Genomic DNA, 537,046 nt, shown 5'->3' with positions numbered 1-537,046 from the left:
GCTGCTCCGCCGGAAGCGGAAACTCCCCGCCCCCCACTTCGCTCCTTGCCCTGCCCCTCCTGGCTCCGAACCCCGCCCCCCTGGTCAGAGCCCCGCCCTGTCCAGACAACCGGCTCCGAGCCCCTCCCCCTCACCCTACCTTCCCCCAGGCCGGTCCCACCCCCCCTGTCCCAGCCCCGCCCCTTCACCCACCCCGCCCCCTCAACCAGCCCCGCCCCCTTACCCTGACCAGACCGCACACCCTCCGCTCAGGATCACCCAGCCCCACCCCCTTTCCCAGCCCCGCCCCCTCTCCCAGCCCCATCCCCTCACCCAGGGCAGAAACGGCCCCAGCCCTGCCCCCTCACCCAAACCATCCCCCTCCCCAGCCCCGCCCCCTCACCCAATCCACCCCCTCCCCAGCCCCGCCCCCTCACCCAAACCATCCCCCTCCCCAGCCCCGCCCCCTCACCCAAACCAACCCCCTCCCCAGCCCCGCCCCCTCACCCAAACCAACCCCCTCCCCAGCCCCGCCCCATCACCCTCCTCACCCCCACACCCGTGGCCACTCCATCACCCATCCCCGCCCCGTCACCCAGCCCCGCCCCCTCACCCAAACCATCCCCCTCCCCAGCCCCGCCCCCTCACCCAAACCAACCCCCTCACCCAGCCCCGCCCCCTCACCCAAACCATCCCCCTCCCCAGCCCCGCCCCCTCACCCAAACCATCCCCCTCCCCAGCCCCGCCCCCTCACCCAAACCAACCCCCTCACCCAGCCCCGCCCCTTCACCCAAACCTTCCCCCTCCCCAGCCCCGCCCCCTCACCCAAACCATCCCCCTCCCCAGCCCCGCCCCCTCACCCAAACCATCCCCCCCCCAGCCCCGCCCCCTCACCCAAACCATCCCCCTCCCCAGCCCCGCCCCCTCACCCAAACCATCCCCCTCCCCAGCCCCGCCCCCTCACCCAAACCAACCCCCTCACCCAGCCCCGCCCCTTCACCCAAACCTTCCCCCTCCCCAGCCCCGCCCCCTCACCCAAACCATCCCCCTCCCCAGCCCCGCCCCCTCACCCAAACCATCCCCCCCCCAGCCCCGCCCCCTCACCCAAACCAACCCCCTCACCCAGCCCCGCCCCTTCACCCAAACCTTCCCCCTCCCCAGCCCCGCCCCCTCACCCAAACCATCCCCCTCCCCAGCCCCGCCCCCTCACCCAAACCAACCCCCTCACCCAGCCCCGCCCCCTCACCCAAACCATCCCCCTCCCCAGCCCCGCCCCCTCACCCAAACCATCCCCCTCCCCAGCCCCGCCCCCTCACCCAAACCAACCCCCTCACCCAGCCCCGCCCCCTCACCCAAACCATCCCCCTCCCCAGCCCCGCCCCCTCACCCAAACCATCCCCCTCCCCAGCCCCGCCCCCTCACCCAAACCATCCCCCTCCCCAGCCCCGCCCCCTCACCCAAACCAACCCCCTCACCCAGCCCCGCCCCCTCACCCAAACCAACCCCCTCCCCAGCCCCGCCCCCTCACCCAAACCAACCCCCTCACCCAGCCCCGCCCCCTCACCCAAACCATCCCCCTCCCCAGCCCCGCCCCCTCACCCAAACCATCCCCCTCCCCAGCCCCGCCCCCTCACCCAAACCATCCCCCTCCCCAGCCCCGCCCCCTCACCCAAACCATCCCCCTCCCCAGCCCCGCCCCCTCACCCAAACCATCCCCCTCCCCAGCCCCGCCCCCTCACCCAAACCAACCCCCTCACCCAGCCCCGCCCCCTCACCCAGCGCCAAACCCACACCATGCCCCGCCCCCTCATGCAGCCCAACCCCTCACCCAGCCCCGCCTCCTCACCCAAACCCAACCCCTCATCCAACCCAGCGCCCTCACCCAGCCCCGCCACCTCACCAACCCAACCCCTCACCCAGCCCCGCCTCCTCACCCAAACCCAACCCCTCATCCAACCCAGCGCCCTCACCCAGCCCCGCCCCTTCACTCAGCCCAACCCCTCACCCAGCCCCGCCCCCTCACCCAGCCCCGCCCCCTCACCAACCCAACCCCTCACCCAGCCCCGCCCCTTCACTCAGCCCAACCCCTCACCCAGTTCCACCCCCTCACCCAGCCCCACCCCCTCACCAACCCAACCCCTCACCCAGTTCCACCCCCTCACCCAGCCCCACCCCCTCACCCAACCCAACCCCCCTCACCAGCCCCACCCCCTCACCAACCCAACCCCTCACCCAGCCCCACCCCCTCACCCAACCCAACCCCCCTCACCAGCCCCACCCCCTCACCAACCCAACCCCTCACCCAGACCCGCCCCCTCACCCAGCCCCGCCCCCTCACCAACCCAACCCCTCACCCAGCCCCGCCCCTTCACTCAGCCCAACCCCTCACCCAGCCCCACCCCCTCACCCAGCCCCACCCCCTCACCAGCCCCACCCCCTCACCCAGACCCACCTTCTCACCCAGCCCATCCAGCCCCGAACCCTCACCAGCCCCACCCTCTCACCCAGCGCCACCCCCTCACCCAGCCCCACCCCCTCACCAGCCCCACCCCCTCACCAGCCCAACCCCCTCACCCTCCCCACCCCCTCAAACAACCCTCACCCCACCCCCTCACCCCACCCCCTCACCAGCCCTGCCCCTGACCAGCCCGGACCTCGTACCAGCCCAACCCCATCACCCTGTCCTGCCCCCTCACCCAGCCCCGCCCCCTCACCCAGCCCCGCCCTCTCACCCAGCCCCGCCCCCTCACCCAGCCCCGCCCTCTCACCCAGCCCCGCCCCCTCTCCCAGCCCCGACCCCTCATGCAGCCCAACCCCTCACCCAGCCCCACCCCTCACCCAGACCAACCCCTCACCCAGCCCCGCCCCCTCACCCAGCCCACCCAGTCACCCAGCCCCACCCCCTCATCCAGCCCCACCCCCTCACCCAGCTCTGCCCCCTCACCCAACCCAACCCCTCACCCAGCCCAACCCCAACACCCAGCCCCGCCTTCTCACCCAGCCCCACCCCCTCACCCAGTCCCACCCCCTCACCCAGCCCCGCCCCCTCACCCAGCCCAACCCCTCACCCAGCCCAACCCCCTCACCCAGCTCCACCCCTTCACCCAGCCCAACCCCCCTCACCAGCCCTGCCCCCTCACCCAGCCCCACCCCCTCACCCAGCCCCACCTCCTCACCCTGCCCCACCCCCTCATCCAGCCCCACCCCCTTACCCTGCCCCACACCCTCACCCAGCCCCACCCCCTCACCCAGCCCCACCCCCTCATCCAGCCCCACCCCCTCATCCAGCCCCACCCCCTCACCCAGCCCCACCCCCTCACCCAGCCCCACCTCCTCACCCTGCCCCACCCCCTCATCCAGCCCCACCCCCTTACCCTGCCCCACCCCCTCACCCAGCCCCACCCCCTCACCCAGCCCCACCCCCTCACCCAGCCCCGCCCCCTCACCCAGCCCAACCCCTCACCCAGCCCAACCCCTCACCCAGACCAACCCCTCACCCAGCCCCGCCCCCTCACCCAGCCCACCCAGTCATAGAACATAGAACATTACAGCGCAGAACAGGCCCTTCGGCCCACGATGTTGCACCGACCAGTTAAAAAAAAACTGTGACCCTCCAACCTAAACCAATTTCTTTTCGTCCATGAACCTATCTACGGATCTCTTAAACGCCCCCAAACTAGGCGCATTTACAACTGATGCTGGCAGGGCATTCCAATCCCTCACCACCCTCTGGGTAAAGAACCTACCCCTGACATCGGTTCTATAACTACCCCCCCTCAATTTAAAGCCATGCCCCCTCGTGCTGGATTTCTCCATCAGAGGAAAAAGGCTATCACTATCCACCCTATCTAAACCTCTAATCATCTTATATGTTTCAATAAGATCCCCTCTTAGCCGCCGCCTTTCCAGCGAAAACAATCCCAAATCCCTCAGCCTCTCCTCATAGGATCTCCCCTCCATACCAGGCAACATCCTGGTAAACCTCCTCTGCACCCTCTCCAAAGCCTCCACATCCTTCCTGTAATGTGGGGACCAGAACTGCACACAGTACTCCAAGTGCGGCCGCACCAGAGTTGTGTACAGTTGCAACATAACGCTACGACTCCTAAATTCAATCCCCCTACCAATAAACGCCAAGACACCATATGCCTTCTTAACAACCTTATCTACTTGATTCCCAACTTTCAGGGATCTATGCACACATACACCTAGATCCCTCTGCTCCTCCACACTATTCAAAGTCCTCCCGTTAGCCCTATACTCAACACATCTGTTATTCCTACCAAAGTGAATTACCTCACACTTCTCCGCATTAAACTCCATCCGCCACCTCTCGGCCCAACTTTGCAACCTGTCTAAGTCTTCCTGCAAACTACGACACCCTTCCTCACTGTCTACCACACCACCGACTTTGGTGTCATCAGCAAATTTGCTAATCCACCCAACTATACCCTCATCCAGATCATTAATAAATATTACAAACAGCAGTGGCCCCAAAACAGATCCCTGAGGTACACCACTTGTAACCGCACTCCATGATGAATATTTACTATCAACCACCACCCTCTGTTTCCTATCCGCTAGCCAATTCCTGATCCAATTTCCTAGATCACCCCCAATCCCATACATCTGCATTTTCTGCAGAAGCCTACCATGGTGAACCTTATCAAACGCCTTACTAAAATCCATATATACCACGTCCACTGCCTTGCCCCCATCCACCTCCTTGGTCACTTTCTCAAAAAACTCAATAAGGTTAGTAAGGCACGACCTACCTGCCACAAAACCATGCTGACTATCACCTATCAATTCATTACTCTCCAAATAACTATAAATCCAGCCCCACCCCCTCATCCAGCCCCACCCCCTCACCCAGCTCTGCCCCCTCACCCAACCCAACCCCTCACCCAGCCCAACCCCAACACCCAGCCCCGCCTTCTCACCCAGCCCCACCCCCTCACCCAGCCCCGCCCCCTCACCCAGCCCAACCCCTCACCCAGCCCAACCCCCTCACCAGCCCTGCCCCCTCACCCAGCCCCACCCCCTCACCCAGCCCCACCTCCTCACCCTGCCCCACCCACTCATCCAGCCCCACCCCCTTACCCTGCCCCACCCCCTCACCCAGCCCCACCCCCTCACCCTGCCCCACCCCCTCACCCAGCCCCACCCCCTCACCCAGCCCCACCCCCTCACCCAGCCCCACCCCCTCACCCAGCCCCGCCCCCTCACCCAGCCCAACCCCTCACCCAGCCCCACCCCTTCACCCAGCCCAACCCCTCACCCAGCCCCGCCCCCTCACCCAACCCAACCCCCCTCACCAGCCCCACCCCCTCACCCAGACCCACCTTCTCACCCAGCCCATCCAGCCCCGACCCCTCACCAGCCCCACCCTCTCACCCAGCGCCACCCCCTCACCCAGCCCCACCCCCTCACCAGCCCCACCCCCTCACCAGCCCAACCCCCTCACCCTCCCCACCCCCTCAAACCACCCTCACCCCACCCCCTCACCCCACCCCCTCACCAGCCCCGCCCCTGACCAGCCCGGACCTCGTACCAGCCCAACCCCATCACCCTGTCCTGCCCCCTCACCCAGCCCCGCCCCTTCACCCAGCCCCGCCCTCTCACCCAGCCCCGCCCCCTCACCCAGCCCCGCCCTCTCACCCAGCCCCGCCCCCTCTCCCAGCCCCGACACCTCATGCAGCCCAACCCCTCACCCAGCCCAACCCCTCACCCAGACCAACCCCTCACCCAGCCCCGCCCCCTCACCCAGCCCACCCAGTCACCCAGCCCCACCCCCTCATCCAGCCCCACCCCCTCACCCAGCTCTGCCCCCTCACCCAACCCAACCCCTCACCCAGCCCAACCCCATCACCCAGCCCCGCCTTCTCACCCAGCCCCACCCCCTCACCCAGCCCCACCCCCTCACCCAGCCCCGCCCCCTCACCCAGCCCAACCCCTCACCCAGCCCAACCCCCTCACCCAGCCCCACCCCTTCACCCAGCCCAACCCCCCTCACCAGCCCTGCCCCCTCACCCAGCCCCACCCCCTCACCCAGCCCCACCTCCTCACCCTGCCCCACCCCCTCATCCAGCCCCACCCCCTTACCCTGCCCCACCCCCTCACCCAGCCCCACCTCCTCACCCAGCCCCACCCCCTCATCCAGCCCCACCCCCTTACCCTGCCCCACCCCCTCACCCAGCCCCACCCCCTCACCCTGCCCCACCCCCTCACCCAGCCCCACCCCCTCACCCAGCCCCACCCCCTCACCCAGCCCCGCCCCCTCACCCAGCCCAACCCCTCACCCAGACCAACCCATCACCCAGCCCCGCCCCCTCACCCAGCCCACCCAGTCACCCAGCCCCACCCCCTCATCCAGCCCCACCCCCTCACCCAGCTCTGCCCCCTCACCCAACCCAACCCCTCACCCAGCCCAACCCCATCACCCAGCCCCGCCTTCTCACCCAGCCCCACCCCCTCACCCAGCCCCACCCCCTCACCCAGCCCCGCCCCCTCACCCAGCCCAACCCCTCACCCAGCCCAACCCCCTCACCAGCCCTGCCCCCTCACCCAGCCCCACCCCCTCACCCAGCCCCACCTCCTCACCCTGCCCCACCCACTCATCCAGCCCCACCCCCTTACCCTGCCCCACCCCCTCACCCAGCCCCACCCCCTCACCCTGCCCCACCCCCTCACCCTGCCCCACCCCCTCACCCAGCCCCACCCCCTCACCCGGCCCCACCCCCTCACCCAGCCCCGCCCCCTCACCCAGCCCAACCCCTCACCCAGCCCAACCCCCTCACCCAGCCCCGTCCCCTCACCCAGACCCACCCCCTCCCTGAGCCCAGTCCCCACACCCAACGCCACATCAGCCCCGTCCCCTCACCCAGCCCCGTCCCCTCACCCAGACCCACCCCCTCCCTGAGCCCAGTCCCCACACCCAACCCCACCCCCACACCCAGCCCTGCCCCCTCACCCAGCCACACCCCTCACCCAGCCCCACCCCCTCACCAAGCTACGCCCCCTCACCCAGCCCCATCCCCTCCCTAAGCCCTGCCCCCATCCGCAGCCCCGCACACGCCCCCATCCCCACACGCAGCCCGCCCCCTCTCTCCACCAGCCCAGTCCCCTCTCTCACAGCCCCTCCCCAGCCCCTCTCGCTCAGTGTCTCTCGCTCAGTGTCTCTCGCTCAGTGTCTCTCGCTCAGTGTCCCTCGCTCAGTGTCTCTCGCTCAGTGTCTCGCTCTCGCTCAGTGTCTCTCGCTCAGTGTCCCTCGCGCTCACTCAGTGTCTCTCACTCAGTGTCTCTCGCTCTCGCTCAGTGTCTCTCGCTCAGTGTCCCTCGCTCTCACTCAGTGTCTCTCACTCAGTGTCTCTCGCTCTCGCTCAGTGTCTCTCACTCAGTGTCTCTCACTCAGTGTCTCTCGCTCTCGCTCAGTGTCTCTCACTCAGTGTCTCTCGCTCAGTGTCTCTCGCTCTCACTCAGTGTCTCTCGCTCTCGCTCAGTGTCTCTCGCTCAGTGTCCCTCGCTCTCACTCAGTGTCACTCACTCAGTGTCTCTCGCTCAGTGTCTCTCACTCAGTGTCTCTCACACAGTGTCTCTCGCTCAGTGTCTCTCGCTCAGTGTCTCTCGCTCAGTGTCTCTCACTCAGTGTCTCTTGCTCAGTGTCTCTCGCTCTCGCTCAGTGTCTCTCGCTCAGTGTCTCTCGCTCAGTGTCTCTCGCTCAGTGTCCCTCGCTCTCACTCAGTGTCTCTCGCTCAGTGTCTCTCGCTCAGTGTCTCTCGCTCTCACTCAGTGTCTCTCGCTCAGTGTCTCTCGCTCAGTGTCTCTCGCTCAGTGTCCCTCGCTCTCACTCAGTGTCTCTCGCTCTCGCTCAGTGTCACTCACTCAGTGTCTCTCGCTCTCGCTCAGTGTCTCTCGCTCAGTGTCCCTCGCTCTCACTCAGTGTCTCTCACTCAGTGTCCCTCGCTCTCACTCAGTGTCTCTCACTCAGTGTCTCTCGCTCTCGCTCAGTGTCTCTCGCTCTGTGTCTCTCACACAGTGTCACTCACTCAGTGTCTCTCGCTCAGTGTCTCTCACTCAGTGACTCTCACTCAGTGTCTCTCGCTCAGTGTCTCTCACTCAGTGTCTCTCGCTCTCGCTCAGTGTCTCTCGCTCTCACTCAGTGTCTCTCACTCAGTGTCTCTCACTCAGTGTCTCTCGCTCAGTGTCTCTCACTCAGTGTCTCTCGCTCTCGCTCAGTGTCTCTCGCTCAGTGTCTCTCACTCAGTGTCTATCACTCAGTGTCTCTCACTCAGTGTCTCTCGCTCTCGCTCAGTGTCTCTCGCTCAGTGTCTCTCACTCAGTGTCTCTCGCTCAGTGTCTCTCGCTCAGTGTCTCTCGCTCAGTGTCTCTCGCTCACTGTCTCTCGCTCTCGCTCAGTGTCTCTCGCTCAGTGTCTCTCGCTCAGTGCCTCTCGCTAAGTATCTCTCGCTAAGTATCTCTCACTCAGTGTCTCTCGCTCAGTGTCTCTCGCTCAGTGTCTCTCACTCAGTGTCTCTCACTCAGTGTCTCTCACTCAGTGTCTCTCGCTCAGTGTCTCTCACTCTCACTCAGTGTCTCTCACTCAGTGTCTCTCACTCAGTGTCTCTCGCTCAGTGTCTCTCGCTCAGTGTCTCTCACTCAGTGTCTCTCGCTCTCGCTCAGTGTCTCTCACTCAGTGTCTCTCACTCAGTGTCTCTCACTCAGTGTCTCTCACTCAGTGTCTCTCGCTCAGTGTCTCTCGCTCAGTGACTCTCGCTCAGTGTCGCTCGCTCAGTGTCTCTCGCTCAGTGTCTCTCACTCAGTGTCTCTCGCTCAGTGTCTCTCACTCAGTGTCTCTCGTTCAGTGTCTCTCGCTCAGTGACTCTCGCTCAGTGTCGCTCGCTCAGTGTCTCTCGCTCAGTGTCTCTCACTCACTGTCTCTCGTTCAGTGTCTCTCGCTCAGTGACTCTCGCTCAGTGTCTCTCACTCAGTGTCTCTCACTCTCGCTCAGTGTCTCTCACTCAGTGTCTCTCACTCAGTGTCTTTCGCTCAGTGTCTCTCGCTCAGTGTCTCTCGCTCAGTGTCTCTCGCTCAGTGTCTCTCACTCTGTCTCTCGCTCAGTGTCTCTCGCTCAGTGTCTCTCACTCAGTGTCTCTCGCTCTCGCTCAGTGTCTCTCGCTCAGTGTCTCTCGCTCAGTGTCTCTGACTCAGTGTCTCTCACTCACTGTCTCTCGTTCAGTGTCTCTCGCTCAGTGACTCTCGCTCAGTGTCTCTCACTCAGCGTCTCTCACTCTCGCTCAGTGTCTCTCACTCAGTGTCTCTCACTCAGTGTCTCTCGCTCAGTGTCTCTCGCTCAGTGTCTCTCACTCTCTGTCTCTCGTTCAGTGTCTCTCGCTCAGTGACTCTCGCTCAGTGTCTCTCACTCAGTGTCTCTCACCCTCGCTCAGTGTCTCTCACTCAGTGTCTCTCACTCAGTGTCTCTCACTCAGTGTCTCTCACTCAGTGTCTCTCGCTCTCGCTCAGTGTCTCTCGCTCAGTGTCTCTCGCTCAGTGTCTCTCGCTCAGTGTCTCTCGCTCAGTGTCTCACGCTCAGTGTCTCTCGCTCACTGTCTCTCACTCAGTGTCTCTCACTCAGTGTCTCTCGCTCACACTCAGTGTCTCTCACTCTCGCTCAGTGTCTCTCACTCAGTGTCTCTCACTCAGTGTCTCTCACTCTCGCTCAGTGTCTCTCGCTCAGTGTCTCTCGCTCAGTGTCTCTCGCTCAGTGTCTCTCGCTCAGTGTCTCTCGCTCAGTGTCTCACGCTCAGTGTCTCTCGCTCACTGTCTCTCGCTCACTGTCTCTCACTCAGTGTCTCTCACTCAGTGTCTCTCGCTCACACTCAGTGTCTCTCACTCTCGCTCAGTGTCTCTCACTCTCGCTCAGTGTCTCTCGCTCAGCGTCTCTCGCTCAGTGTCTCACGCTCAGTGTCTCTCGCTCACTGTCTCTCACTCAGTGTCTCTCACTCAGTGTCTCACGCTCAGTGTCTCTCGCTCTCACTCAGTGTCTTTCGCTCAGTGTCTCTCGCTCTCGCTCAGTGTCTCTCGCTCAGTGTCTCTCACTCAGTGTCTCTCGCTCAGTGTCTCTCACTCAGTGTCTCTCGCTCAGTGTCTCTCACTCAGTGTCTCTCACTCAGTGTCTCTCACTCGGTGTCTCTCGCTCAGTGTCTCTCGCTCTCGCTCAGTGTCTCGCTCAGTGTCTCTCGCTAAGTGTCTCTCACTCAGTGACTCTCGCTCAGTGTCTCTCACTCAGTGTCTCTCACTCAGTGTCTCTCGCTCTCACTCAGTGTCTCTCACTCAGTGTCTCTCACTCAGTGTCTCTCGCTCTCACTCAGTGTCTCTCGCTCAGTGTCTCTCGCTCAGTGTCTCTCACTCAGTGTCTCTCGCTCAGTGACTCTCACTCAGTGTCTCTCACTCAGTGTCTCGCTCTCGCTCAGTGTCTCTCGCGCAGTGTCTCTCGCTCAGTGTCTCTCGCTCAGTGTCTCTCGCTCAGTGTCTCTCGCTCAGTGTCTCTCACTCTGTCTCTCGCTCAGTGCCTCTCGCTCAGTGTCTCTCACTCAGTGTCTCTCACTCATTGTCTCTCGCTCTCACTCAGTGTCTCTCGCTCAGTGTCTCTCGCTCAGTGTCTCTCACTCAGTGTCTCTCGCTCAGTGACTCTCACTCAGTGACTCTCACTCAGTGTCTCTCACTCAGTGTCTCGCTCTGTGTCTCTCGCGCAGTGTCTCTCGCTCAGTGTCTCTCGCTCAGTGTCTCTCGCTCAGTGTCTCTCGCTCAGTGTCTCTCGCTCAGTGTCTCTCACTCTGTCTCTCGCTCAGTGTCTCTCGCTCAGTCTCTCTCACTCAGTGTCTCTCGCTCTCGCTCAGTGTCTCTCGCTCAGTGTCTCTCGCTCAGTGTCTCTCACTCAGTGTCTCTCACTCAGTGTCTCTCGCTCAGTGTCTCTCGCTCAGTGACTCTCGCTCAGTGTCGCTCGCTCAGTGTCTCTCACTCAGTGTCTCTCACTCTCGCTCAGTGTCTCTCACTCAGTGTCTCTCACTCAGTGTCTTTCGCTCAGTGTCTCTCGCTCTCGCTCAGTGTCTCTCGCTCAGTGTCTCTCGCTCAGTGTCTCTCGCTCAGTGTCTCTCGCTCAGTGTCTCTCGCTCAGTGTCTCTCGCTCAGTGTCGCTCGCTCAGTGTCTCTCACTCAGTGTCTCTCACTCTCGCTCAGTGTCTCTCACTCAGTGTCTCTCACTCTCGCTCAGTGTCGCTCGCTCAGTGTCTCTCACTCAGTGTCTCTCACTCAGTGTCTTTCGCTCAGTGTCTCTCGCTCTCGCTCAGTGTCTCTCGCTCAGTGTCTCTTGCTCAGTGTCTCTCTCTCAGTGTCTCTCGCTCAGTGTCGCTCGCTCAGTGTCTCTCGCTCAGTGTCTCTCACTCAGTGTCTCTCGCTCTCACTCACTGTCTCTCACTCTCGCTCAGTGTCTCTCGCTCAGTGTCTCTCGCTCTCACCCAGTGTCTCTCGCTCAGTGTATCTCGCTCAGTGTCTCTCGCTCAGTGTCTCTTGCTCTCGCTCAGTGTCTCTCGCTCAGTGTCTCTCACTCAGTGTCTCTCGCTCAGTGTCTCTCACTCAGTGTCTCTCGCTCAGTGTCTCTTGCTCTCGCTCAGTGTCTCTCGCTCGGTGTCTCTCGCTCAGTGTCCCTCGCTCAGTGTCTCTTGCTCTCGCTCAGTGTCTCTCGCTCGGTGCCTCTCGCTCAGTGTCTCTCGCTCAGTGCCTCTCGCTCAGTGTCTCTCGCTCAGTGCCTCTCGCTCAGTGTCTCTCGCTCAGTGTCTCTCATTCAGTGTCTCTCGCACTCACTCAGTGTCTCTCACTCAGTGTCTCGCTCTCACTCAGTGTCTCTCACTCAGTGTCTCTCGCTCAGTGTCTCTCGCTCTCGCTCAGTGTCTCTCGCTCAGTGTCTCTCGCTCAGTGTCTCTCACTCAGTGTCTCTCGCTCAGTGTCTCTCACTCAGTGTCTCTCACTCAGTGTCTCTCACTCAGTGTCTCTCGCTCAGTGTCTCTCACTCAGTGTCTCTCACTCTGTCTCTCGCTCAGTGACTCTCGCTCTCGTTCAGTGTCTCTCGCTCTCGCTCAGTGTCTCTCGCTCTCGCTCAGTGTCTCTCGTTCAGTGTCTCTCGCTCAGTGTCTCTCACTCAGTGTCTCTCGCTCAGTGTCTCTCGCTCAGTGTCTCTCACTCAGTGTCTCTCACTCAGTGTCTCTCACTCAGTGTCTCTCACTCAGTGTCCCTCGCTCAGTGTCTCTCGCTCTCGCTCAGTGTCTCTCACTCAGTGTCTCTCGCTCAGTGTCTCTCACTCAGTGTCTCTCCCTCATTGTCTCTCACTCGGTGTCTCTCACTCAGTGTCTCTCGCTCTCATTCAGTGTCTCTCGCTCTCGCTCAGTGTCTCTCGCTCAGTGTCTCTCACTCGGTGTCTCTCACTCAGTGTCTCTCGCTCTCACTCAGTGTCTCTCACTCAGTGTCTCTCACTCAGTGTCTCTCACTCAGTGACTCTCGCTCAGTGCCTCTCGCTCAGTGTCTCTCGCTCAGTGCCTCTCGCTCAGTGTCTCTCGCTCAGTGTCTCTCATTCAGTGTCTCTCGCACTCACTCAGTGTCTCTCACTCAGTGTCTCTCGCTCTCACTCAGTGTCTCTCACTCAGTGTCTCTCGCTCAGTGTCTCTCGCTCTCACTCAGTGTCTCTCGCTCAGTGTCTCTCACTCAGTGTCTCTCGCTCAGTGTCTCTCACTCAGTGTCTCTCGCTCAGTGTCTCTCACTCAGTGTCTCTCACTCAGTGTCTCTCGCTCAGTGACTCTCGCTCTCGTTCAGTGTCTCTCGCTCTCGCTCAGTGTCTCTCGCTCTCGCTCAGTGTCTCTCGTTCAGTGTCTCCCACTCAGTGTCTCTCACTCAGTGTCTCTCGCTCAGTGTCTCTCGCTCAGTGTCTCTCACTCAGTGTCTCTCACTCAGTGTCTCTCACTCAGTGTCCCTCGCTCAGTGTCTCTCGCTCTCGCTCAGTGTCTCTCGCTCAGTGTCTCTCGCTCAGTGTCTCTCGCTCTCGCTCAGTGTCTCTCACTCAGTGTCTCTCGCTCAGTGTCTCTCACTCAGTGTCTCTCCCTCAGTGTCTCTCACTCGGTGTCTCTCGCTCAGTGTCTCTCGCTCTCACTCAGTGTCTCTCGCTCAGTGTCTCTCACTCGGTGTCTCTCGCTCAGTGTCTCTCGCTCAGTGTCTCTCGCTCAGTGTCTCTCGCTCAGTGTCTCTCACTCTCGCTCAGTGTCTCTCGCTCAGTGTCTCTCACTCTCACTCAGTGTCTCTCGCTCAGTGTCTCTCGCTCTCACTCTGTGTCTCTCGCTCAGTGTCTCTCACTCAGTGTCTCTCGCACAGTGTCTCTCGCTCAGTGTCTCTCGCTCGGTGTCTCTCGCTCAGTGTCTCTCGCTCGGTGTCTCTCGCTCAGTGTCTCTCGCTCAGTGCCTCTCGCTCAGTGTCTCTCGCTCAGTGCCTCTCGCTCAGTGTCTCTCGCTCAGTGTCTCTCATTCAGTGTCTCTCGCGCTCACTCAGTGTCCCTCGCTCAGTGTCTCTCGCTCTCGCTCAGTGTCTCTTGCTCAGTGTCTCTCGCTCAGTGTCTCTCGCTCTCGCTCAGTGTCTCTCACTCAGTGTCTCTCGCTCAGTGTCTCTCACTCAGTGTCTCTCACTCAGTGTCTCTCACTCAGTGTCTCTCGCTCAGTGTCTCTCACTCAGTGTCTCTCGCTCAGTGACTCTCGCTCTCGTTCAGTGTCTCTCGCTCTCGCTCAGTGTCTCTCGCTCTCGCTCAGTGTCTCTGGTTCAGTGTCTCTCGCTCAGTGTCTCTCACTCAGTGTCTCTCGCTCAGTGTCTCTCGCTCTCACTCAGTGTCCCTCGCTCAGTGTCTCTCGCTCTCGCTCAGTGTCTCTCGCTCAGTGTCTCTCGCTCAGTGTCTCTCGCTCTCGCTCAGTGTCTCTCACTCAGTGTCTCTCGCTCAGTGTCTCTCGCTCTCGCTCAGTGTCTCTCGCTCAGTGTCTCTCACTCAGTGTCTCTCCCTCAGTGTCTCTCACTCGGTGTCGCTCGCTCAGTGTCTCTCGCTCAGTGTCTCTCGCTCAGTGTCTCTCGCTCAGTGTCTCTCGCTCGTGTCTCTCACTCTCGCTCAGTGTCTCTCGCTCAGTGTCTCTCACTCTCACTCAGTGTCTCTCGCTCAGTGTCTCTCGCTCTCACTCAGTGTCTCTCGCTCAGTGTCTCTCACTCAGTGTCTCTCGCTCAGTGTCTCTCGCTCAGTGTCTCTCGCTCAGTGTCTCTCACTCAGTGTCTCTCACTCAGTGTCTCTCGCTCAGTGTCTCTCGCTCAGTGTCTCTCGCTCAGTGTCTCTCGCTCAGTGTCTCTCGCTCAGTGTCTCTCACTCTCACTCAGTGTCTCTCGCTCAGTGTCTCTTGCTCTCGCTCAGTGTCTCTCGCTCAGTGTCTCTCGCTCAGTGTCTCTCGCTCAGTGTCTCTTGCTCTCGCTCAGTGTCTCTCGCTCAGTGTCTCTCACTCAGTGTCTCTCGCTCAGTGTCTCTCACTCAGTGTCTCTCGCTCAGTGTCTCTTGCTCTCGCTCAGTGTCTCTCGCTCGGTGTCTCTCGCTCAGTGTCTCTCGCTCAGTGTCTCTTGCTCTCGCTCAGTGTCTCTCGCTCGGTGCCTCTCGCTCAGTGTCTCTCGCTCAGTGCCTCTCGCTCAGTGTCTCTCGCTCAGTGCCTCTCGCTCAGTGTCTCTCGCTCAGTGTCTCTCGCTCAGTGTCTCTCATTCAGTGTCTCTCGCACTCACTCAGTGTCTCTCACTCAGTGTCTCGCTCTCACTCAGTGTCTCTCACTCAGTGTCTCTCGCTCAGTGTCTCTCGCTCTCGCTCAGTGTCTCTCGCTCAGTGTCTCTCGCTCAGTGTCTCTCGCTCAGTGTCTCTCACTCAGTGTCTCTCGCTCAGTGTCTCTCACTCAGTGTCTCTCGCTCAGTGTCTCTCACTCAGTGTCTCTCGCTCAGTGTCTCTCACTCAGTGTCTCTCACTCTGTCTCTCGATCAGTGACTCTCGCTCTCGTTCAGTGTCTCTCGCTCTCGCTCAGTGTCTCTCGCTCTCGCTCAGTGTCTCTCGTTCAGTGTCTCTCGCTCAGTGTCTCTCACTCAGTGTCTCTCGCTCAGTGTCTCTCACTCAGTGTCCCTCGCTCAGTGTCTCTCGCTCTCGCTCAGTGTCTCTCGCTCAGTGTCTCTCGCTCAGTGTCTCTCGCTCTCGCTCAGTGTCTCTCACTCAGTGTCTCTCGCTCAGTGTCTCTCACTCAGTGTCTCTCCCTCATTGTCTCTCACTCGGTGTCTCTCACTCAGTGTCTCTCGCTCTCACTCAGTGTCTCTCGCTCTCGCTCAGTGTCTCTCGCTCAGTGTCTCTCACTCGGTGTCTCTCACTCAGTGTCTCTCGCTCTCACTCAGTGTCTCTCACTCAGTGTCTCTCACTCAGTGTCTCTCACTCAGTGACTCTCGCTCAGTGCCTCTCGCTCAGTGTCTCTCGCTCAGTGCCTCTCGCTCAGTGTCTCTCGCTCAGTGTCTCTGATTCAGTGTCTCTCGCACTCACTCAGTGTCTCTCACTCAGTGTCTCTCGCTCTCACTCAGTGTCTCTCACTCAGTGTCTCTCGCTCAGTGTCTCTCGCTCTCGCTCAGTGTCTCTCGCTCAGTGTCTCTCGCTCAGTGTCTCTCACTCAGTGTCTCTCGCTCAGTGTCTCTCACTCAGTGTCTCTCGCTCAGTGTCTCTCACTCAGTGTCTCTCGCTCAGTGTCTCTCACTCAGTGTCTCTCACTCAGTGTCTCTCGCTCAGTGACTCTCGCTCTCGTTCAGTGTCTCTCGCTCTCGCTCAGTGTCTCTCGCTCTCGCTCAGTGTCTCTCGTTCAGTGTCTCTCGCTCAGTGTCTCTCACTCAGTGTCTCTCACTCAGTGTCTCTCACTCAGTGTCCCTCGCTCAGTGTCTCTCGCTCTCGCTCAGTGTCTCTCGCTCAGTGTCTCTCGCTCAGTGTCTCTCGCTCTCGCTCAGTGTCTCTCACTCAGTGTCTCTCGCTCAGTGTCTCTCACTCAGTGTCTCTCCCTCAGTGTCTCTCACTCGGTGTCTCTCGCTCAGTGTCTCTCGCTCTCACTCAGTGTCTCTCGCTCAGTGTCTCTCACTCGGTGTCTCTCGCTCAGTGTCTCTCGCTCAGTGTCTCTCGCTCAGTGTCTCTCGCTCAGTGTCTCTCACTCTCGCTCAGTGTCTCTCGCTCAGTGTCTCTCACTCTCACTCAGTGTCTTTCGCTCAGTGTCTCTCGCTCTCACTCTGTGTCTCTCGCTCAGTGTCTCTCACTCAGTGTCTCTCGCACAGTGTCTCTCGCTCAGTGTCTCTCGCTCGGTGTCTCTCGCTCAGTGTCTCTCGCTCGGTGTCTCTCGCTCAGTGTCTCTCGCTCAGTGTCTCTCGCTCAGTGTCTCTCGCTCAGTGTCTCTCGCTCAGTGTCTCTCGCTCAGTGTCTCTCACTCTCGCTCAGTGTCTCTCGCTCAATGTCTCTCACTCTCACTCAGTGTCTCTCGCTCAGTGTCTCTCGCTCTCACTCAGTGTCTCTCGCTCAGTGTCTCTCACTCAGTGTCTCTCGCTCAGTGTCTCTCGCTCAGTGTCTCTCGCTCGGTGTCTCTCGCTCGGTGTCTCTCGCTCAGTGTCTCTCGCTCAGTGTCTCTTGCTCTCGCTCAGTGTCTCTCGCTCGGTGTCTCTCGCTCAGTGTCTCTCGCTCAGTGCCTCTCGCTCAGTGTCTCTCGCTCAGTGCCTCTCGCTCAGTGCCTCTCGCTCAGTGTCTCTCGCTCAGTGTCTCTCATTCGGTGTCTCTCGCACTCACTCAGTGTCTCTCACTCAGTGTCTCTCGCTCAGTGTCTCTCGCTCTCGCTCAGTGTCTCTCGCTCTCGCTCAGTGTCTCTCGTTCAGTGTCTCTCGCTCAGTGTCTCTCGCTCAGTGTCTCTCGTTCAGTGTCTCTCGCTCAGTGTCTCTCACTCAGTGTCCCTCGCTCAGTGTCTCTCGCTCTCGCTCAGTGTCTCTTGCTCAGTGTCTCTCGCTCAGTGTCTCTCGCTCTCGCTCAGTGTCTCTCAATCAGTGTCTCTCGCTCAGTGTCTCTCACTCAGTGTCTCTCCCTCAGTGACTCTCACTCAGTGTCTCTCACTCAGTGTCTCTCGCTCAGTGTCTCTCACTCAGTGTCTCTCACTCAGTGTCTCTCACTCAGTGTCTCTCGCTCAGTGACTCTCGCTCTCGTTCAGTGTCTCTCGCTCTCGCTCAGTGTCTCTCGCTCTCGCTCAGTGTCTCTGGTTCAGTGTGTTTTTGTGTCAGTGTGTCTCTGTGTCAGTGTGTCTCTGTGTCAGTGTGTCTCTGTGTCAGTGTGTATCTGTGTCAGTGTGTCCTCTGTGTCAGTGTGTATCTGTGTCAGTGTGTCTGTGTCAGTGTGTCTCTGTGTCAGTGTGTTTCTGTGTCAGTGTGTCTCTGTATCAGCGTGTTTCTGTATCAGTGCGTCTCTGTGTCAGAGTGTACTCTCGCTCAGTGTCGCTCGCTCAGTGTCTCTCGCTCAGTGTCTCTCACTCACTGTCTCTCGTTCAGTGTCTCTCGCTCAGTGACTCTCGCTCAGTGTCTCTCACTCAGTGTCTCTCACTCTCGCTCAGTGTCTCTCACTCAGTGTCTCTCACTCAGTGTCTTTCGCTCAGTGTCTCTCGCTCAGTGTCTCTCGCTCAGTGTCTCTCGCTCAGTGTCTCTCACTCTGTCTCTCGCTCAGTGTCTCTCGCTCAGTGTCTCTCACTCAGTGTCTCTCGCTCTCGCTCAGTGTCTCTCGCTCAGTGTCTCTCGCTCAGTGTCTCTCACTCAGTGTCTCTCACTCACTGTCTCTCGTTCAGTGTCTCTCGCTCAGTGACTCTCGCTCAGTGTCTCTCACTCAGCGTCTCTCACTCTCGCTCAGTGTCTCTCACTCAGTGTCTCTCACTCAGTGTCTCTCGCTCAGTGTCTCTCGCTCAGTGTCTCTCACTCTCTGTCTCTCGTTCAGTGTCTCTCGCTCAGTGACTCTCGCTCAGTGTCTCTCACTCAGTGTCTCTCACCCTCGCTCAGTGTCTCTCACTCAGTGTCTCTCACTCAGTGTCTCTCACTCAGTGTCTCTCACTCAGTGTCTCTCGCTCTCGCTCAGTGTCTTTCGCTCAGTGTCTCTCGCTCAGTGTCTCTCGCTCAGTGTCTCTCGCTCAGTGTCTCACGCTCAGTGTCTCTCGCTCACTGTCTCACTCAGTGTCTCTCACTCAGTGTCTCTCGCTCACACTCAGTGTCTCTCACTCTCGCTCAGTGTCTCTCACTCAGTGTCTCTCACTCAGTGTCTCTCACTCTCGCTCAGTGTCTCTCGCTCAGTGTCTCTCGCTCAGTGTCTCTCGCTCAGTGTCTCTCGCTCAGTGTCTCTCGCTCAGTGTCTCTCGCTCAGTGTCTCTCGCTCAGTGTCTCTCGCTCACTGTCTCTCGCTCACTGTCTCTCACTCAGTGTCTCTCACTCAGTGTCTCTCGCTCACACTCAGTGTCTCTCACTCTCGCTCAGTGTCTCTCACTCTCGCTCAGTGTCTCTCGCTCAGTGTCTCTCGCTCAGTGTCTCACGCTCAGTGTCTCTCGCTCACTGTCTCTCACTCAGTGTCTCTCACTCAGTGTCTCACGCTCAGTGTCTCTCGCTCTCACTCAGTGTCTTTCGCTCAGTGTCTCTCGCTCTCGCTCAGTGTCTCTCGCTCAGTGTCTCTCACTCAGTGTCTCTCGCTCAGTGTCTCTCACTCAGTGTCTCTCGCTCAGTGTCTCTCACTCAGTGTCTCTCACTCAGTGTCTCTCACTCGGTGTCTCTCGCTCAGTGTCTCTCGCTCTCGCTCAGTGTCTCGCTCAGTGTCTCTCGCTAAGTGTCTCTCACTCAGTGTCTCTCGCTCAGTGTCTCTCACTCAGTGTCTCTCACTCAGTGTCTCTCGCTCTCACTCAGTGTCTCTCACTCAGTGTCTCTCACTCAGTGTCTCTCGCTCTCACTCAGTGTCTCTCGCTCAGTGTCTCTCGCTCAGTGTCTCTCACTCAGTGTCTCTCGCTCAGTGACTCTCACTCAGTGTCTCTCACTCAGTGTCTCGCTCTCGCTCAGTGTCTCTCGCGCAGTGTCTCTCGCTCAGTGTCTCTCGCTCAGTGTCTCTCGCTCAGTGTCTCTCGCTCAGTGTCTCTCACTCTGTCTCTCGCTCAGTGCCTCTCGCTCAGTGTCTCTCACTCAGTGTCTCTCACTCATTGTCTCTCGCTCTCACTCAGTGTCTCTCGCTCAGTGTCTCTCGCTCAGTGTCTCTCACTCAGTGTCTCTCGCTCAGTGACTCTCACTCAGTGACTCTCACTCAGTGTCTCTCACTCAGTGTCTCGCTCTCGCTCAGTGTCTCTCGCGCAGTGTCTCTCGCTCAGTGTCTCTCGCTCAGTGTCTCTCGCTCAGTGTCTCTCGCTCAGTGTCTCTCGCTCAGTGTCTCTCGCTCAGTGTCTCTCGCTCAGTGTCTCTCACTCTGTCTCTCGCTCAGTGTCTCTCGCTCAGTCTCTCTCACTCAGTGTCTCTCGCTCTCGCTCAGTGTCTCTCGCTCAGTGTCTCTCGCTCAGTTTCTCTCACTCAGTGTCTCTCACTCAGTGTCTCTCGCTCAGTGTCTCTCGCTCAGTGACTCTCGCTCAGTGTCGCTCGCTCAGTGTCTCTCACTCAGTGTCTCTCACTCTCGCTCAGTGTCTCTCACTCAGTGTCTTTCACTCAGTGTCTTTCGCTCAGTGTCTCTCGCTCTCGCTCAGTGTCTCTCGCTCAGTGTCTCTCGCTCAGTGTCTCTCGCTCAGTGTCTCTCGCTCAGTGTCTCTCGCTCAGTGTCTCTCGCTCAGTGTCTCTCGCTCAGTGTCGCTCGCTCAGTGTCTCTCACTCATTGTCTCTCACTCTCGCTCAGTGTCTCTCACTCAGTGTCTCTCACTCTCGCTCAGTGTCGCTCGCTCAGTGTCTCTCACTCAGTGTCTCTCACTCAGTGTCTTTCGCTCAGTGTCTCTCGCTCTCGCTCAGTGTCTCTCGCTCAGTGTCTCTTGCTCAGTGTCTCTCTCTCAGTGTCTCTCGCTCAGTGTCGCTCGCTCAGTGTCTCTCGCTCAGTGTCTCTCACTCAGTGTCTCTCGCTCTCACTCACTGTCTCTCACTCTCGCTCAGTGTCTCTCGCTCAGTGTCTCTCGCTCTCACCCAGTGTCTCTCGCTCAGTGTATCTCGCTCAGTGTCTCTCGCTCAGTGTCTCTTGCTCTCGCTCAGTGTCTCTCGCTCAGTGTCTCTCACTCAGTGTCTCTCGCTCAGTGTCTCTCACTCAGTGTCTCTCGCTCAGTGTCTCTTGCTCTCGCTCAGTGTCTCTCGCTCGGTGTCTCTCGCTCAGTGTCCCTCGCTCAGTGTCTCTTGCTCTCGCTCAGTGTCTCTCGCTCGGTGCCTCTCGCTCAGTGTCTCTCGCTCAGTGCCTCTCGCTCAGTGTCTCTCGCTCAGTGCCTCTCGCTCAGTGTCTCTCGCTCAGTGTCTCTCATTCAGTGTCTCTCGCACTCACTCAGTGTCTCTCACTCAGTGTCTCGCTCTCACTCAGTGTCTCTCACTCAGTGTCTCTCGCTCAGTGTCTCTCGCTCTCGCTCAGTGTCTCTCGCTCAGTGTCTCTCGCTCAGTGTCTCTCGCTCAGTGTCTCTCACTCAGTGTCTCTCGCTCAGTGTCTCTCACTCAGTGTCTCTCGCTCAGTGTCTCTCACTCAGTGTCTCTCACTCTGTCTCTCGCTCAGTGACTCTCGCTCTCGTTCAGTGTCTCTCGCTCTCGCTCAGTGTCTCTCGTTCTCGCTCAGTGTCTCTCGTTCAGTGTCTCTCGCTCAGTGTCTCTCACTCAGTGTCTCTCGCTCAGTGTCTCTCGCTCAGTGTCTCTCACTCAGTGTCTCTCACTCAGTGTCTCTCACTCAGTGTCTCTCACTCAGTGTCCCTCGCTCAGTGTCTCTCGCTCTCGCTCAGTGTCTCTTGCTCAGTGTCTCTCGCTCAGTGTCTCTCGCTCTCGCTCAGTGTCTCTCACTCAGTGTCTCTCGCTCAGTGTCTCTCACTCAGTGTCTCTCCCTCATTGTCTCTCACTCGGTGTCTCTCACTCAGTGTCTCTCGCTCTCACTCAGTGTCTCTCGCTCTCGCTCAGTGTCTCTCGCTCAGTGTCTCTCACTCGGTGTCTCTCACTCAGTGTCTCTCGCTCTCACTCAGTGTCTCTCACTCAGTGTCTCTCACTCAGTGTCTCTCACTCAGTGACTCTCGCTCAGTGACTCTCGCTCAGTGCCTCTCGCTCAGTGCCTCTCGCTCAGTGTCTCTCGCTCAGTGTCTCTCATTCAGTGTCTCTCATTCAGTGTCTCTCGCACTCACTCAGTGTCTCTCACTCAGTGTCTCTCGCTCTCACTCAGTGTCTCTCACTCAGTGTCTCTCGCTCAGTGTCTCTCGCTCTCGCTCAGTGTCTCTCGCTCAGTGTCTCTCGCTCAGTGTCTCTCACTCAGTGTCTCTCGCTCAGTGTCTCTCACTCAGTGTCTCTCGCTCAGTGTCTCTCACTCAGTGTCTCTCGCTCAGTGTCTCTCACTCAGTGTCTCTCACTCAGTGTCTCTCGCTCAGTGACTCTCGCTCTCGTTCAGTGTCTCTCGCTCTCGCTCAGTGTCTCTCGCTCTCGCTCAGTGTCTCTCATTCAGTGTCTCTCGCTCAGTGTCTCTCACTCAGTGTCTCTCGCTCAGTGTCTCTCGCTCAGTGTCTCTCACTCAGTGTCTCTCACTCAGTGTCTCTCACTCAGTGTCCCTCGCTCAGTGTCTCTCGCTCTCGCTCAGTGTCTCTCGCTCAGTGTCTCTCGCTCAGTGTCTCTCGCTCTCGCTCAGTGTCTCTCACTCAGTGTCTCTCGCTCAGTGTCTCTCACTCAGTGTCTCTCGCTCAGTGTCTCTCACTCGGTGTCTCTCGCTCAGTGTCTCTCGCTCAGTGTCTCTCGCTCAGTGTCTCTCGCTCAGTGTCTCTCACTCTCGCTCAGTGTCTCTCGCTCAGTGTCTCTCACTCTCACTCAGTGTCTCTCGCTCAGTGTCTCTCGCTCTCACTCTGTGTCTCTCGCTCAGTGTCTCTCACTCAGTGTCTCTCGCACAGTGTCTCTCGCTCAGTGTCTCTCGCTCGGTGTCTCTCGCTCAGTGTCTCTCGCTCGGTGTCTCTCGCTCAGTGTCTCTCGCTCAGTGCCTCTCGCTCAGTGTCTCTCGCTCAGTGCCTCTCGCTCAGTGTCTCTCGCTCAGTGTCTCTCATTCAGTGTCTCTCGCGCTCACTCAGTGTCCCTCGCTCAGTGTCTCTCGCTCTCGCTCAGTGTCTCTTGCTCAGTGTCTCTCGCTCAGTGTCTCTCGCTCTCGCTCAGTGTCTCTCACTCAGTGTCTCTCGCTCAGTGTCTCTCACTCAGTGTCTCTCCCTCAGTGTCTCTCACTCAGTGTCTCTCACTCAGTGTCTCTCGCTCAGTGTCTCTCACTCAGTGTCTCTCACTCAGTGTCTCTCACTCAGTGTCTCTCGCTCAGTGACTCTCGCTCTCGTTCAGTGTCTCTCGCTCTCGCTCAGTGTCTCTCGCTCTCGCTCAGTGTCTCTGGTTCAGTGTCTCTCGCTCAGTGTCTCTCACTCAGTGTCTCTCGCTCAGTGTCTCTCGCTCTCACTCAGTGTCCCTCGCTCAGTGTCTCTCGCTCTCGCTCAGTGTCTCTCGCTCAGTGTCTCTCGCTCAGTGTCTCTCGCTCTCGCTCAGTGTCTCTCACTCAGTGTCTCTCGCTCAGTGTCTCTCGCTCTCGCTCAGTGTCTCTCGCTCAGTGTCTCTCACTCAGTGTCTCTCCCTCAGTGTCTCTCACTCGGTGTCGCTCGCTCAGTGTCTCTCGCTCAGTGTCTCTCGCTCAGTGTCTCTCGCTCAGTGTCTCTCGCTCGTGTCTCTCACTCTCGCTCAGTGTCTCTCGCTCAGTGTCTCTCACTCTCACTCAGTGTCTCTCGCTCAGTGTCTCTCGCTCTCACTCAGTGTCTCTCGCTCAGTGTCTCTCACTCAGTGTCTCTCGCTCAGTGTCTCTCGCTCAGTGTCTCTCGCTCAGTGTCTCTCACTCAGTGTCTCTCACTCAGTGTCTCTCGCTCAGTGTCTCTCGCTCAGTGTCTCTCGCTCAGTGTCTCTCGCTCAGTGTCTCTCACTCAGTGTCTCTCGCTCAGTGTCTCTCACTCTCACTCAGTGTCTCTCGCTCAGTGTCTCTTGCTCTCGCTCAGTGTCTCTCGCTCAGTGTCTCTCGCTCAGTGTCTCTCGCTCAGTGTCTCTCGCTCAGTGTCTCTTGCTCTCGCTCAGTGTCTCTCGCTCAGTGTCTCTCACTCAGTGTCTCTCGCTCAGTGTCTCTCGCTCAGTGTCTCTCGCTCAGTGTCTCTTGCTCTCGCTCAGTGTCTCTCGCTCGGTGTCTCTCGCTCAGTGTCTCTCGCTCAGTGTCTCTTGCTCTCGCTCAGTGTCTCTCGCTCGGTGCCTCTCGCTCAGTGTCTCTCGCTCAGTGCCTCTCGCTCAGTGTCTCTCGCTCAGTGCCTCTCGCTCAGTGTCTCTCGCTCAGTGTCTCTCATTCAGTGTCTCTCGCACTCACTCAGTGTCTCTCACTCAGTGTCTCGCTCTCACTCAGTGTCTCTCACTCAGTGTCTCTCGCTCAGTGTCTCTCGCTCTCGCTCAGTGTCTCTCGCTCAGTGTCTCTCGCTCAGTGTCTCTCACTCAGTGTCTCTCACTCAGTGTCTCTCGCTCAGTGTCTCTCACTCAGTGTCTCTCGCTCAGTGTCTCTCACTCAGTGTCTCTCACTCTGTCTCTCGATCAGTGACTCTCGCTCTCGTTCAGTGTCTCTCGCTCTCGCTCAGTGTCTCTCGCTCTCGCTCAGTGTCTCTCGTTCAGTGTCTCTCGCTCAGTGTCTCTCACTCAGTGTCTCTCGCTCAGTGTCTCTCACTCAGTGTCCCTCGCTCAGTGTCTCTCGCTCTCGCTCAGTGTCTCTCGCTCAGTGTCTCTCGCTCAGTGTCTCTCGCTCTCGCTCAGTGTCTCTCACTCAGTGTCTCTCGCTCAGTGTCTCTCACTCAGTGTCTCTCCCTCATTGTCTCTCACTCGGTGTCTCTCACTCAGTGTCTCTCGCTCTCACTCAGTGTCTCCCGCTCTCGCTCAGTGTCTCTCGCTCAGTGTCTCTCACTCGGTGTCTCTCACTCAGTGTCTCTCGCTCTCACTCAGTGTCTCTCACTCAGTGTCTCTCACTCAGTGTCTCTCACTCAGTGACTCTCGCTCAGTGCCTCTCACTCAGTGTCTCTCGCTCAGTGCCTCTCGCTCAGTGTCTCTCGCTCAGTGTCTCTCATTCAGTGTCTCTCGCACTCACTCAGTGTCTCTCACTCATTGTCTCTCGCTCTCACTCAGTGTCTCTCACTCAGTGTCTCTCGCTCAGTGTCTCTCGCTCTCGCTCAGTGTCTCTCGCTCAGTGTCTCTCGCTCAGTGTCTCTCACTCAGTGTCTCTCACTCAGTGTCTCTCGCTCAGTGTCTCTCGCTCAGTGTCTCTCGCTCAGTGTCTCTCGCTCAGTGTCTCTCGCTCAGTGTCTCTCACTCAGTGTCTCTCGCTCAGTGTCTCTCACTCTCACTCAGTGTCTCTCGCTCAGTGTCTCTTGCTCTCGCTCAGTGTCTCTCGCTCAGTGTCTCTCACTCAGTGTCTCTCGCTCAGTGTCTCTCGCTCAGTGTCTCTCGCTCAGTGTCCCTCACTCAGTGTCTCTCGCTCTCGCTCAGTGTCTCTCACTCAGTGTCTCTCACTCAGTGTCTCTCACTCAGTGTCTCTCGCTCAGAGTCTCTCGCTCTGTGACTCTCACTCAGTGTCTCTCACTCAGTGTCTCTCGCTCTCACTCAGTGTCTCTCGCTCAGTGTCTCGCACTCAGTGTCTCTCACTCAGTGTCTCTCGCTCAGTGTCTCGCTCAGTGTCTCTCGCTCAGTGTCTCTCGCTCTCACTCAGTGTCTCTCGCTCAGTGTCTCGCACTCAGTGTCTCTCGCTCAGTGTCTCTCGCTCAGTGACTCTCACTCAGTGTCTCTCGCTCAGTGTGTCTCGCTCAGTGTCTCTCGCTCAGTGTCTCTCACTCAGTGTCTCTCACTCAGTGTCTCTCACTCAGTGTCTCTCGCTCTCACTCAGTGTCTCTCACACAGTGTCTCTCGCTCAGTGTCTCTCGCTCTCGCTCAGTGTCTCTCGCTCAGTGTCTCTCGCTCAGTGTCTCTCACTCAGTGTCTCTCGCTCAGTGTCTCTCACTCAGTGTCTCTCGCTCAGTGTCTCTCACTCAGTGTCTCTCGCTCAGTGTCTCTCACTCAGTGTCTCTCACTCAGTGTCTCTCGCTCTGTGACTCTCGCTCTCGTTCAGTGTCTCTCGCTCTCGCTCAGTGTCTCTCGCTCTCGCTCAGTGTCTCTCGTTCAGTGTCTCTCGCTCAGTGTCTCTCACTCAGTGTCTCTCGCTCAGTGTCTCTCGCTCAGTGTCTCTCACTCAGCGTCTCTCACTCAGTGTCTCTCACTCAGTGTCCCTCGCTCAGTGTCTCTCGCTCTCGCTCAGTGTCTCTCGCTCAGTGTCTCTCGCTCAGTGTCTCTCGCTCTCGCTCAGTGTCTCTCACTCAGTGTCTCTCGCTCAGTGTCTCTCACTCAGTGTCTCTCCCTCAGTGTCTCTCACTCGGTGTCTCTCGCTCAGTGTCTCTCGCTCTCACTCAGTGTCTCTCGCTCAGTGTCTCTCACTCGGTGTCTCTCGCTCAGTGTCTCTCGCTCAGTGTCTCTCGCTCAGTGTCTCTCGCTCAGTGTCTCTCACTCTCGCTCAGTGTCTCTCGCTCAGTGTCTCTCACTCTCACTCAGTGTCTCTCGCTCAGTGTCTCTCGCTCTCACTCTGTGTCTCTCGCTCAGTGTCTCTCACTCAGTGTCTCTCGCACAGTGTCTCTCGCTCAGTGTCTCTCGCTCGGTGTCTCTCGCTCAGTGTCTCTCGCTCGGTGTCTCTCGCTCAGTGTCTCTCGCTCAGTGCCTCTCGCTCAGTGTCTCTCGCTCAGTGCCTCTCGCTCAGTGTCTCTCGCTCAGTGTCTCTCATTCAGTGTCTCTCGCGCTCACTCAGTGTCCCTCGCTCAGTGTCTCTCGCTCTCGCTCAGTGTCTCTTGCTCAGTGTCTCTCGCTCAGTGTCTCTCGCTCTCGCTCAGTGTCTCTCACTCAGTGTCTCTCGCTCAGTGTCTCTCACTCAGTGTCTCTCCCTCAGTGTCTCTCACTCAGTGTCTCTCACTCAGTGTCTCTCGCTCAGTGTCTCTCACTCAGTGTCTCTCACTCAGTGTCTCTCACTCAGTGTCTCTCGCTCAGTGACTCTCGCTCTCGTTCAGTGTCTCTCGCTCTCGCTCAGTGTCTCTCGCTCTCGCTCAGTGTCTCTGGTTCAGTGTCTCTCGCTCAGTGTCTCTCACTCAGTGTCTCTCGCTCAGTGTCTCTCGCTCTCACTCAGTGTCCCTCGCTCAGTGTCTCTCGCTCTCGCTCAGTGTCTCTCGCTCAGTGTCTCTCGCTCAGTGTCTCTCGCTCTCGCTCAGTGTCTCTCACTCAGTGTCTCTCGCTCAGTGTCTCTCGCTCTCGCTCAGTGTCTCTCGCTCAGTGTCTCTCACTCAGTGTCTCTCCCTCAGTGTCTCTCACTCGGTGTCGCTCGCTCAGTGTCTCTCGCTCAGTGTCTCTCGCTCAGTGTCTCTCGCTCAGTGTCTCTCGCTAGTGTCTCTCACTCTCGCTCAGTGTCTCTCGCTCAGTGTCTCTCACTCTCACTCAGTGTCTCTCGCTCAGTGTCTCTCGCTCTCACTCAGTGTCTCTCGCTCAGTGTCTCTCACTCAGTGTCTCTCGCTCAGTGTCTCTCGCTCAGTGTCTCTCGCTCAGTGACTCTCGCTCTCGTTCAGTGTCTCTCGCTCTCGCTCAGTGTCTCTCGCTCTCGCTCAGTGTCTCTCGTTCAGTGTCTCTCGCTCAGTGTCTCTCACTCAGTGTCTCTCGCTCAGTGTCTCTCGCTCAGTGTCTCTCACTCAGTGTCTCTCACTCAGTGTCTCTCACTCAGTGTCCCTCGCTCAGTGTCTCTCGCTCTCGCTCAGTGTCTCTCGCTCAGTGTCTCTCGCTCAGTGTCTCTCGCTCTCGCTCAGTGTCTCTCACTCAGTGTCTCTCGCTCAGTGTCTCTCACTCAGTGTCTCTCCCTCAGTGTCTCTCACTCGGTGTCTCTCGCTCAGTGTCTCTCGCTCTCACTCAGTGTCTCTCGCTCAGTGTCTCTCACTCAGTGTCTCTCGCTCAGTGTCTCTCGCTCTCACTCTGTGTCTCTCGCTCAGTGTCTCTCACTCAGTGTCTCTCGCACAGTGTCTCTCGCTCAGTGTCTCTCGCTCGGTGTCTCTCGCTCAGTGTCTCTCGCTCGGTGTCTCTCGCTCAGTGTCTCTCGCTCAGTGCCTCTCGCTCAGTGTCTCTCGCTCAGTGCCTCTCGCTCAGTGTCTCTCGCTCAGTGTCTCTCATTCAGTGTCTCTCGCGCTCACTCAGTGTCCCTCGCTCAGTGTCTCTCGCTCTCGCTCAGTGTCTCTTGCTCAGTGTCTCTCGCTCAGTGTCTCTCGCTCTCGCTCAGTGTCTCTCACTCAGTGTCTCTCGCTCAGTGTCTCTCACTCAGTGTCTCTCCCTCAGTGTCTCTCACTCAGTGTCTCTCACTCAGTGTCTCTCGCTCAGTGTCTCTCACTCAGTGTCTCTCACTCAGTGTCTCTCACTCAGTGTCTCTCGCTCAGTGACTCTCGCTCTCGTTCAGTGTCTCTCGCTCTCGCTCAGTGTCTCTCGCTCTCGCTCAGTGTCTCTGGTTCAGTGTCTCTCGCTCAGTGTCTCTCACTCAGTGTCTCTCGCTCAGTGTCTCTCGCTCTCACTCAGTGTCCCTCGCTCAGTGTCTCTCGCTCTCGCTCAGTGTCTCTCGCTCAGTGTCTCTCGCTCAGTGTCTCTCGCTCTCGCTCAGTGTCTCTCACTCAGTGTCTCTCGCTCAGTGTCTCTCGCTCTCGCTCAGTGTCTCTCGCTCAGTGTCTCTCACTCAGTGTCTCTCCCTCAGTGTCTCTCACTCGGTGTCGCTCGCTCAGTGTCTCTCGTTCAGTGTCTCTCGCTCAGTGTCTCTCGCTCAGTGTCTCTCGCTAGTGTCTCTCACTCTCGCTCAGTGTCTCTCGCTCAGTGTCTCTCACTCTCACTCAGTGTCTCTCGCTCAGTGTCTCTCGCTCTCACTCAGTGTCTCTCGCTCAGTGTCTCTCACTCAGTGTCTCTCGCTCAGTGTCTCTCGCTCAGTGTCTCTCGCTCAGTGTCTCTCACTCAGTGTCTCTCACTCAGTGTCTCTCGCTCAGTGTCTCTCGCTCAGTGTCTCTCGCTCAGTGTCTCTCGCTCAGTGTCTCTCACTCAGTGTCTCTCGCTCAGTGTCTCTCACTCTCACTCAGTGTCTCTCGCTCAGTGTCTCTTGCTCTCGCTCAGTGTCTCTCGCTCAGTGTCTCTCACTCAGTGTCTCTCACTCAGTGTCTCTCGCTCAGTGTCTCTCGCTCAGTGTCTCTCGCTCAGTGTCCCTCACTCAGTGTCTCTCGCTCTCGCTCAGTGTCTCTCACTCAGTGTCTCTCGCTCAGTGTCTCTCACTCAGTGTCTCTCCCTCAGTGTCTCTCACTCGGTGTCTCTCGCTCAGTGTCTCTCGCTCTCACTCTGTGTCTCTCGCTCAGTGTCTCTCACTCAGTGTCTCTCGCACAGTGTCTCTCACTCAGTGTCTCTCGCTCAGTGTCTCTCACTCAGTGTCTCTCCCTCAGTGTCTCTCACTCAGTGTCTCTCACTCAGTGTCTCTCGCTCAGTGTCTCTCACTCAGTGTCTCTCACTCAGTGTCTCTCACTCAGTGTCTCTCGCTCAGTGACTCTCGCTCTCGTTCAGTGTCTCTCGCTCTCGCTCACTGTCTCTCGCTCTCGCTCAGTGTCTCTGGTTCAGTGTCTCTCGCTCAGTGTCTCTCACTCAGTGTCTCTCGCTCAGTGTCTCTCGCTCTCACTCAGTGTCCCTCGCTCAGTGTCTCTCGCTCTCGCTCAGTGTCTCTCGCTCAGTGTCTCTCGCTCAGTGTCTCTCGCTCTCGCTCAGTGTCTCTCACTCAGTGTCTCTCGCTCAGTGTCTCTCGCTCTCGCTCAGTGTCTCTCGCTCAGTGTCTCTCACTCAGTGTCTCTCCCTCAGTGTCTCTCACTCGGTATCGCTCGCTCAGTGTCTCTCGTTCAGTGTCTCTCGCTCAGTGTCTCACGCTCAGTGTCTCTCGCTAGTGTCTCTCACTCTCGCTCAGTGTCTCTCGCTCAGTGTCTCTCACTCTCACTCAGTGTCTCTCGCTCAGTGTCTCTCGCTCTCACTCAGTGTCTCTCGCTCAGTGTCTCTCACTCAGTGTCTCTCGCTCAGTGTCTCTCGCTCAGTGTCTCTCGCTCAGTGTCTCTCACTCAGTGTCTCTCACTCAGTGTCTCTCGCTCAGTGTCTCTCGCTCAGTGTCTCTCGCTCAGTGTCTCTCGCTCAGTGTCTCTCACTCAGTGTCTCTCGCTCAGTGTCTCTCACTCTCACTCAGTGTCTCTCGCTCAGTGTCTCTTGCTCTCGCTCAGTGTCTCTCGCTCAGTGTCTCTCACTCAGTGTCTCTCGCTCAGTGTCTCTCGCTCAGTGTCTCTCGCTCAGTGTCCCTCACTCAGTGTCTCTCGCTCTCGCTCAGTGTCTCTCACTCAGTGTCTCTCGCTCAGTGTCTCTCACTCAGTGTCTCTCCCTCAGTGTCTCTCGCTCAGTGTCTCTCGCTCAGTGTCTCTCGCTCTCACTCTGTGTCTCTCGCTCAGTGTCTCTCACTCAGTGTCTCTCGCACAGTGTCTCTCGCTCAGTGTCTCTCGCTCGGTGTCTCTCGCTCAGTGTCTCTCGCTCGGTGTCTCTCGCTCAGTGTCTCTCGCTCAGTGCCTCTCGCTCAGTGTCTCTCGCTCAGTGCCTCTCGCTCAGTGTCTCTCGCTCAGTGTCTCTCATTCAGTGTCTCTCGCGCTCACTCAGTGTCCCTCGCTCAGTGTCTCTCGCTCTCGCTCAGTGTCTCTTGCTCAGTGTCTCTCGCTCAGTGTCTCTCGCTCTCGCTCAGTGTCTCTCACTCAGTGTCTCTCGCTCAGTGTCTCTCACTCAGTGTCTCTCCCTCAGTGTCTCTCACTCAGTGTCTCTCACTCAGTGTCTCTCGCTCAGTGTCTCTCACTCAGTGTCTCTCACTCAGTGTCTCTCACTCAGTGTCTCTCGCTCAGTGACTCTCGCTCTCGTTCAGTGTCTCTCGCTCTCGCTCAGTGTCTCTCGCTCTCGCTCAGTGTCTCTGGTTCAGTGTCTCTCGCTCAGTGTCTCTCACTCAGTGTCTCTCGCTCAGTGTCTCTCGCTCTCACTCAGTGTCCCTCGCTCAGTGTCTCTCGCTCTCGCTCAGTGTCTCTCGCTCAGTGTCTCTCGCTCAGTGTCTCTCGCTCTCGCTCAGTGTCTCTCACTCAGTGTCTCTCGCTCAGTGTCTCTCGCTCTCGCTCAGTGTCTCTCGCTCAGTGTCTCTCACTCAGTGTCTCTCCCTCAGTGTCTCTCACTCGGTGTCGCTCGCTCAGTGTCTCTCGCTCAGTGTCTCTCGCTCAGTGTCTCTCGCTCATTTTCTCTCGCTAGTGTCTCTCACTCTCGCTCAGTGTCTCTCGCTCAGTGTCTCTCACTCTCACTCAGTGTCTCTCGCTCAGTGTCTCTCGCTCTCACTCAGTGTCTCTCGCTCAGTGTCTCTCACTCAGTGTCTCTCGCTCAGTGTCTCTCGCTCAGTGTCTCTCGCTCAGTGACTCTCGCTCTCGTTCAGTGTCTCTCGCTCTCGCTCAGTGTCTCTCGCTCTCGCTCAGTGTCTCTCGTTCAGTGTCTCTCGCTCAGTGTCTCTCACTCAGTGTCTCTCGCTCAGTGTCTCTCGCTCAGTGTCTCTCACTCAGTGTCTCTCACTCAGTGTCTCTCACTCAGTGTCCCTCGCTCAGTGTCTCTCGCTCTCGCTCAGTGTCTCTCGCTCAGTGTCTCTCGCTCAGTGTCTCTCGCTCTCGCTCAGTGTCTCTCACTCAGTGTCTCTCGCTCAGTGTCTCTCACTCAGTGTCTCTCCCTCAGTGTCTCTCACTCGGTGTCTCTCGCTCAGTGTCTCTCGCTCTCACTCAGTGTCTCTCGCTCAGTGTCTCTCACTCAGTGTCTCTCGCTCAGTGTCTCTCGCTCTCACTCTGTGTCTCTCGCTCAGTGTCTCTCACTCAGTGTCTCTCGCACAGTGTCTCTCGCTCAGTGTCTCTCGCTCGGTGTCTCTCGCTCAGTGTCTCTCGCTCGGTGTCTCTCGCTCAGTGTCTCTCGCTCAGTGCCTCTCGCTCAGTGTCTCTCGCTCAGTGCCTCTCGCTCAGTGTCTCTCGCTCAGTGTCTCTCATTCAGTGTCTCTCGCGCTCACTCAGTGTCCCTCGCTCAGTGTCTCTCGCTCTCGCTCAGTGTCTCTTGCTCAGTGTCTCTCGCTCAGTGTCTCTCGCTCTCGCTCAGTGTCTCTCACTCAGTGTCTCTCGCTCAGTGTCTCTCACTCAGTGTCTCTCCCTCAGTGTCTCTCACTCAGTATCTCTCACTCAGTGTCTCTCGCTCAGTGTCTCTCACTCAGTGTCTCTCACTCAGTGTCTCTCACTCAGTGTCTCTCACTCAGTGTCTCTCGCTCAGTGACTCTCGCTCTCGTTCAGTGTCTCTCGCTCTCGCTCAGTGTCTCTCGCTCTCGCTCAGTGTCTCTGGTTCAGTGTCTCTCGCTCAGTGTCTCTCACTCAGTGTCTCTCGCTCAGTGTCTCTCGCTCTCACTCAGTGTCCCTCGCTCAGTGTCTCTCGCTCTCGCTCAGTGTCTCTCGCTCAGTGTCTCTCGCTCAGTGTCTCTCGCTCTCGCTCAGTGTCTCTCACTCAGTGTCTCTCGCTCAGTGTCTCTCGCTCTCGCTCAGTGTCTCTCGCTCAGTGTCTCTCACTCAGTGTCTCTCCCTCAGTGTCTCTCACTCGGTGTCGCTCGCTCAGTGTCTCTCGCTCAGTGTCTCTCGCTCAGTGTCTCTCGCTCAGTGTCTCTCGCTAGTGTCTCTCACTCTCGCTCAGTGTCTCTCGCTCAGTGTCTCTCACTCTCACTCAGTGTCTCTCGCTCAGTGTCTCTCGCTCTCACTCAGTGTCTCTCGCTCAGTGTCTCTCACTCAGTGTCTCTCGCTCAGTGTCTCTCGCTCAGTGTCTCTCGCTCAGTGTCTCTCACTCAGTGTCTCTCACTCAGTGTCTCTCACTCAGTGTCTCTCGCTCAGTGTCTCTCGCTCAGTGTCTCTCGCTCCGTGTCTCTCGCTCAGTGTCTCTCACTCAGTGTCTCTCGCTCAGTGTCTCTCACTCTCACTCAGTGTCTCTCGCTCAGTGTCTCTTGCTCTCGCTCAGTGTCTCTCGCTCAGTGTCTCTCACTCAGTGTCTCTCGCTCAGTGTCTCTCGCTCAGTGTCTCTCGCTCAGTGTCCCTCACTCAGTGTCTCTCGCTCTCGCTCAGTGTCTCTCACTCAGTGTCTCTCACTCAGTGTCTCTCACTCAGTGTCTCTCGCTCAGTGTCTCTCGCTCAGTGACTCTCACTCAGTGTCTCTCACTCAGTGTCTCTCGCTCTCACTCAGTGTCTCTCGCTCAGTGTCTCGCACTCAGTGTCTCTCACTCAGTGTCTCTCGCTCCGTGTCTCGCTCAGTGTCTCTCGCTCAGTGTCTCTCGCTCTCACTCAGTGTCTCTCGCTCAGTGTCTCGCACTCAGTGTCTCTCGCTCAGTGTCTCTCGCTCAGTGACTCTCACTCAGTGTCTCTCGCTCAGTGTCTCTCGCTCAGTGTCTCTCGCTCAGTGTCTCTCACTCAGTGTCTCTCGCTCAGTGTCTCTCACTCTCACTCAGTGTCTCTCGCTCAGTGTCTCTTGCTCTCGCTCAGTGTCTCTCGCTCAGTGTCTCTCACTCAGTGTCTCTCGCTCAGTGTCTCTCGCTCAGTGTCTCTCGCTCAGTGTCCCTCACTCAGTGTCTCTCGCTCTCGCTCAGTGTCTCTCACTCAGTGTCTCTCACTCAGTGTCTCTCACTCAGTGTCTCTCGCTCAGTGTCTCTCGCTCAGTGACTCTCACTCAGTGTCTCTCACTCAGTGTCTCTCGCTCTCACTCAGTGTCTCTCGCTCAGTGTCTCGCACTCAGTGTCTCTCACTCAGTGTCTCTCGCTCAGTGTCTCGCTCAGTGTCTCTCGCTCAGTGTCTCTCGCTCTCACTCAGTGTCTCTCGCTCAGTGTCTCGCACTCAGTGTCTCTCGCTCAGTGTCTCTCGCTCAGTGACTCTCACTCAGTGTCTCTCGCTCAGTGTCTCTCGCTCTCGCTCAGTGTCTCTCACTCAGTGTCTCTCGCTCAGTGTCTCTCGCTCTCGCTCAGTGTCTCTCGCTCAGTGTCTCTCACTCAGTGTCTCTCCCTCAGTGTCTCTCACTCGGTGTCGCTCGCTCAGTGTCTCTCGTTCAGTGTCTCTCGCTCAGTGTCTCTCGCTCAGTGTCTCTCGCTAGTGTCTCTCACTCTCGCTCAGTGTCTCTCGCTCAGTGTCTCTCACTCTCACTCAGTGTCTCTCGCTCAGTGTCTCTCGCTCTCACTCAGTGTCTCTCGCTCAGTGTCTCTCACTCAGTGTCTCTCGCTCAGTGTCTCTCGCTCAGTGTCTCTCGCTCAGTGTCTCTCACTCAGTGTCTCTCACTCAGTGTCTCTCGCTCAGTGTCTCTCGCTCAGTGTCTCTCGCTCAGTGTCTCTCGCTCAGTGTCTCTCACTCAGTGTCTCTCGCTCAGTGTCTCTCACTCTCACTCAGTGTCTCTCGCTCAGTGTCTCTTGCTCTCGCTCAGTGTCTCTCGCTCAGTGTCTCTCACTCAGTGTCTCTCGCTCAGTGTCTCTCGCTCAGTGTCTCTCGCTCAGTGTCCCTCACTCAGTGTCTCTCGCTCTCGCTCAGTGTCTCTCACTCAGTGTCTCTCGCTCAGTGTCTCTCACTCAGTGTCTCTCCCTCAGTGTCTCTCACTCGGTGTCTCTCGCTCAGTGTCTCTCGCTCTCACTCAGTGTCTCTCGCTCAGTGTCTCTCACTCGGTGTCTCTCGCTCAGTGTCTCTCGCTCAGTGTCTCTCGCTCAGTGTCTCTCGCTCAGTGTCTCTCGCTAGTGTCTCTCACTCTCGCTCAGTGTCTCTCGCTCAGTGTCTCTCACTCTCACTCAGTGTCTCTCGCTCAGTGTCTCTCGCTCTCACTCAGTGTCTCTCGCTCAGTGTCTCTCACTCAGTGTCTCTCGCTCAGTGTCTCTCGCTCAGTGTCTCTCGCTCAGTGTCTCTCACTCAGTGTCTCTCACTCAGTGTCTCTCACTCAGTGTCTCTCGCTCAGTGTCTCTCGCTCAGTGTCTCTCGCTCAGTGTCTCTCGCTCAGTGTCTCTCACTCAGTGTCTCTCGCTCAGTGTCTCTCACTCTCACTCAGTGTCTCTCGCTCAGTGTCTCTTGCTCTCGCTCAGTGTCTCTCGCTCAGTGTCTCTCACTCAGTGTCTCTCGCTCAGTGTCTCTCGCTCAGTGTCTCTCGCTCAGTGTCCCTCACTCAGTGTCTCTCGCTCTCGCTCAGTGTCTCTCACTCAGTGTCTCTCACTCAGTGTCTCTCACTCAGTGTCTCTCGCTCAGTGTCTCTCGCTCAGTGACTCTCACTCAGTGTCTCTCACTCAGTGTCTCTCGCTCTCACTCAGTGTCTCTCGCTCAGTGTCTCGCACTCAGTGTCTCTCACTCAGTGTCTCTCGCTCAGTGTCTCGCTCAGTGTCTCTCGCTCAGTGTCTCTCGCTCTCACTCAGTGTCTCTCGCTCAGTGTCTCGCACTCAGTGTCTCTCGCTCAGTGTCTCTCGCTCAGTGACTCTCACTCAGTGTCTCTCGCTCAGTGTCTCTCGCTCAGTGTCTCTCGCTCAGTGTCTCTCACTCAGTGTCTCTCGCTCAGTGTCTCTCACTCTCACTCAGTGTCTCTCGCTCAGTGTCTCTTGCTCTCGCTCAGTGTCTCTCGCTCAGTGTCTCTCACTCAGTGTCTCTCGCTCAGTGTCTCTCGCTCAGTGTCTCTCGCTCAGTGTCCCTCACTCAGTGTCTCTCGCTCTCGCTCAGTGTCTCTCACTCAGTGTCTCTCACTCAGTGTCTCTCACTCAGTGTCTCTCGCTCAGTGTCTCTCGCTCAGTGACTCTCACTCAGTGTCTCTCACTCAGTGTCTCTCGCTCTCACTCAGTGTCTCTCGCTCAGTGTCTCGCACTCAGTGTCTCTCGCTCAGTGTCTCTCGCTCAGTGACTCTCACTCAGTGTCTCTCGCTCAGTGTCTCTCGCTCAGTGTCTCTCGCTCTCACTCAGTGTCTCTCGCTCAGTGTCTCGCACTCAGTGTCTCTCGCTCAGTGTCTCTCGCTCAGTGACTCTCACTCAGTGTCTCTCGCTCAGTGTCTCTCGCTCTCGCTCAGTGTCTCTCACTCAGTGTCTCTCGCTCAGTGTCTCTCGCTCTCGCTCAGTGTCTCTCGCTCAGTGTCTCTCACTCAGTGTCTCTCCCTCAGTGTCTCTCACTCGGTGTCGCTCGCTCAGTGTCTCTCGTTCAGTGTCTCTCGCTCAGTGTCTCTCGCTCAGTGTCTCTCGCTAGTGTCTCTCACTCTCGCTCAGTGTCTCTCGCTCAGTGTCTCTCACTCTCACTCAGTGTCTCTCGCTCAGTGTCTCTCGCTCTCACTCAGTGTCTCTCGCTCAGTGTCTCTCACTCAGTGTCTCTCGCTCAGTGTCTCTCGCTCAGTGCCTCTCGCTCAGTGTCTCTCACTCAGTGTCTCTCACTCAGTGTCTCTCGCTCAGTGTCTCTCGCTCAGTGTCTCTCGCTCAGTGTCTCTCGCTCAGTGTCTCTCACTCAGTGTCTCTCGCTCAGTGTCTCTCACTCTCACTCAGTGTCTCTCGCTCAGTGTCTCTTGCTCTCGCTCAGTGTCTCTCGCTCAGTGTCTCTCACTCAGTGTCTCTCGCTCAGTGTCTCTCGCTCAGTGTCTCTCGCTCAGTGTCCCTCACTCAGTGTCTCTCGCTCTCGCTCAGTGTCTCTCACTCAGTGTCTCTCGCTCAGTGTCTCTCACTCAGTGTCTCTCCCTCAGTGTCTCTCACTCGGTGTCTCTCGCTCAGTGTCTCTCGCTCTCACTCAGTGTCTCTCGCTCAGTGTCTCTCACTCGGTGTCTCTCGCTCAGTGTCTCTCGCTCAGTGTCTCTCGCTCAGTGTCTCTCGCTCAGTGTCTCTCACTCTCGCTCAGTGTCTCTCGCTCAGTGTCTCTCACTCTCACTCAGTGTCTCTCGCTCAGTGTCTCTCGCTCTCACTCTGTGTCTCTCGCTCAGTGTCTCTCACTCAGTGTCTCTCGCACAGTGTCTCTCGCTCAGTGTCTCTCGCTCAGTGCCTCTCGCTCAGTGTCTCTCGCTCAGTGCCTCTCGCTCAGTGTCTCTCGCTCAGTGTCTCTCATTCAGTGTCTCTCGCGCTCACTCAGTGTCCCTCGCTCAGTGTCTCTCGCTCTCGCTCAGTGTCTCTTGCTCAGTGTCTCTCGCTCAGTGTCTCTCGCTCTCGCTCAGTGTCTCTCACTCAGTGTCTCTCGCTCAGTGTCTCTCACTCAGTGTCTCTCCCTCAGTGTCTCTCACTCAGTGTCTCTCACTCAGTGTCTCTCGCTCAGTGTCTCTCACTCAGTGTCTCTCACTCAGTGTCTCTCACTCAGTGTCTCTCGCTCAGTGACTCTCGCTCTCGTTCAGTGTCTCTCGCTCTCGCTCAGTGTCTCTCGCTCTCGCTCAGTGTCTCTGGTTCAGTGTCTCTCGCTCAGTGTCTCTCACTCAGTGTCTCTCGCTCAGTGTCTCTCGCTCTCACTCAGTGTCCCTCGCTCAGTGTCTCTCGCTCTCGCTCAGTGTCTCTCGCTCAGTGTCTCTCGCTCAGTGTCTCTCGCTCTCGCTCAGTGTCTCTCACTCAGTGTCTCTCGCTCAGTGTCTCTCGCTCTCGCTCAGTGTCTCTCGCTCAGTGTCTCTCACTCAGTGTCTCTCCCTCAGTGTCTCTCACTCGGTGTCGCTCGCTCAGTGTCTCTCGCTCAGTGTCTCTCGCTCAGTGTCTCTCGCTCAGTGTCTCTCGCTAGTGTCTCTCACTCTCGCTCAGTGTCTCTCGCTCAGTGTCTCTCACTCTCACTCAGTGTCTCTCGCTCAGTGTCTCTCACTCAGTGTCTCTCGCTCAGTGTCTCTCGCTCAGTGTCTCTCGCTCAGTGACTCTCGCTCTCGTTCAGTGTCTCTCGCTCTCGCTCAGTGTCTCTCGCTCTCGCTCAGTGTCTCTCGTTCAGTGTCTCTCGCTCAGTGTCTCTCACTCAGTGTCTCTCGCTCAGTGTCTCTCGCTCAGTGTCTCTCACTCAGTGTCTCTCACTCAGTGTCTCTCACTCAGTGTCCCTCGCTCAGTGTGTCTCGCTCTCGCTCAGTGTCTCTCGCTCAGTGTCTCTCGCTCAGTGTCTCTCGCTCTCGCTCAGTGTCTCTCACTCAGTGTCTCTCGCTCAGTGTCTCTCACTCAGTGTCTCTCCCTCAGTGTCTCTCACTCGGTGTCTCTCGCTCAGTGTCTCTCGCTCTCACTCAGTGTCTCTCGCTCAGTGTCTCTCACTCAGTGTCTCTCGCTCAGTGTCTCTCGCTCTCACTCTGTGTCTCTCGCTCAGTGTCTCTCACTCAGTGTCTCTCGCACAGTGTCTCTCGCTCAGTGTCTCTCGCTCGGTGTCTCTCGCTCAGTGTCTCTCGCTCGGTGTCTCTCGCTCAGTGTCTCTCGCTCAGTGCCTCTCGCTCAGTGTCTCTCGCTCAGTGCCTCTCGCTCAGTGTCTCTCGCTCAGTGTCTCTCATTCAGTGTCTCTCGCGCTCACTCAGTGTCCCTCGCTCAGTGTCTCTCGCTCTCGCTCAGTGTCTCTTGCTCAGTGTCTCTTGCTCAGTGTCTCTCGCTCTCGCTCAGTGTCTCTCACTCAGTGTCTCTCGCTCAGTGTCTCTCACTCAGTGTCTCTCCCTCAGTGTCTCTCACTCAGTGTCTCTCACTCAGTGTCTCTCGCTCAGTGTCTCTCACTCAGTGTCTCTCACTCAGTGTCTCTCACTCAGTGTCTCTCGCTCAGTGACTCTCGCTCTCGTTCAGTGTCTCTCGCTCTCGCTCAGTGTCTCTCGCTCTCGCTCAGTGTCTCTGGTTCAGTGTCTCTCGCTCAGTGTCTCTCACTCAGTGTCTCTCGCTCAGTGTCTCTCGCTCTCACTCAGTGTCCCTCGCTCAGTGTCTCTCGCTCTCGCTCAGTGTCTCTCGCTCAGTGTCTCTCGCTCAGTGTCTCTCGCTCTCGCTCAGTGTCTCTCACTCAGTGTCTCTCGCTCAGTGTCTCTCGCTCTCGCTCAGTGTCTCTCGCTCAGTGTCTCTCACTCAGTGTCTCTCCCTCAGTGTCTCTCACTCGGTGTCGCTCGCTCAGTGTCTCTCGCTCAGTGTCTCTCGCTCAGTGTCTCTCGCTCAGTGTCTCTCGCTAGTGTCTCTCACTCTCGCTCAGTGTCTCTCGCTCAGTGTCTCTCACTCTCACTCAGTGTCTCTCGCTCAGTGTCTCTCGCTCTCACTCAGTGTCTCTCGCTCAGTGTCTCTCACTCAGTGTCTCTCGCTCAGTGTCTCTCGCTCAGTGTCTCTCGCTCAGTGTCTCTCACTCAGTGTCTCTCACTCAGTGTCTCTCACTCAGTGTCTCTCGCTCAGTGTCTCTCGCTCAGTGTCTCTCGCTCAGTGTCTCTCGCTCAGTGTCTCTCACTCAGTGTCTCTCGCTCAGTGTCTCTCACTCTCACTCAGTGTCTCTCGCTCAGTGTCTCTTGCTCTCGCTCAGTGTCTCTCGCTCAGTGTCTCTCACTCAGTGTCTCTCGCTCAGTGTCTCTCGCTCAGTGTCTCTCGCTCAGTGTCCCTCACTCAGTGTCTCTCGCTCTCGCTCAGTGTCTCTCACTCAGTGTCTCTCACTCAGTGTCTCTCACTCAGTGTCTCTCGCTCAGTGTCTCTCGCTCTGTGACTCTCACTCAGTGTCTCTCACTCAGTATCTCTCGCTCTCACTCAGTGTCTCTCGCTCAGTGTCTCGCACTCAGTGTCTCTCACTCAGTGTCTCTCGCTCAGTGTCTCGCTCAGTGTCTCTCGCTCAGTGTCTCTCGCTCTCACTCAGTGTCTCTCGCTCAGTGTCTCGCACTCAGTGTCTCTCGCTCAGTGTCTCTCGCTCAGTGACTCTCACTCAGTGTCTCTCGCTCAGTGTCTCTCGCTCTCGCTCAGTGTCTTTCGCTCAGTGTCTCTCGCTCTCACTCAGTGTCTCGCTCTCGCTCAGTGTCTCTCGCGCAGTGTCTCTCGCTCAGTGTCTCTCGCTCAGTGTCTCTCGCTCAGTGTCTCTCGCTCAGTGTCTCTCGCTCAGTGTCTCTCGCTCAGTGTCTCTCACTCAGTGTCTCTCACTCAGTGTCTCTCGCTCAGTGTCTCTCGCTCAGTGTCTCTCGCTCTCGCTCAGTGTCTCTCGCTCAGTGTCTCTCGCTCAGTGTCTCTCGCTCAGTGTCTCTCGCTCAGTGTCTCTCACTCAGTGTCTCTCACTCAGTGTCCCTCGCTCAGTGTCTCTCGCTCTCGCTCAGTGTCTCTCGCTCAGTGTCTCTCGCTCAGTGTCTCTCACTCAGTGTCTCTCGCTCAGTGTCTCTCGCTCAGTGTCTCTCGCTCTCGCTCAGTGTCTCTCGCTCAGTGTCTCTCGCTCTCACTCAGTGTCTCGCTCTCGCTCAGTGTCTCTCGCGCAGTGTCTCTCGCTCAGTGTCTCTCGCTCAGTGTCTCTCGCTCAGTGTCTCTCGCTCAGTGTCTCTCGCTCAGTGTCTCTCACTCAGTGTCTCTCGCTCAGTGTCTCTCGCTCAGTGTCTCTCGCTCTCACTCAGTGTCTCTCGCTCAGTGTCTCTCACTCAGTGTCTCTCGCTCAGTGTCTCTCGCTCAGTGTCTCTCGCTCAGTGTCTCTCGCTCAGTGTCTCTCGCTCAGTGTCTCTCGCTCAGTGCCTCTCGCTCAGTGCCTCTCGCTCAGTGTCTCTCGCTCAGTGTCTCTCGCTCAGTGTCTTTCGCTCAGTGCCTCTCGCTCAGTGTCTCTCGCTCAGTGCCTCTCGCTCAGTGCCTCTCGCTCAGTGTCTCTCGCTCAGTGTCTCTCGCTCTCGCTCAGTGTCTCTCGCTCAGTGTCTCTCGCTCTCGCTCAGTGTCTCTCGCTCAGTGTCTCTTGCTCAGTGTCTCTCGCTCTCACTCAGTGTCTCTCACTCAGTGTCTCTCGCTCAGTGTCTCTCGCTCAGTGTCTCTCGCTCTCACTCAGTGTCTTTCGCTCAGTGTCTCTCGCTCTCGCTCAGTGTCTCTCACTCAGTGTCTCTCACTCAGTGTCTTTCGCTCAGTGTCTCTCGCTCTCGCTCAGTGTCTCTCGCTCAGTGTCTTTCGCTCAGTGTCTCTCGCTCTCACTCAGTGTCTCTCACTCAGTGTCTCTCGCTCAGTGTCTCTCACTCAGTGTCTCTCACTCAGTGTCTCTCGCTCTCACTCACTGTCTCTCACTCTCGCTCAGTGTCTCTCGCTCAGTGTCTCTCGCTCTCACTCAGTGTCTCTCGCTCAGTGTCTCTCGCTCAGTGTCTCTCACTCAGTGTCTCTCACTCAGTGTCTCTCGCTCAGTGTCTCTCACTCAGTGTCTCTCGCTCAGTGTCTCTTGCTCTCGCTCAGTGTCTCTCGCTCGGTGTCTCTCGCTCAGTGTCTCTCGCTCAGTGTCTCTTGCTCTCGCTCAGTGTCTCTCCCTCGGTGTCTCTCGCTCAGTGTCTCTCGCTCAGTGCCTCTCGCTCAGTGTCTCTCGCTCAGTGCCTCTCGCTCAGTGCCTCTCGCTCAGTGTCTCTCGCTCAGTGTCTCTCATTCGGTGTCTCTCGCACTCACTCAGTGTCTCTCACTCAGTGTCTCTCGCTCTCACTCAGTGTCTCTCACTCAGTGTCTCTCGCTCAGTGTCTCTCGCTCTCGCTCAGTGTCTCTCGCTCAGTGTCTCTCGCTCAGTGTCTCTCACTCAGTGTCTCTCGCTCAGTGTCTCTCGCTCAGTGTCTCTCACTCAGTGTCTCTCACTCAGTGTCTCTCGCTCAGTGACTCTCGCTCTCGTTCAGTGTCTCTCGCTCTCGCTCAGTGTCTCTCGCTCTCGCTCAGTGTCTCTCGTTCAGTGTCTCTCGCTCAGTGTCTCTCGCTCAGTGTCTCTCGTTCAGTGTCTCTCGCTCAGTGTCTCTCACTCAGTGTCTCTCGCTCAGTGTCTCTCGCTCTCACTCAGTGTCCCTCGCTCAGTGTCTCTCGCTCTCGCTCAGTGTCTCTCGCTCAGTGTCTCTCGCTCAGTGTCTCTCGCTCTCGCTCAGTGTCTCTCACTCAGTGTCTCTCGCTCAGTGTCTCTCACTCAGTGTCTCTCCCTCAGTGTCTCTCACTCGGTGTCTCTCGCTCAGTGTCTCTCGCTCAGTGTCTCTCGCTCAGTGTCTCTCGCTCAGTGTCTCTCACTCTCGCTCAGTGTCTCTCGCTCAGTGTCTCTCACTCTCACTCAGTGTCTCTCGCTCAGTGTCTCTCGCTCTCACTCAGTGTCTCTCGCTCAGTGTCTCTCACTCAGTGTCTCTCGCTCAGTGTCTCTCGCTCAGTGTCTCTCGCTCGGTGTCTCTCGCTCGGTGTTTCTCGCTCAGTGTCTCTCGCTCAGTGTCTCTTGCTCTCGCTCAGTGTCTCTCGCTCGGTGTCTCTCGCTCAGTGTCTCTCGCTCAGTGCCTCTCGCTCAGTGTCTCTCGCTCAGTGCCTCTCGCTCAGTGTCTCTCGCTCAGTGTCTCTCGCTCAGTGTCTCTCATTCAGTGTCTCTCGCTCTCACTCAGTGTCTCTCACTCAGTGTCTCTCGCTCAGTGTCTCTCGCTCTCGCTCAGTGTCTCTCGCTCAGTGTCTCTCGCTCAGTGTCTCTCACTCAGTGTCTCTCGCTCAGTGTCTCTCACTCAGTGTCTCTCACTCAGTGTCTCTCGCTCAGTGACTCTCGCTCTCGTTCAGTGTCTCTCGCTCTCGCTCTGTGTCTCTCGCTCTCGCTCAGTGTCTCTCGTTCAGTGTCTCTCGCTCAGTGTCTCTCACTCAGTGTCCCTCGCTCAGTGTCTCTCGCTCTCGCTCAGTGTCTCTCGCTCAGTGTCTCTCGCTCAGTGTCTCTCGCTCTCGCTCAGTGTCTCTCACTCAGTGTCTCTCGCTCAGTGTCTCTCACTCAGTGTCTCTCCCTCAGTGTCTCTCACTCGGTGTCGCTCCCTCAGTGTCTCTCGCTCAGTGTCTCTCGCTCAGTGTCTCTCGCTCAGTGTCTCTCACTAGTGTCTCTCACTCTCGCTCAGTGTCTCTCGCTCAGTGTCTCTCACTCTCACTCAGTGTCTCTCGCTCAGTGTCTCTCGCTCTCACTCAGTGTCTCTCGCTCAGTGTCTCTCACTCAGTGTCTCTCGCTCAGTGTCTCTCGCTCAGTGTCTCTCGCTCAGTGTCTCTCACTCAGTGTCTCTCACTCAGTGTCTCTCGCTCAGTGTCTCTCGCTCAGTGTCTCTCGCTCAGTGTCTCTCGCTCAATGTCTCTCACTCAGTGTCTCTCGCTCAGTGTCTCTCACTCTCACTCAGTGTCTCTCGCTCAGTGTCTCTCACTCAGTGTCTCTCACTCAGTGTCTCTCGCTCTCACTCACTGTCTCTCACTCTCGCTCAGTGTCTCTCGTTCAGTGTCTCTCGCTCTCACTCAGTGTCTCTCGCTCAGTGTCTCTCGCTCAGTGTCTCTCACTCAGTGTCTCTCACTCAGTGTCTCTCGCTCAGTGTCTCTCACTCATTGTCTCTCGCTCAGTGTCTCTTGCTCTCGCTCAGTGTCTCTCGCTCGGTGTCTCTCGCTCAGTGTCTCTCGCTCAGTGTCTCTTGCTCTCGCTCAGTGTCTATCGCTCGGTGTCTCTCGCTCAGTGTCTCTCGCTCAGTGCCTCTCGCTCAGTGTCTCTCGCTTACTGCCTCTCGCTCAGTGCCTCTCGCTCAGTGTCTCTCGCTCAGTGTCTCTCATTCGGTGTCTCTCGCACTCACTCAGTGTCTCTCACTCAGTGTCTCTCGCTCAGTGTCTCTCGCTCTCGCTCAGTGTCTCTCGCTCAGTGTCTCTCGCTCAGTGTCTCTCGCTCTCGCTCAGTGTCTCTCACTCAGTGTCTCTCGCTCAGTGTCTCTCACTCAGTGTCTCTCCCTCAGTGTCTCTCACTCGGTGTCTCTCGCTCAGTGTCTCTCGCTCAGTGTCTCTCGCTCAGTGTCTCTCGCTCAGTGTCTCTCGCTCAGTGTCTCTCACTCTCGCTCAGTGTCTCTCGCTCAATGTCTCTCACTCTCACTCAGTGTCTCTCGCTCAGTGTCTCTCGCTCTCACTCAGTGTCTCTCGCTCAGTGTCTCTCACTCAGTGTCTCTCGCTCAGTGTCTCTCGCTCAGTGTCTCTCGCTCGGTGTCTCTCGCTCGGTGTCTCTCGCTCAGTGTCTCTCGCTCAGTGTCTCTTGCTCTCGCTCAGTGTCTCTCGCTCGGTGTCTCTCGCTCAGTGTCTCTCGCTCAGTGCCTCTCGCTCAGTGTCTCTCGCTCAGTGCCTCTCGCTCAGTGCCTCTCGCTCAGTGTCTCTCGCTCAGTGTCTCTCATTCGGTGTCTCTCGCACTCACTCAGTGTCTCTCACTCAGTGTCTCTCGCTCAGTGTCTCTCGCTCTCGCTCAGTGTCTCTCGCTCTCGCTCAGTGTCTCTCGTTCAGTGTCTCTCGCTCAGTGTCTCTCGCTCAGTGTCTCTCGTTCAGTGTCTCTCGCTCAGTGTCTCTCACTCAGTGTCCCTCGCTCAGTGTCTCTCGCTCTCGCTCAGTGTCTCTCGCTCAGTGTCTCTCGCTCAGTGTCTCTCGCTCTCGCTCAGTGTCGCTCACTCAGTATCTCTCGCTCAGTGTCTCTCACTCAGTGTCTCTCCCTCAGTGTCTCTCACTCGGTGTCTCTCGCTCAGTGTCTCTCGCTCAGTGTCTCTCGCTCAGTGTCTCTCGCTCAGTGTCTCTCACTCTCGCTCAGTGTCTCTCGCTCAGTGTCTCTCACTCTCACTCAGTGTCTCTCGCTCAGTGTCTCTCGCTCTCACTCAGTGTCTCTCGCTCAGTGTCTCTCACTCAGTGTCTCTCGCTCAGTATCTCTCGCTCAGTGTCTCTCGCTCAGTGTCTCTCGCTCGGTGTCTCTCGCTCGGTGTCTCTCGCTCAGTGTCTCTCGCTCAGTGTCTCTCGCTCAGTGTCTCTCGCTCAGTGTCTCTCGCTCAGTGCCACTCGCTCAGTGTCTGTCGCTCAGTGCCTCTCGCTCAGTGTCTCTCGCTCAGTGTCTCTCATTCAGTGTCTCTCGCTCTCACTCAGTGTCTCTCACTCAGTGTCTCTCGCTCAGTGTCTCTCGCTCTCGCTCAGTGTCTCTCGCTCAGTGTCTCTCACTCAGTGTCTCTCGCTCAGTGTCTCTCGCTCTCGCTCAGTGTCTCTCGCTCTCGCTCAGTGTCTCTCGCTCTCGCTCAGTGTCTCTCGTTCAGTGTCTCTCGCTCAGTGTCTCTCACTCAGTGTCTCTCGCTCAGTATCTCTCGCTCTCACTCAGTGTCCCTCGCTCAGTGTCTCTCGCTCTCGCTCAGTGTCTCTCGCTCAGTGTCTCTCGCTCAGTGTCTCTCGCTCTCGCTCAGTGTTTCTCACTCAGTGTCTCTCGCTCAGTGTCTCTCACTCAGTGTCTCTCCCTCAGTGTCTCTCGCTCGGTGTCGCTCGCTCAGTGTCTCTCGCTCAGTGTCTCTCGCTCAGTGTCTCTCGCTCAGTGTCTCTCGCTAGTGTCTCTCACTCTCACTCAGTGTCTCTCGCTCAGTGTCTCTCGCTCTCACTCAGTTTCTCTCGCTCAGTGTCTCTCACTCAGTGTCTCTCGCTCAGTGTCTCTCGCTCAGTGTCTCTCGCTCAGTGTCTCTCGCTCAGTGTCTCTCACTCAGTGTCTCTCACTCAGTGTCTCTCGCTCAGTGTCTCTCGCTCAGTGTCTCTCGCTCAGTGTCTCTCGCTCAGTGTCTCTCACTCAGTGTCTCTCGCTCAGTGTCTCTCACTCTCACTCAGTGTCTCTCGCTCAGTGTCTCTCGCTCAGTGTCTCTCGCTCAGTGTCTCTCGCTCAGTGTCTCTCACTCAGTGTCTCTCGCTCAGTGTCTCTCACTCTCACTCAGTGTCTCTCGCTCAGTGTCTCTCGCTCAGTGTCTCTCGCTCAGTGTCTCTCGCTCAGTGTCTCTCGCTCAGTGTCTCTCGCTCAGTGTCTCTCGCTCAGTGTCTCTCGCTCTCGCTCAGTGTCTCTCACTCAGTGTCTCTCACTCAGTGTCTCTCACTCAGTGTCTCTCGCTCAGTGTCTCTCGCTCAGTGTCTCTCGCTCAGTGTCTCTCGCTCAGTGTCTCTCGCTAAGTGTCTCTCACTCAGTGTCTCTCGCTCAGTGCCTCTCGCTCAGTGTCTCTTGCTCTCGCTCAGTGTCTCTCGCTCGGTGTCTCTCGCTCAGTGTCTCTCGCTCAGTGCCTCTCGCTCAGTGTCTCTCGCTCAGTGCCTCTCGCTCAGTGCCTCTCGCTCAGTGTCTCTCGCTCAGTGTCTCTCATTCGGTGTCTCTCGCACTCACTCAGTGTCTCTCACTCAGTGTCTCTCGCTCAGTGTCTCTCGCTCTCGCTCAGTGTCTCTCGCTCAGTGTCTCTCGCTCAGTGTCTCTCGCTCAGTGTCTCTCACTCAGTGTCTCTCGCTCAGTGTCTCTCACTCAGTGTCTCTCACTCAGTGTCTCTCGCTCAGTGACTCTCGCTCTCGTTCAGTGTCTCTCGCTCTCGCTCAGTGTCTCTCGCTCTCGCTCAGTGTCTCTCGTTCAGTGTCTCTCGCTCAGTGTCTCTCGCTCAGTGTCTCTCGTTCAGTGTCTCTCGCTCAGTGTCTCTCACTCAGTGTCTCTCGCTCAGTGTCTCTCGCTCTCACTCAGTGTCCCTCGCTCAGTGTCTCTCGCTCTCGCTCAGTGTCTCTCGCTCAGTGTCTCTCGCTCAGTGTCTCTCGCTCTCGCTCAGTGTCTCTCACTCAGTATCTCTCGCTCAATGTCTCTCACTCAGTGTCTCTCCCTCAGTGTCTCTCACTCGGTGTCTCTCGCTCAGTGTCTCTCGCTCAGTGTCTCTCGCTCAGTGTCTCTCGCTCAGTGTCTCTCGCTCAGTGTCTCTCGCTCAGTGTCTCTCACTCTCGCTCAGTGTCTCTCGCTCAGTGTCTCTCACTCTCACTCAGTGTCTCTCGCTCAGTGTCTCTCGCTCTCACTCAGTGTCTCTCGCTCAGTGTCTCTCACTCAGTGTCTCTCGCTCAGTATCTCTCGCTCAGTGTCTCTCGCTCAGTGTCTCTCGCTCGGTGTCTCTCGCTCGGTGTCTCTCGCTCAGTGTCTCTCGCTCAGTGTCTCTCGCTCAGTGTCTCTCGCTCAGTGCCACTCGCTCAGTGTCTGTCGCTCAGTGCCTCTCGCTCAGTGTCTCTCGCTCAGTGTCTCTCATTCAGTGTCTCTCGCTCTCACTCAGTGTCTCTCACTCAGTGTCTCTCGCTCAGTGTCTCTCGCTCTCGCTCAGTGTCTCTCGCTCAGTGTCTCTCGCTCAGTGTCTCTCACTCAGTGTCTCTCGCGCAGTGTCTCTCGCGCAGTGTCTCTCGCTCAGTGTCTCTCACTCAGTGTCTCTCGCTCAGTGACTCTCGCTCTCGTTCAGTGTCTCTCGCTCTCGCTCAGTGTCTCTCGCTCTCGCTCAGTGTCTCTCGCTCTCGCTCAGTGTCTCTCGTTCAGTGTCTCTCGCTTAGTGTCTCTCACTCAGTGTCTCTCGCTCAGTGTCTCTCGCTCTCACTCAGTGTCCCTCGCTCAGTGTCTCTCGCTCTCGCTCAGTGTCTCTCGCTCAGTGTCTCTCGCTCAGTGTCTCTCGCTCTCGCTCAGTGTTTCTCACTCAGTGTCTCTCGCTCAGTGTCTCTCACTCAGTGTCTCTCCCTCAGTGTCTCTCGCTCGGTGTCGCTCGCTCAGTGTCTCTCGCTCAGTGTCTCTCGCTCAGTGTCTCTCGCTCAGTGTCTCTCGCTAGTGTCTCTCACTCTCACTCAGTGTCTCTCGCTCAGTGTCTCTCGCTCTCACTCAGTGTCTCTCGCTCAGTGTCTCTCACTCAGTGTCTCTCGCTCAGTGTCTCTCGCTCAGTGTCTCTCGCTCAGTGTCTCTCGCTCAGTGTCTCTCACTCAGTGTCTCTCACTCAGTGTCTCTCGCTCAGTGTCTCTCGCTCAGTGTCTCTCGCTCAGTGTCTCTCGCTCAGTGTCTCTCACTCAGTGTCTCTCGCTCAGTGTCTCTCACTCTCACTCAGTGTCTCTCGCTCAGTGTCTCTCGCTCAGTGTCTCTCGCTCAGTGTCTCTCGCTCAGTGTCTCTCACTCAGTGTCTCTCGCTCAGTGTCTCTCACTCTCACTCAGTGTCTCTCGCTCAGTGTCTCTCGCTCAGTGTCTCTCGCTCAGTGTCTCTCGCTCAGTGTCTCTCGCTCAGTGTCTCTCGCTCAGTGTCTCTCGCTCAGTGTCTCTCGCTCAGTGTCTCTCGCTCAGTGTCTCTCGCTCTCGCTCAGTGTCTCTCACTCAGTGTCTCTCACTCAGTGTCTCTCACTCAGTGTCTCTCGCTCAGTGTCTCTCGCTCAGTGTCTCTCGCTCAGTGTCTCTCGCTCAGTGTCTCTCGCTCAGTGTCTCTCTCTAAGTGTCTCTCACTCAGTGTCTCTCGCTCAGTGTCTCGCTCTCGCTCAGTGTCTCTCGCTAAGTGTCTCTCACTCAGTGTCTCTCGCTCAGTGACTCTCACTCAGTGTCTCTCACTCAGTGTCTCTCACTCAGTGTCTCTCGCTCTCACTCAGTGTCTCTCGCTCAGTGTCTCTCGCTCAGTGTCTCTCACTCAGTATCTCTCGCTCAGTGACTCTCACTCAGTGTCTCTCACTCAGTGTCTCTCACTCAGTGTCTCTCACTCAGTGTCTCGCTCTCGCTCAGTGTCTCTCGCGCAGTGTCTCTCGCTCAGTGTCTCTCGCTCAGTGTCTCTCGCTCAGTGTCTCTCGCTCAGTGTCTCTCGCTCAGTGTCTCTCGCTCAGTGTCTCTCGCTCAGTGTCTCTCGCTCAGTGTCTCTCGCTCAGTGTCTCTCGCTCAGTGTCTCTCGCTCAGTGTCTCTCGCTCAGTGCCTCTCGCTCAGTGCCTCTCGCTCAGTGTCTCTCGCTCAGTGTCTCTCGCTCAGTGTCTCTCGCTCAGTGCCTCTCGCTCAGCGTCTCTCGCTCAGTGTCTCTCGCTCAGTGTCTCTCGCTCAGTCTCTCTCGCTCTCGTTCAGTGCCTCTCGCTCAGTGCCTCTCGCTCAGTGTCTCTCGTTCAGTGCCTCTCACTCAGTGTCTCTCGCTCAGTGTCTCTCACTCAGTATCTCTCGCTCAGTGTCTCTCACTCAGTGTCTCTCGCTCTCGTTCAGTGCCTCTCACTCAGTGTCTCTCGCTCAGTGTCTCTCACTCAGTGTCTCTCGCTCAGTGTCTCTCGCTCAGTGTCTCTCACTCAGTGTCTCTCGCTCAGTGTCTCTCGCTCAGTGTCTCTCACTCAGTGTCTCTCGCTCTCGTTCAGTGCCTCTCACTCAGTGTCTCTCACTCAGTGTCTCTCGCTCTCGCTCAGTGTCTCTCACTCAGTGTCTCTCGCTCAGTGTCTCTCACTCAGTGTCTCTCACTCAGTATCTCTCGCTCAGTGTCTCTCACTCAGTGTCTCTCGCTCTCGTTCAGTGCCTCTCACTCAGTGTCTCTCACTCAGTGTCTCTCACTCAGTGTCTCTCACTCAGTGTGTCTCGCTCAGTGTCTCTCACTCAGTATCTCTCGCTCAGTGTCTCTCACTCAGTGTCTCTCGCTCTCGTTCAGTGCCTCTCACTCAGTGTGTCTCGCTCAGTGTCTCTCGCTCAGTGTCTCTCGCTCTCACTCAGTGTCTCTCACTCAGTGTCTCTCGCTCTCGTTCAGTGTCTCTCACTCAGTGTGTCTCGCTCAGTGTCTCTTCCTCTGTGGGTTCAGGGGCTGGGGGGCTGGTTGATGTTGTGGCCTGATGCCCACAGCAGGGCTTCAATTCCCAGAGCGGCTGAGCTGATTGACGAAGGCGCAGCCTCTCTGCCTTGCACCTCGGGTCAAATCACCACCAGTGACCTCTCACCCTGAAAGAGGGGAGCAACCTGGCTTACCTGGCGACTTTACCTTTGACCTTTACTCTCTGCTGTGATAACATAGAATGTAGAAGCAGGAGGAGGCCACTTGGCCCTTTGAGTCTGCTCCGCCATTCATTTTGAACATGGCTGATCATCAAATTCAATGTCCTGATCTCCCCCTTCCCCCCATATCCCTTGATCCCTTTTGTCCCAAAAGCGATATCTAATTTCTTCTTGAAATCACAACGTTTTGGCCTCAACTACTTTCTGTTGGAGTGAATTCCACACATTCACCACCCTCTGGGTGAAGAAATTTCTCCTCACCTCAGTTCTAAAAGGTTTACCCCTTATCCTCAAACTATGACCCCTCGTTCTAGACTCCCCCACCATTGGCAGTGGTCAGGACCAGGGGCACAAAATGCACCACGAAATAGAAAGGGCATGTCAGAAAGGCAAGGTCACAGTGATCATGGGGGATTTCAATATGCAGGTGGACTGGGTAAATAATGTTGCCAGTGGACCCAAAGAAAGGGAATTCATTGAATGTTTACAGGATGGCTTTTTGGAACAGCTTGTGATGGAGCCCACGAGGGAACAGGCTATTCTGGACTTAGTGTTATGTAATGAGCCAGACGTGATAAAAGATCTTAAAGTAAGGGAACACTTAGGAAGCAGTGATCATAATATGGTAGAATTCAGTCTGCAATTTGAAAGAAGGAAGGCAGAATCAGATGTGAAGGTTCTACAGTTAAATAAAGGTAATTACAGGCGCATGAGGGAGGAACTGACAAAAATCGACTGGAAGCAGAGCCTAGTGGGAAAGACAGTAGAACAGCAATGGCAGGAGTTTCTGGGAGTAATTGAGGACACAGTGCAGAGGTTCATCCCAAACAAAAGAAAGGTTATCAGAGGGGGGATTAGGCAGCCATGGCTGACAAAGGAAGTCAGGGAATGCATCAAGGCAAAAGAGAGAGCCTATAATGTGGCAAAGAGTAGTGGGAAGTCAGAAGATTGGGAAGGCTATAAAAACAAACAGAGGATAACAAAGAGAGAAATAAGGAAGGAGAGGATCAAATATGAAGGTAGGCTAGCCAGTAACATTAGGATTGATAGTAAAAGTTTCTTTAAATACATTAAAAACAAACGGGAGGCAAAAGTAGACATTGGGCCGCTCCAAAATGACGCTGGTAATCTAGTGATGGGAGACAAGGAAATAGCTGAGGAACTTATGTTATGTTGCAACTGTACACAACTCTGGTGCGGCCGCACTTGGAGTACTGTGTGCAGTTCTGGTCCCCACATTACAGGAAGGATGTGGAGGCTTTGGAGAGGGTGCAGAGGAGGTTTACCAGGATGTTGCCTGGTATGGAGGGGAGATCCTATGAGGAGAGGCTGAGGGATTTGGGATTGTTTTCGCTGGAAAGGCGGCGGCTAAGAGGGGATCTTATTGAAACATATAAGATGATTAGAGGTTTAGATAGGGTGGATAGTGATAGCCTTTTTCCTCTGATGGAGAAATCCAGCACGAGGGGGCATGGCTTTAAATTGAGGGGGGGTAGTTATAGAACCGATGTCAGGGGTAGGTTCTTTACCCAGAGGGTGGTGAGGGATTGGAATGCCCTGCCAGCATCAGTAGTAAATGCGCCTAGTTTGGGGGCGTTTAAGAGATCCGTAGATAGGTTCATGGACGAAAAGAAATTGGTTTAGGTTGGAGGGTCACAGTTTTTTTTTTAACTGGTCGGTGCAACATCGTGGGCCGAAGGGCCTGTTCTGCGCTGTAATGTTCTATGTTCTATGTTCTAACTTAATAAGTACTTTGCGTCAGTCTTCACAGTAGAAGACATGAGTAATATCCCAACAATTCAGGAAAGTCAGGGGGCAGAGTTGAATATGGTTGCCATCACAAAGGAGAAAGTGCTAGAGAAACTAAAAGGTCTGAAAATTGATAAATCTCCGGGCCCAGATGGGCTACATCCTAGAGTTCTAAAGGAGATAGCTGAAGAAATAGTGGAGGCGTTAGTTATGATCTTTCAAAAGTCACTGGAGTCAGGGAAAGTCCCAGAGGATTGGAAAATCGCTGTTGTAACCCCACTGTTCAAGAAGGGAACAAGAAAAAAGATGGAAAATTATAGGCCAATTAGCCTAACCTCAGTTGTTGGCAAAATTCTAGAATCCATCGTTAAGGATGAGATTTCTAAATTCTTGGAAGTGCAGGGTCGGATTAAGACAAGTCAGCATGGATTTAGTAAGGGGAGGTCGTGCCTGACAAACCTGTTAGAGTTCTTTGAAGAGATAACAAATAGGTTAGACCAAGGAGAGCCAATGGATGTTATCTATCTTGACTTCCAAAAGGCCTTTGACAAGGTGCCTCACGGGAGACTGCTGAGTAAAATAAGGGCCCATGGTATTCGAGGCAAGGTACTAACATGGATTGACGATTGGCTGTCAGACAGAAGGCAGAGAGTTGGGATAAAAGGTTCTTTCTCAGAATGGCAACCGGTGACAAGTGGTGTCCCGCAGGGTTCAGTGTTGGGGCCACAGCTGTTCTCTTTATATATTAACGATCTAGATGACGGGACTGGGGGCATTCTGGCCAAGTTTGCCGATGATACAAAGATAGGTGGAGGGGCAGGTAGTATTGAGGAGGTGGGGAGGCTGCAGAAAGATTTAGACAGTTTAGGAGAGTGGTCCAAGAAGTGGCTGATGAAATTCAACGTGGGCAAGTGCGAGGTCGTACACTTTGGAAAAAAGAATAGGGGCATGGACTATTTTCTAAACGGTGACAAAATTCATAATGCTAAAGTGCAAAGGGACTTGGGAGTCCTAGTCCAGGATTCTCTAAAGGTAAACTTGCAGGTTGAGTCCGTAATTAAGAAAGCAAATGTAATGTTGTCATTTATCTCAAGAGGCTTGGAATACAAAAGCAGGGATGTACTTCTGAGGCTTTATAAAGCACTGGTTAGGCCCCATTTGGAGTACTGTGAGCACTTTTGGGCCCCACACCTCAGGAAGGACATACTGGCACTGGAGCGGGTCCAGCGGAGATTCACACGGATGATCCCAGGAATGGTAGGCCTGACATACGATGAACGTCTGAGGATCGTGGGATTATATTCATTGGAGTTTAGGAGGTTGAGGGGAGATCTGATAGAAACTTACAAGATAATGAACGGCTTAGATAGGATGGACGTAGGGAAGTTGTTTCCATTAACAGGGGAGACTAGGACGCGGGGGCACAGCCTTAGAATAAAAGGGAGTCACTTTAGAACAGAGATGAGGAGAAATTTCTTCAGCCAGAGAGTGGTGGGTCTGTGGAATTCATTGCCACAGAGGGCTGTGGAGGCCGAGACGTTGAGCGTCTTCAAGACAGAAATTGATAAATTCTTGATTTCTCGAGGAATTAAGGGCTATGGGGAGAGAGCGGGTAAATGGAGTTGAAATCAACCATGATTGAATGGTGGAGTGGACTCGATGGGCCGAATGGCCTTACTTCCGCTCCTATGTCTTATGGTCTTATGGTCTTATTGGGAAGATTCTTTCTGAATCTACCCTGTCTAACCCTGTTAGAAGTTTATATGTTATGAAATTCACTTACGCAATCAGCTGATGTTGTGATTAGATTCCTGCCTTTGGACGAAAATTGCAACATCGAAAACCAACGCACTCGCAACATATAATTAAACACTGAGCTGAGAAACTGTCCCAACTTGTTTTTAATCCTAATTCTTCACTCTTACTCCAGCATGACAGTCCGCGACAGAGCTCCATGTTTGAACCAAGGCTGTAATGAGGTCAGGAGCTGAGTGACCCTGGCAAAACCCAAACTGGGCGTCACTGATCAGGTTATTGCTGAGCAGGTGCTGCTTGATAGCGCTGTCGATGACCCCTTCCATCACTTTACTGATGATCGAGAGTAGACTGATTGGGCGGTAATTGGCCGGGTTGGGGTTGTCCTGCTTTGTGTGTACAGGACGTACCTGGGCAATGTTCCACATTGTTGTGTACATGCCAGTGAGTCAGTGTTCAGTCACTGCTCTTGCTGCTCCACACCTTACTGTTTGTGATGATCTCTAATCTGCCCTTGTCTTCCTTCCTGTTTCTCCTCTCCACCCATCCCGAAGCAACATCAGCCCAAGGTTACTTTTCACATGTATACTCCCACAGGCAACCCAAGCTCACCGCCATCTCTCTCGCCCCCTCCAGCATCTCTCAATTATCAAACCCTTTATATTCATTCGTGGGACATGGTGTCACTGGCAGGCGAGCATTTATTGCCCCTCCCTAACCACTGTGCCACCCTAATCGCCTCCTCTCTCTAACTCCCTCCCCCCCCGAACCCCCAACTCTCTCTTAAACTCCCCGTGATCCCTCCCCTGTCCCACAGCAGGTGGCATCTCCCTGACCCTCCACTCAAACCTGAAACACCTAGATAACAAGGACATATATTTCAGACTCCTATTTATTGGCTACAGCTCAGCCTTTAACACCATTATAATACCACAATCAGTAAGGATAGTAAGAATACCTCCTCCATGATCATCCTCAACACCAGAGGGCTGTGTTCTCAGCTCCTTACTATACTCCTTAGACACCTATGTATCGGGGCGGCATAATAGCACAGTGGTTAGCACTGCTGCTTCACAGCGCCAGGGACCCGGGTTCTATTCCCGGGGGCACGGTGACACAGTGGTTAGCACTGCTGCTTCACAGCGCCAGGGACCCGGGTTCTATTCCCGGGGGCACGGTGACACAGTGGTTAGCACTGCTGCTTCACAGCGCCAGGGACCCGGGTTCTATTCCCGGGGGCACAGTGACACAGTGGTTAGCACTGCTGCTTCACAGCGCCAGGGACCCGGGTTCTATTCCCGGGGGCACAGTGACACAGTGGTTAGCACTGCTGCTTCACAGCGCCAGGGACCTGGCTTTGATTCCCGGCTTTGATTCCTGGCTTGGGTCACTGTCTCTGTGGAGTTTGCACGTTCTCCCCGTGTCCGCGTGGGTTTCCTCCATGTGTTCCGGTTTCTTCCCACATTCTGGGAAAGGATGTGTAGATAGTTTGAGTCATGTTGAGATCAAAAAGGAGGAGGTATTGGGGTTCATGTGAAACATTAAGGTAGACAAGTCCCCAGGGCCTGATGGGATATACCCCAGAATACTGAGAGAGGCAAGGGAGGAAATTGCTGGGGCCTTGAGAGAAATCTTTGTATCCTCACTGGCTCCAGGGGAGGTCATGATGTGGAGGTGCCGGCGTTGGACTAGGGTGAACACAATAAGACTTTTAACAACACCAGGTTAAAGTCCAACGGGTTTATTTGGTAGCAAATACCATTAGCTTTCGGAGCACTGCTCCTTCGTCAGATGGAGTGGAAATGTGACATTTCCACTCCATCTGACGAAGGAGCAGCGCTCCGAAAGCGAATGGTATTTGCTACCAAATAAGCCTGTTGGACTTTAACCTGGTGTTGTTAAAACTCTTACAGGGGAGGTCCCAGAGGATTGGAGAATAGCCAATGTTGTTCCTTTGTTTGAGAAGGGTAACAAGAATAATCCAGGTAATTACAGGCCAGTGAGCTTGACGTCAGTGGGAGGGAAATTATTGGAGAGTGATTGCAGAGCCTCTGGCTCTGATCTTCAGGTCGTCGTTGGCCTCTGGTATAGTACCAGAAGATTGGAGGTTAGCGAATGTTGTCCCATTGTTTAAGAAGGGGAACAGAGACTTCCCCGGGAATTATAGACCGGTGAGTCTCACTTCTGTTGTCGGCAAGATGTTGGAAAAAATTATAAGGGATAGGATTTATAGTTATTTGGAGAGTAATGAATTGATAGGTGATAGTCAGCATGGTTTTGTGGCAGGTAGGTCGTGCCTTACTAACCTTATTGAGTTTTTTGAGAAAGTGACCAAGGAGGTGGATGGGGGCAAGGCAGTGGACGTGGTATATATGGATTTTAGTAAGGCGTTTGATAAGGTTCACCATGGTAGGCTTCTGCAGAAAATGCAGATGTATGGGATTGGGGGTGATCTAGGAAATTGGATCAGGAATTGGCTAGCGGATAGGAAACAGAGGGTGGTGGTTGATAGTAAATATTCATCATGGAGTGCGGTTACAAGTGGTGTACCTCAGGGATCTGTTTTGGGGCCACTGCTGTTTGTAATATTTATTAATGATCTGGATGAGGGTATAGTTGGGTGGATTAGCAAATTTGCTGATGACACCAAAGTCGGTGGTGTGGTAGACAGTGAGGAAGGGTGTCGTAGTTTGCAGGAAGACTTAGACAGGTTGCAAAGTTGGGCCGAGAGGTGGCGGATGGAGTTTAATGCGGAGAAGTGTGAGGTAATTCACTTTGGTAGGAATAACAGATGTGTTGAGTATAGGGCTAACGGGAGGACTTTGAATAGTGTGGAGGAGCAGAGGGATCTAGGTGTATGTGTGCATAGATCCCTGAAAGTTGGGAATCAAGTAGATAAGGTTGTTAAGAAGGCATATGGTGTCTTGGCGTTTATTGGTAGGGGGATTGAATTTAGAGTCGTAGCGTTATGTTGCAACTGTACACAACTCTGGTGCGGCCGCACTTGGAGTACTGTGTGCAGTTCTGGTTCCCACATTACAGGAAGGATGTGGAGGCTTTGGAGAGGGTGCAGAGGAGGTTTACCAGGATGTTGCCTGGTATGGAGGGGAGATCCTATGAGGAGAGGCTGAGGGATTTGGGATTGTTTTCGCTGGAAAGGCGGCGGCTAAGAGGGGATCTTATTGAAACATATAAGATGATTAGAGGTTTAGATAGGGTGGATAGTGATAGCCTTTTTCCTCTGATGGAGAAATCCAGCACGAGGGGGCATGGCTTTAAATTGAGGGGGGGTAGTTATAGAACCGATGTCAGGGGTAGGTTCTTTACCCAGAGGGTGGTGAGGGATTGGAATGCCCTGCCAGCATCAGTAGTAAATGCGCCTAGTTTGGGGGCGTTTAAGAGATCCGTAGATAGGTTCATGGACGAAAAGAAATTGGTTTAGGTTGGAGGGTCACAGTTTTTTTTTAACTGGTCGGTGCAACATCGTGGGCCGAAGGGCCTGTTCTGCGCTGTAATGTTCTATGTTCTATGATTCTTCAAGACAGGGTTTACTCCTACTTGGAAATAAGTGGACGTATTAGTGAGAGGCAACATGGTTTTGTGAAGGGGAGGTCGTGTCTCACTAACTTGATCAAGTTTTTCGAGGAAGTGACGAAGATGATTGATGAGAGTAGGGCAGTGGATGTTCTCTACATCGACTTCAGTAAAGCCTTTGACAAGGTCCCTCATGGCAGACTGGTGCAGAAGGTGAAGGCGCATGGGATCAGAGATGAGCTGGCAAGGTGGATACAGAACTAACTCGGTCAAAGAAGACAGAGGGTAGCATTGGAAGGGTACATTTCTGAATGGAGAGCTGTGACAAGTGGCGTTCCTCAGGGATCAGTGCTGGGACCTTTGTTGTTTATAATATATATAAATGATTTGGAGGATTGGTTTGATTAGTAAGTTTGTGGATGACACAAAGGTTGGTGGATTTGCGGATAGCAATGAGGACCATCAGGGGATACAGCAGGATATAGATCGGTTGGAGACTTGGGCGGAGAGATGGCAGATGGAGTTTAATTCGGACAAATGTGAGGTAATGCATTTTGGAAGGTCTAATACAGATAGGAAATATACAGTAAACGGCAGAACCCTTTAGAGTATTGATAGGCAGGAGGATCTGGGTGTACAGGTACACAGGTCACTGAAAGTGGCAATGTAGGTGGAGAAGGTAGTCAAGAAGGCATACGGCATGCTTGCCTTCATCGGCCGGGGTATTGAGTTTAAAAATTGGCAAGTCATGTTGCAGCTTTATAGAACCTTAGTGAGGCCGCACTTGGAATATAGTGTTCAATTCTGGTCGCCACACTACCAGAAGGATGTGGAGGCTTTGGAGAGGGTACAGAAAAGATTTACCAGGATGTTGCCTGGTATGGAGGGCATTAGCTATGAGGAGAGGTTGGAGAAACTTGGTTTGTTCTCACTGGAATGACGGAGGTTGAGGGGAGACCTGATAGAAGTCTACAAGATTATGAGAGGCATGGACAGAGTGGATAGTCAGAAGCTTTTTCCCAGGGTGGTAGAGTCAGTTACAAGGGGACACAGGTTTAAGGTGCAAGGGGGAAGGTTTAAAGGAGATGTACGAGGCAGATTTTGTACACAGAGGGTGGTGGGTGCCTGGAACCCGCTGCCGGGGGAGGGAGTGGAAGCGGATACGGTAGTGACTTTTAAGGGGCGTCTTGACAAATACATGAATAGGATGGGAATAGAGGGATATGGTCCCCGGAAGGGTAGGGGGTTTTAGTTCAGTCGGGCAGCATGGTTGGTGGAGGCTTGGAGGGCCGAAGGGCCTGTTCCTGTGCTGTAATTTTCTTTGTTCTTTGTTCTTTGACGCCACCGTAGTTGGTCGGATGTCAAACAATGACGAGACAGAGTACAGGAATGAGATAGAGAATCTGGTGAACTGGTGCGGCAACAATAATCTCTCCCTCAATGTCAACAAAATGAAGGAGATTGTCATCGACTTCAGGAAGCATAAAGGAGAACATGCCCCTGCCTACATCAAGGGGGACGAAGTAGAAATGGTCGAAAGCTTCAGGTTTTAAGGTGTCCAGATCACCAACAACCTGTCCTGGTCCCCCCCATGCCGACACTATGGTTAAGAAAGCCCACCAACGCCTCTCTCAGAAGGAAATTAGGAGAGCCAGAAGGGGTCACGAGAAGGCCTTGGCAGGTAGGATTAAGGAAAACCCTAAGGCGTTCTATAAATATGTGAAGAGTAAAAGGATGAGACGTGAAGGAATAGGGCCTATAAAAGGTGAAGGCGGGAAAATCTGTACGGAACCAGTAGAAATGGCAGAGGTGCTCAATGAGTATTTTGCCTCGGTTTTTACAGAGGAAAAGGACCTGGGTGGATGTACTGCGGGCTTGTGGTGGACTGAAAAGATTGAATATGTGGACTTTAACAAAGAGGTTGTGCTGGAATCTTTGAATGGCATTAAGATAGATAAGTCGCCAGTTCCGGATGGGATGTACCCCAGGTTACTGTGGGAGACGAGGGAAGAGATTGCAGAGCCTCTGGCGATGATCTCTGCGTCATCGATGGAGACGGGAGAGGTGCCGGAGGATTGGAGGATTGCGGATGTGGTTCCTATTTCCAAGAAGGGGAATAGAGATAGCCCAGGAAATTACCGACCGGTGAGTCTAACCTCAGTGTAAGCTGTTGGAGAAGATCCTGAGGGACAAGATTTATGAGCATTTAGAGAGGTTTAGTATGCTCAAGAATACTCAGCATGGCTTTGTCAAAGGCAGATCGTGCCTTACGAGCCTGGTGAAGTTCTTCGAAAATGTGGCTAAATACATTGACGAAGGGAAAGCGGTAGATGTGGTTTATATGGATTTTAGCAAGGCGTTCAATAAGGTCCCCCATGCAAGGCTTCTAGAAAAAGTGAGAGGGCATGGGATCCAAGGGGCTGCTGCCCGGTGGATCCAGAACTGGCTTGCCCAAAGGAGGCAGAGTGTGGGTAAAGATGGGTCTTTTTCTAAATGGATGTTGGTCACCAGTGGTGTGCCCCAGGGATCTGTTCTGGGACCCTTGCTGTTTGTCATTTTCATAAATGACCTGGATGAGGAAGTGGAGGGATGGGTTGGTAAGTTTGCCGATGACACGAAGGTTGGTGGGGTTGTGGATAGTCTGGAGGGATGTCAGAAGTTACAGAGGAACATAGATAGGATGCAAGACTGGGCGGAGAAGTGGCAGATGGACTTCAACCCAGACAAATTCGTAGTGGTGCATTTTGGCAGGTCAAATGGGATGAAGGAGTACGATATAAAGGGAAAGACTCTTAGTACTGTAGAGGATCAGAAGGACCTTGGGGTCTGGGTCCATAGGACTCTAAAATCGGCCCCGCAGGTGGAGGAGGTGGTTAAGAAGGCGTATGGTGTGCTGGCCTTTATCAATCGAGGGATTGAGTTTAGGAGTCCGGGGATAATGATGGAGCTATATAAGACCCTCGTCAGACCCCACTTGGAGTACTGTGCTCAGTTCTGGTCGCCTCATTACAGGAAGGATGTGGAAAAGATTGAAAGGGTGCAGAGGAGATTTACAAGGATGTTGCCTGGATTGAGTGGCATGCCTTATGAGGATAGGCTGCGGGAGCTCGGACTTTTCTCCTTGGAGAGATTTAGGATGAGAGGAGACCTAATAGAGGTATATAAGATGTTGAGAGGCATAGTTCAGGTGGACTCTCAGAGGCTTATTCCCAGGGTGGAAAACCTGCTACGAGAGGACACAGGTTTAAGGTATTGGGGGCTAGGTACAGTTAGGGGGAAGTTTTTCACACAGAGGATGGTGGGCGAGTGGAATCGGCAGCCGTCAGTGGTGGTGGAGGCAAACTCAATAGGGTCTTTTAAGAGACTCCTGGATGAGTACATGGGACTTAATAGGATGGAGGGTTATAGGTAGGCCTAAAAGGTAGGGATATGTTCGGCACAACTTGTGGGGCCGAAGGGTCTGTTTTTGTGCTGTAGTTTTTCTATGTTTCTATGTTTCTAAGACTAAGGAAATTTGGCATGTCAGCTACGACTCTCACCAACTACAACTCTCACCAACCTCTCCTACCTATAACCCTCCATCCTATTAAGTCCCATGTACTCATCCAGGAGTCTCTTAAAAGACCCTATTGAGTTTGCCTCCACCACCTCTGACTTTAGTCCCCATGATGTGGAGATGCCGGTGTTGGATTGGGGTGAGCACAGTAAGAAGTCTCTCAGCATCAGGTTGGAGTCCAACGGGCTTGTTTGGTAGCATAAGCTTTCAGAGTATCGCTCCTTTAAGCGATAACTCACCTGAAGAAGGAGCAACACTCCGGGCGGCACGGTAGCACAGTGGTTAGCACTGCTGCTTCACAGCTCCAGGGACCTGGGTTCGATTCCCGACTTGGGTCACTGTCTGTGTGGAGTTTGTACATTCTCCTCGGGTCTGCGTGGGTTTCCTCCGGGTGCTCGGTTTCCTCCCACAGTCCAAAGATGTGCGGGTTAGGTTGATTGGCCATGCTAAAAATTGCCCTTAGTGTCCTGAGATGTGTAGGTTAGAAGGATTAATGGGGCGGCACGGTAGCACAGCGGTTAACACTGCTGCTTCACAGCTCCAGGGTCCCGGGTTCGATTCCCGGCTCGGGTCACTGTCTGTGTGGAGTTTGCACATTCTCCTCGTGTCTGCGTGGGTTTCCTCCGGGTGCTCCGGTTTCCTCCCACAGTCCAAAGATGTGCGGGTTAGGTTGATTGGCCAGGTTAAAAATTGCCCCTTAGAGTCCTGAGATGCGTAGGTTAGAGGGATTAGCAAGTAAATATGTGGGGATAGGGCCTGGGTGGGATTGTGGTCGGTGCAGACTCGATGGGCCGAATGGCCTCCTTCCGCACTGTAGGGTTTCTATGATTTCTATGATTTCTATGATTAGTGGGTAAATATGTAGGGATATGGGGGTAGGGCCTGGGTGGGATTGTGGTCGGTGCAGACTCGATGGGCCGAATGGCCTCTTTCTGTACTGTAGGGTTTCTATTTCTATTTCTATTTCTACAGATGCATCATAGAAAGCATTCTTCCTGGTTGTATCACCGCTTGCTGTGGCTCCTGCTCTGCCCAAGACCGCAAGCAACTACAAAAGGTTGTGAATGTAGCCCAATCCATCATGCAAACCAGCCTCCCATCCATTGAACATAAGAACATAAGAAATAGGAGCAGGAGTAGGCCATCTAGCCCCTCGAGCCTGCCCCGCCATTCAATAAGATCATGGCTGATCTGACGTGGATCAGTACCACTTACCCGCCTGATCCCCATAACCCTTAATTCCCTTACCGATCAGGAATCCATCCATCCGCGCTTTAAACATATTCAGCGAGGTAGCCTCCACCACCTCAGTGGGCAGAGAATTCCAGAGATTCACCACCCTCTGGGAGAAGAAGTTCCTCCTCAACTCTGTCTTAAACCGACCCCCCTTTATTTTGAGGCTGTGTCCTCTAGTTTTAACTTCCTTACTAAGTGGAAAGAATCTCTCCGCCTCCACCCTATCCAGCCCCCGCATTATCTTATAAGTCTCCATAAGCTCCCCCCTCATCCTTCTAAACTCCAACGAGTACAAACCCAATCTCCTCAGCCTCTCCTCATAATCCAAACCCCTCATCTCCGGTATCAACCTGGTGAACCTTCTCTGCACTCCCTCCAATGCCAATATATCCTTCCTCATATAAGGGGACCAATACTGCACACAGTATTCCAGCTGCGGCCTCACCAATGCCCTGTACAGGTGCATCAAGACATCCCTGCTTTTATATTCTCTCCCCCTCGCGATATAGGCCAACATCCCATTTGCCTTCTTGATCACCTGTTGTTCCTGCAGACTGGGCTTTTGCGTCTCATGCACAAGGAACCCCAGGTCCCTTTGCACGGTAGCATGTTTTAATTTGTTTCCATTGAGATAGTAATCCCATTTGTTATTATTTCCTCCAAAGTGTATAACCTCGCATTTATCAACGTTATACTCCATTTGCCATATCCTCGCCCACTCGCTCAGCCTGTCCAAATCTCTCTGCAGATCTTCTCCGTCCTCCACACGATTCACTTTTCCACTTATCTTTGTATCGTCTGCAAACTTTGTTACCCTACACTCCGTCCCCTCCTCCAGATCATCTATACAAATGGTAAACAGTTGCGGCCCGAGTACCGATCCCTGCGGCACGCCACTAGTTACCTTCCTCCAACCGGAAAAACACCCATTTATTCCGACTCTTTGCTTCCTGTCGGATAGCCAGCCCCAATCCACTTTAACACACTACCCCCAACTCCGTGTGCCCTAATCTTCTTCAGCAGCCTTTTATGGGGCACCTTATCAAACGCCTTTTGGATATCCAAAAACACCACATTCACCGGTTCTCCTCCATCAACCGCCCTAGTCACATCTTCATAAAAATCCAACATGTTCGTCAAGCACGACTTTCCCCTCATGAATCCATGCTGCATCTGATTGATCGAACCATTTCTATCCAGATGCCCTGCTATCTCCTCTTTAATAATGGATTTCAGCATTTTCCCTACTACAGACGTTAAGCTGACCGGCCTATAGTTACCCGCCTTTTGTCTCCTTCCTTTTTTAAACAGTGGCGTAACATTAGCCGTTTTCCAATCAACCGGCACTACCCCAGAATGCAACAAGTTTTGATAAACAATCACTAACGCATCCACTATTACCTCTGACATTTCTTTCAATACCCTGGGATGCATTCCATCCAGGCCCGGGGACTTGTCCACCTTCAGTCCCATTAGTCTACCCAGCGCTGCCTCTCTGGTAACATTAATTGTATTAAGTATTCCTCCTGCTGCCAACCCTCTATCGTTAATATTTGGCAAACTATTTGTGTCCTCCACCGTGAAGACCGACACAAAAAACTTATTTAAAGACTCAGCCATATCCTCATTGCCCACTATTAACTCCCCCCTCTCGTCCTCCAAGGGTCCAACATTCACTCTAGCCACTCTATTCCTTTTTATATATTTATAAAAACTTTTACTATCATTTTTTATATTAATTGCTAGCCTAGCTTCATAGTCTGTCCTTCCTTTCTTTATCGCTTTCTTAGTCTCTCTTTGTTGTTTCTTAAATTTTTCCCAATCACTTGTTTCTCCACTATTTTTGGCCACTCTGTACGCAGCTGTTTTTATTTTAATACTCTCCTTTATTTCCTTCGTTATCCACGGCTGGTTCTCCCTTTTCTTACAATCCTTGTTTTTTGCTGGAATATATTTTTGCTGAGAACTGAAAAGGATCTCCTTAAAAATCCTCCACTGTTCCTCAGCTCTCCTACCTGCCAGCCTGCTCTCCCAGTCTACCTTAGCCAATTCATCCCTCATCCTATCATATTTCCCTCTGTTCAAACAGAGGACACTGGTTTGGGACCAAACTTTCTCCTCTTCCATCTGAATCAGAAATTCGACCATATTGTGGTCACTAGACCCAAGAGGGTCCTTCACAATAAGATCCTTAATTCTACCTACCTCGTTACACAATACCAGATCCAAAATAGCTCGTTCCCTCGTCGGTTCCGTAACATGCTGTTCAAGGAAACTATCCCGACAGCATTCTAAGAACTCTTCCTCCATTCCACCCTTACCGACTTGAGTCTGCCAGTCAATGTGCATGTTGAAGTCCCCCATGATTATTGCCGTTCCGTTTTTACACGCATCCCTTATCTGCTTGTTCATTGCCCTCTCTACCTCAACATTATTATTTGGGGGCTTATATACCACACCTACTAGTGTCTTTCTCCCTCTACTATTCCTCATCTCTACCCATAATGATTCCACGTTTTGTTCCTCAGAGCCTATGTCATCCCTCAGTACTACCCTGATATTATCTCTTATTAATAGCGCGACCCCACCACCTTTTCCTTCCTGTCTATTCTTCCTAAACGCCTGATACCCCTGGATATTCATCTCCCAGTCCTGGTCACCTTTCAGCCATGTTTCTGTAATGGCCACTAGATCGTACCCACTTGTGCTGATTTGACTCTGTCTACACTTCCTGCTGCCTCGACAAAGCAGCCAGCATAATTAAGGACCCCACGCACGCCGGACATTCTCTCCTCCACCTTCTTCCCTCAGGAAAAAGATACAAAACTCTGAGGTCACCTACCGACCGACACAAGAACAGCTTCTTCCCTGCTGCCATCAGACTTTTGAATGGAATTACCTTGCACTAAGCTGATCTTTCTCTCCACCCGAGCTGTGACTGTAACACTACACTCTCTCATTTCCTTCTCTATGAACGGTATGTTTTGTCTGTATAGCGCACAAGAAACAATACTTTTCACTGTATCCCAATACATGTGACCATGATAAATCAAATTACTGTCCCTCTTTCCCAAAACGTGAAGCTTACTTACGATTAACGTGTTCGCAGCTTATGCCTTATGCCTTTGGGTTGGTGATTGGGTTGGTCCCAATTCCAATGATACACCATGGATTGTGGAGACTCCGATTTCTTCTGGCTGTTTCTCTCTGCTCCTTCACTCACACACCTCAAACTTATTATTGTCTCCAACTGCACCTGTGCTCACCACAATGCTCATTTTAAATAGCAACGTGCCTCCCTAAACTGAAAACTGACTCAGAGCAAGGCTCACTCACTGACTCAGGGCAAGGCTCACTCACTGACTCAGGGCAAGGCTCACTCACTGACTCAGAGCAAGGCTCACTCACTGACTCAGAGCAAGGCTCACTCACTGACTCAGAGCAAGGCTCACTCACTGACTCAGAGCAAGGCTCACTCACTGACTCAGAGCAAGGCTCACTCACTGACTCAGAGCAAGGCTCACTCACTGACTCAGAGCAAGGCTCACTCACTGACTCAGGGCAAGGCTCACTCACTGACTCAGAGCAAGGCTCACTCACTGACTCAGGGCAAGGCTCACTCACTGACTCAGAGCAAGGCTCACTCACTGACTCAGAGCAAGGCTCACTCACTGACTCAGGGCAAGGCTCACTCACTGACTCAGAGCAAGGCTCACTCACTGACTCAGGGCAAGGCTCACTCACTGACTCAGAGCAAGGCTCACTCACTGACTCAGAGCAAGGCTCACTCACTGACTCAGAGCAAGGCTCACTCACTGACTCAGAGCAAGGCTCACTCACTGACTCAGGGCAAGGCTCACTCACTGACTCAGAGCAAGGCTCACTCACTGACTCAGGGCAAGGCTCACTCACTGACTCAGAGCAAGGCTCACTCACTGACTCAGGGCAAGGCTCACTCACTGACTCAGAGCAAGGCTCACTCACTGACTCAGGGCAAGGCTCACTCACTGACTCAGGGCAAGGCTCACTCACTGACTCAGAGCAAGGCTCACTCACTGACTCAGGGCAAGGCTCACTCACTGACTCAGGGCAAGGCTCACTCACTGACTCAGAGCAAGGCTCACTCACTGACTCAGAGCAAGGCTCACTCACTGACTCAGGGCAATGCTCACTCACTGACTCAGGGCAAGGCTCACTCACTGACTCAGGGCAAGGCTCACTCACTGACTCAGGGCAAGGCTCACTCACTGACTCAGAGCAAGGCTCACTCACTGACTCAGGGCAAGGCTCACTCACTGACTCAGGGCAAGGCTCACTCACTGACTCAGAGCAAGGCTCACTCACTGACTCAGTCACTGACTGGAGTTTTTGGCTGAGTTGCGAGTGACTGGGGTATGGATTAAAACAATGGGTTTGAAAGGCTACAGGTGTGAAAGGCTAAAAACATGTTTACTAGCTTTCTTCCCTCATTGTATTGCTGAGATCATCTCCACTCCCTGGAGATGTTGAGACTGGAGTTGGAAATCTAAACAAAGGAAACGAGGAATGTATGAGGCATATGTTGGTTGTGATAGATTGGGGAACTTCAGGAAAAGGCAGGAATTGTGGAGAAGCAATGGCTAATATTTAAGGAACAAGTGTCTGCACTGTGACAGATAAGAAACAGATCAAAAGTGGCCCACCCCAATGCCTCACAAACGAAATTCAGGATAAAGTTTGAACCAAAGAAAACTGTGTGGAGTTTGCACATTCTCCTCCTGTCTGTGTGGGTTTCCTCCGGGTGCTCCGGTTTCCTCCCACAGTCCAAAGATGTGCGGGTTAGGTTGATTGGCCATGCTAAAAATTGCCCTTAGTGTCCTGAGATGCATAGGTTAGAGGGATTAGTGGGAAATATGCAGGGATATGGGGGTAGGGCCTGGGTGGGATTGTGGTCGGTGCAGACTCGATGGGCCGAATGGCCTCTTTCTGTGCTGCAGGGATTCTATGATTTCTATGAAAGAGAAGTCATATAAAGATGGATTGGGAAAGTTCAGAATTCAGCAAAGGATGTCAAAGAGATTGATTAAGAAGGAAAACAGAATACATGAGAAACTTTCAAGTAACATGAAAGGAGATTGTAAAAGCTTCTCTAAGTACCTAAATAAAAAAAGATCAGTGAAGATTAATAACTCGATGTGGCTGCAAAAAGGAAAGGATTTCTTGAATGATGATAACTATTTAAAGTGCGGGGTCTGACAGGAACAGCTCTGCCCCCCTCTCCTCCCCTGCTCCAACTGTACTAACTCCTCCCTGTCCCAGGAAACTGGCTCACTTTCCCACACTTCCGTTCCATAGGGTCCAGCTCGATCACATGGTCCGATAAGGATCACTGCATAAAGGGGCCACGTTAACACAATCCGTCCCCGACCAACCATTGCATCATGGAGGTTTACAACACGGAAACAGGCTCTTCGGCCCAACTTGACCATGCGACCCAGTTTTTACCACTAAATTAGTTGCAATTGCCCACATTTGGCCAATATCCCTCGATAACCATCTTACCCATGTAACTGTCAATGCTTTTTAAAAGACAAAATTGTACCCGCCTCTACTACTGCCTCTGGCAGCTTGTTCCAGACACTCACCACCCTCTGTGAGAAAGAATTGCCCCTCTGGACACTTTTGTATCTCTCCCCTCTCACCTTAAACCTATGCCCTCTAGTTTTAGACTCCCCTACCTTTGGGAAAAAATATTGACTATCTAGCTGATCTGTGCCCCTCATTATTTTATAGCCCTCTATAAGGTCACCCCTCAGCTTCCTACGCTCCAGAGAAAAAAGTCCCAGTCTATCCAACCTCTCCTTACACCTCAAACTATCAAATCCTGGTAGCATCCCGACAGGGCATAGTTTACAATTGGGGGAGAGGTAATTATGATGGAATCAATCGGGAATTAGGAAGCATAGGATGGGAACAAAAATTGTCAGGCAAAGGCACTAATGATAAGTGGAACCTTTTCAAGGAACAAATACTGCGTGTCCTTGATAGGTATGTCCCTGCCAGGCAGAGAGGAAATGGCCGAGTGAGGGAACCATGGTTCACAAAAGAGGTGGAATGTCTTGTCAAGAGGAAGAAGGAAGCGTATGTTAGATTGAGAAAACAAGGTTCAGTTGGCTCGATGGAGGGTTATAAGTTAGCAAGAAATGAGCTGAAAAAGGGGCTTAGGAGAGCTAGGAGGGGGCATGAGAAGTCCTTGGCGGGTCGGATCAAGGAAAACCCCAAGGCTTTTTACTCTTATGTGAGGAATAAAAGAATGACCAGGGTGAGGCTGGGGCCGGTCAAGGACGGCAGTGGGAATTTGTGCATGGAGTCAGAAGAGATAGGAGAGGTGATGAATGAATACTTTTCTTCGGTGTTCACCAAGGAGAGGGGCCATGTTTTTGAGGAAGAGAGGGTGTCACAGGCTGATAGGCTGGAGGAAGTAGATGTTTGGAGGGAAGATGTACTAGCAATTTTGAATAAACTGAAAGTTGATAAGTCCCCTGGGCCTGATGAAATATATCCTAGGATTCTTTGGGAGGCAAGGGATGAGATAGCAGAGCCTTTGGCTTTGATCTTTGCGTCCTCACTGTCCATGGGGGTGGTGCCAGAGGACTGGAGAGTGGCGAATGTGGTTCCTCTGTTTAAGAAAGGGAATAGAAATGACCCTGGTAATTTTAGGCCGGTTAGTCTTACTTCGGTTGTTGGTAAGTTGATGGAAAACGTCCTTAGGGATAGGATTTATGACCATTTAGAAAGATGCAGCTTAATTTGGGATAGTCAGCATGGGTTTGTGAAGGGCAAGTCTTGCCTCACAAATTTGATAGAATTTTTTGAGGAGGTAACTAAGTGTGTTGATGAAGGTAGTGCAGTTGATGTCATATACATGGATTTTAGTAAGGCGTTTGATAACGGTCGGCTTATGAAGAAAGTAAGGATGTGTGGGATAGGGGGAAGTTTGGCCGATTGGATAGGTAACTGGCTATCTAACAGAAGACAGAGGGTGGTGGTGGATGGAAAATTTTCGGACTGGAAACCGGTTACCAGCGGAGTGCCACAGGGATCAGTGCTTGGTCCTCTGTTATTTGTAATTTTTATAAATGACTTGGAGGAGGGGGCTGAAGGGTGGATCAGTAAATTTGCTGATGACACCAAGATTGGGGGAGTAGTGGATGAGATGGAGGGCTGTTGTAGGCTGCAAAGAGATATAGATAGGATGCAGAGCTGGGCTGAAAAATGGCAAATGGAGTTTAACCCTGACAAATGCGAGGTGATTCATTTTGGTAGGACAAATTTAAATGTGGATTACAGGGTCAAAGGTAGGGTTCTGAGGAATGTGGAGGAACAGAGAGATCTTGGGGTTCATATCCATAGATCTCTGAAGGTTGCCACTCAAGTGGATAGAGCCATGAAGAAGGCCTATAGTGTGTTGGCGTTCATTAACAGGGGGTTTGAGTTTAAGAGCCTTGGGGTTATGCTGCAACGGTACAAGAACTTGGTGAGACCACATTTGGAATATTGTGTGCAGTTCTGGTCACCTCACTCCAAGAAGGATGTGGAGACACTGGAAAGAGTGCAGAGGAGATTTACCAGGATGCTGCCTGGTTTGGAGGGTAGGTCTTATGAGGAAAGGTTGAGGGAACTTGGGCTTTTCTCTTTGGAGCAGAGGAGGTTGAGAGGAGACTTGATAGAGGTTTATAAGATGATGAGGGGGATAGATAGAGTGAACGTTCAAAGACTATTTCCTCGGGTGAATGGAGCGGTAACTAGGGGGCATAACTATAGGGTTCATGGTGGGAGATATAGGAAGGATGTCCGAGGTGGGTTTTTTACTCAGAGAGTGCTTGGGGTGTGGAATGGACTGCCTGCAGGGATAGTGGAGTCAGAAACTTTAGGAACATTTAAGAAGCTATTGGATAGGCACATGGTGTTGGATTGGGGGAAGGCTAACTTTAGTGGGATTAGGCAGAAATTGGCAGCTCTTGATTGGGAGAGGCTGTTTGAGGGTAAATCCACCTCTGGCATGTGGGAGTCTTTTAAGGAACAGTTGTTAGGGCTACAGGACAGGCATGTGCCTGTAAAAAAGAAGGATAGGAAGGGTAGGATTCGAGAACCGTGGATAACCAGGGAAATTGAGGGACTGGTCAAAAAGAAAAGAGAGGCGTATGTTAGGTCCAGGCAGCTAAAAACGGAGGGAGCTCTGGAGGAGTACAAAGAAAGTAGGAAAGAACTCAAACGGGGAATTAGAAGAGCAAAAAGGGGTCACGAAATGTTCTTGGCAGACAGGATCAAGGAGAATCCCAAGGCATTTTATTCATACGTTAGGAACAAAAGGGTTGTCAGGGAAAAAATCGGACCTCTCAGGGACAAAAGTGGGGAATTATGCTTGGAGCCCAAAGAAGTAGGGGAGATCCTAAATGAATACTTTGCGTCGGTATTCACAAAGGAGAGGGATGCTTTGGCTGGGAGTGTCTCGGAGGGGAGTGTTGAACCGTTGGAGAAAATCTCCATTACAAAGGAGGAAGTGTTAGGTTTGTTAGAGAATATAAAGACTGACAAATCCCCAGGGCCTGATGGAATCTATCCAAGGCTGCTCAGGGAGACGGGAGATGAAATCGCTGGGCCTCTGACGCAAATCTTTGTCTCGTCACTGGACGCAGGTGAGGTCCCAGAGGATTGGAGGATAGCTAATGTGGTCCCGTTATTTAAGAAGGGTAGGAAGGATAACCCGGGTAATTATAGGTCGGTGAGCTTGACGTCCGTGGTGGGGAAGTTGTTGGAGAAGATTCTTAGAGATAGGATGTATGCGCATTTAGAAAGGAATAAACTCATTAACGATAGTCAGCATGGTTTTGTGAGAGGGAGGTCATGCCTCACTAACCTGGTGGAGTTTTTTGAAGAAGTGACCAAAATGGTTGACGAGGGAAGGGCCGTGGATGTCGTCTATATGGACTTTAGTAAAGCGTTTGACAAAATCCCTCATGGTAGGCTGGTGAAAAAGGTTGGATCTCATGGGATAAAGGGGGAGGTGGCTAGATGGGTGGAGAACTGGCTTGGTCACAGAAGACAGAGGGTGGTAGTGGAAGGGTCTTTTTCCGGCTGGAGGCCTGTGACTAGTGGTGTTCCGCAGGGCTCTGTATTGGGACCTCTGCTGTTTGTGATTTATATAAATGATCTGGAAGAAGGTGTAACTGGGGTGATCAGTAAGTTTGCGGACGACACAAAATTGGCAGGACTTGCAGATAGTGAGGAGCATTGTCAGAAGCTACAGAAGGATATAGATAGGCTGGAAATTTGGGCAAAGAAATGGCAGATGGAGTTCAATCCTGATAAATGCGAAGTGATGCATTTTGGTAGAAATAATGTAGGGAGGAGCTATACGATAAATGGCAGAACCATAAAGGGTGTAGATACACAGAGGGACCTGGGTGTGCAAGTCCACAGATCCTTGAAAGTGACGTCACAGGTGGAGAAGGTGGTGAAGAAGGCATATGGCATGCTTGCCTTTATAGGACGCGGCATAGAGTATAAAAGTTGGGGTCTGATGTTGCAGATGTATAGAACGTTGGTTCGGCCGCATTTGGAATACTGCGTCCAGTTCTGGTCGCCACACTACCAGAAGGACGTGGAGGCTTTGGAAAGAGTACAGAGGAGGTTTACCAGGATGTTGCCTGGAATGGAGGGGCTTAGTTATGAGGAGAGATTGGGTAAACTGGGGTTGTTCTCCCTGGAAAGACGGAGGATGAGGGGAGACTTAATAGAGGTGTATAAAATTATGAAAGGCATAGATAGGGTGAACGGTGGGAAGCTTTTCCCCAGGTCGGTGGTGACGTTCACGAGGGGTCATAGGTTCAAGGTGAAGGGGGGGAGGTTTAACACAGATATCAGAAGGACATATTTTACACAGAGGGTGGTGGGGGCCTGGAATGCGCTGCCAGGCAAGGTGGTGGAGGCGGACACACTGGGAACGTTTAAGACTTATCTAGAAAGCCATATGAACGGAGTGGGAATGGAGGGATACAAAAGAATGGTCTAGGTTTGGACCAGGGAGCGGCGCGGGCTTGGAGGGCTGAAGGGCCTGTTCCTGTGCTGTATTGTTCTTTGTTCTTTGTTCTTGTTCTTTGTATGGAGTACTTCGGGATGATAGGGAGGAAATAGCTTGATCTGGATTTCAGACAAAGCTCTGCACAACATCGTGGGCCGAGGGGCCTGTTCTGTGCTGTACTGTTCTATGTTCTATGTTCTATGTAGCATCCTCATAAATCTTTTTTGCACTCTTTCTAGTTTAATAATATCCTTTCTAAGAACATAAGAAATAGGAGCAGGAGTAGGCCATCTAGCCCCTCGAGCCTGCCCCGCCATTCAATAAGATCATGGCTGATCTGACGTGGATCAGTACCACTTACCCACCTGATCCCCATAACCCTTAATTCCCTTACCGATCAGGAATCCATCCATCCGCGCTTTAAACATATTCAGCGAGGTAGCCTCCACCACCTCAGTGGGCAGAGAATTCCAGAGATTCACCACCCTCTGGGAGAAGAAGTTCCTCCTCAACTCTGTCTTAAACCGACCCCCCTTTATTTTGAGGCTGTGTCCTCTAGTTTTAACTTCCTTACTAAGTGGAAAGAATCTCTCCGCCTCCACCCTATCCAGCCCCCGCATTATCTTATAAGTCTCCATAAGATCCCCCCTCATCCTTCTAAACTCCAACGAGTACAAACCCAATCTCCTCAGCCTCTCCTCATAATCCAAACCCCTCATCTCCAGTATCAACCTGGTGAACCTTCTCTGCACTCCCTCCAATGCCAATATATCCTTCCTCATATAAGGGGACCAATACTGCACACAGTATTCCAGCTGCGGCCTCACCAATGCCCTGTACAGGTGCATCAAGACAGCCCTGCTTTTATATTCTATCCCCCTCGCAATATAGGCCAACATCCCATTTGCCTTCTTGATCACCTGTTGTACCTGCAGACTGGGCTTTTGCGTCTCATGCACAAGGACCCCCAGGTCCCTTTGCACGGTAGCATGTTTTAATTTGTTTCCATTGAGATAGTAATCCCATTTGTTATTATTTCCTCCAAAGTGTATAACCTCGCATTTCTCAACGTTATACTCCATTTGCCATATCCTCGCCCACTCACTCAGCGTGCCCAAATCTCTCTGCAGATCTTCTCCGTCCTCCACACGATTCACTTTTCCACTTATCTTTGTGTCGTCTGCAAACTTCGTTACCCTACACTCCGTCCCCTCCTCCAGATCATCTATATAAATGGTAAATAGTTGCGGCCCGAGTACCGATCCCTGCGGCACGCCACTAGTTACCTTCCTCCAACCGGAAAAACACCCATTTATTCCGACTCTTTGCTTCCTGTCGGATAGCCAGTCCCCAATCCACTTTAACACACTACCCCCAACTCCATGTGCCCTAATCTTCTTCAGCAGCCTTTTATGGGGCACCTTATCAAACGCCTTTTGGAAATCCAAAAACGCCGCATCCACCGGTTCTCCTCCATCAACCGCCCTAGTCACATCTTCATAAAAATCCAGGAGTCTCTTAAAAGTCCCTATTGAGTTTGCCTCCACCACCACTGACGGCAGCCGATTCCACTCGCCCACCACCCTCTGTGTGAAAAACTTACCCCTAACATTTCCCCTGTACCTCCCCCCCAGCACCTTAAACCTGTGTCCTCTCGTAGCAGCCATTTCCACCCTGGGAAAAAGCCTCTGACAGTCCACCCGATCTATGCCTCTCAACATCTTATATACCTCTATTAGGTCTCCTCTCATCCTACGTCTCTCCAAGGAGAAAAGACCGAGCTTCCTCAGCCTATCCTCATAAGGCATGCCTCTCAATCCAGGCAACATCCTTGTAAATCTCCTCTGCACCCTTTCAATCTTTTCCTCATCTTTCCTGTAATGAGGTGACCAGAACTGAGCACAGTACTCCAAGTGGGGTCTGACGAGGGTCTTATACAGCTGCATCATTATCCCCGGACTCCGAAACTCAGTCCCTCGATTGATAAAGGCCAGCATACCATACGCCTTCTTAACCACCTCCTCCACCTGCGGGGTCGATTTTAAAGTCCTATGGACCCGGACCCAAAGTTCCTTCTGATCCTCTACAGTACTAAGAGTCTTTCCCTTTATATTGTACTCCTTCATCCCATTTGACCTGCCAAAATGGACCACTACGCATTTATCTGGGTTGAAGTCCATCTGCCACTTCTCCGTCCAGTCTTGCATCCTATCTATGTCCCTCTGTAACTTCTGACATCCCTCCAGACTATCCACAACCCCACCAACCTTCGTGTCGTCGGCAAACTTACCAACCCATCCCTCCACTTCCTCATCCAGGTCATTTATGAAAATGTCAAACAGCAAGGGTCCCAGAACAGATCCCTGGGGCACATAATGAATGAAATAATCATAATGAATGGCGGAGCAGGCTCGAAGGGCTGAATGGCCTCCTCCTGTTCCGAGGTTTCTATGTAACATCAGGAAATCTTCACTGCATTCATCGACTAGTCTGAAGCATTGAACTCAGTAAATCATGAAGTTCTGTGGCTTGAAACTGAAGGATGAACATGGAGCAGGCAGTCCAATCTACTCACGCTGGGATAACCTGGCCCATTCCTGAGCTTCTTTAGGCCTAAAAGGTAGGGATATGTTCGGCACAACTTGTGGGGCCGAAGGGCCTGTTTTGTGCTGTAGTTTTCTGTGTTTCTATGTTTCTTCCGCACAACCCGACACAATCAGACGCAGACCTGGTTACTTTGTGTGTTAATTTATTTTGAAATAATATAATTATATACACTGTTTAATTTTCACACACTTGCGAAACCGAAAGACATAACTTTACAAAAATGTTAAATTAATATTTTTTAAGAAGCAGGCAGAAATAAGGAACATTTTTTGTGAAGGTTACAAAGTGGAATCATCGGCAAAGCAGTTAAAGCAAAGTAAATTCTGCGGAAAATCGGGAATCTCTGGCAGCGAGGCAAACTGAGAAACACGTCTCCATCCAGACAGCCTGTCTCCCATCCCCGTTTCCCCTTTCCAGCATCTTCTGTTTTTATTTCACTAAAAGCTGTTTGGCACAAGATGGAGCCGCTCGGAGCCACTTGCACAACTGTCCCAATATTTGGTTCGATGTTGGGATGCGCATTTTACTCACATGTGGAGAGGAATCAATGTTAGACTGAACAAACAGGCCTGACCCACACACACCCGACACACACACCCGACTCACACACACCCGACTCACACACACCCGACACACACACACCCGACCCACACACACCCGACTCACACACACCCGACTCACACACACCCGACACACACACCCGACTCACACACACCCGACTCACACACACCCGACTCACACACACCCGACTCACACACACCCGACTCACACACACCCGACTCACACACACCCGACACACACACACCCGACTCACACACACCCGACTCACACACACCCGACTCACACACACCCGACTCACACACACCCGACTCACACACACCCGACTCACACACACCCGACTCACACACACCCGACTCACACACACCCGACTCACACACCCGACTCACACACACCCGACTCACACACACCCGACACACACACACCCGACTCACACACACCCGACACACACACACCCGACTCACACACACCCGACACACACACACCCGACACACACACACCCGACTCACACACACCCGACTCACACACACCCGACACACACACCCGACTCACACACACCCGACTCACACACACCCGACACACACACACCCGACCCACACACACCCGACTCACACACACCCGACTCACACACACCCGACACACACACCCGACTCACACACACCCGACTCACACACACCCGACTCACACACACCCGACTCACACACACCCGACTCACACACACCCGACTCACACACACCCGACACACACACACCCGACTCACACACACCCGACTCACACACACCCGACTCACACACACCCGACTCACACACACCCGACTCACACACACCCGACTCACACACACCCGACTCACACACACCCGACTCACACACCCGACTCACACACACCCGACTCACACACACCCGACACACACACGCCCGACTCACACACACCCGACACACACACACCCGACTCACACACACCCGACACACACACACCCGACACACACACACCCGACTCACACACACCCGACTCACACACACCCGACACACACACACCCGACTCACACACACCCGACTCACACACACCCGACACACACACACCCGACTCACACACACCCGACCCACACACACCCGACTCACACACACCCGACACACACACACCCGACTCACACACACCCGACTCACACACACCCGACTCACACACACCCGACTCACACACACCCGACCCACACACACCCGACCCACACACACCCGACTCACACACACCCGACTCACACACACCCGACTCACACACACACCCGACCCACACACACCCGACCCACACACACCCGACTCACACACACCCGACTCACACACACCCGACTCACACACACCCGACTCACACACACCCGACTCACACACACCCGACTCACACACACCCGACTCACACACACCCGACACACACACACCCGACTCACACACACCCGACTCACACACGCCCGACACACACACCCGACTCACACACACCCGACTCACACACACCCGACTCACACACACCCGACTCACACACACCCGACTCACACACACCCGACACACACACACCCGACTCACACACACCCGACACACACACCCGACTCACACACACCCGACTCACACACACCCGACCCACACACACCCGACTCACACACACCCGACACACACACACCCGACTCACACACACCCGACTCACACACACCCGACTCACACACACCCGACTCACACACACCCGACTCACACACACCCGACTCACACACACCCGACTCACACACACCCGACCCACACACACCCGACCCACACACACCCGACCCACACACACCCGACACACACACCCGACCCACACACACCCGACCCACACACACCCGACCCACACACACCCGACACACACACCCGACTCACACACACCCGACCCACACACACCCGACACACACACCCGACTCACACACACCCGACTCACACACACCCGACTCACACACACCCGACCCACACACACCCGACCCACACACACCCGACACACACACCCGACTCACACACACCCGACTCACACACACCCGACACACACACACCCGACTCACACACACCCGACTCACACACACCCGACTCACACACACCCGACACACACACCCGACTCACACACACCCGACGCACACACACCCGACTCACACACACCCGACTCACACACACCCGACTCACACACACCCGACTCACACACACCCGACTCACACACACCCGACTCACACACGCCCGACACACACACCCGACTCACACACACCCGACTCACACACACCCGACCCACACACACCCGACTCACACGCACCCGGCTCACACACGCCTGACCCACACACACCCGACTCACTCACGCCTGACCCACACACACCCGACTCACACACGCCCGACTCACACACGCCCGACACACACACCCGACTCACACACACCCGGCTCACACACGCCTGACCCACACACACCCGACTCACACACACCCGACACACACACACCCGACTCACACACACCCGACTCACACACACCCGACACACACACACCCGGCTCACACACGCCTGACCCACACACACCCGACTCACTCACGCCTGACCCACACACACCCGACTCACACACACCCGACTCACACACACCCGACACACACACCCGACTCACACACACCCGACTCACACACACCCGACTCACACACACCCGACACACACACCCGACTCACACACACCCGACTCACACACACCCGACTCACACACACCCGACACACACACGCCTGATCCACCCAATTCACACACACCCGACCCACACACACCCGACCCACACACACTCGACTCACACACGCCCGACTCACACATGCCCGACTCACACACGCCCGACTCACACACGCCCGACTCACACACACCCGGCTCACACACGCCTGACCCACTCACACCAGACTCACACACACCCGACTCACACACGCCCGACTCACACACGCCTGACCCACACACACCCGACCCACACACACCCGACTCACACACACCCGACTCACACACACCCGACTCACACACACCCGACTCACACACACCCGACTCACACACACCCGGCTCACACACACCCGGCTCACACACGCCTGACCTACACACACCCGACCCACACACACCAGACTCACACACGCCTGAACCACACACACCCGACTCACACACACCCGACTCACACACGCCCGACTCACACACGCCTGACCCACACACACCCGACTCACACACGCCTGACCCACACACACCCGACTCACACACAGCCGGCTCACACACGCCTGACTCACACACACCCAACTCACACACGCCTCACCCACACACACCCGACTCACACACGCCTGACCCACACACGCCCGACTCACGCACGCCTGACCTTCACACGCCCGACTCACACACACCCGGCTCACACACGCCTGACCCACACACACCTGACTCACACACGCCTGACCCACACACGCCTGACCCACACACACCCGACCCACACACGCCTGACCCACACACACCCGACCCACACACGCCTGACCCACACACACCCGACCCACACACGCCTGACCCACACACACCCGACCCACACACACCCGACCCACACATACCCGACCCACACACACCCGACTCACACACACCCGACCCACACACACCCGACTCACACATCCTGACCCACTCACACCCAACCCACATCCGACTCCCACACGCCTGACACACATACTCCCAATCCATGCATGAATGACACACACACACATATGTCCCTCACACGCCTGACCTACACACTAACACTTACGGACCCATGGGGCCCAGACACGCGACACACACAGCAGGGATACAGGCACACAGGAGCCAGACGCATGTGACCAGAATGTGAGACACAGATATGTGAGGCCCAGACACACACGGGGACACAGACACAGAGGACTGAAACACACGCGAACCAGAGATATTGGAACAGAACACTGAAAAATGAGATTGAGACAGAAATACCTTCCACACACACACACACACACACACGCACACACACACCCAAATACACACACACACACACAAATACACACACACACAAATACACACACAAATACAAATACACACACACACACACAAATACACACACACACACACACACACACACAAATACACACACACACAAACTCACAAATACACACACACACACCCTCACACTCACACAAGCACACACTCTCACACACACATTCACACACACAAACACACACACACACACTCACATACACGCACACACACAAACATTTACACACACACACACACACGCATGCACGCACACACATAAATGTACACAAACACACGCGCACACACACAGACTCACACACACACGGACACATACACGCAAACACACACGCACACATACACACTCACACACACACACATACAAACATCCACACACACGCACACACTCACATACAAAGACACTCACACACACACACACAGACACACAGCCCACACTAATCCTCCACATACGTCCTCTATCCCTCAGACACAAACCCCAACAAGACTGGAACACAGCACAATTTGCACATTCACGCATCAAGTTGAGTGTAGTGAGTGCTTATTTACTCCGATCATTCCAATTACACCTGTGTCTGCAGCCAGTTCCTTGGGTCCAGTTTAGAGCGGATATTTCTCCGGTTCGATCGCTCTGTAACGGGGTGACAGACTGCTTTTACGGGTGATTGAGTTGTGCTGTATTCACTCGAGTCTTCACTGGAGCTCATGCACACGTGAACATCATCCACTAGCTGTACCTGGCATCTCAAAGTCGATAGCTTGGAATCCAAGGAAAATGTTCGTGATCGGGGAAGGGGTTTCTCCCCATTAACCTCTGAGAAATCCTGGAGGTTCCAAGTCTTGGCCGTGCTATTATCCATTGGCTGGTTTTGTATCCAGTCAGAGGAGGAACCTACACTGTTTGAAATAATGCTGCCATCAGACAAGGCAACAATATTTCTCCAGACTGTTTTCTGATTGTTTTCAAAGAGTACATACCATGGAGGAAAGACAACTTCACCAAGTCCGCTGCCAATGGCCTGGGCTCGGCACCCAGAGTTCATATCATCAGGAGAGTCAATAGCTGTAAAGAGAACAGAAAATAAGGTTCAATTCAGCAGCAGAAAGGCATATCTTTTAAAAGTTTTTTAAAGTTTTAAAGTTTTAAAGTTTATTTATTAGTCAGGGGAGGGCCTGGGTGGGATTGTGGTCGGTGCAGACTCGATGGGCCGAATGGCCTCCTTCTGCACTGTAGGGTTTCTATGTTTCTATGTTTCTTACATTAACACTGCAATGGAGTTACTGTGAAATCCCCCTAGTCGCCACACTCCGGCACCTGTTCGGGCCAATGCACCCTGACCAGCACGTCTTTCAGACTGAGGGAGGAAACCGGAGCACCCGGAGGAAACCCACGCAGACACGGGGAGAATGTGCAGACTCCACACAGACAGTGACCCGAGCCGGGAATCAAACCCAGGTCTCTGGCACTGTGAGGCAGCAGTGCTAACCACTGTGCCACCGTGCCACCCCTCTTAATTTAAACATGATTAATTTAATGAGCTTGATCAACTTATTCCAATGGAGGAGTTCAGAAAATCAAGGCGCCTTGAAAGGTGCGGTCACATCAGGAATCAAACTGGGGTCTGGGAGGAGAGAGAATGTGAGCCAAATACCGTCAAGCTGGACTTTTTATTTTTTACTCACGTGGGGAGCGGGGGGAGGGGAGGGCTGGTATCTCATTGGGCCATTTCAGAGGGCAGTTAAGAGTCAACCACATTGTTGTGGGTCTGGAGTCACATGGAGGCCAGACTGGGTAAGGACAGCAGATTTCCTTCCCTAAAGGACATTAGTGACCCAGATGGGTTTTTACAGCAATCGACAATGGTTTCATGGTCATCAGTTATCTTTTAATTGCAGATATTTATGGGATTCAAATTTCACCATCTGCCGTGGTGGGATTTGAACCTTGATTATCGTGCATCAGTCGCTGAGAGTAAGCGTGCAGGTACAGCAGGCAGTAAAGAAGGCAAATGGTATGTTGGCCTTCATAGCGAGAGGATTTGAGTACAGGGATAGGGATGTTTTGCTGCAATTGTACAGGGCGTTGGTGAGGCCACACCTGGAGTATTGTGTGTAGTTTTGGTCTCCTTATCTGAGGAAGGATGTCCTTGCTATAGAGGGAGTTCATGGAAAACAGATACCTGGGAGCACCACCATCTGCACACATGAGGACGGCCTCAACCGGGATCTTGGGTTCATGTCACACTATCTGTAACCCCCACAACTTGCCTGGGCTTGCAAAATTTCACTAACTGTCCTGTCTGGAGACAATACACATCTCTTTAACCTGTGCTTAATGCTCCCTCCCCTCACATTGTCTGTTCCTTTAAGACTTGATTACCTGTAAAGACTCTCATTTCAACCATTATTTTGTAAATTGAGTTTGTGTCTTTATATGCCCTGTTTGTGAACAGATCTCCCACTCACCTGACGAAGGAGCAGTGCTTCGAAAGCTTGTGGCTTTTGCTCCCAAATAAACCTGTTGGACTTTAACCTGGTGTTGTTAGACTTCTTACTTAATGTAAGGGGCCAGGGACAGACTCGGATCGGCTTGTGAAGCAGAGTAGTGAGAGACTTCGAGGAATTAGACTGTACAAGAGGATGACAGATAGTTTGGACATGAGGAATTCAGAAAAACTAAGGGTGAAGGGACAAGAGCCGCACACGAAGGGTGGCGGCAGGGTAGGTCCCAGGGTAGAGGCCTCCAGTGAGAGAATAATGAGTGGAAACAGCAGTGACAGAGGATGGAAAATGATAGACAAGCAGTGAGGCAGACAGAGCACCAGCAGGCGGTATTACGAGTTTGAGAGATTGAGGTCTGGAACATCCAGTTTAGAAAGTGAGGTTGAGTCGAAGGTGCAGAGTTTAAAATAATGGGTTAAACCAGAATAACTTCTTGAAATTCCTTCACCTTGAAAATGATCAGTGGCCATCTTAAAAAAAACAGGAACTGGACAGATTTTGAGAAGCTGGGAGTGAAACTTTCGGAGCTGCATCAATCCCAGTGGCTAAAGGTTCCGACTGAAAGGGAACGATTTCAGTCGATTTGGAGTTGCATTGCTCCGGGACTTGTGTCTGTGATTGGTTCCAATGGCACTGCTGTGGGACGGATAATTGAAATATTGGGATGTGGATGAAAACCTCTTGTGAGGTTCGAAGACAATTGGCAATGAAAAGATCATTTTAGAATTCGATTCTGAGAAGAGATTCAGTGTGGGATTTTTAATCGCTTGCCAAGGAAAAGAGTGATGATGTAATGACATCCACCTGAGAACGAGACTCCACTCCCTTTTGAAAGGAGCAGAGAATTCACCCATTCTGCCCCAGGGAGGACGGATCTTTGTGTTTCAAGATTTGAGGAGCTTCGGGAATTTATTTATACTTTTCAATATAGTAAAAATCATCAACCTTAATCAAAATCTGATAGGGGGAGGAGTGAAGGGGGAGTGAGGGGGGGGGGGGGGAGTGAGGGGGGAGTGAGGGGGGAGTGAGGGGGGAGTGAGGGGGAGGAGTGAGGGGGGAGTGAGGGAGGGAGTGAAGGGGGAGTGAGGGGGGGAGTGAGGGGGGGAGTGAGGGGGGGAGTGAGGGGGGGAGTGAGGGGGGAGTGAGAGGGCAGTGATGGGGGTGGGGGGGTGAGGGAGGGGGGAGTGAGGGAGGGAGTGGGGGGGTGTGAGGGGGGAATGAGGGGGTGAGTGAGGGGTGAGTGAGGGGAGAGTCAGGGGGGAGTGAGGGGGGTGTGAGGGGGGAGTGAGGGGTGAGTGAGGAAGGGGGGAGTGAGGGGTGAGTGAGGGAGGGTGAGTGAGGGGTGAGTGAGGGAGGGGGGAGTGAGGGGCGGAGTGAGGGGGAAGTGAGGGGGGAGTTAGGGGGGAGTGAGGGGAGAGTCAGGGGGAGTGAGGGGGGAGTGAGGGAGGAGTGAGTGGGGAGTGAGGGGTGAGTGAAGGGTGAGTGAAGGGTGAGTGAGGGGGCAGTGATGGGGGTGGGGGGTGAGGGGGGAGTGAGTGGGGAGTGAGGGGGAGTGAGGGGAGAGTGAGGGGGAGAGAGGGAGGGGGTGGGGGGGGTGAGGGGGGAGTGAGGGGGGAGTGAGGGGGTGGGGGGGTGAGGGGGGAGTGAGTGGGGAGTGAGTGGGGACAAAGAACACAGAACAGTACAGCACAGTACAGGCCCTTCGGCCCTCAATGTTGTGCCGAGCTTTGTCCGAAACCAAGATCAAGCTATCCCACTCCCTATCATCCTGGTGTGCTCCATGTGCCTATCCAATAACCGCTTGAAAGTTCCTAAAGTGTCTGACTCCACTATCACCGGAGGCAGTCCATTCCACACCGAATCACTCTCTGAATAAAGAACCTACCTCGGACATCCCTCCTATATCTCCCACCATGAACCTTATAGTTATGCCCCCTAGTAACAGCTACATCCACCCGAGGAAATAGTCTCTGAACGTCCACTCTATCTATCCCCCTCATCATCTTATAAACCTCTATTAAGTCGCCTGTCAACCTCCTCTGCTCTAAAGAGAAAAGCACCAGCTCCCTCAACCTTTCCTCATCAGACCTACCCTCCAAACCAGGCAGCATCTTGGTAAATCTCCTTTCCACTCTTTCCAATGCTTCCACATCCTTCTTATAGTGAGGTGGCCAGAACTGCACACAATATTCCAAATGTGGTCTCACCAAGGTCCTGTACAGTTGCAGCATAACCCCACGGCTCTTAAACTCCAACCCCCTGTTAATAAAAGCTAACACACTATAGGCCTTCTTCACGGCTCTATCCACCTTAGTGACAACCTTTAGAGATCTGTGGATATGAACCCAAGATCTCTCTGTTCCTCCACAGTCTTCAGAACCCTACCTTTGACCCTGTAATCCGCATTCAAATTTGTCCTACCAAAATGAATCACCTCACATTTATCAGGGTTAAACTCCATCTGCCATTTTCTGGCCCAGCTCTGCATCCTATCTATGTCTCTTTGCAGCCTACAACAGCCCTCCACCTCATCCACTACTCCACCAATCTTGGGGTCATCAGCAAATTTACTGATCCACCCTTCAGCCCCCTCCTCTAAGTCATTAATAAAAATCACAAAGAGCAGAGGACCAAGCACCGATCCCTGCGGCACTCCGCTAGCAACCTGCCTCCAGTCCGAAAATTTTCCATCGACCACCACCCTCTGTCTTCTATGAGATACAGTACGAAGTCTCACAACACCAGGTTAAAGTCCAACAGGTTTATTTGGTAGCAAACACCAGAAGTTTTCGGAGCGCTGCTCCTTCGTCAGATGGAGTGGAAATGTGCTCTCAAACAGTGCACAGACCCCAGTCCAACGCCGGCATCTCCACTTCGATCAGACAGCCAGTTACTTATCCAATTGGCCAAATTTCCCTCTATCCCACACCTCCTTATTTTCTTCATGAGCTGACCATGGGGAACCTTATCAAACGCCTTACTAAAATCCATGTATACGACATCAACTGCTCTACCTTCATCTACACACTTAGTTACCTCCTCAAAGAATTCAATCAAATTTGTGAGGCAAGACTTACCCTTCACAAATCCATGTTGACTATCCCGGATTAAGCTACATCTTTCCAAATGGTCATAAATCCTATCCCTCAGGACCTTTTCCATTAACTTACCGACCACCGAAGTAAGACTAACTGGCCTATAATTACCAGGGTCATTTCTATTACCTTTCTTGAACAGAGGAACAACATTCGCCATTCTCCAGTCCTCTGGCACTATCCCCATGGACAGTGAGGACCCAAAGATCAAAGTTGCCAGTCAAGTGGATAGAGCTGTGAAGAAGGCCTATAGTGTGTTAGCTTTTATTAACAGGGGGTTGGAGTTTAGGAGCCGTGGGGTTATGCTGCAACTGTACAGGACCTTGGTGAGACCACATTTGGAATATTGCGTGCAGTTCTGGTCACCTCACTATAAGAAGGATGTGGAAGCGCTGGAAAGAGTGCAGAGGAGATTTACCAGGATGCTGCCTGGTTTGGAGGGTAGGTCATATGAGGAAAGGTTGAGGGAGCTAGGGCTGTTCTCTCTGGAGCGGAGGAGGCTGAGGGGAGACTTAATAGAGGTGTATAAAATGATGAAGGGGATAGATAGAGTGAACGTTCAAAGACTATTTCCTCGGGTGGATGGAGCTATTACAAGGGGGCATAACTATAGGGTTCGTGGTGGGAGATACAGGACGGATATCAGAGGTAGGTTCTTTACGCAGAGAGTGGTTGGGGTGTGGAATGGACTGCCTGCAGTGATAGTGGAGTCAGACACTTTAGAAACATTGAAGCGGTTATTGGATAGGCACATGGAGCACACCAGGATGATAGGGAGTGGGATAGCTTGATCTTGGTTTCAGATAAAGCTCGGCACAACATCGTGGGCCGAAGGGCCTGTTCTGTGCTGTACTGTTCTATGTTCTAAAGCCAAAGGCTCTGCAATCTCATCCCTTGCCTCCCAAAGAATCCTAGGATATATCTCATCAGGCCCAGGGGACTTATCGACCCTCAGGTTTTTCAAAATTGCTAATACGTCTTCCCTCAGAACATCTACCTCCTCCAGCCTATCAGCCTGTATCACACACTCATCCTCAAAAACATGGCCCCTCTCCTTGGTGAACACTGAAGAAAAGTATTCATTCATCACCTCTCCTATCTCTTCTGACTCCATACACAAGTTCCCACTACTGTCCTTGACCGGCCCTAACCTCACCCTGATCATTCTTTTATTTCTCACATAAGAGTAAAAAGCCTTGGGGTTTTCCTTGATCCGACCTGCCAAGGACTTCTCATGCCCCCTCCTAGCTCTCCGAAGCCCTTTTTTTAGTTCATTCCTTGCTAACTTGTAACCCTCAAGTGACCCAACTGAACCTTGTTTTCTCATCCTTACATACGCTTCCTTTTGCCTCTTGACAAGACATTCAACCTCTTTTGAGAACCATGGTTCCCTCACTTGGCCATTTCCTCCCTGCCTGACAGGGACATACCTATCAAGGACACACAGGATTTGTTCCTTGAACAAGCTTCACTTTTCATTTGTGCCTTTCCCTGACAGTTTCTGTTCCCATCTTATGCTCCCTAATTCTTGCCTAATCGCATCATAATTATCCCTCCCCCAATTATAAACCTTGCTCTGCCGTATGGCCCTTTCCCTCTCCATTGTCAGGAGTAAAAGAATGACGAGGGTAAGATTAGGGCCAGTCAAGGACAGGAGTGGGAAGTTGTGCGTGGAGTCTGAAGAGATAGGAGAGGCACTAAATGAATATTTTTCGTCGGTATTCCCACTGGAGAGGGACAGTGTTGTTGAGGGGAGTACTGAGATGCAGGCTGTTGGACTGGGTTGGGATTGATGTTCAAAAGGAGGAGGTGTTAGCAATTCTGTAAAGGGTAAAAATAGATAAGTCCCCTGGGCCGGATGGGATTTATCCTAGGATTCTCTGGGAGGCTAGAGAGGAGATTGCAGAGCCTTTGGCTTTGATCTTTGGGTCGTCATTGTCTACAGGAACAGTGCCAGAAGACTGGAGGATAACAAATGTTGTCCCCTTGTTCAAAAAGGGGAGTAGGGACAACCCTGGTAATTATAGACCGGTGAGCCTTACTTCTGTTGTGGGCAAAGAATTGGAAAGGATTATAAGAGATAGGATTTATAATCACCTGGAAAGAAATAATTTGATTAGGGATAGTCAGCACGGTTTTGTGAAGGGTAGGTCGTGCCTCACAAACCTTATTGAGTTCTTTGAGAAGGTGACCAAAGAGGTGGATGAGGGTAAAGCGGTTGATGTGGTGTATATGGATTTCAGCAAAGCATTTAATAAGGTTCCCCATGGTAAGCTTTTGCAGAAAATACGGACACATGGGATTGAGGGTGATTTAGTCGTTTGGATCAGGAATTGGCTGGCTGTAAGAAAACAAAGGGTGGTGGTTGATGGGAAATATTCATCCTGGAGTTCAGTTACTACTGGTGTACCGCAAGGATCTGTTTTAGGGCCACTGCTGTTTGTCATTTTTATTAATGACCTGGATGAGGGCGTGGAAGGATGGATTAGTAAATTTGCGGATGACACTAAAGCCGATGGAGTTGTAGACAGTGCAGAGGGAAGTGGCAGGGTACGGTGTTGTGAGGTTGGACTTTCCTTTAACCTGGTGTTGTGAGACTTCTTACTGTGCTTACCCCAGTCCAACGCCGGCATCTCCACATCAAGGTTACAGAGGGACATAGATAAGCTGCAGAGCTGGGCTGAGAGGTGGCAAATGGAGTTTAATGCGGAAAAGTGTGACGTGATTCACTTTGGAAGGAGTAACAGGAATACAGAGTACTGGGCTAATGGTAAGATACTTGGTAGTGTGGATGAACAGAGGGATCTGGGTGTCCATGTGCATCGATCCCTGAAAGTTGACATCCAGGTTGATAGGGTTGTTAAGATGGCGTATGTTGTGTTAGCTTTTATTGGTAGAGGGATTGAGTTTCGGAGCCAGGAGGTCATGCTGCAACTGTACAAAACTCTGGTGCAGCCGCATTTGGAATATTGCGTACAGTTCTGGTCGCCGCATTATAGGAAAGATGTGGAAGTGTTGGAAAGGGTGCAGAGGAGATTTACCAGAATGTTGCCTGGTATGGTGGGAAAATCGTATGAGGAAAGGCTGAGGGGCTTGAGGTTGTTTTCGTTAGAGAGAAGAAGGTTAAGAGGTGACTTAATAGAGGCATACAAGATGATCAGAGGATTAGATAGGGTGGATAGTGAGAGCCTTTTTCCTCGGATGGTGTTGGCTAGCACGAGGGGACATAGCTTTAAATTGAGGGGTGATAGATATAGGACAGATGTTAGAGGTAGGTTCTTTACTCAGAGAGTAGTAAGGGCGTGGAATGCCCTGCCTGCAGCAGAAGTGGACTCGTCAACATTAAGAGCATTCAAATGGTTATTGGATAAACATATGGATGATATTGGAATAGTGTAGATTAGAGGGGCTTTAGATTGGTACCACTGGTCGGTGCAACATCGAGGGCCGAAGGGCCTGTACTGCGCTGTAATGTTCTATGTTCTATTGCAATAATGAAAGACACCGAATTGTGGTCACTAGCTCCAAAGTGCACTCCCACAACCAAATCTAACACTTAGAACCATAGAACCATAGAAAATTACAGCTCAGAAACAGGCCTTTTGGCCCTTCTTGTCTGTGCCGAACCATTTTATGCCTAGTCCCACTGACCTGCACTTGGACCATATCCCTCCACACCCCTCTCATCCATGAACCCGTCCAAGTTTTTCTTAAATGTTAAAAGTGACCCCGCATTTACCACTTTATCCGGCAGCTCATTCCACACTCCCACCACTCTCTGCGTGAAGAAGCCCCCCCTAATATTCCCTTTAAACTTTTCTCCTTTCACCCTTAACCCATGCCCTCTGGTTTTTTTCTCCCCGAGCTTCAGTGGAAAAAGCCTGCTTGCACTCACTCTATCTATACCCATCAAAATCTGATACCCCTCTATCAAATCTCCCCTCATTCTTCTACGCTCCATGGAATAAAGTCCCAACCTATTCAATCTCTCTCTGTAACTCAGCTTCTCAAGTCCCGGCAACATCCTTGTGAACCTCCTCTGCACTCTTTCAACCTTATTTACATCCTTCCTGTAATTAGGTGACCAAAACTGTACACAATACTCTAAATTCGGCCTCACCAATGTCTTATATAACCTTACCAGTTTCTGCTCAGCGACTCTGTGCTGTCGTGTGTCGCGAAATGATGTAGGTAGGAAGAGCAGGGGGGTCATACGAGAGAAATTCAGGGAGTTGGGTGCTAGGCTAAAAAGTAAGACCTCCAGGGTAGCAATATTTGGACTGCTCCCGGTGCCTAGTGCAAGTGAGGCTCGGAACAGGGAGATTCTACAGTTGAACGCGTGGCTAAAGGACTGGTGCAAGAGGGAGGGTTTTAAATTCATAGATAACTGGGAAATCTTCAAGTCAGGATGGCAACTGTACAGAAAGGATGGGTTACACCTTAACTGGAAGAGAGCAAATATCCTGGCTGGGAGTTTTGCTAGAGTGTTTCGACAGGATTTAAACTAGTGTGGCAGGGGGGTGGGGAACAAAACAGGAGGTCAGTAAATACTGAGGCTGGGGTTGAGCTGGGGGCCAGGGCAAGGCTAGCTAAGAAGAGGAGCACTCTGGAGGAGGAGGACCTGAGTGAGCCTGGAGGTCTGGAGTGCATCTGCTTCAATGCGAGGAGTGTAACGGGTAAAACAGACGAACTTAGGGCCTTAATGCTTGGGCGGAATTTGGATGTGGTTGCGGTGACGGAAACTTGGTTAAAAGAAGGATAGGACTGGCAGCTGAATATTCCGGGGTATCAGTGTTTTAGGTGAGTCAGAGGAGGGGCTAAAAAAGGTGGGGGAGTAGCGGTATTAGTTAGGGAGCATATTACAGCGGTGCAGAGGGTGGACAATTTAGAGGGGTCATGTAATGAGTCGCTGTGGGTGGAGCTCAGAAACAGGAAAGGTGCAATCACTGTGCTGGGGGTGTACTACAGACCACCCAACAGCCCACGGGAAGTGGAGGAACGGATATGTCAGGAGATTCTGGATATGTGCAGAAAAAATAGGGTTGTTGTAGTGGGAGACTTTAATTTTCCTGGTATAGACTGGAAAGTGCTTAGGGCTGGGGGTCTGGACGGGGAGGAATTTGTAAAATGCGTACTGGAAGGTTCTTTGGAACAGTATGTAGATAGCCCAACTAGAAAGGGGGCTATACTGGATCTCGTTCTGGGAAATGAGCCCGGTCAGGTCGTCAAAGTTTCGGTAGGGGAACATGTGGCAAATAGTGACCACAACTCTGTTAACCTTAGGATAGTAATGGACAAGGATGAGTGCTGTCCTACGGGCAGGGTGCTAAATTGGGGGAAGGCTAACTATAGCCAGATTAGGCAGGAATTGGTGGCCGTTGATTGGGAGAGGATGTTCAGAGTTATGTCCACGACTGGCATGTGGGAGTCTTTTAAGGAACAGTTGATAAGGCTGCAGGATAGGCATGTGCCTGTAAAAAAGGATAGGAAATTTAGGATTCGAGAGCCGTGGATAACCAGGGAAATTGAGGATCTGGTCACAAAGAAAAGAGAGGTGTACGTTAGGTCCAGGCAACTGAAAACAGATGGAGCTCTGGAGGAATACAGAGAGAGTAGGAAAGAACTCAAACGGGGAGTTAGAAGGGCAAAAAGAGGGCACAAAATGTTCTTGGCAGACAGGATTAAGGAGAATTCGAAGGCATTTTATTCATATGTTAGGAACAAAAGAATTGTCAGGGAAAAAGTCGGAACTCTCAGGGACAAAGGAGGGGAATTATGCTTAGAACCCAAGGGAATAGGGGAGATCCTAAATGAATACTTTGCATCGGTATTCACAAAGGAGAGGGACTTGTTGACTGGGAGTGTCTCAGAGGGAGGTGTTGACCCGTTAGTGAGAATCTCCATTACAAGGAAGGAAGTGTTAGGTTTTTTAGGTAACATTAAAACTGACAAATCCCCAGGGCCTGATGGCATCTATCCTAGACTGCTTAGGGAGACAAGAGATGTAATTGCTGGGCCTCTGACGGAAATCTTTGTCTCTTCATTGGACACAGGTGAGGTCCCTGAGGATTGGAGGATAGTGAATGTGGTACCGTTATTTAAGAAGGAGACAGGCTCAGGGGTCCGGAAGGGAAAAAAGGGGTTTAGGAGAGCGATAGTTGTGGGGGACGCAATGGTTAGAGGCACAGACAGGCGGTTCTGTGGGAGCGAACGAGAATCCAGGATGGTAGTCTGCCTCCCTGGTGCCGGGGTACTGGATGTCTCCGAGAGGGTAGGAAGCATATTAAAAACGGAAGGTAGTCAAACGGACGTAATTATACACATTGGTGAAAATGACATAGTTAGGAAGAGCAGGGGGGTCATACGAGAGAAATTCAGGGAGATGGGTGCTAGGCTAAAAAGTAAGGCCTCCAGGGTAGCAATCTCTGGACTGCTCCCGGTGTCTAGTGCAAGTGAGGCTAGGAACAGGGAGATTCTACAGTTGAACGCATGGCTAAAGGACTGGTGCAAGAGGGAGGGTTTTAAATTCATAGATAACTGAGAAGTCTTCAAGTCAGGATGGCAACTGTACAGAAAGGATGGTTAACTGGAAGGGAGCAAATATCCTGGCTGGGAGTTTTGCGAGAGTGTTTCGGCAGGGTTTAAACTAGTGTGGCAGGGGGGTGGGGAACAAAACAGTAGGTCAGTAAGTACTGAGGCTGGGGTCGAGCTGGGGGCCAGGGCAAGGCTAGCTAAGAAGAGCATTCTGGAGCAGGATGACCTGAGTGGACCTGGAGGTCTGGAGTGCATCTGCTTCAATGCGAGGAGCGTAACGGGTAAAACAGACGAACTTAGGGCCTTAAGACTTACGCGGAATTTGGACGTGGTTGCAGTGACGGAGACTTGGTTAAAAGAAGGACAGGACTGGCAGCTGAATATTCCGGGGTATAAGCGTTTTAGGCGAGACAGAGGAGGGGCTAAAAAAGGTGGGGGGGTCGCGATATTAGTTAAGGAGCATATTACCGCGGTGCAGAGGGTGGACAATTTAGAGGGGTCATGTACTGAGTCACTGTGGGTGGAACTCAGAAACAGGAAGGGTGCAGTCACTATGCTGGGGATGTACTACAGACCACCCAACAGCCCACGGGAAGTGGAGGAAAGGATATGTCAGGAGATTCTGGATAGGTGCAGAAAAAATAGGGTTGTTGTAGTGGGAGACTTTAATTTCCCTGGTATAGACTGGAAAGTGCTTAGAGCTGGGGTTCCGGACGGGGAGGAATTTGTAAAATGCATACTGGAAGGTTCTTTGGAACAGTATGTAGATAGCCCGACTAGGGAGGGGGCTCTCCTGGACCTAGTTCTGGTAAATGAGCCCAGTAATGTTGTCAAAGTTTCGGTAGGGGAACATGTGGCAAATAGTGACCACAACTCTGTTAACTTTAGGATAGTAATGGACAAGGATGAGTGCTGTCCCATGGGCAGGGTGCTAAATTGGGGGAAGGCTAACTATAGCCGGATTAGGCAGGAATTGGTGGACGTTGATTGGGAGAGGATTTTGGGGGTAAGTCCGCGTCTGGCATGTGGGAGTCTTTTAAGGAACAGTTGATAAGGCTGCAGGATAGGCATGTGCCTGTAAAAAGGAAAGATAGGAAAGGTAGGATTTGAGAGCCGTGGATAACAGGGAAATTGAGGATCTGATTAAAATGAAAAGGGAGGCATACGTTAAGTCCAGGCAACAAAAAAATCATAGAATCATAGAACCCGACAGTACAGAAAGAGGCCATTTGGCCTATCGAGTCTGCACCGACCACAAACCCACCCAGGCCCTAAAAGAACAAAGAAAATTACAGCACAGAAACAGGCCCTTCGGCCCTCCACGCCTGCACTGATCATGCTGCCCGACTTAACTAAAATCCCCTACTCTTCCAGGGACCATATCTCTCTATTCCCATCCTATTCATGTAGTTGTCAAGACGCCCCTTAAAAGTCACTATCGTATCCACTTCCACTACCTCCCCCGGCAGTGAGTTCCAGGCACCCACCACCCTCTGTGTAAAAAATCTGCCTCGTACATCTCCTTTAAACCTTGCCCCTCGCACCTTAAACCTGAGCCCCCTAGTAATTGACTCTTCCATCCTGGGAAAAAGCTTCTGACAGTCCGCTCTGTCCATGCCTCTCATCATCTTGGAGACTTCTATCAGGTCACCCCTCAACCTCCGTCGCTCCAGTGAGAACAAACCAAGTTTCTCCAACCTCTCCTCATAGCTAATGCCCTCCATACCAGGCAACATCCTGGTAAATCTTTTCTGTACCCTCTCCAAAGAATCCACATCCTTCTGGTAGTGTGTTGTCCAAAATTGAACACTATATTCCAAGTGCGACCGACCTAAAGTTCCATAAAGCTGCAACATGACTTGCCAATTTTTAAACTCAGTGCCCCGGCCGATGAAGGCAAGCATGCCGTATGCCTTCTTGACTACCTTCTCCACCTGCATTGCCACTTTCAGTGACCTGTGTACCTGTACACCCAGATCCAAAGAACAAAGAACAAAGAACAATACAGCACAGGAACAGGCCCTTCGGCCCTCCAAGCCCGCGCCGCTCCCTGGTCCAAACTAGACCATTCTTTTGTATCCCTCCATTCCCACTCCGTTCATGTGGCTATCTAGATAAGTCTTAAACGTTCCCAGTGTGTCCGCCTCCACCACCTTGCCCGGCAGCGCATTCCAGGCCCCCACCACCCTCTGTGTAAAATACGTCCTTCTGATCTCCGTGTTAAACCTCCCCCGCCTCACCTTGAACCTATGACCCCTCGTGAACGTCACCACCGACCTGGGAAAAAGCTTCCCACCGTTCACCCTATCTATGCCTTTCATAATTTTATACACCTCTATTAGGTCACCCCTCATTCTCCGTCTTTCCATTGAGAACAACCCCAGTTTACCCAATCTCTCCTCATAACTAAGTCCTTCCATACCAGGCAACATCCTGGTAAACCTCCTCTGCACTCTCTCTAAAGCCTCCACGTCCTTCTGGTAAAGTGGCGACCAGAACTGGGCGCAGTATTCCAAATGCGGCCGAACCAACGTTCTATACAACTGAAACATCAGACCCCAACTTTTATACTCTATGCCCCGTCCTATAAAGGCAAGCATGCCATATGCCTTCTTCACTACCTTCTTAAAGATAGGATGTATGCGCATTTAGAAAGGAATAAACTCATTAACGATAGTCAACATGGTTTTGTGAGAGGGAGGTCATGCCTCACTAACCTGGTGGTGTTTTTTGAAGAAGTGACCAAAATGGTTGACGAAGGAAGGGCCGTGGATGTTGTCTATATGGACTTTAGTAAAGCGTTTGACAAAGTCCCTCATGGTAGGCTAGTGAAAAAGGTTGGATCCCATGGGATAAAGGGGGAGGTGGCTAGATGGGTGGAGAACTGGCTTGGTCATAGAAGACAGAGGGTGGTAGTGGAAGGGTCTTTTTCCGGCTGGAGGCCTGTGACGAGTGGTGTACCGCAGGGCTCTGTATTGGGACCTCTGCTGTTTGTGATTTATATAAATGATCTGGAAGAAGGAGTAACTGGGGTGATCAGTAAGTTTGCGGACGACACAAAACTGGCAGGACTTGCAGACAGTGAGGAACATTGTCAGAGGCTACAGAAGGATATAGATAGGCTGGAAATTTGGGCAAGGAAATGGCAGATGGAGTTCAATCCTGATAAATGCGAAGTGATGCATTTTGGTGGGAATAATGTAGGGAGGAGCTACACGATAAATGGAAGAACCATAAAGGGTGTAGAGACGCAGAGGGACCTGGGTGTGCAAGTCCACAGATCTTTGAAGGTGACGTCACAGGTGGAGAAGGTGGTGAAGAAGGCATATGGCATGCTTGCCTTTATAGGACGGGGCATAGAGTATAAAAGTTGGGGTCTGATGTTGCAGATGTATCGAACGTTGGTTCGGCCGCATTTGGAATACTGCGTCCAGTTCTGGTCGCCACACTACCAGAAGGACGTGGAGGCTTTGGAGAGAGTACAGAGGAGGTTTACCAGGATGTTGCCTGGTATGGAGGGGCTTGGTTATGAGGAGAGATTGGGGAAACTGGGGTTGTTCTCCTTGGAAAGACGGAGGATGAGGGGAGACTTAATAGAGGTGTATAAAATTATGAAAGGCATGGATAGGGTGAACGGTGGGAAGCTTTTCCCCGGGTCGGTGGTGACGTTCACGAGGGGTCATAGTTCAAGGTGAAGGGGGGGAGGTTAAACACAGATATCAGAAGGACATATTTCACACAGAGGGTCGTAGGGGCCTGGAATGTGTTGCCGGGCAAGGTGGTGGAGGCGGACACACTGGGAACGTTTAAGACTTATCTAGACAGCTATATGAACGGAGTGGGAATGGAGGGATACAAAAGAGTGGTCTAGTTTGGACAAGGGAGCGGCGCGGGCTAATTGTTCCTTGTTTCTCGTTTCAAGGCTTCATTCTATGATCATCTTGCTGGTGCCAGTTCAGAGCGAGACTGCGGATAGTTGGGAACCTGTCTCGGGGGCAGGGAATTCATATGGTGTTCGTGGAAGTGGAAATGACTAGGGTTGGGAAGCATTTTCCGATCAGGGCCATTGTGATCTCCTGGACTCGTTTCGATCGCCTCAGGGGGTCGGAGAGGAATTTCCCAGATTTTTTTTTCCCCATATTGGCCCTGGGGTTTTTCACTCTGGGTTTTCGCCTCTCCCTGGAGATCACATGGTCGGGAATGGGGGGGTGGGGGTGAGTTAATAGGTTGTAATGAACAAAGCATCGTAGCTGTGAGGGACAGCTCGGTGGATAGGATATTGGTAGGTAGATAGGCTGGAAAATTGGGCGGGGATCCTGGATTCAGGATTCATTCCTGGACCGGGGAGCGGCGCGGGCTTGGAGGGCCGAAGGGCCTGTTCCTGTGCTGTATTGTTCTTTGTTCTTTGTTCTCCACCTGAGATGTAACCATAGAAACCATAGAAAACTACAGCTCAGAAACAGGCCTTTTGGCCCTTCTTGTCTGTGCCGAACCATTTTATGCCTAGTCCCACTGACCTGCACTTGGACCATATCCCTCCACACCCCTCTCATCCATGAACCCGTCCAAGTTTTTCTTAAATGTTAAAAGCATTTACCACTTTATCCGGCAGCTCATTCCACACTCCCACCACTCTCTGCGTGAAGAAGGCCCCCTAATATTCCCTTTAAACTTTTCTCCTTTCACCCTTAACCCATGCCCTCTGGTTTTTTTCTCCCCTAGCCTCAGCGAAAAAAGCCTGCTTGCATTCACTCTATCTCTACCCATCAAAATCTTATACACCTCTATCAAATCTCCTCTCAATCTTCTACGCTCCAGGGAATAAAGTCCCAACCTATTCAATCTCTCTCTGTAACTCAGCTTCTCAAGTCCCGGCAACATCCTTGTGAACCTTCTCTGCACTCTTTCAATCTTATTTACATCCTTCCTGTAATTAGGTGACCAAAACTGTACACAATACTCCAAATTCGGCCTCACCAATACCTTATATAACCTTACCATAACACTCCAACTTTTATACTCGATACTCCAATTTATAAAGGCCAATGTACCAAAGGCACTCTTTACGACCCTATCCACCTGTGACGTCACTTTTAGGGAATTCTGTACCTGTATTCCCAGATCCCTCTGTTCAACTGCACTCTTCAGAGTCCTACCATTTACCCTGTACGTTCTACTTTGGTTTGTCCTTCCAATGTGCAATATCTCACACTCGTCTGCGTTAAATTCCATTTGCCATTTTTCAGCCCATTTTTCTAGTTGGTCCAAATCCCTCTGCAAGCTTTGAAAACCTTCCTCACTGTCCACTACACCTCCAATCTTTGTATCATCAGCAAACATGCTGATCCAATTTACCACATTATCATCCAGATCATTGATATAGATGACAAACAACAATGGACCCAACACCGATCCCTGCGGCACACCACTAGTCACAGGCCTCCACTCAGAGAAGCAATCCTCCACAGCCACTCTCTGGCTTCTTCCATTGAGCCAGTGTCTAATCCAATTTACTACCTCCCCATGTATACCTAGCAACTGAACCTTCCTAACTAACCTCCCATGAGGGACCTTGTCAAAGGCCTTGCTGAAATCCAGGCAGACAACATCCACCGCCTTCCCTTCATCCACTTTCCTGGTAACCTCCTCAAAAAACTCTAATAGATTGGTCAAACATGACCTACCACGCACAAAGCCATGTTGACTCTCCCTAATAAGTCCCTTCAAGGATCTGTGGACTTGCACACCCAGGTCCGTCTGCGTATCTACACCCTTTATGGTTCTGCCATTTATCGTAAAGCTCCCCCCTACGTTCGTTCTACCAAAATGCATCACTTTGCATTTATCTGGATTGAATTCCATCTGGCATTTCTTTGCCCAAATTTCCAGCCTATCTATATCCTTCTGTAGCCTCTGACAATGTTCCTCACTATCTGCAAGGCCAGCCATATCCCGACATATTTTGCCCACTAAAACACTTGGAGCTCTGGAGGAATGCAGAGAGAGTAGGAAATAACTCAAACGGGGAGTTAGAAGGGCAAAAAGAGCTCACGAGATGTTCTTGGCAGGCAGGATTAAGGAGAGTCCTAAGCCATTCTATTCATACGTTAGGAACAAAAGAGTTGTCAGGGAGAAAATCGGACCTCTCAGGGACAAAGGAGGGGAATTATGCTTAGAACCCAAGGGAATAGGGGAGATCCTAAATGAATACTTTGCATCGGTATTCACAAAGGAGAGGGACTTGTTGACTGGGGGTGTCTCAGAGGGAGGTGCTGACCCGTTAGAGAGAATCTCTATTACAAGGGAGGAAGTGTTAGGTTTTTTAGGGAACATTAAAACTGACAAATCCCCAGGGCCTGATGGCATCTATCCTAGACTGCTCAGGGAGACGAGAGATGAAATTGCTGGGCCTCTGACGGAAATCTTTGTCGCTTCTTTGGACATAGATGAGGTCCCTGAGGATAGCGAATGTGGTCTTGTTGTTTAAGAAGGGTAGCAGGGATAACCCGGGAAATTATAGAACATAGAACAGTACAGGCCCTTCGACCAGTGGAACCAATCTAAAGCCCCTCTAATCTACACGATTCCAATATCATCCATATGTTTATCCAATAACCATTTGAATGCTCTTAATGTTGACGAGTCCACGACTGTTGCAGGCAGGGCATTCCATGCCCTTACCACTCTCTGAGTAAAGAACCTACCTCTAACATCTGTCCTATATCTATCACCCCTCAATTTAAAGCTATGTCCCCTCGTGCTAGCCATCACCATCCGAGGAAACAGGCTCTCACTATCCACCCTATCTAATCCTCTGATCATCTTGTATGCCTCTATTAAGTCACCTCTTAACCTTCTTCTCTCTAACGGAAACAACCTCAAGCCCCTCAGCCTTTCCTCAAACGATTTTCCCACCACACCAGGCAACATCCTGGTAAATCTCCTCTGCACCCTTTCCAACACTTCCACATCCTTCCTATAATACGGCGACCAGAACTGTACGCAATACTCCAAATGCGGACGCACCAGAGTTTTGTACAGTTGCAGCATGACCTCCTGGCTCCGAAACTCAATCCCTCTACCAATAAAAGCTAACACACCGTACGCCTTCTTAACAACCCTATCAACCTGGGTGCCAACTTTCAGGGATCTATGCACATGGACACCCAGATCCCTCTGTTCATCCACACTACCAAGTATCTTAACAATAGCCCAGTACTCTGTATTCCTGTTACTCCTTCCAAAGTGAATCACCTCACACTTTTCCTCATTAAACTCCATATAAGAACATAAGAACATAAGAAATAGGAGCAGGAGTAGGCCATCTAGCCCCTCGAGCCTGCCCCACCATTCAATAAGATCATGGCTGATCTGACGTGGATCAGTACCACTTACCCGCCTGATCCCCATAACCCTTAATTCCCTTACCGATCAGGAATCCATCCATCCGCGCTTTAAACATATTCAGCGAGGTAGCCTCCACCACCTCAGTGGGCAGAGAATTCCAGAGATTCACCACCCTCTGGGAGAAGAAGTTCCTCCTCAACTCTGTCTTAAACCGACCCCCCTTTATTTTGAGGCTGTGTCCTCTAGTTTTAACTTCCTTACTAAGTGGAAAGAATCTCTCCACCTCCACCCTATCCAGCCCCCGCATTATCTTATAAGTCTCCATAAGATCCCCCCTCATCCTTCTAAACTCCAACGAGTACAAACCCAATCTCCTCAGCCTCTCCTCATAATCCAAACCCCTCATCTCCGGTATCAACCTGGTGAACCTTCTCTGCACTCCCTCCAATGCCAATATATCCTTCCTCATATAAGGGGACCAATACTGCACACAGTATTCCAGCTGCGGCCTCACCAATGCCCTGTACAGGTGCATCAAGACATCCCTGCTTTTATATTCTATCCCCTTCGCAATATAGGCCAACATCCCATTTGCCTTCTTGATCACCTGTTGTACCTGCAGACTGGGCTTTTGCGTCTCATGCACAAGGACCCCCAGGTCCCTTTGCACGGTAGCATGTTTTAATTTGTTTCCATTGAGATAGTAATCCCATTTGTTCTTATTTCCTCCAAAGTGTATAACCTCGCATTTATCAACGTTATACTCCATTTGCCATATCCTCGCCCACTCACTCAGCCTGTCCAAATCTCTCTGCAGATCTTCTCCGTCCTCCACACGATTCACTTTTCCACTTATCTTTGTGTCGTCTGCAAACTTCGTTGCTCTACACTCCGTCCCCTCCTCCAGATCATCTATATAAATGGTAAACAGTTGCGGCCCGAGTACCGATCCCTGCGGCACGCCACTAGTTACCTTCCTCCAACCGGAAAAACACCCATTTATTCCGACTCTTTGCTTCCTGTCGGATAGCCAGTCCCCAATCCACTTTAACACACTACCCCCAACTCCGTGTGCCCTAATCTTCTTCAGCAGCCTTTTATGGGGCACCTTATCAAATGCCTTTTGGAAATCCAAAAACACCGCATCCACCGGTTCTCCTCCATCAACCGCCCTAGTCACATCTTCATAAAAATCCAACATGACCTGGATGAGGGCGTGGAAGAATGGATTAGTCAATTTGCGGATGACACTAAAGTCGGTGGTGTTGGAGACAGTGCGGAGAGAAGTGCTCCTATTTCTTATGTTCTTATTATCGGCCGGTGAGCTTGACGTCCGTGGTAGGGAAGTTGTTGGAGAGGATTCTTAAAGACAGGATGTATGTGTATTTAGAACGAAACAGTCTCATTAGTGACAGACAGCATGGTTTTGTGAGAGGGAGGTCGTGCCTTACAAATTTGGTGGAGTTTTTTGAGGAAGTGACAAAAACGGTTGATGAAGGAAGGGCCGTGGATGTCGTCTATATGGATTTCAGTAAGGCATTTGACAAAGTTCCACATGGCAGGTTGGTTAAGAAGGTTAAGGCTCATGGGATACAAGGAGAAGTGGCTAGATGGGTGGAGAACTGGCTTGGCCATAGGAGACAGAGGGTAGCGGTCGAAGGGTCTTTTTCCGGCTGGAGGTCTGTGACCAGTGGTGTTCCGCAGGGCTCTGTCGTGGGACCTCTGCTATTTGTGATATATATAAATGATTTGGAAGAAGGTGTAACTGGTGTTATCAGCAAGTTTGCGGATGACACAAAGATGGCTGGACTTGCGGATAGTGATGAACATTGCCGGATAATACAGCAGGATATAGATAGGCTGGAAGATTGGGCGGAGAAATGGCAGATGGAATTTAATCCTGATAAATGCGAAGTGGTGCATTTTGGAAGAACTGATGTAGGGGGGAGTTATACAATAAATGGCAGAGCCATCAAGTGTATAGAAACACAGAAGGACCTGGGTGTGCAAGTCCACAAATCCTTGAAGGTGGCAACACAGGTGGAGAAGGTGGTGAAGAAGGCATATGGTATGCTTGCCTTTATAGGACGGGGTATAGAGTATAAAAGCTGGAGTCTGATGTTGCAGCTGTATAAAACGCTGGTTCGGCCACATTTGGAGTACTGCGTCCAGTTCTGGTCGCCGCACTACCAGAAGGACGTGGAGGCGTTAGAGAGAGTGCAGAGAAGGTTTACCAGGATGTTGCCTGGTATGGAGGGTCTTAGCTATGAGGAGAGATTGGGTAAACTGGGGTTGTTCTCCCTGGAAAGACGGAGAATGAGGGGAGATCTAATAGAGGTGTACAAGATTATGAAGGGGATAGATAGGGTGAACGGTGGGAAGCTTTTTCCCAGATCAGAAGTGACGTTCACGAGGGGTCACGGGCTCAAGGTGAGAGGGGCGAAGTATAACTCAGATATTAGAGGGATGTTTTTTACACAGAGGGTGGTGGGGGCCTGGAATGCGCTGCCAAGTAGGGTGGTGGAGGCAGGCACGCTGACATCGTTTAAGACTTACCTGGATAGTCACATGAGCAGCCTGGGAATGGAGGGATACAAACGATTGGTCTAGTTGGACCAAGGAGCGGCACAGGCTTGGAGGGCCGAAGGGCCTGTTTCCTGTGCTGTACTGTTCTTTGTTCTTTGTTCTTTGTTGAAATAAGCAAGGAGCAGTATTCCAATGTATGAGAGATTTGCTCGGCCGTCTGCATTCTCTCAAAAAGCGCTCAGCGAGAGGTCAGACTGGACTATGGCAGAGCAGAATACTCCTAATTTACCCACAGCAGGAGATAAGGTCATGGCGAAACTCATGACAAACAAAGGGCTCGGGTCCGGTGGGAGGGGCCCTATAATGTGATTGGCACTAATTGAGGATGGCAGCACGGAACTCAGCCGAAACTGTAGCCCAATGAGTAATCCTGTAATTTGTGAAATTGCCTCAGCGAATGATACATAGAACATAGAACATAGAAAGCCACAGCACAAACAGGCCCTTCAGCCCACAAGTTGCGCCGATCACATCCCCACCTCTAGGCCTATCTATAGCCCTCAATCCCATTAAATCCCATGTACTCATCCAGAAGTCTCTTAAAAGACCCCAACGAGTTTGCCTCCACCACCACCGACGTCAGCCGATTCCACTCACCCACCACCCTCTGAGTGAAAAACTTACCCCTGACATCTCCTCTGTACCTACCCCCCAGCACCTTAAACCTGTGTCCTCTCGTAGCAACCATTTCAGCCCTTGGAAATAGCCTCTGAGAGTCCACCCTATCCAGACCCCTCAACATCTTGTAAACCTCTATCAGGTCACCTCTCATCCTTCGTCTCTCCAGGGAGAAGAGACCAAGCTCCCTCAACCTATCCTCATAAGGCATGCCCCCCAATCCAGGCAACATCCTTGTAAATCTCCTCTGCACCCTTTCAATGGCTTCAACATCTTTCCTGTAATGAGGTGACCAGAACTGCGCGCAGTACTCCAAGTGGGGTCTAACCAGGGTCCTATAAAGCTGCAGCATTATCTCCCGACTCCTAAACTCAATCCCTCGATTAATGAAGGCTAGTACGCCATACGCCTTCTTGACCGCATCCTCCACCTGCGAGGCCGATTTAAGAGTCCTATGGACCCGGACCCCAAGGTCCTTCTGATCCTCTACACTGCTAAGAATGGTACCCTTCATTTTATACTGCTGCTCCATCCCATTGGATCTGCCAAAATGGATCACTACACACTTATCCGGGTTGAAGTCCATCTGCCACTTCTCCGCCCAGTCTTGCATTCTATCTATGTCTCGCTGCAACTTCTGACATCCCTCCAAACTATCCACAACACCACCTACCTTGGTGTCGTCAGCAAACTTACCAACCCATCCCTCCACTTCCTCATCCAGGTCATTTATGAAAATGACAAACAGCAAGGGTCCCAGAACAGATCCCTGGGGCACTCCACTGGTCACTGACCTCCATGCAGAGAAAGACCCCTCCACAGCCACTCTCTGCCTTCTGCAGGCAAGCCAGTTCTGGATCCACAAGGCAACAGCCCCTTGGATCCCATGCCCTCTCACTTTCTCAAGAAGTCTTGCATGGGGGACCTTATCGAACGCTTTGCTGAAGTCCATATAGACCACATCCACCGCTCTTCCTTCGTCAATGTGCTTGGTCACATTTTCAAAGAACTCAACCAGGCTCGTAAGGCACGACCTGCCCCTGACAAAGCCGTGCTGACTACTTTTGATCATACTAAACTTCTCTAGATGATCATAAATCCTGTCTCTCAGGATCCTCTCCATCAACTTACCAACCACTGAGGTTAGACTCACCGGTCGGTAATTTCCCGGGCTGTCCCTGTTCCCTTTCTTGAATATAGGGACCACATCCGCAATCCTCCAATCCTCCGGAACCTCTCCCGTCTCCATCGACGATGCAAAGATCATCGCCAAAGGCTCCGCAATCTCCTCCCTCGCCTCCCACAGTAACCTGGGGTACATCCCATCCGGTCCCGGCGACTTACCAACCTTGATGCCATTCAATAGTTCCAACACATCCTCTTTCTTTATGTCCACATGCTCGATCCTTTCTGTCCTCCGCAATCCAGCAGTACAACCACCCAGATCCCTTTCCACCGTGAATACCGAGGTAAAGTATTCATTAAGCACCTCCGCCATTTCTAACGGTTCCGCACAAACTTTTCCCCCTTCACCTTTTAAGGGTCCTATGCCTTCACATCTCATCCTTTTACTCTTGACATATTTGTAGAAAGCCTTGGGATTCTCCTTAATCTTACCCGCCAAGGTCTTCTCATGACCCCTTCTCGCTCTCCTAATTTCCTTCTTAAGCTCCTTCCTACATCGCGTATACTCCTCTAAATCCTTAACACCTCCTAGCTCTCTGAACCTTCTGTACGCCTCTCTTTTCTTATTTACCAGGTTCATCACAACCTTCGTGCACCACGGTTCCCGTACCCTACCAACACCCCCCTGTCTCATCGGAACGTTGTCATGCAGAGCTCCAGACAAACATTCCTTGAAAATCCTCCACTTTCCTTCGGTACTTTTCCCCAAGAATGCCTCCTTCCAATTTACCCGTCTAATTTCCTCCCTGATGACACTGTATTTCCCTTTACTCCAGAGAAACACTTTCCTAGCCTGCCTGACCCTATCTCTTTCCAATGCTATCGTGAAGGAGATAGAATTATGATCGCTATCCCCAAGATGCTCACCCACCGAGAGATCCTCCACCTGTCCAGGTTCATTAGCCAGCACCAGATCAAGAACAGCCTCTCCTCTAGTAGGCTTATCCACATACTGTGTCAGGAAACTCTCCTGGACACACCTAACAAACTCCTCTCCATCCAAACCCCTAGCCCTAGGGATATTCCAATCTATGTTTGGGAAATTAAAATCTCCCATCACGACAACTCTGTTATTCCTACATCTCTCCAGGATCTGTTTCCCCATCTGCTCCTCAACGATAGAACAAGGGGTTGTAGAACATCGAACATTACATCACAGTACAGGCCCTTCGGCCCTCGATGTTGCACCGACCAGTGAAACCAATCTAAAGCCCATCTAATCTACACTTTTCCAATATCATCCATATGTTTATCCAATAACCATTTGAATGCTCTTAATGTTGACGAGTCCACCACTGCTGCAGGCAGGGCATTCCACGCCCTTACTACTCTCCGAGTAAAGAACCTACCTCTAACATCTGTCCTATATCTATCACCCCTCAATTTAAAGCTATGTCCCCTCGTGCTAGCCATCACCATCCGAGGAAAAAGGCTCTCACCATCCACCCTATCTAATCCTCTGATCATCTTGTAAGCCTCTATTAAGTCACCTCTTAACCTTCTTCTCTCTAACAAAAACAACCTCAAGCCCCTCAGCCTTTCTTCATACGATTTTCCCACCATACCAGGCAACATCCTGGTAAATCTCTCTGCACCCTCTCCAACACTTCCACATCTTTCCTATAATGCGGCGACCAGAACTGTACGCAATACTCCAAGTGCGGCCGCACCAGAGTTTTGTACAGTTGCAGCATGACCTCCTGGCTCCGAAACTCAATCCCTCTACCAATAAAAACTAACACACCGTATGCCTCCTTGACAACCTGGGTGCCAACTTTCAGGGATCTATACACATGGACACCCAGATCCCTCTGTTCATCCACACTACCAAGTATCTTACCATTAGCCCAGTTACTCTGTGTGGTGAACCATCGTTGGTTACCACTGTGGGGTTATTCCAATGTTGCTGTTGGGTTAGGGTGTTGACACTGTGGGGTTGTTATAATGTTGTTGTTGGGTTAGGGTGTTTACACTGTGGGATTAATATACCTCTGGTGGATGCTGTTATGGCACATCCCGGTCGGGCCCCGCCTCCTGGGGAGAGGTATAAGACCCTCTGCTCAGGCGGGACCCCTCCAGTCTGGAATGGTGTACTCGTGTTTAAATAGTTCCATTGTTTGTCAATAAAAGCCTTCAATCGCTGAAGCCTTGTACCTCGTGCTTGATTGTCGCGCATCAATTTTATTGACAAACACGAAACTCTCGACAGTAAAGAGAGTATGGAGCAAATGCTGAAACCAGAGCGTCTGACGCTGGACCCACGTGCGGTCGGTGCCTCTAACACCTTCGACCACTGGCTGAAGTGTTTCGAGGACTACCTGGCAGCCTCTGCAGCAGTTACTACGGATAACGACAAACTCCAGGTCCTCCATGCGAGGGTAAGCGACACTGTCTACCTCGCGATTCGTGCGGCCACCACTTACCCGAGGGCCCTCGAGCTCTTGAAAAAGCGATACACGAGACCACCCAACGAGATCCACGCTCGTTACCTCCTCGCTACACGACGTCGGCAGTCGGGCGAAACCATGGAGGACTACGCCAATGAGCTCTTGCAGCTTGCCAGGGGCTGCGACTGCAAAGCTGTGTCGGCTGAGCAGTACATGTACGACCTCGCCCGAGATGCGTTTGTAGCAGGGGTAGGGTCTTCGTACATCCGGCTCAAGCTGTTGGAGAAAGGGAATCTCAACCTGACCCAAGCGATGGAGATGGCTGAGATGCTGGAGGCAGCGTCGAAAAGCTTGGCTCTGTACCCCGAAGACCACGTGGAGACAACGTGGCAGGAGCAGGCACAAATCCCTCCTCGCCCCACGGGCTCGCGCTCCCATATCGACCCGACGACGGCGGCAGCCCCAGGCGGCCCGCGGTGCTATTTTTGCGGAGGAGCCAAGCATCCACGGCAACAGTGTCCTGCTAAAACGGTGATCTGCAATCAATGTGGTAAAAAGGGGCACTACGCGAAAGTCTGCAGATCGAAGCCCAAGAACGGCAGTGCAGCCTGTGACCCTCCAGAACGGAGGCAATCTCCATCGGCGTCGCAGTATCCACGAGGTCCGACCACGTGCGAATCCAGGACGACGCCATTGTGGCTGGCGGAGGAGGAGGATGACCACCAGGAGTCGCTACGCTTGGCGCCCTCACCCACGTGCGATTCATGGGGGCGGCCATCTTGGTCGACGACGACCAGGAGCGACCAGCAGGGGTCCTCAGCATCAACCTCGGCTGCCTGCAGTGACGTCCAAGGGCCAACGGTGGCGTCGATCACCCTGGACCAGGCTAAGCACCACAGGCTTGACTGTTCAATGATGAACATTAAGGTAAATGGTCGTACTGTGTATTGTCTGTTTGACAGTGGGAGCACCGAGAGTTTTATTCACCCTGACACTGCAAAGAGGTGTGGACTCCGGGTTCTACCTGCCAAACAGACAATTTCTATGGCATCACGGTCCCGGTCTGTACCGATCCAAGGACGTTGTGTGGTAACTCTGGAGGTGCAGGGCACAATTTACGAGCGATACAGGCTCCTTGTGTTGCCGCATCTTTGCGCGCCAATTCTCCTGGGACTAAACTTTATGGTCCACATGAAGAGTGTGATCCTACAGTACGGTGGGCCACTCCCTTCGCTGGCAGTAGGGAATCAGCCGCAGCCTCCAAATCGTCCAAAGCGCCCCGCATGCAATCTTTCCACACTAAAGATCACCACACCCTCTTTATTTAAGAATCTGGTACCAGGCTGCAAGCCCATCGCTACTAAAAGTAGGCGTTACAGCGCTGAAGACCGGATCTTCATCAGATCTGAGGTTCAGCGGCTCCTCAAAGAAGGGATCATACAGTCCAGCGTTAGTCCGTGGAGAGCACAGGTCGTGGTGGTTAAAAGCGGGAACAAACCCCGGATGGTCATCGACTACAGTCAGACCATTAATCGTTATACGCAGCTGGATGCGTATCCTCTCCCGCGCATATCTGATATGGTCAATCAGATTGCGCAGTACCGGGTGTTCTCCACCATAGACCTTAAGTCCGCCTACCACCAACTCCCCATCCGCCCAGAGGACCGACAATACACGGCTTTTGAGGCGGATGGTCGTCTGTATCAGTTTCTTAGGGTTCCATTTGGTGTCACCAATGGGGTCTCGGTCTTCCAGCGTGCTATGGACCGAATGGTGGACCAGAACGGGCTGCGGGCTACCTTCCCGTACCTGGATAATGTCACCATCTGCGGCCATGACCAGCAGGACCACGATACCAACCTCCAGAACTTTTTACGCACTGCATCTCGCCTGAATTTGACCTACAACAGGGAGAAGTGTGTATTCCGTACGCGCAGGTTAGCTATCCTGGGATACGTGGTGGAAAACGGGGTCATTGGCCCTGATCCAGACCGTATGCGCCCCCTTACTGAACTTCCCTTGCCCGCTAGCGCAAAAGCACTGAGGAGATGCCTCGGCTTTTTCTCTTATTATGCGCAGTGGGTCCCCAACTACGCGGACAAAGCCCGTCCGCTCATCAAGTCAACAACTTTTCCGCTCACGCCAGAGGCCCAATTGGCCTTCAAGGCTTTGAAAAGCGACATTGCGAAAGCCACGATGCACGCGGTGGATGAATCCATCCCTTTCCAGGTGGAAAGTGATGCATCGGATTTCGCCCTGGCCGCCACACTGAACCAGGCAGGCAGGCCCGTCGCGTTTTTTTCCCGCACCCTTCAAGGTCCCGAAATTCGGCATTCAGCGGTGGAGAAGGAGGCCCAGGCCATTGTGGAGGCCGTCAGACACTGGCGCCATTACCTGGCGGGGAAGCGGTTCACCCTGATCAAGGATCAGCGATCCGTGGCGTTTATGTTCAATAATACGCAGAGGGGCAAGATCAAGAATGACAAGATCTTGCGGTGGAGAATTGAGCTCTCCACCTATAATTACGATATTATGTATCGTCCAGGGAAACTCAATGAGCCCTCGGATGCCCTCTCGCGCGGAACATGCGCTACCATGCAGGAGGACCGCTTGAACGCCCTCCATAATGATCTGTGCCATCCAGGGGTCACTCGGCTCTACCACTTCATCAAAGCCCGCAACCTGCCCTACTCGGTGGAGGATGTCAGGTCAGTAACAAGAAGCTGTCGGATTTGCGCGGAATGCAAACCGCACTTTTACCAACCTGACCGGGCACAATTGGTCAAGGCCACTCGCCCCTTCGAGAGGCTGAGTGTGGATTTTAAGGGCCCCCTTCCCTCAACAGACGGGAACGTGTACTTTCTTAACATCATAGATGAGTACTCCCGGTTCCCGTTTGTTGTCCCCTGTGCGGACACGTCGACTGCCACGGTGATCAAGGCATTCCGTGATCTTTTTACCCTGTTCGGGTACCCCTGCTATATACATAGCGACAGGGGCTCGTCGTTCATGAGTAACGACTTGAGGCAATTCCTGCTCTCATACGGGATTGCCTCTAGTAGAACCACGAGTTACAACCCTAGGGGTAACGGACAGGTGGAAAGAGAGAATGCTACAGTCTGGAAGGCTGTCCTACTGGCGCTGAAGTCCAAAGGCCTTCCAGTCTCCCATTGGCAGGAGGTCCTTCCAAATGCGCTTCACTCCATTCGCTCCCTCCTGTGTACGGCAACCAATGCTACTCCCCACGAGAGGATGTTCTCATTCCCTCGGAAGTCGTCCTCGGGGATATCTTTACCAGCCTGGTTGACGTACCCAGGACCCGTCCTTCTGCGGCGACATGTAAGGGCCCGCAGGTCCGACCCCTTGGTCGAACCGGTCCACCTCCTCCACGCCAACCCTCAGTATGCCTATGTGGCATATCCTGACGGGCGAGAGGACACAGTCTCGATCCGAGACCTGGCGCCCGCAGGGGACGTAGCAACTCCTGTCGCTCCCATACCCCCTGTCACGAATCCCCTATCGCTTATTTCTTCCCCGGACGTGGCGCGGTCAGCACCGGGACCAGTGCATAACAGTTATACTCCCATGTACAGCTTGCCTGAGACTCGGAGATCGGCGCCACCACAGAAGGTACCGGGATCCACTGCACCACCGCTTCACCAGGGTCAACCGGCCCATGAGTCCTCGAGGGGACAGCCGGACGTTGTTTTGGAGAGAATGCCACCGCAGGCACCTGCTCCGGTGTCACAACCGGTGTTGAGGAGGTCACAGCGACGGTGCGGTCCTCCAGACCGTCTGGACTTGTAGATTTTTGTATATATGTAGTCTGTTTTCGCACCCCGCCGGCCTTTGTTTTCAAAGGAGGGGTGAATGTGGTGAACCATCGTTGGTTACTACTGTGGGGTTATTCCAATGTTGCTGTTGGGTTAGGGTGTTGACACTGTGGGGTTGTTATAATGTTGTTGTTGGGCTAGGGTGTTTACACTGTGGGATTAATATACCTGTGGTGGATGCTGTTCTGGCACATCCCGGTCGGGCCCCGCCTCCTGGGAGAGGTATAAGACCCTCTGCTCAGGCGGGACCCCTCCAGTCTGGAATGGTGTACTCGTGTTTAAATAGTTCCATTGTTTGTCAATAAAAGCCTTCAATCGCTGAAGCCTTGTACCTCGTGCTTGATTGTCGCGCATCACTCTGTATTCCTGTTACTCCTTCCAAAGTGAATCACCTCACACTTTTCCGCATTGAACTCCATTTGCCGCCTCTCAGCCCAGCTCTGCAGCTTATCTATGTCCCACTGTAACCTGCCACTTCCCTCCGCACTGTCTACAACTCCACTGACTTTAGTGTCATCCGGAAATTATAGACCGTAATTATAGACCGGTTAGTCTTACTTCGGTGGTTGGTAAATTGATGGAAAAGGTCCTTAGAGATGGGATTTACGACCATTTAGAAAGATGCAGATTAATCCGGGATAGTCAGCACGGATTCGTGAAGGGCAAGTCGTGCCCCAAAAACTTGATAGAATTTTTTGAGGAGGTAACTAAGTGTGTTGATGAAGGTAGGGCAGTTGATGTCATATACATGGATTTTAATAAGGCGTTTGATAAGGTCCCCCATGGTCAGCTTATGATGAAAGTGAGGAGGTGTGGGATAGAGGGAAAGTTGGCCGATTGGATAGGTAACTGGCTGTCTGATCAAAGACAGAGGGTGGTGGTCGATGGAAAATTTTCGGATTGGAGGCAGGTTGCTAGCGGAGTGCCGCAGGGATCAGTGCTTGGTCCTCTGCTCTTTGTGATTTTTATTAATGACTTAGAGGAGGGGGCTGAAGGGTGGATCAGTAAATTTGCTGATGACACCAAGATTGGTGGAGTAGTGGATGAGGTGGAGGGCTGTTGTAGGCTGCAAAGAGACATAGATAGGATGCAAAGCTGGGCTGAAAAATGGCAAATGGAGTTTAACCCTGATTCATTTTGGTAGGACTAATTTAAATGTGGGTTACAGAGTCAAAGGTAGGGTTCTGAAGACTGTGGAGGAACAGAGAGATCTTGGGGTTCATATCCACAGATCTCTAAAGGTTGCCACTCAAGTGGATAGAGCTGTGAAGAAGGCCTATATTGTGTTAGCTTTTATTAACAGGGGGTTGGAGTTTAAGAGCCGTGGGGTTATGCTGCAACTGTACAGGACCTTGGTGAGACCACATTTGGAATATTGTGTGCAGTTCTGGTCACCTCACTATAAGAAGGATGTGGAAGCGCTGGAAAGAGTGCAGAGGAGATTTACCAGGATGCTGCCTGGTTTGGAGGGTAGGTCTTATGAGGAAAGGTTGAGGGAGCTAGGGCTGTTCTCTCTGGAGCGGAGGAGGCTGAGGGGAGACTTAATAGAGGTGTATAAAATGATGAAGGGGATAGATAGAGTGAACGTTCAAAGACTATTTCCTCGGGTGGATGGAGCTATTACAAGGGGGCATAACTATAGGGTTCGTGGTGGGAGATACAGGAAGGATATCAGAGGTAGGTTCTTTGGCAGTGAGTGGTTGGGGTGTGGAATGGACTGCCTGCAGTGATCGTGGAGTCAGACACTTTAGGAACATTTAAGCGGTTATTGGATAGGCACTTGGAGCGCACCAGGATGATAGGGAGTGGGATAGCTTGATCTTGGTTTCAGATAAAGCTCGGCACAACATCGTGGGCCGAAGGGCCTGTTCTGTGCTGTACTGTTCTATGTCCTATGTAATTTACTAATCCATCCTTTTACGCCCTCATCCAGGTCATTAATAAAAATGACAAACAGCAGTGGCCCCAAAACAGATCCTTGTGGTACACCACTCATAACTGAACTCCAGAATGAATATTTCCCATCAACCACCACCCTCTGTTTTCTTACAGCGAGCCAATTCCTGATCCAAACCACTAAATCACCCTCAATCCCATGTGTCCGTATTTTCTGCAATAGCTTACCATGGGGAACCTTATCAAATGCTTTGCTGAAATCCATATACACCACATCAACCGCTTTACCCTCATCCACCTCTTTGCTCACATTCTCAAAGAACTCAATAAGGTTTGTGAGGCACGACCTACCCTTCACAAAATCGTGCTGTCTATCCCTAACCAAATTATTCCTTTCTTGGTGATTATAAATTCCTTTCCAAAACTTTGCCCACAACAGAAGTAAGGCTCACCGGTCTATAATTACCAGGGTTGTCCCTACTCCCCTTTTTGAACAAGGGGACAACACTTGCTCTCCTCCAGTCTTCTGGCACTGTTCCTGTAGACAATGATGACACAAAGATCAAAGCCAAAGGCTCTGCAATCTCCTCTCTAGCCTCCCAGAGAATCCTAGGATAAATCCCATCCGGCCCAGGGGACTTATCTATTTTTACCCTTTCCAGAATTGCTAACACCTCCTCTTTATGAACCTCAATCCCATCCAGTCCAACAGCCTGCATCTCAGTACTCCCCTCGACAACACTGTCCCACTCCTGTGTGAATACCGATGAAAAATATTCATTTAGTGCCTCTCCTATCTCTTCAGACTCCACGCAGATATGATAGATGTCTTTCACGAGTCTTTGTATTAGCTGGGTTTAGCTCAATACATGGCAATACAGAGGAAAGCCCCCAGGAAAACCCCCTTACACCACCAAACCCCATTTACCAGCACTTGGCCCATAGCCCGGAATGTTACGTGCGAAGTTCTCGTTCAGGTTTTTTTTAAAGGATGTGAGGCATCCCGCCTCCACCACCCTCCCAGGCAGCGCATTCCAGACCATCACCACCCTCTGCGTAGAACATAGAATCCAACAGTGCAGAAGGAGACCACTCGGGCCATCGAATTTGCATCAACTCTCTGACAGAGCATCCCACCCAGGCACCACCCCATAACCCCATGAATCCACTCCACTCATTCCTCTAACCTACACATCTTGGGGCAATAAGGAGCAATGTACCAAACCACCTAAGCTACGCATCTGTGGACTGTGGGAGGAAACCAGAGCGCCTGGAGGAAACCCACGCAGACACAGCAGAATATGCAAACTCCACACAGACAGTCACCAAGGCCAGAATTGAACCTAGGTCCCTGGCGCTGTGCCGCATCAGTGCTGAGCATGGGTAAAAATGTTTTTCCTCACATTCCTCCCTCAACCCCCCCGAAAACCTCCTGCCCCTCACTTTTAACTTGTGTCCCCTCATAACTGACCATTCAACTAAGGGGAACAACTGCTCCCTATCCACCCTGTCCATGCCCCTCATAATCTTGAAAACCTCAATCAGGTCGCCCCTCAGTCTTCTCTGCTCCAGAGAAAACAACCCAAGCCTATCCAACCTCTCTTTATAACTGAAATGCTCCATCCCAGGCAGCATCCTGGTGAATCGCCTCCGCACCCTCTCCAGTGCGTTCACATCCTTCCGATAATGTGGCGACCAGAACTGCACACAGTGCTCCAGCTGTGGCCTCACCAAAGTTCTAAACAACTCCATCATGACCTCTCTGCTTTTGTAATCTATACCCTGATTGATAAAGGCGAGTGTGCCACATGCATTTTTCACCACCCTATTAACCTGCTTTTCCACCTTCAGGGATCTGTGGACAAACACACCAAGGTCCCTTTGTTCCACAGAACTTCCTTGTGTCATGTGGTTCATGGAACATTTTCTTGTCAAATTACTCTTCCAAAGTGCATCACCTCATACTTTTCAGGGTTAAATTCTATCTGCCCATTTGACCATTCCGTCTATACCTTCTTGGAGCCCAAGGCACCCAATCTCATTGTTAACCAGCCGGCCAATCTTAGTCTCTTCGCAAACTTGCTAAACCTACCCCCCCAACATAGTCATCTATGTCACTTATATAAATAGAGACTAGAAGCAGGAGGAGGCCATTCAGCCCTTCAAATCTGCTCTGCCATTCACTTTGATCATGGCTGATCATCAAATTCAAAATCCTGATCCCCCCTTCCCCCCATATCCCTCGATCCCTTTAACCCCAAGAGCGATATCTAATTTTTTCTTTAAATCACACAATGTTTTGGCCTCAGCTACTTTCTGTGGGAGTGAATTCCACACATTCACCACCCTCTGGGTGAAGAAATTTCTCCTCACCTCAGTTCTAAAAGGTTTATTCCTTATGGAACAGTACAGCACGATGTTGTGCCGAGCTTTGTCTGAAACCCAGATCAAGCTATTTCCTCCCTATCATCCCGAAGTACTCCATGTGCCTATCCAATAGCTTCTTAAATGTTCCTAAAGTTTCTGACTCCACTATCCCTGCAGGCAGTCTATTCCACACCCCAACCACTCTCTGAGTAAAAAACCTACCTCGGACATCCTTCCTATATCTCCCACCATGAACCCTATAGTTATGCCCCCTAGTTACCGCTCCATTCACCCTATCTATCCCGCTCATCATCTTATAAACCTCTATCAAGTCTCCTCTCAACCTCCTCCGCTCCAAAGAGAAAAGCCCAAGTTCCCTCAACCTTTCCTCATAAGACCTACCCTCCAAACCAGGCAGCATCCTGGTAAATCTCCTTTGCACTCTTTCCAGTGTCTCCACATCCTTCTTGTAGTGAGGTGACCAGAACTGCACACAATACTCCAACTGTGGTCTCACCAAGGTCCTGTACAGTTGCAGCATAACCCCACGGCTCTTAAACTCAAACCCCCTGTTAATGAACGCCAACACACTATAGGCCTTCTTCACGGCTCTATCCACTTGAGTGGCAACCTTCAGAGTTCTATGGATATGAACCCCAAGATCTCTCTGTTCCTCCACATTCTTCAGAACCCTACCTTTGACCCTGTAATCCACATTTAAATTTGTCCTACCAAAATGAATCACCTCGCATTTGTCAGGGTTAAACTCCATTTGCCATTTTTCAGCCCAGCTCTGCATCCTATCTATATCTCTTTGCAGCCTACAACAGCCCTCCATCTCATCCACTACTCCACCAATCTTGGTGTCATCAGCAAATTTACTGATCCACCCTTCAGCCCCCTCCTCCAAGTCATTTATAAAAATTACAATAGCAGAGGACCAAGCACTGATCCCTGTGGCACTCCGCTGGTAACCGGTTTCCAGTCCGATAATTTTCCATCCACCACCACCCTCTGTCTTCTGTTAGATATGATGTGGAGATGCCGGCGTTGGACTGGGGTAAACACAGTAAGAAGTTTAACAACACCAGGTTAAAGTCCAACAGGTTTATTTGGTAGCAAAGGCCACACAAGCTTTCGGAGCTCTAAGCCCCTTCTTCAGGTGAGTGGGAATTCTGTACACAAACAGAGCATATAAAGACACAAACTCAACCGGGATATTGGGTTCATGTCCCACTATTTGTAACCCCCACAGAGTTTCACTGGCTGTCTTGTCTGGAGACAATACACATCTTTTTAGCCTGTCTTGATGCTCTCTCCACTCATGTTGTTTTGTTTCTTAAAGACTTGATTAGTTGTAAGTATTCGCATTCCAACCATTATTCATGTAAATTGAGTTTGTGTCTTTATATGCTCTGTTTGTGAACAGAATTCCCACTCACCTGAAGAAGGGGCTTGGAGCTCCGAAAGCTTGTGTGGCTTTTGCTACCAAATAAACCTGTTGGACTTTAACCTGGTGTTGTTAAACTTATTCTGTTAGATAGCCAGTTACCTATCCAATCGGCCAAACTTCCCTCTATCCCACACATCCTTACTTTCTTCATAAGCCGACCGTGGGGGACTTTATCAAACGCCTTACTAAAATCCATGTGTATGACATCCTCAAACTATGACCACTAATTCTCGACTCCCCCACCATCCAGAACATTCTTTCTGAATCTACCCTGTCTAACCCTGTTAGAATTGTATAAGTTTCTATGAGATCCCCTCTCACTCTTCTAAACTCGTGAATATAATCCTTACCGACTTAACCTCTCCTCATATGACAGACCTGCCATCCCAGGAATCAGCCTCGCAAACCTTAGCACACAATACTCCAGGTGTGGCCTCAGCAACACCCTATACAAATGTTGGTCTGAGGAATGGGATGATCTCCTACGGGGCTGCTTGGGGTCAGTGGACTGGTCAGTATTTAAAAACTCAGCGACCAGCCTGAACGAGTACACCACTACAGTAACTGACTTCATTAGTAAGTGTGTAGAAGACTGTGTGCCAAAGAAGCAAATCCGTGTGTTTCCCAACCGGAAACCATGAATGAACAGGGATATCCACTGGGCTTGCTGAAGTCCAGGTCTGAGGTGTTCAAGTCAGGTGACACTGATCTATACAAGAAAGACAGATACGATCTAAGGAGATCCATCAAAGATGCCAAAAGCCGGTACCGGACCAAGCTGGAGTCCCAGGCTCGCCACACTGACCCCACCAACTATGGCAAGGTCTACAAGACATAACAGGCTACAAGATGAAGGCTTGTAAACTCACTGGCTCCAACGCACCTCTACCTGACGAGCTCAATGCATTCTACGCCTGTTTTGAGCAAGAGTCAGTGAGAGCTTGCCCTGGAAGGCCTGGATGAATCTATATCTGAGGTCATCATTGTAGATGTCAGAGCAGCTTTCTCAAAGGTCAACCCATGGAAAGCAACTGGCCCGGATGGGGTACCCAGACGAGCACTCAGATCCTGCGCGGATCAGCTGGCGGGGATATTCGCAGACATCTTCAATCTCTCTTTACAACAAGCTGAGGTCTCTATCTGCTTCAAGAAATCGACCATCATCCCAGTACCAAAGAAAAGCCAGACAGCATGCCTTAATGACTATCAGCCAGCGGCTCTGACATCCATCATTATGAAGTGCTCCGAAAGGATAGTCAAGGCACGAATCAATTCCAGCCTCCTGTACTACCTGGGATCCACTACACCACCGCAACAGGTCCACAGCAGACGTCATCTCCCTGGCCCTGCACTCAACCCTGGAACACCGAGATAGCAAGGACACCTGTGTCAGACGCCTATTTATTGACTACAGCTCAGCCTTCAACACCATCATTCCCACAAAACTCATCTCCAAACTCCATGGCCTGGGCCTCTGCTCCTCCCTCTGCGACTGGATCCTAAACTCACAGACCACAATCAGTAAGGATAGACAACAACACCTCCTCCACGATCATTCTCAACACCGGTGCCCCACAAGGCTGTGTTCTCAGCCCCTTACTAGACTCCTTATACACCTATGACTGTGCGGCCAAATTCCCCTCTAATTCGATTTTCAAGTTTGCTGATGACACCACCGTAGTGGGTCGGATCTGAAACAATGATGAGACAGAGTACAGGAATGAGATAGAGAATCTGGTGAACTGGTGCGGCAACAATAATCTCTCCCTCAATGTCAACAAAATGAAGGAGATAGTCATCGACTTCAGGAAGCGTAAAGGAGAACATGCTCCTGTCTACATCAATGGGCATGAAGTAGAAAGGGTCGAGAGCTTCAAGTTTTTAGGTGTCCAGATCGCCAACAACCTGTCCTAGTGCCGACACTATAGTTAAGAAAGCCCACCAACGCCTCTACTTTCTCAGAAGACTAAGGAAATTTGCCATGTCAGCTACGACTCTCACCAACTTTTACAGATGCACCATAGAAAGCATTCTTTCTGGTTGTATCACAGCTTGGTATGGCTCCTGCTCTGCCCGAGACCGCAAGGTACTACAAAGATCGTGAATGTAGCCCAATCCATCATGCAAACCAGCCTCCCATCCAGTGACTCTGTCGAGAACCATAGAAAAACATAGAAAATTACAGCTCAGAAACAGGCCTTTTGGCCCTTCTTGTCTGTGCCGAACCATTTTATGCCTAGTCCCACTGACCTGCACTTGGACCATATCCCTCCACACCCCTCTCATCCATGAACCCGTCCAAGTTTTTCTTAAATGTTAAAAGTGACCCCGCATTTACCACTTTATCTACACTTGCCTACACTTGCCGCTGCCTCGGCAAAGCAGCCAGCATAATTAAGGACCCCACGCACCCCGGATATTCTCTCTTCCACCTTCTTCCTTTGGGAAAAAGATACAAAAGTCTGAGGTCACGTACCAACCGACTCAAGAACAGCTTCTTCCCTGCTGCTGTCAGACTTTTGAATGGACCTACCTCGTATTAAGTTGATATTTCTCTACACCCTAGCTATGACTGTATAGCGCGCATGAAACAATACTTTTCACTGTATACATGTGACAAGAATAAATCAAATCAAAATTGCAGCAAAACATCCCTATCCCTGTACTCAAATCCTCTCGCTATGAAGGCCAACATACCATTTGCCTTCTTTACTGCCTGCTGTACCTGCACGCTTACTTTCAGCGACTGATGCACGAGGACTCCAAGGTCTCGCTGAGTATCCACCTCTCTCAATGTACACCCATTCAAGTAATATAGCATTCAAGTAATCTCATAGCAGGAAGGGCTCGCCTCTTAGTGAGCAATTAGTGGAGGGGTCACCTGTGGTTGTCCCCCTCAAAAACAAGTATATTGTTTTGGATAGTGTGGAGGAGGATGACTCTCCAGGGGTAAGCCACAGTGACCAGGTGATGTGCTACTCAAACACGAGGCCTGAAGCTCAGTAAATGAAAGGCTTTTATTTACTGTAATGAAGCTGCCAGAACTTATATACACTATCCCAGACTGAAGGGGTCCCGGCCAGAGCAGGGACTCTTATACCTCTCCCAGGAGGCGGAGCCGGACTGGGATGTGCCACAACACTACAGTACAAAGGTGTAACAACCCCACCCTAACCCCAACAGCAACAATAGCACAACCCAACAGTAACATATGTACATCCTTGTAGTACTGGCCAGCCCCTGGGAGCTGGCCCTTCGGCCCACGATGTTGTGCCGAGCTTTATCTGAAACCAAGATCAAGCTATCCCACTCCCTATCATCCTGGTGTGCTCCATGTGCCTATCCAATAACCACTTAAATGTTTCTAAAGTGTCTGACTCCACTATCACTGCAGGCAGTCCATTCCACACCCCAACCACTCTCTGCGTAAAGAACCTACCTCTGATATCCGTCCTGTATCTCCCACCACGAACCCTATAGTTATGCCCCCTTGTAATAGCTCCATCCACCCGAGGAAATAGTCTTTGAACATTCACTCTATCTATCCCCTTCATCATTTTATACACCTCTATTAAGTCTCCCCTCAGCCTCCTCCGCTCCAGAGAGAACAGCCCTAGCTCCCTCAACCTTTCCTCATATGACCTACCCTCCAAACCAGGCAGCATCCTGGTAAATCTCCTCTGCACTCTTTCCAGCGCTTCCACATCCTTCTTATAGTGAGGTGACCAGAACTGCACACAATATTCCAAATGTGGTCTCACCAATGAGAGGGATTAGGAGAGCAATAGTGGTGGGGGACGCGTCGGTTAGGGGCACGGACAGGTGATTCTGTGGGTGCGAACGGGACTCCAGGATGGCAGTCTACCTGGCACGGTAGCACAGTGGTTAGCACTGCTGCTTCACAGCAGGGACCCGGGTTCGATTCCCGGCTTGGGTCACTGTCTGTGTGGAGTTTGCACATTCTCCTCGTGTCTGCATGGGTTTCCTCCGGGTGCTCCGGTTTCCTCCCACAGTCCAAAGATGTGCGGGTTAGGTTGATTGGCCATGCTAAAATTGCCCCTTAGTGTCCTGGGATGCATAGATTAGAGGGATTAGCAGGTAAAATATGTAGGGATATGGGGGTAGGGCCTGGGTGGGATTGTGGTCGGTGCAGACTCGATGGGCCGAATGGCCTCTTTCTGTACTGTAGGGTTTCTATGTTTCTATGTTTCTACCTACCTGGTGCTGGGGTACTGGATGTCTCCGAGCGGATAGGAGGCATATTAAAAGGGGAGGATAAAGAAACGGATGTCATTGTACACATTGGTGCAAATGATGTAGATAGGAAGAGCAGGGGGATCCTACGATAGCAATTTAGGGAGTTGGGAAATAGGCTAAAAAGTAGGGCCTCCAGGGTGGCCATCTCTGGGTTGCTCCCAATGCCTCGTGCCAGTGAGGCGAAGAATAGGGAGTTAGTACAATTGAATGCATGGCTAAAGGACTGGTCCAGAAGGGAGGGCTTCATTTTCCTGGATCACTGGGAAGTTTTCAAGAGAGGAGGGCACCTGTACAAGAAGGACGGGTCACAACTAAATTGGAAGGGCACGAATATCCTGGCTGGGACTTCTGCTAGTGCAGTTTGGGTGGGTTTAAACTAATATGGCAGGGGGGTGGGGATCAAAAAATTAGGTCTACAAGTGTAGAGGCTGGGGACGAGCTTGGGGCCAGGACAAGGCTGGCAAAGAAGAAGAGCACTCTGGGGGAGGATGACCTCACTGGGCCTGGAGGTCTGGAGTGCATCTACTTCAATGCAAGGAGCATAGCAGGTAAGACAGACGAACTTAGAGCCTTAATGCTTACGAGGAATTTGGATGTGGTTGCGGTGACAGAGACTTGGTTGAAAGAGGGACAGGACTGGTAACTGAATATTCCGGGGTACAAGTGTTTTAGGCGAGACAGAGGAGGGACCAAAACAGGTAGGGGAGTAGCAGTATTAGTTCGAGAGCATATTACAGCGGTGCAGAGGGAGGACAATTCAGAGGGGTCATGTAACGAGTCACTGTGGGTGGAGCTCAGAAACAGGAAGGGTGCAGTCACTATGTTGGGGGTATACTACAGGCCCCCCAACAGCCCAAGGGAAGTGGAAGAATGGATATGTCAGGAGATACTGGATAGGTGCAGGAAAAATAGGGTTGTAGTAGTGGGAGACTTCAATTTCCCTGGTATAGACTGGAAATCGCTGAGAGCAGGGACTCTGGATGGGGAGGAATTTGTAAAATGTGTACAGGAAGGTTCTTTGGAACAATATGTAGACAGCCCGACTAGAGAGGGGGCTATACTGGACCTAGTACTGGGGAATGAGCCCGGTCAGGTCTTCAAAGTTTCAGTAGGGGAACATGTGGCAAATAGTGACCACAATTCTGTTAGCTTTAGGATAGTGATGGAAAAGGATGAGTGGTGTCCCAGGGGTAAGGTGTTGAATTGGGGGAAGGCTAACTTTAGTGGGATTAGGCAGAAATTGGCAGCTGTTGATTGGGAGAGGCTGTTTGAGGGTAAATCCACATCTGGCATGTGGGAGTCTTTTAAGGAACAGTTGTTCGGGCTGCAGGATAGGCATGTGCCTGTAAAAAGGATAGGAAGGGTAGGATTCGAGAACCGTGGATAACCAGGGAAATTGAGGGACTGGTCAAAAAGAAAAGAGAGGCATACGTTAGGTCCAGGCAGCTAAAAACGGAGGGAGCTCTGGAGGAATACAAAGAAAGTAGGAAAGAACTCAAACGAGGAATTCGAAGGGGAAATAGGGGTCACGAAATGTCCTTGGCAGACAGGATTAAGGAGAATCCCAAGGCATTTTATTCATACGTTAGGAACAAAAGGGTTGTCAGGGAAAAAATCGGACCGCTCAGGAACAAAAGTGGGGAATTATGCTTAGAGCCCAAAGAAGTAGGGAATATCCTAAATGAATACTTTGCGTCGGCATTCACAAAGGTGAAGGATGTGTTGACTGGGAGTGTCTCGGAGGGGAGTGTTGAACCGTTGGAGAAAATCTCCATCACAAGGGAGGAAGTGTTCGGTTTTTTAGGGAATATAAAGACTGACAAATCCCCAGGGCCTGATGGAATCTATCCAAGGCTGCTCAGGGAGACGAGAGATGAAATCGCTGGGCCTCTGACACAAATCTTTGTCTCGTCACTGGACACAGGTGAGGTCCCAGAGGATTGGAGGATAGCTAATGTGGTCCCGTTATTTAAGAAGGGTAGGAAGGATAAACCGGGAAACTATAGGCCGGTGAGCTTGACGTCCGTGGCAGGGAAGTTGTTGGAGAGGATTCTTAGAGATAGGATGTATGCGCATTTAGAAAGGAATAAACTCATTAACGATAGCCAGCATGGTTTTGTGAGAGGGAGATCATGCCTCACTAACCTGGTGGAGTTTTTTGAAGAAGTGACTAGAATGGTTGACGAGGGAAGGGCCGTGGATGTCATCTATATGGACTTTAGTAAAGTGTTTGACAAAGTACCTCATGGTAGGTTGGTGCAGAAGGTTGGATTTCATGGGATAAAGGGGGAGGTAGCTAGATGGGTGGAGAACTGGCTTGGTCACAGAAGACAGAGGGTGGTAGTGGAAGGGTTTTTTTCCGGCTGGAGGCCTGTGACTAGTGGTGTTCCGCAGGGCTCTGTATTGGGACCTCTGCCACTTCCCTCTGCACTGTCTACAACTCCACTGACTTTAGTGTCATCCGCAAATTTACTAACCCATCCTTCTACGCCCTCATCCAGGTCATTAATAAAAATGACAAACAGCAGTGGCCCTAAAACAGATCCTTGCGGTACACCACTAGCAACTGAACTCCAGGATGAATATTTTCCATCAACCACCACCCTCTGTTTTCTTACAGCCAGCCAATTCCTGATCCAAACCACTAAATCACCCTCAATCCCATGTGTCTGTTATGTGGGACCTTGTTGAAAGCCTTCTGAAAGTCTAATTAAACCACATCCACTGGTTCTCCTCCGTCAACTGTACTGGTTACATCCTCAATGGATTCTAATAGGTTCGTCAAGCATGATTTCCCTTTTGTAAATCCATGCTGACTTTGTCTGATTCTACCACTGCCTTCTAAATGCTGAGTTATGAAATCCTTGATAAAAGACTCTGGAACAAAGAACAGTACAGCACAGGAACTGGCCTTTCAGCCCTCCAAGCCTATGCTGATGATGCCTGCCTAAACTAAAACCATATGCACTTATGGAGTCTGTATCCTTCCATTTGCATCCTATTCATGTATTTGTCTAGATGCCCTTAAATGCCGCTATCGTACCCGCTCCCACCCCCTCCCCGGGCAGCGCGTTCCAGACATTCACCACCCCTTGTGTATATAAAAAAAAGAATTTGCCTCGAACATCTCTAAACTTTTCCCCACGCACCTTAAACCTGTGCCCCCTCGTAACTGACTCTTCCATCCTGGGAAAAAGCTTCTAACTATCCACTCTGTCCATGCCCCTCATAATCTTGTAGGCTTCTATCAGGTCTCCCCTCAACCTCCATCGTTCCAGTGAGAACAAACCAAGTTTCTCCAATCTCTCCTCATAACTAATGCCCTCCATACCAGGCAACATCCTGGTAAATCTTTTCTGTACCCTCTCCAAAGCCTCCACATCCTTCTGGTAGTGTGGCGACCAGAATTGAACACTATATTCCAAGTGCGGCCTCACTAAGGTTCTATAAAGCGTCAACATGACTTGCCAATTTTTAAACTCAATACCCCGGCCGATGAAGGCAAGCATGCCGTATGCCTTCTTGACTACCTTCTCCACCTGCATTGCCACTTTCAGTGATCGTTGGGCATGTACTCCCAGATCAGGGCATGGACAGAGTGGATAGACAAAAGCTTTTTCCCAGGGTGGAAGAGTCAATTACTCGGGGGCACAGGTTTAAGGTGTGAGGGGCAAGGTTTAAAAGAGATGTACGAGGCAGGTTTTTTACTCAGAGGGTGGTGGGTGCCTGGAACTCGTTGCCGGGGGAGGGAGTGGAAGCGGATACGGTAGTGACTTTTAAGGGGCGTCTTGACAAATACATGAATAGGATAGGAATAGAGCGATATGGTCCCCGGAAGGGGAGGGGGTTTTAGTTCAGTCAGGCAGCATGGTCGGTGCAGACTTGGAGGGCCGAAGGGCCTGTTCCTGTGCTGTAATTTTCTTTCTTCTTTGTTATCTCTCTGCCTGTCAGTACTCCGAAGTGTTCTACCATTTACTGTATAATTCCTACATGCATTGGACCTTCCAAAATGCATCATCTTACATTTGTCAGGATTAAATTCCATCTGCCATTTCTCTGCCCAAGTCTCCAACCGGTCTATATCTTGCTGTATCCTCCAACAATCCTCTTCACAACTTGACTAATTTTTGTGTCATCTACGAACTTACTAATCAGACCAGCTACATTTTCCTTCAAATCATTTATATATACTACGACCAACAAAAGTTCCAGAACTGATCCCTGTGGAACACCGCTAGACACAGCGTTCCAATCAGAAAATCACCCCTCTACTGCTACCCTCTGTCTTCTATGGCCAAGATGTGGAGATGCCGGCTTTGGACTGGGGTAAACACAGTAGAAGTCTCACAACACCAGGTTAAAGTCCAACAGGTTTATTTGATAGCAAAAGCCACAAGCTTTCAGAGTGCTGCTCCTTCATAGGTGAGTGGGAATTCTGTTCACAAACAGGGCATATAAAGACACAAACCCAATTTACAAAATAATGGTTGGAATGCAAGTCTTGCCTGGGCTTGGAAAATCTCATGAACTGTCCTGGCTGGACTCTATACACATCTCTTTAACCTGTGCTTAACCCTCTCTCCACTCACATTGTCTGTACCTTTAACATCATCTCACATGAGAACACCATCCACCAGGTACACGGTACATACACTTGCAACTCGGCCAACGTTGTCTACCTGATACGCTGCAGGAAGGGATGTCCCGAGGCATGGTACATTGGGGAGACCATGCAGATGCTACGACAGCGGATGAATGAACACCGCTCGACAATCACCAGGCAAGAGTGTTCTCTTCCTGTTGGGAAACACTTCAGCGGTCACGGGCATTCGACCTCTGATCTTCAGGTAAGCGTTCTCCAAGGCGGCCTTCACGACACACGACAGTCGCTGAGCAGAAACTGATAGCCAAGTTCCGCACACATGACAGCCTCAACCGGGATCTTGGGTTCATGTCACATTATCTGTAATCCCCACGACTTGCCTGGGTTTGCAAAATCTCACTAACTGTCCTGGCTAGACTCAATACACATCTCTTTAACCTGTGCTTAACCCTCTCTCCACTCACATTGTCTGTACCTTTAAGACTTGATTACCTGTAAAGACTCGCATTCCAACCATTATTTTGTAAATTGAGTTTGTGTCTTTTATATGCCCTGTTTGTGAAAAAAACAGTAGTGGGAACTTGTGTATGGAGTCAGTAGAGATAGGCGAGGTGATGAATGAATACTTTTCTTCAGTGTTCACCAAGGAGAGGGGCCATGTTTTTGAGGAAGAGAAGGTGTTACAGGCTAATAGGCTGGAGGAAGTAGATGTTCGGAGGGAGGATGTCTTGGCAGTTTTGAATAAACTGAAGGTCGATAAGTCCCCTGGGCCTGATGAAATGTATCCTAGGATTCTGTGGGAGGCAAGGGATGAGATTGCAGAGCCTTTGGCGTTGATCTTTGGGTCCTCGCTGTCCACGGGGATGGTGCCAGAGGACTGGAGAATGGCGAATGTTGTTCCTCTGTTTAAGAAAGGGAATAGAAATGACCCTGGTAATTATAGACCGGTTAGTCTTACTTCGGTGGTTGGTAAATTGATGGAAAGGGTCCTTAGGGATGGGATTTACGACCATTTAGAAAGATGCGGATTAATCCGAGATAGTCAGCACGGATTCGTGAAGGGCAAGTCGTGCCTCACAAATTTGATAGAATTTTTTGAGGAGGTAACTAAGTGTGTTGATGAAGGTAGGGCAGTTGATGTCATATACATGGATTTTAGTAAGGCGTTTGATAAGGTCCCCCATGGTCGGCTTATGATGAAAGTGAGGAGGTGTGGGATAGAGGGAAAGTTGGCCGATTGGATAGGTAACTGGCTGTCTGACCGAAGACAGAGGGTGGTGGTCGATGGAAAATTTTCGGATTGGAGGCAGGTTGCTAGCGGTGTGCCGCAGGGATCAGTGCTTGGTCCTCTGCTCTTTGTGATTTTTATTAATGACTTAGAGGAGGGGGCTGAAGGGTGGATCAGTAAATTTGCTGATGACACCAAGATTGGTGGAGTAGTGGATGAGGTGGAGGGCTGTTGTAGGCTGCAAAGAGACATAGATAGGATGCAAAGCTGGGCTGAAAAATGGCAAATGGAGTTTAACCCTGATAAATGTGAGGTGATTCATTTTGGTAGGACAAATTTAAATGTGGATTACAGGGTCAAAGGTAGGGTTCTGAAGACTGTGGAGGAACAGAGAGATCTTGGGGTCCATATCCACAGATCTCTAAAGGTTGCCACTCAAGTGGATAGAGCTGTGAAGAAGGCCTATAGTGTGTTAGCTTTTATTAACAGGGGGTTGGAGTTTAAGAGCCGTGGGGTTATGCTGCAACTGTACAGGACCTTGGTGAGACCACATTTGGAATATTGTGTGCAGTTCTGGTCACCTCACTATAAGAAGGATGTGGAAGCGCTGGAAAGAGTGCAGAGGAGATTTACCAGGATGCTGCCTGGTTTGGAGGGTAGGTCATATGAGGAAAGGTTGAGGGAGCTAGGGCTGTTCTCTCTGGAGCGGAGGAGGCTGAGGGGAGACTTAATAGAGGTGTATAAAATGATGAAGGGGATAGATAGAGTGAACGTTCAAATACTATTTCCTCGGGTGGATGGAGCTATTACAAGGGGGCATAACTATAGGGTTCGTGGTGGGAGATACAGGACGGATATCAGAGGTAGGTTCTTTACGCAGAGAGTGGTTGGGGTGTGGAATGGACTGCCTGCAGTGATAGTGGAGTCAGACACTTTAGAAACATTTAAGCGGTTATTGGATAGGCACATGGAGCACACCAGGATGATAGGGAGTGGGATAGCTTGATTTTGGTTTCAGATAAAGCTCGGCACAACATCGTGGGCCGAAGGGCCTGTTCTGTGCTGTACTGTTCTATGTTCTATGTTCTATGTAAAACCCCACTTACCTGATGAAGGATTTGCGCTCCAAAAGCTAGTGGCTTTTGCTACCAAATAAATCTGTTGGACTTTTAACCTGGTGTTGTGAGACCTCTTACTGTTATTCTATGGCCAAGCCAGTTCAGTATCATTCTTGCCAGCTCTCCTCTGATCCCTTGTGACTTCACCTTTCATACCAGTCTACCATGTCAAAGGCTTTACTAAGTCCATGTATACAACATCCACTGCCTTTCCCTCATCCATCATCTTTGTCATTTCCGTGAAGAAGGCCTATAGTGTGTTAGCGTTTATTGACAGGGGGTTTGAGTTTAAGAGCTGTGGGGTTATGCTGCAACTGTACAGGACCTTGGTGAGACCACATTTGGAATATTGTGTGCAGTTCTGGTCACCTCACTATAAGAAGGATGTGGAAGCGCTGGAAAGAGTGCAAAGGAGATTTACCAGGATACTCCCTGGTTTGGAGGGTAGGTCTTATGAGGAAAGGTTGAGGGAGCGAGGGCTTTTCTCTTTAGAGCGGAGGAGGTTGACGGGCGACTTAATAGAGATTTATAAGATGATAAGGGGGATAGCATTTAGACAGTTACATAGGTACGATGTGTATAGAGGGATATGGGCCAAATGAGGGCAATTGGGACTAGCTTAGGGGTTTTAAAAAAACAGCGGCATGGACAAGTTGGGCCGAAGGACCTGTTTCCATGCTGTAAACCTCTATGACTCTATGACTCTGACTCAGAGTTTCTATAGATATATGAAGAGAAAGAGGTTGGTGAAAATAAATGTAGGTCCCCTACAAACAGAAACAGGGGAATGTATAATAGGGGACAAAGAAATGACTGAGCAACTGAATACCATGGTAGGCTTCTGCAGAAAATGCAGATGTATGGGATTGGGGGTGATCTAGGAAATTGGATCAGGAATTGGCTAGCGGATAGGAAACAGAGGGTGGTGGTTGATAGTAAATATTCATCATGGAGTGCGGTTACAAGTGGTGTACCTCAGGGATCTGTTTTGGGGCCACTGCTGTTTGTAATATTTATTAATGATCTGGATGAGGGTATAGTTGGGTGGATTAGCAAATTTGCTGATGACACCAAAGTCGGTGGTGTGGTAGACAGTGAGGAAGGGTGTCGTAGTTTGCAGGAAGACTTAGACAGGTTGCAAAGTTGGGCCGAGAGGTGGCGGATGGAGTTTAATGCGGAGAAGTGTGAGGTAATTCACTTTGGTAGGAATAACAGATGTGTTGAGTATAGGGCTAACGGGAGGACTTTGAATAGTGTGGAGGAGCAGAGGGATCTAGGTGTATGTGTGCATAGATCCCTGAAAGTTGGGAATCAAGTAGATAAGGTTGTTAAGAAGGCATATGGTGTCTTGGCGTTTATTGGTAGGGGGATTGAATTTAGGAGTCGTAGCGTTATGTTGCAACTGTACACAACTCTGGTGCGGCCGCACTTGGAGTACTGTGTGCAGTTCTGGTCCCCACATTACAGGAAGGATGTGGAGGCTTTGGAGAGGGTGCAGAGGAGGTTTGCCAGGATGTTGCCTGGTATGGAGGGGAGATCCTATGAGGAGAGGCTGAGGGATTTGGGATTGTTTTCGCTGGAAAGGCGGCGGCTAAGAGGGGATCTTATTGAAACATATAAGATGATTAGAGGTTTAGATAGGGTGGATAGTGATAGCCTTTTTCCTCTGATGGAGAAATCCAGCACGAGGGGGCATGGCTTTAAATTGAGGGGGGGTAGTTATAGAACCGATGTCAGGGGTAGGTTTTTTACCCAGAGGGTGGTGAGGGATTGGAATGCCCTGCCAGCATCAGTTGTAAATGCGCCTAGTTTGGGGGCGTTTAAGAGATCCGTAGATAGGTTCATGGACGAAAAGAAATTGGTTTAGGTTGGAGGGTCACAGTTTTTTTTTTTAACTGGTCGGTGCAACATCGTGGGCCGAAGGGCCTGTTCTGCGCTGTAATGTTCTATGTTCTATGTTCTACTTTGGTTCTGTCTTCACAAAAGAGGACACAAATCAGATACCAGAAATGTTGGAGAATGCAAGATTTAGTGAGAGGGAAGAACTGATTTGATTTGATTTGATTTTTTGATTTGATTTATTATTGTCACATGTATTAACATACAGTGAAAAGTATTATTTCTTGCGCGCTGTACAGGCAAAACATACCGTTCATAGAGAAGGAAAGGAGAGAGTGCAGAATGTAGTGTTACAGTCTAGGCTGTAGAGAAAGATCAACTTAATACGAGGCAAGTCCAATCTGACAGCAGCAGGAAAGAAGCTATTCTTGAGTCGGTTGGTACGTGTCCTCACACTTTTCTATCTTTTACCCAAAGGAAGAAGGTTAGTTAAGAAAGAGAGAATGTCCGGGGTGTGTGGGGTCCTTAATTATGCTGGCTGCTTTGCCTCGGCAGCGGGAAGTGTAGATAGAGTCAATGGATGGGAGGCTGGTTTGAGTGATGGACTGGGCTTCGTTCACAACCTTTTGTAGGGAGACCAATATCAATAGAGAGAGAAATGGTGCTGGGAAAGTTGATGGGACTGAAGGTGGAATCCCCAGAGCCTGATAATCTACATCCCAGAGTACTTAAGGAAGCGGCTCTGGAAATAGTGGATGCATTGGTGGCCATCTTCCGATTCCCATAACTCCACATATTTACCCTGCTAATCCCTTGACTTTAGGGTCAATTTAGCATGGGCAATCAACCTAACCCACACACCTTTGGGAGGAAACCGGAGCACCCGGAGGAAACCCACGCAGATACGAGGAGAACATGCAAACTCCACACAGACAGTGACCCGAGGCAGGAATTGAACCCGGGTCTCTGGCGCTGTGAGGCAGCAGTGCTAACCACTGTGCCACCATGCTGCCCCGGGTCCCTGGCTCTGTGAGGCAGCAGTGCTAACCACTGTGTCACCGTGCCGCCCCGGGTCCCTGGCCCTGTGAGGCAGCAGTGCTAACCACTGTGTCACCGTGCCGCCCCGGGTCCCTGGCTCTGTGAGGCAGCAGTGCTAACCGCTATGTCCACTGTGCTGCCCCGGGTCCCTGGCTCTGTGAGACAGCAGTGCTAACCACTGTGTCACCGTGCTGCCCCGGGTCCTTGGCTCTGTGAGGCAGCAGTGCTAACCACTGTGTCACCGTGCTGCCCCGGGTCCCTGGCGCTGTGAGACAGCAGTGCTAACCACTGTGTCACCATGCTGCCCCGGGTCCTTGGCACTGTGAGACAGCAGTGCTAACCACTGTGTCACCGTGCTGCCCCGGGTCCCTGGCACTGTGAGGGAGCAGTGCTAACCACTGTGTCACCGTGCTGCCCCGGGTCCCTGGCACTGTGAGGGAGCAGTGCTAACCACTGTGTCACCGTGCTGCCCCGGGTCCCTGGCACTGTGAGGGAGCAGTGCTAACCACTGTGTCACCGTGCTGCCCCGGGTCCCTGGCACTGTGAGGGAGCAGTGCTAACCACTGTGTCACCGTGCTGCCCCGGGTCCCTGGCACTGTGAGGGAGCAGTGTTAACCACTGTGTCACCGTGCTGCCCCGGGTCCCTGGCACTGTGAGGCAGCAGTGCTAACCACTGTGTCACCGTGCTGCCCCGGGTCCTTGGCTCTGTGAGGCAGCAGTGCTAACCACTGTGTCACCGTGCTGCCCCGGGTCCCTGGCACTGTGAGGGAGCAGTGCTAACCACTGTGTCACCGTGCTGCCCCGGGTCCCTGGCACTGTGAGGGAGCAGTGCTAACCACTGTGTCACCGTGCTGCCCCGGGTCCCTGGCACTGTGAGGGAGCAGTGCTAACCACTGTGTCACCGTGCTGCCCCGGGTCCCTGGCACTGTGAGGGAGCAGTGTTAACCACTGTGTCACCGTGCTGCCCCGGGTCCCTGCCACTGTGAGACAGCAGTGCTAACCACTGTGTCACCGTGCTGCCCCGGGTCCCTGGCACTGTGAGGGAGCAGTGCTAACCACTGTGTCACCGTGCTGCCCCGGGTCCCTGGCACTGTGAGGCAGCAGTGCTAACCACTGTGCCGCCCCGGGTCCCTGGCACTGTGAGGGAGCAGTGCTAACCACTGTGTCACCGTGCTGCCCCGGGTCCCTGGCACTGTGAGGGAGCAGTGCTAACCACTGTGTCACCGTGCTGCCCCGGGTCCCTGGCACTGTGAGACAGCAGTGCTAACCACTGTGTCACCGTGCTGCCCCGGGTCCCTGGCACTGTGAGGGAGCAGTGCTAACCACTGTGTCACCGTGCTGCCCCGGGTCCCTGGCACTGTGAGGGAGCAGTGCTAACCACTGTGTCACCGTGCTGCCCCGGGTCCCTGGCTCTGTGAGACAGCAGTGCTAACCACTGTGTCACCGTGCTGCCCCGGGTCCCTGGCACTGTGAGACAGCAGTGCGAACCACTGTGTCACCGTGCTGCCCCGGGTCCCTGGCACTGTGAGGCAGCAGTGCTAACCACTGTGTCACCGTGCTGCCCCGGGTCCCTGGCACTGTGAGGCAGCAGTGCTAACCACTGTGTCACCGTGCTGCCCCGGGTCCCTGGCACTGTGAGGCAGCAGTGCTAACCACTGTGTCACCGTGCTGCCCTGGGTCCCTGGCACTGTGAGGGAGCGGTGCTAACCACTGTGTCACCGTGCTGCCCCGGGTCCCTGGCACTGTGAGGGAGCAGTGCTAACCACTGTGTCACCGTGCTGCCCCGGGTCCCTGGCACTGTGAGGGAGCAGTGCTAACCACTGTGCCACCGTGCTGCCCCGGGTCCCTGGCGCTGTGAGACAGCAGTGCTAACCACTGTGTCACCGTGCTGCCCCGGGTCCCTGGCACTGTGAGGCAGCAGTGCTAACCACTGTGTCACCGTGCTGCCCTGGGTCCCTGGCACTGTGAGGGAGCGGTGCTAACCACTGTGTCACCGTGCTGCCCCGGGTCCCTGGCACTGTGAGGCAGCAGTGCTAACCCACTGTGTCACTGTGCTGCCCCGGGTCCCTGGCACTGTGAGGGAGCAGTGCTAACCACTGTGTCACCGTGCTGCCCCGGGTCCCTGGCACTGTGAGGGAGCAGTGCTAACCACTGTGTCACCGTGCTGCCCCGGGTCCCTGGCGCTGTGCGGCAGCAGTGCTAACCACTGTGTCACCGTGCTGCCCCGGGTCCCTGGCGCTGTGAGACAGCAGTGCTAACCACTGTGCCACCGTGCTGCCCCGGGTCCCTGGCGCTGTGAGGCAGCAGTGCTAACCCACTGTGTCACCGTGCTGCCCCGGGTCCCTGGCGCTGTGCGGCAGCAGTGCTAACCACTGTGCCACCGTGCTGCCCCGGGTCCCTGGCACTGTGAGGCAGCAGTGCTAACCACTGTGTCACCGTGCTGCCCCGGGTCCCTGGCGCTGTGCGGCAGCAGTGCTAACCACTGTGCCACCGTGCTGCCCCGGGTCCCTGGCACTGTGAGGCAGCAGTGCTAACCACTGTGCCACCGTGCTTACTTTCACACCTGATTTTACCCTTTTTTTAAAAATCAATCCCTTGGTCCTCCTTTGCTGAATTTTAAACTGCTCCCAATCTTCAGGCCTATTGCGCTTTCTTGCCAATTCTTCCTTGAATCTGATACTATCTCTAATTTCCCTTGTAAGCCATGGTTTGGCCACAATTCCCTTACCACTCTTGCGCCAAACAGGAATAAACAACTTCTGGAGTTCACCTACTCGTTCTTTAAATGCCTGCCATTGTCTGTCCACTGTCTTTCCTTTCAGTAATCTTTCCCAGTCCATCATGGCCAATTCATGACTCATTCCAGGTGACAGGGTGGCACAGTGGTTAGCACTGCTGCTTCACAGCGCCAGGGACCCGGGTTCGATTCCCGGCTTGGGTCACTGTCTGTGTGGAGTTTGCACATTCTCCTCGTGTCTGCGTGGGTTTCCTCCGGGTGCTCCGGTTTCCTCCCACAGTCCAAAGATGTGCGGGTTAGTTGATTGGCCATGCTAAAAATTGCCCCTTAGTGTCCTGAGATGCATAGGTTAGAGGGATTAGCGAATGAATATATAGGGATATGGGGGTAGGGCCTGGGTGGGATTGTGGTCGGTGCAGACTCGATGGGCCGAATGGCCTCTTTCTGCACTGTAGGGTTTCTATGATTCTATGACTCTCTGACTCTCTGTGACAATAATAAATCAAATCGAAGCTATCAGTAAAATGATGACTGGGGGCCGACAATACACTCCCAGGCTTTGAGATGAACAGATTTTCTCGAATGATTCGAAGGATTCAGTTCCACGGACAAATTGGAGACGGTCTCTCCGAAGAGCTGAAAGGTTTTGAGGGAAATGTGATAAGGATGTTTTGCTTGAATAGAAAGAGACAGTGAGGAAGAATGGGCTGAATGATTTATCCAATGATATCATTGTCTAATTCTGAGTTAAACAGTCAGCAGTAAATGAAGACACACAGACATCTGGTCACGATGTCAAGTTTGAGATGTGGTTTGTCTGGCTGTACAAGAGCAGTATCGACACTGAATGCAGTTACTTCACCTGTCACTGTAATAGGAAGAGAGAAGAGCTCGTATCTCTGCTGCCACAGAATTATCTTGAAGTAAAAGACCCTCACATGAAGAAGCGAGAGGGGATTCTGCCCAGAAACCATCAAGCAGGAAAAGACAAGAGAAAAGAGGTCAATAAATACATCAGAAACAAAACCCAGAAATTCCACATTGACAAAAATCATCTCAATGCATTCAGCTCATCAGTGCATGAACCAGTGAACATGACACAGTCCCACCTCACACACACTGAATTCCTTCAGTTCCTCCCTCTCACTAAACCCCCTGTTCCACCTGAACCTTCAATGCAAGGAGCATCCGGAACAAGGTGGATGAGCTTGGGGCGTGGATTGGTACTTGGGACTACGATGTTGTGGCCATTACGGAGACGTGGGTAGAACAAGGACAGGAATGGTTGTTGGACGTTCCGGGGTATAGATGTTTCACTAAGTGTAGGGAAGCTGGTAAAAGAGGTGGAGGAGTGGCATTGTTAATCAAGGATAGTTTAACGGCTGCGGAAAGGCACTTCGAGGGGGATCTGCACACTGAGGTAATATGGGCTGAGGTTAGAAATAGGAAAGGAGCGGTCACGTTGTTAGGAGTTTACTATAGGCCCCCAAATAGTAATAGAGATGTGGAGGAAGAAATTGCTAAGCAGATTATGGATATGTGTGGGGGTCACAGGGTAGTTGTCATGGGGGAATTTAACTTTCCAAATATTGATTGGAACCCTTGTTGGTCGAATAGTTCGGATGGGGCAGTTTTTGTGCAGTGTGTGCAGGAGGGTTTCCTGACACAATATGTGGATAGGCCGACAAGAGGTGGGGCCACATTGGATTTGGATTTGGTACTGGGAAATGAACCGGGCCAAGAGGACGAGAGGGGGGAGTTAATAGTGGGAAATGAGGATATGGCTGAGTCTTTAAATAAGTTTTTTGTGTCGGTCTTCACGGTGGAGGACACAAATAGTTTGCCAAATATTAACGATAGAGGGTTGGCAGCAGGAGAAATGCTTAATACAATTAATGTTACCAGAGAGGCAGTGCTGGGTAGACTAATGGGACTGAAGGTGGACAAGTCCCCGGGTCCGGATGGAATGCATCCCAGGGTATTGAAAGAAATGTCAGAGGTAATAGTGGATGCGTTAGTGATTATTTATCAAAACTCGTTGCATTCTGGGGTAGTGCCGGTTGATTGGAAAACGGCTAATGTTACGCTGCTGTTTAAAAAAGGAAGGAGACAAAAGGCGGGTAACTATAGGCCGGTCAGCTTAACGTCTGTAGTAGGGAAAATGCTGGAATCCATTATTAAAGAGGAGATAGCAGGGCATCTGGATAGAAATGGTTCGATCAATCAGACGCAGCATGGATTCATGAGGGGAAAGTCGTGCTTGACGAACATGTTGGATTTTTATGAAGATGTGACGAGGGCGGTTGATGGAGGAGAACCGGTGGATGCGGTGTTTTTGGATTTCCAAAAGGCGTTTGATAAGGTGCCCCATAAAAGGGTGCTGAAGAAGATTAGGGCACACGGAGTTGGGGGTAGTGTGTTAAAGTGGATTGGGGACTGGCTATCCGACAGGAAGCAAAGAGGCGGAATAAATGGGTGTTTTTCCGGTTGGAGGAAGGTAACTAGTGGCGTGCCGCAGGGATCGGTACTCGGGCCGCAACTGTTTACCATTTATATAGATGATCTGGAGGAGGGGACGGAGTGTAGGGTAACGAAGTTTGCAGACGACACAAAGATAAGTGGAAAAGTGAATCGTGTGGAGGACGGAGAAGATCTGCAGAGAGATTTGGACAGGCTGAGTGAGTGGGCGAGGATATGGCAAATGGAGTATAACGTTGATAAATGCGAGGTTATACACTTTGGAGGAAATAATAACAAATGGGATTACTATCTCAATGGAAACAAATTAAAACATGCTACCGTGCAAAGGGACCTGGGGGTCCTTGTGCATGAGACGCAAAAGCCCAGTCTGCAGGTACAACAGGTGATCAAGAAGGCAAATGGGATGTTGGCCTATATAGAACATAGAACATAGAACATAGAAAGCCACAGCACAAACAGGCCCTTCGGCCCACAAGTTGCGCCGATCACATCCCCACCTCTAGGCCTATCTATAGCCCTCAATCCCATTAAATCCCATGTACTCATCCAGAAGTCTCTTAAAAGACCCCAACGAGTTTGCCTCCACCACCACCGACGTCAGCCGATTCCACTCACCCACCACCCTCTGAGTGAAAAACTTACCCCTGACATCTCCTCTGTACCTACCCCCCAGCACCTTAAACCTGTGTCCTCTCGTAGCAACCATTTCAGCCCTTGGAAATAGCCTCTGAGAGTCTACCCTATCCAGACCTCTCAACATCTTGTAAACCTCTATCAGGTCACCTCTCATCCTTCGTCTCTCCAGGGAGAAGAGACCAAGCTCCCTCAACCTATCCTCATAAGGCATGCCCCCCAATCCAGGCAACATCCTTGTAAATCTCCTCTGCACCCTTTCAATGGCTTCAACATCTTTCCTGTAATGAGGTGACCAGAACTGCACGCAGTACTCCAAGTGGGGTCTAACCAGGGTCCTATAAAGCTGCAGCATTATCTCCCGACTCCTAAACTCAATCCCTCGATTAATGAAGGCCAGTACGCCGTACGCCTTCTTGACCGCATCCTCCACCTGCGAGGCCGATTTAAGAGTCCTATGGACCCGGACCCCAAGGTCCTTCTGATCCTCTACACTGCTAAGAATGGTACCCTTCATATTATACTGCTGCTTCATCCCATTGGATCTGCCAAAATGGATCACTACACACTTATCCGGGTTGAAGTCCATCTGCCACTTCTCCGCCCAGTCTTGCATTCTATCTATGTCTCGCTGCAACTTCTGACATCCCTCCAAACTATCCACAACACCACCTACCTCGGTGTCGTCAGCAAACTTACCAACCCATCCCTCCACTTCCTCATCCAGGTCATTTATGAAAATGACAAACAGCAAGGGTCCCAGAACAGATCCCTGGGGCACTCCACTGGTCACTGACCTCCATGCAGAGAAAGACCCCTCCACAGCCACTCTCTGCCTTCTGCAGGCAAGCCAGTTCTGGATCCACAAGGCAACAGCCCCTTGGATCCCATGCCCTCTCACTTTCTCAAGAAGTCTTGCATGGGGGACCTTATCTATATTGCGAAGGGGATAGAATATAAAAGCAGGGATGTCTTGATGCACCTGTACAGGGCATTGGTGAGGCCGCAGCTGGAATACTGTGTGCAGTATTGGTCCCCTTATATGAGGAAGGATATATTGGCATTGGAGGGAGTGCAGAGAAGGTTCACCAGGTTGATACCGGAGATGAGTGGTTTGGATTATGAGGAGAGGCTGAGGAGATTGGGTTTGTACTCGTTGGAGTTTAGAAGGATAAGGGGGGATCTTATGGAGACTTATAAGATAATGCGGGGGCTGGATAGGGTGGAGGCGGAGAGATTCTTTCCACTTAGTAAGGAAGTTAAAACTAGAGGACACAGCCTCAAAATAAAGGGGGGTCGGTTTAAGACAGAGTTGAGGAGGAACTTCTTCTCCCAGAGGGTGGTGAATCTCTGGAATTCTCTGCCCACTGAGGTGGTGGAGGCTACCTCGCTGAATATGTTTAAAGCGCGGATGGATGGATTCCTGATCGGTAAGGGAATTAAGGGTTATGGGGATCAGGCGGGTAAGTGGTACTGATCCACGTCAGATCAGCCATGATCTTATTGAATGGCGGGGCAGGCTCGAGGGGCTAGATGGCCTACTCCTGCTCCTATTTCTTATGTTCTTATGTTCTTAAGTGTTAGATTTGGTTGTGGGAGAGCACTTTGGAGATAGCGACCACAATTCGGTGTCTTTTGTTATTGCAATGGAGAGGGATAGGGCCGTACGGCAGGGCAAGGTTTATAATTGGGGGAGAGGTAATTATGATGCGATTAGGCAAGAATTAGGGGCATAAGATGGGAACAGAAACTGTCATGGAAAGGCACTAATGAAAAGTGGAACTTTTTCAAGGAACAAATACTGTGTGCCCTTGATAGGTATGTCCCTGTCTGGCAGGGAGGAAATGGCCGAGTGAGGGAACCATGGTTCATAAAAGAGGTGGCATGTCTTTCAAAAAGGAAGAGGGAAGCTTATGTAGGGATGAGGAAACAAGGTTCAGATGGCTCGATTGAGGGTTACAAGTTAGCAAGGAATGAGCTGAAAAAGGGGCTTAGGAGAGCTAGGAGGGGGCATGAGAAGTCCTTGGCGGGTCGGATCAAGGAAAACCCCAAGGCTTTTTACTCTTATGTGAGGAATAAAAGAATGACCAGGGTGAGGTTAGGGCCGTTCAAGGACAGTAGTGGGAACTTGTGTATGCAGTCAGTAGAGATAGGAGAGGTGATGAATGAATACTTTTCTTCAGTGTTCACCAAGGAGAGGGGCCATATTTTTGAGGAAGAGAAGGTGTTACAGGCTAATAGGCTGGAGGAAGTAGATGTTCGGAGGGAGGATGTAGTCGCAGTTTTGAATAAACTGAAGGTCGATAAGTCCCCTGGGCCTGATGAAATGTATCCTAGGATTCTTTGGGAGGCAAAGGATGAGATTACAGAGCCTTTGGCTTTGATCTTTGGGTCCTCACTGTCCATGGGGATGGTGCCAGAGGACTGGAGAGTGGCGAATGTTGTTCCTCTGTTTAAGAAAGGGAATAGAAATGACCCTGGTAATTATAGGCCGGTTAGTCTTACTTCGGTGGTTGGTAAGTTGATAAAAGGTCCTTAGAGATGGGATTTACAACCAAGGAGAAAGATGCGGATTAATCCGGGAAAGTCAGCACGGATTCGTGAAGGGCAAGTCGTGCCTCACAAATTTGATAGAATTTTTTGAGGAGGTAACTAAGTGTGTTGATGAAGGTAGGGCAGTTGATGTCATATACATGGATTTTAGTAAGGCGTTTGATAAGGTCCCCCATGGTCAGCTTATGATGAAAGTGAGGAGGTGTGGGATAGAGGGAAAGTTGGCCGATTGGATAGGTAACTGGCTATCTGATCGAAAGATTTTCGTACTGGAGGCAGGTTGCTAGCGGAGTGCCACAGGGATCAGTGCTTGGTCCTCTGCTCTTTGTGATTTTTATTAATGACTTCGAGGAGGGGGCTGAAGGGTGGATCAGTAAATTTGCTGATGACACCAAGATTGGTGGAGTAGTGGATGAGGTGGAGGGCTGTTATAGACTGCAAAGAGACATAGATAGGATGCAAAGCTGGGCTGAAAAATGGCAGATGGAGTTCAACCCTGATAAATGTGAGGTGATTCATTTTGGTAGGACAAATTTAAATGTGGATTACAGGGTCAAAGGTAGGGTTCTGAAGACTGTGGAGGAACAGAGAGATCTTGGGGTCCATATCCACAGATCTCTGAAGGTTGCCACTCAAGTGGATAGAGCTGTGAAGAAGGCCTATAGTGTGTTAGTTTTTATTAACAGGGGGTTGGGGTTTAAGAGCCGTGGGGTTATGCTGCAACTGTACAGGAGCTTGGTGAGACCACATTTGGAATATTGTGTGCAGTTCTGGTCACCTCACTATAAGAAGGATGTGGAAGCGCTGGAAAGAGTGCAGAGGAGATTTACCAGGATGTTGCCTGGTTTGGAAGGTAGGTCATATGAGGAAAGGTTGAGGGAGCGCGGGCTGTTCTCTCTTGAGCGGAGGAGGTTGAGGGGAGACTTCATAGAGGTTTATAAAATGATGAAGGGGATAGATAGAGTGAACGTTCAAAGACTATTTCCTCGGGTGAATGGAGCTATTACAAGGGGGCATAACTATAGGGTTCATGGTGGGAGATATAGGAAGGATATCAGAGGTAGGTTCTTTACGTAGAGAGTGGTTGGGGTGTGGAATGGACTTCCTGCAGTGATACTGGAGTCAGACACTTTCGGAACATTTAAGCAGTTATTGGATAGGCACATGGAGCACACCAGGATGATAGGGAGTGGGATAGCTTGATCTTGGTTTCAGATAAAGCTCGGCACAACATCGTGGGCCGAAGGGCCTGTTCTGTGCTGTACTGTTCTATGTTCTATGTTCTAACCTATCAGGGACCAGTGTCCGAACAGAAAGGCTAAATATATAACTCTCTGTCCTGTTACTTGTTTTTGAGACTGTGTTGACTTCCCTGAGCTCTCCCCTCTAATTTACAGTTTTAACTCCTTCATTTCTTTCTATGAAAAAGGGTGGCCACAAGGAGTTAAAACTGTAAATTGAGGGGGAGAGCTCGGGAAGTTAACACAGTCTCAAAAACAAGTAACAGGACAGAGAGTAAAGGAACAGTCAGGAATCCTACTGCAGGTCTGGCAGTTACTGCCAAAACTACAAGTACATTGATGAAATTATTATATTATTATTAAATAATAGTCAGCATGGTTTTGTCAGAGGGAGGTAATGCCTAGCAAATTTGGTTGAATTTTTTGTGTGTGTACCAAGTGTGCGGATGAGGGTGGTGCAGTTGATGGAGTTTACATGGATTTCTGCAAAGCCTTTGACAAAGTCCCACATGGGAGATTTATTAAGAAGGCCAATGCACATGGGATACAGAGTGATCTGACAAGGGGGATTCATAATTGGCTTAGCGGGAGGAGGCAGAGGGTGGTGACAGATGGCTGCTTTAGTGACTGGAGGCCAGTGACCAGTGATGTACCACAGGGATCCATGCTGTGCCCCCTATTGTTCGTCATTTATATAAATGACATGGATGACTACGTGGGGGGTAGGATGAGTAAGTTTGCCGATGACACAACAGTGATGAAAGTTATCTTCGATTGCAACAGGATCTTGATCAATTGGGCCAATGGGCTGACGAATGGCAGATGGAGTTTAATTTCGATAAATGCGAGGTGATGCATTTTGGTAGATTGAACCAGGGCAGGACTTACTCAGTTAATGGTAGGGCATTGGGGAGAGTTACAGAACAAAGAGATCTGGGGTACATGTTCATAGCTCCTTGAAAGTGGAGTCAAAGGTGGACAGAGTGGTGAAGAAGGCATTCGGCATGCTTGGTTTCATTGATCAGAACATTGAATACAGGAGTTGGAACGTCTTGCTGAAGTTGTACAAGACATTGGTAAGACCACACTTGGAATACTGTGTGCAATTCTGGTCACCCTATTATAGACAGGATATTTTTCAATGAGAAAGAGTGCAGAAAAAATTTTCTGGGATGCTACCGGGACTTGATGGTTTGACTTATAAGGAGAGGCTGGATAGACTGGGACTTTTTTCTCTGGGTGTAGAAGGCTGAGGGGTGATCTTAGAGTCATAGAGGTTTACAGCATGGAAACAGGCCCATGGGCCCAACTTGTCCATGCCGCCCTTTTTTTTAAACGGCAAAGCAAATCCCATTTGCCTGCATTTGACTCATATCACTCTTCCCATCTTGTCCATGGAACTGTCTAAATGCTTTTTAGAACATAGAACATAGAACAGTACAGCACAGAACAGGCCCTTCAGCCCACGATGTTGTGCCGAGCTTTGTCTGAAACCCAGATCAAGCTATTTCCTCCCTATCATCCCGAAGTACTCCATGTGCCTATCCAATAGCTTCTTAAATGTTCCTAAAGTTTCTGACTCCACTATCCCTACAGGCAGTCCATTCCACACCCCAACCACTCTCTGAGTAAAAAACCTACCTCTGATATCCTTCCTATATCTCCCACCATGAACCCTATAGTTATGCCCCCTAGTTACCGCTCCATTCACCCGAGGAAATAGTCTTTGAACGTTCACTCTATCTATCCCCCTCATCATCTTATAAACCTCTATCAAGTCTCCTCTCAACCTCCTCCGCTCCAAAGAGAAAAGCCCAAGTTTCCTCAAACTTTCCTCATAAGACCGACCCTCCAAACCAGGCAGCATCCTGGTAAATCTCCTTTGCACTCTTTCCAGTGTCTCCACATCCTTCTTGTAGTGAGGTGACTAGAACTGCACACAATATTCCAAATGCGGTCTCACCAAGGTCCTGTACAGTTGCAGCATAACCCCACGGCTCTTAAACTCAAACCCCCTGTTAATGAACGCCAACACACTACAGGCCTTCTTCACAGCTCTATCCACTTGAGTGGCAACCTTCAGAGATCTATGGATATGAACCCCAAGATCTCTCTGTTCCTCCATATTCTTCAGAACCCTACCTTTGACCCTGTAATCCACATTTAAATTTGTCCTACCAAAATGAATCACCTCGCATTTGTCAGGGTTAAACTCCATTTGCCATTTTTCAGCCCAGCTCTGCATCCTATCTATATCTCTTTGCAGCCTACAACAGCCCTCCACCTCATCCACTACTCCACCAATCTTGGTGTCATCAGCAAATTTACTGATCCACCCTTCAGCCCCCTCCTCCAAGTCATTTATAAAAATTACAAATAGCAGAGGACCAAGCACTGATCCCTGTGGCACTCTGCTGGTAACCGGTTTCCAGTCCGAAAATTTTCCATCCACCACCACCCTCTGTCTTCTGTTAGATAGCCAGTTACCTATCCAATCGGCCAAACTTCCCTCTATCCCACATATCCTTACTTTCTTCATAAGCCGACCGCGTCTTTTAAAAGATAAAATTGTACCCGTCTCTCCTACTCCCTCTGGCAGCTTGTTCCAGACACTCACCACCCTCTGTGTGAATAAATTGCCCCTTTGGACACTTTTGTATCTCCCCCCTCTCACCTTAAACCTATGCCCTCTAGTTTGAGACTCCCCTACCTTTGAAAAAAGGTATTGACTATCTTGCTGATCTGTGCCCCTCATTATTTTATAGACCTCTGTAAGGTCATCCCTCAGCCTCCTACGCTCCAGAGAAAAAACTCCCAGTCTATTCAGCCTCTCCTTATAACTCAATCCATCAAGTCCTTGTAGCATCCTAGTAAATCTTTTCTGCACTCTTTCTGGTTTAATAATATCCTTTCTATAATAGAGTGACCAGAACTGTACACAGTATTCCAAGTGTGGCCTTACCAATGTCTTGTACAACTTCAACAAGACGTCCCAACTCCTGTCTTCAATGTTCTGACCGATGAAACCATGCATGCCGAATGCCTTCTTCACCACTCTGTCCACCTGTGACTCCACTTTCAAGGAGGTATGAACATGTACCCCTAGACCTCTTTGTTCTGTAACTCTCCCCAACGCCCTACCATTAACTGAGTAAGTCCTGCCTTGGTTCAATCTACCAAAATGCATCACTTCACATTTGTTTAAATTAAATTGGGCGGCACGATAGCACAGTGGTTAGCACTGCTGCTTCACAGCTCCAGGGACCTGGGTTCGATTCCCGGCTTGGGTCACTGTCTGTGTGGAGTTTGCACATTCTCCTCGTGTCTGCGTGGGTTTCCTCCGGGTGCTCCGGTTTCCTCCCACAGTCCAAAGATGTGCGGCTTAGGTTGATTGGCCATGGTAAAATTGCCCCTTAGTGTCCTGGGATGCGTGGATTAGTGGGTAAAATACGTAGGGATATGGGGGTAGGGCCTGGGTGGGGTTGTGGTCGGTGCAGACTCGATGGGCCGAATGGACTCTTTCTGTACTGTAGAGTTTCTATGATTTCTATGATAAACTCCATCTGCCATTTGTCAGCCCACTGGCCCAATTGATCAAGATCCCATTGCAATCAGAGATAACTTTCTTCACTGTCAACTATGCCACCAATCTTGGTGTCATCTGCAAACTTACTAACCATGCCTCCTATATTCTCATCCAAATCATTAATATAAATGACAAATAACAGTGGACCCAGCATTGATCTCTTATAGAGGTCGATAAAATAATGGGGGGCACAGATCAGCTAGATAGTCTTGTTGAAATCGTACAAGACATTGCCAAGGCCACACTTGGAATACTGTGTGCAGTTCTGGTCACCAACTAGAAAGAGTGCAGAAAAGATTTACGAGGATGCTACTGGGACATGATGGTTTGAGTTATAAGGAGAGGATGAATAGACTGGGACTTTTTTCTCTGGAGCGTAGGAGGCTGAGGGGTGATCTTATAGAGGTCTATAAAATAATGAGTGGCACAGATCAGCTAAATTGTCAATATCTTTTCCCAAAGGTAGGGGAGTCTCAAACTAGAGGGCATAGGTTTAAGGTGAGAGGGGAGAGATACAAAAGTGTCCAGAGGGGCATTTTTTTCACACAGAGGGTGGTGAGTGTCTGGAAGAAGCTGCCAAAGGTAGTAGTAGAGGCGGGTACAATTTTGTCTTTTAAGAAGCATTTAGACAGTTACATGGGTAAGATGGGTATAGAGGGATATGGGTCAAATGCAGGCAATTGGGATTAGCTTAGGGGTTTAAAAAAAAGGACAGCATGGACAAGTTGGGCCAAAGGGCCTGTTTCCATGCTGCAAATTTCTATGACTCTGTGACACAAAGATTGGCTGGGTGGTTAACAGTGAAGTTGAGTGTCTTTACAGGAAGATATAGTCGAGATGGTCAAATGGGCAGATGGAATTTAACCCTGAAGTGTGAGGTGATACACTTTGGAAGGAGTAATTTGATGAGGAAGTATACCATGAAAGGGTTGACACTGGGAAGTTCCGAAGAACAAAGGGATCTTGGCGTGTTTGTCTATAGATCTCTGAAGGTGGAAAAGCAGGTTAATAGGGTGGTGAAAAAGGCATGTGGCACACTCGCCTTTATCAATCAGGGTATAGATTACAAAAGCAGAGAGGTCATGATGGAGTTGTTTAGAACTTTGGTGAGGTCACAGCTGGAGCACTGTGTGCAGTTCTGGTCGCCACATTATAGGAAGGACGTGAACGCAGCGGAGAGGGTGCAGAGGAGATTCACCAGGATGCTGTCTGGCTGGAACATTTAAGTTATGAAGAGAGGGGAGGTGCCGGATGATTGGAGGGTGGCTCATGTTGTTCCGTTGTTTAAAAAAGGTTCCAAAAGAAATCCGGGAAATTATAGGCCAGTAAGTTTGACGTCGGTGGTGGGCAAGTTATTGGAAGGTGTGATAAGGGATAGGATCTACAAATATTTGGATAAACAGGGACTTATTAGGGAGAGTCAACATGGCTTTGTGCGTGGTAGGTCATGTTTGACCAATCTATTAGAGTTTTTCGAGGAGGTTACCAGGAAAGTGGATGAAGGGAAGGCGGTGGATGTTGTCTACCTGGATTTCAGCAAGGCCTTTGACAAGGTCCCTCATGGGAGGTTAGTTAGGAAGGTTCAGTCGCTAGGTATACATGGGGAGGTAGTAAATTGGATTAGACACTGGCTCAATGGAAGAAGCCAGAGAGTGGTTGTGGAGGATTGCTTCTCTGAGTGGGGGCCTGTGACTAGTGGTGTGCCGCAGGGATCGGTGTTGGGTCCATTGTTGTTTGTCATCTATATCAATGATCTGGATGATAATGTGGTCAATTGGATCAGCAAGTTTGCTGATGATACAAAGATTGGAGGTGTAGTGGACAGTGAGGAAGGTTTTCAAAGCGTGCAGAGAGATTTGGACCAAATAGAAAAATGGGCTGAAAAATGGCAAATGGAATTTAACGCAGACAAGTGTGAGATATTGCACATTGGAAGGACAAATCAAAGTAGAACGTACAGGGTAAATGGTAGGACTCTGAAGAGTGTTGTTGAACAGAGGGATCTGGGAATACATGTACAGAATTCCCTAAAAGTGACGTCACAGGTGGATAGGGTCGTAAAGAGTGCCTTTGGTACATTGGCCTTTATAAATCGGAGTATCGAGTATAAAAGTTGGAGTGTTATGGTAAGGTTATATAAGTAAGAAGTCTCACAACACCAGGTTAAAGTCCAACAGGTTTATTTGGTAGCAAATACCATAAGCTTTCGGAGCAGAGCTCCTTCGTCAGATGGAGTGGATATCTGTTCTCAAACAGGGCACAGACACAGAAATCAAATTACAGAATATTGATTAGAATGCAAATCTCTACAGCCAGCCAGGTCTTAAATGTACAGACAATGTGAGTGGAGGGAGCATTCAACACAGGTTAAAGAGATGTGTATTGTCTCCAGACAGAACAGAGTCGCTGAGCAGAAACTGATAGCCAAGTTCCGCACACATGTGGACGGCCTTAACCGGGATGTTGGATTTATGTCACATTATCAGTAACCCCCACAGCTTGCCTCCTGGACTTGCAGAATTCCACAAGCTGTTCTGTCTGGAGACAATACACATCTCTTTAACCTGTGTTGAATGCTCCCTCCACCCACATTGTCTGTACATTTAAGACCTGGCTGGCTGTAGAGATTTGCATTCTAATCAGTATTCTGTAATTTGATTTCTGTGTCTATGCCCTGTTTGAGAACAGATATCCACTCCATCTGACGAAGGAGCTCTGCTCCGAAAGCTTATGGTATTTGCTACCAAATAAACCTGTTGGACTTTAACCTGGTGTTGTGAGACTTCTTACTGTGCTTACCCCAGTCCAACGCCGGCATCTCCACATCAAGGTTATATAAGGCATTGGTGAGGCCGAATTTGGAGTATTGTGTACAGTTTTGGTCACCTAGTTACAGGAAGGATGTAAATAAGGTTGAAAGAGTGCAGAGAAGATTCACAAGGATGTTGCCGGGACTTGAGAAGCTGAGTTATAGAGAGAGATTGAATAGGTTGGGACTTTATTCCCTGGAGCGGAGAAGATTGAGGGGAGATTTGATAGAGGTGTATAAGATTTTGATGGGTATAGATAGAGTGAATGCAAGCAGGCTTTTTCCACTGAAGCTAGGGGAGAAAAAAACCAGAGGGCATGGGTTAAGGGTGAAAGGAGAAAAGTTTAAAGGGAATATTAGGGGGGGCTTCTTCACGCAGAGAGGCATAAAATGGTTCAGCACAGACAAGAAGGGCCAAAAGGCCTGTTTCTGAGCTGTAATTTTCTATGGTTCTATGGCTCTAGGCTTTGGTTGTTTTCTCTGGAACAGAGAAGACTGAGGGGTGACATGATTTAGGTGTTCAAGATTATGAGGGGCATGGACAGGGTGGATAGGGAGCAACTGTTCCCCTTAGTTGAAGAGTCAGTTACGAGGGGACACAAGTTAAAAGTGAGGGGTGGGAGGTTTAGGGGGGATTTGAGGAAAAACCTTTTTACCCAGAGGGTGGTGAGGGTCTGGAATGCGCTGCCTGGGAGGGTGGTGGAGACGGGATGCCTCACATCCTTTAAAAAGTACCTGGATGAGCACTTGGCACATCGTAACATTCAAGGCAATGGGCCAAGTGCTGGCAAGTGGGACTAGGTGGGAGGGTCAGGGCCTTTCATGCATCGGAGCAGACTCGATCGGCCGAAGGGCCTCTTCTGCACTGTGGTATTTTGCGATTCTGTGAAGTCAGAAGGGGGGGAATAGTAATCAGGTGAATATAGCTTCAATACTGAGAGACAGGTTAGAAAAAATGGGCCAAAGAAGAGTGGTATTTACAAATGCATTGAGTGTAAGGAATGAGCTGAGGGTTCAAATCCAAATTGGAGATGACCATCATAGAAATCATAGAAACCCTACAGTACAGAAAGAGGCCATTCGGCCCATCGGGTCTGCACTGACCACAATCTCACCCAGGCCCTACCCCCATATCCCTACATATTTTACCCACTAATCCCTCTAATCTACGCATCTCAGGACACTAAGGGCAATTTTAGCATGGCCAATCAACGTCACCCGCACATCTTTGGACTGTGGGAGGAAACCGGAGCACCCGGAGGAAACCCACGCAGACACGAGGAGAATGTGCAAACTCCACACAGACAGTGACCCGAGCCGGGAATCGAACCCAGGTCCCTGGAGCTGTGAAGCAGCAGTGCTAACCACTGTGCTACCGTGCCGCCCCATCTTGTCACCATTACTGAGATGTATCTGCCGGATGGTTGGGACTGGGAACTAAATATACCGAGTAATAATGTTCACAGGACAGGGAAAGCGGCAGAGGGGCTGGAGCAGCTCGCTGATTAGAAATCCAATCATTTCAATGGTGAGGGAGAATATAATGAGGGGAAAGTATCCAGTGAAGACCCTATAGGTGGCATTGAGGAACAGCAAAGGATCAAGAACTGTGATAGGTGTTATGCACGGACGCCCTGGTGGCAGCTCTGAATGTACTCGATTGTGCTCAGAATGAATGTGGGATTTTAACTTAGATTGAGAGAGGCAGGTGGGTGGTGAATTTTTGGAGTGTGTCCGGGACAGTTTCCAACAGCAATATATCCTGGATACAACAAAGGGACAAGCAATATTGGATTTAATAATGAGCTGGATTAAATTTGTACGTGAATCTTTATCAAATAGTGATCATAACATGATCGAGTTTGTTTGAAAGTGAAAAGCACCAATCAGCTACTCGAATTTTAGGTTTAGGTAAGACCAACTTTAATGAGATGAGACAATGACTGTCCAGGGTAAACGAGGAAACTCTGCTAATGGCTAAAAGAACTGAACAGTGGATGATGGTAAAAGAAACAATTGATGTAATACACACCAGCTGATTCCCCAGAAAGGAAAAGCTCTACTTCACAGAAAAAACAGCCCTGGACAACTGAAGAGATAACAGTCAGCATTAAACTCAATGAAAGAGCTTCCAAAAGTGCAAGAAACAGCGCAGATCCTGTTTTTAAAAAATTATTTTGTGGGACATGGGTGTCGCTGGCTGGCCAGCATTTATTATGTGGAGATGCCGGCGTTGGACTGGGGTAAACACAGTAAGAAGTTTATCAACACCAGGTTAAAGTCCAACAGGTTTATTTGGTAGCAAAAGCCACACAAGCTTTCGGAGCTCCAAGCCCCTTCTTCAGGTGAGTGAGAATTCTGTTCACAAACAGGGCATATAAAGACACAGACTCAATTTACATGAATAATGGTTGGAATGCGAATACTTACAACTAATCAAGTCTTTAAGAAACAAAACAACGTGAGTGGGGAGAGCATCAAGACAGGCTAAAAAGATGTGTATTGTCTCCAGACAAGACAGCCAGTGAAACTCTGTGGGGGTATCTAATCATCGTATCGGGCAATGGGACCCTGTGCGAGAACCTCTCCGGCTATGTCGAGGGCATCCTGAAACCCATTGTACAAAGAACCCCCACCTTTTGTCGCGACACGACGGACTTCCTACAGAAACTCGGCACACATGGATCAGTTGAACCAGGAGCGCTCCTCGTCACAATGGATGTCTCGGTACTCTACACCAGCATCCCCCATGACGATGGCATTGCTGCAACGGCCTCAGTGCTCAGCGCCAACAACTGCCAGTTTCCAGATGCAATTTTACATCTCATCCGCTTCATCCTGGACCACAATATCTTCACCTTCAACAACCAGTTCTTCATCCAGACACACGGAACAGCCATGGGGACTAAATTCGCACCTCAATATGCCAACATCTTCATGCACAGGTTCGAACAAGACTTCTTCACTGCACGGGACCTTCAACCGATGCTATACACTAGATACATCGATGACATTTTCTTCCTTTGGACTCATGGTGAACAATCACTGAAACAACTCTATGATGACATCAACAAGTTCCATCCCACCATCAGACTCACCATAGACTACTCTCCGGAATCGGTTGCATTCTTGGACACACGCATCTCCATTAAGGACGGTCACCTCAGCACCTCACTGTACCGCAAGCCCACGGATAACTTCACGATGCTCCACTTCTCCAGCTTCCACCCGAAACACGTTAAAGAAGCCATCCTCTACGGACAAGCCCTCCGTATCCACAGGATCTGCTCGGATGAGGAGGATCGCAACAGACACCTCCAGACGCTGAAAGATGCCCTCATAAGAACAGGATATGGCGCTCGACTCATTGATCAACAGTTCCAACGCGCCACAGCGAAAAACCGCACCGACCTCCTCAGAAGACAAACACGGGACACAGTGGACAGAGTACCCTTCGTCATCCAGTACTTCCCCGGAGCGGAGAAGCTACGGCATCTCCTCTGGAGCCTTCAACATGTCATTGATGAAGACGAACATCTCGCCAAGGCCATCCCCACACCCCCACTTCTTGCCTTCACACAACCGCACAACCTCAAACAGACCATTGTCCGCAGCAAACTACCCAGCCTTCAGGAGAACAGTGACCATGACACCACACAACCCTGCCACAGCAACCTCTGCAAGACGTGCCGGATCATCGACACAGATGCCATCATCTCACGTGAGAACACCATCCACCAGGTACACGGTACATACTCTTGGAACTCGGCCAACGTTGTCTACCTGATACGCTGCAAGAAAGGATGTCCCGAGGCATGGTACATTGGGGAAATGATGCAGACGCTGCGACAACGGATGAATGAACACCACTCGACAATCACCAGGCAAGACTGTTCTCTTCCTGTTGGGGAGCACTTCAGCGGTCACGGGCATTTGGCCTCTGATATTCGGGTAAGCGTTCTCCAAGGCGGCCTTCAAAGAACAAAGAACAAAGAACAGTACAGCACAGGAAACAGGCCCTTCGGCCCTCCAAGCCTGTGCCGCTCCTTGGTCCAACTAGACCAATCGTTTGTATCCCTCCATTCCCAGGCTGCTCATGTGACTATCCAGGTAAGTCTTAAACGATGTCAGCGTGCCTGCCTCCACCACCCTACTTGGCAGCGCATTCCAGGCCCCCACCACCCTCTGTGTAAAAAACGTCCCTCTGATGTCTGAGTTATACTTCGCCCCTCTCAGCTTGAGCCCGTGACCCCTCGTGATCGTCACCTCCGACCTGGGAAAAAGCTTCCCACTGTTCACCCTATCTATACCCTTCATAATCTTGTATACCTCTATTAGATCTCCCCTCATTCTCCGTCTTTCCAAGGAGAACAACCCCAGTCTACCCAATCTCTCCTCATAGCTAAGACCCTCCATACCAGGCAACATCCTGGTAAACCTTCTCTGCACTCTCTCCAATGCCTCCACGTCCTTCTGGTAGTGCGGCGACCAGAACTGGACACAGTACTCCAAATGTGGCCTAACCAGCGTTCTATACAGCTGCAACATCAGACTCCAGCTTTTATACTCTATACCCCGTCCTATAAAGGCAAGCATACCATATGCCTTCTTCACCACCTTCTCCACCTGTGTTGCCACCTTCAAGGATTTGTGGACTTGCACACCTAGGTCCCTCTGTGTTTCTATACTCCTGATGACTCTGCCATTTATTGTATAACTCCTCCCGACATTATTTCTTCCAAAATGCATCACTTCGCATTTATCCGGATTAAATTCCATCTGCCACCTCTCCGCCCAATTTTCCAGCCTATCTATATCCTGCTGTATTGCCCGACAATGCTCTTCGCTATCCGCAATTCCAGCCATCTTCGTGTCATCCGCAAACTTGCTGATTACACCAGTTACACCTTCTTCCAAATCATTTATATATATCACAAATAGCAGAGGTCCCAGTACAGAGCCCTGCGGAACACCACTGGTCACAGACCTCCAGCCGGAAAAAGACCCTTCGACCACTACCCTCTGTCTCCTATGGCCAAGCCAGTTCTCCACCCATCTAGCCACTTCTCCTTGTATCCCATGAGCCTTAACCTTCTTAACCAACCTGCCATGTGGGACTTTGTCAAATGCCTTACTGAAATCCATATAGACGACATCCACGGCCCTTCCTTCATCAACCGTTTTTGTCACTTCCTCAAAAAACTCCACCAAATTTGTAAGGCACAACCTCCCTCTTACAAAACCATGCTGTCTGTCACTAATGAGATTGTTCCTTTCTAAATGCACATACATCCTGTCTCTAAGAATCCTCTCCAACAACTTCCCTACCACGGACGTCAAGCTCACCGGCCTATAATTTCCTGGGTTATCCCTGCTACCCTTCTTAAACAACTGGACCACATTCGCTATCCTCCAATCCTCAGGGACCTCACCCGTGTCCAAAGAAGCGACAAAGATTTCCGTCAGAGGCCCAGCAATTTCACCTCTCGTCTCCCTGAGCAGTCGAGGATAGATGCCATCAGGCCCTGGGGCTTTGTCAGTTTTAATGTTCCCTAAAAAACCTAACACTTCCTCTCTTGTAATGGAGATTTTCTCTAACGGGTCAACACCTCCCTCCGAGACACTCCCGGTTAACACGCCCCTCTCCTTCGTGAATACCGATGCAAAGTATTCATTTAGGATCTCCTCTATTCCCTTGGGTTCTAAGCATAATTCCCCTCCTTTGTCCCTGAGAGGTCCGATTTTCTCCCTGACAACTCTTTTGTTCCTAACGTATGAATAGAATGCCTTAGGATTCTCCTTAATCCTGCCTGCCAACAACATCTCGTGACCTCTTTTTGCCCTTCTAACTCCCCGTTTGAGATCTTTCCTACTCTCTCTGGATTCCTCCAGAGCTCCATCTGTTTTCATTTGCCTGGACTTAACGTACGCCTCCCTTTTCATTTTAATCAGATCCTCAATTTCCCTGGTTATCCACGGCTCTCGAATCCTACCTTTCCTATCTTTCCTTTTCACAGGCACATGCCTATCCTGCAGCCTTATCAATAGTTCCTTAAAAGACTCCCACATGCCAGACGCGGACTTACCCTCGAACATCCTCTCCCAATCAACATCCACCAATTCCTGCCTAATCCGGCTCTAGTCAGCCTTCCCCCAATTTAGCACCCTGCCCGTAGGACAGCACTCATCATTGTCCATTACTATCCTAAAGTTAACAGAGTTGTGGTCACTATTTGCCACATGTTCCCCTACCGAAACTTTGACGACCTGACCGGGCTCATTTCCAGAACTAGGTCCAGTATAGCCCCCTCTCTAGTCGGGCTATCTACATACTGTTCCAAAGAACCTTCCAGTACGCATTTTACAAATTCCTCCCCGTCCGGTCCCCCAGCTCTAAGCACTTTCCAGTCTGTGCCAGGGAAATTAAAGTCCCCCACTACAACAACCCTATGTTTTCTGCACCTATCCAGAATCTCCTGACATATCCTTTCCTCCACTTCCCGTGGGCTGTTGGGTGGTCTGTAGTACACCCCCAGCATAGTGACTGCACCCTTCCTGTTTCTGAGTTCCACCCACAGCGACTCAGTACATGACCCCTCTAAGTTGTCTACCCTCTGCACCGCGGTAATATGCTCCTTAACTAATATCGCTACTCCCCCACCTTTTTTAGCCCCTCCTCTGTCTCGCCTAAAACACTTATACCCCGGAATATTCAGCTGCCAGTCCTGTCCTTCTTTTAACCAAGTTTCCGTCACCGCAACCACATCCAAATTCCGCACAAGCATTAAGGCCCTAAGTTCGTCTGTTTTACCTGTTACACTCCTCGCATTGAAGCAGATGCACTCCAGACCTCCAGGCCCAGTCAGGTCCTCCTCCTCCAGAGTGCTCCTCTTCTTCGCTAGCCTTGCCCTGGCCCCCAGCTCAACCCCAGCCTCAGTATTTACTGACCTCCTGTTTTGTTCCCCACCCCCCTGCCACACTAGTTTAAATCCTGTCGAAACACTCTAGCAAAACTCCCAGCCAGGATATTTGCTCCCTTCCTGTTAAGGTGTAACCCATCCTTTCTGTACAGTTGCCATCCTGACTTGAAGATTTCCCAGTTATCTATGAATTTAAAACCCTCCCTCTTGCACCAGTCCTTTAGCCACGCGTTCAACTGTAGAATCTCCCTGTTCCGAGCCTCACTTGCACTAGGCACCGGGAGCAGTCCAAATATTGCTACCCTGGAGGTCTTACTTTTTAGCCTAGCACCCAACTCCCTGAATTTCTCTCGTATGACCCCCCTGCTCTTCCTACCTACATCATTTCGCGACACACGACGGCGCAGAGTCGCTGAGCAGAAACTGATAGCCAAGTTCCGCACACACGAGGACGGCCTCAACCGGGATATTGGGTTCATGTCACACTATTTGTAACCCCCACAGAGTTTCACTGGCTGTCTTGTCTGGAGACAATACACATCTTTTTAGCCTGTCTTGATGCTCTCTCCACTCATTTCTCTGCATGGAGGTCAGTGACCAGTGGAGTGCCCCAGGGATCTGTTCTGGGACCCTTGCTGTTTGTCATTTTCATAAATGACCTGGATGAGGAAGTGGAGGGATGGGTTGGTAAGTTTGCTGACGACACCAAGGTAGGTGGTGTTGTGGATAGTTTGGAGGGATGTCAGAAGTTGCAGCGAGACATAGATAGAATGCAAGACTGGGCGGAGAAGTGGCAGATGGACTTCAACCCGGATAAGTGTGTGGTGATCCATTTTGGCAGATCCAATGGGATGAAGCAGCAGTATAATATGAAGGGTACCATTCTTAGCAGTGTAGAGGATCAGAAGGACCTTGGGGTCCGGGTCCATAGGACTCTTAAATCGGCCTCGCAGGTGGAGGATGCGGTCAAGAAGGCGTACGGCGTACTGGCCTTCATTAATCGAGGGATTGAGTTTAGGAGTCGGGAGATAATGCTGCAGCTTTATAGGACCCTGATTAGACCCCACTTGGAGTACTGCGCGCAGTTCTGGTCACCTCATTACAGGAAAGATGTTGAAGCCATTGAAAGGGTGCAGAGGAGATTTACAAGGATGTTGCCTGGATTGGGGGGCATGCCTTATGAGGATAGGTTGAGGGAGCTTGGTCTCTTCTCCCTGGAGAGACGAAGGATGAGAGGTGACCTGATAGAGGTTTACAAGATGTTGAGAGGTCTGGATAGGGTAGACTCTCAGAGGCTATTTCCAAGGGCTGAAATGGTTGCTACGAGAGGACACAGGTTTAAGGTGCTGGGGGGTAGGTACAGAGGAGATGTCAGGGGTAAGTTTTTCACTCAGAGGGTGGTGGGTGAGTGGAATCGGCTGACGTCGGTGGTGGTGGAGGCAAACTCGTTGGGGTCTTTTAAGAGACTTCTGGATGAGTACATGGGATTTAATGGGATTGAGGGCTATAGATAGGCCGAGAGGTGGGGATGTGATCGGCGCAACTTGTGGGCCGAAGGGCCTGTTTGTGCTGTGGCTTTCTATGTTCTATGTTCTATGTTCATGTTGTTTTGTTTCTTAAAGACTTGACTAGTTGTAAGTATTCGCATTCCAACCATTATTCATGTAAATTGAGTTTGTGTCTTTATATGCTCTGTTTGTGAACAGAATTCCCACTCACCTGAAGAAGGGGCTTGGAGCTCCGAAAGCTTGTGTGGCTTTTGCTACCAAATAAACCTGTTGGACTTTAACCTGGTGTTGTTAAACTTCTTACAGCATTTATTGCCCATCCCTAGTTGCCCTTGGAGGACAGTTGGGAGTCAACCACATTGCTGTGGCTCTGAAGTCCCATGTGGGAAAGACTGGGTAAGGAGGGCCAATTTCCTTCCTAAAGGACAATAGTGAACCAGATGGGTTTTTCCGACAATCGACAATGGTTTCATGGTCATCAGTAGATTCTTCATTCCAGATATTTTTTTATTGAATTCAAATTCCACCATCTGTCGTGGTGGGATTTGAACCCAGGTCCCCAGAACATTGACTGAGGTTCTGGATTAATAGTCTGGTGATAATACCACCATAGAACCATAGAACCATAGAAAATTACAGCTCAGAAACAGGCCTTTTGGCCCGTCTTTGTGCCGAACCATTTTTTGCCTAGTCCCACTGACCTGCACTTGGACCATATCCCTCCACACCCCTCTCATCCATGAACCTGTCCAAGTTTTTCTTAAATGTTAAAAGTGACCCCGCATTTACCACTTTATCCGGCAGCTCATTCCACACTCCCACCACTCTCTGCGTGAAGAAGCCCCCCCCTAATATTCCCTTTAAACTTTTCTCCTTTCACCCTTAACCCATGCCCTCTGGTTTTTTTCTCCCCTAGCTTCAGTGGAAAAAGCCTGCTTGCACTCACTCTATCTATACCCATCAAAATCTGATACACCTCTATCAAATCTCCCCTCATTCTTCTCCGCTCCATGGAACAAAGTCCCAACCTATTCAATCTCTCTCTGTAACTCAGCTTCTCAAGTCCCGGCAACATCCTTGTGAACCTCCTCTGCACTCTTTCAATCTTATTTACATCCTTCCTGTAATTAGGTGACCAAAACTGTACACAATACTCTAAATTCGGCCTCACCAATGCCTTATATAACCTTACCATAACACTCCAACTTTTATACTCGATACTCCGATTTATAAAGGCCAATGTACCAAAGGCACTCTTTACGACCCTATCCACCTGTGACGTCACTTTTAGGGAATTCTGTATCTATATTCCCAGATCCCTCTGTTCAACTGCACTCTTCAGAGTCCTACCATTTACCCTGTACGTTCTACTTTGATTTGTCCTTCCAAAGTGCAATATCTTACACTTGTCTGCGTTAAATTCCATTTGCCATTTTTCAGCCCATTTTTCTAGTTGGTCCAAATCCCTCTGCAAGCTTTGAAAACCTTCCTCACTGTCCACTACACCTCCAATCTTTGTATCATCAGCAAACTTGCTGATCCAATTTACCACATTAACACCCAGATCATTGATATAGATGACAAACAACAATGGACCCAACACCGATCCCTGCGGCACACCACTAGTCACAGGCCCCCACTCAGAGAAGCAATCCTCCACAACCACTCTCTGGCTTCTTCCATTGAGCCAGTGTCTAATCCAATTTACTACCTCCCCATGTATACCTAGCGACTGAACCTTCCTAACTAACCTCCCATGAGGGACCTTGTCAAAGGCCTTGCTGAAATCCAGGTAGACAACATCCATCGCCTTCCCTTCATCCACTTTCCAGGTAAGCTCCTCGAAAAACTCTAATAGATTGGTCAAACATGACCTACCACGCACAAAGCCATGTTGACTCTCCCTAATAAGTCCCTGTCTGTCCAAATATTTGTAGATCCTATCCCTTATCACACCTTCCAATAACTTGCCCACCACCGACGTCAAACTTACTGGCCTATAATTTCCCGGATTTCCTTTGGTCATCATTGAATGGGAAAGATACACCAGACCATCATTGTATGGGAAAGATACAAAGACCAGAAAAGGGCCACAAGGCTATAAGAGCTATTAAAAGGAATTATGAAGGGAGACTTGCCAAGGACATCAGGATCAATAAGAAGCAATGTTATAGTAACCTAAGGGGAAAGCAATGGCCATGAGGAATGCTGGTCCACTAAAAACCAAAAGTGGGGACATTATCAATGACTATGGGGAAATGGCAGACATGTTCAAGAATTACTTTCCCTCAGTGTTTACAGCAGAAAAGGAGGATAGATTGCTGCAAGTCCCCAGGAAAGTAAGAGTGGATCGGGGCAGGGTCTAAATAAAATTCACAGAAATAAAACATCGATAACGAGGAACCTAAAGGAACTAAGGAGTTACAGGACTTGATGGTTTCTATCAGAGGATGTTAAAGGAAGTAGGGGAGCACAGTGTAGATGCCCTAATTACAATCTTTAAAGTTCCCTAGATTTAGGAGTTGTGCCTCTGGATTGGCACAGTGGCAAAGTGGGGATGGCATAGCTCTGCTGCCTCTTAGCGCCAGGGACCCGAGTTCAACTCTGGCCTCGGTGACTGTGTGGAGTTTGTGTCTTCTCCCCGTGTCTGCGTGGGTTTCCGTCGGTTTCTTCCCACACTCCAAAGATGTGCAGGTTAGGTGGATTGGCCATGGTAAATTTGTGGGGTTACAGGAATCGGGAAGGGGAGAGAGCCTCGGTAAGGTGTCACAGAATTGGTGCAGACTTGATGGGCCAAATAGCCTTCTCCTATAGGGATTCTATTCTAGGAATTGGAAAATTGCCCCTGTCGCTCTGCATTTTAAGAAGGGTGATAGAGGATATCCAGGGAATTACAGGCCCAGTTAGCCTAACATCTGTGGTGGGGAAATTATTGGAGTCAATAATCAAGGATGGGGTAACTGAATCCAAAGATTCTACAAATACATAAAAGGCAAAAGAGGAACGAGAGAGAGAGAGTAGGGCCTTTTAAGGATCAACAAGGTCATCTATGTGCAGATCCACAAGAGATGGGTGAGATCCTAAATGAATATTTCTCATCAGTATTTACTGTTGAGAAAAGCATGGATGTTAGGGAAGTTGGGGAAATAAATAGTGATGTCTTGAGGAGTGTACATATTACAGAGAAGGAGGTGCTGAAAGTCTTAAAGCGCATCAAGGTAAATAAATCCCCGGGACCTGATGAAGTGTATCCCAGGACATTGTGGGAGCCGAGAGAGGAACTTGGGGGTCCCCTAGCAGAGATATTTGAATCATCGATCGTCACGGGTGAGGTGCCTGAAGATTGGAGAGTGGCAAATGTTGTGCCTTTATTTAAAAAGGGCTGCAGGGAAAAGCCTGGGAACTGCAGGCCAGTGAACCTCACATCAGCGGTGGGTATTTTGAGAGACAGGATCTACAGGCATTTAGAGAGGCAAGAACTGATTAGGGAAAGTCAACATGGCTTTGTGAGTGGAAAATCATGTCTCACAAATTTGATTGAGTTTTTTGAAGGGGTAACCAAGAAGGTAGATGAGGGCAGTGCAGTTGATGTTGTCTACATTGACTTTTGCAAGGCCTTTGACAAGGTACCGCATGGTAGGTTGCTGCATAAGGTTAAATCTCACGGGATCCAGGGTGAGGTATCTAAGTTGATACAAAATTGGCTTCTTGCCAGATGCCAGAGGGTGGTTGTAGAGGGTTATTTTTCAAACAGGAGGCCTGTGACCAGCGGTGTGCCTGAGGAATCAGTGCTGGGTCCACTGTTATTTGTGATTTATATTAATGATTTGGATGAGAATATAGGAGGCATGGTTAGTACGTTTGCAGATAACACCAAGATTGGTGGCATAGTGAACAGTGAAGACAGTTATCTCTGATTGCAACAGGATCTTGATCAATTGGGCCAGTGGGCTGACGAATGGCAGAGGGAGTTTAATTTAGATAAATGCGATTTTGGTAGATTGAACGAGGGCAGAACTTACTCAGTTAATGGTAGGGCATTGGGGAGAGTGACAGAACAAAGAGATCTATGGGTACATGTTCATAGCTCCTTGGAAGTGGAGTCACAAGTGAACAGAGTGGTGAAGAAGGCATTCAGCATGCTTGGTTTCATTGGTCAGAATTGAATACAGGAGTTGGGTCGTCTTGTTGAAGTTGTACAAGACATTGGTAAGGCCACACTTGGAATACTGTGTACAGTTCTGGTCACCCGATTATAGAAAGGATATTATTAAACTAGAAAGAGTGCAGAAAAGATTAACTAGGATGATACCGGGACTGGGACCGGGAGAGGCTGGATAGACTGGGACTTTTTTCTCTGGAGTGTAGGAGGCTGAGCGGTTATTTTGCAGCGAGGCAAGGAGGAGTGATTTGTTGCAGGAGTGCTGGGGTGAGAAATTGACCTTTAACTTACATTTTCGCGGGCTTTATTTATCTATTTATTAAAGTTTCAACCTGCAAACCGGAAGTAGGCCGCGGGGTGTTCTGGGAAGGGTTTTTTGGAGTGTATTTTTTAGCGCGCGGAAGGTTTAAAAGCAGGCCGCACTATTCAGCGGGCAGCGTTGTAGCGGGCAGCGGAGTGAGCAGGGAGCAGAGTGAGAGCTGAAGGGCTTTGGCTCAACGGGCAGAGGCAGGGTAGGTTCTGTTCTTCGTTCTTCCAGTAATTTCAAGAAACGGGTAATTATGAGTGGGAGGCCAGTTTGTTGCTGTCGTTGTCGGATGTGGGAGTTCATGGAGTCGCCTAGCCTCCCGGAAGTCTATATCTGCACCAGGTGCGTCGAACTGCAGCTCCTGAGAGACCACGTTAGTGAACTGGAGCTGCGGCTCGATGACCTTAGTCTAGTCAGGGAAAATGAGAAGTTAATAGAGGGAAGTTACAGGCAGGTCGTCACACCAGGGCCACGGGAGGAAGACATGTGCGTTACGGTTAGGAAGGGTAAAGGTCACGTACCAGAGAGTACCCCGGTGGTTGTCCCCCTTAACAGTAAGGGATGGGTGTCAGACGGGAGAGAGGAGGGGAGAGAGCAGTCAGTGATGGGATCCCCTGTGGTTGTCCACCTCCAAAATAAGTGTACCATTTTGGATACTGTGGGGGGGGATGACCCTCCAGGGGTAAGCCACGGTGACCAGGTCACTGGCACGGAATCGGGCTCTGTGGCTCAGAAGGGAAAGACGGGGACTATGAGAGCAATAGTAGTGGGGGATGAAATGGTTAGAGGCACAGACAGGCGGTTCTGTGGGCGCAATTCAGGGAGTTGGGTAGTAGGCAAAAAAGCAGGGCCTCTAGGGTAGCGATCTCTGGACTACTCCCAGTGCCACGTGCTAGTGAGGCTAGGAACAGGGAGACTGCACAGCTGAACGTGTGGCTAAAGGACTGGTGCAGGAGGGAGGGTTTCAAATTCGTGGATCACTGGGAAGTCTTCAAGAGAGGATGGCACCTGTACAAGAAGGACGGGTTACACCTAAACTGGAGAGGCACGAATATCCTAGCTGGGAGTTTTGCGAGTGTGGTTCGGGTGGGTTTAAACTAATGTGGCAGGGGGGTGGGGATCGGAACAATAGGTCAATAAGCACAGAGGCTGGGGACGAGGTTGGGGCCAAGACAAGGCTATCTAAGAGGAAGAGCATTCTGGAGGAGGATGACCTCAGTGGGCCTGGAGGTCTGGAGTGCATCTGCTTCAATGCAAGGAGCGTCACGGGCAAGACAGACGAGCTTAGAGCCTTAATGCTTGCGTGGAACTTGGATGTGGTTGCAGTGACGGAGACTTGGTGAAAAGGACCGGACTGACAGCTGAATATTCCGGGGTATAAGTGTTTTGAACAAAGAACAGAACAGTACAGCACAGGAAACAGGCCCTTCGGCCCTCCAAGCCTGTGCCACTCATTGGTCCAACTAGACCATTCGTTTAGAAACATAGAAACAAAAAACTACAGCACAAAACAGGCCCTTCGGCCCCACAAGTTGTGCCAAACATATCCCTACCTTTTAGGCCTACCTATTACCCTCCATCCTATTAAGTCCCACGTACTCATCCAGGAGTCTCTTAAAAGACCCTATTGAGTTTGCCTCCACCACCACTGACGGCAGCCGATTCCACTCGCCCACCACCATCTGTGTGAAAAACTTCCCCCTATATAAGACCCTCGTCAGACCCCACTTGGGAGTACTGTGCTCAGTTCTGGTCGCCTCACTATAGGAAGGATGTGGAAAAGATTGAAAGGGCGCAGAGGAGATTTACAAGGATGTTGCCTGGATTGAGTGGCATGCCTTATGAGGATAGGCTGAGGGAGCTCGGTCTTTTCTCCTTGGAGAGACGAAGGATGAGAGGAGACCTAATAGAGGGATATAAGATATTGCGAGTCATAGATCGGGTGGACTCTCAGAGGCTTTTTCCCAGGCTGGAAATGTCTGCTACGAGAGGACACAGGTCTAAGGTGCTGGGGGGTAGGTACAGGGGAAATGTTAGGGGTATGTTTTTCACACAGAGGGTGGTGGGCGAGTGGAAACGGCTGCCGTCAGTGGTGGTGGAGGCGAACTCAATAGGGTCTTTTAAGAGACTCCTGGATGAGTACATGGGACTTAATAGGATGGAGGGTTATAGGTAGGTCCAGAAGGTACGGATGTGTTCGGCATAACTTGTGGGCCGAAGGGCCTGTTTGTGCTGTAGTTTTTCTATGTTTCTAACTTCCACCCACAGAGACTCTGTAGACAATCCCTCCACAGCATACACCTTCTCTACAGCTGTGACACTATCCCTGATCAGCAGTGCCACTCCCCCCCTCTCTTGCCTCCCTCCCTGTCCTTCCTGACACATCTGAATCCCGGCACCTGTAGTATCCAGTCCTGTCCCTGAGACATCCAAGTCTCCGTAATGGCCACCACATCACACTTCCAGGCATCGATCCACGCTCTGAGCTCATCCCCTTTATTCACTATACTCCTGGCATTAAAGTAAACACATCTCAATCCTTTGGTCTGAGCTCTCCCCTTCTCTATCCCCCATCCATCCTCCCTCTTGCACCGTCTATAACGCTTCTCTGTTTGCGAGCTAACTTCCTCACTCCCAGTCACCTCGTCTCGATCCCCTCCCCCCAACCTATCTAGTTTAAAGTCTCCCCAGTAGCCTTAGCCAACCTTGCCGCCAGGATATTGGTCCCCCTAGGATTCAAGTGCCACCCGTTGTTTGTGTTCAGGTCACACCTGCCCCTAAAGAGGTCCCAATGGTCCAGGAACCTGAATCTCTGCCCCCTGCACCAGTCCCTCAGCCACACATTCATCCTCCACCTCACTCCATTCCTGTCCTCACCTTCCCGTGGCACAGGCAGCAATCCTGAGATTACTACCTTTGCTTTCCTCCTTCTCAGCTGTCTCCCTCATTCCCTAGACTCTCTTTTCATGACCCCTTCCTTCCCACATTAGCGGTACCAATATGTACCGCTACCTCTGGCTCCTCTCCCTCCCACCTCAGGATTTCTGGGAGTCGACCAGAGACATCCTGGATCCCGGCCCCAGGAAGGCAGACCACCATCCGAGACTCCCGCCTGCCTCCGCAAAAACGCCTGTCCGACCCCCTTACTGTCGAGTCCCCGATTAACACTGCCTTCCTCCTCTTTTCCTTAGCCCTCTGAGTTACAGGGCCGGACTCCACTCCGGAGACACGGCCACTGCTGCATCCCCCCAGGCGGGCTGTCCCCCCCAGCAGTACTCAGGCAGGAGTACTTGTTGTGTAGGGGCACATCCACCGGGGTGCTCTCAATCACCCGAGCTTTACCCTTCTTGGCCGTCACCCACTTGGCCTCCACCCGTGGCCCTGGTGTGACCACCTGATGATAGCTCTTGTCTATCACCTCCTCATTCTCCCTCATCAGCCTAAGATCCTCGAGCTGCAGTTCCAGCTCCCTAACACGGTCTCTCAGGAACCGCAGCTCGACACACCCCTCACAGATGTGGATGTCCGGGAGGCCAGATGCCTCCAGGACCTCCCACATCCTACACTGGGAACAACACACTGGCTTCACACTCATATTTGCCCCTTTATACCAAGGTACCCAGAGAAAAGTAAATATGAAAAAACTCACCCCTGCTCGCCCTATCCCCCAAAGCCCTGTGAGCCAAAGCCCTTATAGCTCACACTCTGCTCCCTGCTCACTCGACTGCCTGCTCCCGACGCTGCCCGCTGAATACTGCAGCCTCCCTTTTATACTTCGCGCGCTTAAAAAACCCTTCCCAGACTCCTTAGCAGCCCACTTCCGGTTTTCAGTTTAAAATGAAGAAAAATACTTCTACAAACAAAAAGGCAAAAAAACCACACTCACTGACTAAATAAATAAATAAATCTCTCACCAGCACTCCTGCTAAAAATCACTCCCTCTCTGCTTGCTCCAGTGGAACAAGCCCTCCATTCCCAGAATGCTCATGTGACTATCCAGGTAAGTCTTAAACGATGTCAGCGTGCCTGCCTCCACCACCCTACTTGGCAGCACATTCCAGGCCCCCACCACTCTCTGTGTAAAAAACATCCCTCTGATACCTGAGTTATACCTCTCTCACCTTGAGCCTGTGACCCCTCGTGATCGTCACCTCCGACCTGGGAAAAAGCTTCCCACTGTTCACCCGATCTATACCCTTCATAATTTTGTACACCTCTATGAGGTCTCCCCTCATTCTCCGTCTTTCCAGGGAGAACAACCCCAGTCTACCCAATCTCTCCTCATAGCTAAGACCCTCCATACCAGGCAACATCGTGGTAAACCTTCTCTGCACTCTCTCTAAAGCCTCCACGTCCTTCTGGTAGTGCGGCGACCAGAACTGGACGCAGTACTCCAAATGAGGCCTAACCAGCGTTCTACACAGCTGCAACATCAGACTCCAGCTTTTATACTCTATACCCCGTCTTATAAAGGCAAGCATACCATATGCCTTCTTCACCACCTTCTCCACCTGTGCTGCCACCTTCGCTTTAGGTGAGACAGAGGAGAGGCGAGGAGAGGTGGGGGAGTAGCAATGCTGGTTAGGGAGCATATTACAGCGGTGCAGAGGGTGGACAATTTGGAAGGGTCAGGTAACGAGTCACTGTGGGTGGAGCTCAGAAACAGGAAGGGTGCAGTCACTATGCTGGGGGTATACTACAGGCCTCCCAACAACCCACTGGAAGTTGAGGAACGGATATGTAAGGGGAGTCTGGACAGGTGCAGAAAAAATAGGGTTGTTGTAGTGGGAGACTTTAATTTCCCTCACATAGACTGGAAATCGCTTAGGGCTGGGGGCCTGGATGTGGCAAATAGTGACCACAATTCTGTAAACTTTAGGATAGTAATGGAAAAAGATGAGTGTTGTCCTATGGGTAAGGTGCTGAATTGGGGGAAGGCTAACTACAGCCGGATTACGCAGGATTTGGTGGCTGTTGATTGGGAGAGGCTGTTCGAGGGTAAATCCACATCTGGCATGTGTGAGTCTTTTAAGGAGCAGTTGATAGGACTGCAGGACAGGCATGTGCCTGTAAAGAGGAAGGATAGGAAAGATAGGATTCGGGAGCCGTGGATAACCAGTGAAATTGTGGGTCTAATCAAAAAGAAAAAAGAGGCATACATGAGGTCCAGGCAGCTAAAAACAGTTGGAGCACTGGAGGAATACAGAGAAAGTAGAAAAGAACTCAAACAGGGAGCTAGAAGGGCAAAAAGGGGTCAGGAAATGTCCTTGGCAAACAGGATTAAGGAGAATCCTAAGGCATTTTATACATACGTTCGGAACAAGAGAGTTGTTAGGGAAAGAATCGGACCTCTCAGGGACAATGGAGGGGAATTATGCTCAGAACCAAAGGAAGTAGGAGAGATCCTAAATAAATACTTTGCATCAGTATTCACAAAGGAAAGGGACATGTTGACTGGTATTGTCTCAGAGAGATGTGTTGACCCGTTAGAAAAAATCTCAATTTCAAGGGAGGAAGTGTTCGGTTTTTTAGGAAACATTAAGACAGACAAATCCCCAGGGCCAGATGGCATCTATCCGAGACTCCTCAAGGAGGTAAGAGATGAAATTGCTGGGCCTCTAACAGAAATCTTTGTCTCTTCACTGGACACAGGTGAGGTCCCAGAGGATTGGAGGAGAGCAAATGTGGTCTTGTTATTTAAGAAGGGTAGCAAGGATAACCCGGGTAATTATAGGCTGGTGAGCTTGACGTCCGTGGTAGGGAAATTGTTGGAGAAGATTCTTAGAGATAGGATATATGCGCATTTCGAACTGAATAATCTCATTGGCGATAGACAAAGAACAAAGAACAAAGAACAGTACAGCACAGGAAACAGGCCCTTCGGCCCTCCAAGCCTGTGCCGCTCCTTGGTCCAACTAGACCAATCGTTTGTATCCCTCCATTCCCAGGCTGCTCATGTGACTATCCAGGTAAGTCTTAAACGATGTCAGCGTGCCTGCCTCCACCACCCTACTTGGCAGCGCATTCCAGGCCCCCACCACCCTCTGTGTAAAAACATCCCTCTGATATCTGAGTTATACTTCGCCCCTCTCACCTTGAGCCCGTGACCCCTCGTGATCGTCACCTCCGACCTGGGAAAAAGCTTCCCACTGTTCATCCTATCTATCCCCTTCATAATCTTGTACACCTCTATTAGATCTCCCCTCATTCATAAGAACATAAGAAATAGGAGCAGGAGTAGGCCATCTAGCCCCTCGAGCCTGCCCCGCCATTCAATAAGATCATGGCTGATCTGACGTGGATCAGTACCACTTACCCGCCTGATCCCCATAACCCTTAATTCCTTTACCGATCAGGAATCCATCCATCCGCGCTTAAAACATATTCAGCGAGGTAGCCTCCACCACCTCAGTGGGCAGAGAATTCCAGAGATTCACCACCCTCTGGGAGAAGAAGTTCCTCCTCAACTCTGTCTTAAACCGACCCCCCTTTATTTTGAGGCTGTGTCCTCTAGTTTTAACTTCCTTACTAAGTGGAAAGAATCTCTCCGCCTCCACCCTATCCAGCCCCCGCATTATCTTATAAGTCTCCATAAGATCCCCCCTCATCCTTCTAAACTCCGAGTACAAACCCAATCTCCTCAGCCTCTCCTCATAATCCAAACCCCTCATCTCCGGTATCAACCTGAATCTCTCTGCAGATCTTCTCCGTCCTCCACACGATTCACTTTTCCACTTATCTTTGTGTCGTCTGCAAACTTCGTTACCCTACACTCCGTCCCCTCCTCCAGATCATCGATATAAATGGTAAACAGTTGCGGCCCGAGTACCGATCCCTGCGGCACGCCACTAGTTACCTTCCTCCAACCGGAAAAACACCCATTTATTCCGACTCTTTGCTTCCTGTCGGATAGCCAGTCCCCAATCCACTTTAACACACTACCCCCAACTCCGTGTGCCCTAATCTTTTTCAGCAGCCTTTTATGGGGCACCTTATCAAACGCCTTTTGGAAATCCAAAAACACCGCATCCACCGGTTCTCCTCCATCAACCGCCCTCGTCACATCTTCATAAAAATCCAACATGTTCGTCAAGCACGACTTTCCCCTCATGAATCCATGCTGCGTCTGATTGATCGAACCATTTCTATCCAGATGCCCTGCTATCTCCTCTTTAATAATGGATTCCAGCATTTTCCCTACTACAGACGTTAAGCTGACCGGCCTATAGTTACCCGCCTTTTGTCTCCTTCCTTTTTTAAACAGCGGCGTAACATTAGCCGTTTTCCAATCAACCGGCACTACCCCAGAATGCAACGAGTTTTGAGAAATAATCACTAACGCATCCACTATTACCTCTGACATTTCTTTCAATACCCTGGGATGCATTCCATCCGGACCCGGGGACTTGTCCACCTTCAGTCCCATTAGTCTACCCAGCACTGCCTCTCTGGTAACATTAATCGTATTAAGTATTTCTCCTGCTGCCAACCCTCTATCGTTAATATTTGGCAAACTATTTGTGTCCTCCACCGTGAAGACCGACACAAAAAACGTATTTAAAGACTCAGCCATATCCTCATTTCCCACTATTAACTCCCCCCTCTCGTCCTCCAAGGGTCCAACATTCACTCTAGCCACTCTATTCCTTTTTATATATTTATAAAAACTTTTACTATCATTTTTTATATTAATTGCTAGCCTAGCTTCATAGTCTATCCTTCCTTTCTTTATCGCTTTCCTAGTTTCTCTTTGTTGTTTCTTAAATTTTTCCCAATCACTTGTTTCTCCACTATTTTTGGCCACTCTGTACGCAGCTGTTTTTATTTTAATACTCTCCTTTATTTCCTTCGTTATCCACGGCTGGTTCTCCCTTTTCTTACAATCCTTGTTTTTTGCTGGAATATATTTTTGCTGAGAACTGAAAAGGATCTCCTTAAAAATCCTCCACTGTTCCTCAGCTATCCTACCTGCCAGCCTGCTCTCCCAGTCTACCTTAGCCAATTCATCCCTCATCCTATCATATTTCCCTCTGTTCAAACAGAGGACACTGGTTTGGGACCAAACTTTCTCCTCTTCCATCTGAATCAGAAATTCGACCATATTGTGGTCACTAGACCCAAGAGGGTCCTTCACAATAAGATCCTTAATTCTACCTACCTCGTTACACAATACCAGATCCAAAATAGCTCGTTCCCTCGTCGGTTCCGTAACATGCTGTTCAAGGAAACTATTCCGACAGCATTCTAAGAACTCTTCCTCCATTCCACCCTTACCGACTTGAGTCTGCCAGTCAATGTGCATGTTGAAGTCCCCCATGATTATTGCCGTTCCGTTTTTACACGCATCCCTTATCTGCTTGTTTACAGCCCTCCCTACCTCAACATTATTATTTGGGGGCCTATATACCACACCTACTAGTGTCTTTCTCCCTCTACTATTCCTCATCTCTACCCATAATGATTCCACGTTTTGTTCCTCAGAGCCTATGTCATCCCTCAGTACTACCCTGATATTATCTCTTATTAATAGCGCGACCCCACCACCTTTTCCTTCCTGTCTATTCTTCCTAAACGCCTGATACCCCTGGATATTCATCTCCCAGTCCTGGTCACCTTTCAGCCACGTTTCTGTAATGGCCACTAGATCGTACCCACTTGTGCTGATTTGCACCATCAACTCATTCACCTTGTTCCGAATGCTTCGTGCATTCAGGCAAAGTGTCCTTATTCCAGCTTTTATCTGAACCCGCTTTGATGAGTCGCGAACACCGTCTCCCTCTACTCCCTTATCTAAATTACCGCCTTCATTCACTTGCACCCTCTCCTCTACCATTAATTTTGTAATTCCCCTTACCCCTGCATCCTCCCCCCCATCAATTAGTTCCTTGATCCTAGTCAACTCTTCTAGCTCCCCTCCCCCCAACCTATCTAGTTTAAATTCTCCCCAGTAGCCTTAGCCAACCTACCGGCCAGGATATTGGTCCCCGTGTGATTCAAGTTCCACCCGTTTTTTGTATACAGATCACCCCTGCCCCTAAAGAGGTCCCAATGGTCCAGGAACCTGAATCCCTGCCCCCTGCACCAGTCCCTCAGCCACACATTCATCCTCCACCTCACTCCATTCCTGCCCTCACCTTCCCATGGCACAGGCAGTAATCCTGAGATTACTACCTTTGCTTTCCTCTTTCTCAGCTGTCTCCTTAATTCCCTGTACTCCCTTTTCACGACCCCTTCTCCCTTCCTACCCACATCAGCGGTACCAATATGTACCGCTACCTCAGGCTCCTCTCCCTCCCACCTCAGGATTTCCGGGACGCGACTAGCGACATCCTGGATCCCGGCCCCAGGGAGGCAGACCACCATGCGAGAATCCCGCCTACCTCCGCAGAAACGCCTGTCTGTCCCCTTCACCATCGAGTCCCCGATTAATACCGCCTTCCTCCTCTTTTCCTTAGCCCTCTGAGTTACAGGGCTGGACTCCACTGCGGAGACACGGCCACTGCTGCTTCCCCCAGGCGGGCTGTCCCCCCCAGCAGTACTCAAGCAGGAGTACTTGTTGTGCAGGGGCAAATCCACTGGGGTGCTCTCAACCACCCTAGCCTTACCCTTCCTGGCCGTCACCCACTTGGCCTCTTCCCGTGGCCCTGGTGTGACCACCTGATGATAGCTCTTGTCTATCACCTCCTCATTCTCCCTCATCAGCCTAAGATCCTCGAGTTGTAGTTCCAGCTCCCTAACACGGTCTCTCAGGAACCGCAGCTCGACACACCCCTCACAGATGTGGATGTCCGGGAGGCCAGATGCCTCCAGGACCTCCCACATCCTACACTGGGAACAACACATTGGTTTCACACTCATACTGGACACTTTATGTCAAGTAAGACAGTGAAAAGTTAATAAGAGTGTAAGGAAACAAAAACTCACCCCTGCTCGTCCAAGCCGTGTGAGCCAAAGCCCTGACAGCTCACTCAACTTCCCACTCACTCTGCTGTCCGCTACGATGCTGCCCGCTGTATACTTTGGTGCACTTTTAAACCCTCCAAAAACTTCCCCTGGCCACTCCTGGCCTGACTTCCGGTTTTGAAAAAAACCTCCGATTTTAAACCCAAAATTAACTGAAAAAATAAATAATTAATTACAGTCAGAAAACCCACTCTCTTACCCTCAGCCTGCTCCTGGGAACAATGAAGCTGAACCTCCAAGGTAAGCCCTTTTTAAACCCTCCAAAAACTTCCCCTGGCCACTCCTGGCCTGACTTCCGGTTTTGAAAAAAACCTCCGATTTTAAACCCAAAATTAACTGAAAAAATAAATAATTAATTACAGTCAGAAAACCCACTCTCTTACCCTCAGCCTGCTCCTGGGAACAATAGGTTCCGTACTGATTTTCCCGCCTTCACCTTTTATAGGCCCTATTCCTTCATGTCTCATCCTTTTACTCTTCACATATAGAACATAGAACATAGAAAGCCACAGCACAAACAGGCCCTTCGGCCCACAAATTGCGCCGATCACATCCCCACCTCTAGGCCTATCTATAGCCCTCAATCCCATTAAATCCCATGTACTCATCCAGAAGTCTCTTAAAAGACCCCAACGAGTTTGCCTCCACCACCACCGACGTCAGCCGATTCCACTCACCCACTCATATTTATAGAACGCCTTAGGGTTTTCCTTAATTCTACTTGCCAAGGCCTTCTCGTGACCCCTTCTGGCTCTCCTAATTTCCTTCTTTAGTCCCTTCCTACAAGCCGTATACTCATCTAGATCCCTATCTTCACCAAGCTCTCTGAACCTTTTGTACGCTTTCCTTTTCTTCTCGACTAGGTTCCGCACAGCTTTCGTGCACCACGGTTCCTTTAACCGACCAACTCCTCCCTGTCTGCTCGGAACATTGTCCTGTAGAACCCTAGACAGACATTCCTTGAAATACTGCCACCTCTTTTCAGTAGATTTCCCCGAGAATTTGATCCACTGGAGCAAGCTGAGAGGGGTGATTGAAAGCAGCAGTGCAGGTGAGAGATTAATTGGATTAATTGAATTGTTTATTTATTTAATTAGTCAGCTAGTGTGTGTATTTTTTTGGCCTTTACTTTAACAGCAGTTTTTCAAGTTTAAAGTGAAAACTAGAAGTGGGCAGCAAAGGAGTCTGGGAAGGGTTTTTATTTTAACTTTAAAAGTCAGTTACCTGGGAGGTTCCCCCTCATTGATCCACTGGAGCAAGCTGAGAGGGGTGATTGAAGGCAGCAGTGCTGGTGAGAGATTAATTGAATTGTTTATTTATTTAATTAGTCAGCTAGTGTGTGTATTTTTTTGGCCTTTACTTTAACAGCAGTTTTTCAAGTTTAAAGTGAAAACTAGAAGTGGGCAGCAAAGGAGTCTGGGAAGGGTTTTTTAAGCGCGTGAAGTATAAAAGGTAGGCTGCAGTATACAGCGGGCAGCGTCAGGAGCGGGCAGTGGAGTGTGTGGGAAGCAGAGTGTGAGCTATAAGACTTTGGCTCACAGGGCTTGAGTGTGTGGGAAGCAGAGTGTGAGCTATAAGACTTTGGCTCACAGGGCTTGAGTGTGTGGGAAGCAGAGTGTGAGCTATAAGACTTTGGCTCACAGGGCTTAGGCTGAAAGGGCGAGCAGGGGTGAGTTGAATTCATTTTTGCACTTTCTACCTGGTACTGGCAAGGTATCTAGAGGGGATGGGTGTGCAGGCAGTGCAATGTTCCTCTTGCACTATGTTTGAGGTGAGGGACGACGACAGTGTCCCTACTGATTACACCTGTGGGAAGTGCACCCATCTGCAGCTCCTCCAAAACCGTGTTCGGGAACTGGAGCTGGAGTTGGATGAACTTAGGATCATCAGGGACGCAGAGATGGCCATAGACACAAGCTTTAGGAATACAGTTACTCCAAGGATTGAAAACAGATGGGTGACGGTGAGAGGGGCTGGGAGGAAGCAGTCCGTGCAGGGATCCCCGGTGGTCGTTCCCCTTAGCAACAAGTATTCCGCTTTGGATACGGTTGAGGGGGATGACATACCAGTGGGGAGCCGCAGTGAGAGGATCTCCAGCACTGTGTCCGTCTCTGTGGCTCGGGAGGGAAAGGGGGAGAGCGGGAGGGCGATAGTTATTGGGGACTCGTTAGTTAGAGGGATAGATAGGAGGTTCTGTGGCAGCAAAAGAGACTCACGGATGGTACGTTGCCTACCGGATGCCAAGGTCCGTGATGTCTCAGACCGTGTTTTCCAGATTCTGAAGCGGGAGGGGAAACAGTCACAAGTCGTGGTGCACATTGGTACCAATGACATAGGTAAGAGAAGGGACGGGGATTTAAAGCAGGAATTTCTGGAGCTGGGCTGGAAGCTGAGAGCCAAGACAAAACATGTGGTCATCTCTGGTACGTTGCCGGTACCACGTGGCCGGTACCACGTGATAGCGAGTTGAGGAACAGGGAGAGAGTGCAGTTAAATAGGTGGTTGCAGGGATGGTGTAGGAGGGAGGGTTTCAGATACGTGGATAATTGGAACACGTTCTGGGGAAGGTGGGACCTGTACAAACAGGACGGGGTGCACCTGAAGCAGAGGGGCACCAATATCCTCGGAGGGAAATTTGTTACGGCTCTTCAGGGGGGTTTAAACTAATTTGTCAGGGGAGTGGGAAAGGGAGTTGTAGTCCAGAAGTCAGTGAGGGTGGTGAGGTATTGGGGAAGGTATCAGGGTCAAGGGTGGGTACTGGTAGACAGGAAGGTGGGTTGAAGTGTGTCTACTTCAATGCAAGGAGCATCCGGAACAAGGTAGATGAACTTGGGGCGTGGATTGGTACTTGGGACTACGATGTTGTGGCCATTACGGAGACGTGGGTAGAACAAGGACAGGAATGGTTGTTGGACGTTCCGGGGTATAGATGTTTCACTAAGTGTGGGGAAGCTGGTAAAAGAGGTGGAGGAGTGGCATTGTTAATCAAGGATAGTTTAACGGCTGCGGAAAGGCACTTCGTGGGGGATCTGCACACTGAGGTAATATGGGCTGAAGTTAGAAATAGGAAAGGAACGGTCACGTTGCTAGGAGTTTACTATAGGCCCCCAAATAGTAATAGAGATGTGGAGGAAGAAATTGCTAAGCAGATTATGGATATGTGTGGGGGTCACAGGGTAGTTGTCATGGGGGACTTTAACTTTCCAAATATTGATTGGAACCTTTGTAGGTCAAATAGTTTGGATGGGGCAGTTTTTGTGCAGTGTGTGCGGGAGGGTTTCCTGACACAATATGTGGATGGGCCGACTAGAGGTGAGGCCACATTGGATTTGGTACTGGGAAATGAACGGGGCCAAGTGTTAGATTTGGTTGTGGGAGAGCAATTTGGAGATAGTGACCACAATTCAGTGTCTTTTGTTATTGCAATGGAGAGGGATAGGGCCGTACGGCAGGGCAAGGTTTACAATTGGGGGAGGGGTAATTATGATGCAATTAGGCAAGAATTAGGGGGCATAAGTTGGGAACAGAAACTGTCAGAGAAAGGCACAAATGAAAAGTGGAACTTTTTCAAGGAACAAATACTGGATGTCCTTGATAGGTATGTTCCTGTCAGGCAGGGAGGAAATGGCCGAGTGAGGGAACCATGGTTCACGAAAGAGGTGGAATGTCTTGTGAAAAGGAAGAGGGAAGCTTATGTAGGGATGAGGAAACAAGGTTCAGATGGCTCGATTGAGGGTTACAAGTTAGCAAGGAATGAGCTGAAAAAGGGGCTTAGGAGAGCTAGGAGGGGACATGAGAAGTCCTTGGCGGGTCGGATCAAGGAAAACCCCAAGGCTTTTTACTCTTATGTGAGGAATAAAAGAATGACCAGGGTGAGGTTAGGGCCGCTCAAGGACAGTAGTGGGAACTTGTGTATGGAGTCAGTAGAGATAGGCGAGGTGATGAATGAATACTTTTCTTCAGTGTTCACCAAGGAGAGGGGCCATGTTTTTGAGGAAGAGAAGGTGTTACAGGCTAATAGGCTGGAGGAAATAGATGTTCGGAGGGAGGATGTCTTGGCAGTTTTGAATAAACTGAAGGTCGATAAGTCCCCTGGGCCTGATGAAATGTATCCTAGGATTCTGTGGGAGGCAAGGGATGAGATTGCAGAGCCTTTGGCGTTGATCTTTGGGTCCTCACTGTCCACGGGGATGGTGCCAGAGGACTGGAGAATGGCGAATGTTGTTCCTCTGTTTAAGAAAGGGAATAGAAATGACCCTGGTAATTATAGACCGGTTAGTCTTACTTCGGTGGTTGGTAAATTGATGGAAAGGGTCCTTAGGGATGGGATTTACGACCATTTAGAAAGATGCGGATTAATCCGAGATAGTCAGCACGGATTCGTGAAGGGCAAGTCGTGCCTCACAAATTTGATAGAATTTTTTGAGGAGGTAACTAAGTGTGTTGATGAAGGTAGGGCAGTTGATGTCATATACATGGATTTTAGTAAGGCGTTTGATAAGGTCCCCCATGGTCGGCTTATGATGAAAGTGAGGAGGTGTGGGATAGAGGGAAAGTTGGCCGATTGGATAGGTAACTGGCTGTCTGACCGAAGACAGAGGGTGGTGGTCGATGGAAAATTTTCGGATTGGAGGCAGGTTGCTAGCGGTGTGCCGCAGGGATCAGTGCTTGGTCCTCTGCTCTTTGTGATTTTTATTAATGACTTAGAGGAGGGGGCTGAAGGGTGGATCAGTAAATTTGCTGATGACACCAAGATTGGTGGAGTAGTGGATGAGGTGGAGGGCTGTTGTAGGCTGCAAAGAGACATAGATAGGATGCAAAGCTGGGCTGAAAAATGGCAAATGGAGTTTAACCCTGATAAATGTGAGGTGATTCATTTTGGTAGGACTAATTTAAATGTGGATTACAGGGTCAAAGGTAGGGTTCTGAAGACTGTGGAGGAACAGAGAGATCTTGGGGTCCATATCCACAGATCTCTAAAGGTTGCCAGTCAAGTGGATAGAGCTGTGAAGAAGGCCTATAGTGTGTTAGCTTTTATTAACAGGGGGTTGGAGTTTAAGAGCCGTGGGGTTATGCTGCAACTGTACAGGACCTTGGTGAGACCACATTTGGAATATTGTGTGCAGTTCTGGTCACCTCACTATAAGAAGGATGTGGAAGCGCTGGAAAGAGTGCAGAGGAGATTTACCAGGATGCTGCCTGGTTTGGAGGGTAGGTCATATGAGGAAAGGTTGAGGGAGCTAGGGCTGTTCTCTCTGGAGCGGAGGAGGCTGAGGGGAGACTTAATAGAGGTGTATAAAATGATGAAGGGGATAGATAGAGTGAACGTTCAAAGACTATTTCCTCGGGTGGATGGAGCTATTACAAGGGGGCATAACTATAGGGTTCGTGGTGGGAGATACAGGACGGATATCAGAGGTAGGTTCTTTACGCAGAGAGTGGTTGGGGTGTGGAATGGACTGCCTGCAGTGATAGTGGAGTCAGACACTTTAGAAACATTTAAGCGGTTATTGGATAGGCACATGGAGCACACCAGGATGATAGGGAGTGGGATAGCTTGATCTTGGTTTCAGATAAAGCTCGGCACAACATCGTGGGCCGAAGGGCCTGTTCTGTGCTGTACTGTTCTATGTTTAATACCTCCTTCCAATTTACTCCTCTGATTTGCTGCCTTATGTCTTCATATTTCCCCTTACTCCATATAAACGCTTTCCGGATTTATCTGGATTAAATTCCATCTGCCATTTCTCCGCCCAATGTTCCAGCCTATCTATATCCTGCTGTATTCTCTGACAATGTTCATCACTATCCGCAACTCCAGAAATCTTTGTGTCGTCCACAAACTCACTGATCACACCAGCTACATCTTCCTCCAAATCGTTTATATATATCACAAACAGCAGAGGTCCAAGTACCGAGCCCTGCGGAACTCCACTAGTCACAGACCTCCAACCGGAAAAAGAACCCTCCACTGTTACCCTCTGTCTTCTATGGCTAAGCCAGTTCTCCACCCATCTAGCTAGCTCACCTTTTATCCCATGAGATTTAATCCTTTGCACCAGTCTGCCATGAGGGACCTTGTCAAACACTTTACTAAAATCCATATAGACGACATCCAAGGCCCTTCCCTCGTCAATCGTTTTTGTCACCTCCTCAACAAGCTCAACCAAATTTGTGAGGCATGACCTCCCTCGTACAAAACCATGTTGTCTATCGCTAATGAGATTATTCAGTTCTAAATGTGCAGATGTCCTATCTTTAAGAATCTTCTCCAACAATTTCCCTACCACAGACGTCAAGCTCACCGACCTATAATTACCCGGGTTATCCTTGCTACCCTTCTTAAATAACGGGACCACATTTGCTATCCTCCAATCTTCTGGGACCTCACCTGTGTCCAGCGAAGAGACAAAGATTTATGTTAGAGGCCCAGCAATTTCATCTCTTGCCTCCCTGAGGAGTCTACGATAGATGCCATCTGGCCCTGGGGATTTGTCTGTCTTAATGTTTCCTAAAAAACCTAACACTTCCTCCCCTGAAATTGAGATTTTTTCTAACGGGTCAACACATCTCTCTGAGACAATACCAGTCAACATGTCCCTCTCCTTTGTGAATACTGATGCAATGTATTCATTTAGGATCTCTCCTACTTCCTTTGGTTCTGAGAATAATTCGCCTCCATTGTCCCTGAGAGGTCCGATTCTTTCCCTAACAACTCTCTTGTTCCGAACGTATGTATAAAATGCCTTAGGATTCTCCTTAATCCTGTTTGCCAAGGACATTTCCTGACCCCTTTTTGCCCTTCTAGCTCCCTGTTTGAGTTCTTTTCTACTTTCTCTGTATTCCTCCAGTGCTCCATCTGTTTTTAGCTGCCTGGACCTCATGTATGCCTCTTTTTTCTTTTTGATTAGACCTACAATTTCACTGGTTATCCACGGCTCCCGAATCCTACCTTTCCTATCCTTCCTCTTTACAGGCACATGCCTGTCCTGCAGTCCTATCAACTGCTTCTTAAAAGACTCCCACATGCCAGATGTGGATTTACCCTCGAACAGCCTCTCCCAATCAACAGCCACCAAATCCTGCGTAATCCGGCTGTAGTTAGCCTTCCCCCAATTCAGCACCTTACCCATAGGACAACACTCATCTTTTTCCATCACTATCCTAAAGTTTACAGAATTGTGGTCACTGTTTGCCACATGTTCCCCTACTGAAACTTTGATGACCTGACCGGACTCATTCCCCAGTACTAGGTCCAGTATAGCCCCCTCTCGAGTTGGACTGTCAACATATTGTTACAAAGAACCTTCCTGTACGCATTTTATAAATTCTTCCCCGTCCAGGCCCCCAGCCCTAAGCGATTTCCAGTCTATGTGAGGGAAATTAAAGTCTCCACTACAACAACCCTATTTTTTCTGCACCTGTCCAGAATCTCCTTACATATCCATTCCTCAACTTCCAGTGGGTTGTTGGGAGGCCTGTAGTATACCCCCAGCACAGTGTCTGCGCCCTTCCTGTTTCTGAGCTCCACCCACAGTGACTCGTTACCTGACCCTTCCATATTGTCCACCCTCTGTACCGCTGTAATATGCTCCCTAACCAGCATTGCTACTCCCCCACCTCTCCTCGCCCCTCCTCTGTCTCACCTAAAACACTTGTACCCCGGAATATTCAGCTGCCAGTCCTGTCCTTCTTTTAACCAAGTCTCCGTCACTGCAACCACATCCAAGTTCCGCGCAAGCATTTAGGCTCTAAGCTCGTCTGTCTTGCCCGTGACGCTCCTTGCATTGAAGCAGATGCACTCCAGACCTCCAGGCCCACTGAGGTCATCCTCCTCCAGAATGCTCTTCCTCTTAGATAGCCTTGTCTTGGCCCCAACCTCGTCCCCAGCCTCTGTGCTTATTGACCTGTTGTTCTGATCTCCACCCCCCTCCCACATTAGTTTAAACCCACCCGAACCACACTCGCAAAACTCCCAGCTAGGATATTTGTGCCCATGAAAAAGCATTGGCCATCAGGATTAAGGAAAATCCCAAGGCTTTTTACACATATATAAAGAGCAAGAGGGTAGCCAGGGAGAGGGTTGGCCCACTCAAGGACAAGGGAGGGAATCTATGTGTGGAGCCAGAGGAAATGGGTGAGGTATTAAATGAGTACTTTGCATCAGTATTCACCAAAGAGAAGGACTTGGTGGATGATGAGTCTGGGAAAGGATGTGTTGATAGTTTGAGTCATGTTGAGATCAAAAGTAGGAGATGTTGGAGTTATTAAGAAACATTAAGGTAGACAAGTCCCCTGGGCCTGATGGGATATACCCCAGAATACTGAGAGAGGCAAGGGAGGAAATTGCTGGGGCCTTGACAGAAATCTTTGTATCCTCACTGGCTACAGAGGAGGTCATGATGTGGAGATGCCAGCGTTGGACTGGGGTAAACACAGTAAGAAGTCTCATAATACCAGGTTCAAGTCCAACAGGTTTATTTGGTAGCAAAAGCCACTAGCTTTCGGAGTGCTGCTCCTTCGTCAGCTGAGTGGGAGTTCTGTTCACAAACAGAGCATACAAAGACACAAACTCAATTTACAGACTAATGATTGGAATGCGAGTCTTTACAGCTAATCAAGTCTTAAAGGTACAGACAATGTGAGTGGAGAGAGCGTTAAGCACAGGTTAAAGAGATCTGTATTGTCTCCAGACAGGATAGGACAGGACAGTCAACTTGTCCGACTACACACTTCAACCAGATGAAATCGAAGTTCTCAGCCGTGGGCTCAATTTTTGCCCCACCACCAAAATAGACCCCATCAGTCTCGCAGCAGACACAGAGGAATTCATCAGGCGAATGAGGCTGCGGGAGTTCTTCCACAAACGTCAAGAGGCCAACAGCGAACACAATGAGACAGCCAATGAACCGGAACAACCGAAAGAAAGATCCGCAGTGCAGCAACCGAAGGGGAAATAGTCGAATTGGACTCCTCCGGAAGGCCGCTGCCCTCGACTTGACATTTATGCCCAAGCCATCAGGACCATCAAGCTGTCAACACCAAATTCATCAGCCGCACTCACAAGACAGCCCCGAACATCACCCAAGCACAACGCAACGCCATCCACGCTCTCAAGACCAACCGCAACATTGTCATCAAACCAGCAGACAAAGGAGGGGCCATCGTCATACTGAATAGAACGGATTACTGCAAAGAAGTGTACCGACAACTGAACAACGAGGAACACTACAGACAGTTACCCACAGATCCGACCAAAGACACACCCGTCAACTCAACACTCTGATCAAGACCTTTGATCCGGACCTGCAGAGCACCCTCCGTGCTCTCATCCCATGTACTCCCCGCGTTGGAGATCTCTACTGCCTCCTGAAGATACACAAGGCAAACACACCCGGCCGTCCCACCGTATCGGGCAATGGGACCCTGTGCGAGAACCTCTCCGGCAATGTCAAGGGCATCCTGAAACCCATTGTACAAAGAACCCCAGCATTTGTCACGACACGACGGACTTCCTACAGAAACTCAACACATAAAGAAGAACAAAGAACAATACAGCACAGGAACAGGCCCTTCGGCCCTCCAAGCCCGCGCCGCTCCCTGGTCCAAACTAGACCATTCTTTTGTATCCCTCCATTCCAACTCCATTCATGTGGCTATCTAGATAAGTCTTAAATGTTTCGAGTGTGTCTACCTCCACCACCTTGCCCGGCAGCGCATTCCAGGCCCCCACCACCCTCAGTGTAAAATACGTCCTTCTGATATTCCTGTTAAACCTCCCCCCACCTCACCTTGAACCTATGACCCCTCGTGAACGTCACCACCGATCTGGGAAAAAGCTTCCCACCGTTCACCCTATCTATGCCTTTCATAATTTTAGACACCTCTATTAGGTCACCCCTCATTCTCCGTCTTTCCAGTGAGAACAACCCCAGTTTACCCAATCTCTCCTCATAACTAAGCCCTTCCATACCAGGCAACATCCTGGTAAACCTCCTCTGCACTCTCTAAAGCCTCCACGTCCTTCTGGTAGTGTGGCGACCAGAACTGGGTGCAGTATTCCAAATGCGGCCGAACCAACGTTCTATACATCTGCAACATCAGACCCCAACTTTTATACTCTATGCCCTGTCCTATAAAGGCAAGCATGCCATATGCCTTATTCACTACCTTCTCCACCTGTGATGTCACCTTCAAGGATCTGTGGACTTGCACACCCAGGTCCCTCTGCGCATCTACACCCTTTATGGTTCGTATAGCTCCCCCCTACGTTAGTTCTACCAAAATGCATCACTTCGCATTTATCTGGATTGAACTCCATCTGCCATTTCTTTGCCCAAATTTCCAGCCTATCTATATCCTTGTGTAGCCTCTGACAATGTTCCTCACTATCTGCAAGTCCAGCCATTTTCGTGTCGTCCGCAAACTTACTGATCACCCCAGTTACATCTTCTTCCAGATCGTTTATATAAATCACAAACAGCAGAGGTCCCAATACAGAGCCCTGCGGAACACCACTAGTCACAGGCCTCCAGCCGGAAAAAGACCCATCCACTACCACCCTCTGTCTTCTGTGATCAAGATGTGGAGATGCCGGCGTTGGACTGGGGTAAGCACAGTAAGAAGTCTCACAACACCAGGTTAAAGTCCAACAGGTATATTTGGTAGCAAATACCATAAGCTTTCGGAGCGCTGCCCCTTCGTCAGATGGAGTGAAAATCTGTGCTCCAACAGTGCACAGAGACACAACATCAAGTTACAGAATACTAATTAGAATGCAAATCTCTACAGCCAGCCAGGTCTTAAAGGTACAGATAATGTGGGTGGAGGGAACATTAAACACAGGTTAAAGAGATGTGTATTGTCTGTGACCAAGCCAGTTCTCCACCCATCTAGCCACCTAGCACGGTAGCACAGTGGTTAGCACTGCTGCTTCACAGCTCCAGGGTCCCGAGTTCGATTCCCGGCTTGGGTCACTGTCTGTGTGGAGTTTGCACATTCTCCTCGTGTTTGCGTGGGTTTCCTCCGGGTGCTCCGGTTTCCTCCCACAGTCCAAAGATGTGCGGGTTAGGTTGATTGGCCAGGTTAAAATTGCCCCTGAGATGCGTAGGTTAGAGGGATTAGTGGGTAAATAGGGTAGGGCCTGGGTGGGATTGCGGTCGGTGCAGACTCGATGGGCCGAATGGCCTCCTTCTGCATTGTAGGGTTTCTATGATTTCCCCTTTTATCCCATGAGATCCAACCTTTTGCACCAACGTACCATGAGGGACTTTGTCAAACGCTTTACTAAAGTCCATATAGACGACATCCACGGCCCTTCCCTCGTCAACCATTCTAGTCACTTCTTCAAAAAACTCCACCAGGTTAGTCAGGCATGACCTCCCTCTCACAAAACCACGCTGGCTATTGACAATGAGTTTATTCCTTTCTAAATGCGCATACATCCTATCTCTAAGAATCCTCTCCAACAACTTCCCTACCACGGACGTCAAGCTCACCGGCCTATAATTACCCGGGTTATCCTTCCTACCCTTCTTTAATAATGGGACCACATTAGCTATCCTCCAATCCTCTGGGACCTCACCTGTGTCCAGTGACGAGACAAAGATTTGCGTCAGAGGCCCAGCGATTTCATCTCTCGTCTCCCTGAGCAGCCTGGGATAGATTCCATCAGGCCCTGGGGATTTGTCAGTCTTTATATTCCCTAAAAAATCTAACACTTCCTCCCTTGTAATGGAGATTTTCTCTAACGGGTCAACACTCCCCTCCGAGACACTCCCAGTCAACACATCCCTCTCCTTTCTGAATACCGACGCAAAGTATTCATTTAGGATCTCCCCTACTTCTTTGGGCTCGAAACATAATTCCCCACTTTTGTTCCTGAGAGGTCCGATTTTTTCCCTGACAACCCTTTTGTTCCTAACATATGAATAAAATGCCTTGGGAATCTCCTTAATCCTGTCTGCCAAGGACATTTCGTGACCCCTTTTTGCCGTTCTAATTCCTCGTTTGAGTTCTTTCCGACTTTCTTTGTATTCCTCCAGAGCTCCCTCCGTTTTTAGCTGCCTCGACCTAACGTACGCCTCTCTTTTCTTTTTGACCAATCCCTCAATTTTCCTGGTTATCCACGGTTCTCGAGTCCTACCCTTCCTATCCTTCTTTTTTACAGGCACATGCCTGTCCTGTAGCCCTAACAACTGTTCCTTAAAAGACTCCCACATGCCAGATGTGGATTTACCCTCAAACAGCCTCTCCCAAACAACAGCTGCCAATTTCTGCCTAATCCCACTAAAGTTCGCCTTCCCCCAATCCAACACCTTACCCTTGGGACACCACTCATCCTTTTCCATCACTATCCTAAAGCTAACAGAATTGTGGTCACGGCGGCACGGTAGCACAGTGGTTAGCACTGCTGCTTCACAGCTCCAGGGTCCCGGGTTCGATTCCCGGCTTGGGTCACTGTCTGTGTGGTGTTTGCACATTCTCCTCGTGTCTGCATGGGTTTCCTCCGGGTGCTCCGGTTTCCTCCCACAGTCCAAAGATGTGCGGGTTAGGTTGATTGGCCATGTTAAAATTGCCCCTTAGTGTCCTGGGATGCGAAGATTAGAGGGATTAGCGGGTAAAATATGTAGGGGAATGGGGGTCGGGCCTGGGTGGGATTGTTGTCGGTGCAGACTCGATGGGCCGAATGGCCTCCTTCTGCACTGTAGGGGTTTCTATGATTTCTATGATGATTTATTTGCTCCACACATGGAGCAGTTGAACCAGGAGCACTCCTCGTCACAATGGATGTCTCGGCACTCTGCACCAGCATCCCCCAGGATGATGGCATTGCTGCAACTGCCTCAGTACTCAACGCCGACAACTGCCAGTTTCCAGATGCAATTTTACAACTCATCCGCTTCATCCTGGACCACAATGTCTTCACCTTCAACAACCAGTTCTTCATCCAGACACACGGAACAGCCATGGGGACCAAATTCGCACCTCAATATGCCAACATCTTCATGCACAGGTTCGAACAAGACTTCTTCACCGCACGGGACCTTCAACCGATGCTATACACTAGATACATCGATGACATTTTCTTCCTTTGGACTCATGGTGAACAATCACTGAAACAACTCTATGATGACATCAACAAGTTCCATCCCACCATCAGACTCACCATGGACTACTCTCCGGAATTGGTTGCATTCTTGGACGCACGCATCTCCATCAAGGACGGTCACCTCAGCACCTCACTGTACCGCAAACCCACAGATAACCTCACGATGCTCCACTTCTCCAGCTTCCACCCTAAACACGTAAAAGAAGCCATCCCCTACGGACAAGCCCTCCGAATACACAGGATCTGCTCGGATGAGGAGGATCGCAACAGACACCTCCAGACGCTGAAAGATGCCCTCATAAGAACAGGATATGGCGCTCGACTCATCAATCGACAGTTCCGACGCGCCACAGCGAAAAACCGCACCGACCTCCTCAGAAGACAAACACGGGACACGGTGGACAGAGTACCCTTCGTCGTCCAGTATTTCCCCGGAGCGGAGAAGCTACGACATCTCCTCCGGAGCCTTCAACATGTCTTTGATGAAGCCGAACATCTCGCCAAGGCCATCCCCACACCCCCACTTCTTGCCTTCAAACAACCGCACAACCTCAAACGGACCATTGTCCGCAGCAAACTACCCAGCCTTCAGGAGAACAGTGACCACGACACCACACAACACTGCCACAGCAACCTCTGCAAGACATGCCGGATCATCGACACAGATGCCATCATCTCACGTGGGAACACCATCCACCAGGTACACGGGACATACTCTTGCAACTCGGCCAACGTTGTCTACCTGATACGCTGCAGGAAAGGATGTCCCGAGGCATGGTACATTGGGGAAACCATGCAGACACTACGACAACGGATGAATGAACACCGCTCGACAATCACCAGGCAAGACTGTTCTCTTCCTGTTGGGGAACACTTCAGCGGTCACGGGCATTCGGCCTCTGATCTTCGGGTAAGTGTTCTCCAAGGCAGCCTTCACGACACACGACAGTGCAGAGTCGCTGAGCAGAAACTGATAGCCAAGTTCCGCACACATGAGGACGGCCTCAACCGGGATCTTGGGTTCATGTCACACTATCTGTATTCCCCACAACTTGCCTGGGCTTGCAAAATCTCACTAACTGTCCTGTCTGGAGACAATACACATCTCTTTAACCTGTGCTTAACCCTCTCTCCACTCACATTGTCTGTACCTTTAAGACTTGATTACCTGTAAAGACTCACATTCCAATCATTATTCATGTAAATTGAGTTTGTGTCTTTATATGCCCTGTTTGTGAACAGATCTCCCACTCACCTGACGAAGGAGCAGCGCTCCGAAAGCTAGTGGTGTTTGCTACCAAATAAACATGTTAGACTTTTACCTGGTGTTGTGAGGCCTAATCCACATAATTACAGGCCGGTGAGCCTTACATCAGTGGTAGGGAAATTATTGGAGAGGATTCTTCAAGACAGGATTTATTCCCACTTGGAAATAAGTGGACGTATTAGCGAGAGGCAACAAGGTTTTGTGAAGGGGAGGTCGCGTCTCACGAACTTGATTGAGTTTTTCGAGGAAGTGACGAAGATGATTGATGAGGGTAGGGCAGTGGATGTTGTCTTCATGGACTTCAGTAAGGCATTTGACAAGGTCCCTCATGGAAGACTGGTGCAGAAGGTGAAGTTGCATGGGATCAGAGGTGAGCTGGCAAGGTGGATACAAAACTGGCTCGGTCAAAGAATGGTATTTGCTCCCAAATAAACCTGTTGGACTTTAACCTGGCATTGCTAAAACTCTTACTCGGTCAAAGAAGACAGAGGGTAGCAGTGGAAGGGTGCGTTTCTGAATGGAGGGCTGTGACAAGTAGTGTTCCTCAGGGATCAGTGCTGGGACTTTTGCTGTTTGTAATATATATCAATGATTTGGAGGAAAATGTAACTGGATTGATTAGTAAGTTTGCGGACGACACAAAGGTTGGTGGATTTGCGGATAGCGATGAGGACCATCAGAGGATACAGCAGGATATAGATCAGTTGGAGACTTGGGCAGAAAGATGGCAGATGGAGTTTAATCCAGACAAATGTGAGGTAATGCATTTTGGAAGGTTTAATACAGATAGGAAATATACAGTCAATGGCAGAACCCTTAGGAGTATTGATAGGCAAAGGGATCTGGGTGTACAGGTACACAGGTCACTGAAAGTGGCAATGCAGGTGAGAAGGTAGTTAAGAAAGCATACGGCATGCTTGCCTTCATCGGCCGGGGTATTGAGTTTAAAAATTGGCAAGTCATGTTGACGCTTTACAGAACCTTAGTGAGGCCGCACTTGGAATATAGTGTTCAATTCTGGTCGCCACACTACCAGAAGGATGAGGAGGCTTTGGAGAGGGTACAGAAAAGATTTACCAGGATGTTGCCTGGTATGGAGGGCATTATCTATGAGGAGAGGTAGCAGAAACTTGGTTTGTTCTCAATGGAGCGACAGAGGTTGAGTGGAGACCTGACAGAAGTCTACAAGATTATGAGGGGCATGGACAGAGTGGATAGTCAGAAGCTTTTTCCCAGGGTGGAAGAGTCAATTATTCGGGGGCACAGGTTTAAGGTGCGAGGGGCAAGTTTTAAAAGAGATGTACGAGGCAGATTTTTTACACAGAGAATGGTGGGTGCCGGGGGAGGTAGTGGAAGCGGATATGGTAGTGACATTTAAGGGGCGTCTTGACAAGTACATGAGTGAGATGGGAATAGAGGGATACGGTCCCCGGAAGCATAGGGGGTTTCAGTTAAGTCAGGCAGCATGGTCGGCGCAGGCTTGGAGGGCCGAAGGGCCTGTTCCTGTGCTGTAATTTTCTTTGTTCTTTGTTCTTTGAGTGTTGTTGGAGCTGCACCCATCCAGGCAAGTGGGGAGTATTCCATCACATTCCTGACTTGTGCCTGGTAGATGGTGGACAGGCTTTGGGGAGTCAGGAAGTGAGTTACTCATCACAGGATTCCCAACCTGTGATCTGCTCTGGTGGCCAAACATTCTTCCCTTTGGTCCACTCATGGATAGTGCAGGGAATCGATGTTTGGAACCAGAGGAAATGGGCGAGATACTAAATGAATATTTTGCCTCAGTATTCACCAAAGAGAGGGACTTGATGGATGAGGAGCCTAGGGTAAGGTGTGTAGATATTCTGGGTCATGTCGATATCAAAAAGGAGGTGGTATTGGGCATCTTAAGAAGCACCAAAGTAGATAGGTCCCCAGAGCCGGATGGGATCTACCCCAGAGCACTGGGGGTGGCAGGGGCAGAAATTGCTCGGGCCTTGACAGAAATCTTTGTATCCTAATTGGCTGCAGGTGAAGTTCTGGAGGACTGGAGAATAGCCAATGTTGTTCCTTTGTTTAAGAAGGGCAGCAGGGATAATCCAGGTAATTACAGGCCGGTGAGACTTACATCAGTGGTAGGGAAATTATTGGAAAAGATCCTTAGGGACAGGATTTACTCACGCTTGGAAACAAATGGACTTATTAGTGATAAACAGCATGGTTTTGTGAAGGGGAGGTCGTGTCTCACTAACTCGATCGGGTTTTTCGGGGGAGTGACGAAGATGATAGATGTGGGAAAGGCAGTGAATGTTGTAGACATGGACTTCAGTAAAGCCTTTGACAAGGTACCTCATGGCAGACTGGTATGAAAGATGAAGTCACACAGGATCAGAGGAGAGCTGGCAAGATGGATACAGAACTGGCTCGGCCATAGAAGTCCCGGTGTTGTGAGACTTCTTATTGTGTTGGCCATAGAAGACAGAGAGTTGCAGTAGAGGGTTGCTTTTCTGAATGGAAGGCTGTGACTAGCGGTGTTCCACAGGGATCAGTTCTGGGATCATTGTTGTTTGTAGTATATATAAACGATCTAGTGGAAAATGTAGCTGGTCTGATTCTGAAGTTCGCAGAGACACAAAAATTGGTGTAGTTGCGGTTAATGAAGACAATTGTCAGAGGATGCAGCAAGATATAGACTGATCGGAGACTTGGGCGGAGAAATGGCAGATGGAGTTTAATCCGGAGGGGGTGAGATGATGCATTTTGGAAGGTCCAATGCATGTAGGAATTATACAGTAAATGGTAGAACCCTTAGGTGTATTGACAGGCAGAGAGATCCGGGCGTACATGTCCACCGATCACTGAAAGTGACAACACAGGTGGATAAAGTAGTCAAGAAGGCATACAGCATGCTGCCTTCATCGGACGGGACATTGAGTATAAAAATTGGCAAGTCATGTTGCAGTTTTATAGAACCTTAGTCAGGCCTCATTTAGAATATAGTGTACAATTCTGGTCGCCACACTACCAGAAGGATTTGAATGCATTGGAGAGGGTACAGAAAAGATTTACCAGGATGTTGCCTGGTATCGAGGGCATTAGCTATGAGGAGAGGTTGGAGAAATTTGGTTTGTTCTCACTGGAGCGACGGAGGTTGAGGGGTGACCTGATCGAGGTTTACAAGATTTTGAGAGGCATGGACAGAGTGGATAGTCAGTTGCTCTTTCCTAGGGTGGAAAAGTCAAGTACCAGGGGACATAGGTTCAAGGTGCGTGGGGAAAAGTTTAGAGGAGATGTGATGAGGAAGTGACGAAGATTGATGGAAAGGGTCCTTAGGGATGGGATTTACGACCATTTAGAAAGATGCGGATTAATCCGAGATAGTCAGCACGGATTCGTGAAGGGCAAGTCGTGCCTCACAAATTTGATAGAATTTTTTGAGGAGGTAACTAAGTGTGTTGATGAAGGTAGGGCAGTTGATGTCATATACATGGATTTTAGTAAGGCGTTTGATAAGGTCCCCCATGGTCGGCTTATGATGAAAGTGAGGAGGTGTGGGACAGAGGGAAAGTTGGCCGATTGGATAGGTAACTGGCTGTCTGACCGAAGACAGAGGGTGGTGATCGATGGAAAATTTTCGGATTGGAGGCAGGTTGCTAGCGGTGTGCCGCAGGGATCAGTGCTTGGTCCTCTGCTCTTTGTGATTTTTATTAATGACTTAGAGGAGGGGGCTGAAGGGTGGATCAGTAAATTTGCTGATGACACCAAGATTGGTGGAGTAGTGGATGAGGTGGAGGGCTGTTGTAGGCTGCAAAGAGACATAGATAGGATGCAAAGCTGGGCTGAAAAATGGCAAATGGAGTTTAACCCTGATAAATGTGAGGTGATTCATTTTGGTAGGACAAATTTAAATGTGGATTACAGGGTCAAAGGTAGGGTTCTGAAGACTGTGGAGGAACAGAGAGATCTTGGGGTCCATATCCACAGATCTCTAAAGGTTGCCAGTCAAGTGGATAGAGCTGTGAAGAAGGCCTATAGTGTGTTAGCTTTTATTAACAGGGGGTTGGAGTTTAAGAGCCGTGGGGTTATGCTGCAACTGTACAGGACCTTGGTGAGACCACATTTGGAATATTGTGTGCAGTTCTGGTCACCTCACTATAAGAAGGATGTGGAAGCGCTGGAAAGAGTGCAGAGGAGATTTACCAGGATGCTGCCTGGTTTGGAGGGTAGGTCATATGAGGAAAGGTTGAGGGAGCTAGGGCTGTTCTCTCTGGAGCGGAGGAGGCTGAGGGGAGACTTAATAGAGGTGTATAAAATGATGAAGGGGATAGATAGAGTGAACGTTCAAAGACTATTTCCTCGGGTGGATGGAGCTATTACAAGGGGGCATAACTATAGGGTTCGTGGTGGGAGATACAGGACGGATATCAGAGGTAGGTTCTTTACGCAGAGAGTGGTTGGGGTGTGGAATGGACTGCCTGCAGTGATAGTGGAGTCAGACACTTTAGAAACATTTAAGCGGTTATTGGATAGGCACATGGAGCACACCAGGATGATAGGGAGTGGGATAGCTTGATCTTGGTTTCAGATAAAGCTCGGCACAACATCGTGGGCCGAAGGGCCTGTTCTGTGCTGTACTGTTCTATGTTCTATGTTCTATAAGATGATTGATGAGGGTAGGGCAGTGGATGTTGTCTACATGGACTTCAGTCAGGCCTTTGACAAGCTCCCTCATGGCAGACTGGTGCAGAAGGCGAAGTCGCATGGGATCAGAGGTGAGCTGGCAAGGTGGATACAAAACTGGCTCGGTCAAAGAAGATAGAGGGTAGCAGTGGAAGGGTGCGTTTCTGAATGGAGGGCTGTGACAAGTGGCGTTCCTCAGGGATCAGTGCTGGGACCTTTGCTGTTTGTAATATATATAAATGAATTGGAGGAAAATGTAACTGGTTTGATCAGTAAGTTTGCGGACGACACAAAGGTTGGTGGATTTGCGGATAGCGATGAGGACCATCAGAGGATACAGCAAGATATAGATCGGTTGGAGACTTGGGTGGAGAGATGGCACATGGAGTTTAATCCAGACAAATGTGAGGTAATGGATTTTGGAAGGTCTAATACAGATAGGAAATATACAGTAAATGGCAGAACCCTTAGGAGTATTGATAGGCAAAGGGATCTGGGTGTACAGGTACACAGGTCACTGAAAGTGGCAATGCAGGTGGAGAAGGTAGTCAAGAAGGCATACGGCATGCTTGCCTTCATCGGCCGGGGCACTGAGTTTAAAAATTGACAAGTCATGTTGCAGCTTTATAGAACCTGAGTTAGGCCGCACTTGGAATATCCTGTTCAATTCTGGTTGCCACACTACCAGAGGATGTGGAGGCTTTGGAGAGGGGACAAAAAAGATTTACCAGGATGTTGCCTGGTATGGAGGGCATTAGCTATGAGGAGAAGTTGGAGAAATTTGGTTTGTTCTCACTGGAACGACGGAAGTTGAGGGGCGACCTGATAGAAGTCAACAAGATTATGAGAGGCATGGGCAGAGTGGATAGTCAGAAGCTTTTTCCCAGGGTGGAAGAGTCAATTACTAGGGGGCATAGGTTTAAGGTGCAAGGGGCAAGGTTTAAAGGAGATCGGTATTCACAAAGGAGAGGGACTTGTTGACTGGGAGTGTCTCAGAGGGAGGTGTTGACCTGTTAAGAGAGAATCTCCATTACAAGGGAGGAAGTGTTAGGTTTTTAGGTAACATTAAAACTGACAAATCCCCAGGGCCTGATGGCATCTATCCTAGACTGCTCAGGGAGACAAGAGATGTAATTGCTGGGCCTCTGACGGAAATCTTTGTCTCTTCATTGGACACGGGTGAGGTCCCTGAGGATTGGAGGATAGCGAATGTGGTACCGTTATTTAAGAAGGGTAGCAGGGATAATCCGGGCAATTATAGGCCCGTAAGCTTGACATCCGTGGTAGGGAAGTTGTTGGAGAGGATTCTTAGAGACAGGATGTATGTGCATTTAGAACGGAACAATCTCATTAGTGACAGACAGCATGGTTTTGTATGAGGGATCGTGCCTTACAAATTTGGTGGAGTTTTTGAGGAAGTGACAAAAACGGTTGACGAAGGAATAGACGATGTCGTCTATATGGATTTCAGTAAGGCATTTGACAAAGTCCCTCATGGCAGGTTGGTTAAGAAGGTTAAGGCTCATGGGATACAAGGAGAGGTGGCTAGATGGGTAGAGAACTGGCTTGGCCACAGGAGACAGAGGGTAGCAGTCGAAGGGTCTTTATCCGGCTGGAGGTCTGTGGCTAGTGGTGTTCACAGTAAGAAGTCTCACAACACCAGGCTAAAGTCCAACAGGTTTATTTGGTAGCAAATACCATAAGCTTATTTGCTACCAAATAAACCTGTTGGACTTTAACCTGGTGTTGTGAGACTTCTTACTGTGTTTACCCCAGTCTAACGCCGGCATCTCCACATCATGGCTAGTGGTGTTCTGCAGGGCTCTGTACTGGGACCTCTGCTATTTGTGATATATATATATAAATGATTTGGAAGAAGGTGTAACTGGTGTTATCAGCAAGTTTGCGGATGACACAAAGTTGGCTGGACTTGCGGATAGCGATGAACATTGTCGGACAATACAGCAGGATATAGATAGGCTGGAAAATTGGGCGGGGAAATGGCAGATGGAATTTAATCCAGATAAATACAAAGTGATGCATTTTGGAAGAACTAATGTAGGGGGGAGTTATACAATAAATGGCAGAGCCATCAAGAGTATAGAAACACAGAGGGACCTAGGTGTGCAAGTCCACAAATCCTTGAAGGTGGCAGCACAGGTGGAGAAGGTGGTGAAGAAGGCATATGGTATGCTTGCCTTTACAGGACGGGGCATAGAGTATAATAGCTGGAGTTTGATGATGCAGCTGTATAGAACGCTGGTTAGGCCACATTTGGAGTACTGCGTCCAGTTCTGGTCGCCGCACTACCAGAAGGACGTGGAGGCTTTAGAGAGGGTGCAGAGAAGGTTTACCAGGAAGTTGCCTGGTATGGAGGGTCTTAGCTATAACTCAGATATCAGAGGGACATTTTTTACACAGAGAGTGGTGGGGGCCTGGAATGCGCTGCCAAGTAGGGTGGTGGAGGCAGACACGCTGTCATCGTTTAAGACTTACCTGGATGGTCACATGAGCAGTCTGGGAATGGAGGGATACAAACGAATGGTCTCGTTGGACCAATGAGCGGCACAGGCTTGGAGGGCCGAAGGGCCTGTTTCCTGTGCTGTACTGTTCTTTGTTCTTTGAGATGTATGAGGCAGCTTTTTTACACAGAGAGTAGTGGGTGCCTGGAACTCGTTGCCGGGGGAGTAGTGGAAGCAGATATGATAGTGACTTTTAAGGGGCCTCTTGAATAGGATGGGAATAGAGGAATATGGTCCCCGGAAGGATAGGGGCTTTAGTTAGGTCAGGCAGCATGGTCTATGCAGGGTTGGAGGGCCGAACGGCCTGTTCCTGTGCTGTAATTTATTTTGTCCTTTGTTCTTTGTTATGTGCGAGGCACGTTTTTTACACAGAGATTGGTGAATGTCTCGAATGTGCTGTCTGGGTAGATGGTGGGAACAGGTATGATAGCGGGAGGGGGATTGGTTGGGTGAATGAATGGATTTATGGGAATAGGGTCTATGTGGGATTGTGGTCACTGCAGACTTGTTGGGCCGAATGGCTTCCTTCTGTACTGTAGAGATTCTATGATCAGAATGATTCTCCATTCATCTACCCTATCCAGTCCTGTTAGCGATCTATGACAATCCCTCTCATTTTTCTGAACAATAGCGAATATAACCCTAACCTAGTCAATCTCTCCAGAATCAGCCTGGTAAACCTTCGCTGCGCTCCCTCGAGAGCAAGAACATCCTTCCTCAGAAAAGAGACCAAAACTGCACACAATACTCTAGGTGTGGCCTCACCAAGGCCCCGCATAATTGCAACAACACATCCCTGCTCCTGTACTCAAAACCTCTCAGAATGAAGGCCAACATGCCATTTGCCTTCTTTACCGCCTGCTGCACCTGCATGCTTACCTTCAGTGACTGGTGCACAAGGACACCCAGGTCCCGCTGCACACTCCCCTCTCCCAATTTACACCCATTCAGGTAGTAATCTGCCGCCTTGTTTTTCCTTCCAAAGTGAATAACCTGACGTTTATCCAAATTATCCTGCATCTGCCATTGATTAGCCCACTCACCCAACCTATCCAGATCATTCTGAAGGATTTCTGCATCCTCGTCACAGTTCACCCTCCCACTCAACTTGCTATCATCTTTGTTTTGACTTTGAGGCGGCACGGTGGCACAGTGGTTAGCACTGCTGTCTCACAGTGCCAGGGACCCGGGGCAGCACGGGGACACAGTGGTTAGCACTGCTGTCTCACAGCGCCAGGGACCCGGGGCAGCACGGTGACACAGTGGCTAGGGCAGCACGGTGGCACAATGGTTAGCACTGTTGTCTCACAGCGTCAGGGCCCCGGGGCAGCACGGTGACACAGTGGTTAGCACTGCTGCCCCACAGTGCCAGGGACCCGGGGCAGCACGGTGGCACAGTGGTTAGCACTGCTGTCTCACAGCGCCAGGGACCCGGGGCAGCACGGTGACACAGTGGTTAGCACTGCTGCCCCACAGTGCCAGGGACCCGGGGCAGCACGGTGACACAGTGATTAGCACTGCTGTCTCACAGCGCCAGGGACCCGGGTTCGATTCCTGGCTTGGGTCACTGTCTGTGCAGAGTCTGCACATACTCCCTGTGTCTCTGTGGGTTTCCTCCGGGTGCTCCGGTTTCCTCCCACAGTCCAAAGATGCGCGGGTTATAGAACATAGAACATAGAAAGTCACAGCACAAACAGGCCCTTCGGCCCACAAGTTGCGCCGATCACATCCCCACCTCTAGGCCTATCTATAGCCCTCAATCCCATTAAATCCCATGTACTCATCCAGAAGTCTCTTAAAAGACCCCAACGAGTTTGCCTCCACCACCACCGACGTCAGCCGATTCCACTCACCCACCACCCTCTGAGTGAAAAACTTACCCCTGACATCCCCCCTGTACCTACCCCCCAGCACCTTAAACCTGTGTCCTCTCGTAGCAACCATTTCAGCCCTTGGAAATAGCCTCTGAGAGTCCACCCTATCCAGACCCCTCAACATCTTGTAAACCTCTATCAGGTCACCTCTCATCCTTCGTCTCTCCAGGGAGAAGAGACCAAGCTCCCTCAACCTATCCTCATAAGGCATGCCCCCCAATCCAGGCAACATCCTTGTAAATCTCCTCTGCACCCTTTCAATGGCTTCAACATCTTTCCTGTAATGAGGTGACCAGAACTGCGCGCAGTACTCCAAGTGGGGTCTAACCAGGGTCCTATAAAGCTGCAGCATTATCTCCCGACTCCTAAACTCAATCCCTCGATTAATGAAGGCTAGTACGCCATACGCCTTCTTGACCGCATCCTCCACCTGCGAGGCCGATTTAAGAGTCCTATGGACCCGGACCCCAAGGTCCTTCTGATCCTCTACACTGCTAAGAATGGTACCCTTCATTTTATACTGCTGCTCCATCCCATTGGATCTGCCAAAATGGATCACTACACACTTATCCGGGTTGAAGTCCATCTGCCACTTCTCCGCCCAGTCTTGCATTCTATCTATGTCTCGCTGCAACTTCTGACATCCCTCCAAACTATCCACAACACCACCTACCTTGGTGTCGTCAGCAAACTTACCAACCCATCCCTCCACTTCCTCATCCAGGTCATTTATGAAAATGACAAACAGCAAGGGTCCCAGAACAGATCCCTGGGGCACTCCACTGGTCACTGACCTCCATGCAGAGAAAGACCCCTCCACAGCCACTCTCTGCCTTCTGCAGGCAAGCCAGTTCTGGATCCACAAGGCAACAGCCCCTTGGATCCCATGCCCTCTCACTTTCTCAAGAAGTCTTGCATGGGGGACCTTATCGAACGCTTTGCTGAAGTCCATATAGACCACATCCACCGCTCTTCCTTCGTCAATGTGCTTGGTCACATTTTCAAAGAACTCAACCAGGCTCGTAAGGCACGACCTGCCCCTGACAAAGCCGTGCTGACTACTTTTGATCATACTAAACTTCTCTAGATGATCATAAATCCTGTCTCTCAGGATCCTCTCCATCAACTTACCAACCACTGAGGTTAGACTCACCGGTCGGTAATTTCCCGGGCTGTCCCTGTTCCCTTTCTTGAATATAGGGACCACATCCGCAATCCTCCAATCCTCCGGAACCTCTCCCGTCTCCATCGACGATGCAAAGATCATCGCCAAAGGCTCCGCAATCTCCTCCCTCGCCTCCCACAGTAACCTGGGGTACATCCCATCCGGTCCCGGCGACTTACCAACCTTGATGCCATTCAATAGTTCCAACACATCCTCTTTCTTTATGTCCACATGCTCGATCCTTTCTGTCCTCCACAATCCAGCAGTACAACCACCCAGATCCCTTTCCACCGTGAATACCGAGGTAAAGTATTCATTAAGCACCTCCGCCATTTCTAACGGTTCCGCACAAACTTTTCCCCCTTCACCTTTTAAGGGTCCTATGCCTTCACATCTCATCCTTTTACTCTTGACATATTTGTAGAAAGCCTTGGGATTCTCCTTAATCTTACCCGCCAAGGTCTTCTCATGACCCCTTCTCGCTCTCCTAATTTCCTTCTTAAGCTCCTTCCTACATCGCGTATACTCCTCTAAATCCTTAACACCTCCTAGCTCTCTGAACCTTCTGTACGCCTCTCTTTTCTTATTTACCAGGTTCATCACAACCTTCGTGCACCACGGTTCCCGTACCCTACCAACACCCCCCTGTCTCATCGGAACGTTGTCATGCAGAGCTCCAGACAAACATTCCTTGAAAATCCTCCACTTTCCTTCGGTACTTTTCCCCAAGAATGCCTCCTTCCAATTTACCCGTCTAATTTCCTCCCTGATGACACTGTATTTCCCTTTACTCCAGAGAAACACTTTCCTAGCCTGCCTGACCCTATCTCTTTCCAATGCTATCGTGAAGGAGATAGAATTATGATCGCTATCCCCAAGATGTTCACCCACCGAGAGATCCTCCACCTGTCCAGGTTCATTAGCCAGCACCAGATCAAGAACAGCCTCTCCTCTAGTAGGCTTATCCACATACTGTGTCAGGAAACTCTCCTGGACACACCTAACAAACTCCTCTCCATCCAAACCCCTAGCCCTAGGGATATTCCAATATTAGGTGGATTGGCCGTGCTAAATTGCCCCTTAGTGTCAGGGGTATTAGCAGCGTAAATATGTGGGGTTATGGGAATAAGTCCTGGGTGGGATTGTGGTTGGTACAGACTTGATGGGCTGAATTGCCCCCTTCTGCACTGTAGGGACTCTATGAATCTATTCTGTGAATCTGCATATTGAGAAATTAGGTGAATGGACGGGAAAACAGTAGGTTTTCTCACCAGTTCTTTGAACAAGGTGCTGGGGGGTAGGTACAGAGGAGATGTCAGGGGTAAGTTTTTCACTCAGAGGGTGGTGGGTGAGTGGAATCGGCTGACGTCGGTGGTGGTGGAGGCAAACTCGTTGGGGTCTTTTAAGAGACTTCTGGATGAGTACATGGGATTTAATGGGATTGAGGGCTATAGATAGGCCTAGAGGTAGGGATATGATCAGCGCAACTTGTGGGCCGAAGGGCCTGTTTGTGCTGTGGCTTTCTATGTTCTAACAAGGTAAGTAATGTGAATTCACGGCACTCTGTGCATAACAGGAGCCATCGTGTGATTCCCACCAGTAGGAGGGGGAATGGAGCCTCAGCTCACCTGTGAAGCTGGCTGCTGAGCTTCAGGGGTGCCATTGCGTAGGTGCTCTGGTCTCCAAGTGTACTGTATACCGCACAAACTCCTGCTACCCCCCCATCCCAGCTCCCCACGAACATCGCACTCCCTGCCTTGATTGTTGCTCTGGCCGATCGCCCCCCCCCATCACCACAGTCACTGATCAAATATCCCCCTGCAGAATTCCCCTTGACAGAGCTCCCCCCTTCCTCCCCCTGTCAGGTTCCACCTGATCACAGGTTACACCACTTCAGTCTCCCCTTCCTCTCACTCAGGCAACTCCCCCTTGGCATGCCAGGGTGCCAGGCTGGCAGTGCCAAACTGGTACTGCTCCTGACCACCCAGGGGGCTTCAATGGCCTCCTGTCCCACCGGACATGCAAATCATGTCATTAATACCAAAACAGTGCCGGTAAGATTGCCAAAGAGAAACTGGGCGCGAACCACTCCTTTCTCATTACAATACCCAGTCCAAGATGGCCTGCTCCCTTGTTGGTTCATCAACGTACTCCAGAGCACTCCAGAAGTTCCTCTTCTATTGTATTGTGATTAATTTGACTCTCCCAATCTATATGCAAATTAAAGTCGCCCATAATCACAGATGTTCCTTTATCACATGCATCTCTAATTTCCTGTCTAATGCCATTCCCTACCTCACCACTATAGTTTGGGGGTCGATACACAATCCCAGCATTTTTGCCCCTTGGTGTTTCTTGGTTCTACCCATATAGATTCGATATTAGAACATAGAACATAGAAAAGCTACAGCAGAAACAGGCCCTTTGGCCCACAAGTTGCACCGAACATGTCCCTACCTACTAGGCTTACCTATAACCCTCTATCTTACTAACTTCCATGAACTTATCCAAAAGTCTCTTAAAAGACCCTATCGAATCCGCCTCCACCACCACTACTGGCAGCCGATTCCACGCACCCACCACCCTCTGAGTTAAGAGGAAGAGAGAGTTGTATGAAATGTACAGGCAGCAAGGAACACATCAGATGCTCGAGGAGTATAAAAAGTGCAAGAAGCTACTTAAGAGGGAAATCAGGAGGGCTAAAAGAAGACATGAGGTTGCTTTGGCAGACAGAGTGAAGGAAAATCCAAAGAGCTTCTATAGGTATGTTAGGAGCAAAAGGATAGTGAGGGATAAAATTGGTTCTCTTGAAGACCAGAGTGGTAGACTGTGTATGGAACCAAAAGAGATGGGGGGGATACTAAATGGTTTTTTTGCATCCGTATTTACTGAGGAAACGGGCATGGAGTCTACGGAAATAGGGCAAACTGGTAGGGAGGCCATGGAACCTTTACAGATTAAAGGGGAGGAGGTGCTCGCTGTCTTGAGGCAAATCAGAGTGGATAAATCCCCAGGACCAGACAGGGTATTCCCACGGACCTTGAGGGAAGCTAGTGTTGAACTTGCAGGGACCCTGGCAGACATATTTAAAATGTCAGTATTCACGGGGGAGGTGCCGGATGATTGGAGGGTGGCTCATGTTGTTCCGTTGTTTAAAAAAGGTTCCAAAAGAAATCCGGGAAATTATCGGCCAGTAAGTTTGACGTCGGTGGTGGGCAAGTTATTGGAAGGTATGATACGGGATAGGATCTACAAATATTTGGATAGACAGGAATTATTAGGGAGAGTCAACATGGCTTTGTGCGTGGTAGGTCATGTTTGACCAATCTATTAGAGTTTTTCGAGGAGGTTACCAGGAAAGTGGATGAAGGGAAGGCGGTGGATGTTGTCTACCTGGATTTCAGCAAGGCCTTTGACAAGGTCCCTCATGGGAGGTTAGTTAGGAAGGTTCAGCCGCTAGGTATACATGGGGAGGTAGTAAATTGGATAAGACACTGGCTCAATGGAAGAAGCCAGAGAGTGGTTGTGGAGGATTGCTTCTCTGAGTGGAGGCCTGTGACTAGTGGTGTGCCGCAGGGATCGGTGTTGGGTCCATTGTTGTTTGTCATCTATATCAATGATCTGGATGATAATGTGGTCAATTGGATCAGCAAGTTTGCTGATGATACAAAGATTGGAGGTGTAGTGGACAGTGAGGAAGGTTTTCAAAGCTTGCAGAGGGATTTGGACCAACTAGAAAAATGGGCTGAAAAATGGCAAATGGAATTTAACGCAGACAAGTGTGAGATATTGCACTTTGGAAGGACAAATCAAAGTAGAACGTACAGGGTAAATGGTAGGACTCTGAAGAACAAAGAACAACAAAGAACAATACAGCACAGGAACAGGCCCATCGGCCCTCCAAGCCCGCGCCGCTCCCCGGTCCAGGATTGAATCCTGAATCCAGGATCCCCGCCCAATTTGCCAGCCTATCTACATCCTAATATCCTATCCACCGAGCTGTCCCTCACAGCTACGATGCTTTGTTCATCACAACCTAAGAGTGCAGTTGAACAGAGGGATCTGGGAATACAGGTACAGAATTCCCTAAAAGTGACGTCACAGGTGGATAGGGTCGTAAAGAGTGCCTTTGGTACGTTGGCCTTTATAAATCGGAGGATCGAGTATAAAAGTTGGAGTGTTATGGTAAGGTTAAATAAGGCATTGGTGAGGCCGAATTTGGAGTATTGTGTACAGTTTTGGTCACCTAGTTACAGGAAGGATGTAAATAAGATTGAAAGAGTGCAGAGAAGGTTCACAAGGATGTTGCCGGGACTTGAGAAGCTGAGTTACAGAGAGAGATTGAATAGGTTGGGACTTTATTCCCTGGAGCGTAGAAGATTGAGGGGAGATTTGATAGAGGTGTATAAGATTTTGATGGGTATAGATAGAGTGAATGCAAGCAGGCTTTTTCCGCTGAGGCGAGGGGAGAAATAAACCAGAGGGCATGGGTTAAGGGTGAAAGGAGAAAAGTTTAAAGAGAATATTAGGGGGGGCTTCTTCACGCAGAGAGTGGTGGGAGTGTGGAATGAGCTGCCAGATAAAGTGGTAAGCTGGAGTCTGATGATGCAGCTGTATAGAACGCTGGTTAGGCCACATTTGGAGTACTGCGTCCAGTTCTGGTCGCCGCACTACCAGAAGGACGTGGAGGCATTGGAGAGAGTGCAGAGAAGGTTTACCAGGATATTGCCTGGTATGGAGGGTCTTAGCAATGAGGGGAGATTGGGTAGACTGGGGTAGATCTCCTTGGAAAGACGGAGAATGAGGGGAGATCTAATAGAGGTATACAAGATTATGAAGGGTATAGATAAGAACATAACATAAGAACATAAGAAATAGGAGCAGGAGTAGGCCATCTAGCCCCTCGAGCCTGCCCCGCCATTCAATAAGATCATGGCTGATCTGACGTGGATCAGTACCACTTACCCACCTGATCCCCATAACCCTTAATTCCTTTACCGATCAGGAATCCATCCATCCGCGCTTAAAACATATTCAGCGAGGTAGCCTCCACCACCTCAGTGGGCAGAGAATTCCAGAGATTCACCGCCCTCTGGGAGAAGAAGTTCCTCCTCAACTCTGTCTTAAACCGACCCCCCTTTATTTTGAGGCTGTGTCCTCTAGTTTTAACTTCCTTACTAAGTGGAAAGAATCTCTCCGCCTCCACCCTATCCGGCCCCCGCATTATCTTATAAGTCTCCATAAGATCCCCCCTCATCCTTCTAAACTCCAACGAGTACAAACCCAATCTCCTCAGCCTCTCCTCATAATCCAAACCCCTCATCTCCGGTATCAACCTGGTGAACCTTCTCTGCACTCCCTCCAATGCCAATATATCCTTCCTCATATAAGGGGACCAATACTGCACACAGTATTCCAGCTGCGGCCTCACCAATGCCCTGTACAGGTGCATCAAGACATCCCTGCTTTTATATTCTATCCCCCTCGCGATATAGGCCAACATCCCATTTGCCTTCTTGATCACCAGTTGTATCTGCAGACTGGGCTTTTGCGTCTCATGCACAAGGACCCCCAGGTCCCTTTGCACGGTAGCATGTTTTAATTTGTTTCCATTGAGATAGTAATCCCATTTGTTATTATTTCCTCCAAAGTGTGAACAGTGGGAAGCTTTTTCCCAGGTCGGAGGTGACGATCACGACAAGTCACAAGCTCAAGCTGAGAGGGGCGAGGTATAACTCCGACATCAGAGGGACGTTTTTTACCCAGAGGGTGGTGGGGGCCTGGAATGCGCTGCCAAGTAGGGTGGTGGAGGCAGGCACGCTGACATCGTTTAAGACTTACCTGGATAGTCACATGAGCAGCCTGGGAATGGAGGGATACAAATGATTGGTCTAGTTGGACCAAGGAGCGGCACAGGCTTGGAGGGCCGAAGGGCCTGTTTCCTGTGCTGTACTGTTCTTTGTTCTTTGTTTGTTCTTTGTAAATGCGGGGTCACTTTTAACATTTAAGAAAAACTTGGACGGGTTCATGGATGAGAGGGGTGTGGAGGGATATGGTCCAAGTGCAGGTCAGTGGGACTAGGCATAAAATGCTTCGGCACAGACAAGAAGGGCCAAAGGGCCTGTTTCTGAGCTGTAATTTTCTATGGTTCTATGGTTCTATGAGTGAAAAACTTACCCCTATCATCTCCTCTGTACCTACTCCCCAGCACCCTAACCCTGTGACCTCTTGTGGCAACCATTTCAGCCCTGGGTAAAAGTCTCTGAGAATCCACTCCATCAATACCCCTCAACATCTTATACACCTCTATCAGGTCACCTCTCAGCCTTCGCCTCTCCAAGGAGAAAAGGCCTAGCTCTCTCAACCTATCCTCATAAGGCTTGCCACCTATTGGATCTGGTGCTGGGAAATGAGCCAGACCAGGTGCTAGACTTGGAAGTTGGTGTGCATTTTGGTGATAGTGACCACAATTCGGTTACGTTCACCTTAGTGATGGAAAGGGATAGGCATGAACCTCGGGCCAGTGGTTTTAGCTGGGGGAAGGGTAATTATGAGGCTATTAGGAGAGAATTAGGAAACATAGGTTGGACTAGGAGATTACAGGGACTGGGAACGTCCGACATGTGGAGTTTTTTCAAGGAGCAGCTACTGCGAGTCTGTGATAGGTATGTCCCTGTCAGGCAAGGAGGAATTGGTAGGGCTAGGGAACCGTGGTGCACCAAAAAAGTTTCCTTGTTGGTTGAAAAGAAAAAGGAGGCTTATGTTCGGATGAGACGTGAGCACTCGGGTAGTGCACTAGAAAGCTTTAGATTGGCTAAGAGGGAGTTGAAGAGCGAGCTTAGAAGGGCTAAAAGGGGACATGAGAAGACTTTGGCGGATAGGGTTAAAGAGAATCCTAAGGCGTTCTATAGGTATGTCAAGAACAGAAGGTTGGTTAGGGCAAGTTTAGGGCCAGTTATAGATGGCAGAGGGAAGTTATGTGTGGAACCGGAGGAGATTGGTGAAGCATTGAACCAATATTTCTCTTCGGTGTTCACGCAAGGGGACATGAATATAGCTGAGGAGGACACTGGGTTGCAAGGGAGTAGAATAGACAGTATTACAGTTGATAAGGAGGATGTGCAGGATATTCTGGAGGGTCTGAAAATAGATAAATCCCCTGGTCCGGATGGGATTTATCCAAGGATTCTCTGGGAGGCAAGAGAAGTGATTGCAGAGCCTCTGGCTCTGATCTTCAAGTCGTCGTTGGCCTCTGGTATAGTACCAGAAGATTGGAGGTTAGTGAATGTTGTCCCATTGTTTAAGAAGGGGAACAGAGACTTCCCCGGGAATTATAGACCGGTGAGTCTCACTTCTGTTGTCGGCAAGATGTTGGAAAAAATTATAAGGGATAGGATTTATAGTTATTTGGAGAGTAATGAATTGATAGGTGATAGTCAGCATGGTTTTGTGGCAGGTAGGTCGTGCCTTACTAACCTTATTGAGTTTTTTGAGAAAGTGACCAAGGAGGTGGATGGGGGCAAGGCAGTGGACGTGGTATATATGGATTTTAGTAAGGCGTTTGATAAGGTTCACCATGGTAGGCTTCTGCAGAAAATGCAGATGTATGGGATTGGGGGTGATCTAGGAAATTGGATCAGGAATTGGCTAGCGGATAGGAAACAGAGGGTGGTGGTTGATAGTAAATATTCATCATGGAGTGCGGTTACAAGTGGTGTACCTCAGGGATCTGTTTTGGGGCCACTGCTGTTTGTAATATTTATTAATGATCTGGATGAGGGTATAGTTGGGTGGATTAGCAAATTTGCTGATGACACCAAAGTCGGTGGTGTGGTAGACAGTGAGGAAGGGTGTCGTAGTTTGCAGGAAGACTTAGACAGGTTGCAAAGTTGGGCCGAGAGGTGGCGGATGGAGTTTAATGCGGAGAAGTGTGAGGTAATTCACTTTGGTAGGAATAACAGATGTGTTGAGTATAGGGCTAACGGGAGGACTTTGAATAGTGTGGAGGAGCAGAGGGATCTAGGTGTATGTGTGCATAGATCCCTGAAAGTTGGGAATCAAGTAGATAAGGTTGTTAAGAAGGCATATGGTGTCTTGGCGTTTATTGGTAGGGGGATTGAATTTAGGAGTCGTAGCGTTATGTTGCAACTGTACACAACTCTGGTGCGGCCGCACTTGGAGTACTGTGTGCAGTTCTGGTCCCCACATTACAGGAAGGATGTGGAGGCTTTGGAGAGGGTGCAGAGGAGGTTTACCAGGATGTTGCCTGGTATGGAGGGGAGATCCTATGAGGAGAGGCTGAGGGATTTGGGATTGTTTTCGCTGGAAAGGCGGCGGCTAAGAGGGGATCTTATTGAAACATATAAGATGATTAGAGGTTTAGATAGGGTGGATAGTGATAGCCTTTTTCCTCTGATGGAGAAATCCAGCACGAGGGGGCATGGCTTTAAATTGAGGGGGGGTAGTTATAGAACCGATGTCAGGGGTAGGTTCTTTACCCAGAGGGTGGTGAGGGATTGGAATGCCCTGCCAGCATCAGTAGTAAATGCGCCTAGTTTGGGGGCGTTTAAGAGATCCGTAGATCTGTTCTGGGACCCTTGCTGTTTGTCATTTTCATAAATGACCTGGATGAGGAAGTGGAGGGATGGGTTGGTAAGTTTGCTGACGACACCAAGGTAGGTGGTGTTGTGGATAGTTTGGAGGGATGTCAGAAGTTGCAGCGAGACATAGATAGAATGCAAGACTGGGCGGAGAAGTGGCAGATGGACTTCAACCCGGATAAGTGTGTAGTGATCCATTTTGGCAGATCCAATGGGATGGAGCAGCAGTATAAAATGAAGGGTACCATTCTTAGCAGTGTAGAGGATCAGAAGGACCTTGGGGTCCGGGTCCATAGGACTCTTAAATCGGCCTCGCAGGTGGAGGATGCGGTCAAGAAGGCGTATGGCGTACTAGCCTTCATTAATCGAGGGATTGAGTTTAGGAGTCGGGAGATAATGCTGCAGCTTTATAGGACCCTGGTTAGACCCCACTTGGAGTACTGCGCGCAGTTCTGGTCACCTCATTACAGGAAAGATGTTGAAGCCATTGAAAGGGTGCAGAGGAGATTTACAAGGATGTTGCCTGGATTGGGGGGCATGCCTTATGAGGATAGGTTGAGGGAGCTTGGTCTCTTCTCCCTGGAGAGACGAAGGATGAGAGGTGACCTGATAGAGGTTTACAAGATGTTGAGGGGTCTGGATAGGGTGGACTCTCAGAGGCTATTTCCAAGGGCTGAAATGGTTGCTACGAGAGGACACAGGTTTAAGGTGCTGGGGGGTAGGTACAGGGGGGATGTCAGGGGTAAGTTTTTCACTCAGAGGGTGGTGGGTGAGTGGAATCGGCTGACGTCGGTGGTGGTGGAGGCAAACTCGTTGGGGTCTTTTAAGAGACTTCTGGATGAGTACATGGGATTTAATGGGATTGAGGGCTATAGATAGGCCTAGAGGTGGGGATGTGATCGGCGCAACTTGTGGGCCGAAGGGCCTGTTTGTGCTGTGACTTTCTATGTTCTATGTTCTATGTTCATGGACGAAAAGAAATTGGTTTAGGTTGGAGGGTCACAGTTTTTTTTTTTAACTGGTCGGTGCAACATCGTGGGCCGAAGGGCCTGTTCTGCGCTGTAATGTTCTATGTTCTATGTTCTATGTAATAAGACCATAAGACCATAAGACATAGGAGCGGAAGTAAGGCCATTCGGCCCATCGAGTCCACTCCACCATTCAATCATGGTTGATTTCAACTCCATTTACCCGCTCTCTCCCCATAGCCCTTAATTCCTCGAGAAATCAAGAATTTATCAATTTCTGTCTTGAAGACGCTCAACGTCTCGGCCTCCACAGCCCTCTGTGGCAATGAATTCCACAGACCCACCACTCTCTGGCTGAAGAAATTTCTCCTCATCTCTGTTCTAAAGTGACTCCCTTTTATTCTAAGGCTGTGCCCCCGCGTCCTAGTCTCCCCTGTTAATGGAAACAACTTCCCTACGTCCATCCTATCTAAGCCGTTCATTATCTTGTAAGTTTCTATCAGATCTCCCCTCAACCTCCTAAACTCCAATGAATATAATCCCACGATCCTCAGACGTTCATCGTATGTCAGGCCTACCATTCCTGGGATCATCCGTGTGAATCTCCGCTGGACCCGCTCCAGTGCCAGTATGTCCTTCCTGAGGTGTAGGGCCCAAAATTGCTCACAGTACTCCAAATGGGGCCTAACCAGTGCTTTATAAAGCCTCAGAAGTACATCCCTGCTTTTGTATTCCAAGCCTCTTGAGATAAATGACAACATTACATTTGCTTTCTTAATTACGGACTCAACCTGCAAGTTTACCTTTAGAGAATCCTGGACTAGGACTCCCAAGTCCCTTTGCACTTTAGCATTATGAATTTTGTCACCGTTTAGAAAATAGTCAGGCAACATCCAGGCAACATCCTTGCAAATCTCCTCTGTACCCTTTCTATGGCTTCCACATCCTTTCTGTAATGAGGCGACCAGAACTGGGCACAGTACTCCCAGCTGGGATATCCCAGTTGGATATTGTCGGAATCGATATCCTTCCTCACTATTGCACTAATTTCCACTTTCACCAGCAATGCCACTCCACCGCTTTTTCCTTTCTGTCTGTCCTCTTTAAATACTGAATAACCCTGGATGTTCAATTCCCACCCCTGGTCACCCTGTAGCTGTGTCTCCGTAACATAGAACATAGAACATAGAACAGTACAGCACAGAACAGGCCCTTCGGCCCACGATGTTGTGCCGAGCTTTATCTGAAACCAAGATCAAGCTATCCCACTCCCTATCATCCTGGTGTGCTCCATGTGCCGATCCAATAACCACTTAAATGTTCCTAAAGTGTCTGACTCCACTATCACTGCAGGCAGTCCATTCCACACCCCAACCACTCTCTGCGTAAAGAACCTACCTCTGATATCCTTCCTGTATCTCCCACCACGAACCCTATAGTTATGCCCCCTTGTAATAGCTCCATCCACCCGAGGAAATAGTCTTTGAACGTTCACTCTATCTATCCCCTTCATCATTTTATACACCTCTATTAAGTCTCCCCTCAGCCTCCTCCGCTCCAAAGTGAACAGCCCTAGCTCCCTCAACCTTTCCTCATAAGTCCTACCCTCCAAACCAGGCAGCACCCTGGTAAATCTCCTCTGCACTCTTTCCAGCGTTTCCACATCCTTCTTATAGTGAGGTGACCAGAACTGCACACAATATTCCAAATGTGGTCTCACCAAGGTCCTGTACAGTTGCAGCATAACCCCACGGCTCTTAAACTCCAACCCCCTGTTAATAAAAGCTAACACACTATAGGCCTTCTTCACAGCTCTATCCACTTGAGTGGCAACCTTTAGAGATCTGTGGATATCGACCCCAAGATCTCTCTGTTCCTCCACAGTCTTCAGAACCCTACCTTTGACGCTGCAATCCACATTTAAATTAGTCCTACCAAAATGAATCACCTCACATTTATCAGCGTTAAACTCCATTTGCCATTTTTCAACCCAGCTTTGCATCCTATCTATGTCTCTTTGCAGCCTACAACAGCCCTCCACCTCATCCACTACTCCACCAATCTTGGTGTCATCAGCAAATTTACTGATCCACCCTTCAGCCCCCTCCTCTAAGTCATTAATAAAAATCACAAAGAGCAGAGGACCAAGCACTGATCCCTGCGGCACTCTGCTAGCAACCCTGCCTCCAATCCGAAAATTTTCCATCCACCACCACCCTCTGTCTTCGATCAGACAGCCAGTTACCTATCCAATCGGCCAACTTTCCCTCTATCCCACACCTCCTCACTTTCATCATAAGCCGACCATGGGGGACCTTATCAAACGCCTTACTAAAATCCATGTATATGACATCAACTGCCCTACCTTCATCAACACACTTAGTTACCTCCTCAAAAAATTCTATCAAATTTGTGAGGCACGACTTGCCCTTCACGAATCCGTGCTGACTATCCCAGATTAATCCGCATCTTTCTAAATGGTCGTAAATCCCATCTCTAAGGACCTTTTCCATCAATTTACCAAACACCGAAGTAAGACTAACTGGTCTATAATTACCAGGGTCATTTCTATTCCCTTTATTAAACAGAGGAACAACATTCGCCATTCTCCAGTCCTCTGGCACCATCCCCGTGGACAGCGAGGACCCAAAGATCAAAGCCAAAGGCTCTGCAATCTCATCCCTTGCCTCCCAAAGAATCCTAGGATACATTTCATCAGGCCCAGGGGACTTATTGACCTTCAGTTTCTTCAAAACTGCCAGGACATCCTCCCTCCGAACATCTATTTTCTCCAGCCTATTAGCCTGTAACACCTTCTCTTCCTCAAAAACATGGCCCCTCTCCTTGGTGAACACTGAAGAAAAGTATTCATTCATCACCTCGCCTATCTCTACTGACTCCATACACAAGTTCCCACTACTGTCCTTGAACGGCCCTAACCTCACCCTGGTCATTCTTTTATTCCTCACATAAGAGTAGAAAGCCTTGGGGTTTTCCTTCATCCGACCTGCCAAGGACTTCTCATGTCCCCTCCTAGCTCTCCTAAGCCCCTTTTTCAGCTCATTCCTTGCTAACTTGTAACCCTCAATCGAGCCATCTGAACCTTGTTTCCTCATCCCTACATAAGCTTCCCTCTTCCTTTTCACAAGACATGCCACCTCTTTCGTGAACCATGGTTCCCTCACTCGGCCATTTCCTCCCTGCCTGACAGGGACATACCTATCAAGGACACCCAGTATTTGTAACCCCGACTATATCATACCCGTTTATATCTATTTGTGTGATCAATTCATCCACTTTATTGCGAATGCTTCGCGTTTTAAGGCACAAAGCCTTAAGGCTTGTCATTTTAACCTTGCTGGTTCCGTTTCCATTGTTTCTCACCATGGCCCTGTCTGACTGTGACTCTTCATTTCTCCACCTCTCACTTTTCTTATTCCCATTGCTATCTTTTCTTTTTGTCCTTGGTCCCCTCCTTTGACTCTGTGTATAGGTTCCCATCCCCCTGCCCTTTTAGTCTAAACCCTCCCCACTCCAGCAAGTAGCCCCTCCCCCCCACTCCCCCCTCCCCACCCCGCAGGACACCAGTCCCAGTCCCGCCCAGAGGGGCGAAGTATAACTCAGATATCAGAGGGACGTTTTTTACACAGAGGGTGGTGGGGGCCTGGAATGCGCTGCCAAGTAGGGTGGTGGAGGCAGGCACGCTGACATCGTTTAAGACTTACCTGGATAGTCACATGAGCAGCCTGGGAATGGAGGGATACAAACGAATGGTCTAGTTGGACCAATGAGCGGCACAGGCTTGGAGGGCCGAAGGGCCTGTTTCCTGTGCTGTACTGTTCTTTGTTCTTTGACCTCATCCTTTTTTAACCTATGTCATTTGTACCAGCGTGTACTACGACCACTGGCTGTTCGCCCTCCCCCTTCAGAATGTCCTGCAGCCGCTCCGAGACATCCTTGACCCTCGCACCAGGGAGGCAACATACCATCCTAGAGTTCTTGTTTGCGGCCACAGAAATGCCTGTCTGTTCCCCTTACAACTGAATCCCCTATAACTGTTGCACTGGCACATTTTCTACCCCTCCCCTCTGCAGCAGATCCAACCATGGTGCAACGAGTTTGGCTGCTGCTGCTTTCCCCAGAGAGGTCATTCCCCTCAACAGTATCCAGAGCGGTATATCTGTTTTGCAGGGGAATGGTCACAGGAGATTCCTGCACTGCCTGCCTATCTCTCTTGCTCTGTCTGGTGGTCACCCATTCCCTTCCTGCCAGCGGACTCTGAGCCTGCGGTGTGACCACCTCTCTATCCGTGCTGTCCACGATACTCTCTGACTCGCGGATACTCCACAGTGTCTCCAGCCGCTGCTCCAGCTCTGAAACTCGAGCTTCCAGGAGCTGTAGCTGGAGACACTTCCTGCACACATGCTGACCCAGGAGACTGGAACTGTCTCCAGCCTCCCACATGGAGCAAGAGGAGCAAACCACGGCTTGGAGCTCTCCTGTCATGTCTTATCCTTTAAATTCCATATCAGATGAGAGTCATTAACCAGAGGTCAGAAATGTTTTCTCACACTCTGAGGTTTTGTGATCTAGAAAGCACTGTCCAAAGGCAGATTGAATAACAACTTCCCAAAGTTTTTTTTATTTGTTCATTGGATGTGAGCGTCACTGACTGGACCAGCATTTATTGCCCATTCCTAGTTTCCTGAGGGCAGTTGAGATCCACTTTGCTGTGGATCTGGAGTCACATATGGGCCAGACCAGGTGTTTTTTACAACAATCATCAACCATTTTGTGGTCATCATTAGACTTTTAATTCCAGAATTAATTCAAATTTCACCCTCTGCTGTGGTGGGATTCAAACCTGGGTCCCCAAAACATTCACCTGGGTCTCTGGATTACCAGTCCAGCAACAATGCCACTTCACCACTGCCCTCTCCAATGGAACTGGATCAATAGCCAAAAGGGGAAATTATCTTCAGGGCCATGAGAAAAGATTGGAGAAATCTGATTAACTTGGAGAGCTCTACAATCCACAGGGAGAAGGGATGGTAATGCCTACACTGTACATAAGATTCCAGAAAACAAGGTATGTTGTAGCTATTGAACACAAAGCCACAATGTGAGTTATATACAACAGTTTAAAATGTAAAACATTTAACCCAAAAAGACAGAAATGATTGTCTGAAGTTTCCTACCCATCTCGTGGTATAGTGAGGCTCCTTGCTTGGAGATGGAGACTGGCAGTTTCCGTGGAGACGATATCTCGATTTTCATTAATTCTTCGCAACATTGCTTCCATGCACCTGATGTATAAAGCATCAAGAATCTGTGACTGAGGTCCCTGTCCTTCTTGGCATTCTATCACAATGAAGTGTTGTAAGTGAGAGCAGCTTCCTAATTGGAGAAATGAACAAAGGGACCTCGGCGTCTTTGTCTCCAGAATATAATGTTCAATTCTGAACAAAGAACAAAGAAAATTACAGCACAGGAACAGGCCCTTCGGCCCTCCAAGCCTGCACCGACCATGCTGCCCGACTTAACTAAAAACCCCTACCCTTCCGGGGACCATATCCCTCTATTCCCATCCTATTCATGTACTTGTCAAGACGCCCTTAAAAGTCACTACCGTATCCGCTTCCACTCCCCCGGCAACGAGTTCCAGGCACCCACTTCTTTCTGTGTAAACAAAACTTGCCTCGCACATCTCCTTTAACCCTTGCCCCTCGCACCTTGAACCTCAAGGACTGATTAGGGACAGTCAGCATGGCTTTGTGAGTGGAAAATCATGTCTCACAAATTTGATTGAGTTTTTTGAAGGGGTAACCGAGAAGGTAGATGAGGGCAGTGCAGTTGATGTTGTCTACATGGACTTTAGCAAGGCCTTTGACAAGGTACCGCATGGTAGGTTAGAAACCCTACAGTGCAGAAGGAGGCCATTCGGCCCATCGAGTCTGCACCGACCACAATCCCACCCAGGCCCTACCCCCACATATTTACCCGCTAATCCCTCTAACCTCCACATCCCAGTACTCAAAGGGGCAATTTTTAACCTGGCCAATCAACCTAACCCGCACATCTTTGGACTGTGGGAGGAAACCGGAGCACCCGGAGGAAACCCACGCAGACACGAGGAGAATGTGCAAACTCCACACAGACAGTGACCCGAGCCGGGAATCGAACCCGGGACCCTGGAGCTGTGAAGCAGCAGTGCTAACCACTGTGCTACCGTGCCGCTGTTGCATAAGGTTGCATAAGGTTAAATCTCACAGGATCCAGGATGAGGTAGCCAAATGGATACAAAATTGGCTTGATGACAGAAGCCAGAGGGTGGTTTTAGAGGGTTGTTTTTCAAACTGGAGACCTGTGACCAGCCGTGTGCCTCAGGGATCAGTGCTGGGTCCACTGTTAATTGTCATTTATATTAATGATTTGGATGAGAATATAGGGGGCATGGTTAGTAAGTTTGCAGATGATACACCAAGATTGGTGGCATTGTGGACAGTGAAGAAAGTTATCTCCGATTGCAACGGGATCTTAATCAAAACTGTACACAGTGCTCCAGGTGTGGCCTCACCAGCACCTTATACAGCTGCAACATAATCTCGCTGTTTTTAAACTCCATCCCTCTCGCAATGAAGGAGAAAATTCTATTTACCTTCTTAATTACCTGCTGCACCTGCAAACCAACTCCTTGAGATTCCTGCACAAGGACACCCAGGTCCCTCTGCACAGCAGCATGCTGCAATTTTTTACCATTTAAATACTAGTCCACTTTGCTACCGAAATGGATGACCTCACATTTACCAACATTGTACTCCATCTGCCAGATCCTCACCCACTCACTTAGATTATCTATATCCCTTTGCAGACTTTCTGCATCCTCTGCACACTTTGCTCTGCCATTCATCTTCGTGTCATCTGCGAATTTTGACACACTACACTTGGTCCTCAACTCCAAATCATCTATGTAAATCGTAACCAATTGTGGTCCCAACACTGATCCCTGAGGCACACCACTAGTCACTGATCGCCAACCAGAAAAACACCCATTTATCCCCACTCTTTGCTTTCTGTTCGTTAACCAATCCTCTATCCATGCTAATACATTACCCATAACACGTAATGTGCGGCACCTTGTCAAATGCCTTCAGGAAATCCAGATACACCACATCCACAGGTTCCCCATTGTCCACTGCACATGTAATGTTATCAAAGAATTTCACCAAATTAATCAAACATGACCTGCCCTTCATGAACTCATGCTGCATCTTACCAATGGGACAATTTGTATCCCATTGCTATTTCTTCCTTGATAATGGATTCAAGCATTTTCCCTACTCCAGGAGTTAAGCTAACCGGCCTATTATATTTTTTAAACCTCCTTTTTTAAACAGTGGCGTCACATTTGCGGTTTTCCAATCTGCGGGAACCACCCCAGAGTCCAGCAAATTTTGGTAAATTACCACTAGTGCATTTGCTATTTCTCCCGCCATCTCTTTTAGTAACCTGGGATGCATTCCATTGGGGCCTGGAGACTTGTCTACCTTTAGCCCCATTAACTTGCCCAACACTATGTCTTTCGTGATAATGATAGTTTCTAGGTCCTCACCTGCCATAGCCTTCCTGTCATCAATTTTTGGCATGTTATTTGTGTCTTCCACTGTGAAGACCGACACAAAATACCTGTTCAATGCCTCAGCCATTTTCTCATTTCCAGTTGTTACATCCTTTCCACTTAGTAAGTGGAAAGGATTCTTTCCACTTAGTAAGGAAGATAAAACTAGAGGACACAGCCTCAAAATAAAGGGGGGTCGGTTTAGGACAGAGTTGAGGAGGAACTTCTTCTCCCAGAGGGTGGTGAATCTCTGGAATTCTCTGCCCACTGAGGTGGTGGAGGCTACCTCGCTGAATATGTTTAAAGCGCGGATGGATGGATTCCTGATCGGTAAGGGAATTAAGGGTTATGGGGATCAGGCGGGTAAGTGGTACTGATCCACGTCAGATCAGCCATGATCTTATTGAATGGCGGGGCAGGCTCGAGGGGCTAGATGGCCTACTCCTGCTCCTATTTCTTATGTTCTTATGTATCCTCCTTCCCGTCCTCTAAAGGACCAATGTTTACTTTAACCACTCTTTTTTATTTTATATATTTGTAGAAACTTTTGCTATCTGTTTTTATATTCTGAGCTAGTTTATTCTCACAATCCATCTTACTTTTCTTTATAGCTTTATTCGTGGCTTTCTGTTGACTTATAAAGGTTTCCCAATCCTCCAGGTTGTTGTATAAGGTTAAATCTCACAGGATCCAGGGTGAGGTATCTAAATGGACACAAAATTGGCTTGATGACAGAAGACAGAGGATGGTTGTAGAGGGTTGTTTTTCAAACTGAAGACCTGTGACCAGTGGTGTGCGTCAGGGATCGGTGCTGGGCCCACTGTTATTTGTCATTTATATCAATGATTTGGATGAGGATTAGGAGGCATGGTTAGTAAGTTTGCAGATGACACCAAGATTGGTGGCATAGTGGACAGTGAAGAAAGTTATCTCCGATTGCAAAGGAATCTTGATCAATTGGGCCAGTGGGCTGACGAATGGCAGATGGAGTTTAATTTAGATAAAGGGGAAAACTTTAAACTAGAAAGGTTGGGGTGAGGGAATCGTGATGAGGTGACTGAGAGCGAGGAGGTTAGCCCGCAAATAGAGAAGGATTGTACACAGTGTAAGAGGGAGAATAGACGGGTGATGGAGAAGGGGAAAGCTCAGACCAAAGGTTTGAGATGTGTCTATTTTAACACCAGGAGTGTAGTGAATAAAGTGGATGAGCTTAGAGTGTGGATCGATGCTTGGAAGTGTGATGTGGTGGCCATTACGGAGACTTGGGGACAGGGACAGGACTGGATACTTCAGGTGCCGGGTTTCAGATGTTTCAGAAAGGACAGAGAGGGAGGCAAAAGAGGGGGGGGGAGTGGCACTGCTGATCAGGGATAGTGTCACAGCTGTAGAGAAGGTGGAAGCCATGGAGGGATTGTCTACGGAGCTCTGTGGGTGGAAGTTCGGAGCGGGAAGGGGTCGATAACTTTGCTGGGTGTTTTCTACAGGCTGCCGAATAGTAACAGGGATGTTGAGGAGCAGATAGGGAAACAGATCCTGGAGAGATGTATGAATAACAGGATTGTCGTGATGGGAGACTTTAATTTCCCAAACATCGATTGGAATATCCCTCGGGTAAGGGGTTTGGATGGGGAGGAGTTTGTTAGGTGTGTTCAGGAGGGTTTCCTGACACAGCATGTGGATAAGCCTACAAGAGGAGAGGCTGTACTCGATCTGGTACTGGCTAATGAGCCTGGACAGGTGTCAGATCTCTCAGTGGGGGAGCATCTTGGGGATAGTGATCATAACTCTAGCTCCTTTACGCTAGCATTGGAAAGAGATAGGATCAGGCAAGCTAGGAAAGTGTTTATCTGGAGTAAGGGGGAAATGTGAAGCCATCAGGCGGGAGATTAGAGGCGTTGATTGGAAGGAGGCATTCTTGAGGAAAAGTACTGAAGTAAGGAGGCAGATTTTCACGGAATGTTTGTCTGGAGTTCTGCATGACAATGTTCCGATGAGACAGGGATGTGTTGGTAGGTTACGGGAACCGTGGTGCACGAAAGCTGCGCTGAACCTAGTGAGAAAGAAAAGGAAAGCGTACAAAAGGTTCAGAGAGCTAGGCGATGATAGGGATCCAGATGAGTATACAGCTTGTGGGAAGGGACTTAAGAAAGAAATTAGGAGAGCCAGAAGGGATCACGAGAAGGCCTTGGCAGGTAAGGAGAACCCTAAGGCGTTCGAAATATGTGAAGACTAAAAGGATGAGATGTGAAGGAATAGGACCTATAAAATGTGAAGGTGAGAAAGTCTGTACAGAACCGGAAGAAATAGCAGAGGTGCTTAATGAATATTTTACCTCGGTATTCAGGGTGGAAAAAGACCTGGGTGGTTGTACTACAGGATTGAGGCGGACTGAAAAGATTGAGTATGTGGACATTAAGAAAGAGGATGTGTTGGAAATTTTGAATACTATCAGAATAGATAAGTTGCCGGGACCGGATGGGATGTACCCCAGGTTACTGTGGGAGGCGAGGGAAGAGACTGCAGAGCCTCTGGCGATGATCTTTGCGTCGTCGATGGAGACGGGAGAGGTTCCGGAGGTTTGGATGATTGCGGATGTGGTTTCTACATTCAAGAAAGGGAATAGGGATAGCCCAGGAAATTACCGACCGGTGAGTCTAACCTCAGTGGTTGGTGAGTTGATGGAGAAGATCCTGAGGGACAAGATTTATGAACATTCAGAGAAGTTTAAAATGCTCAAAAGTAGTCAGCATGGCTTTGTCAAAGGCAAATCGTACCTTACGAGCCTGGTGGAGTTCTTTGAAAATGTGACTAAACACATTGACGAAGGAAGATGTGGTTTACATGGATTTCAGCAAGGCGTTCAATAAGGTCCTGCATGCAAGACTTCTCGAGAAAGTGAGAGGGCATGGGATCCAAGGGGCTGTTGCCTTGTGGATCCAGAACTGGCTTGCCTGCAGAAGGCAGAGAGTGGTTGTAGACAGGTCTTTTTCTGAATGGAGGTCGGTCACCAGTGGAATGCCCCAGGGATCTGTTCTGGGATCCTTGCTGTTTGTCATTTTCATAAATGACCTGGATGAGGAAGTGGAGGGCTGGGTTGGTAAGTTTGCCGATGACACGAAGGTTGGTGGTGTTGTGAATAGGTTGGAGGGATGTCAGAAGCTGCAGCGTGACATAGATAGAACATAGAACATTACAGCGCAGTACAGGCCCTTCGGCCCTCGATGTTGCGCCGACCAGAGAAACCAATCTAAAGCCCATCTAACCTACACTATTCCAATATCATCCATATGTTTATCCAATAACCATTTGAATGCTCTTAATGTTGACGAGTCCACCACTGCTGCAGGCAGGGCATTCCACGCCCTTACTACTCTCTGAGTAAAGAACCTACCTCTAACATCTGTCCTATATCTCTCACCACTCAATTTAAAGCTATGTCCCCTCGTGTTAGCCATCACCATCCGAGGAAAAAGGCTCTCACTATCCACCCTATCTAATCCTCTGATCATCTTGTATGCCTCTATTAAGTCACCGCGCAACCTTCTCTCTAACGAAAACAACCTCAAGCCCCTCAGCCTTTCCTCATATGATTTTCCCACCATACCAGGCAACATCCTGGTAAATCTCCTCTGCACTCTTTCCAACACTTCCACATCTTTCCTATAATGCGGCGACCAGAACTGTACGCAATACTCCAAATGCGGCCGCACCAGAGTTTTGTACAGTTGCAGCATGACCTGCTGGCTCCGAAACTCAATCCCTCTACCAATAAAAGCTAACACCGCTGGTACCGCTGGTACCGCTGATGTGGGTAGGAAGGGAGAAGGGGTCATGAAAAGGGAGTACAGGGAATTAGGGAGACAGCTGAGAAAGAGGAAAGCAAAGGTAGTAATCTCAGGATTACTGCCTGTGCCACGGGAAGGTGAGGGCAGGAATGGAGTGAGGTGGAGGATGAATGTGTGGCTGAGGGACTGGTGCAGGGGGCAGGGATTCAGGTTCCTGGACCATTGGGACCTCTTTAGGGGCAGGGGTGATCTGTATACAAAAAACGGGTGGAACTTGAATCACACGGGGACCAATATCCTGGCCGGTAGGTTGGCTAAGGCTGCTGGGGAGAATTTAAACTAGATAGGTTGGGGGGAGGGGAGCTAGAAGAGTTGACTAGGATCAAGGAACTAATTGATGGGGGGGAGGATGCAGGGGTAAGGGGAATTACAAAATTAATGGTAGAGGAGAGGGTGCAAGTGAATGAAGGCGGTAATTTAGATAAGGGAGTAGAGGGAGAGGGTGTTCGCGACTCATCAAAGCGGGTCCAGATAAAAGCTGGAATAAGGACACTTTGCCTGAATGCACGAAGCATTCGGAACAAGGTAAATGAGTTGATGGTGCAAATCAGCACAAGTGGGTACGATCTAGTGGTCATTACAGAAACGTGGCTGAAAGGTGACCAGGACTGGGAGATGAATATCCAGGGGTATCAGGCGTTTAGGAAGAATAGACAGGAAGGAAAAGGTGGTGGGGTCGCGCTATTAATAAGAGATAATATCAGGGTAGTACTGAGGGATGACATAGGCTCTGAGGAACAAAACGTGGAATCATTATGGGTAGAGATGAGGAATAGTAGAGGGAGAAAGACACTAGTAGGTGTGGTATATAGGCCCCCAAATAATGTTGAGGTAGGGAGGGCTGTAAACAAGCAGATAAGGGATGCGTGTAAAAACGGAACGGCAATAATCATGGGGGACTTCAACATGCACATTGACTGGCAGACTCAAGTCGGTAAGGGTGGAATGGAGGAAGAGTTCTTAGAATGCTGTCGGGATAGTTTCCTTGAACAGCATGTTACGGAACCGACGAGGGAACGAGCTATTTTGGATCTGGTATTGTGTAACGAGGTGGGTAGAATTAAGGATCTTATTGTGAAGGACCCTCTTGGGTCTAGTGACCACAATATGGTCGAATTTCTGATTCAGATGGAAGAGGAGAAAGTTTGGTCCCAAACCAGTGTCCTCTGTTTGAACAGAGGGAAATATGATAGGATGAGGGATGAATTGGCTAAGGTAGACTGGGAGAGCAGGCTGGCAGGTAGGATAGCTGAGGAACAGTGGAGGATTTTTAAGGAGATCCTTTTCAGTTCTCAGCAAAAATATATTCCAGCAAAAAACAAGGATTGTAAGAAAAGGGAGAACCAGCCGTGGATTACGAAGGAAATAAAGGAGAGTATTAAAATAAAAACAGCTGCGTACAGAGTGGCCAAAAATAGTGGAGAAACAAGTGATTGGGAAAAATTTAGGAAACAACAAAGAGAAACTAGGAAAGCGATAAAGAAAGGAAGGATAGACTATGAAGCTAGGCGAGCAATTAATATAAAAAATGAGAGTAAAAGTTTTTATAAATATATAAAAAGGAATAGAGTGGCTAGAGTGAATGTTGGACCCTTGGAGGACGAGAGGGGGGCGTTAATAGTGGGAATAAACTGAAGGCCGATAAGTCCCCTGGGCCTGATGAAATGTATCCTAGGATTCTTTGGGAGGCGAGGGATGAGATTGCAGAGCCTTTGGCTTTGATCTTTGGGTCCTCGCTGTCCACGGGGATGGTGCCGGAGGACTGGAGAGTGGCAAATGTTGTTCCTCTGTTTAAGAAAGGGAATAGAAATGACCCTGGTAATTATAGACCGGTTAGTCTGACTTCGGTGGTTGGTAAATTGATGGAAAAGGTCCTTAGGGATGGGATTTACGACCATTTAGAAAGATGCGGATTATTCCGGGATAGTCAGCACGGATTTGTGAAGGGCAAATCGTGCCTCACAAATTTGATAGAATTTTTTGAGGAGGTAACTAGGTGTGTTGATGAAGGTAGGGCGGTTGATGTCATCTACATGGATTTTAGTAAGGCGTTTGATAAGGTCCCCCATGGTCGGCTTATGATGAAAGTAAGGAGGTGTGGGATAGAGGGAAAGTTGGCCGATTGGATAGGTAACTGGCTATCTGATCGAAGACAGAGGGTGGTGGTGGATGGAAAATTTTCGGACTGGAGGCAGGTTGCTAGCGGAGTGCCGCAGGGATCGGTCCTTGGTCCTCTGCTCTTTGTGATTTTTATTAATGACTTAGAGGAGGGGGCTGAAGGGTGGATCAGTAAATTTGCTGATGACACCAAGATTGGTGGAGTAGTGGATGAGGTGGAGGGGTGTTGTAGGCTGCAAAGAGACATAGATAGGATGCAAAGCTGGGCTGAAAAATGGCAAATGGAGTTTAACCCTGATAAATGTGAGGTGATTCATTTTGGTAGGACAAATTTAAATGTGGATTACAGGGTCAAAGGTAGGGTTCTGAAGACTGTGGAGGAACAGAGAGATCTTGGGGTCCATATCCACAGATCTCTAAAGGTTGCCACTCAAGTGGATAGAGTTGTGAAGAAGGCATATAGTGTGTTAGCTTTTATTAACAGGGGGTTGGAGTTTAAGAGCCGTGGGGTTATGCTGCAACTGTACAGGACCTTGGTGAGACCGCATTTGGAATATTGCGTGCAGTTCTGGTCACCTCACTATAAGAAGGATGTGGAAGCGCTGGAGAGAGTGCAGAGGAGATTTACCAGGATGCTGCCTGGTTTGGAGTGTCGGTCTTATGAGGAAAGGTTGAGGGAGCTGGGGCTGTTCTCTCTGGAGCGGAGGAGATTGAGGGGAGACTTAATAGAGGTTTATAAAATGATGAAGGGGATAGATCGAGTGAACGTTCAAAGACTATTTCCTCGGGTGGATGGAGCTATTACAAGGGGGCATAACTATAGGGTTCATGGTGGGAGATATAGGAAGGATATCAGAGGTAGGTTCTTCACGCAGAGAGTGGTTGGGGTGTGGAATGGACTGCCTGCAGTGATAGTGGAGTCAGACACTTTAGGAACATTTAAGCGGTTATTGGATAGGCACATGGAGCACACCAGGATGGTAGGGAGTGGGATAGCTTGATCTTGGTTTCAGATGAAGGTCGGCACAACATCGTGGGCCGAAGGGCCTGTTCCGTGCTGTACTGTTCTATGTTCTATGTTCTATGAAATGAGGATATGGCTGAGTCTTTAAATAAGTTTTTTGTGTCGGTCTTCACGGTGGAGGACACTAATAGTTTGCCAAATATTAACGATAGAGGGTTGGCAGCAGGAGAAATACTTAATACAATTAATGTTACCAGAGAGGCAGTGCTGGGTAGACTATTGGGACTGAAGGTGGACAAGTCCCCGGGTCCGGATGGAATGCATCCCAGGGTATTGAAAGAAATGTCAGAGGTAATAGTGGATGCGTTAGTGATTATTTCTCAAAACTCGTTGCATTCTGGGGTAGTGCCGGTTGATTGGAAAACGGCTAATGTTACGCCGCTGTTTAAAAAAGGAAGGAGACAAAAGGCGGGTAACTATAGGCCAGTCAGCTTAACGTCTGTAGTAGGGAAAATGCTGGAATCCATTATTAAAGAGGAGATAGCAGGGCATCTGGATAGAAATGGTTCGATCAATCAGACGCAGCATGGATTCATGAGGGAAAGTCGTGCTTGACGAACATGTTGGATTTTTATGAAGATGTGACGAGGGCGGTTGATGGAGGAGAACCGGTAGATGCGGTGTTTTTGGATTTCCAAAAGGCGTTTGATAAGGTGCCCCATAAAAGGCTGCTGAAGAATATTAGGGCACACGGAGTTGGGGGTAGTGTGTTAAAGTGGATTGGGGACTGGCTATCCGACAGGAAGCAAAGAGTCGGAATAAATGGGTGTTTTTCCGTTTGGAGGAAGGTAACTAGTGGCGTGCCGCAGGGATCGGTACTCGGGCCGCAACTGTTTACCATTTATATAGATGATCTGGAGGAGGGGACGGAGTGTCGGGTAACGAAGTTTGCAGACGACACAAAGATAAGTGGAAAAGTGAATCGTGTGGAGGACGGAGAAGATCTGCAGAGAGATTTGGACAGGCTGAGTGAGTGGGCGAGGATATGGCAAATGGTGTATAATGTTGAGAAATGCGAGGTTATACACTTTGGAGGAAATAATAACAAATGGGATTACTATATCAATGGAAACAAATTAAAACATGCTACCGTGCAAAGGGACCTGGGGGTCCTTGTGCATGAGACGCAAAAGCCCAGTCTGCAGGTACAACAGGTGATCAAGAAGGTAAATGGGATGTTGGCCTATATTGCGAGGGGGATAGAATATAAAAGCAGGGATGTCTTGATGCACCTGTACAGGGCATTGGTGAGGCCGCAGCTGGAATACTGTGTGCAGTATTGGTCCCCTTATATGAGGAAGGATATATTGGCATTGGAGGGAGTGCAGAGAAGGTTCACCAGGTTGATACCGGAGATGAGGGGTTTGGATTATGAGGAGAGGCTGAGGAGATTGGGTTTGTACTCGTTGGAGTTTAGAAGGATGAGGGGGGATCTTATGGAGACTTATAAGATAATGCGGGGGCCGGATAGGGTGGAGGCGGAGAGATTCTTTCCACTTAGTAAGGAAGTTAAAACTAGAGGACACAGCCTCAAAATAAAGGGGGGTCGGTTTAAGACAGAGTTGAGGAGGAACTTCTTCTCCCAGAGGGTGGTGAATCTCTGGAATTCTCTGCCCACTGAGGTGGTGGCGGCTACCTCGCTGAATATGTTTAAAGCGCGGATGGATGGATTCCTGATCGGTAAGGGAATTAAGGGTTATGGGGATCAGGCGGGTAAGTGGTACTGATCCACGTCAGATCAGCCATGATCTTATTGAATGGCGGGGCAGGCTCGAGGGGCTAGATGGCCTACTCCTGCTCCTATTTCTTATGTTCTTATGTTCTTAACACACCGTATGCCTTCTTAACAACCCTATCAACCTGGGTGCCAACTTTCAGGGATCTATCCACATGGACACCCAGATCCCTCTGTTCATCCACACTACCAAGTATCTTACCATTAGCCCAGTGCTCTGTATTCCTGTTACTCCTTCCAAAGTGAATCACCTCACACTTTTCCGCATTAAACTCCATTTGCCACCTCTCAGCCCAGCTCTGCAGCTTATCTATGTCCCTCTGTAACCTGCCACTTCCCTCCGCACTGTGTACAACTCCACCGGCTTTAGTGTCATCCGCAAATTTACTAATCCATCCTTCTATGCCTTCATCCAGGTCATTAATAAAAATGACAAACAGCAGTGGCCCTAAAACAGATCCTTGCGGTACACCACTAGTAACTGAACTCCAGGATGAATATTTCCCATCAACCACCACCCTCTGTTTTCTTACAGCTATGATGTGGAGATGCCGGCGTTGGACTGGGGTAAACACAGTAAGAAGTTTAACAACACCAGGTTAAAGTCCAATAGGTTTATTTGGTAGCAAAAGCCACACAAGCTTTCGGAGCTGCAAGCCCCTTCTTCAGGTGAGTGGGAATTCTGTTCACAAACAGAGCATATAAAGACACAAACTCAATTTACATGAATAATGGTTGGAATGCGAATACTTACAACTAATCAAGTCTTTAAGAAACAAAACAACATGAGTGGAGAGAGCATCAAGACAGGCTAAAAAGATGTGTATTGTCTGGAGACAATACACATCTTTTTAGCCTGTCTTGATGCTCTCTCCACTCATGTTGTTTTGTTTCTTAAAGACTTGATTAGTTGTAAGTATTCGCATTCCAACCATTATTCATGTAAATTGAGTCTGTGTCTTTATATGCTCTGTTTGTGAACAGAATTCCCACTCACCTGAAGAAGGGGCTTGCAGCTCCGAAAGCTTGTGTGGCTTTTGCTACCAAATAAACCTGTTGGACTTTAACCTGGTGTTGTTAAACCTCTTACTGTTCTTACAGCTAGCCAATTCCTGATCCAAACCACTAACTCACCCTCAATCCCATGTGTCCGTATTTTCTGCAAAAGCTTACCATGGGGAACCTTATTAAATGCTTTGCTGAAATCCATATACACCACATCAACCGCTTTACCCTCATCCACCTCTTTGGTCACCTTCTCAAAGAACTCAATAAGGTTTGTGAGCCACGACCTACCCTTCACAAAACTGTGCTGACTATCCCTAATCAAATTATTCCTTTCCAGGTGATTATAAATCCTATCTCTTATAATCCTTTCCAATTCTTTGCCCACAACAGAAGTAAGGTTCACCGGTCTATAATTACCAGGGTTGTCCCTACTCCCCTTTTTGAACAAGGGGACAACATTTGCTATCCTCCAGTCTTCTGGCACTGTTCCTGTAGACAATGACGACCCAAAGATCAAAGCCAAAGGCTCTGCAATCTCCTCTCTAGCCTCCCAGAGAATCCTAGGATAAATCCCATCCGGCCCAGGGGGCTTATCTATTTTTACCCTTTCCAGAATTGCTAACACCTCCTCCCTATGAACCTCAATCCCATCCAATCCAACAGCCTGCATCTCAGTACTCCCCTTGACACTGTCCCTCTCCAGTGTGAATACTGATAGGATGCAAGACTGGGCGGAGAAGTGGCAGATGGACTTCAACTCGGATAAATGTGTAGTGGTCCATTTTGGCAGGTCAAATGGGATGAAGGAGTATAATATCAAGGGTAAGACTCTTAGCAGTGTCGAGGATCAGAAGGACCTTGGGGTCCGGATCCATAGGACTCTTAAATCGGCCTAGCAGGTAGAGGAGGTGGTTAAGAAGGCGTATGGTGTGCTGGCCTTTATCAATCGAGGGATTGAGTTTAGGAGTCAGGAGATAATGATGCAGCTTTATAAGACCCTCGTCAGACCCCACTTGGAGTACTGTGCCCAGGTCTGGTCGCCTCATTATAGGAGGGATGTGGAAATGATTGAAAGGGTGCAGAGAAGATTTACAAGAATGTTGCCTGGATTGGTTGGCATGCCTTATGAGGATAGGCTGAGGGAGCTCAGTCTTTTCTCCTTGGAGAGACGAAGGATGAGGTGACCTGATAGAGATGTACAAGATGTTGAGAGGTATAGATTGGGTGGATTCTCGGAGACTTTTTCCCAGGGCTGAAATGGCTGCTACGAGAGGACACAGTTTTAAGGTGCTGGCGAGTAGGTACAGAGATGTCAGGGGTGAGTTTTTCACACAGAGGGTGGTGGATGAGTGGAATCGGCTGCCATCAGTGGTGGTGGAGGCAAGCTCGATAGGGTCTTTTAAGAGACTTCTGGATGAGTACATGGGACTTAATATGATTGAGGGCTCTAGGTAAGTCTATTTATAATCCTCGGTAGGTAGGGACATGACCGGCGCAACTTGTGGGCCGAAGGGCCTGTTTGTGCTGTATTTTTTCTATGTTCTATGTTCTAAATGCGAGGTGATGCATTTTGGTAGATTGAACCAGGGCAGGACTTACTCAGTTAATGATAGGGCGTTGGGGAGAGTTACAGAACAAAGAGATCTCGGGTACAGGTTCATAGCTCCTTGAAAGTGGAGTCAGAGGTGGACAGAGTGGTGAAGAAGGCATTCGGCATGCTTGGTTTCATTGATCAGAACATTGAATACAGGAGTTGGGATGTCTTGTTGAAGTTGTACAAGACATTGGTAAGGCCATACTTGGAATACTGTGTCCAGTTCTGGTCACCCTATTATAGAAAGGATATTATTAAACTAGAAAGAGTGCAGAAAAGATTTACTAGGATGCTACCAGGACTTGATGGTTTGGGTTATAAGGAGAGGCTGGATGGACTGGGACTTTTTTCTCTGGAGTGTAGAAGGCTGAGGGGTGATCTTATAGAGGCCTATAAAATAATAAGGGGCACAGATCAGGTAGATCATCAATATCTTTTCCCAAAGGTAGGGGAATCTAAAACTAGAGGGCATAGGTTTAAGGTGAGAGGGGAAATCATCATAGAAATCATAGAAACCCTACAGTGCAGAAGGAGGCCATTCGGCCCATCAAGTCTGCACCGACCACAATCCCACCCAGGCCCTACCCCCACATATTTACCCGCTAATCTACGCATCTCAGAACTCTAAGGGGCAATTTTTAACCTGGCCAATCAACCTAACCCGCACATCTTTGGACTGTGGGAGGAAACCGGAGCACCCGGAGGAAACCCACGCAGACACGAGGAGAATGTGCAAACTCCACACAGACAGTGACCCGAGCCGGGAATCGAACCCGGGACCCTGGAGCTGTGAAGCAGCAGTGCTAACCACTGTGCTACCGTGCCGCCGAGAGATACAAAAATGTCCAGAGGGGCAATTTTTTCACACAGAGGGTGGTGAGTGTTTGGAACAAGCTGCCGGAGGCAGTAGTATAGCGGGTACAATTTTGTCTTTTAAAAAGCATTTAGACAGTTACATGGGTATAGAGGGATATGGGCCAAACGTGGGCAATTGGGACTAGCTTAGTGGTTAATAAAAAGGGCGGCATAGACAAGTTGGGACGAGGGGCCTGTTTCCATGTTGTAAATCTCTATGACTCGATAACAATTTATAGGGTTGGGCTGGATTTAACGTTCCAATACAAGTCCTGCCCACTGACACGTTCCTTTGTGGGGCAGGTCTAACTGAGGCCACGATTGGGCCCTCCTCCAGATACAAAATCCGAGTGATGGAAATCCCATCCTGAGAGCTGCCAGATAATGAGAGGCTGAGTGCTCTCCAGAAGAGGCAGTGCAAAGCGGTGGCTGGAGCCGGAACTACAGTGAGGCCTTCACCGGAGGCACTTGTCCTATCACCAGGACAGGTGAGTGGATGTTTTGGAAGGCAGTGGGTCATCAGCAGGATAAGGGTCAGATGCAAGGTTAGGGGGTGTGTTTTTGTGGGTTTCAGTGAGCATCCTCTATTGATGGGGAGAGATGTGCAACTTCAGGAGAATTCCTGATCCAACAGTAAATCCCACTGAACTCAGGAATAGTTCACCAGCTGGTGGGTTTCTGCATCAGCCTATTGATGCTGCCACGGTCTGCTTCCCTGCAGCTTCCAATCGATTCTGCAGTCCCCGTTCCAGAAAGTTCACTCCACCTAAACCACTGGAGTCAGATATAGGCCCCAGCAGCTAAGGACAACATTTCCTTTCCCTGAAGGACATTCATCAACCAGAGGGGTTTATGTAACAATTTGGTAGCTTTGTGGTCAATTCTACTGAAACTAGTTTTCAATTCCCGATTTAATTCACTAAATTTAAATCGTGCTCCTGGTGCGTTTAGTCCAGAGTAACTGTCCACAAACATTACCACGATGCTGACTCCACCCTGGGGATTTACACAAAATGATGTGAGCCTTTGGAATATTCACACCAAACATTTGATTTTAAAACTCACTCATGTCACAGAAGTGTTGCCAGAAAGCTTCCATCCACCGATACATCTCCTCTGGAGATTCTGGCACTAGCGTGTGAGTCACTTCCTCACCTGCATAGTGGTTCGTTATCGAGATGCTGTTACTTTTACTCTTTGGATCTTTCTCTGTTGATCTGATTTGTGTTTCCTGGAAAACAGGAAAATGAAATGCTGGAAACTCTGAACTAAAACCAGAAATTGCTGAAAATACTCAGAAGGTCTGGCAGCATCCAAAACAAAAAGAGCAAAGAAATGCCAGGCAATGACCGTCACCAATAAGAGACACTCTAACCACCACCCCTTGACATTCAATGGTGTTACCATCACTGAATCCCCCACTGTGAACATCCTTGGGGTTACCATTGACCAGAAACTCAACTGGACTCACCACATAAACACAGTGGCTACAAGAGCAGGTCAGAGACTGGGAATACTGCGGCGAGTAACTCACCTCCTGACTCCCCAAAGCCTGTCCACCATCTACAAGGCACAAGTCAGGAGTGTGATGGAATACTCCCCACTTGCCTGGATGGGTGCAGCTCCAACAACACCTCGATGTGGTGCCAATCGAGCCATCAAGAAGCTCGATTGGCACCACATCTACAAACATTCAACACCTCCACCACCGACGCTCAGTAGCAGCAGTGTGTACTATCTACAAGATGCACTGCAGCAATTCACCAAAGATCCTTAGACAGCACCTTCCAAACCCACGACCACTTCCATCCAGAGGGACAAGGGCAGCAGATACATGGGAACACCACCACCTGCAAGTTCCCCTCCAAGCCACTCACCATCCTGACTTGGAAATATATCAAAGAACAAAGAAAATTACAGCACAGGAACAGGCCCTTCGGCCCTCCAAGCCTGCGCCGACCATGCTGCCCGACTGAACTAAAACCCCCTACCTTTCCAGGAACCATATCCCTCTATTCCCATCCTATTCAAGTATTTGTCCAGACGCCCCTTAAAACTCACTATAGTATCCGCTTCCACTACCTTCCCCAGCAGCGAGTTCCAGGCATCCACCACCCTCTGTGTAAAAAACGTGCCTTGTACATCTCCTTTAAACCTTGCCCCTCGCACCTTAAACCTGTGTCCCCTAGTAATTGACTCTCCCACCCTGGGAAAAAACTTCTGACAACCAACGCTTTCATCCTGGGAAAAAGCTTCTGAGTATCGGCCGTTCCTTCGCAGTCGCTGGGTCAAAATCCTGGAATTCCCTCCCTGTCTTGGCGTTTATTGGTAGGGGGATTGAATTTAGGAGTCGTGGCGTTATGTTGCAACTGTACACAACTCTGGTGCGGCCGCACTTGGAGTACTGTGTGCAGTTCTGGTCCCCACATTACAGGAAGGATGTGGAGGCTTTGGAGAGGGTGCAGAGGAGGTTTACCAGGATGTTGCCTGGTATGGAGGGGAGATCCTATGAGGAGAGGCTGAGGGATTTGGGATTGTTTTCGCTGGAAAGGCGGCGGCTAAGAGGGGATCTTATTGAAACATATAAGATGATTAGAGGTTTAGATAGGGTGGATAGTGATAGCCTTTTTCCTCTGATGGAGAAATCCAGCACGAGGGGGCATGGCTTTAAATTGAGGGGGGGTAGTTATAGAACCGATGTCAGGGGTAGGTTCTTTACCCAGAGGGTGGTGAGGGATTGGAATGCCCTGCCAGCATCAGTAGTAAATGCGCCTAGTTTGGGGGCGTTTAAGAGATCCGTAGATAGGTTCATGGACGAAAAGAAATTGGTTTAGGTTGGAGGGTCACAGTTTTTTTTTAACTGGTCGGTGCAACATCGTGGGCCGAAGGGCCTGTTCTGCGCTGTAATGTTCTATGTTCTAACGGCATTGTGGGTCAACCCACAGCACGTGGACTGCAGCGATTCAAGAAGGCGGCTCATCACCACCTTCTCAAGGGGCAACTAGGGATGGGCAATAAATGCTGGCCCAGCCAGCGACACCCATGTCCCAAGAATGAATAAATAAAAATCTCCCAATGCCACCCCCCCCCCCCCAATCCCCCTACTGCCCCAAAAATAAAAACTGGTGAAGCTTCTTTACACTCTCTCCAAAGTTTCCACATCCTTCTCGTAACGTGGTGACGAGAACCGCACAAAATACTCGAAACTGGGGTTTGGGGCATTGAGTGGTGGGGGTTGGTGGGTGGGGTTGGGAGGGTGGGAGGGTGAGGGGGGATGGGGATGGGGGGTGGGGGCGGAGGATTGGGGTGGGGGGGTGGTTGGTGGGGGTGGAGGTAGGGGTGGAGGAGTAGGGGGGTTGGGGGTGTGGGGAGGTCGGGGGGGGGGGGGCAGTTGCCTGGAATGCGCTGCCAGAGCAGGTGGTGGAAGCAACATTTTAGAGGCATCTGGATGGGTCCATGAATCGGAATAGAGGGATACGAAAACAGAAAATGCTGGAAAATCTCAGCGGGTCTGACAGCCTCTGTGGGGAGAGAACAGAGCCAACGTTTGGAGTCTGGATGACCCTTTGTCAGAACTGAATAGAGGGATACGGTTCAAGTAAGGGCGGGAGGTTTAATTGATATAAATTGGATATAAATTGTCCCATCGGTAAGAAGCGGCATGGGTTCATGAAGGGCAGATCATGTTTGACTAATTTGGTGAAATTCTTTGAAAACATTACATGTGCAGTGGACAATGAGGAACCTGTGGATGTGGTGTATCTGGATTTCCAGGAGGCATTTGACAAGGTGCCGCACCAAAGACTGCTGCATAAGATAAAGGTGCACGGTGTTACGGGTAATGTATTAGCGTGGATAGAGGATTGGTTAACTAACAGAAAGCAAAGAGTGCGGTAAACGAGTGTTTTTCTGGTTGGCGATCAGTGACTAGTGGTGTGCCTCAGGGATCAGTGTTGGGACCGCAATTGTTTACGATTTTCATAGATGATTTGGAGTTGGGAACCAAGTATGGTGTGTCAAAATTTGCAGATGACACGAAGATGGGTGGCAGAGCAAAGTGTGCAGAGGACGCTGAAAGTCTGCACACGGATATAGATAATCTAAGTGAGTGGGCGAGGGTCTGGCAGCTGGAGTACAATGTTGGTAAATGTGAGGTCATCCATTTTGGTAGGAATAACAGCAAAATGGACTATTATTTAAATGGTAAAAAATTGCACCATGCTGTCTATCGCCAATGAGATTATTCAGTTCTAAATGCGCATATATCCTATCTCTAAGAATCTTCTCCAACAATTTCCCTACCACGGACGTCAAGCTCACCGGCCTATAATTACCCGGAATATCCCTGCTACCCTTCTTAAATAACGGGACCACATTTGCTATCCTCCAATCCTCTGGGACCTCACCTGTGTCCAGTGAAGAGACAAAGATTTCTGTTGGAGGCCCAGCAATTTCATCTCTTGCCTCCCTGAGGAATCTCGGATAGATGCCATCCGGCCCTGGGGATTTGTCTGTCTCAATGTTTCCTAAAAAACCTAACGCTTCCTCCCTTGTAATTGAGATTTCTTCTAACGGGTCAACACATCTCTCTGAGACAATACCAGTCAACATGTCCCTCTCCTTTGTGAATACTGATGCAAAGTATTTATTTAGGATCTCACCTACTTCCTTTGGTTCTAAGCATAATTCCCCTCCTTTGTCTCTGAGAGGTCCGATTCTTTCCCTAACAACCCTCTTGTTCCTAACGTATGTATAAAATGCCTTCGGATTCTCCTTAACCCTGTCTGCCAAGGACATTTCCTGACCCCTTTTTGCCCTTCTAACTCCCTGTTTGAGTTCTTTTCTACTTTCTCTGTATTCCTCCAGTGCTCCATCAGTTTTTAGCTGCCTGGACCTCATGTATGCCTCTTTTTTCTTTTTGATTAGACCCACAATTTCACTGGTTATCCATGGCTCCCGAATCCTATCTTTCCTATCCTTCCTCTTTACAGGCACATGCCTGTCCTGCAGTCCTATCAACTGCTCCTTAAAAGACTCCCACATGCCAGATGTGGATTTACCCTCGAACAGCCTCTCCCAATCAACAGCCACCAAATCCTGCCTAATCGGCTGTAGTTAGCCTTCCCACAATTCAGCACCTTACCCATCGGACAACACTCATCTTTTTCCATTACTCTCCTAACGTTTACAGAATTGTGGTTACTATTTGCCACATGTTCCCCTACTGAAACTTTGATGACCTGACTGGGCTCATTCCCCAGTACTCGGTCCAGTATAGCCCCCTCTCCAGTTGGACTGTCAACATATTGTTCCAAAGAATCTTCCTGTACGCATTTTATAAATTCTTCCCCGTCCAGGCTCCCAGCCCGAAGCAATTTCCAGTCTATGTGAGGGAAATTAAAGTCTCCCACTACAACAACCCTATTTTTTCTGCACCTGTCCAGAATCTCCTTACATATCCGTTCCTCAACTTCCCGTGGGCTGTTGGGAGGCCTGTAGTATACCCCCAGCACAGTGTCTGCGCCCTTCCTGTTTCTGAGCTCCACCCACAGTGACTCGTTACCTGACCCTTCCATATTGTCCACCCTCTGTACCGCTGGAATATGCTCCCTAACCAGCATTGCTACTCCCCCAACTCTCCTCGCCCCTCCTCTGTCTCGCCTAAAACACTTATACCCCGGAATATTCAGCTGCCAGTCCTGTCCTTCTTTTAACCAAGTCTCCGTCACTGCAACCACATCCAAGTTCCGTGCAAGCATTAAGGCTCTAAGCTCGTCTGTCTTGCCCGTAACGCTCCTTGCATTGAAGCAGATGCACTCCAGACCTCCAGGCCCACTGAGGTCATCCTCCCCCAGAATGCTCTTCCTCTTAGATAGCCTTGTCTTGGCCCCAACCTCGTCCCCAGCCTCTATGCTTATTGACCTGTTGTTCTGATCCCCACCCCCCTCCCACATTAGTTTAAATCCACCGGAACTGCACGAGCAAAACTCCCAGCTAGGATATTTGTGCCCCTCCAGTTTAGGTGTAACCCGTCCTTCTTGTACAGGTGCCATCCTCTCTTGAAGACTTCCCAGTGATCCACGAATTTGAAACCCTCCCTCCTGCACCAGTCCTTTAGCCACGCGTTCAGCTGTGCAGTCTCCCTGTTCCTAGCCTCACTAGCACGTGGCACTGGGAGTAGTCCAGAGATCGCTACCCTAGAGGCCCTGCTTTTCAGCCGACTACCGATCTGGAATTTATATAAATGATCTGGAAGAAGGAGTAACTGGGGTGATCAGTAAGTTTGCGGACGACACAAAACTGGCAGGACTTGCAGATAGTGAGGAACATTGTCAGAGGCTACAGAAGGATATAGATAGGCTGGAAATTTGGGCAAGGAAATGGCAGATGGAGTTCAATCCTGATAAATGCGAAGTGATGCATTTTGGTGGGAATAATGTAGGGAGGAGCTACACGATAAATGGAAGAACCATAAAGGGTGTAGAGACGCAGAGGGACCTGGGTGTGCAAGTCCACAGATCTTTGAAGGTGACGTCACAGGTGGAGAAGGTGGTGAAGAAGGCATATGGCATGCTTGCCTTTATAGGACGGGGCATAGAGTATAAAAGTTGGGGTCTGATGTTGCAGATGTATAGAACGTTGGTTCGGCCGCATTTGGAATACTGCGTCCAGTTCTGGTCGCCACACTACCAGAAGGACGTGGAGGCTTTGGAGAGAGTACAGAGGAGGTTTACCAGGATGTTGCCTGGTATGGAGGGGCTTGGTTATGAGGAGAGATTGGGGAAACTGGGGTTGTTCTCCTTGGAAAGACGGAGGATGAGGGGAGACTTAATAGAGGTGTATAAAATTATGAAAGGCATAGATAGGGTGAACGATGGGAAGCTTTTCCCCGGGTCGGTGGTGACATTCACGAGGGGTCATAGGTTCAAGGTGAAGGGGGGGAGGTTTAACACAGATATCAGAAGGACATATTTCACACAGAGGGTCGTGGGGGCCTGGAATGTGTTGCCGGGCAAGGTGGTGGAGGCGGACACACTGGGAACGTTTAAGACTTATCTAGACAGCTATATGAACGGAGTGGGAATGGAGGGATACAAAAGAGTGGTCTAGTTTGGACCAGGGAGCGGCGCGGGCTAATTGTTCCTGGTTTCTCGTTTCAAGGCTTCATTCTACGATCATCTTGCTGGTGCCAGTACAGAGTGAGACTGCGGATAGTTGGGAACCTGTCTCGGGGGCAGGGAATTCATATGGTGTTCGTGGAAGTGGAAATGACTAGGGTTGGGAAGCATTTTCCGATCGGGGCCATTGTGATCTCCTGGACTCGTTTCGATCGCCTCAGGGGGTCGGAGAGGAATTTCCCAGATTTTTTTTTTTTTTTCCCCATATTGGCCCTGGGGTTTTTCACTCTGGGTTTTCGCCTCTCCCTGGAGATCACATGGTCTGGAATGGGGGGGTGGGGGTAAGTTAATAGGTTGTAATGAACAAAGCATCATAGCTGTGAGGGACAGCTCGGTGGATAGGATATTGGTATGTAGATAGGCTGGAAAATTGGGCGGGGATCCTGGATTCAGGATTCAATCCTGGACCGGGGAGCGGCGCGGGCTTGGAGGGCCGAAGGGCCTGTTCCTGTGCTGTATTGTTCTTTGTTCATTGCTTCTTTGTACCCAACTCCCTGAATTGCTCTCTCAGGACCTCCCTGCTCTTTCTGCCTACGTCATTTGCACCAATGTGGACAATGACGTCTGTCTGGTTACCCGTCCCTTTTAGGATGCTTCCTACCCGCTCAGAGACATCCAGGACCCCGGCACCAGGGAGGCAGACTACCATCCTGGAGTCTCGTTCACGCCCACAGAACCGCCTGTCTGTGCCTCTAACTATTGCATCCCCCACTACTATTGCTCTCATAGTCCCCGTCTTTCCCTTCTGAGCCACAGAGCCCGACTCCGTGCCAGTGACCTGGTCACTGTGACTTACCCCTGGAGGGTCATCCCCTCCCCGACAGTATCCAAAACAGTATACTTATTTTGGAGGGGGACAACCACAGGGGATCCCATCACTGACTGCTCTCTCCCCTCCTCTCTCCTGTCTGACACCCATCCCTTACTGTTAAGAATTAAGAAGGCAAATGGAATTTTGTCCTTCATTGCAAGAGGGATGGAGTTTAAAAACAGCGAGGTTATGTTGCAGCTGTATAAGGTGCTGGTGAGGCCACACAAAGAACAATACAGCACAGGAACAGGTCCTTCGGCCCTCCAAGCCCAGGCCGCTCCCTAGTCCAAACTAGACCATTCTTTTGTATCCCACCATTCCCACTCCATTCATGTGGCTATCGAGATAAGTCTTAAACGTTCCCAGTGAGCCCGCCTCCACCACCTTGCCCGGCAGCGTATTCCAGGCCCCCACCACCCTCTGCATAAAATACGTCCTTCTGATATCCGTGTTAAACCTCCCCGCCCTCACCTTGAACCTATGACCCCTCGTGAACGTCACCACCAACCTGGGAAAAAGCTTCCCACCATTCACCCTATCTATGCCTTTCATAATTTTATACACCTCTATTAGGTCACCTCTCATCCTCCGTCTTTCCAGTGAGAACAACCCCAGTTTACCCAATCTCTCCTCATAACTAAGCCCTTCCATACCAGGCAACATCCTGGTAAACCTCCTCTGTACTCTCTCTAAAGCCTCCACGTCCTTCTGGTAGTGTGGCGACCAGAACTGGGCGCAGTATTCCAAATGCAGCCGAACCAACGTTCTATACAACCGCAACATCAGACCCCAACTTTTATACTCTATGCCCCGTCCTATAAAGGCAAGCATGCCATGTGCCTTCTTCACTACCTTCTCCACCTGTGACGTCACCTTCAAGGATCTGTGAACTTGCACACCCAGGTCCCTCTGCGTATCTACACCCTTTATGGTTCTGCCATTTATCGTATAGCTCCCCCCTACGTTAGTTCTACCAAAATACATCACTTCGCATTCATCTGGATTGAACTCCATCTGCCATTTCTTTGCCCAAATTTCCAGCCTATCTATATCCTTCTGTAGCCTCTGACAATGTTCCTCACTATCTGCAAGTCCAGCCATTTTCGTGTCGTCCGCAAACTTACTGATCACCCCAGTTACACCTTCTTCCAGATCGTTTATATAAATCACAAACAGCAGAGGTCCCAATACAGAGCCCTGCGGAACACCACTAGTCACAGGCCTCCAGCCGGAAAAAGACCCTTCCACTACCACCCTCTGTCTTCTGTGACCAAGCCAGTTCTCCACCCATCTAGCCACCTCCCCCTTTATCCCATGAGATCCAACACCTGGAGTACTGTGTACAGTTTTGTTCTCCTTACTTGACAAAGGATATACTGGCACTGCAGGGGGTACAGAGGAAATTCACTCGGTTGAGTCTGGAGTCGAGAGGGTTGGCTGATGAGGAGAGACTTTGTAGACCGGGGCTATACTCATTGGAATTCAGAAGAATGGGGGGAGATCTTATAGAAACATATCAGATTATGAAGGGAAATGATAAGATAGAAGCAGGGAAGTTGTTTCCACTGGTGGGTGAAACTAGAACTAGGGGGCATAGTCTCAAAATAAGGGGAAGCAGATTTAGGACTGAGTTGAGGAGCAACTTCTTCACACAAAGGGTTGTGAATCTGTGGAATTCCCTGCCCAGTGAAGCAGTTGAGGCTACCTCATTGAATGTTTTTAAGGCAACGACAGATAAATTTTTGAACAGTAAAGGAATGCAAGCAGGCTTTTTCCGCTGAGGCTCGGGGAGAAAAAAACCAGAGGGCATGGGTTAAGGGTGAAAGGAGAAAAGTTTAAAGGGAATATTAGGGGGGGCTTCTTCACGCAGAGAGTGGTGGGAGTGTGGAATGAGCTGCCGGATAAAGTGGTAAATGCGGGGTCACTTTTAACATTTAAGAAAAGCTTGGACGGGTTCATGGATGAGAGGGGTGTGGAGGGATATGGTTCAAGTGCAGGTCAGTGGGACTAGGCATGAAATGGTTCAGCACAGACAAGAAGGGTCAAAAGGCCTGTTTCTGAGCTGTAATTCTCTATGCTTCTATGGAATTAAGGATTACGGTGAGTGGGCGGGTAAGTGAAGCTGAGTCCACGAAAAGATCAGCCATGATCTTATTGAATGGCGGAGCAGGCTCGAGGGGCCAGATGGCCTACTCCTGCTCCTAATTCTTATGTTCTTATGTTCTTCTGTTTGTTTTAGTTTAATTAGAGCATCATGATTGGCATGGGCTGGAGGGGCTGAAGGGCCTGTTCCTGTGCTGCACAGTTATTTTTTCTTTGTAGTCACGCCCCCCCCCCCCCCCCACTGACTTCCCTACCACCCCCGCTGCCCCCCAGCTCAATGCCCCCCACTCAATGCCCCCCAGCTCAATGCCTCCCTGTTCAATGCCCCCCTGCTCAATGCCCCTCCTGCTCAATGCCCCCCACTCAATGCCCCCCTGCTCAATGCCCCCCCCGCTCAATGCCCCTCCCCTGCTCAATGCCCCTCTCCTGCTCAATGCCCCCCTGCTCAATGTCCCCCCCCGCTCAATGCCCCCCTGCTCAATGCCCCTCTCCTGCTCAATGCCCCCCTGCTCAATGCCCCTCTCCTGCTCAATGCCCTTCCCCTTCTCAATGCCCCTACTGTTCAATGCCCCTCCCCTGCTCAATGAACCCACTGTCCAATACCCCCCCGCACAATGCCACCCCCACTCAGTGCCCCCCACACAATGCCCCCCCCACTGCTCAATTCCCCCACTGCTCAATGCCCCCCCGCTCAATGCCCCCCCCATGTCCCTTTTGTTTGTGCTGTCTGCTATTCCCAGAATTGCTGCCCTGATCAATTCTCCCTCTCCAGCAGAATGAAAGGGTAGTCATGCCCCGCCCCCCCCCCCCCTCCGCCCCGCCGGCCCCACTGACTCCCTCTCCAGCAGAAATACAGCAGGATATAGATAGGCTGGAAAATTGGGTGGAGAGGTGGCAGATGGAATTTAATCCGGATAAATGCGAAGTGATGCATTTTGGAAGAAATAATGTAGGGAGGAGTTATACAATAAATGGCAGAGTCATCAGGAGTATAGAAACACAGAGGGACCTAGGTGTGCAAGTCTACAAATCCTTGAAGGTGGCAGCACAGGTGGAGAAGGTGGTGAAGAAGGCATATGGTATGCTTGCCTTTATAGGACGGGGTATAGAGTATAAAAGCTGGAGTCTGATGATGCAGCTGTATAGAACGCTGGTTAGGCCACATTTGGAGTACTGCGTCCAGTTCTGGTCGCCGCACTACCAGAAGGACGTGGAGGCATTGGAGAGAGTGCAGAGAAGGTTTACCAGGATGTTGCCTGGTATGGAGAGTCTTAGCTATGAGGAGAGATTGGGTAAACTGGGGTTGTTCTCCTTGGAAAGATGGAGAATGAGGGGAGATCTAATAGAGGTGTACAAGATTATGAAGGGGATAGATAGGGTGAACGGTGGGAAGCTTTTTCCCAGGTCGGAGGTGACGATCACGAGGGGTCACGGGCTCAAGGTGAGAGGGGCGAAGTATAACTCAGATATTAGAGGGATGTTTTTTACACAGAGGGTGGTGGGGGCCTGGAATGCGCTGCCAAGTAGGGTGGTGGAGGCAGGCACGCTGACATCGTTTAAGACTTACCTGGATAGTCACATGAGCAGCCTGGGAATGGAGGGATACAAACGATTGGTCTCGTTGGACCAAGGAGCGGCACAGGCTTGGAGGGCCGAAGGGCCTGTTTCCTGTGCTGTACTGTTCTTTGTTCTTTGAAATAACACAGAATTGCTGAGAATCGGGAGCGTTGCAGAGAGAATTATTCACAGCAGCACGAATATTAGAGGAATATTAGAGGAGAGCGAGGAGGGGACATGAGAAGTCCTTGGCGGGTCGGATCAAGGAAAACCCCAAGGCCTTTTACTTTTATGTGAGGAATAAAAGAATGACCAGGGTGAGGTTAGGGCCGGTCAAGGACAGTAGTGGGAACTTGTGTATGGAGTCAGTAGAGATAGGCGAGGTGATGAATGAATACTTTTCTTCAGTGTTCACCAAGGAGAGGGGCCATGTTTTTGAGGAAGAGAAGGTGTTACAGGCTAATAGGCTGGAGGAAATAGATGTTCGGAGGGAGGATGTACTGGCAGTTTTGAATAAATTGAAGGGCGGCACAGTAGCACAGTGGTTAGCACTGCTGCTTCACAGCTCCAGGGACCTGGGTTCGATTCCCGGCTTGGGTCACTGTCTGTGTGGAGTTTGCACATTCTCCTCGTGTCTGCGTGGGTTTCCTCCGGGTGCTCCGGTTTCCTCCCACAGTCCAAAGATGTGCGGGTTAGGTTGATTGGCCACGCTAAAATTGCCCATTAGGGTCTTGAGATGGGTAGGTTAGAGGGATTAGCGGATAAATAGGTAGGGATATGGGGGTGGGGCCTGGGTGGGATTGTGGTCGGTGTAGACTCGATGGGCGGAATGGCCTCCTTCTGCATTGTAGGGTTTCTATGAATATTCTTCTATGAAGGTCGATAAGTCCCCTGGGCAAGATGAAATGTATCCTAGGATTCTTTGGGAGGCAAGGGATGAGATTGCAGAGCCTTTGGCTTTGATCTTTGGGTCCTCACTGTCCACGGGGATGGTGCCAGAGGACTGGAGAATGGCGTATGTTGTTCCTCTGTTTAAGAAAGGGAATAGAAATGACCCTGGTAATTATAGACCGGTTAGTCTTACTTCAGTGGTTGGTAAATTGATGGAAAAGGTCCTTAGGGATGGGATTTACGACCATTTAGAAAGATGCGGATTAATCCGGGATAGTCAGCACGGATTCGTGAAGGGCGAGTCGTGCCTCACAAATTTGATTGAATTTTTTGAGGAGGTAACTAAGTGTGTTGATGAAGGTAGGGCAGTTGATGTCATATACATGGATTTTAGTCAGGCGTTTGATAAGGTCCCCCATGGTCGGCTTATGATGAAAGTAAGGAGGTGTGGGATAGAGGGAAAGTTGGCTGATTGGATAGGTAACTGGCTATCTGATCGAAGACAGAGGGTGGTGGTGGATGGAAAATTTTCGGACTGGAGGCAGGTTGCTAGCGGAGTGCCACAGGGATCAGTGCTTGGTCCTCTGCTCTTTGTGATTTTTATTAATGACTTAGAGGAGGGGGCTGAAGGGTGGATCAGTAAATTTGCTGATGACACCAAGATTGGTGGAGTAGTGGATGAGGTGGAGGGCTGTTGTAGGCTGCAAAGAGACATAGATAGGATGCAAAGCTGGGCTGAAAAATGGCAAATGGAGTTTAACCCTGATAAATGTGAGGTGATACATTTTGGTAGGACAAATTTAAATGTGGATTACAGGGTCAAAGGTAGGGTTCTGAAGACTGTGGAGGAACAGAGAGATCTTGGGGTCCATATCCACAGATCTCTAAAGGTTGCCACTCAAGTGGATAGAGCTGTGAAGAAGGCCTATAGTGTGTTAGCTTTTATTAACAGGAGGATGGAGTTTAAGAGCCGTTGGGTTATGCTGCAACTGTACAGGACCTTGGTGAGACCACATTTGGAATAAAGTGTGCAGTTCTGGTCACCTCACTATAAGAAGGATATGGAAGCGCTGGAAAGAGTGCAGAGGAGATTTACCAGGATGCTGCCTGGTTTGGAGGGTAGGTCTTTTGAGGAAAGGTTGAGGGAGCTAGGGCTGTTCTCTCTGGAGCGGAGGAGTCTGAGGGGAGACTTAATATAGGTTTATCACAGGGGGACCAATATCCTGGCCGGTAGGTTGGCTAAGGCTACTGGGGAGAATTTAAACTAGATAGGTTGGGGGGAGGGGAGCTAGAAAAGTTGACTAGGATCAAGGAACTAATTGATGGGGGGGAGGATGCAGGGGTAAGGGGAATTACAAAATTAATGGTAGAGGAGAGGGTGCAAGTGAATGAAGGTGGTAATTTAGATAAGGGAGTAGAGGGAGAGGGTGTTCGCGACTCATCAAAGCGGGTCCAGATAAAAGCTGGAATAAGGACACTTTGCCTGAATGCACGAAGCATTCGGAACAAGGTAAATGAGTTGATGGTGCAAATCAGCACAAGTGGCCATTACAGAAACGTGGCTGAAAGGTGACCAGGACTGGGAGATGAATATCCAGGGGTATCAGGCGTTTAGGAAGAATAGACAGGAAGGAAAAGGTGGTGGGGTCGCGCTATTAATAAGAGATAATATCAGGGTAGTACTGAGGGATGACATAGGCTCTGAGGAACAAAACGTGGAATCATTATGGGTAGAGATGAGGAATAGTAGAGGGAGAAAGACACTAGTAGGTGTGGTATATAGGCCCCCAAATAATAATGTTGAGGTAGGGAGGGCTATAAACAAGCAGATAAGGGATGCGTGTAAAAACGGAACGGCAATAATCATGGGGGACTTCAACATGCACATTGACTGGCAGACTCAAGTCGGTAAGGGTGGAATGAAGGAAGAGTTCTTAGAATGCTGTCGGGATAGTTTCCTTGAACAGCATGTTACGGAACCGACGAGGGAACGAGCTATTTTGGATCTGGTATTGTGTAACGAGGTAGGTAGAATTAAGGATCTTATTGTGAAGGACCCTCTTGGGTCTAGTGACCACAATATGGTCGAATTTCTGATTCAGATGGAAGAGGAGAAAGTTTGGTCTCAAACCAGTGTCCTCTGTTTGAACAGAGGGAAATATGATAGGATGAGGGATGAATTGGCTAAGGTAGACTGGGAGAGCAGGCTGGCAGGTAGGATAGCTGAGGAACAGTGGAGGATTTTTAAGGAGATCCTTTTCAGTTCTCAGCAAAAATATATTCCAGCAAAAAACAAGGATTGTAAGAAAAGGGAGAACCAGCCGTGGATAACGAAGGAAATAAAGGAGAGTATTAAAATAAAAACAGGTGCGTACAGAGTGGCCAAAAATAGTGGAGAAACAAGTGACTGGGAAAAATTTAAGAAACAACAAAGAGAGACTAAGAAAGCGATAAAGAAAGGAAGGATAGACTAGAACATAAGAACATAAGAACATAAGAAATAGGAGCAGGAGTAGGCCATCTAGCCCCTCGAGCCTGCCCCGCCATTCAATAAGATCATGGCTGATCTGACGTGGATCAGTACCACTTACCCGCCTGATCCCCATAACCCTTAATTCCCTTACCGCTCAGGAATCCATCCATCCGTGCTTTAAACATATTCAGCGAGGTAGCCTCCACCACCTCAGTGGGCAGAGAATTCCAGAGATTCACCACCCTCTGGGAGAAGAAGTTCCTCCTCAACTCTGTCTTAAACCGACCCCCCTTTATTTTGAGGCTGTGTCCTCTAGTTTTAACTTCCTTACTAAGTGGAAAGAATCTCTCCGCCTCCACCCTATCCAGCCCCCGCATTATCTTATAAGTCTCCATAAGATCCCCCCTCATCCTTCTAAACTCCAACGAGTACAACCCCAATCTCCTCAGCCTCTCATAATCCAAACCCCTCATCTCCGGTATCAACCTGGTGAACCTTCTCTGCACTCCCTCCAATGCCAATATATCCTTCCTCATATGAAGCTAGGCTAGCAATTAATATAAAAAATGATAGTAAAAGTTTTTATAAATATATAAAAAGGAATAGAGTGGCTAGAGTGAATGTTGGACCCTTGGAGGATGAGAGGGGGGAGTTAATAGTGGGAAATGAGGATATGGCTGAGTCTTTAAATAAGTTTTTTGTGTCGGTCTTCACGGTGGAGGACACAAATAGTTTGCCAAATATTAACGATCGAGGGTTGGCAGCAGGAGAAATACTTAATACGATTAATGTTACCAGAGAGGCAGTGCTGGGTAGACTAATGGGACTGAAGGTGGACAAGTCCCCGGGTCCGGATGGAATGCATCCCAGGGTATTGAAAGAAATGTCAGAGGTAATAGTGGATGCGTTAGTGATTATTTCTCAAAACTCGTTGCATTCTGGGGTAGTGCCGGTTGATTGGAAAACGGCTAATGTTACGCCGCTGTTTAAAAAAGGAAGGAGACAAAAGGCGGGTAACTATAGGCCGGTCAGCTTAACGTCTGTAGTAGGGAAAATGCTGGAATCCATTATTAAAGAGGAGATAGCAGGGCATCTGGATAGAAATGGTTCGATCAATCAGACGCAGCATGGATTCATGAGGGGAAAGTCGTGCTTGACGAACATGTTGGATTTTTATGAAGATGTGACTAGGGCGGTTGATGGAGGAGAACCTGTGGATGCGGTGTTTTTGGATTTCCAAAAGGCGTTTGATAAGGTGCCCCATAAAAGGCTGCTGAAGAAGATTAGGGCACACGGAGTTGGGGGTAGTGTGTTAAAGTGGATTGGGGACTGGCTATCCGACAGGAAGCAAAGAGTCGGAATAAATGGGTGTTTTTCCGGTTGGAGGAAGGTAACTAGTGGCGTGCCGCAGGGATCGGTACTCGGGCCGCAACTATTTACCATTTATATCGATGATCTGGAGGAGGGGACGGAGTGTAGGGTAACGAAGTTTGCAGACGACACAAAGATAAGTGGAAAAGTGAATCGTGTGGAGGACGGAGAAGATCTGCAGAGAGATTTGGACAGGCTGAGTGAGTGGGCGAGGATATGGCAAATGGAGTATAACGTTGAGAAATGCGAGGTTATACACTTTGGAGGAAATAATAACAAATGGGATTACTATCTCAATGGAAACAAATTAAAACATGCTACCGTGCAAAGGGACCTGGGGGTCCTTGTGCATGAGACGCAAAAGCCCAGTCTGCAGATACAACAGGTGATCAAGAAGGCAAATGGGATGTTGGCCTATATCGCGAGGGGGATAGAATATAAAAGCAGGGATGTCTTGATGCACCTGTACAGGGCATTGGTGAGGCCGCAGCTGGAATACTGTGTGCAGTATTGGTCCCCTTATATGAGGAAGGATATATTGGCATTGGAGGGAGTGCAGAGAAGGTTCACCAGGTTGATACCGGAGATGAGGGGTTTGGATTATGAGGAGAGGCTGAGGAGATTGGGTTTGTACTCGTTGGAGTTTAGAAGGATGAGGGGGGATCTTATGGAGACTTATAAGATAATGCGGGGGCTGGATAGGGTGGAGGCGGAGAGATTCTTTCCACTTAGTAAGGAAGTTAAAACTAGAGGACACAGCCTCAAAATAAAGGGGGGTCGGTTTAAGACAGAGTTGAGGAGGAACTTCTTCTCCCAGAGGGTGGTGAATCTCTGGAATTCTCTGCCCACTGAGGTGGTGGAGGCTACCTCGCTGAATATGTTTAAAGCGCGGATGGATGGAATCCTGATCGGTAAGGCAATTAAGGGTTATGGGGATCAGGCGGGTTAGTGGTACTGATCCACGTCAGATCAGCCATGATCTTATTGAATGGCGGGGCAGGCTCGAGGGGCTAGATGGCCTACCAAGAACAAAGAACAAAGAACAGTACAGCACAGGAAACAGGCCCTTCGGCCCTCCAAGCCTGTGCCGCTCCTTGGTCCAACTAGACCAATCGTTTGTATCCCTCCATTCCCAGGCTGCTCATGTGACTATCCAGGTAAGTCTTAAACGATGTCAGCGTGCCTGCCTCCACCACCCTACTTGGCAGCGCATTCCAGGCCCCCACCACCCTCTGTGTAAAAAACGTCCCTCTGATGTCTGAGTTATACTTCGCCCCTCTCAGCTTGAGCCCGTGACCCCTCGTGATCGTCACCTCCGACCTGGGAAAAAGCTTCCCACTGTTCACCCTATCTATACCCTTCATAATCTTGTATACCTCTATTAGATCTCCCCTCATTCTCCGTCTTTCCAGGGAGAACAACCCCAGTCTACCCAATCTCTCCTCATAGCTAAGACCCTCCATACCAGGCAACATCCTGGTAAACCTTCTCTGCACTCTCTCCAATGCCTCCACGTCCTTCTGGTAGTGCGGCGAACAGAACTGGACGCAGTACTCCAAATGTGGCCTAACCAGCGTTCTATACAGCTGCATCATCAGACTCCAGCTTTTATACTCTATACCCCGTCCTATAAAGGCAAGCATACCATATGCCTTCTTCACCACCTTCTCCACCTGTGTTGCCACCTTCAAGGATTTGTGGACTTGCACACCTAGGTCCCTCTGTGTTTCTATACTCCTGATGACTCTGCCATTTATTGTATAACTCCTCCCTACATTATTTCTTCCAAAATGCATCACTTCGCATTTATCCGGATTAAATTCCATCTGCCACCTCTCCGCCCAATTTTCCAGCCTATCTATATCCTGCTGTATTGCCCGACAATGCTCTTCGCTATCCGCAATTCCAGCCATCTTCGTGTCATCCGCAAACTTGCTGATTACACCAGTTACACCTTCTTCCAAATCATTTATATATATCACAAATAGCAGAGGTCCCAGTACAGAGCCCTGCGGAACACCACTGGTCACAGACCTCCAGCCGGAAAAAGACCCTTCGACCACTACCCTCTGTCTCCTATGGCCAAGCCACTTCTCCACCCATCGAGCCACTTCTCCTTGTATCCCATGAGCCTTAACCTTCTTAACCAACCTGCCATGTGGGACTTTGTCAAATGCCTTACTGAAATCCATATAGACGACATCCACGGCCCTTCCTTCATCAACCGTTTTTGTCACTTCCTCAAAAAACTCCACCAAATTTGTAAGGCACGACCTCCCTCTTACAAAACCATGCTGTCTGTCACTAATGAGATTGTTCCGTTCTAAATGCACATACAAATGCCTACTCCTGCTCCTATTTCTTACGTTCTTATGTTCTTATAAAACGATGAAGGGGATAGATAGAGTGAACGTTCAAAGACTATTTCCTCGGGTGGATGGAGCTATTACAAGGGGGCATAACTATAGGGTTCGTGGTGGGAGATACAGGAAGGATATCAGAGGTAGGTTCTTTACGCAGAGAGTGGTTGGAGTGTGGAATGGACTGCCTGCAGTGATAGTGGAGTCAGACACTTTAGGAACATTTAAGCGGTTATTGGATAGGCACATGGAGCACACCAGGATGATAGGGAGTGGGATAGCTTGATCTTGGTTTCAGATAAAGCTCGGCACAACATCGTGGGCCGAAGGGCCTGTTCTGTGCTGTACTGTTCTATGTTCTATGAATATTGCTAAGGGTTGTGTTGAAATTCTATTCCAAAAGACCTTATTGATGGTGATAGTGAAAGCTGCATCTAATTTGGCATCGACTTCCTCGGGTGAGTAGTAACAGAAGAGGTTGTTTCCCTGCAGCACGCAGTACATCCTGGTCCAGTTGTGGCGATCACCCACCATCTGCTATAACAGCAAAAAACATAATTAAACAGCAGAGCAGTCAGTTTAACCAGGTGTCCAGAAACAATAACCTGGGACAAAGAGTTACAGTTTCTCAGACAAATGTGGATTACTGAAGGAAAACCAGCATGAATCTGGATAATTAATTTGAATATATTTTGAAAATAGACTTCTGTATGTTAATATTTTGGAGGTAAAGTTTAGTTCTGGGAAGATCTTTTCTGTAAAGGTAAAGTAACTAAAATGTTGGGCTTTGGAGATTGCCAGAACACTTGTACAAACAGGAATAATCTTCTGTGGTATCTGAATGAATGATCAGATTATTAAGGTAAGTAACTCTGTACGGAGAGGGATATGAATATTACCGTACTCCATGACTCCAGACTTCTAACTGGCATGGACAATCCGGAGCTCAGGCTCCAGGATTTGAACACTCCGCCTCGGCTGGATAAACATGATCCTTGGACAGCTTCCTCTTCAAAGCCACATCCCTCCCCAATTAGCACATTTAAATAACAATTGAATTATTGACAACATTATCAAAGAAATGCATGTCAAACACAGTCTGTTATAAGGTGAACCAGTCCTGGGACTTCCAGATCCTTTGGCAGTGGCATTGTGAGTCAATCCACAGAACATGGACTGCAGTATTTCAAGAAGGCAGCTCACCACCACCAACTGGAGGAGAACCAGTGGATGTGGTTTATTTAGACTTTCAGAAGGCTTTCGACAAAGTCTCACATAACAGTGCCGGATGTGGGAGGTCGTGGAGTCTCTGAGCCTCCCAGAAGTGCATACCTGCACTGGGTGCGTCGAGCTGCGGCTCCTAAGGGACCGAGTTAGGGAACTGGAGCTGCAGCTCGAGGATGTCCGTCTGGTCAGGGAAAACGAGGAGGTGATAGATCGGAGTTATAGGCAGGTGGTCACACCGGGGCCACAAGAGGCAGGCAAGTGGGTCACAGTCAGGAAAGGGAAAAGTCAGGTGGTAGAGAGTACCCCAGTGGTTGTGCTCCTTAAAAATAACTACTCTTGTTTGAGTACTGTTGGGGTGGACAGCCCACCTGGTGGAAGCAGCAGTGGTCGTACCTCCGGCGCGGAGTCCGGCCTTGTAGCACAGAAGGGTAAGGAAAGGAGTAGGAAGGCAGTGGTGATTGGGGACTCTACAGTGAGGGGGTCAGACAGGCGTTTCTGTGGAGGAAGTCGAGAAACGCGGATGGTGGTTTGCCTCCCTGGTGCCGGGATCAGGGATGTTTCTGACCGTATCGGGAAGACAATCCCCTGGGGCGGTTCCCCTCCATAATAGGTTTTCGGTGCTGGAGGCTACAGTTGAGGAGGAATCAACTGAGCATAGAGAGCAGATCTCTGGGGGTGAGCCGAGTGAGAAAGCTCAGGTGGTTAGGGGCTGTAAAAGACTGGGCCTTGTGATTGGGGACTCCACAATTAAGGGGACAGATAGGAGGGTCGGAACTAAAGGTAGGGACTCAGGGTTGGTGTGTTGCCTACCAGGGGCTGGGGTCCGGGATGTGTCTGACAGGGTATTCAGGACTCTTAGGGGGGAGGGAGATAAACCACAAGTTATTGTACATGTGGGGACACACGACATAGGGAGGAGAGGGGAAGGGGATATTAGGCAGGGATTTATGGAGTTGGGGTGGAAACTAAAGGCCAAGACTGACAGAGTGGTTATCTCTGGACTCTTGCCTGTACCACGGGATAGTTTAGAGAGGAATAGGGAGAGGGAAGGTTTGAATTCATGGCTGAGGGGATGGTGCAGGAGGGAGGGGTTCAGGTACTTAAGCAATTGGGGCTCGTACTGGGGAAGGTGTGACCTCTATGAGAAGGATGGTCTACACCTTAATCAGAAGGGGACCAATATCCTGGGGGGTAAATTTGCTAAGGCCATGCAGGGAGGTTTAAACTGATTCGGGGGGGGGGAGGGATCCTGAGTAGTGGGGCTGAAAGTGAGGGATGCATGGATGGGGACTGCAATGCACGGCATTGCAGAGGTGGGGTGGAGCAGGGTTTGAAATGTGTATACTTCAATGCCAGGAGTATTCGCAATAAAGTGGGTGAACTTGCAGCGTGGATCAGTACCTGGGACTTCGATGTTGTGGCTATTTCAGAGACATGGATAGAGCAGGGGCAGGAATGGATGCTGCAGGTCCCGGGGTTCAAATGTTTTAGTCGAAGTAGGGAAGGAGGTAGAAGAGGGGGAGGGGTAGCATTATTGGTCAGAGATTGTATCACAGTGTCAGAGAGGAGGTTTGATGAGGACTTATCTGTTGAGGTAGTATGGGCGGAGATTAGAAATAGGAGAGGAGAGGTCACCCTGTTGGGAGTCTTTTATAGACCTCCTAAAAGTTCTAGAGAGGTTGAGGAAAGGATTGCGGAGTCAATCCTGCTTAGGAGTGAAAGTAATAGGGCAATTGTTATGGGGGATTTTAACTTGACTAATATTGACTGGAATTGTTATAGCTCTAGCTCGTTAGAGGGGTCAGTTTTTGTTCAAAGCGTGCAGGAAGGTTTTTTGACTCAGTATGTAGACAGGCCAACTAGAGGTGAGGCTATATTGGATCTGGTGCTGGGAAATGAGCCAGACCAGGTGCTAGACTTGGAAGTTGGTGTGCATTTTGGTGATAGTGACCACAATTCGGTTACGTTCACCTTAGTGATGGAAAGGGATAGGCATGAACCTCGGGCCAGTGGTTTTAGCTGGGGGAAGGGTAATTATGAGGCTATTAGGAGAGAATTAGGAAACATAGGTTGGACTAGGAGATTACAGGGACTGGGAACGTCCGACATGTGGAGTTTTTTCAAGGAGCAGCTACTGCGAGTCTGTGATAGGTATGTCCCTGTCAGGCAAGGAGGAATTGGTAGGGCTAGGGAACCGTGGTGCACCAAAAAAGTTTCTTTGTTGGTTAAAAAGAAAAAGGAGGCTTATGTTCGGATGAGACGTGAGCACTCGGGTAGTGCACTAGAAAGCTTTAGATTGGCTAAGAGGGAGTTGAAGAGCGAGCTTAGAAGGGCTAAAAGGGGACATGAGAAGACTTTGGCGGATAGGGTTAAAGAGAATCCTAAGGCGTTCTATAGGTATGTCAAGAACAGAAGGTTGGTTAGGGCAAGTTTAGGGCCAGTTATAGATGGCAGAGGGAAGTTATGTGTGGAACCGGAGGAGATTGGTGAAGCATTGAACCAATATTTCTCTTCGGTGTTCACGCAAGGGGACATGAATATAGCTGAGGAGGACACTGGGTTGCAAGGGAGTAGAATAGACAGTATTACAGTTGATAAGGAGGATGTGCAGGATATTCTGGAGGGTCTGAAAATAGATAAATCCCCTGGTCCGGATGGGATTTATCCAAGGATTCTCTGGGAGGCAAGAGAAGTGATTGCAGAGCCTCTGGCTCTGATCTTCAGGTCGTCGTTGGCCTCTGGTATAGTACCAGAAGATTGGAGGTTAGCGAATGTTGTCCCATTGTTTAAGAAGGGGAACAGAGACTTCCCCGGGAATTATAGACCGGTGAGTCTCACTTCTGTTGTCGGCAAGATGTTGGAAAAAATTATAAGGGATAGGATTTATAGTTATTTGGAGAGTAATGAATTGATAGGTGATAGTCAGCATGGTTTTGTGGCAGGTAGGTCGTGCCTTACTAACCTTATTGAGTTTTTTGAGAAAGTGACCATGGAGGTGGATGGGGGCAAGGCAGTGGACGTGGTATATATGGATTTTAGTAAGGCGTTTGATAAGGTTCACCATGGTAGGCTTCTGCAGAAAATGCAGATGTATGGGATTGGGGGTGATCTAGGAAATTGGATCAGGAATTGGCTAGCGGATAGGAAACAGAGGGTGGTGGTTGATAGTAAATATTCATCATGGAGTGCGGTTACAAGTGGTGTACCTCAAGGATCTGTTTTGGGGCCACTGCTGTTTGTAATATTTATTAATGATCTGGATGAGGGTATAGTTGGGTGGATTAGCAAATTTGCTGATGACACCAAAGTCGGTGGTGTGGTAGACAGTGAGGAAGGGTGTCGTAGTTTGCAGGAAGACTTAGACAGGTTGCAAAGTTGGGCCGAGAGGTGGCGGATGGAGTTTAATGCGGAGAAGTGTGAGGTAATTCACTTTGGTAGGAATAACAGATGTGTTGAGTATAGGGCTAACGGGAGGACTTTGAATAGTGTGGAGGAGCAGAGGGATCTAGGTGTATGTGTGCATAGATCCCTGAAAGTTGGGAATCAAGTAGATAAGGTTGTTAAGAAGGCATATGGTGTCTTGGCGTTTATTGGTAGGGGGATTGAATTTAGGAGTCGTAGCGTTATGTTGCAACTGTACACAACTCTGGTGCGGCCGCACTTGGAGTACTGTGTGCAGTTCTGGTCCCCACATTACAGGAAGGATGTGGAGGCTTTGGAGAGGGTGCAGAGGAGGTTTACCAGGATGTTGCCTGGTATGGAGGGGAGATCCTATGAGGAGAGGCTGAGGGATTTGGGATTGTTTTCGCTGGAAAGGCGGCGGCTAAGAGGGGATCTTATTGAAACATATAAGATGATTAGAGGTTTAGATAGGGTGGATAGTGATAGCCTTTTTCCTCTGATGGAGAAATCCAGCACGAGGGGGCATGGCTTTAAATTGAGGGGGGGTAGTTATAGAACCGATGTCAGGGGTAGGTTCTTTACCCAGAGGGTGGTGAGGGATTGGAATGCCCTGCCAGCATCAGTAGTAAATGCGCCTAGTTTGGGGGCGTTTAAGAGATCCGTAGATAGGTTCATGGACGAAAAGAAATTGGTTTAGGTTGGAGGGTCACAGTTTTTTTTTTAACTGGTCGGTGCAACATAGAACATAGAACATAGAACATAGAAAGCCACAGCACAAACAGGCCCTTCGGCCCACAGGTTGCGCCGATCACATCCCCACCTCTAGGCCTATCTATAGCCCTCAATCCCATTAAATCCCATGTACTCATCCAGAAGTCTCTTAAAAGACCCCAACGAGTTTGCCTCCACCACCACCGACGTCAGCCGATTCCACTCACCCACCACCCTCTGAGTGAAAAACTTACCCCTGACATCTCCTCTGTAGCTACCCCCCAGCACCTTAAACCTGTGTCCTCTCGTAGCAACCATTTCAGCCCTTGGAAATAGCCTCTGAGAGTCTACCCTATCCAGACCTCTCAACATCTTGTAAACCTCTATCAGGTCACCTCTCATCCTTCGTCTCTCCAGGGAGAAGAGACCAAGCTCCCTCAACCTATCCTCATAAGGCATGCCCCCCAATCCAGGCAACATCCTTGTAAATCTCCTCTGCACCCTTTCAATGGCTTCAACATCTTTCCTGTAATGAGGTGACCAGAACTGCGCGCAGTACTCCAAGTGGGGTCTAACCAGGGTCCTATAAAGCTGCAGCATTATCTCCCGACTCCTAAACTCAATCCCTCGATTAATGAAGGCCAGTACGCCGTACGCCTTCTTGACCGCATCCTCCACCTGCGAGGCCGATTTAAGAGTCCTATGGACCCGGACCCCAAGGTCCTTCTGATCCTCTACACTGCTAAGAATGGTACCCTTCATATTATATTGCTGCTTCATCCCATTGGATCTGCCAAAATGGATCACCACACACTTATCCGGGTTGAAGTCCATCTGCCACTTCTCCGCCCAGTCTTGCATTCTATCTATGTCTCGCTGCAACTTCTGACATCCCTCCAAACTATCCACAACACCACCTACCTTGGTGTCATCAGCAAACTTACCAACCCATCCCTCCACTTCCTCATCCAGGTCATTTATGAAAATGACAAACAGCAAGGGTCCCAGAACAGATCCCTGGGGCACTCCACTGGTCACTGACCGCCATGCAGAGAAAGACCCCTCCACAGCCACTCTCTGCCTTCTGCATCGTGGGCCGAAGGGCCTGTTCTGCGCTGTAATGTTCTATGTTCTATGTTCTATGTATCCAAGAAATCCTGAAGTGGGAGGGAGAGGAGCCAGAGGTCGTGGTGCATACTGGTACCACTGACCTAGGCAGGAAAGGGGAAGGGGTTATGAAAAGAGAATATAGGAAGTTAGGTAGGGAGTTAAGAAGGAGGAACGCAAAGGTAGTAATCTCGGGATTGCTGCCTGTGCCACGAGACAGTGAGGGAAGGAACGGAATAAGGTGGAGGATAAATGCGTGGCTGAGGGATTGGAGCAGGGGTCAGGGATTCAGGTTCCTGGATCATTGGGACCTCTTTAGGGGCAGGTGCGACCTGCACAAAAAGGACGGGTTTCAGTTAAATCCCAGGGGGACCAATATCCTGGCAGGAAGGTTTGCTAAGGCTACTGGGGAGTGTTTAAACTAGAATGGTTGGAGGGTGGGAATCAAAATTAGGTGACTGGGAGAGAGGAGGTTAGCTTAAAAATAAAAGGGGCTGGTAGACAGTGTGAGAGGGAGGATAGGCAGGTGACGGAGAAGGGGAGCGCTCAGACCGAAGGGTTGAGATGTGTGTATTTTAACGCAAGGGGTGTAGTGAACAAAATGGATGAGCTTAGAGCGTGGATCACTACTTGGAAGTGTGATGTGGTGGCCATTACAGAGACTTGGTTATCTCAGGGACAGGACTGGATACTTCAAGTGCCGGGTTTCAGATGTTTCAGGAGGAACAGGGAAGGAGGCAAAAGAGGTGGGGGAGTGGCACTGCTGATCAGGGGTCGTGCCACAGCGGTAGAAAAGATGGACGCCACAGAGGGATTGTCTACGGAATCTCTGTGGGTGGAGGTTAGTAACAGGAAGGGGTCAATAACTTTACTGGGTGTTTTCTATAGGCCGCCCAATAATAGCAGGGATGTGGAGGAGCAGATTGGGAAGCAGATCCTGGAGAGATGTGATAATAACAGAGAGGGCGTGATGGGAGATTTTAATTTCCCAAATATCGAATGGAATATCCCTAGGGTAAGGGGTTTAGATGGGGAGGAGTTTGTTAGGTGTGTTCAGGAGGGCTTCCTGGCACAGGATGTGGATAAGCCTACAAGAGGAGAGGCTGTACTTGATTTGGTATTAGGGAATGGACCTGGGCAGGTGTCAGATCTCTCAGTGGGAGAGCATTTTGGGGATAGTGATCACAACTCTATCTCCTTTACATTAGCATTGGAGAGAGATAGGATCAGTCAAGCGAGGAAAGTGTTTATTTGGAGTAAGGGCAATTATGAGGCTATTGTGCAGGAAATTAGAGGCATAAATTGGAAGGAAGTTTTCTCAGGGAAATGTACAGAAGAAATGTGGCAAATTTTCCTTGAAAATTTGTCTGGAGCTCTGCACAGCAACATTCCAATGAGACAGGGGAGTTATGGTAGGTCACAGGAACCATGGTGCACGAAAGCTGTAACAAATTTAGTCAAGAAGAAAAGAAAAGCCTACAAAAGATTCAGGGAGCTCGGTAGTGTTAGAAATCTAGAACAGAATACGACTAGTAGGAAGGAACTTAAGAAGGAAATTAGAAGAGCAAGAAGGGGTCATGAGAAGGCCTTGGAAGACAGGATAAAGGAAAACCCCAAGGCATTCTACAAGTATGTTAAGAGCAAGAGGATAAGATGTGAAGGAGTTGGACCCATCAAATGTGACGGTGGGGAAGTCTGTATAGAACCGGTAGAAATAGCAGAGGTACTCAATGAACACTTTGCTTCAGTATTCACAGTGGAAAGGGATCTTGGTAGTTGCAGTGCAGACTTGCAGTGGACTGAGAAGATCGAGCATGTGGACATTAGGAAAGAGGATGTGTTGCAGCTTTTGAAAAGCATCAAGTTAGATAAATCGCCGGGACCGGATGGGATGTACCCCAGGTTACTGTGGGAGGTGAGGGAAGAGATTGCTGAGGCTCTGGCGATGATCTTTGCTTCATCAATGGAGACGGAAGAGGTTCTGGAGGATTGGAGGATGGCGGATGTGGTTCCGTGATACAAGAAAGGGAGAAGAGATAGCCCGGGAAATTATAGACCGGTGAGTCTAACCTCAGTGGTTGGTAAGTTGATGGAGAAGATCCTGAGAGGCAGGATTTAAGAACATCTGGAGAGGAATAGAGACATAGAAACATAGAAAAATTAAAGCACAAACAGGCCCTTCAGCCCCACAAGTTGTGCCGAACATATCCCTACCTTTTAGGCCTACCTATAACCCTCCATCCTATTAAGTCCCATGTACTCATCCAGGAGTCTCTTAAAAGACCCTATTGAGTTTGCCTCCACCACCACTGACGGCAGCCGATTCCACTCGCCCACCACCCTCTGTGTTAAAAACGTCCCCCTAACATTTCCCCTGTACCTACCCCCCAGCACCTTAAACCTGTGTCCTCTCGTAGCAGACATTTCCGCCCTGGGAAAAAGCCTCTGAGAGTCCACTCGATCTATGCCTCTCAACATCTTATATACCTCTATTAGGTCTGCTCTCATCCTACGTCTCTCCAAGGAGAAATGACCGAGCTCCCTCAGCCTATCCTCATAAGGCATGCCACTCATAGAACATAGAACATAGAACATTACAGCGCAGTACAGGCCCTTCGGCCCTCGATGTTGTGCCGACGAGTGGTACCAATCTAAAGCCCCTCTAATCTACACTATTCCAATATCATCCATATGTTTATCCAATAACCACTTGAACGCTCAAAACGTTGACGAGTCCACCACTGCTGCAGGCAGGGCATTCCACGCCCTTACTACTCTCTGAGTAAAGAACCTACCTCTAACATCTGTCCTATATCTCTCACCCCTCAATTTAAAGCTATGTCCCCTCGTGCTAGCCAACACCATCCGAGGAAAAAGGCTCTCACTATCCACCCTATCTAATCCTCTGATCATCTTGTATGCCTCTGTTAAGTCACCTCTTGACCTTCTTCTCTCTAACGAAAACAACCTCAAGCCCCTCAGCCCTTCCTCATACGATTTTCCCACCATACCAGGCAACATCCTGGTAAATCTCCTCTGCACCCTTTCCAACACTTCCACATCTTTCCTATAATACGGCGACCAGAACTGTACGCAATACTCCAAATGCGGCCGCACCAGAGTTTTGTACAGTTGCAGCATGACCTCCTGGCTCCGAAACTCAATCCCTCTACCAATAAAAGATAACACACCGTACGCCTTCTTAACAACCCTATCAACCTGGGTGTCAACTTTCAGGGATCTATGCACATGGACACCCAGATCCCTCTGTTCATCCACACTACAAGTATCTTACCATTAGCCCAGTACTCTGTATTCCTGTTCCTCCTTCCAAAGTGAATCACCTCACACTTTTCCGCATTAAACTCCATTTGTCACCTCTCAGCCCAGCTCTGCAGCTTATCTCTGTCCCTCTGTAACCTGCCACTTCCCTCCGCACTGTCTACAACTCCACCAACTTTAGTGTCATCCGCAAATTTACTAATCCAGATTTCCACGCCCTCATCCAATTCATTAATAAAAATGACAAACAGCAGTGGCCCCAATACAGATCCTTGCGGTACACCACTAGTAACTGAACCCCAGGATGAATATTTCCCATCAACCACCACCCTTTGTTTTCTTACAGCTAGCCAATTCCTGATCCAAACCACTAAATCACCCTCAATCCCATGTGTCCGTGTTTTCTGCAAAAGCTTACCATGGGGAACCTCATCAAACGCTTTGCTGAAATCCATATATACCACATCAACCGATTTACCCTCATCCACCTCTTTGGTCACCTTCCCAAAGAACTCAATAAGGTTTGTGAGGCACGACCTACTCAATCCAGGCAACTCAATCCAGGCAACTCATTCCAGGCAACATCCTCGTAAATCTCCTCTGCACCCTTTCAATCTTTTCCACATCCTTCTTGTAATGAGGCAACCAGAACTGAGCACAGTACTCCGAGTGGGGTCAGACAAGGGTCTTATATAGCTGCATCATTATCTCCCGACTCCTAAATTCAATCCCTCGATTGATAAAGGCTAGCACACCATACGCCTTCCTAACCACCTCCTCCACCTGCGGGGCCGATTTTAGAGTCCTTTGAAACTAAACTAGCTCAAAATATAAAAAAAGTTTTTACAAGTATATAAAAAGGAATAGAGTGGCTAGAGTGAATGTTGGACCCTTGGAAGATGAGGGGGGGATTTAATAGTGGAAAACGAGGAAATGGCTAAGACTTTAAATAAGTTCTTTGTGTCGGTCTTCACGGTGGAAGACACAAATAGTTTGCCGAATATTAGAGATCGAGAGTTGGTGGGAGGGGAGGTCCTTAATACAATTACTGTTACTAAGGAGGTGGTGCTTGGTAGACTAATAGGACTGAAGGTAGACAAGTCCCCGGGCCCGGGTGGAATGCATCCCAGGGTACTGAAAGAAATGGCTGAGGTAATAGCAGATGCGTTAGTAGTAATTTATCAAAACCCGCTGGACTCTGGGGTAGTGCCGGCTGACTGGAAAACAGCTACTGTTACGCCGCTGTTTAAAAAAGGAAGTAGACAAAAGGCGGGTAACTACAGGCCGGTTAGCTTAACGTCCGTAGTTGGGAAGATGCTAGAGTCCATTATTAAAGAGGAAATAACAGAGCACCTGAATAAGAATGGTTCGATCAAGCAGACGCAGCATGGATTCATGAAGGGAAAGTCGTGTTTGACGAATCTACTGGACTTTTATGAAGATGTCACTAGTGAGGTTGACAGAGGGGAACCGGTGGATGTGGTGTTTTTAGATTTCCAGAAGGCGTTCGATAAGGTGCCTCACAAAAGGTTGCTGCAGAAGATTGGGGTACACGGAGTTAGGGGTAAGGTGTTGGCGTGGATTGGGGATTGGCTATCTAACAGGAAGCAGAGTTGGGATAAATGGGTGCTTTTCTGGTTGGCAGTTGGTGACCAGTGGCGTGCCACAGGGATCGGTGCTGGGGCCTCAATTGTTTACCATTTACATAGATGATCTGGAGGAGGGGACTGAATCTAGGGTATTCAAGTTTGCTGATGACATGAAGGTGAGTGGGAAAGCGAATTGCGTGGAGGACGCGGAAAGTCTGCAGAGAGATTTGGATAGGCTGAGCGAGTGGGCGAGGATCTGGCAGATGGAATATAACGTTAGCAAATGTGAGGTTATCCACTTTGGAAGAAATAATAGTAAATTGGAATATTATTTAAATGGAGAAAAATTACATCGTGCGACTGTGCAGAGGGACCTGGGGGTCCTTGTGCACGAATCGCAAAAACTCAGTCTGCAGGTGCAGCAGGTGATCAAGAAGGCGAATGGAATGTTGGCCTTTATCGCGAGGGGGATAGAATATAAAAGCAGGGAGGTCTTGCTGCAACTGTACAAGGCACTGGTGAGGCCGCAACTGGAATACTGTGTGCAGTTTTGGTCCCCTTATTTGCGAAAGGATATATTGGCCTTGGAGGGAGTGCAGAGAAGGTTCACCAGGTTGACACCGGAGATGAGGGGTGTAGCTTATGAGGAGAGATTAAACAGATTGGGTCTGTACTCGTTGGAGTTTAGAAGGATGAGGGGTGATCTTATAGAGACATTTAAGATAATGAAGGGGCTGGATAGGGTAGAGGTGGAGAGATTCTTTCCACTTAGAAGGGAAACCAGAACTAGAGGGCACAGCCTCAAAATAAGGGGGGGCCGGTTCAGAACAGAGTTGAACATAGAACATAGAACATAGAACAGTACAGCACAGAACAGGCCCTTCGGCCCACGATGTTGTGCCGAGCTTTATCTGAAACCAAGATCAAGCTATCCCACTCCCTATCATCCTGGTGTGCTCCATGTGCCTATCCAATAACCGCTTAAATGTTTCTAAAGTGTCTGACTCCACTATCACTGCAGGCAGTCCATTCCACACCCCAACCACTCTCTGCGTAAAGAACCTACCTCTGATATCCGTCCTGTATCTCCCACCACGAACCCTATAGTTATGCCCCCTTGTAATAGCTCCATCCACCCGAGGAAATAGTCTTTGAACGTTCACTCTATCTATCCCCTTCATCATTTTATACACCTCTATTAAGTCTCCCCTCAGCCTCCTCCGCTCCAGAGAGAACAGCCCTAGCTCCCTCAACCTTTCCTCATATGACCTACCCTCCAAACCAGGCAGCATCCTGGTAAATCTCCTCTGCACTCTTTCCAGCGCTTCCACATCCTTCTTATAGTGAGGTGACCAGAACTGCACACAATATTCCAAATGTGGTCTCACCAAGGTCCTGTACAGTTGCAGCATACCCCCACGGCTCTTAAACTCCAACCCCCTGTTAATAAAAGCTAACACACTATAGGCCTCCTTCACAGCTCTATCCACTTGACTGGCAACCTTTAGAGATCTGTGGATATGGACCCCAAGATCTCTCTGTTCCTCCACAGTCTTCAGAACCCTACCTTTGACCCTGTAATCCACATTTAAATTAGTCCTACCAAAATGAATCACCTCACATTTATCAGGGTTAAACTCCATTTGCCATTTTTCAGCCCAGCTTTGCATCCTATCTATGTCTCTTTGCAGCCTACAACAGCCCTCCACCTCATCCACTACTCCACCAATCTTGGTGTCATCAGCAAATTTACTGATCCACCCTTCAGCCCCCTCCTCTAAGTCATTAATAAAAATCACAAAGAGCAGAGGACCAAGCACTGATCCCTGCGGCACACCGCTAGCAACCTGCCTCCAATCCGAAAATTTTCCATCGACCACCACCCTCTGTCTTCGGTCAGACAGCCAGTTACCTATCCAATCGGCCAACTTTCCCTCTATCCCACACCTCCTCACTTTCATCATAAGCCGACCATGGGGGACCTTATCAAACGCCTTACTAAAATCCATGTATATGACATCAACTGCCCTACCTTCATCAACACACTTAGTTACCTCCTCAAAAAATTCTATCAAATTTGTGAGGCACGACTTGCCCTTCACGAATCCGTGCTGACTATCTCGGATTAATCCGCATCTTTCTAAATGGTCGTAAATCCCATCCCTAAGGACCCTTTCCATCAATTTACCAACCACCGAAGTAAGACTAACCGGTCTATAATTACCAGGGTCATTTCTATTCCCTTTCTTAAACAGAGGAACAACATTCGCCATTCTCCAGTCCTCTGGCACCATCCCCGTGGACAGCGAGGACCCAAAGATCAAAGCCAAAGGCTCTGCAATCTCATCCCTTGCCTCCCACAGAATCCTAGGATACATTTCATCAGGCCCAGGGGACTTATCGACCTTCAGTTTATTCAAAACTGCCAAGACATCCTCCCTCCGAACATCTATTTCCTCCAGCCTATTAGCCTGTAACACCTTCTCTTCCTCAAAAACATGGCCCCTCTCCTTGGTGAACACTGAAGAAAAGTATTCATTCATCACCTCGCCTATCTCTACTGACTCCATACACAAGTTCCCACTACTGTCCTTGACCGGCCCTAACCTCACCCTGGTCATTCTTTTATTCCTCACATAAGAGTAAAAAGCCTTGGGGTTTTCCTTGATCCGACCCGCCAAGGACTTCTCATGTCCCCTCCAAGCTCTCCTAAGCCCCTTTTTCAGCTCATTCCTTGCTAACTTGTAACCCTCAATCGAGCCATCTGAACCTTGTTTCCTCATCCCTACATAAGCTTCCCTCTTCCTTTTCACAAGACATTTAACAGAAGCTTTGGTCCAGAAAAGGTATGGAAAGGAAAGGGATCCTTGTTATATTAAACCCTGATGCTACGCGCAGAGGGTGGATAGAAAAAAGACATGGAGCCAGTCAGCCCACACCCAGGTCTGTGTTAATTCAGCGGGGGGGAGGGGGGGGGAGGATCCCAGCTGGATGGTGACAAATCGAGGGGGTCTCGCCCAGATCAACAACCTGTGGTGAACTTCACCTGGGGCTGGTCGTAACAAAACACAGAGGGAGAGACAGAGATTGAGGGGGAGAGGGACAGACTGACAGCAAGAGAGAGGGTGGGTGAGGCAGACAGCAGGAGAAACAGAGAAAAATAGAGAGAGGGAGAATGAAACAGAGAGGGGAAGAGACAGACAGAGAGAGAGAAAGTGAGATGGCAAGTGAGACAGAGAGTGGGAAAGAGATAAACAGAGAAAATGGGCCAAAGAGACATAGCCAGAAAGAGAGTGAGGAGAAGGAGAGGGCATAGAGGGAGTAGAGAGAGAAGACATACATAGACATCTGGAAACAGAAAGAGTGACAAACACAGACAGAGAGAGGTAGAGACAGAGAAGCAGAAGATGAAAGACCCCATTGAAACAGCTCCCCAGTACTTGTAACACAACGACTGCAGGGGATGTCAGACAAGAAGGCAGCACCGCACTGTTCAGAGGGGGCCCTCACCAGGATGGTGGGTGGAGTGGAGCAGAGGTTGGACACACTCTACCCCCACTCCAGCTAACGACCTTCCAGCACGGTCACCATCACCGCCTGGGATGCAGGAGGAACATTGAGGGGGAACTTCTTCTCTCAGAGGGTAGTGAATATCTGGAATTCTCTGCCCATTGAAGTGGTGGAGGCTTCCTCGTTGAATATGTTTAAATCAAAGGTAGATAGTTTTCTGATCGATAAGGGAATTAGGGGATATGGGGAGCAGGCGGGTCAGTGGAACTGATTCGCTTCAGATCAGCCATGATCTTGTTGAATGGCGGGGCAGGCTCGAAGGGCCAGATGGCCTACTCCTGCTCCTTTTTCTTATGTTCTTATGTTCTTATGTTTGGACCCGGACCCCAAGGTCCTTCTGATCCTCTACAGTACTAAGAGTCTTTCCCTTTATATTGTACTCCTTCATCCCATTTGACCTGCCAAAATGGACCACTACGCATTTATCTGGGTTGAAGTCCATCTGCCACTTGTCCGCCCAGTCTTGCATCCTATCTATGTCCCTCTGTAACTTCTGACATCCCTCCAGACTATCCACAACCCCACCAACCTTCGTGTCGTCGGCAAACTTACCAACCAACTCTTTGTTCGACTGGAGCAGGACTGAGAGGGAGAGATTCTTAGCAGGAGTGCTGAGGATAAGCAAAGTACTGATTTATTTATTTATTTATTTGTTGTATTCCTTGTTTGTTTTGCGGGCTTTTTTCAGGTTTTAAATTAAGGGAAGTGACGTCAGCTGAAGGGGATTCTGGGAGGTTGAGTTCTTAGTATAAAAGTCAGTTACCTGGGGGGTTCGACCTCATTGTTCGACTGGAACATAATAAGCAGGCCGCACTATACAGCGGGCAGTGTCGGGAGCGGGCAGTGGACTGAGTGGGAAGCAGAGTGAGAGCTGTAAGGGCTTTGGCTCGCAGGGCTTAGGCGGAAACGGGCGACACAGGACAGGTTTAAATTCATTCTGTTACCCTTCAATTTTGAATCCTTGTTCTTTCCCAGTGCACTCTGAGGAAGGGGAAAAAGGGTTCAGTGTTCCATTGGAGCAATTCTTTTTCTTTGTAGCAGTAAGTTATATGGAGGGGATGGAAGTGAAGGCAGTGCAATGTTCCTCCTGCAGAATGTTTGAGGTGAGGGACACCGTCAGTGTCCCTGCTGATTACACCTGTGGGAGGTGCACCCATCTGCAGCTCCTCCAAGACCGCGTTAGGGAGCTGGAGCTGGAGTTGGATGAGCTTAGGGTCATCAGGGAGGCAGAGAGGGCCATAGACACAAGCTTCAGGGATATAGTTGCTCCAGGGAATGAAAATAGATGGGTGACAGTGAGAGGGGCTGGGAGGAAGCAGTCGGTGCGGGGATCCCCTGTGGTTGTTCCCCTTAGCAACAAGTATTCCACTTTGGATACAGGTGAGGGGGGCGACCTACCAGTGGTGAGCCGCAGTGACCAGATCGCCAGCGCGGAGTCCGTCCCTGTGGCTCAGAAGGGAAAGGGGGAGAGCGGTAGAGCTATAGTTATTGGGGACTCGTTTGTTAGAGGGATAGATAGGAGGTTCTGTGGCAACAAGAGAGACTCACGGATGGTATGTTGCCTCCCGGATGCCAGGGTCCGTGACATCTCCGACCGTGTCTTCAGGATTCTAAAGGGGGAGGGGGAACAGTCACAAGTCGTGGTGCACGTCCGCACCAAAGACATAGGTAAGAGAGGGGACGGGGATTTAAAACAGGAATTCAGGGAGCTTGGGTGGAAGCTGAGAGCCAGGACAAAACATGTGGTCATCTCTGGTACGTTGCCGGTACCATGTGATAGCGAGTTGAGGAACAGGGAGAGAGTGCAGTTAAACATGTGGTTGCAGGGATGGTGTAGGAGGGAGGGTTTCAGATACGTGGATAATTGGAACACATTCTGGGGAAGGTGGGACCTGTACCAACAGGACGGGGTGCACCTGAACCAGAAGGGCACCAATATCCTGGGAGGGAAATTTGCTACGGCTCTTCGGGGGGATATAAACTAATTTGTCAGGGGGATGGGAAAAGGAGTTGTAGTCCAGAGGGCAGTGAGTGTAGTGAGGTACTGGGAAGGGTATCATGGTCAAAGGTGGGTACCAGCAGACAAGAAGGTGGGTTGAAGTGTGTCTACTTCAATGCAAGGAGCATCCGAAATAAGGTAGGTGAACTTGGGGCGTGGATTGGTACTTGGGACTACGATGTTGTGGCCATTACGGAGACATGGGTAGAACAAGGACAGGAATGGTTGTTGGAAGTTCCGGGGTATAGATGTTTCAGTAAGTGTAGGGTAGCTGGTAAAAGAGGTGGAGGAATGGCACTGTTAATCAAGGAGAGTGTAACGGCTGCAGAAAGGCATTTCGAAGGGGATCTGCCTACAGAGGTAATATGGGCTGAGGTTAGGAATAGGAAAGGAGCAGTCACGTTGTTAGGAGTTTACTATAGGCCCCCAAATAGTAATAGAGATGTGGAGGAAGAAATTGCTAAGCAGTTTATGGATAGGTGTGGAGGTCACAGGGTAGTTGTCAAGGGGGACTTTAACTTTCCAAATATTGATTGGAACCTTTATAGGTCGAATAGTTCGGATGGGGCAGTTTTTGTGCAGTGTGTGCAGGAGGGGTTCCTGACACAATATGTGGATAAGCCGACAAGAGGTGGGGCCACATTGGATTTGGTAATGGGAAATGAGCTGGGCCAAGTGTTGGATTTGGTTGTGGGAGAGCATTTTGGAGATAGTGACCACAATTCGGTGTCTTTTGTTATTGCAATGTTCCACAGGAGCAGGCTGAGGGTAAGGGAGCTGTTTGTGCATTTTATTTATTTATTTATTTTTCAGTTAAATTTGTGAAAAAAATCGGAGGTTTTTTTTCAAAACAGGAAGTAGGCCCAGCAGCAGCCTGGGAAGGTTTTGGAGGGTTTAAAAGTAGGCCGCACCTTTGAGCGGGCAGCGCGTTAGCGGGCAGCAGAGTGAGCAGGGGGCAGAGTGAGAGCTGAAGGGCTTTGGCTCAAAACGGGCTGAGGCGAGAGTAGGTTTTTTTCTTTCCCAGAAAGTTTATTCTTGTTTTTTCCCCAGAGTAAAAAAATGCCAGGCAGGATGTTGGAATGCTCCTCTTGCAGGATGTGGGAGATCAGGGAGACCTCCGGTATCCCTGACGACAGCACCTGCAAAAGATGCATTCAGCTGCAGCTGCTAGCAAAGCGTGTTAGGGAACTGGAGAAGGAGCTTGATGACCTCCATCAAATTCGGGAGAATGAGAAGTTTAAAGACAGTAGCTTTAAGAACAAAGAACAAAGAACAAAGAACAAAGAACAGTACAGCACAGGAAACAGGCCCTTCGGCCCTCCAAGCCTGTGCCGCTCCTTGGTCCAACTAGACCAATCGTTTGTATCCTTCCATTCCCAGGCTGCTCATGTGACTATCCAGGTAAGTCTTAAACGATGTCAGCGTGCCTGCCTCCACCACCCTACTTGGCAGCGCATTCCAGGCCCCCACCACCCTCTGTGTAAAAAACGTCCCTCTGATGTCTGAGTTATACTTCGCCCCTCTCAGCTTGAGCCCGTGACCCCTCGTGATCGTCACCTCCGACCTGGGAAAAAGCTTCCCACTGTTCACCCTATCTATACCCTTCATAATCTTGTATACCTCTATTAGATCTCCCCTCATTCTCCGTCTTTCCAAGGAGAACAACCCCAGTCTACCCAATCTCTCCTCATAGCTAAGACCCTCCATACCAGGCAACATCCTGGTAAACCTTCTCTGCACTCTCTCTAACGCCTCCACGTCCTTCTGGTCGTGCGGCGACCAGAACTGGACGCAGTACTCCAAATGCGGCCTAACCAGCGTTCTATACAGCTGCATCATCAGACTCCAGCTTTTATACTCTATACCCCGTCCTATAAAGGCAAGCATACCATATGCCTTCTTCACCACCTTCTCCACCTGTGTTGCCACCTTCAAGGATTTGTGGACTTGCACACCTAGGTCCCTCTGTGTTTCTATACTCCTGATGACTCTGCCATTTATTGCATAACTCCTCCCTACATTATTTCTTCCAAAATGCATCACTTCGCATTTATCCGGATTAAATTCCATCTGCCACCTCTCCGCCCAATTTTCCAGCCTATCTATATCCTGCTGTATTGCCCGACAATGCTCTTCGCTATCCGCAATTCCAGCCATCTTTGTGTCATCCGCAAACTTGCTGATTACACCAGTTACACCTTCTTCCAAATCATTTATATATATCACAAATAGCAGAGGTCCCAGTACAGAGCCCTGCGGAACACCACTGGTCACAGACCTCCAGCCGGAAAAAGACCCTTCGACCACTACCCTCTGTCTCCTATGGCCAAGCCAGTTCTCCACCCATCGAGCCACTTCTCCTTGTATCCCATGAGCCTTAACCTTCTTAACCAACCTGCCATGTGGGACTTTGTCAAATGCCTTACTGAAATCCATATAGACGACATCCACGGCCCTTCCTTCATCAACCGTTTTTGTCACTTCCTCAAAAAACTCCACCAAATTTGTAAGGCACGACCTCCCTCTTACAAAACCATGCTGTCTGTCACTAATGAGATTGTTCCGTTCTAAATGCACATACATCCTGTCTCTAAGAATCCTCTCCAACAACTTCCCTACCACGGACGTCAAGCTCACCGGCCTATAATTTCCTGGGTTATCCCTGCTACCCTTCTTAAACAACGGGACCACATTCGCTATCCTCCAATCCTCAGGGACCTCACCCGTGTCCAAAGAAGCGACAAAGATTTCCGTCAGAGGCCCAGCAATTTCCTCTCTCGTCTCCCTGAGCAGTCGAGGATAGATGCCATCAGGCCCTGGGGCTTTGTCAGTTTTAATGTTCCCTAAAAAACCTAACACTTCCTCTCTCGTAATGGAGATTTTCTCTAACGGGTCAACACCTCCCTCCGAGACACTCCCGGTTAACACGCCCCTCTCCTTCGTGAATACCGATGCAAAGTATTCATTTAGGATCTCCCCTATTCCCTTGGGTTCTAAGCATAATTCCCCTCCTTTGTCCCTGAGAGGTCCGATTTTCTCCCTGACAACTCTTTTGTTCCTAACGTATGAATAGAATGCCTTAGGATTCTCCTTAATCCTGCCTGCCAAGAACATCTCGTGCCCTCTTTTTGCCCTTCTAACTCCCCGTTTGAGATCTTTCCTACTCTCTCTGTATTCCTCCAGAGCTCCATCTGTTTTCAGTTGCCTGGACTTAACGTACGCCTCCCTTTTCATTTTAATCAGATCCTCAATTTCCCTGGTTATCCACGGCTCTCGAATCCTACCTTTCCTATCTTTCCTTTTTACAGGCACATGCCTATCCTGCAGCCTTATCAATAGTTCCTTAAAAGACTCCCACATGCCAGACGCGGACTTACCCTCGAACATCCTCTCCCAATCAACATCCACCAATTCCTGCCTAATCCGGCTATAGTCAGCCTTCCCCCAATTTAGTACCCTGCCCGTAGGACAGCACTCATCCTTGTCCATTACTATCCTAAAGTTAACAGAGTTGTGGTCACTATTTGCCACATGTTCCCCTACCGAAACATTGACGACCTGACTGGGCTCATTTCCCAGAACTAGGTCCAGTATAGCCCCCTCTCTAGTCGGGCTATCTACATACTGTTCCAAAGAACCTTCCAGTACGCATTTTACAAATTCCTCCCCGTCCGGTCCCCCAGCTCTAAGCACTTTCCAGTCTGTGCCAGGGAAATTAAAGTCCCCCACTACAACAACCCTATTTTTTCTGCACCTATTCAGAATCTCCTGACATATCCTTTCCTCCACTTCCCGTGGGCTGTTGGGTGGTCTGTAGTACACCCCCAGCATAGTGACTGCACCCTTCCTGTTTCTGAGTTCCACCCACAGCGACTCAGTACATGACCCCTCTAAGTTGTCTACCCTCTGCACCGCGGTAATATGCTCCTTAACTAATATCGCTACTCCCCCACCTTTTTTAGCCCCTCCTCTGTCTCGCCTAAAACACTGATACCCCGGAATATTCAGCTGCCAGTCCTGTCCTTCTTTTAACCAAGTTTCCGTCACCGCAACCACATCCAAATTCCGCACAAGCATTAAGGCCCTAAGTTCGTCTGTTTTACCCGTTACACTCCTCGCATTGAAGCAGATGCACTCCAGACCTCCAGGCCCAGTCAGGTCCTCCTCCTCCAGAGTGCTCCTCTTCTTAGCTAGCCTTGCCCTGGCCCCCAGCTCGACCCCAGCCTCAGTATTTACTGACCTCCTGTTTTGTTCCCCACCCCCCTGCCACACTAGTTTAAATCCTGCCGAAACACTCTAGCAAAACTCCCAGCCAGGATATTTGCTCCCTTCCAGTTAAGGTGTAACCCATCCTTTCTGTACAGTTGCCATCCTGACTTGAAGATTTCCCAGTTATCTATGAATTTAAAACCCTCCCTCTTGCACCAGTCCTTTAGCCACGCGTTCAACTGTAGAATCTCCCTGTTCCGAGCCTCACTTGCACTAGGCACCGGGAGCAGTCCAGAGATTGCTACACTGGAGGTCTTACTTTTTAGCCTAGCACCCAACTCCCTGAATTTCTCTCGTATGACCCCCCTGCTCTTCCTACCTACATCATTTCCCCCAATGTGTACAATCACATCCGTTTGACTACCTTCCTTTTTAAATATGCTTCCTACCCTCTCGGTGACATCCAGTACCCCGGCACCAGGGAGGCAGACTACCATCCTGGATTCTCGTTCAGTCCCACAGAAGCGCCTGTCCGTGCCTCTAACTATTGCGTCCCCCACAACTGTCGCTCTCCTAAACCCCTTCTTTCCCTTCCGGACCCCTGAGCCTGTCTCCGTGGAGGCGATCTGGTCCTCGTGGCTTACCCCTGGAGGATCATCCCCCTCCACAGAATCCAAAACAATATACCTATTGTGGAGGGGGACAACCACAGGGGATCCCTCCACAGACTGCTCACTCCCTTCCCTTCTCCCATCTGTTGCCCATCCCTTTCTTTTATGGGAGACTGCCACTGGGGTGCTTTCTGGCACATCACCCTTCTGACTATTACCCCTCCTAACTGTGACCCACGTGTCTTCCTTCCGAGACCCTGGTGTCACTACCTGACTATAACTTTTATCTATGACTCTCTCATTTTCCCTAACTAAACTGAGTTCATCGAGCCTCAGCTCCAGCTCCCTTACACGATCCTTCAGGAGATGCAGTTCCACACATCTGGCACAGATATGGACTTCCGGGAGGCAAGTTGTCTCCAGGAACTCCCACATCCCACACCGAATGCAGTATACTGGCCTCCCACTCATACCAGCCATGTCCTTTTTAGTTTTGGGGATAAAACAAAAAGGGGGTGTAACCAAAGAAAAACAAACAAACAACCTTCCTCGCCAAAGCCCTGTGAGCCAAAGCCCTTTTAGCTCTCACTCTGTCCCCTGCTCACTACGCTGCCCGCTAACGACGCTGCCCGCTCAAAGGTGCGGCCTACTTTTAAACCCTCCAAAATCTTCCCAGGCTGCTGCTGGGCCTATTTCCTGTTTAGAAAAAAAAACCTCCGATTTTTTTCACTAATTTAACTGAAAAATAATTAAATAGATTAGTGCACAAACAAGCTCCCTTACCCTCAGCCTGCTCCTGTGGAACTTTAGGGAGATAGTTACACCTAAGCAGCAGAGCACAGGTAATTGGGTTACTGTAAGGAGAGGAAATGGCAGTGTGAAAGGACAGGCAGAGCAGGGTTCCCCTGTGGCCATACCCCTCCACAACAGGTATACTGAATTGGATACTGTTGTGGGAGATGCTTTACCTGGGACAAACTGAGACAGCCGGAACTCTGATACTGAGTCTGGTTCGACAGCGGAAAAGGGTGGGATGAACATAAGAACATAAGAACATAAGAAATAGGAGCAGGAGTAGGCCATCTAGCCCCTCGAGCCTGCCCCGCCATTCAATAAGATCATGGCTGATCTGACGTGGATCAGTACCACTTACCCGCCTGATCCCCATAACCCTTAATTCCCTTACCGATCAGGATTCCATCCATCCGCGCTTTAAACATATTCAGCGAGGTAGCCTCCACCACCTCAGTGGGCAGAGAATTCCAGAGATTCACCACCCTCTGGGAGAAGAAGTTCCTCCTCAACTCTGTCTTAAACCGACCCCCCTTTATTTTGAGGCTGTGTCCTCTAGTTTTAACTTCCTTACTAAGTGGAAAGAATCTCTCCGCCTCCACCCTATCCAGCCCCCGCATTATCTTATAAGTCTCCATAAGATCCCCCCTCATCCTTCTAAACTCCAACGAGTACAAACCCAATCTCCTCAGCCTCTCCTCATAATCCAAACCCCTCATCTCCGGTATCAACCTGGTGAACCTTCTCTGCACTCCCTCCAATGCCAATATATCCTTCCTCATATAAGGGGACCAATACTGCACACAGTATTCCAGCTGCGGCCTCACCAATGCCCTGTACAGGTGCATCAAGACATCCCTGCTTTTATATTCTATCCCCCTCGCGATATAGGCCAACATCCCATTTGCCTTCTTGATCACCTGTTGTACCTGCAGACTGGGCTTTTGCGTCTCATGCACAAGGACCCCCAGGTCCCTTTGCACGGTAGCATGTTTTAATTTGTTTCCATTGAGATAGTAATCCCATTTGTTCTTATTTCCTCCAAAGTGTATAACCTCGCATTTATCAACGTTATACTCCATTTGCCATATCCTCGCCCACTCACTCAGCCTGTCCAAATCTCTCTGCAGATCTTCTCCATCCTCCACACGATTCACTTTTCCACTTATCTTTGTGTCGTCTGCAAACTTCGTTTCCCTACACTCCGTCCCCTCCTCCAGATCATCTATATAAATGGTAAATAGTTGCGGCCCGAGTACCGATCCCTGCGGCACGCCACTAGTTACCTTCCTCCAACCGGAAAAACACCCATTTATTCCGACTCTTTGCTTCCTGACGGATAGCCAGTCCCCAATCCACTTTAACACACTACCCCTAACTCCGTGTGCCCTAATCTTCTTCAGCAGCCTTTTATGGGGCACCTTATCAAACGCCTTTTGGAAATCCAAAAACACCGCATCCACAGGTTCTCCTCCATCAACCGCCCCAGTCACATCTTCATAAAAATCCAACATGTTCGTCAAGCACGACTTTCCCCTCATGAATCCATGCTGCGTCTGATTGATCGAACCATTTCTATCCAGATGCCCTGCTATCTCCTCTTTAATAATGGATTCCAGCATTTTCCCTACTACAGACGTTAAGCTGACCGGCCTATAGTTACCCGCCTTTTGTCTCCTTCCTTTTTTAAACAGCGGCGTAACATTAGCCGTTTTCCAATCAACCGGCACTACCCCAGAATGCAACGAGTTTTGAGAAATAATCACTAACGCATCCACTATTACCTCTGACATTTCTTTCAATACCCTGGGATGCATTCCATCCGGACCCGGGGACTTGTCCACCTTCAGTCCCATTAGTCTACCCAGCACTGCCTCTCTGGTAACATTAATTGTATTAAGTATTTCTCCTGCTGCCAACCCTCTATCGTTGATATTTGGCAAACTATTTGTGTCCTCCACCGTGAAGACCGACACAAAAAACTTATTTAAAGACTCAGCCATATCCTCATTTCCCACTATTAACTCCCCCCTCTCGTCCTCCAAGGGTCCAACATTCACTCTCGCCACTCTATTCCTTTTTATATATTTATAAAAACTTTTACTATCATTTTTTATATTAATTGCTAGCCTAGCTTCATAGTCTGTCCTTCCTTTCTTTATCGCTTTCTTAGTCTCTCTTTGTTGTTTCTTAAATTTTTCCCAATCACTTGTTTCTCCACTATTTTTGGCCACTCTGTACGCACCTGTTTTTATTTTAATACTCTCCTTTATTTCCTTCGTTATCCACGGCTGGTTCTCCCTTTTCTTACAATCCTTGTTTTTTGCTGGAATATATTTTTGCTGAGAACTGAAAAGGATCTCCTTAAAAATCCTCCACTGTTCCTCAGCTATCCTACCTGCCAGCCTGCTCTCCCAGTCTACCTTAGCCAATTCATCCCTCATCCTATCATATTTCCCTCTGTTCAAACAGAGGACACTGGTTTGGGACCAAACTTTCTCCTCTTCCATCTGAATCAGAAATTCGACCATATTGTGGTCACTAGACCCAAGAGGGTCCTTCACAATAAGATCCTTAATTCTACCTACCTCGTTACACAATACCAGATCCAAAATAGCTCGTTCCCTCGTCGGTTCCGTAACATGCTGTTCAAGGAAACGATCCCGACAGCATTCTAAGAACTCTTCCTCCATTCCACCCTTACCGACTTGAGTCTGCCAGTCAATGTGCATGTTGAAGTCCCCCATGATTATTGCCGTTCCGTTTTTACACGCATCCCTTATCTGCTTGTTTATAGCCCTCCCTACCTCAACATTATTATTTGGGGGCCTATATACCACTTTAAGAAGAAGAGGAGAGCAGTAGTGATAGGGGACTCAATGGTCAGAGGTACAGACCGGAGGTTCTGTGGTCGGGACAGAGACTCCCGCATGGTTTGTTGCCTCCCAGGTGCCAAGGTCAGCGATGTCTCTGATCGCGTGCACAGTGTTCTAAAGTGGGAGGGTGATCAGCCAGATGTCGTGGTACACATCGGTACAAATGACGTGGGAAGGAAGAGTGAGGAGGTCCTAAAGAGTGAGTACAAAGAGCTTGGAAGGAAGTTAAAAAGCAGGACCCCGAGGGGAGTAATCTCAGGATTGCTACCTGAGCCACATGCCAGTGAGGGCAGGAGTAGGATGCTTGGGCGGATAAACACATGGCTGACGAACTGGTGCAGGGGGCAGGGTTTCCAATTCTTGGATCATTGGGACCTCTTTTGGGGCAGGTGGGACCTGTACAAGAGAGACGGGTTACACCTAAACTACAAGGGGACCAATATACTTGCAGGGAGATTTGCTAGTGTTATTGGGGAGCGTTTAAACTAGATTTGCAGGGGGGTGGGAACCAGAGTGCCAGAGCAGATAGTGGAGCAGGGGTAAAAAGACAGGTTAGTTCAAGCAAAATCACAAATGGAAGGGTAGGGTGTGGTGGAAATAATTTTTTGAGGTGTGTCTATTTCAATGCCAGGAGTATTGTGGGGAAGGCAGATGAGCTGAAGGCGTGGATAGACACGTGGAAATATGACATTATAGCCATTAGTGAAACTTGGCTACAGGAGGGGCAGGACTGGCAGCTCAATGTTCCAGGGTTCCAATGTTTCAGGCGGGATAGAGGCAGAGGGATAAAAGGTGGGGGGGGGGTGGCATTGTTGGTCAGGGAAAATGTTACAGCGGTACTCAGGCAGGATAGGTTAGGGAGCTTGTCTACAGAGGCCCTATGGGTGGAGCTGAGAAACAGGAAAGGTATGACCACATTAATGGGGTGGTATTATAGACCACCCAATAGTCAGCGAGAATTGGAGGAGCAAATCAGCGGAGAGATAGCTGACAACTGCAAGAAACACAAAGTTGTGATAGTAGGGGATTTTAATTTTCCACATATAGATTGGGACTCGCATGCTGTTAAAGGTTTAGATGGGGTAGAGTTTGTAAAATGTGTTCAGGAGAATTTTCTACATCAGTATATAGAGGTGCCAACTAGAGAGGATGCGATATTGGATCTCCTATTGGGAAATGAGTTCGGGCAGGTGATGGATGTGAGTGTGAGGGAACACTTTGGATCCAGTGATCATAATGCCATTAGTTTCAACCTGATCGTGGATAAGGATAGATCTGGTCCTCGGGTTGAAGTTCTGAACTGGAAAAAGGCCAAATTTGATGAAATGAGAAGGGATCTGGGAAGTGTGGATTGGCACAGGCTGTTCTCTGGTAAGGATGGAAATGGAAAGTGGGAGGCCTTAAAAGGAGAACTTTTGAGAGTGCAGAGTTTGTATGTTCCTGTCAGGATTAAAGGCAAAGTAAATAGGAATAAGGAACCTTGGTTCTCAAGGGAGATTGTAACACTGATTAAGAGGAAGAGAGAGTTGTATGAAATGTACAGGCAGCAAGGAACACATCAGGTGCTTGAGGAGTATAAAAAGTGCAAGAAGCTACTTAAGAGGGAAATCAGGAGGGCTAAAAGAAGACATGAGGTTGCTTTGGCAGACAGAGTGAAGGAAAATCCAAAGAGCTTCCATAGGTATGTTAGGAGCAAAAGGATAGTGAGGGATAAAATTGGTCCTCTTGAAGACCAGAGTGGTAGACTGTGTATGGAACCAAAAGAGATGGGGGAGATACTAAATGGTTTTTTTGCATCCGTATTTACTGAGGAAACGGGCATGGAGTCTACGGAAATAGGGCAAACAGGAAGGGAGGTCATGGAACCTTTACAGATTAAAGGGGAGGAGGTGCTCGCTGTCTTGAGGCAAATCAGAGTGGATAAATCCCCAGGACCGGACAGGGTATTCCCACGGACCTTGAGGGGAGCTCGTGTTGAACTTGCAGGGGCCCTGGCAGACATATTTAAAATGTCAGTATTCACGGGGGAGGTGCCGGATGATTGGAGGGTGGCTCATGTTGTTCCGTTGTTTAAAAAAGGTTCCAAAAGAAATCCGGGAAATTATCGGCCAGTAAGTTTGACGTCGGTGGTGGGCAAGTTATTGGAAGGTGTGTTACGGGATAGGATCTACAAATATTTGGATAGACAGGGACTTATTAGGGAGAGTCAACATGGCTTTGTGCGTGGTAGGTCATGTTTGACCAATCTATTAGAGTTTTTCGAAGAGGTTACCAGGAAAGTGGATGAAGGGAAGGCGGTGGATGTTGTCTACCTGGATTTCAGCAAGGCCTTTGACAAGGTCCCTCATGGGAGGTTAGTTAGGAAGGTTCAGTCACTGGGTATACATGGGGAGGTAGTAAATTGGATAAGACACTGGCTCAATGGAAGAAGCCAGAGAGTGGTTGTGGAGGATTGCTTCTCTGAGTGGAGGCCTGTGACTAGTGGTGTGCCGCAGGGATCGGTGTTGGGTCCATTGTTGTTTGTCATCTATATCAATGATCTGGATGATAATGTGGTCAATTGGATCAGCAAGTTTGCTGATGATACAAAGATTGGAGGTGTAGTGGACAGTGAGGAAGGTTTTCAAAGCTTGCAGAGGGATTTGGACCAACTAGAAAAATGGGCTGAAAAATGGCAAATGGAATTTAACGCAGACAAGTGTGAGATATTGCAGTTTGGAAGGACAAATCAAAGTAGAACGTACAGGGTAAATGGTAGGACTCTGAAGAGTGCAGTTGAACAGAGGGATCTGGGAATACAGGTACAGAATTCCCTAAAAGTGACGTCACAGGGGGACAGGGTCGTAAAGAGTGCCTTTGGTACATTGGCCTTTATAAATCGGAGTATCGAGTATAAAAGCTGGAGTGTTATGGTCAGGTTATATAAGGCATTGGTGAGGCCGAATTTGGAGTATTGTGTACAGTTTTGGTCACCTAGTTACAGGAAGGATGTAAATAAGATCGGGTGGATGGAGCTATTACAAGGGGGCATAACTATAGGGTTCGTGGTGGGAGATACAGGACGGATATCAGAGGTAGGTTCTTTACGCAGAGAGTGGTTGGGGTGTGGAATGGACTGCCTGCAGTGATAGTGGAGTCAGACACTTTAGAAACATTTAAGCGGTTATTGGATAGGCACATGGAGCACACCAGGATGATAGGGAGTGGGATAGCTTGATCTTGGTTTCAGATAAAGCTCGGCACAACATCGTGGGCCGAAGGGCCTGTTCTGTGCTGTACTGTTCTATGTTCTATGTTCTATGAAAGAGTGCAGAGAAGGTTCACAAGGATGTTGCCGGGACTTGAGAAGCTGAGTTACAGAGAGAGATTGAATAGGTTGGGACTTTATTCCCTGGAGCGTAGAAGATTGAGGGGAGATTTGATAGAGGTGTATAAGATTTTGATGGGTATAGATAGAGTGAATGCAAGCAGGCAATTTCCGCTGAGGCTGGGGGAGAAAAAAAACAGAGGGCATGGGTTAAGGGTGAAAGGAGAAAAGTTTAAAGGGAATATTAGCGGGAGCTTCTTCACGCAGAGAGTGGTGGGAGTGTGGAATGAGCTGCCAGATAAAGTGGTAAATGCGGGGTCACTTTTAACATTTAAGAAAAACTTGGACGGGTTCATGGATGAGAGGGGTGTGGAGGGATATGGTCCAAGTGCAGGTCAGTGGGACTAGGCATAAAATGGTTCGGCACAGACAAGAAGGGCCAAAAGGCCTGTTTCTGAGCTGTAATTTTCTTTGGTTCTATGGTTCTAATGGAGAGGGATAGGGCCGTACGGCAGGGCATAGTTTACAATTGGGGGAGAGGTAATTATGATGCAATCAGGCGGGAATTCGGAAGCATAGGATGGGAACAAAAATTGTCAGGCAAAGGCACTAATGATAAGACGAACTTTTTCAAGGAACAAATACTGTGTGTCCTTGATAGGTATGTCCCTGCCAGGCAGAGAGGAAATGGCTGAGGGAACCATGGTTCACAAAAGAGGTGGAATGTCTTGTCAAGAGGAAGAAGGAAGCGTATGATAGGTTGAGAAAACAAGGTTCAGTTGGCTCGATGGAGGGTTACAAGTTAGCAAGAAATGAGCTGGAAAAGGGGCTTAGGAGAGCTAGGAAGGGGCATGAGAAGTCCTTGGCGGGTCGGATCAAGGAAAACCCCAAGGCTTTTTACTCTTATGTGAGGAATAAAAGAATGACCAGGGTGAGGCTGGGGCCGGTCAAGGACGGCAGTGGGAATTTGTGCATGGAGTCAGAAGAGATAGGAGAGGTGATGAATGAATACTTTTCTTCGGTGTTCACCAAGGAGAGGGGCCATGTTTTTGAGGAAGAGATGGTGTCACAGGCTGATAGGCTGGAGGAAATAGATGTTCGGAGGGAAGATGCACTCGCAATTTTGAATAAACTGAAAGTTGATAAGTCCCCTGGGCCTAATGAAATATATCCTAGGATTCTTTGGGAGGCAAGGGATGAGATAGCAGAGCCTTTGGCATTGATCTTTGCGTCCTCACTGTCTACGGTGGTGGTGCCAGAGGACTGGAGAATGGCGAATGTGGTTCCTCTGTTTAAGAAAGGGAACAGAAATGACCCTGGTAATTATAGGCCGGTTAGTCTTACTTCGGTGGTCGGTAAGTTGATGGAAAAGGTCCTTAGGGATAGGATTTACGACCATTTAGACAGATGCAGCTTAATCCGGGTTAGTCAGCACGGATTTGTGAAGGGCAAGTCTTGCCTCACAAATTTGATGGAATTTTTTGAGGAGGTAACTAAGTGTGTAGATGAAGGTAGTGCAGTTGATGTCATATACATGGATTTTAGTAAGGCATTTGATAAAGTCCCCCACGGTCGGCTTATGAAGAAAGAAAGGATGTGTGGGATAGAGGGAAGTTTGGCTGATTGGATAGGTAACTGGCTATCTAACAGAAGACAGAGGGTGGTGGTGGATGGAAAATTTTCGGACTGGAAACCGGTTACCAGCAGAGTGCCACAGGGATCAGTGCTTGGTCCTCTGCTCTTTGTAATTTTTATAAATGACTTGGAGGAGGGGGCTGAAGGGTGGATCAGTAAATTTGCTGATGACACCAAGATTGGTGGAGTAGTGGATGAGGTGGAGGGCTGTTGTAGGCTGCAAAGAGATACAGATAGGATGCAGAGCTGGGCTGAAAAATGGCAAATGGAGTTTAACCCTGACAAATGTGAGGTGATTCATTTTGGTAGGACAAATTTAAATGTGGATTACAGGGTCAAAGGTCGGGTTCTGAAGAATGTGGAGGAACAGAGAGATCTTGGGGTTCATATCCATAGATCTCTGAAGGTTGCCACTCAAGTGGATAGAGCCGTGAAGAAGGCCTATAGTGTGTTGGCGTTCATTAACAGGGGGTTTGAATTTAAGAGCCGTGGGGTTATGCTGCAACTGTACAGGACCTTGGTGAGACCACATTTGGAATATTGTGTGCAGTTCTGGTCACCTCACTATAAGAAGGATGTGGAAGCGCTGGAAAGAGTGCAAAGCGATTTACCAGGATGCTGCCTGGTTTGGAGGGTAGGTTTTATGAGGAAAGGTTGAGGGAGCTGGGGCTGTTCTCTCTGGAGCGGAGGAGATTGAGAGGAGACTTGATAGAGGTTTATAAGATGATGAGGGGGATAGATAGAGTGAACGTTCAAAGACTATTTCCTCGGGTGAAGGGAGCGGTAACTAGGGGGCATAACTATATGGTTCATGGTGGGAGATATAGGAAGGATGTCCGAGGTAGGTTTTTTACTCAGAGAGTGGTTGGGGTGTGGAATGGACTGCCTGCAGTGATAGTGGAGGCAGAAACTTTAGGAACATTTAAGAAGCTATTAGACAGGCACATGGAGTACGTCGGGATGATAGGGAGGAAATAGCTTGATCTGGGTTTCAGACAAAGCTCGGCACAACATCGTGGGCCGAAGGGCATGTTCTGTGCTGTACTGTTCTATGTTCTATGTATAACCCATCCCTCCACTTCCTCATCCAGATCATTTATGAAAATGACAAACAGCAAGGGTCCCAGAACAGATCCCTGGGGCACACCACTGGTGACCCCGACCTACATTTAGAAAAAGAACCATCGATACCCACTCTCTGCCTCCTTTGGGCAAGCCAGTTCAGGATCCACAAGGCAGCAGCCCCTTGGATCCCATGCCCTCTCACTTTTTCTCGAAGCCTTGCATGGGGGACCTTATCGAACGCCTTGCTAAAATCCATATAAACCACATCTACCGCTTTCCCTTCGTCAATGTGTTTAGTCACATTTTCGAAGAACTCCACCAGGCTTGTAAGGCACGATCTACCTTTGACAAAGCCGTGCTGAGTATTCTTGAGCATACTAAACCTCTCTAAATGCCCATAAATCCTTCCCCTCAGGACTTTCTCCATCAGCTTACCAACCACTGAGGTTAGACTCACCGGTCGGTAATTACCTGGGCTATTCCTATTCCCTTCTTGAAAATAGGAACCACATCCGCAATCCTCCAATCCTCCGGCACCTCTCCCGTCTCCATCAACGACGCAAAGATCATTGCCAGAGGTTCTGCAATCTCTTCCCTCGCCTCCCACAGTAACCTGGGGTACATCCCATCCGGACCCGGCGACTTATCTATCTTGATGCCATTCAAAGATTCCAGCACAACCTCTTTGTTAAATTCCACATACTCAATCTTTTCAGTCCACCACAAGCCCGCAGTACATCCACCCAGGTCCTTCTCCTCTGTGAAAACCGAGGCAAAATACTCATTAAGCACCTCTGCCATTTCTACTGGTTCCGTACAGACTTTCCCGCCTTCACCTTTTATAGGCCCTATTCCTTCACTTCTCATCCTTTTACTTTTCACATATTTATAGAACGCCTTAGGGTTCTCCTTGATCCTACGTGCCAAGGCCTTCTCGTGACCCCTTCTGGCTCTCCTAATTTCCTTCTTTAGTCCCTTCCTACAAGCCGTATACTCTTCTAGATCCCTATCTTCACCAAGCTCTCTGAACCTTTTGTACGCTTTCCTTTTCTTCTCGACTAGGTCCCGCACAGCTTTCGTGCACCACGGTTCCTTTAACCTACCAACACCTCCCTGATAGTATCATCAGAAATAGCCTGCACGGCTTTGTCCAAGGCAGATCATGCCTTACGAGCCTAATTGAATGTTTTGAAGATGTAACTAGGCACATAGACGAGGGAAGAGCGGTAGATGTAGTTTATATGGATTTCTGCAAGGCCTTTGATAAGAACAAGATCAAAGAACAAAGAACAATACAGCACAGGAACAAGCCCTTCGGCCCTCCAAGCCTGCGCCATGCAAGGTGCCCCATGCAAGGCTCATTGAGAAAGTGAAGGGGCATGGGATACACGGGGACATTGCCTTGTGGATTCAGAACTGGCTTGCCCACAGAATAACAACACCAGGTTAAAGTCCAACAGGTTTATTTGGTAGCAAAAGCCACACAAGCTTTCGGAGCTGCAAGCCCCTTCTTCAGGTGAGTGGGAATTCCCACTCACCTGAAGAAGGGGCTTAGAGCTCCGAAAGCTTGTGTGGCTTTTGCTACCAAATAAACCTGTTGGACTTTAACCTGGTGTTGTTAAACTTCTTACTGTGTTTACCCCAGTCCAACGCCGGCATCTCCACATCTTGCCCACAGAAAGCAAAGAGTGGTTGTAGATGGGTCTTTTTCAGCATGGAGGTCGGTCACCAGTGGAGTGCCCAGGGATCTGTTCTGGGACCCTTGCTCTTTGTGATTTTTATAAATGACCTGGATGAGGAAGTGGAAGGATGGGTTGGCAAGTTTGCTGATGACACAAAGGTTGGTGGGGTTGTGGATAGTGTAGAGCGGTGTCAGCAGTTCCAACGAGACATAGATAAGATCCAAGACTGGGCGGAGAAGTGGCAGATGGATTTCAACCCAGATAAGTGTGTGGTGGTTCATTTTGGCAGGTCGAATAGGATGAAAGAATATAATATTAAGGGTAAGACGCTTGGCAGTGTGGAAGATCAGAAGGAGCTTGGGGTCGGTTCATCGGACGCTCAAAGCAGCGTCGCAGGTGAAGGCTGTGGTTAAGAAGGCGTATGGAATACTGGCCTTCATCAATAGAGGAATTGAGTTTAGAAATCGGGAGATTATGCTGCAGCTGTATAGGACCCTGGTCAGACCCCACCTGGAGTACTGTGCCCAGTTCTGGTCGCCTCATTACAGAAAGGATGTGGAAGCCATAGAAAGGGTGCAGAGGAAATTTACAAGGATGTTGCCTGGATTAGGTGGCATGCCTTATGAGGATAGGTTGAGAGAGCTAGGTCTTTTCTCCTTGGAGAGGCGAAGGATGAGAGGTGACCTGATAGAGGTGTATAAGATGTTGAGGAGTATTGATAGAGTGGATTTTCAGAGGCTTTTACCCAGGGCTGAAATGGTTGCCACAAGAGGTCACAGGTTTAGGGTGCTGGGGAGCAGGTATAGAGGAGATGTTCGGGGCAAGTTTTTCACTCAGAGGGTGGTGGGTGCGTGGAATCGGCTGCCGGTAGTGGTGGTGGAGGCGGATTCGATAGGGTCTTTTAAGAGACTTTTGGATAATTCATGGAAGTTAGTAAGATAGAGGGTTATAGGTAAGCCTAGTAGGTAGGGACATGTTCGGCACAACTTGTGGGCCGAAGGGCCTGTTTGTGCTGTAGCTTTTCTATGTTCCATAAGAGACTACTATGTAAAGTTAAAACACATGGGAATGCAGGTAATGTCTTGAGATGGATAGAAAGCTGGTTAGCAGATGGGAAGCAAAGTGTTGGCATAAATGGGTCTTTTTCTGATTGGCAGTCAGTGACTAGTGGGGTTCCACAGGGATCTTTGCTCAGACCCTAACTGTTCACATTATATATGAATGAATACTTTGCGTCGGTATTCACAAAGGTGAAGGATGTGTTGACTGTGAGTATCTCAGAGGGGAGTGTTGAACCGTTAGAGAAAATCTCCATTACAAGGGAGGAAGTGTTAGGTTTTTTAGGGAATATAAAGACTGACAAATCCCCAGGGCCTGATGGAATCTATCCAAGGCTGCTCAGGGAGACGAGAGATGCAATCGCTGGGCCTCTGACACAAATCTTTGTCTCGTCACTGGACACAGGTGAGGTCCCAGAGGATTGGAGGATAGCTAATGTGGTCCCGTTATTTAAGAAGGGTAGGAAGGATAACCCGGGAAATTATAGGTCGGTGAGCTTGACGTCCGTGGCAGGGAAGTTGTTGGAGAGGATTCTTAGAGATAGGATGTATGCGCATTTAGAAAGGAATAAACTCATTAACGATAGTCAGCATGGTTTTGTGAGAGGGAGGTCATGCCTCACTAACCTGGCGGAGTTTTTTTGAAGAAGTGACTGGAATGGTTGACGAGGGAAGGGCCGTGGATGTCGTCGATATGGACTTTAGTAAAGCATTTGACAAAGTCCCTCATGGTAAGTTGGTGTAAGAGGTTGGATCTCATGGGATAAAGGGGGAGGTGGCTAGATGGGTGGAGAACTGGCTTGGTCACAGAAGACAGAGGGTGGTAATGGAAGGGTCTTTTTCCGGCTGGATGCCTGTGACTAGTGGTGTTCCGCAGGGCTCTGTATTGGGACCTCTGCTGTTTGTGATTTATATAAACGATCTGGAAGGTGTAACTGGGGTGATCAGTAAGTTTGCAGACAACACGAAATTGGCTGGACTTGCAGATAGTGAGGAACATTGTCAGAGGCTACAGATGGATATAGATAGGCTGGAAATTTGGGCAAAGAAATGGCAGATGGAGTTCAATCCAGATAAATGCGAAGTGATGCATTTTGGTAGAGTTAATGTAGTGGGGAGCTATACGATAAATGGCAGAACCATAAAGGGTGTAGATCCGCAGAGGGACCTGGGTGTGCAAGTCCACAGATCCTTGAAAGTGACGTCACAGGTGGAGAAGGTGGTGAAGAAGGCATATGGCATGCTTGCCTTTATAGGACGGGGCATAGAGTATAAAAGTTGGGGTCTGATGTTGCAGATGTATAGAACATTGGTTCGGCCGCATTTGGAATACTGCGTCCAGTTCTGGTCGCCACACTACCAGAAGGACATGGAGGCTTTAGCGAGTGCAGAGGAGGTTTACCAGGATGTTGCCTGGTATGGAGGGGCTTAGTTATGAGGAGAGATTGGGGAAACTGGGGTTGTTCTCACTGGAAAGACGGAGGATGAGGGGAGACCTAATAGAGGTGTATAAAATTATGAAAGGCATAGATAGGGTGAACGATGGGAAGCTTTTTCCCAGGTCGGTGGTGACGTTCACGAGAGGTCATAGGTTCAAGGTGAAGGGGGGGAGGTTTAACACAGATATCAGAAGGACATATTTTACACAGAGGGTGGTGGGGGCCTGGAATGCGCTGCCAGGCAAGGTGGTGGAGGCGGACACACTGGGAACATTTAAGACTTATCTGGATAGCCACATGAACAGAGTGGGAATGGAGGGATACAAAAGAATGGTCTAGTTTGGACCAGGGAGCGGCGCGGGCTTGGAGGGCCAAAGGGCCTGTTCCTGTATTGTATTGTTCTTATTGTTGTGCTGTATTGTTCTTTGTTCTTTGTTCTTCATGATTTGGAAGAGGGAACTGAATGTATTATCTCCAAATTTGCAGATGATACAAAGTTGGGTGGGAGGGTGAGCTGTGAGGAGGATGCAGAGATGCTTCAGCATGATTAGGACAGGCTGAGTGTGTGGGTATCTGCATGGCAGATGCAGTATAATGTGGATAAATGTGAGGTTATCCACTTTGGTAGCAATAATAGGAAGACAGATTATTACTTGAATGGGTGTAAATTGAGAGAGGTGGATACTCAGCGAGACCTTGGAGTCCTCATGCATCAGTCGCTGAAAGTAAGCGCGCAGGTACAGCAGGCAGCAAAGAAGGCAAAGAGAGGATTTGAGTACAGGGATAGGGATGTTTTGCTGCAATTGTATAGGGCGTTGGTGAGGCCACATCTGGAGTATTGTGTACAGTTTTGGTGTCCTTATCTGAGGAAGGATGTCCTTGCTATAGAGGGAGTGCAGCGAAGGTTTACCAGGCTGATTCCTGGGGTGGCAGGTCTGTCATGTGAGGTGAGTCAGTTAGAATTATATTCGCTGGAGTTCAGAAGAGTGAGAGCGGATCTCATAGAAACTTATAAAATTCTAACAGGGTTAGACAGGGTAGATTCAGAAAGAATGTTCCCAATGGTGGGGGAGTCCAGAACTAAAGGTCATAGTTTGATCTTTTAGAACTGAGGAGAGGAGAAATTTCTTCACCCAGAGGGTGGTGAATGTGTGGAATTCACTCCCACAGAAAGTAGTTGAAGCCAAAACGTTGTCTGATTTCAAGAAGAAATTCAATATAGCTCTTGGGGCTAAAGGGATCAAGGGATGTGGGGGGAAAGGGGAGATCAGGATATTGAATTTGATGATCAAAATGAATGGCGGAGCAGGCTCGAAGGGCCGAATGGCCTCCTCATGCTTCTAGTTTCTATGTTTCTCAAGGGAAACGAGGGATTGGCAATAAATGCTGGAAAAAAGCCAGCAATATCCACATCCTGTGAATGAATTTTTCATCGAATCATAGAATCCCAACAGTGCAGAAGGAGGCCATTCGGCCCATCGAGTCTGCACCGACCACAATCCCACCCAGGCCCTACCCCCACATCTTTTACCCGTTAATCCCTCTAACCTACGCATCTCAGGACTCTAAGGGGCAATTTTTAACCTGGCCAATCAACCTAACTCGCACATGAGAAGGCCTTGGCGGGTAAGATTAAGGAGAATCCCAAGGCTTTCTACAAATATGTCAAGAGTAAAAGGATGAGATGTGAAGGCATAGGACCCTTAAAAGGTGAAGGGGGAAAAGTTTGTGCGGAACCGTTAGAAATGGCGGAGGTGCTTAATGAATACTTTACCTCGGTATTCACGGTGGAAAGGGATCTGGGTGGTTGTACTGCTGGTTTGCGGTGGACAGAAAGGATCGAGCATGTGGACATAAAGAAAGAGGATGTGTTGGAACTATTGAATGGCATCAAGGTTGGTAAGTCGCCGGGACCGGATGGGATGTACCCCAGGTTACTGTGGGAGGCGAGGGAGGAGATTGCGGAGCCTTTGGCGATGATCTTTGCATCGTCGATGGAGACGGGAGAGGTTCCGGAGGATTGGAGGATTGCAGATGTGGTCCCTATATTCAAGAAAGGGAACAGGGACAGCCCGGGAAATTACCGACCGGTGAGTCTAACCTCAGTGGTTGGTAAGTTGATGGAGAGGATCCTGAGAGACAGGATTTATGATCATCTAGAGAAGTTTAGTATGATCAAAAGTAGTCAGCACGGCTTTGTCAAGGGCAGGTCGTGCCTTACGAGCCTGGTTGAGTTCTTTGAAAATGTGACCAAACACATTGACGAAGGAAGAGCGGTGGATGTGGTCTATATGGACTTCAGCAAGGCGTTCGATAAGGTCCCCCATGCAAGACTTCTTGAGAAAGTGAGAGGGCATGGGATCCAAGGGGCTGTTGCCTTGTGGATCCAGAACTGGCTTGCCTGCAGAAGGCAGAGAGTGGCTGTGGAGGGGTCTTTCTCTGCATGGAGGTCAGTGACCAGTGGAGTGCCCCAGGGATCTGTTCTGGGACCCTTGCTGTTTGTCATTTTCATAAATGACCTGGATGAGGAAGTGGAGGGATGGGTTGGTAAGTTTGCTGACGACACCAAGGTAGGTGGTGTTGTGGATAGTTTGGAGGGATGTCAGAAGTTGCAGCGAGACATAGATAGAATGCAAGACTGGGCGGAGAAGTGGCAGATGGACTTCAACCCGGATAAGTGTGTAGTGATCCATTTTGGCAGATCCAATGGGATGAAGCAGCAGTATAATATGAAGGGTACCATTCTTAGCAGTGTAGAGGATCAGAAGGACCTTGGGGTCCGGGTCCATAGGACTCTTAAATCGGCCTCGCAGGTGGAGGATGCGGTCAAGAAGGCGTACGGCGTACTGGCCTTCATTAATCGAGGGATTGAGTTTAGGAGTCGGGAGATAATGCTGCAGCTTTATAGGACCCTGGTTAGACCCCACTTGGAGTACTGCGCGCAGTTCTGGTCACCTCATTACAGGAAAGATGTTGAAGCCATTGAAAGGGTGCAGAGGAGATTTACAAGGATGTTGCCTGGATTGGGGGGCATGCCTTATGAGGATAGGTTGAGGGAGCTTGGTCTCTTCTCCCTGGAGAGACGAAGGATGAGAGGTGACCTGATAGAGGTTTACAAGATGTTGAGAGGTCTGGATAGGGTAGACTCTCAGAGGCTATTTCCAAGGGCTGAAATGGTTGCTACGAGAGGACACAGGTTTAAGGTGCTGGGGGGTAGGTACAGAGGAGATGTCAGGGGTAAGTTTTTCACTCAGAGGGTGGTGGGTGAGTGGAATCGGCTGACGTCGGTGGTGGTGGAGGCAAACTCGTTGGGGTCTTTTAAGAGACTTCTGGATGAGTACATGGGATTTAATGGGATTGAGGGCTATAGATAGGCCTAGAGGTGGGGATGTGATCGGCGCAACTTGTGGGCCGAAGGGCCTGTTTGTGCTGTGGCTTTCTATGTTCTATGTTCTATGTTCTATCTTTGGACTGTGGGAGGAAACTGGAGCACCCTGAGGAAACCCACGCAGACACGAGGAGAATGTGCAAACTCCACACAGACAGTGACCCGAGCCGGAAATCGAACCTGGGACCCTGGAGCTGTGAAGCAGCAGTGCTAACCACTGTGCTACCGTGCCGCCCACCAGCTCTGGCAGTAGTGATAACTGGTTTGAATCTCAATGGATGAACTCTCCACTTGTGAAGGTGCGTCAGTGCAGAAACGTCTCCAGTTCCCATTGGAATCACACTTGACTCTTCCTCGGATAGTTTGCTGCTACATTTCTTTTATCTGGAGCAATATCACTGACAGGCATATTAGGGGCAGACTGTCCCACTGGACCGGTCTGCCATTCTCTCCTTCTCAAATAGTTCAGTTTTCCTTTACCCTCTTTCCTTGGGCCACTGTTCCATATGAAGCTGGGCCTGTTCTGGCCACAGCCAGGGATCCAATTCAGACCAACACCAAAACACTTCATGTATTCCAAATCATCCCCTCAAATGTTTAACCAATCTATTAGAGTTTTTCGAGGAGGTTACCAGGAAAGTGGATGAAGGGAAGGCAGTGGATGTTGTCTACATGGACTTCAGTAAGGCCTTTGACAAGGTCCCGCACGGCAGGTTAGTCAGGAAGGTTCAGTCGCGAGGTATACATGGAGAGGTAGTAAATTGGATTAGACACTGGCTCAATGGAAGAAGCCAGAGAGTGGTTGTGGAGGATTGCTTCTCTGAGTGGAGGCCTGTGACTCGTGGTGTGCCGCAGGGATCGGTGTTGGGTCCATTGTTGTTTGTCATCTATATCAATGATCCGGATGATAATGTGGTAAATTGGATCAGCAAGTTTGCTGATGATACAAAGATTAGAGGTGTAGTGGACAGTGAGGAAGGTTTTCAAAGCTTGCAGAGGGATTGTGCATGAGATGCAAAAACCCAGTCTGCAGGTGCAACAGGTGATCAAGAAGGCAAATGGGATGTTGGCCTATATCGCAAGGGGGATAGAATATAAAAGCAGAGATGTCTTGCTGCATCTGTACAGGGCATTGGTGAGGCCGCAGCTGGAATACTGTGTGCAGTATTGGTCCCCTTATTTGCGGAAGGATATATTGGCCTTGGAGGGAGTGCAGAGAAGGTTCACCAGGTTGATACCAGAGATGAGGGGTGTTGATTATGAGGAGAGACTGAGCAGATTGGGTTTGTACTCGTTGGAATTTAGAAGGCTGAGGGGGGATCTAATAGAGACCTATAAGATAATGAAGGGGCTGGATAGGGGAGAGGTGGAGAGATTCTTTCCACTTAGAAAGGAAACTAGAACTAGAGGGCACAGCCTCAAAATAAAGGGGGGTCAGTTTAGGACAGAGTTGAGGAGGAACTTCTTCTCTCAGAGGGTGGTGAATCTCTGGAATTCTCTGCCCACTGAAGTGGTGGAGGTTACCTCGTGTTTAAATATGTTTAAATCACGGATAGATGAATTCCTGATTGGTAAGGGGATTAGGGGTTATGGGGATCAGGCAGGTAAGTGGAACTGATCCACTTCAGATCAGCCATGATCTTATTGAATGGCGGGGCAGGCTCGAGGGGCTAGATGGCCTACTCCTGCTCCTACTTCTTATGTTCTTATGTTCTTATGATTTGGACCAGCTAGAAAAATGGGCTGAAAAATGGCAGATGGAATTTAATGCAGACAAGTGTGAGGTATTGCACTTTGGAAGGACAAATCAAGGTAGAACATACAAGGTAAATGGTAGGACACTGAAGAGTGAACAAAGAACAAAGAACAAAGAACAGTACAGCACAGGAAACAGGCCCTTCGGCCCTCCAAGCCTGTGCCGCTCCTTGGTCCAACTAGACCAATCGTTGGTCCCCACATTACAGGAAGGATGTGGAGGCTTTGGAGAGGGTGCAGAGGAGGTTTACCAGGATGTTGCCTGGTATGGAGGGGAGATCCTATGAGGAGAGGCTGAGGGATTTGGGATTGTTTTCGCTGGAAAGGCGGCGGCTAAGAGGGGATCTTATTGAAACATATAAGATGATTAGAGGTTTAGATAGGGTGGATAGTGATAGCCTTTTTCCTCTGATGGAGAAATCCAGCACGAGGGGGCATGGCTTTAAATTGAGGGGGGGTAGTTATAGAACCGATGTCAGGGGTAGGTTCTTTACCCAGAGGGTGGTGAGGGATTGGAATGCCCTGCCAGCATCAGTAGTAAATGCGCCTAGTTTGGGGGCGTTTAAGAGATCCGTAGATAGGTTCATGGACGAAAAGAAATTGGTTTAGGTTGGAGGGTCACAGTTTTTTTTTTAACTGGTCGGTGCAACATCGTGGGCCGAAGGGCCTGTTCTGCGCTGTAATGTTCTATGTTCTATGTTCTATGTTTGTATCCCTCCATTCCCAGGCTGCCCATGTGACTATCCAGGTAAGTCTTAAACGATGTCAGCGTGTCTGCCTCCACCACCCTACTTGGCAGCGCATTCCAGGCCCCCACCACCCTCTGTGTAAAAAACGTCCCTCTGATATCTGAGTTATACTTCGCCCCTCTCACCTTGAGCCCGTGACCTCTCGTGATCGTCACCTCCGACCTGGGAAAAAGCTTCCCACTGTTCACCCTATCTATACCCTTCATAATCTTGTACACCTCTATTAGATCTCCCCTCATTCTCCGTCTTCCCAAGGAGAACAACCCCAGTCTACCCAAGTGCAGTAGAACAGAGGGATCTGGGAATACAGATACATAATTCCCTAAAAGGGAATATGGGGGGAGGGCCTGGGTGGGATTGTAGTCGGTGCAGACTCGATGGGCCGAATGGCCTCTTCCTGCACTGTAGGGTTCCTATGATTTTCTATGATTTTCAATGATAAAAGTGGCGTCACAGGTGGATAGGGTTGTAAAGAGTGCTTTTGGTACATTGGCCTTTATAAACCAAAGTATTGAGTATAGGAGTTGGAATGTTATGGTGAGGTTGTACAAGGCATTGGTGAGGCCGAATTTAGAGTATTGTGTGCAGTTTTGGTCACCTAATTACAGGAAGGATATTAATAAGATTGAAAGAGTGCAGAGAAGGTTCACAAGGATGTTGCTGGGACTTGAGAAACTGAGTTACAGAGAAAGGTTGAATAGGTTGGGACTTTATACCTTGGAGCGTAGAAGAATGAGGGGAGATTTGATAGAGGTGTATAAGATTTTGATGGGTATAGATAGAGCGAATGCAAGCAGGCTTTTTCCACTGAGGCTAGGGGAGAAAAAAACCAGAGGACATGGGTTAAGGGTGAGGGGGGAAAAGTTTAAAGGGAATATTAGGGGGGGCTTCTTCACACAGAGAGTGGTGGGAGTTTGGAATGAGCTGCCAGATGAGGTGGTAAATGCGGGCTCACTTTTAACATTTAAGAAAAACTTGGACGGGTTCATGGATGAGAGGGGCGTGGAGGAATATGGTCCAGGTGCAGGTTAGTGGGACGAGGCACAAAAATGGTTTGGCACAGGCAAGAAGGGCCAAAAGGCCTGTTTCTGAGCTGTAATTTTCTATGGTTCTATGTCCTCTCTGTTTTTGTTGATGCTTTTTCTTTGTGTTCAGTCTAGCCTTCAACCTCCCTGCCAAATTCCTAAATACCCAGGATAATGAGCTTGAAGATATGGAATTCAGGGAGAGAGACTTTGAGGTTCTTGAGGAAAGTGACATAGGGAAGGTATTGGAGATCGTCATTTTCCAAAATTCTTTGAACTCTGGAATAGTTCCTACAGATTGGAGGGTAGCTAATGTAAGCCCGCTATTCAAAAAGGGAAGTAGAGAGAAAACAGGGAACTGTAGACCAGTGAGTCTAACGTCGGGACTGGGGAAGTTGCTCGATTCCATTATCAAGGATTTTATAACTCGACATTAGGAAGGCAGTGTTATAATCAGACAAAGTCAGCATGGATTTACAAAAGGGAAATCATGCTTGATGAATCTATTGGAATTTTTTGAGGATGTAACGAGTAAAGTTGACCGAGGAGAGCCAGTGGCTGTGGTCTATTTGTGTTTTCAGAAGATTTTCGACAAGGTTTCATAACAGACTATCAGATACTGGGATTGCCGTTAAGGGCCACGATTCTCCCATCTCACTGCGCATTATCTGCAATGATCTGTGTGCATTCTCTCCAAGGTCTCTGCACCTCTCAGTAAACGTCCATTAATTGTGTAATCCTCCACCTTGTAAATTTAACATTACAAATATAAATAACAGAATTCAATATGAAGTGTTGTTGGGTAAAGTGTGGAGTAGTTCTGAGTAACAACACTGCAATGTCAGGGCCTTTTTGTGTCAAAGGTCCACTCACCTGTAGGTTCAAAAAGCTGGAAATCATATGTTGAGTCATACAGTGAGGCTGGGCAGCGAGCTGGCAACACAGACTCCCATAGAGAGGTATCCAAAAAGAACAACTGTCTACAAAGGATAGAGAGAAAATCAATGACAGGAATATGGGGATGTAGGAGAATGAGGCAGCGAGAGAGAGAAAAATGGTGAGAGCAAGAACACAGAGGGAGACACAGCCAGAGACAGGGGAATGGTAAGGTGGAGATGGACAACGAGGAGAGAGCAAGGAGAATACATACCATTACCAATAGTAGTGAGACTCTGTGTCCAGGAACTACTGTGGATGGCTGAGAGAGAGAGGCTTGTCTGAGCCAAGAGATGATATTTTGGACCTCTGTAATTGAACAGAAACAAATCATAGAACATAGAACAGTACAGCACAGAACAGGCCCTTCGGCCCACAATGTTGTGCCGAGCTTTATCTGAAACCAAGATCAAGCTATCCCACTCCCTATCATCCTGATGTGCTCCATGTGCCTATCCAATAACCGCTTAAATGTTCCTAAAGTGTCTGACTCCACTATCACTGCAGGCAGTCCATTCCACACCCCAACCACTCTCTGCGTAAAGAACCTACCTCTGATATCCTTCCTATATCTCCCACCATGAACACTATAGTTATGCCCCCTTGCAATAGCTCCATCCACCCGAGGAAATAGTCTTTGAACGTTCACTCTATCTATCCCCTTCATCATTTTATAAACCTCTATTAAGTCTCCCCTCAGCCTCCTCCGCTCCAGAGAGAACAGCCCTAGCTCCCTCAACCTTTCCTCATAAGACCTACCCACCAAACCAGGCAGCATCCTGGTAAATCTCCTCTGCACTCTTTCCAGCGCTTCCACATCCTTCTTATAGTGAGGTGACCAGAACTGCACACAATATTCCAAATGTGGTCTCACCAAGGTCCTGTACAGTTGCAGCATAACCCCACGGCTCTTAAACTCCAACTCCCTGTTAATAAAAGCTAACACACTATAGGCCTTCTTCACAGCTCCATCCACTTGAGTGGCAACCTTTCGAGATCCGTGGATATGGACTCCAAGATCTCTCAGTTCCTCCACAGTCTTCAGAACCCTACCTTTGACCCTGTAATCCACATTTAAATTTGTCCTACCAAAATGAATCACCTCACATTTATCAGGGTTAAACTCCATTTGCCATTTTTCAGCCCAGCTTTGCATCCTATCTCTGTCTCTTTGCAGCCTACAACAGCCCTCCACCTCATCCACTACTCCACCAATCTTGGTGTCATCAGCAAATTTACTGATCCACCCTTCAGCCCCCTCCTCTAAGTCATTACTAAAAATCACAAAGAGCAGAGGACCAAGCACTGATCCCTGTGGCACTCCGCTAGCAACCTGCCTCCAGTCCGAAAATTTTCCATCTACCACCACCCTCTGTCTTCGATCAGATAGCCAGTTACCTATCCAATCGGCCAACTTTCCCTCTATCCCACACCTCCCTTACTTTCATCATAAGCCGACCATGGGGGACCTTATCAAACGCCTTACTAAAATCCATGTACATGACATCAACTGCCCTACCTTCATCAACACACTTAGTTACCTCCTCAAAAAATTCTATCAAATTTGTGAGGCACGACTTGCCCTTCACGAATCCGTGCTGACTATCCCGGATTAATCCGCATCTTTCTAAATGGTCATAAATCCCATCCCGAAGGACCTTTTCCATCAATTTACCAACCACCGAAGTAAGACTAACCGGTCTATAATTATCAGGGTCATTTCTATTCCCTTTCTTAAACAGAGGAACAACATTCGCCATTCTCCATTCCTCTGGCACCATCCCCGTGGACAGCTAGGACCCAAAGATCAAAGCCAAAGGCTCTGCAACCTCATCCCTTGCCTCCCAAAGAATCCTAGGATACATTTCATCAGGCCCAGGGGACTTATCGACCTTCAGTTTATTCATAACTGCCAGGACATCCTCCCTCCGAACATCTATTTCCTCCAGCCTATTAGCCTGTAACACATTCTCTTCCTCAAAAATCCAGGCCAGTCTGAAACTAGAGGGCACAGGTTTAAGGGGAGAGGGGAACAAAGAAAAAAGAACAAAGAACAGTACAGCACAGGAAACAGGCCCTTCGGCCCTCCAAGCCTATGTCGCTCCTTGGTCCAACTAGACCAATTGTTTGTATCCCTCCATTCCCAGGCTGCTCATGTGACTATCCAGGTAAGTCTTAAACGATGTCAGCGTGTCTGCCTCCACCACCCTACTTGGCAGCGCATTCCAGGCCCCCACCACCCTCTGTGTAAACAACATCCCTCTAATATCTGAGTTATACTTCGCCCCTCTCACCTTGAGCCCGTGACCCCTCGTGATCGTCACTTCTGATCTGGGAAAAAGCTTCCCACCGTTCACCCTATCTATCCCCTTCATAATCTTGTACACCTCTATTAGGTCTCCCCTTATTCTCCGTCTTTCCAGGGAGAACAACCCCAGTTTACCCAATCTCTCCTCATAGCTAAGACCCTTCATACCAGGCAACAACCTGATAAGCCTTCTCTGCACTCTCTCCAATGCCTCCACGTCCTTCTGGCAGTGCGGCGACCAGCACTGGACGCAGTACTCCAAATGTGGCCTAACCAGCGTTCTATACAGCTGCATCATCAGACTCCAGCTTTTATACTCTATACCCCGTCCTATAAAGGCAAGCATACCATATGCCTTCTTCACCACCTTCTCCACCTGTGTTGCCACCTTCAAGGATTTGTGGACTTGCACACCTAGGTCCCTCTGTGTTTCTATACTCTTGATGGCTCTGCCATTTATTGTATAACTCCCCCCTACATTATTTCTTCCAAAATGTATCACTTCGCATTCATCTGGATTAAATTCCAACTGCCAACTCTCCGCCCAATTTTCCAGCCTATCTATATCCTGCTGTATTGCCCGACAATGCTCATCGCTATCCGCAACTCCGGCCATCTTCGTGTCATCCGCAAACGTGCTGATAACACCAGTTCCACCTTCTTCCAAATCATTTATATATATCACAAATAGCAGAGGTCCCAGTACAGAGCCCTGCGGAACACCACTGGTCACAGAGCTCCAGCCGGAAAAAGACCCCTCGCCGCTACCCTCAGTCTCCTATGGCCAAGCCAGTTCTCCATCCATCCAGCCACTTCCCCTTGTATCCCATGAGCCTTAGCCTTCTTAACCAACCTGCCATGTGGGACTTTGTCAAATGCCTTACTGAAATCCATATGGACAACATCCACTGCCCTTCCTTCGTCAACCGTTTTTGTCACTTCCTCAAAAAACATCACCAAATTTAGAACATAGAACATAGAACATAGAACATTACAGCGCAGAACAGGCCCTTCGGCCCACGATGTTGCACCGACCAGTTAAAAAAAAAACTATGACCCTCCAACCTAAACCAATTTCTTTTCGTCCATGAACCTATCTACGGATCTCTTAAACGCCCCCAAACTAGGCGCATTTACTACTGATGCTGGCAGGGCATTCCAATCCCTCACCACCCTCTGGGTAAAGAACCTACCCCTGACATCGGTTCTATAACTACCCCCCCTCAATTTAAAGCCATGCCCCCTCGTGCTGGATTTCTCCATCAGAGGAAAAAGGCTATCACTATCCACCCTATCTAAACCTCTAATCATCTTATATGTTTCAATAAGATCCCCTCTTAGCCGCCGCCTTTCCAGCGAAAACAATCCCAAATCCCTCAGCCTCTCCTCATAGGATCTCCCCTCCAGACCAGGCAACATCCTGGTAAACCTCCTCTGCACCCTCTCCAAAGCCTCCACATCCTTCCTGTAATGTGGGGACCAGAACTGCACACAGTACTCCAAGTGCGGCCGCACCAGAGTTGTGTACAGTTGCAACATAACGCTACGACTCCTAAATTCAATCCCCCTACCAATAAACGCCAAGACACCATATGCCTTCTTAACAACCTTATCTACTTGATTCCCAACTTTCAGGGATCTATGCACACATACACCTAGATCCCTCTGCTCCTCCACACTATTCAAAGTCCTCCCGTTAGCCCTATACTCAACACATCTGTTATTCCTACCAAAGTGAATTACCTCACACTTCTCCGCATTAAACTCCATCCGCCACCTCTCGGCCCAACTTTGCAACCTGTCTAAGTCTTCCTGCAAACTACGACACCCTTCCTCACTGTCTACCACACCCCCGACTTTGGTGTCATCAGCAAATTTGCTAATCCACCCAACTATACCCTCATCCAGATCATTAATAAATATTACAAACAGCAGTGGCCCCAAAACAGATCCCTGAGGTACACCACTTGTAACCGCACTCCATGATGAATATTTACTATCAACCACCACCCTCTGTTTCCTATCCGCTAGCCAATTCCTGATCCAATTTCCTAGATCACCCCCAATCCCATATATCTGCATTTTCTGCAGAAGCCTACCATGGTGAACCTTATCAAACGCCTTACTAAAATCCATATATACCACGTCCACTTCCTTGCCCCCATCCACCTCCTTGGTCACTTTCTCAAAAAACTCAATAAGGTTAGTAAGGCACGACCTACCTGCCACAAAACCATGCTGTCTGTCACTAATGAGATTGTTCCGTTCTAAATGCACATACACCCTGTCTCTAAGAATCCTCTCCAACAACTTCCCTACCACGGACGTCAAGCTCACCGGCCTATAATTTCCCGGGTTATCCCTGCTACCCTTCTTAAACAATGGGACCACATTCGCTATCCTCCAATCCTCAGGGACCTCACCTGTGTCAAAAGAAGCGACAAAGATTTCCGTCAGAGGCCCAGGAATTTCATCTCTCGTCTCCCTGAGCAGTCGAGGATAGATGCCATCAGGACCTGGGGCTTTGTCAGTTTTAATGTTCCCTAAAAAACCTCACACTTCCTCCCTTGTAATGGAGATTTTCTCTCACGGGTCAACACCTCCCTCCGAGACACTCCCAGTTAACACGTCCCTCTCCTTCGTGAATACCGATGCAAAGTATTCATTTAGGATCTCCCCTATTCCCTTGGGTTCTAAGCATAATTCCCCTCCTTTGTCCCTGAGAGGTCCGATTTTCTCCCTGACAACTCTTTTGTTCCTAACGTATGAATAGAATGCCTTAGGATTCTCCTTAATCCTGTCTGCCAAGAACATTTCGTGACCTCTTTTTGCCCTTCTAACTCCCCGTTTGAGTTCTTTCCTACTCTCTCTGTATTCCTCCAGAGCTCCATCTGTTTTCAGTTGCCTGGACTTAACGTACGTCCCTTTTCATTTCAGAGCCGTGGATAACCAGGGAAATTGAGGATCTGATTAAAATGAAAAGGGAGGCGTACGTTAAGTCCAGGCAACTAAAAACAGATGGAGCTCTGGAGGAATACAGAGAGAGTAGGAAAGATCTCAAACGGGGAGTTAGAAGGGCAAAAAGAGGTCACGAGATGTTCTTGGCAGGCAGGATTAAGGAGAATCCTAAGGCATTCTATTCATACGTTAGGAACAAAAGAGTTGTCAGGGAGAAAATCGGACCTCTCAGGGACAAAGGAGGGGAATTATGCTTAGAACCCAAGGGAATAGGGGAGATCCTAAATGAATACTTTGCATCGGTATTCACGAAGGAGAGGGGCGTGTTAACCGGGAGTGTCTCGGAGGGAGGTGTTGACCCGTTAGAGAAAATCTCCATTACAAGAGAGGAAGTGTTAGGTTTTTTAGGGAACATTAAAACTGACAAAGCCCCAGGGCCTGATGGCATCTATCCTCGACTGCTCAGGGAGACGAGAGGTGAAATTGCTGGGCCTCTGACGGAAATCTTTGTCGCTTCTTTTGACACAGGTGAGGTCCCTGAGGATTGGAGGATAGCGAATGTGGTCCCGTTGTTTAAGAAGGGTAGCAGGGATAACCCAGGAAATTATAGGCCGGTGAGCTTGACGTCCGTGGTAGGGAAGTTGTTGGAGAGGATTCTTAGAGACAGGATGTATGTGCATTTAGAACGGAACAATCTCATTAGTGACAGACAGCATGGTTTTGTAAGAGGGAGGTCGTGCCTTACAAATTTGGTGGAGTTTTTTGAGGAAGTGACAAAAACGGTTGATGAAGGAAGGGCCGTGGATGTCGTCTATATGGATTTCAGTAAGGCATTTGACAAAGTCCCACATGGCAGGTTGGTTAAGAAGGTTAAGGCTCATGGGATACAAGGAGAAGTGGCTCGATGGGTGGAGAACTGGCTTGGCCATAGGAGACAGAGGGTAGTGGTCGAAGGGTCTTTTTCCGGCTGGAGATCTGTGACCAGTGGTGTTCCGCAGGGCTCTGTACTGGGACCTCTGCTATTTGTGATATACATAAATGATTTGGAACAAGGTGTAACTGGTGTAATCAGCAAGTTTGCGGATGACACGAAGATGGCTGGAATTGCGGATAGCGAAGAGCATTGTCGGGCAATACAGCAGGATATAGATAGGCTGGAAAATTGGGCGGAGAGGTGGCAGATGGAATTTAATCCGGATAAATGCGAAGTGATGCATTTTGGAAGAAATAATGTAGGGAGGAGTTATACAATAAATGGCAGAGTCATCAGGAGTATAGAAACACAGAGGGACCTAGGTGTGCAAGTCCACAAATCCTTGAAGGTAGCAACACAGGTGGAGAAGGTGGTGAAGAAGGCATATGGTATGCTTGCCTTTATAGGACGGGGTATAGAGTATAAAAGCTGGAGTCTGATGATGCAGCTGTATAGAACGCTGGTTAGGCCACATTTGGAATACTGCGTCCAGTTCTGGTCGCCGCACTACCAGAAGGACGTGGAGGCATTGGAGAGAGTGCAGAGAAGGTTTACCAGGATGTTGCCTGGTATGGAGGGTCTTAGCTATGGGAGAGATTGGGTAGACTGGGGTTGTTCTCCTTGGAAAGACAGAGAATGAGGGGAGATCTAATAGAGGTGTACAAGATTATGAAGGGTATAGATAGGGTGAACAGTGGGAAGCTTTTTCCCAGGTCGGAGGTGACGATCACGAGGGGTCACGGGCTCAAGGTGAGAGGGGCGAGGTATAACTCAGATATCAGAGGGATGTTTTTTACACAGAGGGTGGTGGGGGCCTGGAATGCGCTGCCAAGTAGGGTGGTGCAGGCAGGCACGCTGACATCGTTTAAGACTTACCTGGATAGTCACATGAGCAGCCTGGGAATGGAGGGATACAAACGATTGGTCTAGTTGGACCAAGGAGCGGCACAGGCTTGGAGGGCCGAAGGGCCTGTTTCCTGTGCTGTACTGTTCTTTGTTCTTTGTTCTATCAGATCCTCAATTTCCCTGGTTATCCACGGCTCTCGAATCCTACCTTTCCTATATTTCCTTTTTACAGGCACATGCCTCTTGTTGCTGTGGAGAAAGGCAGAGCTGTGACTGGTGACAGGATTTTTGGGGTAAGAATTAGTTTTAAGTACTTTTCCGCGGGTGTTATTTATTTATTTAATTTAGTTTTAAATTTTGGCGCGCAACCGGCAGTGGCCGCGGGGTTTACTGGGAAGGGTCTCTTGAGTTTTTTTTTTAGTGCACAGGAGGTTTAAAAGGCAGGTCCCACTATCTAGCGGGCAGCGTTGGGAGCGGGCAGCGGAGTGAGACGGAGCTGAGTGAGAACTGAGGGGCTTTGGCTCATCGGGCTTAGGCAGAAAGGGCGAGCAGGGGTGAGTTTCTTATTTTTAAAAAATTTTATTTATAAGTTACTTTTCTCCGGGTACCTTGGTAGAAATAATTTGGAACAGAGAGGAATAATCTTCATTCACTTTTTTCCCTGTGTTTAAAAGGGCAATTATGACTGTCAGGCCAGTATGTTGTTCCCAATGTAGGATGTGGGAGGTCCTGGAGGCTCCTAGCCTCCCGGACGACCATATCTGTGCTGGGTGTGTTGAGCTGCGGTTCCTAAGGGACCATGTTAGGGAACTGGAATTGCAGCTCGAGGACCTTCGCCGGGTTAGGGATAGTGAGGAGGTCATTGACAGGAGCTATCGGCAGGTGGTCACACCGGGACCACGGGAGGAGGGTAACTGGGTAACAGTGAGGAAGGAGAAAGCTCGGGTGATGGTGAGCACCCCGGTGGATGTGCCCCTTAATAATAAGTACTCCTGTCTGAGTACTACTGGGGTGGACAGCCCACCTGGGGGAAGCAGCGGTGGCAGTGTCTCTGGAGCTGAGCCTGGCCCAGTAGTGCAAAGGGGTAAGGAAAGGAGGGTAGTGCTAATTGGGGACTCTACGGTGAGAGGGTCAGATAGGCGTTTTTGCGGACACAGACGGGACTCTCGGATGGTGGTTTGCCTCCCTGGTGCAGGGGTCCGGGATGTCTCTGGTCGAGTCCCAGAAATCCTGAAGGGGGAGGGAGAGGAGCCCAAGGTCGTGATGCATATAGGTACTGCTGACATCGGTAGGAAGAGGGAAGGGGTCATGAAAAGAGAATATAGGGAGTTGGGTAGACAGCTGAGAAAGAGGAATGCAAAGGTAGTAATCTCGGGATTGCTGCCTGTGCCGCGGGAGAGTGAGAACAGGAATCGGTGGAGAATTAATGCGTGGCTGAGGGACTGGAGCAAGGGACAAGGATTTGGGTACTTGGATCATTGGGACCTCTTTAGGGGCAGGTGTGACCTGTTTAAAAAAGACGGGTGGCACTTGAATCCCAGGGGGACCAATATCCTGGCGGGAAGGTTGGCTAAGGCTACTGGAGAGACTTTAAACTAGAAAGGTTGGGGGGAGGGAATCGAAATGAGGGGACTGAGAGCGAGGAGGTTAGCTCGCAAATAGATAAGGAATGTAGACAGGGTAAGAGGGAGGTTAGACGAGTGAGGGAGAAGGGAAGTGCTCAGGCTGAAGGTCTGAGATGTGTCTATTTTAATGCCAGGAGTGTAGTGAATAAAGTGGATGAGCTTGGAGCGTGGATTGCTGCTTCGAATTGTGATGTGGTGGCCATTACGGAGACTTGGATGTCTCAGGGACAGGACTGGGTGCTTCAGGTGCCAGGTTTTAGATGTTTCAGGAAGGACAGGGAGGGAGGCAAGAGAGGGGGGGGAGTGGCACTGTTGATCAGGGATAGTGTCACGGCTGTAGAGAAGGTGGACGCCGTGGAGGGACTGACTACGGAATCTCTGTGGGTGGAGGTTAGGAATAGGAAGGGGTCGGTAACTTTGCTGGGTGTTTTCTATAGGCCGCCCAATAGTAACAGAGATGTTGAGGAGCAGATGGGGAAACAGATCCTGGAGAGATGTAGGAATAACAGAGTTGTCGTGATGGGAGATTTTAATTTCCCAAACATAGATTGGAATATCCCTAGGGCTAGGGGTTTGGATGGAGAGGAGTTTGTTAGGTGTGTCCAGGAGAGTTTCCTGACACAGTATGTGGATAAGCCTACTAGAGGAGAGGCTGTTCTTGATCTGGTGCTGGCTAATGAACCTGGACAGGTGGAGGATCTCTCGGTGGGTGAACATCTTGGGGATAGCGATCATAATTCTATCTCCTTCACGATAGCATTGGAAAGAGATAGGGTCAGGCAGGCTAGGAAAGTGTTTCTCTGGAGTAAAGGGAAATACAGTGTCATCAGGGAGGAAATTAGACGGGTAAATTGGAAGGAGGCATTCTTGGGGAAAAGTACCGAAGGAAAGTGGAGGATTTTCAAGGAATGTTTGTCTGGAGCTCTGCATGACAACGTTCCGATGAGACAGGGGGGTGTTGGTAGGGTACGGGAACCGTGGTGCACGAAGGTTGTGATGAACCTGGTAAATAAGAAAAGAGAGGCGTACAGAAGGTTCAGAGAGCTAGGAGGTGTTAAGGATTTAGAGGAGTATACGCGATGTAGGAAGGAGCTTAAGAAGGAAATTAGGAGAGCGAGAAGGGGTCATGAGAAGACCTTGGCGGGTAAGATTAAGGAGAATCCCAAGGCTTTCTACAAATATGTCAAGAGTAAAAGGATGAGATGTGAAGGCATAGGACCCTTAAAAGGTGAAGGGGGAAAAGTTTGTGCGGAACCGTTAGAAATGGCGGAGGTGCTTAATGAATACTTTACCTCGGTATTCACGGTGGAAAGGGATCTGGGTGGTTGTACTGCTGGATTGCGGAGGACAGAAAGGATCGAGCATGTGGACATAAAGAAAGAGGATGTGTTGGAACTATTGAATGGCATCAAGGTTGGTAAGTCGCCGGGACCGGATGGGATGTACCCCAGGTTACTGTGGGAGGCGAGGGAGGAGATTGCGGAGCCTTTGGCGATGATCTTTGCATCGTCGATGGAGACGGGAGAGGTTCCGGAGGATTGGAGGATTGCGGATGTGGTCCCTATATTCAAGAAAGGGAACAGGGACAGCCCGGGAAATTACCGACCGGTGAGTCTAACCTCAGTGGTTGGTAAGTTGATGGAGAGGATCCTGAGAGACAGGATTTATGATCATCTAGAGAAGTTTAGTATGATCAAAAGTAGTCAGCACGGCTTTGTCAGGGGCAGGTCGTGCCTTACGAGCCTGGTTGAGTTCTTTGAAAATGTGACCAAGCACATTGACGAAGGAAGAGCGGTGGATGTGGTCTATAGAAGTGTGAGGTAATTCACTTTGGTAGGAATAACAGATGTGTTGAGTATAGGGCTAACGGGAGGACTTTGAATAGTGTGGAGGAGCAGAGGGATCTAGGTGTATGTGTGCATAGATCCCTGAAAGTTGGGAATCAAGTAGATAAGGTTGTTAAGAAGGCATATGGTGTCTTGGCGTTTATTGGTAGGGGGATTGAATTTAGGAGTCGTAGCGTTATGTTGCAACTGTACACAACTCTGGTGCGGCCGCACTTGGAGTACTGTGTGCAGTTCTGGTCCCCACATTACAGGAAGGATGTGGAGGCTTTGGAGAGGGTGCAGAGGAGGTTTACCAGGATGTTGCCTGGTATGGAGGGGAGATCCTATGAGGAGAGGCTGAGGGATTTGGGATTGTTTTCGCTGGAAAGGCGGCGGCTAAGAGGGGATCTTATTGAAACATATAAGATGATTAGAGGTTTAGATAGGGTGGATAGTGATAGCCTTTTTCCTCTGATGGAGAAATCCAGCACGAGGGGGCATGGCTTTAAATTGAGGGGGGGTAGTTATAGAACCGATGTCAGGGGTAGGTTCTTTACCCAGAGGGTGGTGAGGGATTGGAATGCCCTGCCAGCATCAGTAGTAAATGCGCCTAGTTTGGGGGCGTTTAAGAGATCCGTAGATAGGTTCATGGACGAAAAGAAATTGGTTTAGGTTGGAGGGTCACAGTTTTTTTTTAACTGGTCGGTGCAACATCGTGGGCCGAAGGGCCTGTTCTGCGCTGTAATGTTCTATGTTCTATGTTCTATATGGACTTCAGCAAAGCGTTCGATAAGGTCCCCCATGCAAGGCTTCTTGAGAAAGTGAGAGGGCATGGGATCCAAGGGGCTGTTGCCTTGTGGATCCAGAACTGGCTTGCCTGCAGAAGGCAGAGAGTGGCTGTGGAGGGGTCTTTCTCTGCATGGAGGTCAGTGACCAGTGGAGTGCCCCAGGGATCTGTTCTGGGACCCTTGCTGTTTGTCATTTTCATAAATGACCTGGATGAGGAAGTGGAGGGATGGGTTGGTAAGTTTGCTGACGACACCAAGGTAGGTGGTGTTGTGGATAGTTTGGAGGGATGTCAGAAGTTGCAGCGAGACATAGATAGAATGCAAGACTGGGCGGAGAAGTGGCAGATGGACTTCAACCCGGATAAGTGTGTAGTGATCCATTTTGGCAGATCCAATGGGATGGAGCAGCAGTATAAAATGAAGGGTACCATTCTTAGCAGTGTAGAGGATCAGAAGGACCTTGGGGTCCGGGTCCATAGGACTCTTAAATCGGCCTCGCAGGTGGAGGATGCGGTCAAGAAGGCGTATGGCGTACTAGCCTTCATTAATCGAGGGATTGAGTTTAGGAGTCGGGAGATAATGCTGCAGCTTTATAGGACCCTGGTTAGACCCCACTTGGAGTACTGCGCGCAGTTCTGGTCACCTCATTACAGGAAAGATGTTGAAGCCATTGAAAGGGTGCAGAGGAGATTTACAAGGATGTTGCCTGGATTGGGGGGCATGCCTTATGAGGATAGGTTGAGGGAGCTTGGTCTCTTCTCCCTGGAGAGACGAAGGATGAGAGGTGACCTGATAGAGGTTTACAAGATGTTGAGGGGTCTGGATAGGGTGGACTCTCAGAGGCTATTTCCAAGGGCTGAAATGGTTGCTACGAGAGGACACAGGTTTAAGGTGCTGGGGGGTAGGTACAGGGGGGATGTCAGGGGTAAGTTTTTCACTCAGAGGGTGGTGGGTGAGTGGAATCGGCTGACGTCGGTGGTGGTGGAGGCAAACTCGTTGGGGTCTTTTAAGAGACTTCTGGATGAGTACATGGGATTTAATGGGATTGAGGGCTATAGATAGGCCTAGAGGTGGGGATGTGATCGGCGCAACTTGTGGGCCGAAGGGCCTGTTTGTGCTGTGACTTTCTATGTTCTATGCCTATCCTGCAGTATTATCAACTGTTCCTTCAAAGACTCCCACATGCCAGACGTGGACTTACCCTCGAACATCCTCTCCCAATCAACGTCCACCAATTCCTGCCTAATCCGGCTATAGTTTGATACAAATGTGTCCAGAGGGGCAATTTTTTCACACAGAGGGTGGTGAGTGTCTGGAACAAACTGTCAGAGGGAATAGTAGAGGCAGGTACAATTTTGTCTTTTAAAAAGCATTTAGACAGTTACATGGGTCATAGAGTCATAGAGGTTTACAGCATGGAAACAGGCCCTTCGGTCCAACTTGTCCATGCCGCCCCTTTTTTAAAAAAATCCCTAAACTAATCCCAATTGCCCACATTTGGCCCATGTCCCTCTGTACCCATGTAACTACCTAAATGCTTTTTAAAAGATAAAATTGTACCCGCCTCGACAACTACCTCTGGCAGCTTGTTCCAGACACTCACCATCCTCTGTGTGAAAAAATTGCCCCTCTGCACCCTTTTGTACCCCTCCCCTTAAACCTTAAACCTATGCCCTCTAGTTTTAGCCTCCCCTACCTTTGGGAGGAGATTGGACAATTTACTTTCCCAAAGGAGGGGATTGGACAGAGATGATGAGGATCTGGCCAGAGTTGAGAGGGAGAAACCACTTCCATTGGTAGAATGATCAAAAACCAGATTTAAATAAAATGTGGGGCAGAGCAGAACTTTCGTGAGAGAATTGGATAATTATTTGATAGAGAATGGGAAGTGCTGGGACAAGGGAACATTTTTCCTTTCCTGCAAAGTGAACATTTCTGCAAAGCCAGCATTTGCTGTCCATTTCGAATTAGAAACATAGAAAAGCTATAAAAGACCCTCGTCAGACCCCACTTGGAGTACTGTGCTCAGTTCTGGTCGCCTCATTACAGGACGGATGTGGAAAAGATTGAAAGGGTGCAGAGGAGATTTACAAGGATGTTGCCTGGATTGAGAGGCATGCCTTATGAGGATAGTCTGAGGAAGCTCGGTCTTTTCTCCTTGGAGAGACGTAGGATGAGAGGAGACCTAATAGAGGTATATAAGATGTTGAGAGGCATAGATCGGGTGGACTCTCAGAGGCTTTTTCCCAGGGTGGAAATGGCTGCTACAAGAGGACACAGGTTTAAGGTGCTGGGGGGTAGGTACAGGGGAAATGTTAGGGGTATGTTTTTCACACAGAGGGTGGTGGGCGAGTGGAATCGGCTGTCGTCAGTGGTGGTGGAGGCAAACTCAATAGGGTCTTTTAAGAGACTCCTGGATGAGTACGTGGGACTTAATAGGAAGGAGGGTTATAGGTAGGCCTAAAAGGAAGGGATATGTTCGGCACAACTTGTGGGGCCGAAGGGCCTGTTTTGTGCTGTAGTTTTCTATGTTTCTATGTTTCTAACTACAGCACAAACAGGCCCTTCGGCCCCACAAATTGTGCCGAACATATCCCTACCTTTTAGATCAGCCATGATCTTGTTGAATGGCGGGGCAGGCTCGAAGGGCCAGATGGCCTACTCCTGCTCCTATTTCTTATGTTCTTATGTTTTAGGCCTACCTATAACCCTCCATCCTATTAAGCTCCGTGTACTCATCCAGGAGTCTCTTAAAAGACCTTATTGAGTTCACCTCCACCACCACTGACGGCAGCCGATTCCACTCGCCCACCACCCTCTGTGTGAAAAACATCCCCCTAACATTTAATATAAAAGGAAGTTAAGTGGGGGCAGCGTCCTCTTTGTTCCACCGGAGCAGGGGAGAGAGGAGCGTTTTGCGAGTACAGCTAAAGAGGGGAAGACAGTGATTTTTTAAACTTACTTTTTCACGGGTTTTCGAGTGTTCGGGTTTTTAGAAGTTTAGGCTCGTTTTAGAAAAGCGGAAGTAGGCCGCCCGTGGGGCAATCTGAGAAGGCGTGTAGTTTTTTTAAAAGTGCGCAGGAGGTTTAAAAAGCAGGCCGCAGTGTACAGCGGGCAGCGTCGGGAGCGGGCAGCGAAGTGTGTGGGAAGCAGAGTGTGAGTTAGAACATAGAACATAGAGCATAGAACAGTACAGCACAGACCAGGCCCTTCGGCCCACGATGTTGTGCCGAGCTTTGTCTGAAACCCAGATCAAGCTATTTCCTCCCTATCATCCCGAAGTACTCCATGTGCCTATCCAATAGCTTCTTAAAGGGCTTTGGCTCACAGGGCTTCGTGGGACAGGGCGAGCAGGGGTGAGTTTTTAATTCTCATTTACTTATCTCTGTGTACCTTGGAATAAAGGGTCAAATATGAGTGTGAAGCCAGTGTGTTGTTCCCAGTGTAGGATCTGGGAGGTCCTGGAGGCACCTGGCCTCCCGGACATCCACATCTGTGAGGGGTGTGTCGAGCTGCGGTTCCTGAGGGACCGTGTTAAGGAGCTGGAACTGCAGCTCGAGGATCTTAGGCTGTTAAGGGAGAATGAGGAGGTGATAGACAAGAGCTATCATCAGGTGGTCACACGGGCCACGGGTGGAGGCCAAGTGGTTGACAGCCAGGAGGGGTAAAGCTCGGGTGCTTGAGAGCACCCCGGTGGATGTGCCCCTGCACAACAAGTACTCCTGCTTGAGTACTGCTGGGGGGGACAGCCCGCCTGGGGGAAGCAGCAGTGGCCGTGTCTCCGCAGTGGAGTCCAGCCCTGTAACTCAGAGGGCTAAGGAAAAGAGGAGGAAGGCGGTATTAATCGGGGACTCGATGGTGAAGGGGACAGACAGGCGTTTCTGCGGAGGTAGGCGGGAGTCTCGCATGGTGGTCTGCCTCCCTGGGGCCGGGATCCAGGATGTCACTAGTCGCGTCCCGGAAATCCTGAGGTGGGAGGGAGAGGAGCCTGAGGTAGCGGTACATATTGGTACCGCTGATGTGGGGAGGAAGGGAGAAGGGGTCATGAAAAGGGAGTACAGGGAATTAGGGAGACAGCTGAGAAAGAGGAAAGCAAAGGTAGTAATCTCAGGGTTACTGCCTGTGCCATGGGAAGGTGAGGGCAGGAATGGAGTGAGGTGGAAGATGAATGTGTGGCTGAGGGACTGGTGCAGGGGGCAGGGATTCAGGTTCCTGGACCATTGGGACCTCTTTAGGGGCAGGGGTGATCTGTATACAAAAAACGGGTGGAACTTGAATCACAGGGGGACCAATATCCTGGCCGGTAGGTTGGCTAAGGCTACTGGGGAGAATTTAAACTAGATAGGTTGGGGGGAGGGGAGCTAGAAGAGTTGACTAGGATCAAGGAACTAATTGATGGGGGGGAGGATGCAGGGGTAAGGGGAATTACAAAATTAATGGTAGAGGAGAGGGTGCAAGTGAATGAAGGCGGTAATTTAGATAAGGGAGTAGAGGGAGAGGGTGTTCGCGACTCATCAAAGCGGGTCCAGATAAAAGCTGGAATAAGGACACTTTGCCTGAATGCACGAAGCATTCGGAACAAGGTAAATGAGTTGATGGTGCAAATCAGCACAAGTGGGTACGATCTAGTGGCCATTACAGAAACGTGGCTGAAAGGTGACCAGGACTGGGAGATGAATATCCAGGGGTATCAGGCGTTTAGGAAGAATAGACAGGAAGGAAAAGGTGGTGGGGTCGCGCTATTAATAAGAGATAATATCAGGGTAGTACTGAGGGATGACATAGGCTCTGAGGAACATAACGTGGAATCATTATGGGTAGAGATGAGGAATAGTAGAGGGAGAAAGACACTAGTAGGTGTGGTATATAGGCCCCAAAATAATAATGTTGAGGTAGGGAGGGCTATAAACAAGCAGAGCAGGGATGCGTGTAAAAACGGAACGGCAATAATCATGGGGGACTTCAACATGCACATTGACTGGCAGACTCACGTCGGTAAGGGTGGAATGGAGGAAGAGTTCTTAGAATGCTGTCGGGATAGTTTCCTTGAACAGCATGTTACGGAACCGACGAGGGAACGAGCTATTTTGGATCTGGTATTGTGTAACGAGGTGGGTAGAATTAAGGATCTTATTGTGAAGGACCCTCTTGGGTCTAGTGACCACAATATGGTCGAATTTCTGATTCAGATGGAAGAGGAGAAAGTTTGGTCCCAAACCAGTGTCCTCTGTTTGAACAGAGGGAAATATGATAGGATGAGGGATGAATTGGCTAAGGTAGACTGGGAGAGCAGGCTGGCAGGTAGGATAGCTGAGGAACAGTGGAGGATTTTTAAGGAGATCCTTTTCAGTTCTCAGCAAAAATATATTCCAGCAAAAAACAAGGATTGTAAGAAAAGGGAGAACCAGCCGTGGATAACGAAGGAAATAAAGGAGAGTATTAAAATAAAATCAGATGCGTACAGAGTGGCCAAAAATAGTGGAGAAACAAGTGATTGGGAAAAATTTAAGAAACAACAAAGAGAGACTAAGAAAGCGATAAAGAAAGGAAGGATAGACTATGAAGCTAGGCTAGCAATTAATATAAAAAATGATAGTAAAAGTTTTTATAAATATATAAAAAGGAATAGAGTGGCTAGAGTGAATGTTGGACCCTTGGAGGACGAGAGGGGGGAGTTAATAGTGGGAAATGAGGATATGGCTGAGTCTTTAAATAAGTTTTTTGTGTCGGTCTTCACGGTGGAGGACACAAATAGTTTGCCAAATATTAACGATAGAGAGTGGGCAGCAGGAGAAATACTTAATACAATTAATGTTACCAGAGAGGCAGTGCTGGGTAGACTAATGGGACTGAAGGTGGACAAGTCCCCGGGTCCGGATGGAATGCATCCCAGGGTATTGAAAGAAATGTCAGAGGTAATAGTGGATGCGTTAGTGATTATTTCTCAAAACTCGTTGCATTCTGGGGTAGTGCCGGTTGATTGGAAAACGGCTAATGTTACGCCGCTGTTTAAAAAAGGAAGGAGACAAAAGGCGGGTAACTATAGGCCGGTCAGCTTAACGTCTGTAGTAGGGAAAATGCTGGAATCCATTATTAAAGAGGAGATAGCAGGGCATCTGGATAGAAATGGTTCGATCAATCAGACGCAGCATGGATTCATGAGGGGAAAGTCGTGCTTGACGAACATGTTGGATTTTTATGAAGATGTGACGAGGGCGGTTGATGGAGGAGAACCGGTGGATGCGGTGTTTTTGGATTTCCAAAAGGCGTTTGATAAGGTGCCCCATAAAAGGCTGCTGAAGAAGATTAGGGCACACGGAGTTGGGGGTAGTGTGTTAAAGTGGATTGGGGACTGGCTATCCGACAGGAAGCAAAGAGTCGGAATAAATGGGTGTTTTTCCGGTTGGAGGAAGGTAACTAGTGGCGTGCCGCAGGGATCGGTACTCGGGCCGCAACTATTCACCATTTATATAGATGATCTGGAGGAGGGGACGGAGTGTAGGGTAACGAAGTTTGCAGACGACACAAAGATAAGTGGAAAAGTGAATCGTGTGGAGGACGGAGAAGATCTGCAGAGAGATTTGGACAAGCTGAGTGAGTGGGTGAGGATATGGCAAATGGAGTATAACGTTGATAAATGCGAGGTTATACACTTTGGAGAAAATAATAACAAATGGGATTACTATCTCAATGGAAACAAATTAAAACATGCTACCGTGCAAAGGGACCTGGGGGTCCTTGTGCATGAGACGCAAAAGCCCAGTCTGCAGGTACAACAGGTGATCAAGAAGGCAAATGGGATGTTGGCCTATATTGCGAGGGGGATAGAATATAAAAGCAGGGATGTCTTGATGCACCTGTACAGGGCATTGGTGAGGCCGCAGCTGGAATACTGTGTGCAGTATTGGTCCCCTTATATGAGGAAGGATATATTGGCATTGGAGGGAGTGCAGAGAAGGTTCACCAGGTTGATACCGGAGATGAGGGGTTTGGATTATGAGGAGAGGCTGAGGAGATTGGGTTTGTACTCGTTGGAGTTTAGAAGGATGAGGGGGGATCTTATGGAGACTTATAAGATAATGCGGGGGCTGGATAGGGTGGAGGCGGAGAGATTCTTTCCACTTAGTAAGGAAGTTAAAACTAGAGGACACAGCCTCAAAATAAAGGGGGGTCGGTTTAAGACAGAGTTGAGGAGGTACTTCTTCTCCCAGAGGGTGGTGAATCTCTGGAATTCTCTGCCCACTGAGGTGGTGGAGGCTACCTCGCTGAATATGTTTAAAGCGCGGATGGATGGATTCCTGATCGGTAAGGGAATTAAGGGTTATGGGGATCAGGCGGGTAAGTGGTACTGATCCACGTCAGATCAGCCATGATCTTATTGAATGGCGGGGCAGGCTCGAGGGGCTAGATGGCCTACTTCTGCTCCTATTTCTTATGTTCTTATGTTCTTATGTACTGCTGGGGGGGACAGCCCGCCTGGGGGGAAGCAGCAGTGGCCGTGTCTCCGGAGTGGAGTCCGGCCCTGTAACTCAGAGGGCTAAGGAAATGGGGAGGAAGGCAGTGTTAATCGGGGATTCGACAGTAAGGGGGTCGGACAGGCGTTTTTGTGGAGGCAGGCAGGAGTCTCGGATGGTGGTCTGCCTCCCTGGGGCCGGGATCCAGGATGTCTCTGGTCGACTCCCAGAAATCCTGAGGGGGGAGGGAGAGGAGCCAGAGGTAGCGGTACATATTGGTACCGCTGATGTGGGAAGGAAGGGGTCATGAAAAGAGAGTCTAGGGAATGAGGGAGACAGCTGAGAAGGAGGAAAGCAAAGGTAGTAATCTCAGGATTGCTGCCTGTGCCACGGGAAGGTCAGGGCAGGAATGGAGTGAGGTGGAGGATGAATGTGTGGCTGAGGGACTGGTGCTGAGGGCAGGGATTCAGGTTCCTGGACCATTGGGACCTCTTTAGGGGCAGGTGTGACCTGTACACAAAAAACGGGTGGCACTTGAATCCCAGGGGGACCAATATCCTGGCGGGAAGGTTGGCTAAGGCTACTGGGGAGACTTTAAACTGGATAGGTTGGGGGGAGGGGATCGAGATGAGGTGACTGGGAGCGAGGAAGTTAGCTCGCAAACAGAGAAGGGTTATAGACGGTGCAAGAGGGAGGATGGACTGGGGATAGAGAAGGGAAGAGCTCAGACCAAAGGATTGAGATGTGTTTACTTTAATGCCAGGAGTATAGTGAATAAAGGGGATGAGCGCAGAGCTTGGATCGATGCCTGGAAGTGTGATGTGGTGGCCATTACGGAGACCTGGATGTCTCAGGGTCAGGACTGGATACTCCAGGTGCCGAGATTCAGATAGAACATAGAACATAGAACATAGAACATTACAGCACAGTACAGGCCCTTCGGCCCTCGATGTTGCGCCGACCAGTGGTACCAATCTAAAGCCCCTCTAATCTACACTATTCCAATATCATCCATGTGTTTATCCAAAAACCACTTGAACGCTCTCAACGTTGACGAGTCCACCACTGCTGCAGGCAGGGCATTCCACGCCCTTACTACTTTCTGAGTAAAGAACCTACCTCGAACATCTGTCAGTGGGAGAGCATCTTGGGGATAGCAATCATAACTCGAACTATGCCTCTCAACATCTTATACACCTCTATTAGGTCTCCTCTCATCCTAAATCGCTCCAAGGAGAAAAGTCCGAGCTCCCTCAGCCTATCCTCATAAGGCATGCCACTCAATCCAGGCAACATCCTTGTAAATCTCCTCTGCACCCTTTCAATCTTTCCCACATCCTTCCTGTAATGAGGCGACCAGAACTGAGCACAGTACTCCAAGTGGTGTCTGACGAGGGTCTTATATAGCTGCATCATTATCCCCGGACTCCTCAACTCAATCCCTCGATTGATAAAGGCCAGCACACCATACGCCTTCTTAACCACCTCCTCCACCTGCGGGGCCGATTTTAGAGTCCTATGAACCCGGACCCCAAGGTCCTTCTGATCCTCTGCACGACGAAGTGTCTTTCCCTTTATATTGTACTCCTTCATCCCATTTCACCTGCCAAAATGGACCACGACGCATTTATCTGGGTTGAAGTCCATCTGCCACTTCTCCGCCCAGTCTTGCATCCTATCTATGTCCCTCTGTAACTTTTGATATCCCTCCAGACTATCCACAACCCCACCAACCTTCGTACCTTTGGCACACTTACCAACCCATCCCTCCACTTCCTCATCCAGATCATTTATGAAAATGACAAACAGCAAGGGTCCCAGAACAGATCCCTGGGGCACACCACTGGTGACCGACCTCCATTTAGAAAAAGACCCATCTATACCCACTCTCTGCCTCCTTTGGGCAAGCCAGTTCTGGATCCACAGGGCAGCAGCCCCTTGGATCCCATGCCCTCTCACTTTTTCTAGAAGCCTTGCATGGGGGACCTTATCGAATGCCTTGCTAAAATCCATATAAACCACATCTACCGCTTTACCTTCGTCAATATGTTCAATCACATTTTTGAAGAACTCCACCAGGCTCGTAAGGCACGATCTGCCTTTGACAAAGCCATGCTGAGTATTCATGAGCATACTAAACCTCTCTAAATGCTCATAAATCTTGTCCCTCAGGATCTTCTCCATCAGCTTACCAACCACTGAGGTTAGACTCACCGGTCGGTAATTTCCTGGGCTATCCCTATTCCCCTTCTTGAAAATAGGAACCACATCCGCAATCCTCCAATCCTCCGGCACCTCTCCCATCTCCATCGACGACGCAAAGATCATCGCCAGAGGCTCTGCAATCTCTTCCCTCGCCTCCCACAGTAACCTGGGGTACATCCCATCCGGACCCGGCGACTTATCTATCTTGATGCCATTCAAAGATTCCAGCACAACCTCTTTGTTAAAGTCCACATATTCAATCTTTTCAGATCACCGCAAGCCCACAGTACATCCACCCAGGTCCTTCTCCTCTGTGAAAACCGAGGCAAAATACTCATTAAGCTCCTCTGCCATTTCTACTGGTTCCGTACAGATTTTCCCGCCTTCACCTTTTATAGGCCCTATTCCTTCACGTTTCATCCTTTTGCTCTTCACATATTTATAGAACGCCTTCGGGTTTTTCTTAATCCTACCTGCCAAGGCCTTCTCGTGACACCTTCTGGCTCTCCTAATTTCCTTCTTTAGTCCCTTCCTACAAGCCGTATACTCATCTAGATCCCTATCTTCGCCAAGCTCTCTGAACCTTTTGTACGCTTTCCTTTTCTTCTCGACTAGGTCCCGCACAGCTTTCATGCACCACGGTTCCATTAACCTACCAACTCCTCCCTGTCTGCTCGGAACGTTCTCCTGTAGAACTCTAGATAGACATTCCTTGAAAAACTGCCACCTCTCTTCAGTACATTTCCCCGAGAATACCTCCTTCCAATTTACTCCTCTAATTTGCTGCCTTATGTCTTCATATTTCCCCTTACTCCATATAAACGCTTTCCTAACTTGCCTGATCCTCTCTTTTTCCAATGCAAGCATAAAGGAGATAAAGTTATGATCGCTATCCCCAAGATGCTCTCCCACTGAGAGATCTGACACCTGTCCAGGCTCATTGGTCAGTATCAGATCAAGTACAGCCTCTCCTCTTGTCGGCGTGTCCACATGCTGTGTCAGGAAACCTTCCTGAACACACCTAACAAACTCCTCCCCACCCAATCCCCTTACCCTAGGGATATTCCAATCTATGTTTGGGAAATTAAAGTCTCCCATCACAACAACTCTGCTATTATTGCAACTCTCCAGGATCTGTTTCCTCCAGGTGCTCCGGTTTCCTCCCACAGTCCAAAGATGTGCGGGTTAGGTTGATTGGCCAGGTTAAAAATTGCCCCTTAGAGTCCTGAGATGCGTAGGTTGGAGGGATTAGCGGGTAAATATGTGGGGGTACGGCCTGCGTGGGATTGTGGTCGGTGCAGACTCGATGGGCCGAATGGCCTCCTTCTGCACTGTAGGGTTTCTATGATTCTATGATCTGCTCCTCCACCTCCCTGTCACTTTTGGGCGGCCTATAGAAAACTCCCAGCAAAGTGATCGACCCCTTCCCACTCCGAACTTCCACCCACAGAGACTCTGTAGACAATCCCTCCACAGCATACACCTTTTCTACAGCTGTGACACTATCCCTGATCAGCAGTGCCACTCCACCCCCTCTCTTGCCTCCCTCCCTGTCCTTCCTGAAACATCTGAATCCCGGCACCTGTAGTATCCAGTCCTGTCCCTGAGACATCCAAGTCTCCGTAATGGCCACCACATCACACTTCCAGGCATCGATCCACGCTCTGAGCTCATCCCCTTTATTCACTATACTCCTGGCATTAAAGTAAACACATCTCAATCCTTTGGTCTGAGCTCTCCCCTTCTCTATCCCCCGTCCATCCTCCCTCTTGCACCGTCTATAACCCTTCTCTGTTTGTGAGCTAACTTCCTTGCTCCCAGTCACCTCGTCTCGATCCCCTCCCCCCAACCTATCTAGTTTAAACTCTCCCCAGTTGCCTTAGCCAACCTTGCCGCCAGGATATTGGTCCCCCTGGGATTCAGGTGCCACCCAATTTTTGTGTTCAGGTCACACCTGCCCCTAAAGAGGTCCCAATGGTCCAGGAACCTGAATCCCTGACCCCTGCACCAGTCCCTCAGCCACACATTCATCCTCCACCTCACTCCATTCCTGCCCTCACCTTCCCGTGGCACAGGCAGCAATCCTGAGATTACTACCTTTGCTTTCCTCCTTCTCAGCTGTCTCCCTAATTCCCTGTACTCTCTTTTCATGACTCCTTCCCCCTTCCTTCCCACATCAGCGGTACCAATATGTACCGCTACCTCTGGCTCCTCTCCCTCCCCCCTCAGGATTTCCGGGACGCGACTAGCGACATCCTGGATCCCGGCCCCAGGGAGGCAGACCACCATCCGAGACTCCCGCCTGCGTCCGCAAAAACGCCTGTCCGACCCCCTTACTGTCGAATCCCCGATTAACGCTGCCTTCCTCCTCTTTTCCTTAGCCCTCTGAGTTACAGGGCCGGACTCCACTCCGGAGACACGGCCACTGCTGCTTCCCCCAGTCGGGCTGTCCCCCCCAGCAGTACTCAAGCAGGAGTACTTGTTGTGTCGGGGCCTTTCATAATTTTCCACACCCCTATTAGATCACCCCTCATCCTCTGTCTTTCCAATGAGAACAACCCCAGTTTACCCAATCTCTCCTCATAACTAAGCCCTTCCATCCCAGGCAACATCCTGGTAAACCTCCTCTGTACTCTCTCTGAAGCCTCCACGTCCTTCTGGTAGTGTGGCGACCAGAACTGGGTGCAGTATTCCAAATGCGGCCGAACCAACGTTCTATACATCTGCATCATCAGACCCCAACTTTTATACTCTATGCCCCGTCCTATAAAGGCAAGCATGCCATATGCCTTCTTCACCACCTTCTCCACCTGTGACGTCACCTTCAAGGATCTGTGGACTTGCACACCCAGGTCCCTCTGCGTATCTACACCCTTTATGGTTCTGCCATTTATCGTATAGCTCCCCGCTACGTTAGTTCTACCAAAATGCATCACTTCGCATTTATCTGGATTGAACGCCATCTGCCATTTCTTTGCCCAAATTTCCAGCCTATCTATATCCTTGTGTGGCCTCTGACAATGTTCCTCACTATCTGCAAGTCCAGCCATTTTCGTGTCGTCCGCAAACTTCCTATTTGCGGACGACAATCCTCCAATCCTCCGGCGCCTCTCCCGTCTCCATCGACGACACAAAAAAATTACCCCTGAAAACGAGCTGAGTCACTGTTACAGAGAGCTGGCACAGACTAAAGTTTCTTTATTAGTGCCACAAGCAGGCTTACATTAACAATGCAATGAAATTACTGTGAAAATCCCCAAGTCGCCACACTCCGACACCTGTTCGGGTACACTGAGGGAGAATTTAGCACGGTCAATGCACCCTAACCAGCACATCTTTCGGACTGTGGAAGGAAACCCACGCAGACACGGGGAGAACGTGCAAACTCCACACAGACAGTGACCCAAGCTGAGAATTGAACCCGGGTCCCTGGTGCTGTGAGGCAGCAATGCTAACCCCCGTGTCACCGTGCCGCCCATGGTGACTAGATGGACCGAATAGCCTTGTTTTGTGTTGTAAGTATTCTATGGTTATATGACGAACATACGGCACTGCTGCAGCGGGCAGCAGGAGAGGACTGGCACCACCATTGGCTGTTGCACTCTCTCCAGTGTTCTCAAGGCTGGTGCGAATCTTCTTCCCTGCTGAGCGTCCGAGCGAGCTGCTGAGTTTGCAGGCGAGCTTTTTGGGAGCACTGGTAATTGAGAAATCCTCTTCTACGCAACAACTGTATATCTCCATCTTCATGTCAAAATCAGGCCCAACACTGGAACTACAACAGAAAATAATACCATCACAAAACAGCACCACCCACAAATCACCAAGCACATCATGTCCATTGACAAAGGAAGGGTGACAGAAAAAAATCAAACAGGGAGAAAATCAGAAAGGAGGAGAGAATAAGGCAGAGAGAGAGATGCAGACAGGGACAGAGGAGGAACACCAACTGAGATAGACAGTGATGCGGTGGAATTGTCACTAAACAAGTGATCCAGAAGCCCAGGCTAAATTCCTCGGGACTTGAGGTCAAACGCAAGCATGCCAGCAGGTAGCATCAATTAACAAAGCTGGAATTGTAAAGCTACTCTGTGTCCCAGTGACCATAAAACTATCAGCAAAAAAGAGTTGTAAAAACCCACCTGGTTCACTAATGTCCTGTAGGGAAGGAAATCTGCCATCCTTGCCCTGGTCTGGCCTGCATGTGACTCAAAAGCCACAGCATATAAATGCGAAGTGATGCATTTTGGTAGAACTATTGTAGGGAGGAGCTATACGATAAATGGCAGAAACATAAAGGGTGTAGATACGCAGAGGGACCTGGGTGTGCAAGTCCACAGATCCTTGAAGGTGACGTCACAGGTGGAGAAGGTGGTGAAGAAGGCATATGGCATGCTTGCCTTTATAGGACGGGGCATAGAGTATAAAAGTTGGGGTCTGATGTTGCAGTTGTATAGAACGTTGGTTCGGCCGCATTTGGAATACTGCGCCCAGTTCTGGTCACCACACTACCGGAAGGACATGGAGGCTTTAGAGAGAGTGCAGAGGAGGTTTACCAGGATGTTGCCTGGTATGGAAGGGCTTAGTTATGAGGAGAGATTGGGTAAACTGGGGTTGTTCTCACTGGAAAGACGGAGGATGAGGGGTGACCTAATAGAGGTGTATAAAATTATGAAAGGCACAGATAGGGTGAACGGTGGGAAGCTTTTCCCCAGGTCGGTGGTGACGTTCACGAGGGGTCATAGGTTCAAGGCGAGTGCGGGGGGGAGGGAGGTTTAACACGGATATCAGAAGGACATATTTTACACAGAGGGTGGTGGGGGCCTGGAATGCGCTGCCGGGCAAGGTGGTGGAGGCAGACACACTGGGAATATTTAAGACTTATCTAGATAGCCATATGAACGGGGTGGGAATGGAGGGGTACAAAAGAATGGTCTAGCTTGGACCAGGGAGCGGCGCGGGCTTGGAGGGCCGAAGGGCCTGTTCCTGTGCTGTATTGTTCTTTGTTCAGTGTTCAGTGTGGCTGACCGTAACCAACCCTCTGACATGGCCGAGCGAGACATTGAAAAAACATGAAATGGCAGAAGAGTTGAACACAAACTTTGGTTCTGTCTTCTCAAAAGAGGCACCATAACCTCCCAGAAATGTTAGAGAACCAAGGGTCTAGTCAGAGTTAGGAATTGAAGAAAATCAGTGTTAGTAAGAAAATGGTAATAGGGAAATTAATGAGGTTAAAGGCTGACAAATCACCAGGGCCTGATAATCTACCTCCCAGAGTATGAAAGGAAGTGGCCTTGGAAATAGTTGGTGCTTTGGTAGTCACTCTCTGACAATCCCCGGCACGATCAGCAACTCCACCAATCTTCGTGTCATCTGCAAACTTACTAATCAGACCACCCACATTTTCCTCCAGATCATTTATATATACCACAAGCAACAGAGGTCCCAGCACTGACCCCTGCGTAACACCACTAGCAAGAAGTTTAACAACACCAGGTTAAAGTCCAACAGGTTTATTTGGTAGCAAAAGCCACACAAGCTTTCGGAGCTCTAAGCCCCTTCTTCAGGTGAGTGGGAATTCTGTTCACAAACAGAGCTTATAAAGACACAGACTCAATTTACATGAATAATGGTTGGAATGCGAATACTTACAACTAATCAAGTCTTTAAGAAACAAAACAATGTGAGTGGAGAGAGCATCAAGACAGGCTAAAAAGATGTGTATTGTCTCCAGACAAGACAGCCAGTGAAACTCTGTGGGGGTTACAAATAGTGTGACATGAACCCAATATCCCGGTTGAGGCCGTCCTCGTGTGTGCGGAACTTGGCTGTCAGTTTCTGCTCAGCGACTCTGCGCTATCGTGTGTCGCGAAGGCCACCTTGGAGAACGCTTACCCGAATATCAGAGGCCGAATGCCCGTGACCGCTGAAGTGCTCCCCAACAGGAAGAGAACAGTCTTGCCTGGTGATTGTCGAGCGGTGTTCATTCATCCGTTGTCGCAGCGTCTGCATAGTTTCCCAAAGGTACCATGCCTCGGGACATCCTTTCTTGCAGCGTATCAGGTAGACAACATTGGCCGAATTGCAAGAGTATGTACCGTGTACCTGGCTACACCACTAGCTACAGATCTCCATTCTGAAAAATACCCTTCCACCGCTACTCTCTGTCTTCTATAACCAAGATGTGGAGATGCCGGCATTGGACTGGGGTAAACACAGTAAGAAGTCTCACAGCACCAGGTTGAAGTCCAATAGGTTAATTTGGTAGCAAAAGCCACTAGCTTTCAGAGCGCTGCTCCTTCGTCAGGGAAGTGGGAATTCTGTTCACAAACAGGGCATATAAAAGACACAAACTCAATTTATAAAATAATGGTTGGAATGCGAGTCTTTACAGGTAATCAAGTCTTAAAGGTACAGACAATGTGAGTGGAGAGAGGGTTAAGCACAGGTTAAAGAGATGTGTATTGTCTCCAGACAGGACAGTTAGTGAGATTTTGCAAGCCCAGACAAGTTGTGGGGGTTACAGAGAGTGTGACATGAACCCAATATCCCGGTTGAGGCCGTCCTCATGTGTGCGGAACTTGGCTATCAGTTTCTGCTCAGCGACTCTGCGTTGTCGTGTGTCGTGAAGGCCATCTTGGAGAACGCTTACCCGAAGATCAGAGGCCGAATGCCCGTGACCGCAGAAGTGTTCCCCAACAGGAAGAGAACACTCTTGCCTGGTGATTGTCGAGCGGTGTTCATTCATCCGTTGTCGCAGCGTCTGCATGGTCTCCCCAATGCACCATGCCTCGGGACATCCTTTCCTGCAGTGTATCAGGTAGACAACGTTGGCCGAGTTGCAAGAGCATGTACCGTGTACCTGGTAGATGGTGTTCTCATGTGAGATGATGGCATCCATGTTGATGATCCGGCACGTCTTGCAGAGGTTGCTGTGGCAGGGTTGTGTGGTGTCATGGTGTCTGTACTCCTGAAGGCTGGGTAGTTTGCTGCGGACAATGGTCTGTTTGAGGTTGTGCCTGGTCTCACTCTGGTCATTCTTTTACTCCTCACATAAGAGTAAAAAGCCTTGGGGTTAGTCTTACTTCGGTGGTTGGTAAATTGATGGAAAAGGTCCTGAGGGATGGGATTTACGACCATTTAGAAAGATGCGGATTAATCCGGGATAGTCAGCACGGATTCGTGAAGGGCAAGTCGTGCCTCACAAATTTGATAGAATTTTTTGAGGAGGTAACTAAGTGTGTTGATGAAGGTAGGGCAGTTGATGTCATATACATGGATTTTAGAAAGGCGTTTGATAAGGTCCCCCATGGTCGGCTTATGATGAAAGCGAGGAGGTGTGGGATAGAGGGAAAGTTGGCCGATTGGATAGGTAACTGGCTGTCTGATCGAAGACAGAGCGTGGTGGTGGATGGAAAATGTTCGGATTGGAGGCAGGTTGCTAGCGGAGTGCCACAGGGATCAGTGCTTGGTCCTCTGCTCTTTGTGATTTTTATTATTGACTTAGAGGAGGGGGCTGAAGGGTGGATCAGTAAATTTGCTGATGACACCAAGATTGGTGGAGTAGTGGATGAGGTGGAGGGCTGTTGTAGGCTGCAAAGAGACATAGATAGGATGCAAAGCTGGGCTGAAAAATGGCAAATGGAGTTTAACCCTGATAGATGTGAGGTGATTCATTTTGGTAGGACGAATTTAAATATGGATTACAGGGTCAAAGGTAGGGTTCTGAAGACTGTGGAGGAACAGAGAGGTCTTGGGGTCCATATCCACAGATCTCTAAAGGTTGCCACTCAAGTGGATGGAGCTGTGAAGAAGGCATATAGTGTGTTAGCTTTTATTAACAGGGTGTTGGAGTTTAAGAGCCGTGGGGTTATGCTGCAACTGTACAGGACCTTGGTGAGACCACATTTGGAATATTGTGTGCAGTTCTGGTCACCTCACTATAAGAAGGATGTGGAAGCGCTGAAAAGAGTGCAGAGGAGATTTACCAGGATGCTGCCTGGTTTGGAGGGTAGGTCTTATGAGGAAAGGTTGAGGCAGCTAGGGCTGTTCTCTCTGGAGCGGAGGAGGCTGAGGGGAGACTTAATAGAGGTTTATAAAATGATGAAGGGGATAGATAGAGTGAACGTTCAAAGACTATTTCCTCGGGTGGATGGAGCTATTACAAGGGGGCATAACTATAGGGTTCGTGGTGGGAGATACAGGAAGGATATCAGAGGTAGGTTCTTTATGCAGAGAGTGGTTGGGGTGTGGAATGGACTGCCTGCAGTGATAGTGGAGTCAGACACTTTAGAAACATTTAAGCGGTTATTGGATGGGCACATGGAGCACACCAGGTTGATAGGGAGTGGGATAGCTTGATCTTGGTTTCAGATAAAGCTCGGCACAACATCGTGGGCCGAAGGGCCTGTTCTGTGCTGTACTGTTCTATGTTCTATGTTCTTATTGTGGTGTTTTTACATGTTAAACATATTTTTGAGAGGTTACAACAAGACTGGACCCTTCCCTCGCTGTCCTCACGTTATATAAGATTGAAAATCTGTGGGTAACTGTCTGTAGTGTTCCTCGTTGTTCAGTTGTCGGTACACTTCTTTGCAGCAATCCGTTCTGTTCAGTATGACGATGGCCCCTCCTTTGTCTGCTGGTTTGGTGACAATGTTGCGGTTGGTCTTGAGAGCGTGGATGGCGTTACGTTGTGCTTGGGTGATGTTCGCGGCTGTCTTGTGAGTGCGGCTGATGAATCTGGTGTTGACGCACCTCCTGACGGCTTGGGCATACATGTCAAGTCGAGGGCAGTGGCCTTCCAGCGGAGTCCAATTCAACTCTTTCCTCTTCGGATGCACTGCGGATCTCTCTGTCGCCTGTTCCGGTTCATTGGCTGTCTCATTGAGCTCGCTGTTGGCCTCTTGGGGTTTGTGGAAGAACTCCCGCAGCCTCATTCACCTGATGAATTCCTCTGTGTCTGCTGCAAGACCGATGGGGTCCATTTTGGTGGTGGGGCAGAAATTAAGCCCTCGGCTGAGAACTTCGATTTCATCTGGTTGAAGTGTGTAGTCGGACAAGTTGACAATGGACTTCCCTGCAGTGGTACTGTTTCCTACTGTGGTACCGTGGGAGGCTTGGTTGCTGCTGGTGGTGATGCCGAGTTTCTCAAGTTTCCTGTTCTTGGTGTGCATGTAGATGGTGCAGTTCCTTTGTCTCGTCTGCTTGGCAGAGTTTCGCAGCTGGTCCGCGTCCTGAGCGCAAGTTGAGAATATGGATTCTATCTCGGTTTCCAGGCAGCAGGGTTTGCTGTAGAGTTGGTGTATGAGGTGGTTGAGGAGGGTGAGAGAGGTGCGACGACAAAGTCTCTCAGTGTAGTCTGTGTTATGGGTTGACCTGAGTGGGTTCGTGATCTGTAGTCCTTTCGGTATCTTGTCTGCTTTCTTGCATCTTTGGAGAAACTTGATGTCTGTGTCGATATGCGCGATCTTCTTGGAGATCCTCTCCACTTGGAGCCGGCAGTTTGCAGTGCCAATGGTAGTGATGATGTGGAGAAGCCGGCGTTGGACTGGGGTAAACACAGTAAGAAGTCTCACAACACCAGGTTCAAGTCCAACAGGTTTATTTGGTAGCAAAATCCACTAGCTTTCGGAGCACTGCTCCTTCGTCAGGGAAGTGGGAGTTCTGTTCACAAACAGGGCATATAAAAGACACAAACTCAATTTATAAAATAATGGTTGGAATGCGAGTCTTTACAGGTAATCAAGTCTTAAAGGTACAGACAATGTGAGTGGAGAGAGCATTAAGCACAGGTTAAAGAGATGTGCATTGTCTCCAGCCAGGACAGTTAGTGAGATTTTGCAAGCCCAGGCAAGTCGTGGGGGTTACAGATAGTGTGACATGAATCCAATATCCCGGTTTAGGCCGTCCTCATGTGTGCGGAACTTGGCTATCAGTCTCTGCTCAGCGACTCTGCGTTGTCGTGTGTCGTGAAGGCCGCCTTGGAGAACGCTTACCAGAAGATCAGAGGCCAAATGCCCGTGTTCCCCAACAGGAAGAGAACACTCTTGCCTGGTGATTGTCGAGTGGTGTTCATTCATCCGTTGTCGTAGCGTCTGCATGGTCTCCCCAATGTACCATGCCTCGGGACATCCTTTCCTGCAGCGTATCAGGTAGACAAAGTTGGCCGAGTTGCAAGAGTATGTACCGTGTACCTGGTGGATGGTGTTCTCATGTGAGATGACTACCCAGCCTTCAGGAGAACAGTGACCACGACACCACAAAAACCTGCCACAGCAACCTCTGCAAGACGTGCCGGATCATCGACACGGATGCCATCATCTCACACGAGAACACCATCCATTCTATCAGGCCGCCCCTCAACCTCCGTCGTTCCAGTCAGAACAAACCAAGCTTCTTCAACCTCTGGGACCCTTGCTGTTTGTCATTTTCATAAATGACCTGGATGAGGAAGTGGAGGGATGGGTTGGTAAGTTTGCTGACGACACCAAGGTAGGTGGTGTTGTGGATAGTTTGGAGGGATGTCAGAAGTTGCAGCGAGACATAGATAGAATGCAAGACTGGGCGGAGAAGTGGCAGATGGACTTCAACCCGGATAAGTGTGTGGTGATCCATTTTGGCAGATCCAATGGGATGAAGCAGCAGTATAATATGAAGGGTACCATTCTTAGCAGTGTAGAGGATCAGAAGGACCTTGGGGTCCGGGTCCATAGGACTCTTAAATCGGCCTCGCAAGTGGAGGATGCGGTCAAGAAGGCGTACGGCGTACTGGCCTTCATTAATCGAAGGATTGAGTTTAGGAGTCGGGAGATAATGCTGCAGCTTTATAGGACCCTGGTTAGACCCCACTTGGAGTACTGCGCGCAGTTCTGGTCACCTCATTACAGGAAAGATGTTGAAGCCATTGAAAGGGTGCAGAGGAGATTTACAAGGATGTTGCCTGGATTGGGGGGCATGCCTTATGAGGATAGGTTGAGGGAGCTTGGTCTCTTCTCCCTGGAGAGACGAAGGATGAGAGGTGACCTGATAGAGGTTTACAAGATGTTGAGAGGTCTGGATAGGGTAGACTCCCAGAGGCTATTTCCAAGGGCTGAAATGGTTGCTACGAGAGGACACAGGTTTAAGGTGCTGGGGGGTAGGTACAGAGGAGATGTCAGGGGTAAGTTTTTCACTCAGAGGGTGGTGGGTGAGTGGAATCGGCTGACGTCGGTGGTGGTGGAGGCAAACTCGTTGGGGTCTTTTAAGAGACTTCTGGATGAGTACATGGGATTTAATGGGATTGAGGGCTATAGATAGGCCTAGAGGTGGGGATGTGATCGGCGCAACTTGTGGGCCGAAGGGCCTGTTTGTGCTGTGGCTTTCTATGTTCTATGTTCTATGTTCTCTCCTCATAACTAATGCCCTCTATACCAGGCAACATCCTGGTAAATCTTATCTGTACCCTCTCCAAAACCTCCACATCCTTCTGAGTCCTGGTGAATCGTATAACTAGGGCTGGAGATCGGGCTTTAAACTAAATAGTGGGGGGGGAGGGTTCAGTTGTGTGGAGAATTATAAAATCAAAGTTCAAGGAGAGGGTAGGAGTGCAGGTTAATGGAGCTGAGGGCTCAGGGGAGGTTAGTAAAGTTTCCATTGTTCCACAGGAGCAGGCTGAGGGTAAGAAAGATTGTGTCTGCATTTTATTTATTTATGTTATAGTTAGATTTAGCTTAAAAATCGGAGGTTTTTTTCAAAACAGGGAGTAGGCCCAGGAGCAGCCTGGGGAAGGTTTAAAAAGGGCTAATTTAAAAAGGAGGTTTTTTTTTTAAAACAGGAAGTAGGCCCAGGAGCAGCCTGGGGAAGGTTTAAAAAGGGCTTACCTTGGAGGTTTCAGCCTCATTGTTCCACAGGAGCAGGCTGAGGGTAAGAGAGATTGTGTCTGCATTTTATTTATTTATTTTTCAGTTAAATTTGGCTTAAAAATCGGAGGTTTTTTTCAAAACAGGGAGTAGGCCCAGGAGCAGCCTGGGGAGGTTTTTTGGAGGGTTTAAAAGCAGGCCGCACTTTTGAGCGGGCAGCGTCTGGAGTGGGCAGTGGAGTGAGCAGGGAGCAGAGTGCAAGCTGTAAGGGCTTTGGCTCACAGGGCTTCGGCGAAGGCGAGGAAGGTTGTTTGTTTTTCTGTTACACCCCCTTTTTTGTTTTATCTCCCAAAAACTAAAAAGGACATGGCTGGTATGAGTGGGAGGCCAGTATACTGCATTCGGTGTGGGATGTGGGAGTTCCTGGAGACAACTTGCCTCCCGGAAGTCCATATCTGTGCCAGATGCGTGGAACTGCAACTCCTGAAGGATCGTGTAAGGGAGCTCGAGCTGAGGCTCGATGAACTCAGTTTAGTTAGGGAAAATGAGAGATTAATAGATAAAAGTTATAGTCAGGTAGTGACACCAGGGTCTCGGAAGGAAGACACGTGGGTCACAGTTAGGAGGGGTAATAGTCAGAAGGGTGATGTGCCAGAAAGTACCCCAGTGGCAGTCTCCCATAAAAGAAAGGGATGGGCAACAGATGGGAGAAGGGAAGGGAGTGAGCAGTCTGTGGAGGGATCCCCTGTGGTTGTCCCCCTCCAAAATAGGTATATTGTTTTGGATTCTGTGGAGGGGGATGACCCTCCAGGGGTAAGCCACGAGGACCAGATCGCCTCCACGGAGACAGGCTCAGGGGTCCGGAAGGGAAAGAAGGGGTTTAGGAGAGCGCGAGTTGTGGGGGACGCAATGGTTAGAGGCACGGACAGGCGCTTCTGTGGGAGTGAACGAGAATCCAGGATGGTAGTCTGCCTCCCTGGTGCCGGGGTACTGGATGTCTCCGAGAGGGTAGGAAGCATATTTAAAAAGGAAGGTAGTCAAACGGATGTGATTATACACATTGGTGAAACTGACGTAGGTAGGAAGAGCAGGGGGGTCATACGAGAGAAATTCAGGGAGTTGGGTGCTAGGCTAAAAGGTAAGGCCTCCAGGGTGGCAATCTCTGGACTGCTCCCGGTGTCTAGTGCAAGTGAGGCTCGGAACAGGGAGATTCTACAGTTGAACGCGTGGCTAAAGGACTGGTGCAAGAGGGAGGGTTTTAAATTCATAGATAACTGGGAAATCTTCAAGTCAGGATGGCAACTGTACAGAAAGGATGGGTTACACCTTAACTGGAAGGGAGCAAATATCCTGGCTGGGAGTTTTGCTAGAGTGTTTCGGCAGGATTTAAACTACTGTGGCAGGGGGGTGGGGAACAAAACAGGAGGTCAGTAAATACTGAGGCTGGGGTTGAGCTGGGGGCCAGGGCAAGGCTAGCTAAGAAGAGGAGCACTCTGGAGGAGGATGACCTGAGTGGGCCTGGAGGTCTGGAGTGCATCTGCTTCAATGCGAGGAGTGTAACGGGTAAAACAGACGAACTTAGGGCCTTAATGCTTATGCGGAATTTGGATGTGGTTGCGGTGACGGAAACTTGGTTAAAAGGACAGGACTGGCAGCTGAATATTCCGGGGTATAAGTGTTTTAGGCGAGACAGAGGAGGGGCTAAAAAAGGTGGGGGAGTAGCGATATTAGTTAAGGGGCATATTACAGAGCAGAGTGCAGAGGGTAGACAACTTAGAGGGGTCATGTACTGAGTCGCTGTGGGTGGAACTCAGAAACAGGAAGGGTGCAGTCACTATGCTGGGGGTGTACTACAGACCACCCAACAGCCCACGGGAAATGGAGGAAAGGATATGTCAGGAGATTCTGGATAGGTGCAGAAAAAATAGGGTTGTTGTAGTGGGGGACTTTAATTTCCCTGGCACAGACTGGAAAGTGCTTAGAGCTGGGGGTCCGGACGGGGAGGAATTTGTAAAATGCGTACTGGAAGGTTCTTTGGAACAGTATGTAGATAGCCCGACTAGAGAGGGGGCTATACTGGACCTAGTTCTGGGAAATGAGACCGGTCAGGTCGTCAACGTCTCGGTAGGGGAACATGTGGCAAATAGTGACCACAACTCTGTTAACTTTAGGATAGTAATGGACAATGATGAGTGCTGTCCTACGGGCAGGGTGCTAAATTGGGGGAAGGCTGACTATAGCCGGATTAGGCAGGAATTGGTGGATGTTGATTGGGAGAGGATGTTCGAGGGTAAGTCCGCGTCTGGCATGTGGGAGTCTTTTAAGGAACTATTGATAAGGCTGCAGGATAGGCATGTGCCTGTAAAAAGGAAAGATAGGAAAGGTAGGATTCGAGAGCCGTGGATAACCAGGGAAATTGAGGATCTGATTAAAATGAAAAGGGAGGCGTATGTTAAGTCCAGGCAACTGAAAACAGATGGAGCTCTGGAGGAATACAGAGAGAGTAGGAAAGAACTCAAACGGGGAGTTAGAAGGGCAAAAAGAGGTCACGAAATGTTCTTGGCAGGCAGGATGAAGGAGAATCCTAAGAACATAAGAACATAAGAACATAAGAAATAGGAGCAGGAGTAGGCCATCTAACCCCTCGAGCCTGCCCCGCCATTCAATAAGATCATGGCTGATCTGACGTGGATCAGTACCACTTACCCGCCTGATCCCCATAACCCTTAATTCCCTTACCGCTCAGGAATCCATCCATCCGCGCTTTAAACATATTCAGCGAGGTAGCCTCCACCACCTCAGTGGGCAGAGAATTCCAGAGATTCACCACCCTCTGGGAGAAGAAGTTCCTCCTCAACTCTGTCTTAAACCGACCCCCCTTTATTTTGAGGCTGTGTCCTCTAGTTTTAACTTCCTTACTAAGTGGAAAGAATCTCTCCGCCTCCACCCTATCCAGCCCCCGCATTATCTTATAAGTCTCCATAAGATCCCCCCTCATCCTTCTAAACTCCAACGAGTACAAACCCAATCTCCTCAGCCTCTCCTCATAATCCAAACCCCTCATCTCCGGTATCAACCTGGTGAACCTTCTCTGCACTCCCTCCAATGCCAATATATCCTTCCTCATATAAGGGGACCAATACTGCACACAGTATTCCAGCTGCGGCCTCACCAATGCCCTGTACAGGTGCATCAAGACATCCCTGCTTTTATATTCTATCCCCCTCGCAATATAGGCCAACATCCCATTTGCCTTCTTGATCACCTGTTGTACCTGCAGACTGGGCTTTTGCGTCTCATGCACAAGGACCCCCAGGTCCCTTTGCACGGTAGCATGTTTTAATTTGTTTCCATTGAGATAGTAATCCCATTTGTTATTATTTCCTCCAAAGTGTATAACCTCGCATTTATCAACGTTATACTCCATTTGCCATATCCTCGCCCACTCACTCAGCCTGTCCAAATCTCTCTGCAGATCTTCTCCGTCCTCCACACGATTCACTTTTCCACTTATCTTTGTGTCGTCTGCAAACTTCGTTACCCTACACTCCGTCCCCTCCTCCAGATCATCTATATAAATGGTAAACAGTTGCGGCCCGAGTACCGATCCCTGCGGCACGCCACTAGTTACCTTCCTCCAACCAGAAAAACACCCATTTATTCCGACTCTTTGCTTCCTGTCGGATAGCCAGTCCCCAATCCACTTTAACACACTACCCCCAACTCCGTGTGCCCTAATCTTCTTCAGCAGCCTTTTATGGGGCACCTTATCAAACGCCTTTTGGAAATCCAAAAACACCGCATCCACCGGTTCTCCTCCATCAACCGCCCTCGTCACATCTTCATAAAAATCCAACATGTTCGTCAAGCACGACTTTCCCCTCATGAATCCATGCTGCGTCTGATTGATCGAACCATTTCTATCCAGATGCCCTGCTATCTCCTCTTTAATAATGGATTCCAGCATTTTCCCTACTACAGACGTTAAGCTGACCGGCCTATAGTTACCCGCCTTTTGTCTCCTTCCTTTTTTAAACAGCGGCGTAACATTAGCCGTTTTCCAATCAACCGGCACTACCCCAGAATGCAACGAGTTTTGATAAATAATCACTAACGCATCCACTATTACCTCTGACATTTCTTTCAATACCCTGGGATGCATTCCATCCGGACCCGGGGACTTGTCCACCTTCAGTCCCATTAGTCTACCCAGCACTGCCTCTCTGGTAACATGAATTGTATTAAGTATTTCTCCTGCTGCCAACCCTCTATCGTTAATATTTGGCAAACTATTTGTGTCCTCCACCGTGAAGACTGACACAAAAAACTTATTTAAAGACTCAGCCATATCCTCATTTCCCACTATTATCTCCCCCCTCTCGTCCTCCAAGGGTCCAACATTCAGTCTAGCCACTCTATTCCTTTTTATATATTTATAAAAACTTTTACTATCATTTTTTATATTAATTGCTAGCCTAGCTTCATAGTCTATCCTTCCTTTCTTTATCGCTTTCTTAGTCATAGAACATAGAACATAGAACATTACAGCGCAGAACAGGCCCTTCGGCCCACGATGTTGCACCGACCAGTTAAAAAAAAAAACTGTGACCCTCCAACCTAAACCAATTTCTTTTCGTCCATGAACCTATCTACGGATCTCTTAAACGCCCCCAAACTAGGCGCATTTACTACTGATGCTGGCAGGGCATTCCAATCCCTCACCACCCTCTGGGTAAAGAACCTACCCCTGACATCGGTTCTATAACTACCCCCCTCAATTTAAAGCCATGCCCCCTCGTGCTGGATTTCTCCATCAGAGGAAAAAGGCTATCACTATCCACCCTATCTAAACCTCTAATCATCTTATATGTTTCAATAAGATCCCCTCTTAGCCGCCGCCTTTCCAGCGAAAACAATCCCAAATCCCTCAGCCTCTCCTCATAGGATCTCCCCTCCATACCAGGCAACATCCTGGTAAACCTCCTCTGCACCCTCTCCAAAGCCTCCACATCCTTCCTGTAATGTGGGGACCAGAACTGCACACAGTACTCCAAGTGCGGCCGCACCAGAGTTGTGTACAGTTGCAACATAACGCTACGACTCCTAAATTCAATCCCCCTACCAATAAACGCCAAGACACCATATGCCTTCTTAACAACCTTATCTACTTGATTCCCAACTTTCAGGGATCTATGCACACATACACCTAGATCCCTCTGCTCCTCCACACTATTCAAAGTCCTCCCGTTAGCCCTATACTCAACACAACTGTTATTCCTACCAAAGTGAATTACCTCACACTTCTCCGCATTAAACTCCATCCGCCACCTCTCGGCCCAACTTTGCAACCTGTCTAAGTCTTCCTGCAGACTACGACACCCTTCCTCACTGTCTACCACACCACCGACTTTGGTGTCATCAGCAAATTTGCTAATCCACCCAACTATACCCTCATCCAGATCATTAATAAATATTACAAACAGCAGTGGCCCCAAAACAGATCCCTGAGGTACACCACTTGTAACCGCACTCCATGATGAATATTTACTATCAACCACCACCCTCTGTTTCCTATCCGCTAGCCAATTCCTGATCCAATTTCCTAGATCACCCCCAATCCCATACATCTGCATTTTCTGCAGAAGCCTACCATGGTGAACCTTATCAAACGCCTTACTAAAATCCATATATACCACGTCCACTGCCTTGCCCCCATCCACCTCCTTGGTCACTTTCTCAAAAAACTCAATAAGGTTAGTAAGGCACGACCTACCTGCCACAAAACCATGCTGACTATCACCTATCAATTCATTACTCTCCAAATAACTATAAATCCTATCCCTTATAATTTTTTCCAACATCTTGCCGACAACAGAAGTGAGACTCACCGGTCTATAATTCCCGGGGAAGTCTCTGTTCCCCTTCTTAAACAATGGGACAACATTCGCTAACCTCCAATCTTCTGGTACTATACCAGAGGCCAACGACGACCTGAAGATCAGAGCCAGAGGCGCTGCAATCACTTCTCTTGCCTCCCAGAGAATCCTTGGATAAATCCCATCCGGACCAGGGGATTTATCTATTTTCAGACCCTCCAGAATATCCTGCACATCCTCCTTATCAACTGTAATACTGTCTATTCTACTCCCTTGCAACCCAGTGTCCTCCTCAGCTATATTCATGTCCCCTTGCGTGAACACCGAAGAGAAATATTGGTTCAATGCTTCACCAATCTCCTCCGGTTCCACACATAACTTCCCTCTGCCATCTATAACTGGCCCTAAACTTGCCCTAACCAACCTTCTGTTCTTGACATACCTATAGAACGCCTTAGGATTCTCTTTAACCCTATCCGCCAAAGTCTTCTCATGTCCCCTTTTAGCCCTTCTAAGCTCGCTCTTCAACTCCCTCTTAGCCAATCTAAAGCTTTCTAGTGCACTACCCGAGTGCTCACGTCTCATCCGAACATAAGCCTCCTTTTTCTTTTTAACCAACAAAGAAACTTTTTTGGTGCACCACGGTTCCCTAGCCCTACCAATTCCTCCTTGCCTGACAGGGACATACCTATCACAGACTCGCAGTAGCTGCTCCTTGAAAAAACTCCACATGTCGGACGTTCCCAGTCCCTGTAATCTCCTAGTCCAACCTATGTTTCCTAATTCTCTCCTAATAGCCTCATAATTACCCTTCCCCCAGCTAAAACCACTGGCCCGAGGTTCATGCCTATCCCTTTCCATCACTAAGGTGAACGTAACCGAATTGTGGTCACTATCACCAAAATGCACACCAACTTCCAAGTCTAGCACCTGGTCTGGCTCATTTCCCAGCACCAGATCCAATATAGCCTCACCTCTAGTTGGCCTGTCTACATACTGAGTCAAAAAACCTTCCTGCACGCTTTGAACAAAAACTGACCCCTCTAACGAGCTAGAGCTATAACAATTCCAGTCAATATTAGTCAAGTTAAAATCCCCCATAACAATTGCCCTATTACTTTCACTCCTAAGCAGGATTGACTCCGCAATCCTTTCCTCAACCTCTCTAGAACTTTTAGGAGGTCTATAAAAGACTCCCAACAGGGTGACCTCTCCTCTCCTATTTCTAATCTCCGCCCATACTACCTCAACAGATAAGTCCTCATCAAACCTCCTCTCTGACACTGTGATACAATCTCTGACCAATAATGCTACCCCTCCCCCTCTTCTACCTCCTTCCCTACTTCGACTAAAACATTTGAACCCCGGGACCTGCAGCATCCATTCCTGCCCCTGCTCTATCCATGTCTCTGAAATAGCCACAACATCGAAGTCCCAGGTACTGATCCACGCTGCAAGTTCACCCACTTTATTGCGAATACTCCTGGCATTGAAGTATACACATTTCAAACCCTGCTCCACCCCACCTCTGCAATGCCGTGCATTGCAGTCCCCATCCATGCATCCCTCACTTTCAGCCCCACTACTCAGGATCCCTCCCCCCCCCCGAATCAGTTTAAACCTCCCTGCATGGCCTTAGCAAATTTACCCCCCAGGATATTGGTCCCCTTCTGATTAAGGTGTAGACCATCCTTCTCATAGAGGTCACACCTTCCCCAGTACGAGCCCCAATTGCTTAAGTACCTGAACCCCTCCCTCCTGCACCATCCCCTCAGCCATGAATTCAAACCTTCCCTCTCCCTATTCCTCTCTAAACTATCCCGTGGTACAGGCAAGAGTCCAGAGATAACCACTCTGTCAGTCTTGGCCTTTAGTTTCCACCCCAACTCCATAAATCCCTGCCTAATATCCCCTTCCCCTATCCTCCCTATGTCGTGTGTCCCCACATGTACAATAACTTGTGGTTTATCTCCCTCCCCCCTAAGAGTCCTGAATACCCTGTCAGACACATCCCGGACCCCAGCCCCTGGTAGGCAACACACCAACCCTGAGTCCCTACCTTTAGTTCCGACCCTCCTATCTGTCCCCTTAATTGTGGAGTCCCCAATCACAAGGCCCAGTCTTTTACAGCCCCTAACCACCTGAGCTTTCTCACTCGGCTCACCCCCAGAGATCTGCTCTCTATGCTCAGTTGATTCCTCCTCAACTGTAGCCTCCAGCACCGAAAACCTATTATGGAGGGGAACCGCCCCAGGGGATTGTCTTCCCGATTGCTTCTTACCCCTCCTCCTGGCATTGACCCAAGCCTCATTTCTAGGAGTTACTATTTCTCTATAACTCCTATCAACTTCCACCTCCGCCTCCCGAATTATGCGGAGTTCCTCTACCTCCCCCTCCAGCTCCTTTACACGCTCCTCCAGAAGCTGCAATCTAATGCACTTCTTACAACTAAAATCTCCTGAAACACTACTGGATTTCCTCACCACATACATCCCACAGGAGATGCAGCATACTGCCTGAACTGCCATCTTAGTCTCTCTTTGTTGTTTCTTAAATTTTTCCCAATCACTTGTTTCTCCACTATTTTTGGCCACTCTGCACGCAGCTGTTTTTATTTTAATACTCTCCTTTATTTCCTTCGTTATCCACGGCTGGTTCTCCCTTTTCTTACAATCCTTGTTTTTTGCTGGAATATATTTTTGCTGAGAACTGAAAAGGATCTCCTTAAAAATCCTCCACTATCCTCCACAAGAATCCTAAGGCATTCTATTCATACGTTAGGAACAAAAGAGTTGTCAGGGAGAAAATCGGACCTCTCAGGGACAAAGGAGGGGAATTATGCTTAGAACCCAAGGGAATAGAGGAGATCCTAAATGAATACTTTGCATCGGTATTCACGAAGGAGAGGGGCATGTTAACCGGGAGCGTCTCGGAGGGAGGTGTTGACCCGTTAGAGAAAATCTCCATTACAAGAGAGGAAGTGTTAGGTTTTTTAGGGAACATTAAAACTGACAAAGCCCCAGGGCCTGATGGCATCTATCCTCGACTGCTCAGGGAGATGAGAGATGAAATTGCTGGGCCACTGACGGAAATCTTTGTCGCTTCTTTGGACACGGGTGAGGTCCCTGAGGATTGGAGGATAGCGAATGTGGTCCCGTTGTTTAAGAAGGGTAGCAGGGATAACCCAGGAAATTATAGGTCGGTGAGCTTGACGTCTGTGGTAGGGAAGTTGTTGGAGAGGATTCTTAGAGACAGGATGTATGTGCATTTAGAACGGAACAATCTCATTAGTGACAGACAGCATGGTTTTGTAAGAGGGAGGTCGTGCCTTACAAATTTGGTGGAGTTTTTTGAGGAAGTGACAAAAACGGTTGATGAAGGAAGGGCCGTGAATGTCGTCTATATGGATTTCAGTAAGACATTTGACAAAGTCCCACATGGCAGGTTGGTTAAGAATGTTAAGGCTCATGGGCTACAAGGAGAAGTGGCTAGATGGGTGGAGAACTGGCTTGGCCATAGGAGACAGAGGGTAGTGGTCGAAGGGTCTTTTTCCGGCTGGAGGTCTGTGACCAGTGGTGTTCCGCAGGGCTCTGTACTGGGGCCGCTGCTATTTGTGATATATATAAATGATTTGGAAGAAGGTGTAACTGATGTAATCAGCAAGTTTGCGGATGACACGAAGATGGCTGGACTAGCAGATAGCGAAGAGCATTGGTGGGCAATACAGCAGGATGTAGATAGGCTGGAAAATTGGGCGGAGAGGTGGCAGATGGAGTTTAATCCGGATAAATGCGAAGTGATGCATTTTGGAAGAAATAATGTAGGGAGGAGTTATACAATAAATGGCAGAGTCATCAGGAGTATAGAAACACAGAGGGACCAAGGTGTGCAAGTCCACAAATCCTTGAAGGTGGCAACACAGGTGGAGAAGGTGGTGAAGAAGGCATATGGTATGCTTGCCTTTATAGGACGGGGTATAGAGTATAAAAGCTGGAGTCTGATGATGCAGCTGTATAGAACGCTGGTTAGGCCACATTTGGAGTACTGCAAACAGTTCTGGTCGCCGCACTACCAGAAGGACGTGGAGGCGTTAGAGAGAGTGCAGAGAAGGTTTACCAGGATGTTGCCTGGTATGGAGGGTCTTAGCTATGAGGAGAGATTGGGTAAACTGGGGTTGTTCTCCCTGGAAAGACAGAGAATGAGGGGAGATCTAATAGAGGTGTACAAGATTATGAAGGGTATAGATAGGGTGAACAGTGGGAAGCTTTTTCCCAGGTCGGAGGTGACGATCACGAGGGGTCACGGGCTCAAGGTGAGAGGGGCGAGGTATAACTCAGATATCAGAGGGATGTTTTTTACACAGACGGTGGTGGGGGCCTGGAATGCGCTGCCAAGTAGGGTGGTGGAGGCAGGCACGCTGACATCGTTTAAGACTTACCTGGATAGTCACATGAGCAGCCTGGGAATGGAGGGATACAAACGATTGGTCTAGTTGGACCAAGGAGCGGCACAGGCTTGGAGGGCCGAAGGGCCTGTTTCCTGTGCTCTACTGTTCTTTGTTCTTTGTTCTTTGTTCCAGACCACGGAATAGAACAGAGAGTATAGAAGGTGGCAGGAATCTAACCTCAGGCAGAGCAAAAAAGGCGACAAGTATGAGAAGTCAATGTCGAACTGAGGGTGTTGTACCTAAACGTGCGCAATGTATGGATCAAGGTCAATTAGCTTGTTGCGTACATTGAAATTGGCCGGTACGATGTTGTGGGCATCACAGAGATGTGGCTGCAAGGGGATCAGGGCTGGGGGTCTAAATATCCAAGGATACGTGGGTTTCCTCCGGGTGCTCCGGTTTCCTCCCACAGTCCAAAGATGTGCGGGTTAGGTTGATTGGCCATGCTAAATTGCGCCTTAGTGTCCCGGGATGCGTAGGTTAGAGGGATTAGCAGGTAAATATATGGGGATATGGGGATAGGGCCTGGGTGGGATTGTGGTTGGTGCAGACTCGATGGGCTGAATGGCCTCCTTCTGCACTGTAGGGTTTCTATGATTTCTATGACTTCTATGTGTCCTATCGGAAGGACAGGCAGATGGGAAAAGAGGGCGGGGTTGCATTAAACATAGAACATAGAACAGTACAGCACAGAACAGGCCCTTCGGCCCACGATGTTGTGCCGAGCTTTATCTGAAACCCAGATCAAGCTATCCCACTCCCTATTGTTCGTAAGGAATGAAGTTAAATCGACAGCAAGAAGTGATGTAGGATCAGAAGGCATAGAATCTCTGTGGGTAGAGTTGAGGAATCACAAAGGTAAAAAGACCCTGATGGGAGTTATGTACAGGCCCCCGAGCAGTAGTCAGGAAGTTGGGCAGAAAATAAATCAGGAGATAGAAAAGGCAACATTACAATAATCATGGGGGCTTCAATATGCAGGTGGACTGGGAAACTCAGGTAGGTATTGGGCCCCAAGAAAAGGAATTTGTGGAATGTGTAAGAGGTGGTTTTTTGGAGCAGCTTAAAACAGAGCCGACGAGGGAACAGGCAATTCTGGATTTGGTGATGTGTAATGAGACAGACTTGATGAGGGAACTTAAGGTGAAGGAACCCTGAGGAAGCAGTGACCACAATCTGATAGAACTTACCCTGCAGTTTGAGAGGGAGAAGCTGGAATCAGATGTAACGGTATTACAATTAAATAAAGGTACCTACAAAGACGTGAGGGAGGAGCTGGCCAGAGTTGATTGGAAAGGGAACCTCACAGGGGAACGGCAATGGCAGGAGTTTTGGGGCGTTATTCGGGAGGCAGAACAGAAATTCATCCCTCGGAGGAGGAAACATGCTGAGGGGAGGACGAGACATCCATGGCTGACAAGGGAAGTCAAGGACAGCATAAACGCAAAATAAAAAGCATACAAAGTGGCGAGGATTAGTGGGAAGCCAGAGGATTGGGAAGCCTTTAAAAGTGAGCAGAGGACAACTAAAAAGGCAATAAGAGGGAAGATGATATATGAGTGTAAGCTAGCTAGTAATATAAAAGAACATAAGAACATAAGAAATAGGAGCAGGAGTAGGCCATCTAGCCCCTCGAGCCTGCCCCGCCATTCAATAAGATCATGGCTGATCTGACGTGGATCAGTACCACTTACCCGCCTGATCCCCATAACCCTTAATTCCCTTACCGCTCAGGAATCCATCCATCCGCGCTTTAAACATATTCAGCGAGGTAGCCTCCACCACCTCAGTGGGCAGAGAATTCCAGAGATTCACCACCCTCTGGGAGAAGAAGTTCCTCCTCAACTCTGTCTTAAACCGACCCCCCTTTATTTTGAGGCTGTGTCCTCTAGTTTTAACTTCCTTACTAAGTGGAAAGAATCTCTCCGCCTCCACCCTATCCAGCCGCCGCATTATCTTATAAGTCTCCATAAGATTCCCCCTCATCCTTCTAAACTCCAACGAGTACAAACCCAATCTCCTCAGCCTCTCCTCATAATCCAAACCCCTCATAAGAACATAAGAACATAAGAAATAGGAGTAGGAGTAGGCCATCTAGCCCCTCGAGCCTGCCCCGCCATTCAATAAGATCATGGCTGATCTGACGTGGATCAGTACCACTTACCCGCCTGATCCCCATAACCCTTAATTCCCTTACCGATCAGGAATCCATCCATCCGCGCTTTAAACATATTCAGCGAGGTAGCCTCCACCACCTCAGTGGGCAGAGAATTCCAGAGATTCACCACCCTCTGGGAGAAGAAGTTCCTCCTCAACTCTGTCTTAAACCGACCCCCCTTTATTTTGAGGCTGTGTCCTCTAGTTTTAACTTCCTTACTAAGTGGAAAGAATCTCTCCGCCTCCACCCTATCCAGCCCCCGCATTATCTTATAAGTCTCCATAAGATCCCCCCTCATCCTTCTAAACTCCAACGAGTACAAACCCAATCTCCTCAGCCTCTCCTCATAATCCAAACCCCTCATCTCCGGTATCAACCTGGTGAACCTTCTCTGCACTCCCTCCAATGCCAATATATCCTTCCTCATATAAGGGGACCAATACTGCACACAGTATTCCAGCTGCGGCCTCACCAATGCCCTGTACAGGTGCATCAAGACATCCCTGCTTTTATATTCTATCCCCCTCGCAATATAGGCCAACATCCCATTTGCCTTCTTGATCACCTGTTGTACCTGCAGACTGGGCTTTTGCGTCTCATGCACAAGGACCCCCAGGTCCCTTTGCACGGTAGCATGTTTTAATTTGTTTCCATTGAGATAGTAATCCCATTTGTTATTATTTCCTCCAAAGTGTATAACCTCGCATTTATCAACGTTATACTCCATTTGCCATATCCTCGCCCACTCACTCAGCCTGTCCAAATCTCTCTGCAGATCTTCTCCGTCCTCCACACGATTCACTTTTCCACTTATCTTTGTGTCGTCTGCAAACTTCGTTACCCTACACTCCGTCCCCTCCTCCAGATCATCTATATAAATGGTAAACAGTTGCGGCCCGAGTACCGATCCCTGCGGCACGCCACTAGTTACCTTCCTCCAACCGGAAAAACACCCATTTATTCCGACTCTTTGCTTCCTGTCGGATAGCCAGTCCCCAATCCACTTTAACACACTACCCCCAACTCCGTGTGCCCTAATCTTCTTCAGCAGCCTTTTATGGGGCACCTTATCAAACGCCTTTTGGAAATCCAAAAACACCGCATCCACCGGTTCTCCTCCATCAACCGCCCTCGTCACATCTTCATAAAAATCCAACATGTTCGTCAAGCACGACTTTCCCCTCATGAATCCATGCTGCATCTGATTGATCGAACCATTTCTATCCAGATGCCCTGCTATCTCCTCTTTAATAATGGATTCCAGCATTTTCCCTACTACAGACGTTAAGCTGACCGGCCTATAGTTACCCGCCTTTTGTCTCCTTCCTTTTTTAAACAGCGGCGTAACATTAGCCGTTTTCCAATCAACCGGCACTACCCCAGAATGCAACGAGTTTTGATAAATAATCACTAACGCATCCACTATTACCTCTGACATTTCTTTCAGTACCCTGGCAACATCCTCGTAAATCTCCTCTGCACCCGTTCTATGGCTTCCACATCCTTTCTGTAATGAGGCGACCAGAACTGGGCACAGTACTCCAGGTGGGGTCTGACCAGGGTCCTATACCCTGTTTCAGAAAGGGTCCTATATGTTTCAGAAAGGACAGAGAGGGAGGCAAAAGAGGGGGGGGAGTGGCACTGCTGATCAGGGATAGTGTCACAGCTGTAGAGAAAGTGGACGCCGTGGAGGGATTGTCTCCGGAGTCTCTGTGGGTGGAAGTTCGGAGCGGGAAGGGGTCGATAACTTTGCTAGATGTTTTCTATCGGCCGCCCAACAGTAACAGGGATGTTGAGGAGCAGATAGGGAAACAGATCCTGGAGAGATGTAGTAATCACAGTAAGAGGTTTAACAACACCAGGTTAAAGTCCAACAGGTTTATTTGGTAGCAAAAGCCACACTTTTGGATAGGTGTGGCTTTTGCTACCAAATAAACCTGTTGGACTTTAACCTGGTGTTGTTAAACGTCTTACTGTGTTTACCCCAGTCCAACGCCGGCATCTCCACACCACAAAATGTAGTAATAACAGGGTTGTCGTGATGGGAGACTTTAATTTCCCAAACATCGATTGGAATATCCCTAGGGTAAGGGGGTTGGATGGGGAGGAGTTTGTTAGGTGTGTTCAGGAGGGTTTCATGACACAGCATGTGGATAAGCCTACAAGAGGAGAGGCTGTACTCGATCTGGTACTGGCAAATGAACCTGGACAGGTATCAGATCTCTCAGTGGGGGAGCATCTTGGGGATAGTGATCATAACTCTATCCCCTTTATGCTAGCATTGGAAAGAGATAGGATCAGGCAAGCTAGGAAAGTGTTTATCTGGAGTAACGGGAAATATGAAGCCATCAGGCGGGAGATTAGAGGCGTTGATTGGAAGGAGGTATTCGCGAGGAAAAATACCAAAGTAAGGTAGCAGATTTTCAAGGAATGTTTGTCTGGACTTCTGCATGACAACGTTCCGATGAGATAGGGATGTTTTGGTAGGTTACGGGAACCATGGTGCACGAAAGCTGTGTTGAACCTAGTCAAAAAGAAAAGGAAAGCGTACAAAAGGTTCAGAGAGCGAGGTGATGATAGGGATCTAGATGAGTATACGGCTTGTAGGAAGGGACTTAAGAAGGAAATTAGGAGAGCCAGAAGGGGTCACGAGAAGGACTTGGCAGGTAAGATTAAGGAGAACCCTAAGGCGCTCCATAAATATGTGAAGAGTAAAAGGATGAGATGTGAAGGAATAGGACCTATAAAACGTGAAGGTGAGAAAGTCTGTACAGAACCGGAAGAAATAGCAGAGGTGCTTAACGAATACTTTACCTCGGTATTCACGGGGGAAAAAGACCTGGGTGGTTGTACTACAGGATTGCGGCGAACTGAAAAGATAGAGTTTGTGGACATTAAGAAAGAGGATGTGTTGGAAATTTTGAATAGCATCAAGATAGATAAGTCGCCGGGACCGGATGGGATGTACCCCAGGTTTCTGTGGGAGGTGAGGGAAGAGATTGCAGAGCCTCTAGCGATGATCTTTGCGTCGTCGATGGAGATGGGAGAGGGTCCGGAGGATTGGAGGATTGCGGATGTGGTTCCTATATTCCTTTATTAACAGGGGGTTGGAGTTTAAGAGCCGTGGGGTTATGCTGCAACTGTACAGGACCTTGGTGAGACCACATTTGGAATATTGTGTGCAGTTCTGGTCACCTCACTATAAGAAGGATGTGGAAGCGCTGGAAAGAGTGCAGAGGAGATTTACCAGGATGCTGCCTGGTTTGGAGGGTAGGTCATATGAGGAAAGGTTGAGGGAGCTAGGGCTGTTCTCTCTGGAGCGGAGGAGGCTGAGGGGAGACTTAATAGAGGTGTATAAAATGATGAAGGGGATAGATAGAGTGAACGTTCAAAGACTATTTCCTCGGGTGGATGGAGCTATTACAAGGGGGCATAACTATAGGGTTCGTGGTGGGAGATACATGACGGATATCAGAGGTAGGTTCTTTACGCAGAGAGTGGTTGGGGTGTGGAATGGACTGCCTGCAGTGATAGTGGAGTCAGACACTTTAGAAACATTTAAGCACATAGGCACAGGGAGCACACCAGGATGATAGGGAGTGGGATAGCTTGATCTTGGTTTCAGATAAAGCTCGGCACAACATCGTGGGCCGAAGGGCCTGTTCTGTGCTGTACTGTTCTATGTTCTATGTTCTAAAGGGAATAGGGATAGCCCAGGAAATTACCGACCGGTGAGTCTAACCTCAGTGGTTGGTAAGTTGATGGAGAAGATCCTGAGGGACATGATTTAGAACATTTAGAGAGGTTTAATATGCTCAAACGTAGTCCGCATGGCTTTGTCAAAGGCAAATCGTGCCTTACGAGCCTGGTGGAGTTCTTTGAAAATGTGACCAAACACATTGACGAAGGAAAAGCGGTAGATGTGGTTTACATGGACTTCAGCAAGGTGTTCGATAAGGTCCCCCATGCAAGACCTCTCGAGAAAGTGAGAGGGCATGGGATCCAAGGGGCTGTTGCCTTGTGGATCCAGAACTGGCTTGCCTGCAGAAGGCAGAGAGTGGCTGTAGATGGGTCCTTTTCTGAATGGAGGTTGGTCACCAGTGGAGTGCCCCAGGGATCTGTTCTGGGACCCTTGCTGTTTGTCATTTTCATAAATGACCTGGATGAGGAAGTGGAGGGATGGGTTGGCAGGTTTGCTGATGACACGAAGGTTGGTGGTGTTGTGGAAAGTTTGGAGGGATGTCAGGAGCTGCAGAGTGATATAGATAGGATGCAAGACTGGGTGGAGAAGTGGCAGATGGACTTCAACCTGGATAAATGTGTAGTGGTCCATTTTGGCAGGTCAAATGGGATGAAGGAGTATAATAGAACATAGAACATAGAAAGCCACAGCACAAACAGGCCCTTCGGCCCACAAGTTGCGCCGATCACATCCCCACCTCTAGGCCTATCTATAGCCCTCAATCCCATTAAATCCCATGTACTCATCCAGAAGTCTCTTAAAAGACCCCAACGAGTTTGCCTCCACCACCACCGACGTCAGCCGATTCCACTCACCCACCACCCTCTGAGTGAAAAACTTACCCCTGACATCTCCTCTGTACCTACCCCCCAGCACCTTAAACCGGTGTCCTCTCGTAGCAACCATTTCAGCCCTTGGAAATAGCCTCTGAGAGTCTACCCTATCCAGACCTTTCAACATCTTGTAAACCTCTATCAGGTCACCTCTCATCCTTCGTCTCTCCAGGGAGAAGAGACCAAGCTCCCTCAACCTATCCTCATAAGGCATGCCCCCCAATCCAGGCAACATCCTTGTAAATCTCCTCTGCACCCTTTCAATGGCTTCAACATCTTTCCTGTAATGAGGTGACCAGAACTGCGCGCAGTACTCCAAGTGGGGTCTAACCAGGGTCCTATAAAGCTGCAGCATTATCTCCCGACTCCTAAACTCAATCCCTCGATTAATGAAGGCCAGTACGCCGTACGCCTTCTTGACCGCATCCTCCACCTGCGAGGCCGATTTAAGAGTCCTATGGACCCGGACCCCAAGGTCCTTCTGATCCTCTACACTGCTACGAATGGTACCCTTCATATTATACTGCTGCTTCATCCCATTGGATCTGCCAAAATGGATCACCACACACTTATCCGGGTTGAAGTCCATCTGCCACTTCTCCGCCCAGTCTTGCATTCTATCTATGTCTCGCTGCAACTTCTGACATCCCTCCAAACTATCCACAACACCACCTACCTTGGTGTCGTCAGCAAACTTACCAACCCATCCCTCCACTTCCTCATCCAGGTCATTTATGAAAATGACAAACAGCAAGGGTCCCAGAACAGATCCCTGGGGCACTCCACTGGTCACTGACCTCCATGCAGAGAAAGACCCCTCCACAGCCACTCTCTGCCTTCTGCAGGCAAGCCAGTTCTGGATCCACAAGGCAACAGCCCCTTGGATCCCATGCCCTCTCACTTTCTCAAGAAGTCTTGCATGGGGGACCTTATCGAACGCCTTGCTGAAGTCCATATAGACCACATCCACCGCTCTTCCTTCGTCAATGTGTTTGGTCACATTTTCAAAGAACTCAACAGGCTCGTAAGGCACGACCTGCCCTTGACAAAGCCGTGCTGACTACTTTTGATCATACTAAACTTCTCTAGATGATCATAAATCCTGTCTCTCAGGATCCTCTCCATCAACTTACCAACCACTGAGGTTAGACTCACCGGTCGGTAATTTCCCGGGCTGTCCCTGTTCCCTTTCTTGAATATAGGGACCACATCTGCAATCCTCCAATCCTCCGGAACCTCTCCCGTCTCCATCGACTATGCAAAGATCATCGCCAAAGGCTCCGCAATCTCCTCCCTCGCCTCCCACAGTAACCTGGGGTACATCCCATCCGGTCCCGGCGACTTACCAACCTTGATGCCATTCAATAGTTCCAACACATCCTCTTTCTTTATGTCCACATGCTCGATCCTTTCTGTCCACCGCAAACCAGCAGTACAACCACCCAGATCCCTTTCCACCGTGAATACCGAGGTAAAGTATTCATTAAGCACCTCCGCCATTTCTAACGGTTCCGCACAAACTTTTCCCCCTTCACCTTTTAAGGGTCCTATGCCTTCACATCTCATCCTTTTACTCTTGACATATTTGTAGAAAGCCTTGGGATTCTCCTTAATCTTACCCGCCAAGGCCTTCTCATGACCCCTTCTCGCTCTCCTAATTTCCTTCTTAAGCTCCTTCCTACATCCCGTATACTCCTCTAAATCCTTAACACCTCCTAGCTCCCTGAACCTTCTGTACGCCTCTCTTTTCTTATTCACCAGGTTCATCACAACCTTCGTGCACCACGGTTCCCGTACCCTACCAACACCCCCCTGTCTCATCGGAACGTTGTCATGCAGAGCTCCAGACAAACATTCCTTGAAAATCCTCCACTTTCCTTCGGTACTTTTCCCCAAGAATGCCTCCTTCCAATTTACCCGTCTAATTTCCTGCCTGATGACACTGTATTTCCCTTTACTCCAGAGAAACACTTTCCTAGCCTGCCTGATCCTATCTCTTTCCAATGCTATCGTGAAGGAGATAGAATTATGATCGCTATCCCCAAGATGCTCACCCACCGAGAGATCCTCCACCTGTCCAGGTTCATTAGCCAGCACCAGATCAAGTACAGCCTCTCCTCTAGTAGGCTTATCCACATACTGTGTCAGGAAACTCTCCTGGACACACCTAACAAACTCCTCTCCATCCAAACCCCTAGCCCTAGGGATATTCCAATCTATGTTTGGGAAATTAAAATCTCCCATCACGACAACTCTGTTATTCCTACATCTCTCCAGGATCTGTTTCCCCATCTGCTCCTCAACATCTCTGTTACTATTGGGCGGCCTATAGAAAACACCCAGCAAAGTTACCGACCCCTTCCTGTTCCTAACCTCCACCAATATATTGGATTATATTATTTTATATATTTATTTTGTATTCTATATTATATATATATTATATTCTATATTCTATTTATATTTAATACTATATTATATTATATATTATATGTTATGAATTTATATTGTATTTAGAACCATAGAACCATAGAAAATTACAGCTCAGAAACAGGCCTTTTGGCCCTTCTTGTCTGTGCCGAACCATTTTATGCCTCGTCCCACTGACCTGCATTTGGACCATATCCCTCCACACCCCTCTCATCCATGAACCCGTCCAAGTTTTTCTTAAATGTTAAAAGTGACCCCGCATTTACCACTTTATCCGGCAGCTCATTCCACACTCCCACCACTCTCTGCGTGAAGAAGCCCCCCCTAATATTCCCTTTAAACTTTTCTCCTTTCACCCTTAACCCATGCCCTCTGGTTTTTTTCTCCCCTAGCCTCAGCGGAAAAAGCCTGCTTGCATTCACTCTATCTATACCCATCAAAATCTTATACACCTCTATCAAATCTCCCCTCAATCTTCTACGCTCCAGGGAATAAAGTCCCAACCTATTCAATCTCTCTCTATAACTCAGCTTCTCAAGTCCCGGCAACATCCTTGTGAACCTTCTCTGCACTCTTTCAATCTTATTTACATCCTTCCTGTAACTAGGTGACCAAAACTGTACACAATACTCCAAATTCGGCCTCACCATTGCCTTATATAACCTTACCATAACACTCCAACTTTTATACTCGATACTCCGATTTATAAAGGACAATGTATGGAGGGGCTTAGTTATGAGGAGAGATTGGGTAAACTGGGGTTGTTCTCCCTGGAAAGACGGAAGATGAGGGGAGACTTAATAGAGGTGTATAAAATTATGAAAGGCAGAGATAGGGTGAACGGTGGGAAGCTTTTCCCCAGGTCGGTGGTGACGTTCACGAGGGGTCATAGGTTCAAGGTGAAGGGGGGGAGGTTTAACACAGATATCAGACGGACATATTTTACACAGAGGGTGGTGGGGGCCTGGAATGCACTGCCAGGCAAGGTGGTGGAGGCGGACACACTGGGAACGTTTAAGACTTATCTAGACAGCCATATGAACGGAGTGGGAATGGAGGGATACAAAAGAATGGTCTAGTTTGGACCAGGGAGCGGCGCGGGCTTGGAAGGCCGAAGGGCCTGTACCTGTGCTGTATTGTTCTTTGTTCTTATGTACCAAAGGCACTCTTTATGACCCTATCCACCTGTGACGTCACTTTTAGGGAATTCTGTACCTGTATTCCCAGATCCCTCTGTTCAACTGCACTCTTCAGAGTCCTACCATTTACCCTGTACGTTCTTCTTTGGTTTGTCCTTCCAAACTGCAATATCTCACACTTGTCTGCGTTAAATTCCATTTGCCATTTTTCAGCCCATTTTTCTAGTTGGTCCAAATCCCTCAGCAAGCTTTGAAAACCTTCCTCACGGTCCACTACACCTCCAATCTTTGTATCATCAGCAAACTTGCTGATCCAATTTACCACATTATCATCCAGATCATTGATATAGATGACAAACAACAATGGACCCAACACCGATCCCTGCGGCACACCACTAGTCACAGGCCTCCACTCAGAGAAGCAATCCTCCACAACCACTCTCTGGCTTCTTCCATTGAGCCAGTGTCTTATCCAATTTACTACCTCCCCATGTATACCTAGCGACTGAACCTTCCTAACTAACCTCCCATGAGGGACCTTGTCAAAGGCCTTGCTGAAATTCAGGTAGACAACATCCACCGCCTTCCCTTCATGCACTTTCCTGGTAACCTCCTCGAAAAACTCTAATAGATTGGTCAAACATGACCTACCACGCACAAAGCCATGTTGACTCTCCCTAATAAGTCCCTGTCTATCCAAATATTTGTAGATCCTATCCCTTATCACACCTTCCAATAACTTAATTGTTCATCAAGGATAGTTTAACGGCTGCGGAAAGGCACTTCTTTGAGGGTTACAAGTTTTGAATAAACTGAAGGTCGATAAGTCCCCTGGGCCTGATGAAATGTATCCTAGGATTCTTTGGGAGGCGAGGGATGAGATTGCAGAGCCTTTGGCTTTGATCTTTGGGTCCTCGCTGTCCACGGGGATGGTGCCAGAGGACTGGAGAGTGGCAAATGTTGTTCCTCTGTTTAAGAAAGGGAATAGAAATGACCCTGGTAATTATAGACCGGTTAGTCTGACTTCGGTGGTTGGTAAATTGATGGAAAAGGTCCTTAGGGATGGGATTTACGACCATTTAGAAAGATGCGGATTAATCCGGGATAGTCAGCACGGATTTGTGAAGGGCAAATCGTGCCTCACAAATTTGATAGAATTTTTTGAGGAGGTAACTAGGTGTGTTGATGAAGGTAGGGCAGTTGATGTCATATACATGGATTTTAGTAAGGCGTTTGATAAGGTCCCCCATGGTCGGCTTATGATGAAAGTGAGGAGGTGTGGGATAGAGGGAAAGTTGGCCGATTGGATAGGTAACTGGCTGTCTGATCGAAGACAGAGGGTGGTGGTCAATGGAAAATTTTCGAATTGGAGGCAGGTTGCTAGCGGAGTGCCGCAGGGATCAGTGCTTGGTCCTCTGCTCTTTGTGATTTTTATTAATGACTTAGAGGAGGGGGCTGAAGGGTGGATCAGTAAATTTGCTGATGACACCAAGATTGGTGGAGTAGTGGATGAGGTGGAGGGCTGTTGTAGGCTGCAAAGAGACATAGATAGGATGCAAAGCTGCGCTGAAAAATGGCAAATGGAGTTTAACCCTGATAAATGTGAGGTGATTCATTTTGGTAGGACTAATTTAAATGTGGATTACAGGGTCAAAGGTAAGGTTCTGAAGACGGTGGAGGAACAGAGATTTCCACAGATCTCTAAAGGTTGCCACTCAAGTGGATAGAGCTGTGAAGAAGGCCTATAGTGTGTTAGCTTTTATTAACAGTGGGTTGGAGTTTAAGAGCTGTGGGGTTATGCTGCAACTGTACAGGACCTTGGTGAGACCACATTTGGAATATTGTGTGCAGTTCTGGTCACCTCACTATAAGAAGGATGTGGAAGCGCTGGAAAGAGTGCAGAGGAGATTCAACTGCACTCTTCAGGATGCTGCCTGGTTTGGAGGGTAGGTCTTATGAGGAAAGGTTGCGGGAGCTGGGGCTGTTCTCTCTGGAGCGGAGGAGGCTGAGGGGAGACTTAATAGAGGTTTATAAAATGATGAAGGGGATAGATAGAGTGAACATTCAAAGACTATTTCCTCAGGTGGATGGAGCTATTACAAGGGGGCATAAGAACATAAGAACATAAGAACATAAGAAATAGGAGCAGGAGTAGGCCATCTAGCCCCTCGAGCCTGCCCCACCATTCAATAAGATCATGGCTGATCTGACGTGGATCAGTACCACTTACCCGCCTGATCCCCATAACCCTTAATTCCCTTACCGATCAGGAATCCATCCATCCGCGCTTTAAACATATTCAGCGAGGTAGCCTCCACCACCTCAGTGGGCAGATAATTCCAGAGATTCACCACCCTCTGGGAGAAGAAGTTCCTCCTCAACTCTGTCTTAAACCGACCCCCCTTTATTTTGAGGCGGTGTCCTCTAGTTTTAACTTCCTTACGAAGTGGAAAGAATCTCTCCGCCTCCACCCTATCCAGCCCCCGCATTATCTTATAAGTCTCCATAAGATCCCCCCTCATCCTTCTAAACTCCAACGAGTACAAACCCAATCTCCTCAGCCTCTCCTCATAATCCAAACCCCTCATCTCCGGTATCAACCTGGTGAACCTTCTCTGCACTCCCTCCAATGCCAATATATCCTTCCTCATATAAGGGGACCAATACTGCACACAGTATTCCAGCTGCGGCCTCACCAATGCCCTGTACAGGTGCATCAAGACATCCCTGCTTTTATATTCTATCCCCCTCGCGATATAGGCCAACATCCCATTTGCCTTCTTGATCACCTGTTGTACCTGCAGACTGGGCTTTTGCGTCTCATGCACAAGGACCCCCAGGTCCCTTTGCACGGTAGCATGTTTTAATTTGTTTCCATTGAGATAGTAATCCCATTTGTTATTATTTCCTCCAAAGTGTATAACCTCGCATTTATCAACGTTATACTTCATTTGCCATATCCTCGCCCACTCACTCAGCCTGTCCAAATCTCTCTGCAGATCTTCTCCGTCCTCCACACGATTCACTTTTCCACTTATCTTTGTGTCGTCTGCAAACTTCGTTACCCTACACTCCGTCCCCTCCTCCAGATCATCTATATAAATGGTAAATAGTTGCGGCCCGAGTACCGATCCCTGCGGCACGCATAACTATAGGGTTCGTGGTGGGAGATACATAGAACATAGAACATAGAAAGTCACAGCACAAACAGGCCCTTCGGCCCACAAGTTGCGCCGATCACATCCCCACCTCTAGGCCTATCTATAGCCCTCAATCCCATTAAATCCCATGTACTCATCCAGAAGTCTCTTAAAAGACCCCAACGAGTTTGCCTCCACCACCACCGACGTCAGCCGATTCCACTCACCCACCACCCTCTGAGTGAAAAACTTACCCCTGACATCCCCCCTGTACCTACCCCCCAGCACCTTAAACCTGTGTCCTCTCGTAGCAACCATTTCAGCCCTTGGAAATAGCCTCTGAGAGTCCACCCTATCCAGACCCCTCAACATCTTGTAAACCTCTATCAGGTCACCTCTCATCCTTCGTCTCTCCAGGGAGAAGAGACCAAGCTCCCTCAACCTATCCTCATAAGGCATGCCCCCCAATCCAGGCAACATCCTTGTAAATCTCCTCTGCACCCTTTCAATGGCTTCAACATCTTTCCTGTAATGAGGTGACCAGAACTGCGCGCAGTACTCCAAGTGGGGTCTAACCAGGGTCCTATAAAGCTGCAGCATTATCTCCCGACTCCTAAACTCAATCCCTCGATTAATGAAGGCTAGTACGCCATACGCCTTCTTGACCGCATCCTCCACCTGCGAGGCCGATTTAAGAGTCCTATGGACCCGGACCCCAAGGTCCTTCTGATCCTCTACACTGCTAAGAATGGTACCCTTCATTTTATACTGCTGCTCCATCCCATTGGATCTGCCAAAATGGATCACCACACACTTATCCGGGTTGAAGTCCATCTGCCACTTCTCCGCCCAGTCTTGCATTCTACAGGAAGGATATCAGAGGTAGGTTCTTTACGCAGAGAGTGGTTGGGGTGTGGAATGGACTGCCTTGCAGTGATAGTGGAGTCAGACACTTTAGGAACATTTAAGCGGTTATTGGATAGGCACATGGAGCACACCATGATGATAGGGAGTGGGATAGCTTGATCTTGGTTTCAGATAAAGCTCGGCACAACATCGTGGGCCGAAGGGCCTGTTCTGTGCTGTACTGTTCTATGTTCTATGTTCTATGTTCTAAATTGCCCACCACCGACGTCAAACATACTGGCCGATAATTTCCCGGATTTCTTTTGGAACCTTTTTTAAACAACGGAACAACATGAGCCACCCTCCAATCATCCGGCACCTCCCCCGTGAATACTGACATTTTAAATATGTCTGCCAGGGCCCCTGCAAGTTCAACACTAGCTTCCCTCAAGTTCCGTGGGAATACCCTGTCCGGTCCTGGGGATTTATCCACTCTGATTTGCCTCAAGACAGCGAGCACCTCCTCCCCTTTAATCTGTAAAGGTTCCATGGCCTCCCTACCAGTTTTCCCCATTTCCGTAGACTCCATGCCCGTTTCCTCAGTAAATACGGATGCAAAAAAACCATTTAGTATCTCCCCCATCTCTTTTGGTTCCATACACAGTCTACCACTCTGGTCTTCAAGAGGACCAATTTTATCCCTCACTATCCTCTTGCTCCTAACATACCTATAGAAGCTCTTTGGATTTTCCTTCACTCTGTCTGCCAAAGCAACCTCATGTCTTCTTTTAGCCCTCCTGATTTCCCTCTTAAGTAGCTTCTTGCACTTTTTATACTCCTCGAGCATCTGATCTGTTCCTTGCTGCCTGTACATTTCATACAACTCTCTCTTCCTCTTAATCAGTGTTACAATCTCCCTCAAGAACCAAGGTTCCTTATTCCGATTTACTTTGCCTTTAATCCTGACAGGAACATACAAACTCTGCACTCTCAAAATGTCTCCTTTGAAGGCCTCCCACTTTCCATTTACATCCTTACCAGAGAACAGCCTGTGCCAATCCACACTTCCCAGATCCCTTCTCATTTCATCAAATTTGGCCTTTTTCCAGTTCAAAACTTCAACCCGAGGACCAGGTCTATCCTTATCCACGATCAGGTTTAAACTAATGGCATTATGATCACTGGATCCAAAGTGTTCCCTCAATAATATTTATATTATATTCCATACTATATTTATATTATATTTATACTATATTTGTATTATATTCTGTATTGTATTTACATTATATTCTCCTCACAGGAAACAATATTCCATTTGTCTTCTGACTTGCTTTTTGTGCTCCATGTATCAGGTCACTCAGACTCGATAATGATAAGAATAAACAAACCTGAATGATTCTATGATTCTGAAGTACAGACATATCTACAGGAAAATGACAGCACAGGAACAGGTCCTTTGACCCTCCGAGCCTGCACCCACCATGCTGCCCAACTGAACATTAGGACATTATATTGTTTGACCAGGAAGCACGGTTTTCTACTTACAACAGGAAGGCATTTTCGAAACAAATATCTGTCATGGTACGATCCACCAACACCATGTCAGTGTCATAGATGTCACAGCCAATCTTTACCAATGCAAACACAGCATATCGGTGCATATCTGTGGGGAACACGGTGAGAATCAGTCCTGCAATTAATCACTCCCAATGCACACAAAGACCCATATTCCTGCATCCCTGTTCTTTTGCATGTTCTTCTACTATAAGCTTGGTTTCGGACAAAGCTCGGCACAACATCGAGGGCCGAAGGGCCTGTACTGTGCTGTACTGTTCTATGTTCTATGTATAAGCTTGTGTTCCTTCCCATACTCCCACTCCATTCCTGTCCATCCCGCACTTTTTCCAACCCCTGCTCCCCCCGCCCCCAAAGTCCTCCAACAAATAGATATTTCAACTAAAGTCCACTCAGAAAAAAAAATCATTTCTCACCTCCTTTATTTTTGAAGTAGTCAGTATCTTTCCACATGAGAGGAATTCGAAGGTCTATTGACAAGAACACAAGAACATCAACTTTCTGAAATAGAGCTGGCCTCAACTACTGACAAGCTATATCAGATCAGATGAGCAGACGGGAAGTAATTTAAGTTAAGTTTATTTATTAGTGTCACAAGTAGGCTTAAACTAACACTGCAGTGAAGTTACGTGAAAATCCCCAAGTCGCCACACTCCAGCACCTGTTCAGGTTACACTGAGGGAGAATTTAGCATGGCCAATGCCCCCTAATCAGCACATCGTTCAGACTCAGGGGGGAAACCGGAGCACCCGGAGGAAACCCATGCAGACTCCACACAGACAGTGATCCAAGCTGGGAATCGAACCCGGCTACCTGGTGCTGTGAGATAGCAGTGCTAACCACTGTGCCACCGTGCTGCCGGGAATCGAACCTGGGTCCCTGGCACTGTGAGGCTGCGGTGCTAACCACTGTGCCACCGTGCTGCCGGGAATCGAACCCAGCTACCTGGCACTGTGAGGCAGCGGTGCTAACCACTGTGCCACCGTGCTGCCGGGAATCGAACCCAGCTACCTGGCACTGTGAGGCAGCGGTGCTAGCAATGGAAAAGGATAGGTATATACCAAAGGGCAAGAGTTATAGCTGGGGGAAAGGAAATTATGATGCGATTAGGCGAGGTTTAGCCGGCATAGGTTGGGGAAGGAAACTGCAGGGGATGGGCACAATTGAAATGTGGAACTTGTTCAAGGAACAGCTACCACGCGTCCTTGATAAATATGTACCTGTCAGGCAGGGAGGAAGCAGACGTGTGAGGGAATCGTGGTTTACTAAGGAGGTTGAATCTCTTGTGAAGAGGAAGAAGGAGACTTATGTTAAGATGAGACGTGAAGGCTCAGTTAGGGCACTTGAGAGTTACAAGTTAGCCAGGAAGGACCTAAAGAAAGAGTTAAGAAGAGCCAGGAGGGGACATGAGAAGTCTTTGGCAGGTAGGATCAAGGAAAACCCTAAAGCTTTCTACAGGTATGCCAGGAGTAAAAGAATGACTAGGGTAAGATTAGGGCCAGTCAAGGACAGTAGTGGGAAGTTGTGCGTGGAGTCTGAAGAGATAGGAGAGGCACTAAATGAATATTTTTCGTCAGTATTCACACTGGAGAGGGACAGTGTTGTTGAGGGGAGTACTGAGATGCAGGCTGTTGGACTGGATGGGATTGAGGCTCATAAGGAGGAGGTGTTAGCAATTCTGGAAAGGGTAAAAATAGATAAGTCCCCTGGGCCGGATGGGATTTATCCTAGGATTTTCTGGGAGGCTAGAGAGGAGATTGCAGAGGCTTTGGCTTTGATCTTTGTGTCGTCATTGTCTACAGGAACAGTGCCAGAAGACTGGAGGATAGCAAATGTTGTCCCCTTGTTCGAGAAGGGGAGTAGGGACAACCCTGGTAATTATAGACCGGTGAGCCTTACTTCTGTTGTGGGCAAAGTATTGGAAAGGATTATGAGAGATAGGATTTATAATCACCTAGAAAGGAATAATTTGATTAGGGATAGTCAGCATGGTTTTGTGAAGGGTAGGTCATGCCTCACAAACCTTATAAAGAGCAAAGAACAAAGAACAGTACAGCACAGGAAACAGGCCCTTCGGCCCTCCAAGCCTGTGCCGCTCCTTGGTCCAACTCGACCAATCGTTTGTATCCCTCCATTCCCAGGCTGCTCATGTGACTATCCAGGTAAGTCTTAAACGATGTCAGCGTGCCTGCCTCCACCACCCTACTTGGCAGCGCATTCCAGGCCCCCACCACCCTCTGTGTAAAAAACGTCCCTCTGATGTCTGAGTTATACCTCGCCCCGCTCAACTTGAGCCCGTGACCCCTCGTGATCGTCACCTCCGACCTGGGAAAAAGCTTCCCACTGTTCACCCTATCTATACCCTTCATAATCTTGTACACCTCTATTAGATCTCCCCTCATTCTCCGTCTTTCCAAGGAGAACAACCCCAGTCTACCCAATCTCTCCTCATAGCTAAGACCCTCCATACCAGGCAACATCCTGGTAAACCTTCTCTGCACTCTCTCCAATGCCTCCACGTCCTTCTGGTAGTGCGGCGACCAGAACTGGACGCAGTACTCCAAATGTGGCCTAACCAGCGTTCTATACAGCTGCATCATCAGACTCCAGCTTTTATACTCTATACCCCGTCCTATAAAGGCAAGCATACCATATGCCTTCTTCTCCACCTGTGTTGCCACCTTCAAGGATTTGTGGACTTGCACACCTAGGTCCCTCTGTGTTTCTATACTCCTGATGACTCTGCCATTTATTGCATAACTCCTCCCTACATTATTTCTTCCAAAATGCATCACTTCGCATTTATCCGGATTAAACTCCATCTGCCACCTCTCCGCCCAATTTTCCAGCCTATCTATATCCTGCTGTATTGCCCGGCAATGCTCTTCGCTATCCGCAATTCCAGCCATCTTCGTGTCATCCGCAAACGTGCTGATTACACCAGTTACACCTTCTTCCAAGTTCTTTGAGTTCTTTGAGAAGGTGACCAAAGAGGTGGATGAGGGTAAAGCGGTTGATGTGGTGTATATGGATTTCAGCAAAGCGTTTGTTAAGGTTCCCCTTGGCAAGCTTTTGCAGAAAATACGGCCACATGGGATTGAGGGTGATTTAGTGGTTTGGATCAGGAATTGGCTGGCTGTAAGAAAACAGAGGGTAGTGGTTGATGGGAAATATTCATCCTGGAGTTCAGTTACTAGTGGTGTACCGCAAGGATCTGTTTTGGGGCCACTGCTGTTTGTCATTTTTATTAATGACCTGGATGAGGGCGTGGAAGGATGGATTAGTAAATTTGCGGATGACACTAAAGTCGGTGGAGTTGTAGACAGTGCGGAGGGAAGTGGCAGGTTACAGAGGGACATAGATAAGCTGCAGAGCTGGGCTGGGAGGTGGCAAATGAGTTTAATGCGGAAAAGTGTGAGGTGATTCACTTTGGAAGGAGTAACAGGATTACAGAGTACTGGACGAATGGTAAGATACTTGGTAGTGTGGATGAACAGAGGGATCTGGGTGTCCATGTGCATAGATCCCTGAAAGTTGGCACCCAGGTTGATAGGGTTGTTAAGAAGGCGTACGGTGTGTTAGCTTTTATTGGTAGAGGGATTGAGTTACGGAGCCAGGAGGTCATGCTGCAACTGTACAAAACTCTGGTGCGACCGCATTTGGAGTATTGCGTACAGTTCTGGTCACCGCATTATAGGAAAGATGTGGAAGTGTTGGAAAGGGTGCAGAGGAGATTTACCAGGATGTTGCCTGGTATGGTGGGAAAATCGTATGAGGAAAGGCTGAGGGGCTTGAGGTTGTTTTTGTTAGAGAGAAGAAGGTTAAGAGGTGACTTAATAGAGGCATACAAGATGATCAGAGGATTAGATAGGGTGGGATAGTGAGAGCCTTTTTCCTCGGATGGTGTTGGCTAGTACGAGGGGACATAGCTTTAAATTGAGGGGTGAGAGATATAGGACAGATGTTAGAGGTAGGTTCTTTACTCAGAGAGTAGTAAGGGCGTGGAATGCCCTGCCTGCAGCAGTGGTGGTCTCGTCAACATTAAGAGCATTCAAATGGTTATTGGATAAACATATGGATGATATTGGAATAGTGTAGATTCGAGGGGCTTTAGATTGGTTCCACTGGTCGGCGCAACATCGAGGGCCGAAGGGCCTGTACTGCGCTGTAATGTTCTATGTTCTAACCACTGTTCCCCCGTGCCCCCGGGAATCGAACCTGGGTCCCTGGCACTGTGAGGCTGCGGTGCTAACCACTGTGCCACCATGCTGCCGGGAATCGAACCCGGCTACCTGGCGCTGTGAGGCAGCGGTGCTAATCACTGTGCCACCGTTCTGCCGGGAATCGAACCCGGCTCCCCAGCGCTGTGAGGAAGCGGTGCTAATCACTGTGCCACCGTGCCCCCGGGAATCGAACCCGGCTACCTGGCGCTGTGAGGCAGCGGTGCTAACCACTGTGCCACCGTTCTGCCAGCATTCAAACCCGGCTCCCCAGCGCTGTGAGGAAGCGGTGCTAACCACTGTGCCACCGTTCTGCCGGGAATCGAACCCGGCTCCCCAGCGCTGTGAGGAAGCGGTGCTAACCACTGTGCCACCGTGCCCCCGGGAATCGAACCCGGCTACCTGGCGCTGTGAGGCAACGGTGCTAATCACTGTGCCACCGCATTAATTTATCAAAGCTAGGGTAAATGTAAGTTGCGAGAAGGGCACAAAGAGAAATGAGAGGTGATTGGGCAACAAAGAACAAATGATGTATAATGTGGGGAAATGTGAGGGATTTAGTTTGGAACTAAGAATAGAAAAAACAGAACATTCTTTAATGAGTGCGGGTTTGGTAATTGAGCACACTAACTTTCCCCTTAGTGTCCAAAGAGGTGTAGATTAGGGGGAATTAGTGGGGATAGGGCCTGGGTAAGATGCTCTGTCAGAGGGTCAGCGCAGATTTGATGGGCCGAATGGGTTCCTTCTGCACTTTAGGTATTCTATGAACCAGGGAGCAACTATCAAATGTTAATGTTCAAAGGGATTCGATTGTACCAGAAACACAAACATGATTATTTATGGTCAGAAGAATTCAAAGAAGATCAGAGGGCCAGTTAAATCTGCTCCATAATTCAATATGACCATTGGATTGCAGCTGCACTGTGCTCCTGCTACACATCATTCCCCGAGGAACCAAAACCCCGTCTGTCAGAGCTTCAAATGGATCCAATGATGGAGCCTCGAGGATAGAGAATTCCAAAGGTTCACAACTCTGAGTGAAGAAAGTTCTCCACATTTTATCCCAAATGTTTGCCCCCCTTACCCTGAGACTGTGCTCCCGTGATTTAGATTTCTGATCAGCTGAAACAATCTCTCAGTGTCTCTCCTACCAATCCCCTTCAAAATCAATTTTAGAAATAGAATTATAGAATCATACAGTTCAGAAGAGGCCCTTCAGCCCATTGAGTTGGCACCGACACATGCGAAACACCTGAACTCCCACCTAATCCCAGTTACCAGAGGGACCTGGGGGTCCTTGTGCATGAGACGCAAAAGCCCAGTCTGCAGGTGCAACAGGTGATCAAGAAGGCAAATGGGATGTTGGCCTATATCGCATGGGGAATAGAATATAAAAGCAGAGATGACTTGCTGCATCTGTAGGCATTGGTGAGGCCGCAGCTGTAATACTGTGTGCAGTATTGGTCCCCTTATTTGCGGAAGGATATATTGGCCTTGGAGGGAGTGCAGAGAAGGTTCACCAGTTTGATACCGGAGATGAGGGGTGTTGATTATGAGGAGAGACTGAGAAGATTGGGTTTGTACTCATTGGAATTTAGAAGGCTGAGGGGGGATCTTATAGAGACCTATAAGATAATGAAGGGGCTGGATAGGGTAGAGGTGGAGAGATTCTTTCCACTTAGAAAGGAAGCTAGAACTCGAGGGCACAGCCTCAAAATAAAGGGGGGTCAGTTTAGGACAGAGTTGAGGAAGAGCTTCTTCTCTCAGAGGGTGGTGAATCTCTGGAATTCTCTGCCCACTGAAGTTGAATATGTTTAAATCACAGATAGATGGATTCCTGATCGGTAAGGGAATTAGGGGTTATAGGGATCAGGCGGGTAAGTGGAACTGATCCACTTCAGATCAGCCATGATCTTATTGAATGGCGGGGCAGGCTCGAGGGGCTAGATGGCCTACTCCTGCTCCTATTTCTTATGTTCTTATGTACCAGCACTGGGCCCATAGCTCTGAAGGTTATGACTTGCCAGGTGCTATGATATAGTTGCATTGGAGGGGACGTAGAAAAGATTGATTTCTGGAACACAGATGTTGTCCGATTGAGAAGGGATTTAGAAGAATGACCAGTGATTTCACTGAAACTTGCAAGATTCTGAGAGGGAGGGATGGGGAGATTTCTTTTTCATTCATTGGATGAGTGTTTTTTACTTCTTTCACTGGATGTGGATGTCGCTGGTTCGATTGACCAAAATGCATCACCTCGCATTTGTCTAAATTAAACTCCATCTGCCATGTGTGGGGGTAGGGCCTGGGTGGGATTGTGGTCGGTGCAGACTCGATGGGCTGAATGGCCTCCTTCTGCACTGTAGGGTTTCTATGATTCTATGATTCATCAGCCACTAGCCCAATTGATCAAGATCCCGCCGCAATCCTACAAAACCTTCTTCATTGTCCACTATGCCACCAATCTAGGTGTCATCTTGCTGTGAGTTAGTCCTTAGGATAGAGAATTGAAACTCTGAGTTCCCAGCTCTGCAGCTTCCAGTACCTTGAGGTAGAGACAGAGCCACTGCTGCCTCTAGCTAACAAACCACCATCAGCAGAATTCAGAAAAATAAGACTGCCTCCAAATTAGCCAGCAGAATTTCTAATACCAGGGAGACACACAGAAACAATGCTGAGAGTCTCGATTCCTTCGAAACAGCCAGCAACCAAAACTGAAAGTAAGAACTCTTGTGAGAGGAAAGAAACCGGTCCACCTGACCGGTCAATCAATCTTCCCACAACAATTCAAAAAAAGTCGTAAACTCCCAGGAAGTGCATTTGGCCCAGAGTAAAACTAAACAAAACCCCACTTTAAATCATTTAAGCAGCAATAAAAGGGTCTCTAATCAGGCAGCCTGTGTCAACAAAATCAAAAATAAACAGGCTTGTTTACAAACTGCAGAGAGCCTGATTAAAAATACACTTCTTAAAGGCACAGTAGCATCACAGTTACCATTGACTAGAAACTGAACTTGACCACCCATATAAATACTGTGGCTAACATGCCTCTTAAATTCTGATCCAAATCATTAATATAATTGACAAATAGCAGTGGACCCAGCACCAATCCCTGAGGCACACCGCTGGTCACAGGCCTTCAACCACCCTCTGGCTTCTGACAAGAAGCCAATTTTGTATCCATTTAGCTACCTCACCCGTGACTATCGATGATTCAAATATCTTTGGTAGAGGACGCACAATTTCCTCCCTAGCCTCCCACAATGTCCTGGGATAAACTTCATCAGGTCCTGGGGATTTACCTACCTTGATGCGCTTTAAGACTTCCAGCACCTCCTTCTCTGTAATATGTACACTCCTCAAGACATCACTATTTATTTCTCCAAGTTCCCTAACATCCATGCTTTTCTCCAGTCCTTTCTTATCACTTCTGCCAGTCTTGCCCTTCACTCTAAGAAGAACGTGCTTGCTCTGAACCCTGGTTAACACACTTTTGAAAGCCTCCCACTTACCAGACGTCCCTTTGCCTTCCCACAGACTCCCCCAACTAACTTTTGAAAGTTCCTGCCTGATATCATCAAAATTGGCCTTGCCCCAGTTTAGAATTTTAACTTTTGGGCCAGACCTATCATTCTCCATAGCTATCTTAAAACAAATAGAATTATGGTCACTGGTCCCAATGTGATCCCTCACTAACACTTCTGTCACCTGCCCTTCCTTATTTCCCAAGTGGAGGTCAAGTTTTGCCCCCTCTCGAGTCGGGCCATCCACATACTGAATGAGAAATTCCTCCGTAATGCACTCAACAAATTCCACTCCATCCAAGCCCCTAATACCATAAAACATGGGGCGGCACGGTGGCACCATAGTGAGCACAGCTGCTTTGCAGCACCAGAGACCCAGGTTCGATTTCCGGCTTGGGTCACTGTCTGTGTGGAGTTTGCACATTCTCCCTGTGTCTGTGTGGGTTTCCTCCGGGTGCTCCAGTTTCCTCCCACAGTCCAAAGATGTGGACCAGATGTCCAAAGGCATGGACAGAGTGGATAGTCAGAAGCTTTTTCCCAGGGTGGAAGAGTCAATTACTAGGGGGCATAGCTTTAAGGCACACCTTTGACCCTGTAATAGCTCCATCCACCCGAGGAAATAGTCTTTGAACGTTCACTCTATCTATCCCCTTCATCATTTTATAAACCTCTATTAAGTCTCCCCTCAGCCTCCTCCGCTCCAGAGAGAACAGCCCTAGCTCCCTCAACCTTTCCTCATAAGACCTACCCTCCAAACCAGGCAGCATCCTGGTAAATCTCCTCTGCACTCTTTTCAGCGCTTCCACATCCTTCTTATAGTGAGGTGACCAGAACTGCACACAATATTCCAACTGTGGTCTCACCAAGGTCATGTACAGTTGCAGCATAACCCCACGGCTCTTAAACTCCAACCCCCTGTTAATAAAAGCTAACACACTATAGGCCTTCTTCACAGCTCTATCCACTTGAGTGGCAACCTTTAGAGATCTGTGGATATGAACCCCAAGATCTCTCTGTTCCTCCACAGTCTTCAGAACCCTACCTTTGACCCTGTAATCCACATTTAAATTAGTCCTACCAAAATGAATCACCTCACATTTATCAGGGTTAAACTCCATTTGCCATTTTTCAGCCCAGCTTTGCATCCTATCTATGTTTGCAGCCTACAACAGCCCTCCACCTCATCCACTACTCCACCAATCTTGGTGTCATCAGCAAATTTACTGATCCACCCTTCAGCCCCCTCCTCTAAGTCATTAATAAAAATCACAAAGAGCAGCGGACCAAACACTGATCCCTGCGGCACTCCGCTAGCAACCTGCCTCCAGTCCGAAAATTTTCCATCCACCACCACCCTCTGTCTTCGATCAGACAGCCAGTTACCTATCCAATCGGCCAACTTTCCCTCTATCCCACACCTCCTCACTTTCATCATAAGCCGACCATGGGGGACCTTATCAAACGCCTTACTAAAATCCATGTATATGACATCAACTGCCCTACCTTCATCAACACACTTAGTTACCTCCTCAAAAAATTCAGTCAAATTTGTGAGGCACGACTTGCCCTTCACGAATCCGTGCTGACTATCCCGGATTAATCCGCATCTTTCTAAATGGTCGTAAATCCCATCTCTAAGGACCTTTTCCATCAATTTACCAACCACCGAAGTAAGACTAACTGGTCTATAATTACCAGGGTCATTTCTATTTCCTTTCTTAAACAGAGGAACAACATTCGCCATTCTCCAGTCCTCTGGCACCATCCCCGTGGACAGCGAGGACCCAAAGATCAAAGCAAAAGGCTCTGCAATCTCATCCCTTGCTTCCCAAAGAATCCTAGGATATATTTCATCAGGCCCAGGGGACTTATCGACCTTCAGTTTATTCAAAACTGCCAGGACATCCTCCCTCCGAACATCTATTTCCTCCAGCCTATTAGTCTGTAACACCATATAGGAAGGATATCAGAGGTAGGTTCTTTACGCAGAGAGTGGTTGGGGTGTGGAATGGACTGCCTGCAGTGATAGTGGAGTCAGACACTTTAGGAACATTTAAGCGATTATTGGATAGGCACATGGAGCACACCAGGATGATAGGGAGTGGGATAGCTTGATCTTGGTTTCAGATAAAGCTCGGCACAACATCGTGGGCCGAAGGGCCTGTTCCGTGCTGTACTGTTCTATGTTTTATGTTCTATGTTAAAGCCCGTCCGCTCGCTCATCAAATCCACATCTTTTCCCCTAGCGGTGGAGGCCCGGCTGTCCTTTGACCGCATCAAAGCGGATATTGCGAAGGCCACAATGCACGCTGTAGACGAATCCACCCCATTCCAGGTGGAGAGCGATGCGTCTGATTTTGCCCTGGCCGCCACTCTTAACCAGGCGGGCAGACCCGTGGCCTTCTTCTCGCGCACCCTCCAGGCCCCTGAAATTCGACACTCCTCTGTTGAAAAAGAGGCACAAGCCATCATGGAGGCGGTGCGGCACTGGCGCCACTACTTAGCTGGCAAACGGTTCACCCTGCTCACGGACCAACGGTCCGTTGCCTTTATGTTCAGTAACGCGCAGCGGGGCAAAATCAAGAACGATAAGATTTTGAGGTGGAGGATCGAGCTCTCCACCTACAACTATGACATTTTATACCGGCCTGGGAACTCAATGAGCCCCCAGACGCCTTGTCCCGGGGGACCTGTGCCAGCGCGAACCTAGAACGGTTACAGACCCTCCACGATGACCTCTGCCACCCGGGGGTTACCAGGTTCTTCCATTTCATCAAGGTCCGGAACCTGCCCTATTCCATTGAGGAAGTCAGGTCTGTAACCAGGCACTGCCAAGTCTGCGCGGAGTGCAAGCTGCACTTCTACCGACCAGACAGAGCGCAGCTCATCAAAGCCACCCGCCCTTTCGAACACCTGAGCGTTGACTTCAAAGGTCCCCTCCCCTCTTCTGACCGCAACACATACTTCCTCAACATCGTTGATGAGTATTCGCGGTTCCCCTTTGCTATTCCCTGCCTGGATATGACCTCGGCCATGGTCGTCAGGGCCCTGCACAGCCTCTTCACCCTGTTTGGTTTCCCCAGCTATATTCATAGCGACCGGGGTTCCTCTTTTATGAGTGACGAGCTGCGCCAGTACCTACTCTCTAAAGGCATAGCCTCGAGTAGGACCACCAGCTACAACCCCAGGGGGAACGGACAGGTGGAGAGGGAGAATGCGACAGTCTGGAAGGCCGTTTTATTAGCTCTCCGGTCTAAGGGTCTTCCAGTCTCCAGCTGGCAAGAGTTCCTCCCTGATGCGCGACACTCAATTAGGTCACGACTGTGCACGGCTACGAATGCTACCCCTCATGAACGGATGTTTGTTTTCCCCAGGAGGTCCTCCTCGGGGACCTCACTACTGTCGTGGCTGACATCCCCAGGCCCTGTCCTGCTCCAGAAGCACATGTGGACCCATAAGTCGGACCCCCTGGTCGAAACAGTCCGGCTCCTCCACGCCAACCCCCAATACGCCTATGTGGCGTATCACGACGGGCGGGAGGACACGGTCTCCATCTGGCACCCGCAGGTACTACATCCCACGGCCCCTCACCCCCAGCTCCCAACGTTGCCCGTGATGCACCAGAGTCGCAGCGCGCTCATCCAGCCCCCGTGTACGGCACGCCTGAGCCCCAGGAGCAGCCTCCACACACCCGGCAGTCTGAAGGCGCTACAGACGGCTTCACCGATTATGGACTGGCGTCTGACCCATCACCGCGGCCTCCTTCACCGGCACCACGGCTGACATTGCGGCGGTCGCAGCGGCGGATCAAGCCCCCGGAGAGACTGAACTTGTAACTTGAATCAATAACTTGTGACTGTCGTTCGACCACCTCGCCCTCGCCGAACTCTTTTTTAAACAGGGGGTGAATGTGGTGAACCACTGTAATACTGTCTGTGTGTGGGATGTGCCTGGGCACGCCCCTGCTGCCTCAATCCGGGGCTCCGCCCTCCTCGGGGTATAAAGGTGGCTGCTCTCCGCCCCTTTTGCCTCAGTCTGGGTTAGCTATCGGTTTGGGAGTGCTTCTGTTCTTGTTAATAAAAACCTGTTGTTTCCCAACCTCTGGTCTTTGCGTGAATCAATGGTGCATCAGAGCCGAGTTGACGAAAAGATCAACCATGATCTTATTGAATGGCGGAGCAGGCCCGAGGGGCCAGATGGCCTACTGCTGCTCCTCGTTCTTATGTTCTTATGTCCTTGTGCAAGAATCACAAGGAGTAGGTTTGCAGGTGCAGCAGGTAATTAAGAAGGCAAATGGAATTTTATCCTTCATTGCTGTAACGATGGAGTTTAAAAACAGCTGTGTAAGGTGCTGGGGAGGCCACATCTAGAGTACTGTTTCCAGTTTTGGTCTCCTTACTTGAGAAAGGATATACTGGCACTGGAGGAGGTGCAGAGGAGATTCATTAGATTGATTCCAGAGTTGACAAGTCCCCAGGGCCTAATGGGATAAACCCCAGAATACTGAGAGAGGCAAGGGAGGAAATTGCTGGGGCCTTGAGATAAATCTTTGTATCCTCACTGGCGACAGGGGAGGTCCCAAAGGATTGGACAATAGCCAATGTTGTTCCTTTGTTTAAGAAGGGTAGCAAGAATAATCCAGGTATTTACAGGCCGGTGAGCCTTACATCAATGGTAGGGAAATTATTGGAGAGAATTCTTCAAGACAGGATTTATTCCCACTTGGAAATAAGTGGACGTATTAGTGAGAGGCAACATGGTTTTGTGAAGGGGAGGTCATGTCTCACCAACTTGATCGAGTTTTTCGAGGAAGTGACAAAAATGATTGATGAGGGTAGGGCAGTGGATGTTGTCTACATGGGCTTCAGTAAGGCCTTTGACAAGGTCCCTCATGCAGACTGGTGCAGAAGGTGAAGTCGCATGAGCTCAGAGGTGAGCTGGCAAGGTGGATACAAAGAACAAAGAACAAAGAACAATACAGCACAGGAAACAGGCCCTTCGGCACCTCCAAGCCCGCGCCGCTCCCTGGTCCAAACTAGACCATTCTTTTGTATCCCCCCATTCCCACTCCGTTCATGTGGCTATCTGGATAAGTCTTAAACGTTCCCAGTGTGTCCGCCTCCACCACCTTGCCCGGCAGCGCATTCCAGGCCCCCACCACCCTCTGTGAAAAATACATCCTTCTGATATCCGTGTTAAACCCTCCCCCCACCTCACCTTGAACCTATGACCCCTCATGAACATCACCACCGACCTGGGAAAAAGCTTCCCACCGTTCACCCTATCTATGCCTTTCATAATTTTATACACAAAGAACAAAGAACAGTACAGCACAGGAAACAGGCCCTTCGGCCCTCCAAGCCTGTGCCGCTCCTTGGTCCAACTAGACCAATCGTTTGTATCCCTCCATTCCCAGGCTGCCCATGTGACTATCCAGGTAAGTCTTAAACGATGTCAGCGTGCCTGCCTCCACCACCCTACTTGGCAGCGCATTCCAGGCCCCCACCACCCTCTGTGTAAAAAACGTCCCTCTGATGTCTGAGTTATACTTCGCCCCTCTCAGCTTGAGCCCGTGACCCCTCGTGATCGTCACCTCCGACCTGGGAAAAAGCTTCCCACTGTTCACCCTATCTATACCCTTCATAATCTTGTATACCTCTATTAGATCTCCCCTCATTCTCCGTCTTTCCAAGGAGAACAACCCCAGTCTACCCAATCTCTCCTCATAGCTAAGACCCTCCATACCAGGCAACATCCTGGTAAACCTTCTCTGCACTCTCTCCAATGCCTCCACGTCCTTCTGGTAGTGCGGCGACCAGAACTGGACGCAGTACTCCAAATGTGGCCTAACCAGCGTTCTATACAGCTGCATCATCAGACTCCAGCTTTTATACTCTATACCCCGTCCTATAAAGGCAAGCATACCATATGCCTTCTTCACCACCTTCTCCACCTGTGTTGCCACCTTCAAAGATTTGTGGACTTGCACACCTTGGTCCCTCTGTGTTTCTATACTCCTGATGACTCTGCCATTTATTGTATAACTCCTCCCGACATTATTTCTTCCAAAATGCATCACTTCGCATTTATCCGGATTAAATTCCATCTGCCACCTCTCCGCCCAATTTTCCAGCCTATCTATATCCTGCTGTATTGCCCGACAATGCTCTTCGCTATCCGCAATTCCAGCCATCTTCGTGTCATCCGCAAACTTGCTGATTACACCAGTTACACCTTCTTCCAAATCATTTATATATATCACAAATAGCAGAGGTCCCAGTACAGAGCCCTGCGGAACACCACTGGTCACAGACCTCCAGCCGGAAAAAGACCCTTCGACCACTACCCTCTGTCTCCTATGGCCAAGCCAGTTCTCCACCCATCTAGCCACTTCTCCTTGTATCCCATGAGCCTTAACCTTCTTAACCAACCTGCCATGTGGGACTTTGTCAAATGCCTTACTGAAATCCATATAGACGACATCCACGGCCCTTCCTTCATCAACCGTTTTTGTCACTTCCTCAAAAAACTCCACCAAATTTGTAAGGCACAACCTCCCTCTTACAAAACCATGCTGTCTGTCACTAATGAGATTGTTCCGTTCTAAATGCACATACATCCTGTCTCTAAGAATCCTCTCCAACAACTTCCCTACCACGGACGTCAAGCTCACCGGCCTATAATTTCCTGGGTTATCCCTGCTACCCTTCTTAAACAACTGGACCACATTCGCTATCCTCCAATCCTCAGGGACCTCACCCGTGTCCAAAGAAGCGACAAAGATTTCCGTCAGAGGCCCAGCAATTTCACCTCTCGTCTCCCTGAGCAGTCGAGGATAGATGCCATCAGGCCCTGGGGCTTTGTCAGTTTTAATGTTCCCTAAAAAACCTAACACTTCCTCTCTTGTAATGGAGATTTTCTCTAACGGGTCAACACCTCCCTCCGAGACACTCCCGGTTAACACGCCCCTCTCCTTCGTGAATACCGATGCAAAGTATTCATTTAGGATCTCCCCTATTCCCTTGGGTTCTAAGCATAATTCCCCTCCTTTGTCCCTGAGAGGTCCGATTTTCTCCCTGACAACTCTTTTGTTCCTAACGTATGAATAGAATGCCTTAGGATTCTCCTTAATCCTGCCTGCCAAGAACATCTCGTGACCTTTTTTTGCCCTTCTAACTCCCCGTTTGCGTTCTTTCCTACTCTCTCTGTATTCCTCCAGAGCTCCATCTGTTTTCAGTTGCCTGGACTTAACGTACGCCTCCCTTTTCATTTTAATCAGATCCTCAATTTCCCTGGTTATCCACGGCTCTCGAATCCTACCTTTCCTATCTTTCCTTTTTACAGGCACATGCCTATCCTGCAGCCTTATCAATAGTTCCTTAAAAGACTCCCACATGCCAGACGCGGACTTACCCTCGAACATCCTCTCCCAATCAACATCCACCAATTCTTGCCTAATCCGGCTATAGTCAGCCTTCCCCCAATTTAGCACCCTGCCCGTAGGACAGCACTCAACCTTGTCCATTACTATCCTAAAGTTAACAGAGTTGTGGTCACTATTTGCCACATGTTCCCCTACCGAAACTTTGACGACCTGACCGGGCTCATTTCCCAGAACTAGGTCCAGTGTAGCCCCCCCTCTAGTCGGGCTATCTACATACTGTTCCAAAGAACCTTCCAGTACGCATTTTACAAATTCCTCCCCGTCCGGTCCCCCAGCTCTAAGCACTTTCCAGTCTGTGCCAGGGAAATTAAAGTCCCCCACTACAACAACCCTATTTTTTCTGCACCTATCCAGAATCTCCTGACATATCCTTTCCTCCACTTCCCGTGGGCTGTTGGGTGGTCTGTAGTACACCCCCAGCATAGTGACTGCACCCTTCCTGTTTCTGAGTTCCACCCACAGCGACTCAGTACATGACCCCTCTAAGTTGTCTACCCTCTGCACCGCGGTAATATGCTCCTTAACTAATATCGCTACTCCCCCACCTTTTTTAGCCCCTCCTCTGTCTCGCCTAAAACACTGATACCCCGGAATATTCAGTTGCCAGTCCTGTCCTTCTTTTAACCAAGTTTCCGTCACCGCAACCACATCCAAATTCCGCACAAGCATTAAGGCCCTAAGTTCGTCTGTTTTACCCGTTACACTCCTCGCATTGAAGCAGATGCACTCCAGACCTCCAGGCCCCGTCAGGTCCTCCTCCTCCAGAGTGCTCCTCTTCTTACCTCCTCTTCTTAGCTAGCCTTGCCCTGGCCCCCAGCTTGACCCCAGCCTCAGTATTTACTGACCTCCTGTTTTGTTCCCCACCCCCCTGCCACACTAGTTTAAATCCTGCCGAAACACTCTAGCAAAACTCCCAGCCAGGATATTTGCTCCCTTCCAGTTAAGGTGTAACCCATCCTTTCTGTACAGTTGCCATCCTGACTTGAAGATTTCCCAGTTATCTATGAATTTAAAACCCTCCCTCTTGCACCAGTCCTTTAGCCACGCGTTCAACTGGAGAATCTCCCTGTTCCGAGCAGTCCAGAGATTGCTACCCTGGAGGTCTTACTTTTTAGCCTAGCACCCAACTCCCTGAATTTCTCTCGTATGACCCCCCTGCTCTTCCTACCTACATCATTTCCCCCAATGTGTACAATCACATCCGTTTGACTACCTTCCTTTTTAAATATGCTTCCTACCCTCTCGGAGACATCCAGTACCCTGGCACCAGGGAGGCAGACTACCATCCTGGATTCTCGTTCAGTCCCACAGAAGCGCCTGTCCGTGCCTCTAACCATTGCGTCCCCCACAACTATCGCTCTCCTAAACCCCTTCTTTCCCTTCCGGACCCCTGAGCCTGTCTCCGTGAAGGCGATCTGGTCCTCGTGGCTTACCCCTGGAGGGTCATCCCCCTCCACAGAATCCAAAACAAGATACCTATTGTGGAGGGGGACAACCACAGGGGATCCCTCCACAGACTGCTCACTCCCTTCCCTTCTCCCATCTGTTGCCCATCCCTTTCTTTTATGGGAGACTGCCACTGGGGTACTTTCTGGCACATCACCCTTCTGACTATTACCCCTCCTAACTGTGACCCACGTGTCTTCCTTCCGAGACCCTGGTGTCACTACCTGACTATAACTTTTATCTATTACTCTCTCATTTTCCCTAACTAAACTGAGTTCATCGAGCCTCAGCTCCAGCTCCCTTACACGATCCTTCAGGAGATGCAGTTCCACACATCTGGCACAGATATGGACTTCCGGGAGGCAAGTTGTCTCCAGGAACTCCCACATCCCACACCGAATGCAGTATACTGGCCTCCCACTCATACCAGCCATGTCCTTTTTAGTTTTGGGGATAAAACAAAAAGGGGGTGTAACCGAAGAAAAACAAACAAACAACCTTCCTCGCCTTCGCCGAAGCCCTGTGAGCCAAAGCCCTTTTCGCTCTCACTCTGTCCCCTGCTCACTCCGCTGCCCGCTCAAAGGTACGGCCTACTTTTAAACCCTCCAAAACCTTCCCAGGCTGCTGCTGGGCCTATTTCCTGTTTAGAAAAAAAACCTCCGATTTTTTTCACTAATTTAACTGAAAAAATAATTAAATAAATTAGTGCACACACAAGCTCCCTTACCCTCAGCCTGCTCCTGTGGAACAATGAGGCTGACCCTCTATTAGGTCACCCCTCATCCTCCGTCTTTCCAGTGAGAACAACCCCAGTTTACCCAATCTCTCCTCATAACTAAGCCCCTCCATACCAGGGAACATCCTGGTAAACCTCCTCTGCACTCTCTAAAGCCTCCACGTCCGTCTGGTAGTGTGGCGACCAGAACTGGACGCAGTATTCCAAATGCGGCCGAACCAACGTTCTATACATCTGCAACATCAGACCCCAACTTTTATACTCTATGCCCCATCCTATAAAGGCAAGCATGCCATATGCCTTATTCACTACCTTCTCCACCTGTGATACTGAACTGACTCGGTCAAAGAAGACAGAGGGTAGCAGTGGAAGGGTGCGTTTCTGAATGGAGGGCTGTGACAAGTGGCGTTCCTCAGGGATCAGTGCTGGGACCTTTGCTGTTTGTAATATATATAAATTATTTGGAGGAAAATGTAACTGGTTTGATTAGAAAGTTTGTGAACGACACAAAGGTTGGTGGATTTTCGGATAGCGATGAGGACCGTCAAATGATACAGTAGGATATCGATCAGTTGGAGACTTGGGCAGAGAGATGGCAGATGGAGTTTAATCCAGACAAATGTGAGGTAATGCATTTTGGAAGGTCGAATGCAGTTAGGAAATATACAGTAAATGGCAGAACCCTTTAGAGTATTGATAGGCAAAGGGATCTGGGTGTACAGGTACACAGGTCACTGAAAGTGGCAATGCAGGTGGAGTAGGTAGTCAAGAAGGCATACGGCATGCTTGCCTTCATCGGCCGTGGCATTGAGTTTAAAAATTGGCAAGTCATGTTGCAGCTATATAGAACCTTAGTTAGGCTGCACTTGGAATATAGTGTTCAATTCTGGTCGCCACACTACCAGAAGGATGTGGAGGCTTTGGAGAGGGTACAGAAAAGATTTACCAGAATGTTGCCTGGTATGGAGGGCATTAGTTATGAGGAGAGGTTGGAGAAACTTAGATAATTTAAATAAATGCTAGGTGATGCATTTTGGTAGATTGAACCAGGGCAGGACTTACTCAGTTAATGATAGGGCATTGGGGAGAGTTACAGAACAAAGAGATCTCGGGGTACAGGTTCATAGCTCCCTCAAAGTGAAGTCACAGGTGGACAGAGTGATGAAGTAGGCATTCGGCATGCTTGGTTTAATCGGTCAGAACATTGAATACAGGAGTTGGGACGTCTTGTTAAAGTTGTACAAGACATTGGTAAGGCCACACTTGGAATACTGTGTGCAATTCTGGTCACCCTATTTCTGTTCACCACTTCTGGTCACCACTCACCTGAAGAAGGGGCTTAGAGCTTCGAAAGCTTGTGTGGCTTTTGCTACCAAATAAACCTGTTGGACTTTAACCTGGTGTTGTTAAACTTCTTACTGTGTTTACCCCAGTCCAACGCCGGCATCTCCACATCACCCTATTATAGACAGGATATTATTAAACAAGAAAGGGTGCAGAAAAGATTTACTAGGATGCTACCGGGACTTGATGGATTGAGTTATAAGGAGAGGCTGGGTAGACTGGGACTTTTTCCTCTGGAACGTAGGAAGCTGAGGGATGATCTTATAAAGGTCAATAAAATAATGAGGGGCGTAGATCAGCTCGAGAGCCAATATCTTTTTCCAAAGGCAGGGGAGTCTAAAACTAGAGGGCATAGGTTTAAGGTGAGAGGGGAGAGATACAAAGGTGTCCAGAGGGACAATTTTTTCACACAGAGGGTGGTGAGTGTCTGGAACAAGCTGCCAGAGGTAGTAGTAGAGGCGGGTACAATTTTGTCTTTCAAAAAGCGTTTAGACTGTTACATGGGTAAGATGGGTACAGAGGGATATGGGCCAAATGGGCGCAATTGGGACTTGTTTCGGGGTTTAAAAAAAAGGGCAGAATGGATAAGTTGGGCCGAAGGGCCTGTTTCCGTGCTGTAAACCTCTATGACTCTATGACAATGATTGTTCAGGCCTCATTTTTTTCTGATAGAGGCCTTCTGTTTTGCTGTCCCTTGGCATTGACCTAATTGTGATGTAGCAAAGGAAATGATCCCAGTTCTTACCAGAAATGGCAACTCTACCGTGGCACGGTATTCGACCTTGAAGCATGCCTGCATCCGAAGATCTGTGGAGAAACCATCAAATCAGTTCAGAAATTGGCAAAAACAACTATGAATACACTTCCTTAATTGTCAAGTGTTGCAGTATTGTGCCTTCTTGTTCCAATCTCAAGAATGAAGGACCCTTGAACCATTGGGTTAGGCAGGGAATTTCAACATTTCTGCAGTTTTAGAAGGAATGGCAACATAGAACAGTACAGCACAGAACAGGCCCTTCGGCCCACGATGTTGTACTGAGCTTTATCTGAAACCAAGATCAAGCTATCCCACTCCCTATCATCCTGGTGTGCTCCATGTGCCTATCCAAGTGTGGAGGAGCAGAGGGATCTAGGTGTATGTGTGCATAGATCCCTGAAAGTTGGGAATCAAGTAGATAAGGTTGTTAAGAAGGCATATGGTGTCTTGGCGTTTATTGGTAGGGGGATTGAATTTAGGAGTCGTAGCGTTATGTTGCAACTGTACACAACTCTGGTGCGGCCGCACTTGGAGTACTGTGTGCAGTTCTGGTCCCCACATTACAGGAAGGATGTGGAGGCTTTGGAGAGGGTGCAGAGGAGGTTTACCAGGATGTTGCCTGGTATGGAGGGGAGATCCTATGAGGAGAGGCTGAGGGATTTGGGATTGTTTTCGCTGGAAAGGCGGCGGCTAAGAGGGGATCTTATTGAAACATATAAGATGATTAGAGGTTTAGATAGGGTGGATAGTGATAGCCTTTTTCCTCTGATGGAGAAATCCAGCACGAGGGGGCATGGCTTTAAATTGAGGGGGGGTAGTTATAGAACCGATGTCAGGGGTAGGTTCTTTACCCAGAGGGTGGTGAGGGATTGGAATGCCCTGCCAGCATCAGTAGTAAATGCGCCTAGTTTGGGGGCGTTTAAGAGATCCGTAGATAGGTTCATGGACGAAAAGAAATTGGTTTAGGTTGGAGGGTCACAGTTTTTTTTTTTAACTGGTCGGTGCAACATCGTGGGCCGAAGGGCCTGTTCTGCGCTGTAATGTTCTATGTTCTATGTTCTATGTTCTATAACCGCTTAAATGTTCCTAAAGTGTCTGACTCCACTATCACTGCAGGCAGTCCATTCCACACCCCAACCACTCTCTGCGTAAAGAACCTACCTCTGATATCCTTCCTATATCTCCCACCACGAACCCTATAGTTATGCCCCCTTGTAATAGCTCCATCCACCCGAGGAAATAGTCTTTGAACGTTCACTCTATCTATCCCCTTCATCATTTTATAAACCTCTATTAAGTCTCCCCTCAGCCTCCTCTGCTCCAGACAGAACAGCCATAGCTCCCTCAACCTTTCCTCATAAGACCCACCCTCCAAACCAGGCAGCATCCTGGTAAATCTCCTCTGCACTCTTTCCAGCGCTTCCACATCCTTCTTATAGTGAGGTGACCAGAACTGCACACAGTATTCCAAATGTAGATAAATGCGTCGTCCATTTTGGCAGGTCAAATGGGATGAAGGTGTACAATACAAAGGGAAAGACTCTTAGTACTGTAGAGGATCAGAAGGACCTTGGGGTCCGGGTCCATAGGACTCTAAAATCGGCCCAAATCATATATATATAAATGATTTGGAAGAAGGTGTAACTGGTGTAATCAGCAAGTTTGCGGATGACACGAAGATGGCTGGAATTGCGGATAGCGAAGAGCATTGTCGGGCAATACAGCAGGATATAGATAGGCTGGAAAATTGGGCGGAGAGGTGGCAGATGGAATTTAATCCGGATAAATGCGAAGTGATGCATTTTGGAAGAAATAATGTCGGGAGGAGTTATACAATAAATGGCAGAGTCATCAGGAGTATAGAAACACAGAGGGACCTAGGTGTGCAAGTCCACAAATCCTTGAAGGTGGCAACACAGGTGGAGAAGGTGGTGAAGAAGACATATGGTATGCTTGCCTTTATAGGACGGGGTATAGAGTATAAAAGCTGGAGTCTGGTGATGCAGCTGTATAGAACGCTGGTTAGGCCACATTTGGAGTACTGCAAACAGTTCTGGTCGCCGCACTACCAGAAGGACGTGGAGGCTTTGGAGAGAGTGCAGAGAAGGTTTACCAGGATGTTGCCTGGTACGGAGGGTCTTAGCTATGAGGAGAGATTGGGTAGACTGGGGTTGTTCTCCTTGGAAAGACGGAGAATGAGGGGAGATCTAATAGAGGTATACAAGATTATGAAGGGTATAGATAGGGTGAACAGTGGGAAGCTTTTTCCCAGGTCGGAGGTGACGATCACGAGGGGTCACGGGCTCAAGCTGAGAGGGGCGAAGTATAACTCAGACATCAGAGGGACGTTTTTTACACAGAGGGTGGTGGGGGCCTGGAATGCGCTGCCAAGTAGGGTGGTGGAGGCAGGCACGCTGACATCGTTTAAGACTTACCTGGATAGTCACATGAGCAGCCTGGGAATGGAGGGATACAAACGATTGGTCTAGTTGGACCAAGGAGCGGCACAGGCTTGGAGGGCCGGAGGGCCTGTTTCCTGTGCTGTACTGTTCTTTGTTCTTTGTTCTTTAAGAAGGCATATGGTGTGCTGGCCTTTATCAATCGAGGGATTGAGTTTAGGAGTCGGGAGATAATGATGCAGCTATATAAGACCCTCGTCAGACCCCACTTGGAGTACTGTGCTCAGTTCTGGTCGCCTCATTATAGGAAGGATGTGGAAAAGATTGAAAGGGTGCAGAGGAGATTTACAAGGATGTTGCCTGGATTGAGTGACATGCCTTCTGAGGATAAGCTGAGGGAGCTCGGTCTTTTCTCCTTGGAGAGACGAAGGGTGAGAGGAGACCTAATAGAGGTATATAAGATGTTGAGAGGCATAGATCGGGTGGACTCTCAGAGGCTTTTTCCCAGGGTGGAAATGTCTGCTACGAGAGGACACAGGTTTAAGGTGCTGGGGGGCAGGTACAGGGGAGATGTTAGGGGTGAGATTTTCACACAGAGGGTGGTGGGCGAGTGGAATCGGCTGCCGTCAGTGGTGGTGGAGGCGAACTCAATAGGGTCTTTTAAGAGACTCCTGGCTGAGTACATGGAGCTTAATAGGATGGAGAGTTATAGGTAGGTCTGGAAGGTAGGGATCTGTTCGGCGCAACTTGTGGGCTGAAGGGCCTGTTTGTGCTGTAGTTTTTTTTCTATGTTTAAATTGGAAGGAGGTTTTCTCAGGGAAATGTACGGGAGAAATGTGGCAAATTTTCAAGGATAATTTGTCTGGAGCTCTGCACAGCAATGTTCCAGTGCGACAGAGGAGTTATGGTAGGTTACAGGTGCACGAAAGCTGTAACGGATTTAGTCAGGAAGAAAAGAAAAGCCTACAAATCGTTCAGGGAGCTCGGTAACGTTAGAAATCTAGAAGAGTATACGACTAGTAGGAAGGAACTAAAGAGAGAAATTAGAAGAGCCAGGAGGGGACATGAGAAGGACTTGGCAGGCAGGATAAAGGAAAACCCCAAGGCATTCAACAAGTATGTGAAGAGCAAGAGGATAAGATGTGAAGGAGTAGGACCTACCAAATGTATTCAATCAGTATTCACGGGGGAGGTGCCGGATGATTGGAGGGTGGCGCATGTTGTTCCGTTGTTTAAAAAAGGTTCCAAAAGAAATACGGGAAATTATAGGCCAGTAAGTTTGACGTCGGTGGTGGGCAAGTTATTGGAAGGTGTGATAAGGGATAGGATCTACAAATATTTGGATAGACAGGGACTTATTAGGGAGAGTCAACATGGCTTTGTGCGTGGTAGGTCATGTTTGACCAATCTATTAGAGTTTTTCGAGGAGGTTACCAGGAAAGTGCATGAAGGGAAGGCGGTGGATGTTGTCTACCTGAATTTCAGCAAGGCCTTTGACAAGGTCCCTCATGGGAGGTTAGTTAGGAAGGTTCAGTCGCTAGGTATACATGGGGAGGTAGTAAATTGGATTAGACACTGGCTCAATGGAAGAAGCCAGAGAGTGGTTGTGGAGGATTGCTTCTCTGAGTGGAGGCCTGTGACTAGTGGTGTGCCGCAGGGATCGGTGTTGGGTCCATTGTTGTTTATCATCTATATCAATGATCTGGATGATAATGTGGTAAATTGGTTCAGCAAGTTTGCTGATGATACAAAGATTGGAGGTGTCGTGGACAGTGAGGAAGGTTTTCAAAGCTTGCAGAGGGATTTGGACCAACTAGAAAAATGGGTTGAAAAATGGCAAATGGAATTTAACGCAGTCAAGTGTGAGATATTGCACATTGGAAGGACAAACCAAAATAGAACGTACAGGGTAAATGGTAGGACTCTGAAGAGTGCAGTTGAACAGAGGGATCTGGGAATACAGGTACAGAATTCCCTAAAAGTGACGTCACAGGTGGATAGGTTCGTAAAGCGTGCCTTTGGTACATTGGTCTTTATAAATCGGAGTATCGAGTATAAAAGTTGGAGTGTTATGGTAAGGTTATATAAGGCATTGGTGAGGCCGAATTTGGAGTATTGTGTACAGTTTTGGTCACCTAGTTACAGGAAGGATGTAAATAAGTTTGAAAGAGTGCAGAAAAGGTTCACAAGGATGTTGCCGGGACTTGAGAAGCTGAGTTACAGAGAGAGATTGAATAGGTTGGGACTTTATTCCCTGGAGCGTAGAAGATTGAGGGGAGATTTGATGGAGGTGTATATGATTTTGATGGGTATAGATAGAGTGAATGCAAGCAGGCTTTTTCCGCTGAGGCGAGGGGAGAAAAAAACCAGAGGGCATGGGTTAAGGGTGAAAGGAGAAAAGTTTAAAGGGAATATTAGGGGGGGCTTCTTCACGCAGAGAGTGGTGGGAGTGTGGAATGAGCTGCCGGATAAAGTGGTAAATGCGGGGTCACTTTTAACATTTAAGAAAAACTTGGGACGGGTTCATGGATGAGAGGGGTGTGGAGGGATATGGTCCAAGTGCAGGTCAGTGGGACTAGGCAAAAAATGGTTCGGCACAGACAAGAAGGGCCAAAAGGCCTGTTTCTGAGCTGTAATTTTCTATGGTTCTATGGTTCTAAATGTGACGGTGGGGAAGTCTGTACAGAACCGGTAGAAATGGCAGAGGTACTCAATGAACACTTTACTTCAGTATTCACAGTGGAAAGGGATCTTGGTAGTTGCAGTGCAGACTTGCAGTGGACTGAGAAGATTGAGCATGTAGGCATTAGGAAAGAGGATGTGTTGGAGCTGTTGAAAAGCATCAAGTTAGATAAATCGCCGGGACCGGATGGGATGTACCCCAGGTTACTGTGGGAGGCGAGGGAAGTGATTGCTGATCATCTGGCGATGATCGTTGCGTCGTCAATGGAGACGGGAGAGGTTCCGGAGGATTGGAGGATGGCGGATGTGGTTCCGTTATTCAAGAAAGGGAGAAGAGATAGCCCAGGAAATTACAGACCGGTGAGTCTAACCTCAGTGGTAGGTAAGTTGATGGAGAAGATCCTGAGAGGCAGGAATTATGAACATTTGGAAAGGAATAGTATGATCAGAAGTAGCCAGCACTGCTTTGTCCGAGGCAGATCATGCCTTACAAGTCTGATTGAGTTTTTTGAAGATGAGACTAGACACTTAGACAGGGGAAGAGCGGCAGATGTGGTCTATATGGATTTCAGTAAGGCGTTTGATAAGGTGCCCCATGCAAGGCTTATTGAGAAAGTGAAGGGGCATGGGATACAAGGGGACGTTGCTTTGTGGATTCAGAATTGGCTTGCCCACAGAAGGCAAAGAGTGGTTGTAGATGGGTCTTTTTCAGAGTGGAGGTCGGTCACCAGTGGGGTGCCCCAGGGATCTGTTCTGGGACCCTTGCTCTTCGTGATTTTTATAAATGACCTGGATGAGGAAGTGGAAGGATGGGTTGGCAAGTTTGCTGATGACACAAAGGTTGGAGGTGTTGTGGATAGTGTAGAGGGATGTCAGCAGTTGCAACGAGACATAGATAAGATGCAAGACTGGGCGGAGAAGTGGCAGATGGACTTCAACCCAGATAAGTGTGTGGTGGTTCATTTTGGCAGGTCGAACAGGATGGAAGAATATAATATTAAGGGTAAGACGCTTGGCAGTGTGGAAGCACAGAGAACAAAGAACAAAGAACAGTACAGCACAGGAAACAGGCCCTTCGGCCCTCCAAGCCTGTGCCGCTCCTTGGTCCAACTAGACCAATCGTTTGTATCCCTCCATTCCCAGGCTGCTCATGTGACTATCCAGGTAAGTCTTAAACGATGTCAGCGTGCCTGCCTCCACCACCCTACTTGGCAGCGCATTCCAGGCCCCCACCACCCTCTGTGTAAAAAACGTCCCTCTGATGTCTGAGTTATACTTCGCCCCTCTCAGCTTGAGCCCGTGACCCCTCGTGATCGTCACCTCCGACCTGGGAAAAAGCTTCCCACTGTTCACCCTATCTATACCCTTCATAATCTTGTATACCTCTATTAGATCTCCCCTCATTCTCCGTCTTTCCAAGGAGAACAACCCCAGTCTACCCAATCTCTCCTCATAGCTAAGACCCTCCATACCAGGCAACATCCTGGTAAACCTTCTCTGCACTCTCTCCAATGCCTCCACGTCCTTCTGGTAGTGCGGCGACCAGAACTGGACGCAGTACTCCAAATGTGGCCTAACCAGCGTTCTATACAGCTGCATCATCAGACTCCAGCTTTTATACTCTATACCCCGTCCTATAAAGGCAAGCATACCATATGCCTTCTTCGCCACCTTCTCCACCTGTGTTGCCACCTTCAAGGATTTGTGGACTTGCACACCTAGGTCCCTCTGTGTTTCTATACTCCTGATGACTCTGCCATTTATTGTATAACTCCTCCCTACATTATTTCTTCCAAAATGCATCACTTCGCATTTATCCGGATTAAATTCCATCTGCCACCTCTCCGCCCAATTTTCCAGCCTATCTATATCCTGCTGTATCGCCCGACAATGCTCTTCGCTAGCCGCAATTCCAGCCATCTTCGTGTCATCCGCAAACTTGCTGATTACACCAGTTACACCTTCTTCCAAATCATTTATATATATCACAAATAGCAGAGGTCCCAGTACAGAGCCCTGCGGAACACCACTGGTCACAGACCTCCAGCCGGAAAAAGACCCTTCGACCACTACCCTCTGTCTCCTATGGCCAAGCCAGTTCTCCACCCATCGAGCCACTTCTCCTTGTATCCCATGAGCCTTAACCTTCTTAACCAACCTGCCATGTGGGACTTTGTCAAATGCCTTACTGAAATCCATATAGACGACATCCACGGCCCTTCCTTCATCAACCGTTTTTGTCACTTCCTCAAAAAACTCCACCAAATTTGTAAGGCACAACCTCCCTCTTACAAAACCATGCTGTCTGTCACTAATGAGATTGTTCCGTTCTAAATGCACATACATCCTGTCTCTAAGAATCCTCTCCAACAACTTCCCTACCACGGACGTCAAGCTCACCGGCCTATAATTTCCTGGGTTATCCCTGCTACCCTTATAGAACATAGAACATAGAAAGTCACAGCACAAACAGGCCCTTCGGCCCACAAGTTGCGCCGATCACATCCCCACCTCTAGGCCTATCTATAGCCCTCAATCCCATTAAATCCCATGTACTCATCCAGAAGTCTCTTAAAAGACCCCAACGAGTTTGCCTCCACCACCACCGACGTCAGCCGATTCCACTCACCCACCACCCTCTGAGTGAAAAACTTACCCCTGACATCCCCCCTGTACCTACCCCCCAGCACCTTAAACCTGTGTCCTCTCGTAGCAACCATTTCAGCCCTTGGAAATAGCCTCTGAGAGTCCACCCTATCCAGACCCCTCAACATCTTGTAAACCTCTATCAGGTCACCTCTCATCCTTCGTCTCTCCAGGGAGAAGAGACCAAGCTCCCTCAACCTATCCTCATAAGGCATGCCCCCCAATCCAGGCAACATCCTTGTAAATCTCCTCTGCACCCTTTCAATGGCTTCAACATCTTTCCTGTAATGAGGTGACCAGAACTGCGCGCAGTACTCCAAGTGGGGTCTAACCAGGGTCCTATAAAGCTGCAGCATTATCTCCCGACTCCTAAACTCAATCCCTCGATTAATGAAGGCTAGTACGCCATACGCCTTCTTGACCGCATCCTCCACCTGCGAGGCCGATTTAAGAGTCCTATGGACCCGGACCCCAAGGTCCTTCTGATCCTCTACACTGCTAAGAATGGTACCCTTCATTTTATACTGCTGCTCCATCCCATTGGATCTGCCAAAATGGATCACTACACACTTATCCGGGTTGAAGTCCATCTGCCACTTCTCCGCCCAGTCTTGCATTCTATCTATGTCTCGCTGCAACTTCTGACATCCCTCCAAACTATCCACAACACCACCTACCTTGGTGTCATCAGCAAACTTACCAACCCATCCCTCCACTTCCTCATCCAGGTCATTTATGAAAATGACAAACAGCAAGGGTCCCAGAACAGATCCCTGGGGCACTCCACTGGTCACTGACCTCCATGCAGAGAAAGACCCCTCCACAGCCACTCTCTGCCTTCTGCAGGCAAGCCAGTTCTGGATCCACAAGGCAACAGCCCCTTGGATCCCATGCCCTCTCACTTTCTCAAGAAGTCTTGCATGGGGGACCTTATCGAACGCTTTGCTGAAGTCCATATAGACCACATCCACCGCTCTTCCTTCGTCAATGTGCTTGGTCACATTTTCAAAGAACTCAACCAGGCTCGTAAGGCACGACCTGCCCCTGACAAAGCCGTGCTGACTACTTTTGATCATACTAAACTTCTCTAGATGATCATAAATCCTGTCTCTCAGGATCCTCTCCATCAACTTACCAACCACTGAGGTTAGACTCACCGGTCGGTAATTTCCCGGGCTGTCCCTGTTCCCTTTCTTGAATATAGGGACCACATCCGCAATCCTCCAATCCTCCGGAACCTCTCCCGTCTCCATCGACGATGCAAAGATCATCGCCAAAGGCTCCGCAATCTCCTCCCTCGCCTCCCACAGTAACCTGGGGTACATCCCATCCGGTCCCGGCGACTTACCAACCTTGATGCCATTCAATAGTTCCAACACATCCTCTTTCTTTATGTCCACATGCTCGATCCTTTCTGTCCTCCGCAATCCAGCAGTACAACCACCCAGATCCCTTTCCACCGTGAATACCGAGGTAAAGTATTCATTAAGCACCTCCGCCATTTCTAACGGTTCCGCACAAACTTTTCCCCCTTCACCTTTTAAGGGTCCTATGCCTTCACATCTCATCCTTTTACTCTTGACATATTTGTAGAAAGCCTTGGGATTCTCCTTAATCTTACCCGCCAAGGTCTTCTCATGACCCCTTCTCGCTCTCCTAATTTCCTTCTTAAGCTCCTTCCTACATCGCGTATACTCCTCTAAATCCTTAACACCTCCTAGCTCTCTGAACCTTCTGTACGCCTCTCTTTTCTTATTTACCAGGTTCATCACAACCTTCGTGCACCACGGTTCCCGTACCCTACCAACACCCCCCTGTCTCATCGGAACGTTGTCATGCAGAGCTCCAGACAAACATTCCTTGAAAATCCTCCACTTTCCTTCGGTACTTTTCCCCAAGAATGCCTCCTTCCAATTTACCCGTCTAATTTCCTCCCTGATGACACTGTATTTCCCTTTACTCCAGAGAAACACTTTCCTAGCCTGCCTGACCCTATCTCTTTCCAATGCTATCGTGAAGGAGATAGAATTATGATCGCTATCCCCAAGATGTTCACCCACCGAGAGATCTTCTTGAACAACGGGACCACATTCGCTATCCTCCAATCCTCAGGGACCTCACCCGTGTCCAAAGAAGCGACAAAGATTTCCGTCAGAGGCCCAGCAATTTCACCTCTCATCTCCCTGAGCAGTCGAGGATAGATGCCATCAGGCCCTGGGGCTTTGTCAGTTTTAATGTTCCCTAAAAAACCTAACACTTCCTCTCTCGTAATGGAGATTTTCTCTAACCGGTCAACACCTCCCTCCGAGACACTCCCGGTTAACACGCCCCTCTCCTTCGTGAATACCGATGCAAAGTATTCATTTAGGATCTCCCCTATTCCCTTGGGTTCTAAGCATAATTCCCCTCCTTTGTCCCTGAGAGGTCCGATTTTCTCCCTGACAACTCTTTTGTTCCTAACGTATGAATAGAATGCCTTAGGATTCTCCTTAATCCTGCCTGCCAAGAACATCTCGTGCCCTCTTTTTGCCCTTCTAACTCCCCGTTTGAGATCTTTCCTACTCTCTCTGTATTCCTCCAGAGCTCCATCTGTTTTCAGTTGCCTGGACTTAACGTACGCCTCCCTTTTCATTTTAATCAGATCCTCAATTTCCCTGGTTATCCACGGCTCTCGAATCCTACCTTTCCTATCTTTCCTTTTTACAGGCACATGCCTATCCTGCAGCCTTATCAATAGTTCCTTAAAAGACTCCCACATGCCAGACGCGGACTTACCCTCGAACATCCTCTCCCAATCAACATCCACCAATTCCTGCCTAATCCGGCTATAGTCAGCCTTCCCCCAATTTAGCACCCTGCCCTTAGGACAGCACTCATCCTTGTCCATTACTATCCTAAAGTTAACAGAGTTGTGGTCACTATTTGCCACATGTTCCCCTACCGAAACGTTGACGACCTGACCGGGCTCATTTCCCAGAACTAGGTCCAGTATAGCCCCCTCTCTAGTCGAGCTATCTACATACTGTTCCAAAGAACCTTCCAGTACGCATTTTACAAATTCCTCCCCGTCCGGTCCCCCAGCTCTAAGCACTTTCCAGTCTGTGCCAGGGAAATTAAAGTCCCCCACTACAACAACCCTATTTTTTCTGCACCTATCCAGAATCTCCTGACATATCCTTTCCTCCACTTCCCGTGGGCTGTTGGGTGGTCTGTAGTACACCCCCAGCATAGTGACTGCACCCTTCCTGTTTCTGAGTTCCACCCACAGCGACTCAGTACATGACCCCTCTAAGTTGTCTACCCTCTGCACCGCGGTAATATGCTCCTTAACTAATATCGCTATTCCCCCACCTTTTTTAGCCCCTCCTCTGTCTCGCCTAAAACACTGATACCCCGGAATATTCAGCTGCCAGTCCTGTCCTTCTTTTAACCAAGTTTCCGTCACCGCAACCACATCCAAATTCCGCACAAGCATTAAGGCCCTAAGTTCGTCTGTTTTACCCGTTACACTCCTCGCATTGAAGCAGATGCACTCCAGACCTCCAGGCCCAGTCAGGTCCTCCTCCTCCAGAGTGCTCCTCTTCTTAGCTAGCCTTGCCCTGGCCCCCAGCTCGACCCCAGCCTCAGTATTTACTGACCTCGGGTGGATGGAGCTATTACAAGGGGGCATAACTATAGGGTTCGTGGTGGGAGATACAGGACGGATATCAGAGGTAGGTTCTTTACGCAGAGAGTGGTTGGGGTGTGGAATGGACTGCCTGCAGTGATAGTGGAGTCAGACACTTTAGAAACATTTAAGCGGTTATTGGATAGGCACATGGAGCACACCAGGATGATAGGGAGTGGGATAGCTTGATCTTGGTTTCAGATAAAGCTCGGCACAACATCGTGGGCCGAAGGGCCTGTTCTGTGCTGTACTGTTCTATGTTCTATGTTCTAGTTTAAATCCTGCCGAAACACTCGAGCAAAACTCCCAGCCAGGACATTTGCTCCCTTCCAGTTAAGGTGTAACCCATCCTTTCGGTACAGTTGCCATCCTGACTTGAAGATTTCCCAGTTATCTATGAATTTAAAACCCTCCCTCTTGCACCAGTCCTTTAGCCACGCGTTCAACTGGAGAATCTCCCTGTTCCGAGCCTCACTTGCACTCGGCACCGGGAGCAGTCCAGAGATTGCTACACTGGAGGTCTTACTTTTTAGCCTAGCACCCAACTCCCTGAATTTCTCTCGTATGACCCCCCTGCTCTTCCTACCTACATAATTTCCCCCAATGTGTACAATCACATCCGTTTGACTACCTTCCTTTTTAAATCTGCTTCCTACCCTCTCGGAGACATCCAGTACCCCGGCACCAGGGAGGCAGACTACCATCCTGGATTCTCGTTCAGTCCCACAGAAGCGCCTGTCCGTGCCTCTAACTATTGCGTCCCCCACAACTACCGCTCTCCTAAACCCCTTCTTTCCCTTCCGGACCCCTGAGCCTGTCTCCGTGGTGGCGATCTGGTCCTCGTGGCTTACCCCTGGAGGGTCATCCCCCTCCACAGAATCCAAAACAAGATACCTATTGTGGAGGGGGACAACCACAGGGGATCCCTCCACAGACTGCTCACTCCCTTCCCTTCTCCCATCTGTTGCCCATCCCTTTCTCTTATGGGAGACTGCCACTGGGGTGCTTTCTGGCACATCACCCTTCTGACTATTACCCCTCCTAACCGTGACCCACGTGTCTTCCTTCCGAGACCCTGGTGTCACTACCTGACTATAACCTTTATCTATTACTCTCTCATTTTCCCTAACTAAACTGAGTTCATCGAGCCTCAGCTCCAGCTCCCTTACACGATCCTTCAGGAGATGCAGTTCCACACATCTGGCACAGATATGGACTTCCGGGAGGCAAGTTGTCTCCAGGAACTCCCACATCCCACACCGAATGCAGTATACTGGCCTCCCACTCATACCAGCCATGTCCTTTTTAGTTTTGGGGATAAAACAAAAAGGGGGTGTAACCGAAGAAAAACAAACAAACAACCTTCCTCGCCTTCGCCGAAGCCCTGTGAGCCAAAGCCCTTTTAGCTCTCACTCTGTCCCCTGCTCACTCCACTGCCCGCTAACGACGCTGCCCGCTCAAAGGAGCGGCCTACTTTTAAACCCTCCAAAATCTTCCCAGGCTGCTGCTGGGCCTATTTCCTGTTTAGAAAAAAAACCTCCGATTTTTTTCACTAATTTAACTGAAAAATAATTAAATAAATTAGTGCACAAACAAGCTCCCTTACCCTCAGCCTGCTCCTGTGGAACAATGAGGCTGAAACCTCCAAGTTAAGCACTTTTAAACCCTCCAAAATCTTCCCAGGCTGCTGCTGGGCCTATTTCCCTCTCAGAGGGTGGTGAATCTCTGGAATTCTTTGCCCACTGAAGTGGTGGAGGCTACCTCGTTGAATATGTTTAAATCACGGATAGATGGATTCCTGATCGGTAAAGGAATTAGGGGTTATAGGGATCAGGCGGGTAAGTGGAATTGATCCACTTCTGATCAGCCATGATCTTATTGAATGGCGGGGCAGGCTCGAGGGGCTAGATGGCCTACTCCTGCTCCTTTTTCTTATGTTCTTATGTTCTTATGGATCTTGGGGTCCGGGTTCATAGGACGCTCAAAGCGGCGTCGCAGGTAGAGGCTGTGGTTAAGAAGGCGTATGGAATACTGGCCTTCGTCAATAGAGGAATTGAGTTTAGAAATCGGGAGATAATGCTGCAGCTGTATAGGACCCTGGTCAGACCCCACCTGGAGTACTGTGCCCAGTTCTGGTCGCCTCATTACAGAAAGGATGTGGAAGCCATAGAACGGGTGCAGAGGAGATTTACGAGGATGTTGCCGGGATTAAGTGGATGCCTTATGAGGATAGGTTGAGAGAGCTAGGTCTATTCTCCTTGGAGAGGCGAAGGATGAGAGGTGACCTGATAGAGGTGTATAAGATGTTGAGAGGTATTGATAGGGTGGATTCTCAGAGGCTTTTACCCAGGGCTGAAATGGTTGTCACGAGAGGACACAGGTTTAAGGTGCTGGGGAGTAGGTACAGAGGAGATGTTAGGGACAAGTTTTTCACTCAGAGGGTGGTGGGTGCGTGGAATCGGCTGCCGGTAGTGGTGGTGGAAGCAGATTCGATTGAGTCTTTTAAGAGACTTTTGGATAAGTTCATGGAGGTTAGTAAGATAGAGGGTTATAGATGAGCCGAGAAGATAAGGAAATTGTTCGGCGCAACTTGTGGGCCGAAGGGCCTGTTTGTGCTGTAGCTTTTCTATGTTCTATGTTCTATGGTCATCAAGTGTTGATGGGCATCTCACCGGACGTATTCAATGCAATAGTATCTTCCTCCTACTCTAAACCAGGGTGCGGAGCCAAGGATGTCTCCTTAACTCATTGTTAAAATTGGAAAGGGAAATAGTCCATCTGTGACAATCATCCTGGAATATCACTTCTTTCAACAGCACGGGTTATTCTTAGTCAGATTTCCACTCACCTCATTGACTCTGTGTAACCAGGCTGATAGTTTGGCATCTGTACCTGCCGGACAGTGGCCATGCGTATTACAGCATGTCACATTCAAGAAAGGTCCCACAAACACAGTAAGAATTCTAAATGGTGATCAGTTTTAGAATTCAGTAAACAGGGAAAGCCTCTGGAAGATTTGACACAAACATTCTGCCATCAGGGTCATTCACTCATTGCCTGATGATATTTTCGTCCTTTCCCTTGCCTCTGACCTTATCATATGCCTTATTCACTACCTTCTCCACCTGTGACGTCACCTTCAATGATCTGTGGACTTGCACATCCATGTCCCGCTGCGTATCAACACACTTTATGGTTCTGCCATTTATCATATAGCTCCCCCCTCCGTTAATTCGACCAAAATGCATCACTTTGCATTTATCTGGATTGAACTCCATCTGCCATTCCTTTGCCCAAATTTCCAGCCTATCTATATCCTTCTGTAGCCTCTGACAATGTTAACAAAGAACAAAGAACAACGAACAGTACAGCACAGGAACAGGCCCTTCGGCCCTCCAAGCCCGTGCCGCTCCCTGGTCCAAACTAGACCATTCTTTTGTATCCCTCCATTCCCACTCCGTTCATATGGCTGTCTAGATAAGTCTTAAACGTTCCCAGTGTGTCCGCCTCCACCACCTTGCCTGGCAGCGCATTCCAGGCCCCCACCACCCTCTGTGTAAAATATGTCCGTCTGATATCTGTGTTAAACCTCCCCCCCTTCACCTTGAACCTATGACCCCTCGTGAACGTCACCACCGACCTGGGGAAAAGCTTCCCACCGTTCACCCTATCTATGCCTTTCATAATTTTATACACCTCTATTAAGTCTCCCCTCATCCTCCGTCTTTCCAGGGAGAACAACCCCAGTTTACCCAATCTCTCCTCATAACTAAGCCCCTCCATACCAGGTAACATCCTGGTAAACCTCCTCTGTACTCTCTCCAAAGCCTCCACGTCCTTCTGGTAGTGTGGCGACCAGAACTGGACGCAGTATTCCAGATGCGGCCGAACCAACGTTCTATACATCTGCAACATCAGACCCCAACTTTTATACTCTATGCCCCGTCCTGGCATTTTATTCATACGTTAGGAAGAAAAGGGTTGTCAGGGAAAAAATAGGACCTCTCAGGGACAAAAGTGGGGAATTATGCTTGGAGCCCAAAGAAGTAGGGGAGATCCTAAATGAATACTTGGCGTCGGTATTCGCAAAGGAGAGGGATGTGTTGACTGGGAGTGTCTCGGAGGGGAGTGTTGAACCGTTGGAGAAAATCTCCATTACAAGGGAGGAAGTGTTAGGTTTGTTAGAGAATATAAAGACTGACAAATCCCCAGGGCCTGATGGAATCTATCCAAGGCTGCTCAGGGAGACGAAAGATGAAATCGCTGGGCCTCTGACGCAAATCTTTGTCTCGTCACTGGACGCAGGTGAGGTCCCAGAGGGTTGGAGGATAGCTAATGTGGTCCCGTTATTTAAGAAGGGTAGGAAGGATAACCCAGGTAATTATAGGCCGGTGAGCTTGACGTCCGTGGTGGGGAAGTTGTTGGAGAAGATTTTTAGAGATAGGATGTATGCGCATTTAGGAAGGAGCAGGCTGAGGGTAAGGGAGCTGTTTGTGCACTAATTTATTTATTTATTTTTCAGTTAAATTTGTGAAAAAAATCGGAGTTTTTTTTTCAAAACAGGAAGTTTGAAAACCAGCAGCAGCCTGGGAAGGTTTTTGTAGGGTTTAAAAGTAGGCCGCACCTTTGAGCGGGCAGCGTCGTTAGCGGGCAACAGAGTGAGCAGGGGGCAGAGTGAGAGCTGAAGGGCTTTGGCTCAAAACGGAATTCGGCGAGAACAGGCAGAGGTGAGAGTAGGTTTTTTTTTTCAGAAAGTTTATTCCTGTATTTCCCCAGCGTAAAAAAAAAATATGCCAGGCAAGATGTTGGAATGCTCCTCTTGCAGGATGTGGGAGATCAGGGAGACCTCCGGTATCCCTGACGACAGCACCTGCAAAAGATGCATTCAACTGCAGCTGCTAGCAAAGCGTGTTAGGGAACTGGAGAAGGAGCTTGATGACCTCCATCTAATTCGGGAGAATGAGAAGTATATAGACAGTAGCTTTAGGGAGATAGTTACACCTAAGCAGCAGAGCACAGGAAATTGGGTTACTGTAAGGAGAGGAAATGGCAGTGTGAAAGGTCAGGCAGAGCAGGGTTCCCCTGTGGCCATACCCCTCCACAACAGGTATACTGAATTGGATACTGTTGTGGGAGGTGCTTTTCCTGGGACAAGCTGCAACAGCCGGAACTCTGATACTGAGTCTGGTTCTACAGCGCAAAAGGGTGGGATGAAGAAGAGGAGAGCAGTAGTGATAGGGGACTCAATGGTCAGAGGTACAGACCGGAGGTTCTGTGGTCGGGACAGAGACTCCCGCATGGTTTGTTGCCTCCCAGGTGCCAAGGTCAGCGATGTCTCTGATCGCGTGCACAGCGTTCTAAAGTGGGAAGGTGATCAGCCAGATGTCGTGGTACACGTCGGTACCAATGACGTGGGAAGGAAGAGTGAGGAGGTCCTAAAGAGTGAGTACAAAGAGCTTGGAAGGAAGTTAAAAAGCAGGACCCCGAGGGTAGTAATCTCAGGATTGCTACCTGAGCCACATGCCAGTGAGGGCAGGAGTAGGATGCTTGGGCGGATAAACACATGGCTGAGGAACTGGTGCAGGGGGCAGGGTATCCAATTCTTGGATCATTGGGACCTCTTCTGGGGCAGGTGGGACCTAAACTACAAGGGGACCAATATACTTGCAGGGAGATTTGCTAGTGTTATTGGGGAGCGTTTAAACTAGATTTGCAGGGGGGTGGGAACCAGAGTGCCAGAGCAGATAGTGGAGCAGGGGTAAAAAGACAGGTTAGTTCAAGCAAAATCACAAATGGAAGGGTAGAGTGTGGTGGAAATAATTTTTTGAGGTGTGTCTATTTCAATGCCAGGAGTATTGTGGGGAAGGCAGATGAGCTGAAGGTGTGGATAGACACATGGAAATATGATATTATAGCCATTAGTGAAACTTGGCTACAGGAGGGGCAGGACTGGCAGCTCAATGTTCCAGGGTTCCAATGTTTCAGGCGGGATAGAGGCAGAGGGATAAAAGGTGGGGGGGTGGCATTGTTGGTCAGGGAAAATGTTACAGCGGTACTCAGGCAGGATAGATTAGGGAGCTTGTCTACAGAGGCCCTTTGGGTGGAGCTGAGAAACAGAAAAGGTATGACCACATTAATGGGCTTGTATTATAGACCACCCAATAGTCAGCGAGAATTGGAGGAGCAAATCAGCGGAGAGACAGCTGACAACCGCAAGAAACACAAAGTTGTGATAGTAGGATGCTCGAGGAGTATAAAAAGTGCAAGAAGCTACTTAAGAGGGAAATCAGGAGGGCTAAAAGAAAACATGAGGTTGCTTTGGCAGACAGAGTGAAGGAAAATCCAAAGAGCTTCCATAGGTATGTTAGGAGCAAAAGGATAGTGAGGGATAAAATTGGTCCTCTTGAAGACCAGAGTGGTAGACTGTGTATGGAACCAAAAGAGATGGGGGAGATACTAAATGGTTTTTTTGCATCCGTATTTACTGAGGAAACGGGCATGGAGTCTATGGAAATAGGGCAAACTGGTAGGGAGGCCATGGAACCTTTACAGATTAAAGGGGAGGAGGTGCTCGCTGTCTTGAGGCAAATCAGAGTGGATAAATCCCCAGGACCGGACAGGGTATTCCCACGGACCTTGAGGGAAGCTAGTGTTGAACTTGCAGGGGCCCTGGCAGACATATTTAAAATGTCAGTATTCACGGGGGAGGTGCCGGATGTTTGGAGGGTGGCTCATGTTGTTCCGTTGTTTAAAAAAGGTTCCAAAAGAAATCCGGGAAATTATCGGCCAGTAAGTTTGACGTCGGTGGTGGGCAAGTTATTGGAAGGTGTGATAAGGGATCGGATCTACAAATATTTGGATAGACAGGGACTTATTAGGGAGAGTCAACATGGCTTTGTGCGTGGTAGGTCATGTTTGACCAATCTATTAGAGTTTTTCGAGGAGGTTACCAGGAAAGTGCATGAAGGGAAGGCGGTGGATGTTGTCTACCTGGATTTCAGCAAGGCCTTTGACAAGGTCCCTCATGGGAGGTTAGTTAGGAAGGTTCATTCTCTAGGTATACATGGGGAGGTAGTAAATTGGATAAGACACTGGCTCAATGGAAGAAGCCAGAGAGTGGTTGTGGAGGATTGCTTCTCTGAGTGGAGGCCTGTGACTAGTGGTGTGCCGCAGGGATCAGTGTTGGGTCCATTGTTGTTTGTCATCTATATCAATGATCTGGATGATAATGTGGTAAATTGGATCAGCAAGTTTGCTGATGATACAAAGATTGGAGGTGTAGTGGACAGTGAGGAAGGTTTTCAAGGCTTGCAGGGGGATTTGGACCAACTAGAAAAATGGGCTGAAAAATGGCAAATGGAATTTAACGCAGACAAGTGTGAGATATTGCACTTTGGAAGGACAAACCAAAGTAGAACATACAGGGTAAATGGTAGGACTCTGAAGAGTGCAGTTGAACAGAGGGATCTGGGAATACAGGTACAGAATTCCCTAAAAGTGACGTCACAGGTGGATAGGATCATAAAGAATGCCTTTGGTACATTGCCCTTTATAAATCGGAGTATCGAGTATAAAAGTTGGAGTGTTATGGTAAGGTTATATAAGGCATTGGTGAGGCCGAATTTGGAGTATTGTGTACAGTTTTGGTCACCTAGTTACAGGAAGGATGTAAATAAGGTTGAAAGAGTGCAGAGAAGGTTCACAAGGATGTTGCCAGGACTTGAGAAGCTGAGTTACAGAGAGAGATTGAATAGGTTGGGACTTCATTCCCTGGAGCGTAGAAGATTGAGGGGAGATTTGATAGAGGTGTATAAGATTTTGTTGGATATAGATAGAGTGAATGCAAGCAGGCTTTTCCCGCTGAGGCTAGGGGAGGAAAAAACCAGAGGGCATGGGTTAAGGGTGAAAGGAGAAAAGTTTAAAGGGAATATTAGGGGGGGCTTCTTCACGCAGAGAGTGGTGGGAGTGTGGAATGAGCTGCCGGATAAAGTGGTAAATGCGGGGTCACTTTTAACATTTAAGAAAAACTTGGACGGGTTCATGGATGAGAGGGGTGTGGAGGGATATGGTCCAAGTGCAGGTCAGTGGGACTAGGCATAAAATGGTTCGGCACAGACAAGAAGGGCCAAAAGGCCTGTTTCTGAGCTGTAATTTTCTATGCTTCTATGGAATAAACTCATTAACGATAGTCAGCATGGTTTTGTGAGAGGGAGGTCATGCCTCACTAACCTGGTGGAGTTTTTTGAAGAAGTGACCAGAATGGTTGACGAGGGAAGGGCCGTGGATGTCGTCTATATGGACTTTAATAAAGCGTTTGACAAAGTCCCTCATGGTAGGCTGGTGAAAAAGGTTGGATCTCATGGGATAAAGGGGGAGGTGGCTAGATGGGTGGAGAACTGGCTTGGTCACAGAAGACAGAGGGTGGTAGTGGATGGGTCTTTTTCCCGCTGGAGGCCTGTGACTAGTGGTGTTCCGCAGGGCTCTGTATTGGGACCTCTGCTGTTTGTGATTTATATAAATGATCTGGAAGAAGGTGTAACTGGGGTGATCAGTAAGTTTGCGGACGACACAAAATTGGCAGGACTTGCAGATAGTGAGGAGCATTGTCAGAAGCTACAGAAGGATATAGATAGGCTGGAAATTTGGGCAGAGAAATGGCAGATGGAGTTCAATCCTGATGAATGCGAAGTGATGCATTTTGGTAGAAATAATGTAGGGAGGAGCTATACGATAAATGGGAGAACCATAAAGGGTGTAGATACGCAGAGGGACCTGGGTGTGCAAGTCCACAGATCCTTGAAGGTGACGTCACAGGTGGAGAAGGTGGTGAAGAAGGCATATGGCATGCTTGCCTTTATAGGACGGGGCATAGAGTATAAAAGTTGGGGTCTGATGTTGCAGATATATAGAACGTTGGTTCGGCCGCATTTGGAATACTGCGTCCAGTTCTGGACGCCACACGACCAGAAGGATGTGGAGGCTTTGGAGAGAGTACAGAGGAGGTTTACCAGGATGTTACCTGGTATGGAGGGGCTTAGTTATGAGGAGAGATTGGGTAAACTAGAACATAAGAACATAAGAAATAGGAGCAGGAGTAGGCCATCTAGCCCCTCGAGCCTGCCCCACCATTCAATAAGATCATGGCTGATCTGACGTGGATCAGTACCACCTACCCGCCTGATCCCCATAACCCTTAATTCCCTTACCGATCAGGAATCCATCCATCCGCGCTTTAAACATATTCAGCGAGGTAGCCTCCACCACCTCAGTGGGCAGAGAATTCCAGAGATTCACCACCCTCTGGGAGAAGAAGTTCCTCCTAAACCAACCCCCCTTTATTTTGAGGCTGTGTCCTCTAGTTTTAACTTCCTTACTAAGTGGAAAGAATCTCTCCGCCTCCACCCTATCCAGCTCCCGCATTATCTTATAAGTCTCCATAAGATCCCCCCTCATCCTTCTAAACTCCAACGAGTACAAACCCAATCTCCTCAGCCTCTCCTCATAATCCAAACCCATCATCTCCAGTATCAACCTGGTGAACCTTCTCTGCACTCCCTCCAATGCCAATATATCCTTCCTCATACAAGGGGACCAATACTGCACACAGTATTCCAGCTGCGGCCTCACCAATGCCCTGTACAGGTGCATCAAGACATCCCTGCTTTTATATTCTATCCCCCTCGCGATATAGGCCAACATCCCATTTGCCTTCTTGATCACCTGTTGTACCTGCAGACTGGGCTTTTGCGTCTCATGCACAAGGGCCCCCAGGTCCCTTTGCACGGTAGCATGTTTTAATTTGTTTCCATTGAGATAGTAATCCCATTTGTTATTATTTCCTCCAAAGTGTATAACCTCGCATTTATCAACGTTATACTCCATTTGCCATATCCTCGCCCACTCACTCAGCCTGTCCAAATCTCTCTGCAGATCTTCTCCGTCCTCCACACGATTCACTTTTCCACTTATCTTTGTGTCGTCTGCAAACTTCGTTACCCTACACTCCGTCCCCTCCTCCAGATCATCTATATAAATGGTAAATAGTTGCGGCCCGAGTACCGATCCCTGCGGCACGCCACTAGTTACCTTCCTCCAACCGGAAAAACACCCATTTATTCCGACTCTTTGCTTCCTGTCGGATAGCCAGTCCCCAATCCACTTTAACACACTACCCCCAACTCCGTGTGCCCTAATCTTCTTCAGCAGCCTTTTATGGGGCACCTTATCAAACGCCTTTTGGAAATCCAAAAACACCGCATCCACCGGTTCTCCTCCATCAACCGCCCTCGTCACATCTTCATAAAAATCCAACATGTTCGTCAAGCACGACTTTCCCCTCATGAATCCATGCTGCGTCTGATTGATCGAACCATTTCTATCCAGATGCCCTGCTATCTCCTCTTTAATAATGGATTCCAGCATTTTCCCTACTGCAGACGTTAAGCTGACCGGCCTATAGTTACCCGCCTTTTGTCTCCTTCCTTTTTTAAACAGCGGCGTAACATTAGCCGTTTTCCAATCAACCGGCACTACCCCAGAATGCAACGAGTTTTGATAAATAATCACTAACGCATCTACTATTACCTCTGACATTTCTTTCAATACCCTGGGATGCATTCCATCCGGACCCGGGGACTTGTCCACCTTCAGTCCCATTAGTCTACCCAGCGCTGCCTCTCTGGTAACATTAATTGTATTAAGTATTTCTCCTGCTGCCAACCCTCTATCGTTAATATTTGGCAAACTATTTGTGTCCTCCACCGTGAAGACCGACACAAAAAACTTATTTAAAGACTCAGCCATATCCTCATTTCCCACTATTAACTCCCCCCTCTCGTCCTCCAAGGGTCCAACATTCACTCCAGCCACTCTATTCCTTTTTATATATTTATAAAAACTTTTACTATCATTTTTTATATTAATTGCTAGCCTAGCTTCATAGTCTATCCTTCCTTTCTTTATCGCTTTCTTAGTCTCTCTTTGTTGTTTCTTAAATTTTTCCCAATCACTTGTTTCTCCACTATTTTTGGCCACTCTGTACGCAGGTGTTTTTATTTTAATACTCTCCTTTATTTCCTTCGTTATCCACGGCTGGTTCTCCCTTTTCTTACAATCCTTGCTTTTTGCTGGAATATATTTTTGCTGAGAACTGAAAAGGATCTCCTTAAAAATCCTCCACTGTTCCTCAGCTATCCTACCTGCCAGCCTGCTCTCCCAGTCTACCTTAGCCAATTCATCCCTCATCCTATCATATTTCCCTCTGTTCAAACAGAGGACACTGGTTTGGGACCAAACTTTCTCCTCTTCCATCTGAATCAGAAATTCGACCATATTGTGGTCACTAGACCCAAGAGGGTCCTTCACAATAAGATCCTTAATTCTACCTACCTCGTTACACAATACCAGATCCAAAATAGCTCGTTCCCTCGTCGGTTCCGTAACATGCTGTTCAAGGAAACTATCCCGACAGCATTCTAAGAACTCTTCCTCCATTCCACCCTTACCGACTTGAGTCTGCCAGTCAATGTGCATGTTGAAGTCCCCCATGATTATTGCCGTTCCGTTTTTACACGCATCCCTTATCTGCTTGTTTATAGCCCTCCCTACCTCAACATTATTATTTGGGGGCCTATATACCACACCTACTAGTGTCTTTCTCCCTCTACTATTCCTCATCTCTACCCATAATGATTCCACGTTTTGTTCCTCAGAGCCTATGTCATCCCTCAGTACTACCCTGATATTATCTCTTATTAATAGCGCGACCCCACCACCTTTTCCTTCCTGTCTATTCTTCCTAAACGCCTGATACCCCTGGATATTCATCTCCCAGTCCTGGTCACCTTTCAGCCACGTTTCTGTAATGGCCACTAGATCGTACCCACTTGTGCTGATTTGCACCATCAACTCATTTACCTTGTTCCGAATGCTTCGTGCATTCAGGCAAAGTGTCCTTATTCCAGCTTTTATCTGGACCCGCTTTGATGAGTCGCGAACACCCTCTCCCTCTATTCCCTTATCTAAATTACCACCTTCATTCACTTGCACCCTCTCCTCTACCATTAATTTTGTAATTCCCCTTACCCCTGCATCCTCCCCCCCATCAATTAGTTCCTTGATCCTAGTCAACTCTTCTAGCTCCCCTCCCCCCAACCTATCTAGTTTAAATTCTCCCCAGTAGCCTTAGCCAACCTACCGGCCAGGATATTGGTCCCCCTGTGATTCAAGTTCCACCCGTTTTTTGTATACAGATCACCCCTGCCCCTAAAGAGGTCCCAATGGTCCAGGAACCTGAATCCCTGCCCCCTGCACCAGTCCCTCAGCCACACATTCATCTTCCACCTCACTCCATTCCTGCCCTCACCTTCCCGTGGCACAGGCAGTAATCCTGAGATTACTACCTTTGCTTTCCTCTTTCTCAGCTGTCTCCCTAATTCCCTGTACTCCCTTTTCATGACCCCTTCTCCCTTCCTACCCACATCAGCGGTACCAATATGTACCGCTACCTCAGGCTCCTCTCCCTCCCACCTCAGGATTTCCGGGACGCGACTAGCGACATCCTGGATCCCGGCCCCAGGGAGGCAGACCACCATGCGAGAATCCCGCTTACCTCCGCAGAAACGCCTGTCTGTCCCCTTCACCATCGAGTCCCCGATTAATACCGCCTTCCTCCTCTTTTCCTTAGCCCTCTGAGTTACAGGGCTGGACTCCACTGCGGAGACACGGCCACTGCTGCTTCCCCCAGGCGGGCTGTCCCCCCCAGCAGTACTCAAGCAGGAGTACTTGTTGTGCAGGGGCAAATCCACTGGGGTGCTCTCAACCACCCTAGCCTTACCCTTCCTGGCCGTCACCCACTTGGCCTCCTCCCGTGGCCCTGGTGTGACCACCTGATGATAGCTCTTGTCTATCACCTCCTCATTCTCCCTCATCAGCCTAAGATCCTCGAGCTGCAGTTCCAGCTCCCTAACACGGTCCCTCAGGAACCGCAGCTCGACACACCCCTCACAGCTGTGGCTGTCCGGGAGGCCAGATGCCTCCAGGACCTCCCACATCCTACACTGGGAACAACACACTGGTTTCACACTCATACTGGACACTTTATGTCAAGTAAGACAGTGAAAAGTTAATAAGAGTGTAAGGAAACAAAAACTCACCCCTGCTCGTCCAAGCCCTGTGAGCCAAAGCCCTGACAGCTCACTCAACTTCCCACTCACTCTGCTGCCCGCTACGATGCTGCCCGCTGTATACTTTGGTGCACTTTTAAACCCTCCAAAAACTTCCCCAGGCCTCTCCTGGGCCTCCTTCCGGTTTTGAAAAAAACCTCCGATTTTAAACCCAAAATTAACTGAAAAAATAAATAATTAATTAAAGTCAGAAAACCCACTCTCTTACCCTCAGCCTGCTCCTGGGAACAAACTGGGGTTGTTCTCCCTGGAAAGACAGAGGATGAGGGGAGACTTAATAGAGGTGTGTGAAATTATGAAAGGCATAGATAGGGTGAACGGTGGGAAGCTTTTCCCCAGGTCGGTGGTTACGTTCACGAGGGGTCATAGGTTCAAGGTGAAGGGGGGGAGGTTGAACAGAGATATCAGAAGGACATATTTTACACAGAGGGTGGTGGGGACCTGGAATGCGCTGCCAGGCAAGGTGGTGGAGGCGGACACACTGGGAACGTTTAAGACTTATCTAGACAGCCATATGAACGGAGTGGGAATGGAGGGATACAAAAGAATGGTCTAGTTTGGAGCAGGGAGCGGCACGGGCTTGGAGGGCCGAAGGGACTGTTCCTGTGCTGTATTGTTCTTTGTTCTTTGTTCTTGTTCTAAAGCTAACAGAATTGTGGTCACTATCTAAATGGATATCTAAATGGATACACAATTGGCTTCAAGACAGGAGCCAGAGGGTGGTTTTAGAGAGTTGTTTTTCAAACTGGAGGCCTGTGACCAGCGGTGTGCCTCAGGGATCAGTCCTGGGTCCACTGTATTTTTGTCATTTATATTAATGATTTGGATGAGAATATTGGGGGCATGGTTACTAAGTTTCCAGATGACACCAAGATTGGTGGCATAGTGGACAGTGAAGAAAATTATCTCCGATTGCAAAGGGATCTTGATCAATTGGGCCAGTGGGCTGACGAATGGCCGATGGAGTTTAATTAAGATAAATGTGAGGTGATGCATGTTGGTAGATTGAACCAGGGCAGGACTTACTCAGTTAATGGTAGGGCATTGGGGACAGTTACAGAACAAAGAGATCGAAACATAGAAACATAGAAAAACGACAGCACAAAACAGGCCCTTCGGCCCCACAAGTTGTGCCGAACATAGATAGAACAGTACAGCACAGAACAGGCCCTTCGGCCCACGATGTTGTGCCGAGCTTTCTCTGAAACGAAGATCAAGCTATCCCACTCCCTATCATCCTGGTGTGCTCCATGTGCCTATCCAATAACCGCTTAAATGTTTCTAAAGTGTCTGACTCCACTATCACTGCAGGCAGTCCATTCCACACCCCAACCACTCTCTGCGTAAAGAACCTACCTCTGATATCCGTCCTGTATCTCCCACCACGAACCCTATAGTTATGCCCCCTTGTAATAGCTCCATCCACCCGAGGAAATAGTCTTTGAACGTTCACTCTATCTATCCCCTTCATCATTTTATACACCTCTATTAAGTCTCCCCTCAGCCTCCTCCGCTCCAGAGAGAACAGCCCTAGCTCCCTCAACCTTTCCTCATATGACCTACCCTCCAAACCAGGCAGCATCCTGGTAAATCTCCTCTGCACTCTTTCCAGCGCTTCCACATCCTTCTTATAGTGAGGTGACCAGAACTGCACACAATATTCCAAATGTGGTCTCACCAAGGTCCTGTACAGTTGCAGCATAACCCCACGGCTCTTAAACTCCAACCCCCTGTTAATAAAAGCTAACACACTATAGGCCTTCTTCACAGCTCTATCCACTTGACTGGCAACCTTTAGGGATCTGTGGATATGGACCCCAAGATCTCTCTGTTCCTCCACAGTCTTCAGAACCCTACCTTTGACCCTGTAATCCACATTTAAATTTGTCCTACCAAAATGAATCACCTCACATTTAAGAACATAAGAACATAAGAAATAGGAGCAGGAGTAGGCCATCTAGCCCCTCGAGCCTGCCCCGCCATTCAATAAGATCATGGCTGATCTGACGTGGATCAGTACCACTCACCCGCCTGATCCCCATAACCCTTAATACCCTTACCGATCAGGAATCCATCCATCCGCGATTTAAACATATTCAGCGAGGTAGCCTCCACCACCTCAGTGGGCAGAGAATTCCAGAGATTCACCACCCTCTGGGAGAAGAAGTTCCTCCTCAACTCTGTCTTAAACCGACCCCCCTTTATTTTGAGGCTGTGCCCTCTAGTTTTAACTTCCTTACTAAGTTAATTTATCAGGGTTAAACTCCATTTGCCATTTTTCAGCCCAGCTTTGCATCCTATCTATGTCTCTTTGCAGCCTACAACATATCCCTACCTTTTAGGCCTACCTATAACCCTCCATCCTATTAAGTCCCATGTACTCATCCAGGAGTCTCTTAAAAGACCCTATTGAGTTTGCCTCCACCACCACTGACGGCAGCCGATTCCACTCGCCCACCACCCTCTGTGTGAAAAACTCCCCCCTAACATTTCCCCTGTACCTACCCCCCAGCACCTTAAACCTGTGTCCTCTCATAGCAGCCATTTCCATCCTGGGAAAAAGCCTCTGAGAGTCCACCCGATCTATGCCTCTCAACATCTTATATACCTCTATTAGGTCTCCTCTGATCCTACGTCTCTCCAAGGAGAAAAGACCGAGCTCCCTCAGCCTATCCTCATAAGGCATGCCACTTAATCCAGGCAACATCCTTGTAAATCTCCTCTGTACACTTTCAATCTTTTCCACATCCTTCTTGTAATGAGGTGACCAGAACTGAGCACAGTGCTCCAAGTGGAGTCTGGTTTCAGGGTACATGTTCATAGCTCCTTGAAAGTGGAGTCACAGGTGGACAGAGTGGTGAAGAAGGCATTCGGCATGCTTGGTTTCATCGGTCAGAACATTGAATACAGGAGTTGGGACGTCTTGTTGAAGTTGTACAAGACATTGGTAAGGCCACACTTGGAATACTGTGTGCAGTTCTGGTCACCCTATTATCGAAAGGATATTATTAAACTAGAAAGAGTGCAGAAAAGATTTACTAGGATGCTGCCTGGTTTGGAGGGTAGGTCTTATGAGGAAAGGTTGAGGGAGCGAGGGCTGTTCTCACTGGAGCAGAGTAGGTTGAGGGGAGACTTAATAGTGGTTTATAAAATGATGAAGGGGATAGATAGAGTGAACATTCAAAGACTATTTCCTCGGGAGCATGGAGCTATTACAAAGGGGCATAACTATAGGGTTCATGGTGGGAGATATAGGAAAGATGTCCGAGGTAGGTCTTTACTCAGAGAGTTGTTGGGGTGTGGAATGGACTGCCTGCAGTGATAGTGGAGTCAGACACTTTAGGAACATTTAAGCGGTTATTGGATCGGCACATAAGAACATAAGATCATAAGAAATAGGAGCAGGAGTAGGCCATCTAGCCCCTCGAGCCTGCCCCGCCATTCAATAACATCATGGCTGATCTGAAGTGGATCAGTTTCACTTACCCGCCTGATCCCGATAACCCCTAATTCCCTTACCGATCAGGAATCCATCTATCCGTGATTTAAACATACTCAACGAGGTAGCCTCCAGTGGGCAGAGAATTCCAGAGATTAACCACCATCTGAGAGAAGAAGTTCCTCCTCAACTCTGTCCTAAACTGACCCCCCTTTATTTTGAGGCTGTGCCCTCTAGTTCTAGTTTCCTTTCTAAGTGGAAGGAATCTCTCCATCTCTACCCTATCCAGCCCCTTCATTATCTTATAGGTCTCTTTAAGATCCCCCCTCAGCCTTCTAAATTCCAACGAATACAAACCCAATCTGCTCAGTCTCCCCTCATAATCAACACCCCTCATCTCTGATATCAACCTGGCTCATTGTTCCACTAGAGCAAGCTGAGAGGGAGTGATTGGAGGCAGCAGTGCTGGTGAGAGATTCATTGAATTGTTTATTGATTTAATTTGTGTGTGTTTTTTTTGGCCTTTACTTTTGCAGTAGAATTTTAAGTTTAAAGTGAAAACTGGAAGTGGGCTGCTAAGGAGTCTGGGAAGGGTTTTTTAAGAACATAAGAACATAAGAAATAGGAGCAGGAGTAGGCCATCTGGCCCTTCGAGCCTGCCCCGCCATTCAACAAGATCATGGCTGATCTGAAGCAAATCAGTTCCACTTACCCGCCTGCTCCCCATATCCCCTAATTCCCTTATCGATCAGAAAACTATCTACCCGTGATTTAAACATATTCAACGAGGAAGCCTCCACCACTTCAATGGGCAGAGAATTCCAGAGATTCACTACCTTCTGAGAGAAGAAGTTCCCCCTCAACTCTGTTCTGAACCGGCCCCCCCTTATTTTGAGGCTGTGCCCTCTAGTTCTGGTTTCCCTTTTAAGTGGAAAAAGTTTAGAAGGATGAGGGGGGATCTTATGGAGACTTATAAGATAATGCGGGGGCTGGATAGGGTGGAGGCGGAGAGATTCTTTCCACTTAGTAAGGAAGTTAAAACTAGAGGACACAGCCTCAAAATAAAGGGGGGTCGGTTTAAGACAGAGGTGAGGAGGAACTTCTTCTCCCAGAGGGTGGTGAATCTCTGGAATTCTCTGCCCACTGAGGTGGTGGAGGCTACCTCGCTGAATATGTTTAAAGCGCAGATGGATGGATTCCTGATCGGTAAGGGAATTAAGGGTTATGGGGATCAGGCGGGTAAGTGGTACTGATCCACGTCAGATCAGCCATGATCTTATTGAATGGCGGGGCAGGCTCGAGGGGCTAGATGGCCTACTCCTGCTCCTATTTCTTATGTTCTTATGTTCTTATGTAATCTCTCCACCTCTACCCTATCCAGCCCCTTCATTATCTTATGTGTCTCTATAAGATCACCCCTCATCCTTCTAAACTCCAACGAGTACAGACCCAATCTGTTTAATCTCTCCTCATAAGCTACACCCCTCATCTCCGGTATCAACCTGGTGAACCTTCTCTGCACTCCCTCCAAGGCCAATATATCCTTTCGCAAATAAGGGGACCAAAGCTGCACACAGTACTCCAGTTGCGGCCTCACCAGTGCCCTGTACAGTTGCAGCAAGACCTCCCTGCTTTTATATTCTATCCCCCTCGCGATAAAGGCCAACATTCCATTCGCCTTCTTGATCACCTGCTGCACCTGCAGACTGAGTTTTTGCGATTCGTGCACAAGGACCCCCAGGTCCCTCTGCACAGTCGCACGATGTAATTTTTCTCCATTTAAATAATATTCCAATTTACTATTATTTCTTCCAAAGTGGATAATCTCACATTTGCTAACGTTATATTCCATCTGCCAGATCCTCGCCCACTCGCTCAGCCTATCCAAATCTCTCTGCAGACTTTCCGCGTCCTCCACGCAATTCGCTTTCCCACTCACCTTCGTGTCATCAGCAAACTTGAATACCCTAGATTCAGTCCCCTCCTCCAGATCATCTATGTAAATGGTAAACAATTGAGGCCCCAGCACCGATCCCTGCGGCACGCCACTGGTCACCAACTGCCAACCAGAAAAGCACCCATTTATCCCAACTCTCTGCTTCTTGTTAGATAGCCAATCCCCAATCCACGCCAACACCTTACCCCTAACTCCGTGTACCCCGATCTTCTGCAGCAACCTTTTGTGAGGCACCTTATCGAACGCCTTCTGGAAATCTAAAAACACCACATCCACTGGTTCCCCTCTGTCAACCGCACTAGTGACATCTTCATAAAAGTCCAGTAGATTCGTCAAACACGACGAAGTGCGTGAAGTATAAAAGGTAGGCTGCAGTATACAGCGGGCAGCGTCGGGAGCGGGCAGGGGAGTGAGTGGGAAGCAGAGTGTGAGCTATAAGGCTTTGGCTCACAGGGCATAGGCAGTAAGGGCAAGCAGAGTGTGAGTTTAAATTCATTTCTGCACTTTCTACCTGGTACTGGCAAGGTATCTAGAGGGGATGGGTGTGCAGGCAGTGCAATGTTCCTCTTGCACTATGTTTGAGGTGAGGGACGATGACAGTGTCCCTGCTGATTACACCTGTGGGAAGTGCACCCATCTGCAGCTCCTCCAAAACCGTGTAAGGGAACTGGAGCTGGAGTTGGATGAACTTAGGATCATTAGGGACGCAGAGGTGGCCATAGACAGAAGCTTTAGGAATACAGTTACTCCGAGGAATGAAAACAGATGGGTGACGGTGAGAGGGGCTGGGAGGAAGCAGTCTGTGCAGGGATCCCCGGTGGTCGTTCCCCTTAGCAATAAGTATTCCGCTTTGGATACGGTTGAGGGGGATGACATACCAGTGGTGAGCCGCAGTGAGAGGATCTCCAGCACTGTGTCCGTCTCTGTGGCTCGGGAGGGTAAGGGGCAGAGCGGGAGGGCAATAGTTATTGGGGACTCGTTAGTTAGAGGGATAGATAGGAGGTTCTGTGGCAGCAAAAGAGACTCACGGATGCTATGTTGCCTACCGGATGCCAAGGTCCGTGACGTCTCAGACCGTGTTTTCCGGATTCTGAAGGGGGAGAGGAAACAGTCACAAGTCGTGGTACACATTGGTACCAATGACATAGGTAAGCGAAGGGACGGGGATTTAAAGCAGGAATTTCTGGAGCTGGGCTGGAAGCTGAGAGCCAAGACAAAACATGTGGTCATCTCTGGTACGTTGCCGGTGCCACGTGATAGCGAGTTGAGGAACAGGGAGAGAGTGCAGTTAAACATGTGGTTGCAGGGATGGTGTAGGAGGGAGGGTTTCAGATACATGGATAATTGGAACACGTTCTGGGGAAGATGGGACCTGTACAAACAGGACGGGGTGCACCTGAACCAGAGGGGCACCAATATCCTAGGAGGGAAATTTGATACGGCTCTTCAGGGGGGTTTAAACTAATTTGTCAGGGGAGTGGGAAAAGGAGTTGTAGTCCAGAAGTCAGTGAGGGTGGTGAGGTATTGGGGAAGGTATCAGGGTCAAGGGTGGGCACCGGTAGACAGGAAGGTGGGTTGAAGTGTGTCTACTTCAATGCAAGGAGCATCCGGAACAAGGTAGATGAACTTGGGGCGTGGATTGGTACTTGGGACTACGATGTTGTGGCCATTACGGAGATGTGGGTAGAACAAGGACAGGAATGGTTGTTGGACGTTCCGGTGTATAGATGTTTCACTAAGTGTAGGGAAGCTGGTAAAAGAGGTGGAGGAATGGCATTGTTAATCAAGGATAGTTTAACGGCTGCGGAAAGGCACTTCGAGGGGGATCTGCACACTGAGGTAATATGGGCGGAGGTTAGAAATAGGAAAGGAGCGGTCACGTTGTTAGGAGGTTACTATAGGCCCCCCCTATAGGTTCAAGGTGAAGGGTGGGAGGTTTAACACAGCTATCAGGCGGACATATTTTACACAGAGGGTGGTGGGGGCCTGGAATGCGCTGCCAGGCAAGGTGGTGGAGGTGGACACACTGGGAACGTTTAAGACTTATCTAGACAGCCATATGAACGGAGTGGGAATGGAGGGATACAAAAGAATGGTCTAGTTTGGACCAGGGGGCGGCGCGGACATGGAGGGCCGAAGGGCCTGTTCCTGTGCTGTATTGTTCATTGTTCTTTGTTCAACTCAGTAATAGAGATGTGGAGGAAGAAATTGCTAAGCAGATTATGGATATGTGTGGGGGTCACAGGGTAGTTGTCATGGGGGACTTTAACTTTCCAAATATTGATTGGAACCTTTGGAGGTCAAATAGTTCGGATGGGGCAGTTTTTGTGCAGTGTGTGCAGGAGGGTTTCCTGACACAATATGTGGATAGGCCGACAACAGGTGAGGCCACATGGGATTTGGTACTGGGAAATGAACCGGGCCAAGTGTTAGATTTGGTTGTGGGAGAGCACTTTGGAGATAGTGACCACAATTCGGTGTCTTTTGTTATTGCAATGGAGAGGGATAGGGCCGTACGGCAGGGCAAGGTTTACAATTGGGGGAGAGGTAATTATGATGCGATTAGGCAAGAACTGGGGGGCATAGGTTGGGAACAGAAACTGTCAGGGAAAGGAACTAATGAAAAGTGGAACTTTTTCAAGGAACAAATACCGGGTGTCCTTGATATGTATGTCCCTGTCAGGCAGGGAGGAAATGGCCGAGTGAGGGAACCATGGTTCACGAAAGAGGTGGAATGTCTTGTGAAAAGGAAGAGGGAAGCTTACGTAGGGATGAGGAAACAAGGTTCAGATGGCTCAATTGAGGGTTACAAGTTAGCAAGGAATGAGCTGAAAAAGGGGCTTAGGAGATCTAGGAGGGGACATGAGAAGTCCTTGGCGGGTCGGATCAAGGAAAACCCCAAGGCTTTTTACTCTTATGTGAGGAATAAAAGAATGACCAGGGTGAGGTTAGGGCCGGTCAAGGACAGTAGTGGGAACTTGTGTATGGAGTCGTAGAGATAGGCGAGGTGATGAATGAATACTTTTCTTCAGTGTTCACCAAGGAGAGGGGCCATGTTTCTGAGGAAGAGAAGGTGTTACAGGCTAATTGGCTGGAGGAAATAGATGTTCGGAGGGAGGATGTCCTGGCAGTTTTGAATAAACTGAAGGTCGATAAGTCCCCTGGGCCTGATGAAATGTATCCTAGGATTCTTTGGGAGGCAAGGGATGAGATTGCAGAGCCTTTGGCTTTGACTTTTCGGTCCTCGCTGTCCACGGGGATAGTGCCAGAGGACTGGAGAATGGCGAATGTTGTTCCTCTGTTTAAGAAAGGGAATAGAAATGACCCTGGTAATTATAGACCGGTTAGTCTTACTTCGGTGGTTGGTAAATTGATGGAAAAGGTCCTTAGGGATGGGATTTACGACCATTTAGAAAGATGCGGATTAATCCGGGAGAGTCAGCACGGATTCGTGAAGGGCAAGTCGTGCCTCACAAATTTGATAGAATTTTTTGAGGAGGTAACTAAGTGTGTTGATGAAGGTCGGGCAGTTGATGTCATATACATGGATTTTAGTAAGGCGTAACAAGGGGGTCCTTGTGCATGAGACGCAAAAGCCCAGTCTGCAGGTACAACAGGTGGTCAAGAAGGCAAACGGGATGTTGGCCTATATTGCGAAGGGGATAGAATATAAAAGCAGGGATGTCTTGATGCACCTGTACAGGGCATTGGTGAGGCCGCAGCTGGAATACTGTGTGCAGTATTGGTCCCCTTATATGAGGAAGGATATATTGGCATTGGAGGGAGTGCAGAGAAGGTTCACCAGGTTGATACCGGAGATGAGGGGTTTGGATTATGAGGAGAGGCTGAGGAGATTGGGTTTGTACTCGTTGGAGTTTAGAAGGATGAGGGGGGATCTTATGGAGACTTATAAGATAATGCGGGGGCTGGATAGGGTGGAGGCGGAGAGATTCTTTCCACTTAGTAAGGAAGATAAAACTAGAGGACACAGCCTCAAAATAAAGGGGGGTCGGTTTAAGACAGAGTTGAGGAGGAACTTCTTCTCCCAGTGGGTGGTGAATCTCTGGAATTCTCTGCCCACTGAGGTGGTGGAGGCTACCTCGCTGAATATGTTTAAAGCGCGGATGGATGGATTCCTGATCGGTAAGGGAATTAAGGGTTATGGGGATCAGGCGGGTAAGTGGTACTGATCCACGTCAGATCAGCCATGATCTTATTGAATGGCGGGGCAGGCTCGAGGGGCTAGATGGCCTACTCCTGCTCCTATTTCTTATGTTCCTATGTTCTTATGTTCTTATGTTTGATAAGGTCCCCCATGGTCGGCTTATGATGAAAGTAAGGAGGTGTGGGATAGAGGGAAAGTTGGCCGATTGGATAGGTAACTGGCTGTCTGATCGAAGACAGAGGGTGGTGGTGGATGGAAAATTTTCGGATTGGAGGCAGGTTGCTAGCGGAGTGCCGCAGGAATCAGTGCTTGGTCCTCTGCTCTTTGTGATTTTTTTTAATGACTTAGAGGAGGGGGCTGAAGGGTGGATCAGTAAATTTGCTGATGACACCAAGATTGGTGGAGCAGTGGATGAGGTGGAGGGCTGTTGTAGGCTGCAAAGAGACATAGATAGGATGCAAATCTGGGCTGAAAAATGGCAAATGGAGTTTAACCCTGATAGATGTGAGGTGATTCATTTTGGTAGGACAAATTTAAATGTGGATTACAGGGTCAAAGGTAGGGTTCTGAAGACTGTGGAGGAACAGAGAGATCTTGGGGTTCATATCCACAGATCTCTAAAGGTTGCCAGTCAAGTGGATAGAGCTGTGAAGAAGGCCTATAGCGTGTTAGCTTTTATTAACAGGGGATTGGAGTTTAAGAGCCGTGGGGTTATGCTGCAACTGTACAGGACCTTGGTGAGACCGCATTTGGAATATTGTGTGCAGTTCTGGTCACCTCACTATAAGAAGGATGTGGAAGCGCTGGAAAGAGTGCAGAGGAGATTTACCAGGATGCTGCCTGGTTTGGAGGGTAGGTCTTATGAGGAAAGGTTGAGGGAGCTAGGGCTGTTCTCTCTGGAGTGGAGGAGGCTGAGGGGAGACTTAATAGAGGTTTATAAAATGATGAAGGGGATAGATAGAGTGAACGTTCAAAGACTATTTCCTCGGGTGGATGGAGCTATTACAAGGGGGCATAACTATAGGGTTCGTGGTGGGAGATACAGGACGGATATCAGAGGTAGGTTCTTTACGCAGAGAGTGGTTGGGGTGTGGAATGGACTGCCTGCAGTGATAGTGGAGTCAGACACTTTAGAAACATTAAAGCGGTTATTGGATAGGCACATGGAGCACACCAGGATGATAGGGAGTGGGATAGCTTGATCTTGGTTTCAGATAAAGCTCGGCACAACATCGTGGGCCGAAGGGCCTGTTCTGTGCTGTACTGTTCTATGTTCTTATTAAGCGGTTATTGGAAAGGCACATGGAGCACACCAGGATGATAGGGAGTGGGATAGCTTGATCTTGGTTTCAGATAAAGCTCGGCACAACATCGTGGGCCGAAGGGCCTGTTCTGTGCTGTACTGTTCGATGTTCACTTTCTATGTCTCCAAACAGGTCTGTCGGTGACTAATGTTGACTATCTCCAAACAGGTCTGTCACTGGCTAATCTTCTCCCTGGAGAGACGAAGGATGAGAGGTGACCTGATAGAGGTTTACAAGATGTTGAGAGGTCTGGATAGGGGAGACTCTCAGAGGCTATTTCCAAGGGCTGAAATGGTTGCTACGAGAGGACACAGGTTTAAGGTGCTGGGGGGTAGGTACAGAGGAGATGTCAGGGGTAAGTTTTTCACTCAGAGGGTGGTGGGTGAGTGGAATCGGCTGACGTTGGTGGTGGTGGAGGCAAACTCGTTGGGGTCTTTTAAGAGACTTCTGGATGAGTACATGGGATTTAATGGGATTGAGGGCTATAGATAGGCCTAGAGGTAGGGATATGATCGGCGCAACTTGTGGGCCGAAGGGCCTGTTTGTGCTGTGGCTTTCTATGTTCTATGTTCTATCTCCAAACAGGTCTGTCGCTGACTAATTCTGAGTCTCTCCAAACAGGTCTGTCAGTGACTAATGCTGACTACCTCCAAACAGGTCTGCCAGTGACGAATGTTGAGTATCTCCAAACAGGTCTGTCACTGACTAATGTTGACTATCTCAAACAGGTCTGTCAGTGACTAATGCTGACTATCTGCAAACAGGTCTGTCACTGACTAATGTTGACTATCTGCAAACAGGTCTGTCAGTGACTAATGCTGCGATCTCCCAACAGGTCTGTCAGTGACTAATGCTGACTATCTCAAACAGGTCTGTCAGTGACTAATGCTGACTCTCTCCAAACAGGTCTGTCACTGACTAATGCTGACTATCTCCAAACAGGTCTGTCACTGACTAATGCTGCGATCTCCAAACAGGTCTGTCAGTGACTAATGCTGACTATCTCCAAATAGGTCTGTCACTGACTAATGCTGCGATCTCCAAACAGGTCTGTCACTGACTAATGCTGACTATCTCCAAATAGGTCTGTCAGTGACAAATGCTGACTGTCTGCAAACAGGTCTGTCAGTGACTAATGCTGACTATCTGCAAACAGGTCTGTCACTGACTAATACTGACTATCTCCAAACTGGTCTGCCAGTGACTAATGCTGACTATCTCCAAACAGGTCTGTCACTGACTTATGCTGACTACCTTCAAACAGGTCTGCCAGTGACTAATGCTGACTATCTTCTAAAAAGGTCTGTCACTGACTTATGCTGACTACCTTCAAACAGGTCTGCCAGTGACTAATGTTGACTATCTTCAAACAGGTCTGTCACTGACTAATGCTGACTATCTGCAAACAGGTCTGTCACTGACTAATGCTGACTATCTGCAAACAGGTCTGTCACTGACTAATGCTGACTATCTGCAAACAGGTCTGTCACTGACTAATGCTGACTATAAGTCCATAAGACCATAAGACATAGGAGCGGAAGTAAGGCCATTCGGCCCATCGAGTCCACTCCACCATTCAATCATGGTTGATTTCAACTCCATTTACCCGCTCTCTCCCCATAGCCCTTAATTCCTCGAGAAATCAAGAATTTATCAATTTCTGTCTTGAAGACGCTCAACGTCTCGGCCTCCACAGCCCTCTGTGGCAATGAATTCCACAGACCTACCACTCTCTGGCTGAAGAAATTTCTCCTCATCTCTGTTCTAAAGTGACTCCCTTTTATTCTAAGGCTGTGCCCCCACGTCCTAGTCTCCCCTGCTAATGGAAACAACTTCCCTACGTCCATCCTGTCTAAGCCGTTCATTATCTTGTAAGTCTCTATCAGATCTCCTCTCAACCTCCTAAACTCCAATGAATATAATCCCACGATCCTCAGACGTTCATCGTATGTCAGGCCTACCATTCCTGGGATCATCCGTGTGAATCTCCGCTGGACCCGCTCCAGTGCCAGTATGTCCTTCCTGAGGTGTGGGGCCCAAAATTGCTCACAGTACTCCAAACGGGGCCTAACCAGTGCCTTATAAAGCCTCAGAAGTACATCCCTGCTTTTGTATTCCAAGCCTCTTGAGAAAAATGACAACATAAGAACATAAGAGCATAAGAAATAGGAGCAGGAGTAGGCCATCTAGCCCCTCGAGCCTGCCCCGCCATTCAATAAGATCATGGCTGATCTGACGTGGATCAGTACCACTTACCCGCCTGATCCCCATAACCCTTAATTCCCTTACCGATCAGGAATCCATCCATCCGCGCTTTAAACATATTCAGCGAGGTAGCCTCCACCACCTCAGTGGGCAGAGAATTCCAGAGATTCACCACCCTCTGGGAGAAGAAGTTCCTCCTCAATGTATGCGGCCGCACTTGGAGTACTGTGTGCAGTTCTGGTCCCCACATTACAGGAAGGATGTGGAGGCTTTGGAGAGGGTGCAGAGGAGGTTTACCAGGATGTTGCCTGGTATGGAGGGGAGATCCTATGAGGAGAGGCTGAGGGATTTGGGATTGTTTTCGCTGGAAAGGCGGCGGCTAAGAGGGGATCTTATTGAAACATATAAGATGATTAGAGGTTTAGATAGGGTGGATAGTGATAGCCTTTTTCCTCTGATGGAGAAATCCAGCACGAGGGGGCATGGCTTTAAATTGAGGGGGGGTAGTTATAGAACCGATGTCAGGGGTAGGTTCTTTACCCAGAGGGTGGTGAGGGATTGGAATGCCCTGCCAGCATCAGTAGTAAATGCGCCTAGTTTGGGGGCGTTTAAGAGATCCGTAGATAGGTTCATGGACGAAAAGAAATTGGTTTAGGTTGGAGGGTCACAGTTTTTTTTTTTAACTGGTCGGTGCAACATCGTGGGCCGAAGGGCCTGTTCTGCGCTGTAATGTTCTATGTTCTATGTTCAACTCTGTCTTAAACCAACCCCCCTTTATTTTGAGGCTGTGTCCTCTAGTTTTAACTTCCTTACTAAGTGGAAAGAATCTCTCCGCCTCCACCCTATCCAGCCCCCGCATTATCTTATAAGTCTCCATAAGATCCCCCCTCATCCTTCTAAACTCCAACGAGTACAAATCCAATCTCCTCAGCCTCTCCTCATAATCCAAACCCCTCATCTCCGGTATCAACCTGGTGAACCTTCTCTGCACTCCCTCCAATGCCAATATATCCTTCCTCATATAAGGGGACCAATACTGCACACAGTATTCCAGCTGCGGCCTCACCAATGCCCTGTACAGGTGCATCAAGACATCCCTGCTCTTATATTCTATCCCCCTCGCAATATAGGCCAACATCCCATTTGCCTTCTTGATCACCTGTTGTACCTGCAGACTGGGCTTTTGCGTCTCATGCACAAGGACCCCCAGGTCCCTTTGCACGGTAGCATGTTTTAATTTGTTTCCATTGAGATAGTAATCCCATTTGTTATTATTTCCTCCAAAGTGTATAACCTCGCATTTATCAACGTTATACTCCATTTGCCATATCCTCGCCCACTCACTCAGCCTGTCCAAATCTCTCTGCAGATCTTCTCCGTCCTCCACACGATTCACTTTTCCACTTATCTTTGTGTCGTCTGCAAACTTCGTTACCCTACACTCCGTCCCCTCCTCCAGATCATCTATATAAATGGTAAATAGTTGCGGCCCGAGTACCGACCCCTGCGGCACGCCACTAGTTACCTTCCTCCAACCGGAAAAACACCCATTTATTCCAACATTACATTTGCTTTCTTAATTATGGACTCAACCTGCAAGTTTACCTTTAGAGAATCCTGGACTAGGACTCCCAAGTCCCTTTGCACTTTAGCATTCTGAATTTTGTCACCGTTTAGAAAATAGTCCATGCCTCTATTCTTTTTTCCAAAGTGCACGACCTCGCACTTGCCCACATTGAATTTCATCAGCCACTTCTTGGACCACTCTCCTAAACTGTCTAAATCTTTCTGCAGCCTCCCCACCTCCTCAATACTACCTGCCCCTCCACCTATCTTTGTATCATCGGCAAACTTGGCCAGAATGCCCCCAGTCCCGTCATCTAGATCGTTAATATATGAAGAGAACAGCTGTGGCTCCAACACTGAACCCTGCGGGACACCACTTGTCACCGGTTGCCATTCTGAGAAAGAACCTTTTATCCCAACTCTCTGCCTTCTGTCTGACAGCCAATCGTCAATCCATGTTAGTACCTTGCCTCGAATACCATGGGCCCTTATTTTACTCAGCAGTCTCCCGTGAGGCACCTTGTCAAAGGCCTTTTGGAAGTCAAGATAGATAACATCCATTGGCTCTCCTTGGTCTAACCTATTTGTTATCTCTTCAAAGAACTCTAACAGGTTTGTCAGGCACGACCTCCCCTTACTAAATCCATGCTGACTTGTCCTAATCCGACCCTGCACTTCCAAGAATTTAGAAATCTCATCCTTAACGATGGATTCTAGAATTTTGCCAACAACTGAGGTTAGGCTAATTGGCCTATAATTTTCCATCTTTTTTCTTGTTCCCTTCTTGAACAGTGGGGTTACAACAGCGATTTTCCAATCCTCTGGGACTTTCCCTGACTCCAGTGACTTTTGAAAGATCATAACTAACGCCTCCACTATTTCTTCAGCTATCTCCTTTAGAACTCTAGGATGTAGCCCATCTGGGCCCGGAGATTTATCAATTTTCAGACCTTTTAGTTTCTCTAGCACTTTCTCCTTTGTGATGGCAACCATATTCAACTCTGCCCCCTGACTTTCCTGAATTGTTGGGATATTACTCATGTCTTCTGCTGTGAAGACTGACGCAAAGTACTTATTAAGTTCCTCAGCTATTTCCTTGTCTCCCATCACTAGATTACCAGCGTCATTTTGGAGCGGCCCAATGTCTCCTTTGCCTCCCGTTTGTTTTTAATGTATTTAAAGAAACTTTTACTATCATTCCTAATGTTACTGGCTAGCCTACCTTCATATTTGATCCTCTCCTTCCTTATTTCTCTCTTTGTTATCCTCTGTTTGTTTTTATAGCCTTCCCAATCTTCTGACTTCCCACTACTCTTTGCCACATTATAGGCTCTCTCTTTTGCCTTGATGCATTCCCTGACTTCCTTTGTCAGCCATGGCTGCCTAATCCCCCCTCTGATAACCTTTCTTTTGTTTGGGATGAACCTCTGCACTGTGTCCTCAATTACTCCCAGAAACTCCTGCCATTGCTGTTCTACTGTCTTTCCCATTAGGCTCTGCTTCCAGTCGATTTTTGTCAGTTCCTCCCTCATGCGCCTGTAATTACCTTTATTTAACTGTAGAACCTTCACATCTGATTCTGCCTTCCTTCTTTCAAATTGCAGACTGAATTCTACCATATTATGATCACTGCTTCCTAAGTGTTCCCTTACTTTAAGATCTTTTATCACGTCTGGCTCATTACATAACACTAAGTCCAGAATAGCCTGTTCCCTCATGGGCTCCATCACTATCTCAAACAGGTCTGTCACTGACTAATGCTGACTATCTGCAAACAGGTCTGCCAGTGACTAATGCTGACTATCTCCAAACAGGTCTGGTCCAGGAGGGAGGGCTTCATTTTCCTAGATCAATGGGAAGTTTTCAGGAGAGGATGGCACCTGTACAAGAAGGACGGGTCACAACTAAGTTGGAAGGGCACGAATATCCTGGCTGGGAGTTTTGCTAGTGCAGTTCGGGGGGGTTTAAACTAGTATGGCAGGGAGGAGGGGATCAAAATATTAGGTCTACAAGTGTAGAGGCTGGGGACGAGCTTGGGGCTGGGACTAGGCTGGCAAAGAAGAAGAGCACTCTGGGGGAGGATGTCCTCACTGGGCCTGGAGGTCTGGAGTGCTTATACTTCAATGCAAGGAGCGTAGCAGGTAAGACAGATGAACTGAGGGCCTTAATGCTCACGAGGAATTTGGATGTGGTTGCGGTGACAGAGACTTGGTTGAAAGAGGGACAGGACTGGCAGCTTTATATTCCGGGGTACAAGTGTTTTAGGCGAGACAGAGGAGGGGCCAAAAGAGGTGGGGGAGTAGCAGTATTAGTTGGAGAGCATATTACAGCGGTGCAGAGGGAGGACAATTCAGAGGGGTCGTGTAACGAGTCACTCTGGGTGGAGCTTAGAAACAGGAAGGGCGCAGTCACTATGTTGGGGGTGTACTACAGGCCCCCCAACAGCCCAAGGGAAGTGGAAGAACGGATATGTCAGGAGATACTGGATAGGTGCAGGAAAAATAGGGTTGTTGTAGTGGGAGACTTCAATTTCCCTGGTATAGACTGGAAATCGCAGAGAGCAGAGACTCTGAATGGGGAGGAATTTGTAAAATGCGTACAGGAGGGTTCTTTGGAACAACATGTAGATAGCCCGACTAGAGAGGGGGCTATACTGGACCTCGTACTGGGGAATGAGCCCGGTCAGGTCTTCAAAGTTTCGATAGGGGAACATGTGGCAAATAGTGACCACAATTCTGTTAGCTTTAGGATAGTGATGGAAAAGGATGAGTGGTGTCCCAAGGGTAATGTGTTGGATTGGGGGAAGGCTAACTTTAGTGGGATTAGGCAGAAATTGGCAGCTCTTGATTGGGAGAGGCTGTTTGAGGGTAAATCCACATCTGGCATGTGGGAGTGTTTTAAGGAACAGTTGTTAGGGCTACAGGACAAGCATGTGCCTGTTAAAAAGAAGGATAGGAAGGGTAGGATTCGAGAACCGTGGATAACCAGGGAAATTGAGGGACTGGTCAAAAAGAAAAGAGAGGCGTATGTTAGGTCCAGGCAGCAAAAAACGGAGGGAGCTCTGGAGGAGTACAAAGAAAGCAGGAAAGAACTTAAACGGGGAATTAGAAGAGCAAAAAGGGGTCACGAAATGTTCTTGGCAGACAGGATTAAGGAGAATCCCAAGGCATTTTATTCATACGTTAGGAACAAAAGGGTTGTCAGGGAAAAAATCGGACCTCTCAGGGACAAAAGTGGGGAATTATGCTTGGAGCCCAAAGAAGTAGGGGAGATCCTAAATGAATACTTTGCGTCGGTATTCACAAAGGAGAGGGATGTGTTGACTGGGAGTGTCTCGGAGGGGAGTGTTGAACCGTTGGAGAAAATCTCCATTACAAAGGAGGAAGTGTTAGGTTTGTTAGAGAATTTAAAGACTGACAAATCCCCAGGGCCTGATGGAATCTATCCAAGGCTGCTCAGGGAGACGAGAGATGAAATCGCTGGGCCTCTGACGCAAATCTTTGTCTCGTCACTGGACGCAGGTGAGGTCCCAGAGGATTGGAGGATAGCTAATGTGGTCCCGTTATTTAAGAAGGGTAGGAAGGATAACCCGGGTAATTATAGGCCGGTGAGCTTGACGTCCGTGGTGGGGAAGTTGTTGGAGAAGATTCTTAGAGATAGGATGTATGCGCATTTAGAAAGGAATAAACTCATTAACGATAGTCAGCATGGTTTTGTGAGAGGGAGGTCATGCCTCACTAACCTGGTGGAGTTTTTTGAAGAAGTGACCAAAATGGTTGACGAGGGAAGGGCCGTGGATGTCGTCTATATGGACTTTAGTAAAGCGTTTGACAAAGTCCCTCATGGTAGGCTGGTGAAAAAGGTTGGATCTCATGGGATAAAGGGGGAGGTGGCTAGATGGGTGGAGAACTGGCTTGGTCACAGAAGACAGAGGGTGGTAGTGGAAGGGTCTTTTTCCCGCTGGAGGCCTGTGACTAGTGGTGTTCCGCAGGGCTCTGTATTGGGACCTCTGCTGTTTGTGATTTATATAAATGATCTGGAAGAAGGGGTAACTGGGGTGATCAGTAAGTTTGCGGACGACACAAAATTGGCAGGACTTGCAGAAAGTGAGGAGCATTGTCAGAAGCTACAGAAGGATATAGATAGGCTGGAAATTTGGGCAAAGAAATGGCAGATGGAGTTCAATCCTGATGAATGCGAAGAATTGCATTTTGGTAGAAATAATGTAGGGAGGAGCTATATGATAAATGGCAGAACCATAAAGGGTGTAGATACGCAGAGGGACCTGGGTGTGCAAGTCCACAGATCCTTGAAAGTGACGTCACAGGTGGAGCAGGTGGTGAAGAAGGCATATGGCATGCTTGCCTTTATAGTACGCGGCATAGAGTATAAAAGTTGGGGTCTGATGTTGCAGATGTATAGAACGTTGGTTCGGCCGCATCTGGAATACTGCGTCCAGTTCTGGTCACCACACTACCAGAAGAATGTGGAAGCTTTGGAGAGAGTACAGAGGAGGTTTACCAGGATGTTACCTGGTATGGAGGGGCTTAGTTATGAGGAGAGATTAGGTAAACTGGGGTTGTTCTCCCTGAAAAGACGGAGGATGAGGGGAGACTTAATAGAGGTGTATAAAATTATGAAAGGCATAGATAGGGTGAACGGTGGGAAGCTTTTCCCCAGGTCGGTGGTGACGTTCACGAGGGGTCATAGGTTCAAGGTGAAGGGGGGGAGGTTTAACACAGATTTCAGACGGACATATTTTACACAGAGGGTGGTGGGGGCCTGGAATGCGCTGCCAGGCAAGGTGGTGGAGGCGGACACACTGGGAACGTTTAAGACTTATCTAGACAGCCATATGAACGGAGTGGGAATGGAGGGACACAAAAGAATGGTCTAGTTTGGACCAGGGAGCGGTGCGGGCTTGGAGGGCCGAAGGGCCTGTTCCTGTGCTGTATTGTTCTTTGTTCTTTGTTCTTTTGTCTGTCAGTTGCGAATGCCGACTATCTCCAAACAGGTCTGTCACTGACTAATGCTGACTATCTCCAAACAGGTCTGTCACTGACTAACGCTGACTCTCTCCAAACAGGTCTGTCAGTGACTAATTCTGAGTCTCTCCAAACAGGTCTGTCAGTGACTAATGCTGACTCTCTCCAAACAGGTCTGTCAGTGACTAATGCTGACTATCTCCAAACAGGTCTGTCACTGACTAATGTTGACTATCTCCAAACAGGTCTGTCAGTGACTAATGCTGACTATCTCCAAACAGGTCTTCTGGCCAGGTTTGCCGATGATACAAAGATAGGTGGAGGGGCAGGCAGTATTGAGGAGGTGGGGAGGCTGCAGAAAGATTTAGACAGTTTAGGAGAGTGGTCCAAGAAGTGGCTGATGAAATTCAACATGGGCAAGTGCGAGGTCGTGCACTTTGGAAAAAAGAATAGAGGCATGGACTATTTTCTAAACGGTGACAAAATTCATAATGCTAAAGTGCAAAGGGACTTGGGAGTCCTAGTCCAGGATTCTCTAAAGGTAAACTTGCAGGTTGAGTCCGTAATTAAGAAAGCAAATGTAATAAGAACATAAGAAATAGGAGCAGGAGTAGGCCATCTAGCCCCTCGAGCCTGCCCCGCCATTCAATAAGATCATGGCTGATCTGACGTGGATCAGTACCACTTACCCGCCTGATCCCCATAACCCTTAATTCCCTTACCGATCAGGAATCCATCCATCCGCGCTTTAAACATATTCAGCGAGGTAGCCTCCACCACCTCAGTGGGCAGAGAATTCCAGAGATTCACCACCCTCTGGGAGAAGAAGTTCCTCCTCAACTCTGTCTTAAACCGACCCCCCTTTATTTTGAGGCGGTGTCCTCTAGTTTTAACTTCCTTACTAAGTGGAAAGAATCTCTCCGCCTCCACCCTATCCAGCCCCCGCATTATCTTATAAGTCTCCATAAGATCCCCCCTCATCCTTCTAAACTCCAACGAGTACAAACCCAATCTCCTCAGCCTCTCCTCATAATCCAAACCCCTCATCTCCGGTATCAACCTGGTGAACCTTCTCTGCACTCCCTCCAATGCCAATATATCCTTCCTCATATAAGGGGACCAATACTGCACACAGTATTCCAGCTGCGGCCTCACCAATGCCCTGTACAGGTGCATCAAGACATCCCTGCTTTTATATTCTATCCCCCTCGCGATATAGGCCAACATCCCATTTGCCTTCTTGATCACCTGTTGTACCTGCAGACTGGGCTTTTGCGTCTCATGCACAAGGACCCCCAGGTCCCTTTGCACGGTAGCCTGTTTAATTTGTTTCCATTGAGATAGTAATCCCATTTGTTATTATTTCCTCCAAAGTGTATAACCTCGCATTTATCAACGTTATACTCCATTTGCCATATCCTCGCCCACTCACTCAGCCTGTCCAAATCTCTCTGCAGATCTTCTCCGTCCTCCACACGATTCACTTTTCCACTTATCTTTGTGTCGTCTGCAAACTTCGTTACCCTACACTCCGTCCCCTCCTCCAGATCATCTATATAAATGGTAAACAGTTGCGGCCCGAGTACCGATCCCTGCGGCACGCCACTAGTTACCTTCCTCCAACCAGAAAAACACCCATTTATTCCGACTCTTTGCTTCCTGTCGGATAGCCAGTCCCCAATCCACTTTAACACACTACCCCCAACTCCGTGTGCCCTAATCTTCTTCATGTTGTCATTTATCTCAAGAGGCTTGGAATACAAAAGCAGGGATGTACTTCTGAGGCTTTATAAAGCACTGGTTAGGCCCCATTTGGAGTACTGTGAGCAATTTTGGGCCCCACACCTCAGGAAGGACATACTGGCACTGGAGCGGGTCCAGCGGAGATTCACACGGATGATCCCAGGAATGGTAGGCCTGACATACGATGAACGTCTGAGGATCGTGGGATTATATTCATTGGAGTTTAGGAGGTTGAGGGGAGATCTGATAGAAACTTACAAGATAATGAACGGCTGAGATAGGATGGACGTAAGGAAGTTGTTTCCATTAACAGGGGAGACTAGGACGCGGGGGCACAGCCTTAGAATAAAAGGGAGTCACTTTAGAACAGAGATGAGGAGAAATTTCTTCAGCCAGAGAGTGGTGGGTCTGTGGAATTCATTGCCACAGAGGGCTGTGGAGGCCGAGACGTTGAGCGTCTTCAAGACAGAAATTGATAAATTCTTGATTTCTCGAGGAATTAAGGGCTATGGGGAGAGAGCGGGTAAATGGAGTTCAAATCAACCATGATTGAATGGTGGAGTGGACTCGATGGGCCGAATGGCCTTACTTCCGCTCCTATGTCTTATGGTCTTATGGTCTTAGGTCTGTCAGTGACTAATGCTGACTATCTCCAAACAGGTCTGTCAGTGACTAATGCTGACTCTCTCAAAACAGGTCTGTCAGTGATTAATGCTGACTATCTCCAAACAGGTCTGTCACTGACTAATGCTGACGATCTCCAAACAGGTCTGTCAGTGACTAATGCTGACTATCTGCAAACAGGTCTGTCAGTGACTACTGTTGACTATCTCCAAACAGGTCTGTCAGTAGCTAATGCCGACTATCTCCAAACAGGTCTGTCACTGACTAATGCTGACTATCTCCAAACAGGTCTGTCACTGACTGATGCTGACTATCTCCAAACAGGTCTGTCACTGACTAATGCTGACTATCTCCAAACAGGTCTGTCAGTAGCTAATGCTGCAATCTCCAAACAGGTCTGTCACTGACTAGTGCTGACTATCTCCAAACAGGTCTGTCACTGACTAATGCTGCGATCTCCAAACAGGTCTGTCAGTGACTAATGCTGACTATCTCCAAACAGGTCTGTCACTGACTAATTCTGAGTCTCTCCAAACAGGTCTGTCAGTGACTAATGTTGACTATCTCCAAACAGGTCTGTCACTGACTAGAACAAAGAACAAAGAACAGTACAGCACAGGAAACAGGCCCTTCAGCCCTCCAAGCCTGTGCCGCTCCTTGGTCCAACTAGACCAATCGTTTGTATCCCTCCATTCCCAGGCTGCTCATGTGACTATCCAGGTAAGTCTTAAACGAAGTCAGCGTGTCTGCCTCCACCACCCTACTTGGCAGCGCATTCCAGGCCCCCACCACCCTCTGAGTAAAAAACGTCCCTCTGATATCTGAGTTATACTTCGCCCCTCTCACCTTGAGCCCGTGACCCCTCGTGATCGTCACCTCCGACCTGGGAAAAAGCTTCCCACTGTTCACCCTATCTATACCCTTCATAATCTTGTATACCTCTATTAGATCTCCCCTCATTCTCCGTCTTTCCAAGGAGAACAACCCCAGTCTACCCAATCTCTCCTCATAGCTAAGACCCTCCATACCAGGCAACATCCTGGTAAACCTTCTCTGCACTCTCTCCAATGCCTCCACGTCCTCCTGGTAGTGCGGCGACCAGAACTGGACGCAGTACTCCAAATGTGGCCTAACCAGCGTTCTATACAGCTGCATCATCAGACTCCAGCTTTTATACTCTATACCCCGTCCTATAAAGGCAAGCATACCATATGCCTTCTTCACCACCTTCTCCACCTGTGTTGCCACCTTCAAGGATTTGTGGACTTGCACACCTAGGTCATAGAACATAGAACATAGAACATAGAACAGTACAGCACAGAACAGGCCCTTCGGCCCACGATGTTGTGCCGACCTTCATCTGAAACCAAGATCAAGCTATCCCACTCCCAACCATCCTGGTGTGCTCCATGTGCCTATCCAATAACCGCTTAAATGTTCCTAAACGACCAGGCTGAGGAGAAGGCAGTTGGTTTGTTCACTACATTTATTTATTTATTTTAAGTTAAATTTGTGTAAAAAATCGGAGGTTTTTTTTTAAAACAGGAAGTGGGCCCAGCAGGAGTCTGGGAAGGTTTTTGGAGGGTTTAAAAGTAGGCCGCACTTTTGAGCGGGCAGCGTCGTTAGCGGGCAGCAGAGTGAGCAGGAGGCAGAGTGAAAGCTGTAGGGCTTTGGCTCACAGGGCTTAGGCAGAAAGGGTGAGCAGGGGTGAGTTAATTCATTTTTTGCTGTTTCTACCTGGTACTGGCAGGGTATCTAGAGGGGATGGGTGTGAAGGCAGTGCAATGTTCCTCTTGCACTATGTTCGAGGTGAGGGACGACGACAGTGTCCCTGCTGATTATACCTGTGAGAAGTGCATCCATCTGCAGCTCCTCCAAAACCGTGTAAGGGAACTGGAGCTGGAGTTGGAGGAACTTAGGATCATTAGGGATGCAGAGGTGGCCATAGACAGAAGCTTCAGGGATACAGTTACTCCGAGGAATGAAAATAGATGGGTGACGGTGAGAGGGGCTGGGAAGAAGCAGTCGGTGCAGGGATCCCCTGTGGTCGTTCCCCTTAGCAATAAGTATTCCGCTTTGGATACGGTTGAGGGGGACGACATACCAGTGGTGAGCCGCAGTGAGAGGATCTCCGGCACTGAGTCCGTCCCTGTGGCTCAGGAGGGTAAGGAGGAGAGCGGGAGGGCAATAGTTATTGGGGACTCGTTAGTTAGAGGGATAGATAGGAGGTTCTGTGGCAGCAAAAGAGACTCGAGGATGGTTTGTTGCCTAGCGGATGCCAGGGTCCGTGACGTCTCGGACCGTGTTTTCCGGATTCTTAAGGGGGAGGGGAAACAGTCACAAGTCGTGGTACACATTGGTACCAACGACATAGGTAAGAGAAGGGACGGGGATTTAAAACAGGAATTTCGGGAGCTGGGCTGGAAGCTGAGAGCAAAGACAAAACATGTGGTCATCTCTGGTACGCTACCGGTGCCACGTGATAGCGAGTTGAGGAACAGGGAGAGAGTGCACTTAAACATGTGGTTGCAGGGATGGTGCAGGAGGGAGGGTTTCAGATACGTGGATAATTGGAACACGTTCTGGGGAAGGTGGGACCTCTACAAACAGGACGGGGTGCACCTGAACCAGAGGGGCACCAATATCCTGGGAGGGAAATTTGCTACGGCTCTTCAGGGGGATTTAAACTAATTTGTCAGGGGAGTGGGAAAAGGAGTTGTAGTCCGGAAGTCAGTGTTGAGGGTGGTGAGATATTGGGGAAGGTATCAAGGTCAAGGGTGGGTACCGGTAGACAGGAAGATGGGTTGAAGTGTGTCTACTTCAATGCAAGGAGCATCCGGAACAAGGTGGATGAACTTGGGGCGTGGATTGCTACTTGGGACTACGATGTTGTGGCCATTACGGAGACGTGGGTAGAACAAGGACAGGAATGGTTGTTGGACGTTCCGGGGTATAGATGTTTCAGTAAGTGTAGGGAAGCTGGTAAAAGAGGTGGAGGAGTAGCATTGTTAATCAAGGATAGTTTAACGGCTGCGGAAAAGCACTTTGAGGGGGATATGCACACTGAGGTAATATGGGCTGCAGTTAGAAACAGGAAAGGAGCGGTCACGTTGCTAGGAGTTTACTATAGGCCCCCAAATAGTAATAGAGATGTGGAGGAAGAAATTGCTAAGCAGATTATGGATACGTGTGGGGGTCACAGGGTAGTTGTCATGGGGGACTTTAACTTTCCAAATATTGATTGGAACCTTTGTAGGTCGAATAGTTTGGATGGGGCACTTTTTGTGCAGTGTGTGCAGGAGGGTTTCCTGACACAATATGTGGATAGGCCGACAAGGGGTGAGGCCACATTGGATTTGGTACTGGGAAATGAACCGGGCCAAGTGTTAGATTTGGTTGTGGGAGAGAACTTTGGAGATAGTGACCACAATTCGGTGTCTTTTGTTATTGCAATGGAGAGGGATAGGGCCGGACGGCAGGGCAAGGCTTACAATTGGGGGAGAGGTAATTATGATGCGATTAGGCAAGAATTAGGGGGCATAAGATGGGAACAGAAACTGTCAGGGAAAGGCACTGATGAAAAGTGGAACTTTTTCAAGGAACAAATACTGGGTGTCCTTGATAGGTATGTCCCTGTCAGGCAGGGAGGAAATGGCCGAGTGAGGGAACCGTGGTTCACAAAAGAGGTGGAATGTCTTGTGAAAAGGAAGAGGGAAGCTTATGTAGGGATGAGGAAACAAGGTTCAGATGGCTCGATTGAGGGTTACAAGTTAGCAAGGAATGAGCTGAAAAAGGGGCTGAGGAGAGCTAGGAGGGGACATGAGAAGTCCTTGGCGGGTCGGATCAAGGAAAACCCCAAGGCTTTTTACTCTTATGTGAGGAATAAAAGAATGACCAGGGTGAGGTTAGGGCCGCTCAAGGACAGTGGTGGGAACTTGTGTATGGAATCAGTAGAGATAGGCGAGGTGATGAATGAATACTTTTCTTCAGTGTTCACCAAGGAGAGGAGCCATGTTTTTCAGGAAGAGAAGGTGTTACAGGCTAATAGGCTGGAGGAAATAGATGTTCGGAGGGAGGATGTATTGGCAGTTTTGAATAAACTGAAGGTCGATAAGTCCCCTGGGCCTGATGAAATGTATCCTAGGATTCTTTGGGAGGCGAGGGATGAGATTGCAGAGCCTTTGGCTTTGATCTTTGGGTCCTCGCTGTCCACGGGGATGGTGCCAGAGGACTGGAGAGTGGCAAATGTTGTTCCTCTGTTTAAGAAAGGGAATAGAAATGACCCTGGTAATTATAGACCGGTTAGTCTGACTTCGGTGGTTGGTAAATTGATGGAAAAGGTCCTTAGGGATGGGATTTACGACCATTTAGAAAGATGCGGATTAATCCGGGATAGTCAGCACGGATTTGTGAAGGGCAAATCGTGCCTCACAAATTTGATAGAATTTTTTGAGGAGGTAACTAGGTGTGTTGATGAAGGTAGGGCGGTTGATGTCATATACATGGATTTTAGTAAGGCGTTTGATAAGGTCCCCCATGGTCGGCTTATGATGAAAGTAAGGAGGTGTGGGATAGAGGGAAAGTTGGCCGATTGGATAGTTAACTGGCTATCTGATCGAAGACAGAGGGTGGTGGTGGATGGAAAATTTTCGGACTGGAGGCAGGTTGCTAGCGGAGTGCCGCAGGGATCGGTGCTTGGTCCTCTGCTCTTTGTGATTTTTATTAATGACTTAGAGGAGGGGGCTGAAGGGTGGATCAGTAAATTTGCTGATGACACCAAGATTGGGGGAGTAGTGGATGAGGTGGAGGGGTGTTGTAGGCTGCAAAGAGACATAGATAGGATGCAAAGCTGGGCTGAAAAATGGCAAATGGAGTTTAACCCTGATAAATGTGAGGTGATTCATTTTGGTAGGACTAATTTAAATGTGGATTACAGGGTCAAAGGTAGGGTTCTGAAGACTGTGGAGGAACAGAGAGATCTTGGGGTCCATATCCACAGATCTCTAAAGGTTGCCACTCAAGTGGATAGAGCTGTGAAGAAGGCATATAGTGTGTTAGCTTTTATTAACAGGGGGTTGGAGTTTAAGAGCCGTGGGGTTATGCTGCAACTGTACAGGACCTTGGTGAGACCGCATTTGGAATATTGCGTGCAGTTCTGGTCACCTCACTATAAGAAGGATGTGGAAGCGCTGGAAAGAGTGCAGAGGAGATTTACCAGGATGCTGCCTGGTTTGGAGTGTCGGTCTTATGAGGAAAGGTTGAGGGAGCTGGGGCTGTTCTCTCTGGAGCGGAGGAGATTGAGGGGAGACTTAATAGAGGTTTATAAAATGATGAAGGGGATAGATCGAGTGAACGTTCAAAGACTATTTCCTCGGGTGGATGGAGCTATTACAAGGGGGCATAACTATAGGGTTCATGGTGGGAGATATAGGAAGGATATCAGAGGTAGGTTCTTCACGCAGAGAGTGGTTGGGGTGTGGAATGGACTGCCTGCAGTGATAGTGGAGTCAGACACTTTAGGAACATTTAAGCGGTTATTGGATAGGCACATGGAGCACACCAGGATGGTAGGGAGTGGGATAGCTTGATCTTGGTTTCAGATGAAGGTCGGCACAACATCGTGGGCCGAAGGGCCTGTTCTGTGCTGTAATGTTCTATGTTCTATGTTCTAAAGTGTCTGACTCCACTATCACTGCAGGCAGTCCATTCCACACCCCAACCACTCTCTGCGTGAAGAACCTACCTCTGATATCCTTCCTATATCTCCCACCATGAACCCTATAGTTATGCCCCCTTGTAATAGCTCCATCCACCCGAGGTCCCTCTGTGTTTCTATACTCCTGATGACTCTGCCATTTATTGTATAACTCCTCCCTACATTATTTCTTCCAAAATGCATTATTTCGCATTTATCCGGATTAAACTCCATCTGCCACCTCTCCGCCCAATTTTCCAGCCTATCTATATCCTGCTGTATTGCCCGACAATGCTCTTCGCTATCCGCAATTCCAGCCATCTTCGTGTCATCCGCAAACTTGCTGATTACACCAGTTACACCTTCTTCCAAATCATTTATATATATCACAAATAGCAGAGGTCCCAGTACAGAGCCCTGCGGAACACCACTGGTCACAGACCTCCAGCCGGAAAAAGACCCTTCGACCACTACCCTCTGTCTCCTATGGCCAAGCCAGTTCTCCACCCATCCAGCCCCTTCTCCTAGTATCCCATGAGCCTTAACCTTCTTAACCAACCTGCCATGTGGGACTTTGTCAAATATGGAACTTTGTCAACTAATGCTGACTATCTCCAAATAGGTCTGTCAGTGACAAATGCTGACTGTCTGCAAACAGGTCTGTCAGTGACTAATGCTGACTATCTCCAAACAGGTCTGTCACTGACTAATTCTGAGTCTCTCCAAACTGGTCTGTCAGTGACTAATGCTGACTATCTTCAAACAGGTCTGTCACTGACTTATGCTGACTACCTTCAAACAGGTCTGTCAGTGACTAATGTTGACTATCTGCAAACAGGTCTGTCAGTGACTAATGCTGACTATCTTCAAACAGGTCTGTCACTGACTAATGCTGACTATCTCCAAACAGGTCTGTCACTGACTAATGCTGACTATCTCCAAACAGGTCTGTCACTGACTAATGCTGACTATCTCCAAACAGGTCTGTCACTGACTAATGCTGACTATCTGCAAACAGGTATGTCAGTGACTAATGCTGACTATCTTCAAACAGGTCTGTCACTGACTAATGCTGACTAACTCCAAACAGGTCTGCCAGTGACTAATGCTGACTATCTCCAAACAGGTCTGTCACTGACTAATTCTGAGTCTCTCCAAACAGGTCTGTCACTGACTAATGCTGACTATCTCCAAACAGGTCTGTCACTGACTAATGCTGACTATCTCCAAACAGGTCTGTCACTGACTAATGCTGACTATCTCCAAACAGGTCTGTCACTGACTAATGCTGACTGTCTCCAAACAGGTCTGTCACTGACTAATGCTGACTGTCTCCAAACAGGTCTGTCACTGACTAACGCTGACGACCTCCAAACAGGTCTGTCAGTGACTAATGTTGACTATCTCCAAACAGGTCTGTCACTGACTAATGTTGACTATCTCCAAACAGGTCTTCTGGCCAAGTTTGCCGATGATACAAAGATAGGTGGAGGGGCAGGCAGTATTGAGGAGGTGGGGAGGCTGCAGAAAGATTTAGACAGTTTAGGAGAGTGGTCCAAGAAGTGGCTGATGAAATTCAACGTGGGCAAGTGCGAGGTCGTGCACTTTGGAAAAAAGAATAGAGGCATGGACTATTTTCTAAACGGTGACAAAATTCATAATGCTAAAGTGCAAAGGGACTTGGGAGTCCTAGTCCAGGATTCTCTAAAGGTAAACTTGCAGGTTGAGTGCGTAATTAAGAAAGCAAATGTAATGTTGTCATTTATCTCAAGAGGCTTGGAATACAAAAGCAGGGATGTACTTCTGAGGCTTTATAAAGCACTGGTTAGGCCCCATTTGGAGTACTGTGAGCAATTTTGGGCCCCACACCTCAGGAAGGACATACTGGCACTGGAGCGGGTCCAGCGGAGATTCACACGGATGATCCCAGGAATGGTAGGCCTGACATACGATGAACGTCTGAGGATCGTGGGATTATATTCATTGGAGTTTAGGAGGTTGAGGGGAGATCTGATAGAAACTTACAAGATAATGAACGGCTGAGATAGGATGGACGTAGGGAAGTTGTTTCCATTAACAGGGGAGACTAGGACGCGGGGGCACAGCCTTAGAATAAAAGGGAGTCACTTTAGAACAGAGATGAGGAGAAATTTCTTCAGCCAGAGAGTGGTGGGTCTGTGGAATTCATTGCCACAGAGGGCTGTGGAGGCCGAGACGTTGAGCGTCTTCAAGACAGAAATTGATAAATTCTTGATTTCTCGAGGAATTAAGGGCAATGGGGAGAGAGCGGGTAAATGGAGTTGAAATCAACCACGATTGAATGGTGGAGTGGACTCGATGGGCCGAATGGCCTTACTTCCGCTCCGATGTCTTATGGTCTTATGGTCTTAGGTCTGTCAGTGACTAATGCTGACTATCTCCAAACAGGTCTGTCACTGACTAATGCTGACTCTCTCAAAACAGGTCTGTCAGTGACGAATGCTGACTATCTCCAAACAGGTCTGTCACTGACTAATGCTGACTATCTCCAAACAGGTCTGTCACTGACTAATGCTGACTATCTCCAAACAGGTCTGTCACTGACTAATGCTGACTATCTCCAAACAGGTCTGTCACTGACTAATGCTGACTATCTGCAAACAGGTCTGTCAGTGACTAATGCTGACTATCTCCAAACAGGTCTGTCACTGACTAATGCTGACTATCTCCAAACAGGTCTGTCACTGACTAATGCTGACTCTCTCCAAACTGGTCTGTCACTGACTAATGCTGACTATCTCCAAACAGGTCTGTCAGTGACTAATGCTGACTATCTCCAAACAGGTCTGTCAGTAGCTAATGCTGCGATCTCCAAACAGGTCTGTCACTGACTAGTGCTGACTATCTCCAAACAGGTCTGTCACTGACTAATGCTGCGATCTCCAAACAGGTCTGTCAGTGACTAATGCTGACTATCTCCAAACAGGTCTGTCACTGACTAATTCTGAGTCTCTCCAAACAGGTCTGTCACTGACTAATGTTGACTATCTCCAAACAGGTCTGTCACTGACTAGAACAAAGAACAAAGAACAGTACATCACAGGAAACAGGCCCTTCAGCCCTCCAAGCCTGTGCCGCTCCTTGGTCCAACTAGACCAATCGTTTGTATCCCTCCATTCCCAGGCTGCTCATGTGACTATCCAGGTAAGTCTTAAACGATGTCAGCGTGTCTGCCTCCACCACCCTACTTGGCAGCGCATTCCAGGCCCCCACCACCCTCTGTGTAAAAAACATCCCTCTGATATCTGAGTTATACTTCGCCCCTCTCACCTTGAGCCCGTGACCCCTCGTGATCGTCACCTCCGACCTGGGAAAAAGCTTCCCACTGTTCACCCTATCTGTACCCTTCATAATCTTGTATACCTCTATTAGATCTCCCCTCATTCTCCGTCTTTCCAAGGAGAACAACCCCAGTCTACCCAAACTCTCCTCAGAGCTAAGACCCTCCATACCAGGCAACATCCTGGTAAACCTTCTCTGCACTCTCTCCAATGCCTCCACGTCCTTCTGGTAGTGCGGCGACCAGAACTGGACGCAGTACTCCAAATGTGGCCTAACCAGCGTTCTATACAGCTGCATCATCAGACTCCAGCTTTTATATTCTATATCCCGTCCTATAAAGGCAAGCATACCATATGCCTTCTTCACCACCTTCTCCACCTGTGTTGCCACCTTCAAGGATTTGTGGACTTGCACACCTAGGTCCCTCTGTGTTTCTATACTCCTGATGACTCTGCCATTTATTGTATAACTCCTCCCTACATTATTTCTTCCAAAATGCATCACTTCGCATTTATCCGGATTAAACTCCATCTGCCACCTCTCCGCCCAATTTTCCAGCCTATCTATATCCTGCTGTATTGCCCGACAATGCTCTTCGCTATCCGCAATTCCAGCCATCTTCGTGTCATCCGCAAACTTGCTGATTACACCAGTTACACCTTCTTCCAAATCATTTATATATATCACAAATAGCAGAGGTCCCAGTACAGAGCCCTGCGGAACACCACTGGTCACAGACCTCCAGCCGGAAAAAGACCCTTCGACCACTACCCTCTGTCTCCTATGGCCAAGCCAGTTCTCCACCCATCCAGCCACTTCTCCTAGTATCCCATGAGTCTTAACCTTCTTAACCAACCTGCCATGTGGGACTTTGTCAAATATGGAACTTTGTCAACTAATGCTGACTATCTCCAAATAGGTCTGTCAGTGACAAATGCTGACTGTCTGCAAACAGGTCTGTCACTGACTAATGCTGACTATCTCCAAACAGGTCTGTCACTGACTAATTCTGAGTCTCTCCAAACTGGTCTGTCAGTGACTAATGTTGACTATCTCCAAACAGGTCTGTCACTGACTAATGCTGACGACCTTCAAACAGGTCTGTCACTGACTAATGCTGACTATCTGCAAACAGGTCTGTCACTGACTAATGTTGACTATCTCCAAACAGGTCTGCCAGTGACTAATGCTGACTATCTCCAAACAGGTCTGGTCCAGGAGGGAGGGCTTCATTTTCCTAGATCAATGGGAAGTTTTCAGGAGAGGATGGCACCTGTACAAGAAGGACGGGTCACAACTAAGTTGGAAGGGCACGAATATCCTGGCTGGGAGTTTTGCTAGTGCAGTTCGGGGGGGTTTAAACTAGTATGGCAGGGAGGAGGGGATCAAAATATTAGGTCTACAAGTGTAGAGGCTGGGGACGAGCTTGGGGCTGGGACTAGGCTGGCAAAGAAGAAGAGCACTCTGGGGGAGGATGTCCTCACTGGGCCTGGAGGTCTGGAGTGCTTATACTTCAATGCAAGGAGCGTAGCAGGTAAGACAGATGAACTGAGGGCCTTAATGCTCACGAGGAATTTGGATGTGGTTGCGGTGACAGAGACTTGGTTGAAAGAGGGACAGGACTGGCAGCTTTATATTCCGGGGTACAAGTGTTTTGGGTGAGACAGAGGAGGGGCCAAAAGAGGTGGGGGAGTAGCAGTATTAGTTGGAGAGCATATTACAGCGGTGCAGAGGGAGGACAATTCAGAGGGGTCGTGTAACGAGTCACTCTGGGTGGAGCTTAGAAACAGGAAGGGCGCAGTCACTATGTTGGGGGTGTACTACAGGCCCCCCAACAGCCCAAGGGAAGTGGAAGAACGGATATGTCAGGAGATACTGGATAGGTGCAGGAAAAATAGGGTTGTTGTAGTGGGAGACTTCAATTTCCCTGGTATAGACTGGAAATCGCAGAGAGCAGGGACTCTGAATGGGGAGGAATTTGTAAAATGCGTACAGGAGGGTTCTTTGGAACAATATGTAGATAGCCCGACTAGAGAGGGGGCTATGCTGGACCTAGTACTGGGGAATGAGCCCGGTCAGGTCTTCAAAGTTTCGGTAGGGGAACATGTGGCAAATAGTGACCACAATTCTGTTAGCTTTAGGATAGTGATGGAAAAGGATGAGTGGTGTCCCAAGGGTAATGTGTTGGATTGGGGGAAGGCTATCTTTAGTGGGATTAGGCAGAAATTGGCAACTCTTGATTGGGAGAGGCTGTTTGAGGGTAAATCCACATCTGGCATGTGGGAGTCTTTTAAGGAACAGTTGTTAGGGCTACAGGACAAGCATGTGCCTGTTAAAAAGAACATAGAACATAGAACATAGAAAGCCACAGCACAAACAGGCCCTTCGGCCCACAAGTTGCGCTGATCATATCCCTACCTCTAGGCCTATCTATAGCCCTCAATCCCATTAAATCCCATGTACTCATCCAGAAGTCTCTTAAAAGACCCCAACGAGTTTGCCTCCACCAGCACCGACGTCAGCCGATTCCACTCACCCACCACCCTCTGAGTGAAAAACTTACCCCTGACATCTCCTCTGTACCTACCCCCCAGCACCTTAAACCTGTGTCCTCTCGTAGCAACCATTTCAGCCCTTGGAAATAGCCTCTGAGAGTCTACCCTATCCAGACCTCTCAACATCTTGTAAACCTCTATCAGGTCACCTCTCATCCTTCGTCTCTCCAGGGAGAAGAGACCAAGCTCCCTCAACCTATCCTCATAAGGCATGCCCCCCAATCCAGGCAACATCCTTGTAAATCTCCTCTGCACCCTTTCAATGGCTTCAACATCTTTCCTGTAATGAGGTGACCAGAACTGCGCGCAGTACTCCAAGTGGGGTCTAACCAGGGTCCTATAAAGCTGCAGCATTATCTCCCGACTCCTAAACTCAATCCCTCGATTAATGAAGGCCAGTAGGCCGTACGCCTTCTTGACCGCATCCTCCACCTGCGAGGCCGATTTAAGAGTCCTATGGACCCGGACCCCAAGGTCCTTCTGATCCTCTACACTGCTAAGAATGGTACCCTTCATATTATACTGCTGCTTCATCACATTGGATCTGCCAAAATGGATCACTACACACTTATCCGGGTTGAAGTCCATCTGCCACTTCTCCGCCCAGTCTTGCATTCTATCTATGTCTCGCTGCAACTTCTGACATCCCTCCAAACTATCCACAACACCACCTACCTTGGTGTCGTCAGCAAACTTACCAACCCATCCCTCCACTTCCTCATCCAGGTCATTTATGAAAATGACAAACAGCAAGGGTCCCAGAACAGATCCCTGGGGCACTCCACTGGTCACTGACCTCCATGCAGAGAAAGACCCCTCCACAGCCACTCTCTGCCTCCTGCAGGCAAGCCAGTTCTGGATCCACAAGGCAACAGCCCCTTGGATCCCATGCCCTCTCACTTTCTCAAGAAGTCTTGCATGGGGGACCTTATCGAACGCCTTGCTGAAGTCCATATAGACCACATCCACCGCTCTTCCTTCGTCAATGTGTTTGGTCACATTTTCAAAGAACTCAACCAGGCTCGTAAGGCACGACCTGCCCTTGACAAAGCCGTGCTGACTACTTTTGATCATACTAAACTTCTCTAGATGATCATAAATCCTGTCTCTCAGGATCCTCTCCATCAACTTACCAACCACTGAGGTTAGACTCACCGGTCGGTAATTTCCCGGGCTGTCCCTGTTCCCTTTCTTGAATATAGGGACCACATCTGCAATCCTCCAATCCTCTGGAACCTCTCCCGTCTCCATCGACGATGCAAAGATCATCGCCAAAGGCTCCGCAATCTCCGATAGAAGAAGGATAGGAAGGGTAGGATTCGAGAACCGTTGATAACCAGGGAAATTGAGGGACTGGTCAAAAAGAAAAGAGAGGCGTATGGTAGGTCCAGGCAGCTAAAAACGGAGGGAGCGCTGGAGGAGGAGTACAAAGAAAGCAGGAAAGAACTTAAACGGGGAATTAGAAGAGCAAAAAGGGGTCACGAAATGTTCTTGGCAGACAGGATTAAGGAGAATCCCAAGGCATTTTATTCATACGTTAGGAACAAAAGGGTTGTCAGGGAAAAAATCGGACCTCTCAGGGACAAAAGTGGGGAATTATGCTTGGAGCCCAAAGAAGTAGGGGAGATCCTAAATGAATACTTTGCGTCGGTATTCACAAAGGAGAGGGATGTGTTGACTGGGAGTGTCTCGGAGGGGAGTGTTGAACCGTTGGAGAAAATCTCCATTACAAAGGAGGAAGTGTTAGGTTTGTTAGAGAATTTAAAGACTGACAAATCCCCAGGGCCTGATGGAATCTATCCAAGGCTGCTCAGGGAGACGAGAGATGAAATCGCTGGGCCTCTGACGCAAATCTTTGTCTCGTCACTGGACGCAGGTGAGGTCCCAGAGGATTGGAGGATAGCTAATGTGGTCCCGTTATTTAAGAAGGGTAGGAAGGATAACCCGGGTAATTATAGGCCGGTGAGCTTGACGTCCGTGGTGGGGAAGTTGTTGGAGAAGATTCTTAGAGATAGGATGTATGCGCATTTAGAAAGGAATAAACTCATTAACGATAGTCAGCATGGTTTTGTGAGAGGGGGGTCATGCCTCACTAACCTGGTGGAGTTTTTTGAAGAAGTGACCAAAATGGTTGACGAGGGAAGGGCCGTGGATGTCGTCTATATGGACTTTAGTAAAGCGTTTGACAAAGTCCCTCATGGTAGGCTGGTGAAAAAGGTTGGATCCCATGGGATAAAGGGGGAGGTGGCTAGATGGGTGGAGAACTGGCTTGGTCACAGAAGACAGAGGGTGGTAGTGGAAGGGTCTTTTTCCCGCTGGAGGCCTGTGACTAGTGGTGTTCCGCAGGGCTCTGTATTGGGACCTCTGCTGTTTGTGATTTATATAAATGATCTGGAAGAAGGTGTAACTGGGGTGATCAGTAAGTTTGCGGACGACACAAAATTGGCAGGACTTGCAGAAAGTGAGGAGCATTGTCAGAAGCTACAGAAGGATATAGATAGGCTGGAAATTTGGGCAAAGAAATGGCAGATGGAGTTCAATCCTGATAAATGCGAAGTGATGCATTTTGGTAGAAATAATGTAGCGAGGAGCGATATGATAAATGGCAGAACCATAAAGGGTGTAGATACGCAGAGGGACCTGGGTGTGCAAGTCCACAGATCCTTGAAAGTGACGTCACAGGTGGAGCAGGTGGTGAAGAAGGCATATGGCATGCTTGCCTTTATAGGACGCGGCATAGAGTATAAAAGTTGGGGTCTGATGTTGCAGATGTATAGAACGTTGGTTCGGCCGCATCTGGAATACTGCATCCAGTTCTGGTCACCACACTACCAGAAGGACGTGGAGGCTTTGGAGAGAGTACAGAGGAGGTTTACCAGGATGTTACCTGGTATGGAGGGGCTTAGTTATGAGGAGAGATTGGGTAAACTGGGGTTGTTCTCCCTGGAAAGACGGAGGATGAGGGGAGACTTAATAGAGGTGTATAAAATTATGAAAGGCATAGATAGGGTGAACGGTGGGAAGCTTTTCCCCAGGTCGGTGGTGACGTTCACGAGGGGTCATAGGTTCAAGGTGAAGGGGGGGAGGTTTAACAAAGATATCAGACGGACATATTTTACACAGAGGGTGGTGGGGGCCTGGAATGCGCTGCCGGGCAAGGTGGTGGAGGCGGACACACTGGGAACGTTTAAGACTTATCTAGACAGCCATATGAACGGAGTGGGAATGGAGGGACACAAAAGAATGGTCTAGTTTGGACCAGGGAGCGGCGCGGGCTTGGAGGGCCGAAGGGCCTGTTCCTGTGCTGTATTGTTCTTTGTTCTTTGTTCTTTTGTCTGTCAGTTGCGAATGCCGACTATCTCCAAACAGGTCTCTCAGTGACTAATGCTGACTATCTCCAAACAGGTCTGTCACTGACTCATGCTGACTATCGCCAAACAGGTCTGTCACTGACTAATGCTGACTATCTCCAAACAGGTTTGTCACTGACTAATGCTGACTATCTCCAAACAGGTTTGTCACTGACTAATGCTGACTATCTCCAAACAGGTTTGTCACTGACTAATGCTGACTATCTCCAAACAGGTCTGTCACTGACTAATGCTGACTGTCTCCAAACAGGTTTGTCACTGACTAATGCTGACTATCTCCAAACAGGTTTGTCACTGACTAATGCTGACTATCTCCAAACAGGTCTGTCACTGACTAATGCTGACTATCTCCAAACAGGTCTGTCACTGACTAATGCTGACTATCTCCAAACAGGTCTGTCAGTGACTAATTCTGAGTCTCTCCAAACAAAGAAACAAAGAACAAAGAACAAAGAACAAAGAACAGTACAGCACAGGAAACAGGCCCTTCGGCCCTCCAAGCCTGTGCCGCTCCTTGGTCCAACTGGACCAATCGTTTGTATCCCTCCATTCCCAGGCTGCTCATGTGACTGTCCAGGTGAGTATTAAACGATGTCAGCGTGCCTACCCTATCCACCACCCTCTGTGTAAAAAACATCCCTCTGATATCTGAGTTAAACTTCGCCCCTCTCAGCTTGAGCCCGTGACCCCTCGTGATCGTCACCTCCGACCTGGGAAAAAGCTTCCCACTGTTCACCCTATCTGTACCCTTCATAATCTTGTATACCTCTATTAGATCTCCCCTCATTCTCCGTCTTTCCAAGGAGAACAACCCCAGTCTCCCCAATCTCTCCTCATAGCTAAGACCCTCCATACCAGGCAACATCCTGGTAAACCTTCTCTGCACTCTCTCCAATGCCTCCACGTCCTTCTGGTAGTGCGGCGACCAGAACTGGACACAGTACTCCAAATGTGGCCTAACCAGCGTTCTATACAGCTGCATCATCAGACTCCAGCTTTTATACACTATACCCCGTCCTATAAAGGCAAGCATACCATATGCCTTCTTCACCACCTTCTCCACCTGTGTTGCCACCTTCATGGATTATAAGAACATAAGAACATAAGAAATAGGAGCAGGAGTAGGCCATCTAGCCCCTCGAGCCTGCCCCGCCATTCAATAAGATCATGGCTGATCTGAAGTGGATCAGTTCCACTTACCCGCCTGATCCCCATAACCCCTAATTCCCTTACCGATCAGGAATCCATCTCTCCGTGATTTAAACATGTTCAACGAGGTAGCCTCCACCACCTCAGTGGGCAGAGAATTCCAGAGATTCACCACCCTCTGAGAGAAGAAGTTCCTCCTCAACTCTGTCCTAAACTGACCCCCCTTTATTTTGAGGCTGTGCCCTCTAGTTCTAGCTTCCTTTCTCAGTGGAAAGAATCTCTCCACCTCTACCCTATCCAGCCCCTTCATTATCTTATAGGTCTCCACGAGATCCCCCCCTCAGCCTTCTAAATTCCAACGAGTACAAACCCAATCTGCTCAGTCTCTCCTGTTAATCAACACCACTCATCTCTGGTATCTACCTGGTGAACCTTCTCTGCACTCCCTCCAAGGCCAATATATCCTTCCGCAAATAAGGGGACCAATACTGCACACAGTATTCCAGCTGCGGCCTCACCAATGCCCTGTACAGATGCAGCAAGACATCTCTGCTTTTATATTATATCCCCCTTGCGATATAGGCCAACATCCCATTTGCCTTCCTGATCACCTGTTGCACCTGCAGACTGGGTTTTTGCGTCTCTTGCACAAGGACCCCCAGGTCCCTTTGCACAGCAGCATGTTGTAATTTTTTTCCATTTAGATAATAATCCAATTTGCTATTATTTTCTCCAAAGTGAATAAACTCGCATTTGTCTCCCTGAGCAGTCGAGGATAGATGCCATCAGGCCCTGGGGCTTTGTCAGTTTTAATGTTCCCTAAAAAACCTCACACTTCCTCTCTTGTCATGGAGATTTTCTCTAACGGGTCAACACCTCCCTCCGAGACACTCCCGGTTAACACGCCCCTCTCCTTCGTGAATACCGATGCAAAGTATTCATTTAGGATCTCCCCTATTCCCTTGGGTTCTAAGCATAATTCCCCTCCTTTGTCCCTGAGAGGTCCGATTTTCTCCCTGACAACTCTTTTGTTCCTAACGTATGAATAGAATGCCTTAGGATTCTCCTTAATCCTGCCTGCCAAGAACATCTCGTGACCTCTTTTTGCCCTTCTAACTCCCCGTTTGAGTTCTTTCCTACTCTCTCTGTATTCCTCCAGAGCTCCATCTGTTTTCAGTTGCCTGGACTTAACGTACGCCTCCCTTTTCATTTTAATCAGATCCTCAATTTCCCTGGTTATCCACGGCTCTCGAATCCTACATTTCCTATCTTTCCTTCTTACAGGCACATGCCTATCCTGCAGCCTTATCAATAGTTCCTTAAAAGACTCCCACATGCCAGACGCGGACTTACCCTCGAACATCCTCTCCCAATCAACATCCACCAATTCCTGCCTAATCCGGCTATAGTCAGCCTTCCCCCAATTTAGCACCCTGCCCGTAGGACAGCACTCATCCTTGTCCATTACTATCCTAAAGTTAACAGAGTTGTGGTCACTATTTGCCACATGTTCCCCTACCGAAACTTTGACGACCTGACCGGGCTCATTTCCCAGAACTAGGTCCAGTATAACCCCCTCTCTAGTCGGGCTATCTACATACTGTTCCAAAGAACCTTCCAGTACGCATTTTACAAATTCCTCCCCGTCCGGACCCCCAGCTCTAAGCACTTTCCAGTCTGTGCCAGGGAAATTAAAGTCCCCCACTACAACAACCCTATGTTTTCTGCACCTATCCAGAATAGAACTTAGAACATAGAACAGTACAGCACAGAACAGGCCCTTCGGCCCACGATGTTGTGCCGACCTTCATCTGAAACCAAGATCAAGCTATCCCACTCCCTACCATCCTGGTGTGCTCCATGTGCCTATCCAATAACCGCTTAAATGTTCCCAAAGTGTCTGACTCCACTATCACTGCAGGCAGTCCATTCCACACCCCAACCACTCTCTGCGTGAAGAACCTACCTCTGATATCCTTCCTATATCTCCCACCATGAACCCTATAGTTATGCCCCCTTGTAATAGCTCCATCCACCCGAGGAAATAGTCTTTGAACGTTCACTCGATCTATCCCCTTCATCATTTTATAAACCTCTATTAAGTCTCCCCTCAATCTCCTCCACTCCAGAGAGAACAGCCCCAGCTCCCTCAACCTTTCCTCATAAGACCGACACTCCAAACCAGGCAGCATCCTGGTAAATCTCCTCTGCACTCTTTCCAGCGCTTCCACATCCTTCTTATAGTGAGGTGACCAGAACTGCACGCAATATTCCAAATGCGGTCTCACCAAGGTCCTGTACAGTTGCAGCATAACCCCACGGCTCTTAAACTCCAACCCCCTGTTAATAAAAGCTAACACACTATATGCCTTCTTCACAGCTCTATCCACTTGAGTGGCAACCTTTAGAGATCTGTGGATATGGACCCCAAGATCTCTCTGTTCCTCCACAGTCTTCAGAACCCTACCTTTGACCCTGTAATCAACATTTAAATTTGTCCTACCAAAATGAATCACCTCACATTTATCAGGGTTAAACTCCATTTGCCATTTTTCAGCCCAGCTTTGCATCCTATCTATGTCTCTTTGCAGCCTACAACACCCCTCCACCTCATCCACTACTCCACCAATCTTGGTGTCATCAGCAAATTTACTGATCCACCCTTCAGCTCCCTCCTCTAAGTCATTAATAAAAATCACAAAGAGCAGAAGACCAAGCACCGATCCCTGCGGCACTCCGCTAGCAACCTGCCTCCAGTCCGAAAATTTTCCATCCACCACCACCCTCTGTCTTCGATCAGATAGTCAGTTACCTATCCAATCGGCCAACTTTCCCTCTATCCCACACCTCCTTACTTTCATCATAAGCCGACCATGGGGGACCTTATCAAACGCCTTACTAAAATCCATGTATATGACATCAACCGCCCTACCTTCATCAACACACCTAGTTACCTCCTCAAAAAATTCTATCAAATTTGTGAGGCACGATTTGCCCTTCACAAATCCGTGCTGACTATCCCGGATTAATCCGCATCTTTCTAAATGGTCGTAAATCCCATCCCTAAGGACCTTTTCCATCAATTTACCAACCACCGAAGTCAGACTAACCGGTCTATAATTACCAGGGTCATTTCTATTCCCTTTCTTAAACAGAGGAACAACATTTGCCACTCTCCAGTCCTCCGGCACCATCCCCGTGGACAGCGAGGACCCAAAGATCAAAGCCAAAGGCTCTGCAATCTCATCCCTCGCCTCCCAAAGAATCCTAGGATACATTTCATCAGGCCCAGGGGACTTATCGACCTTCAGTTTATTCAAAACTGCCAATACATCCTCCCTCCGAACATCTATTGACATAGAATCTCCTGACATATCCTTTCCTCCACTTCCCGTGGGCTGTTGGATGGTCCGTAGTACACCCCCAGCATAGTGACTGCACCCTTCCTGTTTCTGAGTTCCACCCACAGCGACTCAGTACATGACCCCTCTAAGTTGTCTACCCTCTGCACCGCGGTAATATGCTCCTTAACTAATATCGCTACTCCCCCACCTTTTTTAGCCCCTCCTCTGTCTCGCCTAAAACACTTATACACCGGAATATTCAGCTGCCAGTCCTGTCCTTCTTTTAACCAAGTTTCCGTCACCGCAACCACATCCAAATTCCGCATAAGCATTAAGGCCCTAAGTTCGTCTGTTTTACCCGTTACACTCCTCGCATTGAAGCAGATGCACTCCAGACCTCCAGGCCCAGTCAGGTCCTCCTCCTCCAGAGTGCTCCTCTTCTTAGCTAGCCTTGCCCTGGCCCCCAGCTCAACCCCAGCCTCAGTATTTACTGACCTCCTGTTTTGTTCTCCACCCCCCTGCCACACTAGTTTAAATCCTGCCGAAACACTGTAGCAAAACTCCCAGCCAGGATATTTGCTCCCTTCCAGTTAAGGTGTAACCCATCCTTTCTGTACAGTTGCCATCCTGACTTGAAGATTTCCCAGTTATCTATGAATTTAAAACCCTCCCTCTTGCACCAGTCCTTTAGCCACGCGTTCAACTGTAGAATCTCCCTGTTCCGAGCCTCACTTGCACTAGACACCGGGAGCAGTCCAGAGATTGCTACCCTGGAGGTCTTACTTTTTAGCCTTGCACCCAACTCCCTGAATTTATCTCGTATGACCCCCCTGCTCTTCCTACCTACATCATTTCCACCAATGTGTACAATCACATCCGTTTGACTACCTTCCTTTTTAAATATGCTTCCTACCCTCTCGGAGACATCCAGTACCCCGGCACCAGGGAGGCAGACTACCATCCTGGATTCTCGTTCAGTCCCACAGAAGTGCCTGTCCGTGCCTCTAACCATTGCGTCCCCCACAACTATCGCTCTCCTAAACCCCTTCTTTCCCTTCCGGACCCCTGATCATCTGATCAGGGATCCGGAAGTGACTAATGCTGACAATCTCAAACAGGTCTGTCAGTGACTAATGCTGACTGTCTCCAAACAGGTCTGTCAGTGACTAATGCTGACTATCTGCAAACAGGTCTGTCACTGACTAATGCTGACTATCTGCAAACAGGTCTGTCACTGACTAATGCTGACTATCTGCAAACAGGTCTGTCACTGACTAATGCTGACTATCTGCAAACAGGTCTGTCAGTGACTAATGCTGACTATCTGCAAACAGGTCTGTCACTGACTAATGCTGACTATCTCCAAATAGGTCTGTCAGTGACTAATGCTGACTATCTCCAAATAGGTCTGTCAGTGACTAATGCTGACTATCTCCAAACAGGTCTGTCACTGACTAATGCTGACTATCTCCAAACAGGTCTGTCACTGACTAATGCTGACTATCTCCAAACAGGTCTGTCACTGACTAATGCTGACTATCTCCAAACAGGTCTGTCACTGACTAATGCTGACTATCTCCAAACAGGTCTGTCAGTGACTAACGCTGACTATCTCCAAACAGGTCTCATACAGTCCTAGAGTCTTAAAGGTTTCCAGCATGGAAACTGGCCCTTCGGCCCAACCCGTCCATGCCGCCCTTTTTTTAAAAAACTCCTGAACTAATCCCAATTGCCCACATTTGGCCCATATCCCTCTATTTCCATCGTACCCATGTAACTATCTAAATGCTTTTTGAAAGATAAAATTGTACCTGCGTCTACTACTACCTCTGGCAGCTTGTTCCAGACACTCACCACACTCTGTGTGAAAAAATTGCCCCTCTGGACACTTTTGTATCTCTCCCCTCTCACCTTAAACCTATGCCCTCTAGTTTTAGACTCCCCTACCTTTGGGAAAAGTTATTGACTATCTACCTTGTCTATGCCCCTCATTATTTTATAGACGTCTGTAAGATCACCCCTCAGCCTCCTACGCTCCAGAGAAAAAAGTCCCAGTCTAGAACATAGAACATTACAGCACAGAACAGGCCCTTCGGCCCACGATGTTGTGCCGACCTTCATCTGAAACCAAGATCAAGCTATCCCACTACCTACCATCCTGGTGTGCTCCATGTGCCTATCCAATAACCGCTTAAATGTTCCTAAAGTGTCTGACTCCACTATCACTGCAGGCAGTCCATTCCACACCCCAACCACTCTCTGCGTGAAGAACCTACCTCTGATATCCTTCCTATATCTCCCACCATGAACCCTATAGTTATGCCCCCTTGTAATAGCTCCATCCACCCGAGGAAATAGTCTTTGAACGTTCACTCGATCTATCCCCTTCATCATTTTATAAACCTCTATTAAGTCTCCCCTCAATCTCCTCCGCTCCAGAGAGAACAGCCCCAGCTCCCTCAACCTTTCCTCATAAGACCGACACTCCAAACCAGGCAGCATCCTGGTAAATCTCCTCTGCACTCTTTCCAGCGCTTCCACATCCTTCTTATAGTGAGGTGACCAGAACTGCACGCAATATTCCAAATGCGGTCTCACCAAGGTCCTGTACAGTTGCAGCATAACCCCACGGCTCTTAAACTCCAACCCCCTGTTAATAAAAGCTAACACACTATATGCCTTCTTCACAGCTCTATCCACTTGAGTGGCAACCTTTAGAGATCTGTGGATATGGACCCCAAGATCTCTCTGTTCCTCCACAGTCTTCAGAACCCTACCTGTGACCCCGTAATCCACATTTAAATTAGTCCTACCAAAATGAATCACCTCACATTTATCAGGGTTAAACTCCATTTGCCATTTTTCAGCCCAGCTTTGCATCCTATCTATGTCTCTTTGCAGCCTACAACAGCCCTCCACCTCATCCACTACTCCACCAATCTTGGTGTCATCAGCAAATTTACTGATCCACCCTTCAGCCCCCTCCTCTAAGTCATTAATAAAAATCACAAAGAGCAGAGGACCAAGCACCGATCCCTGCGGCACTCCGCTAGCAACCTGCCTCCAGTCCGAAAATTTTCCATCCACCACCACCCTCTGTCTTCGATCAGATAGCCAGTTACCTATCCAATCGGCCAACTTTCCCTCTATCCCACACCTCCTTACTTTCATCATAAGCCGACCATGGGGGACCTTATCAAACGCCTTACTAAAATCCATGTATATAACATCAACCGCCCTACCTTCATCAACACAGTCTATCCAGCCTCTCCCTATAACTCAATCCATCAAGTCCCGGTGGCATCAAAGTAAATCTTTCCTGCACTATTTCCCGTGTAATAATATCCTTTATATATAGGGTGACCAGAATTGCACACAGTATTCCCAGTGTGGCCTTACCAATGTCTTGTACAACTTCAACAAGATGTCCCAACTCCTGTTTTCAATGTTCTGACCGATGAAACCAAGCATGCCGAATGCCTTCTTCACCACTCTGTCCATCTGTGACTCCACCTTCAAGGAGCTACGAACATGTACCCCTAGATCTCTTTGTTCTGTAACTCTCCCCAACGCCCTACCATTAACTGAGTAAGTCCTGCCCTGGTTCAATCTACCAAAATGCATCACCTCGCATTTGTCTAAATTAAACTCCATCTGCCATTCGTCAGCCCACTGGCCCAATTGATCAAGATCCCGTTGCAATTGGAGATAACTTTCTTCACTGTCCACTATGCCACCAATCTTGATTGAATTTCGGAGCCAGAAGGTCATGCTGCAACTGTACAAAACTCTGGTGCGGCCGCATTTGGAGTAGAGCGTACAGTTCTGGTCGCCGTATTATAGGAAAGATGTGGAAGTGTTGGAAAGGGTGCAGAGGAGATTTACCAGGATGTTGCCTGGTATGGTGGGAAAATCATATGAGGAAAGGCTGAGGGACTTGAGGTTGTTTTCATTAGAGAGAAGAAGTTTAAGAGGTGACTTAAAAGAGGCATACAAGATGATCAGGGGATTAGAAAGGGTGGATAGTGAGAGCCTTTTTCCTCGGATGGTGTTGGCTAGCACGAGGGGACATAGCTTTAAATTGAGGGGTGAGAGATATAGGACAGATGTTAGAGGTAGGTTCTTTACTCAGAGAGTAGTAAGGGCGTGGAATGCCCTGCCTGCAGCAGTGGTGGACTCGTCAACGTTGAGAGCGTTCAAGTGGTTATTGGATAAACATATGGATGATATTGGAATAGTGTAGATTAGAGGGGCTTTAGATTGGTACCACTGGTCGGCGCAACATCGAGGGCCGAAGGGCCTGTACTGTGATGTAATGTTCTATGTTCTATGTTCTATGTTCAATCTTGGTGTCATCTGCAAACTTACTAACCATGCCTCCTATATTCTCATCCAAATCATTGATATAAATGACAAATAACAGTGGGCCCAACACTGATCCCTGAGGCACACCGCTGGTCACAGGCCTCCAGTTTGAAAAACAACCCTCTGCACTCTCCCTCTGGCTTCTGTTAAGAAGCCAATTTTGTATCCATTCAGATAGTTTTTCGAGGAAGTGACAAAGATGATTGATGAGGGTAGGGCAGTGGATGTTGTCGACATGGACTTTAGTAAGGCCTTTGACAAGGTCCCTCATGGCAGACTGGTGGAGAAGGTGAAGTCGCATGGGATCAGAGGTGAACTGGCAAGGTGGATACAAAACTGGCTCGGTCAAAGAAGACAGAGGGTAGCAGTGGAAGGGTGCGTTTCTGAATGGAGGGCTGTGACAAGTGGCGTTCCTCAGGGATCAGTGCTGGGACCTTTGCTGTTTGTAATATATATAAATGATTTGGAGGAAAATGTAACTGGTTTGATTAGTAAGTTTGCAGATGGCACAAAGGTTGGTGGATTTGTGGATAGCGATGAGGACCATCAGAGGATACAGCAGGATATAGATCAGTTGGAGACTTGGGCGGAGAGATGGCAGATGGAGTTCAATCTGGACAAATGTGAGGTAATGCATTTTGGAAGGTCTAATACAGATAGGAAATATCCAGTAAATGGCAGAACCCTTCAGAGTATTGATAGGCAAAGGGATCTGGGCGTACAGGTACACAGGTCACTGAAAGTGGCAATGCAGGTGGAGAAGGTTGTTGTGGCTATTTCAGAGACATGGATAGAGCAGGGGCAGGAATGGATGCTGCAGGTCCCGGGGTTCAAATGTTTTAGTCGAAGTAGGGAAGGAGGTAGAAGAGGGGGAGGGGTAGCATTATTGGTCAGAGATTGTATCACAGTGTCAGAGAGGAGGTTTGATGAGGACTTATCTGTTGAGGTAGTATGGGCGGAGATTAGAAATAGGAGAGGAGAGGTCACCCTGTTGGGAGTCTTTTATAGACCTCCTAAAAGTTCTAGAGAGGTTGAGGAAAGGATTGCGGAGTCAATCCTGCTTAGGAGTGAAAGTAATAGGGCAGTTGTTATGGGGGATTTTAACTTGACTAATATTGACTGGAATTGTTATAGCTCTAGCTCGTTAGAGGGGTCAGTTTTTGTTCAAAGCGTGCAGGAAGGTTTTTTGACTCAGTATGTAGACAGGCCAACTAGAGGTGAGGCTATATTGGATCTGGTGCTGGGAAATGAGCCAGACCAGGTGCTAGACTTGGAAGTTGGTGTGCATTTTGGTGATAGTGACCACAATTCGGTTACGTTCACCTTAGTGATGGAAAGGGATAGGCATGAACCTCGGGCCAGTGGTTTTAGCTGGGGGAAGGGTAATTATGAGGCTATTAGGAGAGAATTAGGAAGCATAGGTTGGACTAGGAGATTACAGGGACTGGGAACGTCCGACATGTGGAGTTTTTTCAAGGAGCAGCTACTGCGAGTCTGTGATAGGTATGTCCCTGTCAGGCAAGGAGGAATTGGTAGGGCTAGGGAACCGTGGTGCACCAAAAAAGTTTCTTTGTTGGTTAAAAAGAAAAAGGAGGCTTATGTTCGGATGAGACGTGAGCACTCGGGTAGTGCACTAGAAAGGTTTAGATTGGCTAAGAGGGAGTTGAAGAGCGAGCTTAGAAGGGCTAAAAGGGGACATGAGAAGACTTTGGCGGATAGGGTTAAAGAGAATCCTAAGGCGTTCTATAGGTATGTCAAGAACAGAAGGTTGGTTAGGGCAAGTTTAGGGCCAGTTATAGATGGCAGAGGGAAGTTATGTGTGGAACCGGAGGAGATTGGTGAAGCATTGAACCAATATTTCTCTTCGGTGTTCACGCAAGGGGACATGAATATAGCTGAGGAGGACACTGGGTTGCAAGGGAGTAGAATAGACAGTATTACAGTTGATAAGGAGGATGTGCAGGATATTCTGGAGGGTCTGAAAATAGATAAATCCCCTGGTCCGGATGGGATTTATCCAAGGATTCTCTGGGAGGCAAGAGAAGTGATTGCAGAGCCTCTGGCTCTGATCTTCAGGTCGTCGTTGGCCTCTGGTATAGTACCAGAAGATTGGAGGTTAGCGAATGTTGTCCCATTGTTTAAGAAGGGGAACAGAGACTTCCCCGGGAATTATAGACCGGTGAGTCTCACTTCTGTTGTCGGCAAGATGTTGGAAAAAATTATAAGGGATAGGATTTATAGTTATTTGGAGAGTAATGAATTGATAGGTGATAGTCAGCATGGTTTCGTGGCAGGTAGGTCGTGCCTTACTAACCTTATTGAGTTTTTTGAGAAAGTGACCAAGGAGGTGGATGGGGGCAAGGCAGTGGACGTGGTATATATGGATTTTAGTAAGGCGTTTGATAAGGTTCACCATGGTAGGCTTCTGCAGAAAATGCAGATGTATGGGATTGGGGGTGATCTAGGAAATTGGATCAGGAATTGGCTAGCGGATAGGAAACAGAGGGTGGTGGTTGATAGTAAATATTCATCATGGAGTGCGGTTACAAGTGGTGTACCTCAGGGATCTGTTTTGGGGCCACTGCTGTTTGTAATATTTATTAATGATCTGGATGAGGGTATAGTTGGGTGGATTAGCAAATTTGCTGATGACACCAAAGTCGGTGGTGTGGTAGACAGTGAGGAAGGGTGTCGTAGTTTGCAGGAAGACTTAGACAGGTTGCAAAGTTGGGCCGAGAGGTGGCGGATGGAGTTTAATGCGGAGAAGTGTGAGGTAATTCACTTTGGTAGGAATAACAGATGTGTTGAGTATAGGGCTAACGGGAGGACTTTGAATAGTGTGGAGGAGCAGAGGGATCTAGGTGTATGTGTGCATAGATCCCTGAAAGTTGGGAATCAAGTAGATAAGGTTGTTAAGAAGGCATATGGTGTCTTGGCGTTTATTGGTAGGGGGATTGAATTTAGGAGTCGTAGCGTTATGTTGCAACTGTACACAACTCTGGTGCGGCCGCACTTGGAGTACTGTGTGCAGTTCTGGTCCCCACATTACAGGAAGGATGTGGAGGCTTTGGAGAGGGTGCAGAGGAGGTTTACCAGGATGTTGCCTGGTATGGAGGGGAGATCCTATGAGGAGAGGCTGAGGGATTTGGGATTGTTTTCGCTGGAAAGGCGGCGGCTAAGAGGGGATCTTATTGAAACATATAAGATGATTAGAGGTTTAGATAGGGTGGATAGTGATAGCCTTTTTCCTCTGATGGAGAAATCCAGCACGAGGGGGCATGGCTTTAAATTGAGGGGGGGTAGTTATAGAACCGATGTCAGGGGTAGGTTCTTTACCCAGAGGGTGGTGAGGGATTGGAATGCCCTGCCAGCATCAGTAGTAAATGCGCCTAGTTTGGGGGCGTTTAAGAGATCCGTAGATAGGTTCATGGACGAAAAGAAATTAGAACATAGAACATAGAACATAGAACATTACAGCGCAGAACAGGCCCTTCGGCCCACGATGTTGCACCGACCAGTTAAAAAAACAAAAACAAACTGTGACCCTCCAACCTAAACCAATTTCTTTTCGTCCATGAACCTATCTACGGATCTCTTAAACGCCCCCAAACTAGGCGCATTTACTACTGATGCTGGCAGGGCATTCCAATCCCTCACCACCCTCTGGGTAAAGAACCTACCCCTGACATCGGTTCTATAACTACCCCCCCTCAATTTAAAGCCATGCCCCCTCGTGCTGGATTTCTCCATCAGAGGAAAAAGGCTATCACTATCCACCCTATCTAAACCTCTAATCATCTTATATGTTTCAATAAGATCCCCTCTTAGCCGCCGCCTTTCCAGCGAAAACAATCCCAAATCCCTCAGCCTCTCCTCATAGGATCTCCCCTCCATACCAGGCAACATCCTGGTAAACCTCCTCTGCACCCTCTCCAAAGCCTCCACATCCTTCCTGTAATGTGGGGACCAGAACTGCACACAGTACTCCAAGTGCGGCCGCACCAGAGTTGTGTACAGTTGCAACATAACGCTACGACTCCTAAATTCAATCCCCCTACCAATAAACGCCAAGACACCATATGCCTTCTTAACAACCTTATCTACTTGATTCCCAACTTTCAGGGATCTATGCACACATACACCTAGATCCCTCTGCTCCTCCACACTATTCAAAGTCCTCCCGTTAGCCCTATACTCAACACATCTGTTATTCCTACCAAAGTGAATTACCTCACACTTCTCCGCATTAAACTCCATCCGCCACCTCTCGGCCCAACTTTGCAACCTGTCTAAGTCTTCCTGCAAACTACGACACCCTTCCTCACTGTCTACCACACCACCGACTTTGGTGTCATCAGCAAATTTGCTAATCCACCCAACTATACCCTCATCCAGATCATTAATAAATATTACAAACAGCAGTGGCCCCAAAACAGATCCCTGAGGTACACCACTTGTAACCGCACTCCATGATGAATATTTACTATCAACCACCACCCTCTGTTTCCTATCCGCTAGCCAATTCCTGATCCAATTTCCTAGATCACCCCCAATCCCATACATCTGCATTTTCTGCAGAAGCCTACCATGGTGAACCTTATCAAACGCCTTACTAAAATCCATATATACCACGTCCACTGCCTTGCCCCCATCCACCTCCTTGGTCACTTTCTCAAAAATTGGTTTAGGTTGGAGGGTCACAGTTTTTTTTTAACTGGTCGGTGCAACATCGTGGGCCGAAGGGCCTGTTCTGCGCTGTAATGTTCTATGTTCTATGTTCTAAGGTAGTCAAGAAGGCATACGGCATGCTGGCCTTCATCGGCCAGGGCATTGAGTTTAAAAATTGGCAAGTCATGTTGCCGCTTGAAAGAACCTTAGTTAGGCCGCACTTGGAATATAGTGTTCAATTCGGGTCGCCACACTACCAGAAGGATGTGGAGGCTTTGGAGAGGGTACAGAAAAGATTTACCAGAATGTTGCCTGGTATGGAGGGCATTAGCTATGAGGAGAGGTTGGAGAAACTTGGTTTGTTCTCACTGGAGCGACGGAGGTTGAGGGGAGACCTGGTAGAAGTCTTGGTTTCAGATAAAGCTCGGCACAACATCGTGGGCCGAAGGGCCTGTTCTGTGCTGTACTGTTCTATGTTCTATGTTCTAAGATTATGAGAGGCATGGACAGAAGCTTTTTCCCAGGGTGGAAGAGTCAATTACTAGGGGGCATAGGTTTAAGGTGCGAGGGGCAAGTTTTAAAAGTTACATTTGGAGTACTGCGTCCAGTTCTGGTCGCCGCACTACCAGAAGGACGTGGAGGCTTTAGAGAGAGTGCAGAGAAGGTTTACCAGGATGTTCCCTGGTATGGAGGGTCTTAGCTATGAGGAGAGATTGGGTAAACTGGGCTTGTTCTTCCTGGAAAGACGGAGAATGAGGGGAGACCTAATACAGGTGTACAAAATTATGAAGGGTATAGATAGGGTGAACAGTGGGAAGCTTTTTCCCAGGTCGGAGGTGATGAACACGAGGGGTCACGGGCTCAACGTGAGAGGGGCGAGGTATAACTCTGATATCAGAGGGATGTATTTTACACAGGGAGTGGTGGGGGCCTGGAATGCGCTGCCAAGTAGGGTGGTGGAGGCAGACACGCTGGCATCATTTAAGACTTACCTGGATAGTCACATGAGCAGTCTGGGAATGGAGGGATACAAACGAATGGTCTAGTTGGACCAATGAGCGGCACAGGCTTGGAGGGCCGTAGGGCCTGTTTCCTGTGCTGTACTATTCTTTGTTCTTTATTCTTTGTTCTATGTACGAGGCAGATTTTTTACGCAGAGAGTAGTGGGTGCCTGGAACTCGTTGCCGGGGGATGTAGTGGAAGCGGATACGGTAGTGACTTTTCAGGGGCGTCTTGACAAGTACACGAACGAGATGGGAATAGAGGGATACGGTCCCCGGAACGGTAGGGGGTTTTGGTTGAGTCGAGCAGCATGGTCGGTGCAGGCTTGGAGGGCCGAAGGGCCTGTTCCTGTGCTGTAATTTTCTTTGTCCTTTGTTCTTTGTTCTTTCATACCTCACCCTGGATCCTGTGAGATTTAACTTTATGCAACAACCTACCACGCGGTCTGTCAGTGACTCGTGGTGTGCCTCAGGGATCAGTGTTGGGACCACAATTGTTTATGATTTACATAGATGATTTGGAGTTGGGGACCAAGTGTAGTGTGTCAAAATTCGCAGATGATGCTAAGATGGGTGGAAGAGCAAAGTTTTGTATCCACCTTGCAGCTCACCTCTGATCGCATGCGACTTCACCTTCTGCACCAGACCCCAGCTTTTTTTTATTCATTCATGGGACATGGACCTAGCTGGGCCAGTATTTATTGCCCATCCCTAGTTGCCCTTGAGAAGGTGGTGATGAGCTGCTTTCTTGTATCGCTGCAGTCCATGTGCTGTGGGTTGACCCACAATGCTGTGAGGGAGGGAATTCCAGGATTTTGACCCAGCGACTGCGAAGGAACGGCGATATATTTCCAACTCTGTTTCAGATATTAGTAAATTGTAAACAAAATTGTATCCGATTTACATAGATGATTTGGAGTTGGGGACCAAGTGTAGTGTGTCAAAATTCGCAGATGACACTAAGATGGGTGGAACAGCAAAGTGTGCAGAGGATGCTGAAAGTCTGCAAAGGGATACAGATAATCTAAGTGAGTGGGCGAGGGTCTGGCAGATGGAGTACAATGTTGGTAAATGTGAGGTCATCCATTTTGGTAGGAATAACAGCAAAATGGACTATTATTTAAATGGTAAAAAAATGCAGCATGCTGCTGTGCAGAGGGACCTGGGTGTCCTTGTGCAGGAATCTCAAGGAGTTGGTTTGCAGGTACAGCAGGTAATTAAGAAGGCAAATGGAATTTTGTCCTTCATTGCTAGAGGGATGGAGTTTAAAAACAGCGAGGTTATGTTGCAGCTGTATAAGGTGCTGGTGAGGCCACACCTGGAGTACTGTGTACAGTTTTGGTCTCCTTACTTGAGAAAAAATATACTGGCACTGGAGGGGGTGCAGAGGAGATTCACTAGGTTGATTCCGGAGTTGAGAGGGTTGGCTTATGAGGAGACTGAGTAGACTGGGGCTATACTCATTGGGATTCAGAAGAATGAGGGGAGATCTTATAAAAACATATAAGATTATGAAGGGAATAGATAAGATAGAAGCAGGGAAGTTGTTTCCACTGGCGGGTGAAACGAGAACTGGAGGGCATAGCCTCAAAATGAGGGGAAGAAGATTTAGGACTGAGTTGAGGAGGAGCTTCTTCACACAAAGGGTGTGAATCTGTGGAATTCCCTGCCCAGTGAAGCAGTTGAGGCTACCTCATTGAATGTTTTTAAGGCAAGGATAGATACATTTTTGAACAGTAAAGGAATTAAGGGTTGTGTTGAATGGGCGGGTAAGTGGAGCTGAGTCCACAAAAAGATCAGCCATGATCTTATTGGATGGCGGAGCAGGCCCGAGGGGCCAGATGGCCAGTTCTTATGTTCTTATGTTCTCTTCACTCATCTTTTAGAAAGAGGTGGCACGGTAGCACAGTGGTTACCATTGCTGCCTCACAGCTCCAGGGACCTGGGTTCGATTCCCGGCTTGGTTCACTGCCTGTGTGGAGTCTGCACCACCTCCCCATGTCTGCGTGGGTTTCCTGTGTGTGCTCCGGTTTCCTCCCACAGTACAAAGATGTGCGGGTTGGGTTGATTGGCCAAGCTAAATTGCCCCTTCGTGTCCCGGGATGTGTAGGTTAGATGGATTGGCCATGGTAAATGTGTGTAGTTGTGGGGATAGAGCTTGGGGCAGGATTGTTATTAGTGCAGACCCGATGGGCCAAATGGCCTCCTTCTGCATTGTAGGAATTCTACAAAAAGCTTTATACAACCTCCTTCCTTCACAGGAAGAGATATCTCTGGAATTCACTCCCCAAATCCACACAGCGGCCGATATTTTACGACCTCGCTCGGGCGAGGCCAACGGAGAGTTCCATTCTGCGAGACTCCGCCGCCCCGATTCCGAGGTGGAGATGGTGGTAAAATTACGACCAACATCCTTTGGTGTAAGTTAGTTACTTACCTCCTGACCTTCCGCTGCATGACCTGAGCTTCCTTCATTCTTTGGAGCTCTGACATGTAGGCCATTATGCGAATGTTGCAGGTCAGGAGGCTCTTTGCTGCCTCCAGTGCTTGCTCCCTCTGTGTACAAGCAGCCAGGAGTTTGCAAGCTCCATCCCGCATTCGGATCTCATGGTCAATTTTCTTCTGGAAGTCAGTGTCCTGAAAAACATGGAGTATTGAGACTTCATCAAAGGCTTTGCTGAAATCTAGATTAAAAATCAAGAACATGGAACAGGAGCAGGCATTCAGCCCCTCAAGCCTGCTCCACCGTTTAATAAGATCATAGCTGATCTGATAGTGGCCAACCCCAACAAACCTTGACTTATCAGTTAGTCAAGTCTTAAATATATCCGTTGATCCTGTCCCCATTGCAATCTGAGGAAGAACATTCCAAAGATTTAAGTCCTCTGAGAGAAAGAAAGGTCTTCTCATCTCTGTGGGAGTCTCCTTGTTTATAAACTGTATCCCCTGTTCCAGTGATCACATCAGGGATTAGTACAAGAATGTGGAAAGGTGGGACAGAAAAACAAGCTGGGTGGTCGGAAGCTACCAAGTGTCTCAGAGAGACCTGGACAGCTGTGCGTAACAGACAGAAATAAACATCCCACTTCCTAAGAACATAAGAACATAAGAAATAGGAGCAGGAGTAGGCCATCTAGCCCCTCGAGCCTGCCCCGCCATTCAATAAGATCATGGCTGATCTGACGTGGATCAGTACCACTTACCCGCCTGATCCCCATAACCCTTAATTCCCTTACCGATCAGGAATCCATCCATCCGCGCTTTAAACATATTCAGCGAGGTAGCCTCCACCACCTCAGTGGGCAGATAATTCCAGAGATTCACCACCCTCTGGGAGAAGAAGTTCTTCCTCAACTCTGTCTTAAACCGACCCCCCTTTATTTTGAGGCTGTGTCCTCTAGTTTTAACTTCCTTACTAAGTGGAAAGAATCTCTCCGCCTCCACCCTATCCAGCCCCCGCATTATCTTATAAGTCTCCATAAGATCCCCCCTCATCCTTCTAAACTCCAACGAGTACAAACCCAATCTCCTCAGCCTCTCCTCATAATCCAAACCCCTCATCTCCGGTATCAACCTGGTGAACCTTCTCTGCACTCCCTCCAATGCCAATATATCCTTCCTCATATAAGGGGACCAATACTGCACACAGTATTCTAGCTGCGGCCTCACCAATGCCCTGTACAGGTGCATCAAGACATCCCTGCTTTTATATTCTATCCCCCTCGCGATATAGGCCAACATCCCATTTGCCTTCTTGATCACCTGTTGTACCTGCAGACTGGGCTTTTGCGTCTCATGCACAAGGACCCCCAGATCCCTTTGCACGGTAGCATGTTTTAATTTGTTTCCATTGAGATAGTAATCCCATTTGTTATTATTTCCTCCAAAGTGTATAACCTCGCATTTATCAACGTTATACTCCATTTGCCATATCCTCGCCCACTCACTCAGCCTGTCCAAATCTCTCTGCAGATCTTCTCCATCCTCCACACGATTCACTTTTCCACTTATCTTTGTGTCGTCTGCAAACTTCGTTACCCTACACTCCGTCCCCTCCTCCAGATCATCTATATAAATGGTGAATAGTTGCGGCCCGAGTACCGATCCCTGCGGCACGCCACTAGTTACCTTCCTCCAACCGGAAAAACACCCATTTATTCCGACTCTTTGCTTCCTGTCAGATAGCCAGTCCCCAATCCACTTTAACACACTACCCCCAACTCCGTGTGCCCTAATCTTCTTCAGCAGCCTTTTATGGGGCACCTTATCAAACGCCTTTTGGAAATCCAAAAACACCGCATCCACCGGTTCTCCTCCATCAACCGCCCTCGTCACATCTTCATAAAAATCCAACATGTTCGTCAAGCACGACTTTCCCCTCATGAATCCATGCTGCGTCTGATTGATCGAACCATTTCTATCCAGATGCCCTGCTACCTCCTCTTTAATAATGGATTCCAGCATTTTCCCTACTACAGACGTTAAGCTGACCGGCCTATAGTTACCCGCCTTTTGTCTCCTTCCTTTTTTAAACAGCGGCGTAACATTAGTCGTTTTTCTGCATGAAATTAACTGGAAACAAATGGTCAGAGAGCCTTCTGGTGAAAGACCCTGGTGAGAGAGCATTGAAATCATCAAGTGTCTATTGTAAAATGGAGGTCATTGTGTCATTGTGCAACATACTCCACATCCCAGCTTCCTCCTCATCAGCCCACTAGATTTTGTCCAATCGCCTTTGAAACTCTCCGTGGAATTTGAGTCCATTATGCTTGCATGAAGATGTAATCCAGATCAGAACAACATTTCTCTGAAGGAATTTCTCATTTGACTTCTGGTTCTGATGCCAATTTTAAAATATGACATAAAAATTAAATTGCTGGAAATGTGCAGTGATTTAGACAGTATTTGTGAAGAGAAACAGAATTAATGTTTATGAACAGACAAACTGGAAGCAGGAGTAGGCCACTCTGCCCGTCGAGTTCATGCACCATTCAATCAGACCATGTTAATCAAGAATCTATCTGGCTCTGCCTTAGAAATATTCAAAGGCTCTGCTTCCTCCGCCTCTTGAAGAAGAGAGTTCCAGAGACTCTCTCCGCCCTCAGAGAAAATGTTTCCTCATTTCTGTTATACTTCTTGCATTGAAGCAAATATAGTCCAAGTTTCCAGTTCTGTTGAGCTCAGCAACCTCTCCCTGACTGTTCTTCCCCTTTGCTATATCTGCCTTAGTCTCAAGCTCTTCCCCAGTCCCTACACTTACTGGCTTGCTACTCCAGAGTGTGGCGACTAGGGGAATTTCACAGTAACTTCATTGCACTGTTAATGTAAGCATTGCTTGTGACTAATAAATAAACCTTAACTTTTAACCTCGCACCCAGGATATTGGTGCCCATCCAGAGCAGTCAAGGGCGAGTACAAGTCTCCATTCAAAGTGAGGTACCTTTAAGGGTTAGGGTTTGTCTGTGTTAAATATTGTTGTCTTGTAGAACTGTATAATCTTGCCTAAGTTTTTAAATTGAAGGTACAGGTCAGAACGACCGCGTGGAAGAAGGTAAGTAACTTTAATAGGAATAGAGGACCAGAGGTAAAGATAACAGGTTTTGGGCTATTTGATAACGGGAATAAGGAATTAAGACTAATATAAAGATAAGAACCGCATGCAGAACTAATTGGTGTAACTAACCCAGGATTGTAGACGAAACCGCTGTCTGTGCCAAGGCAATAGGACAAGGGAGTGCTTGACTCAAGGTGCCCTACCCTAAACTGGACGTTAAGAGGAGAAATCTCCCACGCTAAGGTTGGGTTTTGAAGCGGGCGCTAAGAGGCACAGGCACTCAGGGTGCAAGGCACGGACAGTGTAAATCGGGTAACAACACTGACTCTGAAGGGACGAACAACCTCAGAGTCGATACAGTTACTAATTATAACAGGGGCTTTGATAACAGATACATATGTGTAAGTGTTGAGGAAGAGGGGACCCGATCCATCCTGACCAAGAGACACGGCGACGGAGAATCCATTAGGGACCCGGGCGGAGTTTGATAACCTTGTTCGTCTGTAGGGAACACCACAGTCCATAGCAGGGTACCAGGTTTTGGGGAGTGGAGGTGGTGGCCAAGCGGGAGGCGTTGTACTTAAAGGGGCTGGGGACAGGGGCCGACAAACCCACTAAAAAACCAGCACACATCCCAATAAGACAACACAAAATAGACCAAGCGTGAGGTGTCAGGAATAGTTGGGGGAGCACAGGGGAAGAGACCCACTGGGACCCCACTACGAGACCCTACAGCAATACAGACGGTGCTGGAGCAGTATCAGTGACAGGAGATAAGAGAGAGAGAGTTGGGGCACTTTTACTGTTGGAACCAGCATACGGGGGTTGCAGGACTGCTAGACAGAAAAATGGCAGACCACGTTGTTAAGGGAGAAACTGCAGTAGCTCTCATTTTGAAGTATCTGTTAGCCAGAGAAGCGATTGTTGCAAAGATGAAAGGGAACGGGTGGAACGCATCACAAACTTTAAAAGATCAAAGAAAGTGGGTAGACGGAGTTAAACGGGACAAAACAAAAGTAATGGGAGTAATGTTAGTGACCCAGTTAGCTGGACTAATTGAGAAGGTAAATGCCTCAATGGAGGAGAGACACAAAGAGACAGAACAAATTAAGGTATTGCAGGAGAGAGTGAGGGAATTAGAACACAGAAACCACACTGTGGAGATAACGCAGAGATCAGAGGAAACGGACCCTCGGCGCCCATACGAGTCAGTGCAGAAACATACAACCGCTCCAGCATCAGAAGGAGACATAAAAAATTATAATCTAGCGCCAGTCACCAGAGGAGGGACGTTAGCACAACCAAAAGCAACCTATAAGCCTTTTACCCCAGGGGAAAGGCAGCAGATTATGGCATCCCTGGGGAAGTTAAAACCCAGAAGCGCAAACCTGGGATTTTGGGGCGAATTAGATTCACTCTGGGTAGGACACCAGTTACATTTAAGGGACATACACCAGCTGGTCAGGGCAGCCTGTCCAGCGGATAAATGGAGGTTGGTGGCAGGAGGGCCAGCGGCCCAAGCAGCACAGGACTATAATGGAGGAAGGTGGACACATGCCGTTCCTACAACGGCTGAGATAGACGACCAGCAGGCACCCTTTACATTATTTAAGACCGAAATCCAACGGGTCTTAGGGAACTCCCCCACTAATTGGAGCAGGATCACAAATACTAAACAAGGACAGGGGGAAAGTGCATCGGAATTTGGAGAGAGATTATTCCAGGTATATAGGGAGTGTTCAGGACAGGACAATGTGGATAGGAGAGACAGGGCTTTTATCCAGGGATTCAAGGACGGGCTATCAGAGGTACACCAAGAAATCCTTAAGATGGGGGTGATAGCATCCCAAGACTATGACGAGCTAGTCGAGTGGGCTAGCGGGATAAAAGAAGGGAAGGTTGCCCAGGCAAAGCCCAGACGAGAGAGAACTGGAACCCCCCATAACGGAGATAAGGGGAGAACCGGGTTCAGCTGCTACACATGTGGCCAGCTAGATTCTGCAGCGAAGCACCATTCAAAGGGAAACCCGAGAATGGCGGGCCCCGCTCTGACCACTGCCACAGGGCAGGGCACACCGAGGCAACATGTTGGGGGAAACATGGGAGACCCCGAGACAACTATAGACCAACCCCGGGGGCACCACATTCCCGGAATCCACTAGGGTGACTAGAAGAGTCAATGGAAACAAATTAAAACATGCTACCATGCAAAGGGACCTGGGGGTCCTTGTGCATGAGACGCAAAAGCCCAGTCTGCAGGTACAACAGGTGATCAAGAAGGCAAATGGGATGTTGGCCTATATTGCGAGGGGGATAGAATATAAAAGCAGGGATGTCTTGATGCACCTGTACAGGGCATTGGTGAGGCCGCAGCTAGAATACTGTGTGCAGTATTGGTCCCCTTATATGAGGAAGGATATATTGGCATTGGAGGGAGTGCAGAGAAGGTTCACCAGGTTGATACCGGAGATGAGGGGTTTGGATTATGAGGAGAGGCTGAGGAGATTGGGTTTGTACTCGTTGGAGTTTAGAAGGATGAGGGGGGATCTTATGGAGACTTATAAGATAATGCGGGGGCTGGATAGGGTGGAGGCGGAGAGATTCTTTCCACTTAGTAAGGAAGTTAAAACTAGAGGACACAGCCTCAAAATAAAGGGGGGTCGGTTTAAGACAGAGTTGAGGAGGAACTTCTTCTCCCAGAGGGTGGTGAATCTCTGGAATTCTCTGCCCACTGAGGTGGTGGAGGCTACCTCGCTGAATATGTTTAAAGCGCGGATGGATGGATTCCTGATCGGTAAGGGAATTAAGGGTTATGGGGATCAGGCGGGTAAGTGGTACTGATCCACGTCAGATCAGCCATGATCTTATTGAATGGCGGGGCAGGCTCGAGGGGCTAGATGGCCTACTCCTGCTCCTATTTCCTATGTTCTTATGTTCTTATGTTCAAACCAGGGAGATGGGAGACAAGAGAGGATTAGTGTAGCCACGCCCACAGAAGACAGTGAATCCCGACAAAAGCCGGTGTCCATCCACTCCACTTATCGGCCAACACTGGTCGAAATCTCACAACCCGTAGCTCCCATCCAAAACAGGAAAGAGGGGGAGAGAATATATGTAGAAGCCCTGGTAGGGGGTAGGGAATGCCACATGTTAGTAGATACGGGAGCAGCCATATCAGTTACAAACCTACCCCTGCCACTGACCAACAAAAGAATACACATAACCGGGGTCGGGGGAGAGAGAATACCCGCCTATCTTAGTGAAACCACACGAGTAGAAATCAACCACAAGTACATTCCAATACAATTTTACGTTTGTCAGAATAATGAGGGCACAATCATGGGGAACGATTTAATGAGGGAATACCAGGTGCTGATAGATTGTGGGAAAGGGAAACTAATTTGGCCACAACCTGACGGTAGGAAGTTTTTGGACGGTTTAAAAAGGGCTTACCTTGGAGGTTCAGCTTCATTGTTCCCAGGAGCAGGCTGAGGGTAAGAGAGTTGGTTTTCTGACTTTAATTAATTATTTATTTTTTCAGTTAATTTGGGGTTTAAAATCGGAGGTTTTTTTCAAAACCGGAAGGAGGCCCAGGAGAGGCCTGGGGAAGTTTTTGGAGGGTTTAAAAGCGTACCAAAGTATACAGCGGGCAGCATCGTAGTGGGCAGCAGAGTGAGTGGGAAGTTGAGTGAGCTGTCAGGGCTTTGGCTCACAGGGCTTGGACGAGCAGGGGTGAGTTTTTGTTTCCTTACATTCTTATTAACTTTTCACTGTCTTACTTGACATAAAGTGTCCAGTATGAGTGTGAAACCAGTGTGTTGTTCCCAGTGTAGGATGTGGGAGGTCCTGGAGGCATCTGGCCTCCCGGACATCCACATCTGTGAGGGGTGTGTCGAGCTGCGGTTCCTGAGGGACCGTGTTAGGGAGCTGGAACTGCAGCTCGAGGATCTTAGGCTGATGAGGGAGAATGAGGAGGTGACAGACAAGAGCTATCATCAGGTGGTCACACCAGGGTCACGGGTAGAGGCCAAGTGGGTGACGGCCAGGAAGGGTAAGGCTAGGGTGGTTGAGAGCACCCCGGTGGATTTGCCCCTGCACAACAAGTACTCCTGCTTGAGTACTGCTGGGGGGGACAGCCCGCCTGGGGGAAGCAGCAGTGGCCGTGTCTCCGGAGTGAAGTCCAGCCCTGTAACTCAGAGGGCTAAGGAAAAGAGAAGGAAGGCGGTATTAATCGGGGACTCGATGGTGAAGGGGACAGACAGGCATTTCTGCGGAGGTAGGCGGGAGTCTCGCATGGTGGTCTGCCTCCCTGGGGCCGGGATCCAGGATGTCGCTAGTCGCGTCCCGGAAATCCTGAGGTGGGAGGGAGAGGAGCCTGAGGTAGCAGTACATATTGGTACCGCTGATGTGGGTAGGAAGGGAGAAGGGGTCATGAAAAGGGAGTACAGGGAATTAGGGAGACAGCTGAGAAAGAGGAAAGCAAAGGTAGTAATCTCAGGATTACTGCCTGTGCCACGGGAAGGTGAGGGCAGGAATGGAGTGAGGTGGAAGATGAATGTGTGGCTGAGGGACTGGTGCAGGGGGCAGGGATTCAGGTTCCTGGACCATTGGGACCTCTTTAGGGGCAGGGGTGATCTGTATACAAAAAACGGGTGGAACTTGAATCACAGGGGGACCAATATCCTGGCCGGTAGGTTGGCTAAGGCTACTGGGGAGAATTTAAACTAGATAGGTTGGGGGGAGGGGAGTTAGAAGAGTTGACTAGGATCAAGGAACTAATTGATGGGGGGGAGGATGCAGGGGTAAGGGGAATTACAAAATTAATGGTAGAGGAGAGGGTGCAAGTGAATGAAGGTGGTAATTTAGATAAGGGAATAGAGGGAGAGGGTGTTCGCGACTCATCAAAGCGGGTCCAGATAAAAGCTGGAATAAGGACACTTTGCCTGAATGCACGAAGCATTCGGAACAAGGTAAATGAGTTGATGGTGCAAATCAGCACAAGTGGGTACGATCTAGTGGCCATTACAGAAACGTGGCTGAAAGGTGACCAGGACTGGGAGATGAATATCCAGGGGTATCAGGCGTTTAGGAAGAATAGACAGGAAGGAAAAGGTGGTGGGGTCGCGCTATTAATAAGAGATAATATCAGGGTAGTACTGAGGGATGACATAGGCTCTGAGGAACAAAACGTGGAATCATTATGGGTAGAGATGAGGAATAGTAGAGGGAGAAAGACACTAGTAGGTGTGGTATATAGGCCCCCAAATAATAATGTTGAGGTAGGGAGGGCTATAAACAAGCAGATAAGGGATGCGTGTAAAAACGGAACGGCAATAATCATGGGGGACTTCAACATGCACATTGACTGGCAGACTCAAGTCGGTAAGGGTGGAATGGAGGAAGAGTTCTTAGAATGCTGTCGGGATAGTTTCCTTGAACAGCATGTTACGGAACCGACGAGGGAACGAGCTATTTTGGATCTGGTATTGTGTAACGAGGTAGGTAGAATTAAGGATCTTATTGTGAAGGACCCTCTTGGGTCTAGTGACCACAATATGGTCGAATTTCTGATTCAGATGGAAGAGGAGAAAGTTTGGTCCCAAACCAGTGTCCTCTGTTTGAACAGAGGGAAATATGATAGGATGAGGGATGAATTGGCTAAGGTAGACTGGGAGAGCAGGCTGGCAGGTAGGATAGCTGAGGAACAGTGGAGGATTTTTAAGGAGATCCTTTTCAGTTCTCAGCAAAAATATATTCCAGCAAAAAGCAAGGATTGTAAGAAAAGGGAGAACCAGCCGTGGATAACGAAGGAAATAAAGGAGAGTATTAAAATAAAAACAGCTGCGTACAGAGTGGCCAAAAATAGTGGAGAAACAAGTGATTGGGAAAAATTTAAGAAACAACAAAGAGAGACTAAGAAAGCGATAAAGAAAGGAAGGATAGACTATGAAGCTAGGCTAGCAATTAATATAAAAAATGATAGTAAAAGTTTTTATAAATATATAAAAAGGAATAGAGTGGCTAGAGTGAATGTTGGACCCTTGGAGGACGAGAGGGGGGAGTTAATAGTGGGAAATGAGGATATGGCTGAGTCTTTAAATAAGTTTTTTGTGTCGGTCTTCACGGTGGAGGACACAAATAGTTTGCCAAATATTAACGATAGAGGGTTGGCAGCAGGAGAAATACTTAATACAATTAATGTTACCAGAGAGGCAGTGCTGGGTAGACTAATGGGACTGAAGGTGGACAAGTCCCCGGGTCCGGATGGAATGCATCCCAGGGTATTGAAAGAAATGTCAGAGGTAATAGTGGATTCTGGGGTAGTGCCGGTTGATTGGAAAACGGCTAATGTTACGCCGCTGTTTAAAAAAGGAAGGAGACAAAAGGCGGGTAACTATAGGCCGGTCAGCTTAAAGTCTGTAGTAGGGAAAATGCTGGAATCCATTATTAAAGAGGAGATAGCAGGGCATCTGGATAGAAATGGTTCGATCAATCAGACGCAGCATGGATTCATGAGGGGAAAGTCGTGCTTGACGAACATGTTGGATTTTTATGAAGATGTGACGAGGGCGGTTGATGGAGGAGAACCGGTGGATGCGGTGTTTTTGGATTTCCAAAAGGCGTTTGATAAGGTGCCCCATAAAAGGCTGCTGAAGAAGATTAGGGCACACGGAGTTGGGGGTAGTGTGTTAAAGTGGATTGGGGACTGGCTATCTGACAGGAAGCAAAGAGTCGGAATAAATGGGTGTTTTTCCGGTTGGAGGAAGGTAACTAGTGGCGTGCCGCAGGGATCGGTACTCGGGCCGCAACTATTCACCATTTATATAGATGATCTGGAGGAGGGGACGGAGTGTAGGGTAACGAAGTTTGCAGACGACACAAAGATAAGTGGAAAAGTGAATTGTGTGGAGGACGGAGAAGATCTGCAGAGAGATTTGGACAGGCTGAGTGAGTGGGCGAGGATATGGCAAATGGAGTATAACGTTGATAAATGCGAGGTTATGCACTTTGGAGGAAATAATAACAAATGGGATTACTATCTCAATGGAAACAAATTAAAACATGCTACCGTGCAAAGGGACCCGGGGGTCTTTGTGCATGAGACGCAAAAGCCCAGTCTGCAGGTACAACAGGTGATCAAGAAGGCAAATGGGATGTTGGCCTATATCGCGAGGGGGATAGAATATAAAAGCAGGGATGTCTTGATGCACCTGTACAGGGCATTGGTGAGGCCGCAGCTGGAATACTGTGTGCAGTATTGGTCCCCTTATATGAGGAAGGATATATTGGCATTGGAGGGAGTGCAGAGAAGGTTCACCAGGTTGATACCGGAGATGAGGGGTTTGGATTATGAGGAGAGGCTGAGGAGATTGGGTTTGTACTCGTTGGAGTTTAGAAGGATGAGGGGGGATCTTATGGAGACTTATAAGATAATGCGGGGGCTGGATAGGGTGGAGGCGGAGAGATTCTTTCCACTTAGTAAGGAAGTTAAAACTAGAGGACACAGCCTCAAAATAAAGGGGGGTCGGTTTAAGACAGAGTTGAGGAGGAACTTCTTCTCCCAGAGGGTGGTGAATCTCTGGAATTCTCTGCCCACTGAGGTGGTGGAGGCTACCTCGCTGAATATGTTTAAAGCACGGATGGATGGATTCCTGATCGGTAAGGGAATTAAGGGTTATGGGGATCAGGTGGGTAAGTGGTACTGATCCACGTCAGATCAGCCATGATCTTATTGAATGGCGGGGCAGGCTCGAGGGGCTAGATGGCCTACTCCTGCTCCTATTTCTTATGTTCTTATGTTCTTATAGGAAGACCGGAATAGGGACATTAGCTAGCCACCTGGGGACGGTTGGGATAGCCACCATAGTGGCCCGAGATTGGGATCAGGAAAAAGAAGGGTTCGGAGCCATCTGCGCTTCCATTCCCGAAGCCTGGGCTAGGACGAAATTAGATACCGGACTAACCGACACAGAACCGATAAAAGTCCCTAGACCGGAACACAAGCCCCACCGACAATACCCTATCAAGAGAGAACATAGAACATAGAACATAGAACATTACAGCGCAGAACAGGCCCTTCGGCCCACAATGTTGCACCGACCAGTTAAAAAAAAAACTGTGACCCTCCAACCTAAACCAATTTCTTTTCGTCCATGAACCTATCTACGGATCTCTTAAACGCCCCCAAACTAGGCGCATTTACTACTGATGCTGGCAGGGCATTCCAATCCCTCACCACCCTCTGGGTAAAGAACCTACCCCTGACATCGGTTCTATAACTACCCCCCCTCAATTTAAAGCCATGCCCCCTCGTGCTGGATTTCTCCATCAGAGGAAAAAGGCTATCACTATCCACCCTATCTAAACCTCTAATCATCTTATATGTTTCAATAAGATCCCCTCTTAGCCGCCGCCTTTCCAGCGAAAACAATCCCAAATCCCTCAGCCTCTCCTCATAGGATCTCCCCTCCATACCAGGCAACATCCTGGTAAACCTCCTCTGCACCCTCTCCAAAGCCTCCACATCCTTCCTGTAATGTGGGGACCAGAACTGCACACAGTACTCCAAGTGCGGCCGCACCAGAGTTGTGTACAGTTGCAACATAACGCTACGACTCCTAAATTCAATCCCCCTACCAATAAACGCCAAGACACCATATGCCTTCTTAACAACCTTATCTACTTGATTCCCAACTTTCAGGGATCTATGCACACATACACCTAGATCCCTCTGCTCCTCCACACTATTCAAAGTCCTCCCGTTAGCCCTATACTCAACACATCTGTTATTCCTACCAAAGTGAATTACCTCACACTTCTCCGCATTAAACTCCATCCGCCACCTCTCGGCCCAACTTTGCAACCTGTCTAAGTCTTCCTGCAAACTACGACACCCTTCCTCACTGTCTACCACACCACCGACTTTGGTGTCATCAGCAAATTTGCTAATCCACCCAACTATACCCTCATCCAGATCATTAATAAATATTACAAACAGCAGTGGCCCCAAAACAGATCCCTGAGGTACACCACTTGTAACCGCACTCCATGATGAATATTTACTATCAACCACCACCCTCTGTTTCCTATCCGCTAGCCAATTCCTGATCCAATTTCCTAGATCACCCCCAATCCCATACATCTGCATTTTCTGCAGAAGCCTACCATGGTGAACCTTATCAAACGCCTTACTAAAATCCATATATACCACGTCCACTGCCTTGCCCCCATCCACCTCCTTGGTCACTTTCTCAAAAAACTCAATAAGGTTAGTAAGGCACGACCTACCTGCCACAAAACCATGCTGACTATCACCTATCAATTCATTACTCTCCAAATAACTATAAATCCTATCCCTTATAATTTTTTCCAACATCTTGCCGACAACAGAAGTGAGACTCACCGGTCTATAATTCCCGGGGAAGTCTCTGTTCCCCTTCTTAAACAATGGGACAACATTCGCTAACCTCCAATCTTCTGGTACTATACCAGAGGCCAACGACGACCTGAAGATCAGAGCCAGAGGCTCTGCAATCACTTCTCTTGCCTCCCAGAGAATCCTTGGATAAATCCCATCCGGACCAGGGGATTTATCTATTTTCAGACCCTCCAGAATATCCTGCACATCCTCCTTATCAACTGTAATACTGTCTATTCTACTCCCTTGCAACCCAGTGTCCTCCTCAGCTATATTCATGTCCCCTTGCGTGAACACCGAAGAGAAATATTGGTTCAATGCTTCACCAATCTCCTCCGGTTCCACACATAACTTCCCTCTGCCATCTATAACTGGCCCTAAACTTGCCCTAACCAACCTTCTGTTCTTGACATACCTATAGAACGCCTTAGGATTCTCTTTAACCCTATCCGCCAAAGTCTTCTCATGTCCCCTTTTAGCCCTTCTAAGCTCGCTCTTCAACTCCCTCTTAGCCAATCTAAACCTTTCTAGTGCACTACCCGAGTGCTCACGTCTCATCCGAACATAAGCCTCCTTTTTCTTTTTAACCAACAAAGAAACTTTTTTGGTGCACCACGGTTCCCTAGCCCTACCAATTCCTCCTTGCCTGACAGGGACATACCTATCACAGACTCGCAGTAGCTGCTCCTTGAAAAAACTCCACATGTCGGACGTTCCCAGTCCCTGTAATCTCCTAGTCCAACCTATGCTTCCTAATTCTCTCCTAATAGCCTCATAATTACCCTTCCCCCAGCTAAAACCACTGGCCCGAGGTTCATGCCTATCCCTTTCCATCACTAAGGTGAACGTAACCGAATTGTGGTCACTATCACCAAAATGCACACCAACTTCCAAGTCTAGCACCTGGTCTGGCTCATTTCCCAGCACCAGATCCAATATAGCCTCACCTCTAGTTGGCCTGTCTACATACTGAGTCAAAAAACCTTCCTGCACGCTTTGAACAAAAACTGACCCCTCTAACGAGCTAGAGCTATAACAATTCCAGTCAATATTAGTCAAGTTAAAATCCCCCATAACAATTGCCCTATTACTTTCACTCCTAAGCAGGATTGACTCCGCAATCCTTTCCTCAACCTCTCTAGAACTTTTAGGAGGTCTATAAAAGACTCCCAACAGGGTGACCTCTCCTCTCCTATTTCTAATCTCCGCCCATACTACCTCAACAGATAAGTCCTCATCAAACCTCCTCTCTGACACTGTGGCGCAAGGGGCAGTGGTAGAAATAGTCAAGGGTTTAATAGAAAAGGGAATCCTCAGGGAAACCACCACTACCACCAATTCCCCCACATGGCCAGTTATAAAACCTGACGGGAGCTACTGGCTCACCATCGATTACACAGGTTTGAACAAGGTAACACCTAAATTACACCCCATTGTGGCAAACCCCTCGACTATTTTAAACGGATTGGCACAAGACCACAAAATGTTCACGGTGCTAGATATAGCAAATGGGTTCTGGTCCCTTCCACTGGACTCAGAATCCCAAAACAAATTCGCCTTCACTGTGGGAGAGAAACAGTATACATGGACTCGTCTCCCACAGGGATTTCATAACAGTCCTGCCATATTTCACAGAACAATGAGCGATATTCTGAGTAGGGTGAAATTGCATGAGGACAATACAGTCCTCCAGTATGTGGACGATGTGTTAATAGCGTCCAAAACAGAAAAAGGGCACAAGGCAGCCCTGTATGCATTACTAGAAGGATTGGCAAAAGCCGGGCTGAAAGTCAGCCCACATAAGGCACAAATTGCAAAACCCCAGGTCCTGTACTTAGGACACCTAATTTCCCAGGGAATTAAAGAAATGCCCGCAGACCGCAAAACCGCGATTAAAGAAATGCCGCGACCAGTTACAGTAAGAGGGGTCCGAAAAGTTTTAGGACTATTCAATTACAGTAGGAGTTTTATCCCTGACTTTGCAAGAATCGCAGAGCCAATTCAGAGACTAGTGAAGGGAGGAAAGCCAGCCTTGGAAAGTATAGAGTGGAGACAAGAGCAAGAGACAGCAGATGCAGAGTTGAAAGCTAGGTTAATTTCAGCCCCAGGGCTGGGACTGCCAGATGGAAGCAAGAAGTTCCACATCTTCTGTGACAACCAGGACGGCTTCTATTCTGCCGTTGTGGCACAGACTCATGGAGATAGAAAGAGACCCGTAGGGTATTATTCAACGGCTGAGGGACCAGTAGTCACCGGGATGCCCAGGTGCATAGCCGCCCTAGATTGTGCAGCATGGGCTGTGAGGATAAGTGAGCCCATTGTCATGACAGGAGATATTGTGCTACACACAAAACATACATTGGTAGAGATGCTAAACATACATTGGTAGAGATGCAAACTCAAAACAGTCTCAAATATAAGGAGGGCAAGGTGGGAGGCCACACTCCTACCACCTAACAAGTCAGTCACCATCATTAGGGACACGGGAGAAAATCCCGCGGAAGGGATTTTAGATATTGGGGAAGCGCACAGCTGTGGAGAAATTGACAAAGATAACAAGGAAGGAAAGATTAGAGACGAACCCCTTCCAACAGCAAATAAGACCTTCTATGTGGATGGGTCCCGCAAATATGTATCAGGATCACCAAGGACAGGGTGGGCAGTAGTAGACCAGAACCTGGAAACCCTAGAATCAGGAAGGATCGACGGGGGTCAGTCCGCTCAGGTAGCAGAATTAGTTGCCCTCACCCAAGCCTTAAGATTAGCAGCAGGAAAAACAGTCAATGTGTATACAGACAGCCAATATGCGTTTGGTGTGATCCATGATTACATGCCCGCATGGGGGAGAAGGGGGTTCATTACTACAGGAGGTACCCCCATTAAACACCAACAGCAGATAAGGGCGCTGCTAGCAGCTAGTGAACAGCCTACAGAGGCCGCAGTAATTAAAATAAAAGCCCACCAGCGGGAACCCGGAAGGGACACCCCGGGGTGGATTCATTTCAAAGGGAATCAAGCCGCAGACACAGCGGCACAGCAAGCACTAGAAAACAGCGACATTAAAAGCCTGCCCCTTGCAGCGATAGTGGTAGAACCGGAAGAAATTGACATACAGAAATTACACGGGGACATTACACAGCAAGAACGAGATAGATGGGAGGAGCTGGGCGCAGTTAAAGGGACTGACGGGGTGTGGAGAAAAGATAACCGGGTATTGGCGCCAGGATGTATCCAGAACACATTACTGGAACTACACCACGGGCTTCCCCATACAGGCAGGGATGCAATGATACAGAGCCTGGGGAGAGAGTGGTGGTGGAAAGGATTGGGACGAGATGTGGCCACATACTGCCGCAGATGCACTATATGTGCACAGCACAACCCCGGGAAGCCCATAAAGGTAAAGATGGGACACCAACCCAGACCGAAGGGACCCTGGGAACAGATACAAATGGACTTCATAGGACCATTGCCCCCCTCTCACGGGAAAACATACTGCCTGGTAATAGTAGATCAATTCACCAGGTGGGTAGAGGCATTCCCCACAACCAATTGTACAGCCCTAACGGTAGCCAGGATATTGGCAGCAGAAGTCATTCCCCGATGGGGGATGCCAATTCAAGTTGATTCGGACCAGGGAACACATTTCACAGGAAAGGTTATGAAAAACATTTGCCAACTATTCGGAATAAAACAGAAATTTCACATCCCCTATCACCCACAAAGTTCCGGGATGGTGGAGAGGATGAATCGGATTCTAAAAATAACCATGGCAAAAGCAATGCAATCCTCAGGTAGAAATTGGACAGAAGTCCTACCTGCAGTTCTGATGAGGCTTAGGGCGACCACAAATCGAACTACCGGCTTGACTCCATACGAGCTGATGACCGGGCGAGCAATGCACTTACCCGAAAACATTATTACAGGCTGGACAGATGTGGGTCCGATAAAGGATAAGATCCGTCAATACATCCGAGACCTTAGCACCCAATTGAAGGGGATGCGCCGGTCCGTAATTTTTCATCAGGCACAGGTCGATACAGAGGAGGACTCAGAAATATTACCAGAGGTCCCAAAGGCCGGGAGCCGGGTATTAACAAAAGTGCTTCCTGCAAAACCAGGATTTGCCCCAAGATGGCACGGACCTTACGAGGTCATTATTAGCGGAGATACCTGTGCCTGTATAGATATAAGGGGACAGGGGGTCTGGAAACACTGGACCCAATTAAAGCTGTATGAAGACAAATGAACTAAAGAATACCGTTTTCGTTCATTCAAATTCCACAGGAACCAGGACCAGATCTACTATCAAGACGTCGGAACAAACTACTTTTAATTTGATTGCCTGTTTATGTTCTGTATATACTATAACTGTAAAATACTGTTGAGAAAAAAACGATATGGGAACAGGGACATATTTGATAATAACCATGACCATTGTAAATACGCTCCAACACATGGGGGTTAGGGGAGCAGAACCCCCAATCATGGAAGGAAACCTATTCCTGAAAACACACATCCAGATCTATGGGAATAGGACCGCTTGTTACCCTTCAGCGCGATCAGTAAACTCCCTATTCATCGCAACACCAGGGTGGCTCCCACAAGAGTTATTCACTATTGACACATCAGGGGCACCCTGCAAGGAACATATTGGGTACTTTAAACAAGGGATACAAGGAAGGTGTGTAGAGCTCACTGAGCCGGGAATTCTAGGGGGGATGGGACCCCAACGGGAGGAGACACATGGGAACTACCCACAATGTTTTAAGGGAGAGGGATGGGGGTGCGTGCATGCCTTTGTCCCTAAAAATGATTCGTGCGCTGAGGCACATTGTGCTCTCCAGGAGTGCCGGGTCCGGGAAGGACACTTCACTTGTGACTGCAAGCAACAAAAATGCATTGCAGTCACCGCGGGTAGGCAGCTTATGTGTGGCAAGCGCAACAGCACCCACGTAAGCTCAGCCTCAGGGACATATCCATTTGATTCTCACCAAGGGGTACAATCAGGTGGACAGTCCCGGGGGAGGGAAGGTCCCACAAGATGGGACCATGTGGTCAAACGACCCCGGGGTAATGAATGTTATCGGGTTAAAGAAGGTTACGTGTTTTTATTCAAAAATGTATACATGACGGCCACAGACAGGCCTCCAAGGTTCTTTTCCGTAGGGACAATCAGACCTCTCACGGTTCCGTGCCCAAGCGAAGGGCATGTCCAGAAACGCATAGTGACCAGGGCCATCAGCGCAGAATTCTGCGCCGACTGGCAGGCCCCTGTCACATTAGGGTCTTCTCTGGGGTATGGATTTCTGGGGACACTATCCCTGGGAGGCGCCGCAGGGGTGATCAGCGCCAGTAATAGGAATTTCTTCATATGTGGACTGACCATTTTAGGAAACAACACCCTCCAAGCACTGGGTGCAATTGACCAAGAACTCGCAGAACTCAGACTATACACACAGCAAACGAGATATGCAGTAGACTATCAGCTAGCCAGACAAGGAGGGGTATGCACCATCATCAAAGGAAAATGCATCACATATGTACACGAGGAGACACTAAACATAACAGCAGCCATGTCCGGGATACAAAAGCAATTGGATAGCTTTAAACAGGGATTAACAGGGACTGATGGGTGGTTAGGGTGGCTGTTTAACACAGTTTGGGGAGCATACATTATGAAGGGATTAATCTTAGTAGTAGCCATCCTGTTCACACTCTGCCTGGGCCGAACCTGTATTAAAGTGATATGTGCAAATATTACATCAAGAATGCTACCCACTGCCAGTATCCAGATGCAAGAATTTAACCACGCCACAGAGGAAGAGGAACAACGGCAAGGACGACATCTGTACAAGTCACTGTACCTCTGAAGGTCGTCCATGGGGGGTCAGCCATGAATGGGACCCCCTGGACGAGAGGAGGGACTGAAGTAGGCAATTTTCCAAAAGCCATATTGGCACCATTCATAACGTGCCTACAATGCAGAGGGGAACACCCGGATGGATATTCGTTCAAACCCCCTCTGCACAGCTGAGAGACCTTTAAATTTCAAAGCCAACGAAAGATCCTTATTCTGCCCAGCAACAGCGCGAAGCTGCATTTTAAACCGGCCTTTGACCAAGGAAGGTCGGGATATCTGCGAGTCAAGACCAAGAGTGGGCTATATGGCATAACCAGACTATCAATAAAATATTACAGGAATAAAATGGCCAAGGCAGGCAAAGAAACTTAACAAACTAGGGTAAAAGGAATAAAAGATTAGATTAAATCTCCCTACACACAGCAGGACAAAATGACATTAACACCTAATCTCGCAAGCAGGGAACACAGACACAAAACAATGAGGTCAATTCAGATAAGGGGACACACATTAAAACACCGGGGCAAGAACAGGTAGTCCCATTAACACAAACACACACCATACAAATGCAAATTGACAAGCCTCCCAGAGAACTTCCTGACCCGACAGACCACTTTATACATATTGTAAAAATGCATAATCAAATGTTCCCGCTCGAATTTGGATCCCTATAAAGATCCAGAGCTGATGTGAAAGGATTGAGATCAACGTGGCCAAGCCACTGTTTCGGAGCTGGTTACAGGGGTCTCCCTGGGTTCCCAGTAATTGTACAATAAAGAAAAACACTTTGAACGTTGCCTTGCGACTCGACTTCTTTGAATGCACTGGTACAAGGGATTTTTCCCTCCAACACTATCCCCCTCATCATCTTATAAACCTCTATCAAGTCTCCTCTCAACCTCCTCCGCTCCAAAGAGAAAAGCCCAAGTTCCCTCAACCTTTCCTCATAAGACCTACCCTCCAAACCAGGCAGCATCCTGGTAAATCTCCTCTGCACTCTTTCCAGCGCTTCCACATCCTTCTTATAGTGAGGTGACCAGAACTGCACACAATATTCCAAATGTGGTCTCACCAAGGTCCTGTACAGTTGCAGCATAACCCCACGGCTCTTAAACTCCAACCCCCTGTTAATGAACGCCAACACACTATAGGCCTTCTTCACGGCTCTATCCACTTGAGTGGCAACCTTCAGAGATCTATGGATATGAACCCCAAGATCTCTCTGTTCCTCCACATTCTTCAGAACACTACCTTTGACTCTGTAATCCACATTTAAATTAGTCCTACCAAAATGAATCACCTCACATTTGTCAGGGTTAAACTCCATTTGCCATTTTTCAGCCCAGCTCTGCATCCTATCTATATCTCTTTGCAGCCTACAACAGCCCTCCACCTCATCCACTACTCCACCAATCTTGGTGTCATCAGCAAATTTACTGATCCACCCTTCAGCCCCCTCCTCCAAGTCATTTATAAAAATTACAAATAGCAGAGGACCAAGCACTGATCTCTGTGGCACTCCACTGGTAACCGGTTTCCAGTCCGAAAATTTTCCATCCACCACCACCCTCTGTCTTCTGTTAGATAGCCAGTTACCTATCCAATCGGCCAAACTTCCCTCTATCCCACACATCCTTACTTTCTTCATAAGCCGACCGTGGGGGACTTTATCAAACGCCTTACTAAAATCCATGTGTATGACATCAACTGCACTACCTTCATCAACACACTTAGTTACCTCCTCAAATAATTCTATCAAATTTGTGAGGCAAGACTTGCCCTTCACAAATCCGTGCTGACTATCCCAGATTAAGCTGCATCTTTCTAAATGGTCGTAAATCCTATCCCTAAGGACCTTTTCCATCAACTTACCGACCACCGAAGTAACCTTATTGAGTTTTTTGAGAAAGTGACCAAGGAGGTGGATGGGGGCAAGGCAGTGGACGTGGTATATATGGATTTTAGTAAGGCGTTTGATAAGGTTCACCATGGTAGGCTTCTGCAGAAAATGCAGATGTATGGGATTGGGGGTGATCTAGGAAATTGGATCAGGAATTGGCTAGCGGATAGGAAACAGAGGGTGGTGGTTGATAGTAAATATTCATCATGGAGTGCGGTTACAAGTGGTGTACCTCAGGGATCTGTTTTGGGGCCACTGCTGTTTGTAATATTTATTAATGATCTGGATGAGGGTATAGTTGGGTGGATTAGCAAATTTGCTGATGACACCAAAGTCGGTGGTGTGGTAGACAGTGAGGAAGGGTGTCGTAGTTTGCAGGAAGACTTAGACAGGTTGCAAAGTTGGGCCGAGAGGTGGCGGATGGAGTTTAATGCGGAGAAGTGTGAGGTAATTCACTTTGGTAGGAATAACAGATGTGTTGAGTATAGGGCTAACGGGAGGACTTTGAATAGTGTGGAGGAGCAGAGGGATCTAGGTGTATGTGTGCATAGATCCCTGAAAGTTGGGAATCAAGTAGATAAGGTTGTTAAGAAGGCATATGGTGTCTTGGCGTTTATTGGTAGGGGGATTGAATTTAGGAGTCGTAGCGTTATGTTGCAACTGTACACAACTCTGGTGCGGCCGCACTTGGAGTACTGTGTGCAGTTCTGGTCCCCACATTACAGGAAGGATGTGGAGGCTTTGGAGAGGGTGCAGAGGAGGTTTACCAGGATGTTGCCTGGTATGGAGGGGAGATCCTATGAGGAGAGGCTGAGGGATTTGGGATTGTTTTCGCTGGAAAGGCGGCGGCTAAGAGGGGATCTTATTGAAACATATAAGATGATTAGAGGTTTAGATAGGGTGGATAGTGATAGCCTTTTTCCTCTGATGGAGAAATCCAGCACGAGGGGGCATGGCTTTAAATTGAGGGGGGGTAGTTATAGAACCGATGTCAGGGGTAGGTTCTTTACCCAGAGGGTGGTGAGGGATTGGAATGCCCTGCCAGCATCAGTTGTAAATGCGCCTAGTTTGGGGGCGTTTAAGAGATCCGTAGATAGGTTCATGGACGAAAAGAAATTGGTTTAGGTTGGAGGGTCACAGTTTTTTTTTAACTGGTCGGTGCAACATCGTGGGCCGAAGGGCCTGTTCTGCGCTGTAATGTTCTATGTTCTATGTTCTATGTTCTATGTAAGACTAACCGGCCTATAATTACCAGGGTCATTTCTATTCCCTTTCTTAAACAGAGGAACAACATTGGATGGAGGAAGAGTTCTTAGAATGCTGTCGGGATAGTTTCCTTGAATAGTATGTCACAGAACCTACGAGGGAACGAGTTATCTTAGATCTGGTAATGTGTAACTCCCACAGTTGCGTGGACCTGCAGAGTTTCACTGGCTGTCTTGTCTGGAGACAATACACATCTTTTTAGCCTGTCTTGATGCTCTCTCCACTCACATTGTTTCGTTTCTTAAAGACTTGATTAGTTGTAAGTATTCGCATTCCAACCATTATTCATGTAAATTGAGTCTGTGTCTTTATAAGCTCTGTTTGTGAACAGAATTCCCACTCACCTGAAGAAGGGGCTTAGAGCTCCGAAAGCTTGTGTGGCTTTTGCTACCAAATAAACCTGTTGGACTTTAACCTGGTGTTGTTAAACTTCTTACAATGTGTAACGAGACAGGTAGAATTAAGGATCTTCTTGTGAAGGACCCTCTTGGGTCAAGTGATCACAATATGGTGGAATTTCTGGTGCAGATGGAGGGGGAGAAAGTAGGGTCCCAAACCAATGTCCTCTGCTTGAACAGAGGGGAGTACGATAGGATGAGGGCTGAATTGGCGAAGGTGGACTGGGAGAGCAGACTGGTAGGTGGGACACCTGAGGAACAATGGAGGATTTTTAAGGAGATCTTTCTCAGTACTCAGCAAAAATATATTCCGGTGATAAAGAAGGACTGTAAGAAAAGGGATAACCAGCCGTGGATAACGAAGGAAATAAAGGAGAGTATTAAATTAAAAACTGATGCGTACAGAGTGGCCAAAAATAGTGGAGACTTAGAAGATTGGGAAAGCTTTAAAAAACAACAAAGAATGACTAAGAAAGCGATAAAGAAAGGAAAGATAGATTATGAAACTAAACTAGCTCTAAACATAAAAAATAATAGTAAAAGTTTTTACAAATATATAAAAAGGAATAGAGTGGCTCAAGTGAATGTTGGAACCTTGGAGGATGAGAGGGGGGAGTTAATAGTGGGAAATGAGGAAATGGCTGAGACTTTAAATAGGTTTTTTGTGTCGGTCTTCACGGTGGAAGACACAAATAGTTTACCGAATATTAACGATAGAGGGTTGGTAGGAAGAGAGGTACTCATAAGAACATAAGAACATAAGAAATAGGAGCAGGAGTAGGCCATCTAGCCCCTCGAGCCTGCCCCGCCATTCAATAAGATCATGGCTGATCTGACGTGGATCAGTACCACTTACCCGCCTGATCCCCATAACCCTTAATTCCCTTACCGATCAGGAATCCATCCATCCGCGCTTTAAACATATTCAGCGAGGTAGCCTCCACCACCTCAGTGGGCAGAGAATTCCAGAGATTCACCACCCTCTGGGAGAAGAAGTTCCTCCTCAACTCTGTCTTAAACCGACCCCCCTTTATTTTGAGGCTGTGTCCTCTAGTTTTAACTTCCTTACTAAGTGGAAAGAACCTCTCCGCCTCCACCCTATCCAGCCCCCGCATTATCTTATAAGTCTCCATAAGATCCCCCCTCATCCTTCTAAACTCCAACGAGTACAAACCCAATCTCCTCAGCCTCTCCTCATAATCCAAACCCCTCATCTCCGGTATCAACCTGGTGAACCTTCTCTGCACTCCCTCCAATGCCAATATATCCTTCCTCATATAAGGGGACCAATACTGCACACAGTATTCCAGCTGCGGCCTCACCAATGCCCTGTACAGGTGCATCAAGACATCCCTGCTTTTATATTCTATCCCCCTCGCGATATAGGCCAACATCCCATTTGCCTTCTTGATCACCTGTTGTACCTGCAGACTGGGCTTTTGCGTCTCATGCACAAGGACCCCCAGGTCCCTTTGCACGGTAGCATGATTTAATTTGTTTCCATTGAGATAGTAATCCCATTTGTTATTATTTCCTCCAAAGTGTATAACCTCGCATTTATCAACGTTATACTCCATTTGCCATATCCTCGCCCACTCACTCAGCCTGTCCAAATCTCTCTGCAGATCTTCTCCGTCCTCCACACGATTCACTTTTCCACTTATCTTTGTGTCGTCTGCAAACTTCGTTACCCTACACTCCGTCCCCTCCTCCAGATCATCTATATAAATGGTAAACAGTTGCGGGCCGAGTACCGATCCCTGCGGCACGCCACTAGTTACCTTCCTCCAACCGGAAAAACACCCATTTATTCCGACTCTTTGCTTCCTGTCGGATAGCCAGTCCCCAATCCACTTTAACACACTACCCCCAACTCCGTGTGCCCTAATCTTCTTCAGCAGCCTTTTATGGGGCACCTTATCAAACGCCTTTTGGAAATCCAAAAACACCGCATCCACCGGTTCTCCTCCATCAACTGCCCTAGTCACATCTTCATAAAAATCCAACATGTTCGTCAAGCACGACTTTCCCCTCATGAATCCATGCTGCGTCTGATTGATCGAACCATTTCTATCCATTTCTATCAATACAATTATTGTTACTAGAGAGGCAGTGCTTGGTAGACTAACAGGACTGAAGGTAGACAAGTCTCCGGGTCCGGATGGAATGCATCCCAGGGTACTGAAAGAAATGTCAGAGGTAATAGTGGATGCGTTGGTGGTTATTTATCAAAATTCACTGGACTCTGGAGTAGTGCCAGCTGATTGGAAAATGGCGGCTGTTACGCCGCTGGTTAAAAAAGGAAGTAGACAAAAGGCGGGTAACTACAGGCCGGTTAGCTTAACGTCTGTAGTTGGGAAAATGCTGGAATACATCATTAAAGAAGAAATAGCAGGCCATCTGGATAAGAATGGTTCCATTAAGCAGGCGCAGCATGGATTCATGAGAGGAAAGTCGTGTTTGACGAACTTACTGGATTTTTATGAAGATGTGACTAGTGCGGTTGACGGAGGGGAACCGGTAGATGTGGTGTATTTGGATTTCCAAAAGGCATTCGATAAGGTGCCTCACAAAAGGTTGCTGCAGAAGATTGGGGCACACGGAGTTGGGGGTAGGGTGTTAGCGTGGATTGGGGATTGGCTATCCAACAGGAAGCAGAGAGTTGGAATAAATGGGTGCTTTTCTGGTTGGCAGATGGTGACTAGTGGCGTGCCACAGGGATCGGTACTGGGGCCTCAACTGTTTACTATTTACATAGATGATCTGGAGGAGGGGACTGAGTGTAGGGTAACAAAGTTTGCTGACGACATGAAGATAAGTGGGAAAGTGAATTGCGTGGAGGAAGCGGAAGGTCTGCAGAGAGATTTGGATAGGCTGAGTGAGTGGGCGAGGATCTGGCAGATGGAGTTTAACGTTGGCAAATGCGAGGTTATTCACTTTGGAAGAAATAATAGCAAATTGGATTATTATTTAAATGGTAAAAAATTACAACATGCTACTGTGCAGAGGGACCTGGGGGTCCTTGTGCATGAGTCGCAAAAACTCAGTCTGCAAGTACAACAGGTGATCAAGAAGGCAAATGGGATGTTGGCATTTATCGCAAGGGGTATAGAATATAAAAGCAGAGATGTCTTGCTGCATCTGTACAAGGCATTGGTGAGGCCGCAACTGCAGTACTGTGTGCAGTTTTGGTCCCCTTACTTTCGAAAGGATATATTGGCCTTGGAGGGAGTGCAGAGAAGGTTCACCAGGTTGATACCGGAGAAGAGGGCGGAGAAGAGGGCGGCACGGTAGCACAGTGGTTAGCACTGCTGCTTCACAGCTCCAGGGTCCCGGGTTCAATTCCCGGCTTGGGTCACTGTCTGTGTGGAGTTTGCACATTCTCCTCGTGTCTACGTGGGTTTCCTCCGGGTGCTCCGGTTTCCTCCCACGGTCCAAAGATGTGCGGGTTAGGTTGATTGGCCAGGTTAAAAAAATTGCCCCTTAGAGTCCTGGGATGTGTAGGTTAGAGGGATTAGCGGGTAAAATATGTGGGGGTAGGGCCTGGGTGGGATTGTGGTCGGTGCAGACTCGATGGGCCGAATGGCCTCCTTCTGCACTGTAGGGTTTCTATGATTTCTATGAAGAGGGGTGTGGATTATGAGGAGAGATTGAGCAGATTAGGTTTGTACTCGTTGGAGTTTAGAAGGCTGAGGGGTGATCTTATAGAGGCATATAAGATAATGAAGTGGCTGGATAGGGTAGAAGTGGAGAGATTCTTTCCACTTAGAAAGGAAACCAGAACTAGAGGGCACAGCCTCAAAATAAAGGGGGGTCAGTTTAGGACAGAGTTGAGGAGGAACTTCTTCTCTCAGAGGGTGGTGAATCTCTGGAATTCTCTGCCCACGGAAGTGGTGGAGGCTACCTCGTTGAATATGTTTAAGTCACGGATAGATGGATTCCTGATCGGTAAGGGGATTAAGGGTTATGGGGATCAGGAGGGTAAGTGGAACTGATTCACTTCAGATCAGCCATGATCTTATTGAATGGCGGGGCAGGCTCAAGGGGCTAGATAGAACATAGAACATAGAACATTACAGCGCAGAACAGGCCCTTCGGCCCACGATGTTGCACCGACCAGTTAAAAAAAAACTGTGACCCTCCAACCTAAACCAATTTCTTTTCGTCCATGAACCTATCTACGGATCTCTTAAACGCCCCCAAACTAGGCGCATTTACTACTGATGCTGGCAGGGCATTCCAATCCCTCACCACCCTCTGGGTAAAGAACCTACCCCTGACATCGGTTCTATAACTACCCCCCCTCAATTTAAAGCCATGCCCCCTCGTGCTGGATTTCTCCATCAGAGGAAAAAGGCTATCACTATCCACCCTATCTAAACCTCTAATCATCTTATATGTTTCAATAAGATCCCCTCTTAGCCGCCGCCTTTCCAGCGAAAACAATCCCAAATCCCTCAGCCTCTCCTCATAGGATCTCCCCTCCATACCAGGCAACATCCTGGTAAACCTCCTCTGCACCCTCTCCAAAGCCTCCACATCCTTCCTGTAATGTGGGGACCAGAACTGCACACAGTACTCCAAGTGCGGCCGCACCAGAGTTGTGTACAGTTGCAACATAACGCTACGACTCCTAAATTCAATCCCCCTACCAATAAACGCCAAGACACCATATGCCTTCTTAACAACCTTATCTACTTGATTCCCAACTTTCATGGCCTACTCCTGCTCCTATTTCTTATGTTCTTATGTTCTTAAGTGTCTCCAGCTCCTGGAAACTCGAGTTTCAGAGCTGGAACAACGGCTGGAGACACTGTGGAGAATCCACAAGTCAGAGAGTATCGTGGGTGGCACATATAGAGAAGTGGTCACACCACAGGCTCAGACTCCGCAGGCCGGAAGGGAATGGGTGACCACCAGACAGAGTAAGAGAGATAGGCAGGAATCTCCTGTGGTCATTCCCCTGCAGAACAGATATATGGCTTTGGATACTGTTGAGGGGAATGACATCTCTGGGAAAGCAGCAGCAGCCAAACCTGTTGCACCACGGTTGGATCTGCTGCAGAAGGGAGGGGTAAAAAGTGTCCCAGTGCAATAGTTATTGGGAATTCAGTTGTAAGGGGGATAGGCAGGCGTATCTGTGGCCGCAAACGAGACTCCAGGATGGTGTGCTGCCTTCCTGGTGCGAGGGTCAAGGATGTCTCGGAGCGGCTGCAGGACATTCTGAAGGGGGAGGGCGAACAGCCAGTGGTCGCAGTACACGCTGGTACACACAACATAGGTTAAAAAAGGGATGAAGTTCCTAAAAGCAGAATACAGGGAGCTATGAAACAAGCTGAAAAGTAGGACCTCAAAGGTAGTGATGTCAGGATTACTGCCTGTGCCACGTGCTCGTCAGAGTAGAAACAGCAGGATACATAGGATGAATCCTGGGGGTACAATTGGATAATTTGGAGATGACACAAAGATTGGCCGAATAGTGGATTGTGTAGAGGATAGCTATTATCTCCAAAACGATATTGATGGGTTAGTGGAATGGGCGGTAAAGTGGCAGATGGATATTAACACAGAGAAGTTGCCATTAGTTTCAACCTGATCATGGATAAGGATAGATCTGGTCCTCGGGTTGAAGTTCTGAACTGGAAAAAGGCCAAATTTGATGAAATGAGAAGGGATCTGGGAAGTGTGGATTGGCACAGGCTGTTCTCTGGCAAGGATGTAAATGGAAAGTGGGAGGCCTTCAAAGGAGAAATTTTGAGAGTGCAGAGTTTGTATGTTAGAAACATAGAAACATAGAAAACTACAGCACAAAACAGGCCCTTCGGCCCCACAAGTTGTGCCGAATATATCCCTACCTTTTAGACCTACCTATAACCCTCCATCCTATTAAGTCCCATGTACACATCCAGGAGTCTCTTAAAAGACCCTATTGAGTTTGCCTCCACCACCACTGACGGCAGCCGATTCCACTCGCCCACCACCCTCTGTGTGAAAAACTTCCCCCGAACATTTCCTCTGGACCTACCCCCCAGCACCTTAAACCTGTGTCCTCTCGTAGCAGCCATTTCCACCCTGGGAAAAAGCCTCTGAGAGTCCACCCGATCTATGCCTCTCAACATCTTATATACCTCTATTAGGTCTCCTCTCATCCTACGTCTCTCCAAGGAGAAAAGACCGAGCTCCCTCAGTCTATCCTCATAAGGCATGCCACTCAATCCAGGCAACATCCTTGTAAATCTCCTCTGCACCCTCTCAATCTATTCCACATCCTTCCTGTATTGAGGTGACCAGAACTGAGCACAGTACTCCAAGTGGGGTCTGACGAGGGTCTTATATAGCTGCATCATTATCCCCGGACTCCTAAACTCAATCCCTCGATTGATAAAGGCCAGCACACCGTACGCCTTCTTAACCACCTCCTCCATCTGCGGGGCCGATTTTAGAGTCCTATGGACTCGGACCCCAAGGTCCTTCTGATCCTCCACAGTACTAAGAGTCTTTCACTTTCTGAGCTGTAATTTTCTATGGTTCTATGGTTCTAAGTGTGAGGTGTTGCATTTTGAGAGGTCAAACAGTTATAGGGAATTCGCAATAAATGGGAAGATACTAAGAGGGATAGATGAAGTGAGAGATCTTGGCGTACATGTACACAAGTCCTTGAAGGCAGCAGTTCAAGTAGATAAGGTTGCAAAGAAGGCATATAGAATGCTCTCCTCCATGAGCAGAGGTTTAGAATATAAAAGTAAGGGGAAAATGTTAGAATTGTATAAAACACTGGTGAGGCTACAACTGGGATGACGGAGGTTGAGGGGCGACCTGATAGAAGTCTACAAGATTATGAGGGGCATGGACAGAGTGGATAGTCAGAAGCTTTTTCCCAGGATGGAAGAGTCAATTACTAGGGGGCATAGGTTTAAGGTGCGAGGGGCAAGGTTTAAAGGAGATGTACGAGGCAAGTTTTTTACACAGAGGGTGGTGGGTGCCTGGAACTTGCTGCCGGGGGAGGTAGTGGAAGTAGATACAATAGTGACTTCTAAGGGACATCTTGACAAATACATGAATAGGATGGGAATGGAGGGATATGGTCCCCGGAAGGGGAGGGGGTTTTAGTTCAGTCGGGCAGCATGGTCGGTGCAGGCTTGGAGGGCCGAAGGGCCTGTTCCTGTGCTGTCATTTTCTTTGTTCTTTCTGTTCTTTGTTCTGGAGTATTGTGTACAGTTCTGGTCACCACATTACAGGAAGGATGTAATTGCCCTGGAGAGATTGTAGAGGAGGTTTACAAGAATGTTTCCAGGGTTGGAAAAGTGTAACTCGGGGGAGAGATTGGGTTAGTTGGAGTTATTTTCCTTGGAACAAAGGCTGAGGGGTGATAGAGGTGTACAAAATTATGAGGGGAAGAGATAAAGTGGGCTGAATGACTTCCTTCTGTCCTTTCTATGGTTCTAAGAGATGGTGTGAGAGATTGGGTTTCAGATTCCTGGGACATTGAGACCAGTTCTGGGGGAGGTGGGACTGGAGGGGTTACACTTGGAGAAATGGTTGCTAGAGTAGTTGGGGAAGGTTTAAACTAAAATGGCGGGAGAATGGGAACCTACGCACAGAGTCAGAGGAATGAGAAAACAAGGACAAGCTGAGAAAAGTGATCAGTAGAGAAATCGATGACCAGAATCAGACAAGGCCACAGTGAAAAATAGTGAGAACGGAACCAGGAATGTTAAAATGACAAGCCTTAAGGCTTTGTGCCTTAATGCGCGGTGCATTCGCAATACAGTGGATAAACTAATCGTGCAAATAGATATAAACGGGTATGATATAGTCGGGGTTACGGAGACACAGCTGCAGGGTGACCAGGGGTGGGAATTGAACATCCAGGGTTATTCAGTATTTAAAGAGGACAGACAGAAAGGAAAAAGCGGAGGAGTGGCATTGCTGGTGAAAGTGGAAATTAGTGCAATAGTGAGGAAGGATATCCGTTCCGACAATATTGAATCTATATGGGTAGAGCCAAGAAACACCAAGGGGCAAAAAAAAACTTTAGTATGGGTTGTATATGAACCCCCAAACTATACTAGTGATTTTGGAAATGGCATTAAGCAGGAAATTAGGAACTGTAATTATGGGAGATTTTAATCTGCAAATAGATTAAGCAAATCAAATTATTCACACTACCATACAGGAGGAATCCCTGGACTGTATACGAGATGGTTACTGGACCAATACATTGTGACCTGATAGAGGTTTACAAGATGTTGAGAGGTCTGGATAGGGTAGACTCTCAGAGGCTATTTCCAAGGGCTGAAATGGTTGCTACGAGAGGACACAGGTTTAAGGTGCTGGGGGGTAGGTACAGAGGAGATGTCAGGGGTAAGTTTTTCACTCAGAGGGTGGTGGGTGAGTGGAATCGGCTGACGTCGGTGGTGGTGGAGGCAAACTCGTTGGGGTCTTTTAAGAGACTTCTGGATGAGTACATGGGATTTAATGGGATTGAGGGCTATAGATAGGCCTAGAGGTGGGGATGTGATCGGCGCAACTTGTGGGCCGAAGGGCCTGTTTGTGCTGTGGCTTTCTATGTTCTATGTTCTATGAAACCAACGAGAGAACAAGCCATTTTAGACTGGGTATTGTCTAATGAGAAGGGAATCATTGCCAATCTAGCTGTACGAGACCCCTTGCGGATGAGTGGCCATAACATGATAGAATTTTTTATCAAGATGGAGAGTGATACAAAGAACAAAGAATAATACAGCACAGGAACAGGCCCTTCGGCCCTCCAAGCCCACGCCGCTCCATGGTCCAAACTAGACCATTCTTTTGTATTCCTCCATTCCCACTCCGTTCATGTGGCTATCTAGATAAGTCTTAAACGTTCCCAGTGTGTCCGCCTCCACCACTTTGCCCGGCAGCGCATTCCAGGCCCCCACCACCCTCTGTGTAAAATACGTCCTTCTGATATCCGTGTTAAACCTCCCCCCCCTCACCTTGAACCTATGACCCCTCGTGAACGTCACCACCAACCTGGGAAAAAGCCAACGTTCTATACAACTGCAACATTAGACCCCAACTTTTATACTCTATGCCCCGTCCTATAAAGGCAAGCATGCCTTTATAGGACGGGGCACTTGAACCAGAGGGGCACTTGAACCAGAGGGGTACCAATATCTTGGGGGGGAAATTTGCTAGTGCTCTTCGGGAGTGTTTAAACTAATTCAGCAGGGGGGTGGGTACCTGAATTGTAGCTCCGGTGTACAGGAGTTTGAGAGTAGTGAGGTCATGGATGAGGTTTCAGGGTCGCAGGAGTGTACTGGCAGGCAGGAAGGTGGTTTGAAGTGTGTATACTTCAACGCCAGGAGCATCCGGAATAAGGTGGGTGAGCTTGAAGCATGGGTTGGAACCTGGGATTTCGATGTTGTGGCCATCTCGGAGACATGGATAGAGCAGGGACAGGAAAGGTTGTTGCAGGTTCCGGGGTTTAGATGTTTCAGTAAGTTCAGGGAAGGTGGTAAAAGAGGGGGAGGTGTGGCATTGTTAGTCAAGGACAGTATTACGGTGGCAGAAAGGACATTTGATGAGGACTCGTCTACTGAGGTAGTTTGGGCTGAGGTTAGAAACAGGAAAGGAGAGGTCACCCTGTTAGGAGTTTTTTATAGACCTCCGAAAAGTTCCAGAGATGTAGAGGAAAAGATTGCAAAGATGATTCTGGATAGGAGCGAAAGTAACAGGGTAGTTGTACTGGGGGACTTTAACTTTACAAATATTGACTGGAAAAGCTATAGTTCGAGTACTTTAGAGGGGTCGGTTTTTGTCCAGTGTGTGCAGGAAGACTTCCTGACGCAGTATGTAGATAGACCAACAAGAGGCGAGGCCACATTGGATTTGGCACTGGGTAATGAACCAGGCCAGGTGTTAGATTTGGAGGTAAGTGAGCACTTTGGTGACAGTGACCACAATTCGATTACGTTTACTTTAGCAATGGAAAAGGATAGGTATATACCAAAGGGCAAGAGTCATAGCTGGGGGAAAGGAAATTATGATGCGATTAGGCGAGATTTACCTGGCACAGGTTGGGGAAGGAAACTGCAGGGGATGGGCACAATTGTAATGTGGAACTTGTATTTCACCAGCCTACCATGAGGGACTTTGTCAAACGCTTTACTAAAAACGCTTTATCCTTATCGATTATGGTCTGTGGGTTAAGAAGTTCAGGATCCAGTCGCAGACGGAGGAGCCGAGGCCCAGGCCACAGAGTTTGGAGATGAGTTTCGTAGGAATAATAGTGTTGAAGGCTGAGCTGTAGTCAATAATCTGATATAGGTGTCCTCGTTATCTAGATGTTGCAGGGTTGTGTGCAGGACCAGGCAAATGGCGTCTGCTGCGGACCTGTTGCGGCGGGAGGCAAACTGTAGTGGATCCAGGTAGCCTGGGAGGCTGGAATTGATTCGTGCCATGACTAACCATTCAAAGCACTTCATAATGATGGATGTCAGAGCCACCAGACAATAGTCATTAGGGCACACTGCCTGGCTTTTCTTTGGTACCGGGATGAGGTCGTCTTCTTGAAGCAGATGGGGACCTCAGATTGTTGTAAAAAGAGGTTGAAGATGTCTGCGAATACTCATAGAAACATAGTCACATAGAAAAACTACAGCACAAACAGGCCCTTCGGCCCACAAGTTGTGCCGAACACACCTTCTAGACCTACCTATAACCCTCCATCATTTTTCAGCTCCATGTACTCATCCAGGAGTCTCTTAAAAGACCTTATTGAGTTCGCCTCCACCACCCCTGACGGCAGCCGCTTCCACTCGCCCACCACCCTCTGTGTGAAAAACTTCCCCCTAACATCTCCCCTGTACCTACCCCCCAGCACCTTAAACCTGTGTCCTCTCGTAGCAGACATTTCCACCCTGGGAAAAAGCCTCTGAGAGTCCACCCGATCTATGCCTCTCAACATCTTATACACCTCTATTAGGTCTCCTCTCATCCTTTGTCTCGCCAAGGAGAAAAGACCGAGCTCCCTCAGCCTATCCTCATAAGGCATGCCACTCAATCCAGGCAACATCCTTGTAAATCTCCTCTGCACCCTTTCAATCTTTTCCACATCCTTCCTGTAGTGAGGCGACCAGAACTGAGCACAGTACTCCAAGTGGGGTCTGACGAGGGTCTTATATAGCTACGAGGGTCTTATATAGCCAGCTGGTCCACGCAGGACCTGAGTGTTCATCCTGGTACCCCGTTTGAGCCAGTTCCTTTCCGTGGGTTGACTTTTGAGAAGGCTGCTCTTAGAACATAGAACATAGAACATTACAGCGCAGTACAGGCCCTTCGGCCCTCAATGTTGCGCCGACCAGTGAAACCAATCTAAAGCCCATCTAATCTACACTATTCCAATATCATCCATATGTTTATCCAATAACCATTTGAATGCTCTTAATGTTGACGAGTCCACCACTGCTGCAGGCAGGGCATTCCACGCCCTTACTACTCTCTGAGTAAAGAACCTACTTCTGACATCTGTCCTATATCTCTCACCCCTCAATTTAAAGCTATGTCCCCTCATGCTAGCCATCACCATCCAAGGAAAAAGGCTCTCACTATCCACCCTATCTAATCCTCTGATCATCTTGTATGCCTCTATTAATTCACCTCTTAACCTTCTTCTCTCTAACGAAAACAACTTCAAGTCCCTCATACGATCTTCCCACCATACGGGCGGCACGGTAGCACGGTGGTTAGCACTGCTGCTTCACAGCTCCAGGGACCTGGGTTCGATTCCCGGCTTGGATCACTTAACTCTTGTTAAGCATCCCAGTAGCAGCCCAGTAATAAAAGATGATGCAAGTCCAGCATCTTCACAAACTCAATTATCTCATTCGTCACTTCTTTCAAGACCTGAGGGTGAAGTCCATCTGGACCCGGGGATTTGTCAGCCCACACACTCAACAATTTGCTCAGTACCATTTCTCTGATGACTGTAATTTTCCTGAGTTCCTCCCTCCCTTCCATTTCCTGAGTTACCGCTATTTCTGGGATGTTATTTATATCCATGACAGTCTGGACCAATACAAAATACCTTTCTCATTCAGCTGCAATCTCCTTATTTTTCATTGTTAATTCCCGAGACTCACTTTCTTTGGATTAACTTCAGTCTTTATTTTCTTCTTTAACCCTTAGAAACATTAACATACAGAGGGATCTGGGCGTGCAGGTCCACAGTTCGCTAAAAGGGGCAACAAAGGTGGCCAAGGTAATTAAGAAGGCATTTGGCATGCTTGCCATTTGTGGTACATAGGAAGATAGTTGTGGTTGTGGAAACATAGAAAATAGGAGCAGGAAGAGGCCATTTGGCCCTTCAAGCCTGCTCCGCCATTCATTATGATCATGGCTGATTGTCCAACTCAATAGCCTAATCCTGTTTTTTCCCCATAACCTTTGATCCCATTTGCCCCAAGTGCTATATCCAGCCGCCTCTTGAATAAATTCAATGCTTTGGCATCAACTACTTCCTGTGGTAATGAATTCCACAGGCTCACCACTCTTTAGGTGAAGAATTGACTCCTCGCCTCTGTCCAAAATGGTCTACCCCGAATCCTCAGACTGTGACCCCTGGTTCTGGACACCCCCACCATCGGGAACATCCTCCCTGCATCTACGCTGTCTAGTTCTGTTAGAATTTTATAAGGCTCTACGAGATCCCCCTTCATTCATCTGAACTATGGGTGGCACGGTAGCACAGTGGTTAGCACTGCTGCTTCACAGCTCCAGGGACCTGGGTTCGATTCCCGGCTTAAGAACAAAGAACAATACAGCACAGGAACAGGCCCTTCGGCCCTCCAAGCCCGTGACGCTCCCTGGTCCAAACTAGACCATTCTTTTGTATCCCTCCATTCCCACTCGGTTCATGTGGCTTAAACGTTCCCAGTGTGTCCGCCTCCACCACCTTGCCTGGCAGCGCATTCCAGGCCCCCACCACCCTCTGTGTAAAATATGTCCTTCTGATATCTGTGTTAAACCTCCCCCCCTTCACCTTGAACCGATGACCCCTCGTGAACGTCACCACCGACCCGGGGAAAAGCTTTCCACCGTTCACCCTATCTATGCCTTTCATAATTTTATACACCTCTATTAAGTCTCCCCTCATCCTCCGTCTTTCCAGGGGGAACAACCCCAGTTTACCCAATCTCTCCTCATAACTAAGCCCCTCCAGACCAGGCAACATCCTGGTAAACCTCCTCTGTACTCTCTCCAAAGCCTCCACGTCCTTCTGGTAGTGTGGCGACCAGAACTGGACGCAGTATTCCAAATGCGGCCGAACCAACGTTCTATACATCTGCAACATCAGACCCCAACTTTTATACTCTATGCCACATCCTATAAAGGCAAGCATGCCATAGGCTTAGGTCACTGTCTGTGTGGAGTTTGCACATTCTCCCCGTGTCTGCGTGGGTTTCCTCCCACAGTCCAAAGATGTGCGGGTTAGGTTGATTGGCCATGCTAAAATTGCCACTTAGTGTCCTGAGATGTGTAGGTTAGAGGGATTAGCGGGTAAATGTGTAGGGATATGGGGTAGGGTCTGGGTGGGATTGTGGTCGGTGCAGACTCGATGGGCCAAATGGCCTCTTTCTGCACTGTAGGGTTTCTATGATTCTATGAACTCCAACGAAAACAATCCTAACCTAGTCAATCTCTCCTCATACATCAGTCCTGCCATCCCCGGAATCAGCCTGGTAAACCTTCGCTGCACCCCCTCGAGAGCAAGAACATCCTTTCTCAGAAAAGGAGACCAAATCTGCACACAATACTCTGAGTGGCCTCACCACGGTCCTGTCTAATTGCAACAACACATCCCTGTTCCTGTACTCAAAACCTCTCGCAATGAAGACCAACATACCATTTGCCTTCTTTACCGCCTGCTGCACCTGCATGCTTACCTTCAGCGACTGGTGCACAAGGACACCCAGGTCCCACTGCACACTCCCCTCTCCCAATTTACAGCCATTCAGGTAGTGATCTGCCGCCTTGTTTTCGCTTCCAAAGTGAATAACCTCACATTTATCCAAATTATACTGCATCTGCCATTCATTGGCCCACTCACCCAATCTGTCCAGATCATTCTGAAGGATCTCTGCATCCTCGTCACAGTTCATCCTCCCACCCAACTTGGTATCATCTGCAAACTTTGAGATGTTACATTTTGTTCCCTCATCCAAATCATTAATATATATTGTGAATAGAGGGTCAGTCTTCTCAGCTCCAGGACATCTCTGTAGAAGTCCCTCCGGGTTAGTGTCCTTGGCCCAAGAATATTCAGCTCCTTGATCATCCTCAAAAAATTCCAGAAGATTTGTTAAGCACGATTTCCCTTTAATGAATCCGTGCTGATTTGGACCAATCCTGTCACTGCTTTCCAAATGCTCAGTTATTGCATCCTTAATAATTGACTCCAGCATTTTCTCCACCACCGATGTCAGGCTAACCGGTCTATACTTCCACGTTTTTTCTCTTCCTCCTTTTTTAAAAAGTGGGGTTACATGAGTTACCCTCCATACACTGGAACTCTTCCAGAGTCTGTGGAATGCTGGAAAATGATCACCAATGCGTCCTCTATTCCTAGGGCCACTTCCTTAAGTACTCTGGGGTGCAGAGCATCAAGCCCTGGGGAATTATTGGGTTTAATCATAAGAACATAAGAACATAAGAAATAGGAGCAGGAGTAGGCCATCTAGCCCCTCGAGCCTGCCCCGCCATTCAATAAGATCATGGCTGATCTGATAGTGGTTTAGTTCCACTTACCCGCCCGCTCCCCATAACCCTTAATTCCCTTATTGGTCAGAAATCTATCTACCTGTGACTTAAACATATTTAACGAGGTAGCCTCCACTGCTTCAATGGGCAGAGAATTCCAGAGGTTCACTACCCTCTAGAACATAGAACAGTACAGCACAGAACAGGCCCTTCGGCCCACAATGTTGTGCCGAGCTTTCTCTGAAACCAAGATCAAGCTATCCCACTCCCTATCATCCTGGTGTGCTCCATGTGCCTATCCAATAACCGCTTAAATGTTCCTAAAGTGTCTGACTCCACTATCACTGCAGGCAGTCCATTCCACACCCCAACCACTCTCTGCGTAAAGAACCTACCTCTGATATCCTTCCTGTATCTCCCACCACGAACCCTATAGTTATGCCCCCTTATAATAGCTCCATCCACCCGAGGAAATAGTCTTTGAACGTTCACTCTGTCTATCCCCTTCATCATTTTATAAACCTCTATTAAGTCTCCCCTCAGCCTCCTCCGTTCCAGAGAGAACAGCCCTAGCTCCCTCAACCTTTCCTCATAAGACCGACCTTCCAAACCAGGCAGCATCCTGGTAAATCTCCTCTGCACTCTTTCCAGCGCTTCCACATCCTTCTCATAGTGAGGTGACCAGAACTGCACACAATATTCCAAATGTGGTCTCACCAAGGTCCTGTACAGTTGCAGCATAACCCCACGGCTCTTAAACTCCAACCCCCTGTTAATAAAAGCTAACACACTATAGGCCTTCTTCACAGCTCTATCCACTTGACTGGCAACCTTTAGAGATCTGTGGATATGAATCCCAAGATCTCTCTGTTCCTCCACAGTCTTCAGAACCCTACCTTTGACCCTGTAATCCACATTTAAATTTGTCCTACCAAAATGAATCACCTCACATTTATCAGGGTTAAACTCCATTTGCCATTTTTCAGCCCAGCTCTGCATCCTATCTATGTCTCTTTGCAGCCTACAACAGCCCTCCACCTCATCCACTACTCCACCAATCTTGGTGTCATCAGCAAATTTACTGATCCACCCTTCAGCCCCCTCCTCTAAGTCATTAATAAAAATCACAAAGAGCAGAGGACCAAGCACTGATCCCTGCAGCACTCCGCTAGCAACCTGCCGCCAATCCGAAAACTTTCCATCCACCACCACCCTCTGTCTTCGATCAGACACAGTAAGAAGTTTAACAACACCAGGTTAAAGTCCAACAGGTTTATTTGGTAGCAAAAGCCACAAAAGTGTGGCTTTTGCTACCAAATAAACCTGTTGGACTTTAACCTGGTGTTGTTAAACTTCTTACTGTGTTTACCCCAGTCCAACGCCGGCATCTCCACATCATGACTTCGATCAGACAGCCAGTTACCTATCCAATCGGCCAACTTTCCCTCTATCCCACACCTCCTCACTTTCATCATAAGCCGACCATGGGGGACCTTATCAAACGCCTTACTAAAATCCATATATATGACATCAACTGCCCTACCTTCATCAACACACTTAGTTACCTCCTCAAAAAATTCCATCAAATTTGTGAGGCACGACTTGCCCTTCACGAATCCATGCTGACTATCCCGGATTAATCCACATCTTTCTAAATGGTCGTAAATCCCATCCCTAAGGACCTTTTCCATCAATTTACCAACCACCGAAGTAAGACTAACCGGTCTATAATTACCAGGGTCATTTCTATTCCCTTTCTTAAACAGAGGAACAACATTCGCCATTCTCCAGTCCTCTGGCACCATCCCCGTGGACAGCGAGGACCCAAAGATCAAAGCCAAAGGCTCTGCAATCTCATCCCTTGCCTCCCAAAGAATCCTAGGATACATTTCATCAGGCCCAGGGGACTTATCGACCTTCAGTTTATTCAAAACTGCCAGGACATCCTCCCTCCGAACATCTATTTCCTCCAGCCTATTAGCCTGTAACACCTTCTCTTCCTCAAAAACATGGCCCCTCTCCTTGGTGAACACTGAAGAAAAGTATTCATTCATCACCTCGCCTATCTCTACTGACTCCATACACAAGTATGAGACAAAGCCTCTGAGAGAAGGAGTTCCTCCTCAACTCTGTTCTAAACTGACTCCCCCTTATTTTGAGGCTGTGTCCTTTAGTTCTTGTTTTCTTTCTAAGTGGAAAGGATCTCTCTGCCTCGACCCTGTCGAGCCCCATCATTATAGAACATAGAACATAGAAACAATACAGCACAAACAGGCTCTTTGGCCCACAAGTTGCACCGGTCATGTACCTACCTACCTAGGCTTATATATAGGCTTACCTATAACTCTCCATCCTATTCAGTCCCATGTACTCATCCAGAAGTCTCTTAAAAGACCCGATCGAGTGTGCCTCCACCACCACTGACGGCAGCCGATTCCACTCACCCACCACCCTCTGAGTGAAAAACGTACCCCTGACATCTCCTCTGTACCTACTCCCCAGCACCTTAAAACTGTGTCCTCTCGTAGCAGCCATTTCAGCCCTGGGAAAAAGCCTCCGAGAATCCACCCGATCGATACCTCTCAACATCTTGTACACCTCTATCAGGTCACCTCTCATCCTTCGTCTCTCCAAGCAGAAAAGACCGAGCTCCCTCAGCCTAACCTCATAAGGCATGCCAACCAATCCAGTCAACATCCTTGTAAATCTTCTCTGCACCCTTTCAATCATTTCCACATCCCTCCTGAAATGAGGCGACCAGAGCTGAGCACAGTACTCCAAGTGGGGTCTGACGAGGGTCTTATAAAGCTGCATCATTATCTCCCGACTCCTAAACTCAATCCCTCGATTGATGAAGGCCAGCACACCATACGCCTTCTTAACCACCTCCTCTACCTGCGAGGCCGATTTAAGAGTCCTATGGAGCCGGACCCCAAGGTCCTTTTGATCCTCTACACTGCTAAGAGTCTTACCCTTGATATTATACTCCTTCATCCCATTTGACCTGCCAAAATGGACCACGACATATTTATCCGGGTTGAAGTCCATCTGCCACTTCTCCGCCCAGTCTTGCATCCTATCTATGTCACGCTGCAGCTTCCGACATCCCTCCAAACTATCCACAACACCACCAACCTTCGTGTCGTCGGCAAACTTACCAACCCATCCCTCCACTTCCTCATCCAGGTCATTTATGAAAATGACAAACAGCAAGGGTCCCAAAACAGATCCCTGGGGCACTCCACTGGTGACCGACCTCCATTCAGAAAAAAACCCATCTACAACCACTCTCTGCCTTCTGCAGGCAAGCCAGTTCTCAATCCACAAGACAACAGCCCCTTGGATCCCATGCCCTCTCACTTTCTCGAGAAGTCTTGCATGGGGGACCTTATTGAACGCTTTGCTGAAGTCCATGTAAACCACATCTACCACTTTTCCTTCGTCAGTGTGTTTAGTCACATTTTCAAAGAACTCCATCAGGCTCGAAAGGCACGATTTGACTTTGACAAAGCCGTGCGGACTACTTTTGAGCATACTAAACATCTCTAAATGTTTATAAATCCTGTCCCTGAGGATTTTCTCCATCAACTTACCAACCACTGAGGTTAGACTCACCGGTCGGTAATTTCCTGGGCTATCCCTATTCCCTTTCTTGAATATAGGAAACACTTCCACAATCCTCCAATCCTCCGGAACCTCTCCCGTCTCCATCGATGACGCAAAGATCATCGCCAGAGGCTCTGCAATCTCTTCCCTCGCCTCCCACAGTAACCTGGGGTACATCCCATCCGGTCCCAGCGACTTAGCTATCTTGATGCTATTCAAAATTTCCAACACATCCTCTTTCTTAATGTCCACATACTCAATCTTTTCAGTCCGCCTCAATCCTGTAGTACAACAACCAGGTCTTTTTCCACCGTGAATACCGAGGTAAAATATTCATTAAGCACCTCTGCTATTTCTTCCGGTTCTGTACAGACTTTCTCACCTTCACCTTTTATAGGTCCTATTCCTTCACATCTCATCCTTTTACTCTTCACATATTTATAGAACACCTTAGGGTTCTCCTTAATCTTACCTGCCAAGGCCTTCTCGTGACCCCTTCTGGCTCTCCTAATTTCTTTCTTAAGCCCCTTCCTACAAGCCGTATACTCATCTAGATCCTTATCATCGCCTAGCTCTCTGAACCTTTTGTACACCTACCTTTTCTTTCTCACTAGGTTCAGCGCAGCTTTCGTGCACCACTGTTCCCGTAACCTACCAACACATCCCTGTCTCATCGGAACGTTGTCATGCAGAACTCCAGACAAACATTCCTTGAAAATCTGCTACCTTACTTCAGTACTTTTCCTCGAGAATGCCTCCTTCCAATTTACGCCTCTAATCTCCTGCCTGATGGCTTCATATTTCCCCCTTACTCCAGATAAACACTTTCCTAGCTTGCCTGATCCTATCTCTTTCCAATGCTAGCGTAAAGGAGATAGAGTTATGATCACTATCCCCAAGATGCTCCCCCACTGAGAGATCCGACACCTGTCCAGGTTCATTAGCCAGTACCAGATCGAGTACAGCCTCTCCTCTTGTAGGCTTATCCACATGCTGTGTCAGGAAACCCTCCTGAACACACCGAACAAACTCCTCCCCATCCAAACCCCTTATCCCAGGGATATTCCAATCACCCGTCTATTCTCCCTCTTACACTGTGTACAATCCTTCTCTATTTGCGGGCTAACCTCCTCGCTCTCAGTGACCTCATCACGATTCCCTCCCCGCAACCTTTCTAGTTTAAAGTCTCCACAGTAGCCTTAGCCAACCTTCCTGCCAGGATATTGGTCCCCCTGGGATTCAAGTGCCACCCGTCTTTTTTGTACAGGTCACACCTTCCCCTAAAGAGGTCCCAATGATCCAGGAACCTGAATCCCTGCCCCCCCCCCGCTCCAGTCCCTCAAACTCACTCCATTCCTGCTCTCACTTTCCCGTGGCACAGGCAGTAATCCTGAGATTACTACCTTTGCATTCCTCCTTCCCAACTGTCTACCTAACTCCCTATATTCTCTTTTCATGACCCCTTCTGTCTTCCTACCTATGTCAGCGGTACATAGAACATAGAACATAGAACAGTACAGCACAGAACAGGCCCTTCGGCCCACGATGTTGTGCCGAGCTTTATCTGAAACCAAGATCAAGCTATCCCACTCCCTATCATCCTGGTGTGCTCCATGTGCCTATCCAATAACCGCTTAAATGTTCCTAAAGTGTCTGACTCCACTATCACTGCAGGCAGTCCATTCCACACCCCAACCACTCTCTGCGTAAAGAACCTACCTCTGATATCCGTCCTGTACCTCCCACCACGAACCCTATAGTTATGCCCCCGTGTAATAGCTCCATCCACCCGAGGAAATAGTCTTTGAACGTTCACTCTATCTATCCCCTTCATCATTTTATACACCTCTATTAAGTCTCCCCTCAGCCTCCTCTGCTCCAGAGAGAACAGCCCTAGCTCCCTCAACCTTTCCTCATATGACCTACCCTCCAAACCAGGCAGCATCCTGGTAAATCTCCTCTGCACTCTTTCCAGCGCTTCCACATCCTTCTCATAGTGAGGTGACCAGAACTGCACACAATATTCCAAATGTGGTCTCACCAAGGTCCTGTACAGTTGCAGCATAACCCCACGGCTCTTAAACTCCAACCCCCTGTTAATAAAAGCTAACACACTATAGGCCTTCTTCACAGCTCTATCCACTTGACTGGCAACCTTTAGAGATCTGTGGATATGGACCCCAAGATCTCTCTGTTCCTCCACAGTCTTCAGAACCCTACCTTTGACCCTGTAATCCACATTTAAATTTGTCCTACCAAAATGAATCACCTCACATTTATCAGGGTTAAACTCCATTTGCCATTTTTCAGCCCAGCTCTGCATCCTATCTATGTCTCTTTGCAGCCTACAACAGCCCTCCACCTCATCCACTACTCCACCAATCTTGGTGTCATCAGCAAATTTACTGATCCACCCTTCAGCCCCCTCCTCTAAGTCATTAATAAAAATCACAAAGAGCAGAGGACCAAGCACCGATCCCTGCGGCACACCGCTAGCAACCTGCCTCCAATCCGAAAATTTTCCATCGACCACCACCCTCTGTCTTCGGTCAGACAGCCAGTTTTTTTTTTTTTTTGTTTTTTTTTAACTGGTCGGTGCAACATCGTGGGCCGAAGGGCCTGTTCTGCGCTGTAATGTTCTATGTTCTATGTTCTATGTTACCTATCCAATCGGCCAACTTTCCCTCTATCCCACACCTCCTCACTTTCATCATAAGCCGACCATGGGGGACCTTATCAAACGCCTTACTAAAATCCATGTATATGACATCAACTGCCCTACCTTCATCAACACACTTAGTTACCTCCTCAAAAAATTCTATCAAATTTGTGAGGCACGACTTGCCCTTCACGAATCCGTGCTGACTATCCCGGATTAATCCGCATCTTTCTAAATGGTCGTAAATCCCATCCCTAAGGACCCTTTCCATCAATTTACCAACCACCGAAGTAAGACTAACCGGTCTATAATTACCAGGGTCATTTCTATTCCCTTTCTTAAACAGAGGAACAACATTCGCCATTCTCCAGTCCTCTGGCACCATCCCCGTGGACAGCGAGGACCCAAAGATCAACGCCAAAGGCTCTGCAATCTCATCCCTTGCCTCCCACAGAATCCTAGGATACATTTCATCAGGCCCAGGGGACTTATCGACCTTCAGTTTATTCAAAACTGCCAAGACATCCTCCCTCCGAACATCTATTTCCTCCAGCCTATTAGCCTGTAACACCTTCTCTTCCTCAAAAACATGGCCCCTCTCCTTGGTGAACACTGAAGAAAAGTATTCATTCATCACCTCGCCTATCTCTACTGACTCCATACACAAGTTCCCACTACTGTCCTTGACCGGCCCTAACCTCACCCTGGTCATTCTTTTATTCCTCACATAAGAGTAAAAAGCCTTGGGGTTTTCCTTGATCCGACCCGCCAAGGACTTCTCATGTCCCCTCCTAGCTCTCCTAAGCCCCTTTTTCAGCTCATTCCTTGCTAACTTGTAACCCTCAATCGAGCCATCTGAACCTTGTTTCCTCATCCCTACATAAGCTTCCCTCTTCCTTTTCACAAGACATTCCACCTCTTTTGTGAACCATGGTTCCCTCACTCGGCCATTTCCTCCCTGCCTGACAGGAACATACCTATCAAGGACATCCAGTATTTGTTCCTTGAAAAAGTTCCACTTTTCATTAGTTCCTTTCTCTGACAGTTTCTGTTCCCAACTGATGCCCCCTAATTCTTGCCTAATCGCATCATAATTACCCCTCCCCCAATTGTAAACCTTGCCCTGCCGTACGGCCCTATCCCTCTCCATTGCAATAACAAAAGACACCAAATTGTGGTCACTATCTCCAAATTGCTCTCCCACAACCAAATCTAACACTTGGCCCGGCTCATTTCCCAGTATCAAATCCAATGTGGCCTCACCTCTAGTCGGCCCATCCACATATTGTGTCAGGAAACCCTCCCACACACACTGCACAAAAACTGCCCCATCCAAACTATTTGACCTCCAAAGGTTCCAATCAATATTTGGAAAGTTAAAGTCCCCCATGACAACTACCCTGTGACCCCCACACATATCCATAATCTGCTTAGCAATTTCTTCCTCCACATCTCTATTACTATTTGGGGGCCTATAGTAAACTCCTAGCAACGTGACCGCTCCTTTCCTATTTCTAACTTCAGCCCATATTACCTCAGTGTGCAGATCCCCCACGAAGTGCCTTTCCGCAGCCGTTAAACTATCCTTGATTAACAATGCCACTCCTCCACCTCTTTTACCAGCTTCCCTACACTGACTGAAACATCTATACCCCGGAACGTCCAACAACCATTCCTGTCCTTGTTCTACCCACGTCTCCGTAATGGCCACAACATCGTAGTCCCAAGTACCAATCCACGCCCCAAGTTCATCTACCTTGTTCCGGATGCTCCTTGCATTGAAGTAGACACACTTCAACCCACCTTCTTGTCTACCGGTGCCCACCCTTGACCCTGATACCTTCCCCAATACCTCACCACCCTCACTGACTTCTGGACTACAACTCCTTTTCCCACTCCCCTGACAAATTAGTTTAAACCCCCCTGAAGAGCCGTAACAAATTTCCCTCCGAGGATATTGGTGCCCCTCTGGTTCAGGTGCACCCCGTCCTGTTTGTACAGGTCCCACCTTCCCCAGAACGTGTTCCAATTATCCACGTATCTGAAACCCTCCCTCCTACACCATCCCTGCAACCACATATTTAACTGCACTCTCTCCCTGTTCCTCAACTCGCTATCACATGGTACCGGCAACGTACCAGAGATGACCACATGTTTCGTCTTGGCTCTCAGCTTCCAGCCCAGCTCCAGAAATTCCTGCTTTAAATCCCCGTCCCTTCTCTTACCTATGTCATTGGTACCAATGTGCACCACGACTTGTGACTGTTTCCCCTCCCCCTTCAGAATCTGGAAAACACGGTCTGAGACATCACGGACCTTGGCATCCGGTAGGCAACATACCATCCGTGAGTCTCTTTTGCTGCCACAGAACCTCCTATCTATCCCTCTAACTAACGAGTCCCCAATAACTATCGCCCTCCCGCTCTCCCCCTTTCCCTCCCGAGCCACAGAGACGGACACAGTGCTGGAGATCCTCTCACTGCGGCTCCCCACTGGTATGTCATCCCCCTCAACCGTATCCAAAGCGGAATACTTGTTGCTAAGGGGAACGACCACCGGGGATCCCTGCACGGACTGCTTCCTCCCAGCCCCTCTCACCGTCACCCATCTGTTTTCAATCCTCGGAGTAACTGTATTCCTAAAGCTTGTGTCTATGGCCATCTCTGCGTCCCTGATGATCCTAAGTTCATCCAACTCCAGCTCCAGTTCCCTAACACGGTTTTGGAGGAGCTGCAGATGGGTGCACTTCCCACAGGTGTAATCAGTAGGGACACTGTCGTCGTCCCTCACCTCAAACATAGTGCAAGAGGAACATTGCACTGCCTGCACACCCATCCCCTCTAGATACCTTGCCAGTACCAGGTAGAAAGTGCAAAAATGAATTCAACTCACCCCTGCTCGCCCTTTCAGCCTAAGCCCTGTGAGCCAAAGTCTTATAGCTCACACTCTGCCAATATGTACCACGACCTCTGGTTCCTCTCCCAGCCACCTCAGGATATCTGGGACACGATCAGAGACATCCCAGATCCCGGCACCAGGGAGTCAGACCACCATCCGAGTCTCCCGTCTGCCTCCGCAAAAACGCCTGTCCGACCCCCTTACTGTTGAGTCCCCGATTAATACTGCCTTCCTGCTCCTTTCCTTAGCCCTCTGAGTTACAGGGCCGGACTCTGCTCCAGAGACACGGCCACTGCTGCTTCCCCCAGGTGGGCTGTCCCCCCAGCAGTACTCAGACAGGAGTACATCCACCCCTTATATGTCTCTATAAGATCTCCCCTCAGCATTCTAAACTCCAACGAGTACAGGCCCAATCTACTCAATCTCTCCTCATAAGCTAACCCCCTCATCTCCGGTATCAACCTGGTGAACCTTCTCTGTACTCCCTCCAAGGCCAAGATATCCTTCCGCAAATAAGGGGACCAAAATTGCACACAGTACTCCAGTTGGGGCCTCACCAGTACCTTGTACAATTGCAGCAAGACCTCCCTGCTTTTATACTCTATCCCCTTCGCGATAAAGGCCAACATTCCATTTGCCTGCTTGATCACCTGCTGCACCTGCAAACTGAGTTTTTGCAATTCATGCACAAGGACCCCCAGGTCCCTCTGCACAGTAGCATGTTGTAATTTTTCACCATTTAAATAATAGTCCATTTTACTCTTCTTCCTTCCAAAGTGGATAACCTCACACTTGTCAACGCTATACTCCATCTGCCAGATCCTCGTCCACTCACTTAGCCTATCCAAATCTCTCTGCAGACTTTCCGCATCCTCCACGCAATTCGCTTTCTCACTCATCCTTGTGTCAAACTTTGTTACCCTACACTCGGTCCCCTCCTCCAGATCGTCTACATAGAACATAGAACATAGAACATAGAACATAGAACATTACAGCGCAGAACAGGCCCTTCGGCCCACGATGTTGCACCGACCAGTTAAAAAAAAAACTGTGACCCTCCAACCTAAACCAATTTCTTTTCGTCCATGAACCTATCTACGGATCTCTTAAACGCCCCCAAACTAGGCGCATTTACTACTGATGCTGGCAGGGCATTCCAATCCCTCACCACCCTCTGGGTAAAGAACCTACCCCTGACATCGGTTCTATAACTACCCCCCCTCAATTTAAAGCCATGCCCCCTCGTGCTGGATTTCTCCATCAGAGGAAAAAGGCTATCACTATCCACCCTATCTAAACCTCTAATCATCTTATATGTTTCAATAAGATCCCCTCTTAGCCGCCGCCTTTCCAGCGAAAACAATCCCAAATCCCTCAGCCTCTCCTCATAGGATCTCCCCTCCATACCAGGCAACATCCTGGTAAACCTCCTCTGCACCCTCTCCAAAGCCTCCACATCCTTCCTGTAATGTGGGGACCAGAACTGCACACAGTACTCCAAGTGCGGCCGCACCAGAGTTGTGTACAGTTGCAACATAACGCTACGACTCCTAAATTCAATCCCCCTACCAATAAACGCCAAGACACCATATGCCTTCTTAACAACCTTATCTACTTGATTCCCAACTTTCAGGGATCTATGCACACATACACCTAGATCCCTCTGCTCCTCCACACTATTCAAAGTCCTCCCGTTAGCCCTATACTCAACACATCTGTTATTCCTACCAAAGTGAATTACCTCACACTTCTCCGCATTAAACTCCATCCGCCACCTCTCGGCCCAACTTTGCAACCTGTCTAAGTCTTCCTGCAAACTACGACACCCTTCCTCACTGTCTACCACACCACCGACTTTGGTGTCATCAGCAAATTTGCTAATCCACCCAACTATACCCTCATCCAGATCATTAATAAATATTACAAACAGCAGTGGCCCCAAAACAGATCCCTGAGGTACACCACTTGTAACCGCACTCCATGATGAATATTTACTATCAACCACCACCCTCTGTTTCCTATCCGCTAGCCAATTCCTGATCCAATTTCCTAGATCACCCCCAATCCCATACATCTGCATTTTCTGCAGAAGCCTACCATGGTGAACCTTATCAAACGCCTTACTAAAATCCATATATACCACGTCCACTGTCTATGTATATGGTAAACAGTTGAGGCCCCAGCACCGATCCCTGTGGCACGCCACTAGTCACAAACTGCCAACCAGAAAAGCACCCATTTATTCCAACTCTCTGCTTCCTGTTAGATAGCCAATCCTCAATCCACGCTAACACTTTACCCCCAACTCCGTGTGCCCCAATCTTCTGCAGCAACCTTTTGTGAGGCACCTTATCGAACGCCTTCTGGAAATCTAAAAACACCACATCCACCGGTTTCCCTCTGTCAACCGCACTCGTTACATCTTCATAAAAATCCAGTAAATTCGTCAAACACGACTTTCCCTTCATGAATCCATGCTGCGTCTGCTTGATTGAACCATTTTTTTCCAGGTGTCCTGCTATTTAGAAACATAGAAACATAGAAAACTACAGCCCAAACAGGCCCTTCGGCCCCACAAGTTGTGCCGAACATATCCCTACCTTTTAGGCCTACCTATAACCCTCCATCTTATTAAGTCCCATGTACTCATCCAGGAGTCTCTTAAAAGACCCTATTGAGTTCGCCTCCACCACCACTGACGGCAGCCGATTCCACTCGCCCACCACCCTCTGTGTGAAAAACTTCCCCCTAACATCTCCCCTGTACCTACCCCCCAGCGCCTTAAACCTGTGTCCTCTCGTAGCAGCCATTTCCACCCTGGGAAAAAGCCTCTGAGAGTCCACCTGATCTATGCCTCTCAACATCATATATACCTCTATTAGGTCTCCTCTCATCCTTCGTCTCTCCAAGGAGAAAAGACCGAGCTCCCTCAGCCTATCCTCATAAGGCATGCCACTTAATCCAGGCAACATCCTTGTAAATCTCCTCTGCACCCTTTCAATCTTTTCCACATCCTTTCTGTAATGAGGCGACCAGAACTGAGCACAGTACTCCAAGTGGGGTCTGACGAGGGTCTTATATAGCTGCATCATTGTCCCCGGACTCCTAAACTCAATCCCTCGATTGATAAAGGCCAGCACACCATACGCCTTCTTAACCACCTCCTCCACCTGCGGGGCCGATTTTAGAGTCCTATGGACCCGGACCCCAAGGTCCTTCTGATCCTCTGCCGTACTAAGAGTCTTTCCCTTTATATTGTACTCCTTCATCCCATTTGACCTGCCAAAATGGACCACTACGTATTTATCTGTGTTGAAGTCCATCTGCCACTTCTCCGCCCAGTCTTGCATCCTATCTACGTCCCTCTGTAACTTCTGACATCCCTCCAGACTATCCACAATCTTTAATGATGGATTCCAGCAATTTCCCAACTACGGACGTTAAGCTAACCAGCCTGTAGTTACCCGCCTTTTGTCTACCTCCTTTCTTAAACAGTGGTGTCACATTAGCTGTTTTCCAATCAGCCAGCACTTCCCCAGAGTCCAGCGAATTTTGATTTTTGATAAATTACAACCAATCCCAGCAATTTCCCCATTACAATTTCCTGACTAAGAAGGATTTCCTTTTGTTCCTTCTTTGTGCTAGACCCTCTTTCCCCTTTTTGGAAGGTATTTCTGGAAGGTTATTTATGTCCTCCTTCGTGAAGACAGATCCAAAGTATTTGTTCAGCTGGTCTGCCATCTTTTTGCTGCCCGCTATGAATTCACCTGATTCTAACTGTAAGGTTAAATCCACGTGATCGTTGCCCATCTTATCTTCCTAGTTAATATGTAGAAAGAGTGCAGAAAAATTCACTAGGATGCTACTGGGACTTGATGGTTTGAGTTATAAGGAGAGACTGGATAGATTGAGACTTTTTCCCCTGGAGCGTAGAAGGCTGAGGGGTGATCTTATAGAGGTCTATAAAATAATGAGGGGCACAGATCAGCTAGATATATAGTCAATATCTTTTCCCAAAGGTAGGGGAGTCTAACACTAGAGGGCATAGGTTTAAGGTGAGAGGGGAGACATAAAAAGGGTCCTGAGGGGCAATTGTTTCACACAGAGGGCGGTGAGTGTCTGGAACAAGCTGCCAGAGGTAGTAGTAGAGGCGGGTACAATTTTGTCTTTTAAAGAACATTGAGACAGTTACATGGATAAGATGGGTTTTAGAGGGATTTGGGCCAAACGCAGGCAACTGAAATTTCCCATTAATTCACCACATGGACTGCAGTGGTTCAAGGAGAAAGCTCACCATCAAAAGTTATTGATGTGCAAATGCTGACCTACCCAGCAATCCCCAAATCCCATTAATTAATGCACTCTTTCTACATATTAACTAGAAAGATAAGATGGGCACAACGATCACGTGGATTTAACCTTAATTATTATCACCATAACATCTGATAGGCTCGCAGTATCTCTTCCTCCATACCCTGTCCTCTTTGATTGGATTTATTATTGTCACGTCTTGGTATACAGGGAAAAGTATTGTTTCTTGCGCGTTTTCCTGACATCTCCAAGGCTCTGCTCCTTAATCAACATTCCCACAGGAGATTCCCCCATCGGATCACCCCAGGAGATCCAACAGGATATTCCCCCATTGGATCACCCCAGGAGATCCCACAGGAGATTTCCTCATTGGATTATCCCAGAAGATTCCCCCATTGGATCACCCCAGGAGATCCCAAGTTCCACAATAAGGCCAATAGGATCCAGTAGATCACAATGGCACGGAGATCATCGGGAGATCCAGCGGAGCTCCGGTAGATTGCCAGTAGATCCCCTCTTACCTGCAGGCTCAATGCGATCTGGCGAATGTAGATCAGGTTCAGATCCTCCAGAATGCGGATTGTTTCCTCCATTGCTGCCGCTGGTGAAACTTTCACCCCCTCATCCCCCCGGAGCCCAGACACCGGAGCCCAGACACCAGACACCGGAGCCCAGACACTCCGGACTCTCTCTCTCTCTCTCTCACTCACTCTCTCAGTTTCTCTCTCTCTCTCTCTCTCCCCTCCCTCTCTCCTCCCACACCCTCACATTCATTGAGTTCCAGCTGTACATTGCTGACAGGAAGCCCAGTGTCTGAATCCAGCCCCTCAGCTGGTGCTGGAGGCCCTTTGGCTCAGACACACACTGCAGCACACAGGCTTCATTCAGCTGCTAAAAGCACCAAGTGTTTCAGCCTCACCATCAATGTCAAGTTCAACTTCTGCCTGCTTCACATTCCTTGCAAATTATCAGCGTTTCATCCACCTCCGGCTGCCTGGTGCCAGAGAACAATCTGCAGCAAGAAAGAGGTTAACCACTGCCCCTTGGCAAACCCACCATCCAATCCCCGGGCACTGAGCTCCAGAGACTGCACATTCTCACAATCTACTTATAGCACACACGGAGGCTGAGTGTGTCCACGTCAATCCTCTGCAGCAGTAATGCAGCGAGTCCCACTTTCCCTCTGTAATGTTTATATCCTCAGGTACACACCAGAGGAACAAACAAACCCAAAAATAACAGCAGCAAAGGAATACTGAGGAGAGTGACTGGAAGCCAATATTAAAAGCAAATCAATAGAGAAAACAAAAACTGTTACAATGCAGGAAGAGGCCATTCAGCCCATCATGTCTGCACCAGGTCTCCAAATGAGTATATCATAGAATCATACTGTGCAGAAGAGGCCCTTCGGCCCATCAGGTCTTCACCTGTATGCTATAAACACCTGACCTCCCACATAGTTGGATATAAATGAATGGGGAGGAATTTGTAAAATGCGTACAGGAGGGTTCTTTGGAACAATATGTAGATAGCCCGACTCGAGAGGGGGCTATACTGGACCTAGTACTGGGGAATGAGCCCGGTCAGGTCTTCAAAGTTTCGGTAGGGGAACATGTGCCAAATAGTGACCACAATTCTGTTAGCTTTAGGATAGTGATGGAAAAGGAGGAGTGGTGTCCCAAGGGTAAGTTGTTGGATTGGGGGAAGGCTAACTTTAGTGGGATTAGGCAGAAATTGGCAGCTCTTGATTGGGAGAGGCTGTTTGAGGGTAAATCCACATCTGGCATGTGGGAGTCTTTTAAGGAACAGTTGTTAGGGCTACAGGACAGGCATGTGCCTGTAAAAAAGAAGGATAGGAAGGGTAGGATTCGAGAACCGTGGATAACCAGGGAAATTGAGGGACTGGTCAAAAAGAAAAGAGAGGCGTATGTTCGGTCCAGGCAGCTAATAATGGAGGGAGCTCTAGAGGAGTACAAAGAAAGTACGAAAGAACTCAAACGGGGAATTAGAAGGGCAAAAAGGGGTCACGAAATGTCCTTGGCAGACAGGATTAAGGAGAATCCCAAGGCATTTTATTCATACGTTAGGAACAAAAGGGTTGTCAGGGAAAAAATCGGACCTCTCAGGGACAAAAGTGGGGAATTATGCTTGGAGCCCAAAGAAGTAGGGGAGATCCTAAATGAATACTTTGCGTCGGTATTCACAAAGAAGAGTGATGTGTTGACTGGGAGTGTCTCGGAGGGGAGTGTTGAACCATTGGAGAAAATCTCCATTACAAGGGAGGAAGTGTTAGATTTGTTAGAGAATATAAAGACTGACAAATCCCCAGGGCCTGATGGAATCTATCCAAGGCTGCTCAGGGAGACGAGAGATGAAATCGCTGGGCCTCTGACGCAAATCTTTGTCTCGTCACTGGACGCAGGTGAGGTCCCAGAGGATTGGAGGATAGCTAATGTGGTCCCGTTATTTAAGAAGGGTAGGAAGGATAACCCGGGTAATTATAGGTTGGTGAGCTTGACGTCCATGGTGGGGAAGTTGTTGGAGAAGATTCTTAGAGATAGGATGCATGTGCATTTAGAAAGGAATAAACTCATTAACGATAGTCAGCATGGTTTTGTGAGAGGGAGGTCATGCCTCACTAACCTGGTGGAGTTTTTTGAAGAAGTGACCAGAATGGTTGACGAGGGAAGGGCCGTGGATGTCGTCTGTATGGACTTTAGTAAAGCGTTTGACAAAGTCCCTCATGGTAGGTTGGTGAAAAAGGTTGGATCTCATGGGATAAAGGGGGAGGTGGCTAGATGGGTGGAGAACTGGCTTGGTCACAGAAGACAGAGGGTGGTAGTGGAAGGGTCTTTTTCCGGCTAGAGGCCTGTGACTAGTGGTGTTCCGCAGGGCTCTGTATTGGGACCTCTGCTGTTTGTGATTTATATAAACGATCTGGAAGGTGTAACTGGGGTGATCAGTAAGTTTGCGGACGACACAAAATTGGCAGGACTTGCAGATAGTGAGGAGCATTGTCAGAAGCTACAGAAGGATATAGATAGGCTGGAAATTTGGGCAAAGAAATGGCAGATGGAGTTCAATCCTGATGAATGCGAAGTGATGCATTTTGGTAGAAATAATGTAGGGAGGAGCTGTACGATAAATGGCAGAACCAAAAAGGGTGTAGATACGCAGAGGGACCTGGGTGTGCAAGTCCACAGATCCTTGAAGGTGACGTCACAGGTGGAGAAGGTGGTGAAGAAGGCATATGGCATGCTTGCCTTTATAGGACGGGGCATAGAGTATAAAAGTTGGGGTCTGATGTTGCAGATGTATAGAACGTTGGTTCGGCCGCATTTGGAATACAGCGTCCAGTTCTGGTCGCCACACTACCAGAAGGACGTGGAGGCTTTGGAGAGAGTACAGAGAAGGTTTACCAGGATGTTGCCTGGTGTGGAGGGGCTTAGTTATGAGGAGAGATTGGGTAAACTGGGGTTGTTCTCCCTGGAACGACGGAGGATGAGGGGAGACTTAATAGAGGTGTATAAAATTATGAAAGGGCGGCACGGTAGCACAGTGGTTAGCACTGCTGCTTCACAGCTCCAGGGTCCCGGGTTCGATTCCCGGCTCGGGTCACTGTCTGTGTGGAGTTTGCACATTCTCCTCGTGTCTGCGTGGGTTTCCTCCGGGTGCTCCGGTTTCCTCCCACAGTCCAAAGATGTGCGGGTTAGGTTGATTGGCCAGGTTAAAAAAATTGCCCCTTAGAGTCCTGGGATGCGTAGGTTAGAGGAATTAGCGGGTAAAATATGTGGGGGTAGGGCCTGGGTGGGATTGTGGTCGGTGCAGACTCGATAGGCCGAATGGCCTCCTTCTGCACTGTAGGGTTTCTATGATTCTATGATTCTATGAAAGGCATAGATAGGGTGAACGGTGGGAAGCTTTTCCCCAGGTCGGTGGTGACGTTAACGAGGGGTCATAGGTTCAAGGTGAAGGGGGGGAGGTTTAACACAGATTCAGAAGGACATATTTTACACAGAGGGTGGTGGGGGCCTGGAATGCGCTGCCAGGCAAGGTGGTGGAGGCGGACACACTGGCAACGTTTAAGACTTATCTAGACAGCCATATGAATGGAGTGGGAATGGAGGGATACAAAATAATGGTCTAGTTTGGACCAGGGAGCAGCACGGGCTTGGAGGGCCGAAGGGCCTGTTCCTGTGCTGTATTGTTCTTTGTTCTTAAATTGTCCCATTGCGAAGACGCAGCATGGGTTCATGAAGGGAAAGTCATGCTTGACTAATTTGGTGGAATTCTTTGAGAACATTACATGCGCGGTGGACAATGGGGAACCTGTGGATGTGGTGTATCTGGATTTCCAGAAGGCATTTGACAAGGTGCTGCACCAAAGACTGCTACATAAGATAAAGGTGCACGGTGTTACGGGTAACGTATTAGCGTGGATAGAGGATTGGTTAACTAACAGAAAGCAAAGAGCGGGGGTGAATGGATGTTTTTCTGGTTGGCAATCAGTGACTAGTGGTGTGCCTCAGGGATCAGTGTTGGGACCACAATTGTTTACGATTTCCATAGATGATTTGGAGTTGGGGACCAAGTGCAGTGTGTCAAAATTCGCAGATGACACTAAGATGGGTGGCAGAGCAAAGTGTGCACAGGATGCTGAAAGTCTGCAAAGGGATATAGATAGTCTAAGTGAGTGGGCGAGGGTCTGGCAGATGGAGTACAATGTTGGTAAATGTGAGGTCATCCATTTTGGTAGGAATAACAGCAAAATGGACTATTATTTAAATGGTAAAAAATTGCAGCATGCTGCTGTGCAGAGGGACCTGGGTGTCCTTGTGCAGGAATCTCAAGGAGTTGGTTTGCAGGTGCAGCAGGTAATTAAGAAGGCAAATGGAATTTTGTCCTTCATTGCTCGAGGAATGGAGTTTAAAAACAGCGAGGTTATGTTGCAGCTGTATAAGGTGCTGGTGAGGCCACACCTGGAGTACTGTGTACAGTTTTGGTCTCCTTACTTGAGAAAGGATATACTGGCACTGGAGGGGGTGCAGAGGAGATTCACGAGGTTGATTCTGGAGTTGAGAGGATTGACTTATGAGGAGAGACTGAGTAGACTGGGGCTATACTCATTGGAATTTAGAAGAATGAGGGGAGACCTGATAGAAACGTATAAGATTCTGAAGGGAATAGATAAGACAGAAGCAGGGAAGTTGTTTCCACTGGCGGGTGAAACTAGAACTAGGGGGCATAGCCTCAAAATAAGGGGAAGCAGATTTAAGACTGAGTTGAGGAGGAACTTCTTCACACAAAGGGTTGTGAATCTGTGGAATTCCCTGCCCAGTGAAGCAGTTGAGGCTACTTCATTGAATGTTTTTAAGGCAAGGATGGATAAATTTTTGAACAATAAAGGAATTAAGGGTTATGGTGAGCGGGCGGGTAAGTGGAGCTGAGTCCATGAAAAGATCAGCCATGATCTTATTGAGTGGCGGAGCAGGCTCGAGGGGCCAGATGGCCTACTTCTGCTCCTCGTTCTTATGTTCTTATAGTTTATGACAGGCAGGTCATGTTTAACTAATTCAGTGGAATTCTTTTATTATTAATTCATGGGACATGGGCATTGCTGGCTGGCCAGCATTTGCCCATCCTTAATTACCCGAGGGCAGTCAAGAGTCAACCACATTGCTGTGGCTCAGGAGACACATATAGAGTCATAGAGGTTCACAGCATGGAAACAGGCCCTTCGGCCCAACTTGTCCATGCCGCCCCTTTTTTTAACCACTAAGCTAGTCCCAATTGCCCTAGTTTGGCCCATATCCCTTTATATCCATCTTACCGATATATCAGTCTAAAGGCTCTTTAAAAGACAAAATTGTACCCACCTCTACTACTACCTCTGGCAGCTTGTTCCAGACACCCTCTGTGAGAAAAAATTGCTCCTCTGGACCCTTTTGTATCTCTACCCTCTCACCTTAAACCTATGCCCTCTAGTTTTAGACTCCCCTACTTTGAGAAAATAGATTGACTATCGAGCTGATCTATGCCCCTCATTATTTTATAGACCTCTATAAGATCACCCCCTAAGTCTCCTACGCTCCAGGAAAAAGTGGCAATGCAGGTGGAGAAGGTAGTCAAGAAGGCATACGGCATGCTTGTCTTCATCGGCTGGGGCATTGAGTTTAAAAATTGGCAAGTCATGTTGCAGCTTTATAGAACCTTAATTCGTCCGCACTTGGAATATAGTGTTCAATTCCAGTCGCCACACTACCAGAAGGATGTGGAGGCTTTGGAGAGGGTGCAGAAATGATTGACTAGGATGTTGCCTGGTATGGAGGGCATTAGTTATGAGGAGAGGTGGAGAAACTTGGTTTGTTCTCACTGGAACGACAGAGGTTGAGGGGCGACCTGATAGAAGTTTACAAGATTATGAGAGGCATGGACAGAGTGGATAATCAGAAGATTTTTCCTTTAGAGGGTGACAAGGGGGATGTAATAACTGGAAATGAGAAAATGGCAGAGGCACTGAACAGGTATTTTATATCGCTCTTCACAGTGGAAGACACAAATAACATGCCAAAAATTGATGACAGGAAGGCTATGGCAGGTGAGAACCTAGAAACGATTAGAACAAAGAACATAGAACAGTACAGCACAGAACAGGCCCTTCGGCCCACGATGTTATGCCGAGCTTTATCTGAAACCAAGATCAAGCTATTCCACTCCCTATCATCCTGATGTGCTCCATGTGCCCATCCAATAATCGCTTAAATGTTCCTAAAGTGTCTGACTCCACTATCACTGCAGGCAGTCCATTCCGCACCCCAACCACTCTCTGAGTAAAGAACCTACCTCGGACATCCTTCCTATATCTCCCACCATGAACCCTATAGTTATGCCCCCTTGTAATAGCTCCCTCCAACCGAGAAAATAGTCTTTGAATGTTCACTCTATCCATCCCCTTCATCATTTTATAAACCTCTATTAAGTCTCCCCTCAACCTCCTCCGCTCCAGAGAGAACAGCCCTAACTCCCTCAACCTTTCCTCATAAGACCTACCCTCCAAACCAGGCAGCATCCTGGTAAATCTCCTTTGCACTCTTTCCAGCGCTTCCACATCCTTCTTATAGTGAGGTGACCAGAACTGCACACAATATTCGAAATGTGGTCTCACCAAGACACTGTACAGTTGCAGCATAACCCCACGGCTCTTAACCTCCAACCCCCTGTTAATAAAAGCTAACACACTATAGGCCTTCTTCACAGCTCTATCCACTTGAGTGGCAACCTTCAGAGATCTGTGGATGTGGACTCCAAGATCTCTCTGTTCCTCCACAGTCTTCAGAACACGACTTTTGACCCTGTAATCACATTTAAATTAGTCCTACCAAAATGAATCACCTCACATTTATCAGGGTTAAACTCCATCTGCCATTTTTCAGCCCAGCTTTGCATCCTATCTATGTCTCTTTGCAGATCTACAACAGCCCTCCACCTCATCCACTACTCCACCAATCTTGGTGTCATCAGCAAATTTACTGATCCACCCTTCAGCGCCCTCCTCGAAGTCATTAATAAAAATCACAAAGAGCAGAGGACCAAGCACTGATCCCTGTGGCACTCCGCTAGCAACCTGCATCCAGTCCGAAAATTTTCCATCCACCACCACCCTCTGTCTTCGATCAGATAGCCAGTTACCTATCCAATCAGCCAACTTTCCCTCTATCCCACACCTCCTTACTTTCATCATAAGCCAACCATGGGGGACCTTATCAAACGCCTTACTAAAATCCATGTATATGACATCAACTGCCCTACCTTCATCAACACACTTAGTTACCTCCTCAAAAAATTCTATCAAATTTGTGAGGCACAACTTGCCCTTCACGAATCCGTGCTGACTATCCCGGATTAATCCGCATCTTTCTAAATGGTCGTAAATCCCATCCCTAAGGACCTTTTCCATCAACTTACCAATCACCGAAGCAAGACTAACCGGTCTTTATCAAAGAACAATACAGCACAGGAATAGGCCCTTCGGCCCTCCAAGCCTGCACCGATCATGTGTTCCTAACTAGACCATCCGTTTGTATCCCTCTATTCCCAGTCTGTTCATGTGGCTATCTAGATAAGTCTTAAATGATCCTAGCGTGTCTGCCTCAACCACTTTGCTTGGTAGCGCATTCCAGGCCCCCACCACCCTCTGTGTAAAATAAGTCCCCCGCATATGTGTATTGAACCTTGCCTTGAACTTGTGACCTCTTGTGTTTGTCATTTCTGACCTGGGAAAAAGCTTCCAACTGTTCACCCTATCTATGCCCTTCATAATTTTATAAACTTCTATTAGGCCGCCCCTCAACCTCCATCTTTCCAGGGAGAACAACCCCAGTTTACTCAATCAAAATAGGGTATATATCTGGATATAAATTATCCCATTTGTAAGACGCAGCATGGGTTCATGAAGGGAAGGTCATGTTTGACTAATTTGGTGGAATTCTTTGAGAACATTATAGAACATAGAACATAGAACAGTACAGCACAGAACAGGCCCTTCGGCCCACGATGTTGTGCCGAGCTTTATCTGAAACCAAGATCAAGCTATCCCACTCCCTATCATCCTGGTGTGCTCCATGTGCCTATCCAATAACCGCTTAAATGTTCCAAAAGTGTCTGGCTCCACTATCACTGCAGGCAGTCCATTCCACACCCCAACCACTCTCTGCGTAAAGAACCTACCTCTTATATCCTTCCTATATCTCCCACCATGAACCCTATAGCTATGCCCCTTGTAATAGCTCCATCCACCCGAGGAAATAGTCTTTGAACGTTCACTCTATCTATCCCCTTCATCATTTTATAAACCTCTATTCAGTCTCCCCTCAGCCTCCTCCGATCCAGAGAGAACAGCCCTAGCTCCCTCAACCTTTCCTCATAAGACCTACCCTCCAAACCAGGCAGCATCCTGGTAAATCTCCTCTGCACTCTTTCCAGCGTTTCCACATCCTTCTTATAGTGAGGTGACCAGAACTGCACACAATATTCCAAATGTGGTCTCACCAAGGTCCTGTACAGTTGCAGCATAACCCCATGGCTCTTAAACTCCAATCCCCTGTTAATAAAAGCTAACACACTATAGGCCTTCTTCACAGCTCTATCCACTTGAGTGGAAACCTTTAGAGATCTGTGGATATGGACCCCAAGATCTCTCTGTTCCTCCACAGTCTTCAGAATGGATTTGTCAGCATGGATTTGTGAGAGGGAGGTCATGCCTCACTAACCTGCCTCACTAACCTGGTGGAGTTTTTTAAGAAGTGACCAGAATGGTTGACGAAGGACGGGCCGTGGATGTCGTCTATATGGACTTTAGTAAAGCGTTTGACAAAATCCCTCATGGTAGGCTGGTGAAAAAGGTTGGATCTCATGGGATAAAGGGGGAGGTGGCTAGATGGGTGGAGAACTGGCTTGGTCACAGAAGACAGAGGGTGGTAGTGGAAGGGTCTTTTTCCGGCTGGAGGCCTGTGACTAGTGGTGTTCCGCAGGGCTCTGTATTGGGACCTCTGCTGTTTGTGATTTATATAAACGATCTGGAAGAAGGTGTAACTGGGGTGATCAGTAAGTTTGCGGACGACACAAAATTGGCAGGACTTGCAGATAGCGAGGAGCATTGTCAGAAGCTACAGAAGGATATAGATAGGCTGGACATTTGGGCAAAGAAATGGCAGATGGAGTTCAATCCTAATGAATGCAAAGTGATGCATTTTGGTAGAAATAATGTAGGAAGGAGCTATATGATAAATGGCAGAACCATAAAGGTTGTAGATACGCAGAGGGACCTGGGTGTGCAAGTCCACAGATCCTTGAAGGTGACGTCACAGGTGGAGAAGGTGGTGAAGAAGGCATATGGCATGCTTGCCTTTATAGGACAGGGCATAGAGTATAAAAGTTGGGGTCTGATGTTGCAGATGTATAGAACGTTGGTTCGGCCGCATTTGGAATACTGCGTCCAGTTCTGGTCGCCCCACTACCAGAAGGATGTGGAGGCTTTGGAGAGAGCACAGAGGAGGTTTACCAGGATGTCGCCTGGTATGGAGGGGCTTAGTTATGAGGAGAGATTGGGCAAACTGGGGTTGTTCTCCCTGGAAAGACGGAGGATGAGGGGAGACTTAATAGAGGTGTATAAAATTATGAAAGGCATAGATAGGGTGAACGGTGGGAAGCTTTTCCCCACATCGGTGGTGACGTTCACGAGGGGTCATAGGTTCAAGGTGAAGGGGGGGAGGTTTAACACAGATATCAGGAGGACATATTTTACACAGAGGGTGGTGGGGGCCTGGAATGCGCTGCCAGGCAAGGTGTTGGAGGCGGACACACTGGGAACGTTTAAGACTTATCTAGACAGCCAAATGAACGGAGTGGGAATGGTGGGATACAAAAGAATGGTCTAGTTTGGACGAGGGAGCGGCGCGGGCTTGGAGGGCCGAAGGGCCTGTTCCTGTGCTGTATTGTTCTTTGTTCTTTGGAACCCTACCTTTGACCCTGTAATCCACATTTAAATTAGTCCTACCAAAATGAATCACCTCACATTTATCAGGGTTAAACTCCATTTGCCATTTTTCAGCGCAGCTTTGCATCCTATCTATGTCTCTTTGCAGCCTGCAACAGCCCTCCACCTCATTCACTACTCCACCAATCTTGGTGTCATCAGCAAATTTACTGATCCACCATTCTGCCCCCTTCTCTAAGTCATTCATAAAAATCACAAAGAGCAGAGGACCAAGCACTGATCCCTGTGGCACTCCGCTAACAACCTGCCTCCAATCCGAAAATTTTCCATCCACCACCACCCTCTGTCTTCGATCAGACAGCCAGTTACCTATCCAATCGGCCAACTTTCCCTCTATCCCACACCTCCTCACTTTCATCATAAGCCAACCATGGGGGACCTTATCAAACGCCTTACTAAAATCCATGTATATGACATCAACTGCCCTACCTTCATCAACACACTTAGTTACCTCCTCAAAAAATTCTATCAAATTTGTGAGGCACAACTTGCCCTTCACGAATCCGTGCTGACTATCCCGGATTAATCCGCATCTTTCTAAATGGTCGTAAATCCCATCCCTAAGGACCTTTTCCATCAATATACCAACCACCGAAGTAAGACTAACCGGTCTATAATTACCAGGGTCATTTCTATTCCCTTTCTTAAACAGAGGAACAACATTCGCCATTCTCCAGTCCTCTGGCACCATCCCCGTGGACAGTGATGACCCAAAGATCAAAGCCAAAGGCTCTGCAATCTCATCCCTTGCCTCCCATAGAATCCGAGGATATATTTCATCAGGCCCAGGGGACTTATCGACCTTCAGTTTATTCAAAACTGCCAAGACATCCTCCCTCCGAACATCTATTTCCTCCAGCCTATTAGCCTGTAACACCTTCTCTTCCTCAAAAACATGGCCCCTCTCCTTGGTGAACACTGAAGAAAAGTATTCATTCATCACCTCGCCTATCTCTACTGACTCCATACACAAGTTCCCACTACTGTCCTTGACCGGCCCTAACCTCACCCTGGTCATTCTTTTATTCCTCACATAAGAGTAAAAAGCCTTGGGGTTTTCCTTGATCCGACCCGCCAAGGACTTCTCATGTCCCCTACTAGCTCTCCTAAGCCGCTTTTTAAGCTCGTTCCTTGCTAACTTGTAACCCTCAATCGAGCCATCTGAACCTTGTTTCCTCATCCCTACATAAGCTTCCCTCTTCCGTTTCACAAGACATTCCACCTCTTTCGTGAACGATGGTTCCCTCACTCGGCCATTTCCTCCCTGCCTGACAGGGACATACCTATCAAGGACACCCAGTATTTGTTCCTTGAAAAAGTTCCACTTTTCATTAGTGCCTTTCCCTGACAGTTTCTGTTCCCAACTTATGCCCCCTAATTCTTGCCTTATCGCATCATAATGACCTCTCCCCCAATTGTAAACCTTGCCCTGCCGTACGGCCCTATCCCTCTCCATTGCAATAACAAAAGACACCAAATTGTGATCACTATCTCCAAAGTGCTCTCCCACAACCAAATCTAACACTTGGCCCGGTTCATTTCCCAGTACCAAATCCAATGTGGCCTCACCTCTTGTCGGCCTATCCACATATTGTGTCAGGAAACCCTCCTGCACACACTGCACAAAAACTGCCCCATCCGAACTATTTGACCTCCAAAGGTTCCAATCAATATTTGGAAAGTTAAAGTCCCCCATGACAACTACCCTGTGACCCCCACACATATCCATAATCTGCTTAGCAATTTCTTCCTCCACATCTCTATTACTATTTGGGGGCCTATAGTAAACTCCTAACAACGTGACCGCTCCTTTCCTATTTCTAACCTCAGCCCATATTACCTCAGTGTGCAGATCCCCCTCGAAGTGCCTTTCCGCAGCCGTTAAACTATCCTTGATTAACAATGCTACTCCTCCACCTCTTTTACCAGCTTCCCTACACTGACTGAAACATCTATACCCCGGAACGTCCAACAACCATTCCTGTCCTTGTTCTACCCACGTCTCCATAATGGCCACAACATCGTAGTCCCAAGTACCAATCCACGCCCCAAGTTCATCTACCTTGTTCCGGATGCTCCTTGCATTGAAGTAGACACACTTCAACCCACCTTCCTGTCTACTGGTACCCACCCTTGACCCTGATACCTTCCCCAATACCTCACCACCCTTAAGACTGACTTCTGGACTACAACTCCTTTTCCCACTCCCCTGACAAATTAGTTTAAACCCCCCTGAAGAGCCGTATCAAATTTCCCTCCCAGAATATTGGTGCCCCTCTGGTTCAGGTGCATCCCGTCCTGTTTGTACAGGTCCCACCTTCCCCAGAATGTGTTCCAATTATCCATGTATCTGAAACCCTCCCTCCTACACCATCCCTGCAACCACATGTTTAACTGCACTCTCTCCCTGTTCCTCAACTCGCTATCACGTGGCACCGGCAACGTACCAGAGATGACCACATGTTTTGTCTTGGCTCTCAGCTTCCAGCCCAGCTCCCGAAATTCCTGTTTAAAATCCCCGTCCCTTCGCTTACCTATGTCATTGGTACCAATGTGTACCACGACTTGTGACTGTTTCCCCTCCCCCTTAAGAATCCGGAAAACACGGTCTGAGACGTCACGGACCTTAGCATCCGGTAGGCAACATACCATCCGTGTGGTATGTGCAGTGGACAATGGGGAACCTGTGGGTGTGGTATATCTGGATTTCCAGAAGGCATTTGACAAGGTGCCGCACCAAAGACTGCTACATAAGATAAAGGTGCATGGTGTTACGGGTAATGTATTAGCATGGATAGAGGATTGCTTAACTAACAGAAAGCAAAGAGTGGGGTAAATGGGTGTTTTTCTGGTTGGCGATCAGTGACTAGTGGTGTGCCTCAGGGATCAGTGTTGGGACCGCAATTGTTTAAGATTTACATAGATGATTTGGAGTTGGGGACCAAGTGTCGTGTGTCAAAATTTGCAGATGACACTAAGATGGGTGGCAGAGCAAAGTGTGCAGAGGATGCGGAAAGTCTGCAAAGGGATAGTCTACGTGAGTGGGCGAGGATCTGGCAGATGGAGTACAATGTTGGTAAATGTGAGGTCATCCATTTTGGCAGGAATAACAGCAAAATGGACTATTATTTAAATGGTAAAAAATTGCAGCATGCTGCTGTGCAGAGGAAACTGGGTGTCCTTGTGCAGGAATCTCAAGGAGTTGGTTTGCAGGTACAGCAGGTACCTTAATTAAGAAGGCAAATTGAACTTTGTCCTTCATTACTAGAGGGATGGAGTTTAAAACAGCGAGGTTATGTTGCAGCTGTATAAGGTGCTGGTGAGGCAACACCTGGAGTACTGTGTACAGTTTTGGTAGATTCACTAGGTTGATCCAGGAGTTGAGAGGGTTCGCTTATGAGGAGAGACTGAGTAGACTGGGGCTATACTCATTGGAATTCAGAAGAATGAGGGGAGATCTTATAGAAACATATAAGATGAAGATGAAGATGATAAGGGAATAGACAAGATAGACAAGATAGAAGCAGGGAAGTTGTTTCCACTGGCGAGTGAACTAGGGGGCATAGCCTCAAAATAAGGGGCAGCAGACTTAGGACTGAGCTGAGGAGGAACTTCTTCACACAAAGGGTTGTGAACCTGTGGAATTCCCTGCCCAGTGAAACAGTTGAATGTTTTTAAGGCAAGGATGGATACATTTTTGAACAGTAAAGGAATTAAGGGTTATGGTGAGCGGGCAGGTAAGTGGAGCTGAGTCCACAAAAAGATCAGCCATGATCTTATTGAATTGCAGAGCAGGCTCGAGGGGCCAGATGGCCTACTCCTGCTCCTAGTTCTTATGTTATGATCTGGACAGGTTGGGTGCGTGAGCTAATCAATGGCAGATGCAGTATAATTTGGATAAGTGTGAGGTTATTCACTTTGGAAGCAAAAACAAGAAGGCAGATCACTACCTGAATGGCTGTAAATTGGGAGAAGGGAGTGTGCAGCGGGACCTGGGTGTCCTTGTGCCCCAGTCACTGAAGGTAAGCATGCAGGTGCAGCAGGCAGTAAAGAAGGCAAATGGCATGTTGGCCTTCATTGCGCGAGGTTTCGAGTACAGGAGCAGGGATGTGTTGTTGCAATTATGATGTGGAGATGCCGGCATTGGACTGGGGTAAACACAGTAAGAAGTCTCACAACACCAGGTTAAAGTCCAACAGGTTTATTTGGTAGCAAAATCCACTAGCTTTCGGAGCGCTGCCCCTTCGTCAGGTAAGTGGGAATTCTGTTCACAAACAGGGCATATAAAGACAAACTCAATTTACAAAATAATGGTTGGAATGCGAATCTTTACAGGTAATCAAGTCTTAAAGGTACAGACAATGTGAGTGGAGAGAGGGTTAAGCACAGGTTAAAGAGATGTGTATTGTGTCCAGATAGGACAGTTAGTGAGATTTTGCAAGCCCAGGCAAATCGTGGGGCTTACAGATAGTGTGACATGAACCCAAGATCCCGGTTGAGGCCGTCCTCATGTGTGCGGAACTTGGCTATCAGTCTCTGCTCAGCGACTCTGCGTTGTCATGTGTCGTGAAGGCCGCCTTGATGAACGCTTACCTGAAGATCAGAGGCCAAATGCCCGTGACCACTGAAGTGACCGTTGAAGGACTTGAAGTGGGGAACACTCCAAACGCTAGTGAAGTGGGGAAGCACTCCGAAAGCTCGTGGATTTTGCTACCAAATAAGCCTGTTGGACTTTAACCTGGTGTTGTGAGACTTCTTGTTGTTGCAATTATACAGGGCCTTGGTGAGGCCACACCGAGAATATTGTGTGCAGTTTTGGTCTCCTTTTCTGAGGAAGGATGTTCTTGCTCTTGAGGGAGTGCAGCGAAGGTTTACCAGGCTGATTCCGGGGATGGTGGGACTGATGTGTGAGGAGAGATTGACTAGGTTCGGATTGTTTTCACTGAAGTTCAGAAAAATGAGGGAGGAATCTCACACAGACTTATAAAATTCTAACAGAACTGGAGAAGATAGATGCAGAGAGGATGTTCCCGATGGTGGGGGAGTCCAGAACCAGGGTGTCACAGTCTGAGGATTTAGGGTAGACCATTTAAGACAGCGATGAGGAGATATTTCTTCACCCAGAGAGTGGAATTCATTACCACAGGAAGTAGTTGATGCCAAAACATTGAATGTATTCAAGAGGCGGCTGGATATAGCACTTGTGGCGAATGGGATCAAAGGTTACAAACAGCAAGGGTCCCAGAACAGATCCCTGGGGCACTCCACTGGTCACTGACCTCCACGCAGAGAAAGACGCCTCCACAGCCACTCTCTGCCTTCTGCAGGCAAGCCAGTTCTGGATCCACAAGGCAACAGCCCCTTGGATCCCATGCCCTCTCACTTTCTCAAGAAGTCTTGCATGGGGGACCTTATCGAACGCCTTGCTGAAGTCCATATAGACCACATCCACCGCTCTTCCTTCATCAATGTGTTTGGTCACATTTTCAAAGAACTCAACCAGGCTCGTAAGGCACGACCTGCCCTTGACAAAGCCGTGCTGACTACTTTTGATCATACTAAACTTCTCTAGATGATCATAAATCCTGTCTCTCAGGATCCTCTCCATCAACTTACCAACCACTGAGGTTAGACTCACCGGTCGGTAATTTCCCGGGCTGTCCCTGTTCCCTTTCTTGAATATAGAACATAGAACATAGAACATAGAACATTACAGCGCAGAACAGGCCCTTCGGCCCACGATGTTGCACCGACCAGTTAAAAAAAAAAACTGTGACCCTCCAACCTAAACCAATTTCTTTTCGTCCATGAACCTATCTACGGATCTCTTAAACGCCCCCAAACTAGGCGCATTTACAACTGATGCTGGCAGGGCATTCCAATCCCTCACCACCCTCTGGGTAAAGAACCTACCCCTGACATCGGTTCTATAACTACCCCCCCTCAATTTAAAGCCATGCCCCCTCGTGCTGGATTTCTCCATCAGAGGAAAAAGGCTATCACTATCCACCCTATCCAAACCTCTAATCATCTTATATGTTTCAATAAGATCCCCTCTTAGCCGCCGCCTTTCCAGCGAAAACAATCCCAAATCCCTCAGCCTCTCCTCATAGGATCTCCCCTCCATACCAGGCAACATCCTGGTAAACCTCCTCTGCACCCTCTCCAAAGCCTCCACATCCTTCCTGTAATGTGGGGACCAGAACTGCACACAGTACTCCAAGTGCGGCCGCACCAGAGTTGTGTACAGTTGCAACATAACGCTACGACTCCTAAATTCAATCCCCCTACCAATAAACGCCAAGACACCATATGCCTTCTTAACAACCTTATCTACTTGATTCCCAACTTTCAGGGATCTATGCACACATACACCTAGATCCCTCTGCTCCTCCACACTATTCAAAGTCCTCCCGTTAGCCCTATACTCAACACATCTGTTATTCCTACCAAAGTGAATTACCTCACACTTCTCCGCATTAAACTCCATCCGCCACCTCTCGGCCCAACTTTGCAACCTGTCTAAGTCTTCCTGCAAACTACGACACCCTTCCTCACTGTCTACCACACCACCGACTTTGGTGTCATCAGCAAATTTGCTAATCCACCCAACTATACCCTCATCCAGATCATTAATAAATATTACAAACAGCAGTGGCCCCAAAACAGATCCCTGAGGTACACCACTTGTAACCGCACTCCATGATGAATATTTACTATCAACCACCACCCTCTGTTTCCTATCCGCTAGCCAATTCCTGATCCAATTTCCTAGATCACCCCCAATCCCATACATCTGCATTTTCTGCAGAAGCCTACCATAGGGACCACATCTGCAATCCTCCAATCCTCCGGAACCTCTCCCGTCTCCATCGACGATGCAAAGATCATCGCCAAAGGCTCCGCAATCTCCTCCCTCGCCTCCCACAGTAACCTGGGGTACATCCCATCCGGTCCCGGCAACTTACCAACCTTGATGCCATTCAATAGTTCCAACACATCCTCTTTCTTTATGTCCACATGCTCGATCCTTTCTGTCCACCGCAAACCAGCAGTACAACCACCCAGATCCCTTTCCACCGTGAATACCGAGGTAAAGTATTCATTAAGCACCTCCGCCATTTCTAACGGTTCCGCACAAACTTTTCCCCCTTCACCTTTTAAGGGTCCTATGCCTTCACATCTCATCCTTTTACTCTTGACATATTTGTAGAAAGCCTTGGGATTCTCCTTAATCTTACCCGCCAAGGTCTTCTCATGACCCCTTCTCGCTCTCCTAATTTCCTTCTTAAGCTCCTTCCTACATCCCGTATACTCCTCTAAATCCTTAACACCTCCTAGCTCTCTGAACCTTCTGTACGCCTCTCTTTTCTTATTCACCAGGTTCATCACAACCTTCGTGCACCACGGTTCCCGTACCCTACCAACACCCCCCTGTCTCATCGGAACGTTGTCATGCAGAGCTCCAGACAAACATTCCTTGAAAATCCTCCACTTTCCTTCGGTACTTTTCCCCAAGAATGCCTCCTTCCAATTTACCCGTCTAATTTCCTCCCTGATGACACTGTATTTCCCTTTACTCCAGAGAAACACTTTCCTAGCCTGCCTGATCCTATCTCTTTCCAATGCTATCGTGAAGGAGATAGAATTATGATCGCTATCCCCAAGATGCTCACCCACCGAGAGATCCTCCACCTGTCCAGGTTCATTAGCCAGCACCAGATCAAGTACAGCCTCTCCTCTAGTAGGCTTATCCACATACTGTGTCAGGAAACTCTCCTGGACACACCTAACAAACTCCTCTCCATCCAAACCCCTAGCCCTAGGGATATTCCAATCTATGTTTGGGAAATTAAAATCTCCCATCACGACAACTCTGTTATTCCTACATCTCTCCAGGATCTGTTTCCCCATCTGCTCCTCAACATCTCTGTTACTATTGGGCGGCCTATAGAAAACACCCAGCAAAGTTACCGACCCCTTCCTGTTCCTAACCTCCACCCACAGAGACTCCGTAGTCAATCCCTCCACGGCGTCCACCTTCTCTACAGCCGTGACACTATCCCTGATCAACAGTGCCACTCCCCCCCCTCTCTTGGATGAGGAAGTGGAGGGATGGGTTGGTAAGTTTGCTGACGACACCAAGGTAGGTGGTGTTGTGGATAGTTTGGAGGGATGTCAGAAGTTGCAGGGAGACATAGATAGAATGCAAGACTGGGCGGAGAAGTGGCAGATGGACTTCAACCCGGATAAGTGTGTAGTGATCCATTTTGGCAGATCCAATGGGATGAAGCAGCAGTATAATATGAAGGGTACCATTCTTAGCAGTGTAGAGGATCAGAAGGACCTTGGGGTCCGGGTCCATAGGACTCTTAAATCGGCCTCGCAGGTGGAGGATGCGGTCAAGAAGGCGTATGGCGTACTAGCCTTCATTAATCGAGGGATTGAGTTTAGGAGTCGGGAGATAATGCTGCAGCTTTATAGGACCCTGGTTGGACCCCACTTGGAGTACTGCGCGCAGTTCTGGTCACCTCATTACAGGAAAGATGTTGAAGCCATTGAAAGGGTGCAGAGGAGATTTACAAGGATGTTGCCTGGATTGGGGGGCATGCCTTATGAGGATAGGTTGAGGGAGCTTGGTCTCTTCTCCCTGGAGAGACGAAGGATGAGGGGTGACCTGATAGAGGTTTACAAGATGTTGAGAGGTCTGGATAGGGTAGACTCTCAGAGGCTATTTCCAAGGGCTGAAATGGTTGCTACGAGAGGACACCGGTTTAAGGTGCTGGGGGGTAGGTACAGAGGAGATGTCAGGGGTAAGTTTTTCACTCAGAGGGTGGTGGGTGAGTGGAATCGGCTGACGTCGGTGGTGGTGGAGGCAAACTCGTTGGGGTCTTTTAAGAGACTTCTGGATGAGTACATGGGATTTAATGGGATTGAGGGCTATAGATAGGCCTAGAGGTAGGGATATGATCGGCGCAACTTGTGGGCCGAAGGGCCTGTTTGTGCTGTGGCTTTCTATGTTCTATGTTCTATGTTATGGGGAGAAAGCAGGATTAGGCTATTGAGTTGGATGATCAGCCGTGATCCTAATGAATGGCGGAGCAGACTTAGAACATAGAACACAGAACAGTACAGCACAGAACAGGCCCTTCGGCCCACGATGTTGTGCCGACCTTCATCTGAAACCAAGATCAAGCTATCCCACTCCCTATCATCCTGGTGTGCTCCATGTGCCTATCCAATAACCGCTTAAATGTTCCAAAAGTGTCTGACTCCACTATCACTGCACGCAGTCCATTCCACACCCCAACCACTCTCTGCGTAAAGAACCTACCTCTGATATCCTTCCTATATCTCCCACCACGAACCCTATAGTTATGCCCCCTTGTAATAGCTCCATCCACCCGAGGAAATAGTCTTTGAACGTTCACTCTATCTATCCCCTTCATCATTTTATAAACCTCTATTAAGTCTCCCCTCAGCCTCCTCCGCTCCAGAGAGAACAGCCCTAGCTCCCCCAACCTTTCCTCATAAGACCTACCCTCCAAACCAGGCAGCATCCTGGTAAATCTCCTCTGCACTCTTTCCAGCGCTTCCACATCCTTCTTATAGTGAGGTGACCAGAACTGCACACAATATTCCAAATGTGGTCTCACCAAGGTCCTGTACAGTTGCAGCATAACCCCACGGCTCTTAAACTCCAACCCCCTGTTAATAAAAGCTAACACACTATAGGCCTTCTTCACAGCTCTATCCACTTGAGTGGCAACCTTTAGAGATCTGTGGATATGGACCCCAAGAACTCTCTGTTCCTCCACAGTCTTCAGAACCCTACCTTTGACCATGCAATCCACATTTAAATTAGTCCTACCAAAATGAATCACCTCACATTTATCAGGGTTAAACTCCATTTGCCATTTTACAACTCAGCTTTGCATCCTATCTATGTCTCTTTGCAGCCTACAACACCCCTCCACCTCATCCACTACTCCACCAATCTTGGTGTCATCAGCAAATTTACTGATCCACCTTTCAGCCCCCTCCTCTAAGTCATTAATAAAAATCACAAAGAGCAGAGGACCAAGCACTGATCCCTGCGGCACTCCGCTAGCAACCTGCCTCCAATCCGAAAATTTTCCATCGACCACCACCCTCTGTCTTCGATCAGACAGCCAGTTACCTATCCAATCGGCCAACTTTCCCTCTATCCCACACCTCCTCACTTTCATCATAAGCCGACCATGGGGGACCTTATCAAACGCCTTACTAAAATCCATGTATATGACATCAACTGCCCTACCTTCATCAACACACTTAGTTACCTCCTCAAAAAATTCTATCAAATTTGTGAGGCACGACTTGCCCTTCACGAATCCGTGCTGACTATCCCGGATTAATCCGCATCTTTCTAAATGGTCGTAAATCCCATCTCTAAGGACCTTTTCCATCAATTTACCAACCACCGAAGTAAGACTAACTGGTCTATAATTACCAGGGTCATTTCTATTCCCTTTCTTAAACAGAGGAACAACATTCATCATTCTCCAGTCCTCTGGCACCATCCCCTTGAAGGGCTAAATGGCCTCTTCCTGCTCCTATCTTCTATATTTCTGTGTTACATGGTTGAGAAACGAGGGAAGTTCATTGGCAGTCTGGACAAATAATAAATCAAATCAAATCCTCTCCCTCTCTCTTTATCTCTTTCTTTCTCCCTCTCTATTCCTCTCTCTCTCTCTTTGTTCCTCCCTCTTTCTGACTCTCTCACTCTCTTCTTTCTCATAGAGTACTACACTTCGGCCCATCGAGTCTGCACCGACGCATGAAAGGCCCTGACCTGCCCACCTAATCCCACTTGCCAGCACTTGGCTCATAGCCTTGAATGTTATGGCGTGCCAAGTACACATCCAGATACTTTTTAAAGGATGTGATGCATCCTACCTCCACCACCCTCCCAGGCTGCGCATTCCAGACCCTCACCACCCTCTGAGTAAAAATGTTTTTCCTCAAATCCCCTCTAAACCTCCCGCCCCTCACTTTTAACTTGTGTCCCCTCGTGACTGACCCTTCAAATAAGGGGAACAGATGCTCCCTATCCACCCTCTCCATGCCCCTCATAATCTTGAACACCTCAATCAGGTCGCGCCTCAGTCTTCTCTGCTCCAGAGAAAACAAGATGTGGAGATGCTGGCGTTGGACTGAGGTAAACACAGAAAGAAGTCTAACAACACCAGGTTAAAGTCCAACAGGTTTATTTGGTAGCAAAAGCCACTAGCTTTCGGAACTGGCTGTTCCTTCGTCAGGTGGGTGGGAGTTCTGTTCACAAACAGGGCACAAAGACACAAACTCAAGTTACATGAATAATGATTGGAATGTGAGTCTTTACAGCTAATCAAGTCTTAAAGGTACAGACAATGTGAGTGGAGGGAGCATTAAGCACAGGTTAAAGAGATGTGTATTGTCTCCAGACAGGACAGCTCGTGAGATTTTGCACATCCAGGCAGGTTGTGGGGGTTACAGATAGTGTGACATGAACCCGATATCCCGGTTTAGGCCGTCCTCATGTGTGCGGAACCTGGCTATCAGTCTCTGCTCAGCGACTCTGTGCTGTCGTGTGTCGTGAAGGCCGCCAGGTTCCACACACATGAGGACGGCCTCAACCGGGATATTGGGTTCATGTCACACTATCTGTAACCCCCACAACCTGCCTGGATGTGCAAAATCTCACTAGCTGTCCTGTCTGGAGACAATACACATCTCTTTAACCTGTGCTTAATGCTCCCTCCACTCACATTGTCTGTACCTTTAAGACTCGATTAGCTGTAAAGACTCACATTCCAATCATTATTCGTGTAAATTGAATGTGTGTCTTTGTGATCAGAACTCCCACCCACCTGACGAAGGGACAGCCAGTTCCAAAAGCTAGTGGCTTTTGCTACCAAATAAACCTGTTGGACTTTAACCCAGAGAAAACAACCCAAGCCTATCCAACCTCTCTTTATAACTGAAATGCTCCGTCCCAGGCAGCATCCTGGTGAATCTCCTCTGCACCCCCTCCAGTGCGTTCATGTCCTTCCTATAATGTGGCGACCAGAACTGCACACAGTGCTCCAGCTGTGGCCTCACCAAAGTTCTATACAACTCCATCATGACCTCTCTGCTTTTGTAATCTATACCCTGATTGATAAAGGCGACTGTGCCATATGCCTTTTTCACCACCCTATTTTAAGGTGAGAGGGGAGAGATACAAAAGTGTCCAGAGGGGCAATTTTTTCACACAGAGGGTGGTGAGTGTCTGAAACAAGCTGCCAGAGGTAGTAGTAGAGGCGGGTACAATTTTATCTTTTAAAAAGCATTTAGATAGTTACATGCGTACGATGGGTATAGAGGGATATGGGCCAAATGCGGGCAATTAGGATTAGCTTAGGGGTTTAAAAAAAAGGGCAGCATGGACAAGTTGGGCCAAAGGGCCTGTTTCCGTGCTGTAAACCTCTATGACTCTATTAACCTGCCTTTCCACCTTCAGTGATCTATGGACAAACACGCCAAGGTCCCTTTGTTCTTTGGAACTTCCTAGTGTCAGATCTTCCATAGTATACTTCCTTGTCAAATTACTCCTTCCAAAGTGCAGCACCTCACATTTTTCAGGGTTAAATTCCATCCGCCATTTATCCACCCATTTGACCATCTCGTCTATAGCTTCCTATAACCCAAGACACTCAAACTCACTGTTAACCACCCGGCCAATCTTTGTGTCATTAGCAAACTTACTGATCCTACCCCTACAGAGTCATTTATATAAATGACGAACAATAGGGGGCGCAGCACGGATCCCTGTGGTACGCCACTGGTCACTGGCCTCCATTCACTAAAACAGCCGTCTGTCGCCAACCTCTGTCTCCCTACCGCTAAGCCAATTATGAATCCACCTAGTCAGATTACCTATATCCCATGTATATTAGCCTTCTTTCTCTCTCTCCCAGCCTTTCTCCTAGCTTTCTTCACTCTCTATCTCCCCCTCTCTCCCTCCTTCTCTCTCTTTATAGAATCATAGAATTCTAGAATTTACAGTGCAGAAGGAGACCATTCGGCCCATCGAGCCTGCACCAACAACAATCCCACCCAGATCCTATCCCTGTATATATATATATATATATTACAATATATATTAACCCTCCTAATCACCCTGACACTAAGGGGCTATTTACTGTGGCCAATCAACTATTTTAGGACTCACTCTCTTTCTCCCTCTATCTCTCTCCCTCTCTGTTTATCTCTCTCGATTTTCCCCCCTCATTATTTTCGCTCTCTCTTTATTTTCTCTCTATTCTCTATCACCCTCTCTCTCTCTCTATCTTGTCTCTATCACTCTATTTTCTCTATCACCCCCTCTCTCTGTCTATCTCTGTCCCTATCACTATTTCTCACGACACATTCTCTTTGTCTATCTCTATCACTCCCTCTGTTTGCCTGTCTCGGTCTCTATTACTCTCTCTCTATCACTCTCACTCTCTATCTCTATCACTCTATTTATCTCTATCACCTCTCCCTCTCTCTATTTTCTCTATCACCCTCTCTCTATCTCGGTCTCTATTTCCTCTCTCTATCACTGGATTGCCCTCTCTAATTCTCTCAATCACCCTCTCTCTCTGCCTCTATCACCCTATTTCTCTCCATCACTCTTTCTCTCTGTCTATCTCTGGCTATCACTCTTTCTGTCTATCTCCCGTCTCTATCACTATCACACTCTCTCTCTGTCAATCTGTCTCTATTTCCTCTCTCTATCACCCTCTCTCTCTGTCTGTCTGTTTCTCTCTCTCTGTCTCTCTTTCTCTGTCTTTTTGTGATTTATATAAATGATCTGGAAGAAGGAGTAACTGGGGTGATCAGTAAGTTTGCGGACGACACAAAACTGGCAGGACTTGCAGATAGTGAGGAACATTGTCAGAGGCTACAGAAGGATATAGATAGGCTGGAAATTTGGGCATAGAAATGGCAGATGGAGTTCAATCCTGATAAATGCGAAGTGATGCATTTTGGTGGGAATAATGTAGGGAGGAGCTACACGATAAATGGAAGAACCATAAAGGGTGTAGATACGCAGAGGGACCTGGGTGTGCAAGTCCACAGATCTTTGAAGGTGACGTCACAGGTGGAGAAGGTGATGAAGAAGGCATATGGCATGCTTGCCTTTATAGGACGGGGCATAGAGTATAAGAGTTGGGGTCTGATGTTGCAGATGTATAGAACGTTGGTTCGGCCGCATTTGGAATACTGCGCCCAGTTCTGGTTGCCACACTACCAGAAGGACGTGGAGGCTTTGGAGAGAGTACAGAGGAGGTTTACCAGGATGTTGCCTGGTATGGAGGGGCTTGGTTATGAGGAGAGATTGGGGAAACTGGGGTTGTTCTCCCTGGAAAGACGGAGGATGAGGGGAGACTTAATAGAGGTGTATAAAATTATGAAAGGCATAGATAGGGTGAACGGTGGGAAGCTTTTCCCCGGGTCGGTGGTGACGTTCACGAGGGGTCATAGGTTCAAGGTGAAGGGGGGAGGTTTAACAGAGATATCAGAAGGACATATTTTACACAGAGGGTCGTGGGGGCCTGGAATGGGTTGCCGGGCAAGGTGGTGGAGGCGGACACACTGGGAACGTTTAAGACTTATCTAGACAGCTATATGAACGGAGTGGGAATGGAGGGATACAAAAGAGTGGTCTAGTTTGGACCAGGGAGCGGCGCGGGCTAATTGTTCTTTGTTTCTCGTTTCAAGGCTTCATTCTATGATCATCTTGCTGGTGCCAGTACAGAGCGAGACTGCGGATAGTTGGGAACCTGTCTCGGGGGCAGGGAATTCATATGGTGTTCGTGGAAGTGGAAATGAATAGGGTTGGGAAGCATTTTCCGATCAGGGCCAGTGTGATCTCCTGGACTCGTTTCGATCGCCTCAGGGGGTCGGAGAGGAATTTCCCAGATTTTTTTTTCCCCATATTGGCCCTGGGGTTTTCACTCTGGTTTTTCGCCTCTCCCTGGAGATCACATGGTCTGGAATGGGGGGGTAGGGGTGAGTTAATAGGTTGTGCATCATAGCTGTGAGGGACAGCTCGGGGATAGGATATTAGTATGTAGATAGGCTGGAAAATTGGGCGGGGATCCTGGATTCAGGATTCAATCCTGGACCGGGGAGCGGCGCGGGCTTGGAGGGCCGAAGGGCCTGTTCCTGTGCTGTATTGTTCTTTGTCTCTCTATTACCCTCTCTCTCTCTCACTATTTTCTCAATCACCCTCTCTCTCTCTATTTTCTCTATGTCGATCACCCACTCCCTCGCGCTCTCTCTCTCTCCGTCCCTCTCCCTCCTCTGTCTCCCTCTCCCTGGCTGTCTCTCTCTCTCTCTCTGTGGGTCCACTATTATTTGTCATTTATAGAAACATAGAAACATAGAAAACTACAGCACTGGAGGCAGGTTGCTAGCGGAGTGCCGCAGGGATCAGTGCTTGGTCCTCTGCTCTTTGTGATTTTTATTAATGACTTAGAGGAGGGGGCTGAAGGGTGGATCAGTAAATTTGCTGATGACACCAAGATTGGTGGAGTAGTGGATGAGGTGGAGGGCAGTTGTAGGCTGCAAAGAGACATAGATAGGATGCAAAGCTGGGCTGAAAAATGGCAAATGGAGTTTAACCCTGATAAATGTGAGGTGATTCATTTTGGTAGGACTAATTTAAATGTGGATTACAGGGTCAAAGGTAGGGTTCTGAAGACTGTGGAGGAACAGAGAGATCTTGGGGTACATATCCATAGATCTCTAAAGGTAGCCACTCAAGTGGATAGAGCTGTGAAGAAGGCCTATAGTGTGTTAGCTTTTATTAACAGGGGGTTGGAGTTTAAGAGCCGTGGGGTTATGCTGCAACTGTACAGGACCTTGGTGAGACCACATTTGGAATATTGTGTGCAGTTCTGGTCACCTCACTATAAGAAGGATGTGGAAGCGCTGGAAAGAGTGCAGAGGAGATTTACCAGGATGCTGCCTGGTTTGGAGGGTAGGTCTTATGAGGAAAGGTTGAGGGAGCTCGGGCTGTTCTCTCTGGAGCGGAGGAGGCTGAGGGGAGACTGAATAGAGGTTTATAAAATGATGAAGGGGATAGATAGAGTGAACGTTCAAAGACTATTTCCTCGGGTGGATGGAGCTATTACAAGGGGGCATAACTATAGGGTTCATAGTGGCAGATATAGGAAGGATATCAGAGGTAGGTTCTTTACGCAGAGAGTGGTTGGGGTGTGGAATGGACTGCGTGCAGTGATAGTGGAGTCAGACACTTTAGGAACATTTAAGCAGTTATTGGATAGGCACATGGAGTACACCAGGATGATAGGGAGTGGGATAGCTTGATCTTGGTTTCAGATAAAGCTCGGCACAACATCGTGGGCCGAAGGGCCTGTTCTGTGCTGTACTGTTCTATGTTCTATAAAACAGGCCCTTCGGCCTACCTATAACCCTCCATCCTATTAAGTCGCATGTACTCATCCAGGAGTCTCTTAAAAGACCCTATTGAGTTTGCCTCCACCACCACTGACGGCAGCTGATTCCACTCGCCCACCATCCTCTGTGTGAAAAACTTCCGCCTATCATTTCCCCTGTACCTACCCCCCAGCACCTTAAACCTGTGTCCTCTCGTAGCAGCCATTTCCACCCTGGGAACAAGCCTCTGAGAATCCACCTGATCTATGCCTCGCAACATCTTATATACCTCAATTAGGTCTCCTCTCATCCTACGTCTCTCCAAGGAGAAAAGACCGAGCTCCCTCAGTCTATCCTCATAAGGCATGCCACTCAATCCAGGCAACATCCTTGTAAATCTCCTCTGCACCCTTTCAATCTTTTCCACATCCTTCCTGTAATGAGGCGACCAGAACTGAGCACAGTACCCCAAGTGGGGTCTGACGAGGGTCTTATATAGCTCCATCATTATCCCCGGACTCCTAAACTCAATCCCTCAATTGATAAAGGCCAGCACACCATACGCCTTCTTAACCACCTCCTCCACCTGCGGGGCCGATTTTAGAGTCCGATGGACCCGGACCCCAAGGTCCTTCTGATCCTCTACAGTACTAAGAGCCTTTCCCTTTATATTGTACTCCATCGTCCCATTTGACCTGCCAAAATGGACCACGACGCATTTATCTGGGTTGAAGTCCATCTGCCACTTCTCCGCCCAGTCTTGCATCCTATCTATGTTCCTCTGTAACTTCTGACATCCCTCCAGACTATCCACAACCCCACCAACCTTCGTGTCGTCGGCAAACTTACCAACCCATCCCTCCACTTCCTCATCCAGGTCATTTATGAAAATGACAAACAGCAAGGGTCCCAGAACAGATCCCTGGGGCACACCACTGGTGACCGACCTCCATTTAGAAAAAGACCCATCTATACACACTCTCTGCCTCCTTTGGGCAAGCCAGTTCTGGATCCACAGGGCAGCAGCCCCTTGGATCTCATGCCCTCTCACCTTTTCTAGAAGCCTTGCATGGGGGACATTATCGAACGCCTTGCTAAAATCCATATAAACCATGTCTACCGCTTTCCCTTCGTCAATGTGTTTCGTCACATTTTCAAAGAACTCCACCAGGCTCGTGAGGCACGATCTGCCTTTGACAAAGCCATGCTGAGTATTCTTGAGCATACTAAACCTCTCTAAATGCTCATAAATCTTGTCCCTCAGGATCTTCTCCACCAGCTTACCAACCACTGAGGTTAGACTCACTGGTCGGTAATTTCCTGGGCTATCTCTATTCCCCTTCTTGAAAATAGGAACCACATCCGCAATCCTTCAATCCTCCGGCACCTCTCCTGTCTCCATCGACGATGCAAAGATCATCGACCGGAGATCTTGGGGGTCAAGGAGCCGGTGCCAGGCCGGTTGCTGCACTTGACGGTCCGTGAGGGGGGCGTGGTCATTCACTTGCTGAATGTCTACGCCCCGGGCGGAGGACCGCAGCAAACGACTTTGCTGAAACTTGGTGACGGAAACTTGGTTAAAAGAAGGACAGGACTGGCAGCTGAATATTTCGGGGTATAAGTGTTTCAGGCGAGACAGAGGAGGGGATAAAAAGGTGGGGGAGTAGCGATATTAGTTAAGGAGCATATTACCGCGGTGCAGAGGGTGGACAACTTAGAGGGGTCATGTACTGAGTCGCTGTGGGTGGAACTCAGAAACAGGAAGGGTGCAGTCACTATGCTGGGGGTGTACTACAGACCACCCAACAGCCCACGGGAAGTGGAGGAAAGGATATGTCAGGAGATTCTGGATAGGTGCAGAAAACATAGGGTTGTTGTAGTGGGGGACTTTAATTTCCCTGGCACAGACTGGAAAGTGCTTAGAGCTGGGGGTCCGGACGGGGAGGAATTTGTAAAATGCGTACTGGAAGGTTCTTTGGAACAGTATGTAGATAGCCCGACTAGAGAGGGGGCTATACTGGACCTAGTTCTGGGAAATGAGCCCGGTCAGGTCGTCAAAGTTTCGGTAGGGAAACATGTGGCAAATAGTGACCACAACTCTGTTAACTTTAGGATAGTAATGGACAAGGATGAGTGCTGTCCTACGGACAGGGTGCTAAATTGGGGGAAGGCTGACTATAGCCGGATTAGGCAGGAATTGGTGGATGTTGATTGGGAGAGGATGTTCGAGGGTAAGTCCGCGTCTGGCATGTGGGAGTCTTTTAAGGAACTATTGATAAGGCTGCAGGATAGGCATGTGCCTGTAAAAAGGAAAGATAGGAAAGGTAGGATTCGAGAGCCGTGGATAACCAGGGAAATTGAGGATCTGATTAAAATTAAAAGGGAGGCGTACGTTAAGTCCAGGCAACTGAAAACAGATGGAGCTCTGGAGGAATACAGAGAGAGTAGGAAAGAACTCAAACGGGAGTTAGAAGGGCAAAAAGAGGTCACGAAATGTTCTTGGCAGACAGGATTAAGGAGAATCCTAAGGCATTCTATTCATACGTTAGGAACAAAAGAGTTGTCAGGGAGAAAATCGGACCTCTCAGGGACAAAGGAGGGGAATTATGCTTCGAACCCAAGGGAATAGGGGAGATCCTAAATGAATACTTTGCATCGGTATTCACGAAGGAGAGGGGCGTGTTAACCGGGAGTGTCTCGGAGGGAGGTGTTGACCCGTTAGAGAAAATCTCCATTACAAGAGAGGAAGTGTTAGGTTTTTTAGGGAACATTAAAACTGACAAAGCCCCAGGGCCTGATGGCATCTATCCTCGACTGCTCAGGGAGACGAGAGATGAAATTGCTGGGCCTCTGACGGAAATCTTTGTCGCTTCTTTGGACACGGGTGAGGTCCCTGAGGATTGGAGGATAGCGAATGTGGTCCCGTTGTTTAAGAAGGGTAGCAGGGATAACCCAGGAAATTATAGGCCGGTGAGCTTGACGTCCGTGGTAGGGAAGTTGTTGGAGAGGATTCTTAGAGACAGGATGTATTTGCATTTAGAACGGAACAATCTCATTAGTGACAGACAGCATGGTTTTGTAAGAAGGAGGTCGTGCCTTACAAATATGGTGGAGTTTTTTGAGGAAGTGACAAACAAGGTTGATGAAGGAAGGGCCGTGGATGTCGTCGATATGGATTTCAGTAAGGCATTTGACAAAGTCCCACATGGCAGGTTGGTTAAGAAGGTTAAGGCTCATGGGATACAAGGAGAAGTGGCTAGATGGGTGGAGAACTGGCTTGGCCATAGGAGACAGAGGGTAGTGGTTGAAGGGTCTTTTTCCGGCTGGAGGTCTGTGACCAGTGGTGTTCCGCAGGGCTCTGTACTGGGACCTCTGCTATTTGTGATATATATAAATGATTTGGAAGAAGGTGTAACTGGTGTAATCAGCAAGTTTGCGGATGACACGAAGATGGCTGGACTTGCGGATAGCGAAGAGCATTGTCGGGCAATACAGCAGGATATAGATAGGCTGGAAAATTGGGCGGAGAGGTGGCAGATGGAGTTTAATCTGGATAAATGCGAAGTGATGCATTTTGGAAGAAATAATGTAGGGAGGAGTTATACAATAAATGGCAGAGTCATCAGGAGTATAGAAACACAGAGGGACCTAGGTGTGCAAGTCCACAAATCCTTGAAGGTGGCAACACAGGTGGAGAAGGTGGTGAAGAAGGCATATGGTATGCTTGCCTTTATAGGACGGGGTATAGAGTATAAAAGCTGGAGTCTGATGATGCAGCTGTATTGAACGCTGGTTAGGCCACATTTGGAGTACTGCGTCCAGTTCTGGTCGCCGCACTACCAGAAGGACGTGGAGGCGTTAGAGAGAGTGCAGAGAAGGTTTACCAGGATGTTGCCTGGTATGGAGTGTCTTAGCTATGAGGAGAGATTGGGTAGACTGGGGTTGTTCTCCCTGGAAAGACGGAGAATGAGGGGAGATCTAATACAGGTGTACAAGATTATGAAGGGTATAGATAGGGTGAATAGTGGGAAGCTTTTTCCCAGGTCGGAGGTGACGATCACGAGGTGTCACGGGCTCAAGGTGAGGGGGGCGAAGTATAACTCAGATATCAGAGGGACGTTTTTTACACAGAGGGTGGTGGGGGCCTGGAATGCGCTGCCAAGTAGGGTGGTGGAGGCAGGCACGCTGACATCATTTAAGACTTACCTGGATAGTCACATGAGCAGCCTGGGAATGGAGGGATACAAACGATTGGTCTAGTTGGACCAAGGAGCGGCACAGGCTTGGAGGGCCGAAGGGCCTGTTTTCTGTGCTGTACTGTTCTTTGTTCTTCTTTGTTCTTTGTTCTACGAGAAAGTGTCCGCTCACATCAACACCATCGCGGGGGGCGAATGCATTATCCTCGGGGGAGATTTCAACTGCATCCTCGAGGCACGGGACCGCACCGGCCCCTGGCTGCGCACCCCGGCGGTGGTGAAGTTGCGGGACCTGCTCGGGTCCCACGACTTGGTGGACGTCTGGAGACATCTCCATCCTGGCTCCAGCGCCTTCACTTACGTGAGGCCTGGAGTCGGAGCATCCAGGCTCGACCGCCTTTACATTTCGAGGGCGCACGTGTCCGGCGTGTCTTCGGCCTCCATGTGGCCGGTGTCGTGCACGGACCACAACCTGGTGCGGGCGGACTTTGCGCCGTCTCGCATCCGGCGGGTGTCCGCGTTCTTGCACTTTAACAACACGCTGCTGGAGGACGAGCGCTTCCTGGACTCATTCCGTCGATTCTGGGCCGGCTGGAGAAGGATGCGGGGAGGTTTCCCCTCCTTGAGGCTCTGGTGGGATGTGGGCAAGACTCACGTCCGTACCTTCTGTCAGGGGTACGCGAGGGGGTCGACAAAGAGGCGGAAATCCAGGCTCGAGGAGTTGGAGAAGGAGGTGCTCGACCTGGAAGCACGTCTCAGTCGGCCCGACGCGGACCCGGCCCTGCGTTCAGAGTACAGGGAGAAGAAGGGCGCGCTGCGGGACCTGCAGCTTGCCAGGTCTCGCGGCACGTACGTGAGGTCGCGGCTCCAGTTCCAGGTGGACCTGGACTGCGGCTCCCCCTTCTTCTACTTGCTGGAAAGAGGGCGGGCTAACCGTCAGCAGCTCCTTACGCTGCTGGCCGATGACGGTTCCCCCGTCTCGGATCTGGAGGGCATCCGGGCCATTGCCCAGGAGTATTACACCTCGCTCTTTTCTCCGGATCCCTCCAGCGAGGATGCCCGCAGACTTCTGTGGGAGGACCTGCCGCAGGTCAGCCCGGAGGGCGTCGGCAGGCTCGAGGCCCCTACCACCATGGCCGAGCTGACCGGCGCCCTCAATGGCCTCAGCCGGGGCAAGGCCCCTGGGCTGGACGGGCTGACAGTAGAGTTCTTCAGGGCGTTCTGGGACGTCCTGGGGAGCGACTACGCGAGGGTCCTGGGGGAGAGCGTCGCTACCGGGGAGATGCCCCTTTCGTGGCGCAGTGCCGTCATTGCCCTGCTGCCCAAGAAGGGGGATCTCCACCTGCTAAAGAACTGGCGCCCGGTCTCCCTCCTCAGCACGGATTATAAAATCTTTGCCAGGGCTATAGCTTCATGCCTTGGATCCGTGCTGGACCACATGATCCACCCTGACCAGTCCTACACGGTCCCGGGCCGTTGCATACACGACAACCTCCACCTGGTCCAGGACCTAATCCATCACACCCAGAGGGCTGGTCTGTCGGGCGCCTTCTTGTCATTAGATCAGGAGAAGGTGTTCGACAGGGTGGAGCACGAGTATTTACTCGGGACTCTGTGGGCATTCGGGTTCGGGATGCATTTTGTCGCCCGGATCCGATTACTGTACTCTGCCGCAGAGTGTCTGATTAAGGTTAACGGGTCCCTGACGGCGCCCCTTCGCTTCGGGAGAGGAGTACGGCAGGGCTGCCCCTTGTCCGACCAACTGTATTCTGTATGCGTGGAGCCATTCCTGCGCTTCTTGCGGAGGAGGTTGTCAGGTTTGGCCCTGCGCGGACCGGACGTAGGGGTGGTCCTGTCAGCTTACGCCGACGACGTGCTCCTCATGTTCACGGACCCGGCTGACCTGCGGAGGATGCGAGAATGCCAGGCGGTGTACTCCGCCGCGTCCTCCGCCAGGATCAACAGGACCAAGTGCTCCGGACTCCTTGTCGGTCCTTGGGAGACGGACCCCCTTCCGGAGGAGCTCAGGCCTTTCACCTGGAACAGGACCAACCTCCTCTACTTGGGGGCCCATCTCTGCCCAGCCGAGGAATCCTGGCCGGCGAACTGGCGGGAGCTGGAGGCCAAAGTCTCCGCCTGCCTGAATCGCTGGACAGGACTGCTCCGAGTGCTGTCCTACGGGGCGCGAGTTCGCGTCATAAACCAGCTGGTCGCCTCCATGCTGTGGTACCGGCTCGTCACTTTGACCCCTCCCCCTGGCTTTGTCGCCGATATCCAGAGAACCCTCCTGCGGTTCTTCTGGGGCAATCGACTGCACTGGGTCCCTGCTGCGGTTCTGCATCTCCCGCTTGAGGAGGGCGGACAAGGTCTGGTGTGCCTCCGCACTCAGATAGCGACCTTCCGCCTCCAGGCCCTGCAGAGGTACCTTTACGTTGAGCCCCCTCCACAGTGGTGTGCCATGGCGACGTATTTCTTCCGCCAGTGGCACGGCCTCAATTATGACGGGCAGCTCCTGCTTATCGAACTGGGGCGTGCTTCGACCGCCCTGCAGGAGTTGCCCGTCTTTTACCAGGACCTCCTCACTGTCTGGAACAAGGTCGCCTCGTGACGCAGCTCCCCCCCCCGTCAGGAGTAGCGGCACTCGTGCGAGAGCCGCTGCTCAGGAATCCGCTCCTCCAGCCGTATGACTTCAGGTGGCTGGCGGAGAGGAGGGCTGTGGACGCCGGGGTGACCAGAATCGGGGACGTGCTCGATGGCGGAGGGGCGGGCTGGATGAGTCCCCGCGTGTTGGCTGAGCGCGCGGGGACGACCGTCCGGCACGCGGCCAAAGCCATCCTAGACCTTAGGACGGTCGTGCTCAGCCCCGAAACAGCACGCAAACTCGAGGCGGCGCAGGTGTGCGGTGGGATCTCGCCCGAGCGTTCCCCTGTTCGGGCGGAATTCCACATTGGCCCAAAACCTCAACCCCCCGTCCCTGGGTGAGGTGCCCCACAGCCTGAGCCGCCTCGCGGAAATGTCCTCCGTGCCTTTTTCTACCGCGCGGAGGCGTTTCCTGTGCGGGCTGCTGCTGCACACCCTCCACTACCGCCTCCTCGCCTGTCACCCAGATACACCTTGGCGGGCCTTGTCTCCGCCGGGCGGCGGAAGTCCCCGCTGGAGGTCCCTCTACGGAGGGATCTCCCCCAATTACGTTGGGGACCTGGGGTGGAACATAAGAACACAAGAACATAAGAAATAGGAGCAGGAGTAGGCCATCTGGCCCTTCGAGCCTGCCCCGCCATTCAACAAGATCATGGCTGATCTGAAGCGAATCAGTTCCACTTACCCGCCTGCTCCCCATAACCCCTAATTCCCTTATCGATCAGAAAACTATCTACCCGTGATTTAAACATATTCAACAAGGAAGCCTCCACCACTTCAATGGGCAGAGAATTCCAGAGATTCGCTACCCTCTGAGAGAAGAAGTTCCCCCTCAACCTGTTCTGAACCGGCCCCCCCTTATTTTGAGGCTGTGCCCTCTAGTTCTGGTTTCCCTTCTAAGTGCAAAGAATCTCTCCACCTCTACCCTATCCAGCCCCTTTATTATCTTATATGTCTCTATAAGATCACCCCTCATCCTTCTAAACTCCAACGAGTACAGACCCAATCTGTTTAATCTCTCCTCATAAGCTACACCCCTCATCTCCGGTATCAACCTGGTGAACCTTCTCTGCACTCCCTCCAAGGCCAATATATCCTTCCGCAAATAAGTGGACCAAAACTGCACACAGTACTCCAGTTGCGGCCTCACCAGTGCCTTGTACAGTTGCAGCAAGACCTCCCTGCTTTTATATTCTATCCCCCTCGCGATAAAGGCCAACATTCCATTCGCCTTCTTGATCACCTGCTGCACCTGCAGACTGAGTTTTTGCGATTCGTGCACAAGGACCCCCAGGTCCCTCTGCACAGCCGCACGATGTAATTTTTCTCCATTTAAATAATATTCCAATTTACTATTACTGGAGGGTGATGCATGCAGCAGTTCCGCACAACCGTAGGATTCACTGGTTCACGGGCTCCGAAGACTGCCCTTTCTGTGGCCTTGTGGAGTCCGTGGACCATGTCTATGTTGTGTGTCTTCGGCTGCACTCCCTTTATGTTTTCCTAAAGAACCTTTTATTGATGTTTTGTTTGCACTTCAGTCCCACGCTCCTGATCTACGGACACCGGGTGCGGAGAGGGAAGGGTCGGGATGGCGACCTCCTCGTGAACCTGCTCCTGGGCCTGGCGAAACGCGCCATTTACCGGTCCAGGCAGCGGGCGATCGAGGGGGCCGTCCATCCTGACTGTCTTCCCCTCTACCGCGGCTACGTTCGCGGCCAGATGTCCCTGGAGAGGGAGCATGCGGTGTCCACGGGCGCGGTTAGAACATAGAACATAGAACATTACAGCGCAGAACAGGCCCTTCGGCCCACGATGTTGCACCGACCAGTTAAAAAAAAAAACTGTGACCCTCCAACCTAAACCAATTTCTTTTCGTCCATGAACCTATCTACGGATCTCTTAAACGCCCCCAAACTAGGCGCATTTACTACTGATGCTGGCAGGGCATTCCAATCCCTCACCACCCTCTGGGTAAAGAACCTACCCCTGACATCGGTTCTATAACTACCCCCCCTCAATTTAAAGCCATGCCCCCTCGTGCTGGATTTCTCCATCAGAGGAAAAAGGCTATCACTATCCACCCTATCTAAACCTCTAATCATCTTATATGTTTCAATAAGATCCCCTCTTAGCCGCCGCCTTTCCAGCGAAAACAATCCCAAATCCCTCAGCCTCTCCTCATAGGATCTCCCCTCCATACCAGGCAACATCCTGGTAAACCTCCTCTGCACCCTCTCCAAAGCCTCCACATCCTTCCTGTAATGTGGGGACCAGAACTGCACACAGTACTCCAAGTGCGGCCGCACCAGAGTTGTGTACAGTTGCAACATAACGCTACGACTCCTAAATTCAATCCCCCTACCAATAAACGCCAAGACACCATATGCCTTCTTAACAACCTTATCTACTTGATTCCCAACTTTCAGGGATCTATGCACACGTATACCTAGATCCCTCTGCTCCTCCACACTATTCAAAGTCCTCCCGTTAGCCCTATACTCAACACATCTGTTATTCCTACCAAAGTGAATTACCTCACACTTCTCCGCATTAAACTCCATCCGCCACCTCTCGGCCCAACTTTGCAACCTGTCTAAGTCTTCCTGCAAACTACGACACCCTTCCTCACTGTCTACCACACCACCGACTTTGGTGTCATCAGCAAATTTGCTAATCCACCCAACTATACCCTCATCCAGATCATTAATAAATATTACAAACAGCAGTGGCCCCAAAACAGATCCCTGAGGTACACCACTTGTAACCGCACTCCATGATGAATATTTACTATCAACCACCACCCTCTGTTTCCTATCCGCTAGCCAATTCCTGATCCAATTTCCTAGATCACCCCCAATCCCATACATCTGCATTTTCTGCAGAAGCCTACCATGGTGAACCTTATCAAACGCCTTACTAAAATCCATATATACCACGTCCACTGCCCTGCCCCCATCCACCTCCTTGGTCACTTTCTCAAAAAACTCAATAAGGTTAGTAAGGCACGACCTACCTGCCACAAAACCATGCTGACTATCACCTATCAATTCATTACTCTCCAAATAACTATAAATCCTATCCCTTATAATTTTTTCCAACATCTTGCCGACAACAGAAGTGAGACTCACCGGTCTATAATTCCCGGGGAAGTCTCTGTTCCCCTTCTTAAACAATGGGACAACATTCGCTAACCTCCAATCTTCTGGTACTATACCAGAGGCCAACGACGACCTGAAGATCAGAGCCAGAGGCTCTGCAATCACTTCTCTTGCCTCCCAGAGAATCCTTGGATAAATCCCATCCGGACCAGGGGATTTATCTATTTTCAGACCCTCCAGAATATCCTGCACATCCTCCTTATCAACTGTAATACTGTCTATTCTACTCCCTTGCAACCCAGTGTCCTCCTCAGCTATATTCATGTCCCCTTGCGTGAACACCGAAGAGAAATATTGGTTCAATGCTTCACCAATCTCCTCCGGTTCCACACATAACTTCCCTCTGCCATCTATAACTGGCCCTAAACTTGCCCTAACCAACCTTCTGTTCTTGACATACCTATAGAACGCCTTAGGATTCTCTTTAACCCTATCCGCCAAAGTCTTCTCATGTCCCCTTTTAGCCCTTCTAAGCTCGCTCTTCAACTCCCTCTTAGCCAATCTAAAGCTTTCTAGTGCACTACCCGAGTGCTCACGTCTCATCCGAACATAAGCCTCCTTTTTCTTTTTAACCAACAAAGAAACTTTTTTGGTGCACCACGGTTCCCTAGCCCTACCAATTCCTCCTTGCCTGACAGGGACATACCTATCACAGACTCGCAGTAGCTGCTCCTTGAAAAAACTCCACATGTCGGACGTTCCCAGTCCCTGTAATCTCCTAGTCCAACCTATGTTTCCTAATTCTCTCCTAATAGCCTCATAATTACCCTTCCCCCAGCTAAAACCACTGGCCCGAGGTTCATGCCTATCCCTTTCCATCACTAAGGTGAACGTAACCGAATTGTGGTCACTATCACCAAAATGCACACCAACTTCCAAGTCTAGCGGTTGACGCCTTCCGCGCCCACTGGGCATTGGAGGGGTTGGGGTGCGTTATCGACCCTAATAATCACATTTTAATTTGATGTTTTTAAGTTTCCTTTGTACTTTGATTTCTGTTCGGGCTGTTCCCCCTCCTTTTAGGGAGCTGCCCCTTTTACTTTGTCCTGACTTAATTTGTGTTTGTTTATTTGGTTTGACCTAAAAAGAGGGCAAAGATCATCGCCAGAGGCTCTGCAATCTCTTCCCTCACCTCCCACAGTAACCTGGGGTACATCCCATCCGGACCCGGCGACTTATCTATCTTGATGCCATTCAAAGATTCCAGCACAACCTCTTTGTTAAAGTCTTCATACTCAATCTTTTCAGTCCACCGCAAGCCCGCAGTACACCCACCCAGGTCCTTCTCCTCCGTGAAAATCGAGGCAAAATTCTCATTAAGAACCTCTGCCATTTCTACTGGTTCCGTACAGACTTTCCCGCCTTCACCTTTTATAGGCCCTATTCCAAAACGTCTCATCCTTTTACTCTTCACATATTTATAGAACGCCTTAGGGTTTTCCTTAATCCTACCTGCCAAGGCCTTCTCGTGACCCCTTCTGGCTCTCCTAATTTCCTTCTTTAGTCCCTAGATCTCATAGAGGTCTATAAAATAATGAGGGGCCCAGATCAGCTAGATAGTCAATATCTTTTCCCAAAAGTAGGGGAGTCTAAAACTAGAGGGCATAGGTTTAAGGTGAGAGGCGAGAGATACAAAAGTGTACAGAGGGTCAATTTTTTCACACAGAGGGTGGCGAGTGTCTGGAACAAGCTGCCAGAGGTAGTAGTAGAGGCGGGTACAATTTTGTCTTTTAAAAAGCATTTGGACAGTTACATGGGTAAGATGGGTATAGAGGGATATGGGCCAAATGCGGGCAATTGGGATTAGCTTATGGGTTTTAAAAAAGAAAGAGCGGCATGGACAAGTTGGTCCGAAGGGCCTGTTTCCATGCTGTAAACCTCTATGACTCTCTCTCTCGCGCTCTCCCTCCCTGTCTCTCGCGCTCTCCCTCCCCGTCTCTCTCGCTCTCCCTCTGTCTCCCTCTCCCCCTCTGTCTCCCTCTCCCCCTCTCCGTCTCCCTCTCCATCTGCCTGTCTCCCTCCCCCCTCTCTGTCAGCCTGTCTGTCTCCCTCTCCCCCTCTGTCTCCCTCTCCCCCTCTGTGTCTCCCTCTCCCCCTCTGTGTCTCCCTCTCCCCCTCTGTGTCTCCCTCTCCCCCTCTGTGTCTCCCTCTTCCCCTCTCTGTCTGCCTGTCTCCCTCTCCCCCTCTCTGTCTGCCTGTCTGTCTCCCTCTCCCCCTCTCTGTCTGCCTCCCTCTCCCCCTCTCTGTCTGTCTGTCTCTCCCCTTCTCTCTCTGTCTGTCTGTCTCTCCCCTTCTCTCTCTGTCTGTCTGTCTCTCCCCTTCTCTCTCTCTCTGTCTGTCTGTCTCTCCCCTTCTCTCTCTGTCTGTGTGTCTCTCTCTCTGTGTCTCTCTCTCGGTGTCTCTCTCTGTCTGTCTCTCTCTGTCTGTGTCACTCTCTCTCTGTGTCTCTCTCTCTCTGTGTCTCTCACTCTCTGTGTCTCTCACTCTCTGTGTCTCTCACTCTCTGTGTCTCTCACTCTCTGTGTCTCTCACTCTCTTTGTCTCTCACTCTCTCTGTCTCTCACTCTCTCTGTCTCTCACTCTCTGTCTGTCTCTCTCTCTCTCTGTCTGTCTCTCTCTCTGTCTGTCTCTCTCTCTCTCTCTCAGTCTGTCTGTCTCTCTCTCTCTCTGTCAAGGACAGTAGTGGGAAGTTGTGCGTGGAGTCCGAAGAGATAGGAGAGGCGCTAAATGAATATTTTTCATCAGTATTCACACAGGAAAAAGACAATGTTGTCGAGGAGAATACGGAGATACAGGCTATTAAACTAGACGGGATTGAGGCTCATAAGGAGGAGGTGTTAGAAATTCTGGAAAGTGTGAAAATAGATAAGTCCCCTGGGTCGGATGGGATTTATCCTCGGATTCTCTGGGAGCCTAGGGAAGAGATTGCAGAGCCTTTGGCTTTGATCTTTATGTCGTCATTGTCTACAGGAATAGTGTAAGAAGTGTCACAACACCAGGTTAAAGTCCAACAGGTTTATTTGGTCGCAAATACCATCAGCTTTCGGAGCGCTGCTCCTTCGTCAGACTGGAGGACTACAAGGACTCAAAGACTACAGGAATAGTGCCAGAAGACTGGAGGATAGAAAATGTTATCCCCTTAGAACTATAGAAAATTACAGCTCAGAAACAGGCCTTTTGGCCCTTCTTGTCTGTGCCGAACCATTTTATGCCTAGTCCCACTGACCTGCACTTGGACCATATCCCTCCACACCACTCTCATCCATGAACCCGTCCAAGTTTTTCTTAAATGTTAAAAGTGACCCCGCATTTACCACTTTATCCGGCAGCTCATTCCACACTCCCACCACTCTCTGCGTGAAGAAGCCCCCCCTAATATTCCCTTTAAACTTTTCTCCTTTCACCCTTAACCCATGCCCTCTGGTTTTTCTCTCCCCTAGCCTCAGCGGAAAAAGCCTGCTTGCATTCACTCTATCTATACCCATCAAAATCTTATACACCTCTATCAAATCTCCCCTCAATCTTCTACGCTCCAGGGAATAAAGTCCCAACCTATTCAATCTCTCTCTGTAACTCAGCTTCTCAAGTCCCGGCAACATCCTTGTGAACCTTCTCTGCACTCTTTCAATCTTATTTACATCCTTCCTGTAACTAGGTGACCAAAACTGTACACAATACTCCAAATTCGGCCTCACCAATGCCTTATATAACCTTACCATAACACTCCAACTTTTATACTCGATACTCCGATTTATAAAGGCCAATGTACCAAAGGCACTCTTTACGACCCTATCCACCTGTGACGTCACTTTTAGGGAACTCTGTACCTGTATTCCCAGATCCCTCTGTTCAACTGCACTCTTCAGAGTCCTACCATTTACCCTGTACGTTCTTCTTTGGTTTGTCCTTCCAAAGTGCAATATCTCACACTTGTCTGCGTTAAATTCCATTTGCCATTTTTCAGCCCATTTTTCTAGTTGGTCCAAATCCCTCTGCAAGCTTTGAAAACCTTCCTCACTGTCCACTACACCTCCAATCTTTGTATCATCAGCAAACTTGCTGATCCAATTGACCACATTATCATCCAGATCATTGATATTGATGACAAACAACAATGGACCCAACACCGATCCCTGCGGCACACCACTAGTCACAGGCCTCCACTCAGAGAAGCAATCCTCCACAACCACTCTCTGGCTTCTTCCATTGAGCCAGTGTCTTATCCAATTTACTACCCCCCCATGTATACCCAGCGACTGAATCTTCCTAACTAACCTCCCATGAGGGACCTTGTCAAAGGCCTTGCTGAAATCCAGGTAGACAACATCCACCGCCTTCCCTTCATCCACTTTCCTGGTAACCTCCTCGAAAAACTCTAATAGATTGGTCAAACAAGACCTACCACGCACAAAGCCATGTTGACTCTCCCTAATAAGTCCCTGTCTATCCAAATATGTGTAGATCCTATCCCTTATCACACCTTCCAATAACTTGCCCACCACCGACGTCAAACTTACTGGCCGATAATTTCCCGGATTTCTTTTGGAACCTTTTTTAAACAACGGAACAACATGAGCCACCCTCCAATCATCCGGCACCTCCGCCGTGAATACTGACATTTTAAATATGTCTGCCAGGGCCCCTGCAAGTTCAACACAAGCTTCCCTCAAGGTCCGTGGGAATACCCTGTCCGGTCCTGGGGATTTATCCACTCTGATTTGCCTCAAGACAGCGAGCACCTCCTCCCCTTTAATCTGTAAAGCTTCCATGGCCTCCCTACCAGTTTGCCCTATTTCCGTAGACTCCATGCCCGTTTCCTCAGTAAATACGGATGCAAAAAAACCATTTAGTATCTCCCCCATCTCTTTTGGTTCCATACACAGTCTACCACTCTGGTCTTCAAGAGGACCAATTTTATCCCTCACTATCCTCTTGCTCCTAACATACCTATAGAAGCTCTTTGGATTTTCCTTCACTCTGTCTGCCAAAGCAACCTCATGTAGAACATAGAACATAGAACATTACAGCGCAGAACAGGCCCTTCGGCCCACGATGTTGCACCGACCAGTTAAAAAAAAAAAAAACTGTGACCCTCCAACCTAAACCAATTTCTTTTCGTCCATGAACCTATCTACGGATCTCTTAAACGCCCCCAAACTAGGCGCATTTACTACTGATGCTGGCAGGGCATTCCAATCCCTCACCACCCTCTGGGTAAAGAACCTACCCCTGACATCGGTTCTATAACTACCCCCCCTCAATTTAAAGCCATGCCCCCTCGTGCTGGATTTCTCCATCAGAGGAAAAAGGCTATCACTATCCACCCTATCTAAACCTCTAATCATCTTATATGTTTCAATAAGATCCCCTCTTAGCCGCCGCCTTTCCAGCGAAAACAATCCCAAATCCCTCAGCCTCTCCTCATAGGATCTCCCCTCCATACCAGGCAACATCCTGGTAAACCTCCTCTGCACCCTCTCCAAAGCCTCCACATCCTTCCTGTAATGTGGGGACCAGAACTGCACACAGTACTCCAAGTGCGGCCGCACCAGAGTTGTGTACAGTTGCAACATAACGCTACGACTCCTAAATTCAATCCCCCTACCAATAAACGCCAGGACACCATATGCCTTCTTAACAACCTTATCTACTTGATTCCCAACTTTCAGGGATCTATGCACACATACACCTAGATCCCTCTGCTCCTCCACACTATTCAAAGTCCTCCCGTTAGCCCTATACTCAACACATCTGTTATTCCTACCAAAGTGAATTACCTCACACTTCTCCGCATTAAACTCCATCCGCCACCTCTCGGCCCAACTTTGCAACCTGTCTAAGTCTTCCTGCAAACTACGACACCCTTCCTCACTGTCTACCACACCACCGACTTTGGTGTCATCAGCAAATTTGCTAATCCACCCAACTATACCCTCATCCAGATCATTAATAAATATTACAAACAGCAGTGGCCCCAAAACAGATCCCTGAGGTACACCACTTGTAACCGCACTCCATGATGAATATTTACTATCAACCACCACCCTCTGTTTCCTATCCGCTAGCCAATTCCTGATCCAATTTCCTAGATCACCCCCAATCCCATACATCTGCATTTTCTGCAGAAGCCTACCATGGTGAACCTTATCAAACGCCTTACTAAAATCCATATATACCACGTCCACTGCCTTGCCCCCATCCACCTCCTTGGTCACTTTCTCAAAAAACTCAATAAGGTTAGTAAGGCACGACCTACCTGCCACAAAACCATGCTGACTATCACCTATCAATTCATTACTCTCCAAATAACTATAAATCCTATCCCTTATAATTTTTTCCAACATCTTGCCGACAACAGAAGTGAGACTCACCGGTCTATAATTCCCGGGGAAGTCTCTGTTCCCCTTCTTAAACAATGGGACAACATTCGCTAACCTCCAATCTTCTGGTACTATACCAGAGGCCAACGACGACCTGAAGATCAGAGCCAGAGGCTCTGCAATCACTTCTCTTGCCTCCCAGAGAATCCTTGGATAAATCCCATCCGGACCAGGGGATTTATCTATTTTCAGACCCTCCAGAATATCCTGCACATCCTCCTTATCAACTGTAATACTGTCTATTCTACTCCCTTGCAACCCAGTGTCCTCCTCAGCTATATTCATGTCCCCTTGCGTGAACACCGAAGAGAAATATTGGTTCAATGCTTCACCAATCTCCTCCGGTTCCACACATAACTTCCCTCTGCCATCTATAACTGGCCCTAAACTTGCCCTAACCAACCTTCTGTTCTTGACATACCTATAGAACGCCTTAGGATTCTCTTTAACCCTATCCGCCAAAGTCTTCTCATGTCCCCTTTTAGCCCTTCTAAGCTCGCTCTTCAACTCCCTCTTAGCCAATCTAAAGCTTTCTAGTGCACTTCTTTGAGCCCTCCTGATTTCCCTCTTAAGTAGCTTCTTGCACTTTTTATACTCCTCGAGCATCTGATCTGTTCCTTGCTGCCTGTACATTTCATACAACTCTCTCTTCCTCTTAATCAGTGTGACAATCTCCCTCGAGAACCAAGGTTCCTTATTCCTATTTACTTTGCCTTTAATCCTGACAGGAACATACAAACTCTGCACTCTCAAAATTTCTCCCTTGTTCAAGAAGGGGAGTAGGGACAACCTTGGTAATTATAGACCAGTGAGCCTTACTTCTGTTGTGGGCAAAGTTTTGGAAAGGATTATAAGAGAAAGGATTTATAATCACCTAGAAAGGAATAATTTGATTAGGGATCGTCAACATGGTTTTGTGAAGAGTAGGTCGTGCCTCACAAACCTTATTGAATTCTTTGAGAAGGTGACCAAAGGGGTGGATGAGGGTAAAGCGGTTGATGTGGTGTATATGGATTTCAGCAAAGCATTTGCGAAGGTTCCCCATGGTAAGCTATTGCAGAAAATACGGACACATGGGATTGAGGGTGATTTAGCAGTTCGGATCAGGAATTGGCTAGCTGTCAGAAAACAGAGGGTGGTGGTTGATGGGAAATATTCATCCTGGAGTTCAGTTACTAGTGGTGTACCGCAAGGATCTGTTTTAGGGCCACTGCTGTTTGTCATTTTTATTAATGACCTGGATGAGGGCGTGGAAGGATGGATTAGTAAATTTGCGGATGACACTAAAGTCGGTAGAGTTGTAGACAGTGTGGAGGGAAGTGGCAGGTTACAGAGGGACATAGATAAGCTGCAGAGCTGGGCTGAGAGGTGGCAAATGGAGTTTAATGCGGAAAAGTGTGAGGTGATTCACTTTGGAAGGAGTAACAGGAATACAGAGTACTGGGCTAATGGTAAGATACTTTGTAGTGTGAATGAACAGAGGGATCTGGGTGTCCATGTGCATAGATCCCTGAAAGTTGGCACCCAGGTTGATAGGGTTGTTAAGAAGGCGTACGGTGTGTTAGCTTTTATTGGTAGAGAGATTGAGTTTCGGAGCCTGGAGGTCATGCTGCAACTGTACAAAACTCTGGTGCGGCCGCATTTGGAGTATTGCGAACAGTTCTGGTCGCCGCATTATAGGAAAGATGTGGAAGTGTTGGAAAGGGTGCAGAGAGATTTACCAGGATGTTGCCTAGTATGGTGGGAAAATCGTATGAGGAAAGGCTGAGGAGCTTGAGGTTGTTTTCGTTAGAGAGAAGGTTAAGAGGTGACTTAATAGAGGCATACAAGATGATCAGAGGATGAGATAGGGTGGATAGTGAGAGCCTTTTTCCTCGGATGGTGATGGCTAGCACGAGGGGACATAGCTTTAAATTGAGGGGTGAGTGATATAGGACAGATGTTAGAGGTAGGTTCTTTACTCAGAGAGTAGTAAGGGCGTGGAATGCCCTGCCTGCAGCAGTCGTGGACTCGTCAACATTAAGAGCATTCAAATGGCTATTGGATAAACATATGGATGATATTGGAATAGTGTAGATTAGAGGGGCTTTAGATTGGTTCCACTGGTCGGCGCAACATCGAGGGCCGAAGGGCCTGTACTGCGCTGTAATGTTCTATGTCTCTCTCTGTGTCTGTCACTCTCTCTCTCTCTGTCTGTCTGTCACTCTCTCTCTGTCCGTCACTCTCTCTCACTCTCTCTCTGTCCGTCACTCTCTCTCTGTCTGTCCGTCTCTCTCTGTCTGTCTCTCTCTCTCTGTGTCTGTCTCTCTCTCTCTGTGTGTCTCTCTCTCTCTCTGTGTGTCTCTCTCTCTCTCTGTGTGTCTCTCTCTCTCTCTGTGTCTCTCTGTCTCTCTCTCTGTCTCTCTCTCTGTCTCTCTCACTCTGTCTCTCTCTCTCTGTCTCTCTCTCTCTCTCTCTCTCCCTCTCTCACTCTCTCTCTGTCTCTCCCTCCCTCTCTGTCTCTCTCTCTGTCTCTCTCTCTGTCTCTGTCCCTCCCTCCCTCTCTCACTCTCTCCCTCTGTCTCTCTCTCTCTCTCTGTCCCTCCCTCCCTCTCTCACTCTCTCCCTCTGTCTCTCTCTCTCTCTCTGTCCCTCCCTCACTCTCTCCCTCTGTCTCTCTCTCTCTCTCTGTCCCTCCCTCCCTCCCTCTCTCTCCCTCTCTCTCTGTCTCTCTCCCTCTCTCTCCCTCTCTCTCCCTCTCTCCCTCTCCCTGTCTCCCTCTCCCTGTCTCCCTCTCCCTGTCTCCCTCTCCCTGTCTCTCTCTCTCTGTCTCTCTCTCTCTGTCTCTCTCTCTCTGTCTCTCTCTCTCTGTCTCTCTCTCTCTGTCTCTCTCTCTCTGTCTCTCTCTCTCTGTCTCTCTCTCTCTGTCTCTCTCTCTCTGTCTCTCTCTCTCTGTCTCTCTCTCTCTGTCTCTCTCTCTCTGTCTCTCTCTCTCTGTCTCTCTCTCTCTGTCTCTCTCTCTCTGTCTCTCTCTCTCTGTCTCTCTCTCTCTGTCTCTCTCTCTCTGTCTCTCTCTCTCTGTCTCTCTCTCTCTGTCTCTCTCTCTCTGTCTCTCTCTCTCTGTCTCTCTCTCTCTGTCTCTCTCTCTCTGTCTCTCTCTCTCTGTCTCTCTCTCTCTGTCTCTCTCTCTCTGTCTCTCTCTCTCTGTCTCGTCTCTCTGCTCTGTCTCTCTCTCTCTGTCTCTCCTCTC

General features: G+C 48.9%; 1 protein-coding gene across 1 annotated transcript; it reads right to left on the bottom strand.

Annotated features, from left to right (window-relative positions):
- Positions 1-78,838: 78,838 nt before the first annotated feature.
- On the bottom strand, positions 78,839-491,141 carry rtkna (rhotekin a). The gene is made up of 12 exons (XM_078204370.1): positions 490,955-491,141; positions 440,256-440,455; positions 361,772-361,833; positions 342,729-342,782; positions 342,283-342,400; positions 307,840-308,064; positions 283,524-283,618; positions 283,247-283,353; positions 240,301-240,432; positions 222,217-222,382; positions 206,553-206,660; positions 78,839-79,465 (listed from the first exon to the last, which is right to left on the bottom strand). The coding sequence occupies exons 1-12, from the start codon at positions 491,024-491,026 to the stop codon at positions 78,966-78,968; spliced, it is 1,839 nt and encodes a 612-aa protein (XP_078060496.1). The 5' UTR covers positions 491,027-491,141; the 3' UTR covers positions 78,839-78,965.
- Positions 491,142-537,046: the final 45,905 nt, after the last annotated feature.

Source organism: Mustelus asterias, unplaced genomic scaffold (assembly GCF_964213995.1).
Source record: "Mustelus asterias unplaced genomic scaffold, sMusAst1.hap1.1 HAP1_SCAFFOLD_315, whole genome shotgun sequence".
Taxonomy (NCBI): Eukaryota; Metazoa; Chordata; class Chondrichthyes; order Carcharhiniformes; family Triakidae; genus Mustelus; species Mustelus asterias.
This window is presented reverse-complemented; position numbering and strand designations above follow the sequence as displayed.

Coding starts and splice junctions, on each gene's coding strand:
- rtkna (XM_078204370.1), bottom strand. CDS start 491,026: ATGGAGGAAACAATCCGCATTCTGGAGGATCTGAACCTGATCTACATT. Junction 342,783..361,771: donor CGGTAGAGTTGCCATTTCTG/GTAAGAACTGGG, acceptor TCTTGTCAATAG/ACCTTCGAATTCCTCTCATG. Junction 222,383..240,300: donor TCACTATCACCATCAATAAG/GTCTTTTGGAAT, acceptor CCTGTTTTCCAG/GAAACACAAATCAGATCAAC.